This window comes from Pseudonaja textilis, chromosome 7, assembly GCF_049901715.1.
Source record: "Pseudonaja textilis isolate UNSWEBS1 chromosome 7, rPseTex1.2, whole genome shotgun sequence".
Classification (NCBI taxonomy): domain Eukaryota; kingdom Metazoa; phylum Chordata; class Lepidosauria; order Squamata; family Elapidae; genus Pseudonaja; species Pseudonaja textilis.
The window spans coordinates 42676306-43253021 of NC_141996.1; the positions used below are offsets into that span (position 1 = coordinate 42676306).

Genomic DNA, 576716 nt, shown 5'->3' on the forward strand with positions numbered 1-576716 from the left:
TGGACAATTCTTAAGAAATGTCTCTATTCCCAAGCCTGGGGTCGTATATTAGCAGAATTTTTGTAATACCGATTGATTGATTGATTTTGTCTGGGCTATGAAGCTATGCTTGAATTCTTTCAATTCTTTAATTGTTTAAATTGTATTTTGGATGTTGTAGTCTCTTCAGATCATTTGGAATGGGTTGCCATAATAAATTTAAATAATAATAATAATTATTTATAATAATAAGTCTGTGATGACCCCGGGCTGGGCAAGAAAGCAATAGAGCCAGCTTAACTCCCTTGTATTGCTCCAATTCCCCCCCCCCCCAAAGTTCCCACAGTTCACTGTCAGTCCAAGAGCAATGCTCCAAATACACTCATGCACCTCCACTAGTCCAGAGAAGCAGACAGTTCTGAGAGCAAACACAGTTCAGGAAACTTGGTTCCAGGTAGTCCTTGTCACACAGAGGGGTTGCTGGGGGTGCAGCAGAGGTGGTATTCAGCAGGTTCTGACTAGTTCTGGAGAACCGGTAGCGGAAATTTTGAGAACTTTGGAGAACCGGCAAATACCACTCTGGAGATTTTACAGTATCCTTCCCCTGCCATGTCCACCAAGCCACACCCACAGATTCAGTAGTAAAAGAATTTGAATCCCACCACTGGACTGCAGCATAACCGGAAGCAGAGCTGTGTCGCTGAGTTCTTGCCCATGACCAGGCCAGGCAAAGCAAGCCAAGTTGAACCCAAGCAAACAAGTCTAAGTACAATAAGACAAGGTGGCAAAATGTCGACAACTGCAAGTGTGGCTGGAAAAAGGCAATGATTGTTCCCGACTTTTTTTGTTAGATGTATTGTTTTTTCAGTGTTTGTATTTATATATGTTTTGCATACATAAATGCATAACATTTATATATGTTATGCAATTACATTAAAATAATAAATAAAACAGAGATAAATATCCTTTTACTTGCAATTCTGTAAGGTTGTCAAAAAAGAAAGAAAGAAAGAAAACAATTGAGCTCCAGGGAAAAAAATGGTCTTTTATTATATTATTTCGTTTTACATTATATGGTTATGGGGTAAATGAATCCTAGGTACAGTTTCGTTCACGTCTCAGTTTAATTTGGTTTGAAATTAGTCCTTTCACTTTTTTATCATTATATATCATAATAATATTTGCTCCACTATATGACATAATGAAATTGCAGACTTAATTTGAAGTTTGAACTAGCAAGGTCTCCAGTCCTCTAGGCATATTTTGATCACATGCAAAAATGTGTGCCTTCCCATTTTGGTACCCCTGATAGAAGTGATTCTATCATATAATCAGCTGGCCTTTTACATTTGATTTTGCTCCAATTTAGAGCTGAACTTTTATCATCACTGAAGTCAATATGGCTGCAAACATAATCACCACTAGCATTTTTCAAAACTATTTTTAATGGGACCATAGAATAATTAATTTCTTAACTGCCATTAATGAACCTAGTAAATGAAACATTATTCTACCTTGTTTTGTATACTGTACTATATAGTTTTCTACGTAACATACTATGAAATAATATGTAAATGTATTCACATATAAAAATCTTATATTTTCTCAGTTTAACGTCTTATTGATTTATAAGATAAAATAAGTACAAAATACAAAAGTAAATAGGTAAGCAGTGGGAGGGGAAGGGGGAAGAAAAGTGAGGAAGTCTTAGGAAAAAGAAAAAAAGAAACATTGACTTTCGACACTATGTTGCAGTAAAAATTAACATCTTTTAAAATCTTACACTTCCTTAAACATGTATATGAGCTAAGCTTTCTTTAATTGCAGCGCACTTTATGAGGCACATCAACAAGTATGTGAATTGTGGAGAAATGGAACCTGAACTATTAAATCAATATAAAATAAAACAAAAAAATAATATACTGCCACAGTGACACATTACATATATAAAAGTGTTATGATGTTGTGTTACAGGTATACAAAGCAGCATTGATAGAAAATAGAACACATCTTGGCATTATAATTTCATTAGCACCTGATATGGGTCTGAAGACAATTTTCTTGAATATTGTTTTAAGTGATAGAACTGAACATCATGCTAAACTGTAATTTTAGATCAGTTTTACACTGTAATGTGCCACTAATTAAATAAGCTATTTCTTCTTCTTAACACAATTAGTAGGAAGGGCAAAAATGAATTCCATAGGAAATTAAAGAAGGAGTTTGCTTTTAAATTCTTTCATATCAGGGTTTTAAAGAACTATTGCTGCAAACAGCTAGTTTTTTTTCCTCAGTTTCAAAAAAAAATGATAATGTTCAGAAGGTCAGGTGAAAATTTCTCAATATATCTATTAAAAATATTTAAATTCACATGTGCAAATCCACCTGTTTTAGGGCACTTACTAGTAATCTTGCTACTGCCATTAACTAGAAAGTCACTCAATGACTTGGAGCTTATTGTTTCAGATTCAAATTATTCCAGCATGTCCGAGGGGTGAGAATACTGGGCTTCTCTTGTTTCTAGTATAATATCAATACAAACAAAAGTCCCTTTAATTTGGCAAAAGAAAGGGTATTACTGAGGCATCATTATACTCAATTCATCTCCATTTTCACATTTGATTCAAATGTGAATCAGTTGTAGCTAATTACACCCTCATTCAAGCAAGGTTAACTTCCTTGATCAGCAGTCAATAGAAATTGTACAAAGGAAAAAAGGAAAGTAGAGTGGAAAAAAAATGATTTGGGGGTTTTGTTAAACAAAGAATTCCCATTCTCATTTGGTATTTTGCATTCACATCTCTGTAAATATTCAGGCCCTGGCTGCATTATTTAAAAGGCCCTAATACACTCTTCTGCTGCTTTATGGATATCTGTATGTACAGTACTGTTGGAAGTTAAAACCCACCTCTCTCCTAGGAAAATGAAATATTTTAGGATATACTAAAAAGGCAGAATATTTCCCCTAAAAGAGAAGTAGAAACTCAGAGACGCAGAAACTCACCCCCCCACCCCCATGCACACACCTTTGTTAATGGGCCATTAAGGCTGGGCCAGTTTATTCTCCATAACAAAGATCTACCTCCTTCAGGCAGAGCCATAATAGGAATTGCCAAAAGCCCTTTCATTACATCATCACCCAGCAAGAGTCAACCAAGCCTGGGACTCAAAGGACAACCTACAAAGTTACCCCTGCATGGCCCCATGGGAATCTGACAACCGATCAGAACACAAGCTCAATTTCAAAGCCAACAGAGAGCATAAAACCCAGGCACTCTCAGCATCCCTTCTCTTTTCTGCCCAGGAACCCATATTGTTCATCAATAAACTATCTTTCTAAGCAGCTTCCATGTTTCCAGTGTCTTTTTCCCCACTTGGAACTGAACTCAAATGGACATTTCTTCCAACAGTACACTAGTAAAATAAGTGCTGACAGCTATTGGAGCTTTAAGAATTATCTTTTTATTTTCTTCTATATACTTTTTATTTTCGTTTATATACAGACTGTATAGTGATGCTTACTTCAAAGCATCAGGTGAAAATAGAGGGAAGGAATAGAGCAAGCTGGACTAACATCTGAACCTGTTGAATATTCTGAATTCTTCCTTATACTCAGTCTTTTCTACACTCTGTGGATCTTTAGTAAAACACAAGTCAAATAGGAATTGATAGAAAAGGGGTGAACACAGTATAGGCAGCAGAAGGGAAATGATGGTAAACATATTTGATGGCCCTGCAATTGCAGTTTTTCTGTTTGAAGAACATGTTAGGAAGAAAAATCAAGTCAAATAACTCCATTGTGAATTATTATTTGCACACAGGACTCCAAAGTATGTGTTTATTTCTTTCCCTGCTTATTATTATATTCATACATTCCACAACTCAGGATAATTTTTTTATTGTTCCACTTGTTTTTTAACCTCATTTCCTGAAAATTTCTTGAATTAATTTTAGAAGGCTCTTCTTTTATCTTTGTGTATATTTCCAGTTTACTACCTAAAACCAGAAGGTATTGTTTTTCTTGCCCTTTGTTCACAAGCTCATCATTTTTTAGCAATTCAATCCATCCACATAAAGTAAGTCTTTTTCAAATTTTAAATCCAGACACAAATTCTGAAATAAAATGCTTCTTTAAAATATCCTAGATAGAATATGAAGAAAACTGAACATATATGTGAAATAATGGGTTTCTGTTAACTGGTGGAAAAGTCAATAGGAAATTTATTCCAGCAATGGTAATTGACAACAATCCCCACTCCCATGGTTTTGAATACATCACAAAGATGCCACTGAAATAATCTTTAAATTGATATTATATTAGCATTAATATACAAATTAATCTTTATATTTTTTTTAAAGTTTCTTTCATATCGTTTGGGTGAACACTGTCTTGCTCACTGAAGCACAGAATATTATTTAACCACAAGGCAATTTTTTTCTTCATTTGTTTTTGTATCAGATTTGTACATTCTGCATAGACAAATCCAGAACATATTTCTGTTTATTTTGCTTCCTATTTTTATTTCTTTTTCTTAAAGAACGCTAAAGAAAAACCAGGCTATATAAATTGGGTGGGGTGGGGTGGGGTGGGGTGCGAGGATGGAGAGTAGGTGCTATCAAAGTTGTGATAGTTGTGTGAAGCTTGTGTAAAGGCCTTGGAATTTCTTGGCCAGTTTAAATTGCAGGCCTACCTAATTTATTACATAGGTATGTATGTCTATGGAGATTTTCAAAATCATCTAAGTCAAGGTTGTCCCAAAGATGTTTAAATGAAGAAACTTCTTGGAGGAGAAGCAAAACCTCATCAAGGAAAAACAAAGTCCAGTTTCCTGTTGAAAAAGCATCTATAGGCTTTGTATCTTTTGAAAGGCAATTACTGAAGGGGAGAAAACTCCTGTTCCAAAGCATGTTACAGCAATATGGTTTGGGGGTTATTTAACTTTTAATGTTTTTAATATTTGACTTTAATACTTCTTTTGACATAAAGTCTGTCAAAAGGTCTTCTTTAGCTATTTGGTTGGTCCCCATCTCTTTTTTATGAAGAGGGTTTCTTAAATAAAAGGAACATGATATAATTAATAAGGAGGCTTCTCCTGTTGTTTATGTGTGTCACACTAAAGGTTTTATCAATGCAGGAACTTTGTCTCAATATCAATAAATCTATTCCATGTTGTCAGCACACACAGGCTACAGACACAAACTCAATCATGCTAAGCAGCAGACATCATAATTGGGCCATTTCTAAACTAATATGAATATTTATCTATTTGGGGCTACAGAGTATTTTGCATATACTTATAATATCCTATGAAACAGGGTATTTTTAAGCATTTTAGATCATATAGCATTCTTGTCAATGACAGTAGTGTTTACAAAAGAAAATTACTATTTTGATTATTATTATGTTTGGCACCATTTGAATACAGTGTTTAGAGTTTTTGTAAAAAATATTATTTTATTGGTTTATTCACCAATGTCATTGGCAGAAGCTTATCTTGTATTAACAAATCATCAGATTTACTTTGTTTTATTAATGTTTTTGGCAATGCCAACAGAGTACACGGTTCCCAGCCATAGACATCAAATTCATGAATTTGTTATTTCATCCCTTTAGCCCAGCATGTTGACTTGGCAAAAAGCCTTGGTCCATAATATGACCAGTATGTCTATCATTTGTCAATTCTGCATAATTAAACACTAATTATATATAGCATTGTTTCATACCATTAACAAAATGAAATTCAATGTAGAGAAAAATAAAGTCCTACACTTAGGCAAGAAAAACCAAAAGTACACACATAAACTGTGTGAAACCAGGCTTAATAGCAGTAACTGTGAGAGGGATCTTGGAGTCTTAGTGGACAACCAGCTAAATATGAGCCAGCAGTGTGCAGCAGCAGCCAAAAAAGCTAATGCAACCCTAAGTTACACTAACAGAGGGATACAATCAAGATCAAGGGAAGTACTAATACCACTCTATAAAGTTGTAGTAAGACCATACCAAAAGTACTATATCCAGTTTTGGTCACCACATTATAAAAAAGATGAGACTCTAGAAAAAGTGCAGAGAAGAGTAACCAAGATGATTAGGGGACCAGAGATGAAAACATATGAAGAACAGTTGCAGGAACTGGGCTTGGCTAGTCTAGTGAAGAGAAAGACCAGGGGAGACATAATAGCAATCTTCTAATATTTGAGGGGCTGCCACAGAGAGGAGGGGGTCAAGGTATTTTCTAAAGCACTCAAAGGCCAGACAAGGAATAATGGATGGAAACTGAACAAGGAGAGATTTAACCTGGAAATAAGGAGAAACTTTCTGACAGTGAGAACAATCAACCAATGGAAAAGCTTGCCCTCGGAAGTTGTGGGAGCATCATCACTTGAGACTGTGATGACCCGGGATGTGGCACAAAGGCAACACAGTCACATATGTAAGAAGAGTCCCTTTAATACCTCCCACTTTGCCCCCAATGTCCAGGTTACCTTTAGCTGGAGAATTTTTTTTCCCAAGAACAGTCTTTAAATGGAGGAAATTCAGTCGGAAAACAAAGTACGTACAAACTGTAAATAAAAATCCACACAAACCACACTGCAGTAATTAACTTGACAAGGCAGGATAAGGAATTGTAGACTTGAAAGGCCAGCAAAACACACACAGTTGGGAAGACGCCAGGACCCCAGATAAACCTCGACAATACCAGATAATTCACGATTTGTTGTCAACAATTTGCTGTGTGCAACCTCCCTTTTTAAACATTGTGTTCCCAGCTGCAGCTAATGAAGGGAATCAGGGTCCTTTCCTACCCATAAGCCACGCAACTCATGTTGCTCCCTTCTTCGTTCCTCCTCTCATGCCCTAGGATGAAGAGGAGGTAGGCCTGGATCTTCCTCTGAATTCCCTCTACCTTGCTCTACCTCTCCCCTGCCCTGCCCAGCTGAACTTTGCCCATCCCCTGTTTCTTCCACAGCCAACAGAGCCGCACTGCCACTCCCTGTCAGCTGTTTGGCCTCTCCCTTAGAATCAGATTCTGACAGGGGCATGTCAGAGACTTTCAAGAAGAGATTGGACTGCCATTTGTCAGAAATAGTGTAAGGTTTCCCGCTTGACTGGGTGGTTGGATTAGATGGCCTACAAAGTCATTTCCAATTCTGATTATATGTTATCTGTTACATCAGGTTTCTACCCCCACCCACCATCATTTGGGTTTTCTTTGTTATAGTTCAATATCATTTTCCTTCCTTATCATAGAAGAAATATTTCCCTAAAGACATATTTCCCTAAAGATATATATTTAGAGTATTGTATATTTCTAAAGATAAACAAATTACTACAATTCTTTTCTCCATTTCATGTATTTAATATATGCATTTACTTTTTATAGTTTGTATGTCATTTCTGTAAATAGAATATCAGAATTGTTTCAAAATACTCTTAATGTTTATATGTGCAGATGTTATTTGTTTTTAAAGGTTTTAAAGAAATTCAATATTGATAATTTAGACGGAGTCTTCTAATCAGATATTCAAACACATACTGTATGTCAAAGAATAATAAGTCTTAAATGCTTTCATTTGAAGAAGATATATCTAAGGTTAAATGTAATTAAAACTTTGAACCTTATTTTAGGTTAGTCACTATCTTTCAAATAGAATAAAAAGGATGGTTTTCACCTTCAGTTTTCTATAACAGTTACAACAGTCATGTTCATATAATTTATATAAAAAATATTGGTAACCTTAATGGCATGCAGGGTTTTACTTCTTGATTTAGACTTTTCAGTGATATTTACTCTGTTTGAAAATAGCAGTGTCAAGGACAACACTACATGCAGAGAGAACCTGAATGAATTGTATCCGACCCCATATATAGAGTTTCTGACAATATTGCACATTGTATCTGAATGCACATGTATCCTAAAGAGTCATAAAATAAAAGCAAAGAGCAGTGCTGTTAAAAAGAAAAAAAGTGTATATTTTGTATAGTATTAGATAAATACTAGAGGAGTTGATATTACACAAAAATACATACTTGGACACATACTTGTGGGGGGATATATACATATCAATATGCATAGGTACAGAAGACAAAATACAGAAATTGAACTATATTAATACAGTAGAAATTTTTCCTTACATATGGTTGTTAAAAATGATGAAAATATATAGAGACCTGTTGTAAATATATCAATATAAATACACATTTTTGTTTTTAAAATTATGATTATGATACTAAATAAAATTAGGCATCTCCTTTTTAAAAGATTATTATTCTGCCTTTTTATCCCATATACAACTCAAGGTGGGAAACAAACATACTTCCTCAGCCAATTTTTCCCACAACCACAACCCAGTGAAGTGAGATGAGAGAAAGTTATTGCTTCCAAATCACTCAGCTGGTTTTTTTATATCTAAGGTGGGACTAGAATTCACTTTGAACCTATCTTTCTGTCTCTCTCAGCCCATATTTCAGGAGATGACAACTGCCTCCACAGAGTACTTTAGAAAGGCTAAGGTAGTAGACACAAAATATTTTGTAGTTTCCTAGTTTGTTCCAGATATCCACTTGGACCACCTATTATCATCATCATCATCATCATCATCATCATCATCATCATCATCATCATCATCGACTTACAAGTCTTTTTCCAGGTCACGGCTGCTAGAGAATAAATAGACCCTATGTATTTCTAGTAATTTGGTTTTGGCTGCAATTAGTTACCAATTTAAAAAATGGATTGCATTTGGCCTACCAGCACCCATTGGTATTCATCTGGCTAGTGTCCTGTCAGTGTGTGAGAGAGTTGAGGGCTGTTTGGAAACTGAAACAGTATTTACTGTGTGAGCAAGAAGGAGACAGCAAGGAGTGTAGGTATGGCTTAGCTCAACTGTTCTGTACTAAAGCTGTTTGGTGCTCTGAAACTAAAACTGAAAGTGAAACTCTCCTCTGCTTGTGTTTTGCTTGTATTTGGCAACTTGCAGTTGGAACAGATTTCTTTTCAGGTGGGGAGGGAGAGTAGAACACCTTAGCATCAGAGTATATTAATAATAATATATGAAATACTAATGCTCTGATGGTCATTTTGAAATATCCTTTCTTAGTGAACACCTAGAAGCCAAGGCCAAATTTCAAGTTTGTAGGCTTTACAGTTCTGGAGATTTTGTGATGATGCATGAGTGGTATTTCACTTTTATATATATAGAAGATTGATAAAGCTACACAGTCAGAAAGGATGTGAAATATTGGGTAGTTGCCATTTCTAGCTTATAGCATCTGATAAATGAACCTTATATAACAATGTATGTATTATGTATATTTACCACATCTGAGCATTAGCTATTAATTTCACAATTGGAAACAATATCACTTCCAAATGTTCCCTAAATGGCTGTTTGCACCTGAGGGATTACCTGTAGTGTGTCTAACAAATGTTTAAGATTATTGGTTATTAGAGACTTCTGAAACACCTTACCTAGGCAGGCATTGCTTCTCACTTTACTTGTATATAATTGATATGTATTTTGCTTAATTAAAATCTAAAATCTTTCGAGAGCTAGGTTGTTAATCAAGTAGTTCAACTGGCTTTGCTTTTTGCAACATTTTATCTGTGCCTGTTGTTAGTTGATTCTATGAGTCCTGGGCTACATCAACTATTACTGATTTTTATATATAGTTACAAAGAAATATAAATAGGATACTAGAAAATTGTACGTTGGATTCCCACATACAGATATATACTAAACAAAATATTTTCATTACTTGCTTCAAGATAAAAGGTAAAGGTTCCCCTTGTACATACATGCTAGTTGTCTCATTTTCTAAGCCAAAGAACCAGCGCTATCTGATGACGATTCCATGGTCATTTGGCCGGCATGACTAAATGCCGAAAGCACATGGAACACTATTACCTTCTCACTGAGGTGGTCCCTATTTTTCTACTTGCATTTTTACTTGCTTTCAAACTGATAGGTTGACAGAAGCTGGGGTAGGTAACAGGAGCTCGCTCCATTATGCAGCACTAGGGATTTAATCCACTGAACTGCCGACCTTTCTGATTGACAAGTTCAGCATCTTAGCCACTGAGCCACCGCACCCCCTTTGCTTCAAGATATGGCTTAGTAATTTATGTGAGCCATTCAAACAAGACATTGAAACTCAATAGAATTATAGCAAAAAAAGTATTATTGTTATAAGTTTCATGTGTATATTTTCTTTATTTCATGAGTAATTTACTTTATTTCATTGTGTAATTTTTCTCCCCCCTCCCTCAAGAACACCTACATTTCTGCATTACAGCCATAATTTTCCCTTGGGAAAGATAAATAACTTCTTGACCTTTGTGACACTTTTGGATAGAGACAATCAGATTTTTTTTTTTTTCAGAGAAATGATTTGATGGAATAGGGTTAGTACATTACACATTAAGAATGTTTAAAAATGCAAATCATTATTTATTACAATAAATGTAAATTATTTTGGCTTCCAGTGATGTCATCCTCATTGACGGACCGAAGACCGTGATTATTCGTGGCTTCGGTCCATGCTCTCCCATCGGAGGGCCCTGATAATCCTGATTTGGGGCTGGAGCAACCCTGTAAGGGTGATGAAGAAATGAGAGACCACCAGCTGGGTCAAGGGAAGCTGCATCTCCACTCCTTGGCTTGGCAAATACTCCCCTTTGAAGACGGCTGTAGCGGTGGTCTAAGATGGCCACCCTGAAAAGGAAGAGCTAGCCGGGATAAGATCGTGCTGGTGAAGAAGAGGACAACTTGAACAACTGGGCTAATCTGGTGCAACAATTGAATACAAAGTACCCCAAAATTAAATTTTAAAGAATTTTTAAGAGAATTAATTAAAGTGGTGGACAAAGACAGTGAGGAAAAAGAAAAAAAAACTTTTGACAGCTGAAAGTGGCTTTGGATTTTGAAAGAGAAGCCTGAAGAAGATACTTGCTTAAATTGGAGAATATACTATTTTGACACTAAATAGGCAAATTTAAAGCTGAACTTGAATATGTCAAAGGAAAAATAAAAACATAGTAACTCATATCTGGATTTATTGGAACTTTGGATTTAGAAGCCCTAAATAGAGAAAAAATTGAGAAAAAGGGTGGAACTTGGACATAATAGAGAGTACCATCTAGTGGTAAAAGGAATTATTTATGATTTTCTTTAACCTGGATTCTTTAAAGACTAGATTAGGTACAAAATAAGTGAAATCTTGCTACAACAAAACAGAGCCCCCAGAAAGTCAAAGTGGAATATTGAACTTTGGGAAAAAAAGAAAGAAGTAGGAAGAAATTGATTTCGGATTGTTTGGTGATCTTGGTATAAATATAAACTTATGGATATTGGATTATTTGATGGAACTGAAAATCTAAAGAAGAATGAATAAAAGCTAGTAGTTGGAAGTAAATCTTTTAGACATTGGCTGAATTAAATCACTGATAGAAGTGGTCAAAGATGGCAGAACTTTTTTTGGAATTAAAAATGGAACTGAGAAATACGAAAGAAAAGCTACAAGAAAGATGCAAATCGTTTGGCTTTGCACTACAGTTTCTAGCAATAGTGATTTTAGAGCATGAAGAACAAGAAGGATTGCCAGAAGTAGAGGAGGAGTTGATTAAAGAAGAGGCCATTTTCAATGAGCAATTGGAGCAACAAGGTTTAAAGCAAAAAGGGAACAGAAAGGGAATTAAAAATTTGAGATTTGGGGAGGCAATTAAAAAGGGGAATATTTTGAGAAACAAACAAAGTAAAAGGAAACAGCAGAAAAGGGATCTGCAGAAGGAAGTTTTAAAAAGGAGGGGGATAAAAATTGGAGTAAGAAAAGGAAGGAAAAAATAAAGGGGAAAAGAAGTGTTAAAAATAGAAATAAATAAATAAATATGGAAATCATACAAAAATGAAAAGAAATTGTTTCTTTAAAAGATAAGAGGTTAACTAAGAATTGAGAAAGAGCATACTGCAAGCTGCTAAGGTGTAGTATAAATATATTAGAAGTATTAAACTATTTAGAAAGTAGGGAAATATAGATTATTAAAATGCAAGATTGGAACTGATATTTTTTGCTATTGGAATACCGTTTTTATTAAACTAAATATAGAGATAAATGGAACTACTGTGATAACAGATAAAGTGTGATAAATCTATTATTTATGTTTGATAAAGTTATGGAATATAATTGAAATGAATTACAAAGATTGTTGTAATAAGATTATAAATAGGGGGGATGGAAGAATATGAACAAAAAGAAATTATAATAAGTTTAATAACTATGTTTAATGATCTTATAGAATACAGTTAAAATAAAATATGAGAATTGTTGTAATGAAATTAATATCAGTTCTTTATGATGAATTGAATAGATTATTTTTTCTTGTTATACCATAAATGTTTTTGATGTAATTGAAGGGGAAAACACCATAAAACCTTGGAGAAATGTTAGAAGAGGATAATTGAAAATAAAAGATAGAAGAGAATAAGATAAGTCAGAAGAAAATATAAGTATAATGAATAAAAACATTTAAACTAGATAAATATAGAAAAGAAATATAATTGAATAAAAGTAAAGGGAGAAATAATGAGAAATTTGAAAGGATATGTATGTGTTTATAAGGGAATGTGTCAATGTTGTATAAAATAATGTTTTATTTGCTTTGTTAAAATTTATAAATAACTTTCAGAAAAAAAGGTATATTTGTTAGGTAGTTGTTAGAAGATGACTGTTATAAATGTTTAAGGGGATAATCAAGTTAAATGATTATTGGGACTTAAAAGGGAACTCATTAGATGATATATAAGCTAAAGGGGTGGCACACTTTAATTGGTATTTGTAGGGAAAATTTTTGTTTTAAAGTGTTTGAATTAAGATGGAATTTTTGAAATAAGAATATGTGATGAAATTGTAATTATGACAGATAAAAGTATAAGTATAATGAATATGATGATATGAGAATTATTTAAAGCTAAAAGGAATAGGTTAAAAAATGATTGAAAATTTATAAATAAGCCTGAGGAAAAAAATCTGTGAAAAATAATAGAAAATATGTAAAGTAGAGGTAGATATGAACTAAATATGAAGGATGAATATGTAAACTAAACTATATCTGTACGGAGATGTGAAAACCTGGAGTCATGCTGTTCACTAAAGAGATGTTTCTTCAAAAATGTGGAAAATTGAAATAAAACTTTTACAAAATAAATGTAAATTATTTTGTCTTTCAATGTAGTTTTAATGTATTACTTGTTAAATTTATATGTTACAATTTCTTCCTTGTTAATTACTTGTTAAATAAATTTATGTGTTAAATTTATTACTTGTTAAATTTATGTATAATAACCGCACCAATTGTTTTCTTAAAATGTATAACTTTAAACCTTCTCGCTTGTGTTGTGTTGCTTCTTGTGTTGGACAAGAAATTTGTATTATTTTCTTTTAATAAAAAAGATAGTAAGCAGAGTTCCAAATTATATTAGTGTAAACAAAGCAACATATTGAAATAGAACTTTATTGGAGTACTACAAACATTTGTAACGTTCACATTTTTCTGTGAAGATTAAGCTCTTTATTGTAATTTATTATCCACAATCATGTTTTTATTAATAGTGCTCATAGCTATATTTTATTGCTGCTCTTAACATGTTAAAATCATCCATTAAATTGCATTATCTTTAAGTCCAAAGATACTATTTGGAATTTAATAGTGGTCTAATTTTTCATAATACTTTACAAGGAATGCAGTAGATTGACATTGAAATTGTGATATTATGAAAACACTTTCACCTGAAATTGATATCCCTCAAAAATAAAATACTAAAAATATATTTTGAAAGCATTGATAATAAAACTGATCATATGCCTTTTTTACAGTGGCTGAATTGTTCATGACGATTTAAATACAAAAGAAAATTGATATCGTCATTTGTTGGGTTGCCTTCTAGGTATGACAAATGAAAAAAAAACCACAGCTTAAATATAAACCCATTTGGATTCTGTAGTTAAATGCCAAGCCAAACATTCTTTTTTAAAAATAATGTTTAATGTTCTTTGCCTATGATTTTACTTTATTTTTACTTGAGAAAACATTGTTCAAGAAGCAATGCTTCAAGTTGTTTCATATAAATTGTTTTACTGAATTAAAGTTTACTTTCCAGGTAGCTTTATCAACTGACTGAACACTGGCATCTAAAAAGGGAGTAGTTGGGGCAAATGATGAAATGGTCAGCATGTCATTAATATAGAAGATAGATACATAAAATTCTTTATTGGCCAAATGGGATTGGACACACAAGGAATTTGTCTTGGTGCAAATGCTTTCAGTGTACATGAAAAGATTTGTCAAGAATCATCAGGTACAACACTTAATAATAGTCATAGGATACAATAAGCAATCAAATCATACTAGGAAACAGTCAATATAAATCGTAAGGATACAAGCAACAAAGTTACAGTCCTACAGTCACAAGTGGGAGGGGATGGGCGATAAGGAGTGATGAGAAGATTAATAGTAATGTAGACTTTGTAAATAGTTGGACATTGTTGAGGGAAATATTTGTTTAGCAGAGTGATGGCGTTTGGGGAAAAACTGTCCTTGTGTCTAGATGTTCTGATGTGCAGTGCTTTATAGCATCGTTTTGAGGGAAGGAGTTAAAACAGTTTATGTCTGGGATGTGAAGGGTCTGTAAATATTTTCACAGCCCTCTTGTTGACTCATGTAGTATACAGGTCCTCGATTGAAGGCAGGTGGGTAGTAATTGTTTTTTCTGCAGTCCTAATTACTCTCTGAAGTCTGTGTCTGTCTTGTTGGGTTGCAGAACCAAACCAGACAGTTATAGGTGCAGATGACAGACTCATTAGTTCCTCTATAGAAGTGTATCAGCTGCTCCTTGGGCAGTCTGAGCTTTCTGAGTTGGCGCAGAAAGAACATTCTTTGTTGTGCTTTTTTATCATGTTTTTGATGTTAGGTGTCCATTTTAGGTCTTGTGATATGATAGAACCTAGAAATTTGAAGGTCTCTACTGTTGATACTGTGTTGTATGAATATGAAATTTTAAAAGTTTTTTTAGAAAATAAAAGTGGGGTAGCTGCATGTCACTGTTCAAAAACCAAACACACAAAGGACAATTGATGAAGTAAGAAAAACTAATATGATACTATATGCCTCTAGAGCAGTGAAGACTAACCTTTTCGGCACTAGTGCCCAAAACACATGTGTGCACATCCCCAAAATACAATGTGTGCCCCCCTGCACATGAGACCTGCCCCCATGCATGTGCTCCCCATACATGCGCCCTGCTCCGCATGCATCTTGCCCCTTGTTCATGCACAGCAGAAACCCGAAACCAGCTGGCCATGGGGAGGCACACAGGCATGTACGAGGCAGAGCTGAGCTGGGGTGACAGCTCATATGCCCACAGAGAGGGCTGTGAGTGCCACCTCTGGCACACGTTCCATAGCTTTGCCATCATGGCTCTAGGGAAACAGACAAAGAGTCAATATTTGTCTGCTTTGAAAGGTATTTAAGCTCAACCCCACATAGAGAACATTACACTAGTATAGCTACGAGGTAATTAGAATGTGAGTAACCATCTGAAGGGACTTCTAGTTAAGGAAAGGGGTACAGCTGTTGCACAAGATTAACTTGTTGAAATGCATTTCTGGCCACTGCTACCTGCTCATGGAGTAGTATCTTTGAATCCAAGGGGACTAGCCAGTTGTGAAACGTTGAAACTCAGTGACCTCCTTTGCTGTTTCTGACTGCTGATCCAGAAATATACGGAATTTTTGTATATGATGGCATTTAAAACTGCTGAGAAATCAAGGCACATTTCCACTCCCATCCTGGTTCTGTCAAAGATTATTGACAAGTAAGGACAATGTCAATAAAGGACATTTATCCTGATAAGAAACCCAATTGAAATAGGTGTAGATATCTACTCATCCTCTCTATCTACTCATGCACCTTCTCCAAGACAGAAGATTGGAAACTATTGGTAATTGTCCAGGAATAGTGTCTCTTAAGAGAGAACAAACTTCCACCCCCTTCAAAGTGGAAAGACTATCCTATCATTCAAATAAGATAATAACATTGCATGAATTCATCCACATGCCACTTCTCAGAGTATCTTCAAAACCCAGGAGAGCATGCAAAAAATTTCAAACTATCTTAAAGAATTTAGACAAAAACGGATAACTTTTTTCTGCTAATTAATTTTAAGAACCTCTAGGTCTAGAACACAGTGTCAAACTCGCAGAGTTACATTGCCATCACATGACATTTTGTGATGTTTTTTCCCTTTGCGGAGCTAGTATGGGCATGGCCTATACATAATGCATTCAGCCCACGGGCCACCAGTTTGACACCCCTGGTCTAGAATATTTGGGGATAGTTAAAAGGTTACAAATAATTTATTATAAATGTATTTTTATTACATAATGATACAATAGCACATCCTTTTGTGGGAATATGTGGGTTGTATGAATTTTTAGGTATTTTAGGTATTTAGGTAATATTTTCAGAATATTCAACTGGTGCAACATGTAGCAGCATGAGCAGTCTTTGGGGTCCCTGTAATGGATCATATTATACCTCTTCTCTGTAATCTACACTGACTATCCCTTTCCAGATGCAGTTCAAGGTCTTGGTTATTACCTTTAAAGCCCTCACACATGCCACTATGATAGGCCTGCTCTGCTCATGCTAGAAGAGAAGGCGTACTATGGATCCTGTCACTCAAAGAACTCAGGCTGATGGATCCAACAGAAAAACCTTCATGTTCTGACTCACGCCCTTTTCTGACAAATCAAACACAATTGAAAAAGAACAGAAACCTTGTAATGCTTTTACAAAATAATTAGCTGTGATAAGCACAAGCCTTGCCAAACTGAGCAAGACTTGCCAAAAGATAACAGACAAGAAATAATTTCCAAAATAAAAATCTTCAAATACAAACTCAGGATACTCAAATGTCTATGAAGCTGTAGTTTCAAAACATTTTTGCCTTCTGCAAAATACGTTCGTTCACAGCTGGCTTTTATCTTCTTGAAGGAGGGGCCATTATCTTGCAGCCTTACTCCTGAATTGCCCGTGCTGTTGTAACTGTTCTTTCCTCCAAGCAATCCAGCGTGCACACACACTTGACACAGGCTCCTCGGGAACTTCCTCATCACTGCTGCCAGCCCCCACAATCTCTGAAGGCAGAAGTTCTCTCCCTAATGGTCCTGGCCCCTCATCTGAGTCCTCGCTCTCCTCAGCTGTCTGCACCTGCTGCCAGCTAACCACAACACTTCTCTACCATAGCTGCCCTTTGGAACATCCTCCCCGGGGTGAGATCTGCCCCCAACCTTTTATCTTTGTATTAAAACTTGAAGATCTGATTCAGTTGAGAAGTATCCCACTGGAGATGAGCCGCGACACTGATATCAAATCCCATGTCCTGTGTTTCTTGCTTCCTCCTGCCATTTTTTATTTTATATTACTGTATTTTCATTGTTTATTCCATTGTTTATATTTATTGTTTCATTACTTTGATACTTTTATGTTTACAGTTCTTTTCATTTCTCAGTTTTTACTGTTGTAACCAGAGAAGTCTCTCAGCGTGATGTGTGGCAAATAAATTTAACAAATAATAATAAAGAACAACTTTTCATATAAAGATTTTTAAAATCTACATTAACTTTATCATGCTATAAAAATTTGTTCCAACATCAGATTCTCAGCATGCCTACTCTTTCATCCAAACCAAACAGCAGGCAGTGAAATAAAATTTAAAGTGAAATAGTCCTAATCTTTCCCTTTCTTTTGCATCTTGGAAAATTTTACATTTAATTCTTGGTTTCTTACCCTGTCATATAAATCTGAATAAATCTTTTTGCCATTGTTTAAAATGTGCACTGTTTTTCAAAACAGGTACTGTTTGAAATAAATCATTTCTAGGTAACATGTTTGTTTTTAATACAGAAATTATTACCAACGGTAATAATTGTAAGTTTTTCCATCTTAACAAATCTTAATCCATTCCATAGCTTAAAATAATATACAATTAATATTAATCATGGTATTATTCTTTTCTCAATCTGAAAACCAGTTTTTACAATCCTTTTTGATTTTTCATCCTCATATTTTTAACACCTTGTTTTCTTCTTATTAGTTTTAAATCCAGATAACACATCAAAAATCTTTAACTGTTATAAACAAAGAGAAAGGAGTACATTTCTGCATAAGCAGTTATTTTTACTTTATTTTATATATTTTACATTAATTCAGTGGTAATCAATTCTTGGAGACTGCTTGGACAAGTTCTTGCAGTTTTCTTGGCAAGATTTTTCAGAAGTGGTTTGCCATTGCTTCTTTCCTAAGACTGAGAGAAAATGAATGGTGGAAAGTCACTCAGATGGCTTTGTAGTATCCAGCAGGACTAGAATTCGCAGTCAGCCGTTTTTTAGCCTTATCTCTGGCTTTATTTTATTTTATTATTTACCTCTCCCATTTAGTATCAGCAACATATGAGAGCTCTCTCTTTATAACTTCCATACAGAATGTGCTCTTTAAAGAACAAGACTTAAATTCTTGTTGGACTTGAATATGTTTTTGTTTATTTTATTAATTATTTGAGAACATTAAGAGCCACACAACTGCAAAAATATAAAAAACCAGTTTCCTTAAAAGTATTTCACTTTGTTATGTTAAGAACAAATTTGGACAATAAATTCTGAAAGGACATAAAAACTCAGATCAAATTCCCTAAACGTTTTACTATACTCCTGAGCTTATATTCCATCTAAATACAGAAGCTAAATATTTGAATTTAAAGACTTGAATGAGAACATTTTTCCAAATACTGCATTACCAAGCAGTTTTACTAATGTACAATGTGAATAGCATTGTTCACTTTTTAGCATTAAGAAATTAAGGCTTTCTGTTCTAGAAATGGATCAAGAAACAATGAAGGACAGTTTTACATTTGATGTTTGTTTCCGAGTTGATTTCATATATCCACAGAAAAGGAACACAAACATGACATCTTTGCCACTTTATTTACTAAAAGGTCTGTTCTGTTCTGTTGTGATTCATAACTGGTCCAGTGGTTCCTTGCATGCTAATAAGGAAATAGTGTGTTGGACAGAATTTTGATCAATTGTGACTCTCCAAAATGTTTATAGGACTCTCCAAAATGTTTATATCCTGATACAGGATAAATGATTGATAAGTGAAAATACTTTATCCATATAAAGGGTTTTTTTGTTAGAGTTCTTGTGTTAGAGTGCACATTCTTAGTAATGAGGAATAATTAAATTATTTTAAAAATATTTTTGATGGAAAGACTTATCTGTTTTAATATGAAAATACTTTACTTAATTGATTCTTTAAAGATTATTAAATGCTTTCCACAAAGAGGTATCATGTTTTTAACTACAGCAGTAGCAGTGAGTGAGGTTTTTTTTAAAAAGGTATGAAAAGGTGTATTTAAAATATTTTCACATCACCTGAGTGCAATTTTAAAATTTATAATCCGCTATATAGTATATTCCTTGATAATACATGTAGGAAAAATATAAATACCGTATGTAAGCAATTGTATGTTTTATACTATGATAGACTTAATTCAGTAAAAGAGATAAATTATCAGCTTATTTTTTCTTAGTTTTTTATATTTGTATAAACTTTTGATTCAATTCTATTAAATATTAATAAAATTAATTAAAGACAACTCAACCTCCATGGTATCCAAAACCACACTTTGTACTCACGTGAATGTAATTTTCCTATTTCTTTCACTTGTGCTCTCCTCTATGAATATATTTCAAATAATTTAAACAAACTTTATTTACTCTTAGATAACACTTTCAACCTGTTATATATGCTTTCAGTATTATTCTTAGTTTTTTCCCTTCTGATTATGAACTATTGCCTTTTATTCATTTCCTTTGCTCCAGTTCCAGACTCAAAATAGCACTTACACAAGCCTATTTGACAAGACATTGCTTTCCCTCTTCCCGCAATGAGATAAAGTCCCCTGAGTCTGTAATTGCCAGGAGATGAAGCAATGGTGGGAGTGATCCCAGTCAATAGCTTTGATTAACAATAAGATAGAAAATTAGCAATGCTAGCATTCAACCACCCTGCCTCTTCTTCCCCATATGTCTGCCACAGCTTGTGCTGGCTGCTCTGAAGAGTCTAAACATAGTGCTTCAGAGCTGTGAATTGTAGGGAAGTGCATTAGAAGATTAAAACTTAGGGATTATTAAACTGAAAAGTGGAATAATGATGCTGAAGATATTTCAGAAATTAATTTATTCAATGTTATGGAAGAGTCTAATGCTGTCACCATTTGTTTTTCTGCTTTATATGGATTTACTTGTGAATGGACATTATTTGATGACAATTACAACTACTGTTACTACTATCACTCCATCAGCAGCTCTGATGTTGTTTTCAACAGACTCTGATGACCTAGGGAGAAGAAGCGACAGTGGAACAGCACTTCCCACCTTAGATAATGAAGACAATTCGCTGGGCTATACAGGTAGAGTGTCTTTTTTCCAAGTATAACTTACTTTTCATAGTTCTATGTAGCATCCATATCTCTTATATTAATGATCCTTCATGCCATTGTCATGCTTTAATAAACATTCCATCAGATGCAAATATAGTTTTGAAAACTTGCCTGCTTTTTAAATCAGTACTAAAAATAGTACTATTGGGAGAAAAATATAAAAGTGTAATGTTCTTCAAATGATATGATTTATTAACACAATTTAGCACAAAATTCATCAAAAATAAAAACATTTATTGTAATATAGACCTGCATAACAACTACCTCTAAATTTTAACTCAGCAATCTCTTAAAAGTTGAATATTTGGTTTCATCTCATGTATATATGTATATATATCTATGTGTGCATATTATCTATCTATCTATCTATCTATCTATCTATCTATCTATCTATCTATCATATACCTACCTACCTACCTACCTACCTACCTACCTATGTATCTCCTGGTGCAAATGCCTAGAGAATAGTGAGGTTTTATAAACATTAAAAAATTAACAGATCCAAGGTCATCTGTGTCTCTAGGAAGATGCTATTTCTTTTTTTTTTATTAAAAAGTTTTTTTATTTTTATGTCTTACACATCTCTTCACATGAGCAATGTGATTCCAGATTACAATATTTATACATAGCCATACTTACATTTCCAACTTTTGTATTTAGTATCACATCAAATTATTATCCACTCCACTAATCTTTAAATAAATTTCCATTTCATATTTCAATTCATTAATTCAATATTAAAATCATTTCCTCACATATATTTCCAATATTTTATCCCCTATTATTTCCATTTTCAGCTTACCACCTATTTTATTTTGCCTTACACATTATTATCTTCATTAACTCAAGACCAACGTATAATAAACACTAAAAAAATTAAAATAAAATTAATATTTAGGATCTACATGGTATATTCCTCAATCTACAATATATCTTATATTTATTCCAACACTATTCATATAACCATTTCATATTTTTTCTTTATTTCCACATAGCCAAATTTTACCCCTATAATTTAAATAAAGTTTCATTTCCCTACTTTTAATTATAATGCAATATTCTCATTATAAAATTCCAATATGATCCATACTTTTTATTTTCTCATATCCTTTGTTTAGTCAGTTATAATTTCTATTTCATTTAGAATATATATATATATGTTTTCTTAAGTTTTCGCGGGAATTTATATGTATGGTATTCAGCTTTGTTCGGGTATTTTCCCACATCATTATAGTTGTGCTTTTAAAGTTTTAGCAACGTTTCGGCAGAATCTCATCTGCCATTATCAGGCTTCTGTATTGTGCCACATACATTGGACAGACCAATAGAAGAATAAGTACCCGCCTGGATGAACACAAAAATGCAGTAAAAAAGCTGGAACACACTTCCTCACTAGTCCAACATATGAAAGCCACAGGTCATAGCATCGACTTCAATGGCACCAAAACCTTAGCCACTATAGAAAACCCCAGCTACAGAATTATCAGAGAAGCCATAGAGATTGAAAAAAGACCTGAAAGCATGAATAGAAGAGATGACTCCACCAGAATGTCAATTATCTGGAAGCCTGCACTCACAAACAAAAAAATCTCCACACCACAAGCCAGGCAAACACCTGGGCACATACAGACTCCCCCGATACCTCCAGTTCAAACACACCCCAGCCAGGCACCCAGATGAAACCTAGCTTCCTAATAAATGATAGCCATCTGTTTACTCGGAGCCAAGCCGCATTAAAAGCCTCCAATACAGGAAACACAATGTTGCCAGCCAATCAAGACAAAAAAAGCTACAAAACAGACAGAACATATTAGAAACACCTATCAAGCAGAACACAGCAAACTCCAAGACCAATAAACACAGACCAAGACTCCCAACCAATCAGGATGAAGAAAAAACCATTCTGACACAACAGATGGCTAGCACCAAATTTAAAACAGAAACGGCTGTGAAAGTCTGACTCACAGACGAACACAATACAGAAGCCTGATGATGGCAGATGAGATTCTGCCGAAACGTTGCTACAACTTTAAAAGCTCAACTATAATGATGTGGGAAAATACCCAAACAAAGCTGAATACCATACATACATACATTCATACATACATACATACATACATGCATATATGCATACATGTGAACAGATTAATAATAATAAAACTCTCTTAACATCACTTAATTCATCTTCACTTTTCTCATATATAGTTTTTTTTTTTTATAAGTAAATTTTATTGAATTTACAATTAAAAACATATCGACATTACATATACAAAAGGGAGAGAAAAGGAGAAAAAGAAAAAGAAAAACACTCGGTCTTACGAACCAAAAAAGAAAGAGAAAAAGAGATGTAAAGAAAGAAAGAAACAAAGAAGCGGAGAAAAAAGAAAATACATTTAAAAACGGACAGATATCCTTTTTGACATTCTGCAAGATCCAATTCTCCTACCTTAATTTAAATACACACATCTTGTCAATATCTATGCTTAAATTACCCATTGTTCATTAAGCAGTTTATCTCTGAAGTAACCAGTTATACCAAGAGTTCCAATTATCATAAAATGTTGAAGACTCTTTATTTTTAAGTGCTATAGTTAATTTATCCATTTCTGCACAATCACATATTTTCTGGATAACCATTTGTTCTGTAGGTATATGGGGTGATTTCCAGCACTGGACGAATGCTAATCTGGCCGCAGTTAGTATATGAATTGTTACATATTTCATCTTTTTAGGTAAATGTTTATCAGAGATCCCTAGTAGGAAGAACTCTGGTTTGTATTCGATTTGTTCTTTGGTTATCTCCTCCAACCATTTTCTGATTTTTTGCCAATATTTCTGAGTTTCTTTGCAAGACCACCACATATGAAAGTAGGTTCCTTCTATGCTTTTACATTTCCAGCATTTTGGACTAGTGTTTGGGTTCATTTTCGCTAACCTCGAAGGGGGCAAGTGCCATCTATAAAACATTTTATATGTATTTTCTTTATATGCTGCCGATTTTGTAATCTTAATATTTCTATTCCAAATCTTTTCCCATTCTGATAATGTAATACTTCTTCCGATATTCCTGCTCCAGGCTATCATGTTCCCTTTGACTATTTCCTGTTCTAATTCTACTTCCAGTAAGTATTTATAAAATTTGGATATGTTCTTTTTGTTTGATCCTAGTAAAATTTTATCTAGATTCTGCAGTTTGTTATAAATTCCAAAATCTTTTATATCTTGTTTGTATCTGCTATGAATTTGTATATATAACCACTGGTCAATTTTAAATCCCTGTTCTAGTAATTCTTGTCGAGTTTTTAATTTTCCTTGTGGATCTAATAAATCTTTATATTTAATCATTTTTGTTATGTCCAAATTATTGGGGTGTACCATTGCCTCCGTTGTTGATAGCCAGATCGGAATTTTTAAATAGTGTTTTTTGCATATTTTTTTTCCAATTAATTAATAATGAGTCCCTAATGAGGTGTCTATGAAAGTAAGACTGCTTGGGTTTCCCCACTTCCCATAAGAAGGCATGCCACCCTCTCTGGAGGTCATGCCCTTCTAATGTTAAAGTTCTTTTATTACGTAGATTCACCCAATCTTTTAACCATAATAGGATAGCTGCCGAATAATATAATTCCCAGTTTGGCAGAGCTAGGCCCCCTCTACTTTTCGCATCTTGTAGGGCCTTTACATTGATCCTAGGTTTTTTCCCCTGCCAAATAAAGTTGAGTGTAATCTTATTTAAATCTTCAAAAAAGTTTTTTGACAACTTAATTGGAATCGTCTGGAATAAATAAAGAAATTTTGGTAATATATTCATTTTAATCGAAGCAATCCTGCCCAATAAGGATAGCTGCAGCTTATTCCAGGATTCTAAATCTTTCTTTGTTTGTTGAAATAGTTTATCATAATTGTTCTCTTTAAGTGATTTACCTTGTGAAGTTAACCATATTCCTAAATATTTGACCCTTTTTGTTACCTGTATCCCCATCATTGCTTCTAATTCTTCCTTCTGATTTTCTGTTAAATTTTGGTCATTAATTTTCGTCTTTTTCTATTAATTTTTAATCCTGCCACTGCGCCAAATCGTTCTAATTCTTTTATTAGATTAAATCCTTTTTCAAGGGTTCCTCCAGAAAGAAAACCATATCGTCAGCAAACGCTTGTAATTTATATTCTTCTGATTTGACCCTCACTCCTCTAATTTCAGAATTTTGCCTCACCCGTGTTAAGAGAGATTCTAGGGCAAAAATGAAAAGGAGAGGTGAGAGAGGGCAGCCCTGTCTGACACCTTTTTCTATATTTATTGGACCTGTTTGTTCGCCATTGATTAGTATATTAGCCTGTTGTGTATTGTAAATTGTTGTTATAATATTTTCAAATTTAGTGCCAAGGCTCATATTGTAAATTTTTTGAATTAAAAAGTGCCAATTTAGATTGTCAAATGCTTTCTCAGCATCTAAAAACATGAGTGCGGATTGTTTCTCCGGGTGAGCTTCATAATATTCTAGTACATCAATAATGGTTCTTAAATTGTTCTTTATTTGTCGGAACGGAAGAAATCCGTTTTGGTCTTCGTGGATATATGGATTTAAAGCTTGTTTTACTCTATTAGCTATGATAGAAGTAAATAATTTATAATCGGCATTTAAAAGTGAAATCGGTCTATAGTTGTTAATGTATCTATGATCTGCATCCTCCTTCGGGATTAGCGAAATCAGCACCCCCCTCCATGAGTCCAGCATCTTGGCTGCCCGAAGTACCTCATTAAACACTTCCAGCATCAGTGGTCCTACTGGTTCCAATATTGCTTTATATAGTTCTGCCAGGATCCCATCTGGTCCTGGAGATTTGTTATTACTTTGGTTCTCCGTTGCTGACATCAATTCAGACCACGTAATATCTTTATTCAATAATTCTATCCATTCCTCTCCAATTACCTTGTCATTCGTCTCCTCTAAATAAGTTCTTATTTTGTCTTCATTAACTTCCTCCTTTTTATATAATCTTTGAAAATAGTTGTAAATGATATCTTTTTTCTTCTCTATCTCATGTTGTAAGATGTCATTCTCATCCATTAATTGGTGTATCAATCTCTTTCCTTTCTCTTTTTTAAGTTTATGGGATAGCCATCTTCCTGGTTTATTTGCATGCTCAAAATAATTTTGTTTGGACCTTTTCAAATTAATCTCTATTTTATCTTGTTCAAGTAAGTTCAATTTATGTTTAATTGTTATTAACTGATTTTGTGTTCTCTGGTTTTTAGGGGATTTTTGCAATTGTATTTCTAATTCTTTAATTTGTTGTTGGAATTTATTTTGTTGGGCATGTATTCTTTTATTTCTCATGGCATTATAAGAGATTGTCGTTCCTCTTATAATTGCCTTCATTGTATCCCAAATATTTTGTTTTGTAGTTGCTTCATTATTATTTTCTTTTAGAAAATAATTTAATTCCTCTTTCAGCTTGTTAATGTACTCTTCTTCGTTTATTAACTGGGTGTTTATAGTGTCCATCTTTTCTTTGTTTTTCTCCTATCTCTCCAAATTAATTGTATTGGGTTGTGGTCAGCCCATTCATTTGGTAGAATTTTAATTTCTTTTATTTCATTAGCCAATTCCCCATCCATCCAGGCCATATCTATTCTAGTCCAGATTCTATGTGGATTTGAATAATATGTGAACTGTTTCTCTTCTGGGTTTCGTTTCCTCCATAAGTCTATTAAGTTTAATTCTCTCATCATGTCCTTACAAGGCATAGAAAATTCTCTTTTCCCTTTCTTGTTCTTATTCACATTACTATGGTCTTTTTGATGGTCAGCAATGGAGTTGAAGTCACCTATCATGCAAATATTCCTTTTTTCGAAGCCTATTAGTTTCTGATGAAGATCTTTGAAAAATTTCCCTTGTTCTTCATTTGGCGCATATATTGATACCAATAAAAATGTAATATGATTAATCCAAATTTGTTTTCTCATATATAGTTTAATATTCTTAGGATAATTCCCAATGCATTTTGAGTTTCAAATCTCCCCATTCTAAATTCCTAATAAAAAATACCCAAATACATTCCCATGTGGCATCCCCCTTTTATATCATATCTATCCCTTATCTCTAAATCTCTCGGCCTTGTCATTTCTCTTAGTTTTAGCTAGCTTTCCCTTTTCTAAATTTTCCTGATCTTTCCTTTTTATTTCCATCTGCCAGTCACCCAACTTCTCCCCACCCTTTCTTGTTCTCTTTTTTGAAGTTTCTTCTGGTAGAATGTCTTCTTCTGTTGTTTAATCCTGTTTTCTCTTTTCTCTATTAACTCTATCATCAGTGTCATAGTATTTGTTCCTTTAATGTTTTTTGGCAATATCTCTTGTTCTCCATGTTCATCTGAGTCACTAATTCATTGCAGCCAACACACCACAGCCATATTGTGGCCATCTCATTGCAGCCAACTCATGGCCATATCTCTGTGGTCATCTTGCCATTACCAACTTGCCATGGGACTATTCCATGTGGGATAACCCAATATGATAAATATTATCCACTATTTCTTTGACATTATTTCCATTGACAAAAATGGAAGTAATGTAGAAGAAACAGTGGTGGATAACATTTATTGTGTTGAGTTATCTGACATGGATTGTCTTGCAGTGAGTTGGCCACGAGATGGCTGTGGCGAGTTTGCCACAGTAACTTGTCCTAGACTCACAAGGACTTTGGCTATGGCGAATTTGCCATAGTGACTTGTCCTAGATCTACAAAGAATATGGGATTCCAACTAATCCTCATAATAGTTCATTAAAGTAGCTTAGTTCACCCTATTGCTCTACAGCTACCTAATTTTATTTTACTTTTCAATGGTTATCATCATCTATAGTGGGCACAATAATCAACACCAACTGAGTCTACTACAGCAATTCAATCAAAAAATAAATGCAATAAAGTTAAGTCAAAACCCAAAATAGGTACTTTCAGATCAAAAGTACATTTAAATAAAACAGTTTCAACATGTTTACTAAATTGTAACAAGACAGAGACAACACTTTCTCCTCTCAGAAAGTTGACAGCTATTGCTAAGAAAACTGTTGTCTTTCTGTGTCCTGAAAAGCTTGCAAGGGAAGTAAACTTTCTGCAGGCCTTCTATCAATGATGAAAGTGTAAGGGTATGTTTAATTTTGTCAAGTAATTGTCGGATATAACCCAATGCAGCTTAGTTTAGTTTAAAAATGTAACTTGAATAAGTATTGACTTGATTTTCTAGAAATTTATTTTATTCTTAAAAACAACTTAAATATGAAATCTTAATATGAATTGAAGGAAAATGCCTTAAATAGAAGATAATTTTATTGCAATAGCAATAGCACTTAAACGTATATATCGCTTTATAAGTGCAATAGCACTTATATACTGCTTCACGGTGCTTTACAGCCCTCTCTAAGTGGTTTACAGAGTCAGCATATTTCCCCCAACAATCTGGGTCCTCATTTTACCCACCTCAGAAGGAATGCCATGTTCTCCCTTGAGCTGTTCAGAGCATCCAGTAGTGGGAGGTGCTTCAGTCTCCTCTTGGATAGGCTGTGCTTAATTTGCAGGACGCTCCTCCTCCTCCACAGGACTCCAGTCCAGTGTCCCCCAGTTTTAGCTCAGCCTTCGTTGAGATAGGTAGCTTTCCATATTGGCCAAAATAGCAGCTAAAATGAAAGAGATTCAAACATCAGGTTTGCTTTTTCACTTATTCAGGAGCTCCTTTGTCATCTAGACAATAGCCTCCAATGGCTTATTAACATCCTGGCCTTTGGGGCTAATAGCGCTTCTCTAGAGGGATAGACTTTCAAGGATCAAATTACCAAATTGAAACTCTGCAGCATCAGACGTTTTTCCTCAAAATTGGGCCATCGGGGCTCATTTCCTCTTTCAGAGAAGAGATCGCAAGAGCAGTTTACAATCCACCTATCTTCCGATCATTAACAGAGCCGTTCCAAACAGTGAGCTTGCCTTGTGTTCAGCTTTTCAACAGCCGAGGCTCTTCCCCCATTCAACACCAAAGGGGATTGGAAGCATAAGTGCTTCCAATCCTTTTCCTGCATAGTCTCTTTGTGCTGTTCAGAACAGCGATTTAGGCAGGAACCAGCTGGTGGACTCTTAAGGCTGCACCAAGTAGTGGCAGGCACCATTTTGAGGACCACGTGGCGCCCACTCACATTAAAACAGAAAGCAAATAAATACTGGTGAGAGGATTGTTTTTCCCTACTGGGCTCCCCTCGTAGAGATCAGGGGCTTGGCTTCCCTGCTTCCGAAGCACCGAGCAGCAGACCTGCTTTGTTGGCCAATCCTCACAGAATATAAGCCCAGCGGCTTCATAGTGAGCACCAAGGTTGAAGTCCACCTGTGCAGAGCAGCTGTCTCAGGCCATTGTTAACACAGTTCTGGCCTAAAGAGGTGTTGATAATTGGATTTCAATTGATTGGATTGGACATTAATTCTACAAATACTAAATTTGAAGGGGGATTACAAGAAGTTTATAAGGATATCCTGCTACTTTGGGAGCAGGCCCCTAGGTGTGCTAACCACCTTATATTCAAGCTTCAATCACAAATTTATAGTGGAAATGGCAAGCGGCAAGGGCTCAAAGGCCTCTAGGTCCAGAACAATGACCAGGGCCCTGGGTAAGTCCAAAGCTCCCAAGAGACCTTCAAGGGCTGAGGAGAAGGATGCCCATAGACACCATCAGGCTATAGAGAAACAATTGAACAAGTGTATGAGGAAGACAGACCAGACTTCTCCAGCACCATCTCCCACTTGCAACATCCAGGCCCATACACCCCCTCTTCCTCCCCTGGATCTTTCCCTTCCATCCAGGCAGAGCTGTGCTAGGTAGCCTCTGCCCAGTACCTCAACAACAGCAGCCGCACTATGGCAGGCCCCCGAGGTCACATTTACTCCAATTGCAGCCAGCCTCCGCCAAGATAATTCCCTCCCTGGGGATGTACCCCCCAGGATGAGGCCATGGATGGAACAGGGGATTGCAGCTGGCGTTCAGCAGTCTGTATGGGCCAGAAGACAGTCTACTATCTCAGAATGCGAATCTCATTCAAGCCAGTCACTCACCGAGATGTAACCTCAAATTCCTCAGGTACATCCCCAAGGGGAATTTTCTACCTTTCCAGACATGCCAGGGGTTTCAGGAAGAGGGGGATCAAGAACAACAGATGGACTACCTAGAGGCAGGGTCAGCTCATGACATTGATCCAGCTCTCTCAAAGATAGATCCATTGGAGAGGGGCATGTCAGATGATGAGGGCTTCACTCCTGACCAACCAATTTTCACGGGACTTTTTCGCCCACAGTTATTCAGATCACTTTTATTCAAGGCCAAGACAACTCTGCACCTTAATAAAGCTACTACCCTTTCTCAGCAACCAAGCTCGCAGGAGGAGGCAGATGGTTTGTTTTTTTCTCAGCCTGTAAACTAGGCTGATATAATACCAGCCCTGCAGATGTTTTCCGACTTAGTGCAGAAACAGTGGGCTTCCACAGCAGTGATCCCTACTCCTACTGGATTTGACCGGAAATTTTATAACCTTGCCCCTGAGTTTTCCAATTTCCTAAACACACTCTCAGTTGATGATCTGATAGTGGCCTTGGATTCCCCTTCCGCTATTCCCAGTGAATTGGAGGATGCACTTAAGCCAGAGGATAAGAGGGTAGAATTAGCTCTTTGGAGGGCTCATCAATCTGATGCATGGGCTATAAGAGCATCCACAGCTGCATGCTTTTTCATGTGGTCTTCCCTCAGATGGCTTCACCACCTGTGGGAAACCATCCCATCCTCCAATATTCGGGCTCATCATTGCCAAAGTGATTGTGGCAGCAGAATTTTCGGTGGATGCAACTTTTAATATGGTAAACTTTTCTTCGAGAGCCATTGCATCACAAGTATCAGCAAAGCGGGGCCTTTGATTTAAGCATTGGCAAGATGACATCAAAAATAAGTGGAAGCTTGCCTCAGTGCCTATTTTGGGTGAAAAGTTGTTTGGCAATGCCCTGGATCCACTCCTCATAGAAACGAGGAACAAAAAATGATCCTTCCCTTTTTCGGAAGTCAGAATCCAGCATTTCCCAGCCATTTTGAAAGATTTCCTTTCGTTCCTCCTATCAGGGACTCTACTTCCCAAGGTTCCAAAGGTCCTCCAGTTTCTGACAGGGAAATCAGACCTCTGAGAGGTCTGATTTCAGAGACAGAAATAAATGGGGAGGGCAATCCATGAGGCAGTTCAGAGGAACAGGAACCAGGGGGTTCCATTGCCCTAAATGATTCCTTGGACGCCTCCATCGGTGGCAGGCTTAAGTTTTTTGCCGATCAGTGGGACTCCTCGACATCTGATGCTTGGGTTAGAAACACGATTAGGTCTGGGTTGGTCTGGAGTTCCAATCCATCCCTCCGAACTTTTTCATGAGATGCCCAAGGTCTAGGGACCCTGACAAAAGATCTCTTATGCAATCTGCTATCAACCACCTACTGGAGATCCGGGCCATTCGACCAGTGGCACCAGACCAACAGCAAAGGTTTTTGTGGTACCTAAAAGTTCGAGTGGATGGAGGGCAATTTTAGACCTCAAGCACCTCAACCGCTTCTTGGTCTACAGAAGATTTAAAAAGACCATACTATGATCTATATTGCTTAGCATTAGACAGGGTGACATCTTAACGTCCTTGGACCTCACAGAGGCATACTTACATATTCCAATTCGGCCTTCCCACAGCAAATTTCTCAGTTTCTGTTATGACAATTTGCACTTTGAGTACGTTGCCCTCCCCTTTGGTCTAGCTTCTGCCTCCAGGACCTTTATTAAGGTACTGGCAACCCTGGCCACTCATCTTAGAAATGCACCTGTCAGGCTACAGTGCTATCTTGATGATATTTTAATTTTGTCATCTTCATATCTACAGGCCAAATCAGGTACCCTTATTACCTTGCAGTCTCTACAACAACATGGGTTCTCTATAAATTGGGCTAAGAGTCATCTAGCTCCCACAACCCGGCTAATTCACCTGGGAGCTATTATAGATACAGTGGAGGGTAAGGTCTTCCTCTCACCAGACAGGCAGGAGAAAATTAAACAACTATCTCAGGAGATCAGAATCATTAAGTGAGTGCCCCTAGCCACCCTATCCAAATTATTAGGGAAAATGATCTCCTGCATTTCTATTGTTCCCTGGGCCTGGCGCCACGCCAGAATACAGCAATGATACCTGCTGCCATACCAATGGTCAGGAAGAGACAACACCAACATCCGAGTGAAACCCCCGCCAAACGTCCTGAGATCTCTTCGCTGGTGGACCATCCTGTCTATCAAGAAGGGCTGTCATTTTAAAGACCTCTACAGGGTCACTATCACAATGGATGCCAGTCTCTTTGGCTGGGCGGGTTCACTATAGGTCTCACATGTCACAAGGGTGTTGGACCATACCAGAACAATCCTGCAGTATAAATTGGTTTGGAGCTCAGAGCAGTCCACCTGGCTCTTCGCAGCTTCCTTTTGCAGTTTCCTTCCGCAGCTCCGGTCCAAGCATGTCCTCATCCTGACAGACAATGTCACGACAAAGGCCCACTTCAACAAGTAGGGAGGTACACATTCCAGACAGCTGATGAGAGAGGCAGAAAGACTGTGCCTTTGGGCCGAGATCAATTTACTTTCCATCAAAGCGGAGCACATTTCAGGGCTGTCAAACACCCAGGCAGACTGGCTGAGCAGGGTCACGGTAGATCAGGCGGAATGGCTCCTACATCCAGACCTGTTTCTGAAAGCGACCCAGAGGTTTGCCCAACCAGTCATCGACCTGTTTGCATCCCCCAGCAGCACGCAACTTCCCAGGTTGATCTCAAGGTACCCATCTCTAGGGGCGGAGAACATCAATGCGCTCTGCTGCAGTTGGCCCCAGGGCCTACTGTATGTGTTTCCCCCACTTCCAATAATCCCCAAGGTAGTACGGAAACTCCTAGAGGAGAAAGCGGAATTGCTGCTAATGGCACCATAGTAGCCCAGGCGGACTTGGTTTGCAGACCTCAGGGGTCTGTCATCTGCAGAACCATGGAGAATACCACCAGACAGAGTCTCACTCTCCCAAGGCCCAATTCAGCACCCGGACCCGCAATGGTTCCACCAAGCCATAGAGACGTCTGAGGAGCGAGAAAATTTCCACCAAGTTCATTTCTACCATCCAAGCGGCCAGGCGCCCTTCTACAAATCGTATATACAATGCAACTTGGTCCATCTTCTGTCATTGATGCACAAATTTACACATTGACCCTACTTCTCCATCGGTGGCACAAGTTTTGGAGTTCCTGCAACATGGCCTGGACAAGGGATTATCCCCTTATACCTTACGCAGAAAAGTGGCGGCCCTAGCCTCGGTCATCTCTTGGGGTGATCTCCGCTCAATTCCTTATCATCCGCGCATTTGCAGTTTCCTTAGGGGGGGCCACAAACTTACAACCCCCAGTGATACATCGATATCCAACCTAGGACCTTGACAAAGTCTTAACAGCTCTCACAAAGGGCCCCTTTGAGTCCCTAAGGACTTTGAGTCTCCGCTTCCTAACCTATAAGGTGGTCTTCTTAGTCACAATAACTTCAGCACGAAGAATTTCCGAACTAGCAGCTTTATCAGTGAGACAGGATCTCTACATTTTCCATCCTGACAGAATTGTCCTCCAGCTAGACCCAACCTTTATACCAAAAAGGTTCTTAATTCGGTCTTCCATAGGGCATAAGAGTTGGTCCTTCCTAATTTTTGCCTGCAGCCAGTCCATAGACTTGAACGTCATTGGCACTGATTGGATGTGAGATGAGCATTACATTCCTATATAGACCGCGCCGCTTCAAACTGCTAGGGTGGCAAGAACTAGAACAATAGCAGGAGTGGAGCTTGGATCTCAAACTGTCAACCTTCTGTCAAAAAGCCTAGCATCTGAACCACTAGGCTACCGTGCCCCTACTATTACTATACTCATTCAAAACTGAAACATATACAAAAGATTCAATAGTTTATGTAATGTTGAATAAAATTTTATTCAGCAGTTTTTCTAAATGTTTTCTAAATATTAATACTCATCGCAATAGTGCAGCCTCTCATGGCAGGACGCCGCAAGGCTTAGGATGATGCATGCACGAGTGGTGGCATTACTGCGAGTTTCATTACCCTGGTGCATCCAGTTGCGGCAGGACACTGTGAGCCTCATCACAGCAGTGTAGCTGTTTGCTTATGCAATTGGACCAGAAGCCTTGCAGCCTACCACAAGCAGCACCACCACTGCTACAACTCATTTCTGGTGGAATTTGGGGGAGAGAAACAAGCCAGGGTCTCTGCACTCCTCTCTTATTAATTCCACTTTCTCAGCCTACTATCCAAGCTTCCCTCCCCTCTTGCTGAGGATTTAGGAATACTTTGCAAGCAAATTCACCCACCATTTTGCCACAAATCACTCTGCTCCCAACTGAGGGTAAAGCTAAAACAGGAAAAAGCGGCCAGTCATGTTGTGCCACAAGTGACTGCAGAAAAAGTCAGCCAGCGGCATGACAGGTATTGGGGCATAGGAGGCCTGGCTGCGGCGGTCCTAAGGAAGTGGGTGCAGGCACTTGAGGCAGCTTCTCCCCTCACCCCCACCCTAGCTTGATTTTTAAGCCTGCGCCTCACCCCATCTTATACAACCAGACAGTGGACTTAACTGGGGCTTATTTGGGGGCTTATTTTAGTCATAGGCATGGAAAATCAGGGTAGGGCTTGTTTTCAGGGTACATCATATTTTCAGGAAAACACAGAATTTACAAAAACTGCTGAATGAAATGTAATTCTACATTACACAAACTATTAAAATCATTGTGCACATGCAGTTAGTTTATTTAGAAACTCTTTGTGTAAAAATAATACTTGTAAATAATAATTGTAAACATTAAGTAGTTCTTTCTTTTCCTTTTGTTTTAAACCTGATTTATGTTTATTCCCTAATAATGAAAAAGTAAATGCGTAAATACATATATTTATGTGTGTGCATTCCCCCATGTGCAGATTAATATGTATGTGTATATACCATATACACATGCAGTATCAACAAAAGCAAATTAGAAAATTCAAATAAAATAATGATTTCTCTGTTAAGTTACAAGCAAGCCTTGGTTCAGTTTCCCAGAACTATCAACACACACAACACATGACACACACATGGCGGCGGCGGGGGGAGATCTAAAAAGAAAGTTACAATTTTGTTAAGAAGGCAAGAGAAATATATTGTGGTTCATATGCTATAATTCCACATAAGGAATAAAGCAGGCAAAGAGTCAGGAAGTGGAAACAAAATAAATATTCAAAGAGTATTAAATGAATGCATGTGTTCATATGCAACTACATATGGTCATAACACAGACTTTTAGAAATGAAAGACATAAATCTCCATAGTATTTACAGATGGTTTTTGAGAAGATCCTGATAGCCAGCCACTGGAAAAAAAATCATTCAGAGACTGGTTCATTGTCAACACAATGTATACAATAACTGTCTTATTATAACTAACTACACATCTGGATAAATATTTTTCAGATTTAAATATGCATCCCTAGGGCACATAAACAAGAAGAGAAACTATGCAACCAGTCCACAAGGAATTCTTTTTCATTTTAATGGGATCTTCATATTGTCTTTGAAAAAAGAAGGAAAATTGCCTAAGTACAGGTGTGCATATTTAGCCTCTACATAATATTAACAGCTGTACAGTATGAAGGACATCTTCACTTGAATACTTCTTTCTGGAAATCTGTATTCTACACTTGCCAGAAACTAGATATATTCTTTAAAAGAAAATAATGGACCATGATTATCTTTTAAAATAAAATGTGATGCACTACAAAATATATTTATTACATGGTTTAATATCTATTTTGCTCACATCTTTCCATTGTGTTTAAGGAATAAATAATTCAAAGAATAAATAATCAAACCAAACATAATAAGCTGCAATCTAATTATGCAAGAAGAAAAAACTAATACCCAAATTTTATTTGCTTTAGTAATTTGTATACATAAACACATTTGTGTTATTGTTTATCTTATTTTTTATATCCATTTTTTTTCATTCATTCTTTCGTATTTTCTTTCAGGGAATATTAACATCATTATATTTAACTTGTTCCACAAATATTTGGGATGGGATTCAATGAAAAGCATACTATCTCAAAAGAGAACAATTGAGATAAGATTATTGGTAGTAGCCACATCCAACAGGGCTACAAACATTCATTGCAAAGAAGGAATTGTGTTTTTAATAAAATATTCTATAATTCAGAGATGACAAACATTAGATTCCCATTATTAATTAGTATTAGGCAGACAAATAAGATTAAAGGATCTCACATTCAATATCCAAAGGATATATTGAATAAATATTCTTGTATTTCTACATATTTTTGCATAAATAATTGCTTGATTTATTAAGACTCAAATTATTTAAGATTTGAGTCACCCTAGTTTGTATTATAACACCAACCCTATCTATTATTAGATAATAATTTGTTTCTGGGTAGGGCTCAAAATGCAGATAATCATTAGTTTACAGATCCTGTCTTGAACAGAATTACAGGAACAAGCTTGTGGTAAAAGTGAGCTTTAAAGCATCTTGGCCATATGTATCAAAGCTAATATTTCCTTTATCATTAGTAAAGAAAGCTGTATGTTCCACACATACAATTAAGATTAATAATAAAACTACATGTTGAGATTACTAAACAGAACTATGCAAAAGCCTTCATTGGCATATTGACAAAGTGGGGCAGTGGTTAGAATGCATTACTGCAAACTACTTCTGCTGACTGCCAGCTGCTTGCAATTTGATCATTCGAAACTCATCAGGCTCAAGGTTGACTCAGCCTTCCATCCTTCTGAGGTTGGTAAAATGAGGACCCAGGTTGTTGGGGGCAATATGCTGACTCTGTAAACTGGTTAGAAAGGCCTGTTAAAGCATTGTGAAAGTGGTTTATAAGTCTGAGTGCTATTGCTATTTTACCAATTCCATAATCGGAAATACAAATAAATGTCTAATTCTACAATTATATGTGTTACCCACTCATTATGAGCAAATATTTTAGTAGCATCTGAAGTATATGGAAACCATAAATCCAATTAAAGTAATAATATTTTTTTCTAGATCTTTCTCTTTGACTTTTCTGCTGCAACTCCTCCAATGTCATTTATCCATACCTGTTTCTTTATAACTACAAATTAAGGGCAAAACATTTAAATGTCTGTATTTGGAGTTCTAAAGAGATTGTGTAGTCCTAGGTATTATGGTCTCTGGTACAGAATGACCATATTACATAGGCTTCTAAGGAGGAGTCAGGAGTCCCCCAGTAACAAAGGTAAGAACAATAACAATAACAAATTCCTACTATGGTATTGTCAGCCAGATCAACAAGGATTATTTCATGGTTTTGAGTACCTAGGCATGTCTAAGCAAAGAGTTATAGGACGTAAGACTTTCAGTTGAGCAATTAGACTTCATGACTACTGGGAAAAAAACAGTACAAGTTTGAAATTATTATGTTACAGTCAATTGTGATACCATGATTGATGATTGTGATTAACATTTTAACATTAACATTTAATGTTTAACATTATGATTAACATTTTAAATTCTTATAATCCTGTAAGTAAAACAGTAAAAGTATGAATTACAGTTAATTAATGTATGGTTAGTTTTAAGCTAACACCAGAAACATATCAGATACAGGACCAATTATATGTCAAAAGAGATGTAAATCCATAATCAGGTCAGCAATCTCTGATAGATGCTGAACTATTAAGATTTCCTCATTTGGTGTCATCTGAAAGATGAGTCCATAAGCAAGTGCTTTGTTAGATAGGTTTCTGTGTAGCCACTATAGAAAACCCCAGCTACAGAATTATCAGAGAAACTATAGAGATTGAAAAAAGACCTGAAAGCATGAATAGAAGAGATGACTCCACCAGAATGTCAATTATCTGGAAGCCTGCACTCACAAACAAAAAATCTCCACACCACAAGCCAAGCAAACACCTGGGCACAAACAGACCCCCCCCCATACCTCCAGCTCAAACACACCCCAACCAGGCACCTAGATGAAACCTAGCTTCCTAATAAATGATAGCTGTCCATTTACTCAGAGCCAAGCCACACTAAAAGCCTCCAATACAGGAACACAATGTTGCCAGTCAATCAAGACAAAAAAAGCCACAAAACAGACAGAAGATTTTAGAAACACCAACCAAGCAGAATACAGCAAACTCCAAGACCAATAAACACAGACCAAGACTCCCAACCAATCAGGATGAAGAAAAAAACATTCTAACACAGCAGTTGGCTAGCACCAAATTTAAAACCGAAACGGCTGTGAAAGCCTGACTCTCACGACAAACACAATACAGAAGCCTGATGAGAGCAGATGAGATTCTGCCAAAACGTTGCTACAACTTTAAAAGCACAACTATAATGACGAGTTACTTATACAAATAATCAGAGTTGGAAGGGACCTTGTAGGTCATCTAGTCCAACCCCCCGCCCAAGTGGGAGACCCTACACCATTTCTGACAAATGGCAGTCCAATCTCTTCTTGAAAGTCTCAACTGATGGCGCTCCCACAACTTCAGAGGGCAAGCTGTTCCATTGGTTGATTGTTCTCACTGTCAGAAAGTTTCTCCTTGTTTCCAGGTTAAATCTCTCCTTATTCAGTTTCCATCCATTATTCCTTGTCTGGCCTACAGGAGCTTTAGAAAATAGCTTGACCCCTTCCTCCCTGTGGCAGCCCTGCAAATATTGGAAGACCACTATCATGTCTCCCCTGGTCCTTCTCTTTACTAGACTAGCTAAGCCCATTTCCTGCAACCGTTCGTTGTATGTTTTAGCCTCCCGTCCCTGAGGGAAAATACCCAAACAAAGCTGAATACCATACGTATAGATACCCGCGAAAACTTAAGAAAACACACACACACACACACACGTATGTATATATATGTGTGTGTGTATGTGTGTATGTATGGTATTCAGCTTTGTTCAGGTATTTTCCCACGTCATTATAGTTGTGCTTTTAAAGTTGTAGCAACGTTTCGGCAGAATCTCATCTGCCATCATCAAGCTTCTGTATTGTGTTCGTGTGTGAGTCAGACTTTCACAACCATTTCAGTTTTAAATTTGAGGCTAGCCAACTGCTGTGCCAGAATGGTTTTTTCTTCATCCAGATTGGTTGGGAGTCTTGGTCTGTGTTTATTGGTCTTGGAGTTTGCTGTGTTCTGCTTGATTGGTATTTCTAATATCTTCTGTCTATTTTGTGCCTTTTTTTTGTCTTGATTGGCTGGCAACATTGTTGGAGGCTTTTAGTGCAGCTTGGCCGCGAGTAAATGGACGGCTATCATTTATTAGGAAGCTAGGTTTCATCTGGGTGCCTGGTTGGGGTGGGTTTGAGCTGGAGGTATCTGGGGAGTCTGTTTGTGCCCAGGTGTTTGCCTGGCTTGTGGTATGGAGATTTTTTGTTTGTGAGTGCAGGCTTCCAAATAATTGACAGTCTGGTGGAATCATCTCTTCTATTCATGTTTTCAGGTCTTTTTTCAATCTCTATGGCTTCTCTGATAATTCTGTGGCTGGGGTTTTCTATAGTGGGTTGGGTTTGGGTGCCATTGAAGTCAATGCTATGACCTGTTGCTTTCATATGTTGGACTAGTCAGGAAGTGTGTTCCAGCTTTTTTACTGCATTTTTGTGTTCATCCAGGCGGGTACTTATTCTTCTATTGGTCTGTCCAATGTATGTGGCAGGGCATGATGCACAGGGGACTTCATATATGCCTTGGTTTTTCAGGTCAATTTTATCTTTGGGGTTTCTTAGGATGGCTGCTATTTTTCTGTCTGTTTTGAAGGCAGTCTTGATGTGATGCCTGTGTAGTATATTACTGATTTTGCCTGTAGTACCTCTTATGTAGGGCAGGACAGCTGTTCCATAGGTCTGTTCATCTTCTAGGTCTCCATTATGTCTCAGTGTGTTTTTGTGGATCAAGCCGGTGATTTTGCTTTTGTGGAAGCCATTAGCTGTCAGTACTTTAGTCAGGGTGCATAGTTTATATATATATATATATATATATATATATATATATATATATATATATATATATATATATATATATATATATATATATATATATATATATATGAGTTCTCATGGTATTTGTATGTGGATCTTTGGTTGTTTGGGTTTTCTCCCGCGTAAGATTCGAAGTATCTAGGAAACGTTGCCTAGATACTTCGAATCTTACGCGGGAGAAAACCCGAACAACCAAAGATCGATCGATCGATCTATCTATCTATCTATCTATCTATCTATCTATCTATCTATCTATCTATCTATCTATCTATCTATCTATCTATCTATCTATCGACACTATCTAATTGTCAGTGGGTTGCATAGATCTTAGGCTAAATCATTATCTCATCGATAATCACCTAGAATTTATACTTACTAAAATATATATTTATCTGGCACAGCTACATTTGTTGACATGAATAGAACATACTCTGTGAATCAATAAACATCTAAATTATTAATTATATGAAGAGTAATTGTGTTTTACTGAAGTGGTCTATATGCAAGCACAACTGTGAATTCACAGATCCCCTTCCCAGCAACCTTCATGAAAATTTGTATAGATTTCTTCCTGAGAAGGCCATGAGCAATGACAAAACTATTGCCTTAATTTTCCTCCCTTTTCTGTAAATTACCAGAACAAAGCATGCAATGTTAAATTAATAAGAATTTGATTTTGAAAAAACATTGAATTATTTTTAAAAGTAAAGGAGAAAGAAAGAAAGAAAGAAAGAAAGAAAGAAAGAAAGAAAGAAAGAAAGAAAGAAAGAAAGAAAGAAAGAAAGAGCCAGGCAGGCAGGCAGGCAGGCAGGCAGGCAGGCAGGCAGGAAGGAAGGAAGGAAGGAAGGAAGGAAGGAAGACAGGCAATGGAAGGCAGGCAAGCAGGCAATGGAAAAAGGGGACGCTTCTTAAAGTTTTATCTCAATAGCTTTATTTCCAGATATGAAAAGCTATATGCACAGAAAGACAGAAATAAATTGAATCTATATCTATAAAAGCGAAATACCACTTATGCATCTTCACAAAATCTCCAGAACTGTAAAGCCTACAAACTTGAAATTTGGCATGTATGTTCCCCTTGGCTTCTAAGTGCTCACCAAGAAAGGATTTTTTGAAATGACCATCATAGCATTAGTATTTCGTATATTATTAATATGCTCTGATGCTAAGGAGTTCTACTCTCCCTCCCCACCTGAAAAGAAATCTGTTCCTTTGTCATTTTTTCCAACCATATGCGAATTTTAGTCCAATATTTTCTAGCGTCCTCACAAGTCCACCACATATGGTAATATGAGCCAGGTATCTGATGACATTTCCAACACTTTTCAGATTTATTCTTGAACATTCTTGCTATTCTTGTTGGGGGAAAATGCCACCTGTAAAACATCTTATACAAATTTTCTTTATATGCTGTTGACATTGTCATTTTATAATTTTGAGACCAAAATTCTTGCCATTTCTCTAGATCAATCCCATATCCAAAATTCTTCCCCCAAGCAATCATTGTTTCTTTAACTTGTTCTTCCTCTAGTTTAATTTCCAGTAAATAACCATATAGTTTTTTAATCACTTTTTCATCAGTACCTGTCAAATTCTTATCTAAATCAGTCAATTTATCATAAAATCCCTCCGTTTTAGAATCTTTAACATACCTTGAGTGTATTTGCGCATATGAAAACTAATTCATCTTTATACCTTGTTCTTCTAAGTTTTGCATCGTTTTAAGTTCACCCTTTTCATCCAATATTTCCCCATATCTAACTGTTTGTTCCTTCTTGTATATTATAGGATAAGAAAAAGCTTCAATAGTTGATAACCAAAATGGGATTTTCAAATAACATTGTCTCTTAATTTTCTCCCAGTTTAACCATAGAGACTCCCGTATATAGTGTCTTCTAAAATAGCCCTGCGATTTAGTTCCCTTGTACCACAGAAAAGCGTGCCAGCCCAGTAATAGATCATGTCCTTCTAGTGTCAACAATCTAGTCTTTCTTAATGTTATCCATTCTTTAGCCCACATCAAATTTGCAGCTTGATAATACAACTCCCAATTAGGGAGGCCAACTCCTCCTCTAATTCTAGCATCTTGTAGAAGTTTTAATTTTATTCTCGCTTTCTTACCTTGCCATATATACTTCAACACAATTTTATTTAAATCTTCAAAATAATCTTTGCCAAGCCTAATTGGTATTGCTTGAAACAAATATAAAATTCTGGGTAAAATATTCATCTTGATTGTTGAAATTCTGCCTATCAATGACAGTTGTAGGTTTTCCCATTTCTTCAAATCAAGTGCTATCTGCTGTTGAGTTTAATATAATTATTCTCTTTCAATGTAATGCATCTTGACGTCAAATATATCCCCAAATACTTAACTTTATTCATAACTTGAATTTGACAAAGAAACATATAGATTTAAAACCAGAGATTTTTTTATTGGGAATCTTACCTGATGCATACAATGAAAATTTGAAATATTTCATTGTAAATGTATTAACAGCGGCTAGGATTGTATTTGCTAAAAATTGGAAGAGTGAGAAAATACCATCACAGGAAGAAATTATTAAGAAAATATTGGAATGTGCTGAAATGAGTAGATTGACATTTGAAATTAGAGAACAAGAAGATAAACAATTCTATGAAGTTTGGGACCTTTTCTATCAATGATTAGATAATAAAATATAATAATAGAATATTTAGAACCTTAGGAAACAATGAATACATATTTCCTTTTTTTCTATGATATTATCTTTATAAAATTTTATTAAGATAGACTTGCTATGACTTTATGATTTGCTATAAAATAAATTAAGTAAACTATAGTTATCTCGCTAAAGTATGAATTAATAAAATTATAGTCAAATGATTGTTTAATAATGATATCAGGCTATATAATTGTTGATTGATAATATGAGCTATTATGCAATATAACTACAATGGAGATTATGAAATGGATGCACAAAAAAAGTGATAAACCAACCGATACACTGTCTGTAAACTCATGAAGGAAAGGATGATGTTTTTATGTTTTATGTGTTTTTGTTTGTTGTTAAAATTAATAAAACTGTTTTGAAAAAAAAAAAAGAAATCTGTTCCAACTTCAAGTTGCCAAATACAAGCAAAACACAAGCAGAGGAGAGTTTCACTTTCAGTTTTAGTTTCAGAGCACCAAGCAGCTTTAGTACAGAACAGTTGAGCTAAGCCATACCTACACTCCTTGCTGTCTCCTTCTTGCTCACACAGTAAATACTGTTTCAGTTTCCAAACAGCCCTCAACTCTCTCACACACTGACAGGACGTTAGCCAGATGAATACCGATGGATGCTGGTAGGCAGAGGCATAATTTTTTTCTCCTTATTTTCCTCCCCCAAAAGTAAGCCTGACGACATAGTTTCGTAGCAAAGCACGGGTATCAAGCAAGTGCTAAATAAAACTAAGTATTTTAAAAATAAATTTACACAAATTTGACTTTTATCTCCAAAATCCTTGTGGTAGTGTTGTCCCTTTCCAAATTACAAGCTTTCTTGTCTCTTGGTTGACTGATTCCAGTCTGAGAAGATTCATTTTTCTCTCATAGGAGATGTCAAAAGACAAATTGGAGTTGCCCACACTTTTAACTGGTCACTTGAAATAATGGAAATGCCTTCCATTCCTATTGCAGACACTTTTAACTTTCTTGGAATTAATGTTTTTACCTACCTGTTCTAGATTGGCAGATATATTTTAAGATTTCTTGAATTCTACATCTCATCTTTTTTGAATGAGAATTACTTCTTTACTTTAGCGCAGTGTGAAATTTTCAGTGTAGATTTTTTTTAAATTACTGGCCTATCAGAACTGTTAGCCGCTGATTTTAAAGAGAGGTGGACAGAATTCTCAGGATTTGCCTTCTAGTTTTACTGTATATTTCTGTTTATACCACCAAAGGATAAGATAGGTCCTAAAGAGTCAGCTGAATCGCAAGAACAAGTTCCATGCCATCAGCACATGTCCCTTCCCAGTCACTGATCATAGTAGCACAAGAACAGAATGAAGCACAATGTCCATAGAAGCAAGGGTCTACCACACATGACCTAATGTTCAAAGTATGCAGTGGAGTCTCAGAGACAGTCAAATACACAGTAGCAGGGTGTAAGATGCAGGCAAGAGCAGAATATATTAACGTCACAACTAAGTATCTGACACATCTCTAGGTGGGGGACCCCCATAGAAGATCATGGAGAATAAGAGAGCTAAGATCCTGTAGGATTTCCAGAGCCAGAAAATAGGCAGGTACTATCCAATCAACCAGACATCATGGTAATAGACAAGGACCAGAAGGCAGAAACAGTCATAGATGTTGTAGTGCCAAGTAACATTAACATCAAAAAGAAAGAATATAAGAAGCTGGAGAAGTAACCAGGGCGTGTAGGAGGGGTGGTCCCACTAGTGGTAAGAGCAATTGGGGTTGTAACTCTCACCTTCAACAGATCCCAGGAATAACATCAGAATTTTCTGTTTAGAAGAGTACAGTTCTAGGAACAGTTAAGATACTGAGCAGAACCTTCAAACTCCCAGACCCCTGGTACTAAGATTGGGTGATACATATACTATCCAGTATGTGTGTGTGTGTGTGTGTGTGTGTGTGTGTGTGTATGTATGCACAGTCGCAATAAAGGGGATAAAAAAGGGTACATAGTTCTAACATATGAATTGAATATTAACATATGCAAAGAAAATGGCAAATAGCACAAGTGTGAAATGATCTGAACAAAGTTGCTGGAATCTAAGGGGTATTCAGTAGCTAATGCTATACAACAATAAAAAATGTGTTGGATAAGGAGAGGGTTTATCTATGATGGAATTCCATGTAGTACAGCAGTAAATCAGATATACTGTATTCAATCAATTTTAATTGTTTCTGCCTGAGGATGCTGTTTCTCCTTTAAACCATTGGTATACTATTAATAAATCCCCTTGAATCATATGTAATATTTTTTTTAAAAAATGATTAGGATGCATTGTTGGCATTATATGATTTGAGAAAAGATTTCAAGGATAGAGTCTTTCTTCTGGTTAAAGATAAGTATGGATATGTTCTTTTTTCCCCTCTGGGCCCACTATTTAATTAGTATACTTATGATTAAGGTTTGCCTGACAGAAACATTCCTTTTGAAATATTTGGAACATGACATCTTACAGATAGAGTATTTTTCCCTTTTGAACTTTAAATATCAGTACCTGGTAATTAAATTGATTTAGACAATGTCTTTGAAGGAAAAGGTTATTGCAGTAACCCAGTAATCAATGTATTATTTAAATACTAATCTTCTAAATTATAAAAACTTTTCATATCATAAAATAGTCCTATTTTTTCCTATTCATGCATTGCAGAAAAGATTATTTTAGTGCAATATTTATTTTCCATTTTTTAGCATTTACACGAAGTAAATAGCCAATATTTTAAATTTCTATGAATGTAGGCTTCATTTTATAATACTATAATAGAATATAGCACAATATAAGATCTATCAATTTTCTGGGAGTTTATGATACTAATGTTTTTGTATAATGTCTTAATAAAGCTTTTTTTTTTAACTAATATTGCATCTGCAACTATGAAAGCTTTTAAGCTGTGCAATCAGGTGATCTAGTACTTTAGTACATCAGTGTCACTTTTAAAGAAAAGAAGTCTTGGCAGACAACTTTATCATTTACAACATGACTAGGTAAGGTTATGCCCACTGTGCATAATTATGTTTAATTTATTTTCATTTTGCATAATAGCTGGACCTTACGTTAACAAACACCACTGGGGCCTCAGCTTGAAAATCTGTTTTTATAGTTAATGCAGAAAGCTACTAGATGAATGAAACTGATTGTGGTATCACACACAGTGGTATTTATTTCATAGTTACGAAAGTAAGTAATATAGAACCTCTCTCTTGGCTTAAATACATGTGGCTTGAATTCAAATGTAGCTATAGACTCAATTGACACAGAAGCCTGGTTTATAACTTAGCTGTGAACATCTCCAAGTATTTTTTTTTTAACACCGAAGAAGCAATGTTGCAAGCCACTCATCCATAACTTACTCAGCAAACTACTGTCTTTTTCTGCCTGGAAGAGTGAGAAATGGAAATTTAAATGATGGATTTCTTCTCTGGCAAGAAAAAGTTATCCTGTCACAGTAAAACAATATAATTGTACCAAATCTAACCATATTCGACCAATTAGTAATCATTCACAGAAAAAACATCAGCTACTCATCTATGCATGTCATGAACTGATCTGCAATTCATGAAAGCTTTCGCCATTTAATAAAATTTGTTAGTCAAAAAAGAGTTCCCAGGATTCTTTTGATTTTTTTTCCACAATAATTTAATTCAGACTCCTACAATAATTATATTTGGAGTCAATTGTAGCTGTGTTTCTTGTATTATCTCAATATGATTAGCATATTCTAATTGAGTTAAAAATTCAGATTCCATATTTCTTTTTAAAGAATTTTTCAACTGTTTCTTATTATATAAGTATTTTTACTTCTGCAAGAATTAACTTGCACCTTAAAGGATACAAATTTGCAAGATGACAGTTGTCCTACTAACAATAAAACTATATGAAGGACTCAAAAAAAACATCCATAAAATATATTTTTCCTTTGGTTTTTGAGTGTGAGAAATAACAATTAACTGTTATACATTAACAAATAACAGTTGAAGTATATATTGTATGTATGTAAGCATATGTGTGTGTGTATGTATGCGCCATCAAGGCTTATTTAGTCAGAAAAATAATAGGATGCAGTAACTCCTTTTTATTACTCCTGAACCACAAAAGTCTGAACCACAATGCAAAATCTTATTTTTTAAATTTGTTTATTTGTGATCAGTGTTCTATTTAGCCTGCTTATGTATATAGAAGTTTCTTGAAAGAGAATCCAAATTCATGATGTGGAAAATATAGTCATTCACATTTATGTAACTCTCTTTGGGAAGATACAATTGTATCCATAGAAACAAAGAACATATGCTCCACAAGTGACTTATGCACTCAGATTACACTTTATATTCTCCATATGAATGGCATTGAATAAGAAATATTATACATACATAAATTGCCTTTTCATGTGTTAAATATGTTACTATACTTTATAGATAATTGAATTCCAGAAAAATGTTGGTCTAGTCATTCTACAAAGTAAAAAGTTAAATCCTGGCTCTGTTTATAATTGTTGTCTGCAATCCTTTAGCTGAAGGATGTAATTGGTAATTAATTTAGTTTAGGTCTCAGTCAAACAGTGATAAAAAAGTTTAATAATTCAGTGGATAAACAGGAAGCATATGAGCAAAAAGGAAATTAGGAAATATTTGGAAAAGGGACAGCTGGTTCTCAAAATCACTGAAGTTAGAAAAAAAAACATTATAGTAAGACAATAAAGGCTGTAACAAGCAAATTTGTGTTATAACTGCAGACCAGTCTCATTTGAAGTGATTGAATAAGTCTGAAATTTTTGATGCAATTATTTTAAATGAGTGTATTAATACCACTATTTTTTCCAAAATCCATGATTCCACTAATATTTATATGTGTAATTTTTATTTATAACTGAGGATGCTGAAGCATAATTCTTAAATATATACATGATTCATACGTACTCATGCTGTGTTCATATTTGAATACTTGTATTGATCTGATTGCACATCCCCTAATTTTGAGTCTATTTCCATCAACTAGCATGATCTTCTGATTTAAGAGATCATTAGCTACTTTTAGAAATCTAGACTATAGAATATGCTATGCTAATTGGAATTAGCAGTAACAATAGGAAAGCAACAGCACCAGCACTTAAACTTAGATACTACTCCACAGTGCTTTATAACAATCTCTGGGTGATTTACAATGTCAGCCTATTGTCCTCAACAAGCTGGGACCTCATTTTACTGAACTTGAAAGGCTTGAAGGCTGAGTCAACCTTAAGCCTCTCAGGATTGAACTCCTGGCAGTGAGCAGAGCCAGCCTGAAATACTGCATTCTAACCAATGCACCACCAGGGCATTAACATATTTACATGGTATAAATTTATTAGCAATAAACGTTTTATTAATTTTCTGCATTAAATGCAAGCCAGGTTCTTTTTTTTACAGAGCCTTTAATAAGATAAATATATAAATAGTTCTATTTATTTATCTTTGTTTCAGTCCTTTGTCGAAAATAAGATCTCTGTCAAGATTGAAATGGATCAGGACTGTTGCAGCCATTTTTCCGTTTCTCAGTTTGCTACACAGTGTGAGGGGGGTGGAGGGAAAGTCTGGAATGTCAGACCAGACAACAACAGATCATCCTGTAGGAACCAAGGTCAACTCAACAGATGCTGGCCAGAAACTGAGGGGAGTTGCTGAGGAGATGCCAGAACACCTAATTGGGCAATGCTATCAGTGATCATAGGGAGGAAATTATTTATTATTTCATTATACTGAAACTGTGAAAAATATTTAGAGCTGGATTCAATTTCATGTACTCAGTGAAACAGTTCTTTGAGAAAGCTGAAAGTCTCAGAGTGCTGAATTGATTGAGTTCATTAGTTGGAACCTTGATATTAAACCATCACTCTCTTCTTAAGCTTTAATTAGCAATGCCCTAATATACTTTTTAGGCAAGGATATAAATAGGCCATGAATATGCTTGTGATGAACAAATTTATTAACAGTATTCTTATTGTGAACATTTTATTATATAATTAAAGGCTCAGTAAAGACCAGGATAGACATACAGATACAAACATATATACAATTGAGGTGCGATGGGGAGAACAAAAGAGGAATCCATGAAACTAATATACCCAATGTATAACTTATTTTAAGAATCTACTTTCCGGTTAATAAAAAAGCAGTATAGTTGAATTATTTAATAAATATAATTCCTGATACTTATCTATCAATAAAGAAATTGTGGCTTGTCAATCTATATAGAAACTGTGATATTATCACCCGTGATAGTGATGGTGACAACAATTTTGTAATGATCGTCAGAATATATGAAAAGTAATATTCTATATATACTTTTGGTAGGATGGTCATCTTGATTTTTACAGAATTCCATTTCTGTGAATATTCTGCTCTATTGGAAGTCAGGGCCTTATAGACTGCCCAATCTATCCTGGATTCTGAGTTTGTGAAACTGGATTGCTGCCCCAGTATACAACAAGATTACTATTCAAATAACAAGTTGAAGTTCGAAAAGCTTAATAATGAGAACAAGTACATTCACTAGATGAGCTGTTCAGAGCATCCAGACATGGGAGATGCTTCCGTTTTGTCCGATAAGCTGAGCTGATTTCTGAGGACATTCCTCCTTGAGGCTTGTCCTTAGTGTCCCCAGTTTTTGCTCAGCCTTTGTATGAGACACGCATACTTTCTTAGCTGGATTCTCTGAAAGCGAGGAAAATCAGTAAGAATCAGATCACAATTTATTGTTGAAAAAGGGGGACTCAAGTCTGATAAAAACATTACATACCTCTCGATGCTGATCTTATCACCAGCGGGGCATCAGAGCAGGGATATTAGAATGCAAGCCATTTATTTTAGTTTTTGGAAAAAGAAAACAAACGCAATGTGGGTAAGGTCAAAATGGATTGTTCTGGCAGAAAACCCCATCAAATATAATAGGGATAATAAACAAATCAATTTTCCTTTAGTATTTTTGATATTAGATCATAACTGTTGCCTCCATACCCACTGAAATGTCATTAGGGCTACTCTAAGTTTAATATAGCTTTGAAATCATAATATGGGTTTATCAAGCTGTGATCTTAGGGACGTTAACCTGAAATGTGAGACTGATTCTAGAGTTCCAAAATAACTATGATAAATAGTTAGATAGCCAATTTTAAATATTTTACAGTTTAATCACTACTTGAATGAATATTATTCATGCTTTATCTTGCAATAATCTTGAAACATTTTCTCTGGGTTAATCCATTTCAGATACAGTGCAATATTGTTGCACAATTATTACAATTACTTCATGGATATGCCAGAATAGTAGCAGAACATACAAGGAAATATTGTTTTTTGAAGATCCAAAGAACTGCATTTATGATAAAAAGTTTAGGTCTCATAAAGTTAGTACATTCTTCCTGCTTCCTTGCCCCATGTCTGTCTACATTTTTCTTCAAACAATACTTCTTTATTGCCATCATAGTTAGTTCTTCTATAACCTGAAGGCATTTGAAAGTAATATATTATTAGTAAGAATAAAGTTCAAATACATGCAGAAAAGATACAAATTGCCTTAGTAAACATCTACTGCTGAATCTTTCTGTGATATAATCACAACTTTGGTAGATTCCTTTTCAGCTATGTTAAAAACAGTTTTCAATAGTGTTGAGAAGAACATAAAACTATATATTTTATGAACAATTTGATTAGTCACAATAAAATAATGAATTTAGATGCAGGAAAAGATGTGTATGGGAAAGAGGTAAGAAAACTAGTCTGAATAGATCTTGTAAAATGTTCAGACAATGGTAATAGTCTACTTAGGAGTCATAAATGGATTAGATTTGAATGGAAGTCATGAAGTTTCCTATATAAAAGATTTAGGTGGGGGAGCACAATGAATAGTAACATAATATATTAATTGAGCCATAAATGTGATAATCCTTTATCTGACATACTGACTTAAATCATGATTTTCGGCTTACTCCTTTGTACTCTTAAGTTTACTTTAATATTGATCATTGTAAATGAATTTGAATAATTCAATGATGAACTGCTTCCTCAGGCAGATAATTGCCTGATTAAAGGGATTCTCCCCCCACCTAAATCTAAAGACCAAGTATGTTGGTAGTGATCTAGAGGACGCCTTGTCCCAAGTTCTGCAGTGCAAAGAAGATAGAAAAATAAAATGTCAAAGTATATACAAAAGTATAAAAGTCTAGAGTCTCTCTAGATGAGATGGGTAGCACACCAATCATATAAATAAATAATATGTCAAGTTAAAGATGACAATATTAATTTATGATCATATGCAAACAGTACCTTGGGTCACCCAAACTATTATTGGTTTTAGATGCTTTGTTTGCATAATGAATCTGCAGAAAATCTGGTATCTACATACTTAGGTTGTCTGTTAGAACAATAAGATAATACATATTTGTTTTTCTGCATATTTCATGTTTTGTTTTGCATGTTTCACAAATCCTGACAGAATTTGTTATAAACGTTATAAATGAATTTGCAATAAAACTGAATGTTTTAGCACTGATTTTCATTCAGTGAGACAGTCTCAATAATGCAATTGCAAATCAAAATTTGAAAGACCAGGGAAATATTATCAAAGCACATTCAACTCAGGAATAGAAATAACATATCTGTGCTTTCCAAAAGATAATTTAATTTGCAATCTTACATTTGTTTTCTTTGCAGTACTGAATTCAGTGAAACTTACATCTTGTGAGGAATTGCAAAGTAAAACAAGTATAAATTACATGTAGAAAAATACTGATGAATCAATCTGAATTGAATGCATTGTGTATTTAATTTTACATATGTTCAAATTGTTTTTAAAGGCTATATGTCCAAGCAAATATGTGATTGACTTTAAATACATCCCACCCTCATAAATGTCCAGTTTTTATTTCAGTATTGCCTGTGATTTTGTCATATTTAAATAAAAACCTGAAATACTCTATATTTTCAACAGCATTAAAGTTGGAAGTTTAACAATTATATTATTTTCTTGTATAATTAAAAAGATCATTACTTCAAATAATTGCATTATTTTTGTTGTTCTATTGTTTGTATAAATAATACAGAGTATTTCAGGATACTTCCACCCTCCTATTTTCCAACAAGTCTTCCACAGACCTTGAAAACTGTAAAGGCTCAACTTTAATTTTGAAGAAAGGAGATTAGTGCATAATAGTTATGTGGGTTAGAGGTTGCCAGATGTTTTAAGGGAAGTGGCTAATTAAAATTCTTTGTATGTACTCATTTTTTCTCAATTACATTAACTAATTCATATTTTCAACATGTCGTCATTCCACAACTTAGCTTAATGCAACTTCACTGTTACTGGTAAAGGCAAAAAGATAAAGTCTTTTTTTTTATTTTAGTGATGAAATTATCTTAAATTCCATAAATTATTCGTAAAAAGTTTATTAAAGTTTTTAAGGAACTTTTTTCAGAAAAGGTACAACACAAAAAAATAGAAATAATCACGATATTTTTACTAAAAAATAGCAGTAATATTCTGCTTAAATTGAGATTATTATATTATTTTGTAAACTGGAACTGACCATTAAGAAATTAATAATTCTACTTTCACAGAAAAATGTTTTCATATTTTCCTCTAGTGGCAATGTCAGCTTTGGAAGCCATATTGAGATTCAATGCTCACACACTGCCACAATTGAGCCTGAGAAAGTGGGAGGGAGGAATTCATTTGAGTATATCTAGTTAGACAAAATAAAATTCTTTTGCTGGTTCAGGGTCACTGAGTGTGGCACATAATGAAATGGGAATCTTATTTTAGGATGGATGGTGCTTGAACCATGTGATGTGATGATGGCTAAGGGGGAATGGATTTGTAGTTTTGAATTTCGCAAGGAAGTTCGAAACTTTCATATTCAGAATTCCACAGATGTTACTATCCAAATAAAGGAACCTTTGAGAGATATCGGTCTCGGAGTTATTGGTTGGAATGGAGGGTTGCTGGAGCACTGACAGGCAGTGCATATCAGCAGTACTTATCAAATCATAATCAGAAATAATTTTATATGCTATTTACATCAATTAAATAGTTTCAAAACATGTTGTTTCAAATATTTTCTTAGAAGTAGTAAGACATGTATCTATTTATTTCATTGTTCTTTCAGATCTATGAATAAACAATATCTTTAGTCATGAATATACATTATAAACTTGAATTATATTACAGTATTATATTTGAAGCTTATGCCCATAATTATATTTGAAGCTTATGGCTCTAATTTATCTGGAAATATATTTCAAACTAATTTGTGCATGTATTTTAACTGAAGATTCCATTTATATAAGTTTTGATTTTTCTTCTGCCTTATTAAATAGCTTATTTACTCAATTTATTATTAGATCATTTCATTTCCTTCTACCCTAAGCTTCCTGTTTCTACATAGTATTTCTTATCAAGGGATTTTATGTCATTTTTTCCCCTTGCCATAAGGATAATTCAGCTAGTATTACTGAGCAACAACTACATTTACCCAAATCTAGTTAATGGGAGTCAGAAGAATGAAGGTCCACTTCAAAACTCCACTTTCCATATCAGAGAAATTATTCCAGAATTCCTACAAACATATGAAGACATTTCCTAGCTGCTGGGTTCACACATTTTGCTAATATGTGTGACAAAAACCTATACTTGCTTCAGCTGAGTAAAATATGGCATATGATATAGACTTTAATGTTAAACAGTAAAGTGGTTTGTTAGTTTTCTTTAAAGTTAATTGTTTGTTTACAAACTAGCATGACACCTGATCATACACATGAAGCAGGCTGAAATTAGAACAGATACAGTACAAAGATATAAAATATATTCATTTTTCTGTGTGTATCTGGCTTTATAACCATAATAAGCATACTGCAGTTATAAGTTATAAAAATTAAATTTGGTTGTTAACTATGCTTATGATTAGGAATATCTATGTTCTAGGATGGAATGCACTAGAAACATTTTTTAAGTAAATGAAGTCTATATGAGTCAGTAAAGCCAGATTTAATTTGAAGAAATTTAGACTATTACTTCCACCAATAAAAAAACTGCTTTTTGCGGGCAGCTGCCGTTCATATGATAAAACACAGATGTGTGACTAGCTGTGTTTACTTTACTACAGGGATCATTGTAATTTACAATTGCCAAGAGTCTGCATCTCTGCACATTAAGGTATGTCACAGATGTTGGCTTTTCACCCAGCAAAGCCATGGAAACATTTTTACTTGATATAGAGGATATGGTTAAAATTATATTTTGATCAGATTTTTTTAGAATTGATCGCATTATTTGTACTTTAGGTTTGTTGCCTAACTCATGAAGTTGCAAGGAATCTTCTTTTTAGTACTAAAAATTATTCAGATAAAATATAAAGGGATAATTTTTTTTGATAAAGTTGTTATTTTCTATCAAGCCAGTTTAAGAACATTTTTCCTGCATAGAAAAAAAGAGCATAATCTGCAAATCTGGATTAAGTTCTATTATTTTGACATATTTAAAATTATATCAGTGTTAATATAGACTATGCATTCAGGGGTAGGATTCAAAAATCCCAGCAACTGGTTCGCTGCCCATTGCTCGGTGGATGTGACCATGGTGGGTGTGGCCTACCAAAACTTTCTGTTTCCGGCTTCTGGTGGGCCTCCTGAGCCCGTGGGAGGCCATTTTTGCCTTCTCTTAGGCCTCTGGGAGGGCAAAAATAGCCTCATCTGGGCTCTGAAGGCTCATCGGAAGCCAGAAACAGGCCTGTTTTGCAACTTCCGGTTTTTCCTGTAGAGCTGTTTTTCATCATCCCAAGGGTCCGAAGGCTTCACCCGTGCCTCTGAGAGGGAAAAAACAGCCTCCCCCGGGCTCTGGAGGTCCACTGGAAGCCAGAAACAGGCCCATTTTTCCCATTCCCAAAGCCTCCGTGCGGACCCTGCACTTGCCTCCATAAAAAATGGGCTGCGTGGAGACTTCTGGGAGGGGAAGGGAGGGGTGGGCAGGGTTGAATACCCATTGAAATACCAGTTGAAATACTGGTTCGGTGAACCAGATGTAACTTTAACATCCGGTTCGCCCAAACAGTCTAAACTGGTAGAATCCCACCCCTGTAATGCATTTCATTTAAGTATATGGGTGAAAAAGATTATTTTATTTAAAAATTATTATTAGCCTAATTATTTAGAATCAATTGCTTCATATACAAAATTATGATAACAAAATATGTTTTTGGGATATATGGATCAACCTAAACTGGTATATTTTTATTTAATGTGTAGTTGCTTACTATTCTGTTCTGTCATATATATATTTTTACATATATATATATATATATATATATACACACACACATACATACATACATACATACATACATACATACATACTTATAAAAATAATTTGAGCCAAAGAGAATAGACATTAGAAAATTCCATATATGAATGGAATCTGAATTATTTTACTCTAAAAGATAACAACAGTAGATTTTTATATCCCAAATAATAATAATAAAACATTCCCAAGAATTCTATATCTATACCTTACCTTTATATTCTTCTGACAATATGAATGATTCTGGAAATCTACAGTCACAGGATTACATGTAACCATCAGAGCATTAAAAACCATTGATGCATTTGCTGAGCACTGGAATCCTACTTCCCCATCATTTTGAGGCAAATGTGTGACAGTAAACATATGTTTGTATGCAGACACATGAAAAAAAGAATATTGTTTTCATGTATATGTTTTTCCCCCAATGGAAGTTAGCTAATTCGATGTCTGTCAATGCAACAATGTAATGTTCTACAGAGATTGACTTACTTACAGAATTTCATTTAAACACTTCATATACACCACCTTGCCACAGATGGATGTAGACATCATACATATTTATTTGATTCTTTGTCCCAAAGTATAAAGTTCCAAATTCACTGGATAGATTCTCTCTATGCATTAAACAAAATCCAATCAGAGTATCTTTCTGTATCTACCTTCTTTGATTCATTCTTCAACTTAATAATTATACTCCTGACACTGATTACAGTCTTTTTTCTATTATACCTAATAGTAATAGTGTAGTACCTCAAGACTCATTCTTTTAAAAAAGGCTTTATTAATCAATAGCAGCTATTAGTGCTCCTTTTAAGGTTATTGGTACGAGTGCAATCCTGGAACTTCAGATTTTGTATCTTTATTTTATAAAATTATTAATATTTTAAATTCTTCTTCTCTAGAAATTTAAATTCAGTCAATTTGCATAGATGTAATTTCTTTGGAATTGTTAGGGATACACCCTAGCAGAATCTGCACGGCAGTCAGGCAGGCAGGCAAAATATGTGAGATAAACGTTTTTGTAGCTTACACTCAGTAAAACAGATACAAAGTGCTAGTTAAATAGTTTATTCCAGTAAGAGTTATAGCATAGTCAAACAGTCCATATATCATTCACTAATTCAGTCCATCCAGGGATTATTCAGTTGCAAATTCCAGTGTCGAAAAAGAGAGTTCAGTAAACTTACAAATATCAGTCCAGTAATATATCTCCTCGCAGTAGAGATATAAAGAAGTCACACCTCCTTTCTTCCTCTAGCGTTCAGCAACTCAGCAGTAGGGAAAACATGCAGTTAACAAACCATCAATCCAGTATAGTCAGTCAATCGTCAGGAATCTTGCTCCCTCTTATGGCGGTTCAACACCGCACCCAAAATTACATGCTTTGCAGTTTAAAGTGACACACACTTAAACTTACTATCATAGTTTATATATATTATTTTACCCAAACTATGTTAGGTAACCTATGTTATTCCTAACAGGAATGTACAAATATTTTACATTCCAATTTACTGGAAAACTGCCAAGTAATAGATCAGGCCTGTCTGGGATAGTGCAACCCCATCCAGAACTAAGATAAAGTCCTGGATCTAGAAGCTCCATAGACACAAAGCCATTTGGTCTTGCTAGGGTTCAGCTGAAGCCTGCTGTCCTCCATCCAGGTACCCACAGCCTCTGGGCAATATGAAAGGACAGCAACAGCATCACTTGGATCATCAGAAATGGATAAGGAATTACATGTTATCAGCCTACTGAGGTACTTCAATCCCTGGAGGCAAATGATTTCACTCAACAGCTTAAAAAGTGGAGAGAGTACTGAGTGCTGTGACATGCCACAAAGAAAAAGCCATGGGCTGGACCTCTCACTCCCTATCAACAGTGATTAGGACTGGCTTTGAAAAAGATCTTGGAGCATAAAACTACACCACCTAGCCCAAAACCCTGCAGCTGTCCCAGGCTGCCTAGACATTAAGGAGAGCAAGGATGATTGCAGTACCTGAATCATGCTCTTACCAGAGATCATTGACAAGTGCACCAAAGCTGTTTTTGTTCCATAACCAGTCCTGAATCTTAGATGGAAGCAGTCTAGATAATCCGTTTCATCCAGTCCAATCTGTCTGAAGCTGCCAAGCAATCATCTTTTCTACCAGCTTCCCTAATAAGAGATAATGGGAAACTAAATGAAAATTATCCAGACAGGTGGGATCAAGTGAAGTTTTTTTAAGGAACAGGTGAACCAGGGCTTCCTTAAAAGTCCCTGGGAATATTTTTTTCTGAAGTGACAACTTTATCACTGCTTCAACCCACCTGCTAGTCACCATCCTGGAGGCTGTCACCAACCAGGCAGGAAAAGATCTAATTGACAGCTTAGTTATACGGACAACATTGAGGACCCTGTCCACTTTATCAGGTTAACAGGATCAAACTTTTCCCAGGTAACTGGGTAAGACCTTTTCCCAGGCATTTCACATAGACCTGTATCATACACGAGTTCCAATTGGGAAAAATTCCAAGTGACTTTGCTATCAAGTGTGCATTTTTCTATGCAGCTTGGAAGATGACCATCCAAGTTCTCGGTCCAACTGGGTTCTCTGTCCAACTAGAGGAACCGGATCATCTGGAACAGGACTGCAGGGTGACACTGCAGATGCAATAAGGGTAGAGGAGTAATGCTGATTCACCTTTCTTACTACCATGTACTAGGTCTTCATAGCAACTCTACAGTGTGCTAATGACAGTCATCCTTCATTTTCTTCCAGCGGCACTCCAGGCATTTCTTAACCCTTTTCAGAACCTGCAACTCCTCTGTGAACCACAGGAAGAGTTGGGAGAAATGGGTCAATAAAGACTGCATAAATGTGATCCTGTCCAGACCCCTGGCCACCTTTTGATTCTGGGATGTTATCAAGGGTTCAGCAGGGCTGTGCAGCAAATGTTTAGCAACTATTCAGTGAAGACATTTTGTAAGAATGCTTATGCAAGGCTAGACTTAGCTAAAGGATGATGCAACAGGAAAACATTTCCTTCTTACTCCATTAATTTTTTCTGCTTTGTGTGGTGTTTTGTACATCTTCTAGCATAGCCCTCAATGGGAAATAACCTCCATGATTTGTCATGTCTCATGCATAGAACACTTTTCTGAAGCAAAGCAGCTGTGCTATTTCATAGAAGAAATGATGTATTGTTGCTCTGTGAAATTGTTTCCCATATAAAAAAGAGTTCAGTTTTAGAGGATCTAGAAAAACTAATCCTCATATCATGAAAATCAGTGCCAAACCTCTGACAGTCACTGAATATATTTTATTTATATTCATCAGTTACAAGAGTTGTAACATCCCCATGCCTAAATAAGGCTGCTTGCAGATACTGTATTGCAAGTATTGACAACCACTATATTCTACATTGGGGAAGGAAATGGGAACCTTCTTTAAAATTTCTCATGCTTAAAAAAATTGAAAATATTCATAGATACTCTCTAGTGCATAGGCAAAGCATCATATTCCACATTGGAGAGAAAGGATACAAAAGTTGGAGTGGTACAAAGGCTCTACTTGTCAAAAATGCCACCTGCTCCTTAAACAGGAGCTGCAAATCTAAAAGGGCTCCCAAACTGGGAATAAATTCTGTTTGATGAAGCACTTACAGCATTCAAAATCAATGATAAATCACTAGAATGGGAACCCCCCTCCCAACTCACAGCTCCTTGGTTTTGGTAGGTTTGAGCCAAAACTGATTCTTCCTTATCTAATCCTTCACAAGCTTGAAAAACTGGGGGAAAATTTGGATGCATCATTTGGCCAGCTGCTGCAGAGATGTAGAGGTAAACAACATCAGTATAATGATAGCATTCAATCATTTTAGGGGGAAGTATAACATCCAGATATTCATACCAAATCTACTATTATTTGTAACTAGTTTGCTTTTAACAAGTCCAAACTCATATTCAATTTCAATTTGAATATATTGTAACTACTTTCCAATCATTTTTATATGTTTGACAGTCTAGGAATATTCCAGTGATATTATATTATTCTGTTATAAAATAAAAGTTATGAATTCATGCTGTTATACAAGAACATTTTATACAATCCATTTCAGTGGATTGAATCTAATTTATTTTTTTATTTAAAAATAAATACTAAAATGCATGCAGAATAGTGGTTTAATTATTGATTAAATAATCTCAATTTGTGTATATTATTTTAAAAAAAAAAGCCTTTTAGTTTTCTATTTTGCTATACACACATTTTTCTTTAAAGAGTAGCCAGGAATCCTTGAAATGTTCAAAGGTGTATCACATATTATCATTGTTTAATGGGATTGTACTCCAGTTGAATACACATAGAACCGCCATATTCTTATCTAAGGAATGATGTCAACCCTCCAATCAGAGTAGCTTACAAACAGCCTGCCTTTGTGCTTATTAGTTTGACTGCGACTGCATTTTATGCTAGAGGTTTCAGTTTTTACCAAAGCAGCTCCATAGACAGTTGCTACCGGCTTGTATTCTGTGCTTCACAAAAAGAACACATTAAAACAGCTAGAATCCCTAGGGCAAATGGAGGAGATTAAGTAGCCTATTCTTGCAACAAAATCCTGAGCATACAAAGGTTGATATTGTGTATTCAATGCACTATCTCTTTTTAGTACTGAAGTTTACTATTGTCCTGCCTGATTCCAGTTTATAAAGTGTTTGGAGGCTTTGTGTAATGGTTCACTGGCATCATCAGTGACATCCGAGTGTGGGAACTTTTTGAAATAAATATAATGCCTGTCTAAGCTTACTCAGGTTTCCTCGCACTTCATTTGGTTTTGGTTTGGATTTGCAGTATACTTTTAAAGTCCACTGTTTGTTTGTTTGTCTTTACTTTTCATACACTGCAGTGCTTTGCAATTGTACATGGTCATTCTGATGTACATACTTGTGGAGATGACAATTGTGAAAATAGGAATTAAAAATACAAAGTATTAATTAGAAGTATTTAAAAGAATTAATAGAAGGTCCACTGATTTGAAGTAGAGGTATTAGTTTTTAAATTTATTTAGGTAGCCCAAAAATTTACAGATTATAAATTCAGCAGTTTCATGTATTTTTTATGATACACTCTTAGTGTATGAACTATTAGAAAGTGTATTTCATCAGGCCAATCATGAGCACACACAAAATAGAATCATGGAAGTTTCAGTGTATCACATGCATATTCCTTTTACATTCTTAATCCATAACATATGAATTTGTGGGGAATACAAGTTTGTTTTAGGAATTATATAATCTTATCTTCAAAAGCCATGTGGGAAATATGTGTAACATCATACAACAATATCTAGATTCTCTAGTATAGTGATAATCAGTTTTAATTGTAAGGGATTATTTTCATATATACAGACCATATTTTGTGTAATTTAGATTACTACTATTTTTAAATTTTAGATTATTTTGTTATTTTAAAAAATAATTAATTTATCCAAAATACTTGAGAAAAAGAAATTCACCCAAAAAGTCATTTGTGACTTTTGTCAAATTTCAAATTCAGTTTCTAATGAACAAAGGTACTAATATTTCTTCTTTTATGTTGGGTAAAAACTGAATCAAGTTGTGGTTAAAGGGTAATACGTACTGTTTTCTTCCCTAAAAACAAGTACATGCTATTTAATGAAAATACAAGTATTTACTTTAATATTATACTTAGAATATATGTTCTCCTTATATAGAAACAAGATATTCAAACTTTTATATCAGGTTTTGAATTTCTACCCAATGCCAAGAATGGATTGTTACTTTTGAATGTTACCAGAGTGATAATGGGATGATTTATAGAGAACTAATTGAAAATAAATCAAATCATGTTTTCTTAGTCAGAACACAAAGTCTGATTTAGGAAATAGGTTTAAAGCTGATTAAAAGATCAAGTTTTTATTTTGAGATAGTTTCTTATTTCTATGTTGTTCCTGAATGTTCAGCTTATGATGACAATGACTGGCAAAAAATACTTTGCATTTGTTTCATTATAAAATTGTAATATTTGCAGTAGATCCTGTTCTTCAAATATATAGACTTCAAGTGAGGCTCATAAAACTTCTCATTCTCTATATTCAGAGTTGTCAAGACAACTTTTTTTTTAAAAAAAAAAACTTTTAATTGTCAAATGATAAATCTAGCATGTATCCTCATATTTGCATCTTTCTATAAAAAGTATTGACATGCTCCATTCAAAATTGATTTGCTGTGAAATGGATTATTGAAATTTATTAAAAAACATACTTGTACCTTTTAAAAATATAGCTTCTTTTCTTTTGAATGATAAAATTAAGAAAAGATTCTTTTGACAGCTGTTTTTAGAATTTATCCCAGGATCATTTTATCTTCAAAACACTCCTTACATAAGCACAACATTAATTAACTACTGAAGCACTAAATACCAAGGCCTTCCATAATTAAAATAACCGATCAACTGCAAAAAGTGAATCTGTATATACATTTTCTTAGATAACAGGGTTTGTTTTTTTTTTACTACTGTCTGGCTAGTACTTAAACTATGGGTAGGATCCTCTGTAATAATTTAAAAACAGAAACAGAGCTCTGTTTCACAATAAGGTCATGAAAATCTTTCAAGTCTAATTTATGAGAGTTTTACATCAATGTATTTCATTTTTTCCCCCAAATTCTTTCAAGAAAGACCAATTATAACATAGGTATTAGCTCATTAATGAATTTAAATTGCTGCCTACAAGATAACTAACAACCTAATTAGATGAAAACTGAAAGAATAATTGTGCTATGCTATAATAAATACATACAGAAATTCAGATGACTGGATGTTTTGTTTTGTTTTAATGCACTGTTTACACTAATAAGAAAGAGATGTTATTATTTTTAGACATTATTACATTTATAGATACTGTACATAAAATTAGAAGATAGAATTGTTCAGTCTTGTACTGAAACAAACATAAATTCCAAATGAACTATTTTCCTAAATACATTGTGTAAATATCTAGATAAAAATACAGATATGAATGCTTCATTTCCCCCCCAATATTGGGAATATTATGAGTTTCCAGAAAATTAATGCATATTGTCAAGCTTTGCTCCAGACATAGTAATTAATGTTGACTATTCAGACATTTAATTTTACATTTATAACTTGCTTGTCAACAGATCGGCCACAAACACAATAAGACTAGAATAGTTACTTTAATGCAGAATAGAATAACACCATAAAGAGGTAGTCCTCAACTTGCAACCAGAATTGGAACCAGAATTTTTAAAGAAATTACTTATCTTTAATGCTTAATACTGTTCAAATTCTATCTAGAATGAGTCTTTTTGCTACAACATAGTTTTAATGTGAATTGTTCATCCATTCCTATCTCTGCCATTATCCCGTTCTGCTCCATATTTGAGCCCATCTGTGAAATAGACAAGGAAAATGTGGAAATGAGTCATAAATCCCATGCTATTTAACAGAAACTCTATTCAACCATTAAAAAAAAAAAGCACTAAGATCCAAGTCAGGATCTATTTTTCTTTAATATCAAAATCCCCTTCCACCTAGAAAACTTGTTTAATGCTCATTTTTTTTAAAAGAATGCTTTCCAATATTTAGTTTAAACAAGTATTTCTTTATTGTCTGTAAGAGGCCTAAAAATGAGTGTATTTTAAAAAGCATATAATTTTTGTACATTATCGAGCCTATACAAATTTCCTATTGAGACAAGGAACAAGTTAATGTTCAGAACATAATATACAAACTATTGATCGCACCAGCTGGTACCAAAATATGGAAAATGAATTTAGTCACAGCCTTAATGTGAAATACGTGAAAGTAGTATAAATGTTCAATTTTTTCCCCTTAATTCCATGGGTGAATGTTTAAGATGCTTGAAAAATTGTCAACCATTTTAAAGTTATATAGAAAACATATTCCTATAACATAGGAATCTGTTATTGGATTAATAACAGAAGGCTTCAAATGTATTTAAATTCAAGCAATACTTATTGTATCCTATTTTATCAGAGTTCCAGACTCTCTCCCAATATATTTTTAAAACTAAAACAAAAACAGTGGTGGTAATGTCATTTAAAAGTAACACTAAAATACTGAAATCTTAAACTAGCAAAATTCTGTGGATAAATATAACATCATCACAACTTTTTAAAACACAGATAGAATGGGATAAATGAATGGGATAAATAAATGAGCTGTTCAGAGCATCCAGGCATGGGAAGGTGCTTCTGTCTCTCATTCAATAGGCTGAGCTAAATTCCTTGGGGCTCCTCCTTAGTGTCCCTAGTTTTTGTTCAGCCTTCATTTAACAAAGGCACATTTCCCTTGGCTGGATTGTCTGGAAGCGAGTGTGAGAAGAAAATAACATTAAAAAGGTCAGATCATAACTTCAAGGTGTAAAAACAGTAAGTCATGAATTTTAAAAGATCAGTATAGTCCCCAACGCCACGTTTAACACCAGCTGGCTGTCGGAGACTTTCAGCCCTCAGTGGTGCTCAAGCGCCTTCGAGCCACCACCTATTCAGTTTCCCTTAGGCTGTCATTACAGCTTAAAGAAGCGTCCGAAGCAATTAAGATCAGCTGGCTGGCGGAGTTTCTAAAAGCTCCGTATCAGGCTTCAGGCGCTCTACGATTGGAGCGGAGCATGGAAGATTCAAAGCGCAGCAATTTCAGCACTAAATTGGAAAAAGCAGCTGATGCCATTTAAATAGATCTGCTGGCTGTTGGAGAACTCCTAGCTTTCAGTGAGGGCATTAATGGCTCTTATGGAGGCTCAAGTTGCATAGTTCTCTCTGTGGTTAATTTCCCCAAGGAATTCACTTCATCACAAGGGGGAGAAGCGTAAGAGCTTTCCCTCTCCTCAGCAAGCCAAAAGGCAGTTTCCTGCTCTTTCCAATCTCACGCTGGGTGATTCTGCTTACAAGGAAAAATTGGGCGCCAAAACAAGCAGCAAACTGCAGGCGCCTTTTTTTCCTATTTAGAAAAAAATAGAAAATTGTGCTATAATTGATGGCTCGACAGAGGTTTGAAATCCTAACTGGATAAAGGCTGTAGGGACATTTTCACTGTGGGCCGATAAGGACAGCCCAGAAATAATTTGAAATTTAGTGATGGTTATCATTAGACCCACTTATTACTGAATAACACTAAATAAGTTGGCTGCAAGTTTAGTCAGCAGAGTAACAGTTATTACCCAGGCCTGTGACCACCTGTGCATTAAAGCTGTTAGACCCAGGAAAAACAGTATATTATTTCAACTTCTGGCTATCATATCTGGGCAGATCAGGGTGAATCCTTCTATTTGGCACATTTGGTTTTAATTAGATATATACTATATTATTTAAAAGGGGGCGAGTCAAATTAATTACATATTAAGGAACCTCGGCCCATTCCAGAGCAGGATCCTGAGGCTTGCTAACCATCTCTAATTGTCAAACCTCATACTTTTACAGCTCCGGTATCCAGGAGTTGCAATGGCAAGTGGAAGCTCTATTAGCTCCACTGTTTCAGGCTGTAAAGCAGCAGCCAGAAGGGCCATGGCCAAAACCCAGAGCAGGACAAGGGGTTCAAAGAAAACTTCCAATGCTGAGGAGAAAGACTCCAAGAGACGTCAAAAGGCATTAGACAAACACTTGAAGAAGTGTCTTCATGAGGCTGAAAAGAACAAACATACATTGTCTCCTCCAAGAGTCACTCCTGTTTCAAACCCCATTCCAGTTCCTCCTGCCAATGCAATCCAGGCACAGTACCATCTTGGCAGATCAAGCAGATGCTTCAGCTACAACATCTGCACCAAGAAGGGTCCCTGAGGCCACATCCACCCCCACGACAGCTGGTCTTCACACAGAGGATCATCTTCCCCCAAAAATTCCTCCACATATGAGAGTTTGGATGGAGCAAGTTATCAAACAAGGCATTGCAGCAGGAGTGCTCCTGGCAAGGCAACAACATGCAGGTCCTCATCATTACCTTCAATCTCCACAGTCACTAGGCAGAGCTGAATCCATTCAACTTCAGGTACATTCCCAGGGTGCAAATTTCCCAATAGCTCACATGCCCGACCAGGACATACAATGCAGGGAAGACCAAATAGACAAGCTGTAACAAATCATGTCAGTATCCTTTCAAGACAATGATTCATCCTTGTCTGAGGCAGATCAGCTAGAGAAGGATATGTTGGAAGATGAGGGTTTAGCCCCCGATCAACCTATTTTCACAGGACCCACATCTATTTAAGTCTTTACTATTCAAGGCAAAAAATACCGCATGCCTTGACAGTCAGAACACTGCCTCCCAACTGCTTCAGTGCAGGAGAAGTCACAGCTGTTCAGTTAACCGATCATGGACCTCTTTGCCTTGCCCCTCAATGCACAGCTCCCAAGGTTCATTTCTAGATTTCCAACACAAGGAGTGGAGGGAGTCAATGCTCTATGCTGCACTGGCCTCGAGGTTTCTTGTATGCCTTCCCTCCCATCCCGCTGATTCCCAAGGTGATTAAGAAACTCCTAGAGGAGAAAACAGAACTGTTGTTGTTGGTACCATATTGGCCCAGACGCCCATGGTTCGCGGATGTCAGGGATCTTTCTATCACAGAGTCATGGAGAATCCTGCCAAATAGAGTCTTACTCACACAGGGTCCAATTCAACATCTGGACCCACAATGGCTGCACCTAGCCGAATGGCACTTGAGCGGAGATGTCTTTAAGGCGTCCAATAAAGTCATCTCTATGATCCAAGTGGCCAGATGTCCTTCCACGACCATATATACAACGCCACCTAGAACATCTTCCGCAGGTGGTGTGACAGGATAAAATTAGACCCCACCTCTCCATCAGTGGCGCAAATACTGGACTTTCTCCAGGAAGGTTTGGATAAAGGACTCTCACCTAACACTTTATGTTACAGTTGGCAGCTCTAGCCCTGGTCATTACCTATGGTGAGCTAAGATTCCTCACTCATCACCCAAGAATACACAGCTTTCTCCACTAATCTGAGACCCACAGTGGTCCACAAATACCCCACCTGGGATCTAAAGAAAGGTTTCATAGCACTCACAAAACAACCCTTTGAGCCTCTGAAAACCACAAGTCTCCATCTACTCATGTTTAAGGTGGTGTTCTTGGTGGCGATAACATCTGCCAGACAAATTTCTGAGCTAGCCGCCCTGTCAGTAAGACAAGACTTCTGCATTTTCCATTCTGACAGAGTTGTCCTTCACTTAGATCCAACCTTCATTCCCAAAATTAATTCAGCCTTCCAAAGAGCACAGGAGTTGATACTCCCCAACTTCTGTCCCAGACCATCTCACAGTCTAGAATGACAATGGCATCTATTAGATGTACGACATGCATTCCAAACCTACATAGACCGGACTGCCTCCTGTCTCTTTTCAACCTGCTACTCAAGGAAAAAAAGTCACATCATCGACAGTTGGCAGGTGGCTACGAGCCACGATTGCAAAGACTTACAAGACTCAATCATTGCCCATGCCTACTGGTATTATAGCACGCTCAAGTAGGAGTGCTACATATTGGTTGCTTGGGTGACTCAAGTGTCGATCCAAGAAATATGTAGGGCAGCAATGTGGGCTTCACCGTTGCCTTTCATAAGGCACTATAAGCTGGATGTTTCTGCTTCCGCAGAAACAGCTTTCAGAAGAGTTTTACAACAGGTCCACATATAACTAAAGCGGGATCCCAAACCAGATGGAGACGCTCCCATAGGACATGCCAGCTTTGGTATGTCTCATGCCGGGATGCTCTGAACAGCTCACCTGGAGAAGGGGCATTGGTGCTTACCTGATACGCCCATTCTCTGTGAGCTGTGAAGAGCATCCAGCTACACCCAGAGTCCGTCTGGTGGGGTCCAATTCTGGCCATGTCTACAGAGCAAAGGTGAAGGATAATGACAATGAACTTATCACTTCGACTTCACCAAAACTGGGGACACTAAGGAGGAACCTCAAGGACAGAGGTGGTATTCAGCAGGTTCTGACCAGTTCTGGAGAACCGGTGGCCGAAATTTTGAGTAGTTCAGAGAACCAGAAAATACCACCTCTGACTGGAGAGTTTACAGTATCCTTCCCCTGCCACACCCACCAAACCACACCCACAGAACCGGTAGTAAAAAAAATTGAATCCCACCACTGCTCAAGGAGGAATGCCCTCAGAAATCAGACCACCCTATCAAATTAGAGACAGAAGCACCTCCCCATGCTCTTCACAGCTCACAGAGAATGGACGTATCAGGTAAGCACCAATGCCCCTTTTGCCAATCTATGATAGTGCCTATTATTCTATGGCCTTTTATATTAGTAAGTAGAAATACTTTTAAACCACTGTGATTTTCAGCCTTTGGGTTTTGTTTTGTTTTAACTCTATGAAATAAGACCCATGATGGCAAGCCTATGGCACATGTACCACAGATGGCATGCAGAGCCATTTGTGTTGGGCATGCGAGCCCCAGCCAAACTTACCTGCACTGAGCAGGCAAGAGCCCCCCAGCTGATTTTTGGCCTGTTTGAGGCCTTTTTCGGCCTCCAAGAGGCTCAAGGAAAGCCTCTGCAGCCTCGGGGAGGCTGAAAAATGGGTCTTCCAGAAATAACAGAAGTGCTGAAACCAGACGTGCTGAAACCGGAAGTGACGAAACAGGCCCATTTTTCAGCCTCCAAAGGCTGCAGAGGCTTCCCTCAAGCCTCTGGGAGGCCGAAAAAGGCCCCCAAACAGGCTGAAAATTAGCTGGGAGGGGCATGCATGTGCTGTGCAGTTAACGGGGCGGGGGGTGCATTGCAATGTGGATGCCAGAATGCACGCACTTTCGGCACACCACAACAAAAAGGTTTGCCATCACTGAAATAGACACTGTTTATGAAGTAAACAGTGGAAGAGGGAATTGTTTCCATTTGCAGTTTTCTGATTTAGTCATATTTTTAAAAATATTACAGTAATAAAAGAATGTTAATAAATACTAATTATATTTCATTTCATATTAAAATAGATAAAAATAAAGTTAACTACAGTAACTAATTTGATTGATTATAAAGAATATGTAATTTCAATGCAATTTACCTATGCCGTGACATATACAATATTAAATAGACAGTAAGTATATGGTTTCAGTAATTTAGAGGTAGTTTTAAAATTGTTGATGCCCCAACTTTATATTGACATTTTTTGACTAAGTCCAACGTTCCTTGTGTTGTTTGTTTGTTATAGTTTTGTTTTGCTTAGGAGAGAAGGCACAAATCAAAATGTTAATTAATTGGACAGAAAACTAATGGCAAGATGGATTACAAAACCAGTTACGTTTTCTTTTATTGATACTATTTGAACATTTGGACACTTGGACATGAATTCTTTCTACAAAATGGAAGATATGCATTGTTTAATTGTTTAATTAATACTATAACAGCATCATATTCAATATTATGTGCACAGTCATATGCAATATGAGGAATTCAACAAAAAATTCCACTAAGCCTGCTGTGTTTATTATTTTATTTATTCAAAATTGATTGACAGAATATATTTTGTTTGCTGTTTTTGTAGTATATAGTTTCTATATACATTTTTATGCTTTTAATTTCATTATAAAGATAGCTTGACAATCTAAATCTACAATAATGATGTGGAAACATAAATAACTGCTAATGTACTTTTTATTCCCTTTAGATTTTGAGTTCAATATATAATAATTCATAAAAATGCACTTAAAATATAAACAAATTTCATATGATAACCGTTCTTTCAGATGCTACTTTCTATTCATTTTATTCTTGGCATAGAACTTCTGAAAGTATTTTCGTTTTTCTACAATGTGATGAATTTTTGGTTAAAAAACCCCAAAGATCATATATAGGAACAAGATATATATGATCTTGTTACTATATAAATCCATTTTGCCTGAGGCTTTAAACCTTCGATAATGTACATTCTGCTTGAAATTAAGTTGATGTTGATATTCTTATACCCTATGTGATTTCTTTTTTTATATGTCATTAGATTACATACATTTCAAAAAAACTTTAATTATGTGTTCCATTAAAATATTTGGTGCCCAGTATTCCATTTTTTATACTAACGTCAGTAAACTGTGAAAATGTGCTCTGTTAGTAGAATGAATAGCCATAATTCCAGTCAACTATCCCTTAAAAATACTAAAATCAGATTAAGTTTAAACATCTGCAATAGCTGGATATTGTGTCTTTATACTTTGTAAAGTTACCCCCAAAAGCTGTGTTTATATGGATAAGCATGCACTTTCAGAAAAATAGACAAGATCACCTGAAAAGATAAATATTTTCTACATCATACCAGCAGAGGGCGTTACAGCATAGTTCATACTGAAATTTTTCTTTTAAAACAAATACAGAAAATTATGACTTATTATTTGAAATTCTTTTTACTTGAATCAAATTAAATTATTTTAAAAATAAAAACCCAATATTTCTATTTATATAATATGTTCATTTTTTTCTTATAATAAGAAAACAAGCAACTTTAAAATCAAATATGTATGCATGAATACTATCATTCAGATCAAGACTTAGATACAGCAATAAAAATAATTAGTTCAAGTTACCTAATCTTTTATATATCATATTAGAAATTAAGTTGCCACATTAAATCAATTTATCTAGAATAAGCAAGATAGTTTTCCTTTATAGCTATGTATCAGATCATGCAATATATAGAATAGAAGATACATTCGTCAAGAGTCAAGGATCATAAGGTACAACACTTAATAATAGTCATAGGGTACAAGAAGCAGTCGAATCATAATAGAAAACAGTCAATATAAATCGATACAAGCAACAAGTTACAGTCATACAGTCATAAGTGGGAGGGGATGAGTGATAAGGAGTGATGAGAAGATTAATAGTAATGCAGACTTTGTAAATAGATGTACAGTGTTGAGCGAATTATTTATTTAACAGAGTGATGGCATTCAGGAAAAAACTGTCCTTGTGTCTAGTTGTTCTGGTGTGCAGTGCTCTATAGCAGGGGTCACCAACCTTTTGGATCTCAGGGATCACCAAATTCATACTTTTAAATCCCGAGGACCACTAATATGAATTTTTTTAAAAGCTAATATATTTAATATAATTTTTTATGTTAATGTTACACACACACACACACACACACACACACACTTACTTATTTAATTATAACAAAAATGTAAATGCTTAATGATAACAAAATAAAATGTTCTGGGCTGGAAGCCTCCCCCACCTGGCACCTTCCAAAGAGACAGAAGAGCAGGCGGTGTGTGTGTGTGCGTGTGCGTGTGTCTGAGCTGAGGGGCCTCGGGGCAACTGCTGCTGGGAGAAGCAGAGGGAGAAAGGGGGCTTTGCTTTCCTTGGGGGGCAGCGCCCCTTGGCTGCCACTCCAGGGGCTTCTCAGCAGGCATCTGTCTGCAGAAGGACTGCCGCTCTTGGTGATTAATTGGGGGAGGGGAGGGGGAGAAAGTGGGAGTTCCTTTCAGATCCTGGGTGTAGGATTGAAAGGCTCAGATCTGCAGCCGAGGAAAAGCTGGGGTGGGGGCTCTTCCAGCCTCACCTGGAGACAGGCAAGGAAAGGTGTCCCTGGGGGCACTTCGCTCGCTTTAGCACTTCGCTGCCAAACCCAGCCACAGCCAGTGATTATTTGGGGTTGGTGGGGAATAGAGAAAGTATCTTTCGCATTACCAGGGGAGGAAAGGAGACAAAACAAAGCTCACTCTTTCACTGAGACCTACAAAACGCCAATCTACCGTGTTCCAGGAGTTCTTCAAAATCATCAAACGCTCCTACTTGCAGTTCTTGCACCTCCCGGCTCAGGTCTCTGAGATGCACACTCCCACACACAGTGGCAGCGGCAACAACAGTCCCCTCCCCTAGTGCCCACCGTCAGCTCTCCCCATTAGTTTTCTAGCCTTGAATTGCTCCTGGCTCTCTCTCTTTCCTCCCTGCCCCCCACGTGCAGGCAGAAAAGGGAGACGGAGACTTGCACAGCTCTCCCCTTTTCCAGCCCTTGCTGCCTCTCCCAACATCGAAGCCTCGGAAATGCAGGCAAAGCCGCCACAGCGGTAGCACCCTGAATTGCTTGCTTCTCCACTACTACTACCTCCTCCTCCTCCTCCTCCAGCACCACTTCCTTCTCTGGGTAGGGCTTTTCTTAACTAACCGAGCATGCTAAGGCAACACAGGATGCTGAAATAAGATGGCGGCGCCCAAGCAAACATTCTTTGAGGCCCGGTACAAAACGATCCATGGATCGGTCCTGGTCCGGGGCCCGGTGGTTGGGGACCACTGCTCTATAGCGTCATTTTGAGGGTAGGAGTTGAAACAGTTTATGTCCAGGATATGAGGGGTCTGTAAATATTTTCACACACACACACAGACACACACACACTTGTTTAAGGTTAGCAAACAGGCGATATTTGGAACAAAATATTCAAAAATATCTTAGGACAAAGGAGAAAAAGAGAAGGTGGTAGAACGTGTGCTGGCATGCTAAATAAAAAAGTTAGGACTTAGGCATCTGCATCCAACAATAAAAAGCAAGTATTTAAGTCCAGGGTTAGCACATTTCATTATTTTATCATTGCAATTTCTAGTAGTTTTCATTATGAGAAAAGCTATTTTCACAGGCATCCCATGTGATTTGTAGAGTGAAACTGAAAGCAGTATAGCAAAAATAATTTACATTGCTGTACTGCATCGTTTGTCTTTTGAATCTTTGAATTTATCAGAGCAATATAAAAGTGCTATGGCCTCATAATGTATTGTTCTAGTGAGAAAGAACTATTGAAGTGAGATAAACGTTATTGTAATTTCTAGATGATATACTAGTGATATGAGAAACAAAGATAAACCAGGGTTATTAATCCTTACACAATGCTCTGTATTGGGAAATAAACAATTCTAAGTATCATTAAAGAATCTTACAGTTGTATCATTTCCTAGGGAATAGGTTCTAATCAATACAGTGATTTCATTCACCTATATCACCTATATTGCTAACACATGATTTCTTTAACTATAGTTTATTAAATAATACATAATTGAATAGATACCCAACATCCTAAGCCATAAACTAAAACATGGCAATTACAGTGGACAGATTCAGCAACTCCAACTCCAAGTCATAATCAAGCAAATCATTTTATAGTGTCTATGGAGATTCTCAGTCATTCAGGTCTTGGTGTCCCAAAGGTGCTTTTTCAAGAGGCAACTGGACTTTCTGGTTTTCTTCTTTGAAGACGTTTCGCTTCTCATTCAAGAATTTTCTTCAGCTCAGCCAAGAAGAAGCTTTTTAGATGAGAAGCGAAACGTCTTGAAAAAGCACCTTTGGGACATTTTATAGTGATTGCAATCTGTGAATTAATCTAAGATTGGATTCATGTATTCTTATTGTGACACTTCAGATCTCCTGAAATAAATGTTTCTGTATGAAATAATTGCAAGTTTGTTCCCGATGCATGTTTGGCATATCAATTTGGACATCTAAAAGTTCGTTCTCTGTTGAAATTTAAACTGTACCCAAGAATGCCAAATTATAACGTGCACCTTCAAAATGGTTAAAAACTAGGTTGTGTGCACTACACACAGATAAAGGTTTTCTACCCCATAAATATATAATATCATATTTTGTTGTATTACACCAATACTTGAAGACTTTGCATCCAGTGTTGCTGACAATATATTATTTTATCAGGATAAGATATAGCTCGCAATGTGGCGTATGATGATTATGTTCTGATCAAAGTTGTAAGATGATTAAGAAAAGGCTGGATATTTTCAGGGCTGTTCTTTTTTGTCACGTAGAAGTGATAATTTAACTCTTTATTTCTATTCCTCTTTATTGGCTTGACATATGCCTCCTTAAATTTCAATCTAAATTTTTTAGACTAAGTTTAGAGTTTAGAAATAACACCTATGTGGATTTTTCAGAAAATTCTGTTATGTATCCATTTTCCTTATCTTTATCCAAAGCAATTTCTAGGACATCCCTTCTTTCTGCTACCATGATCAAAAGAAAAGAGCTTAAAGCATTTAAATTAAGAGAAGGTATCTCTGTATACATCCTCAGGGATGAGGAAAATAGCTCTGAGGCACTTTCAAAGGGATAGGTCTCTCATTTGAAATATATAGACAAGAGCTTTTCATTTGTTTTTCAAGCTCTGGCTTGGAGCCAAGAGTGTCCTGGAGTGTTGCCTTGTGCCTTGCAGGCTAATCTGACCTTGGAATAACAGATACTGGAAGGTGTCAAATTCTGTTACTTTCTGTATGAAATTCAGAATAACAGGTTTCTCTCACCCAACTTTTTTTTAATTTAAAAGAAAATGCAAATTTAAAATGAATGGACCTTCTATTAAATTGATGTATAAAACAGGAATCTCACTTTTGAGGTACAGTTTAGAACACGAAGGACTTAAAATGTTCCCAGTAGAATGACAACATCTGGAGCTAAATGCCAAAAGAATGTCAGTTATCACTGCATTTCCACTTGGAACCTACTATTTCATGTAATTCCATTGCACTATGCCATTCTTTTCTGGACAGTCCATTATTCTCATCTGACATATCTACTTCATTTTAATCTGTAGCTCTATTTTCAATTGTTTATTTTTGTTTGTAAAACATTCTGTTTATAATGCAAAAAAACTCTGGTTTAAAGGTGCCAATTACATTTTACTACATAAAAAAGACAGATGGATTTAATTGCATATGGTATGCCCATTATAGTTTAAGTTTACTAGATAAATAATTTAAAGTTAAGGTGGGATTTGGCTACCGGATCATCACAAATTATCATGCCAGCCAGCTGGATTTTCAAATATGTTATCAGATAATATCAGTGGCAGGAAGAGCTGGAGGAAGTTGATCCATTTTGGTTGTTTAAGACAAAACTCATGCATGATGTCCCCATACTGAAAAGACCTGTTGGAGCAAAGGGATGATTAAATGCTTTCCAAGTCCATCAAGAGAATAGCAAAGAATTTTTAGATTTGGAAGAGTGGAAGGAAGCTATCTAGACTGTAACAGATGCTTTTCTTAAAGCACACAAATAAAATGACATTTTAAAAATATTATCTTAAAATAGATGTCTTTAGAATGATTAAATTCAAAATATTGAATGATAAATATATTTTATTTTTTCAGGTACTTCAATGAGCATTCTTCAATGCTTCTGGCATTCTTCAATTAGCATATGTTATCTGACCTGAATGTAATATCAAATTGAGACATTGGTGGTGGTGATAATTAACTACTTACACATTATATGTGTATGGATGTATGTACACATGAATGTAAACTCAGGCTAGCGAGAAAGAGAAGGAAAAGTCTCTTCCATTTTATTGTGAATGCTGAATGAACATCATTAACAACCCTCTTTTTCCTTCTTACTATCATTTATTTATTTATTTTTTAAAAAGGAGAATATATACATTCCACTAGCTGACACCATAATATTTTAAGTCAACATATAATAACATGGAAATTTTGGCATTGCTCATATGTGAAAACAGTGGGTTAAATTCTCTATTTCACTTGGTAGAAGGCCATAATACCTGAGCTGTAAAAATAATATTTATATGACCAATAACTGAGTCAATTTTCCCACTAGTGACCTAAACATAGTATTAGCTCTATCACTGAACTGCAAAAGGCCGATCCTGTTACTGTAGTTTTGTCACAAGACTGGTAAATTACAAATATAAATTGTCCTCTTTCTTTCTTTATGGTGAATTCAACAGTTTGGTCAATCTTTAAGTTGACTGATTGCTAACTTTTAATAAAACCTACAATATTGTTAGTAAGGCCTTAAAATGGTATTAACCCTTCAGGTCTGTAGTTAGTTAGGACAGAACATTTTCAGAGATATACAAATACTCCAAGCCTTCTAATCTTTCAAATTGATGTTCTTCCGTCTACTTTCTGTGAACCTGGGCTCCTCTAAATAGGTTTCTGAAAATAAAATAATTTACTTTTACAAAGGGGGCAGTCTATAAAAAAATTATAAATCTTTCTAGATAGCATGTTCAATTGTAAAAAAACTGTTTTAAATAAGTTACATGAAATTATTGCATTAGGAAAAAAGTCTGCTAGTACTGCCTAAAATTGAGTGTATTTGAGAAACAATCCACAAATCATTACAAAGAATTTTCCGAAAAGTGCTGCCACAGTACAGCATTTCTTATGCAACAATGGTCTGCATGGAAGAATTTTTAAAAAATCCTTTTTTCCTACCTCATCACAAATGTCATTGTCTAAGGTGCACAGAAGAAAATTTTTCATAAGTCTGAAAGATTTTAAGCAAAAGGCCTTGAGCTTATTTAGCTAGAAGTGTACTCTTACAACTACACGAGATATATTTGGAGAAAAAGAAGCAAAGCATTTAAAGAAAATACCATATTGAAAAATGGGATGTATCTATTAAGGTTTGAGTTTCTCTGGCAGCCAGTTGGAATGGCTTGAAAACTAGGCAGGGAGAGCAGATTCCAAACATCCAATGTGTAGAAGGAGACCTAGTAATATTTTGGAGATAAAAGACTTCTGAAACAGGGTCAGTATCAAAATGAAAGAATAGAAAGATTGTTAGCTGCCTACATTTGGAAGCAATTGTTTTGCAATTTCTTTTGCAAAAATAGGCATTATAAAACAGTGGTTGGAAGAGTGGCAAACTGCTATACCGGCCTTGTTAATTATTCTCTTATTCTGGATCTGTAGAAAACATAAATAATAAGAATGGATTCAAAGTTTTGATTCACTTTGTACCATTTAAAGGTTGTATCAGCCTCTATTTACTTACAGATTCACTAAAACATCGTTTGACTAGATGTCCTTAAGCTTTTACATGTGACTACTTTGATCATAATTTCCAAGAAACTTGCCTTAAATGTGCAGTGTGTCACATTTTAAACTTGTACTTCAATGTTTGTACAATTCAATCTCTACAGAATCTTGGGACTCTATTTACTAGTCATGTCTGCAACAATTTAATTTCTACTAGATCTTGAGACCCTACAGTATAGACTCTGTAGTGGGGAGCATAGAAAAATATGTATATAGCAGCAGAGTGTTTTATTTTTGGTTGAAATGTATTCCATTTACAATTTTAATAAAGTGGTGTATGGAATAACTTCAATATTGTGGTACATTTTAAGTGCAGAAATGATAGTGTTTCTGTAACCTATTTGAGTTTATACCCAAAACCAATTTGTATTAAGTCACTGAGTTGATGTTCCAGAAAATGAAACATCCTATCATATTTGTTTACTGAGCACAAGTATATCGATGTTGGCAACAGTACATTAGATAGCTATGCAGATGTATCAGCAAGGAAATTAAACTTAAAATGGAAGAGACAGAAATTAAATACTTTATGAGAACATGTGCAAAATTAATTATGATGCTTTTTTTTTGCGGGGGGGAGGTAATTGCACATAACCAGAATTAGAATTTGATATCACATCAGACAGAAGTAGCAGTTGTTTCCCTTTTCTGTACTTAGAATCTAACCTATAAAGTGCCTGCTTTGTATTTGTATGGGGAACTTCCAGGGAAATCCTTGGCAGGGTGTAGACTAGGAAATTGGGGGGGGGGGGCACCGGAAAGGGAAAATACCACATCTTTATTGATAGTTCCTTTTATTTATTTATAGTACCTACAACCTATCTTAATTCTAAAAGACCCTGGAGGTATACAATAATGCAAATAAAATAAAGAATGAAATAACAATAAAACCATAATCAAATTTTGGCCAAGAAAAACTTCATAGATGTGTTTATAAAGTCACTTGGAGTCCAGCCCAAAGAACAATTTACTTTGTATACACTTCAAAAAATTATAACCATGCATAAAAGCAGCATACAGAAAGACCTGCTAAGTGTTCTATTATAAGAATGTGTGTATTTTCCCAACATATAGTTAGCACTAACTTTTTAATTTTAAGAACTACATTTATGTATAATCAGTTTTTTTAAAAGTCAAAAAGTTATGCTCGAAAGTAAAGAATTACATTGATTATAAAATGAATAGTTCAATAAAATCAGACTGTAAATTCATGATCTTCATAATTTCTGCTATGGGTTATAAAAGCCATGAAAGTAATGTGGTGATTGTATTATTAAAACATTCAGCAAGCTTAGATTTATAGTAGTAAAGGGGAAGTCCATGACCCTGTTGGCCAGTGAAGACCACACATCCTGTTTGTTGTGTGCTGCATAAGGCACAGAATGCCCACTGAGAAGGTAAAAGGCAATCTTGTTTACTTGAAAAAGGTATTAGCACATTAGCAACCTACCCCCCACCTTTGTAGCCAGCCAATATTTTTTCCCTTTGATTTTATTTAGTCAACAAGCTTTGAGTCAGGGGTCAACTTCTTCTTTTCCAGGAACTGAACCCCAACTTTGCAGTTTTAGACCCATTAATAAACAATTTATATCTTATCTTTTAAAGCATTTTGCTAAGCATTAAAGCATATCTAAAGTCATTTTGTTAGGCCAAGCTGTTTCTTATTTAATTTTCTCCTTCAAGAGATAATAAATAGAAAACATTATTCTCAGTTATTGCAATCTATGATTGCATAGAAATACGGGGTACTGGGTGTTTCCTTCATCAAATTGGTAGGACACCTGAGTTCACAGGTATTGGTATCTAACCAACAATGATTGGGACCAGGAACTCTGTCATTCAGCAACATAGGTATAAGGTGAGATATCATGTGGCTGTACAAACTTAAAATAGCAGTTCAGGCAGTTCCAGTTGCCATTATTAGGTGAATCCTGTGCAGCCAAGGTTTTCTGCACATATCACTTTTCCAATTCCTTTTGACTTCCCCATTGACTTTGTTTGTCGGGAACCAGCAATGAAGGTTGCAAATGACAATCATTAGGCTACTGCATTGTTGTAACTGAGAGCCGATTGCCAACCACCAATCAGGCATGAACAATCAGATCCACAAATAAAGCTTTCAATTGACTTTTTCATTGTTTAAGTCTATACACAGTATTGAACCTGCATAAAACTAGATAGGGTCAATGACATACAAGGGAGGGGAGTTGGATTTTGTCCTCTTGTGACTACATAGAGATTCTAAACTAATTCTCCACTTAACTCCTCTTGACTTTGTCAATTTCTCTCTGACAATGCCCCCTCCTCAAAATAGCCCTCCCATTCTTCCATGGCATCTTCATCTTCTGAGTTCACATAGGAACTTGAGTGTGGAAGTGAAGCCATTTGAAAGCAGTTCTTCTTTCCTGAGTCTGAATCAAGTGGTTCTGGCTGGAGCAAGTGGTATTGGCTGCAAAACATTAACACAATTAGCAAGTTTCTCTCTACTTTCCCTCAGGAAGCAAAAGGAAAACTGGAGGGTTGGGCATCATCAATTGTCCCATATCCATCAAAAGGTGCTCTCTCTGTTCAGTTAATCCCTTCACATATATTCTTGGGATAATGCAGGGCAGGGAGCTGGTAGGTCATGGCTTATCAGGGAAATCTTGATGGATCTGCTGCATTAAACTGGGAGCATAGACATAACTGGCATTTTCCCAGGAATGTTTGGAGTAGTGGTGGGATTCAATTATTTTTACTACCAGTTCTGTGGCCGTGGCTTATTTGATGAGCATGGCTTGGTGGTCATGTGACTGGGTGGGAGTGGCCAACTTGACATCACTCATGTCAAGTGATGTCTGGCCTGGCCTGGCCTCACCTCAAAGAGATACAATTTACTTCTCTTTATTTACTACTACTAAACATCCAAAACACATTATTTAATCCTATGTATATATGCCACATGTGTACATACATATTACATAGTATAGTGTGTGTATAGGCACACAAAAAGATACATTACTATATATACTGTATGTGTATGTACACACATTCACACACACACAGCTCTTCTAAAACTGTATACATTCAACCTCACTGTGTTTGGAAAAACACACCATAGTCCACTTTCTGCCACACATTTAACTATAACTTCTGTACATTAGAACATTGTACATGCCTTCAGATTTACTTCCTTAGCTTGCACATGACCGTTAGACCCAGGAAATGTCATGGATTGAGTAAAATGTGGTGAAACGCACTTAAAAACACTCTTGCTTAGTAACCAAATTTTTGGGCTCAATTGTGGTCATAAGTGAAAGACTATCTCTGCTTTCCTCTGCATGGCGGGCCTTGTTCTAGTAAACTCCTCTGCCAATTTTCCTCTCTGTTGGAGGCACTGTAAGGTCTGGCAGTATGCTTAAGCCAAAAATGAACCAAAACAAAGACTTAAATGGAGGCTTGCAAAGAAAGCAGAATTTTATTCTTTGATCAGTTAAAGTTAAAGATCAAGTTAAAGATCTGGGAAGAAGTTCCTAGCACGTCACAAGAGACATAGGAGGAAAATGCTACAAAATACAGAAAGATGCCCTGTCCTTCTTAAACCTTTAAGATTCTTAGAAGTCAAGTAACTGCATTGTAAAACTCTCTAACTTAGATTTACATCTTTCCTGCAAAAGACAAATCTCTCTCCAGCAATGTTTTCCTTTCGTTATCTCTTCTTCTATTGTCCATCACACTTGACCACTTAAGGAGGCTATTAACAGCATACTTCAAAGATGTGGATTTCTCCGAATGGAGGTACATTACATTCCCAGAGAGGAATGATTTATTCCCAGGTGGTGATGCTGGGGTGAAATGTATCAATCCAGGAAAACAGATGGATTCAGATTGATTTAGATGGGACAATCATGTGTCTTAATAGGAGAGGGGTGTAACTTTGCAGGCATGTGTTTATAATTGTTTTACAAAAAGTGAAAAGTTAAGGAAATCTTTTTTACAACAGCTAGATAACAAATGCCTATAGAGTAACTCTCTACTTAATGCTATAATATGTTTTACTACATTTCATTATTTATTAATATACCCTTCAGCCCAAAAATAATCCAAATTCCAGATGATGTAAGGTCTCCTGCTGGAGCAGGGGGTTGGACTAGATGGCCTCCAAGGTTCCTTCTAACTCTGCTGTTCTATGATTCTGTAAGAATCTCCTGCTGGAGCAGGGACTTGGACTAGAACAGGGGTATTCAAGCTTGACAGCTTTAAGACTTGTGGACTCAACTCCCAGAATTGCTCCTCCAGTCATGTTAGCTCAGGAATTCTGGGAGTTGAAGTCCACAAATCTTAAACTTGCCAAGTTTGAAGACCCTTGGACTAGAAGATGACCACCGAGATCCCTTCCAGCCCTAGATTGCTGTGCTGTTTCAAAGAGTATTCTGAAGCCAGGGTTTGTGTCCTTCCTCTGTTTTTTTCTCTCCCTCCCTCCCTCCCTCCTTCCATGTATCTATCTATCCATCCATTCATCCATATATCTCATTCACTTTCTCTTCCCTCCCTCTTTCTTCCTTTCTCTCCCTTCCTCCATCCCATTTTTCTTTGTCTATCCCTTTTCTTCCTTTCTCTCTCTCTTCCTTTCTTTTCCCTTCCTCTTTATTTTCTTTCTTTTCTCTTCTCTCCACTCTCTGTCTCTTTCCCTCTCTCTTTCTCTATCTCTTTCCCTCCCCCTCTCTCTTTCCCTCTCATTCTATCCCTTCCCTTCCTCCTTCCTTCTTTCCTTCTAAAGCTAGGAGAGGAGGTCCACCTGAAACACACACAGGCTTTCAAGCGCCCACCTGAAACAAACACACACACACACAGTCATACACACCTCTAAGTGCCCAGCAGCATTGCTCATTATGAGGGTTCTTCCTGCCAATCTCTGGGCAGGCAAGGCTTCTGGGTCCAACAAAGGGGTGGCAAGCAGGACTTCCTCCCCTCCCACTTTTGGAGAAAGTTAAGGGCTGGGAAAATCAACTAGGAGAGGAGACCCACCTGAAACAAACACACACACACACACACTTTTCTAAGCACCCAGCAGCATCGCTCGTTACAAGAGTTCTTCCTAGCCAGTTTCCAGTCCCATGTTGCCTGAAAAAGTGGGCAGGCAAGGCTTCCAAGTCCAACAAAGGGGCAGCGGGTGGGATTACCTCCCCTCCCACTTTTGGGGCTGGAAAATGAAATTCAAATGAGGCGTGTGCTGTAGCCTGCCACCCCCCCCGCACCGGGCAGCTCTGGGCTAGGCAGTTTTCCCAACTGCCTGAAAACTTATGTACTTTCTTCCCGCACTGAAAAAAACACATGGCGGGTAGGCTATAGGCTTTGCTGCACTTCTTCAATGTGCTGTCGCTGCATTCTAGTCGCTGGCACTCAGGTCCACCCCATTGAGCCCGCTGCACCGAAGGGACTTGCCCAAGCAAGTCGAGCGTAGTGGTGCCACACTCTGAAAGAGGCGGCTGGAAGCAACTTTTTTTCAGTCTCCAGCTGCCTTTTTTTCAGCGCAACCGGCTGGCTACTCCCCTCCTTCTCTGCCTGTTTGTTCTATATGGCTGAGAAGGAGGAGGAGAGTAGTCGGCCTGTTGGGGGAGGCTTTTTGCGCTACGAAAGAGGTGGCTGGACACGTGGCCACCTACTGGCTGGCTGGGCTGGGCTGGACTGGAAGAGGCGCATCTGCTGGGAGAAGGAAGAAAGCTTGTTTCGGGAGGGTAGGCAGGTGTGCGGATGTCCCTGGGCCACTGCACATGTGCACTGCATCCGCCCGAGCTGCGCCACAGCCACTACATGGTAGGGAAAACTAGGAGAGCGACCAGGGCAAGTGAGCAACCAGGCAACCGGATCGGGGGCATGGCCAGCCAGGGGGCGACACTGGTTCAGCGACCCACACCAAATCACCAGTACCGGTTTGCCCGAGCCGGTGAGAACCGGTTGAATACCACCTCTGGTTTGGAGTCCTGGTAATCCAGCCAGTGAATCAAATACTACATGCCTTTATACCTTTTCTTAGAGTCCAAACTCTCTTTTATTTAGTCCCTTTGCACAATCTTTACTCCCTTTGCACAATCACTGGTGGCGATGGTGCATGCTCCAAGCACAGGTGGCTAGAAGCTAATCATTAATTAGTAAGGAACATTGAAAAACTGAGTGGACTTTCATGGAAGGTGGCAATTGTAAATGAAAGGCCACAGGATTAATCTACTGGAGCATCTTAAAAGGCCCTACAAAGCTCATATTAAGTTTCTTAGAGGGCCGAGTAGAGACCAGGAATTTGGTAGAAATACAGACTTTGTCCTCTTCAGCTACTGATGGCTCTTCTTGTAGGACAGCTTGCTGCATCTGCTGTTTAAAATAGGGCTTGGGCAGCCAGTGCTCTTGCAAAATATCCACTGCCTCAGGGGTGGAGATCTCCTCCCTTGAAGCCGTCAGTAAGACCTTTGGGTGTTTGCCATACAAAGCTTGAAAGGGAATTATAGCAATTAATCTGTGGGGAGCATTATTATAGGTAATTTCTGCTAGGGGAAGTTATGAGGGCCAGTTATTTTGGCTGTAGATGTAGTAGCATCTTAAGTACTGCTGCAGCATCTGGCTGGTTTTCTCAGCCTTACCATTCATGGCAGGGTAATGGGTTGAGAACAAATTAACCTGGACATTGAAAAGTTGAAACAGTGCCTTCCAAAACCTGGATGTAAATTGATTCCCCTTTCTTATAAAAGTCTGGGTGTCCTGCCTCTGTAGTGAAAGACATGGTCCAAAAAAAGTTACGCTGTTTCTTTGACTGTGGGCAAAGCCTTGCAAGAGATGAAATGAGTTATTTTGGTAAAAAAAAGTTTCATTACAACTAATGTGGATGTAGAGCCATGGACTGGAGATAAATCAGTAATAAAACCATAGGACCATACACCAAGGATGGGGTAGAGCTTAGAGTGATCATAATAGCCCTGGTGTCTTTTGATGATGGAATTCAGCTCTTCTGTAGGTATGGCAAGATGCAGTGTAGCCATGACATCCATTGCCATTTTAGACCCCCCCAAAAGTGTCTTAATGTTCTGTGTAGCATATTGAACACTTTCCCATACTTTGCTGTCTTGTGATCATGGCATGCTAATTCTTGGAACCCAGTACATATGTAATGTATAAATCGATGCTAAATCTCTGCACCTCTATCTTCTTTCAGGGACTTCTGTTCTTTTTGCCACTACTATTTACACTGGTTCTCTCCCACTACTTTGTCCCTGCTGGCATAAGTGGGGAAAAAGCTAAATAGCAAGACTTTAATGTCAGCCCTCTCTGCTTCAAATCTCTTCCAGGTGTGCACACAAAGTTGATAGATTTGGTCCAAATCCTTGTTTTATGAGTTCGGTACAGATTTGACCATTCAGTCCTAAACTGAGCAATTAGGCTACCTTCTTCCCATGTAGTCTGTAGCGATTAATTTGAGTTTTGCTATGTATACTCTAACCCTGTTTAAGATGATGGATCCAGAGGATGGCTATCCACTACTCTTATAGAATATCCAAAGTGACTTCTGAAGTTGACCATAAATTTCTGATAATTATCCATAATTGGGTAATTGTTTTCAATGATTGGAAATGCCAATCACTGAAGCTGTTAGCAGACTCAATACAAATAACATCTATGAGCAGTCAATTGGGAATTTTGCTGCACAATTTCTGTAAACAGCACACTGCACAATGAAGTTTTTCACTTTTTCTTATTCTCCTCCAAATCTTTCTGGTAAACTTGCATGGCTTCTCTGTACCAATGGTTGCACAACTGGAGCTATGGATGATGCCAGAACAGCTGGGGCTACTCGCTATGCCAGATTCTGTATCTGTTGCACTAGTTAAATAGCACACTTCATTTCTATTCTCTACTCCATCCTGATACCACAGTACAGTGTTCACTACTCTTTGGTCATCATTGCTCCTGATTGGGAATCAGTTGCTATCTAAGTAGTTTTTTAAGTTCTCCAGAAAAAAAGTTTGAAAAGATTAATGTTACATGCAAACAATCAGATCCAGGTTCTAATACTGCTTTATTGCTCAATTCTATACACAGGAATCTTCTCAAACAAACATTTTGCACATGTGTAAAACTAGGCAAGGTTCAATAGCATTCATTGGGGGATTAGACTTTGTGTTCTTTGACAACGTAGAGACTCTGAACTAATTTCTTGCTTGACTCCTCCTCCTGGCTCTGCCTGTCTCAGACACCACCTGAATCACACTCATGTGACTGCAGGGATGCTGTAGCAACTCTAAATATTTTATTTATTTATTTATTTGTCAAGCATGTATGAGAAAAAGATAAATATAAGTATGAACATAACATATAAACATATAAGTATAAATAGGTATAAGTATATACATAATAAATGCGTACAAATAAATAGATAAATGGGAACAGTAGGACAGGGATGGCAGGCATGCTGGTGCGTTATGCACGCCCCCTTATATGATATATGATATGATAATATTATATATAATGAGGACCCCCTCCCTAGTTTAGTGCTGATGTAATTTCAAATCATTGCTAACTAATTAAGCAAGGACTATCTGGATTATTGAATTACAGCCCATTGAAGTTATAGGTTATTAATTCAGCAGTATTTGAGAACTACATCTGCCTTTAAAACTGTTTTGGGAAAATGTGTTTGCATGATTAAAGACAATATGGAAGGAAGTTATGTATTGGTATTGGTACCAATTGGTATTGTTGTCTTCTGATTCTGTCCAGCAGAATTTTAACAGGAACATTTTTTTTTAAGTCACCACTATGCCAAACATAAATGAAAAGAAAACAAAGAAACTATAAGAGTGGACATTGTAATATAATATAATGGCTCCTGTTTGAATCCTCTTTCTTTTTTCTGTAGATTTTTTATGTACTCCATCTTCTGGCTCTTTCTTCTGCCATAGTGCTAGCCAGAATTCCATCCATGGAAGTCTGTGGGGGATATAATCAATCCTTGGGAGAAGTAAAAGAGGATGAGGGTAAAATGGCAAGATATCAGAGTGTCTTGCTTGCAGCAAGCATGGAAATAAGGTAGAAATTCCAGTCAATAGGAAAACGCCCACTATGTAATTTCATAATCTTCAGCTATCTGTTAATCTCCAGCTAATCTTCAGGATATGTTTTCAGGTTGATAAGGATTCAGAAAATTGGTTTGTAAATAACATAGAAGTTCATTCATAAAAAGACATTCCCACACACTTGTTCATTGCAAAGCCATGAATTCCAAAGTCTCTAGGCTAATATTTTAGGAAATGATTTATGTCTGAAAAAAGGATGACTTTTGGACTAAGTCAGCTTCCCAAGAACCTAACATTAAGCTGCATAAAAGTCTCATAGGGACAAAGGTAGATTGTATGTTCCAAATGGAAGGAACCATAGTTTGGACTTCAAAGAGTTATGAATGAAACTTATGAATATTTCAGTCATACAACTAAATATAATTTTATAAATCCCATGCAGAAATGCTATGTTTATGTATATCGAGGGAGCCAAATTGATATAGTGGTTAAGGCATTCAGGCTAGAAAGTGGAAGAATGTGATTTCTAGTCTGCCTTAGGCACAAAGGGCCTTGGGACAGTCACTTTCTTCTCAGCCCTAAGAAGGCGGCAATGGAAAACCAATTTTCAGAAACCTTGCCAAGAAAACTACAGAGATCTGTTTAGGCAGTCTCTTAGAATCAAACATGATTGAATGGAAGAAGAAAAATATATATACTAAAATGTATACCTAGTGCGAAGTATATAAATAATACAACCATACATTTCTTAATTACAGGATTTTTAAACCATCTAAGTCCAAATCCTTTTTGATTTTATGGAAAATATATTCCTTTTTTCATTGGATTGATGTTATACCTTTCATTTAAGAGTAAAATTAAGTTCCTTCCTTCCATTAAAGTTATTTGTGAAGAGTATCTATTTGTAAGATGTTTTTCCGAACAAAGGTAGCCTAATTTGTTAACAGTTAACTGAACACTTTAAAAAGGGCAGTTCAAAAACCTGCAAACTCTAAGGCCTACCAGGATTATTTAAAGTTATGGCTAATTTTGAAAAAGGTTTGTTTTGTGAAGGTTTATACACAACACCACTTCTCCTATACCGCACTGTAACATGTTTTGCTTGGCTGTCTATTTTTCTTGGCCCTATCACCTTCCTTCTAATTTACTACTGCTGCCAGTCAGAGCTTAAATTACATGAGAACTGGAGCATGCATAGCTCCTTTACTTTGTTACTGCTTTCTTATCTACTGGTTTTAAAAAGCATGATTTGGTTGAACTCATGAGAAATGAAGGTCACAGGGTGAAACTTATGGTTTTAATTATGATCACCGAAGCATTTCTCTGTAATTTTCTCTATAATTTAAGCATTATTGTAGTATTCTACTAGCCTCATTCTCCTCTACTTACTCACCCACCTTTTGGTCCAAGTCATTTCCATATTGTAACTAAACTATCCTACTTGGAGGAAACCTTTAGTCATTAGGGTCTTCTGCAGTCAGGTATAATTGAACTAAATTGCATTAAAATAATATCTTAATAACATGTTGCCCAATCCATCTTTTTTTCTTAAGAACCTAGTTTTGAATTTGTTGGGTCACTATGTTCTACTTTGATTACTCATAGTTGTGCCTATGTAACATTTAATGGTTGGATCAGGAAGTACAAAGTACAAAGTACAAATTGGTTGATACCAATTTTAGAAAACAGAAAGGATACCAAAGAAAATGGAAGGTGTATTTGTAAGAAAATTACTTAAAATGACAAGAAAGAAGTCATCTTTTCTTTCTTTAAATACTTACTCTTTGGATTCTAGCAGCATTAATATACCTTTGTTAGTGAACAGATTTAATGCAGTTCAAAAATAGAAACTGATACCAATGTAAGGTTTTGTAATTCTGGTTTATGGAAAGAATCACTTTTTTTAACGTTGAAAATCCTAATCCTGCCATTAATGAAAATGGATAAAATAACTGTATTTTGGCTGGAAATGCACACCATGAGGCTGGATCATGAGAAAATAAACCTGTATTTGATTATAATATTTCACTACTGTCTATTAAACAGAGTGCTAAATGATAAGTGTGAGAAACTAATGTCTGGACTAGCCCATAAAAGAATTGTTCCTCTTCAGCTGTAAAATATTACAGTGGAATCTAGTAATTAAGTGAAGGGTATGATGAAAGACTTAAGCAGTCATGATGTGTACTCTGCAAGGTAGAGCAATTCTAGCATTGTTATACTGACTTCCTCAGGATGAGTCAGAAACCAGGTATGTGTAGCTGGATGCATGAATTGTTGTTAATGGTTTTACACTTTAGTCATCTTCCACATGGGTGGTAAATTCAAGAGGTATACAGTTTCAGTCCTTTGAATCAGATAACGTTGGATTTCATTTAAAAAATTGGTATTTTTTAAAAAATAAATTTTATATCTAGTATATTTAAAATTGAGATGTTAAAGAATGTAACCAGATTTGATCAAGTAAAATTTAACCTAAACATTTTTAAGGTGTTGATTGAATAATATCCAAGACTAAGTTAATTTAATTTATTTTCCATTAAAATCAAACTTAATATGTGTGGGTGTTTTTCTTTCCAATTTTATAATTTATATAATTAAATTGTAAACCTTTTTATGGTTCTGTAAATACTTATAAACAACCATAATAAGGTCATTTTTAAATATTTAACAAAACCTACACAATGTTCAATAGCTTATTTCAGGGTAAATAGCCAAAGGTTTGCATCTTTTAAGTAAATCCAAATTATGTTTAGTTTATTACCATACAAACTATCTGAAAACAAAGCCTAACTTTAGTACAAACAAATTCTACTTTTACATACATTCTACAATTGAAAAATAAATATCCCACAAACACAAAGGCCATTGGAAATAATCACAGTTTTCTGAGATAAAATACAGAGCAGTGTTTCATGCATTGTTAAATTATGAATTATGGTTTTAAAATTATAGTATTTTGCTTCATATAACATGTTAATCTACAACTTCATTAAACCTATAATGTAATTTTCAAATTTTTCTGGATGTTACGATGTATTTTTTTTAGTACTCTTGAACCTTTTTGTAACCACATATGGTAAAATAGTCTTTCTTTTTTGTGGTAGTTCCTATTGTGTATGATTTGTTGTTGTGATTTGTTCTTCTTGGCAATCATTGACAGACTATCTATAAACCATCTGTAGAACCTTTTATAACAATTCTCTCTCAATTGCAGCTTGGTGTAAATTGTATTGTAGACATAGTTCTCCCCCATTGTTCTACTGTTATAACTTCTTTGTTTAATTTTATTAAACAATTTTTAATTTGTTCTATCTCCATGTCATATCTGAGTAACAATTTGCAAATGCCTCCTAATAAATGATTCTGTTTCACATCCTGTCATGTTCCTCGGCTGTTTCTCTCTTTTGTTTTCCAGTTATTTTCAAGTAAACCATGGAAGATTCTTTCATTAAGTAATTATTTTTGTGTTTTTAGTCCATTTCTTGATTCCAGGTATATCATGTTTGAAAACTGAATTCAGATTTCTTGCTTATTGTAATTGCTTCTAAAATAAAAGATATTTTATTTGTCTGTGATGCTATGATAAGTGAAAACCATTCAATAATCGGGCAACCAAACTTGGGTTCTGGATTACCACCAGTGTCTGCCTATATTCTGCAGTCTTGGTATCGTATCATAATTATTGGATTTCTTATCAGGCTTTGGTCTTGGAATAATCAATTTAACCTTCAAAGAGTTATTGTCTTTACTATCCAAATACAGGAATATATATATATAAGAATGCAATGGAAGAGAATAAAATCCTACAGTTTAACATACTTATCTGTGAATAATTTTCACTGAATACAGTTAATTTTTAATTCTGAAGAAATTAGTCTGTATTGGAATGCTAAAAACAATTTTGCTTCAGTGGACTATGACTGAAATTGATTCACTTCAGAGTCAAAATTATTCAACATAATGCAAGTATAGATTTGGCTCAAAGTCCCTGAATAATTGAAAAAACAGAGAAATCAGCCTAAAGTTTATGATGATATAAATATATGAATGTTGTAACCTTTTAGTGTTATGTGAATAATGCATTTGTCAAAGAGAGCTTCACCTTAATTTTTGAAGTAAACTTATTCATGCTTGAAATTTGGACTGGAGACTGTCCTAACCTGCTAGAAGAAACACCTATAATTTTTATTCAATTTAGTTATGATTTGTCCTTAGCTTGCACAATTTTATATTATTCTGTTGCAACAACTTGGCTTCTAGGTTAGATAGCTATTTTCTCTGAAGTCTCATATATTTCTGCAGAATTTATTAACAACTGCGGAATAATATAGCATACCTATTATGTGCAAACTAAGCCTTAAAGGTTAATATATCTACAGTTATTAAAATAGCATGTAATTATATGTTTATATGTTAAATAAACAAGCAAACAAATAAATAAATAAGTACTGGAGCAACCTGTGCCACCTGCTGCACTCCAGATTGGCCAAATCCATTCTTACATAACTTAATTAATGCCTTCTAGGTTTCTTTTATCTTTCCTGACATTTAATTTTTTTTCTGGATTATTTTTTAATTAAAATCAATGAATAAAATAAAAGGCAGCATCCTGCAAAGCAAAATAAAAATCTTAGTCATCATATTTATTTTCAGGAATACCATTAAACATTTCTACTATTTAGATTTAGACATAGAACATGAAAATTATTGATGCTGTCAGCTCTTATTTTTTTAAAAAATGCCTATCCATAGCAAAAGAGCACAAACACAGCCATAGAAAGATCAGCTAGAATAGTAGAGGGTATTTGGTAAGCTAGAAGAAGCAAGAGAAAAGTTTGCCTTCTGGTAAATTACAACACCTGGCCATATCTATAGTGTGGTAACCATTTTAGAAATTGGAAGTAACTCTAGAAATCATTTAGTATAGGTGCCAGTTTGCCTTCTCCAAAATTTTAAATGTGTTCAGTAGCATGTGAAACTTGATGACATAACTCTATAATTCAAGAAATGGCTGAAAATTCAGGGAGTCATAGTTTTCCCAATTGGACAGCATTAGATCGAAGGATCCAACCTAGTAGTCACTAGGGTTTGGATTTTCCCAGTTTTTGTACAATATTATAAAAGTGTCGTTTGTAAAATATGAACCTCTATGCAAAATGTTCACCTCTGTTTCATGACAAGCATTGCAACTTTATTTTTTTCCAACCAAAGTTTAATATGAGCCAGAAAGGAAACATACTATATTGTATCATACCTACTTACCCACCAACTTTTCTAACCTCTTCTATATTTTCTGATGTGTGGAAACTGTTCCATGCTTCCCAGCTAATAGAGACACTGAAAATTTAACTTTGTCATAAATTCTGTGGGAAGTTTTGTCTATAAGAAGTACAATATGATCCAAAGTGGACTTAAAATCAGGTAATGAAAGTAATAAAGTGATTTTCTAACTTGATAGAAAATTATCCAATCTAATTATGAATTGAATTTAAAGTTGGATGCTAACCCATCATCATTTATATATCAATCAATATGTATGTAATTAAACCATAATTCATTAATGTTCATCCTATAGTGATGCTTTAAAAGAGGCGCAGAACAATGCTCTTTTTTGGGTTGGGGGGGGGCATAGGTCTGTGGAATGAAGCAATTCTGTTTTTAGTGTAGGAGCACTAGCCTTCCTTACTGTTTATTTGCAGTCATATTTAGACTATGCTTGAAGAATTGGAAATCACTAGTGAGGAAATTGCCACCAGCAAAAGAATAGTATCTCTTCTTCTTTTATGGTTATGATTTTGCTAGCATGGCATCTTTCTGTATAATTGATCATTTTTAACAGCAATATTATACATATTGACTTGAATGTCAACATCCAATAACTTATTAAGCTTCCATGGGAATTTCTGAATAAATGTTTCTATGATTGAATAAATGTTTCTATGACTGTTGGGGGAGGAATATAAAACTTTTTAGGTTTCATAGCAACAGATCTTGCCTTTATTTCTGAGTGTTTTGTTATTTTTAAGAGATTTCTGTCTGGTTAAAAACCTGTGTTGCTCTCTGAGGTGGGGGGGTGTTCAAATTCAGCTTTGAAAATAATTAAAGAGTTACAACTTTTACCCGGACGGAATTTTTGAACTCCTAAACTGGGATGTTCCATTTACAGTACAGCACTGGGGAAATGATAGTACAAAAAAAATGGTTTCTTCCGAGCCAGTCGAGGTATCCCCAAACGTGGAGCCCTTTGTTATCCAATTACAGAAAAAGAAAGTTTTTAACCCTTCGTCTTCCAATTAGGTGGGCACGTCGTAATAAACGGAAGGGGAGAAATACTGCACCATTCAAAGTGTGTTTGAAACGTATTTCGGGACAATTCGGGAAGTAGGGGGCCTTTAAGGTGTCCCGAAGCAGTCTCAGACCTGCAAGCAGCAAGGCAGGAAGAGCCGCTGGGCGCTTCGCCGAATGCATGCCTTACGATGCCTGAAACTTCAAGCGTAGAAAGGTTTCCACCAGGCCCCTCAGAGTGGCGGTGTGGAACTACATTCTTTCTCTGCCAGGGGCTGGCTTGAAAACGAGGAGGAGGAGGAGGAGGAGGGAAAGGCGGCGGCTCTTGGAAGTTTTGTCTGGGCTGTCTCTCTCTCTTTTGTGTCCATCTTCGTTTGAGTAACAAGACGGAGAACCCCGGACAGGCTCTTTGCTCTAACGAGCGGCTGGACCTAAATGGTGGCGGATCCGAGGACCAGTTCCGTCGTTGTGGCTGCTATGAGGCTGCTTTGTTTCGCGGTCCAGGCTCTTTGCCTCAAGTGATGGGACGCACCGCGATCGCTGCTGCTCCTGCTCCTGCTCGAGCAACGGTTGCAGCGCGTGTTCTTTCCGCCCCGCGCTCGCCCAACTGCACAGCTAGCAACTCTTCGCCAGGAGCGGCCGTCTCCGCGACCCGTTTTCTGAGTGTCCCGTGAAAGATCCTGGAGACCGCCGCCGCGCACTCCGGGCCGCTGGTGACCCGGCTGGCTTTCGGTTCTTCCAACGGAGAGTGTGGAAACAACCGCGAAGCTTTTTGTGTTTCGCTTTCTGTCGGATGGTCCCGCAGCGCTCCGGGGAAGCCCCTTTGGGATAACCTGGAGGAAAAGGAAAACAAAGCTTTGGGCTGCTGAACTCTTTTTTTTCTTCGCCGTTCTGACAATAGAAATTCCAGTTGAGAAGCCGGGACAATTCTCTTCAATCGATTTAGAGATGATTTAGGACACCGCTGCTTTTACATTAAGCTGATTTTGGATTTATGAATCGGATAGTGTTGGAAGCTTTTGGAAAAGTCTTCCCCTTTCCCCTCTCCCATCAGCTTTCCCGTTTGGCATGAGACTATCGACAGGCTCCACCACCTGGAGACAATGTTTGCAGAGTTTGTTCATGTCTGTCTCTTTGGATTGATATGTCTTTCTTCAGGTAATCCCTGATCCCGATATGATTCTTTTTAATATTCCACCGGTTAAATTTCTGCTGCCTGTTTTCAATTCGGAGAAATAAGGCAATATGAAACAATTGATTCGTACTAATATTATAAGTACAACCTGATGAAAGTTTTTGAATCTGGAAACAATGGGTGATTTATGAAAATATTTCATTGTAAACTTCAGATTGTCTAAGAGTGAGCATTTTAAAGTTTTAACTATGTTATATAAACTATGCAACTTCTATTCTTCACCATCTTTTCACTTTTTCCTGATTGAGATAACATCCTATTTACTGGGGTAACTAGCTTTTTTCCTTCTCTTTCCAACTAGATAAGCACATGATCTGGTTTTCACCCATGTTTGGAAATAAAGGCAGGCATTTGGCACCAGAAGAACTGGTTTGGTGCCTTCCCACTGGGCAGCCCAGTTTGGATACTAAATAAGCATCTAAGAGGTTGTTCTAGGCCTATCTTCTTAAGTGCAGAAATCTTCAGGATTTTAGTGCTACTGTCCTATCCTGTGGCTATTCAATCAAATCGTCTATTATAGAATGTATACAGTTTAAAACATGGTACCTTAAGGCACTTTTCTGCCAAGGAATAAAAAGTTGGTGTGTATCTGCAGCATAAACTATTATTATCCCCCCCACCCTTCTCAGCTCCATCTTGCTTATATCAGTTACTCTGATTGGTGAAAGCACAGTTTTATGAATGCAAAAGTTATAATTAAAGCAGGCATAAAAACTTTACAACTCTTTTCCATGCTGCTATGATGTACGTAGCTGTACATTAGATTCAGAGATGTTAAAGGGGAGGGGAAAAAGATGTTGGAAGGAAGACAATTTTGAAACACATCTTTATTGACTGTGTGTTAAATTGCTAAAGGGAGGCAACAGGATTATTGTCATGGATAAAGAAAAGTGACCTCACTATATATTCATATGGATATGTATGTATCTGTGTGTGTATGTATATGTGTTTATACATACATACAAGAATATATACGTGCAAGTTTAATTACGTTAGTTTAGTGCCAGGTAAAAGTTCAGTCCTATAGCAGTTTGATTGTGAGTTACCAGCACTTGAAAGAAGTGGATTTCTAAAGAATTTCTGCTTGGATCAAATCTACCTTTGCAGCATAGGCTGTGAGTGCTCACAGAACCATGTGTACATTAATGTCTGTAAGTATTGTAACTCTGTATGGATGTAAAGCCTATTGTTTTGTACCTGTGTCTTCTTTTAAGCAAATTGGAACCTTTGCGGAGATTTACCTTGTTCACATGTTGATATGCAGTTACTTTGAAAGAATATATGAAACGCCCTAGTGTATGAATAATCAGAATATTGCATCTTGAATGTATCTTCTTAGCCAATTTGGTGTAGTGATTAAGGGATCAGGCTAGAAACTTGGAAAGTATGAGTTCTAGTTTGCCTTATATATGAAAGCTGTCTGCGTGACTTTATGGTTGGCCAATCACTCTCTCTCAGCCCAACTCATTTCACAAAGTTGATGTTGTATGGAAATAGGAGAAGGTGAGTATTGTGTATGTTTGCTGCTTTGAGTTATTTATAAAAATAATAAAAGCTGGATTTAAAAATAGTACCTGAATAATAACCATGGATTTCTACCTCTGTCTGGCAGCCTGACAAGTGTTAAATAATTCAGTTGTTATAATCCCATATTTAATCCCAGATTAAATATAAGAACAATCTAGAGAGAAAACGAACCATTTCTCACGTGCACAATAGGAAATAACCCATAGGATAGAGTTACTGTTTTATGGGGCAGCTGGCTGCTGCTCTGCAAAAACAGGACAGGTGACTAGTTGAAACTTTCTTTTCCCTTAAATTATTGAGTAATGTGGTTTAGGGAATTTCCATTATTTAATGGAATGTTTTTAACCGCAAGGTTGAATATAAATCAGTCCCGAACAAAAAGTAGATTGGCTTGGCTCTTTGATTCAAATTATAGTCAAGTCTCATTGTGATCAAGGTTTTTTTTTTTTTTGCCTTTTTTCAAGTTTGTTTTTATGCGAATTATGAATAAAATATGGTTAAGAATGAAAAGTTTCATTAAAGGTTAAAGGTTATTAATCATTTTTGTTTTGTTTTTTTAAATAATTGATCAGCATTAGAAATTCTTTAGACAACATAGTCTGGTATCAAAGTGGCATAGTTATAAAATTTAAAAAAGCTTTCCATATTTTTAGTCCTTCTTTATAGAAATGTTATGAGATGTTGTTGTGACATTTGTTTTTTCTAATGTGTTTCAAAATATAGATTGATATAGCTAGGTGAATGTATAGATAGATTGGGATTCTAGATAGGATCTATGAACTTTCCAAATTGAAAGATTTATATTTATCCCGTAATTCCCTTACAGTAAATGCAAACATCTAAATGTTGGATAATTTATCATTTTTTAAATTTTTATTTCTGATTTACCTTTGTTATGGATAAAATTAGAGCATACTGAAAACTCTTTGGGTCAGATTGTGATGTAATTTTAACCCACTATGTATTTGCTAAAAATTTATGGAAATAAAACTTGTAGGCAGTAATAGAATTTATTACATTCTAACTGGAACTCAGTGGAATGTATTCCTAGTGAGAATTGCATGCAGATCAGTGAAAGAAGAGGGGACTATTTGTAGAATATCAGGTAAAAGTTCTCTCAGCAAGACCAACTATACGTATATTTTCAAGCAATATATTCATGTATTTTATCATTTACCTCAATTGTAATATTTCTTAGGAGGAAATTGAGTGTCAGGTTTGAACATATAAAATAAAATATTATTTAAAATATTATATAGAGAAATAATAGAAACAAAGCATTTTTAACAGTATTTGTGTCTGTCAGTATCCTTAACAAGAGATCCTGAATTCTTTACAAGCATATTTGTATAACTCTATGAGTAAACTGATAATTTCATCTGAATTATAATTGGTCAAGATGATATACACTGAGGTTTTTAATAATTACATTTTAATCTATAGATTGCATGGGTTCACAAACTTCGCAGTACCAAAACCACTTGATGTAGTTCCATACTTCTGCAATTTTAGTATGAAGCAAACACTAGAGCAAATTTTAACAGTAAAATGCCCCATGTATTGCCCATAAGTGCCTGAGGTACTGATCCTGAGGTTGACATCCCTATCTTAATATTATGCTTTATAAAGTGTTATTTATATAGAAAAAAATACTACTTAACTATTGTTTTTCAGTTAGGGTAAGGGAGCAAGTTTAAATATTCTTGCTAATTAAAAATCTGTGACTGACATAATTATCCTTGATAATTTTTGTATTGATCCCTTATTACTTTTATCTTTACTGGACTATTTTATTCTATTCTTCTAATCTAAAAAATTCAGTGAAGAGATTTAAAGGTAGTATATAAATTCAAATCTCTGTTAACATTTTTTTTGTTGCTGTAAACCTTTCTTGTCCTTAATTGTCCCAGGTCAAAATTTTATTTTGGCTGTGTTTTGCTAATTACACAACTTTATTATAATAGCAAAGAATGCAAATCAGTAACCATTATTTTAAAATCTTTGCTCAGAACCATGTAAATTAAAGACTTTTTTAAAAAGTTCTCTATATCTATCTGTCTGTCTATATCTATCTATCTATCTATCTATCTATCTATCTATCTATCTATCTATCTATCTTTCCATTTTAACATTATGATAGAAAATATGCATAAAATGTACCTAATTCAGCTATTTTTTATACCAGAAGGAAGTGTCATAAAAAAATACCAATAAGAAACAGACAGCAACCCAAACAAAAATTCTTACTTTAAGATCAGAGGTTTATTGTTTGTAATAATTTGGAACATAAGAAATAAATAGATATAAAAGATATAATAGCAATAATACACTTATATTAATAAGCTATTGCAATGGGGTCCAATGACATACAGTAGGTCCTGCAAGGACTGCCATAAATCAAAGGCCCAGAGCTGATCTCCAACTCTATCCTTTATACTTTTCTTCTAACCACATACATGCTTCACAACTTCACTGTCACTTTCCTTAAACACCTGTGTACGTTACTTTCAGTTCCTCATTTCCAACAATTTCATTGTTCCTGTTTTAAACTTATCTATCCAAGTGCATACTTTGCAAAAATATGTTTTCACAGTTAGTAACGGCTCAGCAGGATTACAAATAGTTCTGGTATATTTTGAAACCATCCTAGCTGAAAACTTTGGTTCATGTCTCTTTCTTCTGGGGCCTGCTTTTATCCATAGGACTTATTGAATCTAATAGATCAATAAGCTATATCTTTGATTCTCACAGAAGGAAAATTGTTATAATGTATCAATTTTTGTAATTCAATCAAATCATGATTCTAATATTATTTTGTCTCCAACACAAGAATAGAAGTTTTTCTGAGTCAATTCATATAAATAAATTGCTATACAGTAGCAGAAACATAAACATACCTAATTAGGTCCTAAATAAATTAGAGGAAACTTTGGTTTTTCCAATGTGTCATTAAGTAACAATGTTAAAATATAAATTGTTTACAATTACAACATTCATTTGCTTCAAAGGGCAAGCGTTTTATGCATGCTGCCTTTTAGTAGTTAAGTAGTCCATAATCATATCTAGATAATTGCAACTTTATGAGTTCAGAATATATTTCCGGATGTATGTGTTTTTCGTGTGTGTGTGAGAGAGGTGGGGGGGGGGGGAGAGAGAGCTGCATTTTTCTTTGACTACATTGCTGAGAGGTGCTTACACAATATTTATTGTAACCTTCAATTTTTTTAAATTTACATTAGGAATAAATAGTATGATAACTAAAAGCAACATATCTTTTGACTACCAGTAAGATAACTAAATCACCCTGAATCAACTATGATATAAAAAGTTTAGCTTAATCAAGTGAATATCGCTGCTTGTATAATTTTTCATACTGAGAACATCCTAGTCCATTTATACATCTGTTTTGTCTCTTTTTTCAACTTGTGCAACTTCACTGTGAAACATCATATTGGTTAAGCTGATACACCTGCTGGGATCCTCAGTACCGCACCCAATAAATCAAAAGTTGACTTTGCTTTATGGAAACTAACACCTGTTTCCATATCTTTAAACTGGTATTTTACCCTAATCTGGGGTAAAAGTTACAGAATAGAGAAATATATTGTAGATAAATATTATTCCAGGGGAGAAATTTTAAATGTATTTTGATGTGTAAAACAGCATATGATTTCAGTAAAGGATAATATTTGTAGCTCAGGCTGAAATGACAGGTCCTTGATGCTTTTTGAGTTTGGTTGTGTTCTTGCTGATGTTTCATTACCCAAATGAGGTAGCATCTTTAGTGATATACCTATAACAGTATATGATTCTTCTATCTATGAATATATCAGCCAATTACAACATTAATAATTTTACTGTGAGTAAAAGTAGTAATGACATGTTTCCTATTTAGATGTCCTTGCCTAGCATGGAAGAAAAAGTCCCTATGTGATAGTGACCTTAAGGCTATTTAGTTAGCAGACACATCTAATGAGGCAAGGACAAAATAGATAAGTTTTGAATGAGGATTCTATGTCACTCATTTTGTCATTTGTCCTACCTCATGGACCATTGGGTTATTAGTAATCCTTGAGCAGAGCCCACCTGTATAAAACTGGTAAGTGTCCTTCCATTGTAAAGTTCGGTATACTTGTATACAGGGAAAGTGCTTAAACTACTGCCTCATATTCAATAAGCAACTTATTCTGATTTTAATCTGCTGCTTTAAATGGGATGTTAAATCTAATATATTTATTCATTCTCTTTGGATACTGACTTTGGACAGTTTGCAATAACAGAATAGCATAGGAGAGACAACATACAGGAAAAAGGCAAAAATAATTTTTAATCAAATAGGAGCAGTTAAAAAAAACCTAAAACATTACAAACAGAAAATTATCATTCACTGTATTCCAAGACTTGAGCAAATAGCCAGGTTGCAGGCTTTCCAGAATATCTATAGAGTGGCAACTGCACTGTTACATAATCCAATAGGAATTATATAGCTACAAGATCTGTATCAAGTATAAATGGATAATGTTAATACTAAATTATTGTTTGATCTGATGCTACAATAATTTAGCATTAACATTAGCCACACATTTTTACCATTCTATCTTTAGCATGCATGTCTGAATGATATGAAGATAGTATGTCAGTATAAAATATTAAGTTTTCAATTCTTAGACAGCAATCAATATTGCATTAAAATATGCTGGTCAGGAACTTTGAACTCTTTCCCAGGTTTTTTTGGTGGTGGTGGTGATTAAGTTTGTATGACATTTTGGAGGTTTTTCCTTTTTTTTTCAAGAATAGACTTTTCACTAGGAAATGAACTAATACAATTTTAGTCAAAATAGCAGCAGAATGCTTATGTTGACTTCATATATGTTTAACAATTGTTTCTTTAGTTCATTGGCACATTCTTCCAAAATGCTTTTCAATGGGGACTTTACTAAAACACAAAAAGACACAAAAGTTTTATAATCTGTAATTAATATATTATCTCTTCATTACAAGCTATATACCTGCTGTGCGTGCTTTTTTACAGCTTGTTGATTCTAGGGCGGAAATCACTTCAAAATGTTTAAAGGAATTTCCTATTTTTGAAAGTTTGAATCAGTCTTATGTGTCTATTAAAGCAGTGAGTATTGTAAATTAATAAAGAAAAATATAGTTAAAGGGAAAGCATTGTTATGGCAGATGCCAGTATTTTCATAATATAACAGTAGTCTTCTATAATTAATTTTTAATCAATAACTTTAAAAATATTAGTTTCTATTTGTGGCAAGGAGAGAATTTAAATTAAAAGAAAACAACAAATATAAAGATTATGCCGATGATTAAAATTCATTTCCTCTTTCCCTTGTGAAGTTGCAAAGAAAAAAAAACTAAGTAGCAAACATTGTGTTTACTCTAAATTTTCTTCTGCTGTCTAGTTTTTTCTAAGGGGGAAATTCACACATTCAAAATTTTAAAAACTTGAAATGAACATGATCTCATTTTGCTGTTAGCATGGAATTACAATGGTAATATAATTGTACTTCTGTTTTTTGTCAAGCTTTCAGCAGGAGGGAGGGAACAGATGAGCTGTGGGTAAGGATTTATATTTTTTATCAAAGACTTTTGTGGAATCTTGAAAGAATTTAATTTGTTTTTAGAATTAGGTGTGTGATGCTAATCACATTTTAGGCATATCACTGGTTGTTCATTCTGTAGGCTTTTAAAAATATACAGAATGCTTTTACACCTAATGTGTGCCTAGGACAATCTAAAGATGGATTTAATGAAATGAAACATGCATCAAACTAAAATGTAAAGATGAAAGGGAAAATTGGAAATTGCAATAAAAATCTAATATATAATTATACAGAGTTGCTTGATAGTGAGATAGATGGCATATTAATAAATAAATAACATATTCAAAGCTTAGTGCAGCTATGCCTTTACCAATGATTTGTGGAACACTCAAGAACAAAAGGGCTTTTCTGCCAGTGTTAGAATTGGGCCTCATCATAAATATGTTATAAGCAAGCTCATATGCCTATATGTGATAAGCATTTGGGGTTTGAGATGCTGAAAGAACCTTAAGAAGACATTATTTGGCATAAATTGTGATTTTACCGTTCAAAGAATATCACAGTATGCCAAAGGATTCCTCATTCCCACTTCCCCTTTTTTGATTTCCTTTTGCTTTTAATTTAATACAACATAAGCATTGAACCTAAATCCAAACATGTTGTAAATTTAGCCTCTGGGTTCTTTTGCTTAATTTAAAAATTACAATCCTGTTCACAATGTTATTAAAAATCTTCTTTTGCTGTTCCTAATCATGCTTAAAGTATATTAAATTCTGTTTAAATGGGAGACAAGTTGGTGTAGTGATTAAGGCACAAGGCTAAAAAGCTGTGAGTTATTTTCACTTTAGGAATGACCTAGCTGGATGACCTTGACTCAAAGACATAAACGAGCAAACACATTATTTTATTCTATAGTTGGATATAGCAATAGCAATAGCACTTAGACTTATATACTGCTTTATAGTGCTTTACAGCCCTCTCAAAGCGGTTTACAGAGTAAGCATATTGTCCCCAACAATTTGGGTCCTCATTTTACCCACCTTGGAAGGATGGAAAGCTGAGATAACCTTGAACCTGGTGGGATTCGATCTGCCAAATTGCAGTAGGAATAGCTTGCAGTACTGCACTCTAACCACTGTGCCACCAAGGCTCATTTTCATTCTTCACAAAATCTGAAAATTATGTAATTGTAGGCAGCTATTTAGGCATTATGTCTTACCTATTTTTCAGTGAAGGAAGCCAGAATCATGTCCCATTAACATAAACATGTGGAGCCCAGCATTTATTTGGTTCTACTTTTCACAGTTATTATTCTTTATGAAATACTTACCTACCACATTCAATAAAATTCTGCCCTCATGTAGCACAAATACCTTATTTCATGTCCTGCTCTCAGGAATGATGTTTTTTGTTTTGTTTTGTTTTACTTTGTTAACATTCTTCTATGTGACATTGCTTTACGAACTTAAAAATGCAATCATGGTACTCTCTTAATTTACCACATGAGTTAGTTTCTGGTCCTTTCTTCTTCTGTTCTGAAACTTAATCAATTTTCCAGAATCTCTCTTAAAGTATAGTGTTCGGAATTGGATCTAGTATACAATTTTTATTTTCTAAGTGAAGAACTTCCCATTTGTTTAAATTTCAATTTGCTATTATCAGTTATATCATGATTTTTCTCATTTTTCAGTGTTTTTCAGGATTTTAGATGTCCTAAGCAAGTATTTGTATCATCTGTACTAGCTCGACACCGTGCTTTACTACAGAACTATGTGGTCAGGCTTAGTTTTGGGGAAGGAAAATAAGGGGTGGGGAATTCTGTCTCTGCCTACCAGCATCCATTGGCATTCATCTGACTAGTGTCCTGTCAGTGTGTGAGAGAGTTGAGGGCTATTTGGAAACTTAAACAGTATTTGTTGTGTGAGCAGGAAGGAGACAGCAAGTAGCTTGGGCGTGGCTTAGCTCAACTGTTCTGTACTAAAGCTGCTTGGTGCTATGAAACTAAAAGTGAAACTGAAACTCCTCTCCTCTGCTTGTATTTTGCATTTGGAACAGATTTCTTTTCAGGTGGGGAGTGGAGTAGAACTCCTTAGCATCAGATTGTGTTAATAATAATATAGGAAATATTAATGCTCTGATGTCATTTCGAAAAACCCTTTCTTGGTGAGCACCGAGAAGCCAAGAGGAACATACGTGCCAAATTTCAAGTTTGTAGGCTTTACAGTTCTGGAGATTTTGTGATGATGCGTGAGTGGTATTTTGCTTTTACATATATAGGTTTGGAAGGTTTTTTTTTTTTGTCCTAATTCATTAGTTAATTAAAATATTGAAGACAGGGCCCAGAACTGAATCTTGAGGTATTGTATTCATTATTTTCTTCTTGATGAGAAACTATTGATGGGAACTCCGAGTATGATTTTCAAACATGTACAAAGTCACTTAATTGTTATGTAATACTGCCCCAGGATTTCTCAGATATCAAGATATGAGCAGTTCCTTTAGTCACATAGTTCTGGAGATGTAAGCTTATTTAATGTAACCTTAAAGCTGGACCATATTTACTAATCTCAAGATCCAATCCTGAAACTTCTAGTTTGATCTTCAAAACTTTCTAATGAAGTACATACTTTCTATTTGAAAGAGGCTTAACTAATTAAAATGACATGAAGAAAAATGAAATGTTTCAACATTATTTTTCCCTTTGTATTGAAGTGGAGAAAAAGAAGTAAATCACCATTAATAGATGGATATTTTCATTGGCATTACAGATTTATAGAAGCCATCACAAGTTTACAATGAAAAAAATATTTTACTGCATTTAGGCTATACTATATAATGGCCCATTATTCATTAACGGTTTGTTTATATGATTTGTATCACCATAATAAGTCCTAGAGCAACACTTAGAATAGAAAAAAAATAGCATGAGAAGTTATTTCCATATTATTAAAACAATCCACACAGCAGCTTCATTTATCATCATGTATGCAGGCCAACTTTTTAACTCAGCCATTTCATTACATCTTCACAGTTTCATTACTTGAGTAGTTTGACTTGCAATCAACATCTAATTCATGAATGTTTGTTTTATTCCTGCCAATTAAATGAAGAATTTGTTTGACATAGTTTATTTTCTGAAAATCGAACATGGCATATGTTGTTGCTCTTTAAAAATGCATGTGATGGGCATATGATGAGGATGTTGGCACAAATATTAACTTCTGGCTGAATGTACAGCATTTCTGAGGTTTGTCTACTCCACCCAGACATCTGCTGTAACTAGTCTTCTGTGTTGTACTTGTTAAAGCTTGCTGCAAAAGCCTCAAAGTAATAATTCACCATTCCACTTTTGAAAAGCTACAATATAGAAAATTTTAAATAGAAGCCTCTGTAAATTGAAATATATTTTGGAGGGATAGGGTGAGGCACAATGTTTTTTGGAGGTTTTTTTTGGTAGAGAAAAAATGTTCAGGCATATATATTTGATATTATCTCTACTTATGTATTTAGTATTTGAGGATACATGAGCCAGTGTTTTATAGTTTTAAAGCTGACAATTTACTGAATAAGGTTGAAAAGGGAGAAAACAGCTACAATTTTTTTGGTTTTGTCCCAAATAATATGTGTTATCTAGAGGAGATATTATATTAACAGATTAAATTTTCTAGCACAAAACTGATATTCAGACTTCTACTATAATTAAAATCTAGCTCCAATATTTAAAAAGATGCAGATAATTTTAAATAAAAGTAATATGAAAAGTATACAAAATTATTAAACAATGGAAGTAATTAAAAGGATGCATTGTTATAAGTAAGCAAAACCTGCAAGGGTTAGGAATCACTTATAAAACCTTACTTTCAGAAATCACAATCGTATTATCTTATTAGTACAAAAACATATAACTTGTTTGTGAAACACTTTCCAGTTTTAATAAGGATCAAACATGTTGTTTCCAAAGTTATGTTACAGTTTACTTAATTCTGTTTAAAATAATGTATCTTGTACGATATACAGTCTTTGAATAGGCCGTTGTTTATTCACATCTTAATTGTTGAAGAACTCCATTCCAGGGGGAGAAGCTTTTGTTAGTAGTTCATTATATGCTCAGGGGAAATTGTTGTTTAGGTTCACTTTCTTGGTTGAGCAAAATAAATAAAGCTTGAAATGTTGATGTATTGACCAAGCTTTATACCTGAATGCATCCTAGAAATGAAAGTAAGCAGTGAATCTTTAGCAGTAAAATGCTTTAGATATAGATACTATGTACTTCCGCTGCTGCTGCTCTGCATAGGCTTTAACTCCCTTAGCTAAATAATCACAAGAACTAGATATGGATACAAGTTCAAGAGTGGAATACCACCAACCACCTCTCTACATGGATGACATTAAGCTGAGTACTAAGAGTAAAACAGATATTGATATGCTGATCCACCTGACATCTAGAGAGGACATTAGAACATCATTTGGACTGAATATGTGTAGCCAGATAGTAGTCAAGAGAGGGAAAGTAGTTAAGACTGCTGAAAATGGAATTACTAGACATACAGGACAGCTGCAAGTAGCTTGTAATCCCAAAGTCAGATGGCAAGCACAATAAAGCAAGGAAGTCAACAGTATCCATGTATCATCAAAGGAAAAGACATTTATTGAAGAGCAAACTCTGATTATGTGGAAATAAAAATATCCACAAAATCATAAATGCTCTGCCAGTCATTAGATATTCTGCCCATATAATGAGCTGTCTAAAGAAGGAGATAGAAACTGTCCTGGGAGTTTATCACAATGTATGGAGATTTCAACCCTATTTGTACACCAGTTGGAAAGAGGATAGGGGGCATTGGGTGAATGTCACTACCATGGATGAAACCTAGAGCTTCCAGGAGTTCATCAATAAAGATGGTACCCAAAGATGAAATGTTGAGAAAATGTCTGAGGCAGGAAGATCAAATAAAGGAAGTGCAATGTCAAGACAAGACCCTGAATGGAATGTACTATCAACAGATAGCTGAGATTATGAAACCCTACAAGTGACTTGAAAAAGCTTGACTAGAAAACAGCAGTGAGGCACGGATAATAGAAGCACAAAAACAGGTGGCAGGCACCAGATGTATAGAAGAAGGATCTACCACACTAGATAGGACTCTGGCTATAAGTTCTGGCTATTCAGAGAGGCCTCAGAAATGTCTATCACATAGAGGCAGGATGGAAGATGCAGGCAGGAACAGCATACATTGAAAGGCATAACTAATTAGCTGGCATTGCATACAGGAATATCTGCACAGTATATGGGCTATACCCTCCCAAGTCTGGATGGGAGAATCCACAGAAGTTCATAGAGAATAAGAAGGCTAAAATCCTGTGGCACTTCCAGATCCAGACGGACAGTCAAGCAGATATTGTGGTAATGGACAGGGAACAGAATACAGTGGTATAGATGTACTCATGCTGAGTAACGGTAAAATCAGGAAAGAGTGTGAGAAGGGGTGTTGTTATAATAACTGAGAATGCCATTTCACGTTCAACTGTGAGAGAGTCTAGTTGTGGGATGTCTCCACCTTGTCAGGTGACTGAGTCTGCCAAATGGTTAACCTTGCCACCATTGCTATGGTTACCCTAGCTTCCAGCAAAGGAATCTTGACAGATGTTGTTGTATTCTGAAAAATATTAAAATATCCTTTTCCACTCCTTTACCAGACCTCCTCAGGGTGGGTCTAGACCAGAGGTGGGCAACTATGGCCCCTTTATGACTTGTGGACTTCAACTCCCAAAATTCCTGAGCTAGCATGGCTTGCTCAGGAATTCTGGGAGTTGAAGTCCATAATTCATAAAAGGGCCATAGTTGCCCACCCCTGGTCTAGACTCTCTCGCAGTTGAATGAGAAAGGGTGTTCTCAGGTAATTATACCAATGTCCCTTCTCTGTTAGACTGCTGCGATAGACTAGTTGTGGGTCTTACCAAAGCCGGCATGCCTTTGGGAGGTTAGGTCTGGCCCTTTTTGTCTGCTTCAATATAACACTCTGGAGCACCCATGTGCCAAAGGCCACATCTGCCGAGGCAAAAATGTCCAGATGGTAATGATGGATAAACAGGGAAGGAGATGACCAGGTGGCAGCCCGGCATATCTCCTTTATAGATGCTTGAGTAGCCCAAACTGCTGGTGTGACTGTACTCCTTGTGGAGTGAGCCATGAGTACTGGGCATGGGAAGCCCCCGGGTCTCATAAGCCAGGGATATGCAGGATCGAATCCACCTGCCCATTGTAGTTGGAGAAACCCTGTTCCCTAATGAAGCCAGTTGAAAAGAAATATCTATTCTGTTTTATGGAACAAAGAAATCCTTTTTACATATATCTTCAATGCTTTGCGAACATCCACAGCATGCCATTTCTTTTCCAATTCGTGAGTTGGATTTGGACAAAAACCTGGTAATACCAGTTCCTGTGCTCTATGGAACAAAGAGTTAACTTTCAGAACAAAGGTGGGATCTAGCTTCAGGACCACCCTGTTATGGTGAAAAATGCAAAGGTCTCCTCTAACCGAGAGCAGGTAGGTACCAACGCCCTTTCTAGCCGACGTGATGGCCACCAAGAAGGCCACCTTAATAGTCAGAAATCGAAGGCCAATCAATCTCAGACGCTCAAAGGGAGTTCCCATAAGAGTCTGCAGGACTTTGGACAGGTCCCATGTAGTGTACCTGTGGACTACCGGTGGACTCAGATTTGATGCCCCTCTGAGGAATCTGTGGACTAGGGGATGGTGAGAAACGGACTCCAATGACCCCATGGATAAGAAAGAAGACAAAGCCACTACCTGTGAAGAGTATTGGATGAGAGCCCCCTGTCCAACTCATACTGCAGAAATTCTAGAATGCCCCCAATAGAGGCATCCATGGCCGAACGATTAGTCTTATTACACCAAGTATAAAAAATCCTCCAAGTAACATCATAAATGTGATTGGTAGATGCTTTCCTAGATGCCTGTATAGTATCTATGACCCTAGAAGAGAAGCTGTCCTTGGTTAATGACCCCCACTCAATCTCCATATGGCCAACTGAAGCCAACAGGGCTCTGGATGCAATAGCATCCCCTGGCTGAGGAAAATCCTGGACAGGAGAATCCTCCATGGAGGGATCACTGACAGGTTCACCAGATCGACGAACCAGGGGTGTTTGGGCCAATGGGGGCCAGGAGTAAAACCTCCACCCTGTCCGCCAACAACTTCCTGATTACAGCTGGAATGAGAGGAAGAGGTGGAAATGCATACAAAAGACCCTCTGGCCACTGGCACCAAAGGGCATTGATCCCTTCTGCATTGTTTGGGGAGGCAAACAGGTCCACAACCAGGGATCTGAAAATCCCAGTCATTTCCCTGAATAGGTCTGGATGGAGACGCTATTCCGAGTGGTCTATCTTGGCCCTGCTTAGCCAATCTGCTTGTACATTGTCAACCCCCGAAATGTGCTCTGCCCTTAGAAATAAGAAGTACCTCTCTGCCCAAAGACCTATCCACTCTGCCTCCTGCATAAGCGCCTTGGACCTGGTTCCCCCCTGATGGTTTATGTGCACCTTGGCTGCCACATTGTCCATCATTATAAGGACATGGGTCCCAACCACTTTGCCCCAGAACTGTCTGAGGGCCAGATGGATATCCCAGAGCTCCAACCAATTGATGGGATGAGTGGTCTCCAGCTGGGACCACAGCCCCTGAGCCATCTCTGACTGAAGATGAGCTCCCCAGCCATACAGGATGGCATCTGATAACCACTCTGCTGGGCTCCTTGAAGAGCTAACCTACGCTAATGGTTGGGAACAGCCACCTGAAAGATCGGAGAACTGCTCGGCGAACTGAAACCTTGATGGCCAAGTGGTTCCTGCATGACCTTTGATAAGAAAGAAGGAACCATTGTAATGAACGGGCCTGAAGTGTCACCCATGGGACAATGGATTTTCAAGATACCATCTTGCCCAAAAGCTGAGATAGAAGAGACAGGGGCACAGTCTGATGTTGTTGGATCTGCTTGGCCAATAACTGCAAACTCTGTTGATGATCTGGAGACAGGAAGACAGGACACCATATCTATGACTGCTCCCAAGTGTAGAAGTAGGTTGGTTGGATGCAGCTGGCTCTTCTTGATGTTTATCAAGAATCCATGCAACTGCAGCATCTGCAAAGTAATTTGGAGATCTCTCCTGGCAGTGAGCTCTGAGAATGATTGAATTAAAATATCGTCCAAGTAACATTGAACTCTCACTGGCAGTACTCATAAGGAGGCCGCAAGGGCCATCAGTACCTTTGTGAATACCCTTTGGGCTGAAGAAAGCCTGATATTGGTAATGTCTTCCGTTGTAATAGAAATGGAGAAATTTCCGATGAAATGGCCAAATTGGCACATGGAGGCAAGCCTCCATCAAGTCAATTGATGCGATATAGTTATTCAGACGTTTGAGATCTAGGATTGCTGTCCAACTCCCGAGGCCTTGGGGATGACAAACAAACAGGAATAGAATCCCTCCCCTCCAGTACTGCCTGGATAGTGTGAATATCCACTAAGTGTTGAATGGGCAAAGACCCGCAGCTGTGAGAGTAAAAGTGGACTCTGCTTGGAGCAAGTGCCACCTAAGAGGCTAATGAAAGGCTGAAAGGGCAGGTTCAGCCCAAGCAACAGGCCTGTTGCTGGGGCCTTTTCTACTTAAACCCTGAGGCAAAGCAGGATTAAACTCAACAGCTCCCTCTGGTGACCAAGCCTGTGGGATTTGAGTGTTAACAGTCTCCAACTTTGCCCCAGCAGCAGTTGGGTGGGTTGACTGTTGCCTCTCTTTTTGCTCTCGGCCCTTTGCAAACTGCCATTCAAGGGCCTCATGTCTTCTTTCTACTTTTTCCTCAGCTTTGGTTTTCTTCTTAGAGGCAGTTGCCGTTGCCCCTTGAGCTGAGAAATGTCACTTGGATCTTTTCTTGTACCTTGAAGAGGATTGTGCCATTGCAGGGGAAAGGGACTCTTCTCTGTCTGCTTCCCTTCCATTATGTCAAGTCTGTGACACTCTGCTTTAACACCAGGCGAGCCAGATAAGGCTGTGGGACAGCAGAGGCCTGCAGGGGATCGATCTATCCCACCACACAATTAGCACCAACCCACTGGTGCGGTCTGGCACAGTGGGAGCTTCAGGCAACATTTAAGAGGGGAATTGGCCGTTTAGGGCAATGTAACCTCTATCATCGCTCCACTCACTCCTCACGATGACTTACAGCTTTGAAGATCCTCGGTGGGTGTCTTCAGCGTCAAGAATGAATCTCTGGCCCTGGAATCACCATGGGGGGAGAGCCCTTCCCACCCCACATGATGTTGTCTCAGAGCTCCTGGGTCCCTGGGAGTTGATCTCTAGCTTCATGCTCCTGGGTCCCTGGGAGTTCATCTCTAGCTTCAGCTGTTTGTTAAAAGCCGAATCGCCACTTTTCTGCTGAATTTTGAGTTTTGGCTCTGAGGAGAGCTCCTCAGAACACAACTGCTTTGACGAGTTGACTGAGTCGAAAGCTGGGGAACCATAGCAACAGTGACAAGATTAATGATTTGGTAGACTCAGTTACATTATGAGGAGGCGGAGACATCCCACAACTAGACTCTCGCAGCAATCTAACAGAGAATATGGAGGAAGTCCTGAAGGAGGAACTAGAAAGAATTTGGAAAGTAATGGTCAAAGTGGGTCCAGTGATAGTATAAGCAGATAGGGCTGTGACTCCCAAGCTGGAAAAGTGTCTCCAACACATCATAGAAATAATATCAGAGCTATCTGTACAAAAAAGGTAGGAACAGAAACAGTGAGGAAGGAAGGAAGGAAGGAAGGAAGGAAGGAAGGAAGGATCGATCTTTTAAATACATTTGAGACTTTTGGCTAGAATAGCTATTTGTAAAATGTATACAGCTTATCTAAATATATAATGTAAGTCTACGTTATTGTGAATTTTTTAGAGGCAATGCCTTTATCCTAATCTTGAAGTTATGAACAGGCCATTGAGTAGTGGTAAGAATTTAAATTCAGTTCATTGAACTAGAACCGATTTGTGACATCTTGAAAAATACTGTATGTAATGATATTGAATTTGAGAAAGGACTATGATTATGCAAACAACTAAAATTATAGACAAATAAGGCTTTGAACTCAAAATGCTGTCTTAATGCATCTAGGTTCCATATAATGTTTCCATATAGTTAAAGTGAATATGGCTTATTATCCTGTTTTTAAGAAATATTTCAGTACAAAGAGTAGATTAGTAGAGTTACAAACAGTTGTTGGTTTTTATGTCCCATGTCACTGTGACAAAAGGCTTTTAAAAATATAATTGACTGATATTACCTGATTTTAAAGAATATTCCAACTTCAATGTGGGAATACACAGAAAATTTTATTACCAAATAAATTGCTGGTAAACTGATATTAACTTTTTTAATCATTCTGTAGATATCCAAATCATATCCAGCTAAGGAAGATTATTGAAAGGCTTTTATGTGTCATATTTTAGCCCAAGCAGAATTGTTATGAGAATAAAAATGGAGGAAAGTCATTAATAGCTGGTTGGAAATATGATACATAAAATGTATCAAAATATTTTTATATTTAAATATTTCTTTACTAAAATGATTCTTAACTGATAGCAGTGGGTTTGTTTTGTTTTTTTGCTTACTATTAATGCCATTACTTTGTTTTTTGTATGAAATATTTATCTGGGAAAATGGGAATATTGGTTAGGACAGTTTTTAGTTTTCAGGATATATAATATAGTATATATAATATCTTTTTTATTTAGCAGATTTATTTTTAAAAGAAGAAAAGTAATAATTTGAGGAAATTACCTCTTTACTGTAATACAAAGAAAGCAGTTTCTTCTAGCTCATGAATCAAGAGTGAAGGGTGATTACCTTAGTCTGGCTGCACTCCATGTAATTTTAGAGACTAGAATGTTGTTACAAGCAAAGAAAGGTGAAAACATAGTAAAGTTCCACTGAATGACTTTTACAGCTTTGGGCTAATGTACACAAACAAAGAAACTCTTGTTTTCTTCTCTCCATTATATTTGTAATGAGAGAAAGGTGAAAATTGGGTAGTCTTGAAATAGAGTTGACCCTCTATTTACTTCCTTAAATTTCACCTAGAAAAAAACATTAAACATATAATTCACACATTTGTATCATTAAAAAAAATAGAAGGCAGTTATAACTGCACATTTAAAATGAGTTTGTATTCCTTATCATTAAGGAATTCAAAGACAAATGTAAATTTATATGCCTGTTATTGCTTTTTGAATTACATTTCTTGAAATTATATAGAAAAAAAATGAAATTACACAGAAAGCTAAGATATTACATGAATGGCTTAGTAATGGTGGAAAGCACTTTAAATTTTTCTTATTAAATCATTAGTAAAATGCATAAAAGTCTTCTCATTTATGATTTCTCACTTTTTGCCTTAATTTACATTTTCATTGTACATGAATAAGATTTTTTATGTTAAATCTATTGTTATTTAGTTATTGTTTGGATGCATATAGCTGCCCATCTCACACACAAGTTAAAAAACAGAAACAATACAATTAAAAAATATAAAAAGCATATTTCAAAAATCTTGAATCCATTGCTGAGCTAATTTCTATATATTATCTAAAATAATTATACACACTAAAACAGCAATTAATGCCAATTTACTACAGCAGCTTAAAGCTTAGAAGAGTTACCTTAAATTTATGATGTGTCATTCAATTTCTGAGATAAATAGTCATAATACAATCCCTTATAGTCAACATAAGTTTCAATTTTATTAGATAGTTGCAATGAATTACCGTAATTAAATTATGTGTTTAGAAATGATGTGTTTACAACCCTTTTGTCCATACTGTCCTAAATTAATATTGGTTCTCATTTAACAACCACTCATTCAGTGACTCTTTGCACCTATGATTGGGCTGGATGAATTGGTACCATATAAGTGATGCCATTTAGACTTAGGTTGCAACAGTGTCCCTGTGGTCATGTAATTAGGATCCAGGTGCTTGGCATTCAATTCACAATTATAATGTCACAGAGTTGCACAGTCACATGATTGCCATTTGTGACTTTCTTTGCTGACTTCCTACAAGCAAAGTTAATGGGAAGCCAGCAGAGGTCACAAATGGTGAACCACATGACATCTTTGTTTAACAATGGCATGGGATTCATTTAACAATAGAAACCAGAAATGCCAGAATTTTTGTTGCAGAACTGCGCGGTCACATGATGGTGTGCTTTATGACCCTATCCTTTAGTGGCAGGAATTCCAATCCCAATTACTTTTATTGAATGAGGCCTACATGTGTAGCATTTGAGCTTGCTAACAACATTTATTGTTTGAAAAATAAGACAAATACAGTTGTATGTATTTTAGCTAGCATTTAATGAATTATTTTTCTCAATGATTATACTAATGTTTTTTTTAGGAAGAGGACCATTTGAACAAACTGAATAAATATTTATACTTGCCTCAAATCATCAAGTTGAGTGGGAAAGGACTAGTTGCCCATAGGAAGAAAATTTTAAAATGGAAGCTGAATTGTTAATATGGAATGCTGTTTTGATTTGATTTAGCCAAAATTACCTTTTCCAATGACATGAATCTATGAAACAAAATTGCAGTGTTCATATAATTGTGTATATAGTTATGAAATGAACTGCACAAGTTTCGAGATCCCCAAAGGAACCGTAACCAACCACATGCTACAGCACTTTCAATGTTTTCTTAGCTTCCAGTTTGGACTAGCTGGTGGCAAAGCAGACAATTCAGCAGCCAGACTGCACAATGAACTTTTCTCCATCCCATAGCTATCTAGCCAAGTAGTGATACCTTAATCTCTAGTCACAGAGGACAGAATGATCTATTGGGGGCAGAAAGAACTGTGAACTTTATGTTCAAATTACTTGCTTATGCTAAAAGATTGCCAAGCCAAAGCAGAAGAAGACAGGAGTGAGAAAATAAATTAAAGCTTCCTCCCTGTTCTTTTGGAAACTGCCAACTAGTTCCCTCCTGCTGAAAAATAATGGAAAACTTGATATTATGGCCTAAGATGAGAGCATGGAATAGCCAAGCAAAACTAGGAGATGGAGCTTAGAAGTTTGACAGTTACCATATTTGATTTCAGTCTTCTGTACATCTTGCAGTAAATATTGGGTTAAGGCAGTGACAGATTAATAGAGAAAGTGAAATCTGGTATTATTTAAATGCCAATGTCAACCTTGTAATTGTATTTTTGAGGTACTAGATGATGATTGTATAAGTATATTGGTTGAGTCAATAGTATTTTCATATCAGTTTGATGTGAATATAGTTTGACTGGATACTGTGTTGAATATGCACTGTAAGTTCTGAATTTGGTGGTTCATACCACTATTTCTGTAATAAATAAGTAGCTAAAATATGCCTAGGTACAGAGTATAAAGGAAAAGATTATTGCTGGGACAGTAGGAAAACAAAGCTTGAGATGTCAGAGAAAGAATAATTTCCTATTTTTGAAATCTTTGATTAGTTACTAATCCCTCTAGACCAGTGGTTCCCAACCTTTTTTTCGCCCTGCACCCCTAAAGAAATTTCACTCGAACCTCGCACCCCCTGAAATAAATAATAAATAAAAATGCCAAGATATAGCCAATATCCTATTATTTACCTGGACTTTTCTCGCACCCCCTGGAATATCGTCTCGCACCCCCACGGGGTGCGAGCACCCCAGGTTGGGAACCCCTGCTGTAGACCTTTCATCTAACTGCCCAATAATCTTCCTGTCTAGTAACAGGAGAAATTAAAACAATCTTTCTGGTCAGGTCATATTTTAGTAAAGTGTGTGTTCATTGCAACAGTTAATCTCAAAGGATTAAATAATATATTAAGTAGACTGTTCTTGTCTTATGGACCTTCATGATTTCTGAAACCTTTGTAATATTTCCAACAAGCAGAAAGTATTATTATATGATACCATAATGAAATAGCGAAAGAAGAAAAGCTTTTAATACTTTTTCAATTTTACAAAATGAATCCCAGGTGATAAACAGACTTAACATTGGCTAAAGTGCATTTAGCATACAGTAGAATAACATTATACTGTATTTCAAAAGTGAGTCAATACAAGATAATATGCTTCGTATGCAATACTGAACTTGAACCAAGAATAGAAGTAGTTGGTTGATAGAAATAGAGACAGAGGGGAAAACGGTTTATAGGGGTCTGGCAGGGCAAAGGTAGAGTGAAAGAGAAGAATGAAGTGAACGTTTTAAGTGTTCTGTTGCTGAACATTTCTGAAGTTTATAATGCAAAAAAATAATAATTAAATTTACAGTACTGCCATTTTTAAAGTGTTTATTTAGTTGTAAATTACCATACCTTAGTGATCAATTGGTATGTTTAGAAATGCAGGTAATCCTTGACTTGCAACCATTCATTTAGCAACCATCCGAAGTTACAATGGCATTTAAAATGACTTAAAATGGCAAAAAGGTTGCAAAATCAGGAATAACTTACTTAACAACTTCCTTGTTTAAAAAATAGAAATTGTGCTCCCAATTGTAGTTGTAAGTTGAAGACCAACTGTAGATAAAAAGTTATCAATGGCAATTTGATTTAAATCAAGACCATTTTTGAAGACTTAAGTATCTTAAAAACCATTTTGCTAAATGTTTAACACCTGTTAAAATGTTTTAAACTTAACTGATTTCATCTGTAAGTCTTACCCACAGTAATGGAATCATACCTCACATTTAATGATACTTCAACTTTGGAAATTCCTGAATTAAATACAGCATTCCATTTAATGCTGTCTTGTTTCAGAAAACCAATTCATAGTATGTCCATTCAGTTAGGCATATACAAGTACATAGGCTACTTTTGAATTTTTTTACATTTTTATTGCACTTTATTGCTGCACTTTGCTTATTTTTATTGATTTGTTGTATGGTTATTTGAATTTGCAGGTTTATTGGAAGAAATTGTACCATATATATGAGAGAATAATTACTTATATTGCACTATTTAAATGTCACTTTTATTTTTATAACATTCCTACAATTTTAAACTGGAAAATTCTCATAGTATTAGAATTTGAAATGACGGTAAACATGCTAACTAGTTTTAAAAAGATAGCATTGTAGTCTGATGAATAACTTCTTACTTATCATTGTACATGGAAGAATAATTTTGCATGTATTCTTTGCTCTCCATTAATTGTTTATGTTTGAAAACACGGTAATATTTGTTACGGTTATGTGTTGGGGATAAAGATAGTTTGGATGTTTTTAAACTCATATTCTGTATTACAACATAGATATAATATTGTTAAGATGGCACAGTAATAAGATTAAAATGATTAGCATTTAATAAGATGTAAAGTTTAAAAATGAGTGGAAAAAATTACTGAGTAGGATCCAATTTAATGATAGGCCTTCTGAAATGGATTGTTGTAAACACAGTCAAAATGCTAAAAGTAACTTTATTTTACCAGTTGTACTTGCACAATCTGGTATTGATAGAAATTATGTTAAAATATGATGTAACCATACTCTGTAACAACAACAGAAGACATTTTTATCAGTTGGATATATTTGCATATTTTAACATTTGAATGCTGATTATTGGCTTATTTAATGCTTAAAATTGAAAAAAAAATTAAACCATTCTGTTTATCTGTTAAAAATATTATCTTAACATTAGGAAGATCTGATAGCAATTTAGTACATTTAAATGCCATTGGAAAAAATGTAGATATCTGTGTTTAACCTTTGAAGTTGTGGGACAGAGTTTAATAACTATTTAATAACTTAGATCTTTGAGCTTTAATGGGTAAATGGAATAGTAAAGTAAATGCTGTAATGTACTTCATTCAGTCAAGATGAAATATAATGCAATAAATTTCTATTTTTACTTGCATGATTTAAAAGTTCAGTGTTTTGCCCAAAGTGTTACCATTTTATAATGACATACTCTTTTGAAGTCATCTATTCTTTATTTCCCAACCTCCATGTTAAGTTGTATTTGACTGCTTTGATATATTATTCCTTATTTCTTCTCCATTCCAAGGTTCAGCTACTCTGAAGAATGGGTCCTTTTTGTAATAAAACCGTGCTTGCTGGTGCAATTAGTAGGACTCTTGCTAGCAGTAGGAATAACCGTAGCCTCTCATGGATTTATATGGGAAGCTGTGAGCTTTTTTGATTAAAATAACTTACCCATTAGCAACAACAAGATATTAACCTCAATACTGATCAGTGAAAGCATTTTGTATTAATTATGTTTTAAAATTACATACATACTCTCTAACACACACACACACACACACACAGAGAGAGAGAGAGAGAGAGAGAGAGAAACTTTGGCTTGATGGCTTGCCATTTCTATTCATAAGAAAATTTGTATAGCAATTGACATATGTGGCAAGGACTGGGGAAATCTTGGTTCAAGGTCAGCTCCAGTGGGAAAAAACACTCACTGATTTTTAGCTTATTCTTTCTAAATGAAATCATAGTATCTTGGATGGTTATAAAATAGTTTCTTACACAATTTGAAAGAGAGATCTGGGCTTTAGGAAATAGCAACTCTTGTTTTCCTATCTAGGAAGAAGAGCTAATATACAGTAAAGCCTTATACACGACTACAAGAATGAGAATTGACAAAAATATTTAAGTGGAAAGCTGAATCAGAGGATTCTATCATTTAGTGAATGCATTAAGGTTGTCTTGTATGCATGTAAATATTAGAAATTCTGGGTCTTTAACTGTGAATACTTATTTTCTTGCACGCAAAAATAGCTTATTTTTAAAGTTAGACTAGCTGGTATGAAATAATACCTATGGCACCATTGCTCTTATCTTAAATAGACAAGAACTATTTAAAGAAAGCTCTTTAAAATTTATAACCATGTTTGGCTGAATCACAATTAATATAAAGTATATATAGGAGATTCAGGACTGAGTACTGCTATTATTCATATAAATATTAAATGTTAAAATACTTTAAAATCTCAATTTATATGTAATAATTTTTTGCCTGAAATTTGTTGAATAAAGCAAATTAAATGCGTAAGTTGTTAATTTCCATAACCGTTTGGTCTTTTCTGATAATTAATGGAAAGCTAACACATTATGTTAATCTAACATGCAAATGTACAATTTACAGCATAGTTCATATAATTAATTGGATTTTGTTATATTGTGGAATAGTTTGGCTAGACAACCATATGTTACCAATAACCTTTTTTACACAGGAAACACAGTTAAGTATTGGATGCCTTTTAATTCTAAAATGTGGAATAATTATAAGTAGGATATATTCCTTTTACTGCTGAAATAGATCAACAGTTTTTAGATACTAAATAATACTGGAATAGTTGAACAGCTCCTACCTGCATAGGAAGATTATTCTATTTATTTCATTAAGTTGAAATAATGTTTGTTCTGCAAGTTAACAGAATAGTCTCAACCAAGTACATTTACATATTTTATTAACTCTAGAAACAAGTGTTTGATTTAAAATATGCATCCAACTAGGGTGTAATTCTCTAAGTTTCAGGTTTCATTGATTGTCCTTTTTTCTTATCAGTCATATTCATATCTTGAAATATAACAATATTCCATATCCATCCACTAATACAAGATGATAAAATCTATTTGTGCATATGAAAAACACATATCTATTGTTTTATTTTGTTTGTTTATTTTTCAAAGCTAATTCAAGGTATTTATAATAATCAACTGAATTTCTAATAAAAATAGATGTGTTAAATTGAAGCAAACAAACAAGCATCAGATTCTTGCAGTTCTACCAGTTTTTCAGATCAAACAAAGCAGAAATCTGGAACAATTCTGAGTGAGTCTGGAATTATTTTATGAGGCAGATAAGAGCAAAGTTGAACAAATTTCCCTTTCTCTCCTGTCCTTTTCAACATGACACATTTATTGACCCACCATTTCTCAATCTCTTCATCACTTTCCATGCTTCTTTTCAGCCAATGACACCACCAATTTCAAAACGTCATATCCTATCTGCTTCTCTGTATTTTATTCCTTGCTATTATCTCCTTATATGCCAATGCTGACTCAGTATGGCACATTCTATCTTCCCTGACCAGTCCACTGCCTTACCATTTATCCATGCTACTAGTTGACCAACCCACCTCCCATCTTCCCTACTATTTTCATTTTCCTCAACAGTTAACAGTGTCAGATGTTGTCCAGGGACCAAAGCAACTTCTGACTCCAGCAACCTATTTTGAATCATATCGGATATGTCTAAATGCCTGTTTTGCTCCATGTACAGATAGCTGAGCCACAAACCATTCAAAACCAGTTGACCAGTGCCTGTGTTGTGCAAAAAAAAATACATCCCTGAATATTAGTATTTTAATAAACAGTTTTTACAGATTATGGAGCGTTAAGAATTGGAATAAATAGAGCTGTCTGGTTTTGTGTATTTGCTTTTAAAGGTTTATCTGTGGTTGCTAAGAGTCGACACCAACTTGATGGCACATAATCAATCTTCTTTTTGAAAGATTAAAAAACACAAGAAGAGGCAGGTCCTGTCTTTAATCTGTGGCAAATAATGATGGTGTGTCTTTCTTTTCCTCCTGTCCCCTCCCAAATTCTTTATATTTGATATAATGAACAAAGGCTCATTTTAAGTACTTCTTTACTTCCCGTAGCAGTCTGTACACCAAATAAAATAAAATGTTAGAACAAACATCTGGCTTCATTTGCAGACATAATGTACTAGTTAGCCAGTAGTAATGCTTCATCCTTTCCCAAAAGCTTGCAGTGGATTTTCTTCTAGTTTTGTGGGTTGTGGCCTGCCAGTGGAAAAAATGTTCTTCAAATAAGGTTCATAGTGTTGTTTCAAAAACAAAATGCTGCTTTTAATTAGGAACAATGTATCATATGAAGCACTTTGATTTATAGATTAACTCAAAACAGCAGTAGATGATGATGATGATGATGATGAAGACATAAGGATAAGGAAAATATTTGTAATATGTAATGTTGCTGTTTTTCTGCTGAAAGGAAAGGAGCCATTTCTTATTTTACAAGTATTGCTTTCAGTCATACACAGTCTTTTTTTCCCTAAAAGTATTGGGTCCCCAGGCAATGCTTTGTAAGAATATTGGTAACTGTGGGTTAATTATCAAGTTGGTCCTAGTTTGAGGTACAGTTTAAAATAGATAATTTTATAAATCAATAATGTAAAAACTAATGCTACCAAAATTATATTTTTATGAGCAAAAATACTAATTCAATAAAATTTAAATCTTAGTTTACACTACATTTTAATAGCATTATTAAAGTAGTAGCTTTATATTAATGCTGTTAATAATGGTGCACATTTCATGTTCAAGAGTTCAAGGCTTTATAAATATATTTTTTTCATTTGATTAAATTGACTTATTAGAATTGTTAAACTTGGATTTCATCACAATATTATTTTATTATTTACATTTTACATTACATTTACATTACATTACATTATATTTACATTACAATATTATTTACATTTCTATGGAATATTAAAAATTTTAAAATAGAAAAATCCAGTTTTTAAGAAGTTATATTTAATTTTTAAACTTTTGCATAACATACTGATTAATGAACCAAATTTATTCTTAATTTAACAGAAAATCTATCAAATTTCATTCAGTTTCACATTTTATATATTATATTCCTCTAGCACCTTTTGCTGTTTGGTTCATATACTTTAGAAAACATAGTTTATTAATCTTAACTGGTTTGGGTCACATATAGTACATAAACTATAATCCATTCAGTAAATTACTACCACCCTAAAGTCTGGTGACACATCTGTTAAAGTTAATTGTTTGGAATTCCATATTTTTATGTCATCTCTGCTAAAAATTTAAAGTTTTTTAAAAAACAATCACCCAAGAAACTCCAGAACAGATATGCACCACAGCTTTGTAATAAACATGAGATTTAGTCTTATCATCTGTTGAGCTCAGCTGTTTTTTCAGGGTCTAATTTCTTTATATTTTAAGAGCTCATTTCTTAATACCATTTATGGAGGAATCTATGAAGAAGCTGAAATGAACACTAGCTAGATTTACAAGATGTTGGTAATAGATGCCATCTATCAAAAGGCAACACTATATTTTAAATATGTTCTATTTAAGTTACATACTAAGTTTTGGTGTGTTCTATAAAGTAGCCATAATCCCTCCCCTGCCAAATTCGACTAATAAAGTGGTGTCTTGACACCATCTGTCTATGTAGTGCAACCACTCCCATGACCTCTGTTCATTTTTTAGCAAAATGCTCCCCCCAGCTATCTCCCAATTGTTGTTGCTCCTCTCTTCACAGTGTTTTATACAGATGGTAACTGCACATGCAAAAAGGGGAAAAATACAGATAATTAAATGTGCTCTGCAGATTTTCTGTATAATGTGATATGTTGACAATGTCAAATTGGCAGAAAGAAAACCCTGAGGAAATCTGGACAGAAAATGAAATGGTGGTAGCTCGTTTTACAGTTAATACCCTTCTGTTCTTCTAGAAAACTGTGATGTGAGAATGTAAATTATTTCAGTGGGGGTATGCATTGAGGTCAGATCTTCCTTAGTTTTATGAATATTTATTTAAACAGAGCAGTATTTCTGCGTTACTTTATCTTCAGTGCTATTCAGAAGTAACTGAGAACATATGAACGATGGTTATTTTTAGAACTCCTACTCTTGAGATTATATACCACTAAAGGCTCATATTTTTATTTATATGGGTTGTCACTACATTCTGTTCATTTTATTATGTGCTAGGTGCTAAAGGAAATTCTGGTGAACTAAAGGAGGATAGAGTGAAAAGGAAAAAATGTTTTGTTTCTTGAGTAAGAACATACATCAGAAATGTCAAGCAAATATTAGAAACAGACTATAACTACAGATCATTTATTGTTATAACAAGCATATTAAAGAAATTGTACCTGTGTACATAGAATTTCATAGTTATAATACAGGTAGTCCTCAATTTAGGACCACAATTGAGCCTAAAATTTAAGTTGCTAAGTGAGAAATTTGTTAAATGAGTTTTGCCCCATTTTATGACTTTTCTTGTCATATTTGTTAAGTGAACCAATGCAGTTGTTAAGTTAGTAACATGGTTGTTAAATGAATCTAGTTTCCCCATTGACATTGCTTGTCAGAATGTTGCAAAAGGGGATCATATGATCCCGGGACACTGCAATGTCATAAATATGAACCAGTTTTCAGTCCAAATGTAAATCACATGATCATGAAGATGCTGTAATGGTCATAAGTGTGGGAGAAATGGTCATAAGTCACTTTATGTTGTAACTTTGAATGGTCAGGAAATGAACTGTTTTTAGTCAAAGACTACCTATATGAATGTTTGAGATGTACATATTTAACTATGAGATGTACATACTTAGCTGGGTGATGATTTTGGGTGACTGTGATTCAGCCCAACAGGGTTGCTGTTATGGGAAAAATAGGAGGAGGAAGGCATGTTGGATATATTCACTTTCTTGAGTTTTTTTGTAAAAATAAAGGTAGGATATAAATAAATAAAATCAATATCATAAATTTTCAAATATATGAGAACGATCTTGTCTACAAATGGTTTTAATGCTTCTCCCCACTCCCCCAAAAAGCATTTACATATTTAGGTCAGTTTGTTGTATGCATACAATGTAGCATATGTCCCATCATACCTGAAAATGTTAATCATGGTCTTCCATCTGTGAGAATTTGGTACTTTTTTGTGTAACAGATGAGCTATGCTGCTAGAAAAATTCAAAATTGATATTGGCTTAAACAACTTTTATTAGGAAAACTTATTCGAGATTTTAAAACAAGTTCAATTATCTATCTAGCCTGAAGACAATATCTCTAATCATAGTGCAGGTTTTACATTTGCTGACATAGCTTTCTGTTCTACTCATGACATCAACAGTTTCCCACATATGTCCCTAAAACCATTAATAACCAAGAAAAGGGTTTTGAGACTCATGTTGCACACTCATACATAATTTTATGGAAGTACATCCCACAGAATTCAGCGGATATGCCTGCCTGCCTCCCTCCCTCCCTCCCTTTCTTCTTCCCTCTTTGGTATGGGGAAGAATTCTTTTTCAGCCACACTGATTTACATATTCTCTTTCAGTCCGGGTTTCAGGCAGGAGGACAGTCAACAAATGGTCTTGCCTCTTCTATGGAATGTATCTGCATAGTCTTGAAGCATTAGGTACTCCTGCCACAGCTATTGCCTCTTTTTTTTCTTTTGAGTAATTCTTTCTTCTTTTTCTGTTTTGGATTGTGAGTCCTCATTGGTGATATTTCCCTCACATTAGTTTCAAGGGCTTTTGGGGCCTCATATTTGGCTCTTCTCCCAGATAATGAGCTTAGATGATCAGAGCCCCTGCTGAGTGAATGGTAGTTTACATGTTGATTGGAATTGCCATCTGTTTGCTGTTGATGGGGATTGTTATTTTTATATTTTAACGTAAATTGATTGTTTGGATGAATAAAAATAAATAGTTGTCTATTTACATCTAAAAATGAATGTTTACATATCGCATTAGGCTTAATATGGGCAAAATGAAAACCTTGATGGATCCCAACTGCCTTTCTCCTCTTAACACTTTTTCCAGTATTTCCAGTATTCATTAGCTTTTTTTTCTCACATGTCTGGAACTTAAGGGAGGTTTATAACTTCAGGATGGGGAGATCTGACTTGCATTTAAAACTGACAATATAAGCTGTTAACCAGTGTATGATGAGACATCTAATAGATTATTCTTTAGGGTTGGAGGTTGGAGCAAAATTGTTATAAGAAAAAATAATAATATAATATTAAGAATATAACAGGTAGTCCTCGCTTATCAACCACGAGTTCCTTGCCAAATGACATGAATTAAAATATCATGTGACTGTACCCAACTTACAATGTCAGTTTCAGCTATAGTCACTAAGTAAATCAACCATAGTTGTTAAATGTGACATAATATAATGGTGACTTTGACTTCTTGCTGGCTTCCCCATTGAATTTGCTTATTGCCAGCCGCAATGGTACAATGTATCAACATGTGCTGGTTTGCAATGATGATCATGTGACTGTGGGGATGAAGAAATGATTGCATATCCAGGACTGATTGTAAACTTACTTTTTCAATGCTGTTGTAACCTCAGTTGGAAAGTGAGGATTTACTTGTATATCCCTAATTTTATTAGGAATCCTGCTGTAAACCATGTCTTTGGTTAAATAAAGTACTGTTTATGAGAAGATAACGCTTTTTTCCAAACAGGAGTATTCTTTAAGCCAGGAGTGTCAAACTCAAGGTTCATGGGCTGGATTCGGCCTGCAGGGTGCTTAAATCTAGCCTGAGGGGTCAACCTAGAAATAGCAAAGAACTGACCCATGGTGCTTCTGGCAGCCAAAATTGGGCATGGGGGGCAAGCAGCCAAAATTGGGCATGGGGACCAAGCAAGGCCAAAGTGCTGCAGGAGGCCATTCAGGATAAAAATGGAATGTGGATGCCTCATGCCCCATTTTCTCGATCATCTCTCCCCCCGGCCCACAGAGGAAAACTACAGTGCTGATCTGGCCCTTGAAGAAATCCAGTTTGACACTCCCACTTTAAGCTATTGCAATACAGAAGTATTTTACTTGGAAGTGTTTACATTTTTTACATGTCTGATCCTGACCTGTAAGGCCTTGTATCAAGTCTGTCTTGTGCTGCAGTGTCTTTCTTAGTTGTCATCTTTAGTCTAGTAACTCCACCACAGGTTTGTTTTTTGACCCACAAAATATTCATTTTAAACAAAAATTAAATGTTTATATTCATAAATGTAGTGATCTTCCCAGGGGGGAGTCTCTTGAGAACCATGTTGAACAAGCACAGCAAAAATGATTGTAAAATTGTGTGTAACTCACTTAATGGATACATTGCTTATTAAGAGAAGTTCCAGTCCCAATTGTGGTTATTACTTAAGTACCAACTCAAGGAAGTCCTCAAGTAAGAAGTAAATATTTCCTCAGGGAAGACCAGCAGCAACACAATTGAAATATTCTATTAGTTAAATATTTTAACAATTGCCAAATTATGAAGTAGTGCTGATACCATACAATGGCTGCTATTCCACTAATTTTCTACTTGTAGGCTACCGTATTATTTTAGTTGGTGCTGGGGAAGAGGATGTTGGGATTCCTGGTCTTTTTGTGTATTCCCAAATATTCTTTCCCATTTTAAAAGAAATGAAATAATGAAGAATTAAGTTAAAATAAATGTAATAAAATAAAATAAACATTATTTCAGTTAAATGTTATGGGGAAGTAATAAGTAAACAAAAGATCATCTCTGCTTGTGCAGTTTACATTCCAAGTTCCTCAGTGACAATTAAAGTTTAAAAGTATTTTTGATAGACTGTTCATTTAGATTACAGACTCCATTAGGGAATAATCATGTTGATTTACCTGCAAAGGGGTCACACCTTTTATTCTTTAGTGCCTCATTAACCTGGAGTTTTCTAATGCTTCTTGAATGTTGGGAATGTTAACTTTAAAGTTTCACTATGACTGAGGTTGGTCACATTCCTTTAGGGATTTGTTACTAATCCTTTAAAAGGTTGCTTGAAATATTTTGTGTTCTAAAAGTATAAATGTGTCTGCAAAATTGCTCCTAAAATTTTGCTTTTCTGCTTTCTGTCACAGAAGCTAATAACTCACATAACCCAGAGCTCTGTAAACCACTATATGGGTGTAACTATTATGTAGTAGAAAACCACGCACAAAACCCCACCTTCACTGCCTATTTGAATAGAAGTCAAGCAGAAAAATTCAGCAGTGTCTACTTGACAGGTTTTTGAAGAAGCTTCTGGAAAGGAATTAATAAATTGTACTTTTATCCTCCATGGAAAAATCCTTTAATTCATACCAGACTTTGTTTCTTTTACATTATATTCATCACTTCAGTTGCTTACTGAGTATTTATAGTACTTACAAACTTGCAGTATTTCTGTCAACATAGATCTGCATATATCTATTCAGGATCAAGTCTCAAATCTTTTCAGGTTGACATGTATACAACTGTGTGACTATACAAAATACAACATTGTAATTATTTTGTTATACTTGACTTACAACCTTTCATTTAAGGACCATTTGAAGTTAAAAAGCACTGAAAATGTGACTTATGACTTTTTTCACACTTATGACTGTTGCAGCATTCCCATGGTCATGTGATCAGAATTTGGGTGCTTGGCAGCTAGTATATATTTATGACAGCTACACTGTCCCAGGATTATGTGTCACCATTTGTAACCTTCACAGCCAGCTTCCAACAAGCACAGTCAATGGGGGAAACCAGATTTGCTTAATGACTGCATGATTCACTTAACAATTGCAGTGATTCGCTTAACAACCCTGGCAAAAAAGGGTGTAAAGTAAGGCGCAACTCATTTAACAACTGCAACTTTTCTGTAGGAAATGAGAAATTATACAACAAAATGAAGGAAAAAGAGCAAAGCTCTATATGAAAGTCTTCCTCCACCACAAATCCAATGTTAATTTGTGTGGACCAGGACTTCCAATTTGAGTTTCTTCGCTGACAGACTGAAACCGTGATTGTGCATGGTTTCAATCCATGCTCGCCACCGGAGCACCCCGAGCCAGCTGGTTTCGGGGCTAAGCCATCCCGTAGAGGTGGTGAAGAGTGGGGAGACTGCCAGCAGAGTTGAGGAGAGCCACATCTCTCCTCCTCAGCTGGCCATATTCCCTTTCCCAAAGGTGGTTGCAGTGGTGGTCAGAAATGGCCATCTCAAAGAAGAACTCGACCGGAAAAGAATGTGCAGGAGGAAGATAAGAAGAGAAAGTCTTGGTTGACCGGGTTAAACTGCAAAAGCAACAACACGAGGTACCCTGGAATTTAAACTATTAAAAAAACAACATTGTTCCCAAAGAAGATTTTGAAGCAGCGAAGCAGAGAGGGAAGGGAAAGGATTTGTTTTTGTTTTTTTTCTCTTCCCTTCCATATACTGACAGCTAAGAGACTTAAGCAAGAAAATGAAGAAAAAATCCACTTTGACATCAACAGACATTTAAGCTGAAAATAAAATGTCAAAGGGATAATAAAGATTTCTGGATACTTAAAGGCTTTGAAAAGCAGGAAAGGAGAGAAAAAGAATCAAAGGACAGGATCTGGAAAAATGGAGGAGACTGCCTGGAACTAAAACCTCAACAAGATTTCTAAAAGATACATTTTAACTGAACATCAACAAAATAGTAGAACCCCAGGAAGAGAAAGTGGAAAAAAGAAGCAAGAAGAAACAGCTTGGGATTATTTGGATTACTTGGTGATCTCTGCATTTTTGGTTATTGCATTTAAATGACTAAAATCAATCGGGTGGTTGTTTAAAAGTGTTTAAAATGGCACCACTTTTAGAAGAACTGAAAATGGAACTTAAAAAGTACAAAGAAGATGCACAAGAAGGGAGAAGTTCTTTCGGCTTCGTATTTCAACTCTTAGAAATGGAGATCTGGAACAATGAGAAACAACAAGAAACGCTTGCAAAACAAGAAGATTGGGACAAAGAAGAAGCCATCTTTAATGATCAAGTAATTTTATCTGGGAGGAAAAAAGGAAAGGGGGGAAAGAGAATGAAAAGTTTAAGATTTGAAAAAACAACCAAAAAGAAGAAGAATAGTTTGAAAAATAAGTATAATATTAGAAAGCAACAGAAGAGGGGATTACAGAAGAGAGAATTAGAAATAGAGAGACAAGGGGGTAAAAAGGGGAGGGAGAAGAAGAGAGTGAAGAAGGAAAGGAAAAGAAGTTATAAAGGATAGAAACAAGATATAGAGAAACAGGGCAAAGGTATAAGAATTGAAAGTATAAGCCTGTTTAGAGATAATGGGTGAAAACTTAATTGTAAAAGGGATTCTGCAAAGGTACATAAGATAGTATTGTTATATTACAAATAGAAATAATTTTTCAAAATATGCTTAAAATGATGGATAAAATATTTACCATAATCTAGTGGAATGTTTGTTAATAAAAAAATGAAATAAAACGAATGAGAGAATTGAATTAGGAAAGGATGGGAACATTTTAATTATTATTAATGATTTATAAAATATAAGTGAAGAGAAATATGGGGAAAAAATTAATTATGGAAAGCTTATAAGTGTTCCCAAAGAAGTATATTTAATTGAAAAGAAATGTTAAAGATGTTAAGATTTTAATGAATATTAATGATAGAATTGAATTGGAATGGAATGAGTGTTTTAATTACATATATTTATACTCTTTTTTTTAAAGAATATGGTGTGTATTTTAAGAATGTACCAAGCAGAATTTGATTGGAAGTTATGTATTATATTGAATGTTATAATCTTAAAGGTATACATTGAAGCTTAAATAAGAGTTGAATGGATAAAATTAAAAGATATAAAGGTGTCATACTCCAATTAGTAACTACAGGAGAAAATTTGTTTAATGACAAAAGGTAATATGAAATTGAAACAGGACAGAGTATATTATATAATGATTTGAATTGAGATGAGATAATCAAAATAAAGTTGAGAAAATGAAAAGAGGGGAAAAAACTATGTAGAAAATGTAAAACAGTAATAATAGAACACAAAAATGATCATGAAATTGAGTTTGTGTCTATATGAAGAAGTGTAACCCGGGACCATGCTATTTTCAAAAAAAGTTGTTTTATTTGTATTATGGTTTTTTTTGTGAAAACGCAAATAAAATTTTCAAAAAAAGAATTGTGTGGACCAATTAATATTTTTGTTGACAAAAGACCAAATTGGGCGTTGGTCTTACCTGACACGCCATTTCTAGTTGAGCTGTGAGGATCATCCAGAGAGTGGGAGGTGCTCCAGTCTGCGTCTGTGTAGGCTGAGCTTAATTACTGAGGAACGCTCCGCCCTCTGTCACGTGGTCCCTTGTAGCATTCCCCAGTTTATGCGAAATCGAGAGAGGAGGAAAGTCATCTAACTCTCATCTGACTAGACTTAAGGTATCATTGGCTGAAACAAGGTTCCCCCAGACGGAAAAAAATAAAAAAGGGTGGGGCTGGATGATCCTTGCAGCTCGACTAGAAATGGCGTGTCAGGTAAGACCAACGCCCATTCTCCCTCGAGCTGCTCGGATCATCCAGAGAGTGGGACATACCAAAGCTTGGCTGTCCTACGGGAGGGAATCCGTCGGGGTGGAAGCTCCCCTGGGTCCTTGATGACCCGCTGGAGGACTCGTCTACCAAACGAGGCCTCCACTGACGCAAAGATGTCAATCTTATAGTGCCTAATGAAAGGGGAGGGGGAAGCCCAGGTGGCGGCCCGACAAATGTCTGAGATTGGAGCCTGGGTAGCCCAGGCCACAGAGGTAGCTGCACTTCTGGTGGAATGTGCAGTGACCCCGCTGGGAACTGGCAAGGCCTGAGACGAATAAGCCTTGGCGATGGTGGCTATGATCCACCGCCCGATGGTGGAAGGGGACACCTTGTGGCCTAACGACTTGGGCTGGAAGGAGAGGAATAAGGACTCGGACCTTCTAAAGGGTTGCGTGCGGTTAATGTATATGCGGAGGGCCCGCCTCACATCTAGGGTGTGCCATCGTTTCTCCCTTTCCCGCGAAGGATTGGGACAAAAGTTCGGGAGTGTAAGCTCCTGAGCCCTGTGGAAGGCTGAATTGACCTTGGGCAAGAAGGTCGGGTCGGGACATAGGACCACCCGATCGGAATGGAAGTTACAAAGGTCCTTTCTCACCGAAAGGGCAGCGATCTCTGAAATTCGGTGAGCCGAGGTAATTGCCACCAGGAACACTACCTTAAATGTCAAAGTTTGGAGAGACGATTCTCTAATAAGCTCGAAGGGAGGTTTGGTTAGGGCCACCAGGACCTTGTTAAGGTCCCAAGTGGGGTACCGGTGCACGACAGGGGGACGGAGGTTAGTAGCTCCCCTGAGGAAGGCCCTGATACGGGGATGGTGAGAGAGGGGACCCAGATTGTCGCCGGAGACGACGGTCGAGAGGGCCGCTACCTGGCGTCTCAAGGTATTAGGTGAGAGACCTTTTTTGAGCCCATCCTGGAGAAAATTCAAAATCTGGGCCACCGAAGGCGAGAGCGGGTTGACCATGGAGGCATGGCACCACCTGCAGAAGCTGACCCAGGTAGCATTATATATACGATTGGTTGAAGGCCGTTTGGCGGCCAGGATCGTATTAATGACCTGGTCAGATAAATTCTCCTTCCTCAACTTTTCCCGCTCAACCTCCACACGGTTAGTTGGAGCCATTGGGGCTCCGGATGTTGAATGGGACCCTGAGACAGGGAGATCCTGTCTGGAGGGATTCTCCACGGGGGAGACACCGAAAGGCTGCGGAGGTCTGCAAACCACGGCCGCCTGGGCCAATAGGGGGCCACTAAAATCATATCTGCCTTCTCCTGGATCAGTTTCTGAATGACTCTGGGAAGTAAAGGTAACGGCGGGAAGGCGTACAGGAGTCCCAGGGGCCACGGACAGCGAAGTGTGTCGTGATTCTCGGCCCCGGGGGAAGGGAATCTGGAGAAGAACCGAGGGAGCTGGGTGTTGCGGGGGGATGCAAAGAGATCCACTGACGGGAGACCGAAGATCATGGTCGCCTCCCTGAAAAGGGATGGGTGAATGCGCCACTCGGACTGGTCCATGGTGGCCCTGCTTAACCAGTCCGCTCGGGTGTTTGAGGCCCCCGAAAAGTGTTCTGCTTTGATCGAGAGGAGGTGACGCTTTGCCCAATGGCAGAGTCTTTCGGCCTCTCTCATCAACCGGATAGACTGGGTCCCGCCTTGCCTGTTGACATGGGCCTTGGCGGTAACGTCCGTGAGAATAAGGACATGTCACCCGCGTACCTGAGGCAGGAAATGGCGCAGGGCCAGGTGGATGGCGTGGAGCTCCAGCCAGTTTATGCTGCAGGCCCGCTCTGCTTGGGACCATTTGCCCTGCGTTGTAAGGGACTGGATGTGAGAGCCCCAGCCGCTCAGGCTGGTGTCTGTGGTGAAGATGAGGCGCTGGGGATCTTTGAAGAGATGACCCCTGTTGATGGCGGGGTTGGTCCACCAGAGGAGAGATGAGAGGACCTTTGGAGGTACCTTGATGGAGGATTTTGAATTGCTTCTGCTGGACCTTTGAAACGGGAGCAGGAGCCACTGCAGGGACCTAGTATGAAGACGGGCCCAAGGAATAATAGATATGCATGAAACCATTTTTCCCAGTAATTTAGACAATTCTAATAGAGAAGCCCTCTTAGATCGTCGAATAACCTGAATTGAATTTCGAATACTCTGGAGCCTTTCCGGGGAAAGGAACGCTTTTTCCTGCACCGTGTCAATGATGGCCCCCAAGTGGGCAATTCGGGTAGAAGGGACCAGTTGGCTCTTTTTTTGGTTGACCAGAAAACCATGGGCCTGGAGAGCAGAGAGGGTAGTCTTGGTGTCCAGTTCTGCTTGGGATTGGGAATGGGACAGGATGAGGATATCATCCAGATAGCAGTGGAGCTGGACCGGGTAGTCCCTTAAGCGAGCTGCCAGGACCGCGAGGATCTTAGTGAAAACCCTGGGAGCGGAAGCTAACCCGAAGGGAAGGGCCACATACTGGAAATGATGGTGATTGTAACAGAATCTAAGGAATTTGAAGTGGGAAGGCCGAATTGGGATGTGGAGGTATGCCTCAGAGCGGTCTATAGAAGATAGCCAATCTCCTTGCCTGGTGCCCTGCAAAATGGATTGAAGGCTGTGCATTTTGAATTTGTGGAGGGTTAGGAAGCGGTTGAGTCGTTTGAGGTCCAGGATAGCCCTCCATCCCCCCGAGGACTTGGGAACCACGAAGAGGTGGGAATAGAAACCCTGGCCCCTCTGAGAGGGAGGAACTGGCTGGATGGCCTGGATGGAGAGTAAGTGGTGGGTGGCAGAATCCATTAATTTGCATTTGGAGGGGTCCCTAGAGGGAGGAGATGACATGAAGAACTCGGGAGGTTGAGAGTTGAACTCCAGAGCAAGCACAAACCTAATGGAGTCCCTGACCCATTTGTCGGAAGTGGTAGAATCCCACAGGTCGGCGAAATGTCTCAGCCGACCACCAATGGGGGGAAAGAGACAGGATCTATTTGGAGCGCCGGAAGGGTCTCCCCCCAGAACCCCTGAAGGGACGCTTAAATCCTCCGCCCCTCCTATTTCGATCGCTCGAGTCGGAACGATCCTGGGGATATGATGCTCTATACGAGGGAGGCCTCGGGTACCTGGGGGGGGAAGGGGGACTGGTAGAAAGACCGGGAGGACCCTCTTCGAAAGGGCTGAGGGGTTCGGGAGTCAGGCCTCCGAAAAAGAGGAGGAAGGAATTTCTTCTTTCCCCTAGTTTCGGCCAAGAGGGGGTCCAGGGCCGGCCCAAAAAGCTTCTCCCCCAGCTTGACCTTGTTCTTCACGTCCGCCTGCCATGGTTTGAGCCAGAGCAGGCGGCGGGCAGTGACCTGAGACGCTAACGCCCGGGAAGCGAATTTAACCGAATGGTACGTGGCGTCAGCTGAGAACTCTGCTGCCGCTGTGATTTTGGCTATGTCCTGAAGCGCCCGTATATTGGATGGAGGGATGTGTAACTTCAGTTGACGGAGCCACCGGATAGAGGATCTGGTAAAGAAGGAGGCTGCGGTGGCCAATCTAATTGCCCAGGCGTCGGCTAGGTGAGCCCGACGCAAGGCCAATTCAGACCTCCTATCCTCGGGTTTGAGGGCCTCCAGTGGGTCACTCGGGGAGGAGGAAGAGGCGAGACCAATAATGGGCTCGTCCACCTCCGGGGTATTGGGGAGGGAGCAGAAACTCGGTTCAAGGTTAAACAACCTCTTATCCTGTGTGGATGGGGCCGGAGGAGCCCCCGTAAAGCCCAGTTGGTTAGAAACCTGATCGTGGAAAATGGGAGGGGCGGGAATCACATCCACGGCCACCACGGGCTGCTTGAACATTGCGTCCTCCGGTTCCTCCCCAGAGGAGAGGGGGGCAGGGGGGAGTTGAGTGGCCAGGCCCGAGGTCTTCTTGGCCTTGAACAAGATGGACTTGAACATGTGGGGCTTGAATAACCCCACAAAGGAAGGCTGATCGGGGGTAAGGCCCTCGTCCTCCGATAACTCTGCTTCCATCGGGTCTAAATCCGAAAAGGGTTCCCCATGGAAGGTGGATCCCCATTCAAGGTCTTCCTCCTCCTCCCTGTATTGGTCTAAAATTTCCATTCCCTCCTCCAGTTCCCTTTCTGGAAGAGGGCTGGCCCCCCGGTAAGGTACCTGACCAAGAGCGGGGTCCAGGGTGGGCATGGACCTAGTTGGCACCGGCTCCTGTGCGGGAGCCGTCTGAGGAAGGCTTGGTCCAGCCATCTGCTGCATGCCTTGAGCTATCCCCTGTCAAATAGCCTGCTCCATCCAAGTTCTCATGTACTCAGGCATCTCGATCGTGGGCGGGTCCTCCTGTCTTAGGCCAGCGGCCGTGGGAGTGAAGGTTGCTTCAGGCATCCGGCTGGTAGCTGGTCCAGGGGCGTGAGACTCCTGGGATGAGCTGTGCCTGGAGAGAGGGGAACAAACTGGAGGGGGGGTGCCTGGAAGTAGAAGGGGCGGCTGGGGGTGTTGGTTGAGTCACCCTAGAGCGCCTATCGAACTCCCTCTCTAGTGCCTTATGACGCCTCAAGGCGTCCCTTTGAGAGGCCTTAGAAGTCTCCTGGGAGGTTTCCTTAGCCTGTCTGCGCACGTGATGGGACTTAGATTTTGCCTTCAAAGAATGGCGGGAGTTAGGGTTATCATCTGCCATGGTGAAACAACAGAAGTATCAATATGAATATATAGATATATATATATGTATGTACAGGCGGTTGGCACGCCTAGGATACGACCTGGGTAAGGCCGGGTATCCAGAAACTGGCCCGCGCCCCCTTTTGGAATTTGCAATGAATAATCTGAAAAATATGACCAAAAAGGAAAAAAATTTTAAAACTGCCACAGATATAGACTTTTAATGCACAAATATATCCCACCGGGATAAGGATCCAGGAAAAAACACACTGCAGGGGCAGTGATGGGAGGTTAAGTCTCTCTAAGCAAATCTGAGAGAGAATAAATGCCAATTGGATGAAATTGGATCACCAATGTAAAGAAATATGAAGATATTCTGTATTAGGGACTGAATAACAACCTGGCAGTTGGTAAAAGGAAGAAGAAGAAGCCAATCAGCCAAATCAACGCCAGCAATACAAGGCCTCAGGCAGCTTGCCCCCCCTCAGGGAGGGAGTGGCTGCTTTTCTACTTCCCCGCCCTGAGTTCTGCTGCGGGAGCCAACACTTACACCAACAAGTAATAAAAGAAGTACAGTTTTTTTCCCTTTTGAGGGGAGAGGGAGATAGAGAGATCAGCCCTACTAGGCCTGGGAGCCTAAGGCTAGGGCCAGCAGATCATCGCAGCAATAGGAGGCCTGAAAAATGGGGCCCGGCCACGAGGCGGCGCCCAAAATGGCGGCCGCCTGGAAATCAAAAGCAAAAAACGAAGCGGGTGGCTCAGGGCGGGTGCGTCCTGCAAGCCACGAGGGCGAGGACGCTGAAATCGCCTCTGTCTGGGCGATTGGCGTTAGTGGGGGGAAAACCAGAATAAAAGGCTCCGGACCTCTAGAAAGGCACAAGGACGGCAAGGCAGGAACGGAAAGAAAATAAACGGCAGAGTGGGGGGGGGGTAGCGCTAAGCGCTGCTAAGCCGCCCGCTCAGCCCCCTGGGGGCGAAAACGCACACCCCTAAGTCTCAAGACACCCACAGATGCACAGAGGCTAAGGAAATAATAAACTGAAATCCAACCTGTAATTGAAATATTATCCTGCTTGAATCAGCCAAAGAGTGGAAAGCACAATCAAAACACACAGCCTAACTCTGCGAAGGCTGAGCATAAAACTGGGGGACGCTACAAGGGACCACGTGACAGAGGGCGGAGCGTTCCTCAGTAATTAAGCTCAGCCTACACAGACGCAGACTGGAGCACCTCCCATTCTCTGGATGATCCGAGCAGCTCGAGGGAGAATGCCAAATTACTGGAGCACAGTAGTATTTGTCATTTATAAAAATAGTAAAGAAACTCAAGTATAGTATAATTAGTAAATTATGGTAGTAAGATACACATACATACATAAATACACTACAGCAGTAAATTCAGGGACTTGTGTGTACATTCTAGTGCTGCATTGGCCTTGGGGAATCAGGGTAGTGAGTTAGTGGGGATTTTGAGGGCTTGACTGCTGTAGTATCTTAGAGAAATTGGGTATCATCATTTTGTTTGTCCATGGTGAGCAACATTATCTTAAATTATTTCAAATAACTTCCGAGTTCAGTTTCCAAATCTGAGTAGCTGTTCAGGCTCAATGCACTGTTTCTTTATAGTAGCAGCAGCTTTGAAAGATAGTTGTAATATGATACATTAAAATAAGGCTTGAATATTTGCTAATAAGCATTATCAAAATATATATCTGCTTGCTACTAAGTCAGAAGCATGTAAGCTGTATGGATCAGCAAAATAACCTTTCTGCTTTCTTTTTTCCTTTGATTTGCATATTTATATCTCATGAAGTTAATCGGATGAATAAAGAAACTGATCCATAGTTACAGACTTCATTAACTTATGAATAGGTGAACTGTTAAGATCTTGTTTGAGTTAACATGCAGAAAGGCTGATACAACTATGGATAAAATTAAGCTTTTTTTTAAATTTCATGTAATTAGGGAAATTCATATTAAGACATTTTAATGTTTTGTTTCCAAATATATCCATAGTTTTAGAAGTAATACAATGCTAGAGATCAGGCTAGGCATCTGATATCATCTGGATATTTTAGACTTCACTTTTCATGATCTGTTTGCTGTGCCATCTAAATTCATGAATTATGCTAAGTCATAATACAATCTGGTTTGATTTACTATATTTATAATCTATTTTGCCTTGCAAAGCACAATTCATGTGTTGGTGTGGTATTGAAATATACCAAAAATGTTTCTTGAAAAGTTCAGCTGATAGTGTAATGTGTGAATACTACCACATTCATATTGATGACAAGGTTATTTCAATCTGCGTGTAGAGCATCTCATTGCCTTCTGCTATAATTTATTGCTTGACTGAAATTAAACATACATCTTGTATTTAATTGCATTGTTTTTAATCTATAAAGATTGAAACCAGAATCCCAAATTGACAAGTTTTCTCTAAAAATTGTTTAACAAACACAATATGACTAAGATTGTAACATTTCTCCCCTAAATTGTATTAGTAAAGTATAACAAACAATCAAAAGAGAGAGAATATAGTAAGAAACTATACACATTGCAATGATTAAAAAAACTAAACATAAATGGAAATAATAAACAGGAAAGGAAGAAAAATCCTTAAACTTATTAAAACTATATGGAAATATTTTGTTTCATGCTCTCTATTTGAGAAAACAGAAATGTATGAATTCACAAATTGATAAGGATCACTTAAGTAAATTTATTTTACAATCTACATAAAATACTTCACAATAGAGCTAAGACTGTAACACGACCCACATAATAGCTGACCATAGGGTCGACAATACATCACCCTTAACATATTGAAGGTATTGCCTTTACTCTGAACTTTATTGATATTTTATTGAGGCCTCAAATCCGTGGGGTTGCGGAGAATGGGTTAGCTGTGAACCATCTTATGACCTGCTACGTGCCTCTGATTTTGAATATTCAGTTGAACCCTTACCCTAACCCCTTAAAAAATTGCCAATCCTTGTTAGATATCCTTATTAACTATTTAAGGTCACTTAGGATAATTATACAGTACATTTTTATGGTTTATTTTTTTTTAAATCCAAGTTTGAACATTTTAATACTAGTAGAAATTAAAAATGTAATTTGCATTTTTAGGTTCACGTCTTCGTCAAGATGATTTCCCACCTCGAATTATTGAACATCCTTCGGATTTAATTGTTTCTAAAGGAGAACCAGCAACTCTGAACTGCAAGGCTGAAGGCAGACCAGTTCCAACAATTGAATGGTACAAAGGAGGAGAAAGGGTTGAAACTGATAAAGATGATCCTCGTTCTCATCGGATGTTGCTACCGACTGGATCTTTATTTTTCTTACGTATAGTTCATGGACGCAAAAGTAGGCCTGATGAAGGAGTTTATGTCTGTGTAGCCAGGAATTACCTTGGTGAAGCTGTGAGTCACAATGCATCATTGGAAGTAGCAAGTAAGTCTTTTGTTTCCCTTTTTGTTTGGCAACTATTTAAATAACAAAACAGTAGAATTATTGTTTTGATGTAAAGACAGAATGAGAAATAGTTATATGCACTGTATAGAATCATTTCCTTTGCATAAAAGCAGATGATATATCTAATCAACTGAATGGATAATAATCAATAAAATCAAAAGTCCTGATTTGCAAGTATAATTTATGAAGCTGCTATATATGCATTTAGAAAACAATGGTTTTGAACTGTTGGAAGAAATATCCATCTGGCTCAGTTCTAAGCCAGAAAAAGACACTGTAGACAAAATGGAGGCTGGAGGCTGATTAGAAAGAGGGTCCATTTATTGATGAACAGAACCACATTGAGTTGAGAGGGTGGTTTATACCTTCTCTTTGGCTTTACACTTGAACTTCCGGTTCCTGTGCAAGAACATGTATCCTATTGGCTGTTGTAGGGGTTATGTAGGGGTCATAGCTGGCGCTATAGGCAAAGTACAAATCCTAGGTGTTGTCTGAGCTAAATTTGTTTGAAGTTTGGAGGGTGATCCAATAATTCCTATTTTGGCTTAATGGCATTGGTTGGCTCTTGAACGAAGGCTAATCTACCTTTGTTCAGATTTTGCTGCAGGGAGTAATGGATTAAGCAAATTTGCATTTCTAAAAGCTGTTCCAGCTCAGTATCTGCTTGGGGGCAGGGGCAGTGGTGGGATTCTACAGGTTCGGACCGGTTCTATAGAACTGGTTGTTACGATTCTGTGCAGTTCAGAGAACTGGCAAATCGAGCCCCTGACTGGCCCCTCCCCTCTCTGCCCTCCCCTCCCCACCCAGTAAGTCCTTAACGTGCATGTGCGACATAGCTGACTGCATTCTTCCCCTCCCAGTCATTCCTTAAGGTATTTCTTTTTTCCCCTTCCGATGATCAGCTGTTCCAATGATCAGCTGTGCCGGGATCTGCCTCGCTGTATTACTGCTTCACCCAGGAGTCTTCCCTGAGGCCCAGGAGGGTCAAAAATGGAGTGCAGGGGGGGTGCTGTGCGCTTCCCCCATGCTCTGTTTTTTTTCCTTCCTGAGCCCTTGGGAAAGCAAAAATGCTACCCCAGGAGGCTCCCCTGAGGCCCAGGAGGCTCAAAAACAGAGCACAGGAGGAGCTGCACACCCCTCCCAGGCTCCATTTTTTGCCTTCCTGAGCCCCAGGGAAGCCTTCTGGGAGCAAAAATGCCTGCCTAGGAAGCTCCCTTGAGGCAAAAAAAAACCAGGGGAGGAGGATGTGCTGCAAAAAAAAAAAAAAAAAGGACTCCCAGTCACACGCCCAGCTAGCCATGCCCACAGAACTGGTTGTTAAAAAATTTGAATCCCACCCCTGGGCAGAGGGTCGGGGTTCTGAGTTTCTGTGTCCCGGAAGATTTTTTTATTTCTCTTAGGGGAAATATTTTATCTTGCCTTTTTCAAATATTCCTCAAAATATTTCATTCTTCTAGGGGAGGATGGCTTCCCACAGAATTTTACCACCTTTGCCATTATAAAAAACAATGTTGTGTTATCTGGATTTAATAATGAAACAATTTAAAAATATTTTTACTGTCCAGAATTTTGCCAAATTAATACAAATTGGGTCAAAGCTTATGTTCACTGAACAATGTAAAAATTATTTTGTCATTCATTCTAGTAAAATTGCATTGATGATATATTTAAATAATGGCATGTTTACTCAATAATTACGTTTAAGGTTTATTCTAAGCTGTCTAGCTCATCTACACATGCAGTAGCATCATGCAAATGTGTTGTGTTAGATGTGCATTATTATTTGGCAAACATCAGTGTGACTACATTCCATAAATAATATGTATACTGAAGTACTGCTATCTATCTATCTATCTATCTATCTATCTATCTATCTATCTATCTATCTATCTATCTATCTATTATATTATATTATATTATATTATATTATATTATATTATATATTATATATTATATATTATATATATAAGCGAACCTCGGTGGTGCAGTGGTTAGAGTGTAGTACTGCAAGCTACTTCTGCTGCAGCCAGCTGCTTGCAATTTGGCAGATCGAATCTCACTAGGCTCAAGGTTGACTCAGCCTTCCATCCTTCCGAGGTGGGTAAAATGAGGACCCAAATGGTGGGGGGCAATATGCTGATTCTGTAAACCTCTTAGAGAGAGCTGTAAAGCACTATGAAGTGGTATATAAGTCTAAGTGCTATTGCTATTAGCAATATCCACCGTATGTTCACAGGGTAAATGATGTCTAAATTAGGTTCCACAATGTTTTTGTATTTTTTTTTGTTAAGTGGAATAATTAAGTGTGCCTCATGATTTGCGCAGATAGGAATATAGCAATAGCACTTAGTTTTATATACCACTCTGTGATACTTTACAGCACTTTTGAGCAGTTTATAAATTTGGCATATTTGGGTCTTCATTTTACCGACTTCGGAATGATGGAAAACTAAATCAATCTTGAACCAGTGAGGATTGAAATCCTGGCTGTGGGTAGAATTAACCTGCAATACTGCATTCTAACCACTGTGGATCATATATACAGTATTTCTTTTTACATTTGTAAAGGTCTATGATTGGTACCTGCAGTTTTTAAATAATATACCTTGAATTCTGCATGTTGTTATAAACCTTAGAGCTTGATTGTAAAGATTAAAGTTTGATAACATCTCTTTCTCTTAAGTAAGTACAACTTTTCCTCTGTCACTTGAGTTCTAAACAGTGTTTTTGACTTGTGTGGTAGCTATATCTCTTTATATAGCTATTATTTTATTTTATTTTTTTCTAAATACGGTACATGCATGTCACAGTAATCCATACTAGTACTGTACTAGTTTTGTGCTACTGTAGAATGTTTGCTGGAGATCACTTATTTATTTATTGTTACAAAAACATCGTTCCAACAATTTGGGGCAACACGCAATAACTTTGAACAAAATTTATGGTGACATTGAAATTTGAAACTACTAATTTGTTTAAAGAGTTTTTAATTAGTATCTTTACGTATGTAAAGTATCCTTAACTGGAAAAAAGGATAAGAAGAAGTAAAAAGTGCAAGAAAAAGAGATAAGAAGAAAAAGGAATATAATAAAGGAAGTGAAAAATTTATTAAAGTGATATTCAACTTTAATAACAAATATAAAATTTAATATTTCACACTATGAATGGCTACAGACCTTTATTTTTTTTCATCTCTTCTCCCAGGCATGGCAAACTGGATTTCTTTGAGGGCCAGATCAGCATTGTAGTTCTCCTCCATGGGCTGGCTGAAGGGATATGGGATGGTCACCTCTTGCAGCACCATGGAGGCCAAAATGGGACGTGGGGGCAGTGCATACCCCCCGTGCACAGTTTTCAGCCTGTATGGCTTCCTTCAGCATCCTGCTGGCCAAAACGGGGCAGAGGGGATGCATGCTGCATCCCGTTTTCGGTCTGGATGGCCACCATCACTTTGCTGACCAAAATGGGGCATAGGGGTGTGTGCACAGCTCCCTGTGGCCCGTTTTCAATCCGGACGGCCTGCAGCATCCTGCCAGCCAAAATGGGGCACACTCCATTTTCACTAGCAGAGGCATCGCAAGCCGGTCCTTTGCTATTTCAAAATTGGCCCTATGGCCCAGATTTAAGCACCCTGTGGGCCTGCGAGTCTTGAGTTTGACACCCCTGTCTTGTCCCATCCTTCATTTGTCAGTTGTAATTCCCTTTAATTTCATCTATCTTGTCAACTAAAATTTATTCTAGGTGTTATTTCTTCGACATCTTTTGGTCTGTTATAGAAGAAGACTTTACTAACCTTGTTGATTCCATTCTTTGTAAGTCTCCATCATTTTTATTGTTAGAACATTTTCAAACATTTTTCAGGATTGCAATTTTTTCCTTTCCATGAGTAAGCAGGAAAGGCAGGAATATCAATAATTTGCTCTGCAATAAATAGAAGGCAACAGATTGGACCACCCAAGCAGGAACTGCTTAGTAGGCATAGTTTTGCTGTGGTTGGCATAGCTCTACTGAGACCATGGTTGTCTGCTAGAAAGGAAAGTAATGAAACTCTAGACAAAATTATACCTAAAGTGAATCAAACGGTGCATAGAATGAGATAATAGGAGAAAATTCAACTGGACGTGATAAGAGCTCATTTTGGGCCTCAACAATACCAACCACACTTTGCTATTATTTCATCTACAGAATACAATTCAGCAGGTCATTTCTAAGTCAGGTTCTACTAAGGAAGATTTGGGCAGAAAAATAATTTGATGGAGCTTTGTATGGAATTTGCTAAGCATTTGGTAAACTAAATTGCTCAGATCCTCTCAGAGTTAGATCCCAGCTAGACAAATGTGAAAGAGTTGAGTGAAGTGCAGTTTTCCAAGTTATCTGAGATATGTTAATCCTAAATAATTGTGTAGATTATCTATAGCTTATTATTATATATAAATATAATTGTCTTTATAGATTATCTATGACGAGACAGTGACCTTCCTGGTACTGTTTGATCCCTCAGTGACTTCTGATGCCATATGGCAATGTATTATTCTGAACTCCCTAAAATAAATAGAAAAGGAAAACATTGTGCTGCATGGTAATGAACTAGTTTTAGTTGGTGGCAAGATGTGGGTAGGGTTGCAGTTCTAGGCTTCTTAGTTATGTCTCCTACACTCCTTTTTAACACTTTCATGAAGATATTGGCTGAAAACATCCATGATCACAGAGTCAGATATTATCAATACAACGATATACAACTTTACATCTCAATTTATACATCTCAACCATTGATGTGATAAAATGTTCTCCAAATGCCTGCAGGCAGTTCAGACCTGGATTAAGTTAAGGCTGAATCCCAGAAAGATATTTTATGTCCTGGTTTTCTTAACACTCCTGTAGGAGCTGTGCAATTTTTGGACACAGGTTGGCTTTCCCATAGAATTTCTTTGAGGGAAGCTAGGAGTGAGCATCAGAAATCTTTCTTCCTTCCTTCCTTCCTTCCTTCCTTCCTTCCTTCCTTCCTTCCTTCCTTCCTTCCTTCCCTCCATCCATCCCTCCAGCCATCCATCCCTCTACAATTGCTAGTATTTTAGAAAGCAAATCTTTATTTCCATAATAAAACATTCTCAAAGAGCCCCATCTTGGCTGGGAGTCAGAAGTAACCAAGACTGAAATCTTTAATCATATTGAAATTCGAGGGTCAAGAAAGAATTCGGAAAGGAAGCTTGCCTTCTTCTTTAAATGGAAATGGGATGATCACAGGAAGGTGTAACTTGTTGCTATGTAATGTTGATTCTTACATTTTTGTACTCTAAATAATAGGCTTGACCTCTTAAGTCTATTTATAAACCTTTTTTGTAGTACATTTGGTTTAAGATGCTGTGTTTAACAGGTTTTTTTATGTGACAAAATTGTATCTTCCCATTGTTGATGTGAGCACTTAAAGCTAAAAAAATTATCAAATTGTCTTTGGTTTTTTTGACTTTTTGTTTAACTACCCTGTAATCCCTTGCATGGGGGTGGGAGATGGGGTGACTGAATGGAGCTGAGAGTTTACTGCCCAGATGCCCTTCCTGAGGCCTATGCAGAGCTTACAGCAGACATTTTCTGTTTGCACCCAGAGAGAGAAATATTTGCTGCTACCTAGATTGAACTCATAGCCTCCTGATTGTGAGGTGAGAGTTCCACCTCTAAGCCACCACGCTGGTCAAGTCCTTCTTCTTATTTTTAATAATGTTAATATTTAAATTATAACCTGTGCCTTTGAAACTCTCAAAGAGATTGTTGTTAAATGAGATCAGAAAATGACACAATAATGCACAGGGTATAAGTTCTGTAACCATCCCACCTGCTGATATTAAGAAGAATGTGTATCCCTAAAGAATAAGAAGGTGGGAACAGAATATTAAACTGCTGCATTACAGTAGCAAGGTAGATCATAGTTTGGACAATTGTAGAAGACTTCTGGGAACAGACCATGATACTTCCTCCTTTCTTGCACCTGGTGCAGTGGTGGCTAACCTTTTTGGGCTCCTGTGCCAAAAATTGTGTGTGCGCTTGCATGCTCATGCTGGTGTGTCAGCCCCCAGAAGACAATGTACCCTCCCAGACCCTCTATGCATGCATGCGCAATCTCCACCCTCCGCCACCATCTTACCTGCACTGCACCTCACAGCTGATTTTTGGCCGGTTTGAGGCCTTTTTCGGCCTCCCAGAGGCTTGAAAAAGGCTTCTGCAGGCTTTGCAGGCCGAAAACTAGGCTCGTTTAATCACTTCTGGTATTTCCGTAAAAACAGGAAGTGATGAAACGGGCCTGCAAAGCCTGCAGAAACCTTCCTCAAGCCTCTGGGAGGCTGAAAAAGGCCTCAAACCGGCCAAAAATCAGCTGTGAAGCATGTACATGTGCAGTGAGGTAAGTTTGCCTGCAGCTCGCATGCCGGCACAAATGGCTCTGTGTGCCACCTGTACCACACGTGCCATAGGTTCACCATCATGGACCTAGTGTATGCCACAGTCCAGCAGCCTTCTCCAGTTATCACTTAACTGAACATTGAAGAATATTATGAGCAATTATTTTCTGAACATAATAATTTATTTTACTGTTTTACTTTTTATTGTGTAACTTGCATTAAATGACTATTTTACTTTTGACAGATAAGTATAGAATAGAAGTCATACTTTTCTACCATTTCATAAATTCTACTAAAAGATGCATATTGCAGAGGTATTGGAAATGGTGTTATACTAACAATAAGATTAATGAGTATCTACCATTAGTAAAACATTTTAATCCTGCTGGCCATTATTGCATCATTATTCAATTGTAGTTTCCTAGATTCTTTATGAAAAATAGTTCTCCAGTGCTTTTTAATGACAGTATTTTTATTCATAATATCATGTTATATTTTCTATGAATAAGAAGAAAATTACATATAGCATGTTGCTTGTTATTTTGTAACATTCTCCATAAGAACACTTTTTTACATGGCAAATAGCTACTGTAAAGTTGAGTAACAATAGCATTAGCTATTTGAAATGTAATACAATGTATTTCTGGTAATTTCTTCTATGTTTCAGTAACTATTGTGACTGGTAAAATCTTGTCTGTAGGTAAGCAGCCTGTTTCATAAGGAAATAGTAAACATAAAACCTACGACAATGCTAAAACAGAGAGAAGAGATATAAGAGAAGCTGGAATATTTTATCTCCTAAATAAACACTTTGCCTTTTTTTTCTGAGCAAACATGGCTTAACTAAACACTATTTAAGTTACCTATGGGAGTCACAGCTGGACACAGCTCTAAGTTGATTGAAGTTGATAGAGCATGTAAGTAGAAAAGGCTCTGCAGCTTTTAAAGGTTTATATAAGCGGACTCAATTTATATAGAAATGGTAACCAATGCAAAAGAGATGTCTTAGCTTTTCTACTAAAATCTGTTCTTGACTTTCTGAACTCACTTTCTGATGACTTGAAATATTTTTCAATTAATTCCATGTTTTAGTTTTGTAGGATTATAAGCAGGTTCATATTACATCTGCGGGGACATGTTTTCTGGTAGTGAAAGGTCCCTATGCAAAGTCGTAAAGGGCATGTTTTTGTCAAAACAGTTGGGTAATTTTGTCTACAAATCTTACGTTTCACAAGGGAGGTGTAATATTTATTATTGACTTATTTTCTTACTAGTCCATAAAATTTATATTTCAGTGTATATTTTTTTTACAAATGACAGCTTATTTTCCTCGAAAATCTCACTAACAAATGAGACCTATAGCATATATTGAAGTAACATAAGCATGTAAAAAAAAGGAAATGCTGAATTTTAGCACTTTAGCAAGGAATAACAAATGAATGTAGAAGCCTTATATTGATATTCCATGAAAAAAGCTTGTTTTATATATTTAGTTGAAAGTCTTCCAAGCGATTTTTAGCTTACAATGTAAAAGGTATGATATAGAGGGAGAATATATTGGAAAGGAGAAACCTTCAGGAATGTAAGTCTGATATCTGGACTTTATTTCAAAGTTCTGAAAAAGAAATAATTTCAGGAATGAAGAAATCACTGTAGTGGCCCAGTTTGTCATTTCAGGGGCTAAAAATTAGATGGAACTGTTTCAACTCTGTTTTTTTTCCTGCCTCTTAACATTTCAGAAAGTTTTTTTTTTTCTTTCACTTAACATTAGAAAAGCCCAACATAGTGTGTAGTTCTCAAAAAGTAATATTTTAGGAAAGTAAGCTGTAATTTGTGAAAAAAAAAGTACATTGAAATATAAATCTTATAACCAGTACTTGCCAGGATCTCTAGAAAGGTAGCAGACAAATAATGAATGACAAATCTCAGCATTAAACAAGACGAAATGTAATTTCCTGGTCTGATCAGGTTGGTTAACCATAATGTAAAATTATTTTATTAAGAATTATCCAACAAAAATTATGAGCCTAAGAAGGATATATGCCACTGCAGAGATAAAAACATATTGTCTGCAAACTGGCAATGTTGTAATCCCAAGGCATGGATAGGTATTAGAAATGTGTTGCTGAAAAACAATGTTCTATGAAAAACAAGATCTATGGATTTAAGCAAAGCTGTTGAAATATACCAGGCAATTGAAGTTATTATTACTTGAACAGCAAAAATGAATGGAAGAGATATTTCTACATAATATTACTGAAAATAAACAAAGAGAATGAAGGAACAAGAAGTTGCATATGAAAAGGAGAATGGGTAAGAAGAATGTAACTAGAAGTGGGCTTTTAATTTTATTTTATTTTTCTCTATTGAGTCACTCTTGATTCCTAGCAACTGCCTGAACAATTTTTGTTGCTGTTGGCAAGATTTTTAGAAATGGTTGCCACGGCCTTTTTCCTAGACCTGGAAAGTGATTGGCTCTAACTCATATATAGCAGTGACTTCATGGATGATCATTCATAGTGTCCCAGTTTGCAGTGCTTTTAACCACAACAGTAACCAACTTCTGAATATTGTTCAAAATACATGCTTTTGTCAGATTATGAATGTCCAGGAGTTATAATTTTATTGTTTGTATTTTTATGTATTTTTTAAAGTTTTTTAAAGTTTTAATTAACATACTATAAAACGCTGGGAGTTTAGCTGGAACGTGCAGGCTATAATAGCAATTAAACCAATTTAAAACCAAGTTGATACTTAAAGTTGTTTTGTAGAATATATACATTAACAGGTTTCTATATATAATTAAGTTTCTACTTGTATAAAATACTGTATGCCTTTATTATTATTTTAAAGCTATCTTCATATTTCATTCAACAGTGATGAAGGAGTGGAAGACTCAGATATATTTTTTTGTATTTTTCTAATATTTAAAATAAGTTTTAATATGCATTTGAAGTAGTAGATAGTTTCTTACTGCCAGGAACACACTTTAATTAACAGAAGTTTTAATGTTAATCCAGTACACATATCTTCATTATTTCTGTTTTTTCTAATTTAGTTGATTTAATTCATCTGAAAATATCAAAATATATTATAAATATATTATAAATATTATAAAGACTTATAAATAGTTTAAATGATGAAAAAATATTTGTCCTACAGATAGTCCTCGTTTAACAATCTTAAATGGGATTACATCAATTCCACCTCTAAGCAAAGTGTTCATGAATGAAAAATCTTTTTCGGCTTATTCTCTTGAAATCTTTTTATGATATCTCTGCTCTATAAGTGTGGGTGGAAAGGAAAAAGTGATACTGTCTACAGAAATTATTTGCTCTCCTCTTCTTCCTGCAGCAAGGAGAGATTGGGGAGAAAGTGTTTCAAGAGAATAAGTTATTTGCTTTTCTGAATATTGAGACCAATATGATTGTACTGCCAATGGGAAAGAGTCAGGCAAAGGAAATATTGCATACATAAACTGCTTGGTCTTTTTCTGTTTTTTTCCCTCATAGAGAGAAGAGAATGGAAAGATACATACATATACAACTGTACATATACGTATACAATATACAATTTTACCTTTTTTGCTAAAGTTACTGTGAAAATGGTGAGGCTATAAATGGAAGAAGTAGTAGATTATCAACATAAATTTTAGGGCATGATAATAGTAGCATGAATTATTTAGTGGATGATATTTGTCAGAACCAGGGTGGAGATGATGCAATTATCGTTGTTCATATTGATTTACATGGGACCACGTATCAGTACTCTGCTAATGCACCACTTGACTCCTTGTTAACGAAGCAATCCTACTGAAATTTTGTCCAGTGCATACAGGCTGTTTGAACATGGACTGAGTGGAAAAGACTTAAATCCCATACTGACAATACAAAATGGCTATAGAAATATGGTTCTTTCAATGATGGTGATTTTCTACCTTTGGTTCTGAATGGGGATAGCACTTCCCCATATAAATAGTCATCAACTTACAACCATTCTTGTAACAATTATTCAATGTTAAGGTGGTGCTAAACCAAGGAATTTACAACCTGTGCCCAAAATTAAAGCTATTGCAGCGCCCCTGCACCATGTAATTCAGACACTTGACAGCCTATTTCTGTTTTCAGCTTCAGTGCCCTGCAATTCCCTACATGTGCCTAGCTCCTCCTTGTCTTAGCCATCCACCAGAATACACACCTGCCAGGGTCCAGGAAACTTCACAAAACACCCAGCCTACCAGGGTATGGAAAACATTCCACTTACCTTAACTGTTTTTCTCCAGCTGTTGGCAGGTTCACCTAATACATAGTTGATATAAAAATTCTACACATCCCTGTTAAAATGCCAGATTTTTGAGATGTAAAAAAATCACTCCAAGATAAATCAAAAAATTTTCCACTTTTAATGTAACATATAAACTATACAATTCAATTAAAAAACAAACTGAAATCATTTAGGGGGAATAATATTAATAAAAACATACAATAATGTGATTGTATAAGTGTACACACTGTCTAATAAGTAGATATGTGACTCTGTTCAGAATCAATCACAATCTAATTTATAGTAAATAGTAGTCAGTACACACCTGCTGTCAATTAAGGTGACCCTGATTAAGCCTGTTCAGCTGTTCTAGTAGGATTTTTTTTTGTGACATTTACTCAGTTGCCTGTTACAAGAAAATCATAATCTGCAAAGAACTTACAAAACATCAAAGGGATCTTTTTGTTGGAAGATATCGGTCAGGAGACGTGTGCAATTTTTTTTCCAGAGTATTGTATATACTATGTACCATAATGAAGACGGGAAGTGTACAAAATCATTTCCAAGGCATTGGATATATCATGGAACACAGTGAAAACAATCATTAACAAGTGGATAAAATATGGTAGTACAAAAACATCCCCATGAACTGGAAGTCCCTCCAAAATTGATGAAAAAGCAAGAAGAAACGTGGTTTGGGAGACTGAAAAGATCAACAACACCAAGGGAGCTGGAGGAATTTCTGGCAAGTACTGGTTGTTTTATTACAAATGACAACAATCTCTTATATTCAGCATACCTTTGCGCTATGGGGTAGGTCAGCAAGATAGAAGCCCTTTTCTTACAAAGAAAACCATCCAAGCCCAGTTACATTTTGAAAAATCTGCATTACATTGGACAAAAGCATTTGGGAAAATATGTTATGGTCTGATAACCAAGGTTGAACATTTTGGCCATAATTTCAAAACTATGTTTGGCGCAAAAACAACAGTGCATCACCAAAAGTACTCACAGTGAAGTGTTGTGGCAGCATTATATTTTGGGGCTGCTTTTCTTCAGCTGGAACTTAGTCAACGTAGAGGGAATTACAAACAGTTTCAAATACCAGTCCATTTTTGCACAAAACCTTCAGGCCTCTGCTAAAATGCAAACAATGAAGAGAATTTCCACTTTTCAATATGACAACAACCCAACACATGCTCCAAATCAAGAAAAGAAATAGTTTCACCAGAAAAAGATCAAAATTGTGAAGTGACCCAGCCAGAGTCCAGTCCTCAATCCAATTGAAACCTGTGAGGTGACCTGAAGAGGGCTGACTCCAGGAGATGCATTTGCAATCTGACAGATTTGAGTACTTTTACAAGGAAGAATGGGCAGATTCCAAGGCAAGATGTGCCATACTGATAGGCTCTTACCCCAAAAGATTGAATGCTATCATAAAATTAAAATGTCCTTCAAACAAAGTGTTAGCTTAAGGATATGCACACTTACGGAATCATGTCATTGTAAGTTTATTCTTAATTTTCCCCTCTAAAGTTTTGTTTTACTTTCAATTCAATTATACAGTTTATATTTTATAATACTGGTGGGAAAAAAATACTGAAGTGATTTATGTTGGTCTGACTTTTTTATATCTCAAAAAGCTGACATTTTAATGGGTATATAGACTTTTTTATATCCACTGTATTTGTGGTATAGTCTCCTTATTGAGGCCACCTCCCCCATTCTCCAAGCGGGTTCCACTCTTGCGATCCTTCAGAAGCTGCCTTCTACAAATCTTGTGCTCACTTATGATATCTAAAAATAACTATATCTTCAATTTACAACCACTAATTTGACAATCATCTAAATTACAAATCCTATTACCTGTCTCGGTTTTTACCATTCTTCCCATAACTGTTCAGAGCATCCAATAATGGGAGATGCTTCGGTCTCTTCTTAGAAAGGCTGGGCTTAATTTTGAGGACGCTCCTCCTCCTCCATGAGACTCCTCCTTAGCATCCCCAGTTTTAGCTTAGCCTTCAGAGAATCAGGTTGTGGTTTTTTGGGCCAGAATAGAACTAGAATATTCAGTGCGTTCTAACACAGATTTGGTACTTTAAAATTTCCATTCTTTGCTACCGACAGCTTTCCTACCATCTGGCCATCAGGAATTGTTCAACTTTTGTTGTTCAATTGTTCAATTGTTTCTGTTTCTTCTTCAACCCCCCACCCCCACCCCCAACACATAATGTACAATTAAACAGTGACATTCATTTAAGCACTTTGTTTTTGGAGAAGAATTATACTAATACTGCAATTCCTAATGTAGTATATTGTCAGATATATAATAAATGATATGCTTTTATAAAGATGTATTCAATAATGTAAGACTTAAATGACCTTGACCACTCCTTTATAACTTTTGATTTTTATAAACTGAATTTCTTGTTTGCTTTCTTGCTTTCAAAAGACTCATAAAACTTTACTTTGGCCATGTCAATTGCTTTCAGCTGTTAGCACTGAACATTCAAATAAATTTAATTTAAAAGCATTCTCCTATTATACTGGATGCTTCCTATGTCATCTGTTAAACAGTGCATGGTCAGCATATGGCTGTTCTTTCTATTTAAGCTGTTTTCTCCTGAGAAAGGAAATTCCCTTCAGACCAGACAGACATCTGCTGGCTCTCCTACCAGCAAAGCCACAGAAGAGTTATCTTTCCTGTGATTAAAAGAAATAATGTCTGGAGGTTTTAGTTTTTGTTCAATTAATCAAAAATTAAACCCATGTGGGACTTGAAGAAACTGGGCTTCTTTGTGTGTTTCATCCACTGGTAGGAAGTCCTATAACGAATTTATAGCTTCTACTCATATAATTGTGCAATATAAAAGTATAAGAAATATTCATACATGATTTTGTTTTGTAAAAAGCATAAGCATGAAATATAAATAGTGACTAAAATAGCATACTGTATAATATACTAGCAAATGAAACCATGATTGGAATAAGATTTCCTTTAGAGTACAAGTGTTTTGTTTCAGAGATAGATACATTATCGTCTCTTTGTGTAAGTATGCCATGCTTCCTCTTTTAAAACACTTCCAGATGCTATAGAATATTGCAACATCCCCTATTCATTTCTCTCCCCGAAAGTTACTTATTCTTAAATGTCTGAATCTAATATTTTGGAATGTTAAGGAAAGCGTTTTCTTACATGTGTGTTTTTGTATACCTATCAAATGTTTTGATAATACTAATTGAGTTGTAGTTAAATATATTAGAATTTAAGCATTTAACTTCTTTTCTGTTCTTTTATCAGCAAAAGAACATACATTTTTTCTGTACCTTTACTGAAGTGATGAAATGATCATTTTTATGAAAACAATATGGTGACAATTTATCTGGTTCTCTGATTCTAAGGCTATCCTTTTATTTTGTCACAAATGTGCAATTCATGTGAAATATTTTATTAATGTGAAGACAACTTTATTAGCAATTAAGTTTTGAGATATCATCTGACACATTCTTCATCTGAAATTGTAAAGAAAAGCAGTTTTCTTTCAATCTATAATATCTTTATCAGAACAATCTGGATATTGAAGTGGATAGAAATAAAATCTTATTATCTCTTTCAGAGGCTGTATCATTATATGCTTCCTCATACAAGACAAAAATAAATTCTTTAATTCAAAATCTTATTACTTGCTTGTGAATAATATGTTGCTACCTCAGAGAAACATTTTCATGATAAAGACTGTCTAGTGCGGTGTTTCTGAATCTTGGCCACTTGAAGATGTGTGGACTTCAACTCCCAGAATGCCGCAGCCATTCTGAAGTCCACACATCTTCAGGTGGCCAAGATTCAGAAACATTGGTCTAGTGTCAGGATGCCTGGGTTATGTTACTTTGATCATGAAAGGCAAAACTGAGTATATTATCTTTTCAACGTCCAAATCATTTTGGTTAAAAGCAGTGCTGGAGTTTTTATTACTTCTTTAAATATACAGGTAGTCCTTACTTAACAACCATTCACCTAATGACCATATAATGACCTATAAAAAGGTACCTCTGAACCAGTTCTAAAGTTCTGGTGGCTTCACACAACACATGACCACATTTTGGGTGCTTGGCAATAAGGTCACCTTTGGAATTGCAACATTTTGTAATCACATGGCCACAATTTGTAACCTTTTTTTTACTAGTTTCTGGCTTTGCTGGTAAAAAAAGGTCTTATGAATATATGGATCACCTTAACAATTAACATGCTCACTTAATGACTGCTACAAAAAAGAGTTATAAAATCAGAGCTGGTCATATAGGTGCCTCATCATGAGAATTAGACTCCATTAAACTCATTAAGTTGAAGACTGCCTACCTACATACCTACTTCGTTAATGTATCAGTAACAGTTACTGAATTGGTTGCCACAGTATTTGAAGCATTGAATATCTCCTTCATCTAATATATTGTTCTGTTTGTGGATACCATGATACTTACTAGAATTTGCAAGTAGGTCATAAGTAAAACAAATATCCTTGTTCATTTTTTCTAGAGACTTGTATTGTTCAACATAAAATGTAGCTAAGATTATTCATGTTCATATTTACCTACCATAAAGTTATTTAATTTCCTTTTAAAGTTTTCAAGGTTAGAAGTTATCATAATAGCAATAGCACTTAGACTTGTACACTGTTTCACAGTACTGTACAGCCCTCTCTAAGCAGTTTACAGAGTCAACATATTGCCCCCAACAATCTGGGTCCTCATTTTATTGACTTCAGAAGGATGGAAGGCTGAGTCAACCTTGATCAGTGAAACTCGAACAACTGAATTCTGGCAGCCAGCAATGAGCAGAAGTAGCCTGTGGTACTGCATTCTAACCACTGCACCACCATGGCTCTTTAATGCTTTAATCCAAATGGATGCCAGTATTTATAAGTAATAATTACATAGATTATTTTCTACAGTAGCACATACAATTTTGTAAAAAAAAATATATTTTCTAAAATTTCTGAAATCATGTTTGAAGGAACAGGAAATTAGAATTAATTCAATAAATTCAAAATAACTTTGATGAATTTCAGAGTGGAATTAAAATTATAAACTGAAATTTAAGAGGGTATTTTAATGAATTATTTATTAAAATTATACTCTGTAAATAATAGATACTTGACTTAATAATAGAATGTTGGAGAGGATTTTGAAATATTTTATTAAATTTAATATTATAATAGTATACAGCATGAGGGACAAAGCTTTATAATGTTTAATTGAATTTAATTAGAAATTGAATTTATAGCATGTCACCTATAAAAAAATATACAATTTTAGGGTACATAAATAAGAGTAGTTTTCAAAACACTGTTATCTACTATATTTTACATTATTTTGACTCTACACTATATTTTGAAAATTCATAAACTGGAACAGGTTCATAGAAAACAACAAGGAAAACAAGAGAACTTCGAACTAAGTTCTATCACAGTAGTAGACACTCCGAAGAGAAGCTTGAGTGTGTGTGTCTGTGTGTGCGCGCGTTTTAATTACAGAAAGGCTTATCTTGGTAGAATATTAGGGGAAAACATCCAGACAATAACAACAGTTTGGTAGTAGAACCAATTACCAAGGAAACAATGAGTTCCCCTTCACTGGTTTTGTTCAAGAAGAGATTTTTTTTAACCATTTATTTTGAACTCATGGACTAAGCCAGGGATTTCATTTGATGGTCTAAATTACCACTTAAACAATTCTATGATACAGCATTTTCTGCATTCCTGCCAGTGCAATTAACATCAGAAGAAAAGAAAAAAATTCAAAACTCAAAACAAACCAGCTTATTTTTACGAGATTTTGAAGCATTGTGCTAAAATTAATGACATGCCCTCAGCTTCTTCTTTCTAATAAATATAATTGCAAGGATATATATCCTAATAAGGCCTCAATTCATCAGGATACTGTTTATATTTTGTTTCAGTATCAGTGTTCTATCAACATCTATTTACAAGTGCATAATAGTAAAAGAATAGTTCTAAATTAGAAAAATATTGCAAAATCAATAGTCTTTAAATGAATACAGAAAATTAACAAAAATCTAAAAAAAAGGATCAACAGCAGCAAAAGCAAAATAACAGGTACTAAAAATCAGTCAGGATCATATATATTACTTACTCAACAGAAGTGGTATTCAGCAGGTTCTGACCAGTTCTGGAGAACCGGTAGTGAAAATTTTGAGTAGTTTGGAGAACCAGTAGCAGAAATTTTGAGTTTGGAATACCACCTCTGACTGGCCCCACCCCCATGTATTCTCTGTCTCCCAAGTCCCAACTGATTGGCTGGGTCTTCTTTTGTTGCCCTGCACAGGAGAATAGAACTGAAAAGCAGGTTAGCGGGGTGGGGGAGAGAAAAAAAAGATAATACAGCATAACAACCACTGATAATCATTATGGAATAATTTCCATTATTAGTTATGAGGCATCATAACTAAGTAGACTTGATACTATGTAGTACTTTGAATCAAATTTACTACCAGAAATGTGAGCAGGGCATTTCCCTAATATTAATGAACAGTTTTTATATTTTTTAAAATAAAAATTATTTATGCAAGAAACTGTCTTCCTTGCCCACTAGGTAAACCAGATAGAAAATCAACTCCAGGCTAAGTTACTTTTACTGATAACAGCATTAATAACAGAATCCTTCAACTTTGATTGTGCTGCAGTTATAACTCAGTGACTTAGGAAGAAATCTGCCTAAACTAGTTTTCAATATTATTTCATTCTGGAGTTCAGCCTATTTTGAATAGGCTAGTGTTGGCTAAACTTTTCGGCACAGGAGTGCACAAGCTTTGGAAACCAGAAGAGCAGCTCCCCAGCATGCATATGTGTGCCAGAAAGCTAAGCTTCTTGTTTCTGGCATGCGCATACGCACCAACCAACTGGTCTTCCAGTTTCTGGAGTTCATGTGCAGCTGGGCAGCATGTATGCACACATCATTCTTTATTCACAATCATATAGAAATGTTTTGTTCAATTGTGAAACCACAGCAATTAGTTAAAAATGAGATCTCATGAATAATGTTACACATAAATTTGACACATTTCATAGGGAAAAACACCAGGATTTAAGACAAATTCCTTTGTGTAAATGAAACCATTGTGTTTCTTTTTAAATGTTTGGTAGGTATACATTAACAGTATTTTAGGAAATTCTGAATTGTCATATTTACTTTGTTTCCCATTGCTTTGTCTATTTTGTGTTCCCACCAGTTCGTTCTTGCGGATCAGTGGTATTTCTTGCAGATATTCCAATGCACTATTGTGGCTACTTTGTCTTGCTGTTATTTGTAATCAGTCTATTTAATCTTCTTGCAGCAGCTAAGTGGTCCACTGCTTCTTCAGTACTCAGTAAGCTTCTGCATCTTTTCCATGGTTGCTTCAGAGATTCCTCCAGTGCTCATTTTTCTTCTAATGTCTAGTGTACTTCCATGATAAATAGATTTTGTTAATATAACTGAATGGTTGAAGAGCGTGATTCATATCATTTTTCTGGGATTCATTCATTTTTACTTGAGTCAAATTCACTATTCGAGCAGTATATGTATTAGCTAGAAATGCCCAGGTGTTAATTGCCTTGATACTTGATATTTGGTCTTAAAATCATATTTACTTTCATGATGGATTCACTTCTAACTTTCTTCTTGACTTCAGTATGCTTGATGCTGTCAGCTTGAAGGATGCTCAGGTATTTGTAGTAATTTTCTTTATCCAGACTCTTGATGTTATTTCCATAGGGCATCTTTGTTACTTCAGTTTTTACTATTTTGCACAGTTGATTGTGAATATGGCATATTTCTCCAGGCTAAATACCACTGCAATATCTTAGATACACATAGACCATGTTGATCAGTGATTCTATTTCAGATTGCTTTTCTACACAGACTGTCTTTTTCACATTACTATATAAGTACCTGTTAATTAACTTATTTTGAGGCAGTGGTCCCCAACATTTTTGGCACCAAGAACCAGTTTCATGGAAGACAAGTTTTCCACGGATCAGGGGAGGAGGGAGAATGGTATCAGGATGACACATAGAGAAGCCTTCACTAGAAGAGGCTTTCTTTTGCTCCCGGGGAAAAAATCAGAAGACACAGAGAAACTTTCACTAGAAGAGGCTCTATGCTTCTTCTTCAGAGGAAACTCCCAATCAAAGACCCATGGAAGCAAAAAGAAGCATAATGACCACTGCCTGCACTTTTCAATAGGTCAGCAATGGCACTTCCAGAGTATTCCAATGATTTTATCTATCTAAGGAAGTAAGAGAAGAGACCATCCTAACAATCTTCCAGAAAAGCAGTAGTTTTCAATTTTCTGAGAGTCTTAAATATAAAGGTATAGCATTTATTGATATCTTAATATCTGAAAGTTGTGTGAGATTTTTGTCAAACTGGCTGCACTGATTGCTGTGGTGTCTGGGGACCCCTCTTTTAAGGAAAACTTGTGTGAATCACTGCAATTTCATTTATTTATTTTGCCTCCCATTAAATATCAATATATATAGATTTTTTTTCATTCTTTACTTTACAAATTCAAACCATATTAGTTGACATTTAACTGATAAGATTGTATCTGCTTTTTCTGCAGGTTTAATAGAAACTTTAAATAATCACTTTTGGATCAGAATCAGAATAGACCTGGAAGCGACCAGGGAGGTCTTCCAGTCCAGACCCCTGCTCAAGCAGGAGGCCCTATACCATTTCAGACAAGTGACTGTCCAGTCTCTTCTTAAAAACCTCCAGTGATGAAGCACTCACAACACCTGAAGGCAAGCTGTTCCACTGGTTAATTGTTCTTCATTGTGGTGGAAATAGCATCCAGGATTGGATTGTCAGTCACTGCAAGCTGACTGGACTTAGTCTGTCAGATATATGAGGACACTCCCCTGTTGTTAAGGGTGCCCCAGAAATTGACTCAGTCAAGTAGCTAGGACCATCGTTCTTTTGGTACTCTACAAATTTGAGATTAATTAGGTAAAATCAGACAAAATCCAATCCTGAATGCTATTGTAGCGACAGCTGGCTCCCGGTCTACCAACTGAGCAGCTGTCAAAAGATCGATCTTTTGGGGCCTTGGCCTGGAGTGACTTGGGCGGATTGGTTGAGGGCTAATTTTCTTCAAGTAAGAGTAGCTGACAAGGCGGTGTGTCAGTGGAAACCTTCATACCCTAACCTGACTTGGGAGAGCTATTTTGTGGCTTTAAACGGCCGTCTTAAGCCTGCTTGTTCCGTGGCAGCAATTTTTTAAAAGGGCATAAAAACAGCTAACTTTGGAGTCTGGAGTTGACAGTTTTAACACTCTGCCAAATTTTTGGTTTAGGTTTTTGTTTAATTCCCCAAGCAATCAAATTCACAGGTCAGCAGACTCACAGGGGAGTTAGGCTGCCTGTCAGTTATTTAAATGTCAGATTCAACAGTAAACGCTGGCCGCGCGAATATGAGAGTGGAGAAGATGGCTTGCTGGCTGTTTAGTTCTCTGAGCCCTACAACCAAATGCTTTAGCCTCATTAGAAGACCCCAAGCCAAGAGCCAAGCTGCAGGGGCTTGAAAGGGCTCCAAGGCAGTAGAGTGGGATAAGCATCATAGGGACAGGGTGCTGAACATGCTGTGGGCTAAGGGACAGCAAGAAGCAGCCCAAGAAAGCCTGGAAGCTGTTTCAAACAGCATTGATTCCTGCCAAAATGAGGAACGACTGTTGAAGAGAAGAGCCAGGTCTCTTCAAAATGACAGGAGGCATTGCAGGTGCTGGCCACAGGGGGAGCTGGAGAGCAGTTTAGATTGCAAGAGCCTGAAGTCTCTTTTGACACCTCTGAGGGAAGATAATTTTTCTCTTATCTGTCCAGCAACAGGACAGATAGCAACAACTGTGTAAAGAACCAGAGTGCTCCACCCAGCAGTGGGACAAGATCCAGATGTTCAGTTCAACATGCAGGTTTTGCTAGTGGAGGCAGTAAAACAAGGGGTATCTGCAGCCCTAAAGCAGTCTGGGCAATCTCCCTCAGTAGCTTCCTGCCCTTATTCCAGACAGGGCTTGAGACAAGTCTCTCAATTTCTTGATGACCTTTCCGTGTATTCTAAGACTGATTCTTACGTTCCCTCTCTGCTTGATCACTCTGCCCATTTTGACATCGGAGATCAGATAGAGAGAGAACCTCCCTGATATTGAAGGCTTGGATTCTGAGAATCCTTAATTTCAGGGCTTTTTTAACTGGGACTATTTAAATCGTTCCTCTTCAAGGCAAAGAATGCCACAAGGCAAGGCAGGGCTGCTGTACCACATGAGCCAGCAGATGCATCTGAAGACCCCAATGATTCACTTTTCTCCAAGAAAACCATAACTGCAGAGGTCATCCTTTCACCAAAGATGTTTACAACAGTCATCCAGAGGTAGTGGTCTTCTCCTGGGTCATGTCCAAGCCCTTCCTTCCTTGATAGGAAGTTGTTTAATGTGGGAGCTGATCTTTCCAGAGCTCTGGAAGTATCCACAGTAGATGCCCTGGTAGCTGTCCTGCAGTCCAATTCTGAGATTCCTGCTGAGCCCGAAGACTCACTGAGAACAGAAAACAAGAGGGTGGAACAGATACTTCAGCGGACACATCAGTCAGCAGCATGGGCAGTGAAGGCCTCCACTGCAGCATCCTTTTTCAGTAGGGCATTATTCATCTGGCTACGTGAACTGTAGGAGAGAATTCCAGCTAATGATGTCAGATTTCATCAGCACATTAATAAGCTTCTATCAGCTGTGGAGTTCTCATCTGATGCTACCCTCAGCGCGGCCAGATTTGATTCAAAGGTGATAGGATCGTCTGTAGTCTCTCGATGTCTGCTCTGGCTCAGGCAATGGCAGGCAGACATGAAGCATAAGTAGAGGTTGGCCACTGCCCCCTTCAAGGGGGAGAAAACATTTGGAGAAGCACTGAACAAGGTCTGGTGGACTTCAAAGACATGGGGAAGATTTTGCCTCCCAGGTCAAGAAAGGGCGACTTCTACTTGATGCCTTACTTTCGCCGCCCCTCCCTTAGGGGGAATGAAACTGGAGGGGAGTTTTCTAGTCCCCAGAGGCCTTTCATCCCCAAGCAGGAATAACAGCAGGACAGGATAGGTAGTTCTAGAACAAGCGGCCCTTTCAAGGGGGAAGAGGTTGTCCCTTCCAACGCCCTAGAGAAATCTGCTGTCAACCCTCCCATTGGGGAATGTCTGGCCCTGTTTGCCAGGCGTTGGCAGGAAGTAACCACAGACACCTGGTTCCTGGAGATGGTCTGATAGGGCTTTTCTTTAAGAGTTCCTCTCCTTACCCCTGAGGTTTTCTTTCGTTGCCCTGTTTCTAAGAACAGAGAGAGGAAGGTTCTCATGGAAACAGCTATTCATCACTGGCTGGAGATCCATGCTATTCAGCTGGTGCCTGAGGACCAACAAGGGATGGGATTTTATTCCATTCTGTTTGTCATACCAAAGGTCTCAGAGAGTTGGAGGGCAATTCTGGATTTAAACTGTCTAAACCGCTGACTAAGATACAGGTGGTTTAAGATGCATTCTCTCCAGTTTATTCTGGAGGGAATTAGGGAAGGGGATTTCCTCATTTCCATAGGTTTAACTGAAGTCTATCTTCTTCTTCTTCTTCTTCTTCTTCTTTTTCTTCAGCGTTTGTCTCGCGCTCGGGCGAGGTCCGCTAATGTCCTTGAGTACTGCTTCCACACCTCTCTGTCTGCCACGTGTGTCGGGTCTGCCTTCGCGATCTCTAGATCGGCCTTGATCGTGTCCATCCAGCGTTGTTTAGGTCTACCACGCGGTCTCGCTCCTCCGACAGTCACCTTCATTACAGATTTGATGATGGATTCTTCCTTGGCGCGGCTCACGTGGCCGAACCATCGTAGCCGGGACTGCCTCATGACCGTGGGGATGGGCACGACGTTGAACCGTCTACGCACTTCTTCGTTCCTGACGCGATCGAGTAGGGTGAGGCCTACCGACCATCGGAGCATTCGCATCTCCATTATCTGGAGTCTGCTTTCGACTTCTTTGGTCGTCGGCCAGCACTCTGCGCCGCATATGGCCACGGGCGCACCACAGAGTTATAGATTTTCGCCTTCAGGCGCATCGGCATCTTCTTGTCACAGAGGACGCCCGTGACGGACTTCCATTTGCCCCACGCTGCATTGATCCTGGCTGCCACCTCAGTTTGTAGTAGGCCTTCTTCCCCAAGAGTAGTTCCCAGGTACTTGAAGGTGGAGGCGCGCGGTAGCTCCTGCCCGTTCACGTGGATGGAGCCTGTCATTTCATTGTCAGTGGTCAGGTATTCGGACTTCTTTAGGTTCAGCCGGGCCGAACTGCTCGGCGGTCGTGCCACTGTTGGACTCGGTGCTCTAGTTCAGCCTTGCACAGGTTGGCCAGGAACACATCATCGGCGTAGAGCAGCGTCCATGGGGCGGGCGTGTACAGGTCGTGTGTAATTGTGTCCATCACCAGAATGAACAGCAGTGGTGAGAGAGCAGAGCCCTGGTGTACGCCGACGGTAATATTAAACTCCTCTGATATCCCAGCTGCCGCTTTTACACGGCTTTTGTGACATCTGTATAGGAGTTGGACCCATTGTACGAGCAGCTCAGGCACGCCGTGGTCTCGCAGTGCGTACCAGATGAGATCGTGCGGGACTCGGTCGAAGGCCTTTTCCAAGTCTAGGAAGGCGGTGTGGAGCGGGATTTTCTTCTCTCTGTGAGCCTCCATCAGCATCCGCACACCGAAGATGGCGTCGGTGGTGCCGCAGTTCTTGATGAATCCAGCCTGGTTGGCGCTGATGTCGACGGTGTCCCGAATGCGCTTATCAAGGGCGCGTTCAAAGATCTTCATAGTGTGTGACAGTAACCTGACCGGTCTGTAGTTGGAGCAGTCCGCTGGGCTGCCCTTTCCCTTCCAGATCGGAACAGTGGTGCTGCGGTACCAGTCGTGTGGCACTTTTCCCGTGGAGACGATGTTGTTGAACAGCTCGCACAGCCACAATGCCGAGCCGGTAGTGCCTTTTTCCAGAAGTCGGCAGGGATGTCGTCTGGTCCTGTTGCCTTACCGTTTTCATGGCCTTGATGGCGTCGGCGACCTCGCTGGCATAAATGCCTGAGACTGGGCCTTCAACTGGGTCACCTCGCGGGGTTCGTGGGTGTGGGAACTCCTCGGTGGAGATCTTCTCGAAGTATTGCCGCCACCTCTCCGCAGCGTCTCTGGGGTTGACGATCAAATTTCCCCTTTCGTCGTTGATCCCATGAAACTGGTCAATGTCCAGGGTCTTCCTGTGTCTGCTTTTGGCTAGGCGGTAGATCTCATTCTCGCCTTCTCTCGTGTTCAGCTTCTCGTAGATGTCATCGTAGTGGGAGCTTCTGGCTGTCGCTACTGCTTTCTTGGCTGCCTTTTTGGCCGCCTTGTATTCGCAGAGCTTCTCGCTGGTCTTGTCCTGAAAAAGGCCTTGTAGAGCCGTTTCTTCAGGTGTACGGCATCTTGTACTTCCGGTGTCCAGAGCCATGTATCTTGTTCGATGCGTCTCCGTCCTGGCTTGGTGCAACCAAGCTGTTGGCAGCCGGCAGTGTGAACAGTGCTCTTCAGCATGGACCACGCTTCCTGTGGCTGAAGTCTATCTTCATGTCTCCATTATACCTGCCCATAGACAATTTCTCAGGTTCTGCTACAGTGGCAGACGTTTTCAGTACGGGGCCTTGCCCTTTGGTCTTTCATTTGCTCCTAGAACATTCACAAAGCTGTAGCAGCCCTGGCAACTCACTTTAGGGCTATCCCAGTCAGAGTCCAGTGTTATCTGGATGATATCTGGTCCAGTCCTCCTCAGCATCTCAATCAGCAGAGGACTTGGAGCTCACCATCCAGGTGCTACAGGAACATGTTTTTTCTGTCAACAGGGCCAAGAGCCATTTCACTCTCACCAATAAATTACTCCACCTGGGAACTGTAATAGATGCTATAACATGCAGGATGTTCTTGTCCCAGGAGTGTCAGGAGAGTATCAGGGAATTGATTGGGCAAGTGAAATCTAAGAACAGGCTGGCTATGCTTTCTAGACTCCTAGGCAAGATGATCTCATGCATTAATATAGTGCCCTGCGCTAGGTTGCATGCCAGGGCGCTTCTTCCTTTTCAGAGGACAGGCAGGAGTTGTTCCCACTCCCAGGTTAGGTTAACCCCTGAAGTCATCAGGTCCTTTAGATGGTGCTATCTGTGGCCCTTTATTTACTCATTCAAGAACCCTAACCGGCTGGTGTTGACCACGGATGCCAGCCTTTATGGCTGGGGAGCTCATCTCCAATCCAGGATGGTCCAGGGGCAGTGGTCTCATGCAGATTTGGACCATAACATGAATTGGGTAGGACTCAGGGCAGTCCATCTGGCCCTGAGGCAATTCCAAAATATAGTAGCAGATAGGGATGTCCTTGTCTTAACTGACAATGTGACCACTAAGGCGCATATAAACCACCAAGGGGGTATACATTCAAGGTCCCTGATGCTAGAAACAGAGCAGCTCTGCCTCTGGATGGAAAGGCATCATGTATCACTCAGGAGCTGAGCACATTACAAGTGTATCCAATGTTGAAGCAGACTGGCTTAGCAGAGCCACCATAGACCACGCAGAGTGGCATTTGCACCCTGCTTTGTTTCAGGAACTGTTGGAGCGCTTTGAATGACCAACAGTAGAGCTCTTTGCCTCTCAGGACAATGCGCAACTCCCAAGATTCTACTCCAGGTTTGCAGTGCTGGAGGCAGAGGGGACAGACGCCTTATGCAGCCATTGGCCAAGGGAGCTTCTCTATGCATTTCCTCCTCTGCCCCGATCCCGAGGGTGATACAGAAACTATTGGAGGAAAGAGCAGAACTCATACTTGTGGCTCCTCATTGGCCCAGACAGCCATGGTTGGCAGACTTAGTAAACCTAACTGTGGCCAGACCTTGGAGGATACCGGCGGACAGAGTATCTCTCAGTCAGGGACTTTGTTACATCCAGATCCCAAGTGGCTTCAATTGACTGCTTGGAGATTGAGCAGGGATCTCTGATCTGGGACCATTATTCCTCCAAGGTAATACAAACCATTCAGGCCTCCAGGAGGCCTTCCATCAATCACATTTGTGATGCGACCTGGAGGGCTTTCTGTGAATGGTGCTCTCAACCTGGGATGGACCCTACCGAGGCTTTGGTCGCCCAGGTGCTGGACTTTCTTCAAGAACGACTTGACAGAGGCCTGTCACCCAACATGTTACAGTGGCAGGTGGCGGCCTTATCTTCTGTACTTTCTTTGGGGGACTCAAAATCCCTATCTAGGCATCCTATAGTCTGCAGATTTCTGAAGGGAGCTACACATCTGAGGCCTCCAGTGGTTTATCAATACCCGACATGGGATCGCTCTAAAGTACTTCATTGGCTGACTTTGAGGCCCCATTTGAACCATTCTGCAATTTTTGTCTTGCAAGGTGGCCTTCCTGGTAGCCATCACCTCGGCCAAAAGGATTTCGGATTTGGCTGCCTTTATCTGTCAGGAAGGACCTTTGTATTTTTCACCCCAAGCAAGTTGTGTTGAGATTGGACCTTTTGTTCGTGCCAAAGGTAAACTCCTGGTTCCACATGGCCCAGGGACTGTTTTTAGCTGATTTCTGTCCAAAACCATTCTTTTTTAAAAAAGGTGGCACACTCTGCATGTTCAAAGGGCACTACATATTTACATTAAATAAAATTATCCCCTCAGGAAGTCTGAATCCCTTTTTATATCTTTTCAACCCTCTACCATAGGTTGCAAGGTCTCTCCAGTGACTGTGGGGAGATGGATCAGACTGTGCATATTCAAAGCCTACCAATCCCAAGGATTTGCGGTTCCTCCAAGAATAACAGCCCATTTTACAAGAAGTGCAGCCATGTCAATGGCGTAGGCCATTCTCTGGAGGAAGTTTGCAGGGCGGCAACTTGGCCTTCGCCTTCTCCGTTCATAAAATGTTATAAGCTGGACTCCTTTGCATCTTCAGAGACAGCTTTTGGACGGAGAGTTCTTCAAAAGGTCCGCCCTGTCTAGGGGATTCAGACCAAACTAGGCCCACCTGTAGGACAGCCAGCTTTGGTATGTCCCAATCCTGGATGCAATCTCCACCACAATGGAGAAGGATCATTGGTTCTTACCTGATACAACCTTTCTCTTTGGGTGGAGATAGCATCCAGATCTACCCGGATGGAGGTCCGTTCCAAATCCAGTGGAGCACGAAACAACAACAAGAAAACACGTCAGTCTGTCACTACTCCTTTGCCAATTTCTGGGGCACCCTTAGCAACAAGGGAGTGTCCTCACAGATCTGACACTCAGTCCAATCAGCTTGCAGTGACTGACAACCCAATCCTAGATGCTATCTCCACCCAAAGAGAAAGGTTGTATCAAGTAAGAACCAATGACTCTTCTCACTGTTAGAAAGTTTCTCATTAATTCCAGGTTGCTTCTCTCCTTGATTAGTTTCCATCCATTGTTTCTTGTCCTGCCCTCTGGTGCAGGCAGGCAGGCAGGCAGAGAGTTCACTGTATTAATTCATTCAGGATTCAGAGTTCACCGAATGTTGCATAGATTTTACTAGCAACAAAAGGCAATCTAAGTGTTGGTGTGCATTTGTTTGCACCTTTCAACCTGTTTTATACAACCAAAGCTTTTTCTTGAACTCCACAAAACAGATCTAAGTCCAAGTGAGCAAACGATTTAATCAGGTTCTATTTGATCAAACATAGGTTGCTGGTTCAGAAAAAAAAATGCACAGGTTTCAAGTTTTAGGTATAGAGAGGTTTACTGGCCAATGGTTACATATATGGAAGGTCATCACATGTGGAAACCAATTAAAACTGATAATGTTCTTAACTGGTTAGGAAACGCACCTATCTGTTCTATCATGAAGTGAGTAGTTTATTGGGATTAGAGCCTGATCCCAATTAACCAGTATTAGTATAGCTGCTTCAAATGATTGCTAGGTGAATTGGTTTCAGGTTCCTAAAGCTTCCTGGGATTGTTAAATTTTTTGGAGTCTGACTTGGGAGACAGGAAGAAATGGATAAATAGACAGAGAGATAAATATATAGATAGATAGAATTATTCATAGATAGAATCATTCATAGAATCATTCAGTGGATATTTTGCCTGTAATTGGAGTTTTCTTATGTAATGTAAAGTCTATTGCTTGTCCTATTCTTCTTTCTAATGGAATTAATTCCTGATAATTCTCTTTTCAATTTTTATTTCATTCTAAAATCTGATTGTAATAGGATTTGGTATTGTTTTTCCATCTTCGTTTATCTCATTTGCTTCAGTTAAAGTTCTTTCATGATTACTTTTGAGAATGTAAGTTAACTATAAATTCTCTTGTAATTTCTCTGATGTTCTTAAAATCACATTTCATTTTTTTCTGTTATTTTCTTGTATTTATTGCATTCTTGATTAAAATATCTTTCTTGATATTTATTTCATTATGAGCCACCGTGGCGCAATGTTTAGAGTGCAGTACTGCAGGCTATTTCTGCTGACTGCCGGCTACCAGCTGCTAGCAATTTGGTAGTTCAAATCTTACCAGGCTCAAAGGTTGACTCAGCATTCCATCCTTCCAAGGTGGGGAAAATGCAGACCCAAACTGTTGGGATCAATATGTTAACTCTGTAAAGCACGTAAAGTGGTATATAAGTCTTAAGTGCTATTGCTATTATAGTTGGGATTTTAAAACAATCTCAAGAGCTTTCTATTCTTTCATATGGCCTCATGTCCTGAATTATATATAATGTGATAATCTGGTTTTAAAAGGTTCTTTCCTACCTAGCTTTATTTTTTCCTCATTTAGTATGCTTCATTATGATTTCATGATTTTAGGTAGGTTATGAGATTTTTTTGTTTTGTTTTTTTGTTTATGCTTCTTGCATTCGATATTCAGTTGTTTTTGTAAAACAAGAAACTTATAGTATTGGCATCAACTGTCAAATAGTTTCTTGTTTTGTTGGTGCCATGTGATCCCTATTAGATTTACTTACAAAAGTTGAATATTCTTTCTCAGTAGCAAGAGAAATAAATGCCTTCTGGCCTGGAAAGTTGCAATATATGGAACTAGAATTACATAGCTATTTCAGCCATGCTCATGTGCAATAACACAAAGGGCTTGTCATTCTCTTTCTTTGGATTTGATTTTGGAGTTTCAATGTCCTAGTGAATTGGCTCCCTTCAGAACTACAGAGACTGTCCCTGCCTCACTCTATGAGGATTACCCTTCGTTTTACCTCTTCTCTTTTGACCTTATCATCAAGGATAATCCTACAGAGGCTCATGATCCTTCCAACATTGCTCTCAGGCATTTGTAATTATTAAATTCCTTCATCAAACAGAGGCAATCTCATGGAAAGGATATTTTATATTATTGATAAAACTTATCTGGATCTCCTATTGGATAACAAATGCTCTGTTACTCAATTTCAGTTTTATTTCCAAAATGCAATTTTCCTAAGTTTTACTTAAGGTTCGAATATTGCAATTATTTTATGCTAAGTAATGTTTATTTGTATATCACTTGTCTTTCAGGACTCCTTAAAAGAAATATTTCTCTTTTTTTATTAACAATCTTTTTGAATGAGAGTGGAAAATACATTTATTCCATGAACAATTAATGAAGGAAGGGTCCAAAACATTTTTAGCAGTTTTTGGATAAAAATTTTTAGCGTTTAGGGTCAAAGTGACATTTTTAGTGGCTTTTAAAATAAAACAGTTACAAATAAAAACTGACAAAAAGTTATCGTTTCATCTTAACCCAGTTTTACTTGGGATATTTAATTTGAAGCTAAAATCCAAAAATTTAGCATACTAAAGAAAAAATACACAGTAGTTTTATACACAGAATTGTGCCACTTTAAAAATAGAGTTTTTTTCATCATCAAGTTGGAAGCACTGAGGTGCTTTTGGGTTGAAAGAATTAACTGCTGACATCACTGCTACTCAAAGGTGATCAAGTTGAGAGCTCTTTTCATGTACTCATTAATGAGCCCACTGAAGTGGTGCCTATTTATCTACTCACATTTGCACCCTTTTGAAGCTTCTCAGTCTGCAGGAGTTGGAGCAAAAGATGGTAGCTCATTCCACCACAACAATATCATTCAGATCTTGAATACAGGCTTGCAGATTGTTTAACCCATCATTCTAACCATGTGAATCACTGCACTTTCTTATGTTTAGATTTAATATTTGATCTTATATATAGCTTGTAATATTGATGTGATATATTTTTTATTCTTCATAGGTTTTCGTATTTCTTTCAATCTATTAACCTAGTACTTTTTAGTGTGGTGGTGGTGGAATAGAAACTAGAAAACTATGAATTGTAGTCCTGTGTTAAGCATGAAAGCTGGCTGGCTGACTTTGGGCCTTTCACTCTTTCTTAGGCCAATCCATCTCACAGTGTTGTTGTGAGGAAAGTAGGATGAGGAAGGAATATTATGTATGTTTGCTGCCTTCAGTTAAGACAGATTTTTTTTTAATACATACACACTTTTAGCTTAATGTTCAGAAGGCACATTTGAACCTTGAGTAGAAAACTGATAGGAAATATTTCACAATGTCAGGTTTTTTATGCTATACTGGAATATATTAGTTTTACAATACCCCTCAGTATTGCTGTTTATCCACCTATATTTCATTATAAGTACTTTATTTTTCTATCTGTCATGTAATTTATTTCATATTTTTTTCTTATTTATTTTTCAAAATACATAATATAAAGAACAAATAGATCATTTGGCATGAGCTACTAACTTCTTGTTTCTTTTTTTAAAATTTATCAACTTTATTGAATACAAAAAATTAAAATATGCAGATATACAGACTCAAAAAACAAGGATTCATACAGACAAACATTACCATAATCTCTGTGGTAAAACTAATTAAACTTTCCTTTAATACATCTGACAGTGAGTTAAATATTTCCTAAATTATATTATGTGGCAGTTATTTCTTACTTCCTATGGGTTCTCTGTTATTGATGTTCTATCAAACATAATGTTCTGTTGTTAATATTTGTTGTTGGATTATACTTATTTATTTTTATCAATGAGTTCCTTCTATTGATTGTTTAAAGTACGAGAGAGTCTAAGACCGACATCAATGATTCCTGTTTATTATTGTATGTATCAAAATCTGTTTCATAAGTTTATTTCCCCCCCTTGATTCCCCTTTTCATTTTTTTTTTACGTTCTAGCCAATTATACCACTTATTCCAGGTCAAGTAAAATTCCGCCTCCTCTTTTCCTTTTAATTTTAGTATGAGTTTTTCCATTTCTGCACATTCACAAATGTTTTGAAAAATAAATTGTATTGGTGGTATATTAGGCGATTTCCAAAATTAAGCCAGTGAGAGACGTGCCGCTGTTAGGATATGGATAATCAAATATTTTACTTTGGAGGGATAACCTTCCTTAATGATACCCAGAAGATGCAATCTAGGTTCCCACTCCAATCCACCCTGGACAATTTCTTCTAACCAAGTTTTGATTCTAATCCAAAAAATTTTGACCAAATCTCCAGTTCGTGTTTGTTTCTTCTTTTTATATCAATTGTAGTTAATAGAACAATTACATACACACATATATATTGTGTGTCTATGTATTACTGTATAATCTATACAAGTAAGAGATTTGTGGAAAACATTAAGAAATTCATGAACAAATAAAAAATGCATGAAATGCATGAGAAAATAATTATATTTCTATATCTATGCTAAGACAAGTGAATGTAAACGGTGTAAGAGCATAGACTATACAAAATGCTGAGAATGAAACAGTTGGTGGTGGACACAACTTTTGTACGTTAGTGAATGGATTCATATAAATAGACATAGTGGTCTTTGGTCACTGTTTAATTCTTGAAAATAATATTAAATTGAGAGTGTCTTATTCTGCATAAAAAACGGTCTTTTTTGTTTCTTTGTTCAAGAATAGCTATCTTAAAATCTTCTATTTTTTCCAAAGGGCATGAGCTTTAGATAAAAGTGGATGAAACTAGAAAATGTGCTTCTATACCCTTGTTCTGAGAATGCAGTTTACAGTGGGGAAAAATCAACTACTTGCTTTCCATCCCTATGCTTCTTGTATTACAACTGTTTGTAATGAAATGTTTTAATTCTTGATTCAGAATAAGTGAAATTTCTAGGAATATATTTATTATGAAACAGAATTTTTTAGGTCCCAAAAACTTTGAGTTTAACAACTTATAAAATAAATAAATGATAGTCATGAATTATGTTGGCCTTTTGATTAAATGAAAAACTAATTAGTTACAATGATTTCTAAAGGAAAGTCTGTGGTCCCTATTTTGCAGCCATTGTTTGTATGTTTCAATTTTATATTTTGTACTGAAATTTTCTTGAACCTGAATATATTTTTATAGTGTCAGTTAGCCTGTCCAGTATCTTGACAAATACAGTCTAAGTATATGTTGGCTCAATTTCATCTTTAGATGTTTTAAGACATTAAACAGTCTTGTATATAGTTCATTAACAATAGGTCATATATCTTAAAAGATTCCTGCAGAATCTTAGCCCTTTAAAGTAGATAACAGTGGATAAAAGGAATTTAAAGCATCAGGTAGGATTAAAGATAGACATTATAGCTGAAAGATTTAAAAGAATAATGTCTTCAGTTATAGTCAGTGTCTTTATATACATAGAATTTTAAAGGATTGTAAAATTATACTAATGTTAATCAAATTACAAATGCTTGAATATTATTAAACTTTATCAAGCTTTGATGTAAATCTTAACAATTAACTTTTAAAAAGAAAATGTAGGCTGCCTGCATCTTAAATTATGTGATAACTAGGAAAGATAATTAAACAAATAGTCCTGTTTTTATGGATGTAACATAATTTTTAGTAATATAATAGAACTATATTAGCACTTGTTTCATAATTTACATATTTATATAGATCATGTTGAAATTGACACTGGCATAGAAAAAAAAAGTTTAGAATCTATCTTTAATGTACTTTTCATTTTCACTGACAATAACTTGATTTTTGGAAGAAGTTTTTTTTCTTTGACAGACTAGACTAGACTAGAATAGAATAGAATAGAATAGAATAGAATAGAATAGAATAGAATAGAATAGAATAACAGAGTTAGAAGGAACCTTGGAGGTCTTCTAGTCCAACCCCCTGCTTAGGCAGGAAACCCTACACCACTTCAGACAACTTGTTATCCAGCATCTTTTTAAAAACTTCCAGTGTTTGTGCATTCACAACTTCTGGAGGCAAGTTGTTCCACTAATTAATTGTTCTAACTGTCAGGAAATTTCTCCTTAGTTCTAAGTTGCTTCTCTCTGTGATTAGTTTCCACTAGGGGTGGGATTCTACTGGTTTGGACTGTTTCGGGCGAATCGGATGTTCAAGTTATATCTGTTCACCAAACTGGTATTTCAACCAACCAGATGCCCCCCACACTCCTTCCCTCCCCTCCCAGGAGTCTCCACTCGAGGCAGGTAAGTGCAGGGTCCATGCAGAGGCTCTGGGAAGAGGAAAAACAGGCCTGTTTCTGGCTTCCAGTGGGCCTCCAGAGCCCAGGGGAGGCCATTTTCACCCTCTCAAAGGCCAGGGGGAAGCCTCTGAACCCTTGGGAGGGTGAAAACAGCCTCCCCCAGGTTCTGGAGGCCCACTGGAAGCAGGAAACTGGAAGTTCCGATAGGCTATGCCCACCATGACCATGCCCACCTAGCAACCGGACAGCGAACTGATTGCTGGGATTTTTGAATCCCAACCCTAGTTTCCACCCACTCCTTCTTGTCCTGCCCTCAGGTGCTTTGGAGAATAGCTTGACTCTTTCTTCTTTGTGGCAGGCCCTGAGATATTGGAACACTGCTATCATGTTTCTCCTAGTCCTTCTTTTCATTAAACTAGACACACCCAGTTCCTGCCAACCGTTCTTCATATGTTTTAGCCTCCAATCCCCTAATCATCTTTGTTCTTCTTCTTTGCACTCTTTCTAGAGTTTCAACATCCTTTTTGCATCATGGCAACCACAACTGAATGCAGTACTCCAAGTGTGGCCTTACCAAGGCATTATAAAATAGTATTAACACTTCACATAATCTTTATCCTATCCCTCTGTTTATGCAACCTAGAACTGTGTTGGCTTTTTTGGCAGCTTCTCCACACTGCTGGCTCATATTTAAATGGTTGTCCACTAGGACTCCAAGATCTCTCTCACAGTTACTACTATTGAGCAAGGTACCACATATACTGTACCTGTGCATTTGATTTTTCTTGCCTAAATGTGGAACCTTACTTTTTTACCATTGAATTTCATTATTTTCGATAGTGCTCAATATTCAAGTCTGTCAAGATCCTTCTGTATCTTCAGCCTATCTTCTGGAATATTGGCTATTCTTGCCAGCTTGGTGTCACCTGCAACTAACTACAGGTAGTCCTCAACTTATGACCACAATTGAGCCCAACATTTCTATTGTTAAATGAGACATTTGTTAAGTGAGTTTTGTCCCATTTTACAACTTTTCTTGCCACTTTTGTTAAGTGAATCACTGCAGTTAGTAAGTTAGTAAGAAGGTTGTTAAGTGAATCCAGCTTCCCCATTGACTTTTCTTGTGAGAAGGTCGCAAAAAATAATCACATGACTGCAGGACACAGCAACTGTCATAAATATGAGCCGGTTGCCCAGCATCAGAATTTTGATCATATGACCATGGGGATGCTACAATGGTCATTAAGTATGGAAAACTATCATAAATCACTATCTCAGTGCTGTTGTAACTTTGAACTTTCAGTAAACAAATTGTTGTAAGTTGAGGACTACCTGTATTTTATTTTATAAATGCTTAAATATAATCAATCAAGCTAGTATGGTCTCATGTTTTCCAGTTATCTTTATGTAACAATTTTTCCCATAATCAAGCCTTTTAAAGATATTAATATTTCTGTTGACAGTCACTTTTTTTTTACATTTTAGTGCTGTTTCTTTTCTCTTTCAGCCTCTTTACATTATTCATAATCGTTGTGGCTCCTTTTTAAAAAGTATCTTAAAAAAATCTAAATGTAAAACCAAATCAGGAGGAAGGCTGTATCTTAATTTTAAGCATTGGTCAACAGACTATTTGAATAGTTTATAAAAAAAAATAGGTGTAAGAAGTCTTAAAATGACATGAAAAGCTCTTGCCATGTTTCAGGTAAAATCACTAATTTCTTTCCTTGTGTCTCACATTCCTGTTCAAACATAAACACTCTGTCTACCTTATCAGTAAAGCAGGTTGGCAATTATTCACCTCTAGATCAAATAGCAGGGAGAACTTCAAAGCAAGGATGAATTCTAAAGGTCTTCTGCAACTATTATGATAGCAGTTTCCTCATTCCACAGGCTCTTTAGATAGGAATAAAATGGAAGCAATGCAATAAAATTTTCTCTTTCTTAAACTTAAATAGAAGCTAAATGTTGTGGATTTCACTTTCTTTAGAAACAAATATGAAGTTCTGATCTGTACTTAAACTATTTAAAATTGAAAAAGATTAAATCATTTCCCACCAGGTGTTTCATTGCTTGATTTTTTTTTCACACCAATAGAGGTTTTATTTTGTTATTACATGGTATAGTATTCTTATTTTGTTAACCTTAAGTCACTAAATAAATATTTTAAATAAAAGATGAAGAAACTCGACACTGTGTAAAAATTGTATTTTGGGTAACAGTCTTAACTGAAAACTTCCTTATAGTGTAGTTGTTGAAAAATATAAGATGCAAGCAAATCTTGAGTGAAATTATAGCTTCTAGATTATGGTTATTTAATAGAATCCAAAGATTTGAACAAAATCATAACTTCTATATAATGGTTATTTAATAAAATCCAGTTCTTGGTCCCAAAAGTGCACATATAAATCCTAGTTTCCCATTTTTTTTGCACTCATGCATTTAGAAATAGACACCTGGTGGAATCCTGTGCAAACTCAGAATATCCAGTAGGAGACTTGCAAAGGATTAGGTATTGGAATGACAGAAAAAATAACCCTGCAAAATATGGTTGTAACCCAGGAATATTCTACAAGTGGTTGACTGCCTCCCCTCTCATTCAAGTCATAGGACCAAACTGTTGTGACCAAAACCTGGCTTACCTAAAACAACCAAATCACTTTAAAGATACGACATACATGTATTAGGCATGCAAACAATACAGTGTACACTGTTTTTCCAGCAAAGCATTAACAGCTTGCTGGGCAGCCCTGGGCAAAGAAGTACTTATACAGTTAGTCCTCGACTTACAACAGTTCATTTAGTGCCTGTTCAAAGTTACAAAGGCACTGAAAAATGTGACTTATAACTGTTTTTCATAGATATGACCTTTGCAGTTTCCCATGATCATGTAATCAAAATTCAGATGCTTGTCAATTGGTTCATATTTATGACTGTTGCTGTGTCCCAGGGTCATGTAATTACCTTTTGTGACCTTCTGACAAGCAAAGTCAAAGAGGAAGCCAGATTCACTTTAGCATCTTTACATATTACTATCTTATCAACTGCGGTGATTCTCTTAACAACTGTAGCAAGAAAGGTTGTAAAATGGGGCAAAACCTACTTAAATGTCTCACTTAACAGCAGAAATTTTGGGTTCAATTATAAGTCGAGGACTACCTGTATATCTTTGAACTACTACTTTTCAACGACAAGCAAAGGAAAAGGCAGACACAATGTAAATTATAGCATGATGTTGGAAAATTTTTGCTGACACATCTGGATGACATTCTTATCATTTATCCCTTTCTACCATATTGGTATGTAAGCTGTCCTCTCCTTGATATATATATTCAGTAAATATAAACTCTTTGGTTTACAGGGTGACAATTTCCTGACTTATTCTTCTCCCTGTTTCTACTCATGCCAATTTAGTTTGCTGTTAATGTTTTATTACAAATAGCTGATTGGGTAATGAAACATTTGGAAGCAAACAACCAAGCTTATAGAGCACCAAGGATTGAAATGTATGCCCGAAACAAAATTCACAATTTTGAATCCTGCTGTTGCTTTCTTAATATCACAAATAATAATATATTAAAATAATATATTCAATAAGACAATGTCAGTCACTTTTCAAATGCAAATGTTTTCTATATTAAGTCTGATTAACTTTATTCAACATGTTTTCATGCTTTTTCTCTGTCAGCTGCCGTTTGTGAATGAGAATCACCTATAGTCAATAAAGGTGTAAATTTCAAGCCCTAGCCTGGTTGACACTCAGGGACTTCTAAATCTTGTTGTGACATATTTTTAATAAAAGAATAAAAGAACTGAATATACAGCAAGGAGTATAATTTTAATTCGATGGAAATGAAGCTAAATTCAAATTTAATGTTGCTTCTAGACCCACTTTTTGCTATGCAGCCCTGACATTTTTCTGAAATGTGAAGGATCACACACCATGCCACCTTAAGCCAGACCCACAACTTCATTTACTTTGGAATAAAGAAGCAGAAAACAACCAACTGTTCCTGGAAAACATCACTAGGCATGTTGAATTTTCTGTTTTAATGTCAAACCTGTATTTTGAGCAGGCAAGGTAGAAATGAAATTGAATATCTGTCTTAAGCTAATATATTCATATCTATTACTCTTTCATGGGAAGCAACATTTCACAAACTAGAGATAAAAGAGATTTGAAGGCAAAAGATAAAAGAAAGAGAGAGAAAAAAGGAAATTTTACTGCTTATTTTACAATAACAAGCCATCGTTAATTCCTTTACAGTCATATATCATTTTTTATTTTTCTAGATTAACTGAATCAAAACATAAAGTTTAGTTAATATTTTACACTTTCAAAGTACAGGAGTATTTAAACTCAAATATGGAAGGAAAAACAAATTTAATATGTCTTTAAACAGAAAAAATATGACATAACCAAGATTGGTATTACAGGGATGTCAAATATTTGCAGATAATTAAAGGAGTGTGTGCGTATAAATATGAATAGATACCTGCGGATTTAGAATTTGCTTTAGTATGCTGGTCAATAATAAAGTTAAATTAAGTGGAATTAAGTAGTGTCCTTCAGGTATTTTAGAATCTTACTCGTATCAGCTAGCATAGTCCATAGCTTGTTACTCTATTGTTACCTGTACAATTTAAAGGACACTGTGCTACTTAACTATACTGTATACTATACTGTAATATATATTTTGCCATTAACTTTAGTAAATTGCACTGCAAATAGAAATAGAAATTTTAAATAATGCTCACTTAATATCAGCTTACTTGTGAATAGCTTTGAAACTGGATTATGAATTAACTTCATGCAGAAATATCTCATAATTTAGACCTAGGCTTTAGATATTTTTTAAAAATGTCTTTAATTTCTATTTATTAGTTAAGATTTAAATTGAATTATAGAGCATTAATGTTAATTTTTTAATTGTATTTTATTATTTAATGCAATGTACTATGCCTAGTTCTGAAGTAGCCTGCTTGAAAAATAGAAAATAAAAAAATAGAAACCTTGGTATTCAACTGCTTTGAAATGCATGAAATTTGGTATGCAAAAAAAATTGTCTTGGTACTCATCGTTTGTTTGGTTCTCAACACACAAGCTAAAACTTATCAATGTCAGCTGCCTTGTTTATTTATTATTTCCTATGAGGAAAAAACTGTTTGGTACTCATTGCTTTTCGTACCCATTGCACCTCCCAGAACTAATTAACAATGAGTACCGAAGTACCACTGTATTACAAATGTTACTGTTGCTATCTATGGAAACTTTGTCTGGAGGAACAGCTGTAAATACATCATTCTCCATTGACGCGCTGAGAAAAGGCATTCAGGTAAGACAATGCCCTTTCTGTGTTATAGAGATATGAATAATGAAATTAATAGTACTTTTGTGCCGCCCTGCCCAGAAAAGTGTGCAGTTTGTGAATTTATCTTGGATTTGTGGCTCCTTTTTTACGAACAGTTCTAAAGGTACGCTTTTGCATAAAATTGCTTTGTGTGTCAGTTGTATATTTTCCTATAGTGGGATATATTAGTCATAGTCATTTATGCTTTGATTACCTCCCAATTGAATTCTACATGGAACTGCCATTGGAGACCACTAAGAAGCTGAGGCAGAATACATGCCTTGATATGCCTGTATTCTGCCATTACTCCGTAAGCTTTTCAATTCCCAGTTCGCTTCCATGTTCAATTAAAGATGCTGTTTACCACTTACAATTTTTTTTCGTGGCATGGGGTCCGATTATCTTCTGTTGTTAAAGAATGGTTTAGTGGGATCCAAAAAGCAGACTCTTTGTGTTACAGTATCTCCCCTTTGGAACACTGTACCCTCCAAGATTTGTTTAGTCTTGACACTGTTAACATTTCATAAAGCCTTGTACACACGGATTTTCTCCCAGACATGTGGCCTTTAGGTTGGTGAACCATCTCACAAAAAATGACTGGGTGGTGTATAACAAAGATATAAAATGATAAACATATAAAAAACATTATAAATACAAAATCAAATATAAATAAATACATAGCTCTGAGCTGAAGTCTGGAATTCTTGGTGATCTGTAAGCTTGGTTGTTTGCTTCCAAATGTTTCATTAGCTAATCAGGTAATATCGGTACTAGTGAGCATGGAGTTTCCTCCTTGCTTATGTACAATAGCTACAGTAACTACTTAATAATACTGATGATGTTACTCCGCTGGATGATAGGTGGGTGCTAGGGCAGAGAAGGCCCACCTCCTGGGACATAGGAAGTATTGTTCTCACAGCGTGCCTCTTCTGTCAGATTTGATAGGCTTGGCAGATGTAATTAAGGAAAGGTGGTCAGTCAAATAACTTGGTCCCATGCCATGAGGATCTTTAACAGGTCAAAGCTACCACCTTGAGTTGGACCTGGAGGGAGATTAGCAAATAATGCAGGTCATTCTACTGACCTGCTCCCTTCATACACACATATGTACAGCAAGTGTTTCACAGGTATTTATTTAACACCCCCCACAGCAAGTCCCCAGAAAGCACCACCACTGTGCGGATTTGGATTCTGAACTCAGCAAGAGTCACTGGGTTACCAAGTCCAATGGGCACACATGAAGTCCAGGAAAGCAGTCCACAAGTCAAATGGGTCAGGATACATGGCATGAGCACACATGATTTCAGTTATCATGTTCTACTTCTGCCATTCCTACAATATATTTTCTATACATATTGTACATATATATATATTATACAATGAAGACAGTACTATGTTTTCCCTCTTCCATATTGTAACTCTTTTGGTGTTTCCAAATTCAGCTTATATATCAACTTCTTCATGCAAAGGCTTCATAGAAGAATTTGTGCCTCAATTCATACAGCAACTTGCTCTTGTAAAGTTCCTTAGAAGGATAGCCAGGCTTTGTATACATGCATTGGTCTTAATATTTGCTACATTGTGAAATGAATTACAAAGGTAATATTGTCAGTAAAACGAAGATATCTTAACTTCCTTTTTTGCTTGATGTTAAAAATTTGTTTTTAGTTGTTTCAGAGTTACTTCTGTTTTGTTTTTGCCTGGGGCTTTTATCCTCCATTTCCCTCTATGTATGATTTAAGTTTATGTGAAATCTACTTGATTATTTTTTGAAGATTGGTCTTCTTTCTCTCCCTATTCTCATCCCAAGTGATTCTTATCTATTCCCATAGGTCCTGTGGCTCACTTTTTGTATGAGTTGTATGCTAAATCTGTTCCTTCCATTGAAGGAATGTTTGCTAGCTATGCATTCTTGACATCAGCCCCCCACATACACACACCTTTAATTGGATATATGTAATACAAAAAGATTCAAAAGGCAGAATAAAAAAATCTGAAATTTTTTTAAAAAATTCTTTTTATGATGTCAGATTTTGGTGGCACATTTGCTTTCTTTAATTGTCTTAAGTTAACTTCTGTATTTGACAGTAATAATTCATGATCTGTTCTACAGGCTGCCCCTGGAAGATCTATCTTTTGTTTCCCATATATAGGCAGCCTCAATTCCTATGTTGGCCACCTATTGAGGCTATGATGATTCAGTTGCTTAAAGCAGTTCTAATAAATAAATATCGATCACATACTGAGCTGTTGCAAGACAATCGCTCAGACTTACTACAAACACAGTTGCTCAGATGGTCCACTGGAACTTGGGTGACACCTACCATCTGCCTGTAGCAAAGAACTGGTGGGATCACAAGCCTGAAAAAGTGGTCGAAAATGAGCATGCAAAACTACTGTGAGACTTCTGAATACAGACTGACAAAGTTTTGAAACACAACACCCCAGATATCCTGATTGTGGAGAAGAAAAAAGTGTGGATCATCGACGTTGCCATACCTGGTGATAGCAGAATCGATGAGAAACAACTTGAAAAAAATCACCAGATATCAGGACTTGAGAATCGAACTGCAGAGACTCTGGCATAAACCAGTGCAGGTGGTTCCAGTGGTACTTGGCACACTGGGTGCTGTGCCTAAAGACCTAGGCAAGCACTTAAAAACAATTGGCGCTGACAAAATCACCATTGATCAGCTGCAGAAGGCCACCTTACTGGGATCTGTTCACATAATCCTCCAATACATCACGCAGTCCTAAATGCTTGGGAAGTGTTTGACTAGTGATTTGTGATACGAAACCCAGCATAGTTATCTCGTTTGCTGTGTACACTGTCAATAATAATAATAATAATAATAAATCCAGGTATCACAATTATCATAAACCAAAGTGTGTAATTTATTGATATTGCTGTACCAGGAGATGCCAGAGTCAAAGAAAAAGAACTGGAAAAAATCATGACCTGGCCATCAAAACTACGCAATTATGGACATGTAACAGTGATACCCATTGTCATTGGGGCACTTGGTACCATGTCCAAGAATTGTATAAAATACATCAAGAAATTGTAACTTCCTGCAATAACACCAGCGTAACTGCAAAAAAAACTTGTGCTACCTGGAACATCATACATTTTAAGCAGTTACATGGTTGATACCTAGAATGCTGGCAGAAACCCTTATCAATCATCAGTGCCAGACAATGATATTTGTGATATATTTGTAAATGTTCAGTTGGCTGAGTTTCATTTAATGAATAAAAGTGGTGGTGGTGGTGATGATAATAATACCATTTAATAACAAGTTTTATAGGATTATTATTATTTTAAACATCTGGTTTATTTTTGGTTTAATGTTTTTTGAGGTTTCAGTATTTGATCTGAAGCTAATATGAAAATGGAAGATAAAAGCAAACTTTGGCCATCTTGAACTTAAATTCTACAAAAAGCAGACTTGCTTGAAAAGCTCAAGTTGTCATTAAATTATTCCAAGCAGATAGCATATTTCCTATTTGTTTCCAATGGTCCTACTTGTCAAGTTTAAAATTTTAGTTATGAATGAAAATATGCAATAATACTATTTACCAATAATGTGACTGTATTACTGTCAGATGTTTATTTTGGTGTATGTGCCAAGGATTATATTATAAAGAAAAGGATATTGATAATGTTGCGATCAAAGAGTTTTTTGTTAATGTAATTTGATATTGGGAATTTTATAATCCTTACCATCAGTATTTATTTGACTGTGAACAACAAATAAGGCAAAGCTCTTGTGGGATTAATTGACTGTAATTTGAAGCAAGAGTTCTGCATTGGCAAATACTGTGTCACATAAACGTCATTGTTCTATGTGTAAACAATTGTAATATTAATCATTGGCCAGTATCTGACTTTGAAACTCACAGCTGCGTTTCTCTACAGCTATTACAGTTTATAAATACACTGTGGCTAAGTATGAATTTCATAGCATTTCATTACAAAATTCATGTTTTGCACCTTCATTTTATATTTGGTAACTGTGAATCATGGTATGCTACCATTACCCATTATAGTAATAGAGTCTGAAAAATTAAATTTGAAATTGAATATGAATTTCTCACCTGAAATAAGAAAAGCTTAACTTCTGATTTTCAAAACCTCTGCTCTTATGTATCACCTTTACATCTATGTAAAATGACATAGATTCTCTTCAGTGAACTAATTTAGAGGGACAGAGGCAGCCTGAATTGCTTTGCTGAAGATGAAAGTCCTTAAAATTTGCCTTCCAAAATTATTTCTCTCAATCTTCTTCTTGATGTCTGGCTGAAGTGTAAATAACCTGGTTATTTAAATAACCTGGTTAGGGTGTGCCAAGGAAACCACAGACTTTCTGACTTCAAAACCTATTGCAGACACCCTTGCACCACCAGACTTGCTGTAACTACTCAGCTTATAAACATTCTTTCAGAACTGTGAGGGAAGGCTTAAGCATTTTTCTTGAAGTACTCCCAAAAGTATTTTGATCTTATTCCTCTTGCTTCCTGGTACAGCAATGTAAAAGAGTGTGTCTTTTTATATGAGTGTTCACCTTCAACTATTCATCATTGACCAATAATTTGAAGAGTTGAATTGTGCAAAAAAAAAAAAAATCTGCTTGTCTCTGTCTTCTCTTTTCTTCCCAGCAGTGGGAAACAATGAAAAGGGATTGTTCTCTGCCATTGTTGCAGAAATGGCAAAAGGTCTTCAGATGCTTCCTTTCCTTTCTTTCCTTCCAAAGGAAATTTGGGACATATTCCTTCCTGTAGGCGCAATAGAAAATTATAGTCATCTACTTAAGATATGGGCCTTAGGAAGTTTGAGCAACAACAAAGCTAGTGGAGGTAACAGTATTAAAGCTGAGCTATTCAAAATCTTAAAAGATAATGCAGTAAAAGTGCTACATTCAATTTGCCAGCAAATTTGGAAAACTCAACAGTGGCCACAGGATTGGAAAAGGTCAGTTTATATTCCAATTCCAAAGAGAGGCAATGCCAAAGAATGTTCAAACTACTGCACCATTGCACTCATTTCACATGCTAGCAAAGTTTTGATCAAAATCCTACAAGCTCAGCTCCAGCAGTATATGGACTGAGAACAACCAGAAGTATAGGCAGGGTTTTGATGAGGCAGAGGAACTAGAGATCAAATTGCCAACATACATTGAATCATGGAGAAAGCTAGGGAGTTCCAGAAAAACATCTACTTCTGCTTCATTGACTATGCTAAAGCCTTCGATTGTGTGAATCACAACAAATTATGGCAAGTTGTGGACTTGCCAACAAGTCTGTTGTGGTTCAATGGCAGCCTGTGCAGATGGCAGCAGAATCGAACAGTGGGGAAGAACGGGAAGCAGTCCAGGAGTCTAGGGAGGATTCGGATGAGGGTCCTGCGTCCGATGCAGAGAAAGAGCCAGGACCATCTGGGAATGTGCTGACTCCGGAGCCTCCAGAGTCTGGCAGTAGTGAGGCAGCGGAACAAGGGGAGCCTGTTCCCAGTGCACATGTGCACAGAGTTGCTAGAAGGCAAGAGCAGCTAAGACAAAAGGGGTGACTCGGGAGTAAGGCTTGGAGGTGATTGCCCCTCCCATAAAATATAAAGGAAGTGCAGAGATAGAGAAACCTTTGCAGGAAGCAAAATCGTTCGCTATGTTCAATTAAACCTTGAAGCTCTGTGTGGACTTTGTACTTCAGTTGGTTTTTTACAGTTAATTTGGCACTTTAGTTGTTGGCAGCAATTCAAAGGAGATAAAATTGGGTGCTTATGTCGAGGTACTGTTTGGGACTCATTACGGACTGGGAATGAACATAATTCCCAGCATTGAAATAAAACAAGAGTTGTTTGGACTAAGCATGTGCTTAATTACGGTCTCAGGAAGCCTTGGTCAGAGCACAGACTATCTTATTTGTCTCTTGAGAAACCTGTATGCAAGTCAAGAAGTAACTTTGAGAACTAGACACAGAACCACTGATGGTTCAAAATTGAGAAAGGAGTTTGGCAACACTGTATACTGTCATCCTGCCTATTTAACTTATATGCAGAGCACATGATGAGAAAGGCGGGGATTGCTGGGAGAAGTAACAACCTCAGATATGCAGATGATACCACTCTGATGGCAGAAAGTGAAGAGGAACTAAAGAGCCTCTTGATGCAGGTGAAGGAGAGTGCAAAAATTGGCTTGAAACTCAACATTAAGACAACGAAGATCATGACATCCATCCCTCTCAATTCCAAGCAAATAGATGGGAAAGAAATGGAGATAGTGTCAGATTTTATTTTCCTGGGCTCCAAGATCACTGCAGATGGGGACTACAGCCAAGAAATTAAAAGACTTTTTCTCCTGGTGCTGGAGAAGACTCTCGTGAGTCCCTTGGACTGCAAGGTGATCAAACCAGTCATTCCTAGAGGAGATCAACCCTGACTGCTCTTTAGAAGATCAGATCCTGAAAATGAAACTCAAATACTTTGGCCACCTAATAAGAAGGAAGGACTCACTGGAGAAAAGCCTAATGCTGGGAACAATTGAGGGCAGAAGAAGAAGGAGACAACAGAATGAGGTGGCTGGACAGAGTCACTGAAGCAGTTGACGTGAGCTTAAATGGACTCGGGGGATGGTAGAGAACAGGAAAGCCTGGAGGAATGTTGTCCATGGGGTCTTGGTGGGTCGGATATGACTTCACAACTAACAACAACTTAAGACATCCTTCAGGAGTTCCTTATGTACTAAAGGTACATACTCAGACAATGAACGTGGGTTGTATATCAGTAAAAGTGATTAACAATGTCTCACACATCAGAAATCCAGAACTTATTTGGCATCAGGCAAGCAGAGTTAATGGCTGAGCAAGAGCAACTTAGGATGCTGACACTTTAAGAGAAAGTTTAAATACAAGATTTATATAAAATGAAAAAAAAAACCCAACAATCTTCATACTATTGAACAGCTTTTTCTTGCACAGTTGTTTCTCAACTGTTCTCCAGTTCCCCTTTATCCATCACCTAGAAAAGTTTCTTCCTGTTTCCATGCTCTGATATACATTAAACATTTTGTTACCAGCCATTTAGTTTTTCTTTTGGATGTTTAATTTGTTGTTTTATTATTTTATTATCATGTCACTTATTCATGAGTTTATGTATCTTATTGAAAACAGCCAAACTTGTATGAAGAAATATAAAATAAAATTAACCTAAGAACAAAAATGGATTTGAAAATTAACATAATATGTACTATTATCAGTGTAGATATAATTATACTTGGAGCTACATAAACAGAAATTTAAAGTAGATTAACTGAAGTAGTTAAAACTGTTCAACGTTTGCCATAATTTAAACAAACTGTTGTCATGGAATGTAGAGGACTTACTGTTTGAAAATATGTATTTAAAAATATACAAAAATTCAACATTTTTATTTAGAATTTAAAAGTACTCGTTTTTCAGCTTTTTTGTATAATAGTAAAGTGAAAGGTAATCACAAGGTGTTAAGACTTGCCAGGTTAAAGTTCAAAATATTCTGGTTTCATTTTGATTTAAAGATCTTCCATTAAAGTCATTTCATGTTTTTACTAGCAGTTTCATAAATTAGTCTGTGATAAATTAAAATGACTTGGCACAACCAATTCACCTCTAGATTGATAATCATCTTTTAAGGTGATGACTTAGTTTTTCAGAAAGTTGAATCACAGGTTTATCTCCAGTTTTTTTAATGAATAAATTCTAATGATTCTTAACCAAAGCTAGGTAGTGGGTGTATAAGTGGAATATTTTTTTACAATCATGAAAAAAAAAACACCAAATTATCTATTTACTAACTTATTTATTTAGATGGCTGCACTCCAGGATTCACAGTTGTTTGCAATATTCCAATTAAAATTAAAATAAATTATTAGAAATAACTCTTTATTAAATTATTGCAGATTCTGAATTATAAGATCATGGCACTGATCTTATAAATCTAAATATTTTATTTTAGTGTGGCAGGCTTCTTCAAACATGATCTATTTAAACAGTTATGTAAAATGAAAAAAATAAAGAAAAAGCATTAATGATGTTACCTAGTTTGGGTAATGAAACATCTGCAAGAAAACAACCAAGCTCAATTAAAAAACAACAACTTATATTCACTCATTCAGTTGTTTAACCACACCTTCTAAGTCATTTCCTCTATTCACTATGCCTTCTTCTAGGACATTTCCTCCATTCATTTCCTCCTCCATCCCTTGCATCCATAAAGCATGTTCAATCATTATTCATTATTTTCACTTTCATAAAGTTTTTAATACTCAGTAATCAGTGAGGATTTGTTAAGTATACTAATAAATAAAGATGTCAGTCCTTGGTAATTGCAACTGTTCAGGATTTGCTGACAACATAATATAATGTTGACTTCCAGAATGGTTTTTTTTCCCCCAACTTCACAGTTTATATCACAAATTCCCAGACAGTCTCTTTATTCATGTATCATGAGACCTAAGCCTGAGTAGCTTCTGAGATAAGCCAAGGTTATCTACATCCTATGACATTTTCCATGAAGAGTATTAGTTTGCCTACATAAAGATAGATATTTTGAGAATAAGTTGACTGATTGAATGTACTGTATGATACCTCCCTTGATTCTTGTACAAATATAGGTTAATGTAAATGTAATATGTTCATTTTTAATGTGCATTATTGAGGCAAAATATACAGTATTTGCAGCTTGTCTCCCCCTCTCTCTAACTCTCTCTCATTCTCTCATTTTTGTGTATAGTTTTAATGTATTCATATTCTACTGATAGTGCCAAGCTGTTTTTTTTAACCTTCAGCTGTATATGCGTTAATGACTTGTCTGCTACAGTATGCTACATCAATTTATTAAAATTTGACTCATGGAGTGCCAAGATTATTCTCAAGGCTTCTGTTGGGCCAAGCATATCCATCAGGAAAAATAAAATAGAATTTTCCTATAGAGAGAATTAGATTGCAAAATCTGTGCACTTAGATAAATTCAGTAAGTCCTGTTTTTAAAATATTACTGTGGTTTTTTTAAATGTGGTCATTTCCCCCCTTATAAATGATAAAATAGTATGGGTTTAACATTCAATAACAGCCTTCTCTGGTCCAGTCCACTAACTGAACTTGTACAGATGGTATTTAACTTTTTTTTGTAAAAGAATGAGGTAATGATATTCATGTTTTTTTAATAAGATCAAATAGACCACTCAAATTTAGCTTACATATTTTATAAATTTGAAGTAAAGCCAGAATTCTGGATGGAAATAAATATGAATTTGAACCTAAATGCATATTATCATTTAAATAAATTGAAATATAATATAAGCTTTTAAAAAGCTGCTATAATACAAATTTACGGAATACAGTTTCTCTCTTATAAGTTATAGTCAAAACTATAACCAATTACTTTCTTAAATATAAATATTGTTACATTATAATTTTCCAAAATGTAATATTCTAATAAAAAGTTATACTTGGTATTTAAAACCAATAGAATAGAGCTGGAAGGGACCTTGGAGGTCTTCTAGTCCAATTTATAATTATAATTTACAATTTAGGATTATAATTCTTATAATACTATTTTAAAATATAACTGATTTGGTTACTAAAACAAAATGCAAATGGTTTAAGGATATATATATATATATATATATATATATATATATATATATATATATATATATATATATATATATATATATATATATATATATATATATATATATTAAAAACCATAAATTTATATATATTAAAAACCTACTCTTGACTTTCAATTAACAAAGCTTCAAATAATTTTTTGATAAATCAAAGCCTAAGGGCAAATAAAAGACTTTGGTGCCAAAAACCTACAAAGATAGATATTGGTACTGACGTAGATGATACAGGTACAGGTATGCATATACATATAAAGCAGAAAAGCACTTGGGAGCTGCATAATTTTCTTAAACACTTAGTATGTTTCAGTTCTCTGTTTCAAACAATCATTTAGCAATGGTATTTTAATTAACTAACACTAAAATTATTTCCTAATGCTGCAAAATAGTTCTGAGAAATGAATATGGTATGTAAAGCTAGTGGAAACCGTAGGAAACCATTTACTCCAGTTCAAAAAATCTCAAGTAGCAGCAGCAATGGTCTAAGCTTTAAAGAAGTTTTAAAAAATTGAACAGCCCTCTCTTAATGAGTACAGATATGACACCATCTATCCCTTATTTACAATGCAGTCCTTTCAGCAGTTCTATGAAGATTCCACATCCATTTGCACTCTGATTCAGGAGATCCTGAGGGCACAGATAAACCCCCAAGGGGCTTCAACAACTCTCAAAGCGCTAATGACTCACCTTCTGAGTGCTAAACTGCAAGGAATATAAATCCTTCCATTTCCCACCATTCATTCAGAACTGAAGATGCTTCTTGGATGAAAAGCAAAATGTCTTCAAGAAAAAATAAAGTCCAGTTACCTTTTCAAAAAGCACCTTTGAGACAATCGTGACCTGGATGACTAAGGAATGTTTAGAAAACTTAATGTTCAGGAATGTTTAGAAAACTTAATATATTTATTTTATTTATTTATTGAATTTATATTGCCGCCTATTCACCCATGGCTTACAGAATGCAAAACCATATTTAAAATAAAAAACAATAAAAGCTAACAAAAAGAATCAAATAAATTAATAAAGTTCAATAGAAAAAAATCTGGAAAAAATAAAATAAAAAATCACACCCCAACTCCCACACCCCAACGACAGCAGATCACACAAGCCATTTGATGGGATCCATCTGGGTTCCCCAGGCCCGCCGGCAGAAGCAGGTCTTCAGTGCCTTCTGGAAGAGTATTAGAGAGTGGGGCATTCTAATCTCTGGGGGAATGATGTTTCAGAAAGAGGGCACCACCATGGAGAAGGTCCTTCTGGGTCCCACCAGGTGTATCTCTCTCAGGGATGGGATCCGCTCTAATGGGTGGGGTAGATGTGACCGGCAGGAGACATTCCCTCAGATAACCTGGTCCCAAGCCATGAAGGGCTTTAAAGGTGACAACCAGCACCTGAATTGCAGCCAGAAGAAAATCAGCAACCAATACAGCTCCCGCAGGAGAGGTAAGATATGTGCACAAAACCATGCAGGCTGCTGCATTTTGTACCAACTGGAGCTTCCGGATGTTCTTCAAGGGCAGCCCCATGTAGAGTGCATTGCAATCATCAAGACGGGAAGTGACTAGGGCATGAGTGACCATTGGTGCAGGAAAGGGCATAACTGGTGCACAACCTGCAGTTGGGCAAAGGACCTCCTGGCCATGACCGTCACCTGCTCTTTGAGCAGGAGCTATGAGTCCAGGAAAACTCCTAGATTATGCACAGGATCTGCTTGGTGTAGTGCTACCCCAATATACTTGTAAGACTGATTAGAAGCCACTAAAAATTACAAGTACTATCCATGAATAGTTAAAAAGACAACAAGAACAAAAGACTGTCCTTTTAGCTGATGTATATTTGGTTTGTGGAAGTGTGCATTTATTCCTTCAAGGCATATCAGTGCAGTTTTCTTGTCAACATTTTTTAAAGTAATTTGCCATTTCCTTTTTCTTGGGGCTAAAAGAAGTAACTGTCCTAAAGTTATCCAGATATCATCTTACCTGACTGGTATCTTCAACCACTGACTCCAGTTAAGGATACCATATTGGCTTTCATGCAGCTGGCACAATATATTCCTGAGGTATAACTTTGCATGAACTTACCAAACTGACTCTCATGCTTTTACTGGTACAATATATCTTTGAGACATAACATTGCATAAACTTATTCAGTTAATAAAGCAGCAATACAGTGCTTCTCCCCATGTCAAATATTAATATGTAGAGAATGAGATGTAGTCAGCAAACTCTGTCATTTATTTTCTTCTGAACAGAAATATATAACACCGAATATCAAGAAACTCAGTTAGTCATCCACTATGATAGAAATAGAATCTCTAAATTTATGACAGTGAAACATTTTGTCTTGCGTTAGTACAGCAAAAAGAATCTGGTTGTCATATGAAGATATACAGTAGTTGTAGCCATGACTGTTAAATCGTGTAATCATTGAGAAAGAAAACCTACTGCAGGTCTTCTGTGGACTAACACCGGTCCATGGCATGCTAGAAACCAGTCCACACAAACAAGTGAAGCCCCATCCACAGGACGCAGGCAGCACATGAAACCATGCCCCCTTTAGTCCATGGAAAAACCTCTCTCCACCAAACCAGTCCCTGGTGCCTCTGCTGATCAATGGGGCTCCTCCCCCCTCCCCCTTTCTGTTTTGTTTTCCTATGAATGAGTTTCTACATTTGAAAAAAAAAAGTTCGACTTAGTCTTGTTTGAAAAATACTGTTGTCATAACCACTATGAATATAAATTAAAGTAGGAGGAGACATGTATGTAAGTTGATGAAATGTATGATAATGGTATTATCTGAAATGTATGTTTTTTTCAGGAACCACCTTGAATAGGAGAAATTGAGTAGGATATCAAGAAGGGAAAAATAGGCTGAATGTATTAATTTTGAGAATTCTATACTAAATCTAACATTAGCAATGAAACTATTTAATTGGATTGGATTTAATTTATTGTAATTTCTTGCAAGTATATATAATGCAATGGGTAGGTAAATAACGTCTACATTGAGTTCCTAGTTAGTAGGGATATTGTTCCCTAATAGTTCCCCTATACAATACAATGTTTCAAGTTTTCAAAGGACAGAGATCTGGGGGAGAGCAATGGCTGTAGTACTATATAAACCCAAGTTATATTAGGTTTGTTCATTCTCATTCTGTCTCTCTGGAACAGATTGTTAGCAGACATGAATTGTAATGTTCCAGCATTACATTTCCAAAATATATAATCGAATTCAGTGTCTAAGAGGGTGGTCTAGTCCAGCAGAAGCTGATGGTACAATATTTCCTGGTGTGGAAGGAAAATTTTAAAGAGAAAAGTAGCTATTTTTAAAATACTTTGACATTTAAAACAATTTTTTTTACTTTAGATTAGGAAACTAAAAATGAAAATAACCAACATTTTAAGAGTTGTTTAGCAAAAGTGAAATTAGAAATGTTAAAAACAACTTTTTCAGTATTGCTTTTATTTCATCATTTAAAAATGGAAAATAGAAAATTTGTATATACTCCAGATTTCATTCCTAAATATTTCTAGATTTGCTTTCAATTGAAGCAAAGGTATAGCAGTATATGTGCTTTCTTTATATTAATAACATCCTACCATGGGATTACAACATGATTGAAAGGCTAAGTAGCTTCAGTAATCTTGAGAGCAATGCTAATGGGAATTTGAATAAATTGTAAGAACAATCTTACTAGCAACAGTAAAGGAAAGAATAAAGCTAAGGATAACCATCAGTCTGACAGATGGATATATTATATGTAATAGTGTGAAAAACCAATGTACCTAGAAGGGACTCAAAAAGTAACATGTCAAAAGGCAATGGCTAAGTACTTCTGTATTTTTGCTAAGAAGATTATATGGCTATGCTGAAATATTTAGACAGTCTTGGGTACCAGAATATATAGTACTCAATTCAAAAAGCACGGTACTAGTCAGGAAAAAACAAATATATCGAACTGGTAAATAGATCTGGTTGTGAAGTCATAGCAAGTGATGGTACTGATAGTGAATATTGATAAAATTGGATTATATGTGTTAAAATAAGTGAATATACAATAAGCATGAGTTTTGTACAAACATATCTCATCCTTTTGAAGTTTGACCATAATAAGATAAATTCAGCAGGCAAAGGCCTTTAGATAACTAATATCTATTTTCAGTTGTCAGTTTTGTCAGTTTTTCATGCCTTCCTCTTTTTGAACTTTAACAAGGACTTAATCAAACCTGCTTAATCAAACCTGCTTCATAGACATTCATTTGGTTACTTTTAATGGAATGAAGTCTGCTTCTTTTGTTTTGTTTGTGAAGTCCTTGATAATCTCTAAACTTGGTTGTTTCTTACAAATGGTTCATTACTTGACGAGGTAACATCATCAGTGCTACTGAGGATAGCATTAACTCACTGCTTATATACAGTAACTTATCCTGCTGGTGTTAATTGGAGATGTGCTTTACTCCTTCATAGTTCCTTGACTGGGGTATTGTTTTCTACTTGATTATTTGGAGTTTTATTATTGTGTCCGACACATTGTGACCCCATGGACAATGTTCCTCCAGGCCTTCCTGTCCTCTACCATCCTCTGGAGTCCATTTAAGCTCATGTCGACTGCTTCAGTTACTCCATCCAGCCACCTCCTTCTCTGTCATCCCATTCTTCTTTTGCCCTCAATCATTCCCAGCATTAGGCTCTTCTCCAGTGAGTCCTTCCTTCTCATTAAGCGGCCGAAGTATTTGTTTGGAGTTATTCCCTATTTATTTGGCTGTTGGAGAGGATATGTTTTTCTTAGCTATTTTATTATCTCTTTTGATTGGTTTGTAATGTGATTTATCTCTGTGTGTCTATTGATGGCTAATTTGTTGTATGCCAAGCTTCCAGTAATTCTCTAGGTTTTTTTGGATTTAGCTTAGTCTTTTGTTTCTTTTTGTAATGAAGTGTTAAAGCATTTTGTGTTCACCAAGCTTTAGCTTCATTAAATAAATACAGCCAGCTTAGTAGCAATGTTGCATTAGCAAGGCTGTCTGGGGCTTATGGGATGTCTTGTTCCACCTCTTATGGTTATGTTTTGCTGTTTCCACTGTGTCAAGATGAAACTTCACATCTGTGTGGAAAGAACAATAGAGTAAATTTATATTTAGTTTTAATGAAAAAATGGTATCTAGGTACAACTGCATTTCTCTTTTTTTCCCCAAGGAAGGAAGAAAGGAAGTAGAGGGGGAAAAGTATTTCAGTAATTCATATTTTGAACTCTGCCAGAAAGGTAAATTCCCCAAAGTAACCCCCTGCTCTGTTCAGTTTAGTGTGTGAAAATATGACTGCATATACATTTGGGCCAGACATATATCTGTGGGATTACATGTGAGATTCCAAAGTACTCAGGATGAACAGAACAAATATTATTCTGTTTTGACAGACACTGACTTACGCATAGGAATTTATCAAGGAACCAAATGTAATCATGAGTTCAGATTATGTTCAAATATTGCTAAACTTTTGGATTATTGTTAGTACTTTTCTACAATTTACTTTTTTCCACTTTTGCCACAAATGGTTTAATCTCTCTATATAAGCATTTGGGTGGTATGGATGTGTGTTCAGTATTTGTGCTTCGGAAAGAAAGATATAGAAAGAAGTATATTATAACACTAAAACTTAGAGTGGGTGTTACTCAGTTGGGAATAAATATTTTTCTGTGCATCCATCTCGCTCACTCGGTACAGCACTTTCTGTGTAATACCAATCCAGTTCTATTTTCCCAAGTGTTCAGGAGAATGTAAATGTAAATATGCTCTATTGAATTTGTACATGTAATTTCAAATGATAAATTTTGAAACTAACCCCCCCATCCAAATATTTTAATAAAGGGATAATTTATATGGATTATTATAATCTCAGTCTATTTGACCAACAGTAACTACTGCTGATTAGTTTGTGCTAGCAAAGTTTGCATTCTCCACTGTGCTGATGAGAGAATCCAGGAAAGGGTTAACTTCATCTCCTAGCTGATTGGACTGAGTCTGCCAAAATTGTGTGGAAACAGCTCCGTTGCCTACAGTCCCCAGGTTTTGACTCCATCTCTAGCTAAGGATGGATGTGTCAAAAATTGTTCTTCCAGTTAAAATTCAAAGATTCCTGGATTCTCTACTACAGCAGCTTCTATGAGTTTCTTCCAGTGGACAAGCTCCCGGGTTCCTGGTGGAGCTGCCATGCGATTCCAACAAGAAGAGCTTTCGCTCAACTCCGCTGAAGGCCAAGGATTTGGCAGGATTGACAGAAGGGAATTCCAGGGTGAAGAGCTTCTGCTCAATTCTGTTGAAGGCCGAGGATTCAGCAGTATTGCCAGTGTGAAGAGCTTCTGCTTGATTCTGCTGAAGGCTGAGGATTGGCACCCTATCAAAACGTCATCCCAGCATTAAGAGCTCTTGCTCAACCTTGCTGAAGACCAAAGAATTGACAGAACTTCCAGGACGTAATTGAAGGTCAGCTTAGCATGGGAGGCAGCTCAGTGAGTAGAGCTAAACTTGCGCTGCTTACAGCTGGGGGACATAGGATTAGGAGCACGACACCACAGATCTTGTGAATAGCATGACCAGGTCGATTGGCTCCAGGCCCACCCAGAGAGACAGCCTAAAGCCCTTCATCTCCCAACGCAGGCAGAGACAACAGCAGAGTTCCAAGGAATGTGTCTGTTTAACAGGCCACATTAAGATGGCAGAGGCTCAGGCTGCTTGCAGTCATGGGACTACAGGCAGTACCGACCTTCCCACCCAGCAGTCAAGGCCCTAACATCCCTTCTCCTGTGCCTAGATCAGTGGTGAGAGGTGCAGCTACCAAGATCAAGGCAAAGGCTGTAGCTTCTAGGAAAGCCTCTAAGGCAGAAGAAAAGGACACAAAAATGTGTCAGAAAGCCTTAGATAGGCATATTGCCAAAGGACAGAAGAACACTAAACAGCAGGGCCAGACAACAATTCCTTCAGGGGAACCTGTCATTTCCCACCAGAATCACACTCAGCCGTTGGAAATAGTGGCAAGCCAAGTAAACAAGCCATACTCCCAGGCTTGATGGCACTGGAAGTCCTCAAAAATTGCCTGATAGCAACAGGGCCTATTTGAATTCTCCAGCAAACCTGTTTCCCACAACAGGGAATTGGAAGCAACCTCTGAGCAGGCTGAGACCTGTCACTGAGGCAACATTTACCCCCACAGTGGCGGGACTCCGCCCAGGAGCCACACCAGAGGCTGAGATCCTCTCTAGCATGAGGGATCTGATCACAGAAGCCATCAGACAAGGTATCTCAGCAGGCATTCAGCAGTGCAGTCGAACGCCATCTTGGCCTCCTGCTAGTAATAACTAGCAGTCACCATGGGTTTGTTAAGAACAGATCATGCCAAACCAGAGTGACTAAATTAGTAGACCAGCAAAATACTGTGGACATAATGTATTTAGATTTCAGCAAAGCATTTGACAAAGTAGACCACAACCTACTTCTTAGTAAGCTAGAAAAAAGTGGAGCAGATAGCACCACTACTAGATGGACTCGCAACTGGCTGGCAAACTGTACTCAACTAATAGTCCTTAATGGGTTTAAGTCTACATGGAGGGAAGTAAGCAGTGGAGGTACCACAAGGTTCCGTATTAGGCCCAGTACTCTTCAATATATTCATTAAAGACTTAGATGAGGGAATAGAAGGGGAACTTACCAAATTTGCAGATGATGCTAAGCTGGCAGGAATAGCTAACACCCAAGAAGATAGACTAAAACACTGGGCCGTATCTAACAAAATGAAATTCAATGTAGAGAAAAGTAAAGTCCTACACTTAGGCAAGAAAAACCAAAAGTACACATATAGACTGGGTGAAACCAGGCTCAATAGCAGAGAGCAATAGTGAGAGGGATCTTGGAGTCCTAGTGGACAACCAGCTAAATATGAGCCAGCAGTGTGTAGCAGCAGCCAAAAAAGCTAATGCAATCCTAAATTGTATTAACAGAGGGATACAATCAAGATCAAGGGAAGTACTAATACCACTCTATAAAGCCTTAGTAAGGCCACACCTAGAGTACTGCATCCAGTTTTGTTCACCACATTATAAAAAAGATGTTGAGACTCTAGAAAAACTACAGAGAAGAGCAACCAGGGTGATTAGGGGATTGGAGACTAAAACATACAATGAACGGTTGCAGGAACTGGGCTTGGCTAGTCTAGGAAAGAGAAGGACCAGGAGAGACATGATAGCGGTCTTCCAATATTTGAGAGGCTGCCACAGACAAGGAATAATGGATGGAAACTGAACAAGGAGAGATTTAACCTGGAAACAAGGAGAAACTTTCTGACAGTGAGAACAATCAACCAATGGAACAGCTTGCCCTCGGAAGTTCTGGGAGCGCCATCACTTGAGACTTTCAAGAAGAGATTGGACTGCCATTTGTCAGAAATGGTGTAGAGTCTCCCGCTTGGGTGGGGGGTTGGACTAGATGACCTACAAGGTCTCTTCCAACTCTGATTATCGGTTATCTATTACCTGTTGGACATTCATGCAATCCAACTGGTTCCAGAGGACCAGCAGGGATAGGAATTCCATTACATTCTTTTTGTGATCCCCAAGACCTCAGGGGATGGGAGTAGAGGGTAATTCTGGACCCAAAGAGGCTAATCAGCTACCTTGTCTACAGGCAGTTCAAAATGCAGTCCCTCCATACCATTCTAGAGAACACATAAGACAGCGACTTCCTCACATTGATCGACCTGACAGAGACCTACCTACTTGTTACCATCTTGCCATCCCACTGCCGGTTCCTCCGCTTCTACTATGCAGATCAGCATTACCAATATCAGCTCCTGTCATTCGGCCTATCGTCCACACCTCAGGCATCTACCAAACTATTCTTTCAATGCGCGTCCAGTGCTACCTGGACAATATTTTGATTCAGTCCTCTTCTGACCTCAGAGTGAGGGAGGAACTTCAGATCACTACCCAGGTCCTTCAGGACCATGGGTTCTTGATCAATGTCAACAAAAACCACCTGTTTCTTGTCAATCATTTGCTCCCTTGGGAGCAGTCATAGACACGACATTGTGTGAGGTCTCTCTCTCCCAGGAGAGACAAATGAGCTTATATTCCTTGGCAAGTCGCCTCCAGAAGGCACGAACTGTGTCACTGGTCCTTCTCTCACAGCTCTTGGGCAAGATGGTGTCCTGCATCTCCATCATTCTGTGGGCATGCTTGCATGCCAGGGCCCTGCAATGGTTCCTTCTGCTTTACCAAAGGTCTGGCAGGAGTCACTCATCAGTCAAGGTCTGAGTACCACCAGGAGTGCTCCGGTCCTTCCAATGGTGGCAGTCCCAGGCCATCACCAGAGAATGCCTGTTCAAGGAACTCAGTCACCTGATCCTCACTATGGATGCCAGCCTCTATGGTTGGGGGGCCCATATCCAGTCCCAGATGGCTCAGGGACAGTGGACTTAAGTGGAGCTGAGTCACAACATCAACTGGCTGAAGCTCGGAGCAATTTATCTGGCCCGCAGGCGATTCCAGGACATGGTGTTGGGATGGCATGCCTTATCTTGATGGACAACGTGGCCTCCAAGGCCCATATCAATCACCAACCTGTTCCAGGAGCTTCATGTAAGGGGCTGAACAAATAGGCCTCTGGGTGGAGAGATACCTTCTATCCCTCAGGGCAGAACACATTTCTGGGGTGAACAACGTGCAGGCGGATTGGCTCAGCAGGGCCTGGATCGACCATACAGAGTGGCACCTGCATCCATCTCTGTTCGATGAACTGACGGAACAATTCGGTCCCCCAGTCATAGACTTGTTTGCTTCCCCATACAACAGCCAGCTACCTAGGTTCTTTACCAGGTTTCCAGCACCAGGGACAGGGGGATCAATTCACTTCACAGCCAGTGGCCCCAGAGGCTGCTGTACATCTTTCCCTTCTAATCAAGAACATGCTGGTGGAAAAAGTGGAGGTGTTTGTCCTGGTCCCCCACTGGCCAAGATCATCTTGGTTTGCCAACCTGGTCAGCTTGTCGGTAGCCTGGCCATGGAGGGTCCCCCAGAGCAGAATCTCCCTCAGTCAGGGGGCCTTGGTCCATCCAGATCTGCAATGGCTCCAACTGATCATCTGGCACTTGAGCAGAGCTCTCTCAGCCAGGACAACCTTTCCTCCAGGGTGATTTGGACTATACAGGTCTCTAGGAGATCTTCGACCAATCGGATATACGATGCCACTTGGAAGGCATTTTGCACCTGGTGTTCCAGGACAGACATTATTCCCACATCTGTGTCAGTAGCCCTGATTCTGGAGTTCCTCCAGGACAGGCTAGACAAGGGGCTTTCACCCAATACCATCTGTAGATAGGTGACAGCCCTGTCCTCTGTTTTATCTTGTGGGAAGTTGGAATCCTTCACCCAGCACCCTAGGGTGCGCAGGTTTACTAGAGGTGTAACAAACTTGAAGCCTCCAGTGGTGCACAGGTACCTGACCTGGGACCTTTCCAAAGTCTTGCAATCTCTCACTGGGGGTCCCTTCAAGCCAATAAGATTGACTAGCCTGCACTTTCTCTCCAACAAGGTGGCCTTCCTTGTGGCCATTATGTCAGCCAGACAGATTTCCAAGCTTACGGCCATGTCAGTCAGTCAGGATCTATGCATATTCCATCCCAATAGGGTGGTCTTGCGGTCGGATCCATCCTTTGTTCTCAAAGTGAATTCCTGGTTCCATAGGGCCCAGGAACTGATACTGCCAGACTTCTGCTTGAAGCCAATCCAAAACGTAGTCACCAAACCGGTAGTAACACCGGTTGAATCCCACCCCTGAACACATCCAGTCTGTTACTATGCCTTCACCAAAAGCTGGGGACCGCAAGCAGCAGAGGCATGTCCACGCAACTTTGGCAGACTCAGTCCAGTCAGCTTGGAGATGAAGTTAACCCTTTCCTGGATTATCTCATCAGCACATCGAGAAGGAACATTATCAGATAAGATCAATGGAGTGTTGGTCTTATCTGATATGTTCCTTCTGCTCCTATGCCACGTAAACTGGTGTAGACATATCCCGAAACCTACACTGTAAGATTATTTATACTAGTGAGGCAGTGATAGGAGTCTGGTTCATAAAGAAAGCAACTTTACAGATTGCTCTGTATTCAAGGAATATTACTCCTCTTATACTGATTCCCTAGCAAGATGAAATTCATTTCATATAGGTATACATTTTTTTGTATGAATGTCTGATATATGAACCACTATTTTAAGGTTTTAAATACTAGGTGTACTAAACTAGATGTATTTAAACTATATTTTGAAGTGCAGTTTAAAAATAGAATTATATGGAATACAGTTCTGCGCAACAAATAATCTTACATACATCTTGTTACTAAAAGAAGTTACCATTGCTGCTTTATTTTTTTTTATTCAACTGAGGTCCATATAACTGAAAAGTTGTCATCTTTAATTTCACTCTGGAGTTGTTAGATTTATTGATTGAGAGGACTAACTAACTTGAAGTATTTTAATTTCAATGAAGTATAGGAAAATATTTTTTCTATTAGAAATCTGCATAGATCTTATAAATTATTGTAAAATGCACTATTTTGAATATTACATTAGTAAGTTTACATATAATTGAAGTTAACTAGCTTTTGCAAAGATCACTTTCAGAAAATGCTACATAGACAATGGACTTCATATATTAGTACCCTGTTCAGAGATATTTGTGAATATTGTCCATGTCAGTTGCAATAGGAATTACATATTAAATTTCATTTGATGTTGGATGATTGCTTTTAAGTGTTCAATGCTAATATCAACATTTGCAGTTACATTGCAGTTATCAAATATAGAAAATGAACTTGGTATCAGTTGTTTTCTTAACATTGATCTTAAATATAATTTTGGAGTTTTACAAAAAAAAATACTATAATGGAATCTTCCCTTAATTAGTGCTGCTGCTGCTGATAATGATTAGAATATAAAGTTGTATGTAAATGTCATCCAGCATAGATGGAAACTGTTTATATTGGAACAAGTGATTTTAAGTATAATTTCTCTTGAACAGCCTTTTTGGGGGGACAGGCAAAGCCTTAGACTGGAATTGCTCCTATAAATATGGATGACATGTGTTGCAAAAACATTTATCAGATTGAATGTGTACTCTGTATATTAAGTTTTTCTGATCTTGATAAAATTATCTATGCATGTCTGGGATAAATGGATAATCACACCCAATTTTTGCTATTATAATATATCAATATGGTTGCTTTCCAGCTGGTTTGTCAAGATTCCATAAACAGCAAGTAATAAAATATACTTTTCTGATCAGCTCACAGTCATTCTTGTTCCTTGTGCCTGACATTTGTTAAGCTAAAAATAATGATGTGTTTAAGGTAAAGTTGGTTGCAAAAACAGAAAAATATGGAGAGAAAGAATACATTCTGTTAACATGAATAAGATTTAGTTAGACATCATTTCATTTTCATGCATTGTTTTTAGCCACATTTTATCACTCTATACTACACAGAACCTTCTTTACCACAAAATGAAATACATGCTTATAGGCGTTTTTATCAATTGTTGATAAAATTGATAAAAATGTAAAGAATTATCATGGTTTTAGCAAAATAACCCAGATTTATTTAATGAATGAATTTGATAGGATTGGATTTAATTTTTAAAATAATTTTATTGAAAATATTGAAAATTTTAAAAAATAATACAAATCCAATTCAGAAGTAAGAAAAAAATGAATAGAAAAATAATAGAGTACAAGAAAAGAAAGAAAAGAGATAAAAGAAAGGTGGAAATAGGATACAGGCAAACTTAGTATTTATTCCCTCCATATAATGATACATACCTATATCTGTCCTTTACAAAGCCTATCTTTTACCCATTTGCAAATTAGTAAATTATTAACATTTCAGACTAAATTGTCCAACAAAAAGTCTTAAAGGGGTCCCAAGAGTCTAAGAGTCTTTTAATATTTGGTGAAAGATTGGATCACTGTCAAGAGATTGTTGTCATGCTGTGCATGTTATACATCTTGATTTCCACAAGCAATTTTACAGACACTTGTGAAATATTAGTTTATAAATTTTATGTCAGAATGTTTCACAAGATAGAAAATTTCAGATATGGTTTCTCTTCAAATTGGAATTCTATGTTTAGTACTATGAAATATTTTAATCAGTGGTGGGATTCAATTTTTTTTACTACTGGTTTTGTGGGTGTGGCTTGGTGGGCGTGGCAGGGGAAGGGTACTGTAAAATCTCTAGCCAGAGGTGGTATTTGCGGTTCTCCAAACTACTCAAAATTTCTGCTATTGGTTCTCCAGAACTGGTCAGAACCTGCTGAATACCACCTCTGATTTTAATAAATGGCTTACATACAGTTCATAATTAGCAGAGAGTTGTATTGCGAAAAAGCTTATGATTGTATTTATTTATTCACATATACCTTTACTTGTAACAAAGTATTACGTTATGTTACTTTTAAACTCTTAATAAACAGAAACCATAAAGTATATGTCAAATCTAATGTGTTCTGTGTTGTAAAAAAAAGTCAAGATCATTTATGAGTATTATTACCACATATACTGAGTGGACAATCTATGACCTGGGACAATAGACAGAGTTCTAATTGCATTAAAAAAAAAGCTGAAAAACTTTTTTCCTTTTTTCCCCTTTCGTTCTTTGTGGTAAGTTCAGAAAATGTAGCTTTAGAACCATATGGGAATTTAAAAGATAACAGATGTAATCCTTAAAAAAAGTGATATGTTAACATTTTAAGTACATTTTGGGGGACTTTTTAATTTCAGAACAGTATAAAATTTGCACACAAAGAAAAAAAAATACTACATAAGTTCTTCGCCAAAAGTTAGATAGAAGACAATTAATATAGAAGAATGTTATACCTTGATTCCAACTATGACAAGCACTAAAATACTGGTAAATACAAATGTAACATAGCCTTTAGTAAAACACATGTTCTAAAGGAAACGGTTAGGAACTGGTTTCTAAATCCTGAGTTTAAAGTGTAGCATATTCAATTTAAGACTTAGCATGACATTAGAAAAAAAGTTTTTGATGTATTTCAGGACATTCTTTTGCAATTAAACCATAAGCATGAGTTCTTATCTCCTTTCAACTACCAAGTAGTCATGTTGCAGTGGGGCACTCTATTAGTTTCATTGTACTGTAGCATTTAAAATTAGTTTTTTAAATGAAAAAGCCATAGTCTAAAAATATTTTAGCTCATACATTATGGGTTTTCCCCAAGGATGGGCCAAAATCTTAATTCTTGCTTGAAATTGGTGTGTGGCTGGGCCTTGGAATGTGTGTGACATCTCTGTGGCCTCTTTCCCTGTGTGCTCATCCTATGGTATACTTTGTATTACTTTCCAAGAGATAATGCACTAATGGAACACTATATACAAGATCCCAGTTCAAGTCTGATTGACTATGGGTAATAAGCAATGTTCTGGATGAAGGCAAGTGAAGCACTTAATATTTTTATATCCTTAATATCTTCATTAATAAGCCATTCAGCATTTTTTTCTGGGTGGCCTGGACCTGCTTGGAACGGATGGACCACTGGATCATATGTGATGCTGCGGTGAAAAATATTCTGTCTCTTTGGTGGAAAAAATGATTCATATCCACTACAAGCTGAACTGCAACTAAGCAGATCTGGCCAAGGTGCCTTGTGTCTAGTTTTGTGATCTGAGATGAGTCCTAAGGAAGTATCCAGAATTTGCTATGCTGTTAGTACAGCCATCTGTTTTCTGGACCCAAATAATTCATGGATAGTTAAGGATATAGTTGGTTCCATGCTATGGTAGAGCCTCCTTGCACGAAGGAAGTAACGCAGCTGTCCCTGGACCCAACCAATTCCATAACTATTATCCTGTCTGTAATCTTCCTATGTATGGAATAATGTTCAAAAGGTGGTAGGAATATAATTTCAAAGATCTGAAAAAAGCAGATTATCTAAACCTGTTTCAGTCTGGTTTTATGGTGGTATTTAGAATGAAAACTGCCTTGATTGTATTTGTAGATGGCTAAGCTGGGATGCCTATGAGTAAACATATGAATGAACATCTTTTTGCATGAATAAAGTAATTATGAATAGTATTGTTTTAGAATATATTTTACATATTCTATAAACTGATTAAATAGACAGCTATAATCAATATTTTCCAAACTAAAAGCTGGGATCTAAAACTTTGCAATGACATGACACCAAATAATATAATTCAAGGATCTTAAAAGTATATGTACAGTAACTATAACAACTAATTATATAACTATAATTATATATGTGCCAATTCATTTTACCCTATTAGTCTTTTGTGAAAATTCATGATCTCATAAATAGGAAGAGGAATACATGAGCAGGAGCTCTATATATAACACAAAGAACTTGAAAAAGTAAGCCTTTTTTCCATTTGGCTTTAGAAAAGCTATACTTTTCCATCAAGAGAATAATTGAAAATATTTACATTTTTATAATCTTAAATTGTTCATGGTTTAGTGGCTATCTAACATTGTTGATCTTTAGACATTAAATTATAACAATATGATTTATTGCTCAAAACAAAAAAAGAAAAGCCTAAATCTATAATTAAAATTTCTATATCATATAAATCACATCTTTCCCCTTCTAAAACACTTTCTATATTTCCTTTGTTTCTATGTTACACATATATGTATAAATTTATAAACTAACATATGATTCATTGACTCATCATTTCAGAGATATTTCACTATCTAATTAGAGAAACACAATCACCATAGGTGGACAAAAAGCAGAAGCAACTACTGACTACCTGTTGGACTCTCCATTGACTTTCCCATTGAAACCTGGCACAGAACTTTTGAAATAGTGATTGTGGCTGATTGTGGCAGTACTGGAGTGGCCAAGGTTTGCTAAATCTTATCAAAGAAGTCACATTAACCCATTTAAGGCACCATAATTTATCAATTGTTACCATATGATTTCCTATTTTGCCCAACTGAGGGTTAACAAATAATCAAACAGACATGATAGTTTCAATAGTACATAGATAGGTAAAATGTTTGAAATTTTAATGACATTTTAAAACTCTTTTAGCAATTTGAAAAGAAATGCAGGATTGTTTTATGAAATACCTTTGCTCCAACTGCTAATATCAAAACATTACTTCAGTTGTAATTAAACTAATATTTAATTATTTTTTCAGTCATTTATTTTAAATTTATGTTGTATATCTGCATAAAACATATAATGAATTCTTAATTCATAAACATATATGAGAAAATTGCAGTTCAGATTACGAAGATATACACTGCTCAAAAAACTAAAGGGAACACTTAAACAACACAATGTAACTCCAAGTCAATCATACTTCTGTGAAATCAAACTGTCCACTTAGGTAGCAACACTGATTGACAATCAATTTCACATGCTGTTGTGCAAATGGAATAGACAACAGGTGGAGAGCATAGGCAGTTAGCAAGACTTCCCCAATAAAGGAGTGGTTCTGCAGGTGGTGACCACAGACCACTTCTCAGTTCCTATGCTTTCTGGCTGATGGTTTGGTCACTTTTGAATGCTGGCGGTGCTTTCACTCTAGTGGTAGCATGAGACGGAGTCTACAACCCACACAAGTGGCTCAGGTAGTACAGCTCATCCAGGATGGCACATCAATGCGAGCTGTGGCAAGAAGGTTTGCTGTGTCTGTCAGCATAGTGTCCAGAGCATGGAGGTGCTCCCAGGAGACAGGCCAGTACATCAGGAGAAGTGGAGGAAGCCGTAGGATGGCAACAACCCAGCATCAGGACCGCTAGCTCTGCCTTTGTGCAAGGAGGGACAGGAGGAGCACTGCCAGAGCCCTGCAAAATGACCTCCAGTGGGCCACAAATGTGCATGTGGCTGCTCTAACAGTCAGAAACAGACTCCATGAGGGTGGTATGAGGGCCCGACGTCCACAGGTGGGGGTTGTGCTTACAGCCCAACACCATGCAGGATGTTTGGCATTTGCCAGAGAACACCATGATTGGCAAATTCGCCATCTGTGCTCTTGACAGATGAAAGCAGGTTCACACTGAGCACATGTGACAGACATGACAGAGTCTGGAGACGCCATGAAGAACATTCTGCTTCCTGGAACATCCTCCAGCATGACCGGTTTGGCAGTGGGTCAGTAATGGTGTGGGATGGCATTTCTTTAGGGGTCCGCACAGCCCTCCATGTGCTCGCCAGAGGTAGCCTGACTGCCATTAGGTAGCAAGATGAGATCCTCAGACCCCTTTTGAGACCATATGCTGGTGCGATTGGCCCTGAGTTCCTCCTAATGCAAGACAATGCTAGACCTCCTGTGGCTGGAGTGTCAGCAGTTCCTGCAAGACGAAGGCATTGATGCTATGGACTGGCCCGCCCGTTCCCCAGACCTGAATCCAATTGAGCACATCTGAGACATCATGTCTTGCTCCATCCACCAATGCCACGTTGCACCACAGACTGTCCAGGAGTTGGAGGATGCTTTAGTCCAGGTGTGGGAGGAGATCCCTAAGGAGACCATCCGCCACCTCATCAGGAGCATGCCCAGGCATTGTAGGGAGGTCATGCAGGCACATGGAGGCCACACACACTACTGAGCCTCATTTTGACTTGTTTTAAGGACATTACATCAAAGTTGGATCAGCCTGTAGTGTTTTTTTCCACTTTAATTTTGAGTGTAACTCCAAATCCAGATCTCCATGGGTTGCTAAATTTGATTTCCATTACTAATTTTTGTGTGATTTTGTTGTCAGCACATTCAACTATGTAAAGAACAAAGTATTTAATAAGAATATTTCATTCATTCAGATCTAGGTTGTCTTATTTTTGTGTTCCCTTTATTTTTTTGAGCAGTGTATTTGAACAGAGGTCTTGCATAACTTATATATCAACTGTTCTTCTTTTTAGTATATGTACTCTTGCTTAAGTGCTTAAAACTCCAGGGTAAAGTGTGATTAATAATATTTTTTACCCTTTTTCAAAACTATTTTTATGAACACATTTTTCAAATTGAAATGGAGCACATTATCGCCTTCTTGATCATTGTTGTAAAATTTGAGATCTGAGAAGGCCAGCTGGAGCAGCTGTGTTTTTCCTTGAATCACAATACCAAATAACTTTCATCTCTGTTGCTATCTCAGCTGCTAGTCTCAAGCTCAGGCTTTCCCATAATTCACCATTTCAAAGTAGTGGAAATAACCTCTTTGGAATGCTTTGGAAAACCACAGGAAGATGGGGATAGATGGACAGGAGATGGATACATCCACAAACAGAGACAGACCAGTGGTGCTTATCTATTTCAAGTTTTGATTTTTGCATTGTTACATTGTATTTTATGAACATGTTATCAATAAATTAGGTTTGTTTTAGGTTGTGATTTTGATAAATATATAGCAAGACGAAAGAAAATGACATTTCTCTACGAAAAAATTAATGAATTTAGTGACGTATATTTAATTTAATAAATACTATTTTCTAATAATCTAATATTTTTTGGTTCTGCACTGACCTCAGTGCAGTTTCTAAAACAGTGTAAAGTAATTGTAGTACATTAGAATACTGAATAACTTGAAATTAATAATTTTCATTGAACCTATATTTAAGTATTAATGTACTGTGAATATAGGTGATCATTCTGTATTGGAAGCAAAATTATTATTTTAGAAAAAAATGGTACAGTGTGATATAATTCAGAGTTATTAATATTTTAGGACGATAATACATTAACCATTCTTCTGCATAATTCAGAAGCCTACAACAGAGTTAATAGTGTACAGCTGCATTATTTTTATCACTCTTAAACAGTGTCTTTAAAAAGGCACCAAAATTTAGTAATTTCAGGCTTCTGTTCATCATTGTGATCATCATCATCATTGCTATTAACTATGCTTTGATTATTATCCATTAACATTGTTGGAGTGTGTTATAGTTCTTTACAACACGTTACATTTGACCTTTGTAAAGAAAACATTAAGAGTTTAATATGCTAATTAAACAGCTGATAATCAGATTCCTGCTGATAATCCAGACCTTTTTTGTACAAAAATCTAATAATGCTTAACAGGTAAATTCTTTGGAAATAAGCCAACATGAAAAAAAAAACTGAAAAAACTTTAATTATTATTTTTGAACCTTTTAAAATTTGAACCTTGACCCTAAACCTAATACTATGGTCAATTCAAAGCCTGGTATTGATATCCTGATTTCCAAGCTTGTCATTTATTATCACAGACACTATAACCTGTTGCCTCTTCTCAAAAAAAAAAAAAAAACCCTTAGCTATCCAATTCTCAATATAAAATAGGACTTTGGTACATAAAATGCCAAAAGATTAGCTTTGTGTACTTTTCATTCTGATAAATAATTTAAACAAAAGTTGAAGCTGAAATGCATGTAAAGTTAAGTAAAGTTCACTTAAAATATCAGCTAATGCCTGGTAAAATCCCTCTTTAATAAGAAATTATGACAAGTTAAATACTGTGAACTTTTTAAATGTACAAATAAAGAACCTGTTTGAATAGAAATTTTTACCATGCATTGTTGTGTGGAGAGACAGAAAGATTTTTATGCATTACTATATGTTAGCTCTAAAATGTCACACGCCTCAGTACTTTTAATGTTTTCTCATTAACTGCAATTATGAGGTAATTGCTTTTGCTTGGAATTGAAAATTGTACTACAATATCCTATTACATACTCTGTTAAATGTAACAATGTTCTGTTATCAAAGTATAGAATCAGTGAATCAGAATAGTGGATTAATTATACATTTACATTTTGTAATTGCAATTCTATATTTACCCTCTCATTGAGAGTCAGTTTGGTCCAGTGGTTAAAGCACCGGGCTAGAAGGTGCTTTAGCTATGAAAGCTTGTCTTAGCCATGAAAGCCAGCTGAGTGCCTTTGGGCCAGTCACTCTCTTTCAGCTCAACCCATCTCACAGGGTTCTGGGGAAAATAGGAGGTGAAAGGTGTGTTGAATATATTTGCTACAATCAGTTGTTTGGAAAAATAATAAAGGTGGGATATGGATGGGTGGGTGGACAGATGGAATTGCACTTTATTTTACTTATCTTTTCTTTTAATTTATTGTCCTTTATTTGAAAAGTACAGACTATTTCAGTAATATAAAATAATGGTTAAAATAAAATAATGCTTAAGCCATCCTGATTAGATTTAACAGAAGGATGACACAGACTAAAGCACCACAATTTTGAAGTGTATATAGATGTACTGTATATAATATAATAATACATAAGTACAAAGTTTTGAAATGTATATTTTTTATTCATGCCTCATTATGCTATTATTCTTGTTATTATGAAAAGGGTCATTGGTCCTAACCTGATACGACTTTTCTCTTTGTGTGGAGATAGCATTCAGGATTGGGTGATGAGTTTCTGCCTGTGATTGGACTGAATTTGTCCAAACTTTGATGACACTCCCTTTGCTGCTAGGGACCTCCCCAGAGATTGGTGAAGGAATAGTGACAGACTGACATGTTCTCCTATAAGTATAATACACACTATTACATTCGGAACACACCACGAATGGGTGGGACTGAATGCTATCTCCACACAAAGAGAAAGGTCGTATCAGGTTAGGACCAATGACCCTTCTCCATTGTGGTAAAGATAGCATTCAGGATTGGGACATACCAAAGCCAGCTGTCCTACGGGTGGGCCTAGTGCGGTCCGAATCCCTTATACAGAATGGACCTTTTGCAGAACCCTCCGTCCAAAAGCTGCCTCAGCAGAAGCAAATGAGTCCAGCTTATAGTGCCTGATGAACGGAGCAGGAGAGGCCCAGGTAGCCACCCTGCAAACCTCCTCCAGAAAAGCCTGGGTGGCCCATGCCGTCGATGTTGCCACGCTTCTTGTTGAGTGCACTGTTATCCTTGGAGGAACGGCAAGTCTCTCTGTTTGGTAGGCCTTGGATATGCAAAGTCTTATCCATCTCCCCACAGTCGTTGGAGTTACCTTGCAACCCATGGTGGAAGGTTGAAAGGAAACAAAGAGGGATTCAGGCTTCCTGAAGGATGATGTCCTCTTGATGTAAATCCTCAACGCCCTCCGAACATTGAGAGTATGTCATCATCTTTCTAACACGTGCACGGGATGCGGACAAAAGGCAGGTAAAATTAGTTCTTGGGATCTGTGGAACCACGAGTTCACCTTTGGCATGAATGATGTGTCTAGTCTTAACACCACTCAATTGGTGTGAAACACAGAAAGGTGTTCTCCCATGAGCTGTTCAGAGGATCCAGAAGTGGGAGGAGCTTCAGTCTCTTCTGGAAAGGCTGGTCTTAAAACTCTGGGACGCTACTCCTCCTCCGCGGGACACCTCCCCAGCGTCCTCCAGTTTTAGCTCAGCCTTCATGGTAAGAGGTTGTGCACTCCCTGACTGAAATGGTTTCTGATACAGCTACTCAAATTTCAGATTTGCTCTTGGATTAATTTGGCTTGTAAATTTTTCCCCCAATTAATTTGGCGATTTCAAGGCTTGTGGCTGTATTAGGTTATCCCCCCGATCAGTTGAGAGCAGCTCTTTGTGACAGGTGGAGCCTGCCACTCCGCAGGCAGCCTGAGACGGCCACGTCAGGCAATTAGCTTATCTATTCCCCCGATCGTTTTATCTCTGTGATCTTGGCGGAGTGCTAGCAGCCGCGACTCTCTCCTCCGTGCCGTTTTGACTGACAGGATCATTTAGAGAGTCAGCAGCAGCAGCTCGTTAAACTGCTCAGGCAATCAACATCGGAGATGCTGCCTTCCCGCCATTTTCAACACCTGGCTTCAAGTTCGCACCTAAATACACAGGTGCCATTCCCCGCTGGTTTCCCTTCTTGGGGACCGGGGCAAGTACCTCCCCACTCCACTTTCCTGGGATTATTTCTCCTTTATCTTGCTGGCATTGCATAAGCAGGCTAGTTCTTAAACAGGAATTTCTTTGCAATTCCTTTTGAATCATTACATTGAAGTGAAGCCGTAAGTGCAATTTCAAACAGCGGGACATTTTTTGACAGGAAAAGATCCATCTAGGTCCTGTATAGTTGGTTTTCCTTGTTGGGGACCAGGGATCCAGAATATTTTTGCTTGGAGCGATTGGGGATTTCCCTTGTTGGGGACCCTTAGATACTGTTCACCATATACTCAGGTTTACATATGTGTGTGTGTGTGTGTGTGTGTGTGTGTGTGTGTATGTGTTTGTATATAGATATAGATACAGATAGGCTTACACTCCTGGAGAAGCGTTCTACTTTCAACCACAGGGGTAGGCATCACCCCTAAGTACAAATAATAATGATGATGATGATGATTATTATTATTATTATACAAAAAAAATAAAGTTAGAGGCACGAGAATCAGTCCTCGACAATGGAAGGTGACAACGTCTTTCGCTCCAAGACAAATAAGTCCCAAGATAAGTCAGTGGGCCCCAAAAAGGCCTCTAAGGCGGCGGATAAGGATGCCCATAGACGGCCCCAAGCCTTGGAAAGGCAGTTGCAGAAACAGGCCAGGGAGGCGGACAAGATCGCTATGACACATCAACCTCAGGACCCAAGTCCATTGCTGGGTCCCTTGGCCTTATCTACCCAACCCAGACAGACTATCTCTGGACAGCCTCCCATAGACATATCTCCTCCAATGAGCACTGACCGGTGAATCCCAGAGGCAACCTTCACCCCTACGGCCACCGGTTTAAGACAGGAGGAGGGATTACCTGAGACTATCCCCATCGAAATGAGGCAATGGATGGAGATGGCCATACACAAGGGCATTGCGGCTGGAGTTCAGCAATCCATCCGGACCAAATACCTTTCAGCTACTTCGGAAGCGGGATCCCTGTCTGCTCGTTCCTTTGCGCATTTGGGACATCATCAAACTCAGGTATTCCCCAATACTCCTGACTTACCAGTCTAGGGTCTTCGGGAGGAGGTGGAATTAGATGACCAGGATGTTCCCATGGAGGTGGGGTCGATCCATCAGATGGACTTGGGGTTGTCAGAGGCTGACCCACTAGAACGAGGAATGTCGGATGACGAAGGCCTCATTCTGGACCAGCCTACATTTTCTGGCCTTTTTCATCCACACCTTTTTAAATCTTTACTGTTCAAAGCAAAGAACACTGCTAAACTAGGGACATCAAACCCTCATCCATTATCATCAGGGTCTCAGGACGAACCCGAAGATCTAATATCCTCACAACCGGCTAATGAGGCAGAAACTATTCCTGTCCCTCATATGTTTGCTGATTTAGTACAAAATCAATGGGCATCAGCAGCATCCTACCCAGCCCCAACAGGGTACGATAAACGATATTATAATTTAGCACCAGAGTTTACAAATTTTCTCAAAACGCCGGAGGTGGATGAACCTATTGTGGCACTGGCCTCTTCTTCAATTTTTCCCAACTAGGCCAAGGAAGCCCTGAGACCGGAGGAAAAGAGAGCAGAGTTGGCACTCTGTAGGGCGTACCTTTCTGACACCTGGGCCATTAGGGCAGCTACAGCTGCATCATTTTTCACACGGTCCTCCCTACGATGGCTCTTCCACTTGAGGGATATATTGCCGGTGTCAAATGTCAGAGCCCACCAGGACATTGCTAAGGTTATTGACTGGCTCAGCAGGGCCACGATAGATCAGGCAGAGTGGCGCCTACACCCGTCTATCTTCCAGGAAGCAGTATAGAGGTTTGGGCAACTGGTGATCGATCTATTTGCCTCTCCCCTCAACGCCCAATTGCCCCGGTATATTTCAAGGTACCCAACTCAGGGGGCGGAGGCCGTCAACACCCTGAGATGTCAGTGGCCTCCCGAACTTCTGTATGCATTTCCTTCACTTCCTGTAATACCCAGGTTGATCCAGAAGTTATTGGAGGAACGAACGGAATTGATATTGGTCGCCCCTTACTGGCCCAGGCGAACGTGGTTCGTGGACTTACAGGACCTGTCGAGAGAAAAACCTTGGAAAATTCCACCGTCAAGGGTTTCCCTTTCGCAAGGGCCGGTACTTCACCCGGACCCACAATGGCTCAGCCTAGCCATATGGAGGTTGAGCGGAGCCGTTTAAGGACCCAACAGATTTCAGAGGATGCCATTGCTACCATACAAGCATCCAGACAGTCCTCAACAAATTGTATATACGAGTCTATGTGGTCTGCTTTCTGTTGCTGGTGCCGGGGGTCTAAAATCGATCCAACCGCCCCATCAATAGGTCACTTATTGAACTTTTTACAGGAGGGGTTGACCAAGGGCCTAACTCCAAATACTTTACGCAGACAGGTGGCGGCCTTAGCCTCGGTGATATCCTGGGGTGACCTTCGTTCCATAGCACACTATCCACATGTCCGCAGCTTTCTTAAGGGTGCTGCAAACTTACGACCTCCTGTAATTCACCGCTATCCCACTTGGGAGCTCAACAAGGTGTTAACCACACTTACATATGGTCCTTTCGAGCCTTTAAGAACTTCTTGTCTCAAATTCCTGACATATAAGGTGGTCTTCTTAATTGCAATCACATCAGCAAGGAGGATTTCTGAATTGGCAGCATTTTCGATGAGAAAGGACCTGTGCGTGTTTCATGCGGACAGAGTGGTTCTCAGATTAGATCCATTGTTCACCCCTAAAGTAAATTCAGTCTTCCACAGAGTGCAGGAGTTGGCGCTTACAAATTTTTGTCCGAAACCATCTCATAGACTGGAGCATCAATGGCATCGACTTGACGTTCGAAGGGCGTTGAGCATCTATCTGGACCTCATGGCGGCATTTCTGAGGCTCTATTCCTATCCTTCAACCCATCCACTTTAGGACACAAGGTGTCGTCGACGACCATTGGTAGATGGTTGAGAGCCACCTAGCTAAAAGTTACGAATGCCAGTCCATCTCAGTTCCTAAAGGCATTACAGCCCACGCAACATCAGCAGCATGGGCCACAAGGGCTTCCATAGATGAAATTTGCAGAGTGGCATCTTGGGCTTCACCATCGACCTCTGTTAGAAATTATAAAATTGATGTCTGTGCCTCAGCGGATGCTTCATTTGGCAGAAGAGTCCTGTAGAGGATCCACAGAGTTTAGGGGTGGATTTCGATCCAGACGGAGTCCCTCCCAAGCTTTGGTATGTCCCACTTCTGGATGCTCTGAACAGCTCATGGGAGAAAGGGCGTTGGTACTTACCACTTTGACAGCTGTCAAACTGTAGTGTAGCTGGGGCTCTGCCCCAGTTGTTGGACTTTGGATCGGCTGAGGGCCGATCTACAAGATACTAAGGTTCTGGTTGTGGGAGGAGTTTGAATACCATCCTCAACTCCTTCCCATTGGAGACGCTGAGATTAACTGCGGTAGCCTCTAAATGAGCAGAAGACCTGCAACAAAGAGTACAGGTAGTGAGAGTAGGTTTAGGAAAGTGAAAGGCTGTAGACCGGTTCCAGCCTGCAATAGAATTCAGGGTTGGTGTTTTTATTCCTATTTTTCCAATCAATTTGAAAGGATTTGTTAAATTTGCTAGGAGAAGAAATTAACACATCATCCAACAAGCTGACTGAGTCAATTTCTGCGGAGGTCCCTAGCAGCAGAGGGAGTGTCATCAAAGTTTGGACAGACTCAGCCCAATCACAGGCAGAGACTGATCACCCAATCCTGAATGCTATCTCCACCACAATGGAGAAAGAGTAACAGTCAGTGTTTATAAACCAAAACACAGAATGTGTGTTGAACGTTGATATTATGTCCTGCCAATATCGGATACAAAACCTGTGCCCATCTGTATGAAATTCTCTGAAGCCTTTATTTACTAGAGTACATTAACACCTCTTAAACATAAGTATCTATTTAACTGTAAACAGTAGTGAAGATCTGGAAGTTGTCCAGATAAGTGTAAGTAATACATTGTTAAAGAATTATGAACTGGGGGACAACTGGATAAATAATCCCACCCTTATCTGTTGGACAAATGGTTTTGGCAAGTAGTACTTTGGGGAGTATAGTTCAAATTACCTATTTCTTCCAATGCTGTGTCTGGCCTATTGCTGTCATCCCTCAACAGAAGCATAGTTAGTTATTCACTAGTAAATTGTTCTGGGAATTAATATGGCACAAATATATTCTACAATGTCAGTTTTCCCATGTAAACAAACATTAGCTAATTGCCAAATGCAATAGATAAGGATTTAGCACTTCAATAAAAAGGACTAGAAATATATAATTTTATCCTAAAATATGTGGAAGAATTACCAGTGCAACTTAATATCCCAGGTGGAATATAGTTTTCTGTATTCGGTGAAGAGGTTACAGGATTCCCCCCCCTTTAATAAACCAGGCTCGTTATTGTACACACACCCCTGCCCCCAGGGAAACATATGCCAGTGCCAAGGCTAGATTTTAGCAGCAGGAAATATACCATCTGCCACTTTGGAGAATAAGTAATCATGGATTAAATATTTAATGTTTAAAAAAGGTTTTTTGTTATTATAATTATAGTAAAAATTCTGTTAAACTATGTTGATGGATTAATAGGCTGTGTTTGTAAATCCACATGTTTGTAATGTTTTAGTATTTGACAAAAAAAAGTCTTATCAAGTCAGCTTTTGATAAATGGGTATTTCTTTTGTATTTAGCAGATTTTCTTTTGCTCCCGGATTTTCAGGAGATGAAATTATTTATTTAGTTGATTTTATACTTAGTTGATTTTATTTTAATCTTGCATTCATTAACAATCATAATAAATAGATGCTGGGTTATTATAACAAAATTGTGCTTCTGTTTAGAAACAACCTTATATGATTAACATAGAACTGACTGGAAACTGTGGAAATAAGAAAGTTCATGTGTTTTATTATCAGCCTGAAACGGTCTAATGAAGAATAAAAACATTAGTTGAAAGTTATGGATAGTAACCTATGACACGGTTGTTTGCTTGCTTGCTTGCTTGGGAAGGAAGGAAGGAGAAAGGGATGGAGGGAGGGAGGAAGGAAGGACCCTAGCCTAAAAATCACTTCCCCACTTACTGCTTTTTCCTGTATCTAGTGTGCTCCAATATGAATAAGCAATATTGTATTTTTGCAGGATTTTTTGCATAAGGCTTCTTGTTTTTCTTAATATATGCTGTGCATTCATAAAGTTTTCAGAACGCCTTCCCTTTTGTCAATTTTGTTATGCTGCAGCCTGATTCTATACAGAGGTGGTATTCAGCAGGTTCTCATGAGTTCTGCAGAACGGGTAGCGGAAATTTTGAGTAGTTCGGAGAACCGGAAAATACCACTTCTGACTGGAGATTTTACAGTATTCTTCATCTGCCACGCCCACCAAGCCATGCCCACAGAACCGGTAGTAAAAAAAATTGAATCCCACCACTGTTCTACCTTTATTGAAATAAATGAGATGTGAGAAACTGGAAACCAGGTAGTGGAGGCCATACAAGAAGAGGCAGAAATGAGGCAAGGTGTAGAAAATGCCCTCCCTTGACACTTTTCTACCTCTTCTTATATGGCCTCCACTATCTGGTTTCTAGTTTCTCAAATCTCCACTTATTACAGCTGTTTTAGGATCATGGGACAGTATGGACACAGGAAGGACAAGCAAATGTTATAGTGATAGGATGATTCTCGTTGTTAGAAAGGAACATTTAGGCTTCACAGGACTGTAGAAAAAGAGTTGGATGGTTTCATGTAGTCTATAATCTGTGAGTTTTGAAGTTTCTGGCTGATATGTTTCCTGGTCCAATTCAAAATGGTGATTTTGACTCTAAATCCTTCATGATATTGAACAGCATATCTTTGGGGCAATGCTTTCTGAATTGCCCTAATTCTGGAATTGCTTATCCTGGCATTTAATTTAGGAAGGTAATGTGCAGTTACTGGAATTTTAAAGGACGAAAGCAAGTCTTTTCTGTGGCTGCAAGATTCACTTACTTCTAACATTTAGAAACACTATACGTTTCAATTGATAGCGGGGTGAATTTAATTTAATATTAATAAAATTGCAAGGAGATATTGAGGTATAGCTTATTCGTAGTAAAGAAAAGAGCCCACTAGCAGGGGGATTTTTCTCCAATGAGCTGCTCTGAGCATCCAGCAGTGGGAGGTGCTTAGACTTAGATTGGATAGGCTGGGCTTGATTGTTAGGATGTTCCTCCTCTTCCACGTATTCCTCCTTAGCATCCCCCAGCTTTAGCTTAGCCTTCATGAGATAGGCAGCTTGGTTACTTCCTTGGCCAGACTAGGACAAATTAAATAGAGCAGGGAGATTTTTTTCATCCTCCATGTTTGATTTTAATCAGTTCACTACATCTGATAATGGTATGTGGGATAGATATTTTAATGCTACTATTTAGAATTAAATCTTGAGGACCGTAGCAACATATAAAACATAACTGCTTCCTCTAGTCAGCTGGATACAAGTTTATGAAGGGCATTTGAAATTAGGCCATCTATCAGACAATGTTCTTTTAAAGGACTAATTTCTAATTGAATAATTAAAGACCTGGTTTATATTAGCCATGCTAGTAAGTCAGAAAAATGGATTGACAATAAACTCATTTGATTTGCAGCTTTTAATTATAAAGAATACAAAATGTTAGTAGGCTTACATTTATTATAACACAGTTCTTTATAAATTGTATTATAGGATTGTAGTGATTCCTGTCATCTTATAAACATTTTTAATTTCTTTGTTTCATGCATCTTCAATTTTTTATAGCATAAAAAAATAAAAAATATAAACCTATTACCATTATATACAAGATGTGGTTACAGCCTTATGAATTATATCAAAAGATCAGAAGGTCTTATGGTTATAGTGCACAGCAGCAGTTCTAAAGTATCCTAATGAATTACCCATCATTTGATCATATTCCAACAATACAGAGAATGTGAAGCAACTGAAAGAAAATTCAAATTTCTTCTGGCTAAATCCCAGTGTTTTTATATTCAACTATAACAGTATAAGGATTATAGCAAAATACAACTTTTAATTAAAGATATTATAGTATATCTTCAGTGTGCCATGAACTATTTTCTTAAAATAATCTCATGGATAACATTGAACTGTTCTTTTTTTTATATATATGAATTTTATTTGGGTTTTCACAAAAAAAAATAATACAAATAAAACATCTTTTTTTGAGAATAGCATGATCACGGGTTGTCACTTCTTCATACAGACACAAACTCAATTTCATGTTCATCTTTGTGTTCTATTCCATATCTTATTACTGTTTAACATTTTCTACATAGTTTTTCCCCTCCTTTGATTTTCTTAACTTTATTTTTAATTATCTCATATCTCAATTCGAATCATATTTGTACTTTTGTCTGACCTGTTTCAATTTCATATTATCTTTTCTCATTAAACAAATTTTCCCCTATAGTTACTAATTGGAGTATGACACCTTTATATCTTTTAATTTTGTCCATTCAATTCTTATTTAAACTTCAATTTATACCTTTAAGATTATAACATTCAATATAATACATAACTTCCAATTGAATTCTGCTTGGTACATTCTTAAAATACATACTATAACCTTAAAAAATTATATATATGTATATATATATGTTAATAAAATACTCATTCCATTCCAATTCAATTCTATTGTTAATATTCATTAAAGTCTTAACATCTTTTTCTTTTCAATTGAATATCATACTTCCTTGTGAACACTTATAAACTTTCCATAATAAATTCTTTTTTTTCCATTTTTCTTCACTTATATTTTTATAAATTATTAATAATAATTAAAATGTTCCCATCCTTTCCTAATTTCATTCTCTCATTCACTTTCTTTCATTTATTTATTGACAGACATTCCATTATATTACAATAAATACTTTATCCATCATTTTAGTCATCATATTTTCTAAAATTATTTCTATTTCTAATATAACAATACTATCTTATACACCTTTGCAGAATCTCTTTTTCAATTAAATTTTCACCCATTATCTCTGAACAGGCTTGTGCTCATTCCTTATACCTTTTCCCTGTTTCTCTATATCTTGTTTCTGTCTTTTATAACTTCATTTCCTTTCCTTTTTCCCCCGCTTCTTCTCTCTCACCTTTTTACCCCCTTGTCTCTCTACTCCTAATTCTCTTTTCTGTAATCCCTTCTTCTGTTACTTTCTAATATTGTAATTATTTTTCAAACTGTTCTCTTTTTTGGGTTGTTTTTTTCAGATCTTAAACTTTTCAGTCTCTTTTCTCTCTTTCCTTCCCCCCCCCCCACACACACATAAAAGTATTTGATAATTAAAGATGGGTTCTTCTTTGTCCAGATCTTTTTGTTCTACAAGTGTTTCTGGTTGTTTCTCATTGTTCCAGATCTCCATTTCTAGGAATTGAAATACGAAGTCAAAAGAACCTCTCCCTTCTTGTGCATCTTATTTCTGTTTTTTAAGTTCCATTTTCAGTTCTTCTAGAAGTGATGCCATTTTAAACACTTTTAAACAACCACCCAATTGATTTTAGTCATTTAAATGCAATAGCCAAAAATCACCAAATAATCCAAAACTGTTTCTTCTTGCTTCTTTTTTCACTTTCTCTTCCTGGGGTTCTATTATTTTGTTACAAAGTTTTAGTTGGAATGTATCTTTTAGGAATCTTGTTAAAGTTGCAGTGTAAATTCCTTTTAGTTCCAGGCAGTCTCCTCCATTTTTCCAGATCCCGCCCTTTTATTCTTTTCTCTCCTTTCCTGCTTTTAAAAGTTTTTAAACATCCAAAAAGCTTTATTATCCCTTTGACATTTTACTTTCAGCTTAAATGCCTATTAATGTCAAAGTGGATTTTTATTAATTTCTTGCTTAAGTCTCTTAGCTGTCAGTATAAGGAAGGAAGGGGAAAAAAACCCAAATCCTTTCCCTTTCCTCTCTCCTTCGCCGCTTCAAGATCTTCTTTGGGAACAATGTTATTTTTATAGTTTAAATTCCAGGGTACCTTATGTTGTTGCTTTTTCGATTTAACCCGGTCAGCCAAAACTTTCTCTTCTTATCTTCCACCTGCACTTTCTTTTCCAGTCGAGTTCTTCTTTGAGGTGGCCATTTCTGACCACCGCTGCAATCACCTTCAGGAAAGGGAGTAATGGCCAGCTGGGGAGGAGAGATGCAGCTCTCCTCGACCCTGATGGTGGTCTCCCCCCTCTTCACCACCTCTATGGGGCGGCTTAGCCCCGAAACCAGCCGTCTCGGGGCGCTCCAGCGGTGAGCACGGATTGAAACCGCGCACGATCGCGGATTTCGGTCCATCGCCGAAGGAGCTCAAACCGGAAGTCCCTGTGTTCTTTAGATGTTCTTGTAGATGTCCTTGCCCTGCAATAATTGGCTAAGGATTTTATTGATCTGAACACCAAATTTGCTGCAACAGAAGGAGGGAAAGGTGCTAATTCTTTGCCTACATTTTTCCCACATAGAACATAGAATTAGTTTGCTGGCTTGTTATACTTTGTGACATCTATATAGGTACTCATCGACAACAGTTCAATTAGTTTGATCACTTGAAGGTACAATGGCACTGAAAAAAGTAACTTATGACCATTTTTTCACACTTATGACCGTTGTGGCATCCTGATGGTCATGTGATTTACATTTGGGTGCTTGACAACTGCTTCATATTTATGACTGTTGCAGTGTCCTGGGTTCATGTGATCATATTTTGAGACCTTCTGACAGCAAAGTCAGTGGGGAAGCCAGATTCACTTAACATCAATGTTACTAATTTAAGAACTGCAGCGATTCACTGAACAAATGTGGCAAGAAAAATCATAAAATGGGACAAAGCTCACATAACACATTTTTCACTTAGCAATATAAATTCTGAGTTCAATTGTGTTTGTAAGTCAAGAAGTACCTATGCCAGGATTTTGGGGGGAAAATAGTCAAAATAGTTGTGACTTGCTATAAACAGTTTGCACTGTTGTTGTTGTTTTAATTGTGTCAGTCTTTTGAGTGTAGCATGAGTCATATGATGTAATCTGTACAACTGCAGTATGTTAATTAGAATTCAATGTAGGTAGGATTTTTGGAAATAAGAGAACTCCTTACTTGGCCCTTCATATTACTCTGATTAAATCAACTATGATGTCATTATACTTGTGGTTAAAAGAAGTGATCATTGGCTGCTTGTAAGAATAATATGTCTCTTATAACTAAAGAAGCCAGTAATAAGCTTTCTACTTAAAAAAAATCATCCCATGAGATTGTATAATTTTAACTTAGTATCAAGATTACATTTTTAAAAAATAGATATTATATTTGGTCTACTATAGTTTAGGCTACTAAAATTCTCTTATTCACTGTGATAGATGATCTTTGTCAAAACTGAATGTGTAAAATGTAGTCCTGATATATCGTTTAACAGATTTTTATGCCTTCTGAAAGAGTTGGGATTTAGGATATGTTTACAGTTTCCAATCTTTTCTGTTGTCATACCGAGGGGCTTTGATAATTAACATCGACATGGGGGATATTAAGAAAATGGGAGAATTGCCTAGAAATGGTGTAATTGGTATGTTAATGATAGCAACCTGTAACTGTTCTTTACTATTTAGTTTTAAGGAAGGCATTGTATATTTGAACATTGCCAAAATTTATAGTGTTTGCCCAATTGTATGTACTATGTTATCTGCATCTTTTTTGTGGGGGGGAGTCTGATGCATTTGGTAGCAATCATCTATGCCTAGTTAAATCCTTTCTGTTCTATGTGGTATTACTCTTGAAATGCATCAAACTTCCCTTCAATTCTGAACTTGTTGGCTCAAAAGAACTACAAGAGCCCTTTTGAAGATGCCCTAATATCAGACACTAGTCTTGCTGATACTGTTATTTCCAATCCATGGAACAGACATCCTTGGAAGTGCAATCAACATATATAATATTATTGCAAATTCATTTTTTGTTTGTTTTTGTTGGGTTTTAGTTGTTAAATTATTACAATCTATTAATTCTAATCTGTTTTCAATGTTTTATTATTTTAAAAAAAATCAGTTAGCCAAGAATTTACCAGAATATATAGGACAGATATAAATCAAGATTGTTTTATTTGTTTTATGAAATAAAATAAGTATTTAACATCCAAAGTTTTTAATTAAAAACAATGAAACAACTAACTCAATACTGTCTTCTACTTTTCATTTGGCATTTTACACTTCCATTTCTATTTCTGCATAAAAAGAGAATGAGAACTAAAGAATTATGTCTTCATCATTTGGGCATGCTGAAAAATTTAGTTCTGGAATTGGAGAAGGTATAAGGCAGGCTCAGAACATTTCTTGTTTCCTTTATTAGCTGGGCTTTTGAAGGTCTATATAGAGAATTAGTCTGAATATTTTCTCAGTTTTCCTCTTTGCCTAACAAAAAAGACAAGTGATTATGCTTTGTTGTTTCAAAAACTGTCTGGAAATTATCTGGTTAATTAAAGCTTCATGGCAGGGACAGCAGTCAGTTCTTTTCAATGTGAGAAAGCTAAGCATTTAAAGGCAAGGACTAAATCTTAAATCATTACATGTAGAATGCCTTGACACAGGGGTGTCAAACTCAAGGCCCACAGGCCAGATCCAGCCCATGATAAGGTCAAATCTAGCCCATGTGGCCATTCTGAAAACTGTAAGGGCCCAGCCTGCATCACTTCAGCCCAGCTCACGCCATCCCAGCATGTGTGCGGACGCACAGGTCCAGTTCTCCATTGCCGCATGTAGAGAAACAAAAGTAGTTTGTGGGGCTACGGTTTAAAAAAATTGTTCTGATCTTCCAACCTCACAAGGTTGTTTTTTTTTTTTCATGAGAAGTTGGAAGGTCTGAACTATTTTTTTTACTATAGTCCCACGAACTACTTTAGTTGCTCTGCACGTGGCATGGTGAAAGGAGCTGGAAAGGTTACTAAAGGGACGTGGCTGCCCTGGATGGCGGGGAGGTGAGGGTTTGACCTGGCTGAAGGGCCCTCATGTAAGGTGGAGTGGAGCAGCTCTGTACCTTCTGCCTTGCTTTGTCCTCTACCCCTTTCACATCGCTTCATTCTTTGCCACTTTTTCTCCCTGCTCACCTCTGTAATCTAGTAGGAGGCTGAGCAATGCACTTGTGGGACAGCCACAAAGCAAAGTGATGGTGGGTGGAGTATGAAGCAAAGCAGGTGGTACGGAGCTGCCGGCTTACCTGAGCGCCCCACCAGCCAGGCACTGAAGTGGCACAACTACCGCTGCAGAAAGAGAGGGAGGATGGAAGCTTTCCAAACTCTTCCATACACACACACACAAACGGAAGTTGCATTGGAATGCTCTCTCTGTTTCACTCCATTTGCATGCAAGTGTGCTCCGTGGGACAACAAGGTCTCATAAAGTAGTTAAGTGGAAAGTAGTTTGGGGGGTGAGGAGTAGGAGACTGACAAACGCTTTTTGCACCAAGAATGAAAGTTACTGGGTCCCTGGCACTCTGCAAAAGAGGATGAGTGACTGAACTTGCGTGATATTATAGCACCCAGGAGCATTTCCAAGCCAAATCTCCTCTCCCTTCCTCAGAGGCAAAGAAACAGAGAAACAAAGAGAGGAGACAGATGTTTGCAAGGTGAGTCCTTGTGGCAGGAAGGGAGGGAGAAGCATGAGATATCTTCGTGGATCAGGGAGGCCTTGAGGTCCTGTTCTATCACTAGACACCCCCCCCCCAGCCTTCTCCACCCTGAGGTACCTCATGTGCACACTGGTGTTCTTGAATTGTGAGCTCTTAGGAAATTATCCCCTCCTTGTGTATTGCAAGCAGCTATTTCCAGTGGGGAAAACAGGACGAATGGAAGTGGGGGGAAATATTTTCCTTTGTTATATTTCCAGTCTGAATTAGACCATGGCAGAGTCCCTACAGGAGACTCCTTTTAACGACTATATAGTAATAGAAATGCAACTAACTTACCTCTGTTCTTAAATGCTAAAGCTGTTGCACATAAAAAACAGAGGAGCTCTGATCAATTATCAGAGCCATCATTTTCACAGTTTTGCTGTACTACTCTATAGTCTGCAAAAGCCCCCCCAAAATGCAAGCATGGGATAAACTGAGCTTGGTTTGTTCACAATCTTATAAGTGGCCACAAATTACTAGCAAAAATGACATTTGATCACAAGGCAAGGAATGTTTCCCCATTTGCATTTGAGTATCCAGGAAAGACAAAGAAAAAAAAGGAAAGAGGGCAAGAGAGCAAGGAAGGGAGGGAGGGAGGAAGGAAGGAAGGAAGGAAGGAAGGAAGGAAGGAAGGAAGGAAGGAAGGAAGGAATATTATAATGAGAGTGAGTGAGGGTCTGAGGTAAATCCTGCTTTAGCACTTGACCACCAGCAGCCCTGCTGCCTTTTGCCATCTCCTTGGCCATCCTCCTGACTTCTCCTCGTGGTCTCCCATCCTATCACTAAGGATACTTTGGTTACAAAGCCAGGTCTCCTCGTAAGGAAATGGAGTGGGCCTCCCTCTGACCCGCACACTTTGCCCTCCCGCATACATGAGCAACCTGGCCAAGGAGAGCAAGCACAGCAGCAGTGGGATCTGGTCACGCCCACCCGCCATGCCCCCCTGGCCTGCCGAAATCAACCATAATCCTGATGCGGCCCTCAATGAAATTGAGTTTGACACCCCTGCTTTAACAAAGGTAAAATGAATACTTCATTCTGTCAATATATAACTACAGGAGCTCTTTTAGGTTTTCTTCCCCTTTGATATACATTTTTCTGGCTTAATGGCCATAACAAAGGTTAGATGGGTGAACTTTTTTCTTTTCTTTTCATAAAAAACATGTTGGAAACTAAAATTTTGGGGAAATAATTGAATCTCCATCATGTAAAGTTTATGCTACCAAAAGCAAAAGCAATTCTTTTTCCGACATTTCAATAAAACTTCACCGGAGTTTGACCCCTTAGAAACCCATTGCCTTGTCAGCAAGCATTTTCTGAACTATTTGGTATACCAATTTCTCTGTTACTTCGGGGAAATATAAGCTTCTTTTTAAAACTGTACTCATTTCCTCTATCTGACCTTGTTCACTTCGTTATATAATAACTAGTTGCTAGTACTATCTGGGGATCTTTTCTGAGTTTCTTTCTCTTCCGGTTTTGTAGCTGCAAGCTCCTTGTCCTTATCTGATTGTCACTTAGGCAGCATCTCCTTTTCCCATCTCCCAAGGTCATTCCATGTACTATTACAGATGTACTATTTTAACCAATTGAAGTCTACAAACGTTTTGGTAATACATAGACACAAGTGGCATACATCTCAGAAGTCCATCTTCTTGTTCACCTTTAAAAACAACCCCACCCTACAAAGAGTGGGGGGGGGAGTTCAACCCTGGCCTTTATTGGATTCATCTTGTTTCCTTCACCTGGACAAGGAACATATTGATTCAAATAATTTGTACTACATAATTAAAAACATTGAAGATGGAATTGTTACATATTTAGGTCAAGGATGTGGTTTCTCATTTATTTCTACTTAGACAAAGATGTGGTTCACAACTATTCAATAGTTTCTATACTTCAAAATATCTCGGGTACCAATTTTGACTATTTTTGATGTGAATTGGTTTGATAATGATGGCTTTATCACTAAAAGCTAGATGTATTTTGTAGATTTTTCTGCTTAGCTGTTGAAAAGCTACTCCATTTGTAACATTGAATATTTATTTATTTATTTATTTGATTTATATTGATGCCTATTCGCCCATGGCGACTCGAGGCGGCTTACATAATGTAAAATCATATTTAAAACAAAAAAATAAAAACAATAAGAACTAACAAAAAGAATCAAATTAATAAAGTACAATAGCATAAAATTTGGGGGGAAAAAACAAACAAAAGAAACCCAACTCCCACCCCCCACCCCGATGACAGCGGATCACACTAGCCATTTGATGGGTTCCATCCCTCTCTGGGTCCCCAGGCCTGCTGGCAAAACCAGGTCTTCAGTGCCTTTCGGAATAGTATTAATGAGGGGGGCATTCTAATCTCTGGGGGAATGATGTTCCAGAGAGACGGAGCCACCACAGAGAAGGCCCTTCTTCCAGGTCCCACCAAGTGTATCTCCCTCAGGGGTGGGACCCGCAGCATTCCCTGCCTCCTCGCTCTAATGGGTCAGCTAGATGTCACTGGCAAAAGATGTTTCCTCAGATAACCTGGACCCAAACCATGAAGGGCTTTAAAGGTGACAACCAGCATCTTGAATTGCATTCCCTAAAAGGAGACAGCTAACCTTAAAGAGGGTTGCTGGGCGATTGTCACATAAATATCACATAAACTTATACACTGCTTCTGTTTAAGTTGGTGATAACCAGCAATCGTCCAGGTTTTTTAGACACAATTATCTCACAAAGGATCCTCCAATTTCCCTCAGAAAACTGGTGGTTTCAAAAAGATGTGTGGTGTTTGGTTGGGTATCTGCAGTTTTTAAGGGGGGAAACTGTCCTAAGCAAGTTAATAGCCAAAGCTGCATGTCATGCTGCTTTTTATTGGAAAGCTTCACATGAAAATTCAGTTTGCAAGCTGGTATTTTGGAATAATATTTTTTTACCTTGGATCCTTGCTTTATTGGAAAAAAGAATTAAGACCATATGCATTTCTTGGTCCAAAATTCACTGTATTCCACATACGCTTAAAAGCACAGTATGGTAACATTAGTTATGAGTTAAGAAACATTGTACACAAAGCATATTTTTATAATGCATATTAACCATTAATGTACATGGCAGATACATCTGTTTACATGAGATTTTTATCTTAATAGATTTCAGTTTTCAGATACAAATATCTGTGAAATATTGTATATATCTGACATATTTTCTTTAAAAAACTTTTACGGAATTCAGGCAGCCAAGATGAAAATTAAGTTGTCATAAGTATGTTATTATGTTCCATAATATGCAATCATTAACATTGGCAGGCAACAGAAAATGTTGCAGAATAAAATGGTTACTATTATGTATTGTTTTAAATGAAATATACTGTATTTTAATTCCTTTGAACAATAATTAAAACCAAATTATTGAAACCTTCTGTCTGTTGTGAACAATAGAATTTCTGTCGTAAAGCAAAGACACTTCTGTACTATTTTTAATTTTTCTATAACAAATACAGAAAATTACAAAGTAAATTACTTTTATCACATCTTCCTTTTAGGTTATTATATATTCCTTATTAATAAGATTTCCTGTTTCTTCAAAGCTTGTTTGTAATTATTATGAAATGTACAATGCATAATTTATAAAACAACTTATATCAATTTACCACTATTTGAGGTTATAGTCCAGTGAATGCATTTAACTGAAATCTTAACCTAACAAATGGATTAATTAGAGGTAAAACATGTTGTCTTGCACTTACAGCAAAAAATTACAAATATATGTTTTCCTTTCAAAACTACAAAACATTCATTTAAACTTTCTAGATGACTTACATATTTTGTGTATAATGAAAAAAAATGTTGTTCCAAATATGAATGCAGAAAGTTGATCATGTTAGGCTTCTCAAATGTTGCTATACAAAGCTTAACTTGCCCTCATATCATTACAGAAAAGTAGTGGAATCTGGTATTTATTCCTGATGATTGGATAAGAATAGTATATCACCTGACTTGGAATCAAGTGGTCAAAGGGAATCTGAAATGGATCTCATAGTCTTCAGGCTAATGTTTTTAAATTTGAACACTTCAGGCTAGAATTTTTTAACATTTGTGGCCTGAAAAATCCCTTTTACCCAAATCATACAATCTTGATTGACAGACAGATTTTAGAACTAGTCAATTCATAACAAGGGTGTTGGTACTTAGCTGATACGTCCATTCTCTGTGAGCTGCGACGAGCATCCAGAAGTGGGAGGTGCTTCAGTTTCTATGTAGATAGGCTGGGCTTAATTATGAAGGATGCTTCTCCTCCACAGGACTCCTCCCTAGTGTTCCCCAGTTTTTAGTGAAGGCGAAGTACTGAAACCCTCGTATCCTTCACCCCCCCTTTTTTTGAAATCATTGGCTGGAACAAGGCCCCATCAGACGGAAATTGGGTGGGGCTGGATGCTCGTTGCAGCTCACAGAGAATGGGCGTATCAGGTAAGTACCAACGCCCTTTCTCCAATGAGCTGCTCCAAGCATCCAGAAGTGGGACATACCAAAGCTTGGCTTGTCCTACGGGAGGGCCTCCATCTGGAATGGAGTCCCCTCACGGTTCGAGTGGACCCATTGCAAAACTCTCCTCCCAAAGGAGGCCTCAGTAGAGGCAAGACATCAATTCTGTAATGTTTAATGAATGGTGATGGGGAGGCCCAAGTTGCCGCCCAACATATTTCTGATATTGGCGCTTGTATGGCCCATGCCGCCGAAGTTGCAGCACTCCTGGTCAAATGCACTGTTATGCCCTTTGGCACTGGTAATGATTGTGTCTCATACGCTTTAGAGATTGCGGTTTTCAGCCACCTGCCAATAGTTGAAGATGAGACTTTGCATCCTTGAGTGGTTGGCTGAAAGGAAACGAAAAGAGCCTCTGTTTTTCTGAAAGGAGAGGTTCTCTTTAAGTACGTACATAGAGCTCTCCTTACATCAAGTCGATGCCATTGATGTTCTAACCCCTCGGACAGCCTCAAGCAAAAGTTTGGGAGAACAAGTTCTTGTGCCCTGTGGAAAGCCAAATTAATTTTTGGAATAAACTTAGAGTCTGGGCGGAGAACCACTCTGTCAGAATTAAAAATACAGAGGTCCTGCCGGGCTGATAAGGCTGCTAGTTCCGAGATATGTCATAATCATGTTATTGCTACCAGGAAGACTACCTTGTATTTAGAAAATGGAGACTTGTAGTCTTCAGTGGTTCAAATGGTCCCTTCGTGAGGGCCGTGAAGACCTTGTTAAGATCCCAGGTCGGTACTGGTGCACCACCAGAGGGTGTAAATTTGTGGTGCCTCGTATAAAACTTCATATACGTGGGTAGTGTGAAATAGATCGTAGCCCTTTTCAGGTCACTACTGAAGCTAGGGCAGAGACCTGTTGTTTCAAGGTGTTTGGTGAGAGACCCTTGTTGAGCCCTTCTTGAAGAAACTCCAATACTTGTTCCACTGATGGAGAAAAGGGATCAGTGTTGAATCTAACACACCATTTATAGAAAATGGTCCATGTGGCATTATATATGCGGTTTGTTGAAGGGTGTCAGGCCACTTGGAGGGTGGCGATTACTCTGTGTGAGAGATTTTCATTTCTCAGATGTCTCCACTCAACCTCCATACAGCTAGGTGAAGCCATTGAGGGTCCGGGTGTTGAATCAGACCCTGGGTGAGCAAGACTCTTTACAGAGGAATCCTCTAAGGCTCTTCTGTCGACAGACCCTTGAGATTTGTAAAGCATGTCCTCCTGGGCCAATACGGGGCCACCAACAGTAGCCCCACCCTTCCAGAAGCTTTTGGAACACCCTGGGAATCACTGGGAGAAGGGGAAAAGCATATAGGAGTCCTGGGGGCCAAGGGCAATGCAGAACATTCATGTTCTCCACTCCTTGAGTTGGGTACCTCGAAATGAATCTCAGGAGCTGTGAGTTTAGGGGAGAGGCAAATAGATCTATGACTGGTTGACCAAATTTCTGTACCACCTCCTGAAATAGCCTTGGGTGCAGGCACCACTCTGATTGATTGACTGTGGCCCTGCTCAACCAGTCTGTGATAGGCCCAATATGTGTTCCACCTTGATGAAAACCAAGTTTCTTTCTGCCCAAAGGCACAGTCTCTCCGATTCCCTCATGAGTTGTCTCAAGTGGGTACCCCCTTGCCTGTTTATATGAGCTTTTGTCATGACATTGTCAGTAAGTATGAGAATGTTCTTTGCCCAGATCTGTGGAAGGAAGCTGCGCAGAGCCAGATGGACTGCTCTGAGCTCCAACCAGTTTATGCTGCGTGATTGTTCTGCTGCTGACCAATGTCCTTGAGCCATGAGGGACTGAAAGTGTGCTCCCCATCCAAAATAGCTGGTATCTGTAGTGATGATGAGTGTGTGGGGTTTTTTGAAAGGACCTTTGTTGATGGTCGGAACAGTCCCCCAGTGCAAGGATATCAGGACCTTTGATGGTACAACGACGCGGGTCTTGGAGGTGCTTCTTCCCAACTGTTGGTACGGGAGTAGGTACCATTGGAGGGATCTTGCGTGGAACTGGGCCCAGGGGATAATAGAGATACAGGAGATCATTTTCCCCAATAATGGAAACAAGTTAGTTAGAGGAACCCGCTTAAGAGTTCTGATCTCCCGAGCTAATTTTCTAATGCTCTCCTGTCTCTCTTGGGATAGGAAAACCTTCCCTTCCACTGTATCTATAATGGTGCCAAGGTGAATCAAACGAGTGGATGGAGATAAATGACTTTTTTCCAATTAATGGAAAACCCGTGTTGTTGGAGGGTCTGCAAGGTAAGTTAACTATCCATTTCTGCCTGACAGGATGATGATGACAAGAGCAAGATGTCATCAAGGTAACATTGCAATTTAATGGGTGACCGCCCTAAGATGCTCCAAGGTCCTTTGTGAATGTCCTTGGAGCAGATTGGACAAACCAAAAGGTAGGATGATGTATTCAAAATGTTGATTATTATAACAAAACCTGAGGAATTTGCTGTGTGAGGGTCTAATTGGAATGTGTAAATAGGCCTCAGTTAAGTCAATTGAAGTTAAACCTTTCCGAAAGGGCTGGGAAGGTCTGTTTTCTGGTCTCCGAAAAAGAGAGGGGAGGATCTTTTTCTTCTGGTTTCTATCAGAAGTGGGTCCAAAGTGGCACCAAGCAATTTATCACCTGATATTGGGGAAAAGGCAAGCTTCCATTTGTGTTTAGTATCAGCTTGCCAATGTCTGAGCCATAGCAATTGGCGAGCTGTAACATGCAATGCTATGGCTCAAGCAGAGAATTTGACAGAATTGAATGTAGCATCTGCAGAGAATTCTGTGCCCACTATTAGTTTGGTGATGTCTTGATGCACCCTGATGTTAGAATTTGGAATGGTTTCCCTCAAATGACGGAGCCATCTAAGGGAAGACCTAATGAAGAAAGATGCGGCTATAGCCACCCTTATGGCCTAAACATCTGACTGATGTGCCTTACGAAGAGCTAACTTAGCCCTTTTTTCTTCTGGCTTAAGTGTCTCCTCTGCTTTGTTGGGTATAGCAGTGGAGGACTCTAAGGCTTCCATTGGGTCATCTACTTCTGTGGTATTAAGTGAGTTGGAAAATTCTGATGCCAAATTGAAAAATTTCCTGTCATATCCTGGAGGGCGGGGTAAGCAGCCGCAGAACCCCTTTATTTCTGGACGAGGTCCAAAAACATCTGAGGGATTGGGATAGCGTCCTCTTCAGTTATTGGATGGGAGAAAATCAAGTCCTTGTGTTACTGAATGTTGGATGGGGGGTTATCAAGGCGTGCAATGGTTTTGGCCTTGAATAGTAGAGATTTGAAAAGTTGAGGGCAGAACAGGCCTGTAAAAGTTGGTTGGTCTGGCTTAAGGCCTTCGTCCTCAGACATGGCTCTTTTGAGGGGGTCCACCTCTGACTGTTGTGTGCTGACCCTTCCTCTACCTGCTCCATTAGTTCCTCCTGCTCTCCCTCATCATGTAAATCATGCTGATATATATGTGGTATTATAACAAGCTCCCCTTGGAGAGGTACCTGAGGGTAGTGCAGATCTGTTCTGCATAGAGACTGTACCAATTGTAAGTCACAGTCAGGAGGTGGAGGTTGTCTGGCCAGTACAATCTGCTGTACCCCTGCAGCAATGCCCTGATGGATCGCTAACTCCATCCAGGCCCTCATTTGCTTGGGTACTTCTTCTGGTAGGAAGTGCTCTGGACGTAGGCCCACTGCCATTGGTGTAAAGGTGACCTCAGGGACCCGCCTGCCAGACACGATTGATGAGGAATCCATCTGGACTGGGCCGGGAGCCGTACGCCTGGATGGCATGGACAGATCCAGGGGAGGTGGCAGTGTGTCTTGCACCTGGGCCAGCCTGGATGGAGAGGAAGGCTGGGAATTCCTTTCAGCCTCCCACATGCATTTCTTTATATGCTTTTTAACACCTTGTGGCGTCTATTAAGAGTCCTTTTCTGTGGCCTTAGAAGGGCCCTTAGCATGCTTTGACTTGGCCTGGGTTCGGGAAGATTTGGAAGATGGAACTTTGGTATTTTTACTTGCCATTATGACCCTTGATTGATGAGCCAGCAAGACAATATAATATATATCTGGGATGGTTGGCATGTCCAGGGGCTGCTCCAAAAAGGGTACAGGGAGCCCTATTAATTGTTTAATTGCTCCCCTGTATTTTTTAACTTCTATCAATTGTTATGTTAATATATGTAAAGATATATGTTATTAATATTATTATGATTATTGAAATTGACAATAAATTTGGTATAGATAAATCTATATATGTGTGTGTGCTCACACACAGGCTTGCACAAACTTATAAAAGTACCTTAATATCTATATATCAATATATTTTAAATTGCCAAATTAAAGAACACCACTTCTGAGCCAATAGATAAATCAGTGATCATAATGGGCCCTCAACAGCTGCATGCACAGGCGGACATAGGCCTTGGTGCTCGCTATTATGCTGCTGTATGATAGTCTGTGGAGGCTGCCAACTCAAAATGCCTATAATGTTCCAATGGGACAAAAGGTGATACAATTGTTCCCCGGACTTTAGTGCTGAGAACTCTGTAAGGGGAATAAGCCTCTCCACAGTCATGCAGATCTGAGTTTCACACTGCTTCAATTGCTCAAAATGGCAGCCGCTGTTAATTCACACGTCAAAAGCACAGCAGCAACCGTCACCTCGTTAACAGCCAGAAATGGCTGAAAACTGTACTGGTAGGTGCAGAGGGGAGAGTTAGAGCACTGATGTAAGGGTGGCAGCCATTTAGATGATTCTGACTGTTTTTCTTGTGATTAAAAGATGCAGTTTAAGCAACTTTTACTTGACAGTGTGTTTATTAAATAATTACTTTTATCTGCTAAACATACTTAGCTAAAATGAAAGTATTCTAATTTTAAAGAATCTTATAACTTTAGAGGCCTTAAAATGGCATGTCACACAAATTTAATATGGAACATGCCGAACACATAAAAAGTCATGGACCAAAGATTTGTTTCATGTATTATGATTGCAGTCTTCCATTCAATCTATTCTATTCAGTCACTATTCAAATGTAACTAAGGCCTAAAATGGTAAAATGGAAATATTTAATCCCATAATTTAAAATTACCAAAATCTCATTGGTGACTTTCATCATTACTGGAGGATGTTCCTTTTATTATAGAACACATAAAAACAGAAAAAATATGCGTATTTATTTTCATGGAACCAAGTTCTTTCCCATTCTATTTTTTAAATATTCTTTTGAACCAATTTTATTTTTATTTGTCTTATATATTCACATGCATTATTGCAATTGTATCACTTACCTATTCTTAAATGGTTGACTTTCCCTCCCCCTACCAATAAGTGCTGACAATATATGAAGTAAAGAAGTTAGGTGATTATGTCATCAGTATACTGATGACATGTAGCTCTTAAGCCCCTTTTCATCACATCCAAGGAGTGTTTCCTTTGGGTTTCATTGCATACTTTGGAAGAGATAAGGAATTAATTTAAGAGTCTGTTGGCTGACATGTAATGCATAGAAAACTAAGTCAAATAATAGCAACTAGCTTGAAGGATGCTTGATATACTTGACAGACAAAATTATTTGCTTCCTGATATATTTGACAGACAAAATTCCTTCCTTATTTGTAAATTATTTCCAAGGAATTCAGGTGGGATATACAAAATCTCCTGAACTTTCAGAACAATTCTGTGAGATACACTAATCTGAAAAACTGTAAATGTTGCTTTTTATGAAATTGTTGTAAACCTAGTATGCTGTTATTATAGTTGGCATAAGACTTTTTCATATGAAAAATAATATTTCTATCAAACCTATCATGGTAGGTTTATTTGTAATAAAATCCCACAGCACATTAAAATAATTTTTAAAGTTTGACAATTGTCATCTGCTCCTTTAATTTATAACTATCTGTATCCATTTTTTATCTGCAACTGTTCATTTCTATAAACCACACAATGTATAACTGCCAACATCACTGAATGACTCTTTCAAGTGTTGGGCAAAGCACTATTGTTGAAAATGTTGTCTAGCCATGTAGGAGTGTTTCTGGAATGTGTCATGATAGTAAAGTTTACTTTCATGATCTTAAACTTGATTTGCTTGTATGTGTTTACATATTTTGTGTAATAGGTTACTGTGGTTCCAAACAAATACGAGCTGAGAGGTTGTCTTGGAATATTTTGCAATTTTTTGGTTAGTTTTCTATTTACCATAGCTTGTCTTTGAATCACATTTATGCCTAACCTTTGCTTTGTCTGCTTTGAACACAGAACACCATCTATCATTTGCTACTTTACCTCCAGCCTCAGTGGACAGAGACCAAAAAAAGGTCTTTGTACAATGTATATTAGGAAGAAAGTTACAGAACAATACTCCAAATATTCTAGCATATAACAATGGAATAGAATTAGACATAAAAGAAAATTCAGCGCACTTACTAGCATAAGAATCAAACCAAAGTCCTGTAATAACAATTGTAATTAATTAAACTTTGCTACATTCCAGACGATTTCATTGTAGACATAGACAAGTAAAAAGCAATTTACTTTAGTTTCAGGCTAGGCCTCACAAAGAGTAATAAGTGAGGCTATGAGCTCTGCATGCCAAGTTCAACAGTAGAGTATATGATGTCATTTATGGTCGTTTGATTCAATTGCAGAATCACAGCAGATGCATAAATATTACTGAGATGTTATATCTCTCCCCCCTCCATTAGAATTGAGAATAAGGCATTTAAAGCTGACACAATCTCTACATTTTAGGTGAAATCTTTCTGTATAACTTACATACAGTACACTTTCCCCTTAGTAATACACTTAAATACACTTACATGCAGTTTTATTTTGTTTTATCTTCCATACGATATGTAATTTAATAACATTTAATGGTTTATGTAGCCATACTAAATGGCACACAGACACAGAGACAGACAGATGCGCATATGCCCGCTTGCACACACACACATACACACACACACACACACACACACACACACACACACACACACACATCCCTTTTCACCTCTATGGATAGTTTGTATCTTCATCAATCCTGAGTCTTCTGCCAGAGGCCTGGGAATTTGAGGGGTCTGCTTAGAATCTTAGCTGTTCCTAGCACTACATTCTTTTGGTTAGAAACTCTTTCTGCCATCTGTTGGAGTCCCTCTTAGGAGATATGGCTCCAAGTGTTTCTACTACCACTAGGACCACTTTGACCTTTACTTTCCACATCCTGTCTAATATCTCCTTCAGGTCCCGGTACTTTTCCAGTTTCTCATATTCCTTCCTGATTTACTGTCTCTTGGCATTGCTACATCTATCCTGTGCAGAAGTTCCCATACACAATAGCAGCTACTTGGTTTTGCCATTCAGCGTATGATGTTCTTTCTGCATTTGCACCATGTCACTATGTGTTGGAATATCTCTGAAGCCTACTTGCACAGTCTGCAGCTTGAGTCCTGTGCAGTGTGGTGGGCCCCTCTTTCTATGGATCTGGTGCTCAGAACCTGCTCCTGGGCTGCTATGATCAGTGCTTCAATGCTGTCCTTTAGTACAGCCTTTCCAGATTTTCCAGTGTCTTTAATTTCAACTATTTATTGAAGGTACATACCATATTATTTTTAAAGGGATACTAACCCTTCATTCACACCTCAGATAGCCAAGTATCATAATAAAGATACTTGAATTGGATCTCTCATACACATTTAGCATACAGGTTCATGTCATCCATGTAAAGAAGGTGAATGGTGGTAATGCAGTCTTGAACTTGTATCCATATCCATTCCTTATGATTAAAGGGGTTCAAACATATACAAATAGTAGCAGTGCATCAACTTGGTATATGGTATACGCTGCATTTGTGGCCGAGTTGTGTGAGCTATCTTGAGTTCACTTCCAGTATAGTGTTCCATAGTTCCATCGACTTCTTGAAAAAAACTATTTGGTATCCTATCCTTTTATAGGACCAGACAAGTCCATCTGTATAGCATTGTAAAGGCTTTGCTGTACTGAATCCAGGCTAATCTCAGATTGTCTGTCTGGTACAACTTTTGTACTTCTTAGGAGAATATTCATTTGAGTTATAGTGGTAGTAAAGATTGTCATCCATATTCTATGTCACATAGTAACTGATGATAATTCTCCACTGAACTTTGGTAATCAGTCTTAAGGGTTGTCTTTATGTAGATTATCCATGATCTTATGCCTCATAAGAGCTGCTGTTCTCTATAATGGAAGGAGTAGGAATGAAATTCCAGTTTCAGTTGTCGGTTGCACATCCAATTGTTTTGCTGTGTCTTCTTGAGTCAGGGCTATAATGTGTAGTTGGTGTATCTCAAATTGAAAGAGCAGTTTTTACTGTGTTGAAGCATTGAGGAAGTCTTTGCCAAAGGACCCCTGCTGGTATGGTAGGTGTATATATACTATAGCAATTCTATGTAGTGACTAGATTGTGTAATCCAACACTATTACTACATTTTAACTGGCCAATTATTGGAAACTGAATGCAGTTTCTTGCCATAGTAAGATGGTACATGTTTAGCATATATTAAAAACTACCAGAACATCCTTGGCTGAGAAATTTAAGCCATTTCTATGTGAAAGTATAATGTTGCAGGATCTAACTTCATCACCAGAACCATAAGTTTAGTCCTCTGAGCTTTCTAACTTGCTGGAACCCATCTTCACAATCTCCTTAGTAGATTGTGTGCTTTGGGCAATTCTGAGGTTTAGTCTTCTGAGCTTTCATATTCATGCTGGAGCCCATCTTCAGGGAATTTCTCTCGAGAAACTTCTGTCTTCTGAGAAACTTCTGTCTTCTGCAAAGCACGCACACTGCTAGAAAGAAGCTCCCTGAAGATAGGTTCCAGCAAGTTAGAAAGCTCAAAAGACTAAACCTCTGGTCCCGATGATGATCCTGATTGGATTCTGCACTATTCCTATATATGTGATATGTTTCCTATCTCATCTTCTAAGGCCACATTTGGGGATTCTAAAAACATTAAATGGTATGAAAAAGAAATTGTGTGTATCTATTAGTGCAGTATATATATAAACAAACATACCTGAGGTAACAAAAGCAGATTGAAGGTTCCACTTTTCACTATCTATAAAGTAAAATCCCTCTTTATTTCAAGAAAAACAACAGAATGGAAGGTTAGAAACTCAATTTAATATACCCTATATTAGCTTTGAATAACATAGTTCATTATACAAACCCTTGTGGCACAGTGGTTACAATGCACTACTTCAGGCTAGTTCTGCCCACAATCTGGAGTTCGATTCTGACAGGCTCAAGGTTGTCTCCGATTGTTGGGGGCAATATGCTAACGTTTTAAACTTCCCAGAGAGTGCTGTAAGGCACTGTAGGGCAATATATAAGTCTAAGTGCTATTGTTATTGCTATTACTATATATATGTTTGCCACTTAATTTGCTTTATGTTTAACCTGGAGATGTGTAAATGAATCCACAAAAGAAGTAATTTTTGTTGTGACCCCGGAATTACTCTGGTGTTTGTCTGAAGTTATCATATGGTACCTTGTAGCTCTTATTCCTATTTGAGTCATTCTTCATGAAGCACAATTTAAAAACTCATGGTTTGCTATGTGTAATTAATCGTGTTAATTTCTATGGAATAAAACAATGTAACTTTCTTCATAGTAATGGCTATTATTCTTTTATAACAAGATACCTACTGTGAAGAAAAAATACAAAATACAGGTGAAACTTAAAAAATTAGAATATCGTACAAAAGTTCATTTATTTCAGTAATGCAACTTAAAAGGTGAAACTAATATATGGGATAGACTCATTACATGCAAACCAAGATAGTTCAAGCCGTGATTTGTCATAATTGAGATGATTATAGCTTACAGCTCATGAAAATCCCAAATCCACAATCTCAGAAAATTAGAATATTACATGCAATCAATACAACAAGGATTGTACGTAGAACAATATCGGACCTCTGAAAAGTATAAGCATGCATATGTACTCAGTACTTGGTTTGGGCCACTTTTGCAGCAATTACTGCCTCAATGCAGCGTGGCATGGAAGCTATCATCCTGTGGCACTGCTGAGGTGTTATGGAAGACCAGGATGCTTCAATAGCGGCCTTCAGCTCTTCTGCATTGTTCAGTCTTATGTCTGTCATCTTCCTCTTGGCAATGCCACATAGATTCTCTATGGCGTTCAGGTCCGGCAAGTTTGCTGGCCAGTCAAGCACAGTAATCCCACGGTCATTGAACCAGGTTTTGGTGCTTTTGGCAATGTGGGCAGGTGCCAAGTCCTGCTGGAAAATGAAGTCAGTACTTTGGCGTCATCATTGACACCCTGGAAGGAAAAGTTTTCCTTTCCCCTGACAGACAAGAAAGCATTAGAGATTTGGCTCAACAGATCAAAACTCTTAGGAAAGTACAACTATGTCTCCTTTCTAAATTGCTCGGAAAAATGATTTCTTGTATTTCTATTATCCCTTGGGCCCGGTTCCATGCAAGAACCCTGCAATGGTTCCTCTTGCCATACCAATGCGCCGGGAGAGATGATGCCAAGACTCGCGTAAAAGTTCCACCAACCGTTCTCAGGTCTCTACGATGGTGGACACGATCCAAATGGGATGCCCTTTAAGGATCCACACAGGTCAATGGTTACAACAGATGCCAGTCTAGTGGGATGGGGGGGCACTTCCAATCACATACAGCGCAAGGCCTTTGGATGGATTCAGAGAAGGCACACAATATCAACTGGCTAGAACTGAGGGTGGTGTACTTGGCACTCCGACAGTTCCTCCCACATCTCCATTGCAGACACATGCTCACCTTAACAGAAAAATAACTACAAAGGCCCATATCAACAAATAATGGGGCGCTCATTCCAATCTACTAATGAGGGAAGCAGAAAGACTATTCCTGTGGGCCGAAATCCATCTTCTTTCTCTAAAGGCGGAGCACATACCTGGAGTAGTGAATGTACAAGCAGATTGGCTCAGCAGAGCCATGTTAGACCAATCAGAGTGGCGTTTGGACCCCAAGATCTTTCTGGAGGCTACTTAAAGGTTGGGCCAACCGGTTGTCGATCTGTTTGCCTCCCCACTCAATGCACAGCTTCCCCAATTCATTTCTCGTTACCCATTGCCAGGAGCGGAGGATGTGAAAGCTCTCAGATATCACTGGCCCACCGGACTGCTATACGTCTTTCCTCCCCTCCCCGTGATCCCCAAATTGATTCAGAATTTGCTGGAAGAAAAAGCGCACCTGCTATTAGTGGCTCCTTATTGGCCAAGGCAAGCATGGTTTGCGGACTTGAAGGGCCTCTCAACAGAACCATTGTGGAGGATCCCATCATCAGTCATATTGCTGTTTCAAGGCCCAGTGCTACACCCGACCCCCAATGGTTAAATTTAGCCGTATGGAAGTTGAACGGTGATGTCTGAGAGACGAACACCTTTCTACTCAAGTTATTCACACTATTAAGTTGGCTCAACATCCTTCAACAAACCGAATCTATGAGGCCACCTGGTCTAGCTTCTGCCGTTGGTGTCAGAGGTTTCAGTTCGACCCCACTTCCCCATCAGTAACACAGTTATTAGAATTTTTACAGGAGGGCCTAAACAAAGGGTTATCACCCAATACTTTGCAGAGACAGATAGCAGCCCTGGCTTTGGTCATATCTTAGGATGATCTTACCGCCATATCTCATCACCCTTGCATTCACAGTTTTCTGTGCGGTGCCAAGAACTTGAGGCCCCCCGTAGTGCACTGATATCCAACTTGGGACTTAAATAAGGTACTATTGGCCCTTATTACAGATCCCTTTGAGCCACTAAGGACCACGACACTTCGATTTCTAACCTACAAAGTAGTTTTCCTGATAGCAATTACATCTGCCCGAAGAATCTCCGAACTAGCTGCATTATCAGTGCGCAAAGACCTCTGCATTTTCCATTTGGATAGAGTGGTTCTCAGACCAGATCCCTCCTTCATTCCAAAAGTTAATTCAGCATTCCATAGAGCCCAAGAGCTGGTGCTCCCAAATTTTTGCTCACGTCCATAACACAGGCTCGAACACCAGTGGCACCGCTTGGACGTAAGAAGGGCCTTACACATCTACACAGAGCACATGGCACCCTCCAGAAAGACAGAAGCCCTCTTCATGTCCTTTCAGCCTAACACCCTGGGGCCCAAGGTTTCACCCTCTACCATAGGTAGATGGCTAAGGGCCACCATTGCTAAGTTGTATGACTCTCACTCGATATCAGTGCCCCAAGGCATTACCGCTCACTCCACCAGGAGTGCTGCCACCACAGCAGCATGGGTGACCCAAGCTACAATAGAGTAGATTTGATGAGCTGCAACCTGGGCTTGTCCATCTCCATTTATTAGAAATTATAAAATTGACGTATTTGCTTCTGCTGAGGCTTCATTTGGTAGGCAAGTTCTGCAGCACATTATTTCAGAGACAGGTCTGAAACCCAGACAGAGTCCCTCCCTTAGGACAGTGCCAAGCTTTGGTATATCCCATCACTGGATGCTCTGAACGGCTCATGGAAGAAAGGGCATTGGTACTTTTCTGATATGCCCGTTCTCTGTGAGCTGTGAAGAGCATCCAGCCCCACCCTTTAATTCCGTCTGGTAGGGGGTCTGTTCCGGCCAGGTTTATTACATAGGCTTAAGCATAGAGTATCAATACCTCGGCTTTGCAAAACTGGGGACACTTAGGAAGAGTCTCGTGGAGTAGGAGGAGCGTCCTCAAGTTTAAGTCTCTAGTCTCTTCCTAGAAGAGACTGAAGCACCTTCCCATCACTGGGTGCTCTTTACAGCTCACAGAGAACGGGCATATCAGGTAAGTATCAATGCCCTTTTTAAAATATTTCCAACATTAACATGATAATTAAAAAGAATTGTTCTGATTCAAGTAGACATACGGTATATTAACGTTCATGTCTTGTAATTGTTGCATAATTCACTAGTTTTATGGTAAAAGAAAAGCTAGCTATGATAGATTTTTTTTTTTAACTTTCAGTTTAAAAGAACTCTTAAATTGCTTATGTTTTTGCCATGTTGAAATGGAATGTGTATATATAAAAGTAAAGTATTCTGTTTCATGTCACCATGTTGGTTCCTCATTTTATACAAACATGCTTATTTTCTTTTTAAAGAATACATCAAGCGGTGGCTTAGATAAAATTAACTTCAGAAACATCTCACCATTTACTTTGGAAACAGTTCATCATAACTAGTGTTTGCTTTCTTATACGGTCCATTTGGTAACATGCTTAATTTCAGAATGCCTGGAGAGCAAATCATCTTTGTTATTTCCTTGGCAAGCAGGTTTTACAGATTCTGTAATTATATTTGTAGGATATCTTATAATTGTGTTAAGTTATGAATTGTTTGAAGTGTAAAGAGTAGCTTTTGAAGAAGTGATATGTCACAACAAGAATCTTTTAGGCTAGTTAAATGTAATGTTACAGATCTTTTTAGTCTCTGTTTATCTATCTATCTATCTACCTCCCTCCCTCCCTTTCTCTCTCTCTCTTTCTGCCAGTCCTATAAAATTATCTTTTTTACATGGACTACAATTAATGTATATCAAATGTAAAATGTTCTGTTTTATTTTTATTTTTTCTAAAAGTCTAACGGAGTAGAAGGCAGGATATGTTTACAAAGTGGTTCAACAAATCACCTCCTCTGAGTTTCTGTCTGCTCCACTCTCTGTGCACTCAGATTGGGTGGGAGAGGCAGCTGTTCTTCGTCATAAGGGATCTATTCTCTCTCATCATAACTGCCTGTCTGCAGCCAATCATCTCCTGCATTTGTGAAAGCAGGCAGTTCCCCATCCAGTTGACAAAACTTCCCCCAGTGCCAGAGGGGTCTGGGACAGCATTGTCCTCTTCCTCTGGATCCTTCAGATGTTCCAGAAGATATATGCCCTCCCCATCAGATGGTCCCAGTTCCAACTCCTACTCCTATGCCAAACCACAATCTGACAGGGCCATGACATTAAGTTAAACTGTTACTAATAAGTTCCAGTCCAATCTTGCTAGCTATTAAATAAAACTTAGGACCATTATAAGAGAATACATCTACAAGACAAAAACTATCAGTTCAAATTGAGTATTGAAGTTAATACAGGCGTGATAAATCTGTGTTGCAATTCTTTACAATAAAGAAACACAAGAGCTTTTGTTTCATTGGTTTCCTACTTCTAATTCTCAGAGACTTTGGAATGTTTCAGTATAATGTTGTAGAATCATATTTTTTTTAGGGAACATTTTATTGGTATACCAATCAGCTCTTTAAAATGGGTCTGGGTAAGAAACAGATACAGCAAAAATGAAAGGAATTAATAAAAAAATATTTGCAAACATTACTGGTACTCTGTTATTGTTGTAGGTTATTTATAATAATATAATTGTGAAAGGCAGATAAAATTTCCTCTGCACTGTTATACTAAAGAGAATCAAGTTGGGATATCTTTAGATTCTTATTCCTAAGTTGATATTTACTTAACTATTCTAATTTTTAATTTGTATTTATTTATATGCTGATTTTATTATTTCTTACGTTCTTCTTCAACATTAATTTGTATTTATTTATATGCTGATTTTATTATTTCTTACGTTCTTCTTCAACATTATCTCTCTACAGTCTATATATATAAAAGTGAAATACCACTCACGCATCATCACAAAATCTCCAGAACCATAAAGCCTACAAACTTGAAATTTGGCACGTATGTTCCACTTGGCTTCCAGGTTTTCACTAAGAAAGGATTTTTCAAAATAATGATCTGAGCATTAGTATTTCGTATATTATTATTAACATGCTCTGATGCTAAGGAGTTCTACTCCACTCCCCACCTGAAAAGAAATCTGTTCCAAATGCAAAACACAAGCAGAAGAGAGGAGTTTCAGTTTTAGTTTCTCAGCAGCAACTAACTTTAGTATAGAACAGTTGAGCTAAGCCACGCCAAGGTTCCTTGCTATCTCCTTCTTGCTCACACAGCAAATATTGTTTCAGTTTCCATGTTTCAAGTTTCCAAAGAGTTCTCAACCTGACAGGACACTAGCCAGTTGAATACCAATGGATGCTGGTAGGCAGAGGCACAATTCCCCCCCCCCCCCATTTTCCTCCCCAAAATCTAAGCTTGATTGCATACTTCTATCGCGAAGCATAGGTAGAGAGCTAGTACTTATATAAATGCAAAGGTAATTTATTTAGAGCTAGTCCACATGTTACTCTATTATTGAGTTTTGAGATATACAAAATTTGGACCTACTTCTGAAAAATAAAGAGACTGAACCACAAATACCTAATCTTCAAATTTTGTAATTCTTTTGTATCATTTTGTCTCATCCGAATAAATACTATAAAGATAGCTGAATGACAAGTGAACATGATCACAAAATTATTCAGAGCAGATCTTAAACAACTATTGCTAGTGGAGGAATTGAATAACCGGGTAGAGAAGGTGGCTTCATACTAGAACCGAACTGATGTTCTCCAGTTGCTCTGCAGTCAAAACGCAGCAAGTTGAACAGTAGATAGAAGTTCTACCAGAAAACCAAAAAGGAGATAGCTGAATATACCACGAGACAGTATCTAGAAGCTGTCATCAAGGAAAAGAACAAAACCAAGGTAGAAAATAAGGAAAAAACAACAATTGATTTTAGGTTTGGAAATACCCAGTTGAAATATATAATCAAACACTTGATGCAGGTGTAAATGCCTTAGTATTGACCAAAGGCCTGCACTGAATATTTTGGGCTCTTAAAAGCTAAAACAAAAATAAAAACTAAAGGATTAAAGAACAAAATGAATTGCTTTCAAGCTCTGGTGAAAAAACGAACAATACTGTGCAAGTCCTGCCTCAAGTAAAAGAAAAACTGCATCTGTGGAAATGGAGAATCAAGAACAAAAGGTTCAATTAATGGAAGTGGAAGATATCTTAGCCCAAAAGAGAAATAGGTCAAAGCAATAAATTGACAATTGGCAATCAGACAAACCTTACCAGAAATGTAGTTTTCATAGAAATACATTCACTTGGAAGAGAAAATTAATGCTGCTGAAACCCTAAAAGAGAAATTGGAAAACCCAACCATCATCATGTTTCACTTAAAAGAAACAATTATAAAATCAACAGAGTAAATATTTTCTAAAATCCCACATGGATTTACTTTTAACTCAGAACAGAATAAATGATGCTTATAAATAAAATATTGTGCAAAATACAATACTTGTTTGTGTCTTTATATTCTAGCAACATGTGTATTGTCATGAGAACATTGTGCCTCAGGACTGAACAGCTACTTTTAGTGCTTAAATAAGAAGATGGGATACACATTTAAATAAATAAAAAGCATTTTGAAGAGAAGTTGCATAAGACCATGTAAATTCTAAGTATCTAGGCTTTCACCAGAAATCCTTAATTTAAATATTTTGTTTATAATCTTCAATCTTCGCATTCTTGCTTCTAGGCTCTGAGTTATTTCATTTAATTATTTCTTCTGCTTGAAAGTAATACCAGACCTACAGTTCTCAAATAGTTTACTATGGTACCCTGGGGCACCACACTGGACTGACAAAGTGCCAAGAAATTTTTTTCAGCTTTTCCACATCCATTTCCAATGTCTTAACTTTGCAAGACTGGTTTTAAGGAAATCTTTTGGCAGTTCTATGGGTGCCTTGAAAAAGATATTGAGACAGTAAGGGCACACTATAAATTGAGAAATTTTGGAACCTCTATATTAGACAAATGTTACAAGAAACTAAAAATGTAGCAAAATAGATTTTGATTGTCATCTAGGTATAGTTTAAAACTATGGTATTTTACTGGAGTTTCTGCTATCAAAACAAATACTTCCCCCCCAAAACAACAACAACAACAAAGTAACATACATGGATTATTTTAGCCCTGATACAGAGAATTAATGTATCTTATGGTGATTTCTTTTATTACAGAGCAAAGCACAGAGAAATCTCTTTATAACATAATACCAGTCAATTTCTTCCTTAAAACTATATAAACAAGCAGGCAATCTGAAGTATTATTGCAGCATAACCATCCAACAGTATGCAGAAGCTGATATTTTTAAAACATTTGGACTTTTTCCAACTTTCTAATATTAAAATATTAAAAATGTGTGAGAGAGGGAGAGAGAGAGAAATCCAACATAACAAAAGTTTGTGTGAAGGCCTTTAAACTCCGTTCCAGCTCTGGTGATGCTTTCAAAACTTTTTGAATAACACTCTATATTTAAAAGATCAGAATAATACTTAAGAGTGATTAGATTATCAGTTATTTATTTAATTTATACAGCCGCCTATGTCACAGTAGATTACTAGTTAATAAGGAAGAAAGATATGTACATTACTCTTACAACATAATGGAACTGTATCTACTTTTGTGAATGTTATTTTTAATACCTTGTTTTAAGGAACCAACAAACATATAATTCTGGGGAGCAGTCATACTTAGAAACCTGAACTTCTAAAGGGCAAATGATAAAATTTGCTTTTAAGAACTTTGTCAGCAGTATAAAGTTACTGCTCACATATTGTGAATGTTGATGTTTTTCTTTATATCCAGACATATATTACATACATTTTTTTTAAATTTCTCCAATGACAGAGTAGAATTTCCAGGGGTGGTGGGGGAACTATATAAACAATTAGAACTGTTTAGAAAGTTTGTGGAGATCTTTTTCCGTACCACATCTTCATGGTTTTAAGTGATGCTTACAGAATGATTTTTCATCATTTCTAATACTTTGAAACATGTAATTGGGCTATGTAGTACTTTAGGTTTAAAGCAAAAGAGGTATTTTGGAGTTTAGGAGCACATTCCCACAGCATTTGTTGATAACTTCCTAAACAGTTACATCTTTTTCAAGAAAAGCAGAAGAAGTGGGCTGGCAGCCACATGCGGTTCTGCTGGATAGGGCTACTGGAGCTGCCACCAGAGGTTAGTAGGTGTCAGGGTTGCCTAGCTGCAGGGATCCTGAGGTAAGCTAGTGCAAAGCTCGTAGGGAAGCTCCAGTCCCACCTCAGAGTGGTTGCACTGGGCACTGCCTGGCCTGCTGTTCCATCATGAGCAAGCAGAAGTGGACCTCCTGTACATGGAAAAAAATAAGACACCCCCTGAAAATAAGCCCAAGTGCTTATTTTGGGCCTAAAGAAAATAAGACCCAGTCTTGTTTTAGGAAAATGTGTATATGTGTGTGTGTGTCTTTAAAAGAGATGAAGCTATACTATCAATACATAAAGGAACTATTTTATTTTGCTGTAAATACATACCCTTTTGTTTATACAGCATTTTATGGATTTGAGTTGGTTAGGCTCAGTATCTCCTGGACTATAATTATGTTCATTAATAAGATTATTAGGTATAATTATATAAGGGAATTATAAATACATTACCAGTGTATTTCTCCAGTAAGAATAAATTTGGATCCAATACTTATTGTTTATACAGATTAGTGCAGAACTGACATATTTTCTTTCTTTTTATATTAAGTTGCTGGTAGCATAGTAATGCAGAGTATTTTTAAAATATAAATTATCATTTGATTTTGAAGTAGACTCACTGTAGTACTGTTCATAAGTGAACATGGAGGTGCATATACTGCAGTCCCAGTATAGAATCACAGTCTGGTATAATGGGGACACTGGAAAGCCATTATTATAATAGCTATGTGATGTCAGTACCATTTTCCATCAGTTATTAGTGGCAGTTTCTATCTTCAAAGCTTCAAAGATTTTGTTAGAAGCCACAGCTTGGAGTTCCCTTGACTGAATGTCACAGTAATGTAAAGTTTCCTTCACAGCATGTTTGTAGAACTTATATGGATGACCTTGAAGTCTTTTAAAATCTCAATTCACAATTAAGCAACTAGCACGGCATACGGTTGTTTTTCATTCATACTAAGTGTCCCACCTACCACATCTGCGTACTGATGTTCATGTTAAATTTTTCCAGTTGTTCGCTCTGTAATTGATACAGAGTCTAGGAATCATATCCATATAAGAAAGAAAGATCTGTAGACTTTCAGCTTTGTGGAAATATGGATGTTGGTTTGGTTGAGCATTCTGGTACACAGTCACTTCCAGAGCCTGGCTAACCTTGCTGATCCTGGTGTCAATTTCTTTGTCCAAAGATCCATTACTTGAGATGATGCTTCACAGGTATTTGAAGCTGTTACTTTTGTAAAGATGTCGTTAACAGTGATTTTGATTCTATAGGGTTAATATTTGGCATCGGCTGGTAAAATACTTCAGTCTTGTTTAGGTTGATAGTCTGAGGAGAATAGCAGCATCTGAGAATTTGTTGAATATCAACTTTAGTTCACTGTTTTTGTACACAGTTATCACAGAAAGGGTTTATTGAATGGTATGGAGGCATTTGTGCATTCAAGCAGTGAAAGTCAAAGAGAGAGCTGTCCAATCGGTACCTGATTACATTCTTCCTTCAAACCTTGGCCAGTATGCATACAGATGAATAACAGAATAAACACAGCCATTCTTCACTCTGTTGAAAATGGCAAATTCAACAGATATATCACTCTATAAAGAACTTGTCCTGTCATTTGATCATGGAACAGCCAAATCAACTTCATGAATCTCCTCCATAATGTCTCCAGATGGTTCTGAGTGCCTTCCTGTTTTTAGTGTCAAATGCCTTTGTCAGATCAATAAAGACTGAGTAAGGAGACTGTCTGTTCAATGCACTTCTTACGGATTTACCTTACAGCAAATATGGCTACTGAACTTAATTTTGGATGAAAGAAACACTGCTCTTCCAGGAGATATTATTTTCCAAGGTTATAACAATCTACTCAGGAGAATGTGGGCTAAAAGCCATATTATCTCCCTGTGTATATGTTTATATAAAGTTTATGGTACCTCTGTATTGCACATGTTTAAAGTATATTAGCTCCTTAAACTGAGAGCTCAGAGAGAGATAAGAGATAAGAGAAACCTCTCTAGTCAATAGTTCCATAAGCGGAATATCTTCCTGTCTTATAGATTTAGTAGACAACAGAAGTTAGCTTAATTTCTCTTCCAGTCTCTTCATGATCAATCACTTCAAATTTCCTTTGCTACTGCTATAAGTCTGAATAAAATAGCTTACCAACACAACCTACTGTCAGAATGCTACTACTGAAACTCAAACGTTAAAGATCCACAAAAATGTATGGTTTTTACTGTGTTAAACCAGAATGCAACAGGGGAGCATCCCTTCATGAGAAAACAATGTATTCTCTTTCTCTAATTGTCCTTTTCCTCCTCCAACCTACCTTAATCTTACTATAGATAGAATTCTTAACATAAACCTCTTGGCTAAATGCCCCATTTATCCCCATGTGAAGAACTGTTTGAAAATGTCTAGAAATAAAAAGCTTCCTTCACATGGCTCCCACAGAATTTCTTTGGTTTATTTCTGACCATCCCCACAATGGCACATTCATTTCCTGAAATTTCCCTGTGCTTCTTTTTTTTTTACTTAATCCATTTCATTTCATAGCCCCATTCTGCAAATTCCAGCACTGCAGTAGCAATTTTCCTCACATGGACAGAAATTTTATCTATTATGCTTTAAGGACTCTTAGTTAAACACTGACAGGTTTAGAAAACAGGTTCATAACAGTTGTACTTTTCATTTATGGACTAATCTTTATGAATAAACCAGGGGTGGGATTCTACTGCTTCTGACTGGTTCTATAGAACCGGTTGTTACGATTCTGAGAAGTTCGGAGAACTGGCAAATTGTGTCCCTGGCTGGGCCCGCCCCTCTCCACCCTCCCCTCCCCACCCAGTCAGTCCTTATTGCACATGTGTGACATTGTGCGCATGCCCGACATCGCTGACTGCATTCTCCCCTGCCCAGTCACTCCTTAAGGTAATTTTTTTTTCCTCCCAATAATCAGCTGTTCGATGATCAGCTATGCTGGGATCCCCCTCGCTGTCTTACTGCTTTGCCCAGGAGGCTTCCTTGAGGCCCAGGAGGCAAAAAGGGGCACACGGGAGAGAGCTGTGCTCCCCTGGTGCTCCATTTTTGCCTTCCTGGGTCTTAGGAAAGCTTCCTGGGAGCAAAAATGCCCCCAGGAGGCTTCCATGAGGCCCAGCAGGTCCAAAAACAGAGCGCAGGGGGGTGCTGCAAAAAAAAGCCATGACCACTCAGTCACCTAGCCATGCCCACCTAGCCACACTCACCTAGCCCGCAGAACCGGTTGTTAAAAAATTTGAATCCCATCCCTGGAATAAGCTTTTAGAGCAGTGATCCTACTATATCCATTCAGTTTGTTCAGAGTTCTTAATATATCTCACAAATTTATGGGACATTTCATATGTTATCATGACAGTGTCTGACATTTGTATGTCCTATGGCAGGGGAGTACTACGAGCCATTTACTTTTATAATAAATGCTTCCTTTTCACTTCTTTTGATATATATACCCTATTAACAAATGTAATACGAAATAAAATGCAGGTTTCCATTCAAGATTACTTTTTTACTTTTTGGTTTCTTGTTTTCAACAATGGAAAATAATGATGGAAAATTCTGAGTAAAATCACAGGATTCCATTAGTGGTTGTATGCAGATACTTTCCCATTTTCCTGCTGATGAAGCACAAAAAAAATGAAAAGACTGAGGTAGTCAGAAGGTTTCATTTCTGATTCACGTCTCTCCTCTGAGCAGTTGCAGAAATTGAAAGATGGGAGAGAAACAGGAGGTGAACATCAAAGAGTCCATATGGCACTTATTAAGTGGTGGAATTAATATGTGCTGCATCAGATTCCACTTTTTTCCCATCTATGCATGGATAATTTTTGGCATGCTATTAGGATGGGTTGGTTATAATAACCTACTGTGGCATTGTACTTCTGGATTTTTTCAATCACAAAATTTTATATCATTGAAAAAGTTACTTCAGTGTTTCTTCAGAAGCAGAAAAAGAGTTATGCATATCCTCCATTTTCTAACATGAAAATGGAGAGACACAAATGAAATATTTACATTTGTGAGTACTGATATTTAAAATATTTAATGCTCCACTTTCTGTAGTGAGAACTGATGTCTTCATCCCATATTGTAGAGCAGAAGAATTTGAGTTATCCTATGAATCAGGAATAGGTATGGTGCAGTAGCTGCTGTGATATAAAGGAATGTTTACTTATTTTGAATTCTATTAACACAAATTATTGATGTCTTTTTCTTTTCAATTGTAATTTGTAAGGTTTAAAAGAGGTAACACAAGTTGTAAAGAATGAGGCTAGAGAATGTGCTTATAAAGGAAAGGCAAATCATGTATAATGTATCATACAATTCTCTCTCTCTCTCTCCCTCCCTCCCTCCCCCCTCTCTCCCCTCTCTCTCTTTTTATATATATAAAGATCAGATAAATACAGTGTAACATTTTCCCCATAAAATGATATGTTGCTTCGTGCCTTATAAATATCAAAAAAGATCAAATGTATAACGATAAAATCAAAATACATTGCCTTTCCCATCTCTTTCTTCAATTTGTGAAAATTAAGAATATGTGGTATGAAAGGGAAAAGTATCTCATTGCAGGTATTCTCTTCATTATATTGTGCTTTCTTTACCAAGTCGATTCAAGAGAGAGTGCTGGCCACTTGCTCCTTTCATTCCCTCCCCATGCTGCAGCAGCCTTACTTGTCTGCTGAGAAGGGAGGGGAAGGGGAAGGAAGGAAGGAAGGAAGGAAGGAAGGAAGGAAGGAAGGAAGGAAGGAAAGATTAATTCTGGGGATCACTTAAAGCGTCCACAATGGAACACAATAGAGAAATTGACAAGCTCCTGGTCCGACTGATGATTTGCCCATCCTGGTTGTTCTGTTCCTTTATTTAGGTAAGGAGTTATCTTTAAAGATGACCTGTGGGTCAGGGATTGTCTAGTCTATTTATAAAATTCTTTCTCAAAGGTAAAGCACCTAATACTTTCATTCCTGTCTTTTAAAACACTACATGCAGTTTATCATTTATTCAGGAATTTGGTTGGCATTTATCCTTTTGTCTTCTGTTATCTTAGCAGACACAAAGACTGGGGAGGAAAGGCTATGTCTTAATATTTGACTTTTAGCAACAAGACAAGGCAAGACATGAAATAGATACATGTGAAGGAAATGGGGAAGGACTGTTAATCTTCATTAATCACAATGAGAAAACATAAGAAATTACTTAGTAATTGTACAATTTATTCATCTATTTTGAGGAAATAAAATCTGGTTCTTGAAAAAATTGGCAAGAGATATAAGCATCATTTGATAAACTAACCATTGTGTTTTTACTAACAATAGTTTAACATTACATTTAATTCAAACTGCTTTTCCTTGTTCAATAAACCACATCTAAAATCAAAGTTATAACTCAGCAGGCTGTGTGAATAAAAAATCTTTAGAGAAAGAAAGTTGGGGGGGGGCAATTTTTTCATATAGGGATCAAGCGGCACTTGATCATAGTTCTAAAAAGAGAAACAAATAAGGAAAGAATAAGCTCTCACACACAATTTTACAATCAGCAGCTAGGGCAACCCAGCTGGCAGTGTGGCTGAACATCCTATGAAGGGGGATTACTGGTTATGTACGCTGAAAACTAATACTGATTTTTATATTTCAAGTTCTAAGAAATATGGTAGAATTTTTGCTAAATATGAATTTAAAACTTTAGAGTATGTCCAGCTTACATTTTAGAATGAATTGATAGAAAAACTAAAAGAAAAATGGCTTTTGGGTGTGTGTGTTAAATTTACAATTACATGCTACACATATTTTTATAACTATAAAAATAATTACATGTTTTGGGGGGTTATTTTGTTAGTGTAATTTTGAATGAATTGCATACTGTTGGTTATTTGGTATGTGATGTTTTAACCAAAAAAATTCACATTAAATGGAAAAAAATATTTGGTTGCATCTATCCTTTTTATGTTCTCTGACCTAAACCATTTAGGAGATATTACCTAATTGTAAAAAGTATCCCTTAGTGAGGTCTTTCTTTTTCCTAATTATTGGTATGTTATGCTGTCTTAACAGAATATTCATAAATAAAATAAAAGATGAAATGAAGGGAAAAAAACATGAATCTAATTTTATTACTATATAATGAAATTGTATGCTAATTTTCAGACAAATAACTATAATTATGGATTCTGGTTAGATATGCCTTTTAGTAGAAAAGTGGGGGGAAATCTTAAATAGAAACTTGAATAAATTTAAAATTAAAATTCATCATACTTTTGGGGTGTTTAATGTATTTTTATCATACAACAATGAAACAGCTAGTATCATGACAGTGACCATAACAAAACATACTCTTATTACAATCTACATTAAATTTAGTGCAAATAGCGAGAACTCTTATACAATTCTGATTGTATTTTATTTTTATTTGCATTTCATTTGTACTTCTTGGTTAATTAAGGTGATTGTATTCTGAGAATTGTAAACAATTGGATAGAAGAAAAAATATTAAAACTTTACAGAGAAAAAATATATAGTAATAATAATACAAAGTACCTAACCAATATTTTGGAGCTTTTTGAACCTGATATTGTATAGCATTCGGGCTTTCAGTGCTTTGTATTTAATTGAATAGTTGTATATTTTAAAAAGCAATCCCTGTTAAATTCATACTACCTCTGATGAAAGCTTTTTGCTATAAATGCATAATTCTTGAATCAAGTTGTGGCTTTCTTGCAACCAAGAGCTCTTTGAGCACTCTTGCATGTTTTGAGTCACTTTCTGAGAAAATGATTTTTCAGCATTTCCCAGCTCTACTGTGTGGTCACTGAAAACATTTAGAAAAGTGGCATTCCATTGGGTTTTTTTTAACCATATTGCTGTAAGAAAAGCAGTGGACTGCAGAGATTAAAATAAATTATGTGTTTATTGTAATGCCACAATGCAATCCAGTCCTGGTGCAACTCAAAATATAAATCTAATGTCAATGCTACATCTTTTACATTGCAAATATTTGAAGTTGCTTACACATTGCTGATTAATAACTATTTTTAATTTATTCTCCCATTTTCCCCTCCCCTTTCCATTTGTCTTTTCAGTACTGCGAGATGACTTCAGACAAAACCCTTCAGATGTTATGGTAGCGGTAGGTGAGCCAGCTGTGATGGAATGCCAACCTCCTCGAGGCCACCCTGAACCTACAATTTCATGGAAAAAGGATGGATCTCCTTTGGATGATAGAGATGAAAGAATTACAGTAAGCTTTTTCCTTTGAAAACAACTACAAAAACTAAAATATAGTTGCTTATTTAGCCATGTATTATTTGCCCTATTGTGCAAACATGAATTGCCACCCTGTATATGAAAAATAAAAGATGGAATTACATGCTGATTCATTTGAAAGATTCCTTCTGTTGGAACAGTGCTACAATTCCTCAAAAATAAGTAAACTTGCTATTAAATTTTCATTTATACTGATATGCAAGGTTGTTGGATCATTTACATCTGATTCTACCAGTTTTAATTAAAAATAAATAAAATAATGATAAATGGCCTTTACAGTCCTATAGTATATTCTTTTTTCTTCAAAAATAAATAAATACAATTGTACAGAAAGGAGAATAAAGTTAATTGAAGCAGTGGTGGGATTCAAGAAATTTAACAACCGGTTCTTCCTAGTGACTGGTTGGGTGAGTGTGGCTGGGGGGATCATGTGACTGAGTGGGCATGGCCAACTTGATGTCACTCACATCAAGGTGGGGTGCAGGTGGGCTGATGCTGCAGAGACAGAATGATTTCCTATGTTCCATACCAAGCCCCTTCCCGCCCCCTCGGGCTGACAAAATAAAAGCCCATCTAAAGATTGTGACTGCCTGCTGAGCCTGCCTGGTGCATGCTGGAAAGGAGGTTGGGGGGAAAAAAAGAGAAAGGCTGACAGAAACGTGCCATTTTCCACCTCCAGTGTGGTGCAGACAACCCAATGGAGATGGAAAATGAGGCGTTTCTATTGGCCCTTCTCTTTTTTCCCCATAGTTCCTTTTGCCAGTATGCACCAGGCAGACTCAGTAGGGAGTCTAGATCTTTAAATGGGCTTTTATTTTGTCAGCCCAATGTGGGGAGAAAGGGGCTCGGAATGGTACATAGGAAATTGCCCTATCTCTGCAGCATCCATTGTTTGCCGGTGGGCAGGCAATGAGGAGAAAGTGGTGGCAGGCAAGCAGGCTGGGCTGCAAGTGCTGCGTGGGAGGCAGCAGGGAAGGCAGTCAAGCGGGTTGGGCCACAGGCACCATGTGGAAGGCAGTGGGAAAGGCAAGCAAGCAGACAAGGCTGCAGGGACCACATGGGAGGCCGTGGGGAAGGCAGGCAAGTAGGCTGGACTATGGGGACCCTGTGGGACATCCCAGGGAAGGCAGACAAGCAGGCTGGGCCGCGGGAACCACATTGGAAGCCACGGGGGAAGCAGGCAAGCAGGCTGGGCCGTGGGGACCATGTGAGAAGCAGCAGGTCAAGCGGTGAAGGAAAGCTTACCAGGACCACGTGGTCAAGGCAAGTGAGGGAACCAGAGCAGCAGCAGCTATGTCATGGGTGTAACTAGGTGAGCAGCCTAGGGCAAGGCGAGATAAGGAATGACTGGGAGGGGTGGGTGGGGCCAGCCAGTGGTGCAATTAGCCAGTTCTCTGAACTGCACAAAATTTAACAACCAGTTCGCCTGAAACAGCTGAATCCCACCTCTGAGTTGAAGGTTGTGGACCCTTGTATCATGCTAGTTACAGAATGTTTACAATAATAAGCATTCCAAAAAATGATGTCCTTCCTTCTCCAATAGTATCAATATTACTGTGTTCATTTATCATTCCATTCCCTATTTCATTCTCTTCATTCATTCATTTTATCTTTCATTCAGTGAAAGATAAAAATCTATTTGTTGGGAAACATCCAACCAATCCCGGGGGGGGGGGTGTCAAGTGGGGAACTAGCTTTGAGTCCTTGAAGAAGCTGCAAGAGGCATAACCCTGATAAATCAATCCCCAAGTTCCATAGAAACCTATATGCTTTTTTTCCCAAGAAGCAGTCTGGGGAGACTTTTGTATTATAGGTGGTAGATAATAAAGTTATCTGGTTATTTATGTCAGTTTTGGGCTCAACAGTTACTGACTTGCAGCCTTCCTGAGTGGATCTGCTTCCTTGTTCATATAATCACCATTTTCAAATTTCACTGCCAGCTTTTGATAAGCAAAGTCAATGAGGAAATTGACAGTAAGTCACATGTCATTGCATTTAATAATACTTGGTGATTTACTTAATGACTACAGCCCAAATATAAGATGTCAGGGTCATATGACTTAATCATGCTCCTAGTGATGAAGTTTCTGGCTCTTATTGCAGCTTATTGCATAGTAAGGACTATGTGCAATTTCATTCTTCAATAAGATTTAAATAAACATATGAATGTCTTGTTTATTACATTATTTAATTTTGCAACAGATGTGTCATTCTTTTTATAATTTATATTATTTACAATTTTATGATTTTTATGATTTTTGTAATTAATCAAGCTTTGGGGTTTGAGGATGATTTCCATGTGTTTTCCATGTATTTATAATTTACAAGATTTATATAGTAGAAATTAACTGAAATTATGAAAGTAGTGTAATAGTTGCTTAAAAATCCATGAAATATGCTATTTTTAGTTGTTTATACAGTATAAAAATAGAAAATAGAATAGAAGCATAGGAGAAAGAGTACAACACTTTAAAATAATAGCAATAGCACTTAGACTCATATACCACTTTATAGTGCTTTACAGCCCTTTCTAAGCGGTTTACCGTCAGCATATTGCCCCCAACAATTGGGCTTCTTATTCTGCCCACCTCGGAAGGATGGAAGGATGAGTCAACCTTGAGCATGATGGGATTTCAATTGCCTAATTGTAGGCAGCTGGCTGCAGCAGTAGCTTGGTTAGAGTACTGCACTCTAACCACTGCACCACAGAGGCTCCTGATAAGCTAAAATAATTTAATTTGGTTTTCTTTGGTCTTTGAAGCATGTTTACAGCAAATGATTAAAGAACTGATGGAATAATATTCCTGAACATTCTTTTTCAAAGAGAAACAAGCATATTGACAGAAATAATGTATTTACAGTTTACTTTTCTGTATGTGTTATGTTCTTTTAAAAAGAATGGCATTTTTAAAAAATTTTTTACAGTTGTTAAATCCAATATTTGCTGTTTTGTTTCATTTTCTTTCTATTTGAGAATGTCATCTCAAAGGTGCTTTTTCAAGAGGCAACTGAACTTTCTTGTTTTTCCTTGAAGATGTTTTGCTTCTTATCCAAGAAGCTTCTTCAGTTCTAAGTGGATGGTGGGAAATGGAAAGCTAAATTCACAGCTACACAATCAGTGTTTTTGGAATACATAGGAGAAAGAGTACAACACTTCTTTAAAATAGCCAAATGCCAAATAGCTGAAAATAATTAAATTTATCAGTCATCTTTGTTAAATTAAACAATTTAAATAAATTTGAAAGTTATGTATTAATTCAATACAGAATACAGATATGTAATCTAAAGATGAGTAATAGATTTTACCAGATTATAGCCCTTTTTTAAAAAGAAAAATCTTCATGAATATGTACAGATGTATATAATACTAGCCTTGTTGGTGTTATTTTTCCCAGGCCTGTAATTTTACATTTTGCTTATTTCACATTTTCCTTAATAACTTTGCACTTCATAAATGCCTATATGGCTTCTGGTCATATTAAAAGTTTAATTGAAGCAAAGCACTTATAAAATAATGTATATTTCAAGTATCTGGTTTCTTCTACTGAATAGTTAAATAACCTTTTTTTGGAACTGTGCCACATACAGATAGTAAGTATATAAAAAGCAGCAAACTGACATACAATATGTTGGACACTATCCAAGTCTTCTTTTCAAAGGAAGCCAAAAAAGTAGATGCTTTCTGTCACAATTTATATGGTTTGCGGATTTGGTAAGCAAGCTGACACAGTTTCATTTGCAAATGGAAGCAATTTTAAGAAGTTAATGGAAGACAGAAAGGCATTTTGTTTTGCACTAAAGTCTATAAGAGAAAGTTAATATGGTATTTCAGAATGTTTCAATTTGAAGAAATATATTAAATGAATTTTTATGTACTAATATTCTTTAAAATTAATTTTGCTTAGTTTAAATTTTAAATGATTCATTATTTTCAGACACATAATTATTTTAATCATTACATTACTTTAATTATAGCAATCGAAGTCCACCTGAGAAGCTTAAGTAAATTAACCCATGCCTTTTGTAATCTTTGGGATACCATTGGATGAGTAAGGTATAAATATAGTTTTAGAGCAGGATTCCTTCTTCGGTATCTTCCTAAGCATAGGAAAGCCTTTCCCATCATTTTCAATGAGTAATCTCTGGTAGCACCTCTGTTTCTCAGCTTTTGAAGATGTCTACAAATAAATCATCTACATGCGGAGAGCGGACCCTGATGATTGCCAGTTAACTTTAATTTACACATACTACTTTTCTGATTTTGTTTGTTTGTTTGTTTAAGCAAGGAAAAGTTTCTGTAAGCAAACATTTCAGCTGGTTTCTATGGTCCTTTTTCTTTAACATATTCATTTTGGTTCACTTCTGTGTGCTTAGCTATACTGCATAATTCCATGTGAAATAGACTTTTTCATCTAGCTAATCAAATTCTTCTGGCTTTCTTGCGAGCCCCAAGCATTTATCTATGACTGTAAATAATGTTTTACAAGAGAGAAAGAGATTATTTTAATGTTGTGGCTATCAACACTTTAGCCAAGTTGTTAACCGTATAAGATCACAAATTGGCTGAGCCACTGATACTGCAATTAGAAAGCAAAGCCCTTGTCCAATGAAGATAAGCAATGGTTTTCTTACTAGCAAATAACAGAAAGCAAGCAGAGAAGGAATTAAGATTTCCAAAGAGGCAGAGAACTTGAAGACAGGACATAGGGCCTATAAGATAGAACTGTAATGGAATTTTTATTTTTTTATTTTGATTTGTCAATCGCTTACAAGATAATAGGTATAAGTATATACATAGTTATGAATACATGAAATGAGTACATATAAAAAAAATAAAAGAAACAATAGGACAGGGACGGTAGGCACGTTGGTGCGCTTATGCATGCCCCCTACAGATCTCTTAGGAAAGGGGTGAGGTCAATAGTAGACAGTCTAAGGTTAAAGTTTTTGGGGTTTGGGGAAGAAACCACAGAGTCAGGTAGAGTATTCCAGAAATTAACCACTCTGTTACTGAAGTCGTATTTCCTGCAATCACGTTTGGTGCGGTTAACCTTGAGTTTGTATCTATTGTGTGCTCTTGTGTTGTTACGGTTGAAGCTGAAGTATTCATTGACAGGTAAGTCATTGCAATGTATGATTTTATATACCATACTTAGATCAGACCGAAGACGGTGTAATTCACAGTTTTCTAGGTCTAGAATTTCAAGTCTGATGGCATAAGGTATTCTACAACGAGTAAAGAGGAGTGGAGAACTCTTCTTGTGAAATATTTCTGGACTTTCTCAACTGTTAATATCAGATATGTAATGTGGGTTCCAGACTGATGAACTGTATTCGAGGATTGGTCTAGCAAATGTTTTGTATGCTCTAGTTAATAGTGTGATATTACCAGAGAAAAAGCTACATAGGATTAGGTTAACAACTCTTAATGCCTTTTTGGCTATGTAGTTACAGTGGGCTCTAGCACTTAGATCAGTAGAGATGAGTATTCCAAGGTCCTTTACAGAGCTTGGATCATCAACAAGGTCTTGACTATTCAGCTTGTATTTTATTTTCTGATTATTATTTTTTTGTCAATATGTAAGCCAGAGCATTTATTCGTTGAGATTTGAAGTTGCCATTTGTTTGACCATTCTGATACATAGTCAAGATCTTTTTGAAGGGTAGCAGTATTGTCTGTGGTATTGAACAGATTTACATCATCAGCGAAGAGAACACAGTTGCTCTTAATATGATCACAGAGGTCATTTATGTAGAGTATGAAGAGAGTTGGTCCTAGAGCACTGCCTTGGGGGACACCACTGTTGAAAGGTACCGAATTTGATAGGACGCTCCCAATTTTGACCATTTGTTGTCTGTTTGACAGGAATGCTTCTATCCAGTTATGCAGTTGTCCAGAGATACCATAAGATTTTAGTTTTAGGAGTAGTTTGTCGTGTACCACTGAATCAAAGGCTTTACAGAAGTCTATGTAGATTGCATCTATTGTTTTGCCCTGATCGAGTTGTGTAGTCCATATGTTTTTGCAGTGTAAGAGTTGCAGATTACAGGATAGATTTTTTTTCTGAAACCAAATTGTTTATTAGAGAGTAGGTTGTTTGTCTCTAAGTGGAGGATGATGGATTGGTTAATAATTGATTCCATGACTTTACAGGTGACGCAGCATAAGGAGATTGGTCTGTAATTTTCAACTAGGCTGGGGTCTCCCTTTTTGAAGATGGGGATGACCGTGGCTTGTGACCATAGGTTAGGCAAGGAGCTGGTCCTGAAAGATTTTTCAAAGATTATGCTTAGAGGTTCTGCTATGGCAGTGGATAGCTTTTTTAAGAAGTAGGCACATATTCCGTCTGGTCCAATAGATAGAGATGGTTTTAGATTGCTTAGTGCTTTTTCAACATTGTCTTCTGTAAAATCGATATGTATTAGATCATTGTAGTTTTCTGTGATTCAGCTAGGAAATACTGGGCATGATCCATTGCTGTTTACAAATACTGAGCCAAAGAATGTGTTCAAGATGTTGGCTTTAATGATGTCATTGTTGCAGTCTTTACCATTAAGTCCTATCAGGGGTAGGATGGACCTTGAGTCTTTTAGTTTGTTGTTTACAAAATTGTAAAAAGCGCGGGTGGAACTGGTGCGTAGAAGGTTTGTTTTCCTCTTGTTTAATGTGATAATTGGTGCATTCAGACTTTATCTGGTGGCATAAATTTTTGTATCGGCTTTTGAAGTTGGCAACGTGACCAAATTTGTTTTTCTGCCAGAGTGATCTCTTTTTGGAATGAAGTTTCCTTATTGTTATGGGTAATCTGTTTTTTTGTGTGTGGTTTTTTGGGGGGAGTTGTTGTTGGTACATATAGTTTGATGACTCTTTTGACTTCAAGTAAAAATATGTTGTAATGGTCTTCAACAGTATTGCATCCAGTGAATAGAGATTGCCAATCAAGGGATGAGAGATCGTTGTCTATTAGATCATAGTTGCCTTTTTTAAAAACAAATTTTATTCAGTTTTTCACATTAAAAACAAAAATCTCTTTTTAGTGGACAACATATTTCTGGGTCATCACCTTTACATACAAATATGACAGCAATTATACATTCATATATATTCCTCTCTTTCTTAATATCTTCCTTTCTCCTTTTCTGCTGGGTCTTTCTGCCTTTCCCGACTTCACAGGTATTCCCTCTTTTGATTGCCTTCTTAAATCTCAACTTTTTAACCTTCCTTCTTTCCCCACTTCTTTGTAGTGTTCTCTGTGTTGTCTATTTAAAATGTCTTCTCCTTGAGTCAACTCCTCCTACTCTGAAGCTCTTTCTTCTTGTTCTTCAATCATCATTTCCATTTTTTCTAACACAGAGCAAAGTGATTCACCTCTTTCCTGTACTAATTCTGTCATATTTCTAAGTTCCATTTTTAATTTCCGAAGAGATATCATCATTACACACTCTTGTATTTTGTGATCCTTAAAGTCCAGAAAAAAACACTTTTACTTTCCTTCGTTCTTCTTTCAATTTTCTAAAGTTCTCAATTATTCCAGCCCAGGGTCTATACCAAAAACATCAATCAATCCCACAGTCAGTCTTTCCTTGCTTTTTTCTTTATTCTGGTTCTGCTTTCACTTTCTAAGATTCTTACTTTGTTTCAATATTTCTTTAGTGTTATATCCACACAAGTTCATTCAGAAACGGGATGCTTTCCCTTTTGTTTGAGCTCGTTTTTGTCAAAAGGTGGCACTCTCCATTTGACAATCTTAAGTCCAGCTTTATTTTATGCCTGTATATTGCCAAAATATTTTAGTCCAATTTAGTTAAATCTTTAGTTCCAGCTTCTTCTTTCCCGGTTCGAAGCCCCGCTTAGCTGTCAAAAATATTTTCTTATTTTTTTTCCTGTCCCTTTGTAATTTCACCGCTCACTTTTTTTTCCCATGAACCTTAATCCCGGGGTCCTTTTGTTTAGTTGTATTGCCCAGTTGCCCCGGTTCAGATGTTATCCACCTCTTTCTTCCCTCCTGCACAAAGCTTAATGCTACTGAGTCATTCTCTTCTGGTGGCCATTTTAAACCACCGCTGCAGTCATCTTCGGAGGAAAAAAGACAAAGCCCAGGATGGGAGATGCGGCTCCCCTCAACCTGGCTTGCGGCTTCCCCTTACCCCATCGCCCCTCCAAGGCAGCTTCAGCTCCTAATCGTAATTATCGGGGCTCTCCAACGAAAGAGCATGGACCATAGCCACAGAGAGGTGCGATCTATGGTCCATCAGCGAGGAGGTTCCGCCTTCTTCCCCATAGTTGCCTTTTTTGAAGTTATAATTGGGGATTACGTCATTGTGATGATTTTTGTGTGGGCGTATGTTGAGACAAAAGTCAATCTTATTGTGGCACTATTGGAAAAGGGTTCTTTAGTTTGTATTCCGTAAATTAAATTCAAACTATTGCAGGAGATGAGATCGAGACAGTTGTTAAGTCTAGTGTTGTTGGTTACTAGTTGTTCCAGTCCCAGATTTGAAACAGCATTGTAGAAGTTTGCATGTATGGGTTCAGTTGTACATTCATTTAGGGTCCAGTTAATATGAGGTAGATTGAAGTCACCAAGAAAGATAAAAGCGTGTGGGCAGGATGTTGCCCATGTTAGTAGTGAATTTAGCTTGTTTACATGTTTGATGTCATAATCAGGTGCTCTGTAACATAGTAAGAATCGAAATGTGATATTTAAGGATAATTCACAGATGATGGTCTCGGGAAGAGCAAGCTCCTGGGTAACTTGGATGTTTTTTAGATGTAAGGACTTTTTATAGAAGATAGCAACACCATCTCCTCTACGGATTTCACGATCTGATCAGTAAACATGATAGTATCTTACTGTGGTAATGGAGTCAGGGAGAGATGCGTTGAGCCATGTTTCACAGACAAATATAATGTCGAATTTAGCCATATTAAGTAAGAGGAGAAATTCAGGTATTTTATTCACAAGGCTTCTTGCATTGAGTAGCTTGCATTTAAGGCCAGAAGTAGTCGGAATTGAGGTAGTTAGGGGCGTGCGTGCCTAGTCTTGTACTGTACTGCATTCCCTTTAAATGAGGAAGGTTAACACTGAAACAAACTTATTCTTTGGTTACAACCAGTGGTGGGATTCAAGTTTTTTTACTATCGGTTTTGTGAGTGTGGCTTGGTGGATGTGGCGTGGCTTGGTGGGCATGGCAGGGGAAGAATACTGTAAAATCTCCATTCCCACCCCACTCCAGGGGAAGGTTACTACAAAATCTTATTCCCTCTCCAACCCATTAACCTGCTTTCCAGCTCCGTTCTCCTGTGCAGGGCAACAAAATATTATTACATTTGTTCATTTATTTTAAAAAATGCTCCATAATTCAGTGTAAGGGCTCATATTGGGGATTACAGTGTGAGTTTAAAAATATAACCAATCTTGTTTAGAATAACACATTTTTTTCTGGGAAAAAGATATCATGGAAATGACTTCTCTGATGCATATTCAGAGCACCTATTCGATAAAAATCACTTATATTTACTCAGAATAATACTGTAACTGGGTAAATCCATATGACTTAATTGAGGCATTGTCTTATTAGCTGAGAAGTAATTTACTCTGTAAGTAACATCTGCCAGGAATTACCTGGTTGGTCTCAGGAGGTGGGCCTTCTCTTCTGTGGTACACTACCTATGTGGTACACTGTCTCCCTGCAAGGTCAAATTGGTTCTATCCAGAGGTGGGATTCTACCGGTTCTATAGAACCCCTTGTTAACTTTCTAAGTAATTCGGGTAACAGGTAACCGGTAGTTAGAAGCAATCTCTGTTTGTTTTTTTCCAACCTTATTACATTTTTGGCAGACAGCCTAGACTTCCTGTCTCCCAAGCTTCTGAGGCTTTCTTAAAGGGGAAGGGTTGTTTTAAGATTTTTACATGCTGTTGGGAGGAAATACTTGCCTGGACAATCAGCACTTTGAAGAAATAATTGAATAATGAAGCAAAGCTTTTAGTGACAGGGAACCAAGATGAGTGACATTCAGCAAGGCTTCTTAGCTAGCTAGAAAGACTAACATTCAAATGTGAGTTTACATACTCTTTCTGAGTTTTGGGCTAAAACTGGTTTTTGGTGAAGGTTAATTCTGTGCTTGGTGAAGTTTAATCCTGTGTTTATTGATGGGATAATTTTCCCTATTCAGCTTCATCAAGCAACAGTTACTGTTGTGATTTAATTATTTGTATTATATTTCAATTTTTTCTTGCCTCATGGTTTCTTTTTCTATTTGGGGAGGGGGGTCTTCCTTCACTGCTTTAATACTATCTGGCACTGTCCTTTTGGGGTATATTTCTAAGAGGCAGGATGCAAGCTTGGCACTGATTTTTTTTAACTGCCTTTCTGGAGGGCATGTGACCTTTCCTTAAATCTGGGTGATTTCCTTAGGGTATCTTTTGAGGTGAGTGAGACCAGCTGGTATTTTTAAGTGTTCAAATGGATCTAAGGATTGCTTCTCTTGGGTGTGCTCTTCTGGAGAGCTTAAATGACCTCTCTACTAAAGGGTTTCACTTTATGAGCAAGAGTTGGCTGCTTGATAGTTACCACTGTATTTTAAATATTTTCATTCCTCAAGGTGCTCTGGCACCCTGCCTGATTTGTAACTTCAGCTTGCAAGTAGTTTTAATCTAATGATTAGTATTTAGGGCAGCTTTTTTCAAGCAAAGAAGCTTTTTGTATTTTTGTACAGGTAATCCTTGACTTACAACAGTTCATTTAGTGACCATTCAAAGTTACAATGGCACTGAAAAAGTGACTTATGACCATTTTTCAAACTTATGACCATTGCAGCATCCCCACTGTCATGAGAGGTCAGGTGAGGAGAAGCGCCCCTTGACATGAGTGATGTCGAGTTGGCCATGCTCTGCAGCCCTCCCCATAGCTCTTTGTAGCTGCCCGGGCCTTGCCCTGCCCTCTCCAGAGCTCCCAGGCCTTGGAAACTGGCAAAAAACACTTGTTAAGCAAGTGGTCATTAAGCGAGGAACTGGTCATTAAGCAAGAACCACTTACATTTGGTTTGCCAGTCACCTGGCCACCTGCCCATGCCACCCCAGTCACATGACCACCTAGCCATGCCCAGTCAGCAAGCCACTCTCACCCCAGTCACATGACCACAAGCCACACCCACAAATTAGGCCACGCCCACAGAACTGTTTGTTAAGAAATTTGAATCCCACCCCTGGTTCTATCCCTGTTATTATTTTAGAAATCCTAAAGACCCAGTTGTGTCACAAGATCTGGATATCTCAGAGAACTGGAGGTATTCTTAGCTGGCTTAGTTGATCTTTTACTCTGTCCATGGGGTTTTATATTTTAAATTTTTAGTGATTTTTGAAAAAAAATCACTTTTTATATTTTTCATGCAATAATCAATCCATACTTCAATAAATGAAAGGACTTTCTAGTGTGCTATCTCCTCAATAAAATATTTTTATTCTTAATTGCCTTAAAAATGCCTGTTCACCATAGCACTAATGTGTAACAATAGGTAATTATGTGGATTATATCCATAACATATGCACCAAGGTTGATTTAATTTATTACATTTCCAGAACTTTATGAGAGCCAATATTTTCTAAATGTTTTGAGTAGTCCAATAGATTATTTACTTCTTCCATTAAAATTAAAATTAAATATTAATTTATCCAGTTCCCTAATAAATTTATATGGAGTCAGTTTAAACAATATGTATTTTCTCTCTCACTCTCATTCTCACTCTCACTCCTACTCTCCCTCACCATTATTCATTTTCACAGAATAATTCTTCTATAGAAACTTGACTATTTTATTTTATTATTTTATATGTTAATATCCTGTTTCAATCAGTGACATATTTAGTAATGTTTTTATTGGTTAGTCGAGTCCTTGGTTGCTCTCTGACCTTGGTTGTCTTCTTCAAGACATTTGATTACCAAACTAGGTAACATCATCAGTGCACATTGATTCTTATTGATTAATTTTAATCTTTTTCTGATAGAGGTTTAAGCATAATTAAATTTTGGCAAGTGGGGAATAAGATAATTATATTTATCTACTTTAAAATACACATTAGAATATTGTTTATTTATTTATTTATTAAATGTATTTGCTGCATACTTTGGGGCAACTCTAGGTGGCATACAACAGTTAAAAGAAGGAAATGAAAAGAAGGGTTAACAAGCAGAAGTAAAATAATAGAAGAATAAAATAAACAATGAAAAAGAAAGTGATAATATACTAATCTTGTAACAAAAGATGGACAGGTGGAGAGCGAAAAAGGAGGTAGAGCCTGCCATCTCCAGTTCGGAACTCTCCCGTTGGGTCCCTGGGAAGATGGGAGGATGGAGGTGACAGATCTTATCCTAGAGGGTAGAATGTTCCAAAAGATTGGTGCTGCAGCAGAGAAAGCTCTGTTTTTGAATCCTGATAGTCGGAGTTCTTTGAACTGCTAAGGACCAAATGGTTTTTACTATGTCCTGATATGTAAAGCCATAGAACTCAAAGAGAGTGTACCTACTTTTTCACATGACCGAGGGGGGGAGTAGTTCTGTTGGATTAGATTGAAGATAATCAGGGCCAGCAAGATGGATATTTACACAAGCCTGTCAGATTGGTCAGAGCAATTACAGTATCTGCCCTCTTTCAATTTTTTGTAGCAAATTTTTATTTATCTCTACATTTGGTGTTTTAAGAGTTTCAAGTGAATCCTACTAATAGATAAAACAAGTCTGAATCAAACTCCTTTTATCAAAATAGTAAAATCAAGTGATAATTTTATTTATTTAATTAACAAAGTTGGTCAACATTTAATGTGCCAAAGTAGAATAATTTATTTCATCTAGATAATATCAGTCGATTTAAAGGATCAGTTGTGTAAGATTTCACTAACTGTTAGAATTAATTTGGACTAATCCTGGTTTATCTGTGGCAATCTTACAAATCTTCACTCTTATCACAGTTCTTATTACACAGATTTTAAATCTTAGCATGCTGAGTTATAAATAAAAATATTACAATTTATACAAAAAAAAATGTAATACCTACCTGTCTGATCTGAAAAGATTACAGAATCATTTCCAAAGTTCTGAGTTTCTACTGAAGTGCAAGCAAACTCATTTTACTAAAATGGGTAAACTTTGGCCACTGAAGCTTTTAATTTTCTTAAGAGAGTCTATCCTGTGAAAATCAGTACAGATGCTCCAAACAATACCTAGAGATCTTCAGATCTCTTTGTCATTGCTATTGGCTTCATCATCAGGATTATAGACTAAAGTTTTCCCCCAAAATGAGTCAAAACCAGGAATTTTCAGGCAGTATCAGTGCTGTTGTGTCTGTAAGAAATCAAGCAATGCATTCCATGCTGAGAACCTCATAATAAGAACCAACAGTATACCATGAAGCTGGTTGTGGAATAACTTAGGGATACTTTATTGTCTCGGGATCTGACATGCAGTTATTATTGAAGGATTTCAGAACTTTTCAGAAAGTTATCCAGAATAAAATCAGGCCAAACTTAAATAACTAGACCATACAGTAAGAGAATAATGTCAACTATACAGGTGAAACTCAAAAAATTAGAATATCATGCAAAAGTTCATTTATTTCAGTAATGTAACTTAAAAGGTGAAACTAATATATGAGATAGAGTCATTACATGCAAAGCAAGATAGTTCAAGTCATGATTTGTCATAATTGAGATGATTATGGCTTACAGCTCATGATAACCCCAAATCCACAATCCCAGAAAATTAGAATATTGTGAAAAGGTTCAATATTCTAGGCTCAAAGTGTCCCACTCTAATCAGCTAATTAAGCCATAACACCTGCAAAGGGTTCCTGAGCCTTTAAATGGTCTCTCAGTCTGGTTCAGTAGGAATCACAATCTTGGGAAAGACTGCTGACCAGACAGTTGTGCAGAAAACCATCATTGACATCCTCCATAAGGAGGGAAAGCCTCAAAAGGTAATTGCAAAAGAAGTTGAATGTTCCCAAAGTGCTGTATCAAACCACATTAATAGATAGTTATGTGGAAGGGAAAAGTGTGGAAGAAAAAGGTACACAAGCAGCAGGGATGACCGCAGCCTGAAGAGGATTGTCAGGAAAAGGCCATTCAAAAGTGTTGGGGACTTTCACAAGGAGCGGACTGAGGCTGGAGTCAGTGCATCAAGAGCCACCACACACAGATGAATCCTTGACATGGGCTTCAAATGTCGTATTCCTCTTGTCAAGCCACTCCTGAACAACAAACAACATCAGAAGCATCTTACCTGGGTTAAAGAAAACAGACCTGGTCTGTTGCTCCGTGATCCAAAGTCCTCTTTTCTGATGAGAGCAACTTTTGCATCTCATTTGGAAACCAAGGACCCAGAGTCTGAAGGAAGAATGGAGAGGCACACACTGCAAGATACTTGAAGTCCATTGTGAAGTTTCCACATTCTGTGTTGATTTGGGGAGCCAGGTCATCTGCTGGTGTTGGTCCACTGTGCTTCATTAAGTCCAGGGTCAATGCAGCTGTCTACCAGGAGATTTTGGAACACTTCATGCTTCCTTCCGCAGACAAGCTTTATGGGGATGCTGACTTCATTTTCCAGCAGAACTTGGCACCTGCCCATACTGCCAACAGCACCAAAACCTGGTTCAATGACTGTGGGATTGCTGTGCTTCATTGGCGAGCAAACTCGCCTGACCTGAACCCCATAGAGAATCTATGGGGCATTGCCAAGACAAAGATGAGAGACATGAGACCAAACAATGCAGAAGAGCTGAAGGCCGCTATTGAAGCATCCTGGTCTTCCATAACACCTCAGCAGTGCCACAGGATGATAGCTTCCATGCCACACCGCATTGAGGCAGTAATGTGCAAAAGGGGCCCAAACCAAGTACTGAGTACATATGCATGCTTATACTAGTATTAGTCTATGTACAATCCTTGTTTTATTGATTGCATGTAATATTCTAATTTTCTGAGATTGTGGATTTGGGGTTTTCATGAGCTGTAAGCCATAATCATCTCAATTATGACAAATCATGGGTTGAACTATCTTGCTTTGCATGTAATGAGTATATCTCATATATTAGTTTCACCTTTTAAGTTGCATTACTGAAATAAATGAACTTTTGCACGATATTCTAATTTTTTGAGTTTAACCTGTACTAGTCAATGAAGTTTTATTTTAAAAGAATGGATATAAAGAAAAATTTAATGTTTTGAAATGGCCAAATTGGAGTCTAGAACTAAATCTCATTGAAATATTATGAGCTGGATCCTAAGTAAACCATTTCGTGGTAGAAAACCTTCAAATCTTATTGCATTGAAGCAATTGCTTGGGAGGAATATAAACCCTATGAGAAGATTGTTGTATAATTATGGAAAACATTTTATTGTAGTTACTATACTAAATTCAACTTAATGTTGAATTGCAACAGTGATTTTTTTTCATATAGGCAAATGTGCAATAGGCAAACAAGTAGATTGCTTTGTTTATTAGATAAACAAATAATCTTTTGAGGTCAAATGTCCTACATTCTTTTTATGTATCAGTAGCACCCATGTGAAGTCCTGATTATATTAGCAAAGTCAGGCAAAAAATCAGAAAAATGAAAGCAAGTAAATAATTATTTTAACGAAATTGTACAAATAGAGTAGGAAAGTATTATTTTTCTTCAACATTTGCTATTAAGAGGCAAAAAACTTTTGAACATAAACACATTTAATAGTTATGATTCATAATTTTTTCATAACTGAAGTTGTATATATAATTTGTTAATGTACATATATTTATATTACTTCTATTTTAGTTTGCTATGCTTAAATATTCCCATCAAACAGAAAAATCTCCCAGTTAAGTATTGTAAAATTTGTCATTTTGTTATAACTTGTATTTAATTGATAAATTCATGATCGTATCTTGATCTGTTAGTGGTACTGTTAGTATATTTACCAATAACTGGAAATTATAAAAGGATTTGGAATATACTTTCAGATATTGTAAGACTGATTTATTTTTGCTCATTATAAAAGATAAATTGGCTTCATAGAATGCTCATAGAATAACCACAGACATTCTGATGAATTTACACCATAGTATTGCTAGAAAACATTGACTATTTAGAGAAAAGTTTTTCCTGTATAGACTTCTGAAGCTGATAATCATCTGGTTCAGTAGCACCTACCCAACGTTAGTTTAACAAAAATGCTAAAACCAATTCAGAATAGATTTCTTTTTGTTTGGGATATTGCCAGAAAAATCCTCAAATAGACAGAGAGAAAACAGACTGAAAGAACATGATAGCAATCTAGCTCCATAACATATAGAATGTTCACCTTAGTGAAACATAAATTCAGGACATCTTTATCTATGATCCCTAAATTGAAAATATCTGACTATTTGTCATATTATATAAGAAACAAAAAATTTAATTATTTGAATTTCACAGTTTGATCATCAAAATCTATTATCACACATTTGAAAAAACCTCCCACACATGTACATTTATTTTTAAATCAATATTTTTAAAAATTGTACTGTCCATTCAAATAAACTGTCAGCTTTTTAAAAAAAAAATTCTTTTATGGTTTAGTTTAGTTTATATTTGTAATTTTGTTGTATGCAAATATTTCAATTGGTTTGCTCATGTTTTATGAAGGAATTATTAATACTTATCATTTTTATTTTAGATCAGAGGAGGGAAGCTGATGATTACCTATACCAGAAAAAATGATGCAGGGAAATATGTCTGTGTTGGAACAAATATGGTTGGAGAAAGAGAAAGTGAAGTAGCAGAGCTTACTGTTCTTGGTAAATTTATTTTTTGTTTAAGAATTATAGATAATTCCACTATTAAACTATAGTGCCCAAGCATGGCCTTTCTGCCAGATATGGAGAGTGAGGGAGAAACCAGTCCTGCAAGAAATTAATCCTGCAAGTAACCTTGTTCCATCCTACATAGGTCTTTAAGGGTGAATAATACCAGTGGTCTACTGGAAGCCAGTGGACATGCTGCAGTGTATTCAAAATTGCATGTGCCATTGTATTCTGAGCAGCTGAAGCTTTCGGATATGCCTCAACAATTGTCCCATACAGAACATGGTACAATATTCCAACTGGATTCCTGTGCATCCCGCGCTGACCTTTCAGAGAAAAATCATGTACCTTTCTCTCAATAATAAATAAGTTTCATTTTATCCTGATAAATATTATAACAACTACAGAAAGTAAGAATGACCAAAACATGTTGCGTATGCAGTGTCTTCAAAGAAAAACTATAAGAAATATATCTATACATAAGGCTATAAATAATTTAGCTTTAAAAGTACAAAATACAGATGATTATGATAAATAAATCTCATATTTCAGCTAGGAACTGTACCTGAAAGGATGAACTTAAACATGACAGTGCTGATTATCTCAGACTGTATATATTACTTTCCAGGAGTTCAATTACCTAGAGCAAAGTGGACATTGTAATTCAAAGATCTAAGAATCATATATTAGGGATGTGCAGTCTTTCACATCAAAAGGAGAAAAGTACCTTGAAGCAGGAGGAAGTATATTTATCACATCTTAAATTACCTCCTTAAAAGAGTTGTCTTTCCCTGAGTTTGCATCTTGACCACATGTAAGAAGGTACCAACAAGATGCAACTTAGTTCCTTATGCATTTAGTTGCCTATTGTAAGAACAGAATCCAATCCATTAGGGCGGTCCTTATGTTATTATGCATTTCTAGATGGGTATGCACATACAGGCAACATCTCCTTCTAACATATTTTCCTAGAATCACTTCCCATGAAAGAATCTTTTTGCCTTCATATCTGAAGCACTGAACATCTCACTGTGATATTTTCATTTCAGCACTGAGTTTCAATATATTGAAATGTCTCTTTGTTCTATCTCTTAGTTTTCTTTCTTTTTCACAAAGGAATTTAGTTTTTGTTTTGTTTTACTGTCCTTATACCAGGAAGAATTAATAAGCAAGAGATAGATTGTAAATTCAGGGGTTTGCAAAAATCTTAGGTTTGGGGGGCACTTAAATAACATATTTATAAATCTTAATTACTTCAGATCAAATTTCTGATGCTCTGCCATGTTTTTCTCTAAATTGTCTAGGTCCTAGCATGTTTCAGGTTCTTAAATGACTATGCAAGGTTCAAACTACTCTTGGGACTTGCAAGTATCATGTTTTCTATGCTATTATCTAGTTATCATTTGTTTTCTTTAGAAAGACCATCATTTGTAAAGAGACCAAGTAATTTAGCAGTAACCATAGAGGACAGTGCAGAATTTAATTGTGAAGCACGTGGAGATCCAGTGCCAACACTGAGATGGCGAAAGGATGATGGAGAACTACCTAAATCAAGGTGCAGTTCACTTCCATAATATTTTGAAAAACGTACTTTGCTCTGTTCTTGACTTTTAGACGTGGTTGAAATATAAAGCTGGTGTATCAAAAATATTATGACAATGTAAAGATCTTAGGGGATTTGCTTTCAAACTGACTTATCCAATTTTAAACTTATTAAAGGGTTAATAAGTTTAACCCTTAGGCATGGTACCTATTTATAATATTCAACTGCAGAAACTAATTGTTGGTGTATTTAATTTAGACACATAGTCTATTATTAAAGAAATAGTGCTGGATTAAATAGGCCTTTATTCTGTTGTAATTCATCTTAATATTGTTAATTACTATCATTGGAAACTGATATGTTAGCTCAGTGATCATTGAACGATGGTATTTTTAACTTTTTTTCTTAAAGCAATGGATATGAATGCATAAAATTAGATGCTGCTATAGGAGACAATGGCATGTTTCCAGAAAAGAGCAACTAACTCCTATTTCATTCTTGCAGTCTTCTCACCTATTAGTGTTCTATCCACTTAGTTGATGGAACATATAACAAACAGTTATATGTTTTAGTCTTAAGAAATACAGGTAGTCTTTCACTTACAACTGGTTACTTAATAACCATTCAAAGGCATGATGAACCCCCCCCCCATAAAAATAACTATCTATTACTCATTTGTGAAGTTATGATGGATGTACCTCCTTCACAGTCATTTGATTGCATTTTGGGCAATTAGAAACTGGCTCACCTTTATGCCATTTGTAGTGTTTCATGATCATGTGACCAGGGGTGGGATTCAAAATGTTTAACAACCGGTTCTGTGGGCATGCCGTAGTTGGTGGACATGGCTTGGTGGTCATGTGACTGGGTGGACGTGGCTTGGTGGTCATGTTATTGGCTGGCCATGGCCAACTCAATATCACTCACATCGAGGCACACATCTCCTCGCCTGGCCTCTCATGACTGTGGGCATGCTGCAACTGTCATAAGTGTGAAAAATGGTCATAAGTCACTTTTTTCAGTGCCATTGTAACTTTGAATGGTCATTCCACACAAGCAAAGTACCAGCAAAGGAGGGGAAAAAACTCTAGAGACGTTCCTGAGACAGGAAGTCTAGTCCTGCCAAGAATGTAATAAGGGTTAACGGAGAGGCAGTTTCTGTAAGCAGCACCAGAATGTTTCCTTCCTGCCTTCCTTACAGGATTAGGCCAGTAATTTCTTCTAACAACCGGTTCTCCAAACTGCTTAGAATGTTAACAACCAGTTCTAGCAAATAGGTGCTAACTGGTAGAATCCCACCCCTGCATGTGACCATGATTTGCTGTGTTTTTTGCTTATTTCTCATGTTTATTTTCAGTTTCCAACAAGAATTATGCATTGGGGAAAATTAACTGGCTTAATAACTGTCACATGTGTTTAGCAACCACCATGTTCATTTAATAACTGCCATGTTCATTGAATAGCCGTCATATTCACTTGATGACCACTGTGCCTGCTTAACCAAAACTGTCAAAAAAAATCAGGTCTGGTCACATGATGCCTCTACTTATGATCACAATTTATGACCATAATTCTGAGTGCAATTATGGTCCTAATTTGAGGATTCTGGCTATAAATACTATACAGATATACAAAAAAAAAAAAATCAGCACACATGTGAGAGGCTTAGAGCTAAATTCTACAAATAGCAGTAGCACTTATATACTTTCATAGTATATATGAAATATTTTCATAGTGCGTGACAGCACTTTATATACTTATATACTTTCATAGTGCTTGACAGCACTTTCCAAATGCTTTACATTGTCAACATACTGCCTCCAACAATCTATCATTTTACCGGCTTCGGAAGGATGGAAGGCTGAGTCAACGTTGAGTCAAACAGGATTGTACTCCTGGCAGTATGCAGAATTAGCCTGCATTCTAACCACTGTGCCTTTAATAATTATTAAAGGATCTAGGTACGTTTAACTTAAATATGAGAAAGCTAATGGGGTACATGAAATCAGTTTTCTGGACAGGGAATTGAATTAAAAGATCTCAGTGGTGGGATTCAATTTTTTTTACTACCAGTTCTGTGGGTGTAGCTTATTTGGTGGGCATGGCTTGGTAGTCATATGATTGGATACAATTCCCCTCTATTTATTTACTATGACTGAACATCCAAAATACACTATTTAATCCTATGTATATATCCACAGGTGAGCATACAAAGTTCCAGAGTTCAAAATATTCAAACAAGGACAAAACCAGACTTTAAAGAGTTAACAGTACTGTTTTCGGTCCTTGGCAGTCTCCCGGAATCTGTCTGGCAACTCAGAATTGCTCATAAATCACAATGGCCACTTCAAACGTATCCTTTTGAATCCACAAAGCACTACTCACGTTTCACTTTGCTCCAAGCAAAGATTGAGAGTCAGCATGCCTCCTTAAATCCCCAGTATGGGCGTGTCAGTCTCTCTAATCAATGTCTGGCTTGACGCCTCCCTTCAGATTGTGATTGACGTTTCAATCTTCTTCTACTTCTAGTGTCAAGCCAACATCTGTCAGTTTCCTCCTTGCTAGAAACCTCTGGCTCATTTTGTGGATCAGCTGCTGTCATGTACGAAGTCGAAGGTTCTGGAGTGGATTGTCTCTTCGACAATCTCTCATCCTCCTGGCTCACATCTGTGTCTTCTGATAATTCAGACTCCACATTCACAGCAGGCTCAAACCTTCCATCTTCAGAGGCATCAAAGTCAAAACTCCCAGCAGGGTCAATCCTTCCAGTCACAACAACTGAACATCCAAAATACACTATTTAATCCTATGTATATATGCCATATGTGTACATACATATTAAATAGTATAGTATTTGTATAGGCACACAAAGCTACATTATCTACTATATATACTGTATGTGTTTGTACACACACACACAGAGAGAGAGAGAGAGAGAGAGCTCTCTTCTAAAACTATACACATTCAACCTCACTGCATTTGGAAAAACACACCCATTCCACTTTCTGCCACACATTTAACTATAATTTCTGTACCTTAAAACATGCACACACCTTCAGATTTACTTCCCTAGCCTGCGCATGACCATCAGACCCAGGAGATAGCATGGATTTAGTAAAATGTGGTGAAACTCACTTAATAACGCTCTTGATTAGCAACCAAAATTTTGGGCTCAATTGTGGTCATAAGTGAAGGACTATCTCTGCCTTCCTCTGCATGGCAATCTTATCCTAGTAAACTCCTCTGCAAATTTTCCTCTCTGTTACAAGTACCAAAATAATCCTGATTCCAGATGATATAAGGGGGTTGGACTAGATGATCTCCAAGGTCCTCCAAGGCCATTCTATGATTCTGTAAGGAACTCCTGCTCAAGCGGGAGTTTGGACTAGAACAGGGGTCTTCAAACTTGACAGTTTTAAGACTTGTGGACTTCAACTTCCAAAATTGCTCCTCCAGTCATGTTAGCTCAGAAATTCTGGGAGTTGAAGTCCACAAGTCTTAAATTTGGTTTAAAAACCCTTGGACTAGAAGATGACCACCAAGATCCCTTCCAGCCCTAGATTGCTGTGCTGTTTCAAAGACTTTTCTGAAGCCAGGGTTTGTGTCCTTCCTCTCCTTTTTCCTCTCCCTTTCTCCCTCCTTCCTTCCATGTATCTATCTATCCATCCGTTCATCCATATATCTCATTCACTTTCTCTTCCCTCCCTCTTTCTTTCTCTCCCTTCCTTCCATCCCCTTTTTCTTTGTCTATCCCTTTTCTTCCTTTCTCTCTTTTTTCTTTCTTTCCCTTTTTTCTTTCTTTTTTTCTTTCTCCCTCTTTCCCTCTCTCTTTCTGTCTCTCTGTCTCTCTCTCTCTCCCCCTCTCTTTCCCTCTTTCTCTTTCACCCTTCCTCTTTCTCTCTTTCCCTCTCTTTCTTCCCCCCCCTCTCTTTCTCTCTCTTACTATCCCTTCCTCCTCCCCTCTCTCCTTCTAAAGTTAGGAGAGGAGACCCACCTGAAACAAACACACACATGCTTCCAAACGCCCACCTGAAACAAACACCCATGCCTACATGCCCTGCAGCATTGCTTGTTATGAGGATTCTTCCTGGTCAGTCTCCGGTCCCGCGTTGCCTGAAAAAGCTGACAGGCAAGGTTTCCAGGTCCAACAAAGGGGCCACGGGCGGGACTTCCTCCCGTCCTCCTTTTGGGACTGGGAAATTCAAGTGAGGCATGTGCTGCAGCCTCGCCCCCCCTCCCATCGGCAGCTCTGGGATAGGCAGCTTGGGTTTGGCTTTCCCAACTTCCTGAAACCTTAATTTCCTGCCGCACCAAAAAAAAGACATGGCAGCTATAGTCTTCTTGCAGAGCACCACTGCAGTTGCGTTCTAGGCATTGACCCCATTGAGCCCACTGCACTGGAGGGGCTTGCCCAAGCAAGTCCGAGCAGAGTGGTGCAGCACTCTGAAAGAGGTGACTGGAGACCAAAAAAGAGCAACCTCCAGCCACCCCTTTTTCAGTGCAACTGGCCCGTTGCTCTCCTCCTTCTCTGCCTGTTTGTTTTGTATGGCCGAGGAGGAGGAGAGCAGCTGGCTGGTTGGGGAGGCTTCTTGCGCTGTGAAAAAGGAAGCTGGAGACTGAAAAAGAGTCACCTCCAGCTGCCCACTTTTTGGTGCAACCAGCTGCTGCTGTCCTTCTCTGCCTGTTTGTTCTGTATGGCCGAGGAGGAGGAGAGCAGCCGGCCAGTTGGGGGAGGCTTCTTGTACTGAAAAAGGGGCAGCTGAACATGTGGCCACCTGCTCAGGGGTGGGATACTACCAGTTCAGCCTGATACTATAGAACCAGTAGCTCTAAAGAGCAGCAGACATCGAACCAGTTTGGTGTCTACTGCTCTGTTTGGCTTATCCACCTGTCCAGGCTCTTGACGCCTTTATTTCCTGCTTTTTCAATCTTAGCTGCTTTGCACGCATAGCTGAGGTTGAAAAAGCAGCTTTTTCAAATGTTGCGCATCCACGCACAGTGTTAGTCAGCTGTCTGGGCAGCACAGCTGAGGGCTTTTGGAAATGGTCTACACAAAATGCACTCTCGCCAGAGGTGGGATTCTACCTGCTGGACAACCGGAAAATTGCACCACTGGCTGGCCCCGCCCCACCCCCTCACTCCTTAACTGGTATGTGCACCATCAAACTTGCCTACTAAGTTGCTATTTGTCCTTTTTTTTCCCCGACTATCAGCTGTTCTGCTGTGCTGGGGGATTTAGATTAGCTAGAAAGCAGGAAATCATTGCATTTCTTGCTTCTAGCTAATCTAAAAGCAGAGCTGAACCTTCAATGGGACTGAAGCTTCTATTTTTCAGTGCAGACTCAGGTAGCCGATGGCAGAAAGATAGATCTCTGAGTGAATCTGAGTTTCTGTGAGCAACTCAATCTGCCTGCCTGTTTTGCCTTATTTTGTGTAAAAGTTGCTCTTTTTTAATAAAAAATTCAATATTTACATATATAATGTGTTGTGAGTTAATTTTGTGAGTTTGCTTGCTAGCAAATTTTATGAGTTTGCTTTCAAGCAAATTTTATGTGACAGACTCAGGTAGCCGATGGCAGAAAGGTAGATCTCTTTTTTTAATAAAAAAAATTCAATAATTACATAAATATTTATAATATTTAAATACAAACCATGCCCAGCCAGTCACATGACCACCAAGCCACACCCAAAAATTAGGCCACACCCACAGAACCAGAAAGAAATTTGAGTCCAAATTCTGTACCTGCTGGCTGGCCGGGCTGGAAGAGGCACGTCCGCTGGGAGAAGTAAGAAAGCATGCTCTGGGAGGGAGGGCGGATGTCCTGGGGTCGCTGCACATGCACACTGCTTGTATAGCAGTTTCACATGCAGTGCACATGTGCAGCAGCCATGGAACTTCCACCCAAGCTGTGCCACAGCCGCTATGTGGTAGGGAAAGCTAGGAGAGTGACCGGGGTAAGTGGGTGACTGGGTCAGGGGCGTGGCCATCCAGGGTTTGCCACCAGTTCAGCAACCCATGCCAAATCACGGCTACCAGTTCACTCAAACTGGTGCGAACCAGTTGAATACCACCTCTGTTTTCAATTAATTCTGTAATGATGAAATGTATAATATAAATGTATAAAGTGTTCTCATCCAGTTTTATATTCATTTGGAAGGCCAGAAACTAAGCTAGGATTCAGGTTTCTGGATAGAGGAGCAGGAAATTGGTGATTGGCATCATCGAGTTCACTTTTCTATTGATATTGTCTTTACAATTTTTATGATAGGAAAAGCATGTTAATGTGTTTATGAAATAATATATGTGCATTGTAATTATGTAGCTTACAGATCTATTATAATTTTAATTAGCAACACCAGTATATAGATAGATGATAGATAGATAGATAGATAGATAGATAGATAGATAGATAGATAGATAGATAGATAGATAGATAGATAGATCGATCTTTGGTTGTTCGGGTTTTCTCCCGCGTAAGATTCGAAGTATCTAGGCAACGTTTCGATGAAGTCTCATTCATCATCTTCAGGCTTCTGTCTTCAGCTCTGTGCTTCTCTGAGTGATGTGAGATTGCAGCTGCTTCTTCATCTCACATCATTCAGAGAAGCACAGAGCTGAAGACAGAAGCCTGAAGATGATGAATGAGACTTCATCTAAACGCTGCCTAGATACTTCAATCTTATGCGGAGAAAACCCGAACAACCAAAGATCCACATACAAATACCGCGAGAACCTCAGAAAATAATATGTTTATATATATATATATATATATATATATATATATATATATATATAGATACATACACATACACACACATAAACACACAAATGTAATGTAATGTAATATAATATAATATAATATAATATAATATAATATAATATAATATAATATAATATAATATAATATAATATAATAATCTATCTTTACAGAATTCTCTTCTGTACCCCAGGCCACCCACAGTTGCTTGTTTTGTGAAATGGGTGATTATATAAATTAGACAAATACATAAATAAATGAACTATCAAGTCAATCTTATCTATTTTAAACTTTTTGTTTGTTTAGATATGAAATACGTGATGACCACACCTTGAAAATCCGGAAAGTTATGGCAGGAGACATGGGTTCTTATACTTGTGTTGCAGAAAATATGGTTGGAAAAACAGAAGCATCAGCAACTTTAACAGTTCAAGGTACTCTTTTTTAATATATTAATATCATTTTAAAACTAACATAGATAGGTGATACATGGATACAATAAAAGCATAATCTTTTATTATCAAAAACCAGAAAGATCATTATTGATCATTTTTGCAGATTTCTATTATGTAAAGTATTGCACTATGATATTTTGGGTTATGTTTCATAATGTAAATAACGTAAGTACTACAGTATTCTTTAAAATATGTTGTTTAAATAACAAATAACAATAATTAATGAAAGGGTTAATTATATGACGTATTTCTTTGTGACTTACATTGTCTAGGTTTTACTATCATTCAACTTTATAATAACTTTTTTATCTCCTCAGTAGTGGCCAAAAAATACTATAATTTCCTAGTGGGGACTTTCTAAGAATCCTGTTAAAGATGTAATTTTGCCAGGCTTCGGTGACAGCAGGGATTTGCATTTCTTCGCGATCCCTGCTGTGCTCGCCGTCTTGGTGCCTCCGATCCAGATGGATTTGGAGGATAAGGCTGCCCTGTAGAGGCAGCCGAAGATAGGGAGGATCTGGGAAGGGGTTTGGGGGTGTCGCAGACCCCCTCCTCACCCAGCTTAACCTCCTTTTCTCAAGGCGGTGCAGCGGCGGTCATAATGGCCACCACCAAGAAGCTGGCAGCTGGAAAAGATTGCGCAGGAGGAAGGAGGAGAAGGAAGATTTAAACCATGGAAGTGTTGGCTGTACCGGGAAAATAACAGCTTTTAAAACCCTGGAGTGGAATTGTTTATTGCCTGAAAGATACATTGTATCCCTAAGAAGAGAGACAGCGGCGGAGGGAAATCTTTTTTTTTTTTCTACTTACTCTCCCACCCCACAGAAGCATTAAATGCAGAACTGGAAAATGCATTGGGCACCAAAGATATTTTAACTCGAAAATTATCAGAGAAAGGACTTTGGACTTTGGACTTAACATCCTCAGAAATTGGAAAGCCCGAATTGGAGGATGGCATTGCTTTTGGATGAATTAAAAACTCAATACCAAAAATACAAGAAAGAAGAGCAAGATGGAAAAGATTCTTGGGGCACTCTTTTTCAATTTTTAGAGATGGCGTTACGCACCTATGAAAAATTGACTACACAGCAAGACGACTGCAACAAAGAAGAAGAAGAAGCCATTTTGGATGAGCAACGGGTTCACTTTGGGGAGGAGGAGGAAGAGGAAAAGAAAAAGGGGATTTTAAGGGTAGAGAAAACAATCCAAAAAGAGAAAAATGAGATGAAAGCTGGATATAAGGTTAGAATACAACAGAAAGTGAGTAAGCAGAAGAAGAAAAGCGGGGAGGAGAGACAAGGGGGGGAAAAAGGCAAGGAGAAAAATAAACAAATGAGAAAGGAGGGGTGAAAAACCTTAATGCTGGGAAGCAAGACTTTAAGAAACAAAATCTATTTAGAGACAATGGGTAATTTAAATGAAAAAGGGATTCTGGAAGGTACATAAAAGTGTGATTTTCTATGTGTATTCAGAGTAGAATGTGTATTAGTACGTATGATTTGCTTTTTTATGGTATTTCTGGTGGGTTATAGGCTTATATTTTGTAATTGTAGCCTATTTGCTTTTTTCATAAAGTTCTTCTTTTTGTGTGATGTGTAATTTTAGAATGTACTAACCAGAATCTCAATATAATTTAAGTGTTATATTAAGTATTGTGAAGTTAGGGAAAAGAGTTAAAGGTGTTACTCCAGTTAGTCTACAGGAGAGTATATTTAAAGAAAAAAGATGAATGGATAACTGTAAAAGAACAGACAAAAAATGTTAAGTACTATGAATTGCATTGAAATAAGATAAATAAAATATGATTAAGAAAGATAAAAGAGGGAAGAAGTTATACAGAAAATTGAAAATGGTAATAAGATATGGATTGACATATAAAGTAAATATTTTTTTTTTTGAATTTGTGTCTGTGTGAAGAGTTTTAACCCGGGATCAAGCAGCTTTCAGAAATGAGGTTTTTGAGGTTCTATGTTATGTATGTCTTGTCTATTGTTTTTTTTTAAAAAAAAATTTTTTTGATTAGTAAGAAATATAATCTGGATAACAGAATGAAAAGGAGAAATTGGGATAGGATATGAAGATGAGTAGATAATGTAAATGCAAATATTATATTTGGTATGTTTTATTGGTTACTCCAGAAAGATTTTTTATTTTAATATGCCTTGATTGTTTGTATGTTTTGTAAAGTTAACAAAATTTGTTCTTTTTTTTAAAAAAAAAAAGCTAAAATAAGTCAGAGGAAAATAGAAGTGTGATGATTGAATAGCAGATGAATAAGATGATATAAAATAATGTGTTACCTGCTTTGTAAAGACCTATGGGAAAGCATTTTTTTTTAGTGTTTGATGATGCTTTGTCTTGTTTGTTTCTTGTTAAAATTAATAAAATTTGTTTCAAAAAAAAGAGATGTAATTTAAAAACATATTCTATATGTATAGTCTACTATATGTATTATCTACAGACTTGTACATGTCTTATCTAAAACAGAAACAATGTATTTCTGCTTCTTAAGAAACAAGATATTCATTAAAATAACAAATCCAAACTACAGTTAGTAATTTCAGATATCAATAAGAGAACATAGTTTACAAGGATATTCCTTCTATTGTAGTATAAATGTCTTGCAGAATTCAATATATTAAGATAAGCAATGACACACACTATGTGTGTGTGTATGTATATATGTGTATATATGGATATATACTGTATATATGCACACATCCTGTAAATATACACACACATACACAGAAATTTTCTAAATGTTTATTCAATTCTTTGCTTCCTTTTTTGGCTGAAGGCAGACAATTATGTCATATAGTTTTGTATGTAAGACAATTTACTTTGATCATCTGATTTATTCCCTTTTTCTCACAGTCTAGTTTGCACTCTTAATCTCATAATAATATACATTTTTCTCAAAACTGTTTAAAAATCAGGATATAAGATCAGACTGTAAATATTCTATGCTTAGTATATTGAGCTTTTTAAAACAAATACTAAATATAATGCTACTATAAAAACCAAGGCAAAAACAATGGTCTCATTTTTATAGATAGTGAATAAATGTTCTTGAATCAATACCATTGATGTTAAAAACCTTTCTCTGACTCATTTTCCAATTACTACATTCTGTTCTGTAGCATAGAAGTAAAAGTTATTTGAGCCCTTGCTACAGTTGTTTTATTATCTGACTGAAATTCTGACCTAGGCTTCCCAAGATCATGAAACAGACTCCTCATCCCAATAAAACCCTTTTTATTTAGGTTAAAGTGAATTCCTCTCCAGCAAAGTCCTGGCAAACAGTCTTTCATGAGATTTCACAACTACAGACCTTTATCAGGAGAGTTGACAGGCCGATACCTTCCAAATGCCATGCTGTAGCAGAAATTACTTGGCAAGAAGTTAGGAACAGATCTTCACCCTAATGAATTGAACTAATTGTGCCCTGGAAACACCACTCCCCTTTATTCCCTATGGAAGGGGCCATTCACTGTCCATCTGTGCCCTTACTCCCAAGTTGACCCTTGTTCTTTAACTGTTCTCTTCTCCTGGCAGCTCTGCACATGTGCACACTGGGAACAGGCTCCAGTTCTTCTGCCCATTGATCTCTGACTCCAAAGGCAGTTGATAACTATCAGACGGCCCTGGCCCCATCTCTGCCTCCAATGCAGAGCACTCATCAGAGCCTTCTGCAGACTCCAGGACTGGCCCATGTTCCTCCCCAATGTCCTTACTGTCCATCTGCCACCAGCTCCACTGGCCGCTGGTGCACCACAACAACTGAAATATTATATACACTAAATTGGACCAAAATTATTTTCATTAAAATTGTACTGTAGTTGCAGTCATTTGATATAATTGTCCCAAATTTGAAAAATTAAATGCCCCAAATTGGGAAAGTGCTTGATAGTTTTGAAAAAAATTATTACAGGTAGTTCTCACTTTGCAACAATTTATTTAGCAATTGTTCAAAGTTACAATGTGGCAGAAAAAAGTGACTTACAACTGGCCATTAAGTTTATGACCATCACAGTGCCCCCATAAAATATGATCTCAATACAGGTGAATGGGAGCTGTTGCACAAATACACTGGTCATCACATTTTCGACCTTCACAGTCAGCTACTGACAAGCAAATTTAAAGTGGAAGTTGGCAGGAAATCACAAGTCATGGTAACATCACTTAACAACCAGATGTGATTTGCTTAATCAATACAACTGTTTGAACTGCAGTTAAGAAAGGTGGTCACAGGATATTTCACTTAACAACTGCTTTGCTTAGCAATTTAATTACTAGTCCCAATTATGGTCATTAAGCAAAGACTAGAGGTATTGCACTTATATGGACTTGTGTAGTATATAACTGTATTAAAGATGTTTGAAATCAAAACTCTTCAAATATTTGCAAAGTTTTATTTAGATCTGACCTTTGGGAAAGGTTGTGACTTGCCACATTTTTTTCCCTTCACTTTGATCAAGGCAAGATCTTAGCCAAAAACTTTAAAACATAACTATTCACCTGCAGATTCCATGTACAATCTACTCTTAATTAAACAAAAGTCCTATATCTAAGTCACAGAATTATTAATGGACAACTGTTGTTATTTTTAATTTATCATGGTAAAATCTAACTCTAGAGCCATGATGCTTCCTTTTCAGTAACAGTAGTAAAATTGTATCTGCATGTTGTAAGTTGGTACTCTTGAAAGTTCAAAAAGAAAGTTGAGGTAGTTGGAATATTCACTAACCAATATCTGATACATAGGGTTGGAAGGGACCTTTGTGGTCTTCTAGTCCATCTCCTACCCAGTGTAGAACCTCATTTTATCATGAACAAATGGGTTACCGATATTTGCTTAACTTCCAGGGATGAAACTTCCAGTTCAGGAGTCAAGGTATTCCACTGCCTAATAGCATTTACAATCAGGAATTTGGCTGTTAAGTATGGGATTGCATAGTGGTTGTGCCCATTCTATTATCTAGCAGCAATTATCAAAAGTTTTTGTGCCCTCTTGCTTCAGTGTGTAGAATAGTTTGAAATGGCTTTGCCTTCATAGCAACTATGACCATGTCAGAGGCAATGTTTAGTCACACCAGACTAAATCTGGTTTTGGAAACATGAGATGTCATCTGATAATTGAGGATACTGACATCTGACTTCTTCCACAGTCAAATCACTTCCCGGTGGAACTGTAGATTGTGCATATCTTGTAGCTTTCAAAGGCAAAATACACATTTGATTTACTTCAAGCATCTGATAGATCATGGAGCTTTTCAAAAGATGCTTAGGAATTTTCTTGACAATTTAGCAAGCAGTTCTGTCATCAATGATGAAAGATGACCAGTTATGTTGATCCATGATGCCAATTATCAGATTAATCTGTGAAGAAAAAACTGCTGCTTTATCCAGTTTTTATGTTCTATCTGTTCTATGTATTTTTGTAGTTGTTTATGATTAAAGCATTTAATTGACATCTTCAACTGAGCATACAACAACTGATCCATAAAGGCTTCTAAATAAATATGACCTGGGCTTGTGACATGATTGCACCTGTGGAGCCTGTTCCCAGTTTCCAATCCATTGTCCTTAATGCAACTAAAAATTAAAAACAAGTGAAAACAGCCACGCTAGCATAAAATCAAAAGAAATAGTATCTGTCTGTGTTCAAGCTCTTGCAGTGGCACTAAGGGTGCCATGTGTGTTATTTTTCACTCTTACTTCATCTGAATTTCAGGAATATATCCCCTTTTAGAATGATCCAGAGCTTTGGGGGGAAAGTGGGAGGGGCGAGACATCTGCAGACTGTCCAATTAAGTTGAAGGTAAAATCATTTAGATTTCTTCAAATCTGGATACTAACTGGTTAGACCCAGGTGAGAAGCGAGGTAAAATGGGTAATACCTTGCAATGTGATCTGGAATTTATTTGGACTTGAAAAACCTACTGAAAAACTTGGTTTACAGTTCTTAGAGAAACATCAGACACAAAGGGGCCAAGTGAGCTTCTGGAGCACTGTATTCAATATTGGGATTCAAAACCTTAAACTTATTAAGTTTTCATCAAGTTTGTGAGATTATATTGTAAATGTGTTTTATTAATTTTATTCTACCATTTTTAAAATGTTTTAAATACATACCAAACACACTACTTCTGAACAATAAGCTAAAAGAACTACATTAAACAGCTTTCACAATAATTATATTGTATTGTATATTTTTATTTTGGTCCTTTATTGGCTTTGCTGGTTTTATTGGGCTTGCTCTATTCAGGGACCATGGAGAGGAGCTTATTAAGGCACACTATTTTCCAAATTGAGTTCTTTACCCAACTAGATACTAAATACTGCCTGGATAGATTATTCTACCAGAAAAGTATAATTTTAGAAGTTCTTGACTTGACTATAGAGAATTGTTATTCTGCAGATATTTAGCCTACTTATACATTTAATTTAGTAGGAATAAGCAAACATCATAATATGAATATGAAGTAGTATACAGCTGAAGATTGTCTTGATTTTGGAGACCTATTTAGAGATTAGATGAGTCAGATTTCCTTTGATCGCCAATGGCTGGAGAATATTCCTCTGACTCACTGACAGTTACGAAGAACCTGATAAAGCAATAAATTTTCGCTGCTTTAAATATCTGCATGCTAAGCATAATTCATAAATCTATGTATGATTTTCATAATCTTAAGCAATTGGAATGGGAAAATTTAAACCTTCATAAACATTGAACATTAGTAATAAAGCCTTGTCTTTTTTAAATCTTTGTGATCATTCAAAAGATGTCTGAAATATTCAAGGCAATGTCCTCAAAGCAAAAATAGAATTATTTTTATAATCCTGGTTTATTTCCATATAAATGTGTATTTTCAGTATCATTATTTTTTTAAATTAAGTAACATTATCAAAACTAACCACCTTTTGGGTGAGATTTGTTAAAAATACTGTGAAAATTTATGAATTCTGCTGTGTCATTTATAGTAGCAGTGTATTTAAATTCCTTATTTTACAGATTAGAAACAAGACTTGTAACATCTCAAATTCTTTCAAGTGTATAAACAAGGACACTTACTATCCTAAATATCCATTCAGTACTATGCATTTATTCAGTGAAATCTGGATTATTTGTTTGCTTTAACAGTAATTCTTGTTTCTCTTAACTAATTTTAGTATTTGAAATATTATCACACTTACCAAGGTATATTATATAGACTAGCCTACAGCAGGTATTTATGTGCTAATTATGAACTCATGCTCAACAGTAATTATTTTTTAGTTTCTGCCTAAAAGGGTAAAACTAAATGAGATCCCTGAAAGGCTTAAGACATTCAGAATCTCTTTCTTTTTAGAACTGGATTTCACCATTTATAAATCAAAAGTTATATTAATTATTAGCTATTTCACTGATATAATGAGTAGATTACTAGGAGACTTTTAATTATTTATATATTTCTGTAACAATCAATTATGTCTATCAAGCTAGCGGCAACTCTGTGCCACTATGGATAGATTTTATCCAGAATCTGTAATGATTATATATACCCATATATGTGTACAATACATTCAGTGTTTTTATTTTATTTTATATTTATATATTTTCTATTATTGTTATTTTACATTTGAATTAAATGGGATTATAAAGCATAAAGTTATAAACATAAAGCAAAATATTTGATCACAGTAGTTTTGTGATAATATCTAATTTTTTTATTTTGTAGGTATCTGAATTATGTGAATTTCTGAATGGGAAAATATCTTTGAATAGACTAGGGTTACCAATATCTGTTAAATTATTTGTAAATAGTGGTGGAATAAAGATGCACCCATTAGAAAATTTACTGGCATTTAAATTAACATTCATTTTGTAATGTTTATTAACCTGTATATTAAATAGCAAACGTTAAAATTTGGAGGACTTAATCCAGCTGTTTTCAAATGGAAAATAATGAGAGGAGGGGAAAAGAGAAACTACTGAATTACTGTAGTTTCAAAGAAAATTGACTGCCTAAATGTTTGTCTCCTCTGCTCATCTCTTCAACTGCTCAGGAACTATATGTAACTAGATAGTTTAATAAAAGATAAGAATTATCCTAGTTTTGGGGAAGAATTCAATGCAAATGAAGGCCAATATACTAAACCATGCTTCTTCTTTCTTGTATATCAGATTTTAAAAATAAAATTTAAAATTATACCTGCATAGAATCTTATCACTTGTTTATTAGAAGTATGGATACTTTTCACACTAAAGTTTGTTTATTGCTTGTTCTTCATTTTTCATGCTTCATATTTCCTAGCCATTAAATGTAAGCATTCTCTAAAGCTAAGAAGTGTTCTTATAGTGCCATCTATTTCATGCTGTTTCTTGTAAACCTTGAATATTTCTCTTCAGATAAGTTGCATTTTTATAAATTGCATCTTACAAATTTAGTATTTGTATATAAATTAGAATTTAGTTGTTTATTTACATCATACTTTTTTGAAAAAACAATTTGAGTGATTTAAAAGCACATTCATTTTATTTCATTTCATTTCATGTTTGAGTTGATTTATTCTTTGTTTTATATTTTTGTTTTTCTTTTCCTTTCTTTTGTTTTAGTTGTATCTGGTAAGTTGAAATTTTATTGGCCATCTTCTAATCACCGTTATTCCTGTGACTGGATCATCTCTTCCCCCTCTTTATCTATACCTTTCCATATCTGCCAACAAATCATCCTCCAACCTTCACTTGTACTACCTGGACAGACCACAAAAGGCACATTCTACATGAAGTGTGGTAATTTTTGTGGCAAGCATCTAAGGTAATGGCTTGCTTACTTTTATTTTACTTTAATTACTGCATTGTTACTTATTTTTATTTATACGTTTGTATATATATATATGTGTGTGTGTATATATATATATATACATACACATACATACACACACACACACCACAAAATACACATATTTTTGAATATGCACCAATTCTTAAAAATAATGAAATGTTCCACATATAAAGTAATCATTCTATTTTTCCAGAAATACAGTTTATTCTTCAGATTCTGTTTTTCAATAGATGAAAAATCTTTTGCATTATTTAACTTACAAGCATCATTAAAAGCAATCTAACCAGAATCACTGACTTCAACTGATTAACTATGTTGATTCATTTACTAGTTTATCCAGAAACAAATGAAAACTATTATACCAGGATCAAATTGGTGATAAAAGGTGGTTATTGTGTTGGCTTCTAACATAACTTAAATGTTCACAAATGAATAGTTTCCCATTTCTTTCTAAATGAAGCCACTTTTATCCCTTAGAACTTTCTCATGGTACTCCCAACATTGATTTATTATCTCCTAGAAGCAAGTCTTAAACTATTTCCCATTCATTTGCAATGGCTTTCCAAGGATGCAAGGCTATAGGATTTTCATCCTAATAATTTCTTTATTATAACATGCAAGCTATACAATTTTCAAAACTATTTAACTATATATATTTAAGTCAATATATAAGTCAATTTAATATATCAATATATTTTTATAAGGAATAGCATTTATTTCAAATTACAATCCTAAATAAAAAAGTTAGAGATTAGCTTAATTGTGATGAGGTTTACATATAAATAAAATTTGTTATATAAAAGCTGAATGAATGAGTAAATTAAAAATATTGAGATAATTCATTCAGCTGCTCAGCATTTGCTATAACAAGTAACGTGTATATATGCATACATTTCATATCACATTTGTCAGATAGTTATGGAATTTTTAAGTTAATATATTATTAAGCACACACTTTGACATTCAACTGAAAGCAGGAAAAATGGCTAAATTAGTCTAATAACAATATAGTCTTTTTGAAAAACATATAAAAGTACTCATATTAATACTTTTTCAATACCATCAAAAATATTCTGAAAATGGCAATGGGTAACAACAGATTCCTTTAATAAACTCAGTGAAAAGATTCAATAGGATATTAAAACAGTCAGGTAAGACAATGAAAAAGTGAACTTTCTTATTGTAGATCCTATAAGAGGAGAATCTATGTTAGCCTGTTGTAGTCAAAAATATGATACAATCACATTGACACAGGAGCTAAACTGTTGGAATTATATGATGCATTTAGAAGACTGAACTATCTACCCAATGACAAATTAGTAAAGTCAGATCAATTCTTAGGAAAGAAATAGAAACAGTACAAAATGTTACAGCAGAACACCCATAGCTCATTCAACTGATGGAAGCTTAACAAAGAAAGATTCAACCTAGAATTAAGGATAAATTTCTGGTCAGTAACAACAATTGATCAGTGCAATGGTTTGCCTACAGAACTAGCAATGCTCCATCACTGGAGGCTTTTAAGAAGATATTGGACAGCCACCTTTCTGAAATGGAATAGGTCCTCCTACTTGAGAAGGAATTGGAGTAGAACAGTAGTCCTCTGACCTTTTGAGAACTAAAAGGGAGGTTTTTCCACAGACCGGAAGGGATAAGATTTTGCATGCTACCTGCACCCCACAGATGGGGCTTTGCTTGTTTGCGTAGCCTGGTTGCTGGCATGAGGTCCACAGACGGGGGGGGGGGATCCCTGGACTAGAAACCTCCAAGGTCTCTTCCAATTCTGTTGCTCTGTGCTCTGTAACTGCATTATTAATAAGATACAGCCCATACTGAACATGATACTGTATTTTTTCAGGCATTATCCCCATAGATGGAAATGGACAGCCATCCAATCTGAAGCAGATTTTTAAACAACAATAACATCAAAATCTATTGGAAAAAAAATTCTAATATACAAATGAACCCTGCAACAAACACAACCTCCATGTACTTTTCCCCATAATTATATCAACAGTACAATCAGAGGTTCCACCAACTGCACCTACAGGATTAGACACACTTTTACATATTTTTTTCATGAGTACATGATTACATATAATGCATGTACAGATTCTGTAATACATGCCTTCATTTGCCAGCAATGTTCTTATGCCCTCTGTAACAGACAAACAGGACAATCTTTGCATAAATATTAACAGACATAGTTTTCTATGTCCCAAGATATTTTATTATAGACTTCAAGGTAGACAGTTTGGAGAAAGCAAATTGTAATAACACAATTGAGCAAGAGATTACTAAATTCACATTAAAGAGAAAGAGAAACACACACGGAGAGAGAGACAGAAACAGAGAGAGAGACAGAAACAGAGAGGGAGGGAGGGAGAGAGGAGAGCCTCATCACTATTATTGTTTTAGTATTTATAATCTGTTTCATATACAACTTTTATCTGCAAAACCAGTCTGTCTCTCCCTTCTTCCCCACCTTATCCCAATTTAAATTCTGCATTAGTTGAGCTACTCTGTATTGCAGAAAAAATGAGCTATAACTCACAGAAGTTTACCCTTTTAATAAAATGATTTTGTTAGATTAATTTTTGAAAAATTAGAAAAGTTTTTGCTTTTCTCATAATTTGAAGGAGAAAAATCTGCATTTTTTTTTGACCTTTGCTTAGAGAAACAAAACAAATCTACCATAATACATAAAATGATACGACACAAACTGGAGAAGTTGGAACTAATATGAAGTTCTCTATCAAAAGCTTTCTTGGAAAAAAATTGTGTAAAACTGCAGATTATAAGGACAAAATGTAAGAAGAGCTACAGGCAGACTAGCAGTAGTAGTTCTGAATTAAAACTCTCAAATTTTAGGAGAAAAATCAATCATACTACAGCTAAAAATAGGAGGTGGGTTTCAAATTGCTATATGTTTTTAAATATAATCTGGATAATCATCTGTAAAGATTAGTTTAATTTCTTTCATTGAGTAGGCATTCAACCATGTTATTCAATTCTATTACATTAAAGTCCTTTAAATCAGACATTACACAAAACCAGAAGTAGCTTCTTATTTGTACCAAGTTAGGCTTTTTATATCTTATGGGATCTTACTGTAATATTGACATAACCTTGAGGAGTTTTTTGGTAATATCTTGTTGGTGATCTAACATATTTCTAAACTCCTGATTGAAATCAGATCTTTAAATATAGTGGTGTGATATTTTTATATGTACACATATACACGTACGCACACACACAGACGATCTGCCTTAATACAAGGTTCAGAATACAAACCTACCATTTAAAAAAATAATAAAATGGAAGTTTTGTAAGAAAAGTAGAGCAGGTAGTTGACTAGATAGTTGGTTAGTTTTTGAATTGCTCCTTTGAAATATGTTTCTATTTCTTAAAAATCATTAATAAAATGATAGTCAATAGCTTACTTTCACTTGTGGATCACATTATAGTTTAACTGATGTTAATGAATCTTGAAAAACTCTGTATATCACATAAAATGATGTAACTATGTTTTAAATTGTTTTAGCTGTTTTCCTGTTCTTTGACATTTGTATTTGTATGCGGTTAGGAAAAATTGTTGACTAATTTAAAAAATAATAAGTTCTCTTAAAATTCTAAAAAACCAAATAATGTTGATATGTCACTGTAAAATATTACTATGTGTGACATTTTTGAAAGACTAAGGACTATTTCAAGTTGGCTTAGACTTCTATTGGCTTCTGTGATACATTTGTGTAGATTATTGGCAGCAATACAGAATATAGACATAACAGATTTCTTCCAAGATGTTTGTTTTGCTTTTTATTGTTCATATGAACTTTAACCCTGATTTTACCAGGTACCAATCTGACCCTGCTTACTTTCCAAACCCAGTTATAATCACTATTTTGCCACCTTTGGAGTCCTTCATGTATCATTCTAAATGCTTGATGTTCATATGCATGACACTTGATTGAATGTAATGGCACTTCCCATACTTTGCCATATTTGGAATAATTTCAAGAGAATCCAGGAGATGCATGATGAAATTTGTTCTATCAGTCTTCTTATAATTATTATCATTCTTCTTATTCTCATTGTCATTATTTCTATTATTCTTGCTTAAATTTATTATATCTGTCCACTCCCCAAAACTCTGAGTGACCAAGATGATCAAAATACACCATTAAAGCAATTAAAACCTAACAACAAAACTTAACAGCCCAGACTAAAGAGCATCCAAATGGACAAAGAAAGAAAAACCCAGGAGCTTCATAAATACACTAATCCCAAGATCAGACCTAAGTTTAAGGCCTTGGGTGCCATACATAATTCTGGAGTATGGTCTTCTAGTGGAACACAATGTTGATGTAATTCTCAATAGACAAAGAAGGGAGAGAGTCGAAGCATTTCTTTCAGATGGAAAAAACAGTTTTAACTTTTTTTTCTTTCCTTTTTGTTTCCCTTTATTTCATTTTGATACTATTCACTCTTTCTCTCTGTCTCTCTCTCTTTCTGCACATGTTATTTTTAAAAGGCTGCTTTTTATTTATTTTTTTCTCTATTCCAGGTCAGTTACATTAATATACTTAACTGCCATAACTTAATGAAACCAACATAATTTTTGACATTTTGTTTACCATTCCACGTAGTGACCATTTGTATAAATAAAACAGTTTGGACAATACTGGCAGTATTTATAATATGAAGATGAACAGATGTTTCAGATTTGCTTAATTTATATGCAAGTTTTGTTTGAAGATGTTGACTAAGTAAATCAACAATTTAGTCTGTTTCACTATAGCTTTAATTTCATTCCTTTTCACTAATTGCACACACCCTCACCCTCACACAAATTAAATGACTACAATTTATATAGCAGCATTTCTAAGTCTTTGAGTTAAATTCAAAAATAGTTGGTATCCATTTCTACATCAAAATCAAATCTATTTTTAAAAGCTTTTTAATTGATAGAAATTCTCTGTGTCCTTTGGCAAAAAAAACTAATAGGAAACATTTTTGGGAGTCAGCATAAAGGCTATAATTTTATAAGCTAGCAAGCAAGAATATGTTAGTTTTAGCTATCCTTTGTTATTGAACCATTATTGAAATGGAACACAGTCTTCATCATAAAAAGAAAAGTCATTAGAAGTTAACCTGCAAGATATAAGGCAGCCTTCTTTTTAAATGTCTAACCTATTTTATTGTTTATTTCCATTAAAGTTTTATTAATGCTCTACAATGCTGAAGCCCTCCCACACCCACTAGTTTTGTAACTAGAGATTTGTGTATGTTTGGATTTCATTTATTAAGCTCCATTAAATTTTCAGCTGCTTTTCTTATTGAGGATAGCAGCAATTCTTTAAACTAACATGGCTAGATGGGGGTGGGAAAGAAGAAGAGTTATCTTCTTTCTTAAACATTTAACAAAGCAGGCAATTAAAGACATACATACAACAGAGGCAAAATAGAAATAGCCAAGCTGCCTGTGTTGTATGTCATTTTTTACTTGCTTTGTTTCTGATAAAATAACTCTTGAGCATGGCCTAGCAACAACAGACTAGAACAATATATGTTCAAATTGTATATTTCAGTTTCCACATGGAACTTTAATGTAATTTCTGAAACAGCTAACAATTAATTAAACCATGTTAGTAATGGATAATTGTGATTTGACTTCATTTCTCCCTCAGAGCCACCACATTTTATTGTTAAACCTCGAGATCAAGTGGCTACATTAGGTAGAACTATCACTTTCCAGTGTGAAGCAACTGGGAACCCTCAACCAGCAATATTTTGGCGAAGAGAAGGAAGCCAGGTAAAATAAACTGCAATTACATAATGTAAATTATTAATGAAGAAAAGTATGAACCCAATTGCAATATGAAATCAATCTTATGATTGAATCCGTATTAAAGAGGAAATAAATCTGTAGATTCCTGAGCAATCTACATAAAAAATGGTTGATGATTCAGCAAAGAAATATTCATTTACTATTAGAAAACAGTCTCACTATTCTCTTTCAACAGTGCAATAGTTTTAGTACAACATAATTGAAAATGGAAGAAGAATTCTGATTATAGACATACAATCCTATTTTTTCCTGTATTTCTGTATGGACATTGTATATTTTGGGATGCAAAAATAATAAATGTCTTGCTATATCAGCAAGCTAACTTGTTCATTTTTCTAAAGCAACCAAAGAAAAGTTGTTTCCTTTCCACTTGTCTTTAGCATCAATTATTCAGATTCTTGAATATAATACACTCATCATACATATATACCCATCTCTTCTATCAATTTGTCTAAAAAGAAAAAAAAAGAATTTATATGTAAATGTGATACAGAGTCTCCCGGTCCTTAGTAGTGCCACAAAATTTCATACCAGAAGTTTCAGCTCTGTATATGAATTTTCTTAAGAAAAGACAAGTTTCTCTGAAGTCAAGTGGACCCCTGGTGACTACAGGACATACAGACTTGGCAATAGTGCAATCATAGATTTTCTGTCACTTTCTTTTGGGATGTTTTATCAACTTTCCAATATAGCCTATAGCCCTGGTATTTCCTGTTGACTTACTTTATTTTCAAGATCAGCCAAGGTTAATGAACCTTACCGTATTTGTGTCTACTAATATATCCAATACCTGAAATTTTTATACTATACTAATATATTCAATACCTGCAATTTTTATACTAATTTTTATATTTTATATTGTAGAATTTACTGTTCTCGTACCAACCTCCTCAGTCTTCCAACCGGTTTTCAGTCTCTCAGACCGGTGATCTTACCATTACAAATGTCCAGAGATCTGATGTTGGATATTATATCTGCCAGACTTTAAATGTTGCAGGCAGCATCACAACAAAAGCATACTTGGAGGTAACTGATGGTAAGTTTATGTTTAATTGTTAATAATGTAGCAATAGTTTGGGAGTAAATGTTGATAATTCTCCATGTTTATGATTTGTCTGCTAAATAATTTATTTGCAAATCTGGAAATCAACAGCTTTAAAACTTTTGGCCTAATTAATTATTTTTGTTTATCCACCAAATAGATTCAAAGAAGTTATATCAATTTCATGCACATAGCATGTCGTTTCAATTACAATATAATATTTTGTTATACTATGTAAACAAATAAGAATTGTATGTATGTTTTCAGTTCTTTATCTAAAATAGAAAAAGTTACAAATTATTCATGCTTAGTTTTAGAGTGTAAAATATGCTTTTATATTATTATAATAAACTAACATAAATATTATTACTATTATTTTAATAGTAGTAAAAGTTAATGATGATTTGGTATCAGATAATGTTTCATTATATTTTAATCCCAAAGTAATTTTATTTTATGTATTTATTTATATTTCATATTTCTTAACCACCCATCTCCCTTGGAGTTTTGCTGTTGCTTAAATAATTTCAAACGTGCTTCCACTTGTGAACTAATTTCTTCTTTTTCTTCTCCCAGTGATTGTAGACCGACCTCCCCCTGTCATTCGTCAGGGTCCTGTCAATCAAACTGTAGCTGTAGATGGTACTTTAATTCTCAACTGTATAGCTACAGGCACTGTCATGCCCATAATTCTCTGGAGGAAAGATGGCATCCTTATCTCTACTCAGGATTCTCGAATCAAGCAACTGGAATCTGGGGCACTACAGATTCGATATGCAAAGGTAGCTTAAAAGTTTTTTTTTTTTTAAAGTAAAATATGTTTTACTTTTCCTTGGAATTTGGCTTGAGATTTTAAACGCTGCTCTCTGTGATTTTAAAATGTATGAATAGTTATATAACTATATTCTATCACCGTAGTTTCATCTGCACTCTCATTCTTTGTTCAGTTTGTAATGTGTTCTTTATAGGAGTGCCTTTTTATGAGTGCCTCCTTTATATGAGTGCCTTTCTCTCTCTCTCTCTCTCTCTCTCTCTCTCTCTCTATCTATCTATCTATATATATCTATATATATATATATATATATATAAAATGTTTATTTTAACTCTTATTCATTAGCTAGCACATAAATCTGAAGAAAGTCAATGTGGTATATTGATTAATGTAGTAGACTAGGACAGGAAAGATCCTGGGTTCAGCTCTTATTATTTCAAAAACTTGTTTAATTTTCAGCTGGGTGATTCTGGTCGATACACATGTATTGCCTCAACCTCAAGTGGTGAAGCATCATGGAGTGCTTACATTGAAGTTCAAGGTAAATTAATCAGGATTCATGAGAACAGAAAAGAACTTTAAATATAAGCTAATAATTTATGTATAATAAGAACAATACATTGATGTGACCACAATAGATTCTCGGTTAAGCTCTTAGTAATAAATGCTTTCATTTTCTAGAATTTGGCATTCCAGTGCAGCCACCACGACCTACTGACCCTAATTTGATTCCTAGTGCACCATCAAAACCTGAAATTACTGATGTCAGAAGAAATACAGTAACCCTCTCATGGAAACCTAATTTGAATTCAGGTGCAACTCCAACCTCTTATATTATAGATGCCTTCAGGTATTATGCCTTTCATGTGTTCCAGTTGTGTTTCTTTTAAGACTGTTAAATCAGAGGCATGCATCAACCTGTTTGGTTTATATATTCTGTCTTCTTAGCCATGCAGCTGGTAGCAGCTGGCAAACTGTAGCAGAAAATGTGAAAACAGAAACATTTGCAGTAAAAGGACTGAAACCAAATGCCATTTATCTGTTCCTCATTCGTGCAGCCAATGCATATGGAATTAGTGATCCCAGTCAGATATCTGACCCAGTGAAAACCCAAGGTAAAATTTGTCTGTGTTTGTAAAATACGTATAGTTATTATATAATTATACTGGGGGATTGATAAAGAAATCATATGACTCAATTTTAATCAATTAGTACAATTTGGAGAAACCTTAGTAAAGCTTTATTTTATCCTCATAGATAAAAAAATGCAAGTCAAAAATGTACGTTTTTTCTCTTTGAAGAAACTATGAAGATAGAACAACTTGTGAAGCACTAACACATAATACATGTTGATAAAAGTAAAACAAGGATTGTATAAGTACATTTGTCAAGGTAATATGAGGCAATACAGTGCAGTATAATCCAAGTAATAGATACAATGTAAGAAATATCTCTATGTGACATCAAACACATTAGGACAGCTCCAGTACTACCTCCTTTGATTTATATTGCCTGTCTAATGATTTACATATCTGTATATTCCTATATTTGAAAGCACACATAGCTCTATTCAGAATATCTTGTATAGGGCAGCGGTCATCAACTGGTGGGCCGCAGCCCATTGGTGGGCCTTGAGAAACTTTTGGTGGACCTCAGAGAAATCTCACCCCCAGAGCACCCCCAAAGCAATTAATCCAGGCTATGCAGAAACACAAGGCTGCACCGCCCACATGGCCCACAGGAACGCTCCCCACCCACTCACTCTTTACCCGGAAAACTTGCCTGATAAAATTGCTATTTTTCCTTTTTCAAACCATCATCTGTTCTGCTGTGCCAGGAGATTTAGATTAGCTAGGAAGCATGAAATGGTTGGATTTCTTGCTTTCTAGCTAGTCTTTATCTCTTCGGCTCTGCCGAACCTCCCTTAGGACTGAAGGTTTGCTTGCAAGCAAATTCAGTGCAGACTCATGGCAAGCAAATTTGAGAGACTGAGCTAGCCGATGGCAGATAGATCACTGAATGATTCTGTGAGCAACTCAATCTGCCTGCTTTGCCTGGTTTTGGGTAAAAGTTACTCTTTTTTAAAAATAAAAAGTGCAATGTTTACATGCATGGTGTGTTGCATGCATGGTTATTTTTAAATTTTTGCCATAGTTTCTTAAATAAATTTAGGTTTTTGAGTGTTAAATTGGAAGTAAAAATTATGTGATAACACCATGACTGAGTTTTAAAGGAACTGAGATTATAATTAATGGAACTTCGTATGAATAGTTTAAAAGAAAATTCTGTATTGGTTTTTCCTGCTTTGTTTATTGATAGTGAAGTTTTAATTTATTGAAATATTTGGGAATTTTCAATTTTAATATTTTTTAATTTTTAATAATTTTAATAGACATAATAGAAAAACATTTAAATACTATGGAATTAGAAGATTATTCATATGGTCTGATAACATATACGTTGCATGCTTATATATCTTATGCTTTTTTGAACATTTCATGCATTTCAAATATTCCATTGTTTGCTTATTTAGTAGTTTAGTATTAGAGTCAAATCAACCCCTGTTACTTACTTAAATCATATTAAACTGTTGTGATCTAAGTAGTATGATCCTTCTTCTTTGTTGGATACTTCTAAAGCATTTGTTCTAACTATGTACAATGTAGTCTGCTCTTTGTTTTGTTCCCCCTTCTTTTCATTTCCTTTCTAATTTAATTTTGATTTTAATTCTTATTATCTGTTAGAAATGAAAATGAATGTAATTTAACAAAATCAATTTAAAATACATTATTAGGTAAAAATTCTCCTACTAGTACATGCAATTTTGTTTTTCAACACTTTTTCCTATATGTCTGATAATTTGTTAAAATTGTTGCAGATGTTCCACCAACAAATCAGGGTGTGGATCACAAACAAGTACAAAGAGAGCTGGGTGACGTTGTCCTACATCTCCATAATCCAACAATTCTTTCTTCTTCTTCTATTGAAGTTCACTGGACAGTAAGTATAATAACAGCAACAACATGGAGGGGCCAATAGAAAGCCAGTTGTCAAAGAATACCAAAATGCAATGATGCATTGCTGATACTTCCCTCTTTATTACTTTAATGTGAAGTACAGTTGAGTATTCTTAATAATTTTGAAATAATATTTAATGAACTTTGGTTAGGGTTAGAGCTTGGCAGAAAAATCAGAAGTAAAAGGGTAAAAGTTAAAATTAATCCACCACAGGGATGGAATAATTATTTTTATATTCCACTGGTAATCTATTCTTTTTTGCCCATTTGATTCAATGCTATATACTGAAAGCACATTTGCATTTTAGACTGTGTCTTTATCACCACTAATTATAAATACATTGTTTCTGTTGTGTAGTACTTTTGTGTTCTTTGTAGTTAGAATTAAAAGTAATTTGAATTATTACTTTGCAGTGTCAGGGTTTTATTATTTCTGGAAAATTGTTTAAACTAAGAAATATTGACTTGATTATAGTTATCCAAAGAATGGCTCTGGATTTATAAAAGCAAAATCTGCTTCAAGTCACATTAACTCATAATGACTTCTTGGAAATAATACATAAGTAGCTGCCATCACTCTTCTGTTTTTCAATTTCCCAGGGAGGCTGTATACCTGGGATTCATTGAAAGAATCCCACTTCAGAACCTGCTTAGCTTACAAGATCATCCAAGTGTTGTCATTTGCTAAATTCTACATTTATATGAGAAAGCAACTTCTCTTTAAATTCTGTTCTGAATCTACTAATGAGGTCCACTAGTAGAAAAACTAAAATGAATGCCTGGCTTTCTGAAATTATTGTAGAGTCCTATTACATTCTGACATTATTTAATCAGATTTGTGTGTGCTCCTTTGACTTGCAAGGTATTTTAATCATCTTGAAAGCTGGTGAAGAATATTCACACTTACACACTATATTTAAAATGTAACTATGAGAAATTAAATATATAATGTTTGATGACATGATGTTGCATATTATATATATATATATATATATATATATATATATATATATATATATATATTTGTTTATTTGTTTATTTATTAATTAATATGGGTGTTTTGTCTTTAATGTTAGGTTGACCAACAATCCCAATATATTCAGGGATATAAAATTTTGTATAGACCAACAGCTTCATCTCAAGGGGAATCTGAATGGCTGATTTTTGATGTGAGGACACCAACAAAAAACAGCATTGTAATTCCTGAACTCAAAAAAGGAGTGAACTATGAAATTAAGGCTCGGCCTTTTTTTAATGAGTTTCAAGGTGCTGATAGTGAAATGAAATTTGCCAAAACTTTGGAAGAAGGCAAGTAGTAGCATAACTGCCTTAGTTTTTTTAAGTATTTCTAACTCAGGTTCATTATGAAGTTTATTTTTTCATCTTTCTCCTTATATTGATGATAAGTATCAACTGCTAAATAGTCCTGCATTTCTTTTTGCTATATCTTGAGTTAAGTTCAAAGGCCCATTTCAAACTTTTTCAATGAAGACACAAATGACCAGTATGTATATGATGAATAATAATGGATATTTACTCATGTGTGTGTGTGTGTGTGTGTGTGTGTGTGTAATTTGTAATGGCAGTTAATTGTGGAAGCTTCAGAAGTTGGTTTTAGCAAATGAGTTTTCAAATATTTCCCTTATTTATCAATAAGGGAAATTGAGGGTGATTAATTATTTTTTTCATTTTAAGCATTCAATTATGCAACAATTTGGACCTCATCATATTTGGTTCAGTTTACAAAAAGACATATCAGAAAAATACAAACATAATATTTTTTTTTAAAAAAAACGATCTTCCTTCCTTCCCTTCCTCCTGTCCCTCACTTGATGTTGCAAGATAGGTTTTGGGATTTTTTTACTTAAATGTAGCTTCTTAAATGACATGTTTAGTGATAGTAAAAGTACCGTTTTGATCATAAATATGCTTTCTTCCAAAACCAGCTCCAAGTGCTCCTCCACAAAGTGTTTCAGTCACCAAGAATGATGGAAATGGCACTGCAATTGTAGTAACTTGGCAGCCTCCCCCAGAGGACACACAAAATGGAATGGTTCAGGAATACAAGGTGATATATAGTTGTAACTTGGCAAATTATTGGGAATTATTATATAGAATTTTTTGTGGTTACTTAGCTCCATCTGGTGGTAAAAGTCAACATATAGTAGAGTAATATAAGAATTTCAATATCCAATATATTTACAATGTTTTTAATGTTAAAAGAATATTAATGATGATACTATATAGTAACAAATTGTATATATTTGTTGCTTAGAATCACTGCTATAAGTAAAAAGATATTGAAATAAAAGACAGTGAATGCTGAAAAATTAGCTATGTAAAACCAAATTCAAATAAATATTTCTGGGTTAAAATATACCTTTAATTAAACTTGCAATTTTGTATTTGAAATATAATACTAAATAATTTTGTATAGGTTTTTTTTTCCAAGAAAAAAAGTCTAAATTTAGTTCTAAATTATATAGCAGAATTAGGGTAGGGCTGAATATTTAACATTTCATGCTATTGAGAATATAGATTTGATATTTCATTATATCAAATTCAGTTGTGAATTGCCCTACAGTTAAAACAATACTGTTAAAGTGGCCATTAATGTCAGTGAAAAATTTAAAGTATGATTTTAAAGTGCTTAACTTTTAATTTTAATTTCCCAAGTACCGCTTTTGAAGAATGAAGATTTTAGAAACTATCAATTGTGAAAGAATTTTTTAAGTTATATTCCATGTATTTAAAGGAGAAATTAATGGGTGTGTCTTGTGACTGATTAATTAGATCAGGTTAGAATCCAAGTTTAGCTCTTGGAAAACATACGCAATACATAACGACAATTTCAATCAGCTTTTTAAAAAGTATTCTTCAGTACAATTTGCAATTTTACTTGTAACACGTCTATAATCATCTAGTAAATTAAATATCCAGAGAATTTATCTTTCTTATAAAAGTCCATGTAATCAAATTGTATTTATGTTAGATGACTTTCAATATAGTGAACTTTATTTTGTATTTAATTCTTTTGTTTTTAAGTTTTATAAGTTCTAAACAATATAATAGGAATTATTTATTTCATGTGCTTTTGTTTGGCATTTCTCCAGCTTTTAAAATAATAGTGATCCTAAAGTATTAACATTCCAGGATGTCTACCTAGCTGAAGACATCCTGCTTTGGCTAACTTTTTCTAAGTTCAGACACGGGCTCAGCCTTAGTATTTAAATGATTAATATGTAGGCAACATTAATTGGGGCTGTAGGTAGATTGCAAGATGGCAAAGCATCCCTGGATAAAACAATAAAAATTACTTCTTTATTGTTGCCAAGAGAATCCACAAGTGTCAAGTTGAGGACATATGTGTATCAATACCTTTATATTTCAAGCCCAATCAGCTGACAGTTCTTAGACAAAGTTGGCTAATCTTAAAAATTAGAGTAAAGTTGTAGTCCTGTTAGTATTTAAATGGAATAATACCAGAAAATCTCAAGACAATAAGTTAATTTGGGAAGTTGTGGGAAAGCATCCCTTTAGAAGACAGTGGAAAACTACTTTTGTATTGGGCCAAAAAAATCAAAGAAATTACCAGGTGTTTAGTTCCATCCATAGGCACTTAATGTTTTACACTACTCCTATTTTTATTAATAGATCACTATTAACAATTCTTAGTATTGTTGATTATGTTCCATTGAAATGGTGGAGATGTCTAAATATTCTAATCTTACAAAAATAATTCAGTAATATTTGTTCACAGTATATAGATGCAGTGGACAAAATTTTACTTCAGACTTCATTTCCAAATAGCATAAAATGTGTTGTCTCTAAAGCAGGCTGAACAACTAAATTTATATTATTTGCAGTTATGCAGATGAACAATTAATATACAACTGAAATATTCATTATGAAATATACATATCAGTTTATCAATTGCATAAATTTGAATTTAATAGACAGCTGGTTTTCAAATTGTCCATTCAATCAGTATTTTATTATATTTTTATGGTGATCCTTTTGTAAATAATTTCTAAAAAGAGATTATAACTTACTGATGCAAATAACACATATTTTGATAACATGTTTGTTTTGCACTTTGTTTCAATTTTTACAGATATAATTCTTCCGTAAATATCAAGTGATCAAGTGTTCTAATATGAAGACATTCTAGGAAAGCATGTGCTGTTTTATTTCATTTCTGGACTACTGACGTTTGCTCCAATAATACTTACATTAGAGAAACCATGCATTTTTTAAAATTAACCAGTTATTCTATTCTTATTTTAGTGTTATTTATATCAATTTGTTAGCAGCCTTTACAAATGTGTATTAACATAAATTCATCTTTATAATGTAAAGCAGAAAATACCATATAGTACATTTGGTTCCATGAGGAAAAATATTTTTTTATTCCTTCTAGGTTTGGTGCCTTGGAAATGAAAGTCGATACCATATAAATAAGACAGTGGACGGTTCTACATTTTCTCTAATAATACCATCTCTAATTCCTGGTATTAGATATAGTGTTGAGGTAGCAGCAAGTACTGGAGCTGGAACTGGAGTAAAGAGTGAACCACAATTTATTCAATTAGGTGAGCCATTTTTAATGCTTTCTTGAACATGTAGTTTTTTTATATCATATAATGAAGACTGGCATGTTCTCTTTTGTCTGTAGAGAATAAGGAATAAACATAACTTGCTTTTGATAAAGAATCTGTTTTTCTTTGTTTTATTACTGTGTCATAGATGCTTTTCAACACATAAGTTATATAGCTATTAACATATTAACTGCTGTCATTATTTACTGATGAACTTCAAAACAGTATGTCTTCTTTGAATACAAAGGACTGCCTTTCTATTGAAAGTTACAAGCTTTGACTTGCTATCTCATTGTTATTATAGTGTCATCAAATTTATTCATTTATTTATGAATTGATAAATCTAATAAACTACTCTAGTCATCCAATTCTAAGTAGTGCAATTGTAGCTAATACAAAAATAAAAACATTAAAATACAATAAAACAAATTCAGTGTATAATTACAGTTAAAATTATAATATAAACATACTTATAATATATTTGTCACTAGAAGCTTTACAACAGTCAAGACCTTCCAGAACTGCTAGGAAGCAAGTTGTTCCAGTGTACATCAGTCCAGCAGAGAAGGCAGAGTTTTCACTATAGTGATCTCGGTAGGCATGGCCCTTCAGCAAACATTCTGGTTGTCTTCACTTTAGGTCAGCAGAACTAATAAAGAATAACCAGACTGATTAATATCCAGCCCCTGAGTCATACAGGCTTTTTTATGTAAAGACCAGCTCCTTGCATTGTCCCCGAATCATACCAGTAGCTAGTGGTAATAATAAGGCAGTCCAGCAAGTATATGCTCTGATTTTATCTGTGGTTCCAAAGTCTAAAGTATCATACCACATGGAAACTATAAGTAGGCCATAGTCTAAGGAAACAGGTTACAATTTCAGTTTTTCTTATAAAGCTCCCATCAACAGCCTAGGTTTATCTGGCACTCTTAGTGGTGGTTATTATCATGGAGAATGTTTCTCACCGAGTACTACTCTACCATTCAATCCTTTAGTCCTTAGAAGTAGCTGTATTGGTTGTCTTGATTAGACCTGAGATGTTATGTGAAATTGTTTTGTTTCAATCTTGGATTCCCATGCTTGAGGTAGTTTTCTTTTTTCCCCCTTTTTTAAGTTCTTTGCCTATTTTCTAACTAAAATGGCCCTTTAAAATGCTACCAAATTGTTGAGGAGCAAACAGAAAGTGTTTTCATTATTGGGTGAACATAGCCTTTCAAACTAGAAATAGAAACATTATGTTTTGGTATAAAGGAGATTATTGTTTTTGCCAAAATAAAAGTCAGTACCCTTCCATGGTAGGTTCCGTGCTGAATTACATACACGCATGCACTATATTAAAAATAGATGAAACATCAAATAACTAATTGTTAATTAATTTCTTATAGCTCTACTGGAATTGTTCAGAAGACAGCCTTTGAGGCACATCATTTTTCTAGTACAAGAAAGTCATAAAACAATTAACCTATGTGCATTTATTAGAAGCTTCACTCAAATAATTATACATTTTAAGTATATGCTTCATGGCTTAAACATCCCTAATGTAATGAATGTTACTGCTGTAACAGCTCCCATTATGAACTGTATTTTGTGAACTAATTAAAATTGCTTTTGTGATAATATGCCAGCAAATGCAAATAACTCTACTCTCTGATGTTTTTTTGTGTTAAGCTGTAACCCCTACAGTGGACTGAATAAAGCCTCACTAATGCTGTTAGAGTTTGTCTGTGTGTGTGTGTGTGTGTGTGTGTGTTTGTGCATAATTTTGAATATTTTATATTTACATTTGCTTTAATGTTTTAAAATGTCTAAGAAAAATGTGCCCAAGCCTTTGTTCAAACATGACATCTACATGTCATTCATCTGAAAAGGTTTGCAAAGTCAAATACATTTATCTTGTTGTCATAATAAATTTACAAACTAAAGAATGTGCATTTTAATTGGCTAAAGTTAGTTACTTTTTTATTCGGTAAGGTTCAGTCTTTGCTTGATCAGAGAATAAATGTTAAATTTGAAAACTTTAAATTTAAATATTTAAAACTTTGGATAGATGCAGTAGAAGTATTATACAGATTAATGTTTCATTTATTAAAAAATTTATAAGGAAAACCCGAGAATTGGGTTGTGAGTTTGTATCCTTAAGAAGCTACTATTGTAATGTTGTGCTCATAGCACAGGAAACTATGCAAATATCTGTAGTGTAAGCTGAATATTATTATGATTATGTTCATTAGTTCACTATTATGTGCCAGTAGAGCTAAAGATCTTCAAGGAGAGTTTTTTGTGCTTTGACCAGGGGTGGGATTCTACCGGTGGGATTGATTCTATAGAACTGGTTGTTACGATTCTGCGCAATTTGGAGAACTGGCAAATCATGCCTCTGGCTGGCCCCACCCTTCTCCCCGTCCCCACCCACCCAGTCCTTATCATGCATGTGCAACATTGCAGGCATGCCTGACATAGCTAACTGTGTTCTCCCCTTCCCAGTTACTCCTTAAGGTATTTCATTTTTTTCCCCTCCAAACAATCAGCTGTTCCTATGATCAGCTGTGCCAAGTTTCCCCTCGTTGTCTTACTGCTTCACTAGGAGGCTTCCCTGAGGCCCAAGAAGGCAAAAAATGGGGAGTGCAGCTCCCCCCACCCCTACCCTCCATTTTTTGACTTCCTGGCCCCCAGGGAAACTTCCTGGGAGCAAAAATGCCCCCCAGGGGGCTTCCCTGAGGCCCAGAAAGCCCCAAAGTGGAGCATGAGGGTGCTGTGTGCTCCCAGGCTCAGTTTTTTGCCTTCCTGGGCCTTCCCCCCACCCCTACCCTCCATTTTTTGCCTTCCTGGGCCTTCTGAGAGCAAAAACGCCCCCCCTAGGAGGCTTCCCTGAGGCCCAGAAGGCCCAAAAAATGGGGAGTTGCTGCCAAAAAAGCCACGCCCACCCAGTCACAGGACCAGGCCCATGTAGCCATGCCCACAGAATCAGTTGTTTAAAAATTTGAACCTCACCCCTGGCTTTGGCATACTTGAGACACTTACTGCAGTAACTGTGCATGTAGAATGTTGGTTTGGTATGTCGTTTTATTTTGTTTTATAACATTTTCCTTTTTTATATGACTAGTTGGTTTTTATAATAAATTAATAGTAATATAACATGGAAATATATATTTCACTGGAAAATGTTTTTGAAGATATTAAGTGAAATAAAATTTAAAAATTGAAGGTATTATATACTCCATGATTATAATCATGTATAATGAATGGTTCAGTTAATAAGTTGAAAGGTTACAATAATAACGTATGATAATGGTGAAATACTTTTTTATTTAATGAATATTATATGGATAAGGCATATATTATAAGATTTATACATATTTATAAGAAAACATTGATGTGTGTGAGTGCGTGTGTATATATATGTGGTTTACACAAAATGGCAGATTCACTTTGCCACAGCATAACAGCTTTATTAACGTGTTTTCCTGTGAGCTGAGATAGCTAATCAAAAATTATTAGAAATTGTAGAAGCTGTAGCTTTTATATCTATAGGGAATCAAATTGGGAAAAACTATTTTAATTGCTTGTTTCCATATAGCTGCTTGAATTAACCACATTCTAAATTCTAAAACAATAGAAGACATACAATTAATTACAAATATTATAGTAATGCATAGAAAGAACGACTACTTTTTGAAGTTTCAGTTTATGCAACATCAAAATGTGTTTTTTTTTTAAAAAAAAATTATTTATTTATTTAAGAACATTTGTATGGCTGCCCTCTCATATTAAGCAGCTTTGCAATGTATAATATGATATAAAATGCCTTGTCACCATTACGGCTTCAAAATTATATCATATACATTATATAAAATTAAAAAAATCATACATAAATAAATTATAGAAAAGTTTGTCAGCTGCTTATTTATCACAAAGTTTGTTATTAAGCTTTTGCAGTATACATCTTTCTCTGTGTTTATGAAATTTTTATTTTAGTAAAAATATTAATGTTTGTATCAACACAAAAATGTTTTAGTAATATGGCAGCACTCCAAATGTAATCATAGTTTTCTAACTTGTATTAGTTTGTTTGCCATTTTATTAAATATATCATAGAGAAAATAATGAATAACTACAATATTGTGCATTTCTTATAAGTAACATTATTTTATTTCTAGAAGCAAATTTGCAATATTGTAAACTTCCTTTTTCAGATTCCCATGGAAACCCTGTGTCACCTGAAGACCAAGTCAGTTTAGCTCAGCAGATTTCAGATGTTGTAAAACAGCCAGCATTCATTGCTGGAATTGGTGCTGCTTGCTGGATTATCCTTATGGTTTTCAGTATTTGGTTATATCGCCACCGAAAAAAACGAAATGGTCTTGCCAGTTCTTATGCTGGTATCAGAAAAGGTATTTTGCTGAAGATTTTATAAATATAATTGATTTATCCCCATCCCTAAAATCTAGAAATTATTTAAATGAACATTAACAACTTTTCTGAGATCTTTAGTATTTAAAATGTGTCATAACTTCTATTTTAAACAAAGGCTGAATTGAACACATTTTGGGACCATTTTCAGGGCTGCCATATTATTGATTTCTTAGATTATGGCTTTTTTCTAAGGCAGAGATATATTTATTATTATCAAGAATTCTATTTTACTATTTATATTACTAGTATATTAATTTGAACAGCATTTTTTCACTGCTTCAGCACTCAGAGAAAATGTGGTTAGCCCCAGTGGAGTGTGATACCACTATGTTCCTATACTATGCAGCATTTTCTTCAACGTATATCTCCAAGTACCTTACAATAGAAGCTTCATATAGGTTACACTATATTGTATGTATGAATATCAACTTTAACGTGATGGCAACTACTATCAAGCCTGTCACAGCTGCAGTAGACACATTAAACAAATTATGCAAGCTTACTTTTTTGCCCCTGCTACCACCTGGAGATCTAGGCACAGCTAGGAACATTAAAAACTAGATACAATCTAATAAAAGACAGATGTGCTTATAAGTCCCAGGCTATAAGTCTGCTAAAATGACTTAAATGCTGTGGGAATTTTTCTTCTATCTTTTTTTTAATAACCATGTTATAATTAGAGCCACATGTGGAGTGAGTAGCAGGACTTATCTCAAAGAAAGAGCTGAAAATGAATAGTTTTACCACATTGCAGTAAATGTCAACTTTTCGATATGGCCCTACATATACAACAGACCAAAAGTATCTAAAAATATAAAAGGAGTTCTTCATCAAAAAAAGATAAACTTGATAAAATGGTTTTATTTAAAAATCTTCCTGCAGTTGGCTTTTGAAAGAATCAACTATTACTCTTATATGGAATGTTAATGCTTAGCATCCAATATTAATATTGTAATCTCTTGATAATATGAAGAAAAGGTCACAGAATTGCATATTTATAAAACTTACATTAGAAAAATATAAGATAAATATATTGTTGACTTATTCCTAAAATTTAAGGTGATTTCTGTTGTTGTTGTTTTGTTACTTTATAAAATTGAAAAGATTTAAATGTCAAGGAAATCAGGATATTCCAGAATGTAAAACATACATAGTAGACTGCCAATATTGGGTATCAGTAATACCATAGGCAGATTTCATGAAGCTGGAATAAAAAGTAATGTGTATTGGTTACTACTCTGCAAGGAAAATTAAGTAATATTCTTCACACTACTTTAACAGTTCTTTTTTTATGCTTTACTAATTGCATGATCCCATGTAATCTTTTATTAAGATCTACATTTTATTGACTAATACTATTAGCTGACTATAAGTGGAGCTAATTGTATAGCATGCAATTTGTTATTCTGATTCTTTGTTATTTTACTGTTTGTACTCTTACATATCTTCCAAATTTTAGTGGTGAAATAAAATTTTTGTCCTCAATGAAATATAATTCATAAAATAATATATCACATTCATAGCATTAAAGTGTATACATATTGCATTAAAAGCCAGGTAATTTATTTATGTAAACTGATAAATAAATTGGTGGTTTGGTTGTAAGCAGTTTTCTTCTACGTTATTTATTTACATTCTTTATTTATTTATTTATTTATTTTCTTAATATTGAGCATTTAGTTCAGAGTAAAATAATGGCAATGTTGCCAAGTCCAGTTATTTTGGATAACTTGCTTTCCTTCCTATGTGTGTGCGGGAGTATCTTTATCTATAACTGTGTGAGTGTTTGTGTATGAAAACTTTATTAATATCTCCATTCTACTTCTGAAGGACATTGAATACCTTTTACTTTGTGAAAACGAGCATCAGAAAAAGAATCATAAGAGAATTACCATAATTATTTTTTTAAAAGAGTGCTTAAATAGTTTACAGCATTGTTTTTAGAGTTTTGAAGATATTTTACCTTTTCTTTCAGTGCCAGTATTCCAGGAAGTTAGGAACAGAGACAGATATGAGACATGATTAATAATACGCTTTTCTGCCCTCCTAAACATCTTAAGATGCTAGTCCAGTAGAAAAACATAAAAAAGGCCTAAGATACTGTCACTATCTCTACTTCGTCATTGTCATTTTTGTGGAATAACTGCTGGTCCTAAAACTTTAGTCCGATTTAGACATAATTTATGTTGCTCATTGTTAAGTACATTATCTTTATTTCTTATTAAAAAAAATACTTCCTGATCAAAATATAAAATATCTGCAAAAAGAAAAAGGGTTGATCAGCCCCTATTGGTTCTAATAAAATCTATGGGGGCCAAGAGAGGTAAGGCCTTTTTCCTGAATTACAATATTTGGGCTTAATATTTTAGATTGTTGAGCCAAGTTATTGTAACTGATTTATTAGTTGAACTTATCAAAACTAAACATGCCACTTGTAATAATAACATAAAAGAAGATATAACACTAAGCAGGTAACTAATAAAAGTTACACACTTTAAAGCAGGGGTCTCCGACCTTGGAAACTTTAAGACTTGTGGATTTCAACTCCTAGAGTTCCTCAGCCAGCAAACCCCACCATGTTAGTACATATGCCTAAGATTTATATAATCTTGTTTTATTTGTTTTGTTATTAAATAATTAACATTATAACACACTTACCTAATGTAGCAAATATTGCATTTTTAAAAAGTTTTGATAACACTTTAAAAGGATCAAAAACTTTGAGATTTATTGTAGAGCATTTTTCTTTCCTTTTTTTTATGGAGTTGCAGCAAAACATAAACACCAAAAGGTCATTGAAAGGCTAAACCACACTTTATTTCTCTCAAGAGCACACTATACCAGAATGTCATTCTTCCTCCAAAATGCTATCTGTATCAAGCTACCATTTAAAACCACAGGACTGTTTTATTTGCATCCGTCTGTCTAGATATATTTACTCTTCCTTTATATTCTGTTATTGTCTTGATTTATACTAATGTTGTGTGGTCTGTCCTTTCCTTCTTCAGCTTAATAACCAGTTTTTTTTTTATTGTGTTTGATTTTTCAGTCCCGTCTTTTACCTTCACACCAACAGGTATATATTTGCACTTTTCCCTTGATAGTTTGGCATGTGTCTGTATAATGTATGTCACTTTCTCCCTTTCATCTTCCTTGTATAACCAGGCACATTGTTGAAAATAGAAAGAATTAGTAATGTTACGGAAGGTAGGATTTCATCACCGTAACTGTTTTTATCTGTTTTGTAGATTTAGCACTGGTATTGAGTTAAAACTTTTACATCTTTGGGAAGATTATCTACAACAATATATACTATCTCTGTTTTCATAATTCTGTTCAGTCTTAATATTCGGCCACTTAAAATCCTTTTTTCATAAAATAGTTCTTGAAGGACATTAGAAACTACATAAAGGAAGTCAGCATCCATTATAATAAATTTTAATGACAAACATTATGATTATTAAAATAGACATCTACAGAGGCTTGACTTCACAACTTGCCATGCACTCTCCACAGTTTGTGTCTCTATACAGACACAATATAGATTCTAATTCCAAGTAGTGTAGAGTTTCACATTCAGATGTCCTGTGCTTTAGGAAATGCCAGTAAGACTTAATGTAGAAACAACATACAAATGATATTTAATTTAATATGTAATCCTGTCTGAACTTTAACCTAGCTTATTATCCATCTTTCAAACTGAAATATTCTTAAATGTCTACTACTGTTGAATATTGGACAAATAGATTAGTAGCAGCAGGAGTGGGGCATTGATACATGTCTTTTGCAGAGGTTCCAATGCTCCATCTGCCACTTTGCCAATTTTGACCGGTTCCTAAGATGTCACTGTAACAGTCATAAATATCCAAAGAAAATAGGGGTGTGCAGCTGTTGGGATCAGAAGCAGGATTCAGTGTGGATACAGTTTGCTGTACTTGTCAGTGGCTCTTTAAAAAGCGATATTTTTTCCTGGGCTTGCGTGGTTGCCACCTAGGAAAAATGCCTTAGAAATATACATAAGGGAGCATTAAGTACACTGCAACAATGTTCCCATGTTGATTCAAAACATTTTTCCCACTTCGTATTTTAGTAGCTTCCATTAAAAAGAAACATAAATAAATACTTATTTCTGAAAATATCCCCATAAACCGTGTGTTGTTAAAAGCCATTCTCAACACGAATGTCAATATTGTTTCTAAGGATTTATTACAACACAGGAATCATCTACACAATTCTATGTAAAAATAGTTTTATGAATCACTTTCAGAATATGAAAGGTTAGTGTCCCTAAAATTCTTTATTTTTATTTTTTTACTCCTCATTTACTTTTAGCTTTGTATTAAACTCAGACATGTTTAGAATTGATCTAAAGTTACAGATTAATATCAAAAGCCTTTTTAATATGTTGATTCTGCAAATAACTTTTTAAAAAAATGTTAGTTTAAGTATATTAGTACCATTGAAGAATTCATTCCCCCAATTAACATTGTATTTAAACTCACTCTAACATCTCTGGGAAAAATGGAAATATTTCTGTGAAGCGATGGCTTTCCAGTAAGGAACAAGGAGATTTCACAATAAGTAATTTGAAATTAATGTTGTTTTACAAATTTAAAACTTTTATTTATTAACATATTAATTATTTATTGATTATAATATTAAACTCTGCCTTGCAGACTGTCATTTTGGAGTTCTAAAAAGACGGCTGATTTTTAAAACACTGACCTAGTTTCCAAACCTTTCCATATGCACAGCAAATTCATTTCATGTATGACTCCTAACTTAATTCTTATTTACAAATGCACTGATAAACATTTAGCACATTTTAAAAACATGTTCTTGTACTATTGTCCATCAAACAATACTGCTTTGGAATTATATTTCATTTTTACTTCAAAGATGAGATGGGATAACGTGCAGTGCAATGCTGTGCGTATCTACATTAGTACAGTTTACTTATAGGAAAATCAGAATAGGTAACTCTGAAGAAATTAATATTTTAGATTAGAATTTGCTTAAATAAGCAAATGTCTTTCTGAAGTTATCTGTCAAGATTCATGATTGATCTTGTTCAAAAAATTAACAGTATTTTATTTTATTTTAATCTTTCAGTAACATATCAAAGAGGAGGAGAAGCTGTAAGCAGTGGAGGCAGGTAATAATGTTTGATGTTAATTTTCAGCATAAAATGCAGCAAAATTACCTACAGCATTTCAGATTTAATTTGCACACAGGCAAACATGCATCACCGAAATTAAACAGCAGAGGGAGCACTTTAACTTCAAACTGTAAAGTTTGCTACTAAGAGAAAGCGAAATAACAAAAAAAAACCAAGACTGAGATTTTTAAAAATATTACACATTTAATAATGCTGTTTAATCAAAATGTTTTACATTTTAGACTTTTCTCTTATAGGAGAAACTTCTATGTTTCAATAAACTAAATCAGGAAAAATATGTTATGATTGCTGGTCACAGAATAAATGAGAAATGAATGAAATTCCACTTGTCTTAAGGTGTTTAATCAATGTATTTTAACAAATAAATACCATCAACATTTCACTGAAGGGTTATTCATAAATTAATTATATTGTGAAAGAAGAAAAAAGTTCTTGATATTGTATTAAATCACTGGTATACATTTTATCTGTCTAGAAACATGATTTTAAAAAAAGATGGCATGTTTACATTTGTTTAGGAATGTGTGAGGTTCTGATTACATTTGGAAACATATACTTCATAATCAGGAATGTGAAAATCCTTTAAAGTGGTATAGGGCACCTTTCCAAACTGCTTATTATATTGAAGTAGCGACATTTCTTATGACTTATAACTTTGAGACCATTTCATAATCTTAAATGATACTAATGTTTTTCTGACTGATTATGCAACCGTATTTTATAAACAATATGATCACTTGTAGTAACTATTTTGTTTTTTTAATTTTATTTTCACTTTGCACAATAGTCAATGACAAAAATGAAAGACTTGCTAGATTTTGACATATAAATGCAGCAGAATAACCTGGGAATTGACAGTTGCTAATGTGTGAAGTCATAGTACCTAAAATTATCTGCAGCACATAAGATGTAATTCTTCATATTCTTCATATCAGTAGTCTTGAGAGAGGTAGAGGTGGAGGTGCATGTCCTACTTTGAGTTTATATTTCAGCAAATGCCTGAGCAATATTAATTTCTAAAAAAGGGCAAGGAAATTACCAGCCAGTGCTAGTCACATGAACAAATAAAATTTTTCAAAAAGAGTAGAATGACATAATATGGGAAATGAAGAAATAGTAACTTTTATTTGAAGTTGTCTGTACATGTGTGGGATCTAGATTGCATGCTCCTCCTCCTCTCCACCCAGTCCGTGGAAAGTTGTCTTCCATAAAACCGGTCCCTGTTGCCAAAAAAGGCTGGGGACCAACTCACACCAAGATTTCTTATTACTAATATATAAAAATGCATAAACATCAAGTTTTATTGTCTGGATTTTCTTGGCTTCATGAATAGCCACTATAAGAATGCAATCTTACTCATAATATGCAGGTTTATTCCCCAAAAGCAAGACAGTTTCTCCTGGGTATCACAATATTTTTTATTTTTAAAATAATATTCTAGGTAATCTAGCCTTTTCTATGGAGTAGAATATTTCAAACCCGGATAAAATAGAAAAGAATGAATTAAATGTTGAAGAGTTCATTGCAAAAAGTTTAAAAAAATAATATTTCTTCATCTCAGCTATAGAATTACTACTTGCTGAATATCTATATAGTTTCACATTTCTGCAGTATTTTATCAGAAATGTATAGTGAGCATTTTTTGAAATATGTAATGAAGGAACTCAAAAATGATGTTCAAAATAGATATCAAGAAACAAGGCACCTCTCATAGCAAGTCCATGAACCACTTTACTGCATTCTGATTTCTAGAGTAATCATGAGGATTGTGGGGAGGGAGGGCTCTTAAGAATAATCAATGTGATCTTTTAAATTTAGTTATTTCCTTTTTTCAAAAATGTAACAACAGATACATTAATTGTCTTTTTTAAGGCCAGGTCTTTTAAACATCAATGAACCTACTACTCAGCCCTGGCTTGCAGATACATGGCCTAATACTGGGAATAATCATAATGATTGTTCTATTAACTGTTGTACATCAGGCAATGGAAACAGTGACAGCAACCTTACTACTTATTCTCGACCAGGTATTTATTATTTATCATCATCATTATTATAACAGTTCCAATAGTCAATCAATAGTCCTACTGATACTTATATGCAGCCACATGTAGTACATAGATTTGAAATACATAACAAGATACTTTATTCTTCCCTAAATATAGAATTTTAAGGCATTTACAAATCTTCAAAATACAATGATGTGCTATAGTTCTTTCTTACATACAGATATTTCTCATTCAGAAACAAGATCATGGTCCAAATTTAATACCAAAGAGTCAGTGCTGCTATGAAGAATTTTGGGGACAGAAGATATTCCTATCATGTGTCTTCTCTGTCATTGTGTCTGTTCTGTGGAACAGCATTCTCCTGGAGATGCAATTGACCTAATCTGTTGCTCCATCTCAAAAGATTTAAGGCCTGGTTGTGCTCACACGAATTTGGGCTAAAAGCTTGAACAAGCCTTGTTAGTTGGTTTTTAGTTCTTGTTTCAATTATTAAAACTAACCTTTTTTTTAACCCTAGGCATTTAGTATATTGACTTTTTTGTATATTGTTTATAAAACATGTTTGTTCCTTTGGTCTTTATTTTTTTTGTATGCCACTTAACATCACTATGGTAAGATGGACAACTATAAAAATTGTATGTTGAGATAAATCAAGGAATAAAGAAAGATCTGTTTCTGAAAGGAATAGGTGAAGTAAAATAACCAAGGATCTGGAGGAACTTTTGTTAAGAGAGGCATACAGTTATGGAGCCGTGGAACAGAAGCTTCTCCTTATGACAGCTTAGACATTAATTTTCCTTTATTCAGTGTAACTATATTGTTAGAAATGTATTTTGTTTTACATAGAAAAGTCATGTACACATGTTAAAATTCCTACTGTAACTGAATATATTTTTGACTTTTTACTTCCTAATATGAACAGCTGACTGTATAGCAAATTACAACAATCAGCTGGAGAATAAGCAAACAAACTTGATGTTGCCTGAATCAACAGTTTATGGTGATGTGGATCTGAGCAATAAAATCAATGAGATGAAAACGTTCAATAGCCCAAATCTGAAAGATGGAAGATTTGTCAACCAACCAGGACAGCCTACTCCATATGCCACTACTCAACTTATCCAATCAAACATAAGCAATAATGTAAACAGTAATAGTGCTGATTCAAATGAAAAGCATTGGAAGCCATCTACACAACAGAAACAAGAAGTTGCACCAATTCAATTCAACATAATGGAACAAAACAAATTAAACAAAGGTAAATTGTTTGTAGTATTTTCCTACCTTGTGTTTTAAACCTTAAAACACTGATTTTAATCAGTTTTGAAACTCTTTAAACAAAAAGGACAATTTGTATACTACTACATTCATAGTGATTTAAACCATTTCCAAACTGATGACTTGTTATGAAAACATCAATCACATATGGATGAACAAATCACTTTCTAGATATAAAACCTATTTATTTGAATTTGTCAGCCTGGTAATTAGTGCAATGTTCTCCAAAAACTCAGTTTATTCTAATAAATAAGACAATTAAATAAATATTTATGTGGCTTTTAGCTTAAATTCAAACAATCTAATTTTTATCCAATAATTTTTGAAAAATATAGACATTAACTTTAATTTTCCTTAATTTGATAGTAGATGCATGAACAGCTATTCGAAAGAAATATAATGTTATTTTATTAAATTACAGATTACCGTGTAAATGATAATGTTACAACTATTCCATATAATCAGACCTATGATCAGAATACAGGAGGGTCCTACAACAGTTCAGACAGAGGAAGCAGTACATCAGGTAAGTATTCAAATGTGCAGTGCATTTTGTAAAATAAATATTCTATAATGCATTATAATATGGTTGACATATTTGGAGAACTCATTCTCTATTCTGTACATATTTTATTTTATTTATATGTATATATTTGTCTGTATCCTGCCTTTATTAATTTTTACAAATAACTCAAGGCAGCAAACATATCCAGTACACCTTCCTCCTCCTATTTTCTCCACAACAATAACCTTGTAATGTGGATTAAGCTAAGAGACAGTGAGTGACCCAAGGTCACCCAGCTAGCTTAGATAATATAGATATATAAAGCATATTTGAGTCAGTGTTGACTTTTGTCTTTGCAAACTTCTTAGAAAGATTTCAGAAGTGGTTTGCTATTGCCTTATTCTAGGCTTGCAAATCACTGACTGATAACAATTTTCTGGATTCTAGCATAGCAACTTAACCAACCAGCTTCAATGCAATTTAGACAAGGCAGAGTGTGAATATTATTAAAAACATACATAATGTGTACACATTTCTTTTCCAAACAAGTTTGTTGCTCAGAATCCAGCAACTTTTAGATATAGTTGCATTGGGACTTTTCAACGCAATATTTCAATGCACTATGCCTCATGTTCTTATTTATTTGGTTTTTTTGTTTGTTTATTTTTGGTTTGAAAACATTGCAAAAGATTTTATGGATTAAGGTAATTGATTGCTATTCCCCCTTCCCATTTCCTTTTTTATTAAATTTCTTTTAAATAAACCTAAAATCAATCACTCTCTTATTATCCTCCTTTTAAATCCTTTGAGTTGAAAAGGCAAGGAAAACATATCAAATAATCTTTATAAAATGATTTAAACAGTCACATTTTTTCATATGACTTTATTAAAATTTTAATAAAGTTAAAGCTAAAAGCTAACAGAAAAAATATTTAAAATAAAAACAAGAAAGAAGAAACTAAAAATGATAAAGCCAAAAGTGTAGAACAAAAGAAAGAAAATATAAAGAGAGAGCTTCTGCTTTTCTTACAGCAATTATAAGTATAAATTTACTTTTACTCCATGGCTCAGCATAGCTTTCATTTTTTCTGTATTTTTTTTTCTAATCATCAAATCCATATATCATAAGTTCATCTTTTTCTGTTTCTTATAAAAAGTCTATAAAAGGTTTCCAGTCAGCAATAAATTAGTATCTTTTCTCTGGTACAAAATATCAATTTCACCATCTCAGTAAGTTCCATCATCTTCGCCATCAATTCCTCCATTGTGTATAATGTTCAATCTTTCCATCTGTCTGCATATAATAATATTGATGCACTTAATATGTATACTAACAAAGTTCTGAGTTCATTCTAACTGTGGTTCCTAACAATGGAGGATTTGTACTTTAAGACTTGTAAGATCAATGTCAACCTTACCAGACAGACCAGACAGGAAATATGACCAAATATAATTGTAAGGCTACATCAACAATAGAATACTACAAGTCTGAAAGTACAAGTGCAAATATCCACTGTCTTCTTCACAGCTTGATAAACCAGGGACTGTCCCTTCTGAGATTCTTGTTCTGCTTACTGTCCAACTATTGGCTATGCCTCAGTGGTGGGATTCAATTTTTTTTTACTACTGGTTCTGTGGACGTGGCTTGGGGAGTGTGGTAGGGGAAGGATACTGTAAAATCTCCAGTCAGAGGTGGCATTTGCCAGTTTGCCGAACAACTCAAAATTTCCACTATCAGTTCTCCAAAACTGATCAGAACCTGCTGAATACCATCTCTATGCCTTCTCTAATCTGGCCATTCCCTGTGCATCATTTTTTCACCTTGTCTGTCAAGATCTTTCCCACATACCATTACAGTGCCAAAAGAAAAGCCTATAGTTTAAAATGTATATTAAACTTTGAAATATTTTGAATTAGTGTATATATTTGAATCCAAAATTTTCTGGATTTTTTTACACCTCTACCCAGCTTGATAAAATGTCTCTTGTTTACATTTCCAACAGTCATAAATTCTTCATAATTCAAACAACTCTAGAAATGTATAAGTTAACAATTCATCTGTCAAATGTCAGTTTTTATTACATCTCATGTCAAATTCCTATTCTAAATTTAACAATGCCCAAACAATTGGTCTTTATAATATGATATTTATAATAATAAACAATACCATCGTCATTGACAAAAATCACCAACACTCAATTACAAAAGGCAGCTTTGCTCAGAACAGCTTACATCTTGCAATACTTTTATCATCAAACATCCACATCTACCAAGTCCTTGGGAAGGACTCAATAGGTGGACAAAAAGGTCAACTCAGAAAAGATTTATAAGTGCTGTGATACATTTTTTCACAGGGAGCCAAGGGCATAAAAAGGGTGCTAAAACTCCAAAGACAACTAAACAAGCTGGAATGAATTGGGCAGAAGTACTTCCACCACCTCCTGTTCATCCACCTCCCCATAATGATAGTGAAGATTACAACCTCTCTATGAATGAAAGGTACAATAAAATGATTTTGTAAGTCATTTTAATTCACTTTATTCATTCAGTAAAATATAAGAATTAATCAGTTTAGAATTACAAAGGAAGAGATTAAGAAGTAATAACTGAAGAGAAATATATCTGATCCATTGTATTTTTATATTGTTACATTGTTTCATAGCTATGATCATGAAATTCCTTGCCCACTACCACCAACAAGAATGTATATACGGCAGGATGAGCTAGAAGAAGAAGATGACGAACGGGGTCCTACACCACCAATTCGAGGAGCAGCTTCATCTCCAGCAGCAGTGTCCTATAGCCACCAGTCTACTGCTACACTAACTCCTTCTCCTCAAGAAGAATTGCAGCCTATGCTGCAAGATTGTCAGGAAGAAATAGCCCATTTGCAACACCCACCAGACCGACGGTATGTTAATTAAAAAAGTAACTTTTTATATTTTATGCTAATGTATTTTGTTAGAAGATATTATCTATGTGTCGTTAAGGTACTCTTGAAAGGAATTATTCATGAAGACTATAATACTTCATCTTTTCAAGGTCACATAGTAAGCACAGATGCATAATTTGGCCATCAGTGTATTAAGTGTCAAATTAATATGTCTACAGCATTATTACAAAAGCGTGCTTCTTTACAGGCACAAAAGCTATTCTTATCACACCATATTTTAAAACTCACAGCATTTAAAAAGTATAGAACAGTTAGAATGATTAGCAGATTATAGAAAGAGAAAGTATGATGAATTAATTGAATAACTGTTTATCATTGTTCTTTCTGCCATATAAGAGCTAAAAGGGTATTGGAGAAACTGTTATTATATCGAGTACAACTTTACACAAAATATTTCATTATGGAATCCATTGTCATAATAGTCATAACAGTCTCAAGATTAGATTACTTTAACAAAAATATACGATAGAACAGATTTATCGATGGTCAGTGAACCTATGTCTATTAACTGAGCTAATCTTAAATAACTTTTGTATTTCAAATTATATGTAAGTGATAGTAAATGTTGACGGTGCAATATTTGTCTTGCATTTCATTTCATTTCTTTGATTGAGTTGATATGAGTTTCCTGATAGGTTTGAGATTTTGTTTCATACTTCTTTTTATTTTGCAACATCATTTTCACTTTCGTAGTTTTGAGTTTTTTTAAAAAAATGTTACAGGTTTACATCCTTCCAAAGCATATACAGTAAAATGTTCAATAAATTATAACATAAAATATAAACCTTGACCTTCCATATCTTAATTTTCAGACCTAATAATTTTTTAAACTATGGTGAATCAGTTCATATTGGTCAATACTATATGAGAAAAGTAGACCTGTGGATGACATATCACTGTATAACTGAATCTTTGACTGTGCTCATACTGTTCTTTTTAGGGGACAAAAAACAGAGAGATGGGAAATGAGCAAAAACTCACTGAAGAAAAATAACAGATGAAGTAGCAGTTTAGGAATGATTATTGGTTAAAATTAGCCAGTCCTTCAGCAGCATGTCTATATTTCCCCATATCCAAAGCTCTGTTCTCTCATACATTTGTGTATACACACATATACATATATCTTATTTCATGTTTATTTTAATTTGGATTTTAAAATGGATTGAGTATTCTGAGTTTCTGAAAAATTCTAAGTAAAAAATAAAAAATAAACTGCAAAGACATGAAACTCTGGAAATAAAGCACTTGACAGCTCAAACAGAAGGCATGATTTATAGTCTACAACTGCATACAAGGGCTGAAATATTTTTTCTCTGAAGAGTTTCAGAAGAAAATATATTTATCTAGATAGGTTTTTAAATGAAGTCAAACATATTCAAGTATAACTGATTTTTTTAAAGAATGCTATAAATTATCAAGTTTCGTGTATTATTTTTCTGTCTACTGAATGACTACAACATCACAATTGTAAAGTACTTATTTGATAAACCAAATTCAGAATTTGTAAGTACTTGTCATCTATGTTTGTTTCAGATATAACCATCTGAAGGAAAATTCTTCATTTCACTTTAGTAACCAATAACTTTGAATTACAAACCAGTACAAAACTATATTATGTAATGAATACAAGTATTAAAAATGCTATTAACATTAAAATTATTTTTTTTAACTATTCGCTCACAGGCGTCAACCTGTGAGCCCACCTCCACCTCCCAGGCCTATTTCACCACCACATACTTATGGTTACATTTCGGGACCTCTTGTATCTGACATGGATACTGATGCACCAGAAGAAGAAGATGAAGCAGACGTAGAAATAGTAAAGATGCAAAACAAAAGGCTTGTTTTGCGTGGCCTTGAACAGACACCTGCTTCAAGTGTGGGAGATCTGGAGAGTTCTGTGACAGGTTCCATGATCAACGGATGGGGTTCAGCCTCAGAAGATGATAACATTTCAAGTGGACGATCTAGTGTTAGTTCATCAGATGGATCCTTTTTTACAGATGCAGATTTTGCACAAGCTGTTGCAGCAGCAGCGGAATATGCTGGTCTTAAAGTAGCAAAACGTCAGATGCAAGATTCTGTGGCAGGTGAAATTTCTTGTTGTCTTTATATTGCCTTCTAAAAATTATGAATCACAAAGTTCTTTTATGAAGTTGTTTCTGTTTTATGTGAATCCTGTGAAAAAGGTGCCTATCAAGAATAATAGTTTGTTTGAATGTAAAACTAAATCCTTTCTGTCATAGATACTGGTCTACCTTATCTTAGAAAAATAGAAAGTTGCTAATATATCTCTATACAGCTGTTTGTAATTTTGTTAAGTAGTGGTCCAAAAAAGAAGAATCATAATTATACAAAAATCAATATTAAGATAAGCCTTCTAGAGTTGCCAATATTTTCCATATTCTAGAAGGCCATGTGAGTAGATGGTGTCTTTGTTCAAGAGATAAGCCCTTCCTAAAGAAAGTATCCATTATCATGTCCCTTTTTTCACAAGTGTAAGAGGACACCTTTAATAGGTATTCTCTTGTTTGGCAGGCATACACTTTGGGAAAGGTCCTCAGGTGGGGCTTTAAAAATAATAATAAACAGTTTGAATTGCATCCAGAAAAAAACTAGCAACAAATTCAGTTCCCACAAGAGTAGATGACATCATGACTATCATGGACCACTGGATTTTGTATCAAATAGAATTGCTGAATGTCTTCAGGGGTAATCTGGTATATTACTACTGATAATAGTGCTGCTCTGGAAACCTGGAAAATAAAGCTTGCTACTCAAAAGAACCAAATCTAGATGCATCTTGCCTGGGGAGAAAAATCCTAATTAATATTCTGCAGCAGTGAATCAGTCTTTATATTAATAATATGAAATTTTATCCAATAATTAGCAATCACCCCAAAGCCAAAACTCTGGGCAGCTTACATTTACAATGCAAAGTTATATACTTTTGTTTTTATGTATGGTTCATTAATTATTGTGTTTTCAGTTACAGAAGGCAATTGTCTGATTTTGGGGGGAAAAATACATCAAAATGCTGTTCTTTTCTAGGCCATAGACATTATCATGCCTCACACTGCCCTAGACCTACTAGTCCTGTCTCCACTGACAGCAACATGAGTGCTGCTATAATTCAGAGGGTTCGGCCTACCAAAAAGCAAAAGCACCAGCAAGGACATCTGCGCAGAGAAGTCTACACAGATGGTAAACACTATTTTTAAACGAATGACTTCCCCAAGTCTTTATAATTATATTCTAATGCTTATGCCAAATTAAAAGTATTTTAATTTGTTTCTCAAATCAATACTCATCCAACAATCATATTATAAGCATCACTATTGTTATCAACTTGTTCTTATTGTTCCTAAAATATTGCATATATATTTGGACATTGATTTTCAGCTATCCCTGTATTTGAGATCAAATCCTGTAAATGGGTGCAACAGTTAGAAATTACACATGTATAAGATTAAAATCTTCATTAAAATACATCCTTCATCATCTGATCTTTTTCCTGTCATAGAAAAAATTTAGCATTTAGATAGCATGCAGCAAAATTATTGGATTTTTTTTATCCCTAACCATTGTATTTGTTCCATGTGGTTACTTTGTGCACCAAAAGGCAAAATCTAATCATCTCCTTTCATGCCTTCACACACAATATCGACTCCTGCTGAAAAGGTAATGCGTGTATTCTCTAGAGAATATAGGGGAATAATGCAAACATTGCAATGTTGTCTAGAGACAGCCTTTAATGAAAATGCCTCAGGAGGGCCAGTTTTTATTAAACCACCTATTTCATAAAACAACCATGAATTTATGAAAGATATTTTTCCAAAGAGCTGCCCATCTTGTCATGTTTACTAAATTCACTAAAAGGGATGTAGCACAGGCATAATTTCTTCCCAACATATGCACGCACGCACGCACGCAAAGAGGGAGAGAGAGAGAACCATCTCCTTCCTGGTTCTCATCAGCAACAATCTGATTTGGACTTTCATTACCAATCAGAAATATTTCAAAGAGGGGCATCATTTTCCATTATAATATCAAAGCCTAATATTATGGATACTTATCTAGGGTTACACGAAAGGGGTTTCCAGCCACTTCTCCCTGTGATTCCTGCCACTTGACAAAAAAATGTGATATAAAGCTCACAGCATGATGAGCAAAAGTAATTTTGCAATGAGTGGTTGTCTCTGTTAGTCTCTGTACTTCATTCTAAGAATTTGCTCTCACTAACGTGTCTGATATTAGGCTACATTAAACACAGGCATGATCCCATGCACCTGTTCATTTGGCTTTTACCCAGACTCCTTTTGTCATTGAAACGGAATGTCCAAATTTATCTTATACCAAGAAATTACTAAAGCAGTTTTCTGCATGTTTTTGTTTATCAGTTTTTGTTTTTCTCTTTAAGTGAAATCTCAAAATTGTACCAGGAAGATTAAATTTATGGAAGTCCTGTAATGATGTTTTGCAGGAATTTATAGATATTTTAACTGATTTTATTAGTTTTACATGAGTGCTTCAGTGTGAGAAATGAACTAAGCATAACACCTTGACATAAAAACATATGTGCTGGGAGAATGCTGGATAAGAAATATTTTCAAAAACATCATAAAATTATTTTTATCTAATAAAAATAAATGGTGAAAAGATTCATCTAGTGCCACTATTTTTAAACTACTGCATACTTCTTTTTTAGAGAACTGCATACTTCTGTGAAATACTTGAACCTAACCTCTAATATATATGCTGCATCATCAATAGGGATCATTTACTTATTGAGTACTTTATGTAATGGGGAATGAATATGCTTGTGCTGTAATGAAGTCTAGAACATGATAAACAAGAGTAAAATGTTATTCTTAGATTTTCCATCTTAACTGCAAATCTTTTGAAATTCAGATCAGTTCTATTATCAAATACATGCTGAAAATCAAGCATGCATATAATACATTAGAACAGGGCTCGCCAACCTTTTGGACCTCAGGGACCAACAAACTCATAATTTTAAATCCCACAGACCATTAATACGAATCCAGCATGCTTCTTGCTGAAGCACCTGGACTCCCACTGACAGGATAGGGTCCTTCAGGTACTTAGCTGGGCTGTCTGTTTCTGCAACTTTAAATACTCAATGACTCATTTGGACCCATTTCCCACAGAAAACAAAACATCGGGATCTCTCATCCCTCTCCCTCCCCCCCCCTCTCTCTCATATCTCTCCCTTTCCCTTCTTTCTCTTTCTTTCTCTGTCTCTCCCCCTTCTCTTTCTCCCTCTTTCTCTTTCTCTCTCTCTCTCCCCCCCTGTCCCCAGGGGTGGGGGTAAAGGAACCTCTGAACTGGTGCTAGCTGGTGAGAATCTGATTTCCAGAGGCCGACGAGCCATGTGCTCAAGACCAGATGGCTGGCAGGGAGGTGGGGCAACAGGGGTGATACCGGTGGTGGATGGACTGATACGCACGGGAGATTGCGGCATCAGAACCTTTCCTGGGTGTTCCCTGGCTGGGGTGGGGGTAGGGGGAAAGGAACCTCTGAACTGGTTTTACCTCCTGCCTCTGCCCATCGAGGAGGTCGAGCAGCTGCCAGTGATGCCCTCAGGTGAAAACGTTGCAAGGGGGAGGCTCACCCCTCCCCTCAGGAGCCACAAAGTGCTCACCGCTCCTCTGGCATCTGCCAAACTTCTTTCTTCCCACTAAGCATGTGAGCGTTTCTGGCGAGGAGGGAGAGAAACAAGGTGGGAGGAGGCTTGGCAGCTGCCAGAGGGGCAGCAAGCGCTTTGAGACTCCTGAAGGGAGGGGTCAAGCCCCCCCCTCACAACATCTTCACCTGAGGGCATTGCTGGCAGCCACTTCCTGTGGCTCAGGAGGTCCGCGTTCTTCCCGCTGCTGCTCGGCCTCCTCAATGCGCAGAGGCAGGAGGCAGCAGCTACAACATGGGTTTGCTAGGGAGACTGAAAGATTGCTCCATCTCCCCGCCAGCCATCTGGTCTTCAGCATGTGGCTCGTCGGCCTCTGGACATCAGATTCCCACCATCCAGCACCAGTTCAGAGGTTCCTTTACCTCCACCCCCTCGCAGGCCAGGGAACACCCGGGAACGGCTCCAATGCCACAATCTCCCATGTGCTACCCTCCCTCCCTGCACACATCAGTCCATCTGCTGCCGATATCACCCCTGTTGCAGATATGGATGTGCTGTGGCCCACCAAAATTTTCTCACAAACCACCAGTGGGTCATGGCCCACCGGTTGGCGACCACTGCATTATACAACATAGTGCTGTTGTAAAAATAGTTCTGTTGGACAGATCAAGACTAATCTAGCATTCCATTTTTCTTTGTGAACACCAGTTTTCCTACAAAAGACATTAGACAAGATAACTAGCTCACAATTTCCCATCTTTCTCCTTAGTCCCTTTCTAAAAATGTGAGTCATGCTGTTTACTGTCCTTTTCTCTGGCATTAATCCTGACTTGAGAGACTAATGTGCTCACCCTAAAGGATCCACTGATGACCAGGTCTCTGACTCAAACATATTGGCCTACCTTGTAGGCTTTGTTATGGTTTAATTAAGATAATATTCCTCTCTAGCCAGAGGTGATGAATCAGGAAACTGCATCTGGTTCTGAGTTCTGCCACTGGATTAGGATTGTTCGCCTCTCTTACAGTAGCAAGAATGCAGTCCACAACCCAGAATGCTACAGAAATTATTTCTCTCCAAAACAAACTGTCTCTCCCTCTCCCTTTCAGTCTTTTTTCCCATCTTTTTAGTACCCCCGCTCCAGGGGCTGCCTCTTTCTTTTTCTACTCTGAGCTGCTGGAACCTGTAGTTCTGCTTTCCTGCACTTTGGTTCCAATTTTCTCCCCTTGAGACTACTACTCACTCCAAGTCATCTCCTACCCCTGTTAGATTTCGAGGGATAAGGTTCAGGGAGCACTTGCTAACATATCAAAGATCGGCTGCTTGCAGTCAATCACAGAAGTTATTATCCAAATGGAAGAGCCAGAACATCTCCAAGAGTAGAGAAACACAGCAGCAGCTATAAGTCTTTGTGTAATTTGCAACATGAAAATGCTGCTGATAAAGCAAGGCTCTGCTAACTATTTATTATTTTGGAAGAAGGTCACCAATTTCACATTTGAAATGAATAAGGATTTTCAAACTGATGTCATCAGAATCCCTTGTTTGTTTTTGTTATAGCAATTTACTTTCTCTAATCATAAAATCATAAGATATAAGGGATCTTGGAGATCATCTAACTCAATCTTCCACAAGGGATATACTATTATAGTAGGTCCTGAGATATAGCCATCCAGGTTTTGTTGAAATATTTCTAATGAAGCCATTTCATTAACTCAAGAGGCACTCTGTTCTGTTGTTAAACAGTTCTTAACACCAAGAAACGTTTTCTGATGTTCAATCAAAATTGAATGTGTACCAGGAAAAACAGTGGAAGGGAATCTTGGCAATACAGAGCTTTCCTGAGAGGAAGAAATACATTCCAGAGAGGAACCAAATTTAGAGACTATGGAGTTGTGGGGGGGAGGGGTAAAGAGGATAACCACACCTTAGAATCTCTCAGCATATATCTAAAACAGTAGATTATATCTATCTTGGCAAAATTCTGTCCAATAAAGAATTGGACTTGATTGGATTGCACTCTGTTGTTTTTGGCCTGGACCTGGCAATAATTCTTTGTAATTTAAAGTCTTTGTTTCTTATCCTATCTTATAAATAACTCTTAAAACTAAGATAAATATTCCCTTGTTTTCTATTGACCCGTGGCTTTTCTGGTCTATTTTCTAGTTCAAAACTGTATATCTAAATAAGTTCTATTTTTTTTTTTTTTTTTTACCAAATGTTACATTGGCTTTATATCTTAGACCAAGCGTCCCCAGCCTGCTACCTATTTGGAACTGGGCTGCATGTGAGGGGAGCTGCACGCTGGCCCGTCACTCATACAGCCCTCTTCCCCCCCCCCCAGCAGACCACCCAGCTGCAAAAGTTGGGAACTGCTGTCCTAGACTCAATGGTGACTGAATAAATTATATTTTTATTAAATATAGGTTCATTTTTTACATCTGAAATACAAGAGTACATTTGGTGTAACATGTTCTGACAGGATTGCAATGAATTCCTGGCTTTCACAGAGAAAAATGGAAGTTCATAAAATAGCACATTCAGTTCAGTAAAAGATAAGCAGGAATTCAGAGTGTGTCAGGGATGGGCGAAAGGTTTCAAGAAGTGTTCCATTTTACACAGTTATCAGTACAAGAGAATGCAGAACACAATGGCAAAGAATATCATATTCTGTGATATTCTTAGTCATAGAATATTAGCATTCTAGAGGTTTCCCGTCTTAGAAAAGAAAAACAGAATATTTCTGGACTGAAGAAAAAAGGGGAAGGAGGACTAAATAATTACCATACACAGAGATTTTGTTTCTGAAGGTCAGGGTCAGATGGTTTCTTCAATATTTGGAAGAGAAAGACCATAGTAATTGCTTTTCAGTAGACTTTGGCTGGGTCTGCTCATTTTTTAACTTGACTTGTTAAAATTGCAGTTGTTCAAGAATCAGGGACTCAAATCAGTTCAAAGGGTGAGTATTGTGCGTATCTTTTTGTCTGATTCTGGAATCAGCTAATCAGGTGAAGACAGCTGGCTCTTCTAGGATTCAAATGCAGCCAAGGATCCAAGACAATTGTTCCTCTAAAATCTAAGAAGCCATTCTACTAAGTTCAGCCTCTGACTGTATTATGCGCCCAGTCCATGGGAAGACCCTTAACAGATTTCATCTCAGATTTCCTGAGCTAAAATCCATTCCCTGCTTGTAGGTCTTGCCTCACTCAGCTAAAATCTTGCTTCAGAGGAGGTAAAAAGGTAATCCATACACCCACACACCCCAAAAGGCAAAAGATTAGTAAGTGAGGAAGAGAAAGTTTTCTAAAGTTCAATTATGGAAAGAAATAAAAAAGGAGATGAGATGAGTGGGGTTTTCCTTCTTTTATACATGTGTGCCTTGACATGCAAATATTACAAGTACAGATAGTCCTTTTGAGAAATAAAACAAAAAAGTAACAGAGTCAAATGAAAGAGATTGCAAAAGAAGCAAAACGTGGAAAAAAATTGATCCAGGTGATTCTGTTAGGTTGAAGGCATTCCTTCTAGCCTGAATAAAAGATTTACTCAAAGCTTTATGGCTCTGAAAAGATTTGCCAGGCTTCTTTTAATTAACAGCAACATTCTAAAGAATAGCAGGTAAATATGCCTATTGGTCTAACAAAGAAAAGTTGTAGGTTGAATTTATATTTCTGACAATACTTTATTAAACAGGTATCTTTTTGCAACATTTGCCAATGTTTTACCAAAACATGGTAATAAATACCAATCAAGCTGAAGGATATACAGTTTTATTTCGTAAAAATCTTTTTAGTGATTTTTAACATAATTTTACTGGAATCATGTACAGTATGGAACAGCCTTATGAAAAGGGCTATTGAAGGCATCTTTCTTTTTTTCAAAATATTTGGATCCTTTTCCCAACCAGATATGCCCACCAAACTCCTTCTAGTACACAACTGTATTAATTTTACTGTACGAAGATACAGTCTGCTGCAACAAGATGTTTTGGCTATCTCATTTTCAGTAAGACTACTAGCTCTAATGACAAATTACTGAAGTGTAATATATTGAATATTGAAACAGTGTGACTGTACTTCAGAACTTTGAGGGATTTAATCAGGTACCACAGTGCACTATTCATTACTACTTAATAACAATCCCATCATCAGCAGTACTATTGATACTAAATATAATTACCTATTATACTATTTCAGGGTGTAGTTTTTAGTGATGGTTTGTTGTGTCAAATGAAAAATCAGGCTACCTGAAATATTGAATCTAAACATTAGCTGAAACACAATAGCATGCAATACCTAGTATCCTAGGAAAGACTTTTTGAGACTCTACAAGACCAGTCCTGAGTAATGCAAAATAGTAAGCTAACTGTTAATATGGATGTGTTGGCCATTTATAGATGTGGTGATCAAATGTTTGATGCCAGTAGTAATCTGTTTTAAAGCAGCTATTTCATATTTTATTTCATATTTTAAGGAGCTATTTACATTTTCTTGTTCAATTTACAACAGAATAGTTAGATTGATTTTCTTTCTCCAGAATTAATTTTCCCATGGTCCTTGTATCCCCTCCTGTACAATTTTGTTGAAAATTGCAGTTCTTTTTTTCTAAATGTACATATCGAAGATTTTCCCTGTAGGACATGCTATCAAACAGAACCGGTTAATTGTTTTTCTTAAACAAGCAGTAATATGCAGACTTGAATAAATGAAATAGTTGAACGCAGCTAACCTTTTCCAGTTACCTCTGAGTTCCACATATTGGTTTGATGTCACTCTGTGATTTATTTTTTATTTCTCACCATGGAGGCCTCCATTTTCTTTTTTAATAACTAAGTGTGCCTGTTTGCTGCAGATGAAGCAGATTGATTCTGGATTTTCTCTGTGAGTTGAGCTGTTAAATAAATACCACAGGGGTGAAATAGTGTTGACCTCTGAAAAGTTTCTTTTTTTATTTGAAGGATCCCTCTCAGCATGGAATGATGTGTTGTAATGAATGTTTCTCTACCTTCTCTGCAGGTTTTGATAAAGCTTTCTATAAAGAGCATAACACTTTATGCCAATTGTTACTAGCATATACATTATTATTATTATTATTATTATTATTATTATTATTATTATTATTATTATTATTATTATTATTATTATTATTATTATTATGCTGAATTATGTTTCCCTTAAATTGAATCAGCATTTTATCATGTTTCTTCCTAATATATGGTTGGTTACAACTCCACATTAAAAATCTAAGATCATGGCATTCAGTCCCATCACTTCCTGTCAAAAAGAAGGGGAAGAAATGGAAGTAGTGACATTTTATTTTCTTTGCTCCAATATCACTGCAGACTGCAGCCATAAAATTAAAAGACACTTGCTCCTTGGGAGGAAAGCTTTGGCAAACCAAGGCTACATATTAAAAAGCAGAGATATAGTATATTGTACTGTATAGTCAAAGCTGTGATTTTCCAAGTAGAAATGTGAGAGTTGGGTCAAAAAAAATGGCTGAATGCTGAAGAATTAATGCTTTTGAATTGTGATGTTAGAGAAAACTTTTGAGAGTTGCTTGGACTGCAAAGAGGTCAAATCAGACAATCCTAAAGAAATCAACTCCGACTGTTCTTTGGAAGGACAGATACTGAAGTTAAAACTCAAATACTTTGGCCATCTAATAAGAAGAGATAACCCATTAGAAAAGACCCTGATGATGGGAAGTATTGATGACAAAAAGAGAACAGGATGGCAGAGGGTGAAATGGTTTGATAATGTCATTGGCACAATGAAGATGAATTTGAGCAAACTCCAGGAGACAATGGAGGATGGGGAGTACAGCTTGCTATGGTTCATGGAATCACAAAGAGTCAGATGACTCTTAGTGAATGAGCAACAAAAACCATAAATATTGAATTAATAACTGAATTTTATATACTTACCCTGTAATATACTTTGAATATGTTTATATTTTTGGGACAAGAGAATATTTGATAGACAACTGTATTCCTTGAAATACATTTCTCAATAAATGGCATCATTAACCTTAAAGCTTGATATCTAGTGAAGTCCTAAGGCTGTTTAGCTATAGAAATTGTTTAATTTTCAATGATTTAATTATTAAAATTCCATTATTATTATTATTATGAGAGAATTACTTTGTTTAAAATATATGACATTCATTATCTGGAGCCGTAGTTTTACAATCCTACAGCAAATATTTGAATTGAACCTAGGTGAGGCATGCTTAATAAATGTGTTCAAGATTTCAAAATGTATGAAAACAATAAAAAGCACAGATTTAATTGTAAACTTAAATTTGTTATACTTATTAAACATTTTCCCTTTTCTCCCATTTGTAGATCTACCACCCCCACCAGTGCCACCTCCAGCTATAAAATCTCCTACTGCCCAGTCCAAATCTCAAGTGGATATCCGCCCTGTGATGTTGCCAAAGTTGTCCTCTATAGAACCAAGAACAGAAAGAGCAGTTGAAAGAAAAGGAATAGGCTATAAAGGAAAAGAAGGTTCTGATGGCTGTCAGCATTCTGATATGTGGACATGTTCAGGGGATCGTAGAGAATCACAGGAACAGCAAAGTGATAGTAAGCTAAGAGGAAACAAACCAGCAAGAAGAGATGGCACACCAGCAAAAACACATCCTCTCCCAGGTAATGCATTGATTTTATTTCCAATATTTATGAATGACTATGTTGCACGTTAACACAGACACTAAAGCATATTTCACACTGACATAAAAATTTCAGAGGGGATTATGCATAGCACAGTATCTTAAATCTTTAAATTATATAATAGTAAAAAACAAAACAAATAGTACAAAACTCTATTCAACAGGAAAGAAATTAAACAATCGATAGATCCTAATTTTCTCCTATGCAGTGTTGTGTAGTTACTTCTAGGTTATCTCTATGACCCTATTTTCCCGACTTCATTAAAAGCAGTCATATTCCTAGAAGCAAGGAAAAAAGAAAAAAAAGCACTCAAGCAAATTCAGCTTTTGGTAACAGTGTGTTAAGATGACAAAATGAGAGTTAATTAGTCATTACACATAAGTGTGTAATGTAGACAACAAATATTGAACAAGGAAATCATTGGTAAGTCATATTGAGCTGCTCTGTTTTTCTAGAACAATCAGTAAAGTCTACAACAAAAATCTCTACCAGAGATTTATCCAGGCTACCTGTTTGATATCAGCTAACTTAAACATGAAAGAGTATACTAGAAACTGAGAAAATTACATAAATGAACATCAAAGCAAGAAGTATGTGACAATGGGTTAGAATAAGGAGAAGTCACTAGGAAGTTTTTTATACCTTTTGCTTTACAGTTTATATATTAATGGCAAAAAGCAAGTGGCAAAACTTGCTGCTGAAATTGAAACACTGTTAATGATTAATTTATTATCTTCTAAAACATGGCCACCAACCTTTTGGACCTCAGGGACCACCAAACTCATAATTTTAAATCCCAGGGACCACTAATATGAATTTTGACTGACAGTGGCTTGCTGACATTTGTGGAAGATAGATAGGTAGGTAGGTAGGTAGGTAGGTAGATAGATCTGTTCTGATCTGATCTAACCTGTCTCTCTCCCTCCCCTCCCTCTCTCTCTCACACACAAAACAGACAGAGGCAGGGGTGGGATTCAAATTTCTTAACAACTGGTTCTGTGAGCATGGCCTAATTTGTTGGTGTGGCTTGGTGGGTCATGTGACTGGTTGGGCATGGCTTGTATGTATATATTATAAATATTTATATAAATATTGATTTTTTTATTAAAAAAGAGCAACTTTTGCCCAAAATCAGGCAGAGCAGGCAGGCAGATTGAGTTGCTCACAGAATCACAGATTCATTCGGAGATCTATCTTTCTGCTGTTGGCTAGCTGAGCGTGTCACATAAAATTTGCTTGCAAGCAAATTCACAAAATTAACTCGCAACACACCATGTATGTAAATATTGAATTTTTTATTAAAGAAGAGCAACTTTTACCCAAAATCAGGCAAAGCAGGTAGGCAAATTGAGTTGCTTACACAATCACAGATTCACTTAGAGATCTGTGTTTCTGTCATCGGCTAGCTGAGTCTGCATTGCTTCAGTCCTAAGGAAGGTTTGGCTCTGCTTAAAAGCAGAGCGAAGATCTAAAGATTAGCTAGAAAACAAGAAATCCAACCATTTCCTGCTTTTTAGCTAATCTAAATCTCCTGGCACAGCAGAAAAGCTGATGGTCAAAAAAAGGAAAAATAGCAACTTAGCAGGCAAGTTTGCAAGGTGAGGAGCGAGTGGGCAGGGAGGACAGGCCATGTGGGCGGTGCAGCCTTGTGTTCCCATGCAGCCTGGATTAATTGCTTTGGGGGGTGCTCTGGGGGTGACATTTCTCTGTGGACCACCAAAAATTTTTCATTCTAGAACAGTCTTTAAAATACTAGTAAAAATCTTTGTACATTGATTAATGATTCATAGAATTTTTGAGTTGGAACTTCACAATGTATATCTTTCTTACACTATGTATTTATGTCAATAATAAATCTTCATTTCATAAAACTCATCCTAGCCAACACCTATCTAAACTTGTATCAGAATCACTGTATTTAAGATAAAATGACATTTCTGGAAGTCCGAGAACTAAGTAAGATTTAGATTAACAACTATATATAGTAAAATATGAGGCAGCACATACTTTTTATTCAGTAAATATTCAGAGTTGAATATTTTCCATTCTCTAATACTAAGGGCTGTTAGTAGCCAGTTATTGCAAATACTGAGATAAATGGGTTAGTGATTTCAGATTATAATCTATTCAGAGGCATGTTTGTTTGTTTGTTTGTTTCCACATTTTTCAGCCACCCTCCCCTCATTTCTCTCAGAGAGTGACCAAAATATGATACAAAAATATTATTCACCAAATTTTAACTAAATCAGTTCTTATAAGTTTTGTAAGTAAGAAGACAGCTAAACTAACCTTAAGGGGAGCACTTACTACAACATAAGTACACCACTGAAAAACAGTACCCGCCAGATGATTTATGGATGCCATAAACAGTTTGTTATAGTATTACTGTAGTGCATGATTTATTCTGATTAGTGGAGATGATCCTGTAAGTTCCTGAATGCCAAATCACATGGTGCTTCATAGCAATCAACCTCCAAAGTTTTACCAACTTGGAATGTAAACAGATAATTTTGCCCATTCAAGAGGACTTCAAAGTCTTTCAGAGTCTTTCTTTAAATCAATTTGACCTGAACTCTTATCATTTAAAAATGTTTAGAAACAACACTTATGCTTGGTATGTGAGCATTTTATCTAAGGCATTACTAACATATGTGCATATCTTTTTAGAGGATATTTTGCCATACTGTAGACCAACATTTCCAACATCTAATAATACCAGAGATCCTAGTTCTTCAAGTTCCATGTCATCCAGAGGATCAGGAAGTAGACAAAAGGCAGAGCAAGCAAACTTAAGTCGAAGAAATATTGCAGAAATGCAGGTATTTGGAACTTATGATCAAGGAGAAGATGAAGATGAATTGCAGGTAATATGAATTTCAATAATTATTAGAAATATGAAAATCTTTGTGGTGACCTAAAAGTTTATCCTCAAAGCAGAGCATTCTTTAATTCATAGTTTACAGAATTTTAGAGTTATAGTAGAAAAACTGTAATTAAAGTTCTACTGTAGCTTCATATTTATTTAATGCCCAGTAAATCTGTAAAATGTTGAACTTTTTTACAGGTTTTGCTCTTTATTATCAATATATGATATACAGTCTGAAATGTATAATGGTGTATCATATAATCATAAAAAGCAAGGCATCAAAGACCTTTGAAATTTAAATATTATATTAGAGCCATAATTATAATGAACTAATTGTTGTACTTCCTGATTAGAAGGATCATTAGAAAACAAAAATCTAATTACAGATTGTCCTCAACTTATGACTACAATTGAGCCCAAAATTTCTGTTGCTAAATGAGACATTTGTTAAGTGAATATTGCTCCGTTGTACGACCTTTCTTGCCATAGTTATTAAGTGAATTATTGCAGTCGTTAAGTTAGTAACATAGTTGTTAAATGAATTTGGCTTCCCCATTGATTTGCTTGTCACAAGAAATGATCACATGATTCCAGGACACTACAACACAAGTCATAAATATGAGTCAATTGCCAAGCATCTGAATTTTGATCACATGACCGTGGAGAGGCCGCAATGATCATAAGTGTGAAAAATAGTCATAACTCATTTTTTTCAGTGATTTGTAATTTTGAACAGACACTAAATGAACTATTGTAAATCAAGGACTACCTGTATTTAAAAGAATTTAAAAAAACTTAATGTTTTGACTGCCTATTTTTTTATACATACCATTTCTGAAATGGGTCATAAAAATATTTGAGAAATATAATGCATAGTAATTTTTGTTATTGTTTTACAGGAGACCGAAAGCTGAAGAAGAGATGTACTGTAACACATTTCTGAAACTTAATCACAAAGATATCACTTAAGATGCCTCAAGTCTGATGATATTTGATGCCAGAAAGAATAATGTTCAGTGCAATCAGAATGAACACTTTTTCATGTTTTTTGTCTTATTGTCAGAATCTTTATTTTAAAGCTCTTTTAAAAATAAAATTATTAATATGCCATGTTTATTTTAGGTAATGAAGAGGGTGTTTGATCTGTCCATGAGACCAATTAAGCTGCTTTTTTTTTGGTGCTATGTTTTTGGACAAAAAAAGAAAGTGGTTGATTTCTTTCATTGGAAACAAAGCAGTACAATGTAGAGAAGTCGCCAGTTGCATTTATAAACCCTTATAAAAGGGATAGTCAGCCTGATACTTTTCCAGACATTTTAGATTAAAACTCCCATCAACCAATATGGGTAGTATTATCAAAATTCATGAGGGTACTAGGTTGTCACCACCTAGTATAAACTGCCACTGATAACCAATAAAATGTTGCAAATAATTACAACTAGACAGAAGACACAATGTTATTACACAGGCTGTATTTCTGTCTGTGGCATTGCTTTCCGCCAGTCACATCCTTTTGTTATCAAAGTACAAATTTATTCAATTTGGATTATGGTGGCATATTGTGTAAATACATAAACAGTTTTTGAATTCCTTTAGTAATTTAATTTGTCTAGAGCCTAACCCATTTAATCATTGCATTCTTTACTTCAAGTGTTCTTTGGGATAGGAAGAAAGCATGTCAGTGAGAACTTGGCAGTTGCATTATAATTTAAGTTTATCAGAAGAGTCAAGCAGTTGTTGGCCTCAATCAATGCTATTTAAAATATGTTTTAAAAGCAATGGACATTTTGAACTATCATTGAGAAAGATATCAACCTGACTGGCCCAATCTCAGACCTCTACTTTATAGTGTCAGTTTACCTTAAATAAAAAAAGTGCCACTGAATGGTTGTTTTGTTCTTGGGGTTTCTTTGGGGGAGGGTGTGTTTGATTTTTTTTAATGCACTGTTTATTTTTTTATTATTTTTTATTTTTTGGTTTTAAAAGCACAATCACTAAACTTTATTTGTAAAACATTGTAACTATTAATAGTTTTTGTCTTACTGTAAGATGCTAAGACTTTGTGTTCTTTTTTCATACTTTATTAATGTTCTGTGTTTGTATTGAAAATATTTGAATGCTTCACAGATGGTAAAGGTAGCAAAGCTTAAGAATGGACCATAAGCAGAACATTGTATCATCTTAAGGATTTAAAATTCTTGAGTTTATGGTGGCTTATCTTGATATTGAATTTCCACAGAAACTGAAATAGAGCCATTAGTTCCTTTTGAAATTACAGGATGATATCCTCTGTAGATTTTTATTATCTTTTTTGTAATTATAAATATATTTTTTGTCATCGATGCTAATGGAAAACTGTGTATTTGTTTATGGACAATTTTCAGGCCTAGCCTCATCAGGAAAAAATAAAAAAATCATACTTTGGTATTTACTGAGGGCTAAAAAAAATTCATTTAGTCAATTTTTAAGAAAAAGTTACCATAAAAAGAGTACAGTACTGAGGGAACAGCCCATGTGATTGTTTTTCATTATGTTGATGTAAAAAAACTTCCATATTTTAGCCATACTTTTGCATACCAAGGAATCAGTAATCATAAAAGTAATTTTTGTCACATTATTTATTAAAAACATTCTCAAATACATCATTTTCTTGTCAAGATCTGTTTTGTCCAGAACTTTCTTAAAAGCTTTCTTAAATTTTGTATTATTGGATATAAAATCAAATGGTCATTTTCATTGTGAATCAAAGAAAAAAAAAGTAATGTTATAAACAATAAAACATTAGAATTATATGGTCAGAAATTTCATAAAAGCTGACTTTGCAATGATAAAACTCAGTTGGAGATGATTTATTCTGGATTCTCTACCCAAAGGGCCAATTTACTTATATTGAAAACTTACTGGATCTCTTAGTTCTAAGCCACCGAGAGATAAGTTTTATTAGCAAGATAAGTTTTATTATTATTATTATTAAGTCCAAATGCAGCACTGAAAGCAACCATTCAGTTATGTGGAGTTTTAAAAAAAACCCAGTGTGGTTTACTGGAAAATATTATTCCATCCTACAAATCCTTATTACTAGAAACTAGAATAAGGAAGTTTCCTGCCAAGAATGCTTTACTTCTCACTGGCGTTTAGTATGACTGATCACTAATTTTGAAAGCTCTGGGGTTTGCTTTCAACAAATTTGAGTACTTTTGGGTGTGGTTCAGGTTTGAATGATCGGTGCGGTTCTTAGAGATACTGTTGGGAAATAATTTTGCTTGACATAAGGTTTGCTTTCAACAAATTTGAGTACTTTTTGGAGTGGTTCAGGTTTGAATGTTCAATACAATATACAAGATGTTCTTGGAAATATTGGGAAATAATTTTGCTTGAGGACATGACCAGTGTGGTTTCAGCCAGTGAGCTGATCAGTAAACGTGTAACCATGAGATTGATTTCTGACAGCCAGCTGATTAATCTGACCAGCATGGACAGAGTACTGTCTTACTTGTTTCCAAAGTATGTATCTTTCTTCCCAGTAATAGTCTCAGATTGTTAATTTCCTGCCAGGAGTAGTAGAAAAGCAGTGATTTTACTTTGGAAATTTTCCCATTCACTACCAGCAACCCTTCTACAATCAATTGAACAACCAAAAAGCAATAAACTGTAAGGAGGTTGCTGGGACAGAAAGATTCCTTTGTTTCCCATTTGTGACATTGTTACCTGAAGAATATTGTTTTGCAATTCCTGGATATCATGCCTGGATTATATTGACTATAATTGGTAATAGTTGGATATCAGGGCAAAGAAGAATTAGCATGGCTTTACAACCAGAAAAAAATTCCATTTGTAGGAAATAAGACTTAATTCTCTGATACTATCCCAGGCTATTTCTGGCTGCATATCTCACACTAAGCCCTGATTGAAAATGTCAGCTTGAATTTTCTTCTGAAGGTTACCATGCACATTTACATCAACACATATAGACACACACAAACAAAAAAGCAAGAGAGAGAGAATGAGAAAAAGATGCTTATTTTATTGGAATGTGTGTGGCTGCATCTGTGCTTTAGGACCTACCACAGTCCATAAAATATGTAAAGGTGTGAACACAGAAATATAACAAGATAAAATTAAAGCTCTTACATTTCCTTTATCGCAGGTTTATTATTGTTTCTTTTACAACTATATCCATATTTGCTTCAAGCAGTTCATCTTTTTTTTCTTGGCATCCTTCAGTCTCAAGAGACTATAGTATCATACTCTGAAAAGAGGTCCTAAAACTGCATATAGTGTGGCTAAAAAGGCTAATTTGAGAGTGGCAATCTCTTCCACACTGAGGACAGATACAGTCTTTCTCCTATCCAGCCCCTGGATTTCGCTGGTTTGGGTACAACCTCTTTGCCGAATGAGTGTCTCTTCGAATTGAAGAAGGTCATGCTGCGTCATTAGCCTCCAAGCTGAATGATCAGAGGTCAAGGTTTCCCAGCTGTTGATGTCCATTCCCAAGGCCTTTATATCTCACTTGCAAATACCCTTATATCGCAGCTGTTGTCTCCCTCTAGGGCACTTTCCCTGCATTAATTTTCTATACAGGAGGTCTTTCAGAATCCGACCATCAGCCATCCTCACGACTGGTCTATTATCCCAGGTCTATTGTTTTGTTTACATCTATATCCAGGGGTAGGATTCAAATTTCCTAACAACCGGTTTTGTGGGTGTGGCTCAGTAGTCACATGACTGAATGGGCATGGCTTGGTGGTCATGTGACTGGGTAAGTGTGGCCAACTCTAAGTCATTTGTGTAGGTGTTGCCTATGTGGGCCAGGAGGAAAGAAAGATCCAACCTCTGTGCATGTGTAGTGGGGGTGGAGGGAAGTTAGTTTTTAAAAAGCCCAGAGGAGGGGAAAAATAATGTTGTACCAAAGAAATACCAGGGTGGGAGCAAGGAAAGACAAGGAATCCCTGCTCTGAAAAGGGAGTACCCTCCCAAGAAAACAAAGGAGTCAAAACCTTATTTACTCATACTTTTTAAAAAATTAGTTCAACCGACATTAAAAAGCAATTTCAGTTTCACTTTCCCAGGTTCAAGACTCTTTGCTTAACATATGGGATATGTTAACATTTATTAATATTTTTAGTATCTATGTTTTTAATCACTAGGAATTCTCTATTTAACTAGATTTAAGAAAAGCACTTACATTAAGTTAGTGGCAATTTTCTATATTTCACAGGCAATGAATTAGTATAGATTCTCTCTCTTTCCCTCCCTCCCTGTCTCTCTCTGTCTCTTGTCTCTCTCTTTCCCTCCCTCCCACCTCCTGCCTCTTTGTCTCTTGTCCCCCTTTCCCTCCCTTCCTCTCTGTCTCTCTGTCCATCCGGGGGGAAAGGGTGAAGGAAGCTCTGAACTGGTGGTGGGTGATGGGAATCTGACATCCTGAAGAACAAATGGCTGGCAGGGAGGTGGGGCAATCCCACAGTCTCCCCCAAAATAAACCTTGGCGGGTGTCAGAGGAGCGGTGAGGGCTTCTCGTGAGGAGGAAGAGAAGTGTGCTGGGAGGAGATTTGATGGGCGACCTGGGTTTAATTCGCTGCCTCCATGATCCAGGCGGCAGGGAGCTAACGATCTGCCAGCTGCCTCTAATCTGCCTCCCCACACCAAGCTCCTGCACCCTCAACCATGCTTCCCCCTTGCCTTTCTTCCTACCTCTCCTGGCCAATGGTGTTTATGAGTAAACTGCAGCTAGGAATCTCAAATACAGCCAAGAATGTTGTAGCCACTGGTTGAGGCTACTAAACAGGCAGCCAAACTAAGTGTGTGAAAGACCCCATCTCGTCACTGGGAGTCTAGGAGACGTGGCAATTGGCAAGTGGCTGGGCTCCTCGAGAGACGAGGAGTTCGCAGGAGACTGATCTACCACTGGATACAAGTTCACTAAGTTCATTCTCATCTGTATTTGAGATTCCTAACTGCAACAAACAGCAAACCTAGCCAGGGTTGACCTCGGCAGTTTCTCTCTGCCAGAGTGCTTCCCAACTTACAGTTCCAAGCACAAAGCAGCAGAATGCATGGGCTGACATGACGCAATCAGCTTTGGGCTGTTAGCGGTCTGTGGAGAACGTGCTCGAATTGGCACCGAGAACTGCCCCAGGAGGGCTCAGGCGAAAACTTTTACAGGTTTCTTTCTGCCAGGCAGAAGCAGAGATGGGCGGGAGGCCTGAGAACACACAGCACCCTGGTGCAGTGCTCTCTCAAGGTCTTCCCACCCACCTCCTCCACCTTCCTAGTCCAGCCAGTGATCTCCTGCACACTTCCCTTGCAGGCCAGGCCGTCTTGGGAAGCAGTCAAGCACGGAGAACAGCTCAGGTGCAGTGATCTCCCGTGCACTTACCGTGCAGGCCAGCCCAGTTTGGGAAGCAGCCAAGCACAGGGAAGAGCTCCAGTGCCGCAATCTCCTGTGCGCTTCCCTCCCTTTCCATGCACATCAGTCCACCCACCACCGGTATCACCCCTCCGCCAGTTCACCCTCCCCCACCCCACCCACTGGCCCGTGCAATGCAGCAATGCAGTGGCAGTGGCAGGCCATTCAGGATGGTAATGCAGCAGTGGTAATAAGCCTCACTATGTGCCCCTCCCCCGCAGCCCCTTTGGCCAAGTGCAGAGGGCCCCACCCCTGCTGTCTGCCTTACCTTCTCAGGCCAGGTGAAGAAGAGTGGCGGCATGGAAGGCGGCTGTATGAATGAGCGAAGAAAAGCTCCACAGACAGCGTGAAGTGAGTGGGAGGGGAGGAGCTGGGGGGAAGTCTGTGGTACGATTTTCCGGTTCTGCAAACTGCGCAGAATGATAACTACCCATTCTACCGAACCAGTCTGAACCGGTAGAATCCCACCCCTCATTATATCCATATTTGCTTCAGGCAGTTCATCTTTATTATTAAGTAACAAAAAGTACATCTAGTTACTTCAAACCTATTAGAGTTTTTGTTTGTCATTCTAGAAGATGACAAAGCTGAAGAAGTGATCTTTGGTGATACTATTATCAATATTGCTATTTTATTTGCTGTGTGTGTTGAAAACTTAGAAAATTTAGATTTAAAATTTCATGTACAGTATTTGGATTTTTATTGTGGTTCCAATAAAGAGCAATTCTAAATTTCAAGATAGAAAATCCAGGCAAAAAACTTCAAAAAACAAATCCATATAATTCCAAGTTAAGCAGTGTCTAGTGTCACAATAAGAACAGTATGGACTCATGGAATACAATTAATGTTTTTTCTCTCCTTTGTCTCTAAAATGATAAGAGAGAGGAAAACAGTACATGAAGACTTCCAACAGAGAACTTGCTCAGAGCTTTTTAATCAGCATTTGTGTGAAACAAAGCGGGTTTTTTTTAAATTTTTTTTTAGCAAATTCTAGAAATACAATTAACATAGTTATCATTATTGTAATAATTTATCACAATATGTAATCATATTTGAGAAAGAGACATATTTATTTCTTATATTTTATTATTGTAAACTTTATGCCAAACTCTTGTCCCACCATTTTTTTTCAAGACATGGTGGTTTACAGCGGAAATTTCCATTTCATTTCCACAATAACAACCCTGCAGGATAGCTGGATGGAGAGGAAATAATTGGCTTAAATCATCCAGATAATTTATGGGTTAAGGGTAGACTTAAACTCTCTAGTCCTAATCTGATATTTTCATCATTACAGCATTTAAACTTTAAATAAATAAAACTTTCACCTACTTCTGCATTCTGTCTCCATCTGAATTTATTATACCACTAAATTGTTCCTTGACTCATAGAATTACATTTTTAAAAACCCTAATAATACCAAATAGTATTGCTCTACAGTTAGAAAAGAACATTGTGTACTCAAGTTTTATTTATTTCTTCCTATTGCAATCGGATGACTTTGCTGGTTACATTTTACAATTTGAAATTAAAATATTTGCTACAATTAACTGGTCAAAACTAAAATCACAGAAATCCATCCAAGAAATGATCAAGAAAAACAAGGAGACGATAAAAATACCCTGTTTCTCCAACAATACGGCCTCCCCCAATAGGAAGTCCCAGCATGTTTTATAGGCAAGAAATGAAATTAAGCCCCTCCCCCCAAATTAAGGCCTATATTAAAACATGCAAAATGGGGGAGGAATGGCGGGGGGCTTCCCATTAGGAAGTACTTTTGTTGCACACCCGGATATGGTGCTGCCTGCGTTGACCTCGGCATTGGTGGGGCACTTCATATCGGAAGACCTTCTGCCACCATTGCTTTCCCTTCTCCTTCTGCTGCCACAGCGTTTGGGGCAACGCCGCGGTGTTTGGCACAGCCATGTGGCATTTGGCGCAACCACACGCAGCCAGCCAGGGCTCCTTTCTGCAACTGGAGCCTGGTGGAGACACTCAGTGTCAGGTGCTGCTTCCCTGGCTGGAGGGTCTAGCAGAGAGAGCCTGAAGCCGCCCGTCGTTTCCACCCCTCACCCAGCCTGTCCCGGTCCTCACGCATCTCCAAATGTGCTGGCAGCTCCAAATGCTGCAGCGGCACGGGCATTGGCCAGAGGCGCTCACTCGGCTGGCTCAGCTTGGAGGACATGGCGTGGGCCATCGCCTTGCCTCCCTGTCCACAGATGGGTGGGCACTATCACTGCCTTGGGCAACCTCTCCCAGTGGCCACTTCAGCCTCAGGCTGGAGGGACTTGGGAAGGAAGCCAAGCTCGGGTCAGCCTGGCTCTTTCGCTTGGCAGGCAGGGCACACCTGCGGTTTGCTTTCCTGGCTCTGCCAAGCCCATCCAGCTCTGGCGTGGCCCTGGCAGGATGAGCGGATGGCCCGGCGGGGAGGTGCTCACTGCTTTGGCCAGAGCTCCACCACCAGGCAGGAAGGCCCGCCTGTCAGCTGCACTAGGCGCCCCAGGTGAAGCTCTTGGTTCTCTGCCCAGCTCCAGGCAGGGATGGCAGCTGGGCGCTTCTCCCAGGGTGGGCCAATCTTGCACTGTGGCCTCGGGAGATTTGCCTCCCCATGTGGGGTTGGGCTGTCCTCTTGGGCAGGAGAGGCTTTGTCGTACCAGTAGTAGGGCATCGTTTTTAAAAGAATGGGCTTTGCCTTCAAACGATGCCCGGGAAGGCAGCGACAGGAGCGCCTGAAGCTGTGTGTCTCCACCAGTCTCCGGTTGCAGGGAGGAGCCCTGGTCGGCCCAGCATGGCTGCACCAAATGCCGCATGGCTGCGCCAAATACCATGGCATTGCTCCAAATGCTGCAGCAGCACGGGAGAAGGGAAAGCAACAGTGGTGGAAGGTCTCCCGATACAAAGTGCCCCACCAACACCAAGCTCAACATCCAAGCCGTTGCCCCCCCTGCCTGAAGATGCAGGGGGGGGAATTAAGTCACCCCCGAGAAGACGGCCTAGCCAATTTTTTTGGGGCTCGAAAAAAAATAAGACCTGGCCTTATTATATGAGAAACACAGTAACTGAAAACAAAATGGAACAGACAGAGAAAAAACTAGAGGCAATGGACCAGAAGATTTCAGGATACAACAAAGAAATGGAAGAATCTCTTATCCACCTTGAAATGGATTGGGCTTCCTTTTCTTAAGGTTCCAGAATGTAACAGAATCAAAAGAGGAAGACCTAACAATACTGATGGCTGAACTGATGGCAGGCGCTCTACAGAGAAACAGACAAGAAATGATAAAGGAAATTGATGATGTTTACAGGGTGTATACCAGCTATGCCAGGTGCCACAGACTTCCTAGAGAGGTCCATATAAGATTTCTTTGAAGGAAAGTAAGGCACATTGTTTATAAAATTACTAGGGAGGAACCAATGATGTACAAAGGAAAAGAAATAGTAAGATTGAAACAGATCCCCAGGAGGGTACATGAGCAATGGAAGGATTACCGATTTTTGGCTAACCAACTAAACAAAAAGAACATCTTATTCTGATGGATTACACCAGAAAGAATGCTGATAATGCAGAATGATAAAAAAATAAAAATTGATAATTTGGAAAAAGCTCAAGACTTCTACAAGCAGTTGGTGGGACCTGAAGAGGAAAGCAGCAGCAGAGAAGAACTGGACCTACCAAGTCAAGAGAAACAACAGCAAGAGAATAGAGAGAAAGAACAAGAAAAAGGAAATAACAAGCAGATAGCTGACCGAGAAGAAGAAGGAGTAAGAACCAGAGATTTGGAACAGAAATAAAAATGGAACAGGGACTGAAATTCCTATCAATCAATGTGAATGGTTTAAACATACCAACAAAAAGAAGAATATTATCTAAACTAGAGAAACAGAAAATGGATGTAGTGTGTCTCCAAGAAGTGTGCATTAAAAACCAAGATGAGAGATACTTACAATACAAAAAAATAGGAAAATTATATACAACACCAGCAGAAGAAAAAAAAGAGGGGTAGCAATATACATTAAGAAAGAAATAGCATCAAAATTAGTATATAAAGACACAAAACAGAGGATATTGATAGTAGATTTATCTATAGGAAATAAAAGCATTTTATTAGTAGGGATATACGCACCGAATAAAATTCAAAGTGTTTTATACAAAACTATACATGATAAAATTATTGAATTAGGAAATCAGGACATATGTGTAATTGGGGACTATAATGCAATTGTAGACATCCGGAAAGACTATGCTAACGAACAAAAATGTAAAAAGAAAAGAAATGCACTACCAAAAACCTTCTTTGAAACATTGGAAGAATTGAACTTATTGGACTTATGGAGAACAATGAATCCAGGAGAAACTACATTCACTTTCTACTCCAACCTGCATAAATCCTGGTCTAGAATAGACATGGCCTGGGTAAATGGAGACCTAATTAAAGAAATCGAAAGAATAGAAATAATGCTAAAAATTTGGGCCGACCATAACCCACTCAAAATAACATGGAAAGGACAGATGAAGAAAAGAGGCAGGTGGACACTAAATTCACAAATCCTTATATATATATATATATACATATACATATACATATACATATACATATATATACACATACACACACACACACACACACACACACACACACACACACACATATATATATATATATATATATATATATATATATATATATATATATATATATATATACATACATATACATATTCAAAAAATCTCGGAAGAACTAGATCTATTCTTTAAAGATAACCAAAAACAACATACCTCATTGCAAAATCTATGGGACACGATGAAGGCATATTTGAGAGGAATAACCATAGCCTATACAGCAAAAAGAAATAAAGAAAAATGGGGGAATCACAACCGATTAGTAGGGGAGATAAAGAGATCAGAAGATGAATTACAAAAAGACCCGGGGGAAAAACAAGTTAGAAACAACCTGTCCCTAACAAAACACAAATTGAATATTTTAGAGCAAGAATTGGCAAGGGATTTAAAATATACAAAACAAAATTACTTTGAACATGCAAACAAACCTGGTAATGGTTGGCCTACAAATTAAAAAAAGAGAATGAGAGAAGAACCATACATCAACTATTAGATAAAAATGGAATTGAGGAAAACAATATGGAGAAGAAAAAAGAAATTGCAAGAGAATTTTTTGAAAATCTCTACAGCCAGGAAAAGATAGAAATAGGAAAAATAGATGAATATTTGAAAGGAGAAATGCCCTACCCACTATTGGAAGAAAAAAGGGAATTATTAAACAAGGAAATAGCACTTATTGAATTAAAGGAAGCAATCAAAAGACAAAAATAAACAATAAAACCCCAGGGCCGGATGGCCTACAGGAGAATTCTACAAAAATATAGGAGAATCAGTAGAAAGTGTATTCCTGGAAGTTTGCAATGAAGTATTGTTAAAAGCAAAGCTACCAGATTCATGGAAGGAGACCTTTATTAAATTAATTCCAAAAGAAGGTTCAGATGCTAGGCAAATTAAAATTAATATCCCTCCTAACTGCTGACTACAAAATCTTCATAATGGCAGATAAGTTGAAGAAAATTTTAAATGATAGAATGCATCCCGACCAAAATGGTTTCCTCCTGACATGATAAATTAGAAACAACACTAGAACAATAATTAACACATCAGAATATTATGAAATGCATCCAGGAAGCCAAGTAGCTCTTGTCTTCCTGGATGCACAAAAAACTTTTGATAATGTTAATTGGCAGTTTATGATACAACAGATTAAATTTATGAAATTTGGAGAAAGATTTAAGAAAATTATAGAAATGATCTACACTATCCAAAGGCTAAGAATTAATAAATGGAGAAATGATGAAACCATTTGAAATAATGAAAGGTATTAGGCTGGAATGTCTACTCTCACCTTTGCTTCTCATCCTGACATTAGAAACACTACTGAGAAGAATTAGATTAAATAAGGAAATAAAAGGAACACAAATTAAAAAGGAAGAATACAAACTACAGGCCTTTGCTGATGCCATGGCATTTGTTAATGAAGATCCATTATAGAATCTGGTCCAATATTGCAGGAAATAGGGAAATTTGGTGAAGTAGCAGGCCTCAAAATTAATAAAGATAAAACCAAAATGCTTGTTAAAAAGCATTTTGATGGTAAAAAACAAAAGGGAATTAGAAGAAGCAATGGGTTTCCAAATTGTTTAAAAAGTTAAAAGGTTAGGTATTTGGTTAAGGGCAAGTAGCTCAGCCTTAAAAAAAGATAATTATATAAAAATGATACAGCAAGTAAGAAATGACCTGGAAAAATGGAGGAAATTACAGATCACATTCTTAGGGAAAATAGATACAATTAAAATGAATATCCTACCCAAATTGTTATATTTGTTCAAAATTATTCCAATAAAATTAGATAAAAAACGTTCAAAGACCTAAACAAAATAACTATGAAATTTATATGGTCAGGGAAAAAAGCACGAATAAAATCAATTTATCCACAGGATAGTAAAAGGAGAGGTGGCTTGGACTCCCAATATGGGAGATCTACTACAAAGCAGCAACTTTAGTATGGATTTAAGATTGGATTAAATTAGAAACCAACAGAATCTTAATATTAGAAGGACATGATATGCAAATAGGGTGGCATGCCTTCATATGGGACCCCAGGAATAAGAATCACTCCTATTTTTATAGACATATCTTATGAGATTCACTGATAAACACTTGGGAGGAAATCAGGAAAAAACACTATACCAAAATTCCAGGCTGGCTGTCCACTATGGAGGTAATGATCCACCCAAACACTTTGGATATCAGTAAAAAACTTAAATATTATCAACTTTTGGATAATCAAGGAAGACTTAAAACAACTCAAGAATTAGAAAGACAAGGAATTTTTATAGATTGGTGGCCATAACTTCAAGTGCAGATGAGATATAAAAAAGATTTAGAAGAATTTGGATTCAAAACAGAAGCAACCCAATTAGATAAAATATTGTTAGGACCAGAAGAAAAAATAATATCTAAAATATACAAATATTTGCTAAATTTTGATTTAGAAGAGGAAATTGTCAAAGGACCAATGTTGGCCTGGGCAAAAAACTTTGGACATAATATTGAATTGGATGACTGGGAAAATCTATGGCAAAAAATCTTTTCCATAACAAAATTGGTTGCTTACAAAGAAAATTTATATAAAATGCTCTATTGATGGCACTTAGCACCATCTAGGCTCGCAAAAATGTACCCCTAATTGAACCCAAATTGTTGGAAATGTAAGAAAATACAAGGCAACTTTTTTCACATCTGGAGACTATGCCCAGAAATTAAGAAATATTTAGTGCCCTAATCATCTCATGGTTTGACTGAATTCTACATGAAATTGCCATTGAAGATCACTCAAGAGCTTCATCTGGTCCAAAATGTGGCAGCACAGACAGTGTTGGGCATGTTTGGACACGTCAATGACACCCCTGCTTTGTAAACTTTGGCCACATTTCAATCAATCATTTTATTAAGAATATAATAAAGTATATAATATTAGACAGATACCAAATACTATTTTTCACAATAAGAAAGTTATACCAACAGTATAACTGCATGGAGGTGATATTTTAATAGTTATGAATATTTTGCTATTTCAGGATCTAAATAACTTATTCATTATAAAAGAAAGCATAAATTCTATTTGTATAAACAAAATACTGGATCAACTTCCATTAATTCAAGATGACGTGAAAGGGGAAGCAGGATAGTTATCCAAAATGTCCAAGCAAATCAATAAAAGGTTAGGTAAAGAAGAATACATTTAATATTTAAATACTATTGTAAAACCCCATTGAAATATTGTAGTGGGAAGAGAAATGAGCTACAGAAACTTCAAAGGTTACTGAGTCAACATGGAAGCTATTTGCCAGGGAGAAATGAGCACAAACCCTGTGTAATGCCTGTGTAACGCCTGGTTCCCAGTGCTCAGTTTGACTGCACTTGTGTCAGTTCAAGTGATTCAACTGGTTATTCAAAATAAGGCAACTGGCATTTTTTGTAGAATTATATCACATTTGTGTGCTTTTATTTGCCAAACAAATGAAAACAGAATAAAATTTTGCATTATCTGTACAATCAAATTCTGATAAGATTCAGAAAGTAGGTGGGGGGTGGGTATATTTTTCCTGGAACTACTGTATATCATGCTAACCATTGTTTACCAAAATCAGTTGTTCCAATGTATAATATATTACATATTACATAAAAAGTATATAAAATAGTGAATATAATGAGTATATGCATATAAAACAACACATATATTAAATAAGTGCATATAAGACAAAACAGCTGCTTTTATTATTTCATAAATATTAATATTTTTTAAACTCGTCCAAAGCAAATGCAATCTGAAATGGATTCTTGTTTTGAGCTTTTCATCAATATTTGGAAAGAAAATACAGCATAAATGAGTGTAAAAGCATAATAGAATAAACAAGAATGCTTAATGTGTGTAAATAGCTAAATTGTATGTAGGCTCTTTCTTAATGTAGTCCCTATTGTTTAATATCAACAAAATTAAGCAAGCACAGAACAAACAGAAATCAATGTTATTGCCTAAACTCAGTATCATTTACATCTTTGTGGGTAAACTCCTTCTGCCATAAGTTTCTTTTGTACAATCTTTTATTTGAATGGAAATACAAAAGAAGCAAATCTTCAAATACCAGGACAGGGAACTTCAAGCCAGTCAGCAATTTAATACTAATATATTAAGCACTTTGTCTATTCAGCACTAAATTCTATATACTGTAAGACTTTGGAGCCAATTGCTTTCAATATTTCTTGAAGCATGATAATCAACCTACTTTTATTGAATTTTTTGCACAGATCTAAGCAGTTATTTAGCAATAGCAATATTGTGAAATGTAATGGAATCTCTTTAGTATTGACATTTTTCTGCTTCTTGTCTCCCATAAGTTTGAAAGCAGACAGAAGGTACAATAACTGTTCCCCGTGGATTTAAGGCAATGAAAACCTTTGTTATCATATCTGATTACAGCAGGCAAGTAGATGATAGCTGTGTTCAACACATTCCGTAATATTATCTTAAACTGTGTGGACATCACAAGCTAATGGACAGGACTTTAGACATTGGAGAAAAATATTTTTCATTATTATTAAAGTTATTTTTGTTCTTTTTTGTAATATGAAAAATTAATCATTGTAATTACTGCAAATAAATTAAGTATAAGAAGCATAAACCAATTTTTGGATTACCTAATATTTATTATAGCTTTTGGCTACTTATTGCTGCATAGATTTTCTTATTCCCCAAAGAGTCAGCTATATCACCTGTTCTGAAAAGATGACATGTATCTGACCCCAATAAACTGTTCTAATCAACCGTAAAATATTGTGATATGTTGTGGAAAACAGGACTTCAAGAGACTGAAAGACACTACACAGGATTTTTAGAACCAATTCTTTTAATGTTGGTGGGGGGGAGGGAACAGGCACTAATAGACCCACCCATACGGAGACTAGCCCCTGAGAATTATCTTCCATGCTTGGATAGGAAAGTAGAACAGGATTGATCAAGCAAAACCTATAGTTGCTCTTTTTCATGCTGAGAAGCACTAGGATGTTTTAATTTGGATTCAGGAGCAGCCTTGACGCAAGTAGTTTAAGTTGATATTCAGAGTTGCCTTTAGACCCTGGATGCATCCTGAACTATTAATTTGACTGTAATTACCGTGATTATTTACTTATTTATATACTATTTTTTTTACAAACAACCCAAGGCGGTGACCATATACAGTGCATGTTACTCCTCCCCCCACCCACCAAAAAACAACAGCCCTATGAGGTGGCTTGGGCTGAGAGAGAGTGACTGGCCTAAAGTCACTCAGCTGGCTTTCATATTAAGGCAGGGCTGAATCACAGTCTCCCACTTTCTATCCTGGTGCCTTAACCACTAGACCAAACTGGCTCTTTTATTATAACGCTCATAGAATATAGCATTTTAAATGTTCTAGATGTTGAATAATATCATTTTTAGACACAGGACCCAGATTAAAGAAATGTGTTCCTATTATCCCCACCACTGAAAGTTGACTGTCCAATTTGAAAAGCAGTGATTACTAGGAAGTGCTTCTGAGTTGCCTTGTAGTCTGAAAGTCAGATGAGGTTGATTTTTGAAGAGTAAAAATTAAGAATGCAGTTGTATGCACACTTCCTTGAGATTTTACTGATTTGCAGGAAACAATCAATAGGATTAAGGCCTATAAGGGAGACCTCCCCACCTTTCCAAATGCCTAAAAAATGAATGGGGAAGACTTTTTTAGTTTGGTTCTAACAAAAATTAAGAACACATATCTTGTAACATGTTTTTGTATTTTCATAACTAATTTTGAGGTCTTTGTTTTCACTGAGTAGAAGCTCTCAATCTCTTATTATCAGTTTATAATATTTGTATTATCTATCTGTCCATCTATTAAACTGTAACATGCATATTTAGATGCAGATCTATTAAGTACATCTACTAAGAAGAAAATAATACAGTATTTCAGAGATGAATTTTTTCTAATATCTGCACCGCTTCTAGAATTTTCATTTATTCTTTAAACATAAATGCTGTTAGTGATTTTATTGCATGTCCATTTATCACAAGCAGGGACATAAACATGTTTAAAAGTGTTTTGTTGGAAATACAAGAAAATCTAAAATGGATTTTTAACACTTTTTATCTTAGAGGCACATTCAGAGAAATTCTGAACTCTGAGAAAATGCTGGGAATAGATAGATATTACCCATTCACAAATAACTGCCCTAGTGACATAGTCAATCAAAATGTATTGTGTAATCAGGAATAAATAAATTAAAATATATTATTTCAGTCTGAAAAAATTGAAATCACTTCCAAACAGCAAAAATATAGTGTATTAATATATTCTCTCTAACATATTCTTTTACTTTGTTAAAATAATCTCTATCAGAGAAATAATGAATATGTATTAAGTTTATATCAGAAGACAAGAATGCAACTTATTTTATAAAAAGTATGATTGAATAGAATGTTGTCATGTATACAACTGGTTTAAATCAGTACTGCCACTAACAAGTAAAGTACCTGCATTGAGTACTATGGCATATCTTCCACAGACAAAGGCAACATATTTACTTTGTTTTCAAATTCTGGGTTAACATGCGTACATAAATATAGTGAATAAATCAATTTTTTTGGCTCTATCTATATGCTTAAGTTCTATTCTTTTTCTAAAACCATGACAAGTACAACCAAATACCAAGGGATTCAATTAAAGACAAAGATGAAGTGAACCAGTGAAATCAATACAACTTGTTAGTCATTATTAACTTATGTTTAATTAATTTGAGTGGATCAACAGTAACTATGATTAAATTTGGATTCAAGCCAAAAGCTGTATTAAAAGCACCTATTTAACATCATGCAATATTTCAAGAAAAAACATTTGGCCTAATCTTGTTTATTCATTAGTATGCTACTTATTTCTTTTTTGTATTTTAAAATTTGAGATTTGCTATTGTTTTTTAAATTCAAATTTATGTGTGAGTGTGATATTGTTAGTGACTTGAAAAATGTTTTTTATTGAAAAGCACACCTAAAAGTTCATATGCATTAGAAGAGGAAAAAAGAAAGAAAGAAAGAAAGAAAGAAAGAAAGAAAGAAAGAAAGAAAGAAAGAAAGAAAGAAAGAAAGAAAGAAAGAAAGAAAGAAAGAAAGAAAAGGGGGGAAGGAGGAAGAGTGGTAGAGAGGGAGGAACATGCGAATTAAAAGAAGATGGCATTTGATTTTAAATAGAGTTTATTCTGTTTAGATTCGTTTAAGGTTAATAATAAATATTTTTTCGGCCTTTAATCTTTGTTATATTCTTACTTATAACACTCCTTAAAGATAGTACTTATGCTTTTGATAGCATATTGATAAAATTATTTTTAAAAACTTTTAAGAACCTTCACTCTAACAAACAATTTGAGTGAATTACATTTTGGATACTACAACTGTTATGTTCTGCAAATTCATAGCCATTAGACATTGTTTATATTTTATATACAGTACATCATCAAGAAATGTGAAATTGATTGCATTATTCTGTAACTTGATTATTCTAAGGTATTGTACTTTGATATGGCCCAAGGGCTAATCAATAAAGACTTATTACTAAGGTATTTATGGCATTTCTTTAAATCAGATTGTAAATAGACAAAAATTTATCACTCTGAATAGAAATAGTTGAAACAGTATTGAAAAGACAATGTAATTCTCAAGGTAGAATTGTGGTTTTTTTTTCCATTTGACTACCTGAACTAATCAGAACTCTTACTTATTTTTGGCTACTATGGAGAAATGGATGTCCTCCTACAATAAGAAGCAACATGTTTAGCTTCACAGAATAGGCATGAAATAACATTAGTCAGAAAAGTTGCTTTCTGATTGAGAGGTGATATTTCTTTTAAAAATACCAAAAATGGTTAAGTATTATTGGTGCGGATATCAAATGAGCTGAATTCCAGTGTTATGGAAGGCAACAGTTGTAGAGTGTTTATATTCCAAATTGTCAACCACTGATGATGTATTGTTATATGGGTTAATTATGCTATATATTTCAAAGCTGAACCTTGCTTTAATAATATCAATGGGAAATGATCACTGTATTATTTGCAAAAGCTCTCTTAGAATGGAGATAATTTATTAGATTATTATTATCATATCAGACATGTTGAAATCAAATTGAATATGAAGCATAGCTAACTTAGATGATGATAATTCAGTTACCACAGATACCTTACAGGAAAGACACAATATCCAAGTAAATCTTCAAGTGATCATAATAATGCTCTTATTCATAAGCTAACCAAAGTGTGTTTAAAAAGCACAGCAAGCTGGAACCTCATGTATTCTTGTTTCTAGTTTGACATGGAATGAACTGAAGCAAATGAACAAGAATCATAATGTGGAGCTTTAACATAAAACTAAGCCCATTCTTGAAATATCTTGAAAATATAAGAATATATTATAAATAACTCTTTAAGAGACAAAAAGACAAACATTCCTCTGTCAAACACAGGAATGGGTTATTCCACAGGTCATCATGGCCCAGATATGTCATGAGCAGCCTCCCATATCCTGTGTCACTGCAGAAGCCTGGGAAAGTAATTATAGTTATTTTATTATAATTTTGCAGCCATTACATCATATTTTATTTTACTGTTGACTTATTATCTGATTAGCTGACAGTCTCTATTTCTCAACTCAAAAAATATTTTTAAAAATGTCTGATTGACTGAAAAGGGCAAAGCTCCAGGCTATGATTATATCCTACCAAGATTAGTTAAAATGTTAACTGATGAGAGACATTCTAGTATTGTTTTTAACATATGTTGACAGAACTGTCCACTTCTCTAAGGATTGACATAGCTATAATTATTCCCACTTTAAAAGAGGAGGAGGATGGCCTAGTTAACTATAGTCTTAATTGCCTGGATACAATTAGCATTTTACATGCTAGATACGTAGTTGAAAAAATTCAGTATTGATTCTATGAAAAAAAAATATTACACAAAAACCAAGCTGGTTTCAAAGAAGTTCCACTTTAACCAAGATTTTATAATACTCTGCTTTCAACACAGTTCTAGGCTGCATAAACAGAGGGATAGAATCAAGATGACAAGAAGTGTTAATACCACTTTATAATGCCTTGGTAAGGCCACAGTTTGAATACTACATCCAGTTTTGGTTGCTACGATGTAAAAAAAGATGTTGAGACTCTAGAAAGAGTACAGAGAAAAGCAACAAAGAAAATTAGGGGACTGGAGGCTAAAACATATAAAGAACAGTTGCTGGAACTGGGTATGTCTAGTTTAATAAAAAGAAGGACTAGGGTGACATGATAGTAGTATTCCAATATCTCAGGGGCTGCCACAAAGAAGAAGGAGTCAAGCTATTCTCCAAAACACCTGAAGGCAGGACAAGAAGCAATGAGTGGAAACTAATCAAGAAGAAAAGCAACTTAGAACTAAGGAGAAATTTCCTGACAGTTAGAACAATTAACCAATGGAACAACTTGCCTTCAGAAGTTGTAAATGCTCCAACACGGGAAGTTTTTAAGTAGAGATTAGATAACCATTTGTCTGAAGTTGTGTAGGGTTTTCTGCCTAAGCAGGAGGTTGAACTAGAAGTCCCTTCCAACTCTGTTTTTCTATTCTAATAATATATATGAAAAAGAAATTTATCCAAGCCCAAACTTACAAAAATACTTATGAGATTAAAATATATGGGAAAAACTCAAGATCTCCTCAACTAAAGGTCTTCTTCTTTTATAAATTATATGAAAATGTGGGCATTACATTTAATCTGCCTAACACTCTTTATAATCTATCATAGAAAATTGATAATCGTCACTTTTTAATGTTAACATTAATAAACATTTGAAATATTTGAAACTTCAGGTTCCTAAATCAGCGTGGAAGCATCTGCCAATGTTATTGTCAGTAATGTAATAGAACAACAGAATAACAGAATTGGAAGAGACCTTGGAGGTCCAATCCCCTACTCAAGCAGGAAACCCTATACCATTTCAGACAAATGGTTGTCCAGTCTCTTCTTAAAAACCTTCTGTGTTGGAGCACCCAGAAGTCCAATTGCAATCTCTGAATAGGCCTAGGAAAAGGTCTTAAGCATTCTTAATTGATATTGTACCACTATTGACCTTTTAAATCATTAGAAGGCAAAAATTGATTTTAGAAAGGACCAACTATATACAAGAAGATATTGATGATAATATCAAACAGATAAAGTGCTTTAAATATCCATAGAGAGTTTCTTACTTGATTTATATAATATCAAAACGATATCATTAATAAATACCACTATATATAGCTGCGAACATTTAAAATTGTAATTGCTCCCATTGTTTAAAATCTTCCATAATTTTAAACATGACATAATAATGAAGTTTTTAAAAAGCAGATAATACTGATTTGTTTGTTTTGATGTAATTATACATCAGTTGTAAATTCACATAAACCCTGACTACCAGTTGAGGTAGGATCACAGAAAAGAATAACTCCACAGGAAGATTAGAAGGCTCTTAAGACACAGTAAAATAACAGAATCTTGTTAGCCTAATATGTTTAACTGGCTTCATTCTTATAATTCAATGAATCAGGGAGGCATTTGCCTGATTCCTAAGATTATCTTATTACCTTAAATAATGATTCAGCCCTTTTTGTCTAAATAATGGTTCTTGCATATTTCTGTCAAGATCATCTTCCTTATTTGCAACATTGTCACATTGAATTTATAATTTTTGAATGACATCTTTGAATTTACTTACCAATGTTGATTTTTCAGCGTCTTAAACAAAAGTCACCATCCTATAATATTAAAATCCCTATAGGCATCTGAACATAAAGATAATGGATTCTTAAATACCAGTTTTTAAAAACCTCTCTGGAATGCAAACTGAGACTATAAAACAATTATGGGATTGATTCTGATATAAAATTGAAGATGAAACGTATAATGTGAGAGTTTTAAGATCTCTTTTGAAACAATTAAGAAAGTGAAATTAACTAAATGTTTCTGTGTGCGTAGATAGATGATAGATAGAGAGAGAGAGAGAGAGAGAGAGAGAGAGAGAGAGAGAGAGAGAGTATATCAATGAAATGCCCTAATATTCCTAGCAGTATTTTTTTTAAAAAAGGGTTTCTATAAAGTATGCTGTAATGTTGGAACAAGCCAGTATATTTTAATGGGTTTGTGCAAAGATCCAAAAATTTGGAAAACAATAGGAATTTTATTTTATTAGTCCACCAATATCTTCTATTATAATATAATAGAATAGAATTCTTTATTGGCCAAGTGTGATTGGACACACAAGGAATTTGTCTTGGTGCATATGCTGTCAGTGTACTTAAAAGAAAAGATACATTAATCAAGAAATGACAACACTTAATAATAGTCATAGGGTACAATAAGCAATATTACAATTATTGTGTAAAGATAAAAAATCAACTAAAGGTATAAATACACCTGGTGGGACCCCGGAGAAGGGCCACTCCATGGTAGCTCCCTTTCTCTGAAACATCATTCCCCAGAGATTAGAATGGCCCCCACTCTAACACTCAATCATCTGTCAATCTATTTGCATACCAAGCAAATAGATTGACATATAACACTGTATGGCTCTGCACTACATCTTATAACACCTTGAATCTCCAAATACCTACACAAGGGTCCTCTTTGTAGACTTCAGTTCAGCATTCAATACCATCATTCCAGACCAGAGGTGGAATTCAGCAGGTTCTGACCAGTATTGGAGAACCGGTAGTGGAAATTTTGAGTAGTTCGGAGAACCGGCAATCTCTGACTGGAGATTTTATAGTATCCTTCTCCTGCCACAACCACCAAGCCATGCCCACAGAACCAGTAGTAAAAAATATTGAATCCCACCACTGTTCCATTCATTCTTCTAACTAAACTAACTAAACATTCTTCTAACTAAACTAAACTAAACTAAACTAAACTAAACTAAACTAAACTAAACTAGTGGTACCTGAACACACTTGTAAGTGGATCATAAGCTTCCTAAGAGACAGGAAGCAGCTGGTGAAGGTAGGCAGAATCACATCTGATACCTGTGCAATTAGCACTGGGGTCCTCCAAGGCTGTGTGTTTTCTCCATTTCTCTTCTCCCTGTATACCAATGACTGCATCTCAAACGATCCATCAGGTAAAATACTGAAGTTTGCAGATGATACAACAGTGATTGGTCTCATTAGAGACAATGAAAAATCTGCATACAGATGGGAGGTTGTACAACTTGCCTTGTGGTGTAACCGGAACAATCTGGAACTGAACACACTCAAAATCATAGAAACAGTGGTAGACTTTAGGAGAAACCCTCCCACACTACCACCTCTTACAATATAAGGCAACACAGTATCAACAGTAGAGACCTTCAAATTTCTAGGTTCTATCATATCACAAAACCCAAAAAGGACACCTAACATCAAAAATGTCATCATAAAAGCAAAACAAAGAATGTTCTTTCTGCGCCAACTCAGAAAGCTGAAACTGCCCAAGGACCTGCTGATCCAGTTCTACAGGGGAATGATTGAGTCTGTCATCTGCACCTCTATAACTTTGGTTTGGTTCCGCAACTCAACAGGACAGACACAGATTCCAAAGAGAAATTAGCACTGCAGAAAAAACATTACTACCAACCTGCCTTCAATCAAGGACCTGTATAGTGCACAAGACAAAGAGGGCTGTGAAAATATTTGCAGACCCCTCACATAAACTGTTTCAACTCCTGCCCTCAAAACGATGCTATAGAGTACTGCACATCAGAACAACTAGACACAAGGACAGTTTTTTTCCCGAATGCTATCATTCTGCTAAACAAATAATTCCCTCAACACTGTTCAACTATTACAAAGTCTGCACTACTATTACTTTTAATCTTCTCATCACTCCTTATCACCCATCCCCTCTCACTTGTGATTGTATGACTGTAACTTTGTCGCTTGTATCCTTATGATTTATATTGACAGTTTCCTAGTATGATTTGATTGCTTATTATACCCTATGACTATCATTAAGTGTTGTACCTGATGATTCTTGACTCTTGATGAATGTATCTTTTCTTTTATGTACACTGAAAGCATTTGCACAAAGACAAATTCCTTGTGTGTCCAATCACACTTGGCCAACAAAGAATTCTATCTCTATCTATCTCTTCTGAAAGGTGCTGAAGACCTAATTCTGCTAGTGGGCCTGGGGAACTCAGAGCAGGATGGAGCCCATTAAATGGCTTGTATGATGTGTTGCCATGGTGGGGCATGAAGGGTTATTTTATTTTATTATTTTATTATATATGATTCTCTATTTTATTAGTTTTATATGATGTTTTTATTCTTGTATTCTTTTTATTATTCTTTTTATTCTTTCCTTCCTGCCTTCCTTACAGGATTAGGCCAGTAATTTCTTCTAACAACCAGTTCTCCAAACTGCTTAGAATGTTAACAACCGGTTCTAGCGAATAGGTGCAAACTGGTAGAATCCCACCACTGATACAACAGTAGGAAGGTAGTTTATGAAGTCTGACTGGATTATGCAGAAGCAAATCCATAAGAGCATAAGTTATGTATTGGAGGATTTAAAGTATTCCAAACTATTCATGCTTCATAGGGGGAGGGGGGGACTTTTTCCTTTGCCTATTGTTATTAGTTGGGTTTTCTTTTTATTTAATTTAAGTCCCTTTTTTTCACTGTGCTTTTATTTTTGTGGAGCTCCTTTGCATTTTTGGCTATCAAGATAGTGTCATTAGCATAGCACAAGTTATTGATGTTTCTTCCTCAGTTTTTCTTCCAGTTCAGCTTCCCCAACTACATTCCACATTTATATTGAATAAATAAGGGGAGAGCATGCAGCCTTGTTACTCTCTTTTGTCAATTTGGTTCCAGTCTGTTTCAACATGTTCTGCCATACTGTGGCTTCTTGACTTGTATTGAAATGTTCCAGGATTCCCATTTCTCTGGGAAACATTCCACAGCTTGATATGATCAATACAATCAAAGGCCTCTTTAATTGATGAAGCACATAGTAACCTCTGTTTAGTATTCTTTGGCTTTCTCAATTATCCAGTATGCAACAGCAATAATGTTTCATGTTTGTCAGCTTCTTCTAAAGTTAGTTTGAACATCTGGCATTTCTTTTTCAATGTAGGGTTGTAATCTATGTTGATTATTTTACTATCATGTAAAATTAAGGATTTGTATAACAATTTGCAAATACTGATAAATCTCTTTTTTTTCGGTATTGAAGTATAGATTTTCAAATTTTCGGGCCACTGTGTTGTCCTTCACATTTTCTGGTATAGGTTGTTAAAATGAGCAATTATTAGTAAATCAGGTTTTATAACTTTAAAAGAAAAGAGATATTTTTTTTTGTATAAAATACATGAAAGGGATAACAAAGTCTTACCTAGCTTTATCTTACTAGGAAAGGAATCCAAAGGATTAGGCTCTCTGCATGTATTTCTGGGATGAAAGGCCTCTACAGATCTCATTATTGTATTGCATTTGTATAATTTATAATTATAATATCATTATTTAATTAACCTGCTATAAATCAAGTTGTTACCAGAACATCTGCAGGGATCTGATTTTTTTTGTCCTGTCAGTAAAAATAATGTTTTTTCTCAGTCCTCATTGTTGATACAATTGTTAAGAAGTTGGGTAATCCTTCTGGGCTAGAAAATATTTCACACTGAAAATTCAAATGTGATTCTTTGCTGTTCCACCAAGATGACTATTCAAAAACTTATCATCATACTGACCTTATGGATCAATGTGCTTATACTTGTGCTTATACTTTCATGGAGCTTTTAAAGGGCTTTTATTGTTTGTTGATTTCATGTCGTGATATTGTTCTGCTTTATGAGAATTGACCAATTATAGGCACCCAGGGTTTGTTTTATGTGGTTTTAGTGCTTCTCTCCTAAGGCTAATAATTTAAAAGTTTACAATTCTCCACAGAAGCAACAGATTTATCCAAAATAACTTTCTTATGCCAGAAAAAATGATATTTTAATCTTTCCAGAAAGTTCATTATATGTGGGCACTTTACTGCTATCATGGCATAAATTATTCTATTTTATTTGAAATTTTTCTTATCAATGCCAGTCTAATATAACCTTTTAGTCCCAATTAAAAACCAGTCTAAGCTCATTAATAATTATGCACTTTTATGTTTAACTTAATGGCAAATAAATTGCATGTTTTTATATTTACAAATGTAATAAGGTAGTCCTCAACTTACAACAGTTCATTTAGTGATGATTTGAGATTACTATGTCACTGATAAAAGTAACTTGTGACCATTTTTCACATTTGGCAATTGGCTCATATTTATGATGGTTGCATTGCACTGGGATCATGTGATCTCCTTTTGCAATCTTTTTCCAAACAAAATCAATGGGGAAGCCAGATTCACTTAACAACAATGTTACTAATTTAAGAACTGCATGATATAGTTAACAACTATGTTAGGAAAGATTGCAAAATGGGACAAAACTCACTTAAAAATTGTCTCACTTAGCAACAGAAATTTCAGGCTCACTTGTGGTCTTAAGTCAAGGACTTTAGATAATTATCTTAATACAGAGATTGCTTTCTGAACAGGGAGAAATGTGGTTTTCAGTCTCCTCAGGGTGATGGTGCTAAATTTGGCAATATTTACTTGCATGTCAAACTATAAAATCCTTTGTAAAAAATTTACAGAAGAAATGGCAAATCAATCAGAACTATTAGTAGCAAATAGTTTATTCAAGTTAAATGGTCCCCAAACATTGACAGCATTTTCACTGTTCTCACATTTCTCTGTCTATAAACATACCTGTTTGAATTTTGGAATAATTTCAGGTGTTATCACAATATTGCAAACTCCCTAGTGTAACAGCAATTCAGGTAGAATTTTCCTCCATCTTTCTGTTCTCAGCTCAAAGAAAAGTCTTGATAAAGCAACTGTCATTTTAAAATGCAATAACTGCCATTTATATTAAGCTTTAGAGAACCAGTAATATATTAATTTCTGGGCATATCACAATGCAGAAATAATAGAATAAAGATTTGCTAACACATGCTTCCAAATTCAATGTTTAGTGAGTAGCAGAGCACTTTTATGGGAAAAATGAACTATGGCATTCTATGTTTGCAGGTCATCTAGGCATTCTAGTCCATATCTAACTCTGATTCAGTTAAACATAGACTTCAGTAAACTAAAAGGGTTCGACCAATCTAGTCAAATTTAAGGCTGGAGTGTTCTTATATTACTGGAATAAATAACACTGATTCTGCATAGTCAGATCCAGTGTTGATTTTTCTTTATTTTTATCACCCCAAAACCTATTTACAAAATATAGAACTTTTGAATAATATTTCATGATTAATAAGTATAAAAATGTTTTAAAGTAGCTAATTACCAACTAATTAGATGATTAAAGTAGCCTTATTCTCAAGTATCATAACTGGCAGTCCTTCAGACACTTAACTTCATTTTATTTATACCACACACACACAAAATCACAAAATCACACAAACACACATATTCATGTACATATGTTGGATATATTTGTAGCCTAGATGTAATATTTTCCCCAAATGATGGTTCAGGACACTTTTCAATAAGAGCCTCAAACTGTAAAAGGGAAAAGATTTCATGAAAGTTATTTGATTTTCATGGAACAACTTATTTTTATTCAGTTTATAAAGCTGGCAAGAAATACATTTAGCACTGCATTCCAGCAGATTGAAAAAGCATGTTTTATGTACTTCAGTTATCCAGAGGGACTACTATTAATCTTAAGAATGGCTTTGTTTCTATGAAAGCACTTTAGTAGCAGGAAAATTGAACTGCATTATTTTTCTATATGTCTGCGAATACACACACACACACAAACACACAAATAAAAATATAAAAGGGAGGAGAGGGAGGAAGATTTGAATGGAATATAAAGATTTGAATGAAAGATATAAAGATACAAAGATTTGAATGAAATATAATTAAATTAGATAAATCAATAAGGAATATTAAAATATAATACTGTAAATATGAATTTAGATATTTTACAATATTGTTTACAATATTTGAGGGGACAGTTTACATAGAAAAACTACATACTGTATTCTCACTATTTTATAGAATGTTAATCTGTTCTCTCTTTATAAATCTGGTGGACTGTGAGAATAATGAATACAATTTCTAGGACTCACAGCTCTCATAAATAAAATTTTCATTTTCTGGAACTGACCATCTGAGTTTGTGATATCATACTGGTACCTAATCATTCCACTTCTTCCTTTTCTATGACTAGTATAAGTACTATAGGCATATAGACTTGATAAATCTGTTCTTGTCTTTTGCCCTAGAATTTTAATGGGAAATGAATGTTTGGTAAAATGTCTTTATTTCACATTTTTGTCCACAAGCAATATCAAACTAATCTATATGGTGTTATAAATTATATTGTCCAAGAGCAAAATGTATTAACAGAGGAAAAACGAGCAGTACAAATTAGACCTAAACTGCTTCATGTATAGTTTAGTGTCTTCATGAAGTCAATGAGAAAGATTTCCAGCCTGGTGTAATCTAAGCAGATCCTTAAAATTCTTAACTTGAAGATATGTAATAACCCGAATATAATTTGCTATTGATAAATGATAAATCAACTAAGGGATACTGCATGTAACTTTCTCTTACTGAAACAAATTTATACGAGGAGTAGATGTTTCAGCTGCACCTTATCTTGAAGAAATATGATTTGATACAAAGCATTCAAACAATAATATCCAGAGTACATTGCCACAATATAATGTATGTGCATTTGCTACAAAAGATAATCTATTTTATGTTTTTTTAATCCAAATATCCTAGCTGTATGTATGTCTGTTTCTTTGGAGGACCAATTCATTTCACTAATTTAGGACCATAAACAGACATTTAAGGCCTAAGTGGGACATGACTATTTAGAGGCTTGTTTTCCCACTCGCAAAATTATTCAGATATTATTATAGATATTATTCAGATATAAGGCAGATCTCAGGAAAAAAAAGTTCTGGATTTCCCTTTCAAACATTCATCATAAGGTATTTTTCAGATGTCAGATGTTGTCCCTTATTTTATTAGACTATATCTGGCTTTTTCCTCAGATGCTGGGTCAGGAAGAGAGGTGAGCCTGGTATTTGTGGTTCTGTGATGGGATTGTCTTGGCACTTGACAGCTTTGAAAGTAAGGGGGATTTTGGGGTGGGACATATATTTTGTTACATGTTTAATTGTTGTTAGCCACCCAGAGTTATTTCATTTATATGGGCAACCGTACAAATATTTTAAACAAATAATTAAGAATGGTATCAATTCATAAACAATTTATAGTAGCTAGTTTCATATGCAATTTTATTGTACTAGTTTGTTGTTACAATTCTATATCTTTTTCAAGAGCTATACTGTATTTAATGCAAACAGCAGGATGCCAATTTTAAAAATAATTAACAATTGAACAAACAGAAAATAATAAAAATGTGTAATATTTGTATGTATTCTAAGAAAGAGAAACTTCCATATGTGAAAAAATGATTGATCTTAGTACATAGATCTTAATAAAATATTCCTGACTGATTAATGCACCTCACTGCTTTGAAGCTGTGAGGAAAAGTACTGATTACAGCCACAGTTCAAAGCTTTAGAATAATTTACTGAATAAATATTTTAATAGTATCATTTCTTAATTGTAATGCAGCTCAGCAATGCACAAACTGTGGATTATTAATCTAGCCTGCCTGCTTTGACAATACTTGGCCTTGGCCTTTCTGCCTAGGCATAACATATTTCACACACTGTCATGTTTCATTGGTTAATTAAGTAATCAGAAAAAAATATGTTGATGACTAAGATTTAGTCCTATGGCTTAAATTCATGTCACTAGATTTTTATTGTAAAAATCTATTTCTAATTCATATCTTAAAATGTATTTTTCACTTTCTACTTTAGTTTTTATATTATGGTTTATATGTTCAATTGAAGCTTGTTAATTACATGTGATCTAATAAGACTTCTATACCTTATATAGAAAGGGGTACCTCTCCTAGTCTTGATAGCTAAAGTGCTGTAGAGGTGTTTTCCCCCACCTGTCCCCCAGATGAGTTTACATGGTTGGTTGAGGGATGCAAAGACTGTAGAGGAGGGAAGTCAGAGTTGGAGGGAGAGGTCCCAGGAAGGGAAAATACATCCAAGTGGTGACATGATAGATGATAACCAAGGGAAGGTCATTATAGGGGAAAATACTCCCAATGGTTGATATCAAGGTCATGTCCCAGCGTCCTGAGTTTACACAGAGCCCCTGGATCTAGCAACCACTGGATTTCTGAGTATGCACCTGCTGCCAGTGAATACCTGGTCAGTTAATAATGAAACACTTTTTATTTGTAATCATATTGGGGAAAAGCAAGTCAACTTGATAGGCTGGACCAAGAAAGAATATCTCAGAGGTGTGTCCATCTGGGTTCCTGGTTCTCACCAGCCAATAATTCAGTGCAAGGGACAGGATATAACAGTTGTCATCTGGGAATCTCTTGTGACCATCAGGGACCATGGTCCTCATGTTTCCAGTTGTGAGGCCTAGTCCCATCTTTTCGAACTGTTGCTTCCCTATTGCATAGCAACCTCCTTGCCTGAACTAATGGAGATTATCTTAGGGTTGGCAGTGGAGTTCCCCAGGGTCATGGTCTGAGAAACTTCAATCTTTTGTCCTTAAAATTGGCCTTGGAAGTGGATCAGGAGCTCATGCAACCATGTGGCTATGCCTATTCTAGATTGTCCCTTGCTTGACTATGGATCGTCACCACACTTCATATTTGGTTTTCTTGTCAAAGCAATGGTAATGTTATCTGGTGGGGGGATTTGTATTTATCCAACCCTGTCATGGTCAGATCACTGATGTCCTTGAGATTCTCTCACGCTATCTCCTTCAGGAGGTCCTCATTGGACCTATTCAAGTGATTGGCCCGTAGTGGAACTTGAGGATATCCTGGGAGTTTTGCTGCATAGTCCGGCCAAACTTTGGCCACAATGTCTGGCAAGAAAAGAATGAGGTAGTTTATCAATCCTTGATTCTTCTTTATCTTTCATCTGCTTTTGATAAATACACTCTACATGGGTCTACCCTGCAACAATATTTGGAAGCTACAACTAGCATAGAAGGCAGCAGCAGCAATAGTTCTAACACTACTGTTGCATGAACTGTTATAGTGGTTGCTGATTTGCTTGCAGATCAAATCCATTGTTATGACCTTTAAAGCCCTTTAGGTCCAGGCTACCTGGAGAAACATCTAAGCCTAATAGGATTAAACTACCCCCATTGGTCCTGCAAAGAGACATGCTAGAAATTCCATCAGGCAAGGAATTCTGGTGGTGCAATCTCTGCCATAGTTATCAGCCTTTGGAACATTGTGACCCTTGAGGTGAGCTCTTCTCCCATCCTCTTGGCCTTCCGAAAAGTTGGCTATACCAACTGATTAGGGAACCAACGGGACATGCCTTCCTGGAGATGGTTAGTTAACTAGGAGAAGATACTACTTGTAAATTGTGTTTACATATTGATTCCTTTTTAATAAGTTTTTTTTTTTGGTAACTAATATTTTAATGTTTTAAGTTTTAATGCATAATATTTTAGGGGATTTAACATGTTAATTATTTATATTGTAGTTTTATCATGTTGTAAGCCATCCAGAGTAACTTGAAAATGAGATTGGTGGCCTTGAAAAAGTAAATAAACAAACAAACAAATCCGCTGTATAACACCCTTGCAAAAATTATAATAAATCAACATCTAGTTCAGAAACTTCCAGAAATGTTGCCTCAGTGTCCAAAAGATAATGCTGCTATGCTCTGAGATAAAATAATTGTTTCAATTAAAATCTATCACCAGAATAGCAACACTCTATTTAAATTTAGACTGAACTGAGCATACTACAAAAAAGAATGAATTGTTTGGGCCAAGGTAGCTATTAATATCTTAGATTTCACAATACTTAAAATGGTTTAATTTTGAGACAGATACTACTTTTATTTTTTAATCTGGTTTAGGAAGTACTATAATAATTGTCTTATTGAAATAAAGCTAGGCTACTGGAAAACATTTGAAAAGGACCAATATTTTTTTATAAATCAAATTTAAAAAGATGTCTATTCATACACTGCAATTACATACACTGCAATTTACATATACTTTCTTAAATAGAAATAGATGGTAATAATTGTTTTATTAATAGCTTAATAATAATTATGTTTTTTAAAAGTCATATTATCTGTTTTTCTGGTATAGAAATTCTGTATTTCTGTAATATCAGTAATTGATGTTAACCTATATACCTTTCCCCAAATTTTAGTCTAAAAGGCAATAGGTTATTATACATTTCTTTTCTTCAGTAGCATTGCCTATAAAATATAATTGAAAGACTCTTTCAGTAGAAAACAACTTGCTAAATGTATAACAAAGACCAAAGATCTCTATTATTATTATTTTTAACAAAAAGTAAGTTGGATAGAAGGGTTAAATTTTCATGTCTAGAAATTTAATTTTAAATCATTAAGCCTTTTTATGAGAAGCATATGGAATAAATGTGCTAGATATTGAGTGCATGTTAGTATGATTTATTTTTTACAATCTACCATATGGTTAGTAAATCTTTATCATTCACCAAGATATATTTGACCATTTCCAAATTGTACATAAATTGTTGCCACATGAGGAAAAGTTTAGATACTATGTCAATTGGTACTTGAATGCAGTGGTAGATTGGATGACAGCGAGCAAGCAACAGGCCTGTGTGAAAGAGTTTTCTGAGTTCAGGATGTCAGGGTGTTACTTGCTCTGTATCCCTAAAGTATAGGGCTTCTGGAAATCCACAATTTTCTTTCCATTGGAATCTAGACTCAGAACTGCTTTCCAACCGAATGGCAGTCTTATCATTTTCAATATTTAGACATTCCAAAGGAATACATAATTGGTTTTCCTTTTTATATATCATTCCTAGAATACAAGTTGTGTTTTGTCAAGTGTTTCATAGAAATACCAACTTAACTATAAAATACCGGGACAAATAATTTTAATATTGTTATAACATTTAAACATAATATCATCTGCAGCATTAATTAATTAAAACACATAGTCTTAAAAATGAGTTTAATGTTGGCAGTAACAGAGACTACAAGAATAAGTGTCAGGAATGACAATGAAGGGCTTTGTACAATACTAAAAAAAGTATTTACCGCATACATTTTTCTAATAATGTCATGAATCTTCACACCAGCGCTATTCTTCCCTAGTGGCAGCAGTCACAGCTGTGAGGATAGTGCATGCCATTATTTGTGTTGTAATTGGCTCTCAAATGTTCATATGTTCCAAAGATAATATAAGATAGGCTGAGTTTAAGTACTGTAAGTAACTATTTACAGATATAATATAAAAATACGAATACAATTAGAAAGCGAATATCACTTCTAAACTCTAAAACAGTAAAAAAAAATGTCCCTTCTCTTAATTTTGCTTCAGTTATAGAGGCTTTTAAACATTTGTTTTTCTCAGTGTAGGCACCCCATGAAATGGTAATGAATATTCATATTGATTTCTTACTACTTTACCATAAATGAAAATGCGGGATTAACTAAGGCAATACTTTATTTCCTTCTTTAATTGTGAATATATGGCATTCATTATATTATTAATCCATCTTGAACATTCATATAAAGCCATTTAGAACCATTAACTGAGTCACTGTAATTGATGGATTATTGCATTAATGTTTAATTTAGTTTTGTTTTCAAGGCATAAAACAAGCTCACTGTATATCAAAATAAGGAAATAAATTATTATAGGAAAAAGTGCAATATACCTTCATGAATTAGAAATAGCTGTTTCAAGTATTTTATCTAATAAGTGAGGTTGATTGCATTTATGCATCAGGTAAAGAAGAGTAGATTTTAACATAAAAGGATTCAAATAGATTTGGATATGCATAATCATTTCTTTCTATTTTGTATTTAGTTTTTACGTATCTTCAATCAAATTCAAGAATTAGATATTTGGCCATCATTGACTGGAACTTGAATTCTGGGCATTTTTGCATATGTCATCTTCAATGCCAGAATATTATTCTTTACTGTGCTACACTGGGCAAATCTATAGTGCAAATACCTAATCAACTTTTGTTGTAAAAACATAAATTGTATCTGGACCAAATTGTTCATGTCATCTTTGTACATGACCTGTATTTTTTCTTCATAAGCATTCATAAGGATATCAAATGTTAAGTTAATCAGGCCTTAGAATATTATCTAGATTGGCCATACTCTCTGCAAATCTTTTTTACTTCTATAGCTTGATATTTTTTTAAACAAAGGATACAAAGGAATCATTTGGGCAATTCAGAAACAAAACAACCAAATCCTGATTTAACAATCTTTCTCATTTCTTGGAAAAAAGGTTACATATATCTTTGTGCTGACATCCAGAAAACAGATGTTTGCTATGAGCTGCTGCTTATTTGTCAGTGCAGCAAGATTCAAAATCAGGCTGTAAGAAATATATTTTATTATGCATTGTTTTAGAAAGAAAAATGGAGAGCAAAATCACAAGCATGAGAAATTACTCCAGCATATCCAGTATAGCTCATTTGCCTCTAGCATCAGCTGGGGGTAGATGTCATATATTCATGTCATGGATAATGGCACACTCTAGGCTATTCACATATACATTTTCATTCCAAGCTCATTTGTCAGTTGTCTGTAAATCCAACATCTTCTTCTTATGGGTTAGTTTATATATCTTTTTTCTCAGTTGGCTGTAAACAATTTTTATGTACTGTACAGCAGATGACAAATAAATGGAGTTGACTAGGTGAGACTTTGGTACAATCTATATACTGCAGATAGCCTAAGCTTCATATTTTTTACAAATTATTTGGAAAAAAACATAGTTGCTGTCATATTGAAAAGACCCAACACTTGGAATTTGTTGTTTTGTAATGATTTGTTTTACTGTTTAAACTAGGGTGTTTCAAACTTTGCAATACCACATGAATTGTATAGAAGACATGAATTTTGATGTTCCCTTTTATTAATAAAGCTAATTAAAAGTATAACTGGTATAATCGGACATAGATGTAACAATGTTTTGAAACTTGCTCCAAGTTTTTTTCATCACTTTACTATGTAAGCCTAAAACCTGACCAACTTTTTTCAAACTCTTCCCCTCAGAAGGACATGACTCTTAGTCCGAAACTTTGAGTTTAAACCATTATGAAGCAGTTTAGTATAAGCACTTCATTCATATTTAGTTTGTCAAATCCCCCTTTAAAGCTCAGTGTACTATGTGTGATATAAAGACCCTTTTTTAAAATAATATCCTAAATCTTGTTCATTTTGGTAACTTTTGGAAACTAATGTTAAAATGCTGTTTTTGAAATTGGACGGGAAAAACGGAGTAGAACATGTGATAATTTTATGAACAGAAGTTGTATTTCAGATTTATTTATTTAACTTATATGATGCCAATCTCACTATCAAGGAACCGTGGGAAGCATACAACAAGATTGAAACAACTATATAAAAATTAAAACATACTAAAAGATTAATATTAAAGTTAGTTAAAATTAGATAAGCAAGGAACCAATATATAGTGGTGTGGAAATGAGGTCTTCTTTTTAATCCACTAATCACCTGAATTATGGAATGCCTCTTTGGAGGCCCGAAACCAATTGGTAGGTTTTAGGGCCCTTTCATAAGGGTGGGGGCAGATCTCACCAGAAGAACACAATGTTTCAGAGGATGTAATCCATGACAGAAAAGGCTCTGTTCCTGGACCCCACCAGCTGGAATACCTTGACCAATGGGAACTGCAGCATGCCTCTTCTGCCAGTGTAAGTGGGATAATCAGTCCCACTGGGATGAGATAGCTCCTTAGGTTTCCTTGATCAATAACAATTTATATTATTTTGCAGTCACCACAAAGTGGACCAATTTAGTGAAGAAAATAAAAGCAATTCTTTTCCATCTTTCCACCCAGAACTGTTTTTCTTTTTTCATTTAGTCTCTAGAAATTCTCCACCATGGTATTAAAATATCACTACTAATAATATTTATAACTGTTCAGACTTGATATCGTTCCAAAAACTAATTTTTCCATGTATTATAGAGCAGTAGTGCAATGTTTCAGTTGGAGGAAAGAGGAAAAATGTAATATACCTTAATGGTTTTACAAGACTGACTGATATGAATTCTGAATAAAATAACACATTAAATTTTTAAAATTAAAAATTGAAGCACTGTTATTACAAGTTCGACTTTGTATAGTTATATTATTACACGATGAACACAGAAATACTGTAGGTACTCAGTCTTATCTCTCAATTACATTCTTACCAAGACATCAAAAGCCAGGTTAATTCTTTTCACACATTTATAGTTTCATTTTCATAAAATCTGTTCTCCAAAGTATGCCAGATTTATATTATCTACATCTCTTGCTTAAATGTCATTCATGAACAAAGTAATTGCCTATGCAACTTTTAAATTCTTATTAATGCTAAAGCAATGATTTTATCAAGGTTTCTTATTTAAAATAGGAAAAAATAAAAAGGGTTGCTTTAGATATAAAACATAAACATAGCATGGTTCAAACAGATTCTATTAAATCAGTCTTATATGTATACAATTCAAACAATATTTTGTAATTATTGTAGAAAATGGTAAATGAAAGGAGACTTTATTCTTTTCTGAAATTCAAACAATCTTATATCTCAAAACACTAAAAGGCAATGAAGCATTGCTTATTTACTGGATAAAAAAGGGGAAAAACTTACTTTTTAAAAAAGACTGTGTCCATTTTCATATATGTAGACAGGATAAATATTCAATGCAATCTCTGAGAGTATATTATTTATTATAGATTATGGATGATATAATTCAGAACAATGCAATGCAGTATCATGAAATATCCTAAATCTCATTAACAACTGATTAGTGATTCTTTTTCAAGAATTATTCATATAATGCCTATTTTAAAAATGTATGTGACATTTGAATGTGATTAATCTTTCAAAGTAAATGTTTTTGGTTTGTATTTTCTCCAGCTAGAATGAAAGTAAAAACATACTTTGCTTTAGAGAAAAGTGACTTATAATTGCAATATTTTCCATGATCAAAAGAGATGTAACAAGAAAAGTGTATGTTAGACTAGATTATATGTAATCTTTCATATGAATTGATTTTTGAGACTGGAAAAACAAAATCCTTAAATATATAATCTATCGAATCAGGCATAGGAATGAATATTTATGTGCATGTATATATCGTATTAATGGAAAGTATACCCCCTAAACATTCCATATAGATATATCTATAAACATGATGGTTGTAACCTGCAGCTCCTTGTGTACTGAGCTTTTTAATGGAGCAATATTGGTTAAATATCAACTTGAATTTATGCCAAGCTGTAAAAGATACAAACTGAAAGGTTTATTATGAGTAAGACCTCAAAATTTGTTAAAACAACATGAAAAGTGCTATTTTTGTATCTCTCCAACCTTTGCAACAAAATTTACATTAAAATAAATAAAGACATACATATTCAATGGTTGAACAAAATTTAAATTTTCCTGATTTGTTATAACTTTCATGGTCACTTATTCCAGGAATTATTTTTGGAAATATCTTATTATTATATCTTTGAAATCCCGCCTTTTGTGTTTTAATTCATTGCTTTATGTCATATTCTTAGCAGTACATGAAAATTCTATGCCAATATTTATTTAAATGGTAATAATATTACCTCTTGTTTTTCTTTACTATTCTGCACAGTTAGTTTTCTCATTAGCAGTCATTCTCATTAGAAATTTATATGATTATAGGTAATCCTGACTTAAAATTGGGGATTGGAACTTCTGCCATTAAGATTTTACATCATGTTTTGCCATAGTCATTAAGAAAATCATATGGTTGTTAACTGTATCTGGCTTCTTCTGTTGACTTTGCTTGTTGGAAGCCTCTTGAGAAGGTTGCAAATGGTATTTGTGTGACCCTGGGATAATGCAACTCTCACAAATACATGTCAAGCACCTGAATTTTGGTAATGTAACCCTAGGAAAGGTTGCAAAGTCAAGCAGGAGTCAGTTGCAAGTCACTTTTTCACTACTGTCATACCTTTGAATGTTGATTAATTGAGTGGTCATCAGTTGAGGACTATCTGTACTAGAAGCACAAATTTCTAACAGGCTAGGTAAGAAACTACTTTTTTTATCCAGGAAACACCATAGTTTTTAATTTACAACACTTTTGTTTTTATCTTCTTTCAACAAATGACAATGAAAAGAGAATGTAAGGTAAATAAGAAAGGAAAGCATTGTTTTATTCAAAAAGATTTCTGTTCATAAATATGGGTGATATTTACTGCATGGATAAGAACAATCCTGTAGTTAATATATTGGATATTTATTTCCATGCCTTGCTTATTCACAATACCTTTAATTCACACTGTATGTTATTTTTGTTAACATTTAATTTGTTTACCGAAACTTCAGTTTCTTATATTATTCCAATTCAAATGTCTTGTCAAACCATGTAGTTAAACTATGAAGTTAATCCTCTCAACTAAGACTGCAAAGTATTGTCAATAAGGGCATAAGGTCAGGAGTATCAATTGCTTCAGACTTCATGCTATATTATTTGAAAATTGAACATTAAGCAAAATCCCAAATTTGGACATACATTTTTGAATTTGAATGTAACAATAAGCATTTCTTTGATATTTAATGTAATATGGATCTTATACATTTTAAATGTTTTTTGTGATACAATGTACAGAGACATATTTCAAAGATCATACTTTAGAGTATTATTCCTTAATAACTATCTTCATTATAATAGTATAGACATTTGCAATCACTTTGGCCCTTCAAAATAATTGTAATAATAAATAGTTTGAACAAGACATGGAATTGTCAATTGTCCTGCTGGTGGAACATAAAACATAGAATAATAGAGTTGAAAGGGATCTTGGAAGTCTTCTAGTTCAAAGCCCTGCTCAAGCAGAAGACCCTATACCAAATGGTTGTCCAGTATCTTTTTAAAAGCCTCTGTCTTTAAAAGCCTCTGTCTAAAGATAAGCTATTACATTGATTGATTGCTCTAGCCATTAGGAAAATGTTCCTTAGTTCTTGGTTGCTTCTCTCCTTGGTTAGTTTACATCCATTGTTTCTTTTCTTGCCTTTTAGTACTTTGAAAAATAATTTACTTCCTCATCTTTATAGAAGCCCCTCAAATATTGGAACAGTGCTATCATGTCTCCCATAGTCCCTCTTTTCATTAGATTAGGCATACCAGTAACTGTTTTTTTTTTGTATGATTTAGTCTCCAGCTGCTTAATCATTCTTGTTGTTCTTTTCTGCACTCTTTCCAGAGTTTCAGCATCTTTTTTGTGATGACCAGAATTGGATGCAGTATTACAAGTGTGGTATTATTAAGGCTTTGTAAAGCGGTACTAAAACTTCACATGATCTTGATTCTATCCTATTATTGCAGCCTAGGATTGCATTGACTTTTTTGGGCTGCTGCCACATTGTTGGCTCATATTTAAATGGTTGTCCACTAGGATTCCAAGATCCTTCTTACTGTTACTGGATTCAAGCCATGTTTCACCTAGTCTGTACTTGTACAGTTGGTTTTTCTTGGTTAAGTGTAAAACATTACTTTTATCTACATTGTGCAATACACGAAGCATACAATAATGAATGTATTTTAAAATAACCAGTTCTAATTATTTTTAGTAATAGATAAAATGTTACATGGCTCCTGGATTTCTCATAAACAGTAAAATATGTAGGTCTGTGAGATATAATATAACACCAAGAGAAGTGTGCAATCAGCTGGATGCTTAATATCACATGATATAGATGTTGAGAGGTATACAGTAAGGTTTAGATGATCTATGCACTGAAAGTGATTGCACCAAGTGTTAGGTGAATTAAATGGTTATACAATCATTACATTCTCGAGGTCTTTGAGATTTCAGTACAAATTTAGAGGAAAGGTACTTGTATATTAGCTATATACAGAGAGATATAAATGGAAAATTTGTATCAGTGTCAAATAATAAGCTGTCAATTGAAACACAGAACTGCAAATATTGCGTATATCAGCTATACAGGAATCTAATTTTAAATGTGTCTGGCATATTGATGGAAAACCTACTGAATAGTTTAATTCCTTAATATTGATTCACTCATCATGGATTACAATTTGCAGGAGTTTTAATTTGAAGATTTCTTGCAATATAGTTATTTTCATTCATATTAGTCTTGAAACTGAAGATCTGCTAAACATGGAAATATATAAAGAAACCATAGTTGTATATTGTAGGAAGAAAGAAAATGTGTTTAATATGAAAAAAATACCCACACAATCTCAGACATAGATATTTCATACTTAACTGTCTATTTGTAAGCTATATGTAATATAAAAATATATGGAGATTTCAGCACTTTTACCATTTGATATACTGCTTCAGTTACTGAAAATTATTATATATGCATAAAATCATTACAATTAAATTGTAATTAATTGTACTTCACTTATTTGCTTCAGGAAACAATTCTAAATCTAAACCTACCTTTTGAAAACAATCCTTATTCAGCAAACAATATTACATAGGAGTTAATTGGTTTACAAGGTCAAAATAGATTGGTGTGACGAAATATAAAATATTAAAAAAACAATTCTAGTGGAACTGAAAAAAAAGGGAAAATAGCAATAACATGTATGCTTGTATATCACTCCATGGTGCTTTATAGCCTTCTCTGAACTTTCTGAGCAGTTTACAACATCAGCATGTTGTCCCCAAATATCTGGTCTTCATTTTACCAATGTTGGAAGGATGGAAGACTGAGTCAATCTTGTACTGGTCAGAATGAATTCCTGGCATTGGGCAGACTTAGCCTGCAATACAGCATTCTAATCACAGCTGTAAAAATAGTAAAATGTGGCTGCAAAACAAACTAACAAACAAAAACCCCTTAGTGACTGTTGAATTATGTGCCATCAAGTTAATGTTGATTCTTGTAAAATAATTTTTCCATGAGAATCCACACTAGCCTGGTTCTTTAGATCTTCCAATAATGATGTAATAGAATCTATCCAACTTATTCTCTTCTTTTTATCTTTATTTCCATCTTTTATTATAGACTTTTCAAATGAGCTAGGTCTTCATATATTGAGATTCTATCATTTGTGCCTTGAGTGAGAACAATGGGTCAATTGGTTTGAAAATCCATTTGTTTGTTTTCTTTTATTATTAAAAAATTAAATTGACTCACAATGCCTCAGATTCCCAAAACAAAAGTTATGAAACTGGTTTCTTTCATCTTTTCTCAAGTCAAGTTATTCTTTATTTCTCAACCTACATTATGCTTTCTCCCTCCCCCACTACCACACAAACACAGAAAAGCAACCAAAGTAACTCCACATGTATATGATCATTTTTTTAAAAAAAAGTTATTTCCTGTTAATAAACCTTTATTTGTCTTCTTTCCTACAAAAAGCAACAAGCAATAGATAAGAAAGCCAGTCTATAGAGTCAACTTCAAGTTCCATTTTAACCTTGGAAAAAGGATATATGATTGACATTTCTATTTCCAGAATTTGTCTGGACTATTACAAAAGCCAACTAAATTTCATTTTGCCTTATCTGTCAGTTATCATTCTTACAAGAATTATCACTTTCTGACAGGATCTTGATTTAAGGCTTTCAACTCACTTTGGCACCATCTGAATTCACAAGGTCACAACACTCCAGGGTGTTCACAATGCATAAGTAGAATAACTATCTTTTCAAGTTTCTTAAAATAAACTCTGCTGAAAATGTTACCTAGCTTGGTAATGAAACATTTGGAAACCAGTTCACAAGCTTGGAGAAGGAACCTTCACCTTCACCTCTTAAAATAGTTACATCTCACATTCCTGTGTTCAAAATGGAGCAATTTTTAACATTGTCAAATGGTTCATATTTGTCTCTATGTAGATATTTTTTTTCTTGCAAGTGTGAAACTCATAAATAATTTTGTCTAATCTCCAGACCTCTATAACATTTAACCCGGTGGTGGGATTCAAATCTACTGGTTCTGTGGGCGTGGCTTGGTGGGTGTAGCAAGAGAAGGTTAGTGTAAAATCTCCCATCAGAGGTGGGATTTGCCAGTTCTCTGAACTACTCAAAATTTCCGCTATCTGTTCTCCAGAACTGGTCAGAACATGCTGAATACCACCTCTGATTTAACTATGATAGGATATTTTTAGTTACATATATTTTCTTCTCTTGATCTCTTCAATATTGCATTGCATCATACTCATGTCAGAGGCACTGAGGTACTTCCAGGTTGAATGAATTAGCTGGTGACATCACAGTTGCCTAGGGAACATCCAGTTGGAGGCTTGTTTCATGTACTTGGCAGGAGCTTGGGTAAAGGACACCAGCTTATCCCACCCATGGCAGCACTCAGGCCTCAAACATAAGCTTGCTGCTTGTCAAGCCAGCATCCAAGCCATTCATAATTCATTCTTATTATTTTATGTATTATCTTATTCATGATATATAAAACAATTGTTAATTATTCTAATTATATCTTATTGTATAATACAATTTGTATTTCAGGCTAAATGTAGCAAATAAATAGATAAATACACACAAATGTTAAAAGGAGAAATAAATAATCTGATAATAAAGTAAGTATTTTTAAAAAACATGATTTCTTTATTTTCTTTAAGTTGTCTGGTAGTTTTTCTATTTTACCAAACAAATTAATGACTGACTTATGGATACTTATAATCTGTAATGGGACCATTATTAGGTAAATTTTCATGAATTATTTTAAGCTGGCAATGCTAAATTATTAAGGTGAACACAGAAAATACCTGAGGCCTTGGAATGAAAGGTGGAAATGCCAACCTTCTTTCTAGAAACTTTTATGAAAGTCTAAATAAAAAAAAGTTGTGTCTAGGTCAACAGCCCGGACACAAAAGGATAAAAAATACTGCTGTTTGGAACAAGAGTCTAGAACAGTGTTTCTCAGTCTTGGTAGCTTTCAGATGTGTGAATTTCAACTCCCAGAATTCCACAGCCAGAAATGAAGTCTGAAAAATGCCAAGATTGAGAAATACTGCTTGAGAGAGCTTTCCATATTGTTACATATATAAATTCAACTCTCCCCTTTTGTATAATGTCAGTTTTCTTGGATTTTGATATATAAAAATATTTAGTTCCATTCCTTCCTTAACAATAAACTGCCTATATTATAACAGTGTAACTTACTTGTCTGTTGGTTGAGAAAACAGCTTAACTATCTTAACTTTGGTCACTATAATTTCATAAATCATTGTGATCATTGTGATTAGACCATGTTGATTGGTGTATGTTTTTTTTTTTTTTTGCAACTATGATAATTCATGAATACATTCTAAGTCACATTTCACTCTAATCAATCATATAAATAATTTAACATAATAAGCTGGGACAAGATATAAGACATAATAAGCTGGGACTGTAGACTGAGGATAGAGACCCAGTACCTTTGGGAATGAGATGTAATCTGAGAAAATATCATAATTACTTAATCATAGGGTCTTTCAGCATATCGTACAAAACATTGAGGAAGAAGTTGATTCACTGGGATGTCTATACAGGTGGGAAATTACTTTTTCAAAGCATTGCGTAAATACTAATTTGTCTAATACTATCTTACTTTTATTTGATGTATGTGTGATGCTTTGCAAGAATGTGGTCCTGAAAAATAATTAATGAATTATTCAAATAAATTTATTTGTCTTGGGAAAATAGCAAATATGAATCAATGTAAACAAATGAAAAATTATACCTAGAAAGGCATAGAAACAGTTATATATTGCTATGCTATCCCACACAAAAGAGTCATGGGTTGTGATAGATATGTTGGTTGCAATGAAAATGTTGGTTTTATTTAGGGCTGTTGTAAACTTCATCATCATCATCATCATCATCATCATCATCATCATCATCACCAAAAAGTAAAAGTAATAGCATTTTCCACTATTACAATATTATATAAATATGTAGCATCTCACTTGGAATACTAAATATGCTCCTTGGTCATTGTGTCATGAGCTTTTTGTGAGTTTTCAAAATTTGATAAAAATCCCTCTTGAGAATCTTTCCTTCTCTTTCATTATTTTAAATTTAAACAGCATTTCTCAGCAAGCATTAGCAAGGTTGTTTTCAACTAAAGCTCTTCTGTTTTTCCCGCCACCATCTACTAATATTCAGCAAAGAAGAAATGAAGCCATTCAGATTTAACATGCATTGTAAAAGTAACTTTCCTCTTCTGCCGAATACCATGCAACAAGCATATGTGTGTATTCTGTAACCTTGATTTAACATGTATGCACATTTCTAAAATTATTAATTCCTGCTTTGTAGAGGATTTTTAAAGGACTAAGGGAAGTTGTCAATATTACCTATCTTTATGGTAGGCCTTGGTTGGTAGAACTTTCCTGTCTTCGTCTTCAGGTTCCCAGCAGAGCTCTCTGTGGAAGTAGATTCCATTCCATACTGCTCCCCTCAGCTTTTTTCAGCAAGCTCCTCCAGATTGTGCCCTGGTCTGCTTCATTAATGTCCAGGTTCTTTTCAAATCAAAAGTCCTAGCATTGATCATAGCCTCACGATCTCTCCCAGGTTTGTCAGCAAACACTCAGGCTATATCTACGTATCTTTATTGCCAGTTCTTATATATCCTTCATCAAAGTATTCAGTCTTCTTCCCAAAAGCTCCCCTATTTTAAAAAAAATACTTATATTCCTTTGCCACTTCAGCAAAGGGAAAATTTTCTTTTGGAAAACTAAGTTGTCTTTTACTTTTGGGTTCTATATACCATAGATTATACTGGCACAAGATCAAGCCTCAATATATATATAAGCCTCAATATATATAAAGTTTATATATAAACAAATATAAAAATGCATATAAAGTCTAATTTGAAAAGATAGCAATAGACAACACATACTGCCTCTGCAAAGAAGCTGAAGAAAAATAGACCACTTAAATACCTTCTGCAAGAAGATTGCACACAATTATAGCAATAGTATTTAGACTTACTGTATATACTGCCCCATAGTATATACAGCATTCTCTGGGCGGTTTATAATGTCAGCATTACTTGCATACAACAATCTGGATTCCTGTTTTACTTACCTCAGAAATATGGAAGGCTAAGTCAACCTTAAACCAGTGGTGGGATTCAGCCAGTTCGCACCAGTTCAGGAGAACCTCTTGTTAACTTTCTGAGCAGTTTGGTGAACTGGTTGTTGGAAGAAATCATTAGGGCAGAGAACCACTTGTTAAATTATTTGAATCACACCACTGCCTTGAACCCTGTAAGAATTAAACTCCAGGCAGAGATTGCCTGCAATACTGCATTCTAACCATTGCACAGCAGAACTTCTTCCTTATTACAAACAAAGTAACAGCCGTGGTACATTGAAATCTGAAAGAAATATTAGCTGCCTATAAACAAGAACTGGTGGGACCACAGAATAGACAAAGTCATAGAATCTGCAAAAGCTAAAGTGATCTTAGACCTTAGAATTCAAACTGACAAGTATTTGCCACACAACACCTCTGACTTAACAATTGTTGGTAAGAAATAATAATTGAAAAGATCTGGATAATAGACATTTATAATTCCTGGAGAGAACAGAATAGAAGAGAAAGAACTGGAGAAGATCACAAACTATAAAGACCTGACAATAGAAATAGAACAACTGAGGCTAAAGAAAGCAAATATTGTAACAATAGAAACAGGCTTCTTGGGTGCAATTCCAGAATATCTGATACACCACTTGGACGTTACTAGTATTCACAAAATCATCATCAGTCAATCACAAAAGGCAGCTTTACTTGAGCAGTTTACATCTTGTGACAATACTTTTAAACAACAACACCTGCTTATTCCAGGTCTTTGGAAAGAACTCAATAGGTGAACAAAAATGTCAAATCCAGACAACATGTCTGGCTAACTATGCAATCAACTATAATAAGTAAAAGCAAGAAAAACAAAACAAAACCTTTCAGTCATCTTTTTATGAAATTATTTGATGTAATATAAGGTTATTGTTCCAGAATTAGCTAATAGAATACCTCTAGACAAAAAGTGTTGCCACACAATTCTGTGCAAGACACCATAGGAAGTAGAGTTATCCATAGTGCAAATATTAATTTTTCAATTCATGTCAGTTAGCAGAATCTTTCTATTCCTCTGATTTAGCCTGTGTATTCATTAATTAAACTTTATGGTTTATTGATTGACCTTTTGAACAAATCTTTAAGACTGGATTGAAATTAAGATTTATTTACAAAGTCTACAAATGATTTGTTTCAGTGTTATATCACCAGCATAGTGCATTCCTAGGAAATATATGTACACTCATTCATTATTTATGAGTGGACAAAGCTGCTTTACTCATATATATGCCTCATTTGACCTTTTATTATCTACTTGATGCAGAGTACTAGATGATATTCTATTAATTCATGAACTGTCTTCTTTAGAAATAAAGAATTTACTAAGCTAACATTTGATGGTATAATATTTGTATCTATGTAATTTGTAATCACTCATTCAGTCATAATGAGATTAGGTCATTGATAATCTAACCAGTCATGTCAGTCTAAGTTACACTATAAGGAATGTATGAGTGGTTAAGAGTGCAATTGTGAATTAGTCTTGAGATTTCCATAATACTGTTTAATATCAAACAAGCCATATAATATAGGAGTTAAAAAGAACAGTTAAGTATAATTCTAGATTTTAAAAGAGACATATTCAGCTTCCCGTTTTAAATGTCAAAACCATGATAATGGCATACAAGCACACAATTTTATTTTCAGAATCAAAACAGGTCTTATATGTTTTACTTTTATGGCAGTTACAGATGTAATTATTCATAAATTAACAAGTCTGTAAATAGTTTTATAAAATAACAAGTAGGATCCTGACTGAAGTACAAGTCAGAGAAATAGTAACCTTTTCAAATACTCAATTTGAAAAACCTGATTTTATTGAACAATAGCTGGGGACAAATGTTTCTGCCTACTTTTTTTTGTATTTATGTCTTGCACAGTACCAATAACCACATGGACAGCTAAGTGTTGTTTTGTTTCGAATCTCTTGATTTTTAACCTGTGCTACTTCATCACTATGGCCTAGCATGGAATGTTATGTTCTATTTTTCACTGACCATACGGTACAGTTGGTATCCTATTATTAGTACCTCTCTTTAAATTTCATGTTGCATGTTTCATTTTTTGTATTCCTAAAATGATCTATAACATTTTTATTTCCAATTTTGTTGCTTTTTCTTTTAGAAGTAGAACAAATTCTCATTATTATAACATTACTGGAATTTTATTTTCAGTCACAGTTACTATACAGGAACAATAGCTGCAACACAGGGTTATATCATTTGGACCCTGTTTAGATATTTCAACAAAGAACGTTAGTGGATTATTTGATGTTCAATAAGAAATAACAAATAGAGTGATTCAATGAATTTGTTTCATTTAGAAATGCCTGACTTTAGTCTTTTATTTGAAATGTCAGATAAAGGCTGCAATGAAACATTTTGTGCAGGGGTGGATTTCTACCGGTTCTGTCCACCACTGTGGAACCGGTAGCTCTGAAGAGCAGCAGATATAGAACCAGTTCTATGTCTGCTGATGTTTTTGCCCACCTGCCCACCGGGCTTTTACCTGATCTTTATTTCCTGATTTTTCAACTTCAGCTGCCGAACGAGGCACAGCTGCAGTTTAAAAAAGCAGGAAAAGAGGGCTGTTTCAAAGGCTGCTTCTCTGCACCCAGCATGCTGATGATGATTTACTGGTGCGCGGCTCCCAGCGTGCAGGGAAGCTCGTAAATCCCAAACTGATAGTTAACCCTGTCCCACCCCTGATTTTGTGATACTTGACTGGGTGACTAGAGAAAAGAGGATTTCTCCAAAAGTATGTTGAACAAAGTATAGATGTTGATTCATATGAATGGGTTTAAACACTTTTTCCATCACAGTGTAATGCTTGCTTATGATTCCTTGATTCACATATTATAATTCAAATTCAGTTAATGTTTGGAATTTTTGACAAGGGGAAGACAATGACTGACTGACTTCATATGGTATCTCTAATATAAATTTATTCAAATTCTGGAAACATTTTTAATCAGTGAAATAGCAAATTTGGATACTTTCAGAACTCAGAAATAATGAAATTATTTAATTCTTCAAAACTAGAAAATAAAAGTGGAATTAAAAACTGTCTGTACTATGGACTTCTGGTGGTAAGGCAAGGATGAACAGAGGTGCAGAAGCCCATCGGTGGTTTCAGTTAATCTCTTTTTGAGGTTGGTGCGATCCTTTGAGGGTGCATGAGTCCTGGAGAGATTTGTGCCAGCGTGGGAGACTCGGGTTGCAGTGTGGGAAAGGCAACCCCCCTGCAGTGAAGAGGAGCCCTCCAGAGCCCAACAAGCAAGAAACAGCTGCCTATCAATGGCGGCTCCAAAGTCCGGATTGCCACCGATGTAAAGAAGTGAGTGAGTGACAGTTTGTGGGATCATTGGTGAAGAGTGTGGCAGAGAAAATTAGTGCTAGAGAGGATGATTGGAATGCTATAGACTTTTATAGACTGTTACAAGTGTCTGTCCAAGCCCTAAAAGGAAGCGGCCAAAAAGTGGATGTGAGGCAACTGAAAGTGAAGGGGCTTGGCAGACAGAAGAAAGATAGAGGACAATAATGAGTAAAAAGGGACCCTTACGGGGTCGGGAGATATACCACATGGATAATAATAGAAGGGAATCTAACAGCAGGAAGGAAACTGGAAGGTGTGGAGGATTTGGACTATTTCATTCAATTTTTATGCTGAAAGACTTTATTAAATTGGAGACGGGAAGAAGATTGGAGCTGACGGAACAGAGACAGTGTGGCGCCACAGGTGATACTTAGAAACCCTGAAGTTATCGTAACAATATAACTGATATAAACCACTTAACTGCCCTCCAGGGAATATACTGATCTAACTGAGGAGGTGGTTCCATCTGAAGAAAATCAGGAAAATTGAACTTAGGAACGCTAAGCCGAAAAGTAAAAGTGGAAGCTTCTGAATGTGTGGAGATACCATGTAATTACATTCACTACTCAGCATTTTTTACCTCCCCACTTCCGGTGCGTTTGGAGTGAAAGCTCTTAAACTTAAAGACCAAAAGCTAAAAACTTACTTCAAAATTCCTTTTTCCCCTTCTTTACTCCCCTTTTCCTATATACATTTGCTCATTTTTTCTTTATTCCCCCACCATCCGGTGCTATGATGAACTATCTCTCCTTCTTCAATCTCTCTTTATAATGATTATAAATATGTATACTGGGGAAAGGAAAATTGATTGTTTTAATTGATTGCTAAATAATTGAATTAACTAATTTAATTGATTTAATAATAGTGATAGTTATACTTTGATTAGATATATAGGAAAAATAGTAAGAACATTAAGTATTATTTAATTAATAACTATAGGATTTTATATATTAATATTATAATTCACTGTGCGATCACAATTCATCCACTTGGGGATGAATGTAATATTGTTTGTGTTTAAGAATATTTAAAATAAGGTTAGATAATACACATATTTATTTATAATATTTAAATATAGTTGGGTTTGGATATAATATTTATATATATTTTTTATTACATGAAGTTATGTGTAGAGGCTGAGCACTGAGACCTTACAAAATTATACATGTGATTTAGAATTTGGATTTAACATAATACAGTGATAATATTTTTATCTATAAGAACTTATACTCCAGTAACTAGCTAAGAGCACAGCTATCCAGCAGATAGATAGATTAAGTAATTAGATACCGGTCAATCCTAAAAGATTCTATTACTGAATGTTAATTTGGGATAATATAATTAATATATTACAACAACAGAAGCAAATCTTAAAAGAAATGACTTCCACAATGACTGCAGCTCTGAAAACTGGAAGAAAGGTCACCCTAACATTAACAACTACGTCGGCAACAGCTTTGCCCATGGCACAAAAAAACATTGAAGAAACATTACCAGTGGAGAACAAGCTAACATCTCGAATGCCAACATCCAATCAATTCTGCTGACTTTACAGGAATCAATGATGAAGCTGCAGGAAACAATAATGAAAAACCATAATGAGACAGGAGCAGATATCAATGAACTAAAAGAGGAGATGGGGAAATTAAAAGCAGAAATGAAAGTGGATATCTCCAAAGTAGAGGACAAAGTTGGATTATTACAGCAGGCCTTGGAGAAAAATGAAGCAACAATAAAAGAGGTAGAGAAAAGGACTGAATGAACTGAAAGGAAATTAGAAAGGGTAGATTAAGAATTAAAGAATGTGAGTAAAGAAATGGAGGACTCACTGGTCTACCTAGAGATGGATAAGGCTGCTACATACTTGAGATTCCAAAATGTAGTGGAATCCAAAGAAGAAGACTTGGAACAACTAATGGCAGGAATATTGGCTGGACTATTGGAAAAGGATAAAGATGACATCTTGAGGGAGTTTGATGAAGTTTACAGGGTTAGCACTAATTATCCGAGATGCCACAAATGCCCAAGAGAAGTCCATATACGATTTGCCAGAGGGAGTGTCCAGGATATCATATATAGGATGTCAAGAGATGAAACAATCACATATAAAGGCAAAGAAGTCTTGGTTCTCAAACAAATACCAAGAAGAGTAAGAGAACAAAGACGAGATTATAAATTCTTAGCAGCTTACCTAAATCAGAAAAGATCGTATTTAAATGGCTACTCCCAGAGGGGATGTTGGTTTCTTGGGACAAAAGGAAAATCAAATGGACTTCATGGAAAAGGCCCAGGAATTTTATGAGCGATTGGTAGGTCCGGAAGACCAGAGCAGTAAGGATGAACTGGAAACGAACTCCCAGGAAGATCAAGGCTATCATAAGAACAGAGATGGAACTTTAGGAAATCAAGGAAATACTCAATTACAACAGGAGAAAAAAGAAAGTAGGACACATCTTCAGGCACAAGGAGAGACCGGAGCCATTACAAGACAAAGAGCAAAACAGAACTAATTAAATGGAAGAAGAAAAGAAATTACTATCAATTAATATAAATGGTTTAAACTCGATGATAAAAAGGAAAAGGATAACAGCCAAACTAATCAAACAAAATGCTGATATAGTATGTCTACAAGAAACTCATATAAAGAAAACAGATGAAAAATACTTAGAATGTCCGAAATTAGGGAAGCTATTCACCGCACCAGCAGATGCGGGGAAAAAGAAAGGGATTGCAGTATATGTTAAAGAGGATTTGAAAGCAGATTTAATATGGTTGGATTCTGAGGGAAGAACTCTGGTTTTGTAGATCTGGATTAATGCCATCCCAATTCTCATAGTGGTAATCTACGCCCTGAATGGACATCAAAAAGAGTTTTTTAAAGCACCTTTATGGAAAAATAGTAGGATTGGAAAAAAGGAATATTTGTATTATAGGGGACTTTAATTCTATTGCTGATTATCAAAAAGACCACAGTAATGGGGGAAGGAACAAAGGGGAAAAAAGAGAGCTTCCCAAGATATGTATGGAAATGATGAAGGAGTTAAATTTGATTGACATATGGAGAAGATTACATCCCGGGGAAAAACAATTTACATTCTATTCAAATCCTCATCAAATATGGACATGAATTGATGTGGCATGGATGAATGGGGAAATAGCAAATGAGATAAAAGGGATTGAAATTTTACCCAATGAATGGGCAGATCACAATCCAATTCAGATAATATGGAAGGGTAGGGAAAAACCCAAGAAAAGATGGATGTTAAATACTCAGTTAATAAGAGAAAAAGAATATACCAACAAACTCAAGGAGGAATTAAACTATTTTTTAAAGGAAAATGATAATGGAGCAACTACGAAACAAAACATTTGGGATACAATGAAGGCAGTAATAAGAGGTATAACAATCTCTTATTACGCCAAGAAGAATAAGGAAAAATACACCCAGCAAAACAAATTACAACAAAAAATTAAGGAATTAGAAACTCAATTACAGAGTACCCCAAAGGATTCAAAATTGCAAAATCAGATAACAATAACTAAACATAAATTGAATTTAATTGAACAAGAGAGAATGATTATAAATTTGAATACAACTAGACAAACTTATTTTGAGCATGCCAATAAGCCAAGGAGATGGCTATCATACAGACTTAAAAAAAGGAAAGAAAAGAGATTGATATACCAGCTAATAGATGGAAAGGGGGATATACAACAGGAGATAGAACAGAAAAAAGAAATTGCCCATAAGTATTTTGAAGAATAATATAAAAAGGAAGAAGTTAATGAGGATAGAATAAGAAACTATTTAGATGAAATGAAGGATAAATAAAAATAGTAAAAGGAGTCAGACAGGGCTGCCCACTCTCACCCCTGCTCTTCATATTATCATTAGAAGCATTATTAACACAAATTAGACAGAACCCAGACATAAAAGGATTAAAGGTTAAGAAAGAAGAATATAAGTTGCAAGCGTTTGCGGATGATATGATTTTTTTCATTGAAGAACCAATAGAAAGAGGACAAAAATTGATGAATGAATTAGAACAATTTGGAGCAGTAGCAGGACTAAAAATTAATAGGAAGAAAACAAAATTAATGACCAAAAATTTAACAGAAAAACAGAAGTTAGAACTAGAAAAAGTTATGGGAATACAAGTGATAAAGAAAGTTAAATACTTAGGAATATGGTTGACAGCACATTGTAAGACACTTAAGGAAAATAATTATGATAAATTGATGCAACAGGTAAAGAAGGATTTAGAAACATGGGGCAAGCTGCAACTTTCATTATTAGGCAGCATCACTGCTATTAAAATGAATATTCTTCCAAAATTCCACTATATATTTCAGACAATCCCAATCAAAGTACACAAACTTTTTTTTGAAGAACTTAATAAAATAACTAAAATTCATCTAGCAAGGGAAAAAAACCTAGAATAAACTTAAAGGCAATGCAGGATATGAAGAACAGGGGAGGGCTGGCACTTCCAAATTGGGAGTTGTGCAACCTTTTTAGTATGGTTGAAGGAATGGGTGAATTTAACCAATAAGAGAATATTATTCTTAGAAGGCCATGTCTTGCAGAGGGGGTGGCATGCTTTTTTATGGGATGTTGGGAAAACTAGTAAGAAATATTTTCATAGACACCTAATCAGAGATTCATTCATTCATTCATTATTGACTAATTGGAAGAAAATACGGAAAAAACACTATTTAAAAATACCAATTTGGATCTCAACAATGGAGGCGATGATTCACCCAAATAATCTGGATATTACTAAAATGATTAAACATAAGGACCTATTGGATACACAAGGAAATCTGAAATCATGGCAAGAACCTCTAGATCGGGGATTAAAAATTGATCAGTGGGCATTTCTTCATATTCAAAGTAGATATAAACAGGACAAGAAAGAATTTGGAATTAATAATAAACTCCAGCAATTAGATAAAATTTTATTAGGATCAGGCAAAAAATATATAACAAAATTTTATTATTTATTAGAAGTAGAATTAGAAGAAATTGTAAAAGGGAACATGATAGCCTGGAATAGGAATATAGGATGTAGTATCACCATAACAGAATGGGAGAAGGTCTGGGGTAGAAATAATAAAATTACAAAATTGGTAGCATACAAAGAAAATGCCTATAAAATGTTTTATAGATGGCACCTTCCTCCTTCGAGATTAGTGAAGATGCACCCCAATATGAGTCCGAATTGCTGGAAATGCAAAAAAAAAAAAAAAAGAGGGAACTATTTTCCATTTGTGGTGGTCCTGTACAGAAGCTCAAAAATATTGGCAGAAAATTAGAAATTGGCTGGAGGAAATGACAAGAGAACAGATCGAATTCAAACCAGAGTTCTTTCTATTAGGGATCTTTGATAAACAAATACCTCAAAAGATGAAATATATAATAATACATATTTTGATAGTGGCCAGATTGGCTTTTGCACAATGTTGGAAACAGCCTCATTTTCATCAGAGGAGATGATTATTCAAAAAAATTTCAAGTTGCACAGAAATGGACAAATTAACCTTGGCATTAAAAAATAAAGACACTTCAATATACTACAACAGCTGGAACTGCTGGTACAAATGGATAGACCAAAGATAGATTTCACACTAAAAGGCAAAAGAGGATAGGATAGAACGGTAGTAGTGATATACAGATGTATGTAAGGATTAAGTGTCTATATGGCATAAAATAAGGATAAAAAGGTGGTCTCACAAACTGTTGAAGATGAAAATGTTTTTAATTTTTCTTTCTTCTTCTTTCTATTTTCTTCTTCTTTTCTTTTTCTCTCTTACATTTATGTATGTGTTGTTGGTCTGTTTTAATTGTAAAATAAATAAAATTTATTTTTTAAAAAACTGTCCGTACTATCAACTTGTAAATCATTTATATTTTATTATTTCTTAAATTAAGAAAATATATCATCTGTAATAGAATAAAACATTTAACTATTTTGTGAAATAGCACAGTCCTTTCTAGTTGTTCCTTTCCACTTGCATTCATATACCATTTATTCAGTAATTTCTAAAGATACAAATTAATTAACAGCTACAATAAGTTTTTATTTATACTGCTTAAAAAGAGACCATAAGATTCCAAGTAGCAGCTGTTTTACTGGTTTATAACTAAGTCAGGCTAATCTACCCTTGAGAGTGTAACTTTTAAGCAGCATACTATGTAAGTAAGAAAGCATAATCTTGCACTGTAAGAAATTAATGTTGACTATATCATTATATTTCTTTTGTTCTTGTAATTATAAGCAACACATAAAATATATGATAGATGATCATCTTGAAATATTTGAATCTTGCACAGATCAGGGTAAGAATATAAAATCTTTTTGAAATGTTGTAAGACAATCTACATATTACTAAAACTCTCATTGTTATGACCTTTACCTGAATGAAACAGTGCATCATATGGTAATAATTTTTGAACCAAGGCAAGCCAAATGAGCTAATTTACAGAAGATGTCAAAAAACCCAGTAAATATTCCTGGATTTCTGGATGATTCCTGAAGTAATGGAATATTTTTGGTACTTCGGTGCTACTGGCTCTGGCTGCACTGTTGAGCTGCTACTTGTATCACATAATCTTCCTTTTTCAATGTTCAGTGACAAATACCCAGTCAGTCTAACAACCATTTGAGGTAGGTTGGCTGAAAGTCACCAGATGAGCTGCTGTGGTTGTAGATGGAGTAGAAACTGGATCTCTCTGGTGTCAATCAACACTTTTTCCACTATACCTTAGTCCTTGCTCAGCTTTTTAAATTTTTCAACTACTTCCTATTCTGAAACTGAGTGTAGATTGGTCACTCTTTCAGTTGCCAAAGATCATGTAGCCCTCAAGAGCTCATTGTGCCTTCTCACAACTCAGTGGAACAGCTAACAGGGATTCTAAACTGTTCTGAGATGAGAATGGCAAGCTGAAATACTAAACTCCAATATACCTTGATCCAGTGCTGCATAAACTGGTAGCGAGGCACATGTTTCATGGTCTGTATTACAGCAGAAACTCACTATATTGGGAAAATGGTATTTACAGTAGCACTGTCTTATTTTTTTTCCAATAATACATGTGGTTTTCATGTTCATTAGGTAAAAGAAAGGTAAAAGAATATACTTAAACATGTTCTTTTCACAAATGATTTAAAGATGAGTAAAATAGATAAACTTCAGAAAAGATGAAAAAGTACATATTCTTAATTTTTTTGCTAAAAGATGTCTAGACAGAATATGGGATGTATCATTTCCAAGGGAGCTCTTAGCACTTGCATATCATTATCAAACCAATCTAACAGACTGCACTTAATTCCAGTTGTGGACATTTTAGGTACTACAAGAAAAAGTTGGTGTGTAAATGACAAATAGTTCATTTTTAACAATATAAGCAATGCAAACAATGCAAACTGGACAATTGGTGATCATTTCAAAGCTAAAATACTTATTTCATAAAAATCAAAATTTTATTACTCTATTCTTTAAAGAAAAATTAAAATTCTATATCAGTTCACAGTGCATATCAAGTAAGTGTGATTACGAAAACATCATTAATATGGAAATTGTGAGACTTTGATTAGCACTTGCATCCCTCTTTTGTAAAGAAAAAAAAGGAAGGAACTAACCAGATTGCATCTATTTGCATAATAAAAACTCAGTGGTGGCAGTTCTGCCAGTAAGTGGAACCGAAGAAAGCTATAATATCATTTTAAACAGTTTAATACAGTTTCAAAAAACTATAGAAGAAAGAAAATGAAAATATTGTCTCTAAAGTGTCAAACGTATTCCAAAGAGTAAAAATTACAAGTGGGTGATATATTTTAGGATGTTATTCTGAACCTTAAAAAGGGTAGGATTGTTGCTTAAGCATTCTGGAGTAATGGAAAAGACTTTTGCTACTGTAGTAAAAACTATGGTGTTAGCTATGAATTTCACATTAAAATTAATCTAACTATAGCAGTTCTGAGTGTAGTATGACTATATTTTCAACAGAGGTAACAATACACTGTTAATAAATCATCCAATAGTTCTGGACAATTTTCAATGAGGATAGTTGAGAAGGTAGTCAACTTGCAGTACTAAAGAGTCTGGAGTAAATAGATTACAATTCAGCTCAATGTTGGCAAACATAGAGTAACGTTCAAAGGTAACACGCCATGACGTTTGGATGACATACCAGTATTCACCAACATTCAACAACTATTGTCAAAAGCACAACTCTAAAAATATTTTGTTTTATTTTTAGTTCATTTTTAATTTTTTTGGCATTTCTTTATATAATACATAGCAGATTATTCCTGTGCATAAGCAATGTGCATAGCAATAAATCAGTTTAATTGGATCTTCACGTGTAACCTGATCTTTGGCATCTGATATTAATTTTCTCAAGTAATGGTTAGCACTTAGTAGGAGTTGAATAAGGGTTAACAGATTTCAAGGTGGAGGGACTGGACTTAGTATGCTTGTGGCTGTGTAGAGATTCTAGACTGATCCCTCTTTTAATTTCACCCTCAGGTTTTGCCACTCCTTCCTCTACAATAATAATCTATTTAAAGTATTTAGATGGAAAAAAAACTGCTGTATCCACACAGCACCACTGTTATTTTAGGGATTGTCATCTTTAGTTCTGCATATTGTATACTGTAAGGGCAGATCATTTGTCTCTATTCCCTCAGATATGACACGTGCATAAGTTTCAGAACTCTTTAGTTAAACTGTTTGCTCCATTAGAATAAGTTAAATTCTTCTTCAGATTTCTTCTAAACATAGGAATCATCTTATGGGAGATGTATTATTACTACATTTTTTGAAAACTTCAGCTGTCTTGCTTGCAATAACTACATGAGGAATGGAGTTGAATATATCAAGCTGTACACTAGGAGTTCTATAAAATTAGATCACAAAGGATAATATTTCAGGAATCATTTATTTCTAATGGAAAGCAATGAAACTTCCCAGGACTACTATTTCACACAGAATAAGCATTGTTGATTTCCTGCAGTGTATCAGGAATAAACTTTATGATCCTCTATATTCTATATCATGTTTCAATAATTTCATTCTAGTGTTCCATTATACAAATTGGAGCCATTTATATATGAAAGAAAATCTTGGGCTTTATGAAGATTTTACCATTTGTAAAGAATAAAATCTCTGTTGTAATATTATAGTTCTGAAAGCTTTTATTTTTCTGTGCATTAGGGAGGAGAAAAAGATTTTAAGTAAAATGAAACACATGTTTCAAAAATTTAGTTTTATGTAAATTTCTGTTAAATCATTCCTGTTTCATGAGAGGAAAATCCTATTTTAATCTTTGTGCTTTTTCATTGATTTGGTTGACTCCTATAATAGTTTACATTATTTCTTCTTACTATTTTGAGTAGTGTATATAACTTATATTTAGAATGGAAATGTTAATGGAACTGCATGTTTCATAGAAAGATCTTTTAAAAACACTATTTCTTTTGAAACTTTTTTTTGCAATATTCCAGCTATAGTGTATTGCAAGTATATGTATTCATGCAAAGTATTAGAAATACAAACCTAAAGCAGGATTTAAACTTTTTTTATTTTCTATTACTGAAATCTTCCTTGAATAGTCAGTCCAGCTATAAAATCCTGAGCTACATATATCTGATTGAAAGTCTAGTTATATATGAGAACATTTTTTCTAGCCAGATTTTGTAAAGCATTAAGCAAAGAATCCTTTCTTTCTTATAATTGTTCATCTCAGCTTCTGATATAATTTAAAAAAGGCCATAGGGTCTTGTTTGCATAGCCTACACCTGAGCTATAACAAAGGTAATTGTATCCAGACTGTATATATTTCAAACTACACATTTCTGGAGAGGGAGAAACCCATTTCTGTTTCTAATGTATTATTTCTGTGTGTTTTAAACATTCTTGCAATTTGCAAGGCTGTTTAGTTGATAGTATTATTATAAACTCATAGAATGTATATTTTGAACAGATGGAGCTACAAATTATAACCATACCCACAAAGAGTATACAGAAACCATTATGAGTATAGGGGGAATCACCTTTGTTACTTTCTGTATAAAAATGCCCTTTGGATATTGGACTAAGATTCTTAGCTAGTATCATTTTGGAACCATTTGCTGAACTTTTTGAACTACCTTAGTATAGTTTGTTTTACAACAAAAATAGACATAATAAATAATGCTAAAAATCATAATTCTGTTTTATATGATGCTTCTTTATATGTCTTTGCAAACAGAAGTCATCCTACTTTTATATTTCTAATATACATTAGAAATGAACAGCTATTACAATGTCTACTCAGGATGATGATCCTAAAATTGCAAATGTTTGCTAAGAGTCTACATCAATTTAATGGTACATAATCACTTATGGTTTCTAATTGTACATATGATGCATTTAAGCAGCTGAGTGAAAGTATTGAGATGATTCTCATTTATCTTGGTTTTACCTGAAAAAGTCAAATATACAACATTTACAACAATCTCTTTATAAGACACCAACAGCACAATACCTTTGATTTTGGCTAAGAACCAAGTGATCATGGGATGGGCAAAATATTTTTCCTGAATTGTTTTCTTTTAGGGTTATAAAAAGTTCAAAATGACACATAATTATTTGAACAAAAGTTTAGTCCAAGTTTAGATTATTTTTAAATGTGTAAATAATATAAATAAGGAGATTATCAATTGCAGTGTTATGATTTTGTCAATGGACTTCAGCAATGTATTCTTTTTTTATTATGTTCCATTCTGATAAAACATATTTCAGATCTTTAGCAAAAATATATTGTGCAAAAATATGTTGAACCATAATGCAGTTTTTTTCTGAATTGTTTTTTGTCTAATTCAAATAGAAAACTCAAATAGAAATAGTCCTCTCTTAATGACACTAATTAGGACTAGCAACTCTGGCATTAAGTGAAGCAGTTACTAAATGAGAATTCATATGACTGTGCTTGGAATAGAAAGAGATACTATTCAGTTTCACACCTTCAGCTTTTGTTTGCCTCGTAATCACTTGCCCACCTTTGGAATGCTTACATGTTTGTTTACTGTCATGTACACATCAAAATCAATGTGATTGCACTGCAGCATGGGCTGGGAACTAGGACATATTACACAGACAGTTTATTCTCTTGAAATTCCTTTCCCTGCAATGCCTCATCTTTGCAAGGGATGGAAAGAATAAGCAAGAAATTTCTATAAGCATTGTCTACTTTGCCTGACCCTTTCTGCAGCTGGCATGATCACTTTTCTTGTAACGTATAAAAAACTAAACAGTTTACTCTCTTTAAACATCTTCCTTTCCAATCTATCTACTCTGTAAAGAATCCACAACTATTAAAAATAAGGAAGATATGAGGGACAAAATATCTTTTTTAAACATCTAGTATTAACAGTGGTATGATTCATATAATTCAGTGATTTATTTTTAATCACAGAACAATTTGCAACTGATAAATAGGCATTTAATTGGTGTGAAATATATTATCAGATCAGGTGTAAGGGGCTGTTCGTGATTCATGAAAATTATAAATTATACATATATAAATGTGTGTGTGTGTTTACATATAAAATTACACACACACTCACACACAAAATATAATGGATACTGTTTTATGATATTATTATCATTGCTTAAATATATTGTATTTGGAATAATTACATTGTCATTTTATTGATTGTTCTAATTAATTGAAGGAAGTTTTCAGGATTAAAGATAGAAAGCCCATACATAAGAAATAAAAAATGAATAACAAGGAGGTATATTAGCAGGTAACAATCAACATTTTTTTACAGAATGAATATCTCTTTAAAACATGATTATTTTTCTGATTCAGATCATAGCCATCAGATCTGTGTCAAGATATTTCTGGAAAAACATAATTATATATTTTTAAAAGTGATTCTGATCATCTGATTAACTATTATGGAAAATATGCATGTAATTTTACACTTACTTTCTTTATGGAAAGGACAACCAAAGGAACAGAATTTGATAACATCAATTTTTTCATTTCATCCAATAATATTTTCTTTTGGTCGAGAAGAAAGTATGGCAAAAACTAGGCAAAACAGCCATTTCACAGAAAGCTTTTATGTGTTACTCTATACATTTAGTAGATAGAAAGTAGTTGGACATTATATACAGTACATTGCAGATATAAAAGAACCAAGCCAACTGAAACATTGCTATTTTCTTAATGACCCAGATATATAACAACACACAGAGCTGTAGGATTCTAGAATACATAAATTGAAGTGCAAGATTTCAAAATATGAGGTAGCAATGTTTTACATGTGATTTGAATTTCCAACATTCTTATTTTTTAAAGATAGCTAAAATCATTTGAAAATAACTACCTTACTTCACATCAACATGAAATCATGTTCATAAACAGAATAAAAAAATAATAAGTGAAAAATAACAATACAGTATATTTATAGTACTTCTTATATTAATGTGAACAAAACTGTCCTAAGAATAAGAGCATTAACAATCAAGAATCTCTTGCTGTTCAATGGAAAAATTAAATATACAGTATATAGGCATAATAAAAATTCAGCCAAAAAGTTTTTTAAAAGTTGAAGTTATATCTGTCCAGGTCAAATATAAAATGAAAGGGTGATACTTGGCTCTAGATCGGGGATGGGCAAACTACGGCCCCCGGGCCGCATCTGGCCCGTTGGTCTGTCCAATCCGGCCTGCCCCTGAAAAAAAATCAGTGGGCATGGCGTATTGCCCTGCGCCGCGTGGCCCCCAAAGCTGCAAAACAGTGCGGAGCGCTCTCGGGGTAGGAAAGAAAAGAAGAACTTTGCAAAGGCCTCAGCTGGGAGTTCGAAATCACCTTCGAGTGCGACCTCTCTGAAGGTGAGTCCCCGCCGATCCCCCTTTTTTTTCCGGGGCTTTCAGGCTTAAACTTTGCAAAGGCAAAGTTTGCAGGCGGGAGCGTCTTCCTGCCAAGGAGCGGGAAGGGTTCCGCCCGGCGGGCGGGTGGGCTGCTTGAAACGGGCTGCTTGGAGCCACCTAAAGCTAGGCTGCTGCTGGTGGAGCCTTGCCCTTCCTTGGTGCCCCATTTCCCGGCTCGGCGGTCCTGCTCAGGCGGCACTTTAAAAGCCCTCCTCCTCGCGTATGTGCCCGATGAGCCGCTCACCACGATGGCGGCTCCCAGCAACTTGCGGCGTCCTTTTTCCTCGCAGGCGCTCGCTCCTGGCCCCGAGCCGCGCAGCGGAGGGGAAACCCGGAGCGCTGTCGGGTCGCCTCCTCCAAGCAGCCCGCCCGCCCTCCTCGGCGGGAAGATGCTCCTGCCTGCAAACTTTGCCTGTGCAAAGTTTAAGCCTGGAAACCCCGGAAACCCAAGCAACTTCCCGGCAACTTTCGGCTTCCTTTCAACTCGCAGGTGCTCGTGCCTGGCCCTGAGCTCTGCAGCGGAGGGGAAGCCCGGAGTGCTGCCGGGTCGCCTCCTCCAAGCAGCCTGCCCGCCCTCCGGGCAGAACCCTTCCCGCTCCTCAGTGGGAAGATGCTCCCGCCTGCAAACTTTGCCTGTGCAAAATTTAAGCCTGGAAGCCTCGAGCAACTTCCCAGCAACTTGCGGCTTCCTTTTTCCTCGCGGGCACTCACGCCTGGCCCCGAGCTGCGCGGCAGAGGGAAGCCCAGCGGTCGGGTGGGCGGGTTGCTTGGAGGAGGCGACCCGCGTCGCTCCGGGTTTCCCTCCGCCCGCGCGGCTCGGTGCCAGGCGCGAGCACCTGCGAGTTGAAAGGAAGCCAAAGTTGCCGGGAAGTTGCTCGGTTTCCGGGCTTCAGGCTTAAACTTTGCACAGGCAAAGTTTGCAGGTGGGAGCGTCTTCCCGCTGAGGAGCGGGAAGGGTTCTGCCCGGCGGGCAGGCGGGCTGCTTGAGGAGGCGACCCGGCAGTGCTCCGGGCTTCCCCTCTGCCATGTGGCTCGGGGCTAGGTGCGAGCACCCGAGAGGAAAAAGCAAGCCACAAGTTGCTGGGAAGTTGCTCGGGTGCTGGGAGCCATTGTCATGGTGAGCGGCTCGTCGGGCGCGTACGCGAGGAGGAGGGCTTTTAAAGTGCTGCCCGAGCAGGACCGCCGAGCCGGGAAACGGGGCACCAAGGCAGGGCAAGGCTCCACCAGCAGCGGCCTAGCTTTAGGTGGGCTAGGATGCCCCTGAGCGCGGGTTTGCTGTTTGTTGTCTCCTGGGACTCGCGTTTGGAAGCAGGAGCAGCCGCGGTGTTATTTTTTCTCTTTATATAATATATATATACATTATATATATAATATATATATAATATATATATCTATATTATAAAGGGCCCATTATAAAATGCAGCAAATTATATATAAGAATATTATATATATATATAAATAATATTCTTATATATAATTTGCTGCAATTTATAATGGGCCCTTTATAATGGCCTTTAGTAAAATTGGTTCGGCCCTCGAACGCAGATCTGATTTTCCATGTGGCCCCCGACAGAAATTAATTGCCCACCCCTGCTCTAGATTCTTATTATTAAAGTTCACTGCACTAATCATTTCTCCCATTTTATCCCAACAAGTCTGTTCTCTTCAATCAAGGGTAGTTTAAATTGAACCAAAAGTGGAGGAACAAATACTGTGAGCATATAAAAAGTAGCAGATCATCCTCAACAATTTGCTGTTTGGGTTTTAAAATACTTATATGTGATTTGAATATACAGCTGTGTGAAAAAGTCCTCCATGCTTTCAGTTTTAAGCTGTATTTACATGTTTTATCAACTTTTCACACATAGAAACCATGCAAAATTAGTACTTTGATGAAACTTTCTGTAGTTAGATTGAGATGCATAATTTTTATTAATATAACCAAAGTCTTTTAAAGGCTTTGAATGAGTTTATGTGCTAAAACCAACACATCTTGAATTTTCAAGAATGTTAGCATCGAAAGTAGCCAATCAGCAGCGAGCTTTGGCTGACCAATCAAAATGCACCGAGGCTAAATCTATGAGCCAATCAATGTTGTCATACTCACTGACTATAAATAGGCATGAAAAGCATCGAGAAATTTAATTTAGCTCTGGCTGCAGGCAAGGATGAAGGCCTTTGCTTTCACCAGTACTGAGCAGCAGCATCACATCATTGTGCTTCACGAAGAGGGTTACTCCTGTACAGAAATAGCCAAGAGAGTGAACTACCACAGTGAATAGAGTGGTTGAAAAATACCAAATAACTGGTTCAGCTGATGACAGGCTCTGTTATGGAACCAAGAAAGTTGACAAAATGACAAGATTGGGCTCTGCAACGCATTTCGATGGCTAATAGGAAGCTCACCTCACCTCAGATTACAAGAATTTGGGGTGAAACATGTGATGTAAAAGTGTGCACCAGCACAGTGCATCACAGGCTGCTTGCCAGAGGGCTCAAACCTTTGCTCACAGACACTCACTGCTCCCGTCGACGTGCGTGGGCCAAGAGGTATGCCAAGTGGACCAACGAACTGTGGGCCAAGGTCATCTTCAGTGACAGGAGCAATTTCTACTTGACTGGGAATCAGTGCAATAAGTATGTCAGAAGATTTCCAGCTGAAGAAGTTAGGCCGTACCTGAATCTATATCTAGGAAGCATCCATTGCACTTGATGATCTGGGGCTGTATTGCTGCTTCTGGTATTGGTCGGATACAAATTGTGCAGGGAATCATGAATTCCAAGCAGTATGTTGAAGTCCTGGAAAAGACCATGCTTCCTTCATCTCAGCAACTTGTAGGGAAGGACTTTTACTTGCAGGATGACAACACTCCTTGACATTAAGCCAAGTCCGTCCAGCAGTGGATGAAGAAGCATGGTGTTCGACTCCTGGATTGGCCAGCTCAGAGCCTGGATTTGAACCCAACTGAGAACTTGTGGGCTATTTACTTACGAAATAAGTAAAAAGCATCTGAAGACCAAGCAGGAGCTGATTGAATCCATTATTGCAGCCTAGCACCACATTGTCACCAAAGATCGCGTGCAAAGACTTATACAGTCTATGCCGAAGCGATGCCACCTGGTGATAAGCAGTAAGGGCTGGCCAATTTAATATTAGTAACCATGTTTGGTTACCTAAACAGTCCTTTTCAGGGCCACAAACAATAAAATAAAATGTTAACAAAACACTAGCATCGGCTTTAGTAATTGCAACACGTATGTCACTGGGTATGTATCAGTTAATTTGTTTTCATAATCATTGTAAGCATGCATTGTGAGCATGCAAGAAAATTCACAATCCCCATCCAAACAGCACCAAATTGTAAAAAGCTTATGCTTTTCACTTAAAAACCACCGGTATTTATTTAAATATAACAATATTTGCATAGCTGTTAGCATAAAATATAAAATCAATGGCCTATCCAAAAAACGTTGTAAACTGTAAACTGTAAACCATAAAGCATGCAGGACTTTTTCACACAGCTGTATCATGATTTAAACAACCAGGTGCTGTAACTGGAAAAAAAGTTTTTTGCCAAATCAATAGCAATCATCCCCATTATTCTAATAATACTCTGGAGGGATATTTGAAAACATTCCCAGCACCTTTGTTGTTCTCTACTCCTCCAAAGTTCTAATGCCAAGCTCCAGGGTTCTCCTCTTTATCTGGCAAGTGTCTTGCCAAAGCTTCTTGAACTTCTCATCACAGATTGATTGATTCTTGCAGAACAATGTCACTTGCAGTCTAATTGTGGCTTACTGCTAATTCTTCATACAGAGATGGAAGCATGTGAATTCAGACATTTATAGAAATCCTTTGTTTATGATTCTATAGAAACACAAGAATTTACAATAGTATTTATAGTTATACTTTTGCTTCAAAGGGTAAAATAGACAAAGATCAAACTGACAAAGTTCTTTTAGTGATGGAAGAGAAATCCTTTAGATGTCATACTTTCAATTTTACCATAAGAGAAACAAGAGGAGGGCTGTTCTTTTCCGGTAAAACCAAATACAAACCCTGTTAAGTTCTGTTTTTCACTGTGCCCAAAGGCAGAGATGGATGAAATGGTTAAGCTCATTTAACTTAAAGTACATTTGAAAACAATTTGCAAAATAAGAGAAATAGTCACGGAACTCTGGAAACCAGACTCTCGACCAGTGCTGGAGGCAAATGGAAATACAGCCAAAAATACAAAATAAAATGTTTGTAGTTTATATTAAGCATTTTAAACTGAAGAAAATAATTTGTATACCATAATATGCCGTATCAGTTTAAATGGCATCGTAATGGTATCAAAGTTATAATAACTTTGACTCCGATGTCTATATTTTTGTTTGTTTGTTTAGCTATCATAAGAATAGATATCACTTAAAATATCTGGGTTTTCATCCAAACACCTGCTATAGCATCTGTTCATAAAATTTTCATACCATACTGAACCCAACTTTCAGTTTGCTTTGATTGAAGGCCTCATGGAATAATTTCTTTAGGGGACTCTCATGCTGTTGAGTTAATGTAAATGCTTTATTGAGATGCACAACATGGACCAACTAAACAGTGTCAAGAACCTGATGACCTGGCACCTCTATGTTTGGGGTACTGGTTATTGCTAAACTACTCATTTCCCAATGTTCTCCATACTTGCATTGTGATTCAGCAGAACTGCCAGGTCATTAATTAGTGCTTGACTTTTTGAGAGCTTCCTTAATGCATGTTTTTAAATGCCAGGCCCAACCACAAAGCTCTTTCGACCCATAATCTTCAGAATAAAATTTGTGGCTCAATTTACATTTGCCTAAATTTCATCTGTAATGAGGACGTGTCTGCTAAAGACATCTGTTTCACTGTGGCATCCTTTCATTTTAATGGCAAATAATAGAGTTCAGCTTCCTAAGATTAGAGGTTATAGGGTAGGCCTCTGAGCCCGCTTGGCTTCCTTGTTGAAATGTTCTGCCAGCCATTTAATATATGCAACAGAGGCCAGCAATGATTTGCTTTGTTCTCTTTTTGTATACTTCCTCCCCTTTTCACTCAAAATAGAATGATCATTTTTAAACAGTTTGTTCTACAGTGGGGTAGAACTGAGTGTCAGTATCTGCTTTTATGGACTTGGCAATAATATTATTTAATTCTACTGATATACAGAGTAAATAAAGAGGCATCACAGCTAATTATATGGTTGAAAATATATAGCGGTGCTAAAAAAGAACATAGCTGCAGAAATATGTCTCTCTTGTCTTACCCTCTACTGTCCTTGATTTTGCTGAGATCAGACAATAAAACAAAGGTTGCATTACTTTAAAATTCCAAATCTGTTTTTCCTGATGCAGGTATTCCCCTGTGTGATTTCTATCTTTTAAGAGCTTGCAAATGGAAGTGTATATGTTTCTTACAGCAATCTAGGTTAGAAAGAAATCATGCAGTATTTACGTAGTAATACCAATTTAAGAGGGAAATTGTACACAAACACACACGCATACACTCACACACAATGAATCTCACTGAGTTCAGTGGGGAGTTCTATCAAATCAATGGATGCTGGCTATCAGCTTCACTATTTTACATTACTAGGAGAGGTGTGTGAATTTTGAATGCTGACATGGTTGTTTGCTCAACATAATAAATCAGTCTGTACTTTATATTTGATTATATATTTTCTTTCAAATAATATCTTTTAAATGTATTGTCAATTTGTCATACAATTATTATTGTTATTAAGAAAAAGAAATCCATTGCATATCAATTATGATTGGAACCCTTGGAGCAATCTCTAAAGAATTACTTCGATATCTGGAAATACTGAATTTATCAGACTTGAACACCTAATTTCACAAAAACCCCACATTGCCTGAAAATACCTACATTCTTAGATGCTATCTTAATAATTATTAGGACCTTGGTTAGCATTTGAATTATTAAATTTCACCAGTCTTAATCTGTAAATCTAATTGTATATTATGTACACATACAGTAAAGCATCAATTTAATTCATTTTGACTAAGGTTATTTGAATATAACACAAAACCTTTGAGCATGCTAGGAGTTTTTGCATATATCCATTATACATAAATCAAATGTGTAAAGTATGCATGTATATAAATTTTAATAAAAAATAAAAACCCCATCTCCATTGTACAACAGTTCTGCCACAGATTGATGGATCACCTTACTCTTTCTTAACAAAAGATCTGTGTATTAAACATCTCTCCTTTGAAAATAAATTAAAATCCCTTTCCCTATAAACTTTATCTAATTTACAGATATAATATATTTTTTATTAAATAGCATTTATTGTAATTCCGTGATAAAGAACCAAATAATGCACTTGAATAAGAGCAAGAACACTAAGTTAGAAGCATAGAGGTATTGTCATTACATTTCCCCCTTTAAAAACAAACCAGCAATCTAGCAAAGAGCTACATAGAATGCACTAGGATATACTTATGAAACTGCATAAACTACTAGAGATTCTAGTTCTATTGAATAAGCTCATATAAAATGTGTGCAGATAGTTCTGTCAAAAGTAATTTATCCTGTTTGTTAGCTGACTAAGCAAGAAACATGTAGAAGGAAGACCCACAAAGTCCTTTCAATTTTGCGTTCTGTTGTCATATTGCTTTGAATGTCAGTCACTGAGATTGTGAGATTCTGTGCTTTTGAATTCGAGGCTATTCAAGGCCAGAAAACAATCTAACTCTATGTCAGTATACAAGGCTTCTGCACAATAACAATTATTCAGAAATGAAAAATATGTCACAATGGGAATAAGTAAATATGAAAGTAAGCTACAACACAGAATCCTATCAGTTTGTTCCCTCACTTTCCCAATAAACAGAACTGTGCAGTACAAATTTTCTATATGGCTCATAGAAGAATAGTTTTCCTCTTCGTCCCCTCTCCACCTCCTCCTCTTTCTTTTAGCATTCACTCTTCAGAATATATTCTTCACATTCCACTTAATTTCTACTGTTTACAGAATAAAAACTTCCTGGGATTTTGATATTTTTAAATGTCCTTTTATATAATCAATTTATATTCTAATATAAAAAGGAAGATTTAATAAAATGTGCAAACTATTACACAATATCCTTAATTTCACATGCTAGCAAAATAATGTTAGCAAAATAATAATCCAATGCAGATTAGATGTGATACTACTCTACATAGAAAAAGAGATGCCAGATGTTCAAGGTGGTTTTGAAAAAAGCTAAGGAACATGAGAAATTATTGCTGGTGCACACTGAATAATTCAGAAAGCCAAAGGATATAAAATATAAGTCAGTATGTGCTTTATTGATTATAGAAAACTTTTCAGTTATGTTGCTTTTATATTTAGAAAAATGGGAATTCCAGAACATCTAATTGTTCTCATGAGAATCTTATATATAGATCAGGAAGGCAAAGTATGGATAGAACATGGTAAAACAGACTGGCTCCAGGTTGCAAAGGAGTGCGATAATGCTGCATACTCTCATCTAATTTAATATCTATTAGTAATGTCCTAATTTCTTATTGTACATCCAACAAAGATTTAATAGCCAATGAAAAGCTACTCTATGCTATAGATGGGAAGAACTATATTAGTCTATGCTGAACATGCTGAAAGTGTATCATGATGAACTGGCTAAAACAATTTACCTCTCCAAACTCTGTCCACCTAACTACTTAGTAGTAAGGCAGACTAAAACTAGAAAATGAAATTATTTAATGGAATTCCATCTTACTGACTAGTCTGCCAGTTTTAACTGTAAAGTTTAAGTGACAGAAATGCTTCTGATGAACCACCTATTCCCATAATCCCCTCTTCTAATCTATCCCCAACTTCTTGTGCTGGTAGACTCCAGAAACAAACAAGATTTAATATTCCCTATAATAACCACTTGTCTTTCACAAGGCCCATGCATTCAATGAGCCACATGCTGGATTCTTATTTTATTTTCATGAATTGAGATGATCTAAAGTGGGGGACATCACTTAGCTATGTATATTATCACTGTGAATTTTAGAATGTCAGCTGGTAAAGCCTTTTACAGCAATGCAGGACAGGTTAAAAAGAGTTAGATGCCTGATGTATTAAGATGTTCCATTGGGCAGTTGCTGCAACAAAGAATGTACATCTCTTACATTCAATTATCAGACATTGTTTAACTAAAGAGTTCTGAAACCTATGTACACTGTCATATCTGGGGAAATAGAGACAAATGATCTGCCTTTACACAGGGGTGGGATTCAAATTTCTTAACAACCGGTTCTGTGGGCGAGACCTAATTTGTGGGTGTGGCTTGGTGGTCATGTGACTGGCTGGGCATGGCTTGCTGACTGGCATGGCTAGGTGGTCATGTGATGGGGTGGGCGTGGCAAGGTGATCATATGACTGGGGTGGGCGTAGCTAGGTGGCAATGTGACTGGCAAACCAAATATAAGTGATCGTCGTTTAATGGCCAATTGCTTAGCAAGTGTTCTATTTATGATTGATCTCCCCAGAGCTACTTGACCAGTTTTTGGTGTTTTGACAGCCATACATACACACGCACATACACTTATGACCAGTTACAACATCCCACACAGTCTTGTGACTGAGGTTTTCTATGTTTTTTGCCAGTTTCAACAATTCCTTCTGGTTTCTGGTTAAAAATGCCCATTTGGGAAAATGGGCTTGTTTAACAACTAGTGTTTGCTTAATGACCACAAGGTTCACTTAATGATCATGGTATTTGCCTAACCCAGGGGTCTGCAACCTTAAATACTCAAAGAGCCATTTTTCTATTTTCTTTTTAAAAGGTATCTCTGTCTCTGTTTTTCTTTCTTTCTTCCTCTCTCTTTCTCCCTCTCTGTTTTTCATTTCTCTTTCTCTCTCTCATTTATAACTGCTAAGATTGGAAGCTGTATTTTTCTAATCCTATTTCTTTGCAGTTTTTTTTTCCACACACATTTGTGTATATGTATCCAATACTTTCTTCCTTTCCGCCATGTATTCAAAATGAGCAATGATTTGTATGTGTGTACGTGTGTGTGTGTGTGTGTGGCATGTGTATATGTGTGTTATATATGTGTATGGATATGTATATATATATATATATTTCACTTTTAATGTGTGCCAGTGTACTTACAGTTAAAAAATGACAATTAAAGTTATCTTATCCTATCTTCTTTCCTTCCCAATCCCATTCCTTCCCACACCCCATTTTGTGTTGGCTTCCCAGCCAAGTACTTACCAGGTCTCATTCTGTTTAGCTTTCTAAAATCACCCTACTGAAATAAATACCAAACTAAACTGCCCAATAATTTACCTACCATCACTATCTTGCACCTGATTTCAATGTAAACTGCCAATTTATAGTATTACTATAGATTACTATATTATTAATTAAATAATATTACTATATTATTTTGCTAGGCATATGCTGCATGTTATTCTCTCTTTCTTGATAATCTAGTTGAGAGGTCCCCAAACTTGGCAACTTTAAAACTTGTGGACTTCAACTCCCAGAATTCTACAGCCAGCTATGTCCACAAGTCTTAAAGTTGTCAAGTTTGGAGACCCCTTGTGGTGGACTGGCATTTGAAATGAGACGCAGGGAAAAACGTCTGAGCGATTGCCAGCCCTGAGTAGACCCAGGTACCAGCTTTTATTGAGAACAAAATGCATATACAGAAAACAAGTGACCTCAACAGGATGTTATTTCCACAGGATATATAGGATGAGAATAAACAGGATGAGAATATACATCTGCGGAAATTCCCATGGGAATGGCTCAGCTATTCCCTTGGGAATGGCTCAGCTATATACTATGACCTTTCACCGACATATCTGGTCCTCTAAGCTTCGCAGGTCCTAACAGGACAAAAACACCCATAGCAGGCGGAAATGCCCCCCACCAGAGGCATTTTTAGTCCCTAGATCTATGCAAAGCTATACAAGGACCCACAGAATAAAATATATTACCACATTCCCTCCTTTTTTATTTATTCAAAGATAGGGGTGTTTTAGTGGCATAATACACAGTTCCTTCGCGACTTTCGCGACTTGGTCCCATACGTTGAAAAGCTGAGGTACACATTTGAAATAGATTAGGAATACATTGAATACAGCAACACAACATAATAAGTATAATAACAATTGTCACAACTAATTGAAGCAATGAACGTAACCATGAGCCGTCAGGAAGCCAATCCCATAGCAAAGCCCAAGGTGACTTATCAAAGCCATCTTTTCCTGCTTCGTGTTCAGCTATGCGGTCTTCCATATCATGAACAGTTTTTGTAATGTTAGGCTCATAATTATGTATAAAAATACAACAGTGTGAATGAATTAAGGCACAAACTCCTCCTTTGGCAGCTAACATTATGTCTAAAGCATACTTGATTTTGTAAAGTAATTTGGCGAATTTCAGACACTTCTTCATTTAACATCTTAATGCTGTTAACAGTATTATTAAACATAGCAACAGTGAAATTATTTAAAATATGAATATCTCTATAGTTCATAGCTATTTCCAAAGGTGGGAAAGAGAGTCTGTGTGTAAGGAAACTTAGGTAACTCCAATTGACATCTATATTGTCCATAGTCTGAAACAGAAACATTAAACAGGATCAGAGTTGTAGCACAGGCTGAAGATATAATATCCTTATCAGGTCCCGAATAAAGAATGTCTTGACCCTTATGCCAGGACCAATATGCTGGAAAAGTCAAAGGATGCCGCTGTTTGCAGATTAATTTAGTCCGATTCCCCAAAGGAATCTGCTGCATACAAGTTGATAACCTCAGATAAGCAGTCATCTTTTCCCAGCCTTCACAGCGCCACGCCTGGACTGCCGGCATCAAGGGAATCAGGAACCACGGAACGCCATCCTGAGAATCAGGAACCTCCCTCACTGGCACCTGCAAAGACGCTGTGAATGATCAGGCCAATGCAGCGACCAGGAACCCAACGAATTTGACCAAGATGTTCTACTGCTGCATAACCACGTCCCCACGTAATCAGCTCAGCGGGAACCCATGCCGGATCCGGAAGGAATCGCACCAACACTCGAGGCCTCACTGCATCTGTAGAAGGAGAAGAAAATGCCTGCTGGCCACTCGCAGGGGGTTACCAGACAAGTTTAAAAATTTAGAGTATACAAGGCTAGATTTAATTGATCTTGAATTGCCGGAAGCCCCAGGAGCTTCCTCCTTTTTATTTAATTTAGCTAACATGTTCTTGAGCGTGCCATTATAACGCTCCACAATAGCCTGTCCTGTGGAATTGTATGGAATTCCAAATTTATGTTCCACAGACCACTGTTTGCAAAACTGATCAAAGACTGTGCTCGATAAGCTGCACCATTGTCTGTTTTTAAAGTTTGAGGCGTACCAGCAACTGAAAATGTCTTAATGCAATGATTGATGACATGTTTAACCGCTTCACCTCTTTGAGGAGTAGCCATTAGGAATCCTGAATAAGTATCCACAGTCACATGTATATACTTCCAAGGTGCAAATGATGGATACTGAGTAACATCCATTTGCCAAATCATTGAAGGTTTCAACCCCTGGGGTTGACTCCCATAGGAATAGCCGTGCCCTGTTTTGAACAAGTTGGACATTGCTGAATTATGGCAGCAGCTTCTGCAGCAGTAAGCTTGAATTGATGTGCCAATGCTTTAGCATTTTGATGAAAATAACTATGGCTGTCCCATGGCTGGACAGTGAGAACTGAAGTTACAGCACTGTCAGCTTTGGCATTGCCTTGTGATAAAATTCCAGGTAAATTACTATGGCTACGAATATGGACAACAAAACACACATTCACACGCTGCTCCAAACATCCTTGCAACAACAAAAGCAAACGTAGAATATTAGGTGATATTCCAGGAGACAAATAAGAACCTGCTACAAAGGGTAACAAGTTATATACGTACAAAGAATCCACTATTAGATTAAAATCCTGATTTTGAAAATTTTGAAAAGCCAAAACTACAGCAGCAAGTTCTGCCTGCTGGGCAGACTTCTGCTCTGATGTCACTTTTGTATGCCAAATTCCAGATTTATCTTTCCAAACACAAGCACCAAACACAAAAAAATTTTCTCCATCAGTAAAAACTTAGGAGCATCTGATATACTGATTTAGGTCACACTCTGTCCCATTGATCTCTTTTTTTGCTGACTTTGATCCCCTCCAGGAGCCCAACATTGCGCTTTAAAATGTCCAGGCTTCCCACAATTGAAAAAAGTTTCTTTATTATTTCCTGCCTGCAGAGCCAGAGCTAAAGTCTCCATGTTAAAAGTCTGACTCCCCACCTTTCTACATGCGTTTATCAAATCTGTGATCTCTCGCTTCCACTGCAATAAGTGGATTAAGGATCTTTTTGCGATCTACATTAGCCTGATCTACTGCTAACTTCAAAGCAATTCATTCCGGGCAAATTGATTGTCAATTTGCCTTTCAATAAGCCACTTTCAATCTGCTAATGAAATTTTCATAGGGTTCATTGTTCTCTTGTTTGATGTTAGTAAAGGTCTTCTCACCACCTTCGCCGTCAGGAGAGCCCCACGGCTTGAAATTAACTGGGAGAAGAACGAACCCCTCCTCAGGCATTCTATCTCTCTGTTGATTTAAAGCAGCATCTACACCAATTTCTATTGGATTAAGTTGAATCTCCACTCCAAATTCTACCAAATCATCTCCTGATAATTCCCTCTATTTGTTGCTTCCTGAATAGCTGCAGTAACTGCATCTACTTGAACTCTTAAAGGCAAACTCTTCTCTTCTGACAAAGTATTTTCAGCGCCTGACAGTCCTCTGGATTTATCTGGAGGTGCTGTCGGTGGCAATCCTCGTACCGCATGGTAAGGCGGCAAACCTTCTTCAGGGGGTGCTAGGAGCGGTTGTTCATGAGTAGCTAATGCATCCATAACCACCCTCCAGGTTAACAAAATTGAAGAAGGGGCACGAGGCTCCTCGTGCAAAAATTTCCCTATCTTTCTCCAGGACTCTACTTTAATACTACCTCCCTCTGGATAACACGGAATATGTTTCCAAACATACTGTAATAAGTCCTCAATTTCTTTCTTTCCTACTTCATGTCCTCTACTATGAACTCCAAACTTAAAACTATTCCCAGCGATCTCTCTCATTTCCCTAAGGTGCTTTGTCTGAGCTTTCGAGAGACCTTCCCCATACTCACGAAAAGAATCTGTCTCCGTCCAGCGAAGAAGATGAGGGCCCAGTCGACGTCCGCTGACGATGAGTATAGGATGCGGAAACGTGTAGCTTTTCAAAGCTATCACGTCAAACGTATAGCCTTCCAAACTATCACGTCGGGGTCACCACTTGTGGTGGACTGGCATTTGAAATGAGACGCAGGGAAAAACGTCTGAGCGATTGCCAGCCCTGAGTAGACCCAGGTACCAGCTTTTATTGAGAACAAAATGCATATACAGAAAACAAGTGACCTCAACAGGATGTTATTTCCACAGGATATATAGGATGAGAATAAACAGGATGAGAATATACATCTGCGGAAATTCCCATGGGAATGGCTCAGCTATTCCCTTGGGAATGGCTCAGCTATATACTATGACCTTTCACCGACATATCTGGTCCTCTAAGCTTCGAGGTCCTAACAGGACAAAAACACCCATAGCAGGCGGAAATGCCCCCACCAGAGGCATTTTTTAGTCCCTAGATCTATGCAAAGCTATACAAGGACCCACAGAATAAAATATATTACCACACCCCTGACATAGATCAACCACATATACATGAAGTACATACAAAGCACTTCTACACCATACAAATGGGTTACAAAGACAAAATGATGAAAAATGGGAGACACCGATTACAGCATAGACAAAAAAAATCATATATAATTATTGGGTAGGGGATGATAGCAAAAAAAGTAATATAAACCACTCATGGTTAGAACTAGCTTGCTTGACTCCCAGCACTTTAGGATCGTGCAGTCCATTGGTAACTGTGCAAAGCCATCCAGTCCCTTAGAATTATCCATTCACTCTAGACACACATACACACATGCCCTTTATCCTTGCATGAAGGCGTCGAGCTCTGAGGGAAGTTCACCTGTTCACATCTCAGGTAAACTGAAAGCCCTGCAGGGGTGGGGGATGCACCAGCAGAGAGGCAGTGATGGTGATTCTGGCAGTGTAGGGGCTTCTGGGATTGTTTCCCCCCCCTGCCATCCATGCAGCTGCACATGGGGTGCATCAGGGCTTCCAGGTTCTGCTCCCCACAGCTGCTGTCAGCTCTCCTGGAGTTGATTAAGGGCACCTTGCTGACACAAGCCTCTGGTCGGGGAGAGGAGAGAACGTTCTCTTCTCTTCTCTCCTCTCCCTGGCAAGCATGGCCCCAGCCCCGCAGTGGCTTTCCCATGGCCAGAGGGGGCAGGAGAATGCTCTCTCCTCTCCCTGGCAAGCATGGCCCCAGCCCCATGGCCAGCAGGGGCAGGAGAATGCTGTCTCCTCTCCCTGGCAAGCATGGCCCCAGTCCCGTGGTGGCTTTTCTGTGGCCAGCAGGGGCAGGAGAATGCTCTCTCCTCTCCCTGGCAAGCATGGCCCCAGCCCAGGCAAGCCCGGGGATGGGGCAGGGTGTTGGGAGACAGCACAGCAGCTTAGGCTGGCCTGGGTTGGGTGTCAACTTGACCGGGGCTTGCTTGTAGGCTCACTCACCCAGGGAGATCAGGGCCGCGGTGGAAAGCAGGCAGCAATGGCAGGCAAAGGCAGGTTAGCAATGGCAGGTGAGATGAGGAATAACCGGGCGGGGTGGGGAGTGGGCAGGCAGGAAGGGGCGGGGCCAACCAGGGACACAATTTACCAGTACTCCAAACTGCTCAGACTCATAACATCCGGTTCTTTAGAACCAGTCCAAACTGGTAGAAACCCACCCCTGAGTATACAATATTAAAAGAGGGGTCAGTGTAGAATCTCTACATAGCTACAAGCATACTAAGTCCAGTACCCCCACCTTGAATTCTGTTAACCCTTATCCAACTCCTAGTAAGTGCTAACCATTACTTGAGAAAATTAATATCGGATGCCAAAGATCAGGTTACATGTGAAGGTCCAATTAAACTGATTTATTGCTACTCATGCTTATGCACAGGAATAATCTGCTATGTATTATATAGAGAAATGCCAAAAAATTAAAAAATGAACTACAAATAAAACAAAAGGATTTTTGGAGTTGCGGTTTTTAGAATAGTTGTTGAAAGATCACAGATGTTGCAGTGTTAAAATATTCAAACAACTCAGGAATTCAAGTAAATTAAGTTAGCAATATTGTAAAAAAGCATGTGACTTAAGATAAGTGAAAGAATCAGTGAAGACAATACTGTTACTAGTATTTATTACTGCAAATGGTCATCCAAGGGGAAGATAAGAATAATGCTTTCTGAAAGCAAATTTTCAGATTTATAGATAAATAGTCTAGCATCTATTGGAACAAAAGTCTACTAAGCATAGTCCTTCCAAGAAACTCCTCACTAATTTTCATGATCAAATGTTTTCTTCAGAAGATAAAGGAACATGCCAGATCATGTGCTGTGCTTGTTTTAATAATAATCAATAGGAAAATTTAGTTGAGGAAATGGAAATAGCACAAAATAGCACCGGAATAATGCTATTATAGTGGGCTTTTTATTTAAAAAAACATTAATACTTAGAATTATGAATATATACTTTGTACTAAAATTATTTGAATAAAGTTATAATAATGATAAGGAAGACTCATAGCTAAGGGGAAACATTAGCTTAAAACAAGTGGAAATATTAAGAAATTAGCTAAAGACAAGTGGAAGTTCTTAAACTTTAATAATAATAATAATAATAATAATAATAATAATAATAATAACAACAACAACAACAACAACAACAACACTGAACTGTGGTGGTGCATTGGTTAGAATACTCTATTGTAGGTGAACTTTGCTCACTGCCAGTAGTTTGATCCTGACCGGCTCAAAGTTGATTCAGCCTTCCATCCTTCTGAGGTCATTAAAATGAGGACCCAGATTGATGGAAGCAATATGCTGATTCTGTAAATTGCTTAGAGACAAGTGTAAGGCATTGTGAGGCAGTGTATAAGTCTAAGTGCTATTGCTGTTGCTATACATATGTTATTACCACATATTTTTAAAAAACCAATAAGGAAAAGAATAAGCAAAAGTAGATTATGTCAAAATAAATTTCATGAAGACCTAAAAATGACCTGTCTAAGAAATAAAAAAAAGACAGGTCACCAAGGAGAATTATAGATTTCCCAGAATGTGAAAATATGTTGGAAAGACCAAATCTCAAATTGAGCTGAATTTGGCAAAGTCGAAAACATTTATTTTTAAAAAAAATTCTTCATTGTTAAAAACAAAAGAAAGACCAAACAATCAGTTTGCCTTCAACTAATGTGAAAATGATAACAGATATTAAAAGAAAGGGAAAACTACTCAACCTTTGAGAAGAAGGAATAAATTTCATCAAGTAATTGTGAAAGAGCATAAAGAAATCACAGGATTACAGCATGAAAATAGAGAAACATACTACAGATATGTCAATTTATGATAGATGAATCTAAATCAACAAGCCATATGTATTGTATGTTGAAGAAACTTACTGATAGTCTGGTTTTTAATTTCTACGCAGTATTCCAGCAAAATCATAAAGAATAGGTGAAGTGTCAAATGACTTGAGAGGGTAAGCTTTATCTTCAAAAAGGAAAGGAAAAAGGGATTACAAACCATTCAGTCAAACAATATATGGGAAAAATTTTAGAACAGAATGTAAATGTGTAATTTATCAAAGTTAGAAAAATTGTTCAATATTAATCTTATCAAACTAATTCTACTTCATATTCCAGTTGAGTTACTTCTTTAGTAGATTAAGTATATACTTTAAAACTTATATGTCTTAATATCAACAAAGTATTTGTCAAAATATCCCATGGCATTCTAATTACCAAACTAGGATGGTCTAGATCAGGGGTGTCAAACTCGATTTCATTGAAGGCCGCATCAGGATTGTATTTTACCTGGGAGGGCCAGAGTGGGCGTGGCCAGAGTGGGTGTGGTCAGCTCGACATCTCTCATGTCAGGGGTGCCTGTGGTGGCCCAAGCCCTCTGCCAGAGAAAACAGGCTCCTGAGCTCTATTTTCGGCTGCAATGGCCTCCTGTAAGTAACCCTCTACCAATGTGTACAGCCCTCCTGAGTTCTGTTTTTGCTGGCAGAGGCACCGCAGGCCAGTCTTTCGCTGTTTCCAGGGTGGCCCTGTGGGCCAGATATAATAACCCCGTGGGCCGGATCTGGCCCCCAGGCCTTGAGTGTGACACCTCTGGTCTAGATTGAAGGCATGATAATTACAGTAAGTGTATACACAGCTGGTTTAAAATTATTTTTCAAAGAGTGTTCATTAATTGAGCCATAAGGAGATGGACAGAGGTATTCAATGGATGTACAAGTGAATTTGTGGCCTATAATCTTCAACATTTTTATTGATTTAGACAAGGATGGAATGCTTATCAGTTTTGGTATAGGAGACACAAATTTAGAGACGGTAAATATTCTAGGAAATGGTAACATTCAAAATGATAAGTTTCATTAAAGAAATAAACTAATAAAAGAACAAACTATATTTGTTGGTTTAACAGAGATAAATACAACACTTTCAGTAAGAAACAAAAATGAAATAAGAATACAGGATGGGATATCACAAGACAAAAGAATATGTGAAAAGGGAATTGGAATAATTGATCCAACCCATGCAAACTAGCTGGATATATTTTGCATGAGTCGGATCCTACTGTGATACTGTTCGGTACACCGCAATTTAAAAAGTACTGATAAAATGAAATAGGTTCTGAGGAAGGCTGGAAAATGATCAGGAACCACAGTGTGTCATATGAAGAGCAATTGAATGAACTGGACAAGTTTATCATTTAACATAGGGGACTGAAAGGGATGTGACAGTGCTTCATAAAAATATGGAATAACATCACATAGAAGAAAGGCAAGAGATTCCCCATCTTCTCCAAATACAGAATGTAAGAGAATGAATAATGGATTTAAGTCACACATTCTGACCAAATGTTATCAAAATATTCCTAACATTAAGAGCAATTAGACAGTGGAAGCAATTACCAAAGACATGGTAGGTTCCTTTCACAGGATGTGGTCAAGGAAAATATGGACAGCCAGCTGTAAGGGATGTTTTAATTTGGATTCCTGCACAGAGCATGAGTCTAGACTCAATGGCCCAGTTTTGGTTTTATGAACCTATAATTTATAATTGAAACCATTTTAAATATTGTTGTTTGAAAGAAATGAATTAATTAATATGCAGAAGAGAGAAGATTTTTTTATGAAGCTAAGCTGTTCTCTATTAAGTCTATAGAGAACAGGCTCTATTTGCATGACATAACTGAGTTAACCACTACCCCAGCAACAGGCTTACCTCTGTACAATTAGCACATGATTAAAACAGCATTTTTTTTGGATTCTAGAAGACTAGAAGGCAGTGATTTCCTATCCATTTTGGTCCAGACTACAAGGAAAAGGAAAATAAAAATTACAACCTGATTAAAGTCAGGATTATTGTAGACATAGTTTACTTATTCTACCTTTTTTCCCCTTCACCATTCAATGTATTTGTTTGTTGAAATGATAAACAGGAAAATAGGATTGAGATTGACTTGTTTCTATAGGCAGGTTCAGGAATTTCTGTATCTATTATATTTATATACTCGTTTATTTGAAAAAACAAATTCCATCAATTTTCTTTTAATCCCTAGCAGCAAGGAGACAAACTTCTATTAACATGACTAGTCTTATAGATAAAGCACAATAATCAGAGAGTTAGTTTTGCCCCAATCATATCAACTGTGGCTATTTGTCACATAGCTAAAACTAATCCAATGTACTATCTCCCCTTGACACAGTTAACTTTCTACATATGAGTATCTAATCCAAGATATTCCAATACTGTTGTAATTAAATAGAAATTTTGAAATCTGATTTCACGTTTGCCATTTTGACATTTTCCCCAAATATTAAGAAATGTGATCACTTCAGATATGCTGCTTAGAATTCTAGTATTCTTTGGAAAACTCTTTAAGGATATGGAAGAAAGGGAATGTAAGTGAAGGTTTTACAAGACGTAGACATTTGAAAGATTTCACTCTATCCATGATGTTATTTATAAAGCATAAATATAAGGTTACTAGGTTAATTTGAAATTATCTTTAAAACTACATTTAAAGATACAGTGTTGCTTAGGAAGGTGTGTAGATGTTTTCTAATGGTACTGTGAAACCAAATCTCAGATCATCATCACTGTATTCCACTTGACAATAAGATGAACTTAAATGCTGTAATTAAAAATAAGAACCACTTTCATTAAATACCGAACTCCCATTGTGCAAATTACCCTAGGTGCACTTTGCATAATCCTTCTGAATCTGTAATAGGAAGCAATTCAAAGAAAATATTGAATAAGCTAAAAATATTCAGTGGTTCAGTAAAGGTAAGTCAGAGACCTGCCTTGTTCACCAATATTGACATTAACATGTTAATAAACTAATACTTTGAATTGTTTGTATTTTATAATAATTTATACATTTATGATGTTAGTTTTTATTTCGGTAGTAATTATGATCTAGTTCACAATCTTCTTATGAAAAAACATCATGTAGTCTAACATAATCAATTATCAATATAAGTGATCCAGTAAGCTTTTAAAATGGATTTTTTCCAAGATTCAATCTGTAATTCTGTAATTCTCTTTTCTGGAAAAATTAAATAGCATTTATTGGAATAAACTGCTTATAACCACAAAAAAATAGAGTATAAAACATTCTATATGTGGTGTCAATGTTATAATTTTTATCATCACATTTGATTCCAATATTACTCTGTATAGTGTGCTTAGCGAAAGAAATACATATAAAAAGCCATTTTTGCTTCCTTGCAAGATTTCTACAGTGGTAAACAAAATCCTCTCTATTTTTTGAAAAAACTGAAAGATTCAGTTATTTAAAGATTTATTTTTTTCCATGAGATTAGTAACTCAGACATGTAACTAAACTTAGGACATGTTCTGACATATGCCAACGAAATCTTTTGAGCATTATGACCTGGGAATTAATGGCAAATCAGATATTCAACAGCTTGAGGAGAGGTACAATCAATAAGTGCTAAATCTAACATTGTAAAAGGATTTCTTCCCATTCTAGAGGTTCTCAAATAATATCACAAGATATTACCTCTGTCATATATTTATTTTATACGTTAAGTCTTGACAACTCTGGACGGCATAACTCCAAAATAAAATGGGATGCCTCTGAGTTATGATCAAAACTTAGTGATATTAGTAGCAATACAGTAGTAATTTTCTATTGCTATCTTAGATTTTTTTACCTTTTATTTTAATTCTGAGTCTAGCCTATAGTTCAGAGATTTTCTAGTGGTAGTCTAATTGTACTTATTTTAATTCAAGTAAGTCCTCCCCCCCCAGCTGATTCAAGTTGAGAGGATGGGAATGATCTGAATTACTTCAACTAAACAATGTTACTTTTCAGGACACATGAAGCATGCTTCTCTGTCTAGAATAAAGTCAATTCCCACCTTGTTAATGTTCCAAAGATCTATAAAGACCTGGCCTCTTTCTTAAATCTTGGGCTAGGCAGTTAGTGCCCTCTTACTGGACGTCAGTTGCTGGTGGGATATTGTTGGATTTGCTATTTGTTCTTTTTCCTTTTGTTTGTCTGAGTCTGGTTTTGTTGTTGTTTGCTTTTGTTATAGTCTTATACTTGTGTGTGTGTGTGTGTGTTTTGTAAGCTACTTTGAGATATTTGGACTTGGGCTGCATCAAATAAAATAAATAAATAAAAAATCATTAATACAGTGTTTCCTCTCTAAGAGAATTTTGGGTTTTCCTGATGTGAAATCAATCCTGCAGTCAGTGATCTCACTATGTTCCAATTCCCTATATTAAAAAAAATAAAACATGCATTGCTATCCATCATTCATGTCTCAGTTCTTCATCATGTAAGTAGCATCCTTCAGAAACAAAGATAATTAATATGACCTTCTACAACAATACTCAGAATTACTATAGTGCATGGCTCTGTTAAGGAATCTGTGTGTCTGCGTGCACATGCCTATGTGGAAAAGGAACCAGTATATTAAATTGCTTGCTTTGCTGGGGACAAAGGGAATGTCAACAGAGACTATTTAAGGTCATTAATTCTGGTTTAGAGAGGACCAGAGAATGAGACAATCAAATTCTCTTGGAATGGAAATGAATATTCATGAGAAGGTTTATTTCATGAAAGAAACATTTGTAACATCTTTCACCAAAATATGATGAGTTTGCTGAAAAATAATCTTAACTGGGTTTTTTTCTTTATGGGTTCTACTGTGGCTGTTGTTTAAAGAAAGAAATGGAAGGAAAAAATTATCAAATTCATTGCTTGAGCTCCAGAAATTTTTATTGGAATTCAGCAAGCTCTGAACAAGAAAAAAGAGCATCGTTAGCAGAACATAATATGGATCGCGAACAAATTTTGGCAACATGCTTTTATGTGAACAAGAAGAAAAAGGGTTTATCTTAAGTCTTTTACATAAACAGTTGATTTAAAAGGTAAAGGTTAATCAAATGCATATGATTGCACTGCTCTAATAAAATGTTTATTGAGGCAGTAAATGCCTCAAATAAAACAGTTACAGAAATTCTTGTAAATCTTGATAAAGGATATTTCTTTTTCTTTTGCATATTTGAATTACCTATATATTACATGGTAATTTGCATTGTTTAGCCTTCTCTTTCCACAAAGAAGCTTCCCTCTAATAAATTCTGTATTGCATATGCTTTCTTAAGGCATAAATATATTAAAATAATCTTACAACCCATCAATTGCTTTTAATAAAAGGAATAATCTTTCTTAATAATTACCTTATTATCAAAAACATTTGCCAATATTGAATGTTGCATTTTTCTATTTATACCAACAGAACTAAGCAATATATATATATATATATAAGCAATATATATATATATATATATATATATTTAAAGTGACTTTCAAAGATCATTTAGATTGCAGTGAAAAATATTTTTACTAATGGGCTGTATAAGGTATTAGTAAATGCATCTGTTGGGGAGAGAAAAAGAATGCCTTGTCCATATTCTTGTCACTGTATGCATCGATCAGAATCAAGACTGAGAAACACTCCAGATCCCATCAGCCCTGGTTGGACAGGGATAATGAAAACTGAAATTCCTGCTGAGAGGAGGGAGGAGAAATTTACAGTAAGGGGAAAAGATATCAACTTAAATATGCACTCATCCAATTGTACATGCACTTTTCTCACCTTGAAGAAACTAGAGTGGCATTGAAGGTGACATTTATTTTAGTTTTTACAACAATGTTAGTTAACATAAAAGATGAAAGGTGTCATCACTTAAATGCTCAATTGTACTGTTTGGATAAAACACTTTAGTTGCATTTCAGATTATGCCATAGATCATTTTTATGATTCTTACTGTAGTTACTGATGTTTAGTATAAAAAATATGTTATTCTGTAGCACAATCTAAGCTCAGTAGATATCAAAGGACTATGGAAAAAATATTCAAGAATATTTAGCAATAATTCCTCACCTGCAATTCTTTCCCCAGTAAAAAGAATATTAGACCGCCCCTTGGTAAAATTATGCTTTACTTAGATTCAAAAATTCAAATGAATTAACAATAATCTCATACTGAGCATAACTCACATTTAGCCTAAACAGAATCTCTCTCTCTCTGTGTGTGTGTGTATGTGTGTGTATTGTGTCTGTGAGTTTGCAAAGATCTTGTAAGAGAGCTCAAATCTTAGTCTAGTAATTCATATATGAAGAATAACTATATATATGATAGAAAATAAGTTATCTTCAGTTTGCTCATCCAAGTTCATTCCAATTTGTTGCATCTATATTTTGAAATGATCTTCACTGTGATTCCCTTACTTTTGCTGGGGTGCAATAATATAGGCATCTCAGAGATATGGACCGTCCAGTTAATTTGTCTATCGAAGTGAAAATAATTGACAGGCAACAGTAGTTTTTTATGATTAACTTGCATTTGATTTCTGGATACACAAGCTAACAATTAGCTAGCTTCTACTTCCTGCATAGCTAAATAAATTATAGAGGTGTAAAGCACCATATATTGGACCCATCTCACAAAACAGGAAAGAGCTAAAAAAATGTTGTTGTTTTCACTACTGTCATCCATCACCTTAATGAGCATTCAAAACTCTTTTGAAAATTAGGTCCCTGTGATTACAGATTTTCAAGTATAAGCTTCTGCTGTCTCTGATTCGGAAACATATTAATATGAATTTTATGCTAATTTCTATTCCTTTGACCTAGAGTTTATGTCAAAGATTCAAGAGGATATTGCCTAATTAACAACTTCCCTCCCTTCCTCTCAAAGCTCAAGTCACCTTCTCATTTCATTAGAAGGTTCTCTACCCTGCATATTTTCTTTTTTGAAAGAACAAATAGACAAGATGCTGAGGATACATGCTATTTATTGATGCCTTAAAAAGTACTTTTCCCTTGCATATTAAACTGTGTGGGAAAAAAAATTAGTATTCTACACTTAGCCTTTCTTTCTGATACTGTGTTAGGGATTCAAGTGCATCTTTCTTTGTTGGTATTTCTGGAGGGGGTGGGGCAGGGAGACAAATAAATAAATAAAATCCCACATAATTTTAAAAAGCTACCTGACCTACACAACTTAAAATCATAAGTTAATAAGTTAGTTTTTTTTTCATGGAACCAGTAATTATTCAAGTATTTTTCCTCCAATATTACTGCATTATTACTGCATTATATTAGTGAACTAGCAAACTAGGCTGTCAGGACTATGTTGTATCTAGCATTTGTAGATTTTCCTGACATTGTATGACATACACTAAATAAATAATATTGAGTCTATCATCTGCACCTCTATAACTGTCTGGTTTGGTTCTGCAACCCAACAAGACAGACACAGATTCCAGAGAGTAATTAGGACTGCAGAAAAAATAATTGCTACCAACCTGCCTTCCATGGAGGACCTGTATACTGCACGAGTCTAAAAGAGGGCTGTGAAAATATTTATAGACCCCTCACATCCCGAATATAAACTGTTTCAACTCCTATCCTCAAAGTGACGCTATAGAGCACTGAACACCAGAACAACTAGACACAAGGGTAGTTTTTTCCAAACACTCTGCTAAACAAATAATTCCCTCAACACTGTCCAACTATTTACAAAGTCTGCATTATTATTACTATTAATCTTCTCATCACTCCTTATCGCCCAACCCCTCCCACTTATGACTCTATGACTGTAACTTTATCCTTATGATTTATGTTGACTGTTTCCTAGTATGATTTGATTGCTTATTGTACTGTATGACTATTATTAAGTGTTGCGCCTGATGATTCTTGATGATTGTATCTTTTCTTTTATGTACACTGAAAGCATTTGCACCAAGACAAATTTCTTGCGTGTCCAATCACACTTGGCCAATAAAGAATTCTATTCTATTCTAATTAGTGAAAGCTAGGAAGCTTTTAATTCAAAGAAAGAATTCAAGGTTTTGCCTCTTAACAAAATAACTTTAGTATAGGAAAAAAAGACATTTATAAATAAATATGAAGAAAGGATTAAGAATGTGAGGGGGGAAATCTGTAACCTGTATTTACCATTTAATTTTTTTGACAGAATACAACATATTAAAAAAGGTAGACTATCTTGAGTCTCGGACTTTAAATTTAAATTTAAAGTCTGATCGTTCATATTTGAATAAAGCAAGATTGGTGTGCTTCCAAGAGCAAATTGCTCACACTGTAACTATATTGAAAGAGAAACCAAATTAAATGATATCTGTTGAACTAATAATATAATAAGTCAATTCCATGTCTCTCTTCTATAATTTTCTTATCTAGTTACAACTAGATAAGAAAATTATAGAAGAGAGACATGGAATTGACTTATTATTATTTTCATTGAACTTTTTAGGTAAACCTTTATCGTGTGTTCCACAATCATCATGATGTGATAAAATTGTATTTTGGATGCTACTATTTCAGAGTGTAATAATAAATGGATGTTTCCATTAGAAAAATATGTAAAATCCCTTTTCTAATTATTTTTAAAGAGTAGAATCTCAGTGTGATCTCAAAGCTTCTGAGATAAATAAAATGACAGATGTACTATAACTTGTAAATAAGCATAACAAATGTAAAACTAGATTTACCATTATATCTAAGCCCATTTCTCCTCACTACTAGGCATGTTTCTTAGGGATGATGGAAGTTGCAATCAGCAACAACAGGACTGCTTCTGGCTGCCTATCTTGGAATATATTTGCTAATTTCAGAGATATTATTATTATTCCCACTCAGTAACAACATCCAATTGCAATATAGTCTTAGCTCATTTTTTTACTGCCACAATAATCTTCGTCTTTGCAGATTCTGGCTATCTGCTGATATTCTGCCTTAGTTGTATGACCCTCTTTCCATTTTTTGTACTTATCCTTTTTTTCTTTCAATTTGCCAGAGAAATCTTTGTGCAGCCATGCTGGTTTCTTCTTGGATTTCTTGTTTTTCTTTCTCAGTGTTATTGTGCTGGTCTGGGCTTCTATGATCATACTTTTCAAGTTTCCCAAGATTTTTGAGTTGTTTCTCCCTTTAGGATTTTCATCCATGGAATCTTTCCCAAGTTCTCTCTGATATTATTAAAATCAGCTCTTTTAAAATCCAAGACTCTGGTGTCATTATGTTCCATTGCTTGTGTTTCTGTTATGTTGAATTCTAGTATGATATGGTCACTCTCACCCAAGGTTCCTGCAGTTTCAACTCCCTCTATCACTTCTCTGTTGTAAGAATTAAGTCCAGTATAGCTGCCCCTCTAGTTCCATCTTCTACCTTTTGGACAACGAAGTTGTCAGCTAGGTTGGTTAGGAACCTATCTGATTTCTCACTTGGTGCAGAATTAGTTTTCCAGGATAATTGAAATCAGGATAATTGAAGTCCTCCATTACTGTTGTTGTGTGTTTCCTGCATATGTTTGTTAGTTGGTTGGCAAAAGGGTCATCTACTTTTTCTGCTTGGTTGGGTGGCCTATAATATACACTTATGTCATTCTTTTTTTCTTTTATATTGTCCTGTATGCATTCTAGGAGATTTTCATCTTTGATTTAATGCATTTCTATAGCAATATAGCGGTCCTTGACATACAGTACAACTCCACCTCCTCTTTCATAGGGTCTGGGTTTTTTTTGAACAGTTTGTATCCTTCTACCATTATCTTCCAATCATGGGTTTCATCTCACCAAGTTTCTGTTATTCCAACTATATCATATCTACCTTCATGTATTAGTAATTCGAGTTCACCCTGATTGTTCCCCAGACTTTGTGCATTTGTATATAGGCACTTGAGATCTTTATGTCTGATGCTGTGTTTACTGTCTACGTAACCTGTGTTGTGTCTGACTGCTCCTACTTTTTTGCCACCTGTTTGATTAGTGCACATGGTATGACACTCGCTATTAATTGCTTGGTTTTGCTTGACAAGTTGGTAATCTTACTTGCACAAACATTTATGTTACATGCACTGGTAACCCTATTAATTTTAGATTGCTGGGGACAGAAATGTTCTGTATCAATTAATTCTCTGTCCCCGCTGTTCAGTTTAAATGTTTATCCAGAAAATCTGTGAATTTCTTGCCAAGTAACTCAGTCTCTTTCTTTGATAGATGCAAACCATCTCTTTTGTACAGTTTTTCATTGGACCAGCTGCAGATATCATGACTAATAAAACCAAAGCCTTCCCTTTTACACCACTCCTTTAGCCAGACATTAAACTCCGCTACATGCTGGCCTTTCCCTTTTTGTTCTTTGTATACTAGTAAAACCTCTGAAAAGATAAGCCAACAATCCATATTACTAACTTCATACCCCAAGCTCTGGAAGTCTTTCTGCACAGAAAGTACATCCTTTTGGGATAGATCATTTGTATTAAGATGTATAATAGCATCAACATCACAGTCCTTACTGGCATTCTTGATTATCTTAAGAATACGTCTCTTGTCTCTGCTGACAGTAGCATCTGGCAGACACCTGATCTCTTTCAAAACCTCCATATCCTTTCCTAAATTTACATCCCTTACAATTGAATCACCAACCAGAAGGTGGCTTCTCTTTTTGGATATCTTGCTCTTCTTGTGTGACTGATGTGTAATGCCTACATCAAAAAGAATATATCAAAAAGAAAATGAATTATTAAAATTCTGGCAATATTAAATATATGTAAGAAGCTATAATTCATATTAGAAAATGATTCATATAACTTTATTGCCTATATTTCATGTTTTGTGTTGAATTATTTGCTTGGGCTACTTGTTATTGATCAATTCTTAGTCCTAGTGCTACATCAGGATTAGATTATTCAAAAATCTTGAAGATATAACAGAAAAAGAATAAGTGAGAATTCAAGTACAAGAACACCTGTAAGTTAACTGTCACATTTGTTTAGAATAATTGAAAACTGTAATATGCATAGAGTATATCCAGTCTAAACACTGAAAAAATAAGTTTGAGTGTTTACTGTATGGCATGCATTAAGATTAAATTGGTTGTGTTTGCTTCCTTTGTTTGCTGCCAGAGTGATGTATTATTCTGCAAAGTAAAATCAGTTCCCTCAGCCATTTTAACATGTCTACATACTACAAAATTTTTAACCAGGGAGAACTTTCTGTTCCAATACTTCCTTTTTTATGTTTGCTCTGGAGTGACTGATATCTTAGTCTTATCCTGCTTTCTTTCTGGAGGGAAAAAGAATTTTACAGAAAAAAAAAATCAGAAAACAGCTACAAGGATAATTGCATCTTTTTTAGCTGATCATTTTGTTGATTATTCTATTTTATTGTCATTTCTTCAACCAATATATAAACACCATAATGATACATATAGAGGCAGTAGATTCCAACAAGCTACTGTTTCACAAGCATTATGTGTGCGTGTGAGGATTTTATTATTATTATTATTATTATTATTATTATTATTATTATTATTATTATTATTATTATTTTGTTGTTGCTGTTGCCATTGCTGTTGTTATTGTACACAAAGAGATGACAGTGTACACAGCAAATGAGACAACTATGCTGGGTTTCATATCACAAATCACTAGTCAAACGCTTCCCAAGCGTTTAGGACTGCGTGATATATCGGCGGATTATGAGAGCAGATCCCAGTAAGGTGGCTTTCTTCAGCTGACCAATGGTGATTTTGTCAGCACCAATTGTTTTTAAGTGCTTGCCTAGGTCTTTAGGCACAGCACCCAGTGTGCTGAGTATCACTGGAAGCACCTGCACTAGTTTATACCAGAGTCTCTGCAGTTCGATTCTCAAGTCCTGATATCTGGTGATTTTTTCAAGTTGTTTCTTGTCGATTCTGCTGTCACCAGGTATGGCAATGTCGACAATCCACACTTTTTTCTTCTCCACAATTGTGATATCCGGGGGTGTTCTGTTCCAAAACTTTATCAGTTTATACAAACGTCCCACAGTAATTTTGCATGCTCATTTCCGACCAATTTTTCAGGCTTATGATCCCACCAGTTCTTTGCTACAGGCAAATAGTAGTTGTGACACAAATTCCAGTGAACCATCTGAGCAACTGTGTTGTGACATTGTTTGCAGCCAGTCTGAGTGATTGTCTTACAACTGCTCAGTATGTGATCGATGGTTTCATCCACTTCTTTGCAGAGTCTGCATTTGGGGTCATCAGCAGATTTTTCTATTCTGGCTTTGATTACATTCATTCTGATGGCTTGTTCTTGGGCTGCAAGGATCAGGCCTCCTGTCTTTTTCTTCAGTGTTCCATTGGTCAGCCATAACCAGGTATTTTCCTTATCTACTTTTCCTTGGATCTTTTCAAGGAACTGTTAATGCAGTGCTTTGTTACACCAGCTGTCAGCCAGAGTTTTCATTGCTGTTTTACTATATTGATCCTTGGTTTGCTGCACTTTGAGAAGCTTCCTATTATTAACCTCCATCAAAGCTGGTTCAACACTGTCTTTCACATAATCTGCCAGATCATGCTTCTCTTCTTCAACTGTCTGCTTCACTTGCAAAAGTCCTCTGCTGCCTGCTTTTCTGGGCAAATATAGCCTGTCAACGTCACTACGCAGGTGCAGCGCATAGTGTATGGTCATCAGTTTTCTTGTTTTCCTATCCTATTCTTGTTTTCCTGTCCAGCTCTGCCTGTGTCCAGTTTACGATCCCAGCAGTATATCTGATGATGGGTATGAGCCTTGATGGTGTTACTGCCATTCAGTTTGCTTTTTAGAAGTTTTCTGACCCTTTGTGTATATTCTTTGCTGATCACATTTTTTATTTATAGGAGGCTTATCATTATCATAATCATTATCATAATCATTACTATTATCATCATCATAATTATTATCACTATCACTATCATTATTATTATCATTATCATTATTGATGATGGTGGTGGTGATGGTGATGATATTAATGATAAGGATAATATACCATTGATGTATTTTGTGTTATTCAAATATTCAAAGAATGCGGAGAACAAAGATGATTACGGGACTGAGGGTTAAAACATACAATGAAAAATTGCAGGGACTTAGTATGTCTAGTCTTGTGATGGCGAACCTATGGCATGTGTGCCGGAAGTGGCACACAGAGCCATTTCTGCCAGCATGCGAACCATCACCTGGAACAGATCCAATGTGCCTCCTGCCAGCCAGCTGATAGTTGGGTATCTGCTGCGCATGGGCGGGGGGAGACACGTGCATGAGAGATGCATGTGCATGTGTAGGGATGGGGGGTGCATTGCACTATGGGTGCAAGCATGCGTACACACACACACTTTTGGCACATGATGACAAAAAGGTTAGCCATCACTGGTCTAGTCTAATGAAGAGAAGGATGACATGGTAGCAGTCTTCCAATATTTGAGGGGCTGTCACAAAGTAGAGGGAGGCAATCTGTTCTCCAAAGCAGTTGAGACATAAGAAGTACAAAACATAAGAAGTAAGAGATAGAAACTTATCAGAGAGAGATCCAATCTAGGACTAAGGAGAAATTTCGCAACAGTGAGAACAATTAACCAGTGGAATGACTTCTCTTCTGAAGTTGTGGGTGCTCTAGCACTGGTGGTTTTTAAGAAGAGATTGGACAGCCATTTCTCTGAAATGGCATAGGGTTTCTTGCTAGAACAGGGATTTGTCTAGAGGTCCCTTCCAGCTCTGTTATTCTATATTCTGTAAATAATGGAAAATAGTTTTTGTCATTACGAAAAGAGATGTCAAATTCAGTCTTGGGTATATAGACCATGTTCAGCTTCCAATGGTTGTCAGAATAGCAAAGTCTTCATAAGAACTAATTTGAAAGCTATCACTAATATTTTTCTCCTAACAAGAGAAATTCGTGTGTCAGTCCCACAGTCAACAAAGTTTGTAATTCCTGTTTCACAATAAGAGATCCAGTAGCTAGGCATATTTGCTTAATGGTCATGTGTTGTAATACAATCCACATTATCTCCTACCTACACCAAATTGGACATTTGTATAATATTACCCCTTTTTAAAGTTTTAAGAATGTCACTATATACTGTATTTGCACACACAGAGATACATACATACACATACACACACACACATACACACATTAAAATGGTTTGATTAACCTCAATCCATTCAGCAAGTAAGAGACACACACAGCTAGGCACCACATAAATACTATGTATCAAACAGCCCAGTGCACACATCCTGGAAGATTGTGAAGTTCCCTGAGGATGGGCTCCAGCACAAGTCCAAAAGCTTGGAAGAAAAAACTTCTGGCCTGGACCAACTCAGATTAAATCCTGCAACATTATTCTGAGGCATGTATATTTGCCTTCATTTGTAGTTTGACTGAAATTTAGGAAAAATAAATAAAACAGAACAACATCATTTTCTGATGATCCAGGTATCCAGGTCCATTGAGTCAGCTCTGACTTCTAATAATTTCAGGAAGAAGTCCAAGAAGTTTTCTTATCAACAATTTTGTAAGTGGCTTTCCAATCTTTTTTGAAGTTGAGAGTGTATGTAAGTAGTTCAAAATCACCCATCTGGCTTTTGTGCTTAAGGGAAGGCTAAGTCTCAAATACTCCTGGCTCCTAATCCAGTATTTCCATTACTATATTAAAGTGGCTGTCATTCTAATTACAGCTACAGGGGAAAAAAGGAGTTGTAGATGTAAAATAAAGAATTAAATGGAAACATTTTCAAACTCCCCGTATAGATAAATCATCATTATATCTATATCCCCTAACAAAACATATGCAAAGGCTACATGCACATTTATAGTTCAATTTTGTACATGCTTACTCAACATCAGATCCTGCAACATTAAGTGAAAATTACTTCTAGATAATGCATAAAATTGCATAATTATAGGAGCAAGATTTGACTAAATTAAAAATATAATTTTTGAGTTTAGTACTTGTCAGTTAACAAACATAGATAGAGTGCATTCTCAGCTGCTAATTAACAAAATCAGAAGGCATATAATTTTTTAATAATTTTACATATAGCAGCCTAATTGTAAAAAAACAAGCAAGCATTTACTAAAGATTTCACTGACACCAGTTTATCCTGATTTTGTGCATTCCCAGCAACAAAGAACATCAGTACAGAGAACAGATAATGCAACAGCGCTGACAGCCATATTGTCTCAGAAACTCTGTCACTGGACATTATTTTGCACATCAGTGACATTGCTAGAGTACTCATGAAGGGAAGGGTCAATCAATATGAGTGCTTTCAGTTCAGGCTTTTATTGTGCAGTCACTCTGCATCACTCATTGTAATTTTATGGAAGGTCAAGACTTTTTTTTTTTTCCACAGTGCAGCCTTCCCCCGTTTTTCTTCCATTTTAATTTTTAAATTTTTAATTTTGTTATGTTAAATTAATCAATTAATCAAAAAGCAAAATATAACAACATGCAATAGCATTAAAGATCAACCTGACTTCAGAATCAAAAAGCATAGTAATACAAAAAGGCAAAAAGGAAGATTAAATGAGACGTGGACATTATTAAAAAATGTTACAAGTTATAGATTTTCAGTTTGAGGTTTTATCCATCTGGCCATTTACAAATCCACACACACACACACACACACACACACTAGCCATCTTTTGGAATGCTTAGAGGGTTATAATTTAAGCACAATACTGCATTAAAATTGTCTGACAGTAAATATAGATATGCTCTTAAAGAATAATTTGTAATGAATAAAAGACATATCCTATACTGCTAAATTGTTTCCCTCACATATTCTATTTAAAATTTCATTTTAAAATTATAGTCAAGATATATACTACATGTTTTACATCTTTTGTCTAAACCAGGGATCCCCAATCTCTGGGCCGTAGCCCACTACTGGGCCATGTCCTATTCTCTACCGGGGCATATCAGTGGTGAGCAGGTTCACACCCATAGCTCAACTTGCACGAGCAGTGAACTGGTGCATGTGCACATACATGTGCAGCTCAACTTGCACAAATTGAGCTGCATGTGCATGCATAGGTGAACTAACCCACCACTTCCCTTCCGCATCTAGCCTGGCCACTAAGCCATAAAGTTTGGGGACTTCTGGTCGAACAATATATTTCTTAAGACTATAATCCTATGGTAAATATAGATGGAAATGATTTCTCATTTTTGTGTAAATAAAAACTGTTCAAATACATCTTATTATTTATTTATTACTTCACTAATATTACATAGAATAACTGGAATTCTCTAGGTGGAATGCAGTTGGTTACAAGATTCAGGCTAGATATTATTGCTATTTGTTCTACTAAGCCTTTCATTTCTGATAGAGGTTCATATCAATATTGTGTTTGCTGGCAGCTGTCACATTCTAACTAGTCATGTGATTAAATAATATATGATGGCTGCACCATCTAGTGCAATTTCATAACCAAATACAATCTATAAAAATATTTGAGAGTAAGTCCATCTGAATTTGAAAGGATTAACTTTTGAATAAATAGATGCACAACTGTGATTATTTAAAAAAAAGGCATCTTCTAAATCAAAGTATGGGGGGGGAAGTAATGTGGAAATAAAGCAAAAATCATCAGGATTCAAATTCATCTACTGAAATTTGATATTTATTGTATGCTTGGTACAAAAGCTAGTAGCTGGTTTTATTAAGACGATGCAAGTGTCAGGGCTCCAACAAATCCCCCAAGTTATATTATAATACATTTAGAATCAAATCAAAAAATTTACCGTGAGTCATAAATGACAAAAATAGTTCTTTTTTATTTTAATTGTAATGTACATTGTACCACATACCGTACTATTACTGTATTTTATGAATGTGTAAACTTGTACATATAGACACAAATTTCAAAGATTAAAATAATAATAGAAGAATATTTCCAAATAAATAACATGTAAATTATTCATATTTTAAATATTTTACATTGCCAAGAAAATATTAGATGCCTGATGCCAATTCAGTGTTCAGGATTGTTTTACCTTTTCTTTTTTTTAGGCACATTTGTTTTTGTTATGCATAGATTACTATCGTTCTACTTTCACACTGGCAGATTTCAGTTCATGCTTAACAAAAAGGAGATAGAATTTTTGATATGGTGTAGATATAGTAAATATAATTGCCACGAATCTATCCAGGTGTAGCTAAATGTTTTTTCAGGCAAAGAACTAATAGCAAAGCTTTTTATACAGTAATTTCCTTGGGAAGGTTCAACTGAATGAAAACTCATCAGAAACCCTGCTGGGATTCCATCAGCAGGTTTTTATTTTCTGTTGCTTCTACACCTGCTTACACAGTAATAATAATACACTAGTGAGTTAAACATCTATGCCAATGCAAATTAGCTTTATTTTGAACCAAACAGTGGTTTTTAACACATAGATAAATAGAAAACTGTGGCTGTGTGCAGAAGGCACTGTACATAGTGTATGTGCATTGTGTGTGTATGTGCATGTGTACATTTTCTTTCACATTTTAAAAGCTATTATTTATAGCAGTACCTGGAATACTATAACAACTTTTTCCTATTTCTTTCAATCTGAGCTTTACTACCTAACATTCTTCCTTTGCACTATATAGGAATCTTTTCTCTTAGGATCAGTTTTGTCCTCTATATGCTTTAATTTTATATGTGTCAAGGATCCCTATATGCAGCTTTAAAAGCATTCTAAAGTGGCTGTTCTGTGAACCCTTAACATTTAACATCAATATTTAAAGTTAGAATCACTGAACAGTCACTTTAAAATGCTTTTAATTCTTCATCTTGTTTGGATTATATAATAAAATGTGAAGAAACTTAAAGCAGTTTAAGTAATGCAAATTAAAGTTTTATGATTATAAGCACCATTTTAAAATTAACTCTCCTTAAAATAAAGCAAACTTTATAAGACACAATGATACCACCAAGACAGACAACATGGATGTAAGTAGCCAAGAAAGAAGAAAGAAGTTATCTTATATCTCTATCTCTATATCTCTACCCAACAACCACAACCAAAACCCAATCCACAAAAAACCACAAATCCTACAAATATTGATATCCCCACACTCATCAAAGAAGCCATTGAGCATGAATGGAAGTGACCAAATGCCATCATGTTTGGTCTAGATCAGTGGTGGGATTCAAATTTTTTTACTATGGGTTCTGTGGGCATGGCTTGGTGGGCATGGCAGGGAAGTATACTGTAAAATCTCCAGTCAGAGGTGGTATTTGCCGATTCTCTGAACTACTCAAAATTCTCGCTAATGGTTTCCAGAACTGGTCAGAACCTGCTGAATACCACCTCTGGTTCATCCACCTTCTTGGATGAAAAGCAAAATGTTTGCAAAGAAAAAAAAAAGAGAAAGTGTAGTTGCTTTTTTGGAAAAGCACCTTTGGGATAACCATGACCTGGATGATTGAGAATCTCCATAGATATTCACCTCCCTACGTTTTTCTCTATTTCTTTCTATCTATTAATCTAACATGGTTTGATTACCAGGCCATATACTGGTCTATCAAATGGCAATAACTTCTCACATGTGCAAAGTTTATGCAAGTTGCTAAGTTCAATAGCTACCTTGGAAGTATTATTTCTAAAATGAATTTTAAAAATGTATTCCTAAAGTAATGTAGAGAAGAAAAAATGGAAGAAATTCACTAATCCAGTTAAATATAAATTCAGCTAAGTAAGATATAATATATAAGAATTTGAAATAAATTTGTTTGGAATTGGATCAAAAATCAGACTCACCAGCATGTTATTATTCAGCTACACACATTTTCAAACATTTTTGTCAATATTAATATTTTAATGGTCATTAAAAGAATCCTATTCAACTTAGTGCCTTCCAGATGTTTGGGACTACCAGCACCTATTATTTTCAGGGAGTGAAATTATGACAGATGTAGTCTAAAATATATAGCTGGTACTATATGGGGAAGTTATAACTTTTTTCTAAGCAGAAACTAGATTTAAATATTATATTCAGCCTCTTTATTTTCTCAGAAGGGTGAGTAATGGCCCTCCAATTGGTCCTAAAGATTAGGTGCATAAATTAAACAAAGACGGTATAGAATTACTACAATATCTATAAATTGCTAGAAAGTATAAAACTTGAACTTCAATTTTTTTGTTAACAATAGAAATAATTACTAGATAGTAAATCCAAGCCTTATTTCTAACAATTAATAAACTCCTCCTCGTTCTTCTTTTCCTTCTTCCTTTCCTCCTCCTCCTCCTCCTCCTTCTTCTCTTTCAAAACTAAGAAACTGTGTTTTGATAACCAGCAGAAATAGGGGCCGGGGAAACAGGCTGTTGCTAAATTATCAAAGCAAGCTGTGTATAATAATCATAAAACCATAATTATTTTTAATGTAATGGAAAATATAAATACAAAACTTATATTTAATCAAAACAGGCCTGACAGAAAATAAAGCTAGAGATTTTAATAGAACATTGAGATGTTGCTATTCTGTACAGAGTAGAAATATTGCAAACATATTTTACACTAACAAAATTTAGCCAACTACATTTCGGAGACTAAACCCTTGGGTGTTTTGCTCTTTATAAAATACATAAATAGTTTTTGAAGTTTAGTTGCAGAAACAATATATCCTACATCTCTCTTTCCTTTCATATAATGACTCTGAGGTCCTTGGGGGGTGACAAAAAGTTCCATTTGCTGTGCCTTGAATTTCAATGATTTTAGGCCTATAATTTTGTGATAGACAAGAGCAATATTAGTTTATAATTTATGTTCAAGAGTGTCAAGAACAAATTTGTGGTATGGTTGAGAATGTAATGATTTTTTAATTTTTGTAAAATGATATAGCTGATTCATTATTTATAAAAACCTTTAGACTAGTAGAAAGTACTTTTCTGTCTTTAGGAGCTTATGGTCCAGACTTTGCCATTGTAAAACAAAGCAAAAGGGTTAGGTGGGAGGGAGGAAATAAGAAAAGAAAATGGAAAGAAGAAGAGGATAAAGGAGAGGATAGGAAGGGGGAGAGAAGAAAAAAAAGTCATTCAATGGATCATAAAATTTAATCTAAAATTTATTTAGATAAGCAACAGGTGGGGTGGGCTGCTGGGGGTTAACAGGAGTTGGGGAGAGCCCCTAGCTAAGATTCTGTGCAGTTTGGAGATCCCACTCCTGGCTGGCCCACCACCCCACCCTGCCCCTCACAGGAATCCCCATATGACCCATTTTGGATACAGGTAAGTGCAGGGCATGTGAGGAAGCTCAGGGAGGGCCTGCCAGAAGTTTGGGAAGGCTGGAAATGGACCTGTTTCTTGCTTCCAGAGAGCCTCCAGAGCCCAGGGAGGCTGTTTTCGCCCTCTTGGAGGCTTGAGAAAAGCTTCCAGAGCCCTGGGAGGGCAAAAACGCCCCCGCTATGGTGCAGGAGGCTGACTAAGCCATGCCCACCATGACCATGGCCAGCCAGCAACCGGGAAGAGAATCCTTTGCTAAAATTTTTGAAGCCTACCCCTGTCAACAGGCCATAATTTGGATCTACTAAACCATGGAGAATTCTCAGGATGGGCATAACAATAACATAAAGCAATTTTGTAATGGTCAGTAGAAATGATAAATAAAAAATATTAATTACATTAAAAATTCCTTAATCAATTTGAGGGCAAGAAAATAGTAAAGAGCTTCTGTGTTTTTTAAAGAATTATATGCATTCATTATTTTTAAATAAACAAATGGTTTAATGAAAATGAATATTAATGAGCCTTTTAGATATACCTAAATAACAATTGACTAAAATTACTAAGTTTTGTTAGCTTCCTTTTACATTATCATTAACATATATCCAAATGTGAAGATGATAACTTTAATAAGGATACATTTTTCTTATAGGAATAGTACAAAAGCCAACTGAGAGAACAAGAGGTGAAATAAATAGAATCCACAAAACCTGTTTAACTTTTGTTTCATCATTGGGGAAGATTTATTAATCCCCAATGATTTCACTCTTATGCTTGCATAATTTATTTAACCTTTTCATTATATAATTTATTTGATTTATTCACAGAAATGAAAGCAAACTATTACATCAACTTCCTTCAATATTGAACAGTTGTTCTTTGTCCCAGAAATAAAAGGAGCTATTGTAAGTTCAAGTTTTCTTACTTCTTTAACAGCTATTTTCAAGTCAACTTATTGCTGTAGAATTTATATTAGTTTTAATAGTAAACATTTGTTGTAAGCATCATAGCCCAAATATTTTTTTTAATAATAAAAGAAATTATATGATTTAACTTGTTGCAAAATAAAATATCACTTCCTGATAAACCTGTAATTTAACTACATATGGATAAATATCTACATTCTGACTATGCAACACAGTGAATCATTTTATATTTTATTTTTCCAATCAATACAATGCAACAAAAAACACAGCTAAATAAAACCAAATATCCCCTATAGACCATACTTAAGATTATGTTTACTTTACTTCTGAATAAATTAAGAAAATTCATCAATATTGTGCAAATTCACTAGAAAAAAAGTTTTTAGGAAGAAGCAATTACCATAGTTAAATTACATTTCTCATATGAATGGTTAAAAAAAATATAAAGATTCATTCCTCTCCAAAATCTAGGTATTTGTGAGCTGAAACAAATATAACATAGCCCTGTAACAAATTTCTAATGTTTAAAATAGGGTCTTTAAAAACTATGTTTGAACTGTGCCTTTCACAGAATCCTGGTCTCACATATAGGCTATTGAAAAGGATTATTCTCAACAACTGGCACCCACTGAATATGGTTGTCTGGATGCCCAGGCTAAAGACATCCTTGAACCTGCTGTATGTTCTGCAAATTATTTTTAAAGGGAAAAGCTAAGCAAGTTTTCTGTATAAGAATGTATGTGCAAGGAAACAGATATACATCAAACCAAACAGAGGAAATATATGCAGTATATGGTGTATTTAATTAAAATTTGGAGTAGACATTTAATTATACTATTTATCAAAGGAATCACAGTGCATAATTACTCATATCTCTGCCTGCATAGCTGCTTCACTGGCAGCAAAATGACTTCTACAATCCTGAAGGCAGGTTCCCTGCTCTATTTATTTTCAGAGAAAAAGTTTTGACCACTTCAAGATTACTGATTGAAAAACTCCACCACAAATCCATAATATTAATTTTTGGAGGTGAAATGTGGATGGTGATGGTAATGGTGATGATGATAATAGTGACGCTGATTATAATAATGGATTTTAATTAAATCAATATTTTCTTTTAGAATTCAATCTGACTCATAACAAAAATAGAATTAAGTCTGAGATAAAAGCATCATCTCAAAGAACTGAACAGGTTTTGTTCATCCCCATAAAAATAAAAAGAAGTAATATTTTCTCACATCATGTTTTGAAGGTTTTTCTGATTGTTCTGTGTGTTTATCACTAATACTGTAAGAAAATACTGTGGCTGAATGGGATATTGCACTGTTCAATAACATGCATGCTTTTTCATTATACAAAAGTCCTATGAAGTACTGTAGCTGTATGGATAAAAATGAAAACATCTGCTTCTCCAAGAAAGGATTACTTGGTGTTTTTAAATACAAAGCTATATTGTTACAACAACACTTACATTCATTGTAGCACTTAAATGAAGATTCCTTAGTCAAAATGCTTCAGAATTACACATGCATAAACAAATGGAGAGTCTAGAGTACAAATCACCTTTTCCATTCTCATTTGAATGCTTCTAAGTGATTTGCAGGAAATGCAAAAGTGTACAGTTTTATAGTTCTGTCCACAATATGCCATTAAAATACCACTTTAATGTTCTTGGCTGTCTGACCTAATTCTACAGTTTGCAATTTTAATGGTATGGAGTATGTGTTTGTGTGTACGTGCATGTGTGTGTGTGTGTGTGTGTGTGTTGTTTCAGTAAATATTTTTCAAAGAATAAGGGAAACATTTTTCCTGAAGTGGATGCTAAAGTAAAACACACACACACACACCAAACACACAATTAACAAATCAGAAAACAGGAAGAGCACTAGACAAAAATGTTTAAAAGGCTTCTCATGTTAGTAAAGATTCACTTAGTCATATGTTGAAGAATTGGATTTCGTGATAAAAAGAAGGCCCTGATAAATCACCATTCTAGTGACGAATTATTGAATCAGCCTCAAATGCCTATATGAGGCATTTGATTATACAAGTCTTCAAATGTACAATAGATGGTACCCATACCTGGGAGTTGGCATCACTGGAGGGAAGCTTCTTATAGATGATATTGCTCATACTTGGAACTTCCAGAAAAACCTGTGGAACCCTAATTAATATGATCCATTTCCCCATTTAGTTTTAACAATGTAGTTCTACAGCAAGTGCCCTAAGACAGTCTTGAAGGTTAGACTGCACTTTAAGCAGTATTCAGTAGTCAATCCAGAAAAAGAAATGAAATATAAAGCCAATAAGATATATCTAGCAATGAAATATACTACTGAATTAAATTTTGCTTATCCTTAATCTGGTCTTTTCCTCTTTTTTTAAAAATAGATTTTATTGAATTTACAATTTAAAAACACATCGACAATACATTTACAAAATAGAAAGAAAACGGCTAGGGGGAAAGAAGAAAAACCCCCGGCCTAACACACCGGATAAAGGCCGGTTGGGGGGAAGAGAAAAGATTTAGAGGGAGAGAGGGGAAGGGAAGGGGAGGGAGAATAGGGTAGAAAATACAATTAAAAACGAATGATATCTTTTTGTGACAGTCTGTAAGGATCATTTCTCTTCGTCATATCCAATCTACTCCTCTTTTCCATTATGTTTAAGTTACTTTTTATCATTTACATAATTTGTCTCTGTGTAAGCCAATTATACCATGAGTACCAGTTGTCGTAAAATGTTGAGGACTCTTTGTTTTTTAACACTATCGTTAGTTTATCCATTTCAGCACACTCACAAATTTTCTGAATAACCATTTGCTCTGAAGGTGTATGAGGTGATTTCCAACATTGGGCAAACGCTAATCTAGCCGCAGTTAGAATATGGATTATTACATATTTTGTCTTTTTGGATAAATATCTATCAGAGATCCCTAACAGGAAGAACTCTGGTTTATAGTCTATTTGTTCTTTAGTTATCTCCTCCAACCATTTTCTGATTTTTTGCGAAAATTTTTGGGTAGTTTTACAAGACCACCACATGTGGAAAAATGTTCCTTCAGTGCTTTTTCATTTCCAACACCTTGAGCTCATGTTAGGGTTCATCTTCGCCAACCTCGAAGGGGGTAAGTGCCATCTATATAACATTTTATACAAATTTTCTTTGTACGCTGCCGATTTCGTAATCTTGATGTTTCTATTCCAGATCTTTTCCCATTCTGTTAATGTAATGCTTCTTCCAATATTCCTACTCCATGTTATCATGTTCCCTTTCACTATCTCTTGCTCTAATTCTACCTCCAATAAATATTTATAAAATTTGGAGATATTCTTTTTATTTGATCCTAATAAGATTTTATCTAAATATTGTAATTTGCTATAGATTCCAAACTCTTTGATATCTTGTTTGTATCTACTATGGATTTGTATATATAACCACTGGTCAATTTTAAATCCCTGTTCCTGTAAATCCTGTCGAGTTCTTAATTTTCCTAGAGGGTCTAATAAATCTTTATATTTAGTCACTTTTGTTATATCCAAATTGTTGGGATGAACCATTGCCTCCATTGTTGAAAGCCAAATCGGAATTTTTAAATAATGTTTTTTGCATATTTTTTCCAATTAGTTAATAATGAATCTCTAATAAGGTGTCTATGAAAATACGACTGTTTAGTTTTCCCCACTTCCCATAGAAATGCGTGCCACCCTCTCTGAAGATCGTGCCCTTCTAAGGCTAAAGTTCTTTTGTTGAGTAAATTAACCCAGTCTTTTAACCATAATAAGTTGGCTGCCCAATAATATAATTCCCAATTTGGGAGCGCTAGCCCCCCTCTACTTTTTGCATCTTGTAGAGCCTTAATATTGATTCTAGCTTTTTTCCCTTGCCAAATAAATTTAAGTGTTACCTTATTTATATCTTCAAAAAAAAATTTCGGTAATTTAATTGGGATTGTCTGGAATAAGTAAAGGAATTTTGGTAAGATGTTCATTTTGATCGTGGCAATCCTGCCCAGTAGAGAAAGCTGCAGCTTATTCCAGGATTCTAGGTCTTTCTTAATTTGCTGTAATAGTTTATCATAATTATTCTCTTTGAGCGATTTACTATGTGGTGTTAACCATATGCCTAAATATTTGACCTTTTTTGTTGCTTGTATCCCTATGGTTTTTTCTAATTCTTTCCTCTGATTCTCTGTTAGATTTTTAGTCATTAATTTTGTCTTATTTCTATTAATCTTTAATCCTGCTACTGAACCAAATTGTTCTTAGTTCTTTTATTAGGTTATGTCCTTTTTCCATGGATTCCTCTAGGAAGAAAACCATATCGTCTGCAAACGCCTGTAGTTTATATTCCTCTGCTTTGACCCTTACTCCTTGGATTTCAGACTTTTGTCTTATCCGCGTTAACAGTGATTCTAAAGCAAGTATAAATAGGAGGGGTGAGAGGTGGCAACCCTGTCTAACGCCCTTTTCAATGTTTAATGGGCCTGTTTGTTCACCATTAATTAGTATGTTGGCCTGTTGGGTGTTGTAAATTGTTGAGATAATGTTCTCGAATTTAGTGCCCAGACTGATGTTATAGATTTTTTGTATTAAAAAGTGCCAATGTACATTATCAAAAGCTTTCTCCGCATCTAAAAACATGAGTGCAAATTGTTTCTCTGGATGAACTTCATAATGTTCTAAGACGTCAATAACGGTTCTTAGATTATTTTTGATTTGGCAGGACGGAAAGAAACCATTTTGATCTTCATGAATGTATAAATTTAAAACTTGTTTTACTCTATTCGCTATAATTGAGGTAAATAATTTATAATCAGCGTTTAAAAGTGAAATTGGTCTATAATTGTTGATATATCTGGCATCTACATCCTCCTTCGGAATTAACGAAATCAACGCCCCCCTCCATGAGTCTGGCATTTTGGCTTCCAAAAGTACTTCGTTAAACACTTCCAGCATCAGTGGCCCTACTAACTCTATTATAGCTTTGTACAATTCTACTGGAATCCCATCTGGACCAGGGGATTTATTATTACTTTGGTTCTCCATTGCAGATTTCAACTCAGACCATGTAATATCCTTATTTAATAATTCTTTCTCTCCTTCCCCTATTGTTTTATCATTCGTATTCTCCAAATAAGTTCTTATTTTGTCTTCATTGATTTCTTCTTTTTTATATAACCTTTGAAAATAGTTTAATATAACATCTTTTTTCTTCTCAATCTCATGTTGTGGTATGCCTTTCTCGTCTATTAGTTGGTGTATCACTCTCTTTTCTTTTTCTTTTTTAAGTTTATAAGATAGCCATCTTCCTGGTTTATTAGCGTGTTCAAAATAATTTTGTTTGGACCTTCTCAAACTAACTTCTATTTTATCTTGTTCAATTAAATTCAGCTTATGTTTGGCTAATATTAACTGGTTTTGTATTCCTTGGATCTTAGGGGTTTTTTGTAATTGTATTTCTAAGTCTTTGATTTGTTGTTGTAATACGTTTTGTCGGGCATAAGTTCTCTTGTTTCTCATAGCATTATAGGAAACTGTTGTACCTCTTATAATTGCTTTCATAGTATCCCAAATATTCTGTTTTGAAGTTGTTTCATCATTATTTTCTTTTAGGAAATAGTTTAGCTCCTCTTTCAGCTTATTAATATACTCTTCTTCGTTTACTATTTGGGTATTTAGTGTCCATCTTTTTTTTATTCCTCTCCTGTCTCTCCAAATTAGCTGTATTGGGTTGTGGTCAGCCCATTCATTTGGTAGGATTTAAATTTCTTTTATTTCATTAGCCAAATCCAAATCCATCCAAGCCATATCTATTCTAGTCCAAGTCTTATGTGGATTGGAATAGTATGTAAATTGTTTCTCTTCAAGATTCCGTTCCCTCCATAAATCTTTTAAATTTAACTCTTTCATCATTTCCTTACATGCCGCAGAAAGTTCCCTTTTCCCCTTCTTGTTTTTTCCCATATTACTATGGTCTTTTTGGTAGTCTGCAATGGAGTTAAAATCGCCAATCAAGCAAATGTTCCTTTTTTTGAAGCCTACTATTTTTTGGTGGAGGTGTTTAAAAAATTTCCCTTGGTCTTAATTTGCTACAAGTAAAAATGTGATGTGGTTTATCCAAACTTGTATAACCAGAGTTCTTCCTTCGGGATCCGACCAGGTTAATTCTGCCTTTACATCTTGTTTTACGTAAATTGCAATTCCTTTTTTCTTGTGTTTATCGGCCGGTGCCGTAAAAAGTTTCCCTAATTTTGGACAAATTAGATGTCTTTCATCATTTTTCGAAATATGTGTTTCTTGAAGACATATTATATGTGCATTATGTCGAATAAGTTTTGAAAATATCCTTTTTCTTTTTGATATTAAATTTAATCCATTTTTGCCTAGTAATGATTCGATTCTCTTCCTGTTGTTGTTTTGGGATTTGCTCTTCTCTCCCAGGTTGTGGTTTATCACTTCCTGAAATTGGAGAAAGTCGTTCCTTTTGGGTTCTGTGACGATATCGGTCCTCCTGTGGTCTCCTTTTAAGTTCTTCTTTAGCGTATTGACCATTTGTATCCGTGATAAAAGGTGTTGATAAAAGTCTTGGGCCTGCTCTATCGATTCTATTTTGATTTTCCTCTCTTTCCACGTAAACATCCCTTCCGGGATTAACCATTTAAATTGGATTCCTTTTTTATTTAAATCATTAGCTAGAAATTTATAATCTTGTCTTATCGTCCTCACTTTCTTTGGAATTTGTTTTAAAATCATAATTTCTCTGCCTTTATATGATATCATTTCCTTCCTAGACATTTTCAAAATTAAATCTCTCAGACATCTCCTAGAGAAGCAGATATGGATTTCTCCTGGGCAGTTGTTGCGTCTGGCATAGCTTGTGCTAACCCTATATACCTCATCAAACTCTTTAATTAGGTCATCTTTTTCTTTTCCTAACCATTCAGCCAATATTTCTGCCATCAAATGTTCCAATTCTTCATTTTTTGCTTCGGCCACATTCTGGAACCTTAAATATGCCATTGCTTTGTCCATCTCGAGGTGAACCAGTGAGTCTTCCGTTTCTCTAAGTACATTTTTAAATTCCTCATCCATCCTTTCAAAGTTAGTCTCCATGCGTGTTGTTCTACTCTCTCTATCTTTTATTTTCACTTCATTTTTCTCCATGGCCTGCTGTAGAGACCCTATCTTACCCTCCACCTTCGATATATCCGCTTTCATTTCAGCCTTCAGTTTCCCCATCTCATCTTTCAATTCGCTTATATCTGCTCTAGTTTCATTGTGATTTTTAATCATCATTTCTTGCATTTTAGATATAGCTTCCTGCAAGGATAATAAGGAAGTTTGTATATTAATGTTGGGGACATTAGGCTGCTTTTCCCCTATTAAGGACTCCTCAATAGTTTTTTGAGTTGTTGGTGGGGTGGGTGTCAATGTAGTCGATAGGGTCGGGGTAGCCTTCCTTCCTTTTTTTAAGGCCATAGTTGTCATGGATGTCATCTCTCTGAGTATTTGTTTTTGTTGATGCACAATTTTAGATATATTATCCCAAATCACCATTCAGTGTTTGGGTCTTGTATTTGAAAGTCTATTCACATATTTCAATTTAATATCTCACTCCACAGTCTTTTCCCCTATATCATAAATAGATATCTACTACAGTATTCTAGTCTATGTAATAAGAAAATTGGTCAGCAATAGTACATCAATTAACACTTTAAGGAATTAATCTTAAATGTCTTAAGTAGTCTAAATAATTTATAAATAGTTTATATCAACAGAGTTTATCCCTCTTTACTATTAATACTTACAACAGTAATCTCTTAACTCTATAATAATAGTATACCCCCTCCCCCCAAATAAGTAGAATTATGTAAGCTATTTAGGAGATACAATAGGGAGGCAGGGGGCAAAACAATAAGAGAAAGGGTAGGAGAGAGATTACCACAGCTTCAGAGAATCAACAAACAAAAAGCCAGGAAGTCATCTTAAGGAGAAAGTAGTGCCAAACTAGTAATATTAAGTAGTACCATGTAATAAAGAAAGCAAGTTGGGTGAGCTAAAAGTCCATCTTCCAGCTAGAAGATTCTTTTCAGCATTCCAATCAGCAAATGGTGTAATGTGCTGACTAATCTGCAGTCCCAAAACCGTCTTTCCCAGCCTTCTGTTTGTCTCTGCCTTCTTCCTCTTGCTTCTTCTTTCTTTGCTTTCCAACTTTTAAATCAACATACAAATCTTCCGAAGTCCACTATAATGCTCAGTTTGTCTTCTCCACAATATTAAATAGATGTGATAGTCGTGTTCTGCTCAGATCTGAGGGTTCATCAGACTTGATCAATGCCAGTATTCTTTCACCTCCGTCGCCTCCCTTTTCTCAAGTAAAGTCAAAAAGAAAGGTCCAAAAATCAGATGAAGCCCCTCACCGATTCCGGACCTCCGATCTCCTGGTTTTAGCAATCTCCCTCTTTCCCCAGAGCTTCCCTTTCACAGGGTAAAATCTGCACTTTCACTTTTGTGCTTAGGCTTTTCCGCTCACCATTATAGTCCTTTCATTTTCCCAACTGCTTTTCTGGCCGCTTTCCGCCCAACTTCTGAAAGGTGCTAATCACAACCAGGAGAGAAGAATTTACGCTGTCATTCTTCTGTCATTCTGCTATCTTCAGTCTTCAAAGGTTCCAAGTTATAAACCGTTTCTCTGTTCCTGTTACTCTCGACCTTGCAGGCTATCACTGCTTTGCTTATTCACTCAAGTGGCAGACCGGACTTGAAGCCACCATAGAATGGCAGCTTACTCTTTTGTGCCAGGCTCAGGAGCTTCCCTCTTCACTGTCGGGGGGTTGCCTTCCCCACTCTGCCGCTCGAGGTTCTCCACGTTGACACGAACCTCTCCGGGGTTCGTGTATCCCTGGGGGATCACTCCTGGCGCCAGAAAAGGTGTTCAAAGACTGCAACAGTCTTCTTCACCTCCGTTCGCCCTGTCCTGCCACCGGAAGCTTCCCTCTGATCTTTTCCAAAGTCATTTTTTTCTCAACCTTATTGTCAAATTTCATGTTTAAGGAGAAATGTAGGCCTTGTAGCATATGTAAAATTCATTATAGCTATCTTAACAAGACAATCTTTATAACCCATTTAGATATTATTAGAAAAGGTCTAACTTTTCTATTTTAACTAGAACAATTTCTGCTTTTCTCCAATACTGTATCTCTATTTTTAATAGCAACACTCTTTCAACAAATCTGACAATAATAAATTACCAGATCATTTTCAGGTTGGAATTATAGGGAAATTATTCCAATCTAAGCAAAGAAGCTGAAAAGAAAAACCACATTCAAAATATATTTTAGAAAATAAAACTTGTTATTTTCCTGTTTAGGTTATTTGGGATTGAACCAGTATGCTAAATGTTATAGGAGACACTGAGGAAATAATGATCTACTTAAAATATGAAAATTGTTACAAATCATTATCTAATAAACATATTATACAACTACTATTTACACAGCAATATATATTTCTCAAAAAGAAAAAAAACCTTTAGTACAATTTTTATCCAGATAAACCCTATAGCTAAAGAAATAATATTTATGTACTTCATCATGTGCTAGTTGTTCAGAAAATCTTTAAGCAGTTAAATTTATTGCTACTAGTAAAACATGTCAACTTTCTATGGAAAGAAAAACAAAATGTCAGGTATTTTTAAGATTAGTATCTAATTTATTATTTTTTATTCTGTTACTTCTGTTGAGCTGGTCCACCATTTGCTATCCATTAATTTTATAATAAGTATCAATATTCCCAGGACATTTCAACTTTTATCTTTCCCATCATTTATCATTCTTTCCGTATAACATTAATTTTTTTCCCACATATCCACAAATCTTGAAAATACAACAGTAGCAGAAAGCTATAATTCAGCAGCTGCATAAATCATTTGTGTTGAGACACATACACATTTCCTAATGCTCTTCAGAATGTGATTACCGCCTCCCAGTAATTTAACATTTCAGAATATTTTTTTAAAAAAACACTGGAACTTTAATCCTTCTAAAATGCCTATTGTGAATTATTGCTTTACATTTTCTAGATACACATGCACAGAAGTTTATACATGAACAAAACTGAACTGCTGAAAGAAGATCATCGAACCCAATGCTACAATGCAATACATTGCTGTTGAGACATAAAAGTATTTCCAGCTAATATTCCACCAATAAAACTAAGGAAGGAAGGAAGGAAGGAAGGAAGGAAGGAAGGAAGGAAGGAAGGAAGGAAGGAAGGAAGATAGATAGATATTGTTTCAGCTGGTATAAAATATTTTCAACTGGCAGAAAATATTTAACTAATATTATGATTGTACAGGTGAAACTCGAAAAATTAGAATATCATGCAAAAGTTCATTTTTTTCAGTAATGCAACTTAAAAGGTGAAACTAATATATGAGATAGATTCATTACATGCAAAGCAAGATAGTTCAAGTCATGATTTGTCATAATTGAGATGATTATGGCTTACAGCTCATGAAAACCACAAATATACAATCTCAGAAAATTAGAATATTGTGAAAAAGTTCAATATTCTAGGCTCAAAGTGTCCCACTCTAATCAGCTAATTAAGCCATAACACCTGCAAAGGGTTCCTGAGTCTTTAAATGGTCTCTCAGTCTGGTTCAGTAGGAATCACAATCATGGGAAAGACTGCTGACCTGACAGTTGTGCAAAAAACCATCATTGATACCCTCCATAAGGAGGGAAAGCCTCAAAAGGTAATTGCAAAAGAAATTGGATGTTCTCAACGTGCTGTATCAAAGCAGATTAATAAAAAGTTATGTGGAAGGGAAAAGTGTGGAAGAAAAAGGTGCACAAGCAGCAGGGATGACCACAGCCTGGAGAGGATTGTCAGGAAAAGGCCATTCAAAAGTGTTGGGGACTTTCACAAGGCGTGGACTGAGGCTGGAGTCAGTGCATCAAGAACCACCACATACAGATGAATCCTGGACGTGGGCTTCAAATGTCATATTCCTCTTGTCAAGCTGCTCCTGAACAACAACATCAGAAACATCTTACCTGGGCTAAAGAAAAACAGACCTGGTCTGTTGCTCAGTGGTCCAAAGTCCTCTTTTCTGATGAGAGCAACTTTTGCATCTCATTTGGAAACCAAGGACCCAGAGTCTGGAGGAAGAATGGAGAGGCACGCACTGCAAGATGCTTTAAGTCCAGCGTGAAGTTTCTATAGTCTGTGTTGATTTGGGGAGCCATGTCATCCGCTGGTGTTGGTCCACTGTGCTTCATTAAGACCAGGGTCAACACAGCCATCTACCAGGAGATTTTGGAGCACTTCATGCTTCCTTCTGCAGACAAGCTTTATGGGGATGCTGACTTCATTTTCCAGCAGCACTTGGCACCTGCCCACATTGCCAACAGCACCAAAACCTGGTTCAATGATTGTAGGATTACTGTGCTTAATTGGCCAGCAAACTCACCTGACCTGAACCCCATAGAGAATCTATGGGGCATTGCCAAGAGAAAGATGAGAGACATGAGACCGAACAATGTAGAAGAGCTGAAGGCTGCTATTGAAGCATCCTGGTCTTCCATAACACCTCAGCAGTACCATAGGATGATAGCTTCCATGCCACACCACATTGAGGCAGTAATTGCTGCAAAAGGGGTCCAAACCAAGCACTGAGTACATGTGCATGCTTACACTTTTCAGAAGTCTGATATTGGTCTATGTACAATCTTTGTTTTATTGATTGCATGTAATATTCTAATTTTCTGAGATTGTGGATTTGGGGTTTTCGTGAGCTGTAAGACATAATCATCTCTATGACAAATCACAACTTGAACTATCTTGCTTTGCATGTAATGAGTCTATCTCATATATTAGTTTCATCTTTTAAGTTGCGTTACTGAAATAAATGAACTTTTGCATGATATTCTAATTTTTTGAGTTTCACCTGTACTATTAGTACCTTCAGGATGCATCAATCAGTTTTGATTGTTGCACTATCAGCCAGATACATAGACTGGATTTGGCAATTTTATTCACCTTGCAAGTCTTTCTCAAGGACCTGAGATAGGCAGATATTCTATTTCATCTTACTAAGGGCATCACTGAAGGATGAAAGCTGCAAACGCTGTTTTTTACATTGACTGATGGTGAATTTTTATTCACCGATGGTATTCAAATGGGGCTCCAGATGTTTTGAGATTGCATCTAAGGCACAAATTGCTGTTGATAGTATCTTTGCTTTCTCTTGCCACATTCGTTATTATATACAGCACAATTCCAGCTGCCAGTTCTTTACCTGGGTGTTGGCCTTCATATGCACTGAGTTTTTTTCTAAGAACTTATGATGTCAAAATGTATCAACATAGTACACATTTGAATTCAAGTAATGTGGCCTTTTGTAATTGACAGATAAACCATTTGTCCATAGGCATGTTTTCCAAATGCCATCTTAGATTTTTTTTTAAAAAAAAATTGCATCCTTTATGTCAATAATCACTAGGCTCATAATGGCTGGTTTATGCCATAATGCCACCATACTACATTTTTTCTATTTTCCAATAAAACCTCCAAAACCTAAACTGGAGTGGGGGGAATAAAGGCAAAAACCTTGGGCAGTAATCACCACTACATTTGCACATACAAATGTGCAAATGGATTAAAAAGAGAGCATAAGACTCCATTTTGGGTTTTAGTCCCAATTTAGTCAAAAAGCCATCTGGTTGGCCTTGAACCATGATTGTCTCTCAATCCTAATAAGCAGGCAAACCACCTCCAAAAAACTGGAGGGATTTATCCAGGAATTAACACTGATTCAAAGACATGAAAAATAAAATAAATGATAATTTTCAAAAAGGAACCTATATGAATAGGTCATTATAGGTACTTCATTCTTGTGGACTTATACCATTTCTATGATTGTAAGTGTAATCTTGATTACATGAATAATTTGCAGGATAGAGAGTTTATTAATATTGTCTGAAGGAATCTTCTACAAATGTTGGGACTGAAGATGTTTATGTACAGCACCATTTCTGCACTGCAGAACTAACTGCACACTAAAATAAATTTCTTCTCATTCTTACATACATATTTCCTAAGATCTTGCATGCATTTGTTTGGCCATTCTTTGTTTTTAAAAAAAGTCTCTGGGCAGTTGTTGTAGCACAAGTAGCTGTAAAACCACCAAGCTACCATTGCTCTATTTATTGCAAGGACAGTATGCTAGCAATGCTTTTCCAGTTGCTGTAATATTCTCATGGTTTTGGATTGCTGTGGTAAATGGAGTAACGTCTGTGGTAACTGGAAGTGGGAGAACATTGTAAGCACTATTTTCCTAAATATGTAAAAAAGACCTGAGTTATTGTAAACAAAATGGAAAAAAAAATTTTAGCTACTAAATGCAGTTGTCAGTGTGGGAACCATAGTTCTGAATCTGTAAAGGAAAGAAAGGAACAGGTATGTATTTGATTCTGTTTTACAAACCTCTATTTTTCTTCTGTATGAATCTTCCTTTTACATTCTATTATAGCCATGTATGTATGTGTATTCACTAAGTTTTTGTTTGAGTATATTTTTGTTAATGTCAAGGAAGTAGAAATATCTGTCCTTTAGAGGAACTTGAGGAAAGGTTACAAAAGAATGATATAACAATGATTTTCACAGAACTCCATTAAAGCCTTCTTACTTAAAGTTCATGGCCTTCAAGTAGCCTTAGATCTATGTCATAAAACCAACAAAATCTAATGGAAGCTGTACACATTTATTCTCTATAACCTTACATGGCTTGATTTAGAAGAAGTTAAAAAAAATGCTTGTCTTTAAAAATCAGCTGTAAGAAAACTTTTACATAGGATAGTACAATCCAGACAGCATTACAGTAACAGCATGGTGGTCCAGGAATTAACTAAAATGGCAAGAAACAATTTGTAGATTTCCTGTTGCATGTATTCAGATATTATTCTTAAAGTGGAAAGGTCTGAATATTTTATTATGCAAACACAGCTAGAATAACTATGCAATGTTCCTTAAATCTAGTTAGGTCATAAGCTTATTTTAAACATCAAGAATTTCATCTCCATTGTGACCTATAAAGGAAAATTAGTCACAAATGTTTCATTAAAAATAAATGGAGTTGTAGGTCTAATTTTCAATACTGCTGAAAATGTACTTGAGTCTATTTTTCCTTTCTGAAATTGAACTAAATGAATAATTTATATAGTTCAGTTTTTGCATTATTCCATGGATTTATAAAATGAAGTATTTTGTATGACTTCCTTTTAACAAAATTAAAATGACTAAGCAATTATAATTTCTAATAACTGAAAGATTGGGTTTGTTCTTTATAGCACACTTTTCTCCATTATCTTTAGAGACCCTAAAGCAATGTAAAGGTTATGAAAACAGAAACATGATAGCATAGTAATAGCATTTGAAATTATGTTGAAAGATTCTCAATTGTTGATAACTATTATTTCAATGAATTTAGACTATAGCATGTATTAAAAATTGTATTTTCTAAGTATGATCTGCTTATATTCTATTGATAAAAGTATTTCAAAAAGTTTTCTTCTGGAAAAAAAATGTAATATGCTGAGAAAGCCATAAAAGGGAAATGATTGAATCTTATTCTCCAGCTCAGATATCCTTAAGTTTATACTAGCATAATTCCTATATTATTTGCTACAACATTTTGCCTTGGTATTTTATGCTAATTAATTCTGATTTTGCAAGTTTATAATTAAAAAGAAACAGGACTTCCAGCTGAACCAAGGTAATGATGTTTGTCATCTATCTTGTAATATACCATTATCTCCTTTAACAAAGTATAATATTCATACATAAAATCTTATCACTTGATGTCTGTCTTGTCATCATATTCTACACTTATTTTTTAAGTGAATAGATAGTGAATAGATTGGCAAAATAATGAAAAAATAGGCTGCTTAGCATATAGGCAATAGAGTATTATTTTAAAGTTAACATAGAATAAATTATAAACATAAAAACAAAATAAGACCACTAGGTGAATGATAAAAAAACTTGGTAACTACACTCCCTCTCCCTCTCCCCCTCTGTGTGTGTGTGTGTGTGTGTGTGTGTGTGTATGGATCTTTGGTTATTCGGGTTTTCTCCCGCGTAAAATTGGAAGTATCTAGGCAACGTTTCGATGAAGTCTCATTCAGCATCTTCAGGCTTATGTCTTCGGCTTTGCGCTAATGTGAGCTTGCAGCTGCTTCTTCCTTTTAACTGCTAGTGGGGTTGTGACTTGATTGGGTGGGGGCTTGGCTGTGTTCTGAGTGGGTGGGGGGGTGTTCTCATTGGTTGGGTGTTTGGCTGTGTTCTGATTGGTTGGGGGGTAGGCCATGTTCTGATTGGCTGGGGGTGTGTTCTGTTCAGGTGGGGGCTTGGTTGTGCTCAGGTTAGTCTTAGTTGTCGAGGGATTTGAGCTGGTGAGCTGTGATCCTGTGGTTTGGCTTTGCATTCGTGGTCATGCCACATCTTCATGGTGAGCGTCAGTTCGCTTGATGTATGGGTCGGAGGGGTTTGAAGTGGGTAGTGATGCAGCTGCAGTGCGGCTTCTGATCCATGGTTGTGTCTCATCTTCTGTGTGGGTGTGAGTCTGCTTTCTATGTGGAAGTGTGGTGGAGGCATGTTGTGTGGCCCTCATGGGTGTGGGTCTGGTGTCATTCTTCATGTTAGGTACTCGTCTGTTCATGAGGGCGGGTTTCCAAATGGCTGGTAGGCAGGAGGTGTCATCTCGTTTATTCATACTGTGTGGGCGTTTTTCTATCTCTATGGCTTCTCTGATTATTCTGTTGTTGAAGTTGAAGCTGAATACATGTAAGTTCCCACGAAAACTTAAGAATGAATATATGTGTGTGTGTGTGTGTGTGTGTGTGTGTGTGTGTACACAAACACACACACAAACAAACATATACACAGACAGAATAAAACAAACTAAACAGAAATTTTGTAACTTTTAAGAAGCCTTGTATATACAAGTCATATTGCAAAATGATAGAATAAATATTCACATTGTGTATTTAACACTTTTCTCTTACTGCCTAGAAAAATTTCAGTGCTCAGCACTGAACAAACTCAAAGTTCATAAATATGCATTCCTTTATGCTCTAGAAAGCTGATTATATTTGTTAGTTTAATAAAGGCATTGTCTTAAACTGAGCTGTGCAATTTTTTCCATAATAAAAACATCTTGCTTTGTTTTTTTTCCTCCTACAAGTTCACCAATCAATGTTTGTCTACATATTAGTAAAGTTAAGAACTACTGCTATGCCAGCAGAGAGAGCACAAAACACATGAGTAGATGCATTTAATTTTACCCAGAATGTTTAGATTCTTAAAGTAAAGCATTGCTCACTGTTCCTAGCAAGTATTGTGTCCAAGTGGTAAAGTATCCTGCAAGTCATGCTTACTTACTGGTGACTTATTGTAGGGTTTTGGTTTTTGCAGCAATATGGAAATATTGCCAGTCCAGGATTCCAGGTTATTTTTGAATGACTCTACTGCTTCTGTATTCCAAGGAAGCTTTCCATCTAAGAACTAACTAGGCCTGATGCTACTTACCTTATAGCTCACACAAGGTTGGCTGGACAGTGCTACCCAGTGCTGCAGATCTAAAATTGTAATTGCCTTTTTCACTGTAACATTTATGAATCAAAAGTATTGGCTTAGCAAAGGCAGTATACAGTTGACTTAATAACTGACCTAGGCAGAGAACTGCCCAGCTCCCAGCACTTTGCTGATATTTATATTTTTTTCAAGTTTTAAACCCATAATCAGATGGACAGTTAAAGCTAACACATGAGGGAATGTTATTACCTACATAAATACTTTCAAAATGCTATTCCTTCTCAAAAAGGATTGGAAATCCATGGGCCTATGAGACATTCTAAAACTTAGCCACAAAACAGACAGGAAAAAAATATTGATGAAATTCAAAATCAATGAGAAGAATGATAGATATTCCACAGAAATATCAGTATTGAAATAAATACCGATGTTTGGGTATATTACTGATTTCTGTTAGACCAGCTAAATAAGTCTTAACTTGATATGAATTGGAGATTTAGAACTTAAGGGGGAAATGATTTGATCTCAGTTCAGATCCAAGATTCATAAACATGGCAACTTAGATTTGGTCTGTTAAAATAAGTGTCCATAGAGTATAAGAAGAAAACATAAAAATATATTTATGTTTTGGTGGATAAAAATACAGTAATGCAGAAGTTATAGGGCCCGTTGATTAAACCTTGCTTCTGCTAAATAGCTACAACTATGTTAGTGCAATAAAATATTGAAATGTTCCTATCATATCTCATTTAAGAAAAGAGATCAGCGCTGAGAAAAAGAAAGTGCTGAACTGACTTTGATGTCCAGCAAAGAATATATAGCTTGTACTGAACCAATGCAACAAGTATCCATTAGTACATGGGTGGGCAAACTACGGCCTGCGGGCCACATCCGGCCCGTTGGTCTTTTTAATCTGGCCCGCCGAAGATTGGTACCGAATTAAGGTTTGATGTGAATGATTGAATTATTGCATTCATTTGATTTTGACCTGTAATAACAGGCATTTTGACACCAGGTGGCGGCCCGTCTGTCAAATTTTAAAAGTCATTGAGGCCCCCAAGCCAAAAAGTTTGCCCAACCCTGCATTAGTACCTTAAAAATAAGAACTTTCAAAGCCTATTTGAAAAGCTCTAATTCTTTCACTTACTTTCTGGCACAATATTTGAAAATAGTCACTGAGTTGTCCTTGTAAGCAATTAGCTTCTCTGCCTCTGATTACTGGAGTTGGCATATTAGTTGTCAATGTTTGCCCTTCCTGGGAATGACCCCTGAAGAGTTTCCAGCCTTGATTATACAAGGCCTGTGGCTTTCTGGCAACAAGACTTAGTTAATTAGTTAATTTATTAGTATAGGCAACAGAGCAGGCTGACACAGTGAGATACACTGTCTCAGAGATATGCAGACTAAGGAGAAAAAAACCTGGCACAGAAAAATTAGTTTCAATATCTTTGCATTCTCTCTAAAATATACTAAATATTTAGGCCAGCACATTTGGCCTTGCACCTATTCAGTGTGTTTGTATTGATAAACCTTCCCCAATTATGCAGAATTTAAAACCAACCCAAAAGTACATACTGTGCCGATTAGCCTAGAGCCCATATTATGTTAAAATCTGAACTGAATTTGAAGCTATGTTGGCACAACTAGCACAGAAATATATATTTCTACAGCTCCCCCACAAAAAAGGCTAGGCTAAGAAAATGATGGAAGCCCAAAACAAATTAATTAACAAATTAATTGCCCCTGAAAAGTTGTGATTGGCTGAAAATTTAGAAGATACTAAAATTTATTGGCTGCTACCATTAGAGTGTCAATACTCCACCAATCAACATTCTCCGCATCGGAAATAAATTTGTACCAGTGTGCAGCCCAGAGTCAGAGAAAACAGCAATCAAATCACTGTAGTTGATTTAATGTACAGCTCTGAAGAATATCCCTGCTCTAATTTAGGAATCAAGTCATTAGACTATGAGAACAAAGATATAATTTAAAGGACATAGAGGAATTCATATATGAATTTTTGAAGTGCTTTCCTTTTAAAAAGAAGTAATTTTTATTAGTAAATTACATCTAGATAGAAAACCTAAATATTTTATTTTACTGTAATCTAACCCATATTAAGGGATTACAGGATCATAAAAAGAGAGTTAGTATAATCTATAGTGAAAGAATTAAAGGTCATATGATCCAATAGACCGTATGAAGCTTAGCACAATATGCACTTTATTATGAGGATGGGGGAAGAGGGAGAGGAATTAATAGAGATTCATTCCCAACAGGCCTTAAATATACATTATGTTCCTCATAATGATACTAAAATTAAGCTATTAAGATTCATTTTTGTAGCCATATACTCGCGACTTCCTTTATTCTTAGTTTCTCCTACTCAAAAACCTTCTTCATTTCCTATAACTATTACTGTGGATTCCTAATGAGAGGTGAGACTATCTCAAAGAATCCTGAGATTCTGTGATAAATTACTTTGTTATTCTGCTGTTCTGTCAATTATATTGAACCTTACATATAATTGGCCAGTACTTGTCTATAGAATGTTTATGTTGTTTATCAAGAAGGCAAGAGACAATGCAGTGAGCAGCAAAGAAGGAAAAGTGATAGGAGGAAGGTGGTAAGAAACTCTTCTGGCTACATTGACCAAAAGTATAAATATAAAATATTCAATTTTTTCACTGGTTTTTAAATTATTATTTCTGGTTTGAGTGTTTTTAAATGTACTAAATGAAAAATCAAAACAACGTTGTCTTTTATAGGTAATAGTAAGGACCATACTATTTTAAATGGAATATAACTGAATGTTGGCAACAGTAAAATAAATAGCTATTTGCTTATTTTCCAATATATCAAATGATCTGGGACTACATCTCAAATTAAATATGAGTCTTCAAGTCAGTTAGAGATAAACTGTTTTATGAATCGCCAAATTCAGTATAAAACTGGATTTTGTAAATATATAGAGAGCTTTGCTTTGTCCTTTGTATCCCCAGTTTCAACAGCAGACATTTTAGTGGATCAATCCTTTCTGAGCAGACAAACGTTTGAAGTTTGTGTATGTGTGTATCTGTGTGTTTGTGTTTGTAGTAGAAGTCTGCTTTCTAACCAGTTGCCTTAACCAGTAGACCAAACTAGCTCCATAGACCAAACTGGCAACTATGTATTCATAGTTGATTCTTAATGCCAAATTATCTGTGATAATTTTTAATACCATATCATTAGCAGAGAGTTATGTATTTCTGTAATATGCCATGATAATCTAAATACTTAACTATGGTTATTGTATATTCATCTGTACATGCATGCATATGTAATGTCACACACACACACACACACACACACTTTTTTTCCCCAAATGAATATGGGAGAAAAATACATAAGGGAAACATTTCAGAAGAAAATTAAGATAGTTGTGCTAGTGACAAAACCAAAACTGAGCAGTAAAGAAATGCTGAAATATTAATGTTCTTGTTCTCCTGAATATGAGTAGATAAAATGGAGAAGTCATATCAGAAATTTAATTCTCTGCTGATCAGACAATAATATAGCAAGAACATGGGGGAGATGCAGTATATGACACATATATTTAGAATTGGAGAAAAGGAAAGAAGATGGTTTCAGAATCATTGGACAGGGACAAAAAGTAGAGAACATTGTAACATAACAGGTACAGACTAAGACAGGTCAAAGCCATTAAAAGTGGAGGTCAAATTGAACAAATCTGATTAACTTCTTCAAGGGAGTAACAATGACAGCTGACAGAAATGAAGCAACAGACACAATCTACTTGGTCTTCAAGTAACCTCTAGCTGCAGAATTATTTCAAAGAGTAGGACAAAGGGTTAAATATGGCATTGCCTATAAATCTTTTAAGTAAAAATAGAAAACTTTGAAAGTTAATGGCTAAATCGGATTTGAATCTAAATATTTTAGAATCAATACTTTTTTGGACTATGATATTCAGGTTTGAAATACAGGTCTTATACTAGAAACTAAAGCAGTTTCTCCTTTAAAGGCAAAAATCTAAGATATACTCATGTTCTGTCCCACCTGTGACCACGAGGTGAGAGTCCAAATTTCCAAAGGAATATAAATAAACAGACAGAACCAGGAATGACAGAGTTAAATTGCTTTGGCTGGAGAAGTCCTTGGCAGTCTTCCAAAAGCTGCCTGCCAAGTTCGATAACAAGACAAGACCATAAATCAAAGGCAAATGCCGCACAGACAATTTGTCAAAGCTTCAATCCCAAATAAACAAATTGTCCCGAACAAGGATTCAGAGCTAACACACCCACTTTTATTTCCTGAGGGGCATGACAGTCTCTCATCTCAGTCCCTAATTTGACATTTCCTTTTAGGTTGCATTTCATGTCTATGTCTACGTCTTTGCCTTGCATCAAACCAACATTCCTCAGTCAGAGGCTCCGCGACGCTCTCCTGATTATCTGCCGACACCTGAGGCACAACCAGGGAGGAAGGTCCTGGGGAGGAAGATGATTCCAAATCCTCCAACAAAGCAGGCTCAAACCTCAGAGCCAAATCCTCCTCTTCTTCCTGGCTCAAGTCTGTGTCTTCCAGCAAAGCAGGCTCAAATCTCGAGGCCAAATCCCTCTCTTCCTCGTTACTTAAGTCTGTTTCTTCTAACAAGGCAGGCTCAGACCTCTGAGTCACAACATACTCATATGAAGTAAAATATAGTGCTATACATCACAGGTGGACCAATTTCATGTTGCAAGACAAAAAATATCCCTATTTGGGTAACCATGTTATAAAGTCAGCAGAAATGTGGGAATATATATAAATGCAGAGGCCAGGAACAGGCAATCAAATGCTAAAAGCACATACAAACTTTGAGTGTTTGTATTGTTTCCAAAGATTTGAACAATCTTGCTTTTCTGTTCTGGAGTAATGGAAAATTGAACTTTCATTTAGCCATGATTTATTTAATATATTTTAATTATATCTGTATAGCCTCTTTCTGAAATATATACTGTAAGTAAATTAGTTATGGCAAACAATCACTATTGCATTAAATAATGCCACCCAGAGATAATGCTAACATTAAAACAATGGAGGAGGAGGAGGAGATCTTAACATTATAAATAAATAGTTAAGTACCTGCCTACTAAACTCATCTAGTTCTACTCTATGTGACATGATTCTACAAAGGTGCAAGACTATTTTTTCTGCTTTAGGCTATCTGTGATTCATAAATGGACATTTCAAATGCAATAAAAACAGCATTAGTACTTGTGGGATATAACTGTTAGCCATGTAAAATTCACATGGGCACTCTTTTTAAAATACTGACCCAATTCATGTTGCAGCTTGGTATTCCATTGGTTTAGATATTTATTAATGTAGATAAAGCAGTAGAAATTGAGAAAGAGAGGGAGATTTTTAAACTGAAAACTCTATAGCATAATTCTTCATACGCCAGTATAGAATGGTACCAGTATATCCTGTCTTATTCTGAAAGTCTGAGTTTCAAGGGCCATTTAACACTGAGCTTTTGTAATGTTCTGCAATTACAGAGCCAATTGTGCTAAATAATTTTGTGCTGTTAGTGCATGAACATGAGGATTTCCCCCACCAACTCTCCAAATTTCATCTTTTAAAAATCCAGATTGTTCACTGGACTGATATACTCAGTGTTTTAAGTTACAGAATGATTGCTTTGCTCATCTCAAGACATACCTGTATCCCAGCAGTGGAATCCTACCTGTTCCACTACTGGTTCGGTGATTGTGTGCACACATGTGCACCTAATGCATGTGTGCAGCTTTCCACATACCAGCTGAGGCCTGCAGCGCCAATCAGCTGAGAGTATAAAGAAGAGAAAAGCACAGGGGTGGGTGGAACAGCCAATCCTGTGCTGTTCTCTTCTTTCTCCTCTCAGCTGTTCTCAGCTGATCCTAGGAGACTATTTTTTACTACTGATTTGGCTGAACCAGTAGCAATTTTTGCTACCCGTTCAGCTGAACCAGGCTGAACTGGTAGCATACCACCACTGCTGTACCCATTTCCTTATCTTGTTGAAGTGGCTTCTGTTAATAATTCCTTTTGATATTCAGATATTTTATTTTTACATTGTGGACCAGGGTGGCACAAGATTTTCATACCTAACAATATATGTTGTGATTTGATATAATGGAACGTTTAGGTTGATAAAGCTTATATCTGGAACAATTTAAGTATAAGGAGAAACTTCTCCATGCTTTTTTTCTTTTCTGAAAATGATGACATTACACACACTCATGACAATTTTAGTGGGATTACACACACTCATGACAATTTTAGTGGGATAATGCCCATTTTCTAGGGATTTTGGCATGAAACCTTATATAAAGGTTCTGAATATTGCAAAGCTGTCTACATGGAGCTCTCCTTGAGTATCTGGAAGCTTCAATTAGTTCAAAATGTGGTGACATGCATAGTTTTGTGCAAGCCTAGATTTGCACATGTATCAGTTCTCTTGCAGGAAATATATTGGCTGCTGATTTGCTGATTCAAGGTGCTGGTTATCACCTTTAAAGTCTTACATCATTTGGTATGAAGTTCTCTGAAGGACTCTCTTTTCTCAATCTTATTATCTACTCAACCTATCAGAGCAAGGAGACAGGGAACGTTATGGGTCCCCTAATCTAAAAAGATCCATGTCGTGAGCCAAAAATGGCTTTCTCTATGGTAGCTCCCCTCCATGGAAAATCATCCTTGCAGAGATAAGATTTGACTTTGGCACTCTTTCACCATGAAGACATGGTTCTGCCAACAAGTCTGGGACCCCTGAATGATATAGAGCCATCATTTTATTGTTGTTGGCTTGGGATGGGGAGAGTTATTTATTTTTGTATTGTTTTTGTATTCAGATTTTTATCTTTATAAACCATCCAGAGTCACTGAGAATGAGTCGGGCAACCATATAAATTTTCATAAATAAATAAATAAATAAATAAATAAATTAACATGATATAAGAGTGTATAATCTAACATCATTATTGTTTACCTAATTTCCTTGTTCCTTATGAAATGAGATTCCTCAAAGATTCATCAGAATGCCTCCTAATGGTGTTCTAAAAGATATTGAAAATGTGGTTGTTTTCCCAGGTCTTGGGGCACGGTGGATACATTCCCATGATAGGTGTCTTTTTGTATATTAATGTGCTGTCTGATAATTGCTGATGTTTTATATTCCATACTGTACTTTGTATATTGGGTATTTGTTTGTTTGTTTATGAAAATGTGTAGGGCCAAGCTGCTGCCAAAATATCTCAACAGGACAGGATTTTTAAAGAATCCATTTGAAAACTAAAATGGCATCAGGACAGTACAAGAACAATTTAAGGATGCAATTAATTATTTTTTTCAATTTTGGCTCCTGATAAAAAGTAAGGTAGATTGCTGTACTTAATTTTTAATTCTCAGGCTATTGTCTGAGTATACAATCTAATATAACATGCATATTAAAGGGGCAGTAAAATATTTTACATGTTTCAATTTGTGCTACCACATTGAAGCAAACATGATTCTTGTAGAATTAAAATGTTTTTCTAATAATTTACTTTCAGGTAAGCAAGAAGACATGAATGGCCTTGGGGCAGACTATATAAAATAAATGAGTATAGATAGGACTGAAACATTTCTATTGTTACTTATTATTTTCTCAGCATAAATAGTGACAGATGTTTCAGAGTTAAAATGACCCTTTTAAAATGAAAGAGTGGATCAATCTGTTGCTGGGAATCCATGCATGAAAGTTATTGTTTGAATGCTAATTTAAATTCTGTTGCTTCTTTCTTACATCTTCCAAAACTTAGCTCCAGTTTCATTTAGCAATGCATACCTGCTCCTGAGAACAACAGCACAAATCAAGAATTGGCAGAAGTATGTAGAGCCTGACATATTACAGGGGTAAATGGCCTTCCTTGAATTACATTGTCTTGATAATATTCCAAAAAGGATAGGTCATTCACTAACAAAATAAGAGAATGTATTTTAAAAATACTTCTATATTTAAAGAAGCATTTTAATTCAGTTCTGACAGTCCATTATTTCATTATGTTGGATATCTATTAGATATGGGCTGACCTACTTTGCATTTAATATAGTTTTGCCATTCACAGCATTTGAAAATCATTTTTGTTCTGCTTATTCTGTCAGCTTCCTGGGATATAAATTAAATAAAAAGCAACTCCAAATAATTTGATGACTTGTTCTTCAATGAAGATTGAAGTTCCAATATATTGGAAATATATAAATATTTCCAGAGCAATAAAAAGGTAGCAATAGCAATAGCATTTAGACTTATATAGTGCTTTATTTTATAGCACTCTCTAAGCAGTTACAATCTGGGTCCTCATTTTATTGACCATGGAAGGATGGAAGGCTGAGTCAACCTGAGCTAGTCAGGATCAAACTCCAGACTGTGGGAAGACTTAGTCTGCAATACTGCATTCTAACCAGTGTGTTCCCATGGCATCCCAAATGAAGTTGAATACTAAAAAGCAAGAACCCAGTGACATTTTATATATTGTCTCATGAGCATCTTAGCTCAAAAACTATATGGTTTTCTGGGAATCGTACTTTGCTAATTAATATTTAGCAAAAGAAAAACAGCATTTGCAAATTTCCTACTGACCACAAGATATTTGAGTCTAGTCTGGTGTAGTCTAATTTGATACAATCTGAATAACACTACTTAATCTATGAACTAACAGTACTTTCAATTTGATTCTCTTCTTTTGTTAAACAGATATAAATTATAAATTATAATGCTGAATAAATTATAAAGGCAAAACAAGTAAGAATTATAAAAGTAAAAGTTGAACTTTGAAGAAGCAGGATAGGAAAAATCTTGAAGTCTTTGAATTTTGATATTGGTGAGGACTCCTGAGAATATTGTGAAGAAAACAAACCAATGGATCAAGGCTAATTTCTAAAATCAAATTTATACACTGGGACAAAGCAAGGGTTCTGATCGTAAATACAAATAATATCCAGAAATATCAAAGCATGAAATATTTTGAATACAGAACACAAAGTCAAGAGTCTTTGCAGAAGATTCTAATTCTTGGAAAAATTTAAGGCAAATTGAAAAGAAAGATCAATAGAAAACAAGAAGGTCAGCTATTAGTGCTGCCATATATAAATTTGCAAGAATTAAAAGAAGCAGTTATTAATAATACTAATACTGCCAATTAAACATGAAGTGGTTATCCGAATTTCTGTAGACCAAATTTGATAATCCTGCATTGATTTAAGGACAATAATAGCATTTTTGACAAGGCTTCAACCATTATTAATAATCTGGGACTATGCTCCAGATTGTTTAGAAGAAAGGCAGACCAAAAAAGCCCTCGAATATAGCTTTAATTTCAAGATTTGACAAAAGGCCAATAAGAAACAGATCTTGGTATTGGATAGCATGGTTGATATTTTGATTTTTCATTGAATGCTAGGTACATTTATTAGGCTGATGAGGTTCTTTCTCTAATGAAGAGTATGACATTTTACTGAGGGATTTCATCAAAAATTACAAAATTATGCAAGATTAATGCCTGTGACAGTAACCATAGTCAAGAAATTTGCGGACCAGATTTAGGTGTTTTAAAATCCTTATAAGAACTCACAACTGCCCAAGATCTCTAACTACTGTTATGTTTTAAGATCCATAATTCATAAATATTACTGCTATGCATGGACATAAGAGGATGCTTTTGGAAGGACCCACAAGAATTTCAAATCCATATTATTCATTTGTTTATATGAAAATAAAACAACTATATGCTGTAGCTTAAAACTTAAACCTCCTACCATTTATTTCCATGTACCTGCAAGACCCCTTGCAAATGCACTACACTTAACTGCTGATATATCAAGGGACCCCCGAGATAATTCCAATCATACCCATGACTGCCTTTTCTGAATGCGTGTGGGTAAGAATTAAATAAATTCCTTTTATATTTATATATATAAAACCACAATGGAATTTTTTTTAAAACATTGGGAAACACAGACAAAATTATATCTAAACCATTTACTCTCTGGTAAAAGTATATCAGTCTCATTGGCTAAGTACTGCTATAAAAGTTGTTTATCTTCCAGATACTATGATTTACTCATTAGTTGGATACATGGAATCCAGTAGTTCTGAGAACATATATTCAGATAATTAAGAGAGACTCAAATTAATTTTCCTGCCTTGTTTTCAAAGTTGATTTTTTTTCTTGGAAGCATGGATGGAAATCGCGAAATAATTCAGATGTTATTGGACCACTATTCCAGATAATGTTCTTACTGAATGGCTTACTTGGCTTAGTTGGAGTTCATCAGTGAGACAAAAGAATCACTTTTCCACTGCTCTAGGGAATAAATATGAATACTGTTTGCTTTGCATTTCCAATATTGCTAAATAAGCAAACGAAAATATCACATTTAATTTTTCCTATCCTATCCTGTTATTCCTCTGAGGCAGGGATGTCAAACTCACATTATCATGGCAATGTCATGTGATATATCAGGACTTTTCCCCTCTTCATTAACTGGGCATGGGCATGGCCAGTGAATGATGCATCCAGCCCATGGACCGGGAGTTTGATAGCCCTACTCTGAGATAACCATTTCCTTTTGGAATTTGCTCTGTGGATGGTCTATCATTCTTTCACACCTTGTATTATGCCATGTCCTAGGATCTGGGATAGCAATACTCCTCTGTAAAATATGTTCAATAAAATGTTGTGCATTGTGAAATTTTCCTTCAGTTAAACTTATATAACTTTTAAAAGATGTTCCCATTCTTTGTCAAAGTACAATAAATATGTAAGCTGCCTAGAAATATTCATTTTTCAGGACATTTTAAAATTAGCATTTACATTTATGTTGAACAGGAACAATCCATTAGTAAGATAACTTTATATTATTTTTCTATCCATCTGTTTTGGAATGATCACAAACAATAATGTATGCATTTGTGAACAAAATAACAGACTCATCCCTTTTGTTGTGATCTGGTCCCCAAGCTGTTGCTAGACTGTTGTAATGATTATAATTTTGTTAAAAAAATTCAGAACAAGGTATAGCTTATCAGATTCTCACTAGGGAAACATATTTAATTTAATATTCTTATCAGGTAATCAGTAACCACTAACCTTTTTGTATTCAAAGCAAAGATGTTCAAACTTTTATTATAGCTTTAATAGTTTTTTCCCCTAAAAAGTGTTTAATATCTACCTGCACTTAAAATATTGGAAATAGTAATTTTTTTTAAAAAAAATTATAGGTTGTACTTGGGGAATAATGATCAGGCATAATAGTTTATCATATGCTCTGTATATGTGTGTGTCTGTATCTGTGTCTCTGTGTTTCTCTGTGTTATTTAACGTATCTAATATCATACTCAAGACACAACAGTTATGTTGTAGTGAAAGTAAATCTTTCAAAAGTACTTTTGTTCATGTAAATACAGTATATCATTATTACATATCATTCTGTGGCTTCCAATTCACACGCTCCTGGTTTCTAGACTTAACCAACAACACCAAATAGATACACAAAGTATTAACCTTTGGAAAGACTTTCAAACGTGTGTAAATATGAATGTTATGTCCATATATTACAATGATTTTTTTAAAGAAAAATTCTAGTATTACAAATTACTAATAGAAGACAGATGTTTTAACAGAAATATTCAAGGGCTTGTTCAAACCTTATGTTAAAAACACTTAAAGATTCATGAAAAAGCAGAATTCTGGCTAATCCCTGACCTTTTGTCATTTTTGTTGGGTAAGTTGTCTTACTGTATCATCTTATGAGAGTGGCAATAAAAGAAAGCAGGTATTTTTTAGATACTTCTAATTTTACTTTGGAATGATTGTTTTATTTCACAATTTCATCCCATGCTATCTAAAAATAAAATATTATTTTTATTTTATCCACAGTTAATTATGCATCCACCCCCCACGCCCACCTGCAATTGACCTACCATTGCTTCTCCCAGACAGGGAGAAATTAGGCCCAGGAGAAAGGGATTAGATAAGCCTAGCCAACTGCAATTAATGGATCAATCTAGAGTACTTACTCTGTAGTGGAAAATATACAGTGGAATAAAAGTCCTTCATTTAAATACATCTTCAGTGCTGTGATTGGAAGAAGGTTGATGACAGAAATATTTGATCCTTGCTCAGTGTTTCTGTTCATGAATCCATACTTTACAGATTTACAACTCACACACCATCTAAATATTCTCAGATTTCTGAGCAGGAAGCCCCAGCAACTTGATTCCATAAATAATGATATTTTTTTTTTCAAATAAACCAATTATTGTAACCCCCAAGGGATTTACTAGGGATTTGCACACAGCCTATATCACAATGAAAGTCCTCCTAATATATCACAGTTACAGCTCCTAGACAGAATATCTTTAAGTTGTTGCTGAATATCTTAAAGTTCACCAGCCTGCTCAAATCTCTTAAAACAACCATATTTTTGGTGACCCTTTGTTTTTTAACCCATTTACAGTTCTAACTGAAAAAGAGCTGTTATTTATGATTATATAATATAATAGAGCCAGTACTGCTCACTTTAACCTATCTAGTTTTTATCTTTTTCCAAAACAAACAATCCTTGGGAATATTGCAGGTTTCTTGATATCTATAGACTACATTTTATTTAACACGCATAAAGCATATCATGAGGCCCAGGCAGTTACTAATGTAGTTCTCAAATATTTGTTTATTGATAGCTCAGGTTATTGTGTCTTCTATATATATTATTAAGCTAAAAAAAGAAAGGGACCAAATTAAATTATTTTATAATTATTTCAGTTCTAGTTTAAAAATCTTAAGAAATGTTTGTTCATGGCATGCATAATATAAGATTTACACTTGGTTTAATTTCACTGAAATAAAAATATTTTATTTTTATTAAATCAAAACAAACAAACTGTCTTTCTCATAGATTATATCAAAACAAACATCTCTCTTTCATTCAAAAGCATTCAAATAATATGCTTCACTCTTTATAAACTTTGAACTTAAATTTTATGATATATTTCTTTTAAACCTTTGTGAATGAATGAATGAATGTTTTAGGCATATTATATAAAAATAAATTTCAAATGCAAATATGTTCATTGAAAAATAAGTCATTTACTCCCGGGAAAGTATGGACAAAACTGCAATCTTAATATTATCTCTGTATGTGTTGAATCGTGTAATTTGTCATTTAATGAAAGCATGCTGGAACTTTTTTTTAAGATCAGAGAATGTGGGTCTGGGTTCTTCAGATATTTTCTATTCAAAGCTCTCTGGCTGAGTGCAAAATTATTCTTTTAAAAATGTGAGTGTTCAGCATACAAAGGGAATGACTTGGTCATGCTTCTGCCACTCACCATTCTTTTTGTACTATGTTATTTCTGTTCCTTTTCATGTTGCTGAAAGGAACATGAAAACAGTACTTATAGATCAAGGCTCTGCTAAGGTTAAAGTCAGGGGAACCAAATGTTCATTTTCAAGGATATAAATGCACTATTGAACATCCTAAGAGAAACTGTTGTTATGACCTTTTAAAACTGAATTCACCTTTTGCACAAATAACTCAGAAATTCATTATTTGATACTAAGCTTAAATGGGCCTGAATTTATGCAAATTAGTTTCACATATCATATTTTACTGGGTGTACTAGCTTGTTTATTTGCTTGTTTGCTTGCTAAACTTTACTTTGCCAAATTGAGTGATTCATGGCAGTTTTCAATATACTCAACTTTAAAACAAAACATATGGTTGAATCCAGCCATCATATAATACAAAAGTAAAACAATAAAATTAATTTAAAATAATCATATGGGCCAACAAAATTGTCTGAAAACAACACTAAAATTTAAACTTTAAAGAACAGATGGAAAAGTTCCAATTTGGTACCCTTGCCGTATAATACCAGTTTTAGTACCAACTGGACCTTTGAGTGGAGATTTTTTCATTAGTCGGGATCACCAAAAAATACTGCATCTTGGCTCCCTATAAGGTCCTGCCTTGCCAGTCTTCTCAAGAAAGCAGAACTCTTGAAACAAAAAGCATTTAAGAATAAAAATTTTATTGGAAGATTGTGATAGCAAGAGAAGTAGGAAGGAATTAACTTTTCCCACTTGAAACATTAGATTGAACCAATGCAGACAGAGCTCCTCCCAAAGTCCAATACATCGGGCCAATCCCAGGGTATGAAGATGTTAGGGGAAACTTAGGCCGAGAAGGTGATAAATGCTGTTCTCCAAGGCAATACTGCTGCTCTTCTCCAGAGACAAGATAAGGCAGCTGGCTCAAGGCACATTCCTTTTCCTCTCCTTGAAAGTTACTGCAAAGCAAAGCAAGGAATAGAAACGGAAACCCCATACAGAGAATCCCTCGAAGCCTCCCCCCCCGCACCAAAATGACAGCATCCCTATAAGAATCTATGGGACCTGACACTCCTACACTTCTTACCTCACTTATGTAGGAATATCAAACATCCCAATCAATAATCAGAATATGCACAGAATCCTATACTAAATGGAATGGAATAAGAATAGAGTAGAATGGAGTAGAGTAGAGTAGAATAGAATATTGTCCAAGTGTGTTAGATACATAAGGAATTTGTCTCCATTGCAGAAACTCTCAGTGTATATGCAAAACAATTGAGTAATAATCATAATAATGATACTAATAATATGTGGTATTAGAGAAGTCATACAACATGGGTGAATATACTTAAATATGACAATAGTGAAGGAATTAGGTACTGTGTTTCCCAAAAATAAGATCCAGTTACATATTTTGGGGGGCTCCAAAATAAGCATTAGGGAAACACACTATCAGGGTGATCAACCCAGCTGCGTGCCCTACACACCCCAGCATGCACACAAAAGGCAGTGAGCACGTGGGGCTGATGTTGCCAGCAGCAGCCGCAACCCACTGGCCCCTTGATTGGCACACTCTGGGGCTGCGCAGCCTGCACAGTGCAGGTGAGTTGATTACCTATCCAAACAGCAGACAGCAGCAGAGGCAAGGGGGCGGCATGCAATTTGTACACAATGCACAGGCCATGAAAGTCCACAGAGTCAATGGGCCAAAATGGATGGGCAGTTGAGTCAGGCTCATCTTCGTGTCTCTTGGCTTGCCTGCCAACCCTGTGGCACGTCCAGATTGTGTGCCTTCCCTCTATGCCTCTGCTCCATCTGCTGTCAATGCCACCACGTGAAGATGAGCTTACTGACTCTTAGCTTTCCCATAGCCCACGCATCACATCCAGATTGCGTGCCTTCCCCTGCCTCTGCCTCCCCCTGCTGCTTGGATAGGTAAGCAACTCACCTGTGCTGCACAGGCTGTGGCTGCTGCAAGACACCATTGGTTCTCCACACTCATTTCCTCTGGTGCTACCCATGCCCTGCTGGCTGACAATGACCTTAACTAGGGCTTATTTTTGGGGTATGTCTTATTTTCAGAGAAACATGGTACATATAAGGTACATTACAAACATTTTGTTTGTTTTCTTTAGTATATTGATATAGGACTTTTCCTCCTTTTGTGCTAACTGATTTGTTGTCTTATAATGTTGAAAGAAAAAGAATCATAACTCTTGATAGCTTAAAATACTCACAGACTACATTTTTGATACTTTACTGGAATGGAATATTTGGTTAATATTTTTCAGGTATTGGATCACTTAGATCTAGCTACTTTGAATATTAGATAGACCATTTCAATAGATAATTAGTAAAAAAATTTAATGATGTAAATTATTTTTGTACTAAAATTCATAACACAATGAATTATTGTTGGATCATGGACGAAGAGGAAGAGACAGGCAGAAAATATAGCAATATAATAGCCCAGAAATAAATTCACAGGGCATCAACCAGCTGTTGGAAGGATGTGAGTGCCAGATGCTATAATCAATCAAAACAAAGTCTGTAAATTGATTGAAGAAAAGCACTACAGATTATCAATTCTGATTGCTGAGGAGGAAGAATTTGGTAGGGGATTCCTTGTCAGGTGTTGGGAGTGGTTGGAAAAAAATACTGTCCATTTCTGCACTCAAAAAAAAAAAAAAGGTGAGGAAGATGATCCTTAAATATACAAAAACGGTTACCTAGACAAAAGTGCTGAATCATTTCAAAGTCTAAAACAATGAAATAACATTGAGAACTGGCACATTCAGAAAAGTCATGATGGTGCAGTGGTTAGAATGCTGTATTGCAGACTAATTCCGCTGGCTGCTAGCAGTTCAACAGTTCAAGTCTCACTGACTCAAGGTTGATTCATCCTTCCATCCTTCCAAGCTGGTAAAATGAAGACTCAGATTGTTGGGGGCAATATGCTGACTCTGAAAAATCACTTAGAGAGGGCTGTAAAGCACTGTGAATATGTCTATGTGCTATTGCTGACAGATGCCTCCTTAATTTACTTGAGTTTAAGCAAGAGGAGATAATTCACAATGAGATTCTTGCAATCTCAGTAAAAGTAATTTTAGCTTTCTTGTAGAACTGATTTCCTGATCTTATCTATATAGGGAAGCTAACAAGAAATGAAGGATAGCCTGTACTACTGATGTACAAGCAGAAAGTGTAGATGTGTCCTAGGTCTAACCTGAACCAAATTACAGAACATAATAGAATAAAATTATACATCAAGTAACACAGATACATTTCTAGAAAATTAAGAAGAAATTAACTTTCCTATTTTTGATTTGGACATAATGGAAGAACTGGGTGCAGATGTAAAAGCAGTGGAAAATTGGAATAACTATGTTAGCTTGAAGTTTAAAATTTACCTGAAGATAAAGTTAGTATAGTTGTACATGCATATTACCTTTCATGAGAACCAATTTCAGAAAGCTTAGAGAAGTACTAGGCAGAATCCCACTGACAAAAATCTTAAGGTCATAGATTTAAGGGGAAAAAACTTTCAAAATACTGGAAATTTAACTGCACATCATTTCAACAGGAAAAAAATGAGGAACATCTTATGAAAGTGTTGTGAATTCATTGAAGCTAATAGGGTTTAAAGGAATATGCATAAAACTTGAAAAATAGGTAGGGCAGTCAGCAAGGAGATATACCAGTAAGCAGCTAATATATATGCAGAAATGAAATGAAAATTATAAAGGTTAAAATTCAGAAAGACAAAATCCTTTTCCTTGTCAGTAGAAAAATGAAAAGCATCTGCAATGATTATAGACTGGTCAAGAAAACAAATGGACTCTGCAAGAAATGATATTAGGATTGATATTAGTTGGAAGGCTTTGTAAGTGAAGCAGCACACCTTATTGGATGATAGCCTTGAAGGGCAGGTGTAGTTAGGAGTTTAGCAGTCCACTGACAGAAGATTGACTAACTGACTGCTGTTGGATTATAATGGGAAGTTTTCTGACTGCCCATAAGTGTTGGGTGCTAGATAGAAGTGCTTTAGATAGCAAAGACCCCTCAGGAATTGTATGTACATAGTTTATAGGAACCACAGGTTGGGACATGTGCTGCTATGAACAGGGATGTGGGGAGGCTATAAGATTCTAATAGCGATGGATAGAGGAAAATATGTTGAGATTTGCAATGGTGGTGAATATTTGTAGCTCGGGTATAGATCAATATCTGAATTTGTAGGTTGGTTTCCAAACATTTCATTACCAGGCTAGATAACATCTAGTGGATTTTAAGGGATTTTCAGTATCAGTATTCTTCTGTTTATAAGGGCTTTGTGTAGTCAGTAGGTCTTGTGATGGCTCAGGTATGGGTGGATCAAGTGAGGGTGCTGTAATGGGTCTTATGATGGCTCAGGTGGAAGTCATCAGTGGGAGTCAGGAATAGCCACACTCTATCAGGAATTATCCAGAACCAAATACAAGATACAGAAGGTTGAAAGAAACAATATAATTTACAAAATCAACTAAAACAATTGCAACCAATTCTATGTAGGACAAGTGTCAAGTCAATTAAAAACCAGGATCCACAAACGATGGTTGTCAGTCAAATGCCATGATCCAAAATCCTTAACCTCTATCCATACTGACATCAAACAGCACCAGTTTAATTGGAGCAACACAAAAATCATCTGCCACTCTACCATCTGCCATGCTCGTAAGTTCATCAAAGCCTGGCAATCTGTAAGTAATCCTATCAACAGACACCAATTGGTTTGGCACAAGCTGAGATCCCAGGGTAAGGAGGTGGGGCTTCAATGTTATCCAAAATACTTGATAGGCATGTTGCTAGATGTGAGATGCTTTTTCTTAAGTTTGGCACCAGGAGACATCATGTAGGGCTGTTGCTATTGTACCAGCATCCCTGCTATGTAGCCACCTCCCTGCCTGAGCTCATTGATTCTGTGGCCAGGCTAGCAATGAGGTTTCTTGGATTTATGGTGCTGAGGTATTTGAACCTAACATTCCTAAGTGCAGGGTCAGAGATTATTTTCAAATTTTCAAACACCAGAAAGATACGAGGAGAATGAAACTTTAGAACAACAGTCCCCAGCCTTTGCAGCTCAGCAGCCCATCTGGAAGAGGAAAGGGGAACTGGGACATGTGAGTGGTGGACCATTGCATGCGTGTGTATACTCCTGCAGCTCTTGTGTGAGTGGTGGACCAGTGTGAGTGGTGGACCAGTGTGAGTGGTGGATGCAGTGCATGCATTCAACTTGTGTGAATGGTGGGCCAGTATACATATGCACAAGTGCCCACTGGCTCAAGTTGAGCTGCATGCATAGAGGTTCTGGCCAACCATTCCCATTGCCCAATTCCAAATAGGCCAAGGCCTAGTAATGGGCCATGGCTAGGGGGGTGGGGACCCCTGCTTTGGAAGACACTATCATGGTTCCAGAGAATCTTGACAAGGTAGAACAGTAGGCAGAAAAAAGATGACATTTAGTAAGGACAAATCAAAATCCTATACTGTGTAAAGCAAATCAAAACCATAAGCATAAAATGGAGAAACTATACTCAGCAACATTAAATGAGAAAGGGATCTGAATGACATAATATATTTTAAGACAAACAAGTCAACTGTATAATATAGTTGCAAAAACAATAAATGCCACCCAAAAGCTCTCCGATGCCCCCAAGGACTGTCAAGTAGAATTCTTCCAGAAAATAGGACCTATTATGGTTGATTGCACAGTCAACCAGATGTTTAGATGAAATTTGGCAGATGTGTAATAATATTAAAAGTATTGTTGCAAGATATCAGCTGTTAATTAGTTAAATTGTTTGCAACTGATAGTGCAATTGATGGCAATTTTGTCTTTTTTGTCACACTAAAACTGTCTTGAAATATTCAAACAGCTGTCAAGTAAAAATCATGGCAGGATTATTTAAAATTCTCCAGAAGATAGGGCAAGAAGATATACACATGTGAAATCATAGTTACCAATTCTTAAGCTGCTGTCCTTCATGCACATCAAATTCTTCTCAAAGATGTCATAATGTATCAGCAAGGCATATGTACAGTTCCAGACAGTATGGTCTTCTGTAACTGACAGATGAAAATGTTGTTAAGCTTCAGATTTTCTAAGTGTTTTAGTTTGGCAGCCATTATTATTAGTCATATTTAATAAAATAGATTTATAATGTTGCAATGGTGGATATTTACATTGGTGACATATTTTGGTTGTAGATCAGGAAAAAAAAATCCTACTGGTAAGAACTCTTCACCCATTCAAAGCAGCAACCTGTATCATTCTTTTTAAAGAATCAATCAATGCTGTTATGTTACTTTTGAAGTTTCTTCTGACATTCTCTTCAAATTATTTTGCTTCTCTTTCAGGACTTTTGGATATATGTGAGGCTGTGGAAGGCAAATCATACTATCAGTGAGACAACTCACACAGGAATCTGTTATTTCCTCCAGGAATAGAGAGACAGACTTGCTCTTTTATCTAACCTAACAGATGAACTTTTATAACATGCTATCATATGTGGGAGGCTTGCAGTTATGTGTAATTTCAATATATAGCTGTGCCAATGCATTTGTGGATGGAAAAAAATCAATTTAAAGGCATCATGAATGACAAAGTATTGTTAGAAATATTGTCACTGAATATAATTAGTGAGGATTTTATATATGAATGTGTCTAGGAAACCAATTTCATCTTTATTGCAATTAATGATTGGTGACTCAAAGAAAATATCTGGTCAGCAAATGGTCCATATTTTATCCTCAGCCTATGTAGTTCACAGAATTATTAAAATGAACTTTTGAAATCAAGACTGACACATTATCTTATAAAATTTGCTTTCCTATGCTAGCTTTAATAGATATGTAAACCTTTGAATATACGTTTTGCCTCAGCATCTCCAACACTAATGTAAGCCACATTATGGAATAATAATTGTTTTTGAAGAATCTGAAAAAAACACCCTTTACAGAATTAGGTGACCTTGTAAATTTCTAAAATGAATATTTTTTAAAAAATAAAAAAAATAAAATAAGGTCACCATAAAGATGTGTCTAGAAATACATCAAATAACCAAACAACATCATTCCTTTTCTACAAATATCATTTATACTATGCTTTACTTCTATTATATACTACTAATAACATTAGTAGTTATAGAACCAGTATTCAGACCGAAATTCCCCCAGAACATTTTGTAGTTCAAGTCTATTCCATATATTCATTTATTTATCCCATGGCTTTATTAATTAATAAAATATACAACTTTTCTCACAGATCATGCATTTATGTTGCTAAAGTGCAAAAAATTAGTCCGGACACTTAGATTCAGCATAAAGTCACATTTCATTTCCTAGATTTTGATCTTTGTCATCTCTTACACATTTCCAATTAGATTTCTGCCAAACATTTTTTGAAGATACATTTAAACTAATTTGATGTAGCTTTGCATTTACTGATGTTATTATTCTCTTTGTATAAAGGTATGGTCATGGCATTATTATCAGGCACTGATATAGTGTTCTCAAACATTATTCTATATTAGCTTCACCAATTTTAGATAACAAAAGCTATGAGATATACACAGTGGGAGGGAAGCTTCATAAAATAACCAAGTGCCTCTCCAGTTTTCTTGCTTGAAGTTTGTAGTATCACATCCTATCAAAGGTCTATTTTGAAATTTCATGACATTGTCAGCATGCACAGAAGACCAGGTCATTTCTGAAACAAAGCTCATGCATGTATTCAAACAAAATGTTTTGAAGCAGTCTCTCTGAGTCCTTAAATGGATAGATCACCTCAATATTTGCTGGGTAAATAGTTCATGTAGGCCATTGATATGCCTATCATCTCTGTTACATTTTTATTTTTTTATTTTTTTTGTTCCAATTTTTAATTTTTGTTTCACAAATAAAATAAATAAAATATATCAATCCTAGAGAAATAACTAGCAATCTAGAATAGAGATAGGTTTCCTTGAAATGATATCAGAAAATTCGTACCCTGATATGTGGGAGTAAAGAAAGCTTATGACAGTTTATATTAATTTCTATGCATTTTAATTTTATTACATTTTATTCATCTGCTAACTGGAAATGTAAGACATACAATAAACTTTAAATTCTTAGAACTATTGAAATGCTCATCTTTATTTGAAATAGTAGTAGTTAATAAACATTAAGATTCTTCCTTTCTCAGAGCATAAAAATTGAATTATAGCTTATGATAAAAATATAAATCACACATGCATGATGAAAAATAATAAAGCTTAAAAGGATTCTGAAGAAAGACGTTGAAAATTATAAATGTGCAATCTTATGAACCTGAGAAAATTAATTGCCACTGCTGTAAAGAGATTGTTTTGAAAAGAATAGTGTTTTCCCAGCACATACAGTATGTCACCTAAATCAGTGTTATACATTGTCTTTAGGCAATCATTTTCTCTACTATTTGTCAAAAGCAAGAAGTAATTTGTAAGCAGTTTTGAACTGTTATTTTTGGGTAATTATAGCTATCTTTTAAAAATATATCATGATTTATGCTGCTGGCTAGGTGCTCCAGGGTTATAGGGTAGCATTTATTATATCATAGAAAGACATAATTAAAGAAACAGGTATACAAAAGACAATTGGATGCAAGAGTGTCCACTGCAGCCTGAAATTAATTGGCGCAACTAAATATACATAAGAGCACTTTTAGCATTTTGTTAGCACATTGTGTCAATTTACTACTGTATCATATGGAACACCATACTTAAATGTTGTCTCACCTGTGGCCACTAGGTGAGAGTCCAAATTTCCAAAGGAAAATACACAAACAGACAGGACCAGGAACGACAGAGTTAACTTCCTTTGGCTGAAGCAGTCCTTGGCAGTCTTCCAGGAGCTGCCTGCCAAGTCCGATAATGAGCAGAACCATAAATCAGAGGCAAATGCCACACAGATAATTTGTCCAAAAACTGCTAACTCAAATAAACAAGTTGACCCGAACAGGGATTCAGAGCTAACACGCCCCCTTATATTCCCTGAGGGGCGTGTCAGTCTCTTTTCTCAGTCCCTGATTTGACATTTCCTTTTATGTTGTATTTCACGTTTTTGCCTGCGTCTTTGCCTTGCATCAGACCAGCATTTCTCAGCTTGATCCTCAGCCAAGGACTCCGGCACGCTCTCCTGATTATCTGCCGACACCTGAGGCACAACCAGGGAGGGAGATTCTGGGGAGGAAGATGATTCCGAAACTTCCAGCAAAGCAGGTTCAAACCTCAGAGCCAAATCCTCCTCTTCCTCCTGGCTCACGTCTGTGTCTCCCAACAAAGCAGGCTCAAACCTCAATGCCAAATCTTCCTCATCACTCGAGCCTATGTCTTCTGACAGAGCAGGCTCAAACCTCTGAGTCACAACACTTGTATATGAAAATTTAATTTTGACCTCTGCTTGCATGTTAGGAATGCTTGCATAAATGGATAAAGCTTGTGTCATATATAAAATTCATGAATGCCATTGTGACACTCACTTTTATGACTCAAAAAGTTAACCGAAAGGTGCTTTTTCACCTTTTCTGGGATAACTATGACCTGGATAATTGAGAATCTCCATAGACAAGAAAATTAAATCGTTAATTTTAAAATTATTTTTAGATATAAAAAATTAACAATGTTAATTTTCTTATAACACAATTATAAAATAGATATTTGGTGTAAATTTTCCAGGGCTATGTTGCAACACACTGTTTCTTTGGTATGGTTTTAAAATATTTATTGTATTATTATGTTTCAGATCTCATCATGAGCAATGAAGTGTATCACTGCTTTTCCAATAAATTAAATCTATATTACTATAAATGTATTTATTTATCACATTTATATTCCCCCATCTCATAGAAACATAACGTTGGGCAGCATACAGTAAAGTTATAAAAACAATAATCATAAAAAATACTCTAAAATTAAAACTTAAATGTTATTATTATTTTTAAAAAAGGTGAACAGGGCAGGGAGAGCATAGATATTAAACACAATGAAGTCACCTCATTAAATTCCCATTTCCATGAGATCCACAAACCTATTGACATGCCCATGTTATAAGGGATTTTCAGAGGGACATCAAGGATGGATACCAGGACAGAAAAGAGCCCTACTGAGTTCCAGCAAATAGGATTAGCAGACAGGATTTGGAGTATGCTTCCTACTAGGTTTGATAGGATAGTAGGAAATAATTGGGAAGAGGCAGTCCCTTAAATAACCTAGCCATACGCCTTGATGGACTTTAAAATGCAGAAGTAGCACCTTGTATTGGATCCAGAGGAAAACTAACTACAAATGCAGGTCACAGAGTAATGTGTATGCCACTTTAGGGCACACATATCTACCCATGCTGTTTCATTTTGCATCTGCTAAAACTTCCAGATACTTTTCAAGGGCATCTGTGTAGAATACTTTAATCCACCTGGGAGGTAACCAGAGTATGAGTGACAGTGGAAAAAGCCTCCTAATCCAGAAATGGGTGCAATTGATGTACAACTCAAAATTGTGAAAACTCTTCAAGCAGCAGTCAGGAGGACATGAGAACTCTCAAGTTGTACACTGAGTCTATCTGGGTCAGTGCAACCCCATTCAGTACCAAACATACTATGTCTGTGAATAAGAAGGCCCCAAAATTCAGAGCCACTCACAGGGTTCATTTGAAACTTCTTGTTTTCCATCCAGAGTGCCATAACCTCCAGACAGCTGAATCCTCTGAGATACTTCATCCCTAGCTTTCTGGTAGGGTTCCTTGTCAATATCCACCCAGCTCCCCAGTCTTCCTTCTCAGCTCTTACCAAGGGAAAGGAATAAAAACTCATTGCCTCTATGGAAAAATTCTCTTTGGGAGTCAAAATATCCAGTCTTATGTGGACCTATCTGGAAAAAAAAGTCCTGCACAGCAAGTAATTGGCTTCATGGTTAGTGTGATGTCCTCCTTGGTGCTGACAAAAGAAGAAGAAAGGAGGAGGAAGAGAAAATAAGTTCTCTATGGGGAATGGGATGTCCACAGTAACCTGTCATTCTGCCACCATGTTCCCCTCTGCCTAACCATTAACAAAAAAATCCCCAATTTCTTTATAGAGCCCACCGAAAAAGTCATAGGAAGTGCTGTTCCCAGTATCAGTTGACAGAGTCACATACAGGGGAGGGATTCTGCCAATTCAGACCAGTTCGGGCGCACGCCCAGCTCCGAAGATTAGCTGCGAGCGAAGTGGTTCGCTCCAATGATCATGTGGGCCTGCCCCCCTCTGCATTGTACTGATCATTATTATCTTAGCTGATCTGTGTGGAAGAGAGGATTGCTGCTTCTCAGCTATGTTACTTCCCAGAAGTAACATAGCAAGTAAGGATTTTTGCATTGTTCATATGCATGCATAGTGTGCGATCACCGAAGTGGTTGTTAAATTGGCAGCATTCCACCCTGGTCACATATAACACTGCAGTAAAAGGTTCCAGCAACACCAGCATCACAAATGTGATTGTCTGTTCCACCCACAGTACTGCTGCTGGGTAAAGCATTCAGCTATCAACTTCCACCAATCAATAATTTTTCTTATATGTATCCAGGTATTCATAACTATGTTTTACTCATACCTATTATCTTGTAAGCAATTGACAAAAATAAATAAATAAATAAATAAATAAATAAATAAATAAATAATGTATCATCAATTTTCTCCACAAATGTATGATGAGCTTTCACCATAGCCTTTCTAGAGAAGAAGGTTCACTGTGGGAAGAACACAAACCACCATTTCCTCAACAGAGTAGCCCTAAATACATATAACAAATATGTTCCACAACAGCTTATCCTCTAATACCACAATCAAAAGAAATGAAGTCAAAATCCAGGTAGGTGCCAAGTCAAACATTCTTCCCCACATTCCACACATACAAGATGAACAAACTAAGAACAAGATGATGTATCTGTGGCTTCTGCTTTCTCTGCCATCTTGGTTGAAAATATATTAATTTCCCTGAATGCTTTTTAACATTTGTTCAACCATGTTTGCTGCTCTCAGGATCGATGGTAATGATGGTAACACAACATCAGGTCTCAACTAGAATCTAAACAGCAAGCTGGCCCAAAGGTTTTCTTCAGGGCAGGGAAGGAGTAAGGACTTTGAGTTGTAATTAAGATATCAGTGAATGGCAAGTTTGATGTATTAGACTTCTGGAAGAAAGGGCAGATACACAAAGACATTTTCATTTTTCAAATAAATCTATTTTGTTTCATTATTTATCTAAAAATTATTAATGGCTTAAGCCATGCATATACTGTAACTAAGCTACAAGAATTTTTTCAAATAAAATCACCAAGAATCAGGCAGAAGTTTTTTAAAACAAATTATTATTTTAAACTTTTTATGTTGGAAGTGTGGGAAATTTCTAGCTTAGTTTTCTCCCAAATGATTCTCAGGCAGACCTTATAACAAGATCAGAACAAGCACATATATCACTCAGTTCAGTTAAAAGAAAATTTAATTTTTTAAAAAAATAAAGTTTTATTTGGGTTTTCACACATACAAAATACAAGTAAAACATCTTTTTTGAAAATAGCATGGTCCCGGGTTGAACTTCTTTATACAGACACAAAACTCAATTTCATGCTCCTTTTTGTATTCTATTCCATATCTTATACTATTTTACATTTTCTATATAGTTTTTCCCCTCTTTTAATTTTCTCAATTTTATTTTGATTATCTCATCTCAATTCAAATCATTATATTTATACTTTTGTATGTTCTGTTTCAATTTCATGTCATCTTTTCTCATGAAACAAATTTTCTCCTATAGTTACTAATTGGAGTATGACACCTTTATATCTTTTAATTACATCCATTCTGTGGGAACTATGATTCTTTGTTCTCTGTGTATGTGCTAGGACAACAGAGCCTTCTGGTGGTTGGCTGGAACACGGAGCAAGGAGCAAAGACAAATTGTTGCCATTTCATAACCAGAACTGTAGCAAACTTAAACTCTGCAGCCTTGTATGCTTTATGCGAATGATCAGTGCATGTTGTGTGATGTAATGCATTTGTGATAGGACGTTAACAAAATTGCTACGTTAACAAAGATTGCTTCTAATAAAAGAGGGTTTTGGAGTTCTCTCTGCGCTCTCATCCCAAGACAACTTTGCGTAGTGTCTTCTTTTCATGAGAGACCACCACAACTGGTGACCCTGATGTGATCCACTCAAAAGAGATACGTCTTTGGCACACCCATTCTCATCATCTGGAATAGACTTGGTGCACCCCATCCGCTTGAATCGCTGGCGACAACGAATCCCTCGTGAGTATGGGTGGTAGATTCTCTAAGGAGCAGGCAGCTCACATTCAGGAAATCAGAGAATTGACCAAATGAATTTTTTTTACCTTTAAAAAGGGGGGCTCCCTTCATGCCCCCCTCCCAAAAACCTCTATTGAGGAACTCCTAGAATACATTTGGCAACACTGCCCTTCTTATCCAGCTGGAATGCTTGTCAATAAATAAATGTAACAAAAGGTATATTTAATGATTTATAAAATATATGTGAAGAGAAATAAGGGAAAAATTAATTATGGAGATTATATGTGTTTTTAAGGAAGTATGATATTTAATTGAAAAGAAGTGTTAAAGAGGTTAAGACTTTAATGATTATTAATGATAGAACTGAATTGGAATGGAATGAGGGTTTATAATTACATATATTTATAAACCTTTTTTTAAAAAAAGAATATAGTGTGTATTATAAGAATGTACCAAGCAGAATTCGATTGGAAGTTATGTATTATGTATTATATTGAAGGCCATAAACATAAGATATATATTGAAGTTTAAATAAGAGTTGAATGGTGTGGTGGTCTCTCAAGAATCCAGAAATCATCAAGTAATCCAGATAGTCTGGAGTTATATCTTCTTATTTCTTTTTCGACTTTCTCTTCCTGGGGTTTTTGTTGCGATATTTCAGTTAGAATGTATCTTTTGGAAGTCTTGTTGAGATTTTGCTGTAAGTTCTTTTTTAATTCCAGGAAGTCTCCTCCCTTCCAAATCCTGCCCTTTTATTCTTTTTCTCTCCTTTCCTGTTTTCAAAAACTTTTAATTATCCAGAAATCTTTATTATCCCTTTGACTTTTTATTTTCAGCATTAAATGCTTATTGACGTCAAAGTGGATTTTTTTCCAATTTCTTGCTTAAGTTTCTTAGCTGTCAGTATAGGAAAAGGAGACAACCAAATCTTTTCCATTTTCTCTCTCCTTTGCAGCTTAAAAATTTTCTTAGGGAACAATGTTATTGTTTTTTAATAGTTTCAATTCCAGGTACCTTATTTGTTGTTTTTGCTGTTTAATTCGGACAACCAAAACTTTCTCTTCTTATCTTCCTCCTGCACATTCTTTCCTGGTTGAGTTTTTCTTTGTGGTGGCCATTTCCGACCACCGCTGCAACCGCCTTCGGGAAAGGAAGTTATGGCAAGCTGGGGAGGAGAGATGCGGCTGTCCTCAACCCTGCAGCCAGTCTCCCCACTCTTCACCACCTTTATGGGATGGCTTAGCCCTGAAACCAGCCGGCTTGGAGTGCTCTAGTGGCAAGCACAGATTGAAGCCTCGCAGAGATGAGGTTTTGGTCTGTCACTGAAGAAGCTCAAACCGGAAGCCGAAAATTTAAATTTATTTTTATTCATTAATTCTCAGCATATACAAAAAAGTCAAAAAGAAATTAGCAAAGTGCAAGCAAAATAAGGTAGAAGAAGAGTCATATGTGGAAAAAGTTGAGGAAAGGATAGAAGATTTAAAGACAGTCTACATGATCCATATTTATAACTCAATAAACTCAACAAAAAGGCACAGAAGTTTCTAGAGACATTGGAAACAATACTGAGAGTAATAAACATGCAGAATACTGTGGGTAATTAGCAAAGAAGATAGCCTTTGATTATTTCATCTTTAGCCCCTTTTTTGTACAAAACAACCACATAATATAAGAGAAAGTAGAATATCTGAGGATTATTCCTCTATGCACTGTGAAGAAACAGTTTGTTACATGGGGATGTAATATCCAAAAGATTATACAGTAACTTCCATCTGCTACCTATGCTGTAATATTGTTTAGTGGAGTCTCAGACCAATTTTTTTTTAAAACAAATTTTATTAATTTTCAAAGACAATACCCAGACAAACAAAACATAAAACGTAGGAACATAGAATATCTTTTCTAAGAACTACTTAACAAAACAAATAAAACATCTTATTTAAGTACAACATAATTCTAAATTATCACATTTCCATACAAACACAATTTAATATCCATCTTATGTATTCAACTTCATATCTTATTACTCTTTTTCCAACTTCTCACTGTTTCTTCCTTTACTTCTGTTCAATTTTATTCATTAAACTTATACTTTCATCTATTTCATATTACTATATTTCATATTATTACTGTTTCATATGTTCTTATCCAACATTATTAATTCTCAATAAACAAACATAAACAAACAAAATACATAACATAAAGACATAAAACTTCTTTTTAGAAAGCGGCTTAACCCCGGGTTACAACTTTTTGTACAGACATAAATCAAATTCATGCTCACCTTATATACTATTTCATATCTTATTTAACATTCTAAATTTTCCATATGTCTTCTCCACTCTTTTCACTCTCTTAATTCTATTTTATTTATTTAATCTCAATTTAAATCATTATACTTGTATCTTTTGTCCGTTCTTTTTCAATTATCTATTTATCTTTTCTCTTTAATACAAACTTTTTCCTGTAATCACTGGTCTATCTTTCCCCCAAATTTAACACTTAAAATAATACATAATTTCCATTCTGATTCTGCTTAGTACATTCTAAGTAACATTTTAAAATAAAAAACATAATGAGCTTATAGTATGGTAAAAACAATGTTCCATAACAAATTAATTAATTAAACTCTATTAGTTAATTCTTAGACATTTTACACATTCCCTACAATGTTCTATTGACACATATGTTGTTCCAATTTTCGAACTCTATTTCAAATACAAATACTACAATATAATCTTATGTACTTTTGCAGAATCTCTTTTTAGATTATATTTTACCCTTTGTCTCTGAAAAAAACCTGTTTTAACATCTTGTTTTAAGCCTTTATAACTTCTCTTCACTTTTTCCCTTCCTTCCTTATCAAGTCTAGCCTTTTTACCCCCCCCTCTCAATCTCCAGCCTCTTAGTCTCCCCTCTCTGTTGTATTCCTCTTTTCTGTTGCTTTCTGACATTATATCAATTTTTCACCTTATTTTTCCCTTTCTTGGTTGTTTTTTTAAAACTTAAATTCTCCATTTTCTTTTCCTTTTTACCCTTTTCTTCCTCAATTAAAATTATATGTCCATTAAAGATGGCTTCTTCTTCTTCATCCCAACCTTCTTATTGTTGCATTTCCTGATAAGTAGAAATCGTCATTTCTAAGAAGTGAAAAATAGATCCAAAAGAGCCCTTGCCTTCTTCTTCCTCTTCTTTTAACTTTTCAAATTCCATTTTCAATTCTTCAACAGATACCATTGTGAAAAATTTTTTTTTAAACAATCCTAATATTTTTTAAGTCTTTCAAAAGATAGTTTACAAATGTCCCAAAGTCATCAAGCAATCAAAGTCAGCACAAACTATTTCATTTAGCACTTTCTTCTTTTAATACTTTCTCTTCCTGGGGTAGAATTCAATTACACAATTCCAAGGTAATTTTTGGAAGTTTTATTGCAATTTAATCTCTGATTTTATAAGCTCAAAGCAGTCTCCTTCAACAAATCTTGGTATAAATCATTTAACTCTCTTCCTTCCCACTTATAGCAAAAAGATTTTAATTTTTAAATGCCAGTGTTTAGAAATCTAATGTCCCCTTGGCTTTAATTTTCAAAATTAGTACCTTCTGCTGCCAAAGCGAGTATTTCCGATTTCCATCTGCTGTCTCCGTAGGGAAGGAAAGTGAGGAGAAAAAAAGCTTTCCCTTTCAATTTCAACCACAGCTTTGCAATCCTCTTGGGAACAATGTATCACTTCAAGAGCCAAAGTTCCAGGGTATTCAGATGTTGCTTGTCGTCCTGGTTCAGCCAAAGGCTTTCACTTTCTCTACTTCCTCCTGCACAAAACTTGTCCAGTGGAGAGGTTCTTTGTGGCGGCCATTGCTGACCGTCGCTCCACCACCTTTGGAAAAGGGAGTTAAGCCGGCTGGGGAAGGGGGTTATGATGCCCCCAGACCCCTGCCCGGATCTCCCCTCTCCTCAGTTATCCCTACAGGATAACTATAGCCTCCCAATCCAACTGGATCGAAGGGACTCTGGCAGCGAGTCTCAGAGCAATTTTAAAGAACAGTTATTTTATTAATCTGAACCATCTTTCTCCTATAATATTCTGGAAAATTAACAGGATTACTATATGAAAATATAAGCAATTGTCTGTAATAGTGAGAGAAATGGCGAGAGACCACAGCCCTGAGGTATCCCATATTGTAGAGGTCTAAAGCTAAACCTCCCCCCCACAGAATTGGCCATGGAGAAAGAAGGAGAAAGCACCACAAAACAGTGCTTCCCAGTCCCAAACCCCAGAGCCAGACTAAAAGGATACTGTGACCAATGTTATAGAACAGGGGTGTCAAACTCAAGGTCCGGATCCAACCTGTGTTTAGATCTGGCCCATATGGTTTAGATCTGGCCCATGCGGTCAGCCTGGAAACAGCAAAGGACCAGTCTGCGGTGTCTCTGCCAGCAAAAATGGAGCTTTGTTTTCACTGGCAGAGAGCTATAAAAACAAACTTAAAACAAAACAAAAGGAGAAATATTTTCCCTTTTGCATTTGAGCATGTAAGAAGGGACAGAAAAGGAGAAAGAAAAAGAGGAAAGACAAAAAAAAAAAGAGAAGCAAATATGGAAGAGACCAAGGAAGGAAAAATAAGGAAAGAGGGGAAGGAAGAAGAAAGGAGAATGAGGAGGGAAAGAAAAAGAAGGGAAGGAAGGAAGGAAATATATTATAATGAGACTGAGGGATGGTCTCAGGGAAGTCCTGCCTTAGCATTTGGCCACCACTGGTGCCTCTGACATGAGTCTCATGTCATGCCCACCATGGCCACACATCCCAGCTCTCTGAGGTCAAACACAACCCTGATTCAGCCCTCAATGAAATTGACTTTGACACCCCCGTTATAGAACAATTCAGAAGGCCCTAACAGTAGCATCACTTCCTTTGTAAGCACATTTCCAAATGTGATCAATGCCCTATCTATATTATGGCCTGATCCAAGAGTGAAAGGGATGCAGATTACCTAAGACCATGCAGTTGAACACCAACTATCTTCTCAATAACCTTCCCAAAAAATGAAAGGTTGATCCCTGGAGAAAAGTTGTCCAACACTGTTCAATCCAAGAATGGCCCTGTCAACATCCAGCTCAAGAATCCAAATAAAACTCCAGGATTATTCTATTTCCAAAAATCTTACTGTTTATTGAATACACTGCATGGTAATATCAAGGCAAAACTAACTCTGAGGTTCCCAAACACTAGTTCATAGAATTAAACAATAATTTTCCTAGCCAAACTGCCCAGTCTCTCACTTAATTAATATAAACAAGTTCTCTTTGTTGTGGGAACCATCTGTTTCAACTCCATACCTGTTACAATGTCCTTGAAAAAGTTCCAAGCTCTTATAGTCTCTAACAGACTCATAGTTTTGTTTCTCCATCTAACCAATCAGTGGTGGGCTGCAAAATTTTTAACAACTGGTTCTCTGCCCTAATGGCTGGCTGGTGGGCATGGCTAGTGGGCGTGGCTGGGGGAGTCATGTGACTGAGTGGGCATGGCCAACTCCATGTCACTTGTGTGGGTGGTCTTGTACGGGATAGACAGGGTTGGGGATCCAGGGGTCTCCGGTGGGGAGAGGCAGGAGGAAAGAAAGATCTAACCTGTGTGTGTTTTTGTGTGGGAATCCAGACAATATGTAATTAAAAGGCAATTTAAAACTGTATATTAACAAAAATATGAAAAAAATAAAAAATCAGACAATATAATCAGCATTATGGCTCTATACAACACACAAAAATCTAACAAAATAATTATTATAACCACTACATGGGGTTCACTTACTACATATCTAGAACTTCAAACCTGGTGGCAAGCTATGTGTTTAAGGCCTTAGAAAATGTACGTTGGGCCAATCTAATATCTAAGAAGTCAATATTCTACAGGATGGTCACTATGACAGAAAAGGCTCCCTGGACCCTGCCAGAAGACATTCCCTGTCACACAGGAATGGAGCAGGCCTTTTCTGCCAGAATTAATGGAACAGGTAGACATCACTGGGGGACATAGTTTGAGGCAGTCTCTCAAATAATCCCAGTCCCATGCCTTTAAAGCTTTTAAAGATCTTCATGAGCACTTTATATTGCACCTGGAAACATAATATAACTTGCAGGTCAGAGTCTAACTTGGACTTATCAAGTAGTGCACATAACTGCCCATAGAAGTCACAGTGCCTCATCTCAAACACACCCACATATCTTTTCCTCTAGATAAGTATTTAGTAGTACTGCAGCATAATATCAATTTGAATAGGGAAAGCTGACCTTTTACAGTGTATAAGAAATAATAGTAAGGCTGTAAAGCCCATTTTTATATTGTAAAAGTTTAGGATAGTTAAAATTTGTGATTAGTCTTCATTTATATTTTACAGTTTAATCAATACACAAATTTTCTGTGAGAAATATGAAGGGAAATTCTGATATTTTGAAAGCATAAGTGTGCTCCTTTCTATTTTCTATTATTAGCACTGATAGTGTTACCTAGTTTGGATAATGAAATGTCTGCGAGAAAACAACCAAGCTCACAGAGCATCAAGGACCCCTCATTTCAACCCTGAATTACAAATATTCTCCTTTATTAGTACATTATTCTTTATTTTGGCATTTGTATTAACACTTAAGTCTATTGTTTATTTCCTCTTACCAGCATTTAACCTTTATTCTGACCTCTAACCATGCTGATTATGAATTATTATTTTAAGCTGTACCCCAAAAAGTATATTATAGTATCTGACCTTGGTTATTCATGTATCATTTAAATCAAGGACCTACACTTGCCTTTACAATAATAAATTAAACCAAAATTCATATTTATCCACTGTTCAAACATTTAGAAATATTGTTACAGCATGACTGGCTCACTGCTTTTGTAAAACATTAACTCACCATAAGAAAAAGGCAGAATAGCTATGTAGCAATAGGCTAAAGAGATATGTAACAAATCATAATGACAATTTTATCTTGTATAACTACTTTGTTATAACTGAAATTTTCTAGTCCATAATAGACTTAACAGTTCTATAGATGAAATATGATAGTGTAAAATTAAGATAATGAATACAATTGTTTCTTGGGCTTCATAATAAAGTATGGCTGAAGATTAAAACAAGACTGTAAAATATACCATGACTACTTACAAGCATTAATTTCCCAGGGTTTTGGCATGCATAGTATTTATTCTGTCATAAATAAGTTTGAAAATTTGTAATAATTTGTAACATCTCAGAAATTTTGGTCAAAATTACCATTCAGAATATTATCCTATTCTTCCACATTTGGACCTATAATATATTTTATTTAAGACCTCTGTACCCTTTATTTCAGTAGTTTGTATACTTTTGTTTCATTTCTTATGGACTATGTTACATAATTAAAGGATTTTAAAAAGTAGGGGTGAAACAATTATTTTCTAGAATGAAGGTGATGACAGTCGAGTATAATAGATTACAAAAATTTAAAACAAACTAGAACAAAAAAGTTTCATGGCATAATTATATTTGATTATAAGGAGATTTCCTTTTTTGCAATCTATTTTAATCTTGAAATCACTCTTATGGGGTTTTTTTAATGTAAAAAATTATTTTTAAAGGATAAGAGAATGTAATTAATCTCTCTGCTATATTTATTTTAACAGGGCAGGGCAGCTAGAGTTTTTCCAGACTTGACATATGAACCTTGCATTAAAAAATACCTTTGTAAGTGATAGTTTAAAGAGAAGGCACTGGTTTATTTCATGGCAGTGTTTATCCACCCATAATTGTATTGCTAGAGTCTGGCAGTGATTCACAGCTGCAGTAGCTCATGCTAATAGGAGTTTCCAATTACTAATGTTTAAAAAACTATTTCTAACCAGAAGTGGGAATACAATCTCTGGTTGGCAATGATTCATAAACTATTTAGATAATCCTGCTTCTTCTCAAATTTCTTTTATCTTTTGGAAATATGAATGCAGCAGAAAACAAGGTTTCATGTTACAAATAAACCAAAATAATGAAAAATGATTTTAATGCAAATAATGGAAGTAAAAGTAATACAAATAATGGAAGTAAAACATGAGATAGATATTATTTTTCCCATTCATACTGTAAGCTATGTGCTGCTAAAGAAGGACAAGAAAATTGTTACATATAGCAGGTATTGAGACATTTTGAGAACATTTCCATTCTATCTTCCTAGTAAAATGTATTTACGGAAAAATAAATTTAATATAAATTGGATTCAGTTCATTGAGTCAAACCTTGAACAACATGTTTAGGTTTCTAGACAGTTGTATTTTCCATTTGGTCAAGAGTTACAGTTAGATAAAATTGCAATGCAAAGTTTGTTTGATTCAGAAAACAACTGAACAACAGGCCTAAATCTTTTACAAGATAAAATAGAACATACAGTATATTCAGAAGGAACCCTTTAGTTCTATGTATCTGACTAGCTATACAAATCGGAAGCTAGTAATCCTTGTTGAACTGAGAATATGCCAGACTGACTGTCTGAAGCCAGGTCCATTGGACTTCAACTTCAAGAACTTTTAGCAAGCATGAACAATGGCTGAGGATATTAGGAGTTTGTAATCCCAGTAAATCTTGAAGAAATGCACTTATATTATTTCAAATAAATTTATATTGCAATAATAGATTAAAATTTCTTTTTATTGGCAAAACATACAGTAAGTAAATACAGTGCTTCTATATGCAACAATATATATAATCAGAATAAAATAAAACTCTGGAAATTACCAAATAAAAACAAATAAAACAGATAATAAAAAGATATAAAAATTGCCAATAAATAAAAGTGCAGAAGAAAAATTAATCTGTAATAGTATTCACCAAGAAGCTATAGTAATAGATATCCCCAAAGATTACAGAGATAACATAGATCACTGCAAGGAAATCCTACTGGCAAAAGAGGGATTATTTCCAGATTATGATTTAAGTAACAATCCTTCTTTTGGCAAACCTTGCAATCAACCATATGCCTGGAATATGCTTCATATATATACAAATCATAATTTCTATTTATGATGGTCAAGTAAAAATGCTAGCTCTAATAATTTTTGAGTTGCCAGAAAATCTGCACTGGTATAATATTTGTTGCCCCATTGGTGTTCCCTATTGGTAAATTTTGATTGACAGTTAAATTGATGGGTTTGGCAATATGTCACAATCTATTCTGCTTTTGTGCAAATACTCCAAACATGATAATTCAAGGGATACCAACTAACATGATATTAGAGGACCATTTTGAAAACGGGGTCATTCTATTTCAGAGATAACTAAACAGATATTCAGAGGCAGCCAGAAGAACAGCTGTCTGATGCAGGAGCAGTTATGATATCCATATTTGCAGCAAGAATTGCTTACTCTCTACAGCTTAACTATTCATTTACCCTCCTATACTAGCCCTGCTAGTCAGCAGATTTCATGTTCCAACCTGTAAGATACACGGATATACCCTAGCTTGAAATTACTGTAGTGTTATGTTGCCCAAGGTAGAAAGGCTCTTGGGAATGGAAATGTTCAAGGTCAGGACCAAAAGAGCAGGATATGCCTTCATCATCTTAAAGTGACCAATAGGTGCTAGGCTGATTCCATTGCCTGAAGTCACCTGACTTTGAAACAAATCAAATGTTCAATGATGCATCTCAGATTACAGCCATACAGAAAACCATTAATATAATACAGGATCCTGCCAAGATGGCACAGACGACGGCTGCCTCTGTGAAATTCTCTCTAATGGTTTCTTTGTTCCTTATTATTATCTGCAATTCATTACAGATTTCATACTCATGGGAACATCTGCTAAGAATTAGGCAATGTTTCCTTAAGGAGCAGCTTTCTGACTCCTCAGCCCCACCTGTCTTTGCGAACGTGGAGGAGATTCTAACCAATTCCCTGGTGCTATGGATTACAACAAAGAAAGCAAAGAAGCGACCATGCCGGAAGAGATGAGGTAAACGAGCGTGAATTTTAAACAGACTAAGGAATAGGGGAAAAAAAACTCTTCTCCCTTCAATCTTTCTGACTAATTTACGCTCACTGGCTAACCAGATGGATTAAATTCATCTCTTAAATAGATGGAATTCTGATTTTTCTAATTCAGCTGTTCTTTGTTTTACTGAAACCTGGCTTAATCCACAAATTCATGGGGACAACACCATATACATCCCAGGATTTCAGACATTTAGATCAGACAGAATTGAAGAGACATCAGGTAAAACAAAGGGTGGAGGATTATGTTTATATATCAACAACAGTTGGTCTCAGGATATAACTATAATATATAAGTTTTGTGATGTCTTTACATATCAACTGCAAGCCATTTACTCTCCATGTGAGTTCTCCTCATTTCTCCTAATAGCTGTGTATGTTCCTCCACAAGCCTGTGTAAACAAGGCATTACGAACTATTGCTGATCAAATTATGGAGGCTGAAGCCAAACACCCAGGTTCCCTTCCCATCATTTTAGGAGATTTCAATCAAGCAAACTTAAGGAAAGAGCTTCCAAAATATTTCCAGTATGTAAATTGTCCCACCAGAGGCAAAAATACTTTAGACCACTGCTACACAACAGTAAAAGATGCTTATAGGTCTTTACCGCGAGCAGCTGTGGGACACTCTGACCACTGCATGATTCACCTTGTACCTGCCTACAGACAAAGACTTAAAACCATTACCCCAACTATTAAATCAGTGAAGACTTGGTTGGATGGGGCAAAGCTGAAACTCCAGGCCTGCCTTGATTGCGCTGTTTGGAATGTTTTTAAAGATGCCTCTGCAGACCTAGATGAGCTCACAGATACTGTAACATGATATGTTAGCTTCTGAGAAGACTTATGTGTACCAACAAGGAACCTGCAAATATATGTAGTAACAATAAACCATGGTTCACAGCTAAAGTTAAGCAGCTACATCGTTCCAAAGAGGAAGCCTACAGAAAAGGTGACAGAATGCTATACAACCAGGCCAGAAACATATTAACAAGTGAGATCAGAGCAGCAAAAAGAAGCTACTCTGAAAAGTTAAAGAATCAATTCTCAACAAATGAACCAGCAAACATGTGGAAAACTCTTAAAAACATCACTGGCTTCAGCAAAACTCCTTCCCAGGCAGAAGGAAATCAACAACTAGCAGATGACCTGAATGTGTTTTATTGCAGGTTTGAAAAGAAACTACAGCCATCTATCTCCACAACCCACATCTCAAATACACCAATAACAACCAAGCCTCCTACAACTAGCCCCAATGTCATGCTTCTGGTGGAGACTGACTCTGAGAAAGAGGAGGAACAGCCAACAGGGAGTGGGAGTGTGGCTCCAGAGGTGGTGGAGGAGGCTGGGGAAGGGCAGTGGTCGGCTGAGCAGTCAGAGGAAGATCTAGGCCCCTCCCCTATCCACCCTAGGTCACACAGGGAGGAGAGGATCAGGGAAAAGCGAGGTCTACTCAAGAGGAGATTACCATGATCCTCCTCGTGGCTTGCAGCTGGGAGCTATGTATATAAGTTTGCAACTGCGCAGTTAGAATCTTCAGGAGTCAATTTTAGTGTTCAACTTGAAAGAGGTTTATCTTTGTTGGCGTTCTTCCCATGGACTTTTCTCGGTTATTTTCCTGGAGTTTATGATTAGTTATCTTGGCTTGCTTCGGAACTCTCATCAATGAAGTTTGTCCTGGTTTTCTGTTTGTCTCATTAGTTACTTTTGTGACTTTAAACTGTGCCAAATAAAACAGTGAAGTTAAGTTGAAGGCCTTACCGGACTTTAACATATGTTTGGGGTTTTGGATTATTTTGAGAGACTATGGGTCATCACACCCAATCCATTGGGCTCACAACCTCTGGTGATCACAGAAAAAGAAGTGCAAGATCTATTACACAGACAAAAGCCAGGAAAAGCACCAGGGCCAGACAAGATAACTCCTTCTTGCTTAAAAGTCTTGCTGACCAATTGGCCCCCATCTTCACCCGAATCTTCAATAGATCACTAGAGATGTACTATGTTCCTTCCTGCTTTAAACGTTCTACCATCATCCCAGTGCCAAAGAAGCCCCCCATCAAGGAACTGAATGACTACAGACCAGTTGCTCTAACATCTGTAGTTATGAAAATCTTTGAAAGGCTTGTGCTATCCCACCTGAAAACCATCACAGATCCTCTGTTAGATCCCATGCAGTTTGCACACCAAGCAAATAGATTAACAGATGATACTGTTAACATGACTCTGCATTATATCCTACAACACCTTGAATCTCCAAATACCTATGCAAGGGTCCTCTTTGTAGACTTCAATTCAGCATTCAATACCATCATTCCAGACACTCTTCTAAGTAAATTAAACCAACTAGCGGTACCTGAGCACACTTGTAAGTGGATCATTAGCTTCCTAACAGACAGGAAGCAGCAGGTGAAGCTAGGCAGAATCACATCTGATACCTGTACAATTAGCACAGCCCCCTCCCCCAAGGCTGTGTGCTATCTGTACTTCTCCCTATATACCAATGACTGCATCTCAAACGATCCATCTGTTAAAATACTAAAGTTTGCTGCTGACACAACAGTGATTGGTCTCATTCAAGTCAACGATGAATCTGCATACAAACAGGAGGTTATACAACTTGCCTCGTGGTGTAACCGGAACAATCTGGAACTGAACACACTCAAAACCATAGAAATGGTGGTAGACTTTAAAAGAAACCCTCCCATACTACTACCTCTTACAATACTAGGCAACACAGTACCAACAGTAGAGACCTTCAAATTTCTAGGATCTACTACATCACATGACCTAAAATAGACACCTAACATCAAAAACATCATCAAAAAAGCACAACAAAGAATGTTCTTTCTGCTCCAACCCAGAAAGCTCAAACTGCCCAAGGAGCTGCTGATAACAGTTCTACAGAGGAATTATTGAGTCTATCATCTGCACCTCTATAACTGTCTGGTTTGGTTCTGCAACCCAATAGGACAGACACAGAGTTCAGAGGATAATTAGGACTGCAGAAAAAACAATTACTACAAACATGCCTTCTATCGAGGACCTGTATACTGCACAAGTCAAAAAGAAGGCTGTGAAAATATTTACAGACCCCTCACATCCTGGATATAAACTGTTTCAACTCCTTCCCTTAAAATGATGCTATAGAGCACTGCACACAAGAACAACTAGACACAAGAACAATTTTTTTCCTGAATGCAATCATTCTGCTAAACAAATAATTCCCTCAACACTGTTCAACTATTTACAAAGTGTACACTACTATTTCTGTTAATCTTCTCATCACTCCTTATCACCCATCCCCTCCCACTTGTGATTGTTGGACTGTAACTTTGTCGCTTGTATCCTTATGATTTATATTGACTGTTTCCTAGTATGATTTGATTGCTGATTGTACCCTGTGACTATCATTAAGTGTTGTACGTTATGATTCTTGATTCTTAATGAATGTATCTTTTCTTTATGTATACTGAGGGTATTTACACCAAGACAAATTCCTTGTGTGTCCAATCACACTTGGCCAATAAAGTATTCTATTCTATTCTATTCTATTCTATTCTATTCTATTCTATTCTATTCTATTCTATTCTATTCTATTCAAGCAATGTTATGAAGGAAGAGGAGAAATAAAGAATTTTCTGGGTTGTTATTGTGCTATATATCTTAACCTTTCTAGTTCAGGTGACACAACTAGGAAATACCTTTGTGATCTTGGAAGATGCTGCTACTCTAACTTTAATAAGGAATATCAGGACAGTTTCTTAACTTGGTTTTACTTCATCTCCCATTAACATATTTTCTTAATATACAGCTATCTCTGTAGATTACTAATTTACTAAAATTAGTTAAGTCTGAACATCTTAAATTAAATTCTTATATAAAATTTAATTTAGGTGAAAATAGCCACTTTAACAACACTGAAAAGAAGCATTGGGTTATTAAAATAAGAACATTTCAATTGAAGATGCTATAAAATGGATTTCTAGATATTTACATAAAAAAAAATGATTTTACATAAATGAAATGGCTTCCTGCATTTCTTCATTAAATTTTTTCAATAATAAAAGTAATTCTTTTTTTATAACTAAGGAAAGAATAATTTGTTTTAAAAATGCATTGCTTAAAATCATAATTGTCCAACATTAAAAATTAGTATATTTTTAATCTATTAGAGCCAATAGGAATGCTATTTTTTCCTCTGAACCATCTCTAAAATTAACATAATTTATAAAGGAACTCACAAAAAATTGTTTCAGACTTTAGAGCAGTTCTTTTTCTTAATATACATACAAAGCTCAGGAAATTTTACATTAAATGCTGTGATTTCTTTTCCAGCCATATTTTCTTTAAACAATTCTTTAGAAAATATAGTACTCAGCTTTCACAAGTTTAGTTTTTAAACAGTTTTTCATTGGAGAAAAAAAAATATTGTGCAACTTAGTATAAAGATCCAATTCTGCAGTTGACCTTTTATGAACTAACAATCATTACAGGCTGTAACAAATTATAACTTACATTTATAAGTATTCCAAATATGGATATTTTTTTAAAGTTAATGACACTGGATTAATAAAACAACAACAACGCTGGAACAAAATAGGTAAAATATATCAGATTTCTTTATGATAAATTGAAAACTTGGCAAAGGGCCAAAAATGAACTAAAAGCTAAAAAACCTCTTAAAATTAATGATTTCTCTAGAGAAGGACTAGTATACTCAATCACTTTGTATCTTGATTTCAGGAGCCTTTGTTTCTGAGAATTGTTTAAAACCAGCCAGGCATACATGTATAATAAATTAATATTTTGAATATTAATATAAATATTATATTCAATATAAAATTGATACTTGAAGGAAATAAAGATATAACCAAACAAAATGCTGGCATTTAGTCTGCAAACACAAATCAAAATATAAATGAACATTATAATCCTCGTCTGTTGTTGTTTTTTTAATAAAGTTTTATTGAGTTTTAACAAAGCAAATAAAACATCTTATTTGAGTACAGCATGGTTCTGGGTTATCGCATTTCCATACAGACACAATTTCATATGCATATTCATCTTATATATTCAACTTCATATCTTATTACTCTTTTTCCAACTTCTCACTATTTCTCCCTTTACTTCTCTTAATTTTCTTTTATGGTTATCTCATTTTCTTCTTATTCAATTGTATTTCTTTTACCTAAATTTCTATATCTTTTTATTCATTGTATTTATACTTTCATCTGTCTTGTTTACAATTTCATATGTTCTCTTCCAACATTCTTAAGAAGCAAAATTCCCCCTATGATTGCCAATCGAAGTGCAACACCTTTAAATCTTGTTATTATATGAAATCTCATTAAACATTGAATTTGTGCATTTTAAAATTATAACATTCAAATTTCTAGTATCTATTTTATATCATGTAGATCTCATCATTCAGACGCTGCTTGGTACTTCCCCTTGAAAATGTAAAAAGAAAAATTCTAAAAACAGCAAAAAAACTATATATATATATATATATATATATATATATTCATATTCTTAAGTTTTCGCGGGTACTTACATGTATGGTATTCGACTTTGTTCGGGTATTTTCCCACGTCATTGAACACTATACAGAAGCCTGATGATGGCAGATGAGATTCTGCCGAAACGTTGCTACAACTTTAAAAGCACAACTACAATGACGTGGGAAAATACCTGAACAAAGCCGAATGCCATATATATATATACACATATATACACATACATACACATACATACATACATACATATATATATATATATATATATACACATTAGTAAACAAAATAGTTTTTCAAAATCATTCTAGTACTGGTATGAACCTTGTAAATCTTTCACATTTCTTTTCAATATTTATCAATCTTTGAGAACAGTTGAAACGTTTCCCTCTGTTCTTCATTATTACTTAACTGTTAATAATCATACCATTGGATAGTCATACAGTTTTATCTAATAAGTTATTTACTATTAATGAACAAAATACTTATTCAAATTCATTCTAGTAACTGGTATAAATTTCCTTATAAATCTTTCACATTCCTTTTCAATATTTTATCAATCTTTAGAAACAATTACAATGTTTCCTTCTCTTCTTTGTTATTGCATTAATTATAAATAAACATACCATTACATAACAATACAGTTTTATCTCATAGATTATTTACTTATTTCATTTCTAACTCATTACAGTATTCTATTGTCACAACACTATCTTTTGTACCTTTACAAAATCCTCACTTTTAACTTAATTTAGCCATTGTCTCTGTGTTTTCTAGCTGAGCAAATGCCTTTAATCCTAGTACGATTCCCCTTTTTCTTTATTTCCTTTTTTTGTCCCTCATAAGTTCTTTCTATCTCCCCCTCTTTTTCTCATCCCTTTTTTATACCCTTTTTTCTCTAATTTTCCCTTCTGTAGTTTTCTTTTCTGCTTCTCCTTGCTGTTATACTTCTTTTTCAGACTATTCTTCTTTTTGGCTGTTCCCTTTGATCTCAAACTTTTAACTCCTTTACCCCTTTTTCCCCTTATTACCACACTTTGCATTATTTGATCATTTAAAATGGCTTCTTCTTTGTCCCGCCCTTTTTCTTGCTCTTGAAGGTTTTCCTTTTGCTTTTCATAGTTCAGGATCTCATTTCAAAAAATTCAAATACAAGCCAAAGGATCTTCCTTCCCTTTCTGCATCTTCTTTCTGTTTTTTAAGACTCATCTTCAATTCCTCCAGGAGTGATGCCATTTTAAACACTTTTGAACAACCACCCAATTGACTTTAAGTAAAAACAGAAAAAGAAAGAAAAAAGCAATGCCAAAAACTTTTTTTTTATATTACCAAATGATCCCAGACTGTTCCTTCTTGTTTCTTTCCTTTACTTTCCCTTTCTGTGGGTTACTGTATCTTTTAATAAGATTTCAGTTACAATGTATTCTCGGCAGTCTTTCAAAGTTTCGCTGTTAATCCTCTTTATTTTTCCAGGTGGTACTCCATTTTTTCATTATTCCAAGTTCCACCCCTTTGCCTCCACTCTTCTCCTTTTTAGGGCTTTAAAATGACCAAAGAAAAAATCTTTATTCTCCTTTTGACACTTAGATTTCAGCTTAAAGTTGCCTATTAGTGTCAAAATAGATTAATATAAATTTCTTTCCATACCATTTGTAATAGTCAATATAATGGTAAAAAAGGGGTTTTAACCTCCTTTTCTCTCTCCTTCACTGCTTAAAGATCTTCTTTCAGAAGTATCCCTCTAGGTACTTTTAGATTCAGGGTACCCTGCTTAGATGTTCTCTGTTGTTTAGCCCGGTCTGTCCTGCTTTCCTCTTTTTTTTCTTCCTGCACAATCTTATCCAGTTGGGTTCTTCTTTGAGGTTCCTGAAGGCGGTTGCAGTGGTGATCCTTGTCTGTTTTGACCCTATTTTTTTCAGGGGAATCAAATATTGAGTTTTTTTATTCGAGCATATCACTGACTAGATGACAAATTAACATAAATTAGAATTTATTTTTCATATATTACTTGAACCATAGCCTTCTAGTATAAACTTACTTTTTTATGCTTATTCATATGTTTTGATTGGTTCAAGTACATTTGTTGTAAAGCAGCGAGAAGTGCAATAAGTCAGATAACACACATTTGTATAGTCAAAATTATATAGGCTTGATGAGATTTATAAATCTATTTGTGTTCAATCAAATGCATACACTTCATTAACATGATGAAAAATATTTATCCAGATTAAAGATACAACCCCATTTCCAGGAAGTGCAGTTTAATTCTTATCTCTCTACAGAATAGCTCATAAGGAATAATGGAATAGTGTTTTCTTTTATTCCCAAATAACTGAATATTAAGAAAAGGATTAAAGATAACAGTATCTTGAGTTGAGCTCAATAACTGTTATGTATATCCATGCATTTTCCAGAAACTTCCAGAAAGAGAGATGTTTTGCCATTGCCTTATTGTAGAATGGATCTTCAACTTCTCAGTCTAACCAATAGTCTTGGAATTTCCAAGTGATTCCTATCCAAGAAATAATCTAGAACAACCCAGCTTAAAGTTAACCATCAACAGGTAGATGTTGCCATTACAATTCAGGAACACTACCGTTAAAATAATTATATCAGTTTTTATTATTTCCTTAAAGTAAATCAGGGTTATCTAGGTGAACAAATAGTTGAAGAGGGTATGTCAAAACTCTGCTGCCTTTGTTTTTTGTGTAGCAAGTGCACGATTACATGTTGCAACCAACCATCATGATTTTTTGTGCCCCATGGAATCTCCCAATGGCAAACACTTTCATTTAAAACATTATCATCACATATTAGTTTATTATAAAACTTTAAATCAAGAACTTTAATTGAATTTCTAAAGAACTCAAAATCTTAATTTTTCAACATGAAATTGACCTAAGAAACATTAATTAACTTATGCTTAAGATAGCTCATAGATCACGCTTAGCTTCTTAATCAATTAACATAGCGAAGAGCCTTAACAATATGTTTTCCGATATATCCATCTATACCCTTTATCTCAAAAGAACTCTAATTCATATTGTTTTGATTCATTAACAGATGATACATTTGGCTATTTTGAAGAGAGTGATTCTATGTGGTTAGATGGAGAAACTTTTCCTTAAATCTAGTTCACAAAAGCAGATGAGTTTAATGCTTGGAAAATGTTCATTTGTTTAAATGTTTTTAAAAATAATTTAGAATATATTTTAGTACAATTGCAGTGTTTCTACTACAATGATACTGTTTTATTACTTAGTTGATGCATAATGATGATACTTGCTGGAAATTTTCAAATACCTTATATCACTTAGTGAATCCAATCTATATTGGTTAAATGTCTACCAGAATTCTCTGGATCTACTTTTTTTTCATAGCCAAGGTTCTGCATAGAATATTCTACCCAGCATTAAATTATCTCCAATTCTTGTCTATATCTGTAGTATATTTCCTGGCACCTTAAACCACAATGTCCTAGAATGGTCCTTTGTTTGAGATGAGGCCACATTTGTCATTTGAGTGGCATGTCAGTGGCCACAGATTAAAAAAAACTAAATGAAGGCCAGAAAGCAATCAGTACATATTAACTTGATATTCTTTGGGTATTATTAGAATAACAAGAAGTCATTAGCTTGCGTTTAAGATTTCATGTACCAGTTACAAACAACAACAACCATTTTTCATTGACATGACAGCAATTATGCAGCTAAATGTTCCTAAATAAATACAAATTATCAGAAGGCTAGAAGACCTACACAATTTAAGCTGCAAACTACATTCTTACAAAAATACTGGTAAGAAAATTCAAGATTATATGGACTAAAGAAAAAGGTTTGTGATTCAGAACATAGAGAATTCCAATCATCTTTTCATTTTTACTTATTCTATCGGAAGATATTCTCACAATCTTTAGCAAGCAATTACAACTATTTCGGGTATTCATAATCACAAAGCCATAGCCTCTGAAATTCAATTCCTGTTTAATGATTGAACTGGATGCTATTTCTTAATCAGCCCAAGGTTATTATTTTGGGTAGAATTTTAATATGATTATCCTCAATATATGTTGTCAATATTATTTATGATTAAATTAAAACTCTTAATAGCAAAAACCCAGTGACCATAGCAAACCTTGTTGTTAATAGTTGCACAGTCTTGCTAGAATAATGGCCTATTATGTAGGTTCAACATGCCATGGAAAAATACCACCATTTGTAAGTTTTATCACAGAAAATTAATTAACAAACCAATAGCAGACTTTTATTGAACAATTTTTATGGAGTAGTGTGTAACAGAAATGGCCATTGATATAATTTAACCTAAAATATTAGTCACATCTTAAATTCTATTTTCATATACCTTAGGGTAACATATAAAAACATTTCTATACTTCTATAAGAAGTAATTTACAATTTATTGTTTTCTATAAAATTTCTATATAAAAGGTAGTAGCTTGTCATTTAAAATCATATTGTGTCTTTTAAACTAGGATATTTTAATGCAGAAAATTAAACAGGTATGGTAAAAATATAAAAATACCACCTTTCTGTTGTCTTTAAAGGAATCCAAAAAAGGCATCACTAAATATTTTAGTAGATATTCAAGATATCTATGTTAGATGAATTCAATTACAAAGGAGAAATACATAAAAGAATTGTGAATTGTAATATTTAGTAATAGTAATAGTAATATTTGATAGTAATATTTGATATAAATATTTATGCTTAAGTATTGTACAATCAGAGTTTGTAAATGGATCTAATATAACAGATGGAAAATAATATTTTTTTCAAACATGCTATTTAATTATTGTTAGGTTTTGCTTTATTTTAAACTATGATATTCTAAAGTAATTTAATTTAGACTTGGAAGCAAAGTATTTTTGGCCTGTGCTATATTTTTTAAATACTTACAAAGTGAAAAGCTGAAAATGAGTAGCTAAGGGTGTTAATATATGCATAACATTTCAGTGCTATTTTTTATGCTGTATTTTACAACTGAACACATAATTGTATCAAAATGTATGTGGGAGTTTATTTAGTAAAAAAACACAATTGGTTATTATGTGTTTCTTCTCTGCAGTTCAAAAATATTTGAACAAATATATATGCACGAAAAGCTGATGCAAAATATATTAAAATTAAAATATACTGAATATATCATGGTTTATTCCCCAGATGAGGAATAAACCATATGTAGGCAAAACAATTTGTCTTTGAAAAGTACTTACTAAACAGCACTTTATTCTTCAATCAATGCAAAATAGAATTCTAGTAGTAAAATGTTTTTTAAAAATACAGGTAAATTCTTCAGAACATTTCCATAAATTAAGAAAAAATGCATGTCCTTCCAACTTTGTAATGTCATTTTTTGGTCCTAGAAGGATAGACGGTATCTGTTTAAACTATCATTCACCTAGTTTTAAAATCACTGATATATAAATGAAAAAGAAAAAGCTTCTATAGAAAACAGTGAGACTTCTAGAACATAATTAATATATGAAATAATGTCTATCCAAAAGGGAACCACTATTTTATATGAGCACATTATGTAAACCAATGTTGCATATTGAGCACCACATCTCAGATAATTAACTGCACACAATTTCTTGTTCACAAAACCCCCGCAAAAGATTTGAATAGATATGATTTTTTTAATGTTAAATTCATCATAACATTAAATCTACAGAAATATGAGATATAGAAACCAAAGCATTCTTCAAAAATGATTATGAACTAGATATTCAAATTGTTTATTCCAGGTCCTTTTTATATTTTGAATATCTAATTTATTGTATTCTAATCAGTGTTTATCCATAGGCTTATTAAATGAAACAAGTTAAACCTGTAAACTAATACAGATGTTTTGCACAGGATCTGATGCTTTTATCAAATTAATGAATGTTGCACTATTTCTATATGCATGCTTCATCACACTGCATAAGCATTTTATTTCCAGCAATGTAATGTTGCTTTTGTCATTTTTCTCACTTCACCATCCACCAACTCTATGGATGTATCTTACTTAGAACATAATCCTGAAAACTGATTATAGACATCAAAACATACATATTAAAGACAAAGAGATTTCCCTCAAATATAGAGCAGTAAGTTTTTGAAAACAATTATTATTGCATGGGTTCTTTCAAGAAAGAACAAATACAATTAGTTCAATATACCACTATAACAAGTTATTGTGTTTTTCTCAGCCTCTTGCATGAACTTTGGAAAATTAAATTTGATAATAAAAATATGCCAAGTGGATATATTTTCAATAATCATTGATGATAGGTGAATTCGAGGGCTCAGGCCTAAAAAATCTGAATTATCTTGTTGCAGATGTGTTCCCAGTTGTCAAAAACCAAGCTGGGACTTTTGCTCTACTGTCATTTAAACATAGAAATATTTAAGTTCTTAGATGTACAGTAACTTTGACTTTACCTTACTTTAAGCTTTATAGCTAATATTATTTTTATTACTTTATTTTATAAAACTTATTATTTTACTGTTATTTCATTGTATTTTATGATACATTGTATGTTATGACTTTTGTTTAAATGTAATAGTAATTGTACTATTTATTACTTGCTAACTTTGTTCTTCATGCTATTGCCCTAGCAAAATGAAGCTCCCTTCTTTTTTTCCCCTCCAGTATATAAAAGACTGTATGTCATGTTGAAAGGCTGGAAAATGCCTTTCTTCTGAGGATTCGATTTTCCTGCTGGGAGGGCTCCGGTGCAAGGACACAGACAACTGCTTGGAAGCGGGTTCCTTTTATTTTTCAGGAAGGCAAGAGATAGCAAGAAGTCTGCGTTCCTGGGGCTAGCCATCTTTGTATAATAAACCCCTGATTTTTATACCTTTTCTCCTTTTGTGTGTGAGTGCTTGTGTTTGTATTTCTTAATGTTTTAAATCCTGTCAGGGGTTTTCATTTCCGCCAGAGGGTAAACTCCGCGGGGTGGTTTGATTGGATTATCAGTTTCATCCTAATGTTTTCTTATATTTGTTTGGTGGCAATCTCCTGTCTGCTATGGAATTTATTTCGTGTCTTTTGTCTATTTGTTTTGCTGATTTGTTTGTAAGGGATTTCTTTTTCTTGTTTCCCTAGCTTTCTTAATTACTTGGCTTTTGTCTAGGGGGCTTCTTTCAATACCTTTTATTAAATCTCTTTTCCTATGCAAGTTTGTTTTATGGCTGGCCTGATGTTCCCTTTGGGCTTTTCCTGCTTGGGTGTCACCACTGTCCTCATGAAGTTCCCTTTCCACAATCCTTCATTTTTTTTTTTAAGAGGGTGGTCTCTGATTGAATGTCTGGGTATACTTGGTATTTGTGATCAATCTGGATCATTATCATGGCTGCCTGTCTCCCCTTTAATTTTCTCTTCTGAGAGGGAATACAGGCCTTTAGGCAGCTAAGGCAGGATGGTATGCACCGACAGAGGCAACACATGAGGGCTCCAAAGACACAAATGGTGCCTGTGGTTGTTATAAAGATTTTGAGCCAATGGAAATCTGGCATCCATGAGAAGAGCCATGAAAAGTCCAGGAATGATTGCTCTTGACCAATATTCTGAGATAGCTCTTTCAGGTGGTGGATGTCCCTCCCTACGAGTTCTGAGGTTTCGTCCAGATTGAAGCAACACATCCCTTGGAATGTTTCGCAGCCATAGTTATGCTTCAAGAGAAGGAAGCCTATTGCTGCCCTATTCTCCAAGGTGGCTTCTCTGACCTCCCTCAGTTCTCTGTTAAGGGCATCCAGGGCATGGGAGGTCGAATTCAAGCTTTTTTTTTTTTGCCAGGGTACATGCTAGTCTATTCAATTTTTTAGAATTTCGCACTGCCAATCCAGGTACCCCTACCAAGGATATTGCCAATGAGATGTATTCTGTTTTTGTGGGAAGGGAGACTTTGGAATCACAGTCTGAGTCTAGGGTTTGGAAGGTTCTCCTGTGTCGTCTCTGTAAGGATGGCATAAGCATGGTTAACCTTCCCAAGGTGCAGGGGCCATTTGTGGCATTTGCAGGAAGGTATGAGTAGGCTTTTAAGCCACAAAGGAAAAACCATCCTGGTGGGAGCTTCAGGTAACTATATGAAAATGATATGGTCTCTGTATAGTTGCATTTTAGTTCTGTGTTGCTAAGACTGGTGCATTCTGTGACCCTAGGTGTGCTGCACCCAGTGACATTATGATTTCCCTCCTGCTAAGCAAAAGTTAGTGGTGTTGAGTATTTCTCTTGCTAAACATTCCCATATGTTTTCCTTTCTCTGGGATAAGCTTTGGTTCCAGGAACGCAGTTGCTTGTGTTACAAATGTTACAATTATTACAGATAATAATACATAGAATATATTGCATTTCATGTTCCCCGTTGCTTGATTCCTTTTCTTCCCTTCCTCCCCCCCTCCTCTTTTTTTTTTTTAATAGCAATGTAAAAAAATGTAAAAGGTCAAGTATCAAAAAATTATGAGTAAGGTATGGTTAAAGTCCTTTTTGTTAAAAAAATATGATGAAAAAAGGTTTTAAAAAAGGAAAAAATGAAGAAGGTGAGACAAAAAATTAAACAAAAAAGTTTATAACTCAGCACCTGGGAGTCCAGTTTTGTGTAATGCAACATTTGCACTTGGTTCCTCACAGTGGTGTGGTTCAACAGTGTTGAAGAATGCTGCAAGCGTCCATTGATCTGTGTCCCGATCTTTCTTGAGTTTGCTGGGTGGGATTGATTGTGGTGGAGTTTGGCTATGGTCTATGACTGCTGGCTTTGCATGTGTCCAATGTAGCCAAGAGTCTCGTTCTGCAAACCTTTATGGCGGTGTGTGTAGTCAGTAAAACTTGGTAGGGTCCTTTCCACCTGGGTTGTAGAGGGGAGGTTCTGGTGAAGAACTTGATCCACACCCAATCTCCTGGCTCATATGGATGCAGGGCTTCTTCCAGGGGTAAGGTCTGTGTCAGCGCACACTGGGTCCAGAGGGTCTGTAGTCTCTTTTGCAGGGCTGTAAGATAAGAAGAGAGAACCCTATCCCCCCCTATCTAAGCAAAGGGAATGAGGATCTAGGCTGAGAATGAGGATCCTAGTAGGGTATGGGGGGGGGGTGACCAAAAAGGATCTCAAAGGGGGGAAATACCTATATCTTGTCTTGGTCTGGTTCTGAAATAAAAGAGGGTAATTGGGAGCACTTGTGGCCAGGAGAGGTGTGTCTCCTGACAGAGTTTGCCCAGTAGGGTCTTCACCTCTTTGTTTGCTCTCTCCATGGCTCCTTTAAGTAGCCCCACTTCTGATGCATCCCAGCCCCATAAGGAGGATGGCAGGCTTTTTAAATCTTCATGAAGCCCTGTGTTGCTGGTTATCAGCATGATTGTCTTGTGTGTGCCTTTTCCTGGGATTTCCAATTGCAGCCCCTGTTTGCCACATATTATGGTAGCTCCCATTTTACATAGGAGATCTGTTCCTAGTAGAGACAGTGGGGACTGGGGGCAAATAGTAAATGCATGGTCTACTGTGAAAGGTCCTAGTTCTACTGGTACATTGTGGGTAAATTTTACAGGGAGTATTCCCCCCCCCCCACTCCCATTATGCTATCCTGAGCCCCTTCAGCTACTGGAGCTTTATATGGTGGTTCAGTAATGAGGAGGTGGCTCCAGTATCAACTAAGCAATTGTATTAATTTCCTCCTATAAGAATGGTTACGATGGTTTCCCTTCTGGGCCGTTTTTTTAGGGGGATAGCCAGCCTGTTAAAGGTAGCCATGAATCCAGTGCTTTCATTGTCATGTTCTAGTCAAGAAGGGGGTAAATCTTGTTCTCTCTTTTGCTCCCATTGATGTCTATTGTTATTATTTATTGGAGGAAAGGGAGCGCTGGGTGGTGCCTGGTGACTGAAACTTTGTTGCTCAGTGCAATGGACTGGATTATTGGCTGGCCTCATGTTCCTAGGTGGTGGGTGATACCGGTTGCAGGAGGGGTGTTGCCTACATTGCCTGCTGAAATGACCTTCCTGTCTGCACCTATAACAATGCTGACATTTGCCTTGCGACCATCCTGCTTTATCGCAATACCAGCATTCCTTTGAATTATAGGGGGTTTTACCTGGCATTTGTCTGGCATCATGTTTCATTACAACAAACATTTTTTTAAGTCTTCCAGTCTTTCTATTCATCTCTTTCTATCTTTCTCTTCCTCTTTCAATTTGTCTCTTTGATCATAGACAAAGTTAGCAATCCTGCGCAACTCTGCTATGTCTAAGGTTGGCCAGTTAGAGATGAAGCGGTGGAAATGTTCTTTAATATCTAAGGTGGACTGATCCACGAAGGCTGAAGCTAAAATCCTTTGGTCCTTCAGGCAGCTAAGGTCTAGGTGGGCATATGCAGTAGCTGCTTCTGACAAGCGGACCCAAAAGGCATCAGGGTTTTCCTTTTCCCTTTGTTTTTTTTTTTTTTTGAAATTCAGACTAGTTTAAAAGTTTTTTTTTTTTCTTATTTCCTCTAGAGCTTCTAGTAAATTATCTTTTGCTCTAGTGTATTCGTCCCGTTGATTGGTATCATTATAGTCCCAGTCAGGGCGATGTACTGGCCATGCGATGTGGGCTGGGGCTGCCTGACCAGGGATAGTTGGTGGTTTGGCTATTTGGTCTGTTTTTGTTTTTGTTTTTTTTCAAACAGTTTTAATAGTTTGTCTTTCATTAGAAAGACTTGTAACAGCTGAGTCATGTCACCCCAGGATGGATTATGGCTGTCTATGATAGATTTCAGGGTTTTGATAACTGTCTGAGGATCAGCCCTGAAAGCTGGGGTATCCTTTTTCCAGATGACTAGGTCAGAGGCAGAGAAGGGAGTGTGGGTAAAAACATATTCTAGTTGTCCACTATTTCTGCCTGGCACTGGCTTGCTTAAAAGGGGAGCCATAATCTGTGCCTCAGTATTCCCTTCCCTGAAATGGGTTTCAGGCTTTTCCTTATTTTTTTCTCGGTCAGGTCTTTGGTCCTAACAATTTCAGCCCAGCAGTACCAATAGGGTATTTGGCTGGGCTTAATGCGTGTTCTAAGTGCTTTCAGGGTTTTATAATCTAAAGTACCGCTATCAGGCCAAATTTATCTACCCGTGTCATCTCGCAATAAAGCCCACTTTTTGCAACTTCTTTTCGCTTCCTTTTTATTCATTCCAGTTAGGACAGGCACTTGCCTTTCATCCCAAGCCTCAAGTAATTTATCCAAGGGGGTCTCTTCCATTGCCCTCGAGCTACAACTTCCCATATTCCCTACCTGATGTGGGGATTACTTTGGTTTAGCTGGGCTCCCGCCGTCAGTTTTCAGACAAAAAAGGTCTGGAAAGGACTCCGGTTTCCCTACACACGGAGTACGGGCCCCTTTCTCGTAGGGAAACTCCGCCGTCAGTTTTAAGACCCCCCTAAAAAACAGGGATCTTGGAGGACCGTCTGCCCCCTAGCAGCACTGGTACGGGCCCCTTCCTACACTCTGCCGTCAGTTTTCAGATCTCCCTTAAAGGTGGGGATCTGGAAGGACCTGCTCTGCTTTGTAAGGCAAACTATTTCCAATTTTGTTTGCCAGCAGCCGGTACGGGCCCCTTCTAAATGCACATGGCATTACTTGCGGGATGCACTAGGACTATTTATTCTGCTTTCTATTTATTTCCCAACACCAGTTCCTTTCTCAGCCCACTCGGTTTTTCTTACGTCCTTCAGAAGGACTCACACTCTGTGATCACCCCTTGCGTTCCCAAATCCAGCCGGTCACGGCTTGTTGGAGCTAGCAGCTGGCTGGGGTGCAGCTGGCAATCACAGAGGAGGTGAGGTCCCACTGTTTCCACAGATAAAACCCACAATCACACACCTGGTACACTCACGCTTCCACTCCCCTCCCTAGTAAGATTATAAATTTGAAGCAGTACTCACCTGCTTTCAAGCAGCTTTTGAGCAGAAAAGCCAAGGACTCCCTTTACTACCCTTATGCCTTCCGGGCTGGGTCCGTGGATGTTTTCCCTGGACAAAGAAGGTCCATGCCGGCTGGGTTTGGATCTGCGGGCCCGGTCCGGTGGCAGGGTTGGCTGGAAAACCTTCATGGTCGCCAATTGTTGAAAGGCTGGAAAATGCCTTTCTTCTGAGGATTCGATTTTCCTGCTGGGAGGGCTCCGGTGCAAGGACACAGACAACTGCTTGGAAGCGGGTTCCTTTTATTTTTCAGGAAGGCAAGAGATAGCAAGAAGTCTGTGTTCCTGGGGCTAGCCATCTTTGTATAATAAACCCCTGATTTTTATACCTTTTCTCCTTTTGTGTGTGAGTGCTTGTGTTTGTATTTCTTAATGTTTTAAATCCTGTCAGGGGTTGTCTTCATTTCCGCCAGAGGGTAAACTCCGCGGGGTGGTTTGATTGGATTATCAGTTTCATCCTAATGTTTTCTTATATTTGTTTGGTGGCAATCTCCTGTCTGCTATGGAATTTATTTCGTGTCTTTTGTCTATTTGTTTTGCTGATTTGTTTGTAAGGGATTTCTTTTTCTTGTTTCCCTAGCTTTCTTAATTACTTGGCTTTTGTCTAGGGGGCTTCTTTCAATACCTTTTATTAAATCTCTTTTCCTATGCAAGTTTGTTTTATGGCTGGCCTGATGTTCCCTTTGGGCTTTTCCTGCTTGGGTGTCACCACTGTCCTCATGAAGTTCCCTTTCCACAGTCATTGAACTGAACTTTTAAGAGAAGTTCATACTTAAACAGTCCTTTGTGTAAACACAGAGACTTGGTTTAATATTTTTGTGGTAGGATGAACTATCATAGTAGAGACAGTGTTGCCTTTTATTTTTTGAGCATTCAGATTTAGATTTGTGTGTGTCTGCTATATGCTGCAAGTGAATCGTGTAAACAGTTGGAAGGTTACCAAAAGAGGAGAACCCCACAACTGGAAAGTTCTTAGTTTCCTTGAACATGTGGCAACCATATCTACTTTCTAGTTAAAGACTTCTAAGTGTAATGTTTGGCAAAAAAAAAAAAGGAGCTTAGCTTTGTGTTTTGGGCTCACTGAATAGAAGCAGGGAAAGTGAAGATATTGATGAAAAGAAGACACAGGTAAAAAATGACAGATGAAAATAGCAATAGCGTTTAGACTTTTTTACCACTCCATAATGCTTTATAGCACTCTCTGAACAGTTTACAAATGTTAGTATATTGTTCCTGACAACCTGGGTCCTCATTTTACAGACTCAGAAGGATATAATGTTGAGTCAACTTTGAGCCAGTCAAGATTAAATTATGTCTGCAATAGTGCATTCTAACCACTGCACCACCATAGCTCAGTGAAGGAAGGAAATGTGATGAAGAACTGAATAATAGCAGCAGCATCTGAAAAGAAGGATCTTTCAGCAAATCACTGGGTGAAGGGATTCAGTAGCTTTGAGAAACAGGCCACATTGGAAAGATGCCCTGGAGCCATAATAGAGTAGAGAAGTGATACAGGTGCCAAATTCCTCAAGAAGCCACCCTCCCCCCACACACATTTCCTTTCCCATTATCTTTTTAAAAGCTAATACAGCAGGATAGTAGGATAGCAAAAGTAAAGCTAAGGTGTCTAATGAAGGATTTAATATAATTGCATAGGTAAGAAATCAAAAGGCATTTAAACAGTTAAAGAGAAACTAAAGTTCAAGGAAACTAAATCTAAGAAAGATATTGTTTTGTTAAGACTAAAATTAAAAAGCTGCACATATACACACATAGGTTATGTTAAGGACACTGGAAGTGAACACTTGCTGCACAAATAATTCAATGTGCTCATATTTCTGGAACAATAAATTCACTTCAATTGGTAGAATATCATCCTGAGTTCTTTAAATCTATTACTAATCTTTCACACCCTCTGACAATTTGTTATTTTTAAAAATACTGGTATTTACTTTTAATATAAAATGTAAATGAAATAGAGTTAATGATTCTTTTATTTCTGAAAAATAATTCACAAAACTCTTTTTATTATCATAAAGAGGTATAACTTATAAATAATATGCATTTAAATACAACCTTTTCTGCATAAATATTTTTGAACTATAAGTATTATAACTTTGTCTTATATGGGAGTAAAACATGAGAACGTCTTTCTAATTTTTACTTCTGTCTTCCCATAGAAACACAAGTGGCTGTAAAGTGCTTTGGATTAAGTTGCTAAAGGTGCTTCAGGAATTTATGAACATATGTATGAACATAATTGCCTGCAACTCTTAAGCCAGACAAGCAGCTACAAAGGCAACACTTTGTGCGATCATATCTGAATCACTAAAACAAAGTATATCTGGGGAAGGCGGGGATAGACAGGTTTGAAATATTTTGCACTATTGTTTTTTCTCGTTTCTGGAAAAAATGAACAGCTTGCCTCTTTCAACCACTGGGGAGTGATAGTTGTGTCAAATTGTTTACAGATTCTAACATAAACATAACATGTTTGAGATTTTTTGTGTGCATTTAGAATATATACTGTTAAAGGCTTGATAGTGGGAAATTCTTAGAACTCACATTCTAAAATTGCAAATTAATTTTAACATTGACAAAGTTTTTAATCCTGATTTTGTTATTAACAATAACAACCCTTGCACAGTGCACTTCTAAAGGTATTAATGAGTGAAGTTAATGGTCTGAAGCAAAACCAGCCATTCATGAATCCCCTAGAAATGTCATGTGTTTTGGTCATTATTGCTTCATTACAACATAAAACTAATCAGTAGCAATTACAGATTGTTGGAAATGTTCATTCAATATGAACCATTTCAAGCTGGTAATCACCATAGTATCCTTATCTAGGAATGAGTGGAACATAAGTAATTTCTGAACTCCCACATCAAGTACATTAATTAGTTGCTACTGAAACTGTATGTCCTTATGTAATATGTGACAATGGCTAGCCAAATGCAATCCAGCTGTTAAAATATAAAGTATGCTGAGTTCCTGTTGTTATAAAATGACATGTATTGTAACAAAAACTTCCATATTCTTTTCAGTAATACAGACACTATATAGCACTAAAGCCTTTTCTAGGCATTTTAGATGTACATATAAAGATAGCATACAGATAGTGAATATTTTTCACTTCTTAAAAAAAATAAACTTATCAGAATCAAAATAAAATGCAGTAAAATAATCAGTCTGTCAGATTTCCACAAAAAACACATTTACCAACTACCACAATCAAATAAAATGTTCCAAAATATGAAGGAAAATGCCATCTATGAGCTATGAACCAAATACTGATTTTGATCTGCAGCTGGAAATGTAGCAAAAAATAAAACATACCAGTGATCAAAACTATGATTGTGAACTACTTCATTAAAACAGCTTACTGTTTTAGTATGAATATTCAGATAACAGATGATTAGAGTTGGAAGGGACCTTGCAGTTCATCTAGTCCAAGCCTCCCTCCAAGCGGGAGACCCTATACCATTTCTGACAAATGGCGGTCCAATCTCTTCTTGAAAGTCTCAAGTGATGGCGCTCCCACAACTTCCGAGGGCAAGGTGTTACATATTCAACAGAATATTCAACTGACAAATAATTCCCTGAGTTCAAAACCATATGTGAATTCTACATATGTTATACACACATCCATTTTATGTAATATACACTACAATTCTCTCATGAGAACCCCACAGAAATGGTAGCATTTCATAGAAGGAGCACTTACTAAACTTTGACAATAGCTGTGAAGCAGAGATAGTGATTTATCCTGAAAATTATCCTTCGGCTGCATTTTCCTAAGTCATTTCTAAAAATAGCACAATTATTTGAGAAACATCACTTCCAGCAATAAAATCCCCGGAGTCATACTTTGTGTATAAATTTCAATTCAGAATTTGATTTATTGTGCCCTTATTTTATTTTGCCCGCACAAAGGAAATTCTAGGGAGTCTGTTATTTCTCCTAATGGAAATAAGTGTGTCAAAGTTAGCAGCAGTAAAAATTTACTGCATGTGATTCTCTATACTTACCATACATTTTCAAAGTCCCTTGGAGGCCAGTAGACAGTTGCAGTGACTGTCAAAACCAACAGCTCTTCTTTGTTTGTCTACAGAATGCTGACGTGTTCATAGATTCTGTGAACAAACAACTTATTCTGTGAACAGCTGAAGCAAGCTGTGTCAACAAGCCAGAATATGAATTATTACATTCTGCTGCATCAATTAAAGAGGGGAGTGCATGATTGGAATATGATGTCAGGAAAGGAGTAATAGTAGTTCTTCACTGATACTATTTTGATAGAAAACATCTGCTTCCTTTAAAAAAAAATCTTGAAATAGATACTTGGAAATATCTCCCAGTGGGATTACACTGAACCAGGTCTCTGTTGCACTTCTTCTGCAGTACCTGAAACTGTAAATAAATCATTTTTTTAAAAAAAATCTAGGTTTATTGGTTTCACACACTTTGCAAAAATAAAGAATGTGCTTTGCCATAGAATGTTCACTGACTGCAAAGCCAATATGTTTTGTAAAGCACTATATTAAACCTATTTAAAATAACCTTAGAAACTCAACTCAAATCATGAGTTTTTAGTACAGCAATAATAAATGATTATAATGAGGAATTTATAAAGTTAATTCAATACATTCAAAATAAATCATGCATGCTTTGCTCTGCTACCTACGATTTAGACACATGTCTCTACTGACTGCTTTTGATTGAGTATTAAAAGAGTATTGATTGAAAAGTAGTTAGTGCTTCTTTGGAGATGCACTGGATGCAATTAAGATGGTTGCTCCAAATGCAATTAAGAAAGAGTTGGTGTCTTGCCTCCTGAAGACTTCTTTGAAAAGTCAGCTCTTTTAACTACCTATTGTTCTGTTTCCAACCTTACTTTTTTAGAGAAACTTGAGAAGAAAACAGGGTGACTTCAGCTGCAGAGTGCTTATAGGAAATAGATTATCTAGACCCAAGTAAAGTAGTGAATAAATACTGATTCATCTAGTAAATGTTTTAGGTCAAAATGTGGACAGGAACTTTCCTCCTTTCAGGAAACAGATAACCATTAGTGTTTCTGCTTTGATTCATGGTTGAATGTGGGATAAAAATAGAATAGGATAGAATACCTTTATTGTCATTGCATTCAAACTACAATGAAATTTGAAATCTTCTCCAGCACAGTGCCCCAAACACCACATCACAATCACACTACACAGTATTTAAAAATTAAAATAATTAAAGTAATAATAATAATTAAAAACCTAGTCTAAAACCTATTTAAAACATATATCAAGTTAGATAGTTTAAAAATGCCACTTTATACATAGAACTAAATCACAAATGTACTGTTTGATTCAAGACAATTATTGCCTTGGAAAAGAAACTGAGAAAGTCTATTAGTCCTCATTTTAAGACACCTATAACGTCTCCCCGATGGTAAAAATTCAGTATTTTTCTCAATGCTATCTCTCTTCACAGAACTTTCTAGCCTCTTGATTATTCTTGCTAATTGTGTTTCATTTTTTTCTTAATGTTTCTTAAACTCTGGTACATTACAGTAGATCTTGTATTCCAGGTGAACATAGTACCTTAGGTCAAAATTGAATCAAATGGAAATAAAACATCTGCTTTTGCATTTGCCTTTTTTTAAATTAGCCACTTCAGACACTTATTTCATATTTAATCAACTCTTCTTCCATTTTTGAGTGCTGCAGAAGAACGTCCAGGTTGAAAATGAGATGCGGGGGATGCGTGCCCCCCCATTCCCTGTTTTGGCTGCCAGAGGCACCACAGGCTAGTCTTTTGCTATTTCCAGGCCAGCCCTTCAAGCCAGATTTAAGCATCCAGTTTTGTTGGGTGATAGGCCAGATTCAGCCTGTGGGCCTTGAGTTTGACACCCCTGTTCTACATAAAGAATAAGATAATTTCCCAGTTGTCTATAATTTCTTTATAAACCTTTCTTCAATACATTACCATCAACCATTAATGGATACAAAATGTGCTAATTCAAAATATAATGTAAAACTTCCACTGTTGTAAAGCACCAGAGAACGCAGCAGCAGTGGTGTGTTGGAGAAGCAGAGCAAAGCCAGAGGTTGGTAATTTTCACTGCAAAAAGCCTCCAGACACTGCATGTTTTTTTCGGTGCAGCTGGAAAAAAAGACACAGCATCTGGATGCTTTTTGAAGTGAAAATTACCAAAGTCTAGCTTTGCTTGCTCCGCTTCTCCAATGTGCTGCTGTGGCTATCAATGATTGTCGTGCATGCATGCAAGGTCGTAATAAAGACTGACTGGGCAGGGAACAGAGGAGCAGGCAGAGAGGAGCAGGGATGGCCAGGGGCCCATTTTATCAGTTTTCCGAACTCCCGGGAACGGTAATGAACTGGTAGAATCCCACTCCTGAATTTCACCCTGCGAGGGGCCCACCTACAGCATTCCTCTACTGCCCTCCATGCCTCTTAGAACCCCACTGCTGCCCCCTTACCTCTTAGTGCTCCCTAAGTCATCCCACCCACCCCCAGGTGGTGATACCACCCACTTTGGGAACCGCTGGTTTAAATTATCACTTTTCAATACACTGGTATTGTTATGTTCTGAGAACCCTAGGAGTTCTCACTCAGGTCCATTCACTTTGCGGGGGCGTCTTCCCCTTCACTCATTGGTTGGTTCTCCCCAGCAGCCAGCTATAAAAGCAGGCTGCGGGGTCCAACCAGTCGCTGATCGCTGCGAGCCAGTTCCCGGCTTGGCAAGCACGGTCAGCCCTTTATTGTTATAATAAAGTATTGTTGCACTCATGCTCTGGTTCAGCCTCTCTTTTCCCAAACTTAACACTGGCGACGAAGGTGGGATGGCTACCAGAAGCACCATGCAACCGCTGAGTCACTAGCCGCCGATCCGCAGCCAGAGAGAGAGCGATCGGCCGGCGATAAGAGCAACGCTGATCCACAGCCAGATAGAGCGGTCAGCAAGCAAAAAGAGCGAACGCTGATCCGCTGACAGAGAGAAAGCGGTCAGCAAGCACTAAGAAGCAACGCTGATCCGCAGCCAGAGAGCGGTCAGAATCGAAAGTTAGAAGCGTCTGTAGCCGCTTGTTAGCCCAGCTACAGGGAAAGTGAAGCGCTGCGAGCCGCAGCCGCTCGTTTGTTTAGGCGCAAAATTCAAACGGCTGTCATTTGAATTTCAAACCTAAAAGGTACAGCGCGGTGCTGTAGTCAAGTCACTGACGCCCACACAGGCGCGAATCCAAACGCTGCCAACAGCTGATAGCCAAACCATGTGCTAGCCCAGAGAGAGAGAGAGGATTGCGAAAAGCCTCTCCAGAGCTGAAATCACTTGCCTGCCACAGGCACTAGAACCTTTGCCGCTGCCCCAGAGAGATTTTGTCCACAGGTTGTTCCACCGGTCCCATCACCATGAATTCCAATCCAGTCTTCCCAGCATTCAAACCGGATGAGGAGAAGTGGGAATCATACAAGAACCGCTTCAACCATTATATCGATGCAATCGGGCTGGCTGATGCTGGGGAGCATCGGAAAAAAACGTATTTCCTGATCTACTGTGGAGCCATCGTTTTCGATACTGCCACAGCCCTCGTGGCTCCACGTGAGTTGAAAAACGTTCCTTGGTCTGAACTACTTGAAATCCTCACTAACCACTATTCTCCCAGGCCCTCACAGATTGCCAGGAGATTCACCTTCCGTATGAGGAAGCAATCGGACAAGGAGACCATCAATCAATACATGGCCGCCCTCAGAACAGCAGCACTGCATTGTGGGTTTGGAACCTACCTGGAGGACATGCTCCTCGATCAACTAGTCTGCGGGGTCAAGGACCTCCACCTTCAGAGGCGCCTTCTCGCTAAAAAGGACCTCAACCTAGCGCAAGCCGTCAAGGAGGCCTTGGCAGCAGAACTGGCAGCGCACTCAGCCACCGAAATCCATGGCCCGACTGCAAAGCTAACGACAGTTCCAGTCCACTCCGAGGAGGTGGTAGCAGAGGAAGCCCCTAGTGATGAAAACGACGTCCACCACCTCTCCAATGCCAGACGGCCGCAGGTAGGAGCCAAACAAGAAAACATCGGTCCGCCCAAGCACATCCCCCTGTGCCTAGCCTGTGGTGGATCTCATCTGAGGGCCACCTGCAAGTTCAAAGGAGCCACCTGCAATAACTGCCATAAAAGGGGGCACATCGCGAGAGTCTGCCAAGCCCCTCAAAACTCAGCACAAAGGCACCCCCCCTTCTCACACTCTGGACCGCAGAGGCAAGTATTGAACTGTCGCACTCACCACCATGCCAAGCACACTTGCCACACTGTTAGTAAAATCTCTCTCTCCGTTTACTTAGAAGGTAAACCGTGCCGCATGGAGGTTGACACAGGGTCAGCGCTCTCAATTATCTCGTGGAACACCCTCAAGAGGCTCCAGCCCAGCCTATCAACTAGCCGGCTCCAGAAGTGCCAGTTTAGCCTGAAGGACTACCAGGGAGGACCATTCCTGTAATCGGCAGAGGCAAGTTCCTTGTCAATTTTAGAGCTTTTAAAGGTCACCTACCTCTAGTGGTAGTTAACGGCAATCTCCCTACTTTATTGGGGCTCGATTGGTTTCCCCATCTCGGCCTAGGGCTAACAGGAGTCCATGCTGTCTCAACCTCTGACACTGACTCCTTATTCGCTGATTACTCAGATGTATTCAGCGATGAGCTGGGGTGTTATAACGGTACCCCTATCTCATTCTCAGTCGACCCCCAGGCAGTCCCAATCAGACTAAAACCGCGGAGGGTCCCATTCGCTATTCGGCCAAAACTAGATGCGGAATTGGATAAACTGTTAAAACAAGGGGTCATTGAGCCAACAGATTTCGCCAAATGGGAGATGCCCATTGTCACACCCCTCAAAAAAGACGGTAGCCTGAGAATTTGCTCAGACTATAAGACCACAATCAATAAGTTTCTACAAGTCAGCGCTTACCCAGTGCCCGTCATTCAGCATTTATTACACACTTTTGAACCCGGCACCATTTTTGCCAAATTGGACATGTCTCAAGCGTATCAACAGTTCCCTGTTGACAACCAAACAGCGGAACTCCAGACCATTGTCACTCACAGGGGTGCTTTCCGATGCAAGCGTCTCCAATTTGGCGTAAGTGTTGCCCCAGGTATTTTTCAATCCCTCATGGAGCGGATTTTGCAGGGCCTCCCTGGTGTAGTACCCTACTTCGATGACATCTTAGTCTCGGCCAGGGACAGACCCCAACTCTTCCAGAGAGTCAGAGCAGTGTTAGAGAGGTTCAGACAGCATGGCCTCAAATTGAAAAAAGAAAAATGCGCCATTGCCACTAGACAGGTGGACTTTCTGGGTTATAAAATTGACGCCTCAGGCATTCACCCCCTGGAGTCCAAGGTTAAGGCAATTTACGAGGCACCCACTCCAACCTCCAAAACTGAACTACAGGCCTTCTTGGGGCTATTGAACTTTTACGCCTCCTTCTTGCCCCATAAAGCATCAGTAGCTGAACCCCTACATAGATTACTGGATAAAAAATCACCTTGGCACTGGGGGCGCTGCTTTTCACGCCGTCAAATCACTACTCACGTCAGAGGCGGTACTTATTCAATTCGACCCCAACCTTCCATTAGTGCTGGCAGCAGACGCATCTCCCTTTGGAATCGGGGCAGTATTAAGTCACAGGCTTCCCAATGGCGCCGAGGCTCCCATTGCTTTTTTCTCCAGGACGCTCTCTACAACAGAGCGCAATTACAGCCAGATCGATAAGGAAGCTCTAGCAGCTGTTGCAGCAGTGAAAAAATTTCACGAGTTTCTCTTTGGCCATTTTTTCGAGCTGGTCACGGACCACAAGCCCCTCCTGGGTCTACTAGCTGGGGACAAACATACCCCTCAGGTCCTTTCTCCTAGAATGACGAGATGGACCCTCTTCCTTGCAGCCTACTCCTACAGACTCATACACCGCCCAGGTAAAACATTGTCCCACGCTGATGCTCTCAGCCGCTGTCCCTTGTCGGCTCCAGCTGAAGACCCTGCTCCTGTCCACGCTATTTTTGAGGTCACCCAACTGGACCTCCCCATCACTGCCCTTGACATTGCCGCTAAAACCAAGGCAGACAAAGCGCTCGCCCAGGTGCTCGACTGGGTGAGGAGGGTGGCCGGGTTGTAATGTTGAAAACAAATTCACACCTTTCAAGACCCGCATGCAGGAATTGTCCAGTTTGCAGGGCTGTCTACTGTGGGGCACTCGGTGGTCATCCCGACCTCACTGCGTGCCCGAGTTCTGGAGGCGTTGCACGAGGGACACCCTGGCATCGTTAGAATGAAGGCATTAGCACGCAGCTACGTATGGTGGCTGGGCCTCGACGAGGACGTCGTCAGATGGGTAAGTTCCTGCAACATTTGCCAGGAATCCCGTCCTGCTCCTCCTATTGCCACCCCTACTAAATGGGAGAGCGCCAGCGCTCCGTGGTCCAGAATTCACATCGACCTGGCCGGCCCTTTGCATGGGAAAATGTTCCTAGTAGTCGTGGACTCCTATTCTAAATGGATTGACATAGCACAGCTATCCACGACCACCACACAAGCAATTACCAAAGTATTAACTCGCCTGTTTGTAACACACGGGCTACCCGACTCCATTGTCTCCGACAATGGCCCACAGTTCGCATCAACCGAGTTCAGCCGTTTTGCTGCCAACCTGGGTATCCGCCACATTTTCACAGCCCCATTTCATCCTGCCAGTAACGGATTGGCTGAAAGGGCCATCAGGACAACTAAAGAAGCCCTGGCAAGGTTCAGCAGGGATGATTGGCACCACAAACTCGCACGTTTCCTGATGAGCCAGCACTCAACTCCATGTTCAGTCACCAATAAGTCCCCAGCTGAGCTCCTGATGGGCAGGCGCCTGAGGACTGTATTGGACAGACTGCACCCACAATACTGCCCTGACTCTCCCCTCGCTTCCACATCGGGGGTTAGACATTTTATCTTACAGGAGCCAGTATTCGCGAGGAACTTTGCTGGAGACCCCTTGTGGATCCCGGGCGAGATCGTGGCCATCACCGGACCCAGGTCGTATCGAGTCAGACTGGAGGACGGTCGTGTCTGGAGAAGGCACCTGGACCAGCTGCGTAGGCGTCTCAGCACCCTCGCTAGCAGGGACCCAGAATTACAAAACGAAGGGAGGCCTCAACATCAACCCCACATCCACATCCTTCCCGGCGACCAGTTTACACCGGCAGCCATTCCAGAAAGCCCGAACACGGACAGCGGCGCCCAGACGGCTGACCAGTCCGATCCAGTCTACGGGAGCACGTCCCCAGTGACCAACCCTACGAGTCCCGGACCTGCCCGAACCGAGGGGCACGTTGGTGACACTTTACCAGCTCTGCCTTCCCAGGCAGACCCTGAACGGACTGACAGCGTTCCAGAGCTGCGCCGTTCCGGGCACCAGCATAAACCTCCTGCCTACCTCAAAGACTATGCGTGTTCGCATCTGGGGGGAAGGGGTGTTATGTTCTGAGAACCCTAGGAGTTCTCACTCAGGTCCATTCACTTTGCGGGGGCGTCTTCCCCTTCACTCATTGGTTGGTTCTCCCCAGCAGCCAGCTATAAAAGCAGGCTGCGGGGTCCAACCAGTCGCTGATCGCTGCGAGCCAGTTCCCAGCTTGGCAAGCACGGTCAGCCCTTTATTGTTATAATAAAGTATTGTTGCACTCATGCTCTGGTTCAGCCTCTCTTTTCCCAAACTTAACAGGTATAGAGACATGAACTCAGAAATATAATGCATTTGGGAACTTTCAAATAGACAGCATATGTAACAATGACTAGAACATCATTCCTATCTCTCCTATTTTATTCAATATCTTTGTCTCACTTTTTAAAAATGTCAGTTCAAATACAATGATTTATCTAATTTATTTTCCTCAACAGGATAAACTTTGGAAAGCAACTTACTTTCCTTGAATAACTTCCTTGACTCCTCATTAGAAAGATAGGTGGTATTTAACACTGCATGCCTTTTATAACTTAAGGTGTGCATTTTAATTAAATTTCTATATCAGCCATTTTGAAAATGTTTTGAATTTAACATGTTTCCAGCTTAAAATGCCCTATTTAAATTCATGACAGTTATTTTAATCTTGAATCAGGCTGAGACTTCTAAACTCCAAATTGCCCCCAAGCCTCCAGGATATCATAACAAGCACACTATCAGCACAGTTTTCTAGTTTTGAATACCTTCCAAGCATTGGGAGTGAATTTGATATTCCTTTTTTTAGATGTTTCTAGTTGTTTTTTTTTTTAATAAGGATCAACTCAGAAGTCAGATGTGACTCTATTGCAATTAAGTTGCTTGACAATTTTCCATGCAATGTTAATGTAACCTGTACTATACTCTTTTCAGTTGGTTCAGTGACAGATATATCTCGCACTGATGCAAGACTACAACCAAACACAAAGTCAATAACCCTCTTCTGTTATTGTTCCCATAAACTGTGATTCATGAATTACTACCTTTAAAACTCATCTAAGCTGATTTTTAGCTAGTTCACTTTTATAGCCGTCTAGAAATCATCATCATAACTTGTGAGAATGGATTTCTCAAGTTAAGCCTTGGTGTTCACTAAAATAAAATTACACACATGCACACACAAAGTGTCATTGAATATATAATTTGCACACAGAAATATTAATTATGTGAAACTATTAAAATGATCCAGCAGGGGGAGCAGAAGGGTAATACTTTGCCCAACCTTTCCTATTAGTAACAATTCAAGATTATACAATTAAAAATAAATATTTATGTTTCTTAATCTCCATAGCATTCATTTTAATGCACCTACCTCTTGCATATATTAATTTACTTAGAAAGATTTTATATCTGCCATTTTTCAGTTCTGTTGCAATTTTACCCATGATTGATACAAGAAAGTGAACACTGTCTCCTTGGGTGTTATTTTTTCAGATACTAATAAAATGAACAGGTTGTATAATACATTCTTCCAATAAAATAAAATGAAATGGAAATGAAAAAAAATGAAAATGACTGGTGCATGAATGACTTCTGATAATTACCCAGCAGATACAATAAGGAAATAAAAAACAAGAATGGCTTTGGTACTGATAATTAAATGCTATTTATCTCAGCTAATAACATAAAACCAGGCTAATAGTTTTCCTAATACAGCATTCTACCTTCTATTAGCTATCATGCTGAAAGATGTAACTAGAATCACCTTTTCAGTCTGCTTTAGATAGTAGCTGTCACAGCTTCTTATTGAAGTGAATTCTGCAATTTAGCATCAGCAGAAATCCAGTGAGGCACCAGTTTTTTATTTTTGTTTTTATGATATTAGGTTCTGTAGTTTTATTACTATTGTGAATCACTCTTGTGCTCTGAGATAGGTGGCCATATATTTTTACATAAATAAATAAAAATAAATACATTTTATCTACATATTTTGCCTGGAGCACTACATATTGTTACAAAGGATAACTGCTATTCTTCATCATATATATGTGTGTGTGTGTGTGTGTGCGTGCGTGCGTGCGTGCGTGTGTGTGTGTGTATGTATGTATGTATGTATGTGTGTGTGTGTGTATATATATATATATATATATATATATATATATATATATTTTCTGAGGTTCTCGCGGGTATTTGTATGTGGATCTTTGGTTGTTCGGGTTTTCTCCCGCGTAAGATTCAAAGTATCTAGGCAACGTTTCGATGAATACCCGCGAGAACCTCAGAAAACAAATATTACACCTCTATGGGGAGGAAACCCACCATCTGACCAGGACTTATGAAAAACTTGAAGTCCAAAGAGCTTCCATTTTATGTGACCTTGCATTCCTATGCAACTGCCGAGATCAAAATTTAATTCCCACAAGCTTCCAATTGAAATTCCACACCAACACAGCAGCCACCAAACGCATCCTAAAAAGAACAGAATTGGCCCTAATTAGAAATGAACTTCACACAAAAAGGTTTCTCCTAGACCAAATCAACAAAGATCTCCTCACACTCCACCTCAGACTCAGCAACAAGATTCACCCCCTACTTTGGGACAAATCCAAACAACTTGCTGTCTGGAGAGCCGAAACACAGACCACCCTCAAGACAGACACACGCACCAACAAACTCAGGAAACTACAACAACGCCAGAAACCAACTCCTCCCCCCACAGCCACACATGAAACAAACAGTGCACAACATCTCAGACAAGATCCTCACTGAAGCTGAAACCAAGGTCCTTTCAAAAGGATTCAACTTTGCTGTCGCTCCCAAACACATCCCCACAGAAACCATCATATGCGGAGTTGAAACCAGCCTGACCAAAACCAACCCTGACGATGCTAACAAAATCAGACTCGAAATCACCAACATCCTCTGCACCAGCAAACCACCCAAAAGCAACTTATCCAAAGAAGAACAAACTGCACTACTTAACCTGAAAGAAGACACCAGCATAATAATCCTACCAGCAGACAAAGGCAACGCGACAGTGGTTATGAACACATCTGACTACCAAACCAAGTTAACCAACCTACTCCAAGACCCCACATACAAACCCCTAAAGACAGACCCCACCACCTACCTAGAAAAAAACTACCAAATCCAAAATAAAAGCCTCCCCATCAGTGAAGAAATCCAGCAAAGAATCATACCCAGAGAGAAATCATCCAGATGCCCTAAGCTTTATGGTCTCCCCAAGATACACAAAGAAGGAACCCCACTCAGACCAATAGTCAGCTCCATAGGCTCACCTCTACAAAACCTGGCCAAATTTCTCGCCAAACAACTACAACCCTATGCAGAATCCATCAACTCACATGTAAGAAACTCATTCCAGTTTATCGAGATCATAAAGAAACAAAACTTACAACCCAGCGACCTACTAGTAAGCTTCGATGTCATATCCCTCTTCACCCAAGTACCAATAAAAGAAGCCTTGACAGCCATCCAAAACAAATACAACCCCCCCAAGCACATCCTAGATCTGACCAACCACTGCCTATCCAATACAAACTTCACCTACAATGGACAAAAATACAAACAAATAGAAGGAGCACCCATGGGATCACCCCTCTCACCTGTCATCGCAAACCTCTACATGGAACACTTTGAAACACAAGCTCTAGAAAAATACGACCACAAACCCAAACTCTGGCTCAGATACGTAGATGACACCTTCATAATCTGGCCACACGGGAAAGAAAAACTGAACAACTTCCTCACACACCTCAACAGCCTACACCCCAAAATACAATTCACCATGGAAACAGAAGCCAACAATCAACTTCCCTTCCTAGATGTCTTGGTATACAAAAGATCCAATGGCTCCCTAGGACACACCATCTACCAGAAGAAAACACATACAAACCGCTATCTACATGCACTCTCACACCACCACCCAGCACAGATCAATTCCGTAGCCAAGACACTCATCTCCAGAACAAAATGCTTAGCCGATGAACAACACCAAAAAACCGAACTACACACTCTCACCAACGTACTTACAGCCAATGGATTCCAAAGAAAGAAGATTACCCACCTAATCCAAAAAGAAACCCCAACCAAAATCCAAGACAGAGAACAAGAAAACGGCAAAGCCCTCCTCCCATATATAAAAGGCACTACAGACAAAATCAGCAAGATCCTCCAAAAACACAACATTAAAACAGCATTCTGCACAAACAGAAAAATATCCACCATCCTAAGAAACCCCAAAGACAAAATCGAATTAGAAAACCAAGGAGTATACGAAATCCCTTGCACTGCCTGCCCTACCACATACATTGGACAAACTAACAGAAGAATAAATGCACGCATTGAAGAACATAAGAACTCAATCAAAAAAGAAGAAACGACCTCTTCCCTGGTCCAACACCTCAAAGCCACAGGACATGAAATTGACTTTAAAAATACCAGAACTATCGCCAAAACCGAACACTTCAACAGCAGAATAATCAGAGAAGCCATAGAAATAGAAAAACGCCCACACAGCATGAACAAACAAGATGACACCTCCCGCCTTCCAGCCATTTGGAAACCCGCCCTCATGAACAGACGAGTACCTAACATGAAGAATGACACCAGACCCACACCCATGAGAGCCACACAAGATGCCACCACCACACTTCCATGTAGAAAACAGACTCACACCCACTCAGAAGATGAGACACAACCATGGACCAGAAGCTACACTGCAGCTGCATCACTGCCCACTTCAAACCCCTCAGAGCCATACATGAAGCAGGCCGACACCCACTATGGAGATGCAGCGCGACTGCGAACTCGAAGCCGGGCAGCAGGAAATCCAGCCAATCAGAACACGGCCAACCCCCCAACCAATCAAAACACAGCCAAGCCCCCTACCAATGAGAAGACACCCCCATCCAATCAGAACACAGCCAAGCCCCCACCCAATCAAGTCCCACCCCCACTGGCAGTTGGAAGGAAGAAGCAGCTGCAATCTCACATCACTCCGAGAAGCAAGAGCCGAAGACAGAGGCCTGATGATGATGAATGAGACTTCATTGAAACGTTGCCTAGATACTTTGAATCTTACGTGGGAGAAAACCCGAACAACCAAAGATCCATATATATATATATATATATATATATATATATATATATATATATATATATATATATATATATATATATACATATACATACACACACACACACACACACACACATACATACATACATACATACATACATACACACACACCAAGTGGAGGAAAATATAAGTATTTTTTAATATTTATGAAAAACTCTCTATACATATTCAAGAAGTACCTCCAACTATTCCACTGCTATTCTAATGAAAAACCCCAAATGAAGAGAATACTTGTGGTTTGATGTAGTCATAACAGTAATTACAGAGAAGACTAAGTGGAATGTAAGCTTACACAGAATTATATTATATGAATGGTTTATGAATATATTTCTTCCCATTGTTCTAATTCTCAAAGTAGTTAATAATAATATAAACAGTATAAAAATAATATAAAATAATTTAAAGTTAAAAATTGGAAGAATGAAGAGAACAAAAACCTAATCAAATCTATATATAAAGTGGGAAGTCCTGGATGAACATGTATATATTTAGCCAGTACTGGGGAAAAATGGAATAGTAAACATCCCAGAATGAAGATCTTATCATTGAGAAAAATAGTCTATTAATAACAATAAGAGCAGAGTCTTTGATTATTGATTATTGATATACTGTTTGGGATGTAAGAGCTCAAACTCATAGACAGAAGCCAATAGACAATTATGTCAATATTTCCCGCAGCATACCAATCATCCATTAATTGAAAAAGCAGGAATAAATTTTTTGAAACATTTTAGATATTAAATACAGCAATTTTGCACAGCAGTGGTAAATCAGTTGTTGTGATTGATGCTTTATTCTTGTATGCATACATATTTTTAATAATCATTTTTAATCCGGACAATCATGAGCCTTTTGCCCAATATAACTGGAGGCATTTGGCTGAGTACTGCTAACTACACAGTACAATCCCCATATAGAAACTTTGTGGCTCACCCAGGGGTGGGATTCAAATTTCTTAACAACTGGTTCTGTGAGTGTGGCCTAATTTGTGGGTGTGGCTTGTTGGTCATGTGACTAGGTGGATGCGGCTTGCTGACTGGGCATGACTTGGTGGTCATGTGACTGGGTGGATGCGGCTTGCTGACTGGGCATGACTTGGTGGTCATGTGACTGGGTGGAGTGGCTTGCTGACTGGGCATGACTTGGTGGTCATGTGACTGGCTGGGCATGGCTTGTATGTAAATATTATAAATATTTATGTAAATATTGAATTTTTTGTTAAAAAAAGAGCAACTTTTACCCAAAATCAGTCAAAGCAGGCAGGCAGAATCACAGATTCACTTAGAGATCACAGTTGCTCACAGAATCATAGATTCACTTAGAGATCTATGATTCTGCAATCTGCTACCTGAGTCTGCACTGAAAAAATAGAAGCTTCAGTCCTAATGAAGGTTCACTTCTGCTTTTAGATTAGCTAGAAAGCAAGAAATCCAACAATTTCCAGCTTTCTAGCTAATCTAAACCTCCCAGCACAGCAGAACAGCTGATGGTCAGAGGAAAAAAAAGGGAAAAATTGCAACTTACCAAATGCAGGCAAGTTTGATGGCCAATTAAGGAGTGAGTGGGCGGGGAGGGGAGGGGCGAGGCCAGCCATTGGCACAATTTGCCAGTTTTCTGAACTGGTTAGAATCATAACTAATGGTTTGATAGAACTGGACCAGCTAGGTAGACTCCTACCCCTGGGTTCACCCAGTAGCTAAATAAGACAATCTGTAATCTAGGTTCAAATGGTTTACGTCTTTATACCAGCTTCTTAGCTACTGTAATTGCCAGTTGATCCATATGCTTCAGCAAATTACAATTACTACAAAACCAATTGCTCCATTCAACAACCTGGCTGCCATGTTGTTGAAATACTGCTTATGAATCAAGCACAAATCAGATTCACACTGAATGCATTGAAAGTATTTTATCATACAAAACCCTTTGGCAGATTAACAAGTAACAATTTCTCTCTCTCTCTCTCTCTCTCTCTCTCTCTCTCTCTCTCTCTCTCTCTCCTCCTCCCTCTCTCTTTCTCTCTCTCTTTCTCTCTCAACCCCCCCACCCCCATTTCTTTCCCCAGACATACATACATAAATTCATGCCTAACTGAATCTAGCTAAAATCTAACTTGGGAAAAAAATACTAAATCTCAATATTGTTGCATTATTGCAAAGAAAACAACGAAAAGTGTTTTTCTTCCCAGAATTTGTCTATTTTTGTATTTTTTCTACTTTATTTGTAGTGTTAACAGTATTTCTCATTTTTTCTTATAAAATAAAATGCTAGCATTTTACAGAAAAAGCACATTGCTTTTCAATAGATGTGTCTTTACATCATTTCATGTTCGCTGATTGCATTTTGTGCTTGACTTTATTTTACCTCACTTAATGATTTTGTTCACATCTCTCTTCTATACATGGTTAATCTCTGGCGTATATGAAAACAGTAACATTTTTTTGAAGTTTGTATTACTACCATTCAGGAAAAAATAAGAAACATTCCATTTCTAATATTTGTTTAGAAATTATGCAGTTTCTAGTAACCTAGGAAATTAGACTGACTTTAGGTTGCAATAAAAACTAGCTATATTTATGCTGTTCTTCATTTCTATTATTTATTACAGGCCTTGACTGAGTATATTGATTTTGTGCCAGCCTGTGTTCTTGTCACAATTTTGTCACACAAATAAGGTTTCTGAAATGTAATACCTATAATTTATGAAATATAGTCCTATGCCATTTCCAGCTGACCTTTTCAGTGTTGTATATTTTGATGAGCTGCCTGTTTTCTGAGGAGTTTCTTGAGAGCTTAATTTTGTCTTCAGTTTGCAATAAAGAAAATATGATCATATAGTCTTTAAACAAATGTTATTTGCCAACTAATTTGAACTTTTAATATGAATCAGGTATATGGATCCCATACAGAATGACTTATATTAACCTGATTAATAACAGCATTTATGTTAAAAGAGGCAGGATAGTTGTTCTGAATCATTAATGTGTAGTCAAACAGGAAATGGATATTTCCAAATACTTAAACATTAAATATAGCTATCTAGATATAATACATGAAGATATATAGGAAGATACATTAGAATTCCATTTGGAAAGACTTATCATATACAAAATTAAGGCACAATTCTGTTTGACAGTGATAAGTCCAGCACTGCAGTTTTTTGGAGAGAAATCCTGAACAATTTAATTTTGAGATGAAAATACCTACATTTACTACAATTCAATATTATGTATATACAGTAATCATAGTTCCTATTTGTATCCACACAGGTTTACTTGTATGGAATAGAAAGCTGTCATTCCATGTATTGTAGATTTCATCAGAGATCAGAGATTTGCCTATGCATTTGTGACCTCAAAGTCTTCCATAGCATTGGTTAAAAGCTTAAGTTTCTTCTGAGCAAAAGCCTTCTAACTTTTAGCAAATTCTCTAGCTTACAGACAACAGGCCTTTCTCTTGTTGACTTCAGTATTCTGTTATCTTGTTCTTAGCAGACAGGACTTTCCCTATCAGTCCTGATTTCCAATTTTCCAGATGACCACATTTCTCCTTTATCTGTAATTTATGACCTCATATTCACAATTTTCCCCTGTGATAAATTTTCCCACATTGTCCATTCATGCTCTAAAATGCCTAGATTTGATGTGTTCTACCAATGTAGATATTATGACAATAATGCTAAAAGAGTATTTGTGATTACATAAATGAGAATAAACCAAGTAGCAACAAAAACACTATAGCATAGTATGAGTTAGCATAAGAATGTCATAATTATTTTCAGTTATTTTTAGTATATTTTTGAACATTTTCTAAGAAGAACTCTAATGTACCTGCTTTGATATTATCAAATGCTAATTTTTCTTTCATAACAACCATTAAATATTGTTAGGACAAACTCTTAAATAGCAAGCAAAATCTGTTATCAAGAAACACTTTTAGGTTGTGCATATGGGATATTTAGTGGAAGTCAAAGAATATTCCATTTAATATCAAAAGATTGGAAGTTTGAAGATTAAATTATTTTCTTCTAAATCCAGGTTATTAGACTTGAGCATAAGAAATAATGCTGGTGAATATACTTGAATGATCATACAATAGACTATCCCATTTTTAATAGCTAACCAATGTGAATTCTCCACAAACAACATCATACATGGAGTCCTACCCATAATTTGTTTTCTGAAAGCTACTATTCAGTAGCTAGAGGTGGGCTGCTAAGGGTTTGAACCTGGGTGATCCTCTAGCTAAGATTCAGCATGATTCAGTGAACTGCCAAATCCTGCCCCTGGTTGAGCCTGCCCACTCTGTCCACTCCTCTCACCCCACCCACCCCTCCCAGGAGTCTCCACACAGCCTGTTTTGGATGTGAGGTAAATGCAGGGCCCACATGGAGGCTCACGGAGGGTGGAAATGTTTCTGGCCTCAGGAGGGCCTCAGGAGGGCCTCAGGAGGGCTCGAAAAAAGCCTCCAGAGTCTGGGGAAGATGAAAAATGGCCCTCCCACCATGGTACAGGAGGCTGACTAGGCTATGCCCACCATGGCCACATTTACCCAGCAACTGGGCAGAGAACCCGTTGCTGAAATTTTTGAAGCCCACCCTGAGTAGAGCTTCTCTAAATAGGAAGGAAGGAAGGAAGGAAGGAAGGAAGGAAGGAAGGAAGGAAGGAAGGAAGGAAGGAAGGAAGGAAGGAAGGAAGACAGACCTTTAATGATTCTATAAAAATTGTACATTGGTACAACTCTATTGAACAGAAAATCTCACTCTATTGAATAGAAGATTGGGCTTGTTACTTCCAGTCTGATTTACTGTCCATCAATATCAGTCAGACTTTAATGTTACAAATACACACACAAACACACACACACACATAATATATTCTTTATGTTACAATCTTTACTTTCTTGAAATGAGTTCTGTCGATTACAGTAAGATTTACTTCTAGGTAAATAATGTATGTGATTACAAAATGTTGTCACTTTTGTGTTCTTTAATTTAATATATCTGCAGTGGAACTAGTTTAAACTGTTGTATTTCTTTTCTTCTGTTAATTTGGTATAATTGGAGAAAAAAACCTTTTTTTTTAGAAAGGGTATGTACTGTACATGGCAGACTAAACTTAAGTTACTTGTTGTTTATCAGACTTGATCCACATTCATACATAATAGCTGCATTTTTCACTGTTGTACATACAGTTTGCATGAACCACATTTTAATGTTCAAGTGTGGCGGTTGCCTTGGGATAAAATTTAAGTTCTACCTCACAATCTGCCTATTCCATGTAATACGAGGTGTTTTATTTTTTCAACCAAGTGAACCTCTCTCTCTTTTCTTTCTCTTTTCCCTTGAAATTATTGGTTGACAGGAAGACTGATTTATCAACAACAAAGTTACAACAAAGAGTTAGGGTTTTTTCACATATCTTGATGCCATTAATATTTCAAAGTGCATTAGTCATCAGTAAAATATAAATATACAGCAAAGTTTCAAAGCAATTATATTTCAGTATGAATTTTGACAGGGTGTTCTGTTTTTAGTTGATTGTACCAACAAAAAATCCACAATTGAGCACAAAGTCAAATGCAAACAAAACACTAACTGCCCTTGAATATATAAAATGTATTTGGATTGATTAAATGGACCTCATTTCTGAAGAACAATTATACTTTTTTTTGCTGCATTGGCTTATAGTGATTTCAAATAAAGCAGGAATAATATCTGGAGAGAAGTGCTAGAACAAAATAGCTATTTCTGCAAAAAGAGAAGAAGAAGAAGAAGAAGAAGAAGAAGAAGAAGAAGAAGAAGAAGAAGAAGAAGAAGAAGAAGAAGAAGAAGAAGAAGAAGAAGAAGAAGAAGAAGAAGAAGAAGAAGAAGAAGAAGAAGAAGAAGAAAGTAATATCTCCCTTTCTTTTCCCATAGCTTCATAATTTACTCCCAGTCCATAATTTACTCCCAGTCCATTCTGCAATGATTGGGATGATGGATGGTTCTACTTCAATTGCAGCAAAAAAAGATACCACAATGTATCACTCTGTTGGAAAAACAATAGAACAAGCAAACCGGAGGGACGGCACAGCAGGCAGAAGATCAAGGGAATTCACTTAGTTAGAAAATGAAACAGTTGTACCACAGAGTTATAGGAAAGAGAATATGACCTATTTCTCTTATTATAACCATTCTTATGACATTTTATAAGATTAGAAATCTAAAGTACAGTAAAACAATATTCCATTAAATCTTTCAACAGGCTTACTTAATAAAAGCTTTAAGTATGCATGTATGTCCCTGAGAAATCACTGACAATAGTACAACAATTTACTGTTCAACTACATTATATTGCTGATGAAGAGAAGTTAAACTCAGAAGAGTAGGTTTTGTGATCTAACATTAAACACATATTTTTGTAAGTAAATACAGTTTAATTAAGTAAATATTAACTAATATTTTCACTGAAAGTTCTTTGAAACCATTGAATGCTATCAACCAAACAATAGGAAATTTAAATCAATGGTTTTATTTCTAATTCTTTGAATCATTGGTTTGTTAGAGAAATAACAAATTCTCAGTTTCTGAGAGTGCTTTTTGTCCTAAAACTGTAATTGCAGCTAGTGTTTTAAGTGTAATATTCTACCTCAATACACAATATCATAGCAATACATGAAAAGTTGCTGTTTGAGCTCCAGAATTTTAACAAATTTGGTCATGTATTGCACTAAGCTCAGATTTGTTTTAATCATAATTTATGGACCATTTCTACTAAGGATGGGGAAAAAAGGTGGAGAAATTTAAGATACAATACCTCAAAATCTAAATTGGTGAAGTGAGGTGTTGCTTGTCATTCAAAGAACTATGGTGATATTACCCACATTTGGTGGTGGTGGTACTATGGCATCCAAGTTTGTTATTTCAAAATGTGTTTTCTTTAATTAAAAAAACACAGGAAGGTGCTTTAATCTTATAACTTTAATTATCTCTCTATCCATAAACTATTTGTGTTCTCAAATCATATCCTCTCTATTCTTTTATTTCCATCCAGAGTGCCAGTAAATATATCCTCCTAACATAATTGAATTCAAGGTGAAATCAGTATCTCTTATATTGAATAAACGATTTTTTTTAAATGTGATTTTTGAAAGTGTGATTTTTCTTTCAAATTAATTGAAACACAAGTCATTGAATAGCTTGGACCCTGCTTATCCACAGCAATCTGTAAAGGTAGTTTTGGCTAATGGGATGTTTAATTCCATTTAACCTTACATATGATAAAGTTTTCAATCAATATTATTTGGTATATACAATGAGTATTGAGATCATGCAAGCATATGAAACATTATCCATACTTGTAAATTTTATTATTTCCAAAGCTGTAAAAATACGATCCCTTTTTATTAGTAGCTGTCATGCCTCTGGTGGAGACTGACTCTGAGGAAGAGGAGGAACAGCCAACAGGGAGTGGGAGTGTGGCTCCAGAAGTGGTGGAGGAGGCTGGGGAAGGGAAGAGGCCGGCTGAGCAATCAGAAGAGGATCCAGGCCCATCCCCTATCCATCCTAGGGCACGCAGAGAGGAGAGGATCAGGGAAAAGTGAGGTCTACTCAGGAGGAGATTACCATGATCTTCCTTGTGGCTTGCAGCTGGGAGCTATGTATATAAGTTTGTAACTGCATAGTCAGAATTGCTGGAGTCAAAGTTTAGTGTTTCCTTTGAAAGAGATATATCTTTGTTGGTGTTCTTCCCATGGACTCTCCCCATTATCTTCCTGGAATGTATGATTAATTATTTTGGCTTGCTTCGGAACTCTCATCAATGCGGTTTGTTTTGGTTTCCTTTTGCCTCATTATTTACTTTTGTGACTTTAAACTGTGCCTAATAAAACAGTGAAGTTAAGTTGAAGGCATTACCGGACTTTAATGTATGTTTTGGGTTTTGGGTTATTTTGAGAGACTACGGTTCATCACAGTAGCTTTGTCATTTTAGGAACAGAGAAACTGAATAGATGTGGAACTGTTCCATATATCATCTGCACTTTACATTTTGTACATTTTTTATTCTGGAATTGTAGCATGTTATTCATTTTTCTTTGTGTATATATGAAAGAGGACCTAACCAATTCACTGAATGGGATAACAAGAGACTAAATAAAAGTTGGGCAGTACAATTCAATAGAGCAAGAGGCAAATAAGAAAGAGACAATTTTTTAAAAAATAACATGGGTGTTTTAAGTGGCTGTGTTTTCAGCTGCCTGGGTTGAAAAGACCATTTCCAGAATAGTTGCTGATTGCAAGAGCTGTATCCTGACAACTGCTGATTTTCCATTGTGAGTAATGGAATGATTGCTTCCTGCCACCAAAGCAAAGATTGCTACAGAGATTGTGGAAAGAATAAAAGGCAGCCATTTCCCAGGACCTATTAAATAAGCTTACAGAAGTTTGATAGCAACAATCAATGGAGATTTGAAAGCAAATTGAAGGAGAAGGTTTATAGTTTTAACTTGATAGAAACTGAAGAGGGGGAAAACCCTGTTACTGGTGTTTTGGCTAAAGCTTCATTCATTATAATTGCAGAGTTTGAAGAATATCAGCTCATTGAAAGTATAAATATTTTAAATATCAGTATCTTCAAATTCATCCTATTTTAAACTAATCATATTAATCCAACTGATCCAATATAATACAACTAATTTTATTTCCATTGTTTTAAGTAATTTCTCTGGTGATTGTGGGAATGTTGTGAGGATAATATAATAACAGAAATAAAGAAAAAACTGATAGTTTCAGTATATTCTATACTGACCAGATTTTTCAAATTTTCTGTCAAATTTTGGAACCAACATTTATGAAATATTCAGGAAAAAAAATATACTAATTGTAAAAAAAAGGATAATGGTAAAGATCATAATACTGGCAACTGAGCAATAATGGTGATAAGAAAGCTAAGCATGTGTTTGCTTGGAAAAAGTCAAGTAAGCACTTTTCACATAACTGAAATCTCAGAATGAGGGATATGGAATTTTGTAATTAAACTGCAAGATCATGCACTTATAAAAATGTAAAATTAGTATTGTTTTTTTTATCATTTTGAAAAGATTCTATTTTTTAATCTTAAAATGGAACTTGTAACTTGAAGATTTAATTTACACAGGTGGATAGCATAAACAAATGATTTATTAGCAAAGAATGCTGGGGAAAAATTATATAGCAATAGCACTTAAACTGATATACCACAGTGTTTTATAGCCCTCTCTAAGTGGTTTACAGAGACAACATATTGCCTCCCAAAATCTGGGTCCTCATTTTACGACCTTGGAAGGATAAAAGGCTGAGCCAACCTTGATCCAGCAAGGATCAAACTCTGGCAGACAGCAGAAGTAAACTGCAATACTGCATTATAACCACTGCGTCATCACATCTCATTTAAATATGTTAAATGCAAGATACATTTAGGTTTATGGAAATTTGTATTTTTAATAATAATTTATGATGATGATGATGATGGTAAAATATTCACTGTGTGCAGATAACCATTTGAACAACTCCTAAAAGCATATTTATTATTGTAACACATACATCACATAAACTTCTTTAACATTTTGCATAAAATGAAAATAGTATATATATTCCTTAATATAAAAAACTGAAGAATGCCCATCATTCTTTTTCTGGATTACCGTATTTTTTGTACTATAAAATGCATTTTTCCTCCAAAAAAATGGATAGAGATGTCTGTGCATCTTATGGATGAATATTTCCTATTGCTGCTGCCGCTGCCTGTCATTGCCACTGCTGTTCACCACCACCACCATCACCATTTGCTACTGCTCCCTATTGGCAGTAGGATAATCCTCCCAGAATACCATGGATCAGCTGCTCCAGATGGCAAGGATTGCCTCCTCTGATCACCGCTGCTGCCATTCAATGGGGTGGCCAGCAGCAGCAACAGGTGGTGGTGATGATAGGCAGTGGTGATCCCCTGCACCTGGAATAGCTGATTGGTGGTATTCTGGGAGGTTGATTCAACCACTGATAGGTGGCAAATGGCAATGGCAGTGGCAAGGGGTGGCGATAGTTGGGAAATACTGGTGAAGGTTCTACCATTCCCTGGTGGAGGCAGCAGACGCAGAGGAGACAGCAATAACACAGTTTCTGGTTGGCCAGTCCTCTGATTGCTGAGGCTATGGGAGGCTGGGATCCAGCTGTCGCTCAGCTGGCTGGTGATAGATGCAATGGACCAGAACCTTGACAAGCCACATGCTGGGGCTGGGAGGCAGAGGTAGATTTTTTGTTTTCTTGTTTTCCTCCCCCAAATCTAGTTGCTTCTTATGGTCTGGAGCATCTTATAGTGCAAAAAATATGGTAATCTTGGGTCAAACCATTTACTTACTTACTTTACTTTATTGTCATTGCACCTTGTACAACGAAATCAAATACCATCTTCAGTGTACATCATGACCATGATCATGAAAATAAACACAAACACACATCCTTCACCCTCCACACATTGAACCAAAAACCCCGACACTGCACCAACACTGCACTATACAGCAGAATTAAAAAGAGCTACTGCCTTGGGATAGAAGCTGTTTTACAGCTTATTTGACCTCGTTTTTATTATTCTGTACCATCTGCCAGATGGTAATAGTTCAAAAAAAGGGTTCCCAGGATGAGATGGATCATTGAGAATGTTTTGAACTTTTTTAAGGCAATGGGAGCTATAAAGCTCTTCCAAAGAGGGGAGAAGGCAACCAATGATCTTCTGGGCAATGACATTAACCCTCTGGAATGCTTTCCTTTCTGCCACTGTGCAATTGGCAAACCATACAGAGGTGCAGTAAATTAAAATACTCTCTATTGTGCAGCAGTAGATAATCACCAGCAGTTTTGCATTCAGTTGTTGTTTTCTGAGAAGTCTCAGGTAGTATAATCTCTGCTGGGCCCTTTTGACCAGTGCTGCAATGTGAGCACCCCAGGTCAGATCTTCTTTTATGGTAACACCCAGAAACTTAAAACCAGCCACTTACTCCACTCACTCCATTGATAAACAAGGACTGGATGTCTGATCTGTTCCTTTTATAATCCACTAATATAAATACATATTATTTACATAATATGCCAAAGATGCAGTATCTATATATGTAACAATATAACAACTACTTGATCTGTCCATCTATTTATCTATATCTATCTATCTATCTATCTATCTATCTATCTATCTATCTATCTATCTATCCATCCATCCATCCATCTATCTACAATTATAATGCTCTTTATATTAGACATCAGTCCAGGTTTTGGATCATAATTGACCTACAGTCTATAACTAGTCAATATTCAGTGCCATAATTCACTTCTACATATTGAAAGTTTTCCCTGAAATTGAAAATATTGATCAATAAGTCACCTAATTGTCTTGCAATGAATATAATTTACTTTTTGAAGATCTCATGAAGAAATAATACATTTTATTATATTATTTAATGATTATATTACTCATTGTACTTTGTTTTCTGTTGTTTTACCCTACTGTTTTTAAAAAGCTATTAGCTTTTAAAAAGCAGAATTGAACAAGTTTTCTGTGCAGAAAGACTACAAAACATTCACTAACTTAAAGTTAAACTTGCGTTTCTTTATGTTCAGAATCACAGACATCATTTGTACATCATGAAAGATCAAAATAATAGATTAGGTAAAATACAATCTGAGACTAAGAAGATTCCCTATCTTCCATCAATGTGTTAAAGGTATCAGTTGAAAATGGGAATGGAAATGATATTAATTTAACAGATATCTCCACCAGACCTACCAATTCTTTGCAAAAGTTAAGTCTATAGTACTGTGATAAAGTTCCCATTATCTAATTTCCATATTTGAATTATTAATATGCAGTTAGACCCAATGCAATAATATATTATTTATGCAATAATATATTGTAGAAGTAATATATATTCCACAAATCAAATGATCTCAATTTTAATTACAAATGTAATTCCAATGCAAAAGTGTAAATTAAGAAGTTATTAATAATTTCAAATGTTAGATAATGTTAAGTTCTATCTTGCACCAAATATTTTTCTCAGACATAAAGCAAGGAAATATTTTCTCTGAAGTATGAGTCAGATTTACAGTGTAATTTATCATTTTTCTTCACCCAGGCCATAATTATCAGGATTAGTGGCTCTTTGAAGATGAGATGTATTCAGGCACAGTTTTTGTCTCTAATTGCATTAGAGCAGACAGATCAGATGCCCACGGGTCCTAAACATTAAACCTTAGTCTACCTGCAGGTGCTGAAGCAGGTGTGTTTTGGTGATGATGAACTTCAAGAATAGCCAACGACAGGTGATGCTAATTCAGGAACTCCTGGGAATAGAAAGGTGTTAGCATTTGATTGTCAATGGTGGCAAGTTAGTGAAAAACCAGACTGAGTGCTGGTCTGGATGGCTAAGAATATAACAGATTATAGAAATGAATTTCAACACTGCCACTTATCAGCACAAATTTTAAATTACATTATGCCACATATAATAGGATACTTTTAGTACTAAAATTGAAAGTCCTTTTATGAATGTACTTATTACTATTAATTTGTATTACTAGTTTAGTAGCTCCTCTTATTTGTTCAGCTGACAAAAAGGATGGCAAGTTAGCATGAGTTCACCTTCAAGTGCTTTTAAATTTTCTCTTAACAGTTGTATGGAAATTGCTCAGATTCAAATGTCCTCTGCCTTCATTATCTACAATCATATGAAAAATTTACCAGTAACAACATTAAAAGTAATAAAGTTGAATCATAAGTACTTGCACAATTGGCAATTTAGCACATAATGATAAATAATATGTCTAAATTTATATTATTGAATTGTATTTATGCAATAATATTTCTGAATTATTGGCCTCTAAAATTTAAGATGCTGGAAAAATATTGATCAGATTATAGATATTACATCAAGCAACATATTATGGATTTAATGTATCCAGCATACCTCCCTCCCTCTGTGTGTGTGTGTGTGTGTGTGTGTGAGAGAGAGAGAGAGAGAGAGAGATACAGACAGACAGACAGACAGACAGAAAAAGCGACAGAGAGAGAGAGAGAGATTAACCAAAGCTTACTGGATAAACTATCATAGTCTAGAATAATATGTATGTATGTATGTATGTATGTTTCTCACAAAATAAGGCTGGGCCTTTTTTTTTTTTTTTGAGCCCCCCAAAAATGGCTAGGATGTCTTTTCAGGAGTGAATTAATTTCTTCACCCCTGCGCACCAGTGCCATCTCCAACAACAGCATCTGAGTCGCTCCTGCTTTTACCCCGCCCCCGTAACAACAGGAAAAATAATATTTTGAGGTACCTGGGAGCTCCGCGTGCTGAGTTTTGGTTTAATCCTGAGCAGCTGGGTGGGCGTGAAAAGAGCCAAGTGAGCATCTCTGCTGCTGCTACCCTTGGTGCTCCAGCCTTGGGCTCTGCAAGTTTCCAAAAGTCCCGGTGCACAGCCCATTCCTGCATTCCAAGCGCACCCAGGCCGAGCTGCAGCCGTCCCTCTCTTGCCAGCACCATCTCCAATAACAGCGGCAGCAGCGGCAGGGACCATGGAAGTTGCGGAGGCGGCTCCCCCACCCAAAAAGTGGCTGAAATGCTTCCACCGTTCCCGCTGCTGCTGCTGCTGTTATTGGAGATGACGCTGGCGAGAGATGGACAGCTGCAGCTCAGCCTGGCCACTTGGAATGCAAGAACGGGCTGCGCATTGGGACTTTTGCAAACTTGCAGAGCCTGAGGCTGGAGCACCAAGGGTAGCAGCAGCAGAGACACTCGCTCAGCTTTTCTCAGGCCCATCCAGCTGCTCGGGATTAAACCGAAACAAATCGCGCAGCACTCCCAGGTACCTCCCAGGAAAAAAATGTTTCTTTTTCCTGTTGTTACTGGGACAGGGGAAAAGCAGGTGTGACTCAGAAGCTGTTGTTGGAGACGGCGCTGGTGAGAGAGGTGCGAGCACTGGTTGGAACCATGGAAGCTATGGAGGCTTGAGAAGTGGCTGAAACACTGCCAGACATCCACGCTGACACCGCCCACCTGCTGACCTGGGTAAGGTAGGGGTAAGGGAGCCCTCCATGCTCCACCATGATTGGCTGTTAGGAGCAGCTGATGGTGAGGGTAACTGCCCGCGGGGCACTCCTAATGGCAAGTTCCCCCTGCCTTCCCTCCCCCAATTTAGCATGTTTTAAACTAGGCCTAGATTTGGGGGAGGGGCTTAATTTCATTTTATGCCTAGAAAACATGCTGGGTCTTCCTATTGGAGGGGCGTATTGTTGGAGAAACACGGTACGTATGTATGTATGTATGTAGGTATATATGTGTATCCCTAAACTATGTCACCTGATCTTACTCTAAGATATTTATTCATATTAATATTCCCAGAAAGCTTTAATTAAAAAAAAATATATCATTTACTGTTATAGTAGTTTCATAATGTTATTGATACAGATATTGATGCGCGTGCACACACACACACACACACAAAAACACATATCACCACCAGATGAATTTGTAGCTGGCTGTCAAACCATACTCAACGAGTAGTCCTTAATGGATTCACATGGAGAGAAGTAAGTAGTGGGGTACCACAAGGCTCCATCTTAGGCCCAGTACTCTTCATTGTTTTCATAAATGACTTAGATCAGGGAATAGGAGGGTAACAAATCAAATTTGCAGATGACACTAAACTGGCAGGAATAGCCAACACCCCAGAAGACAAATTCAGGATCCAAAAATCTTGACAAACTTGAACAACAGACCCTATCCAACAAAATGAATTTTAATGTGGAGAAAAGTTTTAGATTTAGGTAGGAAAAATCAAAGGTATAAGTACATTTTAGGCAAGACCTGGCTCAAAAAGAGTAACTGTGAGAGGGACCTTGGAGTCCTAGTGAATGATCACTTGAATATGAGCCAGCAGTGTGCAGCCTCCACCAAAAAAATGCTAATACAATCCTGGGTTGTATAAACAGAAGCATAGAATCAAGATCATGTGAAATATTAGTACCACTTTATAAAACCTAGTAAGATCACACCTGGAATACTGCAACCAATTTTGGTCACCATACTACAAAAAAGATGTTGAGACTTTGTAAAAAGTTCAGAGAAGAGCAACTAAGATGATCAAATGCCTGGAGACTAAAACATACGAAGAACATCTGCAGGATTTGGGTTTGGCTAGACTAAGGAGGAGGAGAATTAGGGATGATATGATAATATTCCGGTATTTGAGAGGCTGCCACAAAGAAGATAGGGTCAAATTATTCTCCAAAGCACCAGAGGGAAGAATAAGAAACAATGATTGCAAACTAATCAAAGAGAAAATCAACCTGGAATTAAGGAGAAACTTCCTAACAGTGAGGACAATTAACCAGTGGAACAGCTTGCCTTCATAAATTGTGGGTGCTCCATCACTAGATATTTTAAAGAAAAGACTAGACAATCACTTATCTGAAATGGTATAGGTTCTCCTGCTTGAGAAGGTGGCTGGACTAAAAGACTTCCAAGTTCCATTCCATTCTATTCTGACAGAAACAAGCCTATACAATTAACTATGTAGTGACTGAACTTTGATTACAGTAATTTAAATGAAAGTTACTTCATGATAATAAATATGTGAAGCATTGCAAGTACCTATTATCACATATTACTTGTAATCTATCAAAATCATAAAGGATAGCAAATTGCAGACCTGTTTAATGTTCTGAAAACTAGAGATTATCCTATAGTTGATAATTTCATTTTTTAAAAAGTCAAACATTTACTAGAAAATAATCCAGTGGATTAACTGGGAATGAAATATCCTTGAGTGGGACAATGGCAAGAAATATATATTTTTAAGAGTACATTTCCTTCCCCCGCTCTTTATTTTTTTCTGGCCTTTCAATAAAAGATTAAACCAGTACCTAATGAAGCACAGACTAATCTATGAAAGGCAAATTGGTTCACTCCCTGGAAAGCAAACTAATGACATAAATTTAGAACAGTGATACTTACACACACACACACACACACACACACACGGAGAGAGAAACAAGAGAATGAATAATAGAGGAGAGAATTGGATACTTGACACTTCAGCATCTCTGATTTAATTTATAATTTTAAATAGTCATGACATTTAATGAACTGAAATGCATAATTTTTGTTTATTCTACCTCTAGGATATAAATAAAGAACTCTATGAATGTATGGATTTAACGGAGGGTGGGGTACATAAATTTTTCCATGTAATTTTATACTGATTTATACTGACCACTTCTTTGGGGACGCTTTAACTGGAGTTATACTATAGAATACCCTTGAAATCAGAAAGCTTTTGGGAGCACAGTTTTTGGATAGAACATTTAAAATCATAAGATTTCATGAGTTTACAGCTCACTTCTTCAGATACACAGTGTCAAACTGATTCTTGGTTTCCTTTAAATCCTACATTAATTAATCAGAAATAGTGCTACCAGCTTCTGATTTATTTTGCCTAACAGTTCTCCTGCTACAATATGATAGTATGAGAAGAAATTTGTATTCATGTTTTTAGCATCCATAAATTAAATAATTGATTAAATAATTTGTTTAAATATTTTGTTAATTATCCTTTATTTGTGTGTTTGCATATTTGAACAAAGGTTCAGTTTGATTTTCAATTTCTATCACATCAGTACATCATAATTTGCAAATAATAAAAGTGTAGAAAATAGTTTTGTCCAGTATTTGCACCAAGAAATCAAACCTATTGCTAAAATGGTTTGATAACTGCAGTTTTATGCAGTTATTGATCCATTTTGGCAATAGCTTTGGTTTCTTAAGAATTATTGGACAAAACAATTGCTTTAATATATTTATTATGACTGTGTTATATTCTGAGACAAAAATATCCATGGAAGTCAGAAACAATACCACCAACATTTTTTGTTTTGTTTCTAATATTGAAACAATTCCTATATTTACTTTATGGTCATTAGTTCCATGTGAGCTGTTCAGAAGCTGGTAAGAGATTTACCAGGAGCCAGATTAAGGTTGTAATCAAATCCACTTAGTTGGGAATGATCCTGTTGAACACAATGGGACTATCTTCTGAATATGCACCTAAATTTTATTATAAATTCTATTTTCTTAGTATAGGTGAAAATAATCAGAAATTGATGAAAAGAGTTATCATACTATATATGCAGGATTAATAATGGCCTCGGGTTAAAAATAGAAGTTCTGTCCAGTTCTGCTTTCCTTTATAATGAAATTATTTATGTTTTTGTAGGCAAAAGCACGTTCTACAGTTACAGTTAGAAAACAATTGGACTTTACAAAAGTCCATTTAAAAAGTGATAAGAGAGATTTTGAGGAATGGGGATTATCATTTGGGGGGACAAGAAACTGGTGATGGGCATGGGGTGCTATAGGAATCAGAGGGCAGGCCATTACAGGGGAAGAAGTCCTCAATGTGTAGTATCAGTGGCATGTTCCATCCCCCTGAGCTCATTCCCAGTTCCTAAACCATATATCCTCAGAGACCCTGAGGTTTGGTTGCTGTGGGTGAATGCCAGGTTGATCCCCTTATTTAAGAACTTATTGAGGAGGAGCAAGCTGGCCTGGTGTGCATTACTGAGACCTGGCTGATTCTTGAAAAGGAAGATTACCCTCTCAGATATATGCCCAGCTGTATTTAGGGTTGGCATCAACCGAGACCCCAGGGTACGGGAGGTGGGGTGGCAGTGATCATCCAAGAATGTCTTTTAGCACTTTTTGTACCCCTGATTTCTGGTTGTATGACTCTATTTCTGAAGCTGGGATCATGGCATCAGTTGGGAATGTTGCTACTGTACCAGCCTCTCTGCTGCATAGCAACCTTTCTACCTGAGCCATCTCAGGACTGGCAGAGTTCCCCAGACTTATGATTTTGAAGGATTTCAGCCTGTCATCCCTCCGTGTGGCTTCAGGGGTTGCTCAGAAGTTCATAGGCACAATAGTGGCCTATCCCAGATCATATCACGCCCAACTTGGGATAGTGGTCACATACAGTTATGATTTTCTTGTTGGAACAATGGCAATGTGATCTGGCAGGATATCTAATATTATCCCCCCACCCTGTCATGGTCAGATCATGCCCTGGTTCATCCCTCCTTAAAAAACATCACTTCATTCCACCTGCTTGGATAACATTTGGCCAGTTAGCCACCTTCCCTTTTTAGGGGAGGTGATAGAAAAGATGTTGCTTAGTAGCTTCAGTAGGTCCTAGATAAAATGGATTATTTTATCAGTCACATTTCAGGTCCAGTTATGGAATGGAAACTACACTGGCTGAATTTGTTGATGGTGCCTGGTGAAAGTGGAATTAGAAATTGCAATAATCCTTGCTCTCAGCAGCTTTTGATACCATTGACCATGGTATCATTTGGGATCAGCTGCAGGATTTGGGGTTGTGAAGCTCACTTGTGCATTGGGTGTGGCTCCTTTCTCCAAGGCCTGTCTCAATTGGTGTTGATAGGGAGTGAGAGTGAGGGCTACTCCTTTGTGGCATGTTACAGGATCCGGTACTCTCCATTCCTTTTTAATATCTACATGAAGCTGCTGGGTGAGATCATTCACCACTAGGGGTTGAGGTATCATCAGTATGCTGATGTTAACTTTATATGTATCTCCATCCCTGGTGATCTAAGTGATGCTGTTGCTAACCTCTCATGGTGCCTGAAGGCTGCGAGGGCCTGGATGGGGGACAACAGGCTTTTGAACCTCAGCAAGACCTAAGGGCTTGGGTGCATGAACTTTCAAGATCTGGGACTTTAACCAACTAAGTTCTGGATGAGGTTGCACTACCTTAGATAGATCCAACTTGGGGATTCTTCTAGAATCACAATTCCTTCTCAAAGAGCAGGTGGCAGTTGCAGCTAGGAGAGCCTTATCCTAACCCTAACTTCAGCTGATACACCAGTTGTGGCCTTTCCTTGATCAGGTTTCCATGCACTAATTCATTCAAGCCCTTGTTATATCATGCCCATCTGTAGTGCAGCAGAGAGAAGCAGCCAGAGTCAGCCCTAGCGCTGCATATGCTAAATCAACCCCTGCAAACAGTTGTCTCTATAGCTGAAGTGGCATGGGAAACTTTGGCCGAACTCTTGACAAGAGTGACTCCGGCTGCTTTTGTCATCTCTCTCAAGGAGCGCCCAATAGCTTGGCTGGAGGGGGAAGCTCTCTCATCCCTCCACAGGCTTTGTGAGACAGGTGGCAGGGAAGCGGCACTTGAGAGGAGCAGATCAGCCACTGCCAGGCTCTGGGGTGGGTTTCTCTCCCACTGAGGGTGCAGCCATCAGTGGGGAGGAAACAGCGCCTGGCTCCCCTCCAGTAAAAGCAGTGGATGGAGGGCTGGTGGAGGAAAGCAACTCTCCTCTTGGGGTGTGTGTGAAAGTGTCAACCTCCCCCTTTCCTTGCCTGCTTCCAGGTGAGGCTGGAAGAGCCCTGACATCTCTGTCCTAGAGCCCCTATTTTCTCCCCCTTCCCTCCTTCCAATTAATCACTAAGGGCAGCAGTTCTTCTGCAGGCAACTGCCTGCTGAGAAGCCCCTGGAGGGGGTGTATACACACATACACACACACAATTTTTTAAATATTAAATTTATATTTAATATAAAAAATTAAAATTTTTATATTAAATATATTGTCCTTTTAAAAAAATTCATATTAGTGGTCCTTGGGATTTAAAATTATGAGTTTGGTGATTCCTGAGGTCCAAAAGGTTGGTGACACCTGGACTACATCATTTGCTATAGAAATAAAGCAATATATCTCCTAGTAGACTTGGCAGGTGAGATTCTGGTTTTGTGAAGTTTTTTTCCCTCACAATATCATAGCAAAGTGCTAAAATGTACCTGGTTTAACACCCTTGAAAGTAGAAACCATAGTAGAAAGTTGACCTTAGTCATGAGCCTTATCTGGATATAGATATTATAGGGCAACTTTTTAATTATGCCAGAAAGTTTCTACCAATGAATGAAGGCACCAATTTGTTACACAATAATTTTCTAGAAACAGGGTCAAAAGTTGTTTTGAATTCCCTAAGAGTTATTCCATGGACTGACAAGTATTTGTATAAATATTCATTTATTAATTCAGATTTTTTTTAAAAAAATGTCTTTAATTTAAGGTAGCTACATGTCTAATATTCCTTCCTCTTATTTTGCTCACAACAATAGCCTTGTGAGGAGAGATGGGCTGTGAGAGAATGACTTGTCTAAATCCTCCAGTCAACTTTCATATGGAAAGCGGGATTAGAACTACCAGTTTCTAGCCCGGTGCCTTAACCACTAGCTCAAACTAGTTCTGTAGACCAAACTGGCTTTCTGATATTAGAAATTAGATATTAGAGAGGTAATGTATTCTAAAACCAAGCATTGATCCATGGTTGTTTCTTTATATTAAACAAGTTTGACCTTCAGCAGTATATTTTCCTGTGTTTTTTTTCATATCACTAATTTCCAAAATATATATTTAGCATACAAGTTACCAACAGTCAACAAACTGATTGGGTGATAATCAGTTCTGCCTCTTTCTAAAATAGAGGAATAACATAGAGGTATTCAATCTGAGAGGGTATATCAGGGTGTAGTCCTTAAAAATGAGTCTAAGAGTACTTAAAAGTTTTAATTACTGAAACATGAATTATAATATTCAACAGTTTGGATCAGGAATAGAGTAAATCCAAGTTTTAATACAAAGTTTCTTACAAATTATTTTTAGAATTGCAAATCTATTCAAAAACAAACCATTTCATTGTTTCAAATATTCAGTATTAGGCAAATTAGTGCCTCATTCCACAAAACAGTGTTTATTTTCTATACAGACAGATTGTGTCCAAATAGATTTTTGCAACACATATTCCCTTGTTCAATACAGAGACCTTTGAACTAAAGTAAAATCATCTTTCTAAATGGAATACTAATTTTTGCTAAGCTGTTTTTTGAAGACTGGGCTCCTTTTAAAAAACCAAAGCTCTCTATACAAAGGATAGCTGAGAAAGAAGAAGGAGACTGTGGCTGATGAAATGTAAATGAGGCTTTGCTCAGACAGCTGGCTGCTTTGGGATGACATGTGTGATGAATGGCTCTTAAAACATGAGCAGGCATCAGGCTTCAATTCAGTGTCAGACTGGCAAAAACAGCAATATTACTTGATGCTTCCTTTAATTAATGCAACATTTCTGCATTAGTCCGGACACTGCGGATAAATGGGAAAGAACTGGTATCAGCGGTAATATCAGAAATCTTTCAACCTTGAAGCTGGGCTGCAATAGTCAAAAGCTGCAGTATCATAAAAGGTTTAATTGTATTTGTAATGTACCATTGCACCATGACAAAAATTGAAGATAATGCACGAAGAGCCAGCAAGCCAATGATAAATGAGTGTGAGTGATTATAAAGCAAGAGGACTGTGGAAACAGACAAAAGACAAGCAAAAGGGAAAAGGTGGGGGACTGAGGATATCAACAGTACTCAGTGTGTGAAGTAGGTGAAGAAAGAAATCTGGTTATGGTTTCCTGTGGGAATGAAGCTGAAAGCAGCTTAACATAAATCTCTCTTCCTAAAGGGATTTCATTGACAAAAAATAGATTTAGCACCAAAACTTCTTGTGCTGAACTCTGTCATAAACAGTCGTGAGCTACAAAGCATTTCAGCTCAGTAAATCAAAAACTGTCCTCAAGGTTTTCTACTAATTACAGATCAAAGCAACAGGTTCTATGGAAACACACATTATTCATCCATTTAAACTCTGCAAGGTCATTTTTTTTCATCCTGTAGCACTAAGTTGTTAGACAAGGTTGCACTGTTACATTTTGAGAGTTCACTGAGTATCATCCAGTTAACTTCTTCTGAAAGTGAAGGTACAGTACATGTGCAGATTCTTTACACTGTGTTTAGTAACTTGGAAAGTCTTTTACCTCTTCTGAAAAAAAGCAAATTGAATGTAATGCATAGACTGGGTGAAATAAGCATATAAATAGTAAAGATCTCTGTTTTCATTCTGGGGCCATCTTTATACATAAATATATAATACAATATGATTTTAAAAAATCTGCCTTGAGGGAAAAATCTAACCAATATTCATAATCATGTGAAAGTTCTTGTTTTACAAATATAGAGCAGAACTTTCTGTCTCCAAAATGGCCAGTAGTTGACTGTCCATATGTAGAGGTCTAACTAATTTTACTTCCTCTGTCTCCTCTCACAAAATATTCACTCAGAGACATAGAATATGATCAAATGGTAACTTCAACCGTTTGTCTCCCACCTACTCCAGCAATCTAAAAACTATCACACTGGCAATTCAAGTCTGAATATGTTAAAATGGTGAAATGAGGAAACTTGTGAACATTTACATTCTTATACTGTTCTGTAAAGATAGAATCCCAATACAAATATTTTTGTTTTAGCTCTCTTTTAAAATAAATTTTAAAAGTAATTAGTTTATTTGGGGGAAGAATTTGAAATGCAGTTTATATTCCACTATAATTATTCGCTGTTGGCTATTCTTTCAAACCATCTTTGAGTATCAGCTAAACAGATTGACTGTGAAAAGAGGAATATAATATCTACTTTCTAATATGTTATTTTTAGGACAGGAGATAATTGTCCCCTGTACGATTAGAGCTATAGTGTACACAAATCCTAAATCAACCCCAGTGATTTCCCATGAATGTCTGTGTGGAACCAGTATTTATAACTAGTGAAATCTAGATATGAAGAAGAAGCTGTAAATTATGCCGGCTAAACTGACCTAAAGGAATCTGCCAAATGTTGTCAGAGTCTCTAATGAAAATTCCATGGTAAACACAAAATTGTATTTAGTAGGCAACAAACAAACAACTATTAAGGATTAGGTGGAATTCATCCAACCATAAAGCTACACACAGATGTCTCAATTTTCCCTGTAGGACACTGAACAGACTCCCCCCTGGTCTATCATGGTTGACCATCATATAAACAACATTATAATTATGTGGTTAATATTTTGCAAATGAGAAAAAAAAGTTACTAGAATATAAAAATCAAACAAAAAACAAAACAAAACAAAAGACAGTGCAATGTATCTATTTAAAAAGCAGATTTTTTTTTTTTAGAATTAAAAAATAGAATGTTGCATATATTCCCAATTTTACAGTGTGGAAAGAAAAAGAAAAAAACTTTAAAAGTTTTTTTAACCTGATATCCCAAAGTCTCTGAGACATACTGAAGGCTGTGAAATAACCTCTGTAACCCAGAGTTTACTGTAAGATATAAACCTGACAACTTAAAATCCAGTATGGGATATTTCCAGCTATAGTAAAATGAGGTATTTACATTGTGAAAAGGTGAGAAAGGAATCAAAAGGTTACTTGAAAAATATGAAATGTGTTACAATAAGGTGAAGGAATGCATAATTGCCTGAACTATGAACTTAAATTTAATATCTATATTACAAGATTACAATTGTGATAAATGTTACATGTTCTGCAAGCAGACCTATATATTAGCTTGTTAATACCATAATCTTTTCCTAAGAAATGTACTGCTTTTAAATATACAAAAAGAGAAAACTATATAAATATATGAAAATGTTATATGAACAATATATGAAGCTTCTTTATGTTTTCAAGACTCTTGCTATGAATAGTTAGCAACAATATGAACATCAACAAACCATCTATTGGACTCAATATCTTTATTACTTTTATGTTTATAACATGTATAATAAATAAAACTGGTGATAATGATGATTATAATAACCAACATTTTTCATGTGTTGGATTTTGTTTATATTTGTAAAAAAGTATCACTAAACACAGTAAAATTTACTGTCTAGGATTATGCTGATAGAGGTTTTTAATGTTAAGAGTTTTTATTTAGAAGAATTAGAACAGCTGGAAGCAGGGCTGGGCTTCAAATTTTTAGCAAGGGGCTCTCTGCTAAATGACTCGCTGGGTGGGTGTGGCTGGATGGGTGTGGCTAGGTGGTCATGTGATTGGGTGGTCCTGTGATTGGGTCAGTGGTGGTATTCAAAATTTTTTACTACCAGTTCTGTGGGTGTGGCTTGGTGGGCGTGGCAAGGGATGGATACTATAAAATCTCCTGTCAGAGGTGGTATTTGCAGATTCTCCGAACTACTCAAAATTTCCTCTACCAGTTCTTCAGAACTGTTCAGAACCTGCTGAATGCCACCCCTGGATTGGTAGATGTGGCCAAATGGTTATGTGACTGGGTGGGTGTGGCCAATTCAACATCACTCCCACTCAGTCACATGACCCCTCCAGCCACACTTACCTAGGTTTCATGGCTCTAGGTGTATTCTGTGGAAATGGGTCTCTCTCTCTCTCTCTCCCCCTCCCTCCCCCATTTCTGTTTTTCCTCTTTTTCCTCCCTCTCTCTTTTCTTCCTTCCTTCCTTTCTTTCCTTCCTTCCTTCCTTTCCTTCCCTTTCCCTCTTTCTTTTCTTTCTTTCTCATTGAATATGATAGCAAATCCAAAATAAAGTTATTAATTGTGGGAAATTGCTTCTCTGTAATCTTTTCATAGTGGGCTCTAAGTTGATAAAGCTAGCAAGATTGTACTAACAGCAATGGCATATATTTTGATTTCTTCTGAGTTTGACAATATAATACATTATCCAAAATAATAAATAATCTTTTTTTCAGATGCATTTTTTGCCACCTCTGTTATTTCCTTTAAAAAAAAAAACAGACTTGCTTCCAATTTGTGTCTTCTGGCAAACTGCAGTTTTCTTGGCAAGAGATTTAGTTTGCTATTGCTTTCATCATATGTGTGATGACCCAGGGCATGGCACAAAGGCAACACAGTCAAATAAGCAAGAAGAACCCCTTTAATACCTCCAGCTTTGTCCCCAATATCCAGGTTACCTTTGGCTGGAGAAAAACTCTTCCAAGAACAATCTTTAAGTGGTGGAAATTCAATCCAAAAATGAAGTACATACAAACTGTAAATAAAAATCCACAAAAAACAACACTGCAGCAATCAACTTGACAGGGCAGGATAAGAAATTGCAGACTTGAAAGGCCAACAAAACACACACAGTTGGAAAGATGCCAGGAATCCAGATAAACCTCAACAATAACAGATAACTCACAATTTGCTTCCAACAACTTTGCTGTGCGTAGCTTCCCTTTTTAAACACTGTGTTCCCAGCTGCAGGTAATGAAGGGAATCAGGGCCCTTTCCTCCCCTGTAAGCCATGCAACTCACATTGCTCCCTTCTCCATTCCTCCCTGCGTGCTCTAGAATGAAGAGGGGGTGGCCTTGAGTTTTCCTCTGAATTCCCTTTGCCTTGCTCTACCTCTCCCCTGTTCTGCCCAGCCAGACTTTGTCCTTCCCCAGTGTCTTCCACAGCCAATGGAGTCACACTTCCAGTCCCTGTCAACTGCTCAGCCTCCCCCTCAGAATCAGATCCCAACAGGGGCATGACTATAGGTCTGAGAGAATTTTCTTTCTTTCTTTCTTTCTTTCTTTCTTTCTTTCTTTCTTTCTTTCTTTCTTTCTTTCTTTCTTTCTTTCTTTCTTTCTTTCTTTCTTTCTTCCTTCCTTCCTTCCTTCCTTCCTTCCTTCCTTCCTTCCTTCCTTCCTTCTCTCCCTTTCTTTTTACTTTCTCTTCCTTTCTCTCCCCTTTTCACTCTTATTTGTTTCCCTCTCATTCCCTCTCTCATTCTCTCCCGCCATCATTTTCTCATTTCTTTCTTTTTTTCTCTCCCCTTTTCTTGGTCTCATCTCTTTCTTGTGCACATGCATGCGCACGCACATGCACACATGCACACAAGCGAAATAGCCTCATGTCCTGGGCCAGGATCATGGTGGCAGCGGGGACCGTGACTCCTCCTCCCACTGCCGCCACTGCACAGTGAGATGAGTAGCTGGCTGCGCAGGAGAGCCACACTGTGCAGGAAACTCCTGTGCAGTGCAAAAGAGCTGTGCAATGCAGGAGCTCTTCCCTCCCTTGACCTGGCAATGGCAGCTGTTGCTCCTCCCCATTCTTCTTCCTGAGCCAACACAAAGGCAACTGTGGCTGGCAAAGGCTATCTAAAAGGTGGGGAAGGGCAGGGGTGGGCAGAAAGGGGTGGGGCCAGCCAGGAGTGGGATTTGGGAGCTTGCTGAGCCCTGCAGAGTCTTAACTAGGGGATCTCCTGAGCCCTGTGTGCCCCCAGCAGCACACCCCTGGCTGGGAGTATATTTCAGTAACATTGGCAATTTTCAATTTAGAAACTTCTAAGTAGAAAGTTTTATGACTTGTAACAATAAATATGCAATTATGTAAATGTTAATTGATTGATGTTTACACTATCGAATTAGTGTTGACTCTTAGAGATCCCATAGATAGATTTTCTCTATGACAATCCGACTCTATCCTATTCCTTCAGTCTAAGCCAATTTACTTTTTCTTCTCTTTACTTCCACTTATCCAAGCATTATAGCATTTTCTAAAGTGCTAAGTCCTACCTAATGCATTTGAAGTTGGATAACTTGATTCTTGTCTCAGTTGATCTGTTGATGCAAATGTTAGGTTTAGGTAAATGGAAAATTCAGAAATATATTTAAGCAACTGGGCGAAACAGGCCTTGTTTTTATATAAGAATCTCAAGAATGTTCTTGAGCTCTTTGTACTTAGCAGTTATGAAGGTAAAATGTTCCACCTTCAAAATTGTATTGATGTAAGAAAAATAGCAGGAATATACATTTGAAAAATTAATGAACATTAATTTTCCTGAAGGCTAGAGCAAGTTACTTGTTTCAAGAGGAAAAAATGAGTTCTGTCCTCCAATATGCAACAGCAATTCGGAAGAATTTTAAATTCTCAGTTGTTAGTTCTAGCTACCATTACCTTCAAATAGATATTTATACATTTTGGTGAAGGATAGTTACCTAGTGAAACTGTCAGGACATTTTAAAAGGTAGGTGGCTATAGATTTTACTACACTGTAAATTCATGAAGGTAATATGCAAGTGTTGTATTCTACATCATACTCTAACAACAATGAATGCAAACTGCATTTTCAGACCATTTATGGGTGAAATATAAAATATCTGTTAGAAACCTCTTTGCTGTCTCTGCAATCAGCTGGTTTTATTTGGATCACTATGATTCAAATCTTAAGACACAACTGTTTCATCTATAAATTATCTTTTGTTAAAGACAAAAAGGAAGATGGATAATATTTAATTTGGCTTGTGGAAGAAACATGGATTTACCTCTGAATTCTGTAAACTTAAATTTTATTCATACTATATTAATTTTTATGGATTCAGTTGTAGGTCTACATGGATATGATGATTGTGGCCATGTCTCTGAGCCTAGAATTTAAGAACTAGAAGCCAGCTCTATCCCTCTGTGCTTTTTGAAAACTGGATCGTGTTGAAGATTGTAAAATGTGTGTGTGTATGTGTGTGTGTGTGTGTGTGTGTGTGTGTGTGTGTTAGAGCACATTTTTACCATATGGTAATATTTCATTATTTATGTAAATCAAAAGAAATATGCACAAGTTTAAACAAATAGAATTCTGGGAGATATTCATGTTGACTACAGTGTCATTTATACAGTACATATAAAGGAATATAAGAATTAACAGAGAAGGGAAGGAAGGAAGGAAGGAAGGAAGGAAGGAAGGAAGGAAGGAAGGAAAAGACAAAGCTAGACATGCAGGGAAAAAGCTTTTCATTTTCTTTACAGCAGTTATAAGTATAAATTAACTTCTTACTCTATGGTTACAGTATAAATTTCTTTTTTTTAAAAAAAAAAATATAGTTTATTAATTTTTACAATTAAAACCAGTCACAATACATACACAAATAAGCAAAAGAAAGAAAGAAAGAAAAGAAAGAAAAGAGAAGAGGAAGAGAGGGAAAGAATTTTAAGAAAAGAAAGAAAGAAAGAGGTTACAGGATTAAAAATATTCTTATTTTAACAGTTTGCAAGATCTTCTTTTGTTTTCATCACCTTAACTTGTGTCATATAACCACACCTGTTTTTAACTTATATCGCTACCTCGTTGTTATGTATTGATACTTTTCTTTTATGCCTTATAATATATTATTTATCTTTGGTCAATCCAATTATACCAACAATTCCAGCTGTCATAGTATAGTGAAGTGTCTTTGTTTTTTAGCGCCAAAGTCAATTTATCCATTTCTGCGCATTTTGAGATTTTTTCAATAATCATTTCTTCTGATGGAATTTGGTGTTGTTTCCAATGTTGAGCAAAGGCTAATCTGGCCGCTGTTAAAATGTGTATTGTTATGTATTTGGTTTTTTGGAAATTTGCTTATCAAAAATCCCTAGTAGGAAGGACTCTGGTTTGTATTCGATCTGCTCTTTGATGATTTCTTCCAACCAAGTTTTGATTTTCTTCCAATACTTTTGGGTTTCTGCACAGGACCACCACATATGGAAAAAGGTTCCTTCTTTTTTTCCTACACTTCCAGCAATGCGGACTCATGTTGGGGTGCATCTTCGCTAACCTCGAAGGGGGGAGATGCCATCTATAAAACATTTTATAAAGATTTTCCTTGTATGCTGCCGATTTGGTAATCTTATTGTTTCTGCCCCAAACTTTCTCCCATTCCGCTAATGTGATGCTGCGCCCTACGTTCTTACTCCAAGCAATCATATTTCCTTTTACGATTTCTTCTTCTAGTTCTGTTTCTAATAAGTAGTTATAAAATTTTGTTATGTTTTTTTTATTTGATCCTAATAAAATTTTATCTAACTGTTGCAGTTTGTTATTAATTCCGAATTCTGTTTTGTCTTGTTTATATCTGCTTTGAATCTGAAGATAAACCCATTGATCAATTTTATGTCCTTGCTCTTGAAGATCCAGCCTCGGTTTCAAATTTCCTTGTGGGTCTAATAAGTCTTTGTATTTAATCATTTTGGTAAGCTCCAAATTGTTTGGGTGAATCATTGCCTCCATTGTTGAAATCCATACTGGTACTTTTGTATAATGTTTTTTCCTTATTTTCCTCCAAATTGTTAATAGTGCGTCTCTAATTAAATGTCTATGGAAATATTTTTGACTGGTTTTCCCTACGTCCCATAGAAAGGCGTGCCACCCCCTTTGTAAATCATGGCCTTCTAGAAATAGTATTCTTTTATTGGTTAAACTCACCCAATCCTTCAACCAAACTAATGAGGTGGCCATATGGTATAACTCCCAGTTTGGAAATGCTAACCCTCCCCTGCTCTTCATATCCTGCATTGCTTTTACATTTATTCTGGGTTTTTTCCCTTGCCAAATAAATTTCAGGGTTGTTCTATTGAGTTCTTCAAAAAACTTTTTATGTAATTTAATTGGGATCGTTTGGAATAAATACAAAAATTTAGGGAGAATATTCATTTTAATAGTAGCAATTCGGCCTAGTAGTGAAATTTGAAGTTTCCCCCATGATTCTAAATCTTTCTTTACCTGATGTATCAGTTTATCATAATTGTTTTCTTTAAGTGTCTTACAGTGTGGGGTTAGCCAAATTCCTAAGTATTTCACTTTCTTTGTCACTTGTATCTGCATTATTTCTTCTAGTTCTATTTTCTGTTTTTCTGTTAGGTTTTTGGTCATTAATTTGGTTTTTTTTTTGTTTATTTTAAGTCCCGCTACTGCTCCAAATTTCTCTAATTCACTCATCAATTTTGGTCCCCTGTCTTTTGGTTCTTCAAGGAAGAAAATCATGTCGTCCGCAAACGCTTGCAATTTATATTCCTCTTTCTTAACTGTTAATCCCTTTATATCTGAATTCCACCTAATTCGTGTTAATAATGTCTCTAATGCTAATATGAAGAGCAGGGGAGAGAGTGGGCAACCCTGTCTCACTCCTTTTTCTATCTTTATTGGGCGGGTGCATTCCCCATTCACTATTATATTAGCTTGTTGTGTGTCATATATAGTTGTTATAATATTTTCAAATTTGGTACCCAGATTCAAATTATAAATTTTTTGAATTAAAAATTGCCAATTCAAATTATCGAAAGCTTTTTCTGCATCTAGAAACATGAGTGCTACTTGTCTCTCTGGGTGGGCTTCATAAAATTCTAGTACATCTAATACTATTCTTAGATTATTCTTTATTTGCCTAGTTGGAAGGAATCCATTTTGATCTTCATGTATATACAAGTTTAGCAATCTTTTTAATCTGTTTGCTATAATAGAAGTGAATATTTTATAATCAGTATTTAAGAGTGAAATCGGCCTGTAATTGTTTATATATCTGGGATCTGTATCCTCCTTCAGGATCAGCGAGATCAGTGCCCCCCTCCATGAGTCCGGCATCCTAGCTGCTAGTAAAACGTCATTAAAAACTTCCACCATAAGTGGTCCGATTTGATCTGCTATTGCCTTGTACAGCTCCCTGGGATCCCGTCTGGGCCGGGGTTTTATTATTTTTCTGGCTCTCTATTGCTGATTTCAATTCCGATTCAGTAATGTCTTTATTTAATAGTTCAGCCATTTCTTCCCCAATTGCCTTATCCTTTACTTCATCTAGATAATTCCTTATTTTATCTTCACTGACATCCTCTCTTTTGTATAAATCTTCAAAGTATTTATGAATGATTTCTTTTTTCTGTTCTATTTCCTGGTATGTATCTCCTTTGCTATCTATTAACTGGTATATCAGTCTCTTCTCTTTCTTTTTCAATTTATAAGATAGCCATCTTCCTGGCTTGTTGGCATGTTCAAAATAGATTTGTCTAGTTAAGTTCAAATTCATAGTCATTTTCTCTTGATCAATTAAATTCAGTTTGTGTTTGACTATACTTATCTGATTTTGCAGTTTGGATTCTTTTGGGTTATTTTGTAGAAGGGTTTCTAGCTCCTTAATTCTCTGTTGTAATTTGTTTTGTTGGGAATATTTTTCCTTGTTTCTCTTAGCATTATAAGAGATTGTTGTGCCTCTTATAACCGCCTTCATCGTATCCCAGACATTTTGTTTCGTGGTTTCTCCGTTATCATTTTCTTTAATAAAAAAAATCAATTCATCCTTTAATTTATTAATATATTCTTTCTCTCTTATTAATTGAGTGTTTAAGGTCCATCTTTTCTTTGGTTTTGCCCTGCCCTTCCATATTACCTGTATTGGATTACGGTCTGCCCATTCATTAGGCAAAATTTCCACTTCTTTTGTCTCATTTGCTATCTCTCCACTCATCCATGCCATATCAATCTTGAGCCCTGCAGAGTCTTTACTAGGGGATCTCCTGAGCCCTGTGTGCCCCCAGCAGCACACCCCTGGCTGGGAGTATATTTCAGTAACATTGGCAATTTTCAATTTAGAAACTTCTAAGTAGAAAGTTTTATGACTTGTAACAATAAATATGCAATTATGTAAATGTTAATTGATTGATGTTTACACTATCGAATTAGTGTTGACTCTTAGAGATCCCATAGATAGATTTTCTCTATGACAATCCAACTCTATCCTATTCCTTCAGTCTAAGCCAATTTACTTTTTCTTCTCTTTACTTCCACTTATCCAAGCATTATAGCATTTTCTAAAGTGCTAAGTCCTACCTAATGCATTTGAAGTTGGATAACTTGATTCTTGTCTCAGTTGATCTGTTGATGCAAATGTTAGGTTTAGGTAAATGGAAAATTCAGAAATATATTTAAGCAACTGGGCGAAACAGGCCTTGTTTTTATATAAGAATCTCAAGAATGTTCTTGAGCTCTTTGTACTTAGCAGTTATGAAGGTAAAATGTTCCACCTTCAAAATTGTATTGATGTAAGAAAAATAGCAGGAATATACATTTGAAAAATTAATGAACATTAATTTTCCTGAAGGCTAGAGCAAGTTACTTGTTTCAAGAGGAAAAAATGAGTTCTGTCCTCCAATATGCAACAGCAATTCGGAAGAATTTTAAATTCTCAGTTGTTAGTTCTAGCTACCATTACCTTCAAATAGATATTTATACATTTTGGTGAAGGATAGTTACCTAGTGAAACTGTCAGGACATTTTAAAAAGGTAGGTGGCTATAGATTTTACTACACTGTAAATTCATGAAGGTAATATGCAAGTGTTGTATTCTACATCATACTCTAACAACAATGAATGCAAACTGCATTTTCAGACCATTTATGGGTGAAATATAAAATATCTGTTAGAAACCTCTTTGCTGTCTCTGCAATCAGCTGGTTTTATTTGGATCACTATGATTCAAATCTTAAGACACAACTGTTTCATCTATAAATTATCTTTTGTTAAAGACAAAAAGGAAGATGGATAATATTTAATTTGGCTTGTGGAAGAAACATGGATTTACCTCTGAATTCTGTAAACTTAAATTTTATTCATACTATATTAATTTTTATGGATTCAGTTGTAGGTCTACATGGATATGATGATTGTGGCCATGTCTCTGAGCCTAGAATTTAAGAACTAGAAGCCAGCTCTATCCCTCTGTGCTTTTTGAAAACTGGATCGTGTTGAAGATTGTAAAATGTGTGTGTGTATGTGTGTGTGTGTGTGTGTGTGTGTGTGTGTTAGAGCACATTTTTACCATATGGTAATATTTCATTATTTATGTAAATCAAAAGAAATATGCACAAGTTTAAAAAAATAGAATTCTGGGAGATATTCATGTTGACTACAGTGTCATTTATACAGTACATATAAAGGAATATAAGAATTAACAGAGAAGGGAAGGAAGGAAGGAAGGAAGGAAGGAAGGAAGGAAGGAAGGAAGGAAGGAAGGAAGGAAGGAAGAAAGGAAAAGACAAAGCTAGACATGCAGGGAAAAAGCTTTTCATTTTCTTTACAGCAGTTATAAGTATAAATTAACTTCTTACTCTATGGTTACAGTATAAATTTCTTTTTTTCTATCAACTACTTTTTTAAATCATCAAAGCCATGTTACATATGTTCATTTTTTTCTGTTTCACACAAAAAGTCTACAAGGGTTTTTTAATTATCAATAAACTTATATAATTTTTTTTGACAACAGAGTCATTTCAATACATCTGGGTGACTTTTCTCTTGAATTTAGTGCAACATATTTGTGTATCAAACAGCTACAGGGATATAAAAATATATTTGATCACAATGAGATTAAAAAACAAAACAAAGCAATGCATCTTTCATGAACAACAAAGACTGTCCAACAATAATCAATTCTAATGATTGCCTATTTTAAACTTTTTCTCCCTTGGTATCTGTCAGCCAGTAAAGAATAGTTTAATATGATTTACAGTTGAAACATCCATAAGCATATTTGATCTGCAGGTTCAGACCACTCTCCAAACCAATATTAATGTGGAAAGACATTTAAAAGGATCACCTTGAAGTAATTATTATGACAACAATCAGAAGATCAGTGTAAGATATTTCTGCAATATTCAGTGATGATTCATGGCTCAGTATGCAGTGCTGGCATGAAAATCACTAAAAGAGCAATCACTGAGGGAGGTAAGAGACCTTGAAAGAATCATTGACATAATACTACATTTTTTTAACTTGTATGTAGTGGAGATGTTTTTGAAAAAGTGAATAGAAAACTTAATATTTGGTTTGACAATGTCCTATTTTTCACTTTTTTCTGTTCAGCTGAACATCATAATTAAGTTTACATGTTAGGATATAGTCTATTGTCCATGACCATCCAATCTAGTTATTCTATTCCTTTCCCTTTCCCCTTCCCCTCCCCAAGAGGAGGTTAAATAGCTGCTGCCAGCGATGAAATGTATGGGTGGCTATCACAGTGCAAGCACAGAGGAACTGGATAATTTTTTAAACTTTTTCCCTGTAAGCTTCCTGAACCAAAGACTTAGCTAGTAGGAAGGTGGCGAAGAACATAGGAGCTTTGACAATGGCATCAGTTCTGTCTGGATTCCCCCTTGATTTCTGCGAGGCTCTCAGGGAACATTGAAAATAATCCCATGAACATTGTTTACTGTGGCAGCATGATGGTGGCACGTATTTGGCAAAAGGATCCCCAAATTTCACTGAGAGTAATGACTCTTGGCAATAGCCTACCTGAGGTACCTTTGTTGACAAAGTTTTGCCCTATTTGAGATACCTTTATTGGTAAAGTTTTGCCCTATGATGTAGCAGTTCCCCTGACTGAAGATTGCAAATTATCAGACACAAGAGTTTTAAAAATACATAGATATGAGTCTTTTTTAAAAAGTATTGTTTTATAACTCAAAGATAAGTTCATCCACCAATGAACCTATTTTTTTCAGTATATTTTGCCATCTAAAATTCTTTGTTTATCCATGAGGGTTAGGGTTGGGGCATTTCCAGAACCTAAGGTTTCAGTAGTAAAAGATCAGTTATTTTTCTGAATAAAAATTACTTAACTGTAAAGAAGATATGTAAAAGTGAAAATATTTACTGTGTTTGGTTATCCACACTTCCTTTAATTATACCATCTTCCCTTCAGCCATAGCTCCAAACATATTCTTCATGATTCTATTCTCTTTTTTTAATCCTCTTCAATTAAAACATTTTAAAAGATTGTATGTTCAAACAAAACCTAATAAATCACTTTTCACATTGTGATTGTCCAATTTTGGTTTTCACAGAAGAATCACACTATGCTGTTATAATATTATAGCATCTCTAAAATGATTACTCCATCTGCATTGAACATTACCACATTATATGCTTCATTACACTGTAATCATAAAAATAAAAATGAAACTATGATTCAACATCTTAATAATAATGTCAGACGTATGGGTATTAAGAAGTAAACCTCATCTCTAAGAGATATATTTATGTCTAACAAACTGTAGCTTAAAACTGATGTGGCCTAGGTAGCTGCATTTTTTTCATTTTCTCTGGGTCAGAATCTGAGTATGGCCTGATTAAGACTTGAATGGGAGAACATCCGTACTTCCAAATTATCTATATACTATTGCTCAGGAGGGTCCATAAAACTATCAAGAAAGTCAAGAAAATCTTACTTCTACTTAAAACTGATCAAACCAAAGGAATTGTTTTGATTGCTTTTCTTCTAATGGTTCAGATAGAAAATATGGGAAACAAGAATTTAGGGAACTATGCCATGTAGGAGACATTGCTACAAATTTAATAAACTACTGAACTTCTGAAGAAATGTTGCTCACAGAACCTTTCATATTTGCATCTAAATGCATCCAAGATCCCATGGTTTTCAGATAACAGAGAAAATGAAGATCATTTATATTTTTCTGCAAATATTTCTCTGCAAACCTATATTAAGGCAAAAACATCTTATGGGATTGTATAAAGAATAGGAAAACTAATCTGTTGTGATTAAATCCCTACTAATCCAAAATTTATATTTCAAGGAACTTGTTTATGATATTTAAAAATGAGGAGCAAAATATTCTATAGTTTTTTGATTATCTGTTGCCTGACTGCAGGACAATTACTTTCCTGATACTTAGCAACACTTCAAAGCCCTAAGACTAATAAAAAGTGTTTATGGTATCATGATTAAAATAGTGATATACTAATAATGAAATATGTTTATATAGATTTTGACAATATGTGATTGTAATTACAGTTTTACAGTAGAAGTATGAATTCTGATAAAATTAGAAACCATAAACATTTATGTTGTATCTGCTGTTTCCTTTCAGAAAAGCAGAGAAAGTTTCTATTGGACTGTTATGTATACTATTCTGAAAGTATTAAAGGTAAAAAATGGTTATGTCATTAATAAGAATTTGTGTGACTAGAAATATTCTAATATACATATACAAACCTTAGGAATAGGTTCTTCGGTTGTTTTAGGAAAACCTTCATTTATTTGTTCATTTATTTGTTCATTCATTTGTTCATTCATTCATTCAATTTCTATAGCTGCCCAATTCAGCTAAGTGACCCTGAGTGGCTATATATATATTTACTTACATTTTTAGAATATTTAAACATGCAAAACAATGAAAGCACAATTTATATAGTTTTTGTGATCATGTAAGTCTAATGGGATGGTGTGTGCATGTGTTTGTGTGCATGAACAAGTGCTCAGGTTACGGTTTATAAATTCTTAGACTGTTCATCTAAATTTGGTAATTGAATTAATGCAAAATTGTTTTTTTTTAATTGCTAAAGACATTGTGTGCATTTATTACATCTTTATGTGCTTAATCATCAGTGTATTATTATAAGGTATGCATAATTAAATAACTCACCAGCAACATGAGAAAAAACCATAGACACTCTTTTATCATTTTTAAAATTAATCTTCTGATATGCTTAGGCAACAAATATATTAAGAGTGGTCAATAAAGGTGAAGCATCTCTGTGGTGCTATTGGTAATAACAGGCATTTTTTTCTTTCTTCGCACACATGTGGCCCACTAAGAACCACCAATGCACAGTTACCTTGATGTTGTGATTTCAAAAATTATCAAATTATCAAGTAAATATAGTAGAAGTCCAAACAGCAGGTAATGAAACTAAATCTGTAGGAGATTTACTAGAGAAAACTGAATATCTTACAAAAATGCTTCATTCAAAGACAATTAATATTCTATTTCTTTTTCTGAGATGAGGTGAAGAACTGAATGACAACAAACAATAAAACATATTATCCTCTTGCTCCATCACCAAATGATTAGCTTGAACAAAGAGGCTTTCTGAATTCTGAGTTTGCAAGAGGGAGGTGGGGGGGAATGAAGCTTATCCATGTAATTGCATTTCCTATTAAATTTGCAGGCACATTTCATCTTTGCCATGTGGTGTCCCTAAATTAGCAAGATCTACAAACAGAAGCTGAACTTATTACTCTGAACAAAAATGAGTACAAGTTTAGCATCCACGAGCAATTCATTGTCCCATAATTATATCAAATGTGAAAACTGTCCATTGTTTACAAAAGCTGCCTCAGTTGTCACAGATGTAGTTCTAAGAATGAAATTTTTGCAAATAACTTTGAACTGGTAGAGAATCAAAAAGGATAAACATTCTTTTGAAACATTTTAATGAAACTGGCCTAAACATTCAAATAAAATAGTTAAATAAAACTTAATAAGTTGGATGGATTGTCAAATAAATGTAAATAAAGATGTGCCCTCAAAGTGGCATTTCAGTTCTTTTAGTGGAGTCATGCTTGTAGCAGTTGTGTAAGGACTTGCCTCTCCTCCTTCCTCAAGAAAGCAAAACTCTTGAAACAAGCATTATTTCAAAGGAAACTTTTATTGAGGGAAAGCGATACAAGGATAGCAAGGCAGGATCTGAATTTCCCACCCAAAGATTGTTAAATTAAACATTGAAAAAGCCCCTCTCATATGTCCAGTCTGAGTTGAGCCAATCCACAGGTGCGAAGTTATTTTGAGAACTCGAGCCAAGAAAGGTGTAAGAAGTTGTTCTCAGGTGCCACTCTGGCTGCTTCTTCAGAGCCAAGACAAAAAGATGGCCCCAGGCAGTTTCCTTCCCCCATCCAGGCACATCAAGACAACAGGAAAGCCAGAAACAGGAAAGGGGTTGTAAACAGAGCATCCCTTCCTCCCCATTGGAATGGCAGTGTCCCAATAGGGATCTATAGGACCTGACAAGTTGAGTTGATTTATATTGCTGATTGGCATTATAAATACCAGCATTATAAAATCCTCAAGATGGCTAGATGTCCGAGGAAAATATCGCAGCTAATAGATGACCAAGGTCAAGTTTGTTATGGCAGCAAAGAGAAAAAAGAAATTATTCGAGATTTTTATGGACAACTATATAAGAAAGAGAATATTGATGAGGAGAAAGTTAAACAGTACTTGCAGAATGCAAATTTACCTAAGATATCCAAAGAGACTGAAGAAATGTTAGAAAGTAATATAACAATGATGGAATTAAGTCAAGCACTTAAGAAACAAAATAATGGGAAAGCACCAGGTCCAGATGGGTTCCCTGCAGAATTTTATAAAACATTACAAGAGTCACTGAGTATTCCACTGTTAGAAGTTATGAATGAAACTATGTCAAAGAAGATGATACCTAAAACATGGTCAGAGGCCTATATTACACTTATTCCAAAAGAGGAGGCTGATCCACTGCAAATTAAGAATTATAGACCGATTTCTCTATTAAATGCAGACTATAAAATCTTTGCCTTGATATTAGCAGAATGACTTAAAAAATATTTGAATAATTTTATTCATCCAGACTAAAATGGATTTTTGCCAAAGAGGCAAATTAGAGATAATATGAGAGTAATTCTGGACACTTTGGAATATTATGAGGCGCATCCTGAAAAGCAAATGGCTCTGATATTCTTAGATGCCCAAAAGGCATTTGATAATGTGAATTGGAGATTTATGTTACTCTTATTGGAACAGATGGGTTTTGCTAGAAGATTTATTCAAGCAATAGAAGCAATTTATCATGAACAAACAGCTAAGGTAATGATGGAGGGAGAATTTACAGACTCTATTAATATAAGAAAAGGCACAAGACAAGGATGTCCCCTTTCTCCTTTGCTATTTGTATTGACTCTGGAAGTGTTGAATAGAAACATTAGAGAAGACAAAACTATAAAAGGAATGAAAATTAAAAAGAATTTAAATTACAAGCCTTCGTGGATGACTTAGTCTTTATTTTGGAAGACCCTGTAGAAACGGCTTCGAAGCTATTGGAAAAGATAGAGACATATGGTGAAGTGGCCGGTTTGAAAATAAATAAAGATAAAACAAAGATTTTGTCAAAGAATATGCTATTAAGACAAAGAGAAGAATTGGCAGATTTGTTGAAAATTCAAGTTACGAATAAGGTTAAGTATTTGGGGATATATTTGACATCAAGATGTAGTACATTAAAAGAGAACAATTATATTAAACTTAAACAACAGATAGCCTTAGACTTGAAGAAATGGGAAAATCTACAACTGTCATTAATAGGGAGGATTTCAACAATTAAGATGAATATTTTACCCAGAATCTTATTTTTGTTTCAAACAATACCAATTAGGCTCGGGAAAGACTATTTTGAGGATTTAAATAAAATTGTGTTGAAGTATATATGGCAAGGCAAGAAAGCAAGGATAAAGCTAAAACTCCTGCAAGATGCTAGAATTAGAGGAGGTTTTGGCCTGCCTAATTGGGAGCTGTACTACCAAGCTGCAAATTTGATGTGGGTCAAGGAATGGATAACATTAAGGAAGACTAGATTGTTGACTTTAGAAGGTCATGATCTGTTGTTGGGTTGGCATGCTTTTCTATGGTACAAGGGAACTAAGACACAGGGCTATTTTCGAAGACATTATATACGGGAGTCTTTGTGGTTAAATTGGGAGAAGATAAAAAAACAATGTTATTTGAAAATTCCAGTTTGGTTATCGACGATAGAAGCATTTTCTTATCCTATAATCTACAAGAAGGAACAAACAGTTAGATATGGGGAATTATTAGATGAAAAGGGTGAACTTAAATCGATACAAAATCTAGAGGAACAAGGTATAAAGATGAATTGGTTTTCATATGTGCAAATACACTCAAGGTATGATGAGGATTCCAAAACAGAGGGATTTTATGATAAACAGACTGATTTAGATAAGATCTTGATGGGTACTGATGAAAAGGTGATTAAAAAATTATATGGTTATTTATTGGAAATTAAGCTAGAGGAAGAACAAGTTAAAGAAACCATGATTGCTTGGGGGAGGAATTTTGGATATGGGATTGATTTAGAGAAATGGCAGAAACTATGGTTGCAAAATTATAAAACGACAATGTCTACAGCTTATAAAGAAAACTTGTATAAGATGTTTTACAGGTGGCATTTTCCCCCGACAAGGATAGCAAGAATGTTTAAGAATAAATCTGAAAAATGTTGGAAATGTCATCAGATACCTGGCTCATATTACCATATGTGGTGGACTTGTGAGGACGCTAGAAAATACTGGACTAAAATCCGCATGTGGCTGGAAAAAATGACAAAGAAACATATAGATTTGAAACCGGAGTTTTTTTAATTGGGAATTCTACCAGATGTATACAGTAAAGATTTGAAATATCTGATTGTAAATGTATTAACTGCGGCTAGAATTGTATTTGCTAAAAATTGGAAAAATGAGAAAATTCCATCGCAGGAAGAAATTATTAAGAAAATATTGGAATGTGCTGAGATGAGTATATTGACATTTGAAATCAGAGAGCAAGAAGATAAACAATTTTATAAAATTTGGGACCTTTTCTATCAATGGTTAGATGATGAAATATGACAATAGAATACTTAGAATTTTAGATAATAAGGAATATTCTTGTTTTTTCTTTTTCTTTTGTTATTAGATACTATATCTATAAAGTTTTTTTTTTAAGGATAGAATTGGCATGATTATATGATTTGTTATAGAATAAATTACTTAAATTATAGTTATCTCATAAAGTATGAATGAATAAAAGTATAGTCAAATGATTTTTCTTAACAATGATATGAAGATATATAAGTTAGGATTGAAAATAAGAGCTATTATGTAACATAATCGTAATTGAGACTACGAAATGGATGCACAAAACTGATGAACCAACCGACACACTGTTTGTATATAAGTATGGAAGAGAGCTGATGCTTTTATGTTTTGTCTGTTTTTGTTTGTTTGTTAAAAAAACCAATAAAACTGTTTTCAAAAAAAAAAAAGATGGCTAGATGTTTGCACAATATATCCAAAACATAATAATTTGAATCTGGTCATTTGTGCCCCCAAAGGCAAACTCTGAATTGATTTGTTCTATGATCAAATGTTCTATGATTGTTTGTTTCAACTGATTGTTTGTTTTACTAGCTATCCACCTCATTCTCAAGCATCTTCTCAACTTGAACACCAAATTTAGATTATAATATCAAATCAGAGGAAGACTCTCTGAAACACTTGAGTTTTCAAGAGTTATTTTAAAGATCAACAGAGAGGGGCCAGTCTGATCTCAAGAAAGCAGCACTGATGTTGCTAATACATAGAAGCAATGCCTTCTTGTTTGAGCTCCCTGAACCTCATGGAAGAGTGGGATTTGTAGCAATTTTTATATCATGTTGAAGACTTGTCTGGAAAGTCTAATTACTATTTAGTAATTGACGGTATATTCTTACTGACTAGGAAAGCAACTCCATTCCAATGTTTGTGTCCTTAGAGTAAACTATATGATTTTCCAGCAGAACCTGTTCAATTCCAAGCCATTTCAGTTTGCTTTCACCTAAAATGTCAATGTATAGTTACTGTAGTTTATTTCATTTGTTGAGCTTTCATCTCTATTCATGCTTTTTTCCAATCAATGTAAGGTCTGTATAGTTTCAGATTTTCTTTTTCCTCTTTTAGATCAGAAACTAGACATCACAAAGTCACAACAGCCATATCATTAATACCATTAGTACTATGAAATGCTATGAAGATTCTCAGTTATCCAAGTCATGGTTTTCCCAAAGATGAAAGATTTTTAGTTCTTCCTCGGTAGCATATTAGCAATACCAACAGACATATACCAATAGACATATACCACATATATTAGCAATACCAATAGACATATACCAATAGACATATACCACCTCATAGTGTTTTACATCATTCTGTAAGCAGTTTACAGAGTCAGCATGTTTTCCCCAACAATCTGAGTCCTCATTTTACTGACCTCAAAAGGCTGAAAGGCTGGAGTTAACCTTGAGCTGGTGAAGATTGAACTCCTGGCTAAGGGAAGAGTTAGCCTGCAATGCTGCATTCTAACCACTGTGCCACCACAGCTCCACTCTGTGTCACCATGCAAAATATTGAATGTTGTCCAACATGTGGGGCCCATCATCTGACACTGTTATAAATCTCTTCATATTGTCTCATCTATATGGTTTTCTTGATAATATACAGGGGTAGTTTACTATATTTTTTTTCTTGCATTGTATTAAAAAATGTCTTTGGCATTGCCATTAAATGATCATCCAGTGCTACCATCTTCCTGTATTACTGCTGCCTGATAAAGGTACCAACTTGTGTTAGCTGGGCAACTAGAGTGACCTTCATCATTTAGATAACTCTTCTGGGTATACATGTTTTTGGTGTATTATCTTGGCATTCTTGGTTTATATATCCCAGAAATACCCCTCTGTCAGAATCAAGCTTCCTGGCAGAAATTGACATCAGAAGAGCATTAACCTTTAATAAGAATCAGGATTCCAGTTTGGGGCTACACTGAAAGTTGTTTTAAATTGTATAAGTAAACTGAGTTTTGCCGATGGGGTGCTGATGATTATGGCAAGAATACATTATGTATGTTCACTGCTTTTTATGACAAGGCTCTATTTTTTAACCTTTTTTTCTTTGACAATCTTTATAATGTTCTTCAGAACCTCTCTTGTGTTTGTGGCTTTGATGGTTTTTGCTTCAACCCACATCTCTTTTGTCAAAGCTCCTAGATCAGAAATCAATATTGAGCAACTTGACAGTTGGTAATACTTCCACACCAAAATCTGCCTATTTTTGCCTGACCACTTATAAAAGAGCCTGGTTTTTTTCCTTCTAAAACTGCCTCTTACTTAATTATAATTATTGATTATAAATCTATTATTTGTTATTGTTATTGATATTGTTGTCATTATCATCATTATTATACTTTTATTCATGAAACTCATTCAACTGTACATTTAAAAATGTATAACAAATATTATTGACTGGTACTGATGGTTGATATGAGTTGCTGCCAGCATTCTAGTTATCAACCGAATACCTTCTTAAGATGTATGATGTTCTGAGTAGCACAATGTTTTGCAGTTCTGCTGGTATTATTGCAGGAAGCTGCAATTTTTTGAGGTATTTTGTAAAATTCTTGGATATTGTACCAAGCGCTCCAATGACAATGGGTATCACTATTACATATTTCATCCATAATCACATAGTTTCGATGGCCAGGTCATGATATTTCATGATTTTTTTCCAGTTCTTTTTTTAGACTCTGGCATCTCCTGGTACAGTGACATCAATAAATTATATGTTTTGGTTTTCGACAACTGTGATATCTGGAGTGTTGTGTTCCAAATGACAATCCGTCTGTATTTGAAAGTCCCACAAGATCTTCACTGTCTCATTTTCGACAACTTTTCCCACATCATCATCGTTGTTCTTCTTGTTGTTGTTGTTCAGACAGAACTGAGGGAAACAAAACTAGCTGTTTCATTTTTGTAAAATAAGAAGGGGAGATTTGTTCATTGGAACACAAAAGATTAGTATGAGATTTGTATGGATCAGACTGGAAGAAAAGTGAACAAATATAATGAGTAATGATTTCCTGAACACAGATCTTCCTTGAGAGAAAAAGACCAGCTACTGATTAGATTTTGCTCTGCAAGGTCTAAACTTGCAAACTTACATATATAATTGTCTATCATCACTACCTTTTCCAATTTAAACATTTTTATTCATACTATGTCAGTTCATCCCAAAGTTTTGCTATGTGTGGGCATCCTTTTGAGCAAAGACATATTTCCATCAGCATTTTCCATTAGCAATATTACAGTTGGAAAGAAAATAACTGTTCTTGTGTTATAGTTTAAAAGATAAAAGAAAATAGAGGCAAGAAAATAAGAAAATGAAACTGCATGGTTTCAGCTGTTAATTAGTATAACCCTGGCACATAAGCATAGTTTGCATCTGCTAGTATAATTCTAAGCACTAAAATAATCCACCAATAGGAATTCTGGGAAGTTAGGTGATGAATTGCAAGCAGCTGCATCTTAATTGCATAGTCAGGATTTTATAATAAGCCTGTAGGTAAAACATATCCGCATATATTTTTCTTTGGATACAGCAAATATTCTTTGATTTTTTTCCCATTTTAAATGATATATTTTTTCTCCTTTCTCTTGGAAAAGTGTAATGAAGGCCTATATAGGCTGAGATATGCTAGCATTAAAGTGCAATAATACAATATATGATTTTATAGTATGATAAGAATAGCTCCTTTAAGAACATTTGGAAACTCCACTGATCCATAGTGTGACAGTGCAGGGAGTTTTGGATGTTCCACAATACAGTTGATCATATAACACTATTGTTCCAAGAGATGCATTGACATGTGGGTATAATTCAAGATGTTGGATCTCACCTATATATCATAGGCCAGATTATTTGCAAAACTATCTGGCTGCAATTGTTTCTGTTCATCAGAACTGACAGACTAAATATGCTTTGATTCCTTCCGTTAAGTAATGCCCTCCTCTATGGTCCAAAATTCATCCATCAATATTGTGGCACCTACCCTGTGGAACAGCATCTACCTGGAAATATAGGTATTTCTGATGCTGTTGCCCTGCCATAAGGTTGTGAAGATCTGATTGTTTGACTAGGCTATTATGTTTTAGGCTTTATTTATAGTTTTTGTTTATTACTGATTAAAAGATGGAATTACCTTTTTGGACATCTGCACATACTGAATGATCATGTCTGAAAATTTGTTTTAATGAATTAAGCTATCTATTTATTATTTTAACAAGCAACGTTTGTTTCTTTTCTAGCCCTTTCTCACATATTACTTGCTTTCATTGCTTGTTTTCTTTCCACTCTTTTTCTTTATAGTCATTGTTGAGTTTGGACTTTCTGGATTTTTGTTTTTGTTTAATGGCTTACAATATCTGAATTGCCAAAATATGGATCTCTGCTACATGATGTTGTTATGTTATTTTTTCTATTGTTTTTCTATATTTTCTATTCAAAGCAACTAAATGTTGCTACATGGTTGTAGCTACATGATTGTTATGTTATTTAAGAACTTGAAAATTGGTGAGAGGTGGCCTATAAAGTGAATGAATGAATAAATAAATAAACAAATCAAAAAATAAAACAATAATATAAAATATAAAATCAAATCAATAAAATAAAATAAAATACAAGGAAGGTCACCGAGCTCTATTTTTATTTATTTATTATTTTGATTTGTCAATCACTTACAAGATAATAGGTATAAGTATATACATAGTTATGAATACATGAAATCAGTACATATAAGAAAAATAAAAGAAACAATAGGACAGGGACGGTAGGCACGTTGGTGCACTTATGCACACCCCGTACAGACGTCTTAGGAAAGGAGTGAGGTCAATAGTAGACAGTCTTAGGTTAAGGTTTCTCTCAGACACTTTGCCATCAAAAATAATAGCCATTGATCCCTATGATTTCCATAAATTTTGCCCAACCCTTTTTGAAGCCAGCCCAGCAGGAATCAAATACAATATCCCATAGCAAATCTCATAGGTTAATTATACATTGTGCAAATATTGTTTATATGTATTCTTTGAGAATTCCATTTCATTCAGTGACCTTTTTTCTTATCCACTTGTCCACTTTATCTATATCATAGTTTTGTACACCTCAGTAATTAAAAAGCCCTAAATGCTGCAACCTTTCTTCATAGTTCATTGATCATCTAAGTTGCCATCCTCTAAACCTTCTCTGGCTCAGCAATATTTTTTTTAGTTGTGATGATATTCCTACTGTGGTTGTACCTTGTAAGATAAATGTACTATGATATTATCGTCTCTATTTTCAACTCCATTTTATTATTATCTCTAACACACTGTTGGTCTTTTTTACAATGGATACACAGTGTGCCAACACCTACATTGTGTCAACATCTGTATTGAGTTTTTACCATTAATCCAAGGTTTCTTTCCTTATGAATGATTGCTTAGGTATGAAACCTGATTCAGTGACTTTGGTTCAGTCATTCTCTCTCAGGTCAACTCACCTCACAGTGTTGATGTTGGGGGGAATAGGAGAAGAAAGAAGTATGTTTGTCACCTTGAGTTATTAATAAAAATAATAATGGTGGAATAAAGATAACTTCAGGGTTGCCTCCAATCAATCCTTAGGAAAGAAAACCCTTGACTCCATAGATTCAGAGAAAAGGTACTTTTACTAGGAAAGAACTGAGTGCTGCAAAGCTCAGGCAAGGTCTGCAAAAAGACAAAATGAAAATAACCTCAGAACCCACCCCCCAGTAGTCAGGCAATTAGAATCTAATCATCGGCCAGGAAGATATTTTGGGAGCATATCTGTTCCAGGTGCTCCGTGCTGCCTTCATACATGTCATCCCCAGGATGGTTGGCCTTGAAGATGTTAAACAACCCAAGCTGACCTCTTTGAGTCCAAGCCTCTTCATCGCTTCTCAGCAATTCCACACCACCTGCACACTTTCCCTCCCAAATGCCCATTGCTCCCTCCTTCCATTTCCATGGCAGCTGGCAGCAAGTTTGAAGGAATGTGACAATGGTCAGGCTGATAGATAATCTAAAAATATATAAATCACTAGCTCCTGCTAAGTGAAATCTGCTGTTCTGAAGTTTACTTCCCTAATGTAAATAAATTCCTTTGGAGTTATTCACAATTGCTTATTATATTTATCATTTTGAATAATTTTGTGTCAATAGCAAATGTGGCCTTTCAATTAATTATACCCAATTCTATACCATTTATAAAAATGTTTAAAAAACACCAGCCCTTGGAGAAAATCTTGGGAGATCCACTTAGCTATATACTTCCATTCTAAGAAATGTCACTTTATGCCTACCGTTTGTTTTCTACATTTTAGCCAGCTGTTTATCCATAAGAGGACTTGTATCATTATTCCATAGCTGTTAAACTTACTGATATTCTTTAATGGGAGACTTTATCAAAGGCATTATGTAAGTAGCTGATGTCTACTGGCTTGTCCTTATCCATATATTCATTAACAACTTCAAAAAAGTAGATTATAGAGTACTTTCCCTTAGTGAAGCCATCTTGAATATGTCTATGTCTCCAAATGTTTGATACTTTTATATTTAATAGCAGTTTCCACTATCTTCCCACAACAGATGTTAAGTGACAAGCCTTTAATAAGCCTTTCTTAAAAATTGAGTTACATTGACCATCTTCTAGTCCTCAACTGCAGATGCTGAGTTTGGAGCCAGGTTGCATATTATAGCTAGAAGATTCAAAATCTCAGCTTTCAGCCCTTTAATAACCCTTGGGTGGATGCCCGCATGGTCTGGTGATTTCTTCTGGTATTTTCCAAGATTTAGGAAACATGACCTTAAAAAATGATTTTTTTAGGAAGCAATATATAATATGTATAGATTTTACAAATAAAATATGTAATATAGATATAGAATCTGCTATATATTCTCAAGCTTCTTATTAATTTGTAAGATAAATCTGCTACTATGCTTATTTCTAATGTTTATATAAAAAGATCCAGTTAAAGATCCAGTTTGATGTAGCGATTGAGATGGTTGCCTAGAAACTAGGTTGTGAGTTCTAGTCCAGCCTTTGGCAAGAAAGCCGGTTGGAGGTCCTTAGCCAATCACTCTCTCTCAGCCCAAACCACCTCACAGGGTTGTTTTGGAAAAAAAACTAGGAACAAAGAGATTTTTGTAAATGCCTTCTTTATAGGTCTGACAAAAAGTGATTGGTCGAGGGTTACTCAGTTGACTTTGTGTCTACGGTGGAACTAATACACTCTCCCAATTTCTAGGCTGATGCCTTAACCACTATACTAAAGTTGTCACTATTTATATATTGAATTGCTGGTGACAATTGTGTACAATTGTTGTTCAAGTAGATAATATAACAAAATAAAACATTCTATCTTAGTGTTTATTAAATTGGTGAAGTAAAAGCCAAAGAAGAATATCCACATTTCAAAACTGAGCTTTGAACTACAATGAGTAACTTGTCTAATTCAGCTTTTCTTCACTGGCTTGGTCCTAGGTATGTTGCAGTATTTAATTGGCACAGTAGCTGAGTTCCTTGCAATCACAGGAGGATTCTACTGCTGAATTAGTCTTATTGGTAGCAAATTTTTCCCCTAATATTCTGTTTGAATTTACTTTCCTGTAACTGAAATATATTGTTTGATGTCCTACACATGACATTGAAGAGCTTTTGATCTTCTTCTGACATCCTTTCATAGATATTTGAAGTTCATTTTCATATGTTTCCATATTCTTCTGTTTTCAGCATTAAACATTCTCCATTCACATTAACTGAGATGATACAAGCCTTAAATTCCACTGAAATGGAGAGAGCAACAAACACATTTTTACTTTCAATTTTGTCCTATCTCTGAACCAGGCCTGGATTTCTCAGATCACATTGTCTGAAATCTTAAGTAATTAATGACTTAAAATTTTATTCTATACAAATGTATATTTTACATTTTATCTTACTGCATTCAAGAGGATTAATAAATTTATCATATTAAACAAGCTTTTACTTTTTAATAATTCAAGCACTTATCTGTACAAAAAGAAGCACTAAAAATAGGCAAGAATTGATTTAAAAGAAAGGATAAAAAGTGCAATTTATTGTTTTCACTTGGTTTACGTGTGCACTAAGAAGTAATAATTAATAATGTTTGTATGTCTTATGCAATGATATCTGCATTTTGTTATACTTTTGTAAAATAAAATATTTTTCTATTTTGGAAGTTTTTTGATAAATATATAACATTTTTTAAAATACTATTTTGATTTTTAAAATTTTCTTCAAATTTCTTTTTCTTTATTTGTTAATTTTTTCTATTAATTAAATAACGAGAAAATGACTCTTTAAAGACTTTGGATTATTCAGTGATGTTTTAAATTATATTTCTCTCAACAGAAATGATAACATTTGAGCAGAAGTAAAAAAACCAAGAATAATAAACAGATGTTTGTTTATTATTTGATTGCTGTGCATTATAGTTGTAAAGTTCGTTACCGTGTTGTTCATTTTAGAATTGTGGATTTTTACAATACAAACATGTATACACACATACACATTCTTTAAGCTTACCTAAAATATATGATTCAATTTAGCTGGTTTTGAGTCAAGGTAATTTCCATATTTTTTTTAGTATATTTTCATGTGAGATTAACTAATTTTTTTGGAATTAGGATTGATTTAATAAAAGTGCATCAATAAACTTTGGTCATATTTTAACTAATAGAATGACATAAATTTTCAGCTCAAGTAATTTTTAATGACATATCTTGTTCCATGAAAAAAACAGCTATTCACATAAATAATGAGCCTAGGCAAAACTGACATCAAGCTACATAAAAGTGAGGGAAGAGAAAAGGGAACTATAATGAAGATTTATGTATACTTAGTAAATCTTAAGCATGCAGTGTAAAATAATATTTATAAAGTCACAATTACTGTGTCCATGCAGGGAATGTAACTACTGGCAAGAATGATGGACACCACACAAGTTTTTGCTGCAGCAACATAATTGTACAAAGACAAGTGACATTGTGCTGAACCTATGTTCTTGTTAATCAAATGAAGCAAAAATATAATTATCTTGGTTTAACATTAAAAAAAATGGAAATGAAAAATGAAAAACATGGCAACTTCAATCAAGTTTTATTAGAAACAATATTGAAAGGAGATTTTAAATAGTGTCAAGTTTTGTATAAACTAATACTGTATATTCTTGAAAAACATTTGCTATTATGAAGAAGTAACATGTGTATATCCTATTAGAGGAATAATAACTGGCTGTATAATTCTTGAATAGAATAAATACCATCACTCTACAAATATCTACAGTCAATTCCTTGCAAATGATAATTTGATCCATGCAAATAATGTACATATTACAGTATATAATATCACACACATATATAAAATATATAATAATACTGTTTTCCTCCCAAACTATGAGCACTATTTAAATCAGGTAACATAAAGACTATTTCATACTAAACACAAAAACACACCATATTTATTGGTGGATTATCTTCTCATATTTAAAGGACAAGATTTTACCCTGAATTTTCACATATGTGTTGTAGCCATTTATGTTTTCCTCCTGCAACCTGCGTCTGCTTCAGGTTGATAGCTATAGATAGCACAGTGCAGACCTCATTTGAAATGGCATTTAGCAACTCTTTTTATTTAGCAGTCCAGAGCTGTAGTTGTGTACTGCAGCTAAATGTCTATTGTCCGCTTCATTGGAGATATAAAATGAAACAACTGAGAGTATGAAATTGTATTTAAATACTTAAAAAACATGCCTAAGCTTGAACCTAAATGAATTTACATGGCCACATATTAGGACATTGTCTTCTGCAATTTCCCCTCAGCTCATTTAAAGTGAGCCAACAGAAAATTAAACTAGAATAGATTTTTCTGCTAATACCTATTAGATGTGTTTTGACTTGGAACTAGAAGATGGTTTGACAATTCCTCATTTTACATGAAAATAGTATCTTCATAACATCACCAACTGACAGGTAAAATATCTGTCAATTACTGCAGAACTTATCCCAGTCCCTTCATCTGCCATTTCTCTCAGCCTTAGGATCAGATTTCTATATTGGAAAAGGTAGCAGGCAAGGAACAGACAAAGCTTTTTATCTATCAGTTCTCCCCATGGATGCGTGACTCAGAGACATGGATCAGTATGAACATTTGGCAATCCAAAAACAGGTGATATCATGCAAACTACCTCTCATACTTTCTTTTCATTTTATAACAAAAACCCTGTATGTCAGTTATAAGTTGCTTTTGAATATAAGTTTATTATTTTGCCAGTAAAGTGTTACATTTTTTTGAATTGAAGCATATGAAATATCTGATAAGTGCAATGGACGGCTCTTTTAGAGGTCTCTTTTTTGCTTTAATACACAGTGCCCTTCTCTGTTCTGTAAGTTAGTAGGCTGTTTTTAAACTCTGCTTAATGCTCAGAGCATTTAAACCCATGTTCAAGAGCAGCTTGATCCAGATGCTGTAAGGCTAGGTGGATCATAATATGAAGTGGCAGAGGGAACGCTTCACCTCAGAATCTGCCCACACTATTGCTGAAGGCTGCTGGGCTGATGCAAAGACTTCAATCTTCCCACTGCCCAAAGGAGAATGGCTTTGAAGAACAGTGCCAAAAGTGAGAAAGTACATCTGAAAATGTGAGCTGAATCTACTGAACAGTACCAGCAGTATAATGTTCAGCTAGATTGAATTTAAGATGAACATTTGTAAACATGCAGACTAAAACTGCTACCTTACTGCTGCTGTGGGAAAAATGCTACACCCCCCCTCTCTCTTCCTACAATTTACTTTCAATACCCTCACATAAGGGACTTTTCAGAAAAATGATAATGCTTGGTAAACATATGTATTGTCATAAGATGCAAGCATTCAAAGGCCTTTCGTAATTCTTAATAAAAAAATTCATTTCTTTTAATTGAGCCATCTATACTTTTTTCTTGTATTTTAGTTCCTTTGTCTACATTAGCTCCAACTCTTGCTTATAGCTTTCTGTAAGTTCTTTGATTTTGACTAGATGGGAGAGGGAAAAAGTGAGTAAGTTTTCAAATTCTAACTATTAATGAGAAAATACAAATTATTTTAAAATGAATTGAAATTTGAAGTATAACTTAAACTTTATAATTTTCATCCATTTTCCTTAAATAGCCCAGTAAGTGCTAGAAATAAAATAAGCTGAAGTGATCTCTGCCTTCCAAGGAGGAATTGAATAGCATTGTTATCTGATTCATACTTGGAGGGAATTTTTTCTTCTTCCTATTTTATTTGCTGTATACTTTAAAAGGGTTTTGGAAGAAAATCTTTTAATTAATGCAGCTATTCAGGCCATGGATTCCAGCTGTTCTTTGTCTTGTCTTTTGCAAAAATGGAAATATCAACTGTTGAAACAGGCAGCATGTTATTGATGTGACTTTTTATTTTTTCAAGATAAAGAGATAGGAGATCACTGTCCCTTTATTTTCATATAAACTTTTTTTCTGTAAACTTTACTTTTACAGTTCTAAAGAACCACAGGCATATTGCTTATGCTATTCCATGGCTTCAAGTAACAAAAAACATAAAATGTGTGTGTTTGTGTGTGTGTGTGTGTGTGTGTGTGTGTGTCTGTAAAAACCACACACACACACACACACACACACACAAACTTCTCTAACACAAAGATTTTAGACATAAACTATATCTGTATACAACTACTTCATAAATAACAGGTAACTTCAAGCTTCAATCCACTGAGCTCTTTGAGCCACACATTTACATCATCATGTTAATACATACTTGACATCAATAGTAAAGGACTAAACATTCAAGAAATATAGCACAGTCTAGCACTTAGTATAGCCGCCTTGAATGCCTTGGAAAAGACCTTCAAATATAAATGTAATGTGTTTACACCTACAAAGACCAGAATTATTCAAACCATAGTATTCCCTGTAATACTTTATGGAAGCAAAAGTTGTGCTTTAAAGAAGCAGGATAAGAAAAATATTGACACATTTGAAATCTCAAGTTTCTGACAATACTAAAGACAATTCAGAAAACAAACCAATGGATCATTGAACAATTTAATCAAGAGTTTCACTCAAGACACAAATGAGCAGTCTTAATTTATCTGATTGTGGACACGTTATGCGAAGACCCAGCTTTGCAAGAGACTCTAATGCTAGGAAATGTAGAAGGAAAGAGAAGAAGAAGGTATGGGAAACTTGAAAGAAAGGTTAGAGATAGATTATCATGGAGAAGATCTATGTGGCCATTAGGAGTCCAGAATGATTTAGAGGAACATAATAAATCAATCCAATATTGAAGAACTAGACTCTTAGTAGTAGAAATGGCATGAAGAATTATTTCCATAATTTATCCAGCAATATTGACACAATATTTCAGCATCTAGAACAGCGGTTGCCAACCAGTGGGCTGCAGAAATATCACCCCCAGAGCACCTCCACAAAGCAATTAATCCAGGCTGCGCAGAAACACAAGGCTGTGCCACCCACATGGCCCGCGGGAACCCTCCTCACCCATTCACTCCTTACCTGGTAAACTTGCCTGCTAAATTGCTATTTTTCCTTTTTCCAACCATCATCTGTTCTGCTGTGCAGGGAGATTTAGATTAGCTAGGAATCAGGAAATGGTTGGATTTTTTGCTTTCTAGCTAGTCTTTAGATCTTTGGCTCAGCACAGCCAAACCTCCCTTAGGACTGAAGGTTTGCTTGCGAGCAAATTCAATGCAGACTCATGGCAAGCAAATTTGAGAGACTGGGCTAGCCGATGGCAGATAGATAGATCACTGAATGATTCTGTGAGCAACTCAATCTGCCTGTTTTCCCTGATTTTGGGTAAAAGTTGCTCTTTTTAAAAAATAAAAAAATTCAATATTTACATGCATGGTGTGTTGTGAGTTAATTTTGTTAATTTTGTTAATTTTGAGTTTGCTTCCTAGCAAATTTTGTGAGTTTGCTTGCAAGTAACTTTTATGTGACAGACTGAGCTAGCCAATGGCAGATAGATAGATCTCAGAATGAATCTGTGATTCTGTGAGCAACTCAATCTGCCTGCTTTGCCTGATTTTGGGTAAGAGTTGCTCTTTTTTATAAAAACTTAATATTTATATAAATATTTATAATATTTACATACAAGCCATGCCCAGCCAGTCACATGACCACCAAGCCACACCCACAAATTAGGCCATGCCCACAGAACCGGTTAGTGGTCCCTGGGATCTAAAATTATGAGTTTGGTGGTCCCTGAGGTCCAAAAGGTTGGCGACCCCTGATCTAGAATACAGTCATCTGAAAATATTAAATATTGTCTCAGAGTTGAAATAATACACACAATTCCTTCTTTCCTGAACACTGTAACTTTAGGAGAGTTAAAGAAAAATCTTATATTTCTCTCTACCAATCCAAACTTTTCTATATAAATGCAATGGTGTGCAAAATATGTAAAATATTTTTGTCAAATAACAGTACTCTGAGATCTAATGAAATTTTTGATATTAGTATTAAACAGTTTCCCATTGTTTAAACAAAATGGAGATCTCCATTTCCTTATTCCAGTCATTCTTTAAAAATTTTCATACTAATTTGCTTTATCAAAAACATTAAGATAGGAATGATAAGATACGTAATTCTCCTGAAGATAGACATTTATAATTTTTAAGATTTAATTTTCTTACGTAGTAAACATGAAAACTTATCTGAACTAACTAACATGAAGATACCAAGGACTGAAGTTACCTAAAATTGACTTTATGCAATTAGATTCTTTTAATTGTAAGAAGCTTGTTTCATTATAGAAGGGATTTGTTTTTTTAATGATTTTGAATATGAGAAATTTTAAAATACTGGATGGCTTTCCTGAAAACGATATTACACACACAGAAACAAACACACACACAAACACACACACAACATTTTATGTTCCTCACCTTATAAAACTTATATTAATTATACTGAAATCTGATAAAGGTCACAATCATCCTATTGCATTGATTGATGTAATTTTAAACATTGTAATTGTTGCTTTAGCTAATAGATTTTAACAAATGATTTCTTCAGTGGTCATAATGAATTGTCAAGAGGTTTTCTAAAGATAGACAAAGATCATATACTGATGGAAGCAAATTTCACTGATTTGAACAACCACACTAGCAAACAAACCAAAAGCATAGGGACCACTCTATCACCTGATGAAGGAAAAGAATCCTTTGATACCATTGAGAGATTTTTCACACACACACACACACACACACACACACACACACACACACACAGAGTTTGTCCAAATTCTCTAGGGGACCTCCAAATCTTAGGAAAGGTAATTGTCTTTTTTCATCTACTTTTTCATTTTAAGATGCTCACTTTCTTTTTTGATTTTCAATATTGCTTTAATATTGTCCTCAAGAAACAATAGCCCAGCTACTTGAATGGGCCCTTGATGAGCATTCAACGTTTTGACCGACATTCCAAAAATACAAAGGACCCTGTTTCAAAGTTACAGGAGATCCAGTGCCCTCATGGTCATTCACCCTTACTGCAGACCTGGTCCCCACCTTTCTTCTCCCCTTCTCCCCTAGTGGAACCTTGCAGCAGTTGGGTCTGCTCTAGAGGTGGTATTCAGCAGGTTCTGACCAGTTCTGGAGAACCGGTAGCGGAAATTCTGAGTAGTTTGGAGAACAGGCAAATACCACCTCTGACTGGAGATTTTACAGTATCCTTTCCTTGCCACGCCCACCAAGCCATGCCCACAGAACCAGTAGTAAAAAAAATTGAATGCCACCACTGGTCTGCTCCCCATTCCTGGAGGTAGCTACCATTTTCAGCACCTTGACAATTCCTTATGGAAATGGTGGCTGCTTTTTGAGCTTTCTGGCTCATTAACTGGCCATCAAGCAGCTGGCCAGGGGAGGCTCCAAGCCTATCCTGGTTCTTGCAAGGTTTTAGGAAACCAGCCCCTCTCTGCCTGTAAAGATAACAGCTTCAGGACTAGCTTCCCAAAACCTTTCCCTTGCTTTAATCTCCACCCTGCCCCAGAAAGCCACAATTCTTCAATTAAAAAAAAAAAGAACAAAAAAGCTGGGAGGGGCTGGCTTGTTGATCTCTCTCCCCTCCTCCAATTAGCTGCAAAAATTAAACTTCCCACCTCTTTTCTCCAATCTCTTATCTCTTTTAAAAACCTTATCTTGATTCCAGGCTGAAGAGTAGAGGAACGGAAGCAAGCAAAGAAATAACATCTCGTGTAAAATAGTCATATTTTAGATGAAGCTATACGAATACGCGACTGTTATTTTGCAGCGACAGTATACATATTAAGCACTTGGCATATTTCCCTTGATACTATTCTGTTTTATTGAGTTGTAAAGGATGAATTGATTTAATAGCTTTTTCCCCATTTACAGAACAAAAGCAATAATTGTTATTTAGATGCAGTATTATGTATTGTCAATTTCATTTAAAAATGCATTGATATTTTCAAAAATACTTGAGACATAATTCTTTGGAATCATCCACAGTTTAGAAATGAATGTGTACATAATGTTCCAGAAATTAATATACCATAATTTAAATAAATTTTGAAAGAAAAGCAACAGCTTAAAAATAAGATTTATTTTTTTCCTTTGGGGAAGGGATGTCCTGGTTTGACTTCTGAAATGGGGAACTAGCCTGTGAAATTTATGTGCTTGCTTTTATACATGTGCATATTTATTAATTCTATATTGGTAGTTTCAGGAACAAACATCAAAAAAGCAAGGAAAATGGTTGTCATGATTTTAGAAAAAAGTACAGGTTAAACATGACTGAGCACAAGTCAGAAATCAAATTAAATTATATGGAGAGGGTATGAAATTAATCTTCTTTTTTTACCTTCTTTGACTTTGACTTTGAAATTGGGCAGCAAAGATGAGCAAGTGTCAAGACATTTTTTTCCTGCTTCATTGATGGGAAATGGGCATGCAAGACATTTTGCAGACAAAATTGTTTATACATGTTCTAACTTAAATGTCTGGAATTTTCAGTCTAGTGCCCCATTTATACTATAATTAAGGTTAACTAAATAATTTATTTCCCATAAAGGTGCTGTTTATTTATATAATTATCTCCAAAATCCTCATTGCAAAAATCTAAATTCAAAATTTGTCTGGGTCCTTAATCTATATACTGTATATAAAAGCAAAATACCACTCACACATCATCACAAAATCTCCAGAACTACAAATTTGAAATTTGGCATGTATGTTCCTCTTGGCTTCTAGGTGCTCATTAAGAAATGAGTTTTTGAAATGATCATCAGAGCATTAGTATTTTGTATATTATTATTAACACGCTCTGATGCTAAGGAGTTCTACTCCCCCTCCCCACCTTCCAAATGCAAAACACAAGCAGAAGAGAGGAGTTTCAGCTTTGATACAGAACAGTTCAGCTAAGCCACACTCAGGCTCCTTGCTGGCTCCTTGCATACACAGCTGCTGCTTCAGTTTCCAAACAGCCCTCAACTCTCTTACACACTCTCTCACACGCTGACAGGATGCCAGCCAAATGATGGGTACTGGCAGAGGCCCAATTTCCCCCCTTATTTTCTTCCCCAAAAACTAAGCCCGATCACATAATTTCATAGTGAAGCACTGGTATAGCACTAGTTCATTTATAACTTTCTTGGATTAAAGTCTTACTTAGCCATTTGCTTTATATTCTTTAAATTCTTCAGCTTAGTTGTTTTTTCTTTAATCTGAAGCAAAGATAAACTGATCAGGAGGCTTTGAAAACTTGTTTTGAAAATATCTATTGATCTTAAGACAGCTCAATAGGTAATTTCCAGAAGTGATTATAAAGTAAGGTTAGCCTGTTTCCTTCAAAATGGCTTGCCATGGCTGAGAGTGTGATGGCTTTTCTTTGTAACTTTTCTGTGTCCCAGCATTTAAACCCATGGAAATCCATTATCTTGTGGTGCCCTCATGAGGAACAGTTGTCTGAAGTAAGTGAGGAGCGGATGTCTATCCTCTTCTTATCTGAAGAGGTTCCAGTCTTCTCACTATTCATTCAGTTATGACTACAATATCATCTAACCTAAAGTCCCACTTACACTAGATTATAAGGAAAGGAACAATCATACCAAAGTAAATAAAGCATCTTGATATGATCATGCACAGTAGGAAGTATAGCCAAAGGAATGCCTTTCATTTATTTGGGTAATACAAAGAGGTAAATTTCAAAGGCTATATTTCAAAACTGTGATTCCACTGCAAAATGGAATATAGCAACCACCATCACCACCTCATTTGCAGCATCACTTATTTAACTGCTTTATAGTATGTGACCATCTGATACATACTATAAATATATGCTTCCCTAATGTATTGTGAAGAAGCTTCTATATGATCTCCTAGTATCTTTTCCACTATAAGTTTTAACAATAAATCCACCACCTATATTTATTACTATGCACATTCATAATCAAGCTCACTTTCCTGGTTCCTTGGAAAAGATGCTAGGCTTCTTAGTCTTTTCCAAAGCAGTTGGACAGTTTGCCAGTATTTCATGAAGTTCCATTGTTCCCTTTGGTATATACAAAAGCTTTGTCTTACTTATTACTAATCATCACCTAAATATGACCGTTTAATCCCTTTAGTCTGCTTAACAAATTAATCAGACAATAATACCAAAAGCAGAATGTCTTAAATACTTTGTTATTTATTAATTTTGAAATTCAAATATTCCAACTTGGCTTTATTGCTTCATGAAGCCTAGCATTATGAGCTGTCTACTGAAAAATATAAATCTAAATCACCTTTGGAGAGTTTTTTCCAATGTGGTTTCATTAGTTACTATCTTTATAATGTAGCAATTGAGTGACTAGCCAGCTTTATTTCTATCTTTAATCCTCATCAATGTGAATCTTTGTCACGTACTGAGTATAGACTCATTTAATATTCATATATGTTACAGGTTTGAAAGAAAATTGTTTTACTAAATTACTCTCACTGTTTTATTGAGCTACTTGAAAGACTAGGAAAATCTGTAGTGCAAAAAGATAATGATACCAGTTTAGATTCATGCTGTGGTATTAAATAAAATAGGTTTTACTATTTAATTCTCACAGGTATTTTTTAGCTACCATACTTAAAATTGTCTTACTTAGAGGTCTACAAAAGATGGCTACTAATACGCCTTTGTTATAGCCCTGAAAGAACAACGAATGTTTAAATTTGCAATTTTCAACTGAGCATTTCTTTTCTATAAAAATAAATAATAAAGATTAAAGATTATGAAATGCTGGTACCGTCACTTCCATGCATTTCATGACAACACACTACCATATCTGACTATTATATTCAAATTAGAGAAACTACTCATAGGAAGCATGATCTTTAAAAAATAAATTTTACAAAAAGCAGGGGAACTCTGGAAAAGATGAGATAGTGGGATGTTAAGTCAGTAATTCTGTGAACTGTGTCAGATCAATGTTTGGCTTTGCAATCTTAACACCAACTGTGACATGGCATTTCCCCTTTCAGTTCAGATTCAAGAGGACTCAGAAATCTTGTCCCATTGGATGTGTCTGAGCATTCTGCTTTTTAGTATTCAACTCTCTTATTAGCATTCAAAGCCATAACAGGCATTTACTTGTTATTAAGGGGAAAGTGTCTTGTTTTTTAAACAGATTATTTACTTCAAAGCATAGGAAAGCCACAAATTTTAATTTACCTTCTGCTATTGTGCTTTGGAATTCAGATTCCAGAGAACAAAATGCAAACATCCACCAAAGAAAAACACTTGCAGAGGAAATCGGGGTGATTTCACACTCCACTAAATTTTAAATAAAATTTGTTTTGATCAATACTTCAGCTTATATGTGCAATAAATTCATATTTGAAGCAATAGTGTACTGGCAGTGGTAGTTAAGTTATTGTTGCAGTCTCATATTTTTGATCAGCTCACATGTCTAGGTAATGCATTGGTCATTGCCCATGTAGTGGCAAACCTAATACTCTGCTTCATCTTAGCTAATGGAATAATTACCTACATTGATGCCAACTATCCTAGAGTCACTGATGATTAGTTTTTGTCTTAATAATAGCTACTAGAATAAAGTAGCTTGTGTTCAATATGATTTGATATACAGACTGTATATCAAATACAGTATTATTTATGTTGAACCATTAAGTATGTAATTGATATGGGATATTATGGCTGTTTAATGCCAGCTTTTCTAATGAAGCTTGCTTAGTGTCTACCTTTCTGTGATCAAACTGCAATCTAAAATCACTCACCTACTTGAAGATGTCAATGGAACATGTATGGTGGAAAATTGTAATAAATACAATTCATCAGAACTTGGCAGATGACATAATATTACTATTTATATTTTAATTATAAGGTAATAGATATATGATAGATATGATGGTAGATAGATGTTAGAAAGATAGATAGATAGATAGATAGATAGATAGATAGATAGATAGATAGATAGATAGATAGATAGAAACAGACAGACAGACATAGATTTCTCTGTTGGCAAATTTCAGTCTTACTGTACGTAGAGCTATCAATATATTACTTAAATAAACTACTCATATTTCTTCAAAATATGCCAGTAGCTTTTTTCAAATTGGATGGTTATATTAATATTTGGGAAAATATATGATATCTCTCTGGTCTTACATGCTATTATTTCTATTAATTATATTATATCAAAAGTTCTTAATTTTTCAATATTCCAATACTTCTGTAGCAATATTCTCCCATAATAAGTCACCAAGTTAGGGAATAAGACATGAGTTAACATAAGAATAGTCTTGAGACTGCTACATTGCATTTGTGCCTTAATTAATTAATTAATTATTTTGTGTCTCTATTAATACAGAAATTCTATTCTCTCAAATATTTTTGCAGCATTCTTTCAAAATGAAAGAAAATGAAAAAAGCATTATACTTACTTATCTAGGAAAAATTCCACAACTGTAAGGGAAAATATACATACCTTGTACCACTGTAAATAGTCAAAGGACAAAGTACTTTATTTTGGTCATTGATTAAAGTGCATTGTAACTGAACTAAATTTATTTCCTATCCTTTGCAAAATCTCCTAAATTCTATGCACTAACCACAATCATCATTAAGAAGTACAGATTTAACTGATGAAAATATGCTTCTTTTAAAAGTAGAGGCAATAAATTCTGGAAGCAGTTTTATTACTTTTCCCAGCTGATTAGCTGCAGCAATTTAGTTTTTTGAAAGAGTGTAATAAAATAAAATAGATGGGTTATCAAGAGGTGAAGTCTATGGAGTAGGGGGAGAGATACACATTCAATATATTAAGATTTTTAAAAATACAGTTGGCAAGAAAAAAAACACATGTTTTTTCCCTTTTTTATTA

General features: G+C 36.2%; 1 protein-coding gene and 1 long non-coding RNA gene across 7 annotated transcripts; both read left to right on the forward strand.

Annotated features, from left to right (window-relative positions):
* Positions 1–20243: 20243 nt before the first annotated feature.
* ROBO1 (roundabout guidance receptor 1) lies at positions 20244–331952 on the forward strand. 5 transcript variants are annotated; one of them, XM_087937498.1, is made up of 29 exons: positions 20244–20505; positions 135147–135473; positions 247925–248082; positions 264796–264916; positions 266339–266477; positions 273530–273657; positions 288197–288321; positions 289222–289393; positions 289976–290181; positions 290631–290712; positions 290853–291021; positions 291120–291286; positions 293050–293171; positions 294265–294496; positions 295135–295256; positions 297609–297780; positions 301980–302177; positions 305249–305275; positions 307312–307354; positions 309251–309405; positions 310310–310645; positions 311087–311191; positions 313525–313669; positions 313833–314081; positions 315807–316213; positions 317175–317327; positions 326115–326423; positions 329112–329308; positions 330210–331952. In XM_087937498.1, exons 1-29 carry the CDS (start codon positions 20244–20246, stop codon positions 330222–330224), a joined length of 5043 nt encoding a protein of 1680 aa, XP_087793624.1. In that variant the 3' UTR covers positions 330225–331952. The 5 variants fall into 5 exon arrangements, with proteins under 5 accessions (XP_087793624.1, XP_026556453.1, XP_087793626.1 ...); XM_026700668.2 differs by lacking the exon at positions 20244–20505 and adding an exon at positions 91868–92058; XM_087937500.1 differs by lacking the exon at positions 20244–20505 and adding an exon at positions 91868–92058 and having other exon boundaries at positions 315840–316213.
* A 58743-nt stretch (positions 331953–390695) lies between these two features.
* On the forward strand, positions 390696–465108 carry LOC148125321 (uncharacterized). Of its 2 annotated transcripts, none has more exons than XR_015744423.1 (4): positions 390696–390885; positions 428596–428673; positions 442096–442160; positions 465092–465108. It is a non-coding gene; the product is annotated as an uncharacterized LOC148125321 (long non-coding RNA). The 2 variants fall into 2 exon arrangements; XR_015744424.1 differs by lacking the exon at positions 390696–390885 and adding an exon at positions 419388–419456.
* The last annotated feature ends 111608 nt before the right edge of the window (positions 465109–576716 follow it).

Excerpts from the sequence above, each read along its gene's own strand:
- ROBO1 (XM_087937498.1), top strand. The coding sequence starts at position 20,244 with ATGATGCTGAAGATATTTCAGAAATTAATTTATTCAATGTTATGGAAG. Across the intron at positions 266,478-273,529 it reads GGAGAACTACCTAAATCAAG|ATATGAAATACGTGATGACC; the intron begins GTGCAGTTCACT and ends TTGTTTGTTTAG. Across the intron at positions 294,497-295,134 it reads TGCCAAAACTTTGGAAGAAG|CTCCAAGTGCTCCTCCACAA; the intron begins GCAAGTAGTAGC and ends TTCCAAAACCAG.